Here is a 507,104-nt window from a genome sequence, read left to right on the forward strand (position 1 = left end):
TTTTTTAAAATGTTTAAACATTTTTAAACATGAATATTTTCAATTTCTGACCCAATTTTCACAGTACACACCTTTATCAAATCAAACAAGAACAGAACCATCTGAACACACACACACACACACACGAAAACAAAGAAAACCATCCAAACAGAAAACAAAGTCATACCATCAAAAGCAACCTACACATCGTGTACTCTGCCTGTTACCCTCTCTGTTCTACCATCTCATATCCCTACAATATGTTGTATTTAAAAATATGTCTACATTTATCAAACTTTTTGGCTGAAAACAACACTATGAGAGAGGTGACAGTGAACCACAAGAGTAAATTTGGGGAACAGAAAAGAGAAGAATTGCGCATTTGGATGGTAAAAGTTATTGTTATTATGAGTGAACCCTGCATTTAAGCTAAAAGTTCATTTTGGATTTTTTTAAACACAGCTACGAAAACAACTGTTTGGTTTGAATTAATAACAGCTGCACAGTATGCAAAAAAAAGTGTAAAAGTGTGATTATTTTGACAAATGTTGAAAATTGCAATAAGGTTTGTAATTTTAGTAGGAATGGTAAGTTTTGCATTTCATTTCCAGTGAAAAAAAATTTAAATGATGATGTGATTTTTGCTTGGGTAACAAATAAGCATGTTACCTTACGTCTGAAATATTATTTTTACGTCTCAGCATCTCTGTAGCAAAAAGAAGTCTAATTTTTAATGGTATGTTGTAACACATTTTACCTTTATCAAAAAATTGCTGTAAAACTCTAAAAACTGTAAATTGGATGTTGCATTTGGCCATATTGAGATTTCAGTATTCCCATTTAAGTGTGCAGCCTTGGAGTTAATCATTACATCACAAAGTTCATGTAAACTGTGATTCACTACCACAGCTGGACACATCCTTGCTGTCCTATAGAAAGTTTGCCTGCGACAGGAAGTAGGCGCTCATAGGAAGAACGCCCTGTAAGCTTAAATCAACAGGATACGGATGATTTACAGGCTAACATCCACTGCACTCAGGGGCAGTTACCAAATAGGCCTGAAATACGGTCCTCAAACCTCTTTGTATCATTCTCTTCAAAGGCATCACTTCAGCTGATCTAAAGCCACACAAGTAAATACTGTAATCTAGTCATCAGACGGAGGGAACTTGCACCCCCAACGGACCCTCTTTCCAGGAAGTAGCCATGTAAATACTCCGTAAATGCTCTGCTGACATGTAACTTGAAACATGCTGAAGGCCACTGGATGCAGCCTGGAGGGCAAAAGGATCAGATGTGCAAGGCTGATGGCAGATGCACTGATTTCGATATTCCCCAAAAAACACAGTAACGATGGAATAACATCTCTGCCATGCTGTGCATTTCCCCGAACAGGCTCAAGAGAATTCTTCAGAGCATAGTGTTTCTGTGTGTCTCACTTCAAACAATATCATACACAGGATTTCTTCTTGGATTGCAAATTATCCAAGGTCTCAAATTACAGATGCAAATACCCTGGTGTGTTACTTTAATCTATTTCCTAGCAGTTACAGCAACCCAGAGGGAAATCATGATTCAGAGAGCTAACCCCTGCTGTGCTGCTCTATCTTGAACAGGTAACAGGAAATTGGCCATTCAGCACATCATCTACAGTAGCTGCTCCAGTCAGCCAACGGACTGATGGATGGCAAGTCGCACTCGAGCTGCGACACCATTGATTTTCTCCGCGTACAACCCAAGACTGCTGATTCAAGATAATGTTACATTTTTAAAAGGCTTTGCTGTGATACTGTGGTGATAAATTCAGCTCGCGAAACTGATAAATGAGTTCAGGAAACATTGACAGGTGGGATTTATTTCCAGGGCACTGACTCAAACGTCTGGATGATGCACATTATTTATAGTTTATCGTTGAATGCGTTCTTTCATTTCTGATGTGGTATCAGGCTTTTAGAGACAAATAGATTATTGAGAAGGCTGCAAACCATCATAAGACTGGTCTTCCTTTTGAGGAAATGGAAGCTGTCTTCTGTTGTCATAAATAAATCTAGAAGTGTCAAATAGTGTACATCCAAGTGAACCACAGCGTCATTTAATGACATTTCACAATATTTACCGCTTCACAGTTCATCACGATGATGTAAACTGAGGCCCTTTGTGATTCTGTTGTTAGCTTCAATTGATCCGAAACATCAATGCCCTTCTTAGCTTTGCTTGTAAATCAGACGAAAGCAACAGTAAATGCCACTGCCTGTGCTCAGCTCAAGTGATATTCAGTGACCTTCTATCTTTTAACTACCCACATTACAGTCGACCAAGCTCACATCAAGACAGCTTACGATCTTTTTCTCTCTGTTTTAGCCTTCAATCCACACTGAGCCGCAGATTTTCGCACACAAACACAAGCTTTACACAACCCTTTTTTTGGAAAGCTTGGACAAATCCAATAACTCCAGCGTAAGTGCATATAGGGAACATGACTTTCTGTCTGCTTAGACGCAGTCTGAGGCTGTCTTACAGTATACTGTGAGAAGTTAAAGTATTGCATTCTTTTGGGAAGTTTCCAAAAAAGACTATTAAGTTCCCAGTGCTGGTGTCAGAAAGGGTTTCACATGTTCATTTTAACCATACTAATGCCTTTAGGAAGACAATACTTAATTAAATGAACTAAACTGATCACACAGTATGGATGTTGTCATTTAACCCGATGCACCAGATGGTTTACACAACAATCTAATAAGCAGCCATTAAGAAAAAGACAAGGCACTTTCAAACAATACTCGGCTGTTGATTGGATAAAACACCTGAATATCACAGGCTAACTTCCACCAATCAGATCAACCAAAGCAAGTCGGGAGAGGAGCCAAAACTTCTTCTCCACTGAGAAAAACCTTCAGACGGATTATTGCAATATCAAAAGATTATGTTAGGACTGATCTTCTTCAATAAAGAAATAATCTCCAGTTCTGATATAACTGATGTTATTACAGGATCTATGCTAACCTCTGTAGGAGACAAATTGTTGTTTTGAACCAATAGTCGATTCTCTTTACTGACACAACCACCTAAATCACGCTCATGATCCTGCAATTCTCATGTGGTCTCATGATATTGTGACAATCCAGCTGCTGTGTCGGGTAAGCTGTCATTAACCAGCATTTATGCTGTCAAACTGCTTCATGATCATAAAACAGGAATTTGATGGACATCTTAGTGGAGCCTGGTTAACTGGTAGCACTTACATATTTGGAAAGCCTTTTATTATCAATCTCTCAAAGCCTTTTTTGGCATTTGGCCTGTATTTGGCTGTGACTGTAGACATACAAACAGAAAAAGTGAGGAGAGAGAGACCATAGACTGTAAATAAAGATGGCAAACACGTCTCCACTTTCTCATACTGTGCCAAAATAAGGCCAAAATATCCCAGATAGGCCATCTTGCAATGTTGATGTCATTCATAGCCAGTCTGGAAGAGCAAATCTCTACAGTATTAACTTCTCGCCCATACAGCCATCCAACCAATCGTGAGCAGGACCACTGATGACAAGCACACCAATTGGTAGCGATATCAGCATCTGCTTTCTCATATTGAGTTTCTATTTTTGGAGCTGGACCATTCATTAGGAGCGCTGTTGTACATACTGTTTGGTTATTCAGGGCACCATACTCTCAGAGCACAGAGTGTACACTGGGTACAAACGGAGCAGCAGAATGCCAGGTGCAGTGAGTGAAAATATACCTTTAATTAATTTCTATAGAAATAGAAAGCTCTCTTTCTCAGAATAACAGCGCTCTCATTTTAGTCATGTCTATCCCTTCCCAACGTATTTAAATAAAACCAGCTGCAATAACACTCTCCTCTGAAGTAGCTGCTCCCAAAATCCATCGATCTAATCTGATCAGATCGCCTCTGACTGATATGACAACAATCTGATCAGCTAATTAAATGTCCAATCCAAACTCAAACTCAAAAAAATAAAAACTCATTAAGAGTTCTGCCTGTGCTGAGTTCATGGACCCCCCCAAAAAACTCTGAATTCATAGAGAGGTCACAGAACATTCAGCTACTGCCACATATAGCTTCTAATTCTGTGTGAAACATCTTCTCTATGATAAAATCAAATAATATCAGTCTTTCCTGGATGTTCAGTTTTAAACAAAAACACATGTTCATGAGAACTATTATACCATGAAACAGTTAAAGTTATGGGGAAAGCAGGAGGGGACAATCAGCTAAGACTCAGCAGAGCAGCCAGACTGTCTGTTCCACTCTTTAACAGATGTTGGCTGGTTGACTGTTTTGTTTGCTCAGTAAGAGCGGAGGAAGAAGAAGAGCTTTCCCTGCTGTTAAGTGTGGAAGGAGCTCCTCAGCTGGTTTAGTGCTGGCTCTAGTCTGGCCAGTATCAGTCTTGGCCATCAATAAAGGGATGAAAGGTTGGGGGCTTGTCAGAGTCCAGCTACCTGTCACGGGGATTACTGGTGTGGATCATTGGAAAGAGCTGCAAACAAAAGCCCCAAATGCACAACTCTGAGGAGAGGAGATAAGAAGGTGTAGGGCGAGGGGGAGTGTCACTGATCATTGTGCCAAGCTAGCAGCTGTGTGATGGATTTCGCACACATCTACTCATCTACATCTGCATCCCTTTGTGTCGAACAAAGAGCAAAAGAGCCCCTTCTGAGTGCACGCAGCGGAGGATCACACCATTCTGCCAGTCGTGTCATTTGCCCTCGCTGCATGTCGTGCATGGACGAACAAACACACCCCCGTGGTCCGTTGGTGTGCTCAACACAGGCATGCAATTATTATGTTTGTCAGAGACTGTGGTCTGAGGCATGAATATTTTCAGGAACACAAAACCAAAAAAAAAAAAAAAAACAATTTGCCATCAGGAAAGCTGAATTCAAAGTGAATCCGTGGATCTATCTGACAAATCCAGCAACGTGTCAGCGCTGCATTGTCTGTGCCGGTATCAGACAAGTGCAGCATCTTGGCATACACGGCAGACAAAATCTGAACAGGATATTGCATCCCTCGTGACATAAGCCGTGAGCAGCCCCCGTCATTTTTAGAATCAGTGACATTACACAAGCAACTAACAACAGAGATGCCATGTCAGCCTCTCCAAAGGGTCAAAAATGTGCGGATTAGACTGTCATTAATACTGAATCTGGATTATAGCAATCCTGAGGCCGCTCTACGGCGACAGATTACTTCTATCCCAGCCGCAGCAATGGAAGACAATGGCACTTTTTGTTCCCCCAGAACTGACAGTACCGCACAGTAACAAAGGAGGACTCATTTCTAATAGGGTCAGGAGTGATTAGACAAGCGGCAGGCCTGGCAGCCCAGAGAGAGGCCCAAGATCCCCCAGAATCCCTCAGAATCAGACTGGATTTGTCAGATTACGGCTCCAACACCAACTCCAATTAGCCTATTAGTGTAGTTAGATCTTGTAAAATGGGTTAAAATGACAATATAGTCTGTAGGCAACGACTTGCAACAAGATATATTACTGTAAGATCGGATCAAAGAGAAAAAACAGACTCATTATTATGGGAGTAAATCTTTGCAGGATACATCAGAGTTACGAGGAGCACTTTAACAGTGATAAACAAATGGCACCCAACAGTCTAGACATTTTTACATATCTTGTGATGGCAGCCTACCCATTATGGCTGTTGTGAGCGCTGTTGTGCTTTGATGCATAATTTATTGGCCCCCCCACAAACAAGCCAAAGATTTTACACCCAGTCTTAGACCGCACAGGCTTTAGAAAAGAACACAAGTGTTGTATTGGTATCAGTAGCTGCAGTCACAAGGACAATATTTCTTCAGTCAGGTTTAAATCATTCGGATTAGAGATGAGACTTGCCCGTCTACATGGACACTAAATAAAGTGGTCAGATAAAATATGAGTTCACGTGACCCTAGGATTTCATCAAAATTTAACTTTTAAGACTTGCACAGTGGTTCTGCCCACTGTTAAGCATCTAACCGGCCAGAAATATAACAGAAACTTTTTTTTGTTTTTTTCTGTTAATACAACTTCATAGTAAGTAATGCAAGTATGACCCAGCTTATTTTCTGAAACCACAAATTACATTTGTTTCCTTAACAGCTCACATACAGACTATCAATAGATGCCACAATTTGCCAGTGTTCCCTAAATGTCTCTGGTAACAATAAACAATCAGACCAAAAAGTCCTTACGATATGACCGCATCGGACCAGTCTCTTCCAACTGAAGTGATCAGATGAGGCAATTTTATCCTGACAGGGCTATTATTCTCATTATTAGTGAATATATTAGGGTCCATGTAAATGCAAATAACATCATTTATAACAAAACTGAAATGCTTCAATCCAATTTGATGTTTAATTTAATTGATGTTTAATTTAATTGGATACAACTTCAAGCCAAAGCTAGAAACTCACTAAGAGTTATTTAGGTCTCCTGCTGTCTCAGCTATTTTTTAAGAAAATCTAATTCAGTGATTAGTAAACATTTGCGGTATTATGTTATTCTGACGCAAACAGTACTAAATGTTCCTTTGTTATGGCTTTAAAGAGAAATCTGAGCAGCAGGGAATAATATTATTTCAGGCATTAACATTCATTTTGAGAGATTAAGGAAACAGATATTCTGATAACTTGGGTTTCCTGAGCATTCTTTCATTCACAATAAAATTAGGTATCGTTATTTCAAAGGAAGAAACAGAGAAATACACAAAGTAGAGACAGAGGGTCAGTGGACGTTAGCGTAAACAAGAACTGAAGGCAGTAAAATCTGGAGAGTGAGGAGGGTGGAGAAGAGAAAGAGAGAGAGAGAAAGAAAGAGAAAGAGAGAGGGAATACAGATCAGCCAGCGTGACCTGTCCTTGCCCCACAAAAACAAATGACATCAGAGTAGCTGCCAATCAGCTGACGTGGCTCAGAGAGAGGCTGCTGGAAATTCACTTCAGCTTTTATTTCTGACAATCTGCCATAACCCTATCAAAAGCGAAAAAAACTGCTCACTGAAATGGCACCCCGCATTCGTAAAAACTCACATAATGTTTTAATGCAGATTATAAATTCTTCAATGTAACTTCAGTGACGGTTGATGCAGCTGGTTTCAGAAAATAAACAAGCACAGCCTGTTATTCCTCAAGTAAAAATCTCCCTTCATTAAAGTGACTCTGCAAGACACCTGAGTCTAATTCAATCCCAGCCATATTAAAGAGAATCAATTTAGGGGAAAAATTTAAAAGCAATTACAGTGGTTGATATGGCTGGCTTTAATGAACTTAATTAGACGCATCTTTAGTGACGAGGAATAAACCATTACAAATGGCAGAGCTGCAAGCGATGCATCTCATCACGCCCTCATTGAGTGGAATCGCTGTTTGTCATTAGAGCGAACAACATTAAGAATCTATGGACTTCGTAAATTAAGTGTGTGGAATAAAACAAGATTTTGGACCACCGTCAGATCATATTTTGGAAAAAATACAGTATGAACTTAGATTGGGTGATAGCAAGGTATTATGGTATACCTTGGTATTGAGAAATCCTGAAGTTAGGTTCCACCATCATACCATCATAAATACAGGCATTCCTCTAAGTATAAAACTCATTGTATGTAGTGCACAGCAAACACCACAAGAGCTCAGTATCCAGTCTTTACTGGTGGAACAGGCAGCTGGGTTGGAGGGATGGGCTAAGTTACAGGACTGTAAACAGCTGGCGGCCAGCAATGGCAGAGTGACCGTGGGGAATAACGACTTGTTTTTTATATCTAACTTGGTCAGTGCCGCAAACTTATACCCTCATATGCTGTATATGGCGCTGAAATTTCAGGAATTTCTGAAGGCATGAAATACAACATAACACCAGAACCTAATATGTACATTAGTCAATGGAACGTTGTAAGTGTAAAAGATAATTTTACAAGTCAAGAAAGTCATAGTTTGTTATTAAAACAGTTTAAGTCTGTGAAAAATGTTATAAGAAAGACTGCACAAGTTGCGTAAGTGAGGTCAGAGCATTCTCTCTCATTAGAGCTACGATGTCTGTGTATTTTGTACTCACACATGCGACAGGTCCGACTTGTTCTCTTGCTTTCCAGATGATAAGATAAAGAGGAGTCGCCAGATAAAACCACGGATGTATAAAGAGAACTGGATACAGCGTTTGAGGTGTGGGCCCGGTTCAATCCTATGAAAGTTGCTCTGTGGTGCATGAAGCCCAAAATGCTTGATATCTGCAATATGAAATTACCCAAATCTCCCGCAACATAAGGCCCATGGAGGAAGTGTCCTAGAGACTTATGGCAGCTGAGCCGCTGACTTTCAGTTAAGAGCTCTGCTAAATGGGGATTAAAATTATTTAATCATGCTGCTCTTCTAGACTCACAAAAAAAATATCAGACCAAATAGATCAAATCCAGATAGTAAAACCAGTCATTTTGCGGTGGTTTGGTGCTCACAATTACAAAAAAGTCCTTTTGGGCTCAGAAATTTGTTGATTAACAAAATTAGGTTTTAAATTGACAAAAAACAAATGTGTGGTTGATGGCACAATTCAAAGGGGATCAAAATGTATATGTCTTGCCGCTGAATAGCATACATATTTTTTTCTAAAATAAGGTCCCATGGGGTCCCAAGTGGAGGGACTTAGCCTCTCGACTGAATAGGTGATAAACTAAACCCCTTCCTCATTGTACGTACTCAATATATTAAAAGTGGCCTTAGCTTTTAAAAGCACACAATGAAACTATAAGGAATGAGTAAACCTGTGTATTTCTTATGATCATATTGAGCTAAGGTTTATGTAGTACCGAGCCCAATGTTACAGGGCCAAGGGCTCAGCATATCATTAACTGACAACAATGTTTTGGATTATGTATATTGGTGGTCACCAAGTTGTAGTAATTTACACTACAGCTTCCCCTGCAATTTAATTACTACCCGAGATATTCGCACCACATCAGCTAGTCCACAGGGCTTTTCCTCTTAAAACATCAAAACTGAAACCAACTGTTTGAAATACTAGAAATGAAGCATAAATCTAACCTCTGTCTTGCTTGTCCAAGTATGCAAGATAATTTGATTTGAAACTTTCTTGCTTGGGATATGGCCTCAGTCTTCTCTCATGATATCATCTATGCAGCCATTAAATGCAAAATTAATAACATTAAAAAGCATTTGTAAAGGATTAAAACATTATAAAGCTGTTTGGGGACAGCATTTTTGTTGTACTAATGTTATCTTAATTAGCCAGATAGCTAGTAAGGAGTAAGGACTCATTTCGACCCACAGAGACGATGGTCTTGGACTAGAAACGAGTGTATTGTTTTCTTTTTGAAAACAAGAGAGGCACTTCTCAGGGCATCATACACTGGAGAGTGTTGATAGAAAATCATTTCAAATCTGGTGAGCGTACAAAGGTCAAAAGCAGTGTGCTCCTGTTAATCAACCCACCTACTGTTGCAGAACAACAGTTTAAACTCTGTATTTAATTATCTATTTCTATGACACAAAGTAGACAGATATTGATTTTAATGATGAAACATATACAAAGACCTTAAGTGACACTGTGTCATTCCTAAGGCTCTGAAAAAGGCTGTTAAAAATGCCTTTCTCTGATTTCACTGCACTATAAATTAAATATATTCTCCGACGTATGCATCTGAATTCAGTCTGAAACAACACAGCATTGGACACAAGCTTTTCCAATGCAAAGCACGTCTTTTTTGGCTCATTTCTAACAGAAACGACTCAAATCAGCAGGTTTGGGGACAGATCTGGACAGTAAGCGAGTAACATTCTCCAATGACAACCAGTCTGTTTGAGATAGATAAGGTTGTTATTAGATTAACAGCTATAGAGATCTGTGCCAGTCAAAATAATCTGAACAAAGTTTTGTGATCGGAGCCCACACGATGAAATGCTGAGCTACATATTAACCAGAAACAAACACAAATGTGAAACATTATAATGCACTGGATCACATCGGCGGATTCCAGGTCTGTCTGCGAGGCAGCAAAATAAAAAGAGCTGAAATAACAAACCAAAATGGTGTGAATTCATCATGTGATGACAACTATGAAGCTGTTGTTCTGTCACTAGCTTAGCTGTGGTTTTTGGTTTAGGGCAAGTTTAAACCTGTGTTGAGTTGGTCAAAGTCACTTGATCAGTTAAACCGCATTTCTGTGTCCTCACAAGCTGTGGTTTAAAGTGCACCAGTGTTTTAGTCTGAACCTGCTTGCTGTGTCCTGCACAAATCACCTTAACTCCTATAGTGGTCACTGCTTCTGATATTTAGCTTAAACATAGACACAGTTTAAAGTCATAACATTGAGTAAAGGTCAGATCATTTTAAAATTTCAAATCTTTTACCGTCGTATTTTTGCAGGCATCACTATAATCAAATGTCAACAACCAGTGTGCCTGCAAGGAGGTCACGTGGTCTTTTTTGCAGGAATGTTAAAGTCACAGAAAAAAAATCACCTAGACACACATGTACTGTCAGACTAATGCCCACCACAGTTGCATGTCTAATACCATATATCTGACGCTGAGACTGCAGTAGACGTTGCAAGATAAAACACATTCTGTTGCAGGGATGTCACAAGAACTGATATTTCAGTACCGAGTCAATGCCAAAAGTGCGACAGTAGTTGTTTTTCTTCAGTGCCATAGGTACCAGGATTGTAATTCCTCCGGACCTGAAAGAGAAGCTTATAGGCCTACAAGTGAGATGAAAGTCTACCAGCAACAAAACACAGAAGATGGCGATGTTGCAGCTGTAGGTCCCTCTATGAACACAGCGCAGGCAAAACTCATCATGAATTATTTACATTCCTCAGCAGCAGTTTGAGTTGCTGCGTGGATAACTGATCAGCTGATCTGGCTAGAGCTGATCAGATCAATCGATGAGAGGAGATGATGAGTGCAGAGTGAGTGAAAGCAAACTTTTAAACCCAGCACAATGAACAGTTAAGTTTCACTTTCACTGCAATGGATATTCTGCTGCTCCATTTGTGACAACATTATGCTCTGTGGCTCGGGAATGTGGTGCAGTGAATAACCCCACAGTACATATATACCAATAGTGCTACTAATGTATGGTCAAGCTCCAAAAAAAGAAAATCTATTTGTGCGACAGATGTTTGATTGTGGCAGCCCGCCACAAATAAATAAATGTGGGAGTGAAGCTGAACTTGCGCTGGAGACGGAGAGACCTTGGTAAACACCTCCAACTTCGCAAAGTACCTTTAAGACAGACATCCAGATATATTCAAAGAATCAAAGGTTTCAAATATTTTTATTGAGGGAGTGTATGTTTATAATATATATATATATATATATATATATATATATATATATATATATATATATATATATATATATATATATATATATATATATATATATATATTATATATATATTGTTTTATTTATTTATTTTTTTTCAATCAAGTTGGGTGTTTAGAATCATGGAATTTCTATGTATTGACAAACATCGAAATACATTTGTCAATAAAATAATTTCTCACTTAAGGCATAGCAATTGTCGAAGAGAATTCATTATCACCTTTGCATTGAATCTTCGGGAAACTGTAAAAGGGTGACAATTTCAGTTGTCAAACACACAACATAACTTGCAGTAACTCATACTGACTGATTGTACAACAATGTGGAAATGTGAATAACCATTGCAGATAACACCAGTAACAGCGCAGCAACACAGATAAAATAATGATAACTCTTTTGCCCTGGTTCATGTTAGGACGCTTTCAGACACGTTCTACTCTTACTTTGCCTATAAAAAATAAGTTAGTTAAAAATTGTCCCAGAATGCATTTTACTTAACAAAAGACATCATTTCAGCCGCATCATAATATACGCTATGATTTATCAGCTCAAGGGTAAAAGTTACAAATAAAAAGAAAGGAACAGAGCATATGTGGGCTTTCCCCTCCTCTAAACCTCTCTGTCAAAAAATTAAACCTAAACAAATTAGCTCAGAACCCTAATTCTGGCACACCCTTGTCATCTTTGGCAACCACCATGCTTTAAGAGAGGAGATCTCAGAAGCAGCCTGTGCCACCATCATCCTCAGCAGGATCTGAAGGAGACCTAATTGAACACATGCAAATGAAAGATGTGTTAGCGATTCCTCTTCATCATGGGGGGATGTATTTTGGCACCAGCAACCACAAGCTCCCTGTGTTTCATCTCTCCCAGCTGGGCTTGTGGTTGTAGTCTGAAGTGAGACCCACCCCCCATTTTCTCTTCATTTCCCCTCAGCAGCTTACACCCAACCCCCCCTTACGTATCTCCACAATAACCAATTACAGGCGCAGGAATGCAGGGGAAATGTGTGGCCTGGAGCATGTAGGTTTTATATTAGACTCCACACTGATATGATAGTAACAACATGGGTGGGGAAGCTATAAAAACACCCCTCTGGCTCACCTTCACATATTTTTGGAGCTCTTGGAAAATGACAGGCATAGTGGCGGCTGGTAGTACCAAGCTACCGCCGGCAGACTAATGAAAACAATCATGCAGAGCCGCGGGAGTTCGGGCTGTTTTCAGGACAAAAGTGCACAGCGCTGAAGGACCAACTGCTCACTGGTGCAGCCACACAGAAGAAGCAGCGTGCAGCTCGAGCTGAGCATAATAAGAAATTGAATGGACTCAAACTAGTCTGCACTAATGAGTTTTTACAAAGAGACTGAAGGCATCTTTCTGGGTAACTAAGCGGCTAACTAGTTCCCTGCTGGGGCACAGCTGCTGGATGTGACAGTAAAGTAATGAACTGATAGCAGAGCCTTTTACTTGTTTCCTGTTGTAGTTCAGCCAAGTCAGACAACGATGGCTCAGAGCTGTGTCCACGTGTCGGATTTGGTTTAAATTGGGGCACTCAACATTTGTCTCAAATCAAACACAACAAATAAACACTGCAATACAAAACAGATCCCTGTTTTGAGACACATTCCCAGCATGCAGTGGTTCTAATAAAGCCGCCAGTACTGTCTGCATCCACATCTTACGCCAGCTCATCCCAGGCAGTCATAAAAGACTGCAAATGAGGGAGTGCCTTCAAGAGAGCAAGGCGTTTTCCCTCTCTGGGGAGGACAGATCTGATGATCAAATCCTTTCCTGTCTCCTTGTTGAGCCCCGCTCTGCAGCAAACAGAGGGTCTCCCACGTGTCACACTCCGCTGCCCACAAGTTTTGATAAAAGGCCTAAATATGAACAGCCCAGAGAGACTGTAGTTGCAAAACATAAACAAATAAATGTGGAACTAATTACAGACAAATTCCATGTGTACAATCCCAAACACACATTTCTAATTCTAATCTAACAAAAATTTCTAATCTAACTGTGCTGCAATGCCAATCAACTGACTGACCTGGTAATGGTGAATAAATCATAACAAATATGGATACACAGTGTATATGGGGCCAATGAATTATCAGACGATAATGGGAAATTCCTACAATTATGCATTATTCCAATAATACAAAATGTGACATTATGATTTATTGTATCGGTCATGAGAATCAGGTAATCATCAGTTATTGGTATCAGCTGAAAAACACCCCAAAGCACCCCTAATAAAAAATACTCTCAATGCGATTTGTAAACCACAAATACAGCGGAGCAGAAAGTGGTGTGATTTATAAATAAAAACAACACAGAGACACAAATGAGGCCATCCTGTGTGGTTGTTTTCTAAAGCGGCCGTGTAATTTCTAGCAGGATAGCAAATTAGTCTCTGTGCAAAGACACAGCACATGGAGGAAGCCCACGGGGGGACGCAGACTCCCAGTTTTAAAAATACATATCCTATAATGTTTATTTGTCTTCTGTTTAGGCTCCAGATGCTGAGAAAGTGAAAGCAAAGGGAGGGGTGCAATTCGTAGTTCACCAGCAGTGAAATAGATGTTTGTGTGGAGAGCCACCCACTGACGAGGCTGGGCCTACAAAGAGCAACACTGTGTGATATTCAGCCCTGGGACACATCATTATTATGATTAACGTGATCTCTAACCTCATTTGCCTCCATGTCTTCTCTACGAGCAGCAGAGAAAACACTCAGGGTTTGACGATGGCTGCCTGTGATCTCTGCTCCTTCTTATCCAGTGCACAACTGTCTTACTGTATGTGGTGCCATGAGAGATGGAAGGAGGCCCAGTGGACGAGTGGGCGGAAATAGGAGGAACTGTGCTGTTAGCACACATTGCTCAATTATCATCACCAGCACTATATCTGCAAGACTGGTGGTGCATTAATAAAAGAGCAAAATCTGCAGTGTAAACTGTAACAACTTCCTTTATATCTTAGTTTATGGATTTGGAATTGAAGTGGGATGCCTTAAAGAGGAACATCACCAAAATTAAAAATGCCAGTATATTATTTCCATGACCTTGGCAAGCTCAAACAGTATTGATAAAAATGAACTACTCTTTCCTGAAGCCAGAAATCAGTGCAGGCTTTCCAAACCATCCTCTCACACTAATTGATTTTTTAGTTTTTTGGAGCTGGACCATTCATTAGGAACACTGATGAAATATATATACCACTTGGTTACGCATTGCACCACACTCTCGGAGCGCAGAGTATAGTCGGGGCACAGACGGAGCAGCGAAACGTCAGGCTCATTCAAGGTGAAATTTAATCCTCAATTGCACTGGGTCTAAAATTTTGCTTTAACTTGCTTCTGCAGGAGCTGCTCCTCTTATCCATCGATCTAATCAGCTCTAAATGGATCAACAGATAAATTACCCGCACTGCGACGCAGAAATAGCTGCTGAGGAAAACATCTAAACTCATGAAGAGCTCTGCCTGCCCTGTGGTCACAGACCCGCAAAAAAAAAAAAAAAACAAATTTAGAGAGTGGATATTTAATGATACAGATGAACACACCTGCATTTAAAGGGAAAATGCCCATAATGTCAATTAAGATTGGTTCAAAAAGCTGAGTAATTTTTTAAAGAAAAAATGCCAATTCACTAATTCCAGCTTCTCAAATGTGCATAATGTATGGTTTCTTTACTCTTCTATGACAGTTAACTGAATATCTTTGGTTTGTGGACAAAAAAAGGATATTTGAGGACAACATCTTGGGATTTGGGAAACTTAACGTAATGTTTTTGACTATTTTCTGACATTTTATTTACTGAACAACTAGTTGACTAATTGAGAAAATAATCAACCCATTAATTGAAAATGCAAATAATTGCTGGTTGCAGCCCTATCCTGGAGACAACTCCTTGCACTTTGGAAAGCATATTTGGTTCATTTCTGACTTTTTACAGATAAAGAAACTAATTGACTGATTGAGAAAAAAAATCCCCAAAACATTATTAGTTGCAGTCCTTGTTTAAACTGATTTCACCCAAAACTTTATGCACCCACACAGCAATAAGTTGTTGTGGTAAGGGGACTGCAGCAAAAGCCACGAGTGCACAAAAACATTCAAGTAAAAGAAAATAAGGAGAAAAATTAAATGAAAATGTAAATGAGCTGCTGACTAATGGCCCTTAAAGAAACACCAGACTGCTAAAACTACAAGCAATTTCACAATTTTACTAAAACTTTACTAACACTCAATTAACACGTTTTAAGAGGGGAGGGAGAAAACGGCTGAAAATGAGCCCTACATACAGAACATGGCGCTGTCATCTAATTACCAGCTCTTACTTCTGTAAAAACACCAAATGGCTCTTCATGGTTGAATCTCTGCTTGCATCCAGGCAGACTCTAATTACGATAAACAAATATCCCATCGTAGTAAGTGAATGGTGTGGATCTGGCATTGTCTCTGGCTGAGCACAAGAAAGGCTTTTGCAGTGTTTGGAAAAGTGTGATTGTCAACAGTGTGCTTTCCCAGTGGGAAAACATATTGTATGACCAAATGCTGCAAGGATTAGCAACATACAGCATCGCTTACTTCTGGTAATTGGCTTGAAAACTGTACATGTGAAAAAAAAAAGCATGTATGTCGAGTCACGACCAGTGTTTTTCATACACAACACCCTGCTGTGCAGTGAAAACATTTCACAGCACCTATAGATTACAACTCCAGAGCAGAAGGTCAGCGTGACAAAGTGTGTGGTGTGGCGTGTATTTTCTTACATGGATGAATCAATGCAATCTTCCCAAGAGGACAAAGCCTGTTATATTATCTCCTCCAAATTATTATTGATGACTATATTCAGATGTTATGTGGTGACAGTATAAACAGGGCAGAAGTGGCCATTTAACTTGTCTGAAGAGCATAATTGCGTTAATAAAATGCTGGGCACTTTTCAGTTATGAGATATGAGGATTTTATTTGGGAGCTGATATCTGGAACAACATCTTTGATCAGTATTATAAAAATGGAGCGGCCTATTTATCAAGACATGACAGACATCCAGTCATGACAGCAGCCATGAAAATCTGCCCTCCACAAAATGAGTGGATAAACGGCAGCCAATTACAGACATGTTCATAAGTAAACATGTTGGGTACTGAGAGTACACATCAAAGTTCAACTGACCAACCAACAGAACAACATCGTGAGACATACATGGCTAATACGAATAAATATTGCAGCCCAGTCACCACAAGACAATGATGGCATTGTACATTTCTGCAAACTATGGCTACATAATATTTGTACCGCAAGTATATAGGCTGACAACAGGAAGTGGAGGGGATGGTGAAGGAATGACATCTAAGTGAGACACCTGTCAAGCTGCAGACCACTGTTTGACACCAACAAACCACCAACCAACCAACCAACAAAAACGGTAGTTTTTAGTGAGTCATCTCTGTGTTATCAGTGACATTTCTCTTGGTTGTTTTTTAGTAACCCTTTGCTGTGTATCTACGAAAGATAGTGCCACAAAAAGCAGTTGTGCTGTGTTTCCAGCTGGTACTGTGCCATGAAATTGGTTGGTTTTTTGTTTTTTTTTTTTACAGAGAATTTGCTGCATTTCCTGCCAGGACAGTCATGAAAAGCAGTTGTTAATAACACAGACATTGCTGCCACTGAAAGCTGTTGTTTTTTGAGATTGGGCTGCATATTGATGCTTTTATTATTATTGTAAGATGTCATAAATGAGATTTTTCTGTCATTCTTCCTTGTTTAGGCGTTTGTGTTTTGTCTACACTTTCTCTTTTGACCCCACATGAGATAGTTACGCCATACTATCACATAACTGTAGCTGAAAATACATCATTACACACAGACAGAAATTCAATAAGATGAAGCATGTTCAAGGTCCGTCCCCTCATCTCATTTCGAACGTACTGCATGATCCAGGCTGCCTTTAACCTTGGTCATTTATATCATGCAGGACAGCTCTGATTATCGTCCCATACATTAGCCCTTTCTGGTGCTTGCCTGAGCCTTACATGCCTATCAGCATGCATGGCATGTAAGCTAACCCCTGACTGTGGGCTCACTGCTGCATTTAACTGCGCTCATTTAGACACAGTCATCACAGTCCCCCCAAAAAAAGCCTTAACACAACAAAGCTTCCCAAAGAGTCAGAAGTTAAAAGGTGCTTTTAAAGAAACAGATTTGAACCGGCTCGCCACGTCACGTTCTTTTCAGCTCAACACAAAAAGTGACGATGCAAACATTGAATTAATGCTTGTCGCCGTCACTGCAGGCCTTTGTGATGTGATCAGCGCACTTTTAATTATTACAAGCCTGAGGAATACTGATGTTAAGGGAACCACAGAGGAGATAAGGAGTCTCCACATTAATAAAATGGGAGCGTGGTGTGCTCAAATAGTTTCTCTGTATTTATCTGACACAGTGATCAAACAAAATAAGCAGCCCTTCTATATTGTACTTGTGTAAAAATGTTTATTGGAAATACTCCAGGGCTTTCAAACTGCATCATGTCACTGAGAACACAATGAAAATATTGAAGGGCTGACATGATGATCACACACAACTCCCTGTGTTGCAGCCCTGAAAGAATGAATTGGAAATGTGCTGCTTTAGTAGGCATCCATTATTCATTAGGAACTGTACTCCTCCATGTCAACAACCTCTGTAGTGACATAGCCAAACCATTATTTCCTCTTTCACTTGCTCTTTACCTCACTCTTTTCTGTCTCATTCAGTCACACCCAGCTTTCATCTCATATATTATCAGCTGCCAGTTAACAGCCTGCAAACTCTAAAACATCCAACAAAACACTTTATAATACAGCTATGAAGTCACGCTACTTAAAGGATCACGCAGCTGGACGTTGTGTCATTTCTTAAGGCACAAGGGAAAAATCATTGCACATGCTGGTATACTGCACAAAACGATCTGACCTTACATGCAGAGACTGATATCATGAGTCACAAGCCTGGGTGGGACCTTGATGCATCTCCAGCCAGGCTTTATGGTGCTGCACAAATGAAGGGAGATAATCACTCTTTCTATATGCATCCTCGAGTGAGATGCAGCCCACTGCTTTTGGAATCGTTTTGTTTTTTAAAAAAGCCACTTTACATGTTTGCATCCAAGCAAGAACAATGATGTTTAATATGGTCTGAGGGGGAATGTTTCAGAGGAAAATTAAACAACAAATAAGTCAAAGGGACACTTGCATACACATTTTTCCTTTTATCTGTAGTGCTATTTTTCAATCTATGTTGGAGATATCAGCCGTAGAGATGTCTGCCTTCTCTATAATGTAATGCAACTAGATGGCACTCGGCTTGTGGTGCTCAAAGCACCAAAAACATTCATTTTAAAAACTCAGCAGCTGTTATTCCTTCCAAAAATCATGACCCGGTTACTCAAGATAATCCACAGATCTTGTTGTGAGCAGTTTAATGTAAGAACTGTTTTCTTTCTATCAAACCACACCAACTGTATCACCATGCGAAAGGAAGCGTACATCTACTGCCAGATCACCTAGTACCCCTTAAATAGCTAGTGCTGCAGCTCAGCCGAGGGGGACGACATTAATGTTTTCATCTCGTGCTGTCGTGAGCACGAGCCTCTCATCCATGAATAGAGTTGGTGGGGCTGTCGCAATAATGGCAATATTGCATACTGCTCTACTGACAAGACAACTGCAGGAGATGGCAAGCAACCACCACAAATACATGTTCATGTGATTTCTTTTTGCATGGGAACGCAAAGTATTTACACTCTGCTACGAGTGCTAGCAGTGTGATGAGGTACTGAGCATCCATTCTGCACTGAGAAATATGTAATTTGGGGTAAAACGCTGCAGCTGCTGTCACCTTTTACCCAGCCAACCAATGACAGTGGAGTAGGGGCGGAACAAATAATACTGAGACCAACAGTCTGTCCAATCTGTCCTCTCTCCCTGCATGCTTCAGCTTTCTCATCATCCGGTGCAATTAAATACTCTACTTTGTTCCGACATTTTTACCTCTGTGAATACTTTGTATCATAGCATCCAGATGCAACCAAAGCAACTCTGAAAAACACTGCGTCTCTTATTGCGCCTTATTGTCCTCTGTATTTAACAATGAACAAGTGTTTAATTTATTTTACAACTGTAGCAACTTTAGAACAATATACCTGATGAAAACCTAACAATAAAGCTTATTTATAAAGCAATAAAATCAGAATAAATCATGTAAATTGCAAAAACTACAAAAAATGTCAGTTATACCACCTATCACGCTGCTGAGTGAGAGTGAGAGAGGGGAAATCTTTTCAACGCCACAGGCCTAACAGTTAACGTGAGTAGTTCAGTAAAAAGAAAGTAGTTCCGACATAAAACTGCTCACAACAAGGACTGTGGATTATCTCAAGTAACCGGGTCATTTCTGAAAAGAGATATTGTGGTTGAGTTTTTTTTTTTTTGAAGGTACTTTTTGGCGCTTTGAGCACCACAAGCCGAGTGCCATCTAGTTGCATTATATTGAAGAGAAGGCAGACATCTCCTCACCGATATCTCCAACACTCTGTTCCTCACACTGCTACTCATAAGACTAATAAATTGCACTACAGGTAAGATGAAAATATGTTTTTTTTTTTTTTTATCTTGAGGTGAACTGTCCCTTTAAGAAACAACAGTTATTCCATGCGTGAACCCGTGTTCTAGTAATAGTAAGCTTCAGTTTCACACTATTTGCGTCATCTTTTAACCCTAGAGACGTTATCGTAAACATCAGGCTATCTAGGAACGAACGTGTGGGTGTGACTTCTTATGTGCATATAAGATGACTGCATTTCAGCTTCAACATCAAACAAACAGCCTTCAAGGGAAAAAAATATCCACAATAGCTGAATATTTTTCTTCCTGCCTGTCAAAGCAATGTTAAGCATGTTCTCAGCCTGTGGGTTCTCCTTTGTTTTCCATCTAATATTTGTTTTTCCTATTCATTAATTCTGATAAAATAAAGTGGACTGAAACATGTTTAAAGCCAGAGCTGGAGATGTTTGCTTTCACTCAAGTTAAATCAGGCCACGTAGCGCAGGGAGTTAATCTCCGCTGGGCTGCTCCACCCTGCCTTCCCTGAGCAGGTCAACAAATTAGGTTGCCATATTTCGGCTCAAAAAAAGGAGGAGAGCTCAGTTGAATACGAGTTATGTTAAAATCACATCTGTCAACACGCTGCCCACCCCCCACCCCACCCCCCCACCAGCAGCAGCTGATGTTAAATACGGGACTGTGAGATTATGACAAACAACTTCTGGCCGTCTGCTGCCCTTTTTAACAAAAAAAAAAACCACAGACAAAAACATACAGATCTTGAAGGTTTTCAACAATGTGTTTCTCTGCCTTTGGAGACTCATAAAACAGGTGCAAGGTCACCAGCTCAATCTCCAAAACATGTCTTTTAAGAGCTTGATGGTGTACTTTGTAATGCGCTCATGGAGCGACTGACAGAAATACAATAGAGAAACTATGTGTTGCCTGGGGGGAAGAAAACACCCATATTACTATTGGGCAGCTGTTCTGGAGTGACATCATGCAGTACTTCCCTGAGCTCTTATTCAAACCAGAAGGGCTTGAATTAGTGGTTCCTAACCTTGGATTTTGGGATCTCCTGAGGAGTCCCAAGATAACACTGAGGGGTCACAAGTTGATTACAGGAACAAAGACATGTTTCTGTTGCATAAAATTAAGTTTGAATGTCCTGTCTCTGCATCTGTCTTCAAAAATGCAAAATAAAAAACTAGACACTTTCATCTCTTCAGGCCTCTAGAAAAACAGGTGGAGACAGAAATCTGGTTGAACTCTTCATAATCCAGGGTCACACTAAGGTCATAACTTGGTCACAAGCATTTCCTTCCCTTGTCATTCACTGGATTTAAATTTACCACCGCAGCTGACAAACAACAGAGCACAACAGACATTTCCATCTCCAAGAATTGCAACCCAGCGTCTCATTTTGTCCCAGCAACAGTTCAAACCACCAAATATTCAATTCACTACAATGTAAGACCAAGACAAGGAGTAAATCCCCAATATTTTCATCTGGAGTCATCACATATTTGGCCTTTTTGCTAAAAATATGATTTAAATCAATCAGGTGTTTCACTTCAGATGTTTTCTAGCAGTGCTGCCGGAAGATATTTAATGCATCCATCAACACTAAAAGGCATTTTGACTCATAATGTATTTGGATATTGTTGAAAGTGTAAAATTATGTTAAAAAAATACCTCCCATACCCCATATGCTGGTACGATTGCTCCTGCATGTAAGGGGCAATGTAACATTAAACAGAGTTTAAATCAATATTGTGAGTCTAACATTGCTGAAACCATTAAAAAAGTTTTTTAAAAAATGCAAAAAAAACAAAAACAAAACAAAAAACAGATATAAGTTACCTACAGAATACAAAATGATCCAAGTAGGAGGTAACAGCTTTTTGAGTAATGACATCACAACCAAATATTGTCACAACTGCCCCTGATCTCCCCTAATCAACCCTGCGTCTCTAATCACAGAGACAAAAACGACTCAAATCCTGGAGAAATGCAGCAGAGAAAGAGCTGGTACGCATAGAGATGCCATGTTGGGCACGTGGGCGCAATACAGGACAAAACTAAGCTAAATGTAAACCCTGTCAGCTCCTCTAATCTGTCAAACTATTATGAATGAATATCAGCAGATAACGATTGAGGCCGATGAACCGGAGCACTGTTATCTGGGGGTATTTGATCTATAATCCTCTGGTTGACTTAAGTAGAGATGGTGAGTTAAGTGCACATGGGGAGATCTTTATATAGCAGCCCAGTATACATTTAATCAAGTGATCCACTAACTGCTGCAGCTTTGGTTGACTCCTTCGTCGATACATAAATGTTTTGTTTGAGTCGTGGCACTATTTTGAAATGACAGATACATCTGGTTTTAACTTCTCAAAGACTCTCTCTTTGTCTCTCATGTGCTCGGCCTTACTGTTTTCTCAGAGGAGCAACTTACAATGCCTCCTTTGAGCAGATGGTGGGTGAGTTCTGACGCATCTGCAAAGGGAGAAACCTTGATCTCTGTCCAGCTGTTTCCGCGCTGCAGTGGCCCAGCTGAGTTTTAAACACCGCCGATAGTCAACAAACACAAATCTGCACAGCTTGAGTTTGTACATACAGTGTTTCGCTGGCCTTACACAGCAGCAGCAACAGTGTGGCTGACCATGGGTGTGACACAGATCAGATGGTGAGGGGGAATGTGTGTGTGGCTGCTGGTAACAGCCACACTGTCCTCGGGGTTGGCAAGTGTTTAATAGTCCCTCCTCTAATGGTGACACACCTTCTCTGCGTGACTGAGGTCCTACCTCTCTGTGACGCTGCGGGGCTTTCCGGATCCTATCCTCCAAACAGGAAGCAATACTCGGCTCACATGCTCCGTTTCTGCTTTCCCCTGCTTTTGCTCTCACTGTTGCTTTTCTGGCTGCTTTTTTCATAGTTCAAAGTTTCTGTTTCAGTACAAAGTCACATGTAATAAAAGCTCTCCCATTAATCATTACATCTTTTTTTATCAAATTGCCTGGATAGATGAAGGTTAAATGAACAGTTCTGAATTTTTTGGAAGTGGGGCTGTACTGGGAACTTATCCATAGACAGTGAGGTCAGTTTGGAGAAGCAGACTGGAGTCTGACATGAAAGCTAAGCAATGTAGTGCTGTGGATGGGGGTCAGCAACAATAGGTATTTTAGCCACCTAAAAAGATCAATATCAGTCTAAAGTCCTACTCGCACAGGACTAGTATTACCTGGTAACCTCGTGTAATTTTGAAATTACCCCCCCACATCTGTGTTTCATGCAGCACATTCGCACAGGTGAAGAGATGTCTGTATTTTACTTGAATTTACTGACATAATTTCTCGGCACAGAGAGAAAAAAAACAAAACTGAAAAAATTCAGAGATGCACAATTTCACACAGGACTAATATTATCCCATGACCTCTGTGTTTGCAATTATGGACCCGGCCAGTTCGCATAGGATTAAAATCACAGATGTTTTGATATTTTCTTTTTTTATTCCCACCTTGCTCATTGCCTTTTTCCCATATTTTTGAAAGAAATCAAGTCAATTTGCCCAGGTTTCAAATGTTTTTTCGCTTTGAAAAGAAAGCTACAACAGCTTCATTTCACCTTAGGAAATCACTGTCTGACAATAAGGTGAAGCAGTGTAAATGTTTGTACCATAGCTTACACTTAAACTGAAATTTTTTAGTTGGGAATTTTTTAGGTGGCTGAAATACACTATGCTGCTGCCCTCTCCAAAGAGGAAGTCAGCTTAGCTTCCATGTCAGCCTGCTTCTTCAAACTGGGAGCGTGCTGCCCGATATTTACTGTATGTAACATACTGTCTATGGATACGACCCCATACAACCACACTCCAAAAAATCTGCACTGTCCCTTTAAAGATTGATCTCCTAACTCTGAATGATTTAGAGTATGTTTTATCATTACTAAATCATTTGAGCATGATGCCAAAAATCCAAAGAATGACTGCAGGGTTTGCATTCTGTAACACTTGCCGCAAGCACAAACAAGCCTGCAGTTGCAACATACTGCAGCTTAATGTGCTTTAACAAGCTTCCACTAAGGCAAGCAGAAAAATAACAGGTTGGATACAAATGTTGTTTGTATCAAAAGGAACTTCTTACTGTGACATATCCATGCCTAATTCAGGAACCCATCTTCAAGGCTGGCTAAAAACGTTTCAGCCGGCAAATATCTGACAACGTCTGGGTCAGACCGAGCTCATCCCTAATTGTCGTGACTTGATACCAATTAGTCCCTTCTCCGCCTATTTGAGGGAAAAAAAGCATACCTTGAAGCAGAGCATAGTATGTGGCTGCAGCCGCAGAAAGCGCACAGCACAGCGTGCCGTCTCTCAGCTCAAAGTTGGAATCTGAGCATTTCCAAGACTTAGTGAGAGGTGGCGGAGAGATAGAGGGTGGGCGAGCTGCGGGGATTTACTCCCGGCTGGCAATTTGAGGTTTATACCCAGCAAGCTGTTAGAAACTCCAGGTATGCGCAACTCGCTCCTTCTCCATCTCGCTGTGGATTTCATTAATCACCACATCTGTTCGCTTCACACAGCACGCCCACGCTCAAATAACATGCACCTCACAACCATTTCAATATGCCTTTTTACAGTTCTAACTATAGCTGAAAAACTAGAAAAGAGCATCTTGGCAGGGTGTTAAACACCAATTAAATGCAGGCTGAAAATAGCAACTGCAAAAATAAAACCTGTTGCGTTTTGGCACCTTTTTATTTAGAGACTTTGACACTCCACAAACAACCTGCCTTCTCCCAGTGAAATACGTATTTTCACATTATATACAGCTGATATTCTCTCTCCAGAGACATCACTAAGAAAATAGAAATTAACTGAAGTCAGATATGAACTCTAACAAGATGAAAGCCGAATCAATCTGCCGACAGCACTCAACAGTTAAATGTAATTTCTCCCTGCATCCGTACACAGTCTCATTTGTCTTGGCGAGCACTATTTGTTTGTTTCAATGCATCCTCATTAGCTTCTGCCACACTAATTGCCATTCTTCCCAAGGTCTATACTGTATAATTGAAATGGAATTCACACTGAAATATCACAGACTGTTAATGTGCGAGACAAAAGAGTAAAAGCAGTAAATCAAGATGATGTGGCTGCTACATGAATATAAAAATACAATACTAGCTCAGAGCAGACAGGTGTGTTATGATAAGTGCTTTTTTCACTGGTTTAGAAATAAAAAAAAGGTGCACAGAAGCAAAAGGATGCATGCACAATCAAAACTTGGAGCAGGTGCTGAACTAAACATAAGTAAATAGTAAGAAGGCAAAAAAAAATAAAAAATGGCACATTTAACTAAAAAGGTGCAGACACAATTTAAATGGGAGTTCTTGGTCCAAAAATGCCTTTAGACACAAAAACATGGGAAAATAGGGACCACATAAAACAAAAATTCAAACATTTTCCTTTAAGAGGTTGTCCTCTGCTGGCATGAGTATAAACTGAAGAGATCTCAGGTATATCTGCGAATTTTACCTTTGCAAAAGTAAGAAGCAGAATGCATCACTGTTTAGCAAAAACTGGGAGTCACAGCAACCTGTTACACATTTCAGTGATCATGGTATCATATATACAGCCGTGGGCTGATTGTAAAGCTGTTTTTTGCTTGTTAGAATCTTGTCAGCAGTCCTGAAGATAAGATGAGCAATTTCTTATCGTCAGAAGAGTCAGAAATTTAACTTTGTCATTCAAATCTGTCCTCTTCTCTCATCTGTTGATCCCAGAGGCTGCCTTACCCATTCTGTAGTACCTGTCCCCGCCTGACAGACCAGTGTTTCTCAACTGGTGGGTCACGGTCCAAAAGTGGGCTGCAGGTTCATTCTGAATGGACCGCAAGTGACTTGTAACCATGTCATGTTTGTAAAACAGCAACTTTATTTTGAAATACAATTTCTGGCTCTGAGCTTTTATTTTTAAGTGCTGTTTCTTTATTCTTGCGATATGTTTTATTTCCCTGTTCTCAAAGCCAACATGTTTACATTTTGTGAAATAAAACTGAAAATGTGGTATTTTACCTAATGTGTGGATCTTTAACTGAAGACTAAGGAGACATCTGGACCCCGTAACTGGACAAGTTGGGAACCCCTGAGACAGACTACAAGATTTGTCAAAAGTAATTAAGCAGTGTCTCTCTGACATTAATGAACTCAGCTCATTGTCCAACATTTTGCCATGTACTGGTCAAAAATACAGTAACTGCACAGGATTAAACCATCTGAATCTGTCCACACAGGTCTAAAAAAAACAGGAAGAAATGACAAACGCATGCAGAATTATTTTCACTATGAGACTATGAGTGTATTTCGTGTTTCATAAAGATGTCTAAATTAAAGTCTGCGAGGGAATAAAGGCTGTCAAATCCTGTTCTCTTGTTAATGGTGAGTGGAGCGCAATCTTGATGGTGTCTTGGTTCATTAAACTTTTCATTTCCATGGTTTGATTAGACAAATGTCAGACTCAGTTCATGCCTCATTCTCTTTACTCAGAACCCCGTTTAAGGCAATCTGCAGAAAGGATGCTGATGAGTTACTGACCCTTACCTCTGACCTACGACCTCCCTGGTAAAGACCTTCTCCTTGGAGATTAATAAAGTCCAATGATCACCGAATTACAAACCACCACACATTTAAAATCTAAGCACACAACGCAATGGTTAGCAAGCAAAACAAGAGTCAAAATCTCAAAATATAACTCAAAAACCTTGAAGGGTCTTCCATCAGTAACAAGTCTGAGCACATCGATGATATCTGAAGTACCAATAAAGCCTCTGTTCACCGACATGTTGAAACTGGCTCAACTGCTGCGCACATACACAAACATCCAGCCACAGAAAATGAAGAAACGATTGATACTCTTATTGTGATTGATCCCAAAGACAAACACAACATTCAAACGAGGGAAAAATCAAATCAGGAGGGGAGGACGCAAACTCCAACCGCTTGCTCCATTAACCCACATTGACACGCCGGGTTACCTTAAGTCGCTGCAGGTTGTCAAACACAGAGCTCGCAGATTTTTAAGCGGCAAACATCGCCGGTTCAACGAGGGATGCATCCACCGTTAAAGCTGAACAAGCACCTGAAATGGACGAAAAATTCAACCGCGTGCAGCTGTGCGTAACGGACAGGTAACACGGCGTCTCGTGAAAATCAAACGACTGAAAATATGACACGGTTCGCGCGCCAAACAAGACGCAAAACACGCCAGTGACATGAAATAATCTTATCACTCACCTCAGTAGCACCGACATTAAGTCCTGAGCGCAGATTGTGTTGGGAAAAGGCGAGGCGATGCTTCAGTGTTGCCGCCTGTCACCGGGAAGGAGGAGTTTGTGTTTACTCCAACATAACACACAACTGGCTGTCAGCGAGCACAGGGAGCCCATCCTGGTTTGGCGAAGAAAGGGAGCCACAGTCTGGCCACATATTTTATTACAACATGTGTGATTGTCCCAGAGTGTCCTTAGAAATGATTGTCTTTATTATTTTTTTCATTTCAATCCTGTTGGAACAAAACGTCGGATTATTATTGGTCAGAACTTAGTTCTACCGAGAAATTGTTAATTGTGATTTGCAGTGGTGGGAAAAAGTATTCCCTCCTTTAATTAAGTAAAAGTACAAATGAGAAAATACTCTGGTAACAGTCCTGCATTAAAAATGTTACTTAAGTAAGAAGGTTTTATGTGGGAAATGTTCTTAAAGTATCAAAAGTACCCAGTGAAGAAAATCTTAGAAAACTCCTAAAAAAAGGTAGAAAATTAAATATATTGAGAAAAAAACAGACACCCAAAAATTCTAAATTATTTTAAAAAAAACACACACAAACCATGTATAAATTAACTTTTTAGTCTTTTTACTTTAATGTAATGTATGAAACAACTACATATAAACACGTTGCTGAATTTTTATTACACCTAGAGTTAAGTGGATTGATAAAAATATTTTAGCTAATGCGTAAAGAGAGTTTCTTAATCACTTTTTATCTACTATTATCAAAGAATCAGGAAGTCCTAAAGCTTTTTAGCCCTACTGTTGCTGGAAAAAGAGCATGCTCTTCCTGTCTTCATTTTGTGCCATAAATCTGTGCCACCAACCAGGTGGCATAGAGTGTACAATGACAGCTATAGAGGACTGGAGAGCATGTTTTCTCCATATTTTTCCTCTTCATACATGTTATTATGTATATAAATGTCTCATATCCTCATGTCTGTGCCAACCCTCCACCATGGCCTTAGTGTGTAATTGATGACACATACATGTGATCAGATTATCATTCCTCTTCCAGTAACTTTGTTTTTAGTGAGACGGGTCAATAATTAATCTGCATTATGTTTTATGACCCTACATTTTCAAGAACAGGACTTTGGACCCAAGACAACCTAGTTCCCTCAAAGTGCGTCAAACAGTGTGTGTAGACAAAATCGGGACCTAGAAATGCAAAAAGTGTCTTTTTAAAAGCGTCTTTAATACGTCCTGAAGTTGTTTTGTTCAGTTTTAATCGTGTATTCATTGTTACTCTCAGGAAATGTTTCAGAACCCTCACTGTGAATTCAGACAACATGTATGATTTGCAATTGTAGTCTGATACCAGACTACAAATGACTGACAAATTTATCATGTCAAAAGCATTTGGGAAACTAGCGTCCTTACCATAACAACCAGCTCTTTGGTTTTCCTTTCAAACCAAAGGTCACTCGCTGCCATAATCAAGAGATTTTATGGCCAGCAGTCCACATTTCACTCCACCCAGGAAGGTAACACATACAGAGAATCTGTAGAGGATCAGAGGGTCCTAATCTGCTTCTGAGGCTTCATCAGAGCTTTAGAGAAAAGACGCTGGGATTCAGATTTAACAAACTGGAATACAGCGATAATGCCTTCCAATACGAAGATAGTGTATTACATATCCAGTGCACTGGTTACTGCTGTATCTGTTGGCGTGATGGGGTTTGGCATGTCAGGAAACTGGGCTACGACGACCATGGAGTGCACGAGAATTGGAAGTGACTTCACTAATGGAAGTGCTGAGATCACTTGGCAGCTTTTGGATGGGTATTTGTACAGAGTCTTTTGCCCCTCATTTGGGGGTGAGGGGTCTTTTGAAGGTAACTTTTCATTCTCTCAAAGCGCCAGTTCACAGAAATTAGCTTAAGATATTTTTTCTCTTACATACCTCTAGAATATATCGAAGCTGACAGTTTTGGTTATATTTTTCCAGGATTTTCAGTGTTTGAGATTCATGCCTACAAAAAACAGAAAAAAAGCACTGAAAATTTAAACTGAAACAGTTCAACAGCAGCATGTCTTTCCAGATGCCATGCCCCTGTTAGAGTTACTCTAGATAGTCAGAAGAACACACCATCAAATGTTTGGTTTGTGTATTAAGTATTTCCACAGAAAAACCTTCCAAAGAGGCCTCAGAGACAGATATTTGTTTGAATACTTGTAAACGAGGAATTATGATGTTTTAAAAAGGTCCAGTGTGAAGGATTTAGGAAGATATATTGGCAGAAATTGAATTTTATATTAATATTGATGTTTTCATTCGTGTTTAATCACCTGAAAATTACAGTTGTTGTGTTTTGGTTACCTTAGAATGACATTATTGTATAAACCTACAGAGCGGGTCCTCATCCATGGAGTTCACCATGTTGTTTCTACAGTAGCCCAGAACAGATAAACCAAAAACCCTGGCTCTAGATAGGACCACTTATGTTTTTGCGTTTTCAAGTCAGTCACTGTAGTTCTCCTACATGTATGGCACACTGGAGAAGTTTCAAGTGGTTGTAAAGTTGAAACCTCACTGCTGGATGTCACCAAATTCTACACACTACACTTTTAACTTTTGTAAAATAACTGTGGATATATATATATATAAATAGAGTGGACAGAAATATTGTACATTATCACCAATATTGGTGATTTACTAGTTACATGTAACTGAATCACAAAATAAATGTCTTTGTACAGCCACTGAGAAAAAAAATGATTAAATTACAGTTATTAGTCAAAGTGTTGTTTACAAAGGGGTTAAAAAGTTTTCATTTCGCAAAAAAAAAGTTTACATGTAGAATATACCATTATATATACCATACCAATATACCATTCTGCTGCCATAAATTGTGCAGGAATGCCATCTTTTGGCATGACCTATTTCCAGACATTTTTCTGCATTATTACCAAGTTTAAAACATTTGTTACAAAGTTAAAAAATGAATCAAATGTAATAAGTTACATTGATTTAAAATTAAAGTAGTTACCTTACTCATTACATATGTAACTCGGTAACTTGTAAATTGTAACCATTTACCTTTCAAAAGTAACCTTTCCATCGCTCGAGTTGACATTATTGTAATAACTGTTCTTCTCACAAAGCTAAGACGTGCTCAAATGGTTTCACTAGCCTGTAATAAAGTAAAATGTATGTAGACTATGCTTAAGTATATAACCATAATATTCATGTACTCTGTGTGTGTGTGTGTGTGTGTGTGTGTGTGTGTTTGCAGTAATTCCTGCAATGCTAGAAGCAGGAGTTACCTTTGTGGCTCTGCACGGTACAGTCTTGTGCCTCCTGGCCTTGTGTCTGCTGTTTTCTGCCTGCAGCATCCTTATCTCTCTCTACAACAGTGTGAGCAACCCTTATGCAACATACATGGGGCCTGTTGGCGTCTACGTCTGCAGCTCGCTCAGCGGTAGGTGACACAAATGCTGGAGCACCAAGCATCTTGGAGTAAATTGTCAAAAACAAATCAACATATTTTTGCATTGCACTGATGAAGATGTTTCAGTGGTGGTTGGTATGTAATTTTTCTCTCTTTCTCCTGCAGCATGTTTGGCCGTTGTGGTGCTCATCATATATGCAGTGAACGTTGCTGCAACCAACATGGCAGAAGAGTTGGTAAAGGGCATGTACGACGATGCAGACCTGAGGAATACGTCTTCAGAGATGAAGCTGGGATACTTCCTGATAATCCCTTACATAGTGCTCTCTCTCACTGCCATTGTTGTGATCTACATGTACGACCACGCAGCCTACACACACAGGAGAGAACAGCAGCGGCCTACAGAGGACGCACCCAAGGAGATAATGATGTATTAGTGGCCTGCAGTGGAGTCAGTGACATTCATAAATTGCTCATAAAGACTTTCTGCAGTAACTTACTGTAATGGAGAATTACAGACCAAAATCAGCAGCTATACATGAACCTGATGACTTTTTTTGTGTTTTGAATCTGAAAAATAATTTGCAGGGGGATAAAATAATTGAAAATAAACAAATAAGAAGTTTTTCTTTTTTTTTTTCAAAGGATGGAATTACAGCCATCTTTTATATGTATTTTTGTTATTTAATGTTCCAGATTCAGAGAAAGAATGGAAGACAGGTTATTGAGAAATGTGCACGAAAACATCAGTTGATAAAGGTTAAATTTAAATAAAGGGTAAGGGGGATGAAATGAATTGGGAAGAGAGAATAGGAATTAAAGATCTCTGCTGCCCCCTATCTCTAAAATGACGTAAATGCAAAAGATGCCTCAATATCAAGTCAACACCTCTCCCCGAGACAGCAGTAAATGAGCAAATACATTGCCCTTTGGTTAGTGTTTTTAAGCATGGTGATTTCTGTCAAATGGTCTGACTAAAGAGCGGCATTATGCAAAGCAAAATAGCTGCAATATTAAAATCTTCAGGAAAAAGCATTGACCCTGGACTCGCGTAGGCCCACTTGTCACAGCTATTCCCATAACTAGAAAACTTCAAACTTGGCACAGGCCAGTGGTTCAGGCCTTACAAACCAAGTATGTTTTCATGACACCACCTGACATGTTCCTAATGGGTCAACTTGGATATTCAAACCAATTTATCCATTACTTTTAACTAATTACTTATTATTTGTTCATTATTTTGCTTTTTATTTAGTTCATTATTTTACTGTTTATTTCAACTTTCTATCCATTACTGTCAGCTAACAATTTCAGCTGATTATCCTTTACTCAGCCTTTGTTTCAGTGATTTCCCTTTTCAATTACTGTTTGAATTACTTTTAGCTATCATAATTTTTGTTTTTTTTCCTATGAGCTGAGTCTGCTCTTTTCATAAAGGTCTTGTGCATACCCTGGCCACTGCAAAAGTACCCTCTAGGGTAGGCCAGTACACACTGAATACATTCATAAATTCGTGATAGAAGTGGTGTTTAATTTGAGCCCTTTTAAGTCCAGTGATGCATTTCATCTTAACTGTAACGGCTTCCATGTTGGATCAACTTGGAAAAGCCTTGATGAGAGATAAAAAGTATTACAGATCTGTTTGATTCATTTCAAAGGATTAAAAAAAACCCAGATAAACAAGGAATGCTGACATACAGTATATAGTGATAGAAACAAAGCTTGCTGATTGTATAGAAACAGAGATCTTTCTGAGTGTCAGCATCTATTGTCTCTTGGATCTTCAGACATTCTCACAGCTGTGATTCACATGACTGTGTTGACATGAGAGCAGGGGCGAGGTGTCCTCTTACCGTTTCCCGTGTCCCATCACTCAGGGCCTAAAGTCTGTTTGGACATGCCCTTTCCAGCTCCTCTCAGCCCCGCAACGCCTTCTACCTGCCTTCAAAAGAACCACTCTTCCTTCAAGTCTCACACTTCAAGGGACCTGTGGAAGGATGCAGCAATCTGCTTTGTGGTCGTCAGTGTGAATACGTATTAAATTTCTCAGGATGCATGCTTTCTACAATGAATCAAAAGCATTTAAGGCAGAGTAAACCACCATGCCTTCTGAGGTGCAAAAGTTTCATGGATGAGACTTCAGTGTAGTCCAACACATTTCTGTTTTCCAGTCTATTAAGCCTTTAACACTTAGATCCACATGAGTTTTCTTGTGGTTCGGTCAGACACCTTTCACAAGCATTTAATCCTCTGAAACCTCGTTTTTGTTTGTTTTCAGCTAAATTCTTGTAACTTTTTTTTTTTTAAGTAATTTTTGCTTTTTGTGCTTGTATTCAGGTAACTGTCTTGTAACTCTTTACTAATTTCTTTTTTTAACTGTTGCTAATTTTCAGGTGAATTATTGCATATAGTTTTGCTTACTATACTGTTTTGCTTTTGCTTTCAGATAATTTCCCTGTAACTTTTTACTTATTTTGGGCCAAATCATGTCCAGTTGCTCATTGCCATCTTCCCATGTTTTTAAAAGAAAAATCAAAGAAGTTAACAGGTTTCAAAGGATTGAAGACACTGAATTACATTGATCTATGTTTGAATTTTAACAATAACTTTCTGACCCGTCACTGAACTACTGTCAAAATATTCATGATGGAGGATGATGCAGTTTGATGTAACCCTTCAGCTGTGACCAGGACTCAGTGTGAAGCCGGGGCAGGTTGTGTTCACCAGAGGAGGCCACGTCAAACCCTGTTTCAGCACAAAATCGCCTGCTGTGAAATTGATAAGCTCCTCACAACACAGCACAGATCTGTCAGCCATTAGAGACCCTCTCATGCTATTTTTCACCCTTTGAAATTCACCATTGACCCAGTCTGACCTCTGACAGACTGCAGCCAGACACTAAAATAAAAAGACATGCAAGAAAAAAACACTAAAACTTCACTTAACTTAACAATTTCTAAAATATTCCTTCCAGCAAACTGGCAAATGAATGCAGTATGTATCTTTAATCATTCCTTTTTAGCCCTCATAAGAAATAAAAGGCTCCTCATAGACATGAATAAAGACATTTTGAATTCATGCAGGATCCCTTGATTCTGAACATCAACCTGTTTAACAGCTGCTTGAGGAAATATTTAACTGTATCTATTGCCCATCTTCTCCTGTGTGCATTAAGGTATGGAATAGCTGAATTGCTATTGAGAGATCCCTCTCGCCGTTTGCTGTGCAAACATTGATTGAATAAAATCAGAGATGGGCAGTAATCTCTTCCTCTCTGCTTACTCAGTGTCTCTTTGCTCACCAGAATAGATACACCCGGGATTATGCAGAAGCCCTGAGCCCTGACCACTCACTCTGTGTGATAGGATTAAAGCGGAAACTTTTGTACCTGTGAAACCTTATCCTCCGAGGTCCCGCATTACAGAGACCTGTGAAACAGACACCTCCAGCTGCAGGGCAGGGGGGGCACACATTCAGCCACATAGAGTCCACTCTGATGGTGCATTGGGGGAAGGGTCTTCTTCAACCTTTGGGAGTTAATTTCACAATGACAACAATGCGAAAACTGAGAGGTATGGGTAGTTGCATATATGTAGGGGGTGACAACACTTGTTTTCACACATTGAAAAACACATTAAAAAGTATTTTACCAATACATTCAGTCTAATGGAAGAAAAGGTAGTAATACACAGTTGCCAAGACTATAAACACATCTGGGACATTCCTCTGGGAAAATACGTAGCATATCAACCTGAAAAATCCAATCATGCCCCAAAGTCTTTGTATTTGATGTCCTTATCACTACTATAAGTGACCTATTCCCTCCACAGTGGCAATAGGTGTGTCCCTCAAGATGTGTGTCCCTGTTTCCTATGAGGTTATGAACATTTATGGCACTGCTGCTTGACGTCACAGCTTAGCAACAGCTGGGATCCAGTACATAACACATTTTACACAATGCACAACCACACATACTCCTGTCTATGTAAATGGTTGTGTATATTTTGCATTATATTTTTCTTCTCCACACTGTCAATTATTTGTTGTATTTTTTAATGGGTCTTCACACCCTTCATACTTAAAGATACAGTTTGGCAACTTAAAAAAATAACTTGAAACTGTCATTACATCCATACAGTAATGCAGCAGAGGGTCTGTGGAAAAAAAAATCATGTATGTTACTAAACCGTCCTCCCCATTACATTGTTGTGGCAATGTAATCACTGCCTGGATTATGTTCACAGACAACGTTTTTGTGAGGTAATTAAATACTACATTCATGTACTGCCTTGGGTTTGCAAGGGAGGGTGTTGGACGTACAGTGCAGGACACCAAAAACCTTGGGATCGTGTCCACATTTCTGTCTTAGGGTTTGGCAACAAAACCAAATAGGTTAATGATAGGACAAGATTGTAATTTCAGTTGCAATTTAATAGAAAATGTAAAAAAAGTATCCTGGTCTTTGGCAATATTGTGATTTCAGTTTAGTGCTAAAAAAGGGTATTTAAAAAATAGTGCTGTAGCCACCATGAGTAGAAACTGTGCTGTGAGATTACTGATTTAGGTGAAAATAACTGAAATACGTTGTTGTGAACATTTTGCAGACATGTTCAGTATCAGTTACGTATCAATCAATACAATTTTGCAACTGATTCAATAATTAGCAGAATTTAGAAAATGTAATTTGCTCTTTTTAATGTTTCCCTCAAAACATATTTGCTTTTCAATTAGTCGTCTATAAATGCAATTTCTAAGACACAGGGCTGTCAGATGGCATTTGCCAGAATCTAACCAACCAATTGGAGCCAAGAGATATATAACACAGCTGTCAATCATTTCAATCACTGCTTGTGAACCGCAGTTAAAATAAGCAGCGCTGATCTGATACAACTAAATGTTCTATTGCTGCGCTGCCTATTTCTTGCCTCAAATGTTTTCAGAAACACATTTAGTGTATTGTTTAACTGTAAAGTGAGAATATGTATTTCGGCTGGGTGGTGCCTCGTTTTAGCTCAAGTTGTTTGCACCTTGTCTCAGACTTTCTCATTTTACAGCTAGTCAGTACAATAAAATATGTTTCTGAAAATATTTTAGGTGAAAACAGGCATTGCAGTAACAGAATTTTGATTCATATTTGATCAGCACTACCTAGTTTGACCACGGTTTGATTGACAGCTGCAGTAGAGACTCCTCAGCTCTGATTGGTTGTTCTCATTCACTCATTTTCATTCGTTGTTTTCATTCTGTAGATTCTTGCAAATGCCAATAGAAGCACTAAGAGGTAGAGGAACATGATTTTTTCACAAATGATTTGTCTCATGATCTACTGTTCAGATATAGTGACAGTTTGAGCAAATATGGCAAAACGTTATTTTATAAAAATTACCAATTGCAGCTTTAATGACTCAAATTCACACAACTTCTGTTTTTGAAAGGAAATAGATTTTAAAAATAAAGATAAAATATGCTAAATTAAATTATATGTGTCTTAAAATGTTACATCAAGTATCTACGTTTTACATCTATTTGCTCAGTAAATTGAGAAGGCAACCCTTCTCTTTACTGCACACTGTAGGCATGACTGTGTATATGAAGAAAAGGGAGGATTTACAGTGAACAGATATAAGAGAATAACACCCAGTGATAAGCCGTACCTTGCTGTACTCGTGAGGTGTTCTCACACTCAACCTGACCGAGTGATATCGGAAGGCAGGCAGGCTCCTTACTTATCTCCGTCATTAATCTTAATTTGTCAGTGAAGGCTGAGGTGAAGGCGGAGGGAAAGAGGAGGAGGAGGGTTAGAAGGTAATTGCACCCCTGCTGGTCCATTATGGTGTCATTCCACTGTTAGCAGAAGATAAGATCTTCTCCAAATCACCTGAAGCCAATTCTCCACTTTACCTGGCTGGGACAGAGAGACAGAAAGAAAGACAGAGAGGGTATCAGCCTGGTCCCACAGCCCAAGAATGGAGACAAACTGAATTAATCAATCTGTGCAGAATCTCTCTGACCAATCCATACATGTGGTTAAAACAACAACAACAACAAAAAAAAAAACTACGTCTCATACAGCCAGAGTGATGGATGGAGGGAGGGCCGAGCACTTTCTCTGCCCCATGCCGCTTGACACCATTGTTGATTAATGCACCTCTGACTGGCAGGACTGATAGATATCAGTGGGTGCAACACCTACGGACACAAAGTTAACCTACTGACACAACATACTGTTTAACTGGATTGATGCCATTTGACCCAGACACAGAAACATTTACATTTGTAAAAAAAAAAAAAATAGAGAATATATATTTTTTGTGCTGTATGTTAAAAGAATCATAGAATAAAATTAATAAAGAGATCAAATAAGATGTCAGACAGTGTAACAAAAAGATTTGCACACATTCTGGTGTTATGCTGACATGATACTGGGTCTGACTTTGTTTCTCACATTAGCTACATATTTGCATATCTTGAACGCAGAGCTGTTTGTGACCCATTTCTGTCTAGATGCCTATAAAAACTCGTCCTTTCTAAATGTCAAATTGGGGCATGAAGACATTTCCTGTCCTCCAGCACACGTAAACAAACTACCACAACGCAGCGTAATTTCCTGCAGATAAATCTCTCTTACCCTTTCTTTATTTTAAAACAGTTTTTAACTTTGCAGATACTCATGCATCATGCTGTAATCGATAAAAGCGTTTCAACACTGTACAATACAGCAGAGAATGAGGATAAAAATTTAAAGTATATACTTTTTCTTTTCACTTTACAACAGCTGGTGGTGCAGGAGACACCTTTTAGATTTATAGAGACTCCTCAGCTTGGGCAGTTTCTAGCAGTTGCACTGCAGGAGGCTGTCTGCCCGATAGAGATGGAAATCAAAAATCATTTTTCTGATTTGAATCATTTTGTTCAGGTAATTTCAAGATTTACTGTCACTTTTTTTCTAAGTGGCTGTGTCCAAAAATCCTAGACATGTTCTAAAATCCTAGAAATGTCCTATAATCCCAGAAATGTCCCAAAATCCTAGAAATATCCTAAAATTCTAGAAACATGTAGCCTATGGGGCTGCTGCGTCTGGCTCTGGCCCCATGTCATTATGCAAAAATTGCCCAGAAGCAAAGCCACTCGAGCATCCCTGAAGTATACGAGCACTGCACAGAAGATTCATATCTTTTTCACATTGAACTTTACAGTCACAGTTTAGCCCGAATCCTCTGCAACACACATTACATCAGTATATATTTCTCTCAGGAATGAGAATTATCCCAGCAGAGTTAGTTACTCTGACTTTTCAGCAGGTGGCAGCATTTCACAACTGAATCAACTGATTAAAATAATCTCTGAATTTTGCAGCACAGGAGAAGTTATATTTATTGTGACGCAATAACTGGGAATTAATCTGAAATAATCTGAAAATCAGGGCTGCTGTTTCTTTACATATGTCTTATCTATGTCATTAAAACTTGTAATACTGCATAAAGTAAACAAAAAAATCACACTACCAGCCTCAGTAAAATCTGCTTGCTTAACTGTCTTATTTTACATGTGAGTTTATATCTCTGTGCAGTTTCCAGGTTCATCTGTGAGATGAAAGGCTTCTGTGTGAAGGAGGCGCTCAGACTGCCACTGGAGCGGGACACAAATCCATAGATCACACACACTCGACTGTAACCAAGACACTCAGTCACAGACCGCAAGCTGTTCTCCGATCCATATGGCCATAAAACTACAGAGATTCCAGCAGTCTGCACCCACGGACAGCACATATAAATTCTAGTCTGCCTTGCACAGTATTTCCTTACCCTTGTTTGTCCTCGTCTGGGCAAGGAATTCAGGTGTATTTTTTTTGAAAAAGTGTGTATTAAGTGCCTTCTTCTATCTATATGCTACATTAAAGGTGCACACTGAGTGAATTTCTGTGATGAAACATCAGGTCTCGTAAAAGCTCTCAGCGCTGCATGTCATCAGCTCTTGTCAAGCATCTGACGGTGCTGAGTGTCTTTTACAGAAGCCAGATGGGGAGAGGTGCTAGGATAAAGTGCATCAAGTGCCCCCCTATTGAGCTTTATGAACGGATTAAAGGATTTGCAAAGCTCTGTCATAAGGCCGTCAATCATTGTCACACCCGCCTGAAATTTACTGCGCTGACCGCAGAAAAAACCTTGGGGCTGCTGTTGTCATGAAGAGTATAACTTCATCTGTCAACTCATTCACTTTGGCATCAACACCTTCAGCATTGGGAATTAAAGAAAGAGAGAGAGATTGTAAGCATGATACAAGACACTACAAATTACCACAGCATCTAAATACCTGAAGTTTACCTTCAGGAATGTTGTTGCAACTCAATACTTGTATACCTCGTCACGTTTTCCACCTCTCCTCTGAGCTTTGGCATTTCAGCAAGTCTGCAAAGTCTTAAAAGCTGCAATCACCTGTCTGTCTTTCTAATAAAACAGAGGTTCTTTGAACGGAGCTGAATTTGATATCGGCTTTGTAAAGCCTGCATAAGAAACAATGCGGCCTCTCTACAGGAGGCAATGTTCAGTGTCAGTCACCATCGACGTGGAGACACACTGTCTGACGGCTGGAGGGATCACAAGTGCCTCAGGCCTGTTTGCATGTGTATGAAACAATTTGTCAGCCTCGATAACCAGCTGACCCCTCGCTCACCACAAACCTGGCCTCCTTCCATTAAAGGCTAAATGTAGTTTATTACAACTTGGGCCTTTTTTAAAATCATTTTTGCCACCATTTCTCTTGTCTATGGCATCTTTATACTCACTACAGTAATTGCTTAAATTAGGGAACATTGTCAAATAAAGTCTAATGGGGCATAAATACAATCATGAGTCGATCAGACAGTTTAGCCAGATTACAGCAATAAATTGTAAAAGAAATATAATAATAAAATATAATCCAAATATATTGGTATATGTCTATATCTCTGATGACGAGTTACAAGAAATTGCAGCACAGAGATGACAAACTAGGTTTGAGATCATTTAGCAACCTAATTGCGAGACAAAAAAATGTTCATATTGTACGTTTTTGGATCCACAAAGACTGGTAAAAATGCAGCAAAGGGTTACAACAGGCAGCGTTGTTGATTTTGAACAATGGTTTGCACCTCCAGTATTTTCATTATTTTGCATATGACAAATCACAATTGAGGAAAACAAAAACAAAACAAAAACAAGAAACAACAAAAGTACACCCAAAAATTGCAGCTGGGCTATACTATATTGTACTATACTATAATGCATGAATAGATAGACATGAATTTATAGATAAAAACTTTGCATGAAACAACTTAAAAACTAAAAAGAAAAAAATAATCGATTTTCTATTGTGCTGTTTCCTACAAAACCTCCATAAATGATTAGATCACCACCAAAAGTGGAAATGGTGGAGATAACACTCCCAGACCCGTCCTCACCCTCTATGTCAACTCATCACCTCCTGGTTGGGTGTCAGTGAAGGGAGGAAGAGGAGAGAGGGGGGAGAAGGGGAGCAGCTAGCAGGAGATGGATGTGGGGGGTGAAGGGATCACCTTGCCAAATCCGCTGTGAAGGCCTCAGCTCGGTGCACTTAGCGTAGCGGCTGGAGCCAACACGTAGCTGGGTTTAGGTCCGCCTGAGGCGACACTCAGGCCCCGGCCTCTCCGCCATTGTCATCTGTCCGTCTCTCAGCCTCTCCATCCAGCAATCTGCCTGGAGGAAACTCACTTCCTCCCTCCACATTCTTCCTCCCTCCATTACCCCCAGGAGGAGCAGAGGAAGTTGTGTCGAAAGGGACTCCCAGGCAGGGTCAGGGGAGTATCAATGTCGGAGCCGAAATGTGGCCACTAATGGAATCATCCATAAGGCACTATAAGACTTAAAGCCTCCACAGATAACTTTCTTTAACGTCCTGCTCATCTGTTTAGTGGAGCACATTTTGAGTCACTTTATCTTCATGAAAATGCGTTGAACTTAACTCAACCCGACTGAGCTATCTCTATCATTCGGTTTAGATTTGTTATGCTAAAAAATTCCACTAGATGTCACCGTGTCTTTAAATAGTCATGTCATTTTTTAACATGTTATAGTTTCAGAGGTCTCACTGAACAGATTTGTGTAAGTTAATACAAAATTATTTTTTAAAAACATGCTCTACCAAATGGTTGAATTGACCTTTTATGGTAAAGATAGTGAAGCTAAGCTAATGAAATTAAAATGGACTATTTGCTAGGTTGTTAATACATTTCTGATCATTCCTTGCTGTTAAATTAAACATTTAATTTTATCCGTTTTATATATATATGTGTGTGTATATATATGTGTGTGTGTATACAATGGTAAAGGTATTGATGCTAAGATAAGAAATTCACAATTTGTATTAAATAAAACAGGATGAATATTCACTGTTGTGGATACCATATATTCAATGTTATCATATTATATAGTTGATGATTTGATGAAAAAAATTATATCAGAATGACTTTTTTCACCATTTCTGAGATGTTTCCAAAGTACTGTAATGGTAAATATCTAGAATACATGCATGGAAATGATATGAATACTGGTAATACTACTAATTCTATGGTCATAAAATTATTATGTTAGTATACTAACATAATACAAGCGATATAACAGTACATGGTTAGTAATTTTGTTTTTTTTAATATTTTATAATATACCATATATTTAAAAAAACATTAACTATGGGATCTGTTAAAAAAAATAAGTGTATTAAAAAGATACAGGATATTAAAAAGAATGCAAAGAAAAAGAAATCTATTAGCTTTTTGTGAGGACTTTAAAATGTTAAAGAAGTGAATCACCTTCATTTGTATTAAAGTTGGACAGAGGATGTGTAAGGTTTGAGCTGGTGGATCTATGACAGTGATAAGTGATAAGATGCTCACACACCTCACCGAGTGGAATGGCAAATATGTCATCATCCTGAGACAGGGTCTGGCCGGGCCGTTTCAGTGAGTGCACCCATGTCAGGGTGATGTATGGACGCAGTAACACAAGCTCTGAGAAGGCATGGGGGGGGAACGCTGCGCTGCCAAACAGCCTCTCAGATCCTGAGCAGAAGAATAGGGGCCGCACGTAAACATTTGAGATGTGTCAATCATTTCTCCTCAGGTGATTTATAACCACACTGGACACTCCGGCAGCCATGTGTGCAAATCAAAGCTGCACCAGAGGTCAAAATTTTATTTTATACAGAAGTTCACAGTGAAGAAGACAGACATCAGATCAAACCAAAGGTCAGACACTCTGCTTTAACACTATGGATTACACCTTCAGAGGTTTGTCGGACAAAACCGTGCCCTTTGGCTGGTTATACTTTTTGTGAAGCTCACAGAAAGCCCGTCCCGAGTCTCTTAATGGAAATGGTTTGGGAACTCATTTGTTGAAGAGCGGCGGGAGAAAACACTAAGTCTTGCAGGAATTTCTTCCCCTGGGGATCCCTAAGTGATGTCCATCTCCCCTCAGTCATTCAGAGAGCTGAAACTGGAGAACATGACTGACACTTTGAGTTGTCTCACTCAGGATCCTTTAAAAGCAATCTGTTGATCTGCATCCAGGAGTGTGTTTCAAGGGTTGGTCAAAATTTCCCTTACACGCTGAGGTATTTAGCAATGCAGGTAGTTTCATTGCGGGTTTTATTTGAGATATCTCTCTTTACCAATATATTTGTTCCCAAAGCATTGGAAAATTACATTTGATCATTTTCAACAGAAATGTCTAGTTGCAGAAAAAAGTATGAAAAAACATTGCTTTGGTAGACAGTGGTTTCAATGAAAAACTGTCTGTGGATAAATTTAGAGTAACTGCATAAGAGAAAAAGAGAAGAGTCAATATGTTACTTTACTTTTTTTTCAAAATTTGAGCACGTCAATAGTAATTCCATTCACGTCCATTGAATTGGGGTGGCAGGAATCTCAGATACATCTCAAAATATTGGCCAATAAAACCAAAACATGGCTACTTACCAAAAGAGTTCAGTAAGAAAATCTTTCTTTTGTAATTTAGTAAATGGTCCAGTTGTGACTTAAATGTTGTAAATAAATAGTAGAGAAGTTTATTTTTAAGGGACATATGTTGGTTGACTAATTTTCTTTTGCAATACACATCCACCAATAAATAAATGCCACAGTATAATGCATACTGAGCTGGCTACAGTCCATACAGTACAACTATATTATTACTATGGTGCACCAAAGGCCTCAAGATCCCACCGATAAGTCTTGAAAACTGATTCTTTTTTATGATGCTAAATTGAAAAAAAAAACAATCACAATAATTGTTAATGTATTTTTTTTTTTTAAATTTAGTATGCCTCTCACATTAATGTCACACAGATCTGCACAGTGAATCATACAACTCTCAGCAGAGGCTCCCTTGTCAACTAGCTCGCTGTCATTGTGCCCTGGACAATAACAAGGAAGTGCAAATTTATTCATTTATTTATTTATTTTTTAAAAAAAGGCTATTTAACCAAGATTTTGTGGCTTGGCTGAAGCCGGTACAAGGCAATGCATACAGGGCTTGGCGTATTTTATGCAATACATTTCTCAAACTATGCAAGATAGGAATTAAGGCAGTAAAATTACACAAAATTGCCAAGAAAACTCACCAACAAAAATCACTTATTTCCCAGTTCTTTTCTACCCTTGTCACAGGCCAAAACAAGTTGTTGTTGTTTTTTTTTAATGGCACTTAAAAATCTCTAACACCCTTGAATCTCATTTCCCTGAAGCTGTCCCTTTTGAGGATTTTGTTTCACCCCTGTAGACAACCATCTGAAACAACTATTCATTATTTGTAAAGTGAGAAAGTGAGAAAAAGAGAAACTAATCTTATGATGAAAAGAGTCAGATTAAAATATATTACTCTATCTTGTTTGTCTTTAGTGTATTTTGTGCTGAAGTACTCAGTGGCACAACCTGCCCAGCAGAGGCCCTCATCCCCTCTCCTCCCTCCAGCCAGAAACCAAAAACCTCTGTCACCATACCAAAGCAATATCAAGACAGAGGATCCTGAGACACAATAAAATCGGAGATGTATGGGAACCATCTAGGTAGAAATGTCTGCAGTGATTTATCCCAGCACGCCTTTCCCACTTTAGACTCAGACATGCGAAGATTTAAATGTGAGATACAGGTGAGGGGATTTAAAATGACCCTGGCAAGAAAGTATGAAATATGGGAACATAAATGTACATTCTGTCAAATGGGTAAAATATCATAGGGGTAACACAAACTCCTCCATACAGTGAACCCCTGCCAGCTCCTGGAACAGTGCCCAAACCTCGATTGTGGGACTGATGGCTGCCTGTATTCGGGCAAAGTTGCTAATCTTACCCAACAAATAAATGTGCGGTTCATTGCCTGGATAACCTGAGCAGAAGAACTATTCAGTAGGTGATTCCAAACATTATTCCTTGTGCTTTTCAAACGCTTTCTAATCCTTTAAGTGTGACACAAACACTTAACAAAGGAATGCTTCTTCGCTGTGCTTAAGCGCAACCCGCTGAGAGGAGAGTTCTACTTGCCATAAGATGTCAAAATAATCAGCTCAGAGTGTTCAGGAGTTGGCACGGCCTCAAAGGGCCAGCCATCATGTATGACAAAGCCAGAGTCTGCAACCAGGACACGGAGGAAAACAACACTGTGTCTATGAGTGCAGTGGACCAACAGAGACAAAACAAACACCCAGTGACATATAGTCAGTGGTGGAGGAAGTATTCAGTTCATTTACTTAAGTAAAAGTACTCTGAAAATACCCTGATAGAAGTAAAAGTCTTGAATTAAAAATGTTACTTAAGAAAAAGTCAGCATAATCAGAAAAATGTACATGGAGTATGAAAGGTAGCCAATTCAGAAACTATATATTTTCTAAAAAAATAAATAAATCTGAAATGTTTATCAAAAGTTTCCAATTAAGAAATAATAATAATAAATAATTTAAGAAATGAATACTCAAAACTATTTTCAGAAAATAAAGAAAAAATACTGAAATGTTAAAAAATAAAACAAAAAATAAAACTAACAAAAAACTAAAAAGTATTTTTAAAAAAAGAACAAAATGACTCAAATGTTTATCAAAATAGTTGCCAATTAATCATTGTCAGTCTTCAAATTAATTAATCAACCACTAATTTCAGCTGCACTTGTATAAACTTTTGGGTAGATTAATTTATGACAAAAAAATGTAGCAAAGTAAAAAGTACAACATTTCCCTCTGAAATGTAGTGGGGTAAAAATATGACATGAAAACGAAAGATTCAAGCAAAAGTGCAAGTACCTGAAATTTGTACTTACGTTAGTACTTGATTAAATGTAATTAGTTACATTACAATACTGTAAACAGTAGCTTTAAATGGAAAAGTTGGGGGACTCAAAGAAGTTGATGGCAATCTTCAGCACATAAAATAAACCAAAGCACTAAAGCCTGTTTTGTTGTTGGTTGTCATTTTTTTGCTTTTAAATGTCGTTATTCTACGACAAGATGACATTGGTGAGACACGTTTGGAAGTTATCAGATTTTGGCTACTTAACGTCACAACTTGAAACAACAAAAAGATCAGCGTTATGTGTCATCAGTATTCAGAATAGTAGTAAGTTATCCTGACGTTAAATTTTGGTCACCTGACATCAAAACCTATTATAAGCCAAATATCAATGTCCAACATCATTGGTGGGCAGTTATAATAAGACAATAAGGATAAAGTAAGACAAACAAAACAGAATACATTTTTTTAAAAGAGAGAAAAAAATAAGTGTCACAGTTTCCCTGTTTGGTATCTATGAGTTTTATGCCAAAACTCAATAATCAAAGGTGTGAGCTGAGGATGTTATGAGAACAGTGCCTCTGCTCCTGCCAGAGTGTGACCAGTATTGTCACTGATTGTACAAAATATAAGGGATCTCACTGTGTTGATGTTGTACACAGACATAAGGAAAAAAGTTCTGTGAATCAGCAGCAAGACTTCCTTAATATTTTGCACTTTTATACCAGTGCAGCAACTGTAACCGTCTGCCACGAAGGTGATTACTATTCACAACTCTTGATCGATCCCACATGTGGATCTCCAGCGCTGTTGACTGTAAATAAACAGTCCAACCTGACCTACAGGAGCTCTACCCTCCGACAGTCACTGAGGAAAAGTGAGACGAGCAATTTGACAGACAGCAAAGTTTTCATTTTACACTTCGAGTTATATCTGAGGAAGTTTTTAGGTAAATGTGAAGACAAAGCTTGTTGAGCTGGAGCCAACACTTCAATTTATCTGCAGAATCCTCTCTGCCACTTACATCAGGCATTTGTTTCCTCATACATATCAGCTTGTTATGCAGCCTTTAGAGTCAGTGAGTGGATTGGGCTTTGTTGGAAAATGTTGGGTTACATGATATGGACTTTGGCAGAGTGATCTAATGAAGGATGCATTGTCTGCAAGTGCAGCTTTTTTTCTCTTACAAAGCTGCTGACAGCTTCTCTGGCTCTGGCATGAGCTTGGCTTTTAATCAGAAACAACACCTGATCAGTCTGTTCACACCAGAGCCAGAACAGTTTGTGCTGTGATATGACAGCAAGACAGTATTTATAAAAGACACGTCCAAAGTCTGGCCCGGGGGCCAATTGTGGCCCTCGATCCAATTTTAAATGACTCTTAGCTTGACTCTCAAAATATACTATATGTAGCTCACCACACAATATTGGTTAATCAAGCATTATCACTTTGCATTTTTTCCCCTAACCTCACAGTTGCAGGACTATCATACATTTGTAGACATGCAACAAGTAGGAACTACGCATGTGGAATTAATTGGTTTCATAAATAGATGATAAACAAGCAAATAAAATTACCTAACAGCAGATATTTGCTGCTAGGCAGCAGACACGGTCACAGCAAAAGAGCGTAAAGTCCACAGCAATGACCGCCGCTTCCAGGAGCGGTGGACAGTTATATACTTTTCACTGACCGATGAAACAGTTGCCTTTGTCTCATTTTTAAAAAAAAAATATGCCACTTGATGTGAGAAGCAGCTAGCTCCAAGGTATTTTTCATATGGTCTAATATCCCAATGCCGAAATAATCATTAGTGAATGTGATCGCAATCACACATAAACTAAACAAATTATGCGACTATTCATTCTTTTGGTTCTAGTCTGCATGTTGTTTGTCCAAGGGGCTTTGCCGTACCCAAGCAGAATTTACTTTTCCTATATAGTGCAAGGAGGGTCAAAAGAGTTACAGCCGTGATGATATACACTACAACAGCACTCCCTCTCATGTGATATTACTTTTTCCAGGTAATTTCCTCGCTTTTTTTAAAATTTTGTCTTATTTTTCTCTAATTTTAAGCTACGTTTTTGTACTTTTTTACTAATTTCTTGATAATGTTTGGGGCATTTCTTTTTTCGTTGCTCACGGCCTTCTTCTTTATGAAATAAACCAATCCAGTCTGTCAAGGTTTCAAAGGGTTAATGTTCATAATAATTGGCGCAAGGTTTCATACGTTTGAGCAGCATTTAAAATATAATTTGGTTATCAAAAAATGTGATTAATGATTTTGTACTGCTGATTAAATTGTGCTTATTTTGACTGTTTTCTGAGTGTTTTCTTACTTTTATGTTAAGTTGCTCTGCATGTTTAGTTTTTGTACTTTATTTATGTAATAGTAGAAGTTATGAGTTAAGTAGTTCTGCAGTACATAAGAACCCCCTGCAGATCTCCTCCCCACTTTGTTTCTTGTCTGCTGATATTTAATTTACGATAGTAAATTTGATTTTCACAGCTAAAAATCAAAATGTAGGACACGCATGTGAAGCTTTCATGCATCTGCAGATCACATCTGATTACTGCATGCATTTACGTCCATGAGTAGCATGATTCATCTGAGGATCGTTTTAAATGGCCACTTGTCTCTGAGGTCTGTCGGTGCACTTTAGCAGGTGGCTCTTTTCATTAAACTTAAACGCCTGATGATTGTGCTCTTCATTACAGGGCTGTCCAGTAATATGGGCCTGAGATGATTGCCCCTGCGGTGGTTAAATATAGTGACTGGACGAGGCCTCTACCGCTGCGTAATGAGAAAAGTCAATAGGGCCGGGGCTATTACGCTGTCAGCGCTCGTACCATTACACACCATTAAAAACAGCACAACTCTCTGATTCATCCTCATTATATTTATTGGATAGATGGCCTGATCTAATTGTAGAAGTGGCCCAACCCCTTCATGGTTCAACATGTGTCATCATTTTGCAGCCACTCTACTTTATTAAAGAAAAAATACTGTATCCACTTAATGAGGGATTGATAAATTCATTTGAAACAAAGCCACGTGTGATTTATGAGGTTATTCTCAGAGTAAAAGTATCAATAGGATAATGCAATCTGCAGTATTTCTCCTCCATTGAGTGAGAGAAGAGCACTAAACTGTAAACTCAGCCATTAGTGTGTGACCCACACAAGCCCCCGTTGTTGACATGTACGCAGAGGGCAGTGTGCCTGGCTTATTTAACAGAATGGAAATTAACCACTTGTCACTCCCCCTTCATCAAATTCTTTCTACAGCGCTCTGGGTCCACATTTGGCACCGTTAACTGCTTCTTATCACAGGTACGAGACAAAAAGGGGGGGGGGGGGGTTTGTAAGGGCTAAACATGCATGCCCAGACACCACAAGTCCTGAGACAGACCCAAACAAAGAGTCTTCTGTCTGCTCATTTGTGAAGGTCATTAATGTCTAATCGTATTCAAATGGCTCGTGAGGAGGTGTCTGAGCAGCCAGTATGCAGATGGGGGTCAGTTGGGCTTGCCCTCCAGGACTTGTCCTAAAGCGGCTCTCCCCCTACTGGTTTGAGTCTCCCCGTGGGCCTGTGGACATGTCACGGCCCATCACCCTGCAGACAGACAGGTCTCTGACTGGGGTCGTCCGCTAGACTGGCAGACTAGCTACTGTTCACCCCCCCTTTTCCATTGTGATTTAACTGCTGGTCACAAGCGCCATTAGCATAATGATAAGAGATAGTGACACCTCCCTTTGAATTCTATCAGGTAGCCTGAAAGCTGAGTGTAATGAAAGGGATAATTACACAATTTATATAGGGAGGGGCACTGACAGCTGCACAAAGCTATCTGGCCGAGGCCTGACCCACCTAATTAAGACGGTGTCCCATCAATCTTGATGTCCCTGTCACTTAGTTAAAGTAAATAGAAAAGTGTGTCTTCCGACTGTTCTTTTGGTGTCCCATTTAGGCTCATAAAGTGGTCGAGAGGTTTTACAGAACATTTTTTTCTCACTATGACACAGAAACTATAAGAAAACTTGATTATGTCTCCACAGACCTTTTACAGAAACTATTGACTAGCTTCTTGTTGTAGTGACAAGGGTTTAAAATGTTGCTCCTTGCTGAGAACAGTAGGGGGGAAGAAAAACAAGGCTCTCTCAGTCACAGCTTAGTTTGCACCAGAAGACAACTGAGAGGGACACTGCGAGATATTATCATAACTCTGTATTGGTTTTCATATACTTTAAGACCAAGTTTTTATTACAGAAAAAAGCATTATCTCCCCATGCAAGAGCTAAGACAAGCAATATTATAATTATAATGTAACAGCCTTTGGCAGATGATGTAAAAGTTGCTATAACCAAAGTTCATTCTGGGTTTAAAGGCCATTTTTGAGGTATTCTGCATTTTCTTTATTTTCATATTGGCGCAGTAAATAACATCAGGATGCTCAAAGGACCAGTGATTTTGAGAAATATTTTGGCATATACTGAATGTAATATAATAAGTAAGTTTTCTTTAGTGTATAATCACCTGAAAATAAGATTTGTTGTGTTTTCATACCTTAGAATGAGCCGTTTATTTCCAGGGAGTCCGCCATGTTGCACCACAACGTTTCTATAGTAGCCCAGAGCAGACAAACCCGTCAGCCGCCATCCATGATGAGAGCGTCTGAAAAATACATTTTTTCATTGTGAAACTGCTTCATTCACTGTTTTGTACTGACCTCTGTGGATAATTAAGCTCCGCTAAAAAACTCTTGAATGTCTGTAAGTTATCAGAGAAAAAAGAAGAGCACAGATTAGCATGTGCTGGGCAGCCCGCATCTGACACATCAAAACACATCACAGAAACACTGATTAAAGACATGAAACTACTTTATATAGTGTTTCTACCAGTTGAAATCACCGGGTCCATTTGCTTTGGAGAGGAGCAGACCTCAGAAACCTCCTGAACAGTGACCATTGAAGGAACTCTAACTGGGAGACGTTTCAGCTTGTTGCAATCTGCAATTCCCACCACTAGATGTCACTAAATCTTACAGACTGTTCCCTCAAATAATTAAATGAAAAACGGGGTAGGGTTACATAATTTGACGCCTTCCTACTCTTTTTTTGAACATGTGGTGGTTTCTTCATCAGTGTTGATTTTGCCAATGATTTTTGATTCATGACTAAATTGTAACGGAAACCAGTGGTGTAACTACCTTGCCCTGCTCAGATAAATATTGCTAAATTTAACAGAGCAGATTGCTTATAGTTAACATCCACTCCTTTTAGAGGATTATTTGGGATTTCTTACAACTCACAAAACAGAATCTAACTCATTTGGTGAACTTGTGAATTTTTTTAATATTAATTTTAGCTCCATGGAAAACAATGTCCGCCTTAACAACATAGTTTTTACATTTTTATTGATAAAAATTAAACCAAATAACGGTTCTTGGCATCCTTACTGAGTTTTTCTTTGTGTTGTATACTCTGTTTGTATCTGCTTCACCACGTTGATGATTCAGTGGGATGGATAACATTTGTGCTGTTTACTGTACTGCTGACTATAGTTATACCTTAAAATTGGTAGGTAAATAATACACATGTGACAAAGACTGATACTATGACATTCGGATCTTTTGTAGTTCAGAATCATGCAAAATGTTTCCAATCAGGTTTCAGGTTAAGGAAAACAGATGCTCTCCTGCTTCTTTAATGTGCCAGTCTATTCTGCTTCTCCTTTAAATGTAAGTCAACACAGAGGCATGAGAGTGACCCAGTGATTCACACAGTAATCAGCACCATCTCTGTTTCACGGCTAAATACAGTCCTTCCCTCGCGCTGTTTTAATTATGCCTTTGTGCGCCTCAGATTATCCGAGGCTTGTAAAAACCTATTTTCCCTCATGGTGAATCAAAAAAGGGCCTCTTTGTCAAGTGGGGGCATGTCAACACACTTGTGCGGATGATGTCGGCCTCTCAGTGGTGCTGTCAGCATCAGTGTGGAGTGGATACACATGCACATATGAAAACATGCATGGCCGCACATGTGCATGTGCATCCTGGATGATGTCACAGCACTGGAATGCCATCACATGACAAAAGGGAAGAGACTGCGTTAAATGAGTTAGAGCGACACAACACTTGCTTGTTTTTATCACGAAACGCAGCACGAGTGACAATGGCAGACTGAGCGCAGCTCGCAGTGTTAACAGAAGAGCTTTCGCAGCAGCAGTGAGGAAGCCTGTTTCCCCAGACAGGGTGCACGTCTTGTGTTTATAGTTGACACACAAGCTGTTTGGGGTTGATAGACTCCAATACCAGAGTCAACACATAGCACTTGCTGTGCGCTGATGTTTGTTTGAACACTTGTCTGGCAAATAAGCATCTCCTCTCCCTGTTTCCTAGGCTGCTGCCGCACAAGCCGGGCTGATTTTTCATGTGCATGGTGTCTCTGTATTCCTAAAATAGTCCCCGCTGTTCCACAAGGAAATTAATATGCTGAGTCCAACTCAGTTTATTTGAGGTATTACAAAAGGTGGAACAATGATCTGTATTTTTACACAGTGTAGATGTTCCAGTGTGTTGAAGCATTAATGCCGTCCTCCTCAGCTGAGCTGGAAAGATACATCACTGTTGAGTTTATCCATTTTTTTATTTTTTTTGACACTTTGAGCACCACAAGCCGAGTGCCATCAAGGTCCATTATATTGAAGAGAAGGCAGAAATCTCAACAGCTGATGTCTCTGCAACTCACACCAAAACAAACTAGGCCGATAAATAAATAGCACTACAGATTGATTTTGGGGTGAACTGTCCCTTTAACATGTTGGAATTTCTACACAGTATAAAAATACAGATAATTTTTCTGCCTTTTGTAACACTAAAACTGTGCTAAATTCAGTGTATTCATCTTCTTATTGGGTGAACTGTTTCTTTAATTATTCCAGGCAATAAAAGAATGAACAAAAGAGTTAATAAAATTAATAGCTGATTGTGGCATAATTACATGCTTAAGGGGGTGATCACCTTATCATGGTATTACATCTTCTTGATTAAAGCAGTTTAAAAGTGCTGCCTTTCTTTCCCTCCTCTTTAAGATGATAGCAGCTGCCTCAGAAGTGAGCGCGGGGCCTTGAAGCGCAAACTGGGATTAGAGGCAAACACAAAAGGAGCATTTGGAGGGGGCATGCCTGTCCCCTTTAGCAAGCCTATCATTTAGAGCCTTCAGCTATAGATCATCTGCGGCTTACATGGAGAAAACTTGGTTAAATGTTGATCAGGGCCATTATCTGACTCTCTGCGAGGGGTGCGTTTGATGGTTTAGGCCAGGGAGGGCTTCAGAGGTCTCAGTCTGTCTCCCTTCTCCTGTCTCTCTATTGGTATGCATCCCTCATAATAGAGGCAGGAGGTAGGGGGTCTCATTAGGGGCCGGGGAGTGTTGTTTTGGGGGGGAGCAGTCATGAATTCCTTGGGGCAGATGCACCAGCATCATACAGTATTGAAGCTGAATAATGCATCATGGGAACAGGTGAAACACATGAGGTCAATTCTTCTTCTCTGTAAAAACCTGACTGGTTGATCTTACATTTTTCAAGGCAGTTACATTCCTACATTTTTTAAAAGTAAAATCAAATTGTTTGATTTTACAGTGCACTAATAAAAAATATCCTGGTTGTTCTACTTTAAAAAACTAAGACAAATTTCTGCATAAGATTATTATTTAGATCAAGCAAGACTGGTCTTTGTATGAGCTACCTAATTTTGTGTATGTTAAAAAAATACATTTTGCAAGCAAAGTCAGCTTAATTTTTCAAGTAAAATCAACTTATTTTTGCATGTAAGGTTAATTTAATTTTACAAGTAAATTTAAGTTGACTTTAGTTATTTTACTGGCAAAATTAAGCTGACTTTACTTGGATTTTTTTTTCTTACATACAAAAATTAACTAGATGAGACAAAGAACAGTCTTGCTTGATCTACATAATAAACTTAAGAAAAAAGTTGTCTTTTTTTTTGAAAGTAGATCAATGTGTTTGCTTCTGCAGCAAAACAAAGCACCATTTCCGAATGACGTGCATCGAGTACAAGAGTGCTCCAGGTGGGCTGCGTCTTTTGACAACAGGAACTTCACCCGATGTAACGCTCACACTGAGAGATAACTTCCACTGACTGACACAGAAGCAGCTATTTTGAGGATCCCCTGAGTACAAAATGATCTCCTCACTTCCGTCTTGCCACCAAAAGTCCAGGCTTCGAGGGGTAAAAAGGATTCCCCCTGGGTATCTACTTCCTCTGTCATCTGTCACCACTTCCTGTCTGTGAGGAGCAGGTAATGACAGCATGCAGGTGTTGCTAGCCGGGTGGTATCACTGCGAGTGTCAGCGGCACAAAACATGCTATTTTCCCTCCAGAAACAGTTTGCTTCAGGTGCTTTAATTTTTTAAAAAAATGTCTCGACTTATTCACACAATGCAGCATGGGGAGTTTTAGTGTGTGCAGACAGGTCAAATGCACCATTATCATGCACAAGACTTAAAGTGGTCCCTGAACCGAGCTAAAATGATTACATATTGCCCGTTACTCAGATATTTGTTCTGCCGCGCTGCACATAGAAATTGATGTTCCATGAACCCTGGATATTGTTCTCATAAGGTCACGGTCTGGAATTTCATGTAGGTGATGAATGGCTGATGATTTATTAAGGAGCTTAAGAGCAAGGCGCTCACTCTATTGAGATTATAAGAGAATATAGTTAGAAAAATATAAATGTGATAAGTATTTTCCTTTTTTATCACAGAGTTTTGTCTTCAAGTGAGTCAGAATGACCCATAACTTGTTTGAAACACCAGCCCGGCTGATGTGAACCGGCTTCCCAGCAGTGTGTAAAACCACTGCCATGGTTTGTTATGACAAAGGTCACGGATAACGGATGATCTGCCTACAGTTCCCTAATGTGAGAACAAAGACTTTGTCAAAATATATTCCAGCAATAGAGTGAGCGGGGGGGATAAGTTACATTGTTTTGGGGATAGGTTTTCCAGACGGAGCGATGTGAAGACAGGCCCTGGCTGTGGATTTACTGGGACTCGTTCTAGTCCGTTAATCCTTGTATCTCTTTGACTCTTTCAGCAGGTTCCTCCGCTGGCAAGCCTCACGGGCTCTGAAGTGGCTGCCCTTCCTGTGCTCACCAATAATTCTAGGTCTTGGTATCCCAATAAGCTTGTTTCCACTGCAGGACTGGAGGGAAGCTTATGCGGTTGACACGATAAAAGAAAATTATATGCATGCCAAAAACAACAAATTGCATGGTGGGAAACCTGCTGGATTAATGTTTTTGGATGGTTTTGCATTTGGTTTTGGTAATTTTAATGCGGAGTAACAATGCCCAAATCTGCATCTTTTTCTTTTTTCTTTTTCTTTTTAATAATCTCTTCACATTTTGTGATTTAAGAAACAAAGTAAGAATAGAAAACCAGACAAACAGACCCTTTCCCTCCTCCTGCCACCCCTCACCCCTTATTACAGACTTAATGCCAACCGTGTCAGCAAGGTCAAATAAACAAAATCAAATAAGACATTAAAAAAAATTAAAAAATCAGCATGACAATACTATGAAAGTTACAGTAGTCTGCATCAGCGTGGGTCAATATGTTGCAGAGTGAGAGAGTCTACATAGCGTATATAGAGTTTTCATATCTTAAACGGATCATATCTGCCTCTCAGAATCTATATTATTCTCTCCAAAAGTATACACTTCAAAACTGCATCTTTATCTGAATTTAAAAAAAACAGAACAAAGCTCAGTGTAGAGTATGATAAGTGATGTTGAGAGAGGCGTTTCCATATTTTCACATGCTCTCAACAACCGAGCAGTTTGCGCTAAAATGGCTCTTGTTCTATATAAAATAATCCATATGGCCTCTCGTCCGGAGCGGGGATCCCATGCCGTTACCGGCTCATACGTTAGGCTTTTTATGGGCCTCGGATGGGGAATGATGAAACCGAATCAGGTCATGCCAATTGATAGACATTCTCCTCAGCTATCACTTGCACACACAATCCTTTTAAAGTGCAGCGAAGCGCAGTAGCCCCCCCTCCTTGCAGCCGTATTGTGGCTTCCCCAGAAGCTGTCATCATATTGTTCTCGAAAATATTTAACTTCCTCAAGAGATTGAGCTGTAATATAAGAAATTATCCCTATAATGCCCACTGACTGCTACAAACAGATGTGAAATTTCAGGGTAGGCCCAGACTGTAATCAGCCCCCCTATGGCCAAGAGATCATGTTCTGCACTGGGGTCAGACGCACAGTCTCGCTTTTCATATCACCGCTCAGATTTGTCTGTAAGGCAGTGTTATATGGAGTGTGGAGAATTATTAGGCTCTGGACACATCTTTTTATTTGAAATCCTGAATGCTTTACAAACCCACAAAGCTCATCTTTAAGTTACTCTACATTAGTGATACTCAACTTATGGCCTGTGGGCCAAATCTGGCCCCAAATAGGGTGCCGAGTGGCCCCGCCAACCATTTTGCAATACACAATAAAAATAAAGTGATTCAAACTGGGAATTGTTATTGTATTTTAAATATGCATAAGGTGCCAGAGTGCATGAAACGATAAAAGTGTCAGTAGAGGATCCACTGCACCCCCGACAGAGGTCATAGCTACACACCAAAAGTCCTTAAATCCTAGAAATGCCCTGAAATCCTAGAAATTTCATAAATTCCCAGAAACATCCCAAAATGCTAGAAATGTTCTCAAATACAAGAAACATCCTAGAATCCTAGAAATGTCCCAAAATTGTAAAAATGTTCTAAAATCCTAGAAATGTCCAAAAATCCTGGAAATGTCTTAAATCCTAGAAATGTCCTAAAAAATAGACCTAAAAAATATCCTGAAATCTTTGAAACATCCTTAAATCCTTAAAATGTCCTAAAATCCTAAAAACATTCTAAAATCACTGACACATTCAATAATCCTATAAATATCCTAAAATACCAGAAACATGCATGTGGCTGCTGCGACTGGCTGGTTGAGTATCACAGCTCTACACCATTACAAATAAGCCTGCTGCACACAACATGGCAAAAAGCTTGAATGGTACACGTTTAGAAGCAGGTTTTGGAGCGAGGAACTGTTGAAAGTTTGGTCCTAGCTGCTTGTCTATCAGTTGAGGCGATCTCGCTCAACAACTAATGGGAGTTCAGTTCCTCACTTTGCTGAGTGCAACTTTATCCTGCAGTGATTCATCACTCCAGCTCATGTCACTCACTCGCTAACATGGACAAGCCTCCAGGTCTCAAGCTGCAGACAACTCTTTTTTATGGCTTTCACACTGCTGTATCTAAACTGTGACATCCTAAATCGAACATATGCCTTAATTTTAACACAGCAAAAACACTATGTGTGGTTTATTTATTCTTTCTACGGCAGATTTGTTCTCTCTTTAACTGCAGGCGAGGAAAAAGCCACCCCTGCTCTGCATAGTTGGCATCGAATGACTTGCTGGTGTATCTAGTCCCGTGAAGAGAGAGAGGACTGAAATAATCCAGTTCTCAAACACTGATGAGCCAAATTTACCTTTAGAGGGATGACCCTTTGAGGCCGAAACCCATCATTATGGGTTTAGCCCACTAGGCATGTGTGGGGACCGGGGCCACGCTTATGCTGAGGTATTCTGCTGGGCCTTCAGCCCTGGAGCCAGGGGCCCTCGAGCAGGTAGAGCAGAGACATGGTGGCCTGACTGATATTCATGTGGGCTGGATAAATGTGCCCTTCAGGCACGGGGCACTGGAGCATTACATTTCCGAGAACTGAGAGGACCGAATCGAACTTGGAGAGCTAGGAGGCATACTCTGTTGTTTGCTTTGCATGCAAGCTTCGAGTTTTACTTTGATATCAGTGATAGAGAAAGTATTCAGGTCATTTACTGAAGTAAAAATAGCAATACCGCCGTGTAGAAATACTGTGTCACAAGCACAAGCATTCAACATTTTACCTAAGGAAAAGCACGTAAGAATAAGCAGCAAAATAAGGTAAAATTACTCATCACGCAGAATGGCCTTTTACAGAATGATAGGCTATATATCGTTAGATTAAAATTACAGATGCATTAATACAATATGTACACGTCAGTATTGTTGAAGAAATGTAGTCTTCATTTAAACACTTAATCAATGCATGGTTATTTAATATTTAATAATATGTCATTATTTATCAGTTGAATATATTCAGGAGTTGAGACAGATCCAAACCTAGGGGGTCAAGACGGTATTAATTTGTCCATTTAAAGCAGCTATATGCAGTATTTTTAAGACATTTGAGATCATAGAATAACTAAAAATCTGTACATCATTTGAGAAAAAACCCAACAGCTGCCAAGAAAAAAAATCATTATGTGGAGTCTACATCCAATTTATGTATCTAATGTCTATCTAGGTCTTCAGAATTGAAACAGTAAGACAACAAATGTTGAAGATTACTTATTTTGATTTCTGCTCCTTAAAAAATGGCAAAAAAGTCTGCTATTACTTTTTTAAACTTGTATAACATAGGAAGGGTAGGAATTAGGTGTAAACAGCATTACTAATATTAAAACGTATTTTATTATACCATGCTGCAGTAGAGTTCACAGACTGAAAGTTCAGCTGATCTGCTACATTTAAATTCATCCCAAATAATTAAAGATGCTCTAATTTCGATATAGGGTGCGATATAGCACCAGAACAGGTTCCCCGATGATGACGAGCCAATTAACCATTTGTTACAACTACAAAATATTTCACACTTTTTTTTATTGAGAGTGTTTTTTTACAAACCTAAAAGATTCTGGGCTCGGGCCCCAGAAGTCCCCCTCCTGCTCCAGCTCTGATAATATTTTGTATTCTCTGCAGAGTAACTAAAGATGCCAAATAAATGTAGTGGAGCCGAAAGTTGAACATTTGCCACCAAAATGTAGTAAAAAGTAGCATTAAATGGAAATAATATAGTCGTATAGTATAGAAATATTATTGTGAAGCACAAGAACAGTTACATCACACAACTACCTTTTTTATGAAATATTTAGTTATTGTATTTTGAAAAACTACACATTGAGTGACAAACTAGTTGAGGGATCAGGAAATAACAGTAATAAGAAGTAAAAGGCCTCTGAATGTGAAGGCTTTACACTCCACTCGCTGGACATGATGAGGACTTCAACAGAAAACTTGTTACTGTGAGAACCTGCTGCTGTATGACAAAAATCCTCTTTGTCTGAGCCGTGGCCCTGCTCCACAGATAATAGAGCAAAATGTGGCCTGAGGGAGATAATTTGTTCCCAGATCTTCAGATCGCAATATTTTCATTTGAGCCCAGGAGGGGATCCCTTGAATTGCCAGCTTCCATTGTGTTCCAACAAGGGGCACGAAAGTCTTGTCAATTAATTTTTCTTTTATTCCAGACCACAGAGCGCCTGAGTGAATTCAATTATCAACCAATTAAGAGGTGTTTCCTTTTATTTACAGGCTTTGATTCCGTGCGTATCCATATTGTCTGAAAATAAGACAGGAGCGGGGGTGTTGAATCACTTGAACATTTCCTCTGCATGGGCTGCCTAATATTTTCTCCCAAATTGCAGGCTTTCTGTTGTGTCCCCCGGGTCACAGGCGCAACAAAAGAACATTACATGCCGTTGAACTCTCTCGTCAATTGTTCAGCGGATGCTCTTCCAACAGTGGTTCCCCCAATACAAAAAAACAAAAACAAAAAAAACACACAAATCCCATTAACCAGATTCACACACACAGAGCAGCCAGCGTTTTGCGTGACAAGACTTTGGGAATAGATGGAGACAGGTGGAATATCCAGCAAACAGGTTAACATCAAACAGGCTGCAGTCTGAGTCAAATCCAGCCCCAGACAAAAAGCTGAACTTCTGAACCTTGTGGAAGTAAGTTAAAGGTCTGATTGCTTGATGAAACTGGGCTATTAGAAGTGACAAGCGGAAAATGTCTCTGTCTTACACACTTTACTGCTTACAGCCACTTGACTTCAGATTTCCTGACAGGCTCTGAAGCACTTATACTGGTTTATTTACCTTTTTTTTGTGGGAGTGTGGGACATTAAGAATCTCATCAATATTTGTAAAATGTACTTGTTGTGGCCTAAATAAGGCTCTGTGGGAGACAAGAAGCACAGCAGGGTCTCCAAAATTTGATGAACAGACAAATTACTTGGAAATTTACAAAAAAAAAACGGGCTTAGGTGACTATGCTGTGCTTTATCTTAATACAAAATTATACAAATGGTGACCCCTCAGAGGGGTAAATTACAAGGAAAAAATTCAGTTATGACAACACAACAGAATCACTACTATCAGCTGACTCTACACGCACTCAATAAAAGTGATTTTCATGTAGGAAATAAATGACCTAGGAGATAAATAATGTACTGAGAGTGACCTTACCACAGAGGATATGACAAGAAAATCATTCAGTGGCGATAACATAACAGGATAACAGCTTCCAACTGACCCCACACGCCCTCAATAGGAGTAAAAGTGATTTTCAAGTAGGAGATAAATAACGAAGGAGATAAACAAAGTACTAATAGTGACCTCTCTGAAGGGTTAGTTACACAGAAATCAATAAATGATAACAAAACAGAATCTTTCTAATGACTGCACGCACCCTCAATAGGAAGAAAAGTGACTTTCAAATAGGAGACAAATAACACAGGAGATAAGTTAAGAACCAATAGAGACCTTTCCAAAATCATTCAGCAATGATAACACAACAAAACCACAGCTTTCAACTGACCCAACATGCCCTCAACAGGAATAAAAGTGATTTTCATGTAGGAGATAATGTAAGAGATAAATAAAGTACTAATGGTGACCTCTCCGAGGGGTGAGTTACACAGAAATCATTCAGTTATGAAAACACAACGGAATCACAGCTTTCGACTGACCCCACTCGCGGGAGATAAATAAGGTACGAGATAAATAAAGTCAATCCTATAAATAATAATATGAAGTAGATATTAGTAGGTGTTACAGTCTTGGCCGAGACAATTATCTCCTTTTTTAAAAAATCCAACACATGTGAAGATAGGTAGGAAAATTACCACAAACCATAAAATGACGCATAAACCTTGAGTTAAAATAAATGACTTTTATTCAAACATCAACGTGAGTTTAAATAAAAAACACAAAACACAATTCAGTCTAAAATACACGTCTTCTTATGAAAAATAATTTCTGTACATGTGTCTTCTTTAATAAGACAGGGAGCTGGCCCAATCGAGCAGCTACAAAAGAAAAAAACATAAGTAAAAGCATCCATCAGTTCATATTTTTGCGTGGGCTGGTTTGTGAACGGAATAATTTTCTACAAATAAACATGTTTGTTGCACTTGAATCATTGAGAAGTGGCCGTTTATAACTATAAATATTCCTTTTTAATACACTGGAATATATTTTCCCAGTTTGGAGGGGTTGTTGTGTGAAAAAAATACCAGTTTATCTCCAGTGCTACTTTTACAATGAGGCCTACTAACCAGAAAATGAGTAATAAGTAATAACAGAAATGTGAAGACTAACTAATGATAATTACAGTCTACACCTCTGTTCCTTCCCGGCTGTATATGAGGTTATTAACACTGAAGTGGTTGGAGAGGCTCTGTACTGATGTGTAATAGTTCATTCTGTTGTTTTCAGAGTTCAGAGGAGAGATTAAAGTAGGCGAGTAGGAGCCCAGTCCGGACATGCCCTCCCTGCTCTGAGATAGTCCCCCGAGATGCCCGGAGCCGTAGTCCCGCTCCACGCCGCCCCGGGAGCCCTCGTTGCTGCCCGCCAACAGCGAGTTCACGCTGGAGACAAAATTACTGTAACACGGGCTGTGCTCCGCGGAGGGAGACGGGGACGACTTGGGCTCGGTGGAGGCCGGAGATCCGTGCAGGCTGGGCGGGGAGGAGCTCAGGAGGCTGGCGGTGTCGGAGAGCTTGTGCGGGCCGTCTTCTGACTTGACGGGGAGCGCGGTGCTGTCAGACCCGCTGATGTCAGACCTCCTTTTTCTCTTTCGCCTGAAGTTGCCATTGTCGAACATCTTCTCACAGTTTGGGTCCAGAGTCCAGTAGTTCCCTTTACCTGGATTACAAAGAAAATGAGGGTTAAATATAGATGGAAAACTTTTTTCGGCACATAATGGAATTAACAATCGATGTTTTTATCTTTACGAATATAGTCAAACTGGAATTATTTCATTTGTTTAAGGTGCTATTAATCAGTTTTAAGAGTTTATCGTGTACAAAAACATCATCAATACAGCACATGTGATTCAAGCCAAGATTTACGCAAATATATATGTATATATATTTTGACTCACCGGGGTCATCCTCGTCCCGTGCCACTTTCTTGAAGCAGTCGTTCAGTGACAAGTTGTGTCGGATTGAATTTTGCCATCCAGCTTTGCTCTTCTTGTAGAAAGGAAAGTTGTCCGCCACGTACTGATAAATCTGACTCAGAGTCAACTTTTTGTCTTGTGCGTTTTGTATGGCCATGGCAATCAGCGCTGAGTAGGAGTAAGGTGGTCTGACCATCTTGAAGAGCTCCTGCTGGCTGGATATGGACAGCCAGCCCAGATCTGCTCCACCAAACCCGGTAGGAGGCGGTAAGAACTGCCTCTGGTTCGACCCGTATCCAGACTGAATGTAGGACGAGCTGTTGTTTCCAGGAAGATACGGAGAGGAGTTGATGCTGGGTCCGTTCAGCCAGAGGTACGGGTTCGTGGACGGGGAGGTGTACTCTCCGAGGCCGTAGCTGGAGGGGTGCGTCGGCGGCCTCTGGGGGTGATGGTGGTGGAGGTTCTGTTGGTACACACCGTAGTTATCGCAGTACACGGCCATGTCCAGGAGCTCCTGCGCGCTGTGGTGCTGAATGGGGCTGGTCTGCTGGTTGGATGGTTGGTGTCCAAAAGCGTTCATAATCCGCCCTAACCAGATTCCCCAAAACCTAATTTCGTCTCTGCGTCTCTCCCTCAGGACTGATTTCATCCTCAGAGGGAGGAGTATTTATGCGCAGCGCTCGGAGACTCTACAGGTAGCCCATTGAAAACTTTTGGGTTGGTCACACCCCTCTTTTCTGTCCTGCTACAGCACAGTGGTATTGACCCAAATCTCCATGTCAATGAGCACCGATACTGACTTCAACTGCAACGATGAGCTTTACTTTATTTTAAAGGTATATCCCCATTAAGGCATGACTATTATCCGTGCGTAATTACGCACTGAAGCTTGAGTTGGATAGAGGATTTTGTTATACACAAAGACAACAAAGACCAATTGAAAGTCACGCTATGGCTCTAGAGGGTCACAAGAGTATATATTTGTTCTAAACACTTAAGACTTCTTATAAAAAATTAAGTTTGTTTGGTTTTTTTAATGATCTTTGTTGAATAACTAGATATAATTTTAGCAGTGACTGGAGAGCTCCCACAGATGGATATGATTTCCTTTTACAAACTTCAAGTCCTTGAAGATAAAAGTCTAAAGTCCAGTTTTTTAGAGATGAACTATAAATAAGGGTTGCAAAAAATAGAATCAACTATGATTCACACATTGTTGCGCACTGATTGTCAGCAGGTTAGAACCTGTTGATTTTTCTGCAGGAAAGTGTCAAACCCAAACAGCACAGACCCGTGTATGTTTATAAAAAGCCACCCTCTCTTCAGAGAAATTCGTTTGCAATAAACACTTCACAAGTGCCGAACGTTTAGTGTCAACAAGTGTCTCGTGGACAAAAAAACCCACACCCAGCAGGCTCGTGAAGAAATCAGGCGATATGTGCCTCGTTGAATAAAATGAGAAATTGCTGTAAAAATACAGACAAATTCTAACAGTAATGTTTGCTTCCCCCCAAATACAGTAAAAACATACATCCTGTTGCCATTTAAAGTCAAAATTACACAACATAACATGCTACTGTAGAATACTGTAATAAATTGAACACTAATATGCTGTTGAGGGAATTTACACTGATGACACTGTAAAATAACAGTAGCAGCTGTTAGTAATTTACCGCAATTTTACGGGAAAATCTGTTACATAGAAATTAATAGCGTTCAACAATTTCTCAAACTTTGACATTTAAATTCGACAAACAAAAGTGCTTTTATCTGCCCAGATAATTAAAACTGGAAGTAGAAAGAAAAAATATGGTAGAATAACAGCAACACGATTTAGAATTATTATAAATATAGACAAACATGATAACATGCGGGTTCATCTTTAGAGTTAAAGAGAAATAAATACCAGGCAAAAATGTCTAGATTACAGTGACGATAATGAGCTTCTAATGGGAGCTCCAATAAAAACGTCCTCCTAAAGACTTAAAGTATTCTGATTTTATTCATTTAGGGTAACAAAAGAGCTGCTGCTGGTTTCTAGAGCCGACCTCTGGCAGGCAGATGGTCCGAGTTTCGAGTAACAGAAAGGCGATAATAGCACCGATACTCCAGTCGTTTTAAAAAGTTTGACTTAACAGTTTGTCTCCCACGATATCATGTTATTATAATAGCACGTCTGAAACTTATTATAAAGTGGCTATGAACTACTGCTCATATTTTGAAATATGCTGCTTTAATAAGGGCACATTTGAGTTTCCCCCCTCATGATAGGCCTATAGTGCCATTAATACGACTTCGTTATGGTGTTTAGGATTTACACAACTCAAGTTTATCTTCACACGCGAGCCCAAGGACAACATTTTAAATTGTAAATGACTAGTCGCCCCCATGTTCAAGTCTGTGGCCATCCCTGTGTAGAGTGGGCTCTGCAGGTTGCTGCAGGAGTCCGGCACTAATCGGCCGAAAATTCCTCCTCTCCATGACCTTGATGTAATTGTTTGGCTCCAAGGTGTTGTCCCGACCACAGGGCTGTACAGCGGTGGCAAGCAGTAGACTCCACGGGGGGGAAGTGGCATTTAACCCCCAGATGAAAACAACACAACCTGTTAGGTGTCTAACACCCAGTACAGCTAATTACTGCTGACTGCTGACTGGTTATGTGGATGTGAAATGATAATCCTGCAGCCTGACACCTAAATATTCACAATCTAAAGGAGGTTTTGTAGTGCTGAGGTATCAAAGGCTCTTATGACTTTTACATCTAACTTATTATATAAAGTGAAGACAGGTAATGTGGGACATCAGGTAAAATGAGACAAATGAGGTTTGAGTCACCAAACATGTTCTTGAGTTGTTGCTATGAATGTGATTTACATGAACAGTTATTTTTATTGATCTGAGATAACTGGGTTGGGCAGAGCAAAGGGAAGAACTTGCAAAGTAAGCCATGGGACATGTTGATTTTTCTCATTTTGGCTAAAACAATAAGAGTATAGCACCAAAAAATTATATAGGGTGTTGCTTTTTATTTACTGTTTGGCTTATAAGCAAAACATTTTCACAATACACTTTACTTTTTTTAGAAAAGGGTTTTGAGTGATCAGACAAAAAATTAACCTAAAATAAGACTTTTTTAGTGAAACCATTATGTTTTTATACCAGGTGCCATAAAATTAGGACTTGTGCTATCGTGTGTCACTCTGTCACATTTCAGACATTTTAGACATTTTTACACTTGAAAAAAATATTAAATATTAATGCTGTGAGTCCATGTCAGTCAGAATACTCCAGAATTAGCCATAATTGTCACACACATGCATGTCCATTGTAGACAATGTGGCACCAATAAGTCAGGCAACAAATGAAAGAGGAAAACACGGCAGAAAAATGGAACAATCTTTTCTGATAAATTGCCACAGGTTAAATTATGATTTGCTGAACTAATGACTGAAATGATAAATGGATTTAACCATCTAAAAAAACACCAAACATGATTGTCCCATTTTACATCAAAAGGCTGTCCCATTTCACCTGAACATGACATCAGAGTGATGTTGGGGTCCTTGAAGTGTTTGGAGGTCCAGAGTTTCTAAATTATTCTACTTAACATGTTTTCTTCATAGAAATAGCAAAGAACCATAACAAGTTATAAAAGTAATATTTAAGGTAGTCTGACGTTTTAGGTGGTTTCTTGATAATCTACCAAAAAGTGTCCCAATTTATCTGACTTCACCCCATTTATGTGGGCAAATACTTTTTTAAGCACTATAATGACTTTTTAATTATTTTACTATATTTATCATCCTATCAGCGTTTACTATTTTACATCGGGGCTGATTTAGCATCCATCAGTCACAATTTTCCCCAATTTCCCTCTCAGATTAAGTTCAGAGACGTCAAATGTGGCTGGACATGGCAACCTCAAGCCCCCGTGTCATTGCAAAGTAATAATTCAAACATGCTGACTGTGTGGGAAGGGGAGGGGGTGTCTATTGTTGCTCTGCCATGTCTGTCTTCATCCCCTGTTTCCTCAAGCTTTTGGAGGTCATGGGAGCTTTTCTTTGGGAGATCAAGTCAATCACGGCAGGGTCAGAGAGTCACGGCTGAACCACCGCAGGCCCCATCAGACCGAGAGCAGAGAAAACCATACACGGCTGCTGCAGGTGATGGGAGAATCACACACACTGCTGCTGCTCCAGTCAGTGTGTGTGTGTGAGCACAGTTTACTGCTGGGATTACAGCTAAACACTCGCTGGAATCGACACACCCTCAGGGTTAAAAAAGCTCGTTTTCTGTATGCAGACTTGGCTTTAAGCATGTGGCCGTATGAGTTTGACATCTAACTGTTATTGCTTTGGAGTAATTACCAAATTATTAGATGCACTTAAGGCCAATCAAATCATGAGAGGCTCTGATAAAGTCATTAATTCTGACTGTGTAAACAAAATGATCCCTTTCTGTAGCCAGCGGCTTGCCCCTCTCAGAGTCTCCCCCCAGTGGAGGAACAAAGCAAAGCAGAGACAACAATTTGTGGGCTAATTAATGTACAGCCTGGGCGCAGAGAGACACGTGAAAATAAAAGCTGGATGCTTTGCGGGAAGTTAGTTCCTCGGCAGCTCAGACTGTGCAGCAGATTAAAGACGCTTGAAGTGTTATGATGTGAAACTTGGCAGGCAGAGAAGCTGTCTGGCCTCGGAGCATCCTTCATCTCTGCACTCGATGGTCTTTACTCTTCAAGATGGCAAAGACACATCTACTGTTTTTCACATTTATAATAGTGTCTCCAGCTGAGCTTTGCGCTTTTCCTTAAGACATTTAAAGAGTTTAAAGGGGGGTATTTAAAAGAACGATCACCTTGATTTCTGAATGAAACGTTAAAATTTCACATTTTCATTTATGACAACTTATATAGTTGGTAAAAAATATAATTTACAGCTTTTTAAACCTCAATTTAGCTGTTGCATAGGGTAACAATATTTTAGTAATAGTAATAATAATTGCACAAATTTAATTTTCATTTTCAGACATATTTCATGATATAGAAAACTTGGAATAGCAATTTGTTTCTGATATTTCTACAAAAAAAACTCAAATTAAACATTCTGAAAATTAAATTTACTCATTTCCTCTGAGTGAAAAATCCAAAAATCTGTAAATATGGAAATATTTTCCATTTCAAAAGTTTGACTTGTAGACACAAGAAGCCTTTTACTTCACTGAAAGGTCAACTAAGAGCAAGGGCGAGCTTTTGTTTCAACATCAGGGACGACTCATATACAAAAGTTTACGTCTGTGATTTGGTGATATCACAATGTAACAAACAGAATACAATGTGCACAGAGAGAGCCAATTGACCAATCAGAGCAGACTGAGATTCTCAGGAGGCGGGACATAAGCTCAGACAGACTCTTTCATACAGAGGTGATGCAGAAAATGAGCATTTTGAACATTAAAGCATGTAAACCTATTCTAGTAGACCCCCAAAAGACAAATAGAACTGTTTCTGCTGAACAGCCAAAAAAAAAAATCGATATACAAGTTTGCTTCGATAACATTATGCACTTGACTTTAGCCATTTGTTTGCTTTCATCATTTCCGTTTGTCGTCTCTTCTACGGAGCTGAATTGCAAATCAGAGCAATTTAATGTGGTAAAAATGGTGAATGGACTGGGCTTGTATAGCGATTTTCAAGTGTTTTTGACCAGTCAAAGCGCTTTCACACTACATGTCACATTCTCCCATTCACACACACATTCACACACTGGTGGCCAAGGTTACCGTACATGGTGCCACCTGTTACTCAGTGATCACTCACACGATTCACACTCTGAAGTCGCAGCATCGGGAGCATTCTGCAGTTCAGTATGTTGCCCAAGGATACTTCACCCCTCATTTCAACATGCTACATCAGATGGAAAGAAAAAAACAGGCTAGTGCCAACAGCAGGGTGACAAACTAGGACGACAGACGATCACCAACGGCTCTACACTGACAGACTGACCACTGACCATCGTCTTGGCGTATCAGGGCCCAAAGTTGCACGCTCCATTGCGATGGGCTTTCAAACTACTTGTGATGTCACAAAATCAGCTCGAACATACACGACTCAAACTTTAAGATGAGCATCGCGATATTTTTCTCCATCAGCGGAAAAAGGTACACACATCATTCTGCACAGTGAAGTCCAAACATCCAAGTGAAGTAACAAGCAAACCATATTTTTGGAGGGGGACTTTAAGTTTGCTTTGAAGGCATTTGGGTCAAAAGCTTCAACTCAAACTTCAACTATCATTAGTACATAAATATCTCAAGGTATTTGTCTACCTGCCAGGCCCGAGGGAGGTGAATATGTTTCTTAGTAATTAGACGTTCCTCCCTGTCTAGTCCCCTCTGACCAATTACTGTTTGGCCCTGACAGTCCGTCTCCAGGAGTTAGGGAGGCAGCCCTGTAGACAGCATGCTGACCGAGGGAGAAATACAACCAGCCCCGGCCTTCTGCCTCGCTGCTGCTGCTGCTTGAATTAGCTTAATGCTCTCCTGCACTGGGCAGATTTACACCTCCGCTCCTGATTACGTCCTCCGAGAGATCAGATGTTACTGTTCTGTAAGTGCCAAAAATCACACTTTGCTGGGCTCAGCTGCAGAGAGGTTAAATATACTCTGCCCGCTGTTTCCTGCCGTGGTCTTTAAAATACAGAAACTTGGCATCGGGAGAGTCATGAAATGGGAATAGTATAAGTAGAGATATTTCAACTCTAAAAATTCCACCAGCCATTAAATAACTGCTGCTTCGATTCAGCGGTGCAAAGACTCTGTGGACATCATTTGATGTAGCAGGGTGCTGGTGGCATCAAGACTATTAATTTGACCTTAAAATTATATATACACAAGCCAAAGGTTTGTGTCACTTTGGTGATTACTCATGCAGGCTGCGTGATGTGGCAGGACGCACTGACAGTGATATCCAGATGAGGGCAGCATTGCTTTAGACATTGAGAATTACTCAACAAACCATAATCTTTACAACACCTATCATCTATCAACCACGCTGTGCAGCTTTCCAGGAGGCAACATACATCAAAAACCCAGAATCTGATCAGTGTATTGATTTTAATCACGTAGAATTTAAGAAATACCGAGGCTTTGGAATTTAAAGTGAAAGTGATAAATATGTTTCACTGTCTGCAAGTTGGTGCACAAGAGTTTTTACAACCTTTATGGTTCTCTGTTTGCATGCTGCTTTAGAAATATTAACAGTTTTCTCTGGTGGAATGTAACTAAGTACATTTACTCAAGTACTGTATGAATTTGAGGTACTGGCACTTTGAGTATTTTCTTTTCTTGCCACTTTATACTTTTACTCCACTCTATGTTTTAGAGAGAAATATTGTCCTTTTTACTTAATACATTCATCTGAAAGCTTTAGTTTATTTTAAAATTAAGATTTTTTGCATAAAAACATGAGAGTTCATAAAGCAGGACCAAACAATATACAAGTACAACTGAAACATTTAGTTGATTAATCAGTTAGTTGATTGACAGAAAATTAATTGCAAATGATTTTGATGAAAATATAAGTCTGTTTTTTTAAATATAATTTTGGGTTATGTGGCATATTTTGTTTTCATTTAAAACAAATCTTTTGGGTGTTTTTTTCTGTTTGTGTTCTTAATCTTTTTGTTTGTTTTGGGTGGTGATTTTTTTCTAATGATTTTGATCTAATGATCTAATGAGTTTTAAGTTTTAAAGTTAAGTTGGTGCTGTTGATTATATATACTTTTTATAAATAATTTTGAGTTTAGGGGTGTTTTTTTTTAAATAATGTTGAGTTTTAGGGGGGCTTTTAATACTGCAAGTACATGTTGCTGATAATCACTTTTACTGAAGTAACATTTTCAATGCTTGATTTTCACTTGTAACAGAGTATTTTCACAGTGTGGTTTCTAAATAAGTCTTCCTCTACCTACAATATTACTATGCATATATTCTGCTCTGAAGAGGTCGACAAGTTCGCAGTGTGTTATAATGTCAGATGTAAGCACAAGTGTGTATAATTATTCACATTTTGCCATTTAGAGTCAGAACTATAATGAAAAAAGTCCCTTGCTCTCTGTAAAGTTATGAGTTTAAAACATTTCCATCTATACTTGCAAAAAAACTTTTGAAGCAGCCCAAAAATTTAGACATGAGATCAAAAAGACCAAATTACAAAGATTTAATTAACCGACTCAAATCAATATTCCGCTATTGGGACAGCTTGCCTGTAGCACTTCTTGGTTATTTCCGTGTGAAGCTAGCTGGGAACTCTGCTTCCTCATCAAACCAGCTCTCCACCCCCGATCTGTAGGTATGTCTCCTAGCAACACGTCGCACCAACTGCCTGGGAAAACCCAGTGCTTCATAATAGCCTCAGCTAATATAGATCACCACCACTTGGCTCTCTCTCCCTCAAACCAAGATAATAAGCCTGTGTGTACCGAATGTACATTTTGTATTTAGTGCTGAATGCAGCACAAAATAACAAGCCCGGGTTTAAAATGCCAGCAGTTCCTCCTGTGCTTTATAGTCTGGTGTCGACTGGTCTCTGTGCTTGTAAGAGCTGCTTGTGACAGCCGCTCTTGATAAGAGAGTGATGGAGTGTCTGTCTGGAGTGTGTAAAGTTGGAGGCAGTACAGAAAAACAGCATTAAAGTGTTCAATCAAAGGCTTGGCTCACTTTCGACACGTTGGAAATGTGCTCAAAGGACAGTTTGCTACCAGCAGAATCTCACACTTTAATGGTATGAAGACATTTAAAACTTTAGTAAAAGTAACTTAAAATCTGTTTCTATCAGAAATGACTGTTGTCCATTTAAAGTATGGCTGCAACCAATGATTATTTTGAATTAAAAAAAAAAAACAATGACATTTTAGGCTGGACCACCAACTATCCAAACCCCCTGGAGCCCAATTAATTAGCCAATTATTTCATCTCTAGAGCACCGTGTCCACCAAAAATCGGTACATCTACACGTGTTAGAAAAAGTCCAATTGTGTCAGTTCAACTACAATTGGACTTGTGTTAACACGTCTGTCCGGCTGAAATCATACCAAATCGAGTTTCTTGAAGTCGGACTAATACATCTAGATAATGTGGTTGGGAGTCGATTTATTCTTTCATGTATACACTTTAGTCGGATATGAACTTGCCGAGACGTTCTGCGCATGCTCCTAGTCGTCGCACCGGACTTTGACCCGGATGTCAAACAGCATAAATTTGTAGAAGAAAGCCAGGAAAAACAAAAAAGACAAAGAACAGAAGTATCAACATGTAAAGGAAAGTGTAGACTACATACAAAATGAACGGTACCGAAAATATCCGTGTTTTCACCATTTGACATGCAGCCCATTTGCCACTCTGACAGCAACCAGCAGGAAGGGGGCATATCGCCACCTACTGTGGCAGAGTCGACGTACTTCTGCCAATAAATCGATTCTCTCTTGGTATTTGTAAATTGGGAAAAGGACAGTAGTCGAATGCCCCTGATTTATAATCTCCATATTATGTTAAAATAATAAAATAACTAAAACTAATACAGAAACTCATAAAAAAATAAATTGAAACTTAATATAAAAAAATAAGAATAAAAACTGAAAAAAGCAAACCCACTCTGGAAACAAACAAACTGAACTAAATAAAAATAAAAACAATAAACAAATAAAAGCTATTGAAAAACATACAAAATTATAATAACTATGATTTCAGAACCTGGACTCATAAACTGTTTAGCATTTTGACTTGAAAAAATCAATTATGAAAATAGTTACAGATGATTTTTTTTTTTAGAAAACTTATCAGCTAATTGCTGGAGCTCTGCTTTAGAGACAAGCCACCTAAACTGCATCATCATATTGATGACTTCGTCTTGTTTCGCAGAAATAATTCCACAGTATTGTGTCCTCGCTGATTCATCTGTTACTATGATTTTTGTAAAGAAATCGAATGGATAATCTTCAGTAAACACTGACTCAATGTTTAGTCCATGTTTCTGGAGAGCGATGCAGATGCTCACACAATAGAGTATAATAACAGCAGCCTTGCTGTGATGTTTGCGTCGTCATTGAACACAATCCTTTCACTCAGTTTACTGAACCTCTGTGACAACTCAGGGGAGACAGAAAGGGTTCTTATGGCTCTCTGTGACAGCTACACACAACACTACACTGTCATGTTGACATCTATTGACTGCTGCAGGAGCTGCATGTTTGTTTACAGGCGGCTTTAACAGGCAGCTGTACATTTAGTCTCTGGATCCAGGTTGACATTTACAGTGGCAACTACTGTGACATTTTCTCATTTATTAGACAGTTAAACTACAAATAGCATCAGTAAACAGAGGGAGAACCGAAGCGGGATGGCATACTGTAATAATAAGATAAGATAGAACTTTTTTTTGTCCTCAGTGAGATGTGCAGAAGTTGCAGTGGAATATAAAAGTACAAAAAACATCAAAAAACAAATATCCAAAATTCCTAATCTACACAATTCAAAATATATATATAAAAAAAAGATAAACAATCACACGTTGCTCACATCACAAGTTGAGGACAATGTGCTTTTATCTAGATTGAAACAGGGGGCATCATATTTACTCAATGTTTATCTTAAACCACCAGAAACTTTTACATTTGCATGAAAAACTGCAGTTTTGTCATACTGGAGTTACTGGTATAGATTAGAGCAGGGGTCTAAACTTTTTTGCACGGGGGCTGGAATACATAATGAGAAAATTTCTGGAGGCCAGCTGCTTCTGGCATTATGGGAGTTATTTAAAGAAAAAAAAAATGAGACAACTGTCGACTTGCTTTAGGGCTCAGTATTAACAAGAATCTGGCGATGAAATAATCTTACACATGATGAACAGGTTACGCTCCAATATACTGTGATATTTTGCCATACTGTAAGCAGGGTGACATATTGGGCGATTTTTTAAGTCTAATTTTAAGGAAAACTGTCATAAAGACCATCCCACCTTATGCATACAATTTGAGTAGAAAAAGTTTCCTTTTTTTACATACTTGTGCTGGTACTTATTTCTGCTCTTTATACATTTCTTTGCTTGGCATCAGAGTGACTGTAATGAACCACAGTCCCCCGCCCCCCCCAAGGATCAATAAAGTATTTCTGATTCTGATTATTAACTAGAAGAGTGACTGTGCACTAACAGACTTGTGTCTCTTACAAGCTAAGAGAGCAATAGCTATAGGATGGAAAGATGTGAACAAACCAAGTATAAAGCAAAATATGAAGGATTTGTTACTTTGGAAAAACTGACTTTTATTACAAAAGGAAAGCTGGCAGTTTTTGACAATATCTGGGGGAGATTAATGGACTTTTTTGAAACAAAATTCTGAAAAAGATCAATAAAACCAAAGACAGTACTGGGGTCTGGGCAACTAGAAATCAGAATATAACCTGTTGGAGCTCATGTTGTAATTATTTGCTGTTTTTGTTTTGTTTAATTTTTGGCTTGCCTATTGATTTTCTGATATACCATATTTGCTGCCAAGACTATTTAATTTATATATAACATCTGTTAAAACTGAAAAAAGTGTGACGTACCTTCACATTCCTTGTTAAGGTCCCCTGATGACAAATCATGACCTTTGTGATCCCCTGACCTTTCCTCCAGCGCCACCTGCAGATGGACATTTGTGGTTATGATCGAAACGTCTCAAAAACTCTTTAATGGATGAAATCTGATGCAGACATTAGTTTAGTTCATGAGTGAATACTTGCAGTATTTGCTTCAGCCTCAGCCGAAATTTGCTAGCATGCTAACACACTAAACTAAGATGGTAAACATGAAATATTATTGATATCAGCATGTTAGCACGCTGACACTTTTTGCTAAAAGCCTAAAAAAATACTAATACTTTGTTACATCACTTCAATATTTTTGGGAGTATCTGTCCTTAATTTGAGTTTTTCTGTCATATTTTATGTTTACTCCACTACATTTCCTAAATAAAATGCATACTTTTACTTCAATACATTTCCCCTCAACTATTTTGTTACTTAAGAAGAACTTAGGAAGAAAAGAAGGGACGACTAAAGAACAAATGGGAGGGTTAGGAAAAACTGGATTTTCTTCTTTAAATCCTTCAAGTTGTAAAAAAGAAAAAAGGCCTTATTTTTTTTGTGTAATATGCACTCCATTTTTAAGGTAGTGCGAGCATTTATTTTATTTCACTACTTAAGTACATTTAATATCATACAATAACTTTTGATACTTAGGTAAAGCAAATATACTACAGATACTTTAAGACTTTCACTCAGGTTATGTTTTAATTGGCGACTTCTTGTGAGAAATCTGTACTTATACTCAAGTATGGCATTCGGGTACTTCATCCACCACTGCCTTTAGGTCTCTTAATATGAACTGACATTGTGGGCAATTGATATGGGCTAGCAATTGCAAAAGAATGACGAGATATAGATGTTTCAAATGCAGTTTGAATGGTAAAAATCTGTTCAGTCACTGCAGGAATACCAATATCTAAAGTCAAGAAAACTGCTCCAAATTCTGCAGGTTGTAGGCGGATGATATTCACATATTGACCCTGGGAAACATGCACTGATCATTTGAACAAGGGAAAAACATTTCTCTGAACATAAAAGCCTTTGAAAGTTCTTCTTAATGAGTCATGTTAAGAGGATATTGAGCTGGGGAACAATGGATGCGCTCCCCCTCAGTGCAGCCTCACAGATGCTCGCACGACTCGTTAACAGAAAATGTTCGCTGCAGAAGCTCATGTCTCAAGGTGCTGCACTGGCCTCAGATAATTCATCGATAATAAATTAAAATACATTGTTACAAACAGAGGCACAGAATCCAAACTTTACATAATTATTTCTCTCTCCTCGTGTAGTAATATGAATAAAGTTAAAGAACAATGGAAACATGATCTGGATAAACACCTACCACTTGAACAAAGAGACACGATCATACGACATACTTTTCAAAAATGCATTAGATATAAACTTATACAGATTAAAATAGTTAGAAAGATAGTAACTTTATCAGTCCCATTGTGAAATTCAGGTTTCCAGCAGCTCAGTATCTTATTGTACAGACATAAAAACAGGAGAGTAAAAAAATCACCCACAACAAACAATAAAAAGAGGTATAAAATATAAAAAGGATATAAAAGAATATCTATAAAAATCCCAATAATAAAAGAGCCAAAGAATGAGTATCAAAGAGTGGAATAAAAACCATGTGATGTCTGTGATAAAATAAATAAATGATAATAAATACTTTACTGTATAAAAGGCACAGTGCGTGCAACCTGAATTAAGATGTTAGAGTGCAAACAGAGCCCCTGTGCTAGTTAAACAAATAAATGCGTGCACTGAACATATATAACAAGCTGAATAAAATGAATCATAATATTTCTGATCTATTCTGGCATGAGTGTGGAAACAGACGATCCTTAATACATATGTTATGGCACTGCCCAGAAATAAGAACATTTTGGGATGTTTTAGATGTTTAGATGATGTAGATGTACTACAGACGCTTGTCAAGGTTTATATAAACAGGAGGCATATAATTTACTATAAGATATGGTTTTTTTTTTAAAGATAAGCCAGTAAAATTTAATTTGAATCCAAACACTCTCATAACCATGTCACAAGTGTATCATAATACTGTTTTTTTACTCTGGCAAACTGTCTCTGAGTTGTGTATTTGTACTGTGTTGTGTTTTGTGTGTAGCTTTTTTGTGTTTTTTTTGTAGTACAAAATGTAAATTAAAAAATAAGCATAATGAAAAATGTTCACTGCCAAGGGTTTTTGAAGAAGAATTTACACTGAACATATAACCTAGCCTATGTTTGTCTTTTTTTATTTATACATTTCTGATGGCAATTTATTAAGCGACAGACAATAAGCTCAAATAAAAAGGAATCTGTACAGCAGCTAACATGAAAAGCTATGTTTTCTCTGCGACATCAACAGTGTAACAGCAAACCAGTATTCATGTCCATCACTTGTAGTGGAGAAAAAAAAAAAAAGCCACGGGAATCCCACAGACGGCTGTGATTGGATATATGCAAGGCTGGTGATTTATGGTAATATTGTCCTCTTTCATTATGCGAAGGGAGACATTTACAGAGAAGCATGCACATTTGCAGCCTCCCAGCAAATGAAAGTGTGTCAAGAGGGAAAGAAAATATACACATTATTCCAGGCTGAAATGACAAATGAGATGGGGATAGAGTGCGCTGTAAATATATTTCTCCTGGAGAGAAGGAGCTCCAGTAGCTCACAGCTTCCCCCTCCACAAAGCCTCTGGAAATCCTCTCAATTAAGCGATGCATTTCCCTATGCTTTGAGGAGAGAGAGGGCGAAGCATAATGCCTGAGCACAAATCACTGAGAGCCTATTGAAATAGCTGCCAGTTAACTATGTAATATTACCACTGCTGAAATGCTTCACCCTTTATCCCTTTTCAATTGCAGGGCTAGATACTGAGGGTGCACTGGGTATTCTTGATAAGTGAATTATGCCATTGATGGAACTTTTTATTCCCACCTCGCTGTTTGGAGATAATGTGCTTATCATTGCAATGCAATAAGCAGATTTCAGTGACTATAAAAAAAATATATTGGACCCCTCCCCTTGGACTTCAAGTTTTATTGTTTTACAATTTTAAATCGCTGCAGATGAAATAAAGTTTTGGCACTCATCTTCCTAAAACTTTTTAATACCCGAGTGAAAACAAACCTGTAAAATGGATTTAAATTAAGTAAATAAGTGATTGATTGCATAAAGATTCACCCGCCTCAGATCAATATTTAGTAGAGCTACCTTTTGGCAGCATCTTTTAGTCTATGCAGATAGATCTGTAGCAGCCGGGCACTGCGATTTTCTCCCTTTATTCTTTGCAACACTCCTCAAACTCTCAGTTCAGTTTACTATAGAGTTTTTTTTTGTTGCTGCAAATATATTGGACTGAGGTCTGGGCTCTGACTTGGCAACTTCAGGACATTAGTATTGTTGTTCTGAAGCCATTCCTGTGTGGCTGTATCTTTATGTTTGGGGTCATTATTTTGCAGGAAAATAAATCTTCCAAATCGCACTTCTCCTGCAGGTTTTCCTCCAGGATTTCTGTGCATTTTGCTGCATTCAAGTTCCCCGTTCCTTCACAAACATCCTCACAGCATGACACCACATGGCATCACCTTGTGCCGTGTCTTTTTTCCCTTCCTTGTCACTGTTCCAGTTTTTTGATGAATCACCAGAGTGAAAGTTTTTGCATACACAGTGTCTTTTACCTCAGTCATAGAAGCCTGTAGCTCCCTCAGAGTCCACCGGCCTGCTCAAGTCAAGATTTACAGCAGTGATTTTTTTTTTTTGATTGACCTCGCTGTGCTTTGCTGCGTTTCAGTTCTCTTGCTGTAGATTAGTTTTCTTTGTATTCATCATTTCGTTTTTGCCAGGATATTGACTGAACAGCCTTCAGATTCAGGTCTTTTTGCTACTGAACTAGAGAAACTTGTTGATTACACACAAGTGTTCTCAATCCAACTAATTACAGGACTTCTAGAAACAACTGGCTGCAGCAGTGATGAGTGTGTTACAGTGCAGGCAGTGAAAACCCAGACAACAGGCCTTTTTCTCACAGAGGATATTTGACATGTCACAGCAGAAAAAGCACAGGTATAAATGATTATACACATAATGGCTGAATTCAGTTTACCTGCATCAGTTTCAGGGTCTTGGGCTGTGGTTTAAAAGAAAAAACATTCTTTTCCTAAGACACTGATGGAAAATAATTAAAAAAAAAAAATTATAATTCTATAATACCAAGACAAAGTCACTCTGCAATATTTTCTGAGGTAGTAGTTATTGTTCTGTGAATGTCTCATACTGTTGCGCCCCTAATTGAGACGCATACTCAGAATGTGCTGTATGCATTCGCTGAGTTCTTCTAAAACCTCAGTAATACCGTTATAACCCAATTGTTAAACTGAAAATAATAAACTTGGAAAAACGCTTAATTTGGAATATCCAAAATTAACTGATAAACTTCAGAAAAGTGTCATATTTGGAATAATAGCCGAATATTGTGTATGTAAACATAGTCAGTGACTTAATTCATTGTTGTTGTTTTTTTTTTTACATCTTTTGTCTTTTTCATTTAGTGCCAATACAATTCCCGCTTACATTCAGCATGATTCAATAGTGTAAATGAAGACAAAGTCCAGAAAAGTCAGAAAAGGGAGAGATGAATACTTTTCATGAGCAATGCATGCAGAAAAACTTTGCTTTGAATCAATGTATATTTATTTATTTTCACAGTGTGGATGTCCACACTCTAGCTCTCTATGCTTTGGTTTGCAGCATTGATCTGCGATTAGGAGTGCTTGTTAAGTTAGAGGCCATTAACGTTCAGTCATTTTTCTCATGTGGCACCTCCTACATTCCTTTGGGTTTTTACCTACAATCAATGGAAACCATAAATTCCAACAGTTTGATGCTCAAGTAGTGGGTCGAACGCGCATTAGCACCGAGAAAAAAGACTTTAATGAACACCATCGTGTTTTTTGTTATTGTAAGAAGAGTACTGCACTGAAGCAAAGAGTAATGGTCCTTAGAGAGTCAGGGAGTCGAGCCCTGGGTGAGAGTGGAGGAAAGAGGGAAACCATGAGAGAAAATAACATTGGTATGATAGTAAAACTCGCATTTTTATCGAATATTACTTACTCCATTTCTTTCTGTGTTTGGAGAGCAATTTATCATCTAGACAGATAGTTCATGGTAAAATGAAGGCCCTATGGAGCAAATTTTGTACCTTGTATTCAGTAGTGGTAACATGTACACAACAATGATTGGCCCTTGCCAGGATTAATGGGATTTTACTTTATACACATGAGGACGGAGGGAGCTCGAGTGATTGGTACAGGGAGCATGACAGGAAATAAAAATAGATTCCAGATGAGCATTACTACCTTTCTGATTCATCCCAACCCCTCAGAAGACTGGCTCTGTGGGGATTTATACACAAAAATCGAATCATTTATTTGGTTTATTGATGAATTAACAGCATTTAATTCTGCATTCTGAATAGCTGGTGAATGCCAAACATACTAATGAGACATTTTATTGTCTGACAAAATACCACCCATGAGCTACAGCATTACAAGTGGTCTCTTATGACTGTTTCCCACATAAAACTCCAAGGGAAAAGATGTCATTCAGTGTTCCTAATTGGGACGAGAGAGCTTCATAAGCCACAACTTTCTTGAGATGTTAAAAAAAAAACAACAAAAAAAATAAAACACCTTCAAACAACAGATGCTACAGTTTGAGCATTTCTCCTCAGGCGGACACCCACTCACAGAGTGTCAGCAGAATAAGAGAGCAGAGGAATATGAGCCACCCGGGGCAAACACTTCAAAAAGGTCCCACAAGCTGGTTTTATGGTACACACAGCGGGGCCTGTAAATACATTTACAAAATGTGCAAATGAGGATTTGGAAATTGAAGGTTCAACAGCAGTATTTTACAGCAGCTTTGAGCCACTGGAGCACAGATAACAGCTGGAAACTGGTTAAAAAAATTAAATATGTGTATTTAGTTTTCTTAACGGAATACTTTATCCCCCAAATGACCATTTGCATATAAATTATTTACCTTGTGTTACACCAAATTCCTGAAGACAACCGTTTCTCTTGGATGCCTCCACGTTGAATGAAGAATCCAAAAACAGAGAATATTCTTGATCAATTTAAGTCACACAACTCGTGCAGTGTAATCCAAGCTTTATTTACCGAGTCGTATGCTCAGTAGTTCCCAAACAGGCAGCCCTGTTTGCTGGGGAGCCGAACTTTAAGTGAATTTTATGTTTTTAATCTCTTCGAAGCCAGACTCCACTGAGAAAAAAACATTCATTTTAACTCACTGAACATGGGAGCTGCTGGTCTACTGCTGCCTCCATCTGTCCGTTGTCTGTATCATTGTGTGACTTCGATAAATCTGATTTAACTCTTAATAACATCAAAGTCACACAAAAACATGAACTAACTGATCAAGGTTGCAGATGATCAGCAGAAGACTAGATTATTCTGCACAAGTTGTGTGAGAGTTTGCAAACAAATGTTTTGATATAGTTTTGCTGTTGCTAAACACAGAACCCCTTTTACTTCAATTCATCAAGAATTTTCTCAGTTTTTAAGTTCTTTGTTCACTGTGCATGAAAAAAAAGGTTCAGCTTAACACGGGGTGAGTAACGTCATTTTGTGGGTTAAGTATTCCTTAAATAAGGGAAGAAAAGCAACCAATAAAGCTGCATGGTTAAAATCACAGATTTTTCTTTTAATCATTAAAACTTGTTACTGCTTTACCACATGAGATGTAGACGTGTATGTTCTGTGTTTAGACGTCTCCTGTTGTATCTGATTGCAGACGTAGCTGCTGTATAAAGTAATAGCTGTAAGGAAGTGTCTATCTATGTATGTCTGTCTGTCTGTCTATCTATCTAATAATCAGTAGATACATTATCTATCTATCTAACTAATAAGTAATAGCTACAGTATCTATCTATACATCTAATTATTAATAGTAACAGTTACTAGTTACTTCTCTCAAAAGTAATTCAATTCCTTTCCTCTTACTGCATTTAAAATTAATAAGTTAGTCATCAAAAGTCCAGCGAAAACACTGCTTTTCTCTGCTATGATCAAGACATATGTAACAAGCACATTTAAATTTCAAAAGTTACTTAATTCGAAAAAGTAAGTAGTTACATGTCAGCCCCTTGCAAATTAATATATTAATAGATAGACATCTATCTATCTATCTATCTATCTATCTATCTATCTATCGACCTACCTACAGAAAGGCATTTCTGTAGGTAGACTTTCTTTCCAAAAAGCCTCAAACTGATTGCCGTCACTTAACTTTAGTATAAGTTATTCTACCGACACCCAAAGTGAAGCACATATTACTAAACTAATTAAAGTTTAATTCAATTTAAAGCTGCTGCACAACAGATAATTATACACTGACTTAATGGTTCAAACTCCTATCATTAATTTGGAGTCAAAATACATTAAAGCCATCAAGCATGGTAAGCCGAGAACAAACTTGTCAGCCCGCGTGTTTTGCATGGGAGTCCCACGACACCCAATCTGTAATTTTCAAACGCAAAAATTAAACAAAACCATAAAGAATGATCCACATGACGTGTTATTGCGCTGCAGCAGTGTGAAGAAACCACAACTTTTAATGGAGAGATTTAAGTGCGACCTTCAGCAGTTTGTATAAAAGCTGCACGAAGCGGAACAAAGTTGGCACCTGCAGTTTGTCGGCTGCTATAATATATATTTCAAATATGGGCCACATTCCAGATCCGCACTTTCGGCTTTGAAAGAGAGAAATGATCGCTTGCTGAGCGGACACATTATGTAAATGAGATTGCATTAGCCTATATAGAAGTCATTCCGTGGCGTAACACACCGCGTATAAAACGCCTGTGTGTTGATAATGATGCTTGCTGTTGTGATGGCTGTCAATCAAGCAGATGGAAAGCTTCGTTACCGAGTGTGTGAAGGGAGGAAACGTGTACAGATTGCCGGTTTGTTTTGGATTTCAGAAATATGGAAACACCTCACATCTATTTTAAGCCTCTCTCGCTGTAGACGAAAATAATGAGGCAGACATTTTCTTTTTTAAAAATACATACATTTGAAAGTTTATTCAGAAGTCATGTCAGTAGTGAATTGGGAACAGTCAATATTATTGGAAACCAAGGTTACAGCAATCTAGGACAGGGTCTGAACAAGATATGACAATGCGGTAGGAGTTAGTTGTATGTGCACTCCAAAAATTTTTACCAATAAAATCCGTGATAGGTTCTCACAACTCTGTAAAGTCCCTGTCAATTCAAAACCTACAAGCCCTTTTTTTGTTTCATATAAATGCCACTTAATCTAATGATACGTTAATACAAAAAGAGTCAAATCACATACAAAAAAAAAACCCTGAAATAAAATAAAATCATATATACAAACCTCTGTACATAGTGGGAATATGAATAAAAAGAGATTATTCTTTAATGTGCTCTCGTATATTTGAGAGTGGGTCAGTATTGGAAAGCCGTTGGTCCTGATAAAGTCTTGAAGTGGCGTCGGGCGTCTTTAAATTCAGTGACTACTCATCTGTGCAACATGCTCCCTGTTGCTGACTGCATCATCGTCAAACTGTAGGCAAAACAAGATAAGAAATAGATTTAAAAATAAAAAAAGATGCTAAGAAGGGGCGCGCTGCAGTGAGGTATTCATCTTGTCAAGCTGGGACAGGGAGCGAGGAATGTGTGGGTAAAAACAGCCGCTTTTTTTGGTGGGAGCGGTTACTGTTGATGTTGTTTTTGTTGTGTTGTCAGTGTGTAGTTTGGTCCTACTGTGAGCGTCTTTGTTCACTGTACAATTCCTGAATCGATGGAGGCCTGTTTCCTGGTGGTCTTGGGGGGAGGTGGAGGAGGGGTCTTGCTGGGCAGAGGAGGTGGAATGTGCTGCGAACAAACAAAACAGTCACCTTGAAATTTTCTCAGATATCGCGGCTTTCCACCAAAATCCAACACTCAAAATACAAAATCTGCTATCGCTCCCTCTCTGACTGACAGGTGTTTTAACGTCAGGATCAGTTTACACAACATTTATGTCTCCTAAGACCGTCACTATGTCAGATCAGCTGATTGTGGCGCCTTAAATTGTCAGACGACACTCAAACATATCTTGCAGTTCGTGTAACAGGAAGGGCAAGAGACAGACTTTCTAAAACAGGGGTGCCAAACATATAGCTCGTGGGTCAGAACTGGCCCTCCAGAGTTTTAAATCTGGCCTGCTGGAAAACTTAAAAAGCCCAGTTCATATCAAAATTAATCAAATTAAAACTTCCAACCAATTTAATCTGACGTTCTACATGAAAATGAGAGCGTGGATTAATGAACAGTGTAGTTAATCACACATTCACTCTTTTCGGCGCTCGCCTGCTCAGACTCCCCAGCTGGAGTACCCAGAGTGACACTCCAAGAGCGCGGCTGTTGTAACGAACCAAAAAGTACATTAAAACTAAGGGTCGACAGACTATCGGCCTGCCCAATTATCAGGGCTGATATTTAGCATTTTGCTGATTATCTGTATCTGCGTTTTATTTTAATGATTACTGTTAAAATCAATTCATTAAAAAGTGCAAAGAAAGTAGCAGCATAGGAGGAACTTTCATTTTGTAAAACCTCAGAGAGCTATTTTTATTTATTTTGTTTTAATTTAAATTTTCACTTGATTTTATAAAAACGTTGGTGGGAACTTGCTGAATTTGGTGTTTAAAGTCTCAGTTTTGATGAAACATTTGCCAAAGGCATTTAAACAAAGTTTTGTGATGAAGTTTGTTACATTCCACATTCGAAATATTGTATTTTTCATGTTTTGCTAACAAACGGATGTTTTCAGAATGCACCTTTTTTCACTACAAGAAAAAATTGGAGGTTATTATGCAATGCGGTTTGGCTTTACTGGTCTTGCCAATTTGAGATCAAATTGGGCAGTATGTGGCTGTGAAATAAAATGTGTTTGACACCACTGCTCCTCAGCAAAATATGCTGCCTTCCATTACGACACACAGATTGTTGTATGGAAGCTATTTCCCTTCCAGACACGTTTGGGCTGATATCATGTAGTCTGATCCTGACGCAACATTAGACGCCTTAATCTAAGCTGTTTTCTCATGTTAATCATGTTTTTAATTTAGAACATTTAAAAAAACAACACAAAAACAGGTGGATGTTAGTTGAGAAACATAAAATTGTTATTTATCAATTAGTCAAACTAGTGAGTCAAACTAAATGAATAAAATCCATATTTATGTTGTCAAAAAGTTACATTTAAGGCTATTCTGTCCACAAAATGCCCTTCCTAAGACACCTCAGTGCACTTCAGACAACAGTGAAGAAGTAGTAGTCAATGACCTCACCTCTGCCTCCATCACGGGCGGTAAATGAAGAGCGGCTGTCACTCAGCCTCTGAACATCTGCTCTCACTACACTACTGTCCGCCTGCTGCCACACTGTCTGCAGAGACTCCGTCTTACTACCTGTCCACGGGCCGTGACAGTGGATAAATAAGATTAGTTAACGGAGTGGCGAGGCGAGAGGATGGCTAGCGTCGACACCGGTGAGTGTGGAGAGACGAGCCACTGATTAACAGCGGGAGGGCTCCTGATGGATGTGAGAGGTAAAGTAATCATCCAATCAATCACGTCTGAGCACCGGGCCGGCTGGGGGGGGGGCAAGTATAAATAACAGTGGGGTGGACAGGCGTGCGTAGGCCCTTGCTGCTAACTGACTGATGCCTACACTCTTCTGTGACACACATTACAAAAAATGAAGCACAAATGTTAGTGTGAAACATGCACGGACACACGCAGACATGAACGCACATAAGCACAGGACGTACAGGGGTAGGGGATAGTGGAGGAGGTTGACCTGAATGTCAAGTGTGTGTAGCGGCCTCTTGTTTCATTAGAAGTGCCACGCATCATTAAGGAGCTCCTCTCAGCCCTAATTAAAACACCTACCCTTTGATGTGGCGGGGGTGGAGGAGGCGTCGAGGGACTCGTCAAGTCTTGATTATCTAGCAGGTTGCCGTAATCAGCGTTGCTGCCTTTCACTGGCAGCGGAGGAGGAGTTTCACCTTTGTCAGAACAGCCCATCCCGTTCAGCTCCAGACCTGATGGGCAAGAGGGCGCTCATCAGCTCACATTCATCATCAAACATGATCATAAGCAGTACGCCTGGGATCCGAAATAGATCACATGCCCCATTTCTGGTGATGATCATTTAGACTAATTGTGTGTTTTAAAGAAACCAGAAAAAATCAGAGAAAATGATAATTACAAAAGCAAAATTCCTGCACAAGAGGAACTTCAATGATTTTAGACATTAAGATCAGTTCAGTGGTCATGTCAGGTTTTACTCAACTACATAATATGTTCAGAGACTTGAGACTGTTTTAGTCAAAACATTATTTCCAAGGTCAAGTCTGAACTTCAGTGCTGACCACAGCAGGGTTATTTTGGCTTTGAGACTTTCTTGGTTAAGCTTTTTGAAACCTGAGCGATATTACTTTTCTAGTGCTGCTTTTAGATGCCTTTCAAAAGTATTTCAACCTTTGAACCTTTAACAAATTGGTTTGATTTCAGTTAAAAAAAAACATGGTTAAAAAAAAGCCAATGAGCAACTTGGTAAAAAATGTTCCATCAAATGCAAGACATTAGTAGATTTAAAAATTAAAAATTAATTTAAAAATATTTAAAAGGAAATATGTATAGTGACATTTTTTAAAAATGTATTATTATTTAAAATATTTTACAGAATTATTAGAATTTTTAAAGCACCTTTTCCAAGTCTTATTTGCCTTGTTTGCGTGTTTTTAACTTTATTTTTTAATTTTGTTCTTTGTTTTATTTTAACTAATTTTCAGGTAAGATTTTTTTAATAATCTGCTAAATGTTTTGGGTCACTTCTTCTCTTGCTCATTGCCTTCTTCCCATGTTTTGGAAAGAAATCAAGCCAATTTGCTAAGGTTTCAGGGGGTTCACACTTTATTTTAACCCCCAAATTAAGCATTTATGAGCACAATATAAACATTGTTTATAATATTAAAGAGGGGTAAAAGTTAGCTTTTGTATAAAAATGCTATTAGTGGCTATGCTAGTAGAGTTGCAATTTGGGAGGTGTTACTGTGTTTAGAGTCGTGTGTGAATTGTATGTGACGTCACTGAGGAGCCATTTTAAAGGTATAACTACAGTGAGCAGTACAGAAAACACAAGTAAATAATTTACCCAAATCAGTTAAATCATCAAAGCGGAGAAGCAGAAGCAAACTGTAAGAATACCACTCAGAGACAAACTGAGCCAGAAAGCCAGAGAGCATATTTTGGCTGCATTATTGTTTAAACAACATTGATCCATATGTAAAAGTCGGAGTGCTGACCCCGCAATGCTGCCTCCAACCTCCTACTTGTATTTTACCGACTATCTTCTTCACGGTACAGTAAGTGTGCATACCTGTGAACAGTTCAGAAACTATTTCAATCTCTTGAAGTCCAAAGGCATTTCACCGTTGGCCGGCTGCAGAGTTTGTTTACATTATAACCTCGGCTGAGAACGTTTTACTGACTGACCAGATCTCTTTCATATCATATCAATTTTATGGCTAAAGGTTTTGATATTACTACTACTTTATATTACTGAAGTCTTCTGCTAAATTCTGCGTCATGTTTCATTCTTGTAAGAGCCACTTGAGCACATGTTTTATACTTGGTAATTATGTTTGTTTTGGTATATAGCATATAATATGGGTTCTGATTTTATTTAAGTTTACATAACAGTTTCTGTGTGTTTTGAGTGTATAGTGGTAGTCATGTTTATATTTGCATTACTTGTTACAGTGTTTCTGCCAGAATGCAGGTTACGCTATGTACTAAAGCTATGGCGCCGTAGGGCAGTTTAGTGTCTGTGTAGCTGTGTGATGCTGTATTTTTGTGCATTTTTGTGCATTCCGAAATAAACCTTCTTAAAGATTTTCCTGCCTCACGTGAGTATTTGGATTTTACACAATGGAGCTGGAGCACGAGTCAAAACCGAGACTCCTTGCAAACTAAGCGGCCTAAGAACTATGGTATGTTGGAACGGCTACTATAACTCTGTTGAGCTCCCATTTCAACAGTGATGAAAAAGGTGTTAAGACAAAAAAAACAAAAACAAAGTATCAAATTATGTTAAATGTTCACAAAAGCCATTATTGTCTGAGTCTTAAGACATCATAAAGCATCTTCTAGCAGGAGTAGATGTTTACAGTAAGCAATCGCCTCCATCAGATTTAACAACATGTTAATGGAGAAAGGCAGGCTAACTGCTAATATAATTTGTTAAAAAGGAAAACAACCAATGCTTTAACACTGATTTAAAAAAACACCACATATTTAAAAGGGAGTAGGAAGAGGCAAAATCATCTAATCCTGTCCCCCTTTTTTCGTGTAATTACTTAAGATTCCTTTAGTTAATTACTGCTATGTGATTTAACATGAAAGCGAACGCAAAGAAATGCAAAATACCTTTAAAATGGCGATTAGACCCACAATACACTTTGGTTATGGCAACATTTTGTCATCTTTCAAAGACCAATCAACTAAAAGTCATGAAATCTCAACCTCTGCTACACTTCCATTGACCATTTCTTTTTGTTTAATATGCCTCTCTTGCATGTTCCCCCTCGTTTACAGGAGTCCAGTACTAAACTGATGGAGTGCTTCTTTTCAGTTGCAACAAACTACAGATTTTTATACAAGAATGGGATGAAACTGATCCAGTCAAGTAACAAATTACATCTGAGCATCTCTCATCAGGTGAAAATGTTTCATTTAAGCCTCTAAGAGAGGAGGCAATGCATATGAATTTAAAGCAGTGTGTCTCAATGCAAATGATTTCAATTCTGAAGCAGCAGTGAACACCCTTGATAATTGCGTTAACACACTGAGCCCATTATGAGAGATTCTGGTGTTAGCAGCCAGCCCTGTGACAGAGAGACAAATTTAGAGGTAAATGTGTGGTGCTGACAGTTCGGATTTGCATGGCCATTTACAGAAGCGTTGATAACATCACTCACTGGGCTAGATCAAACTGAGCATCATTGTGTATACCACAGCATGGGGTAAGAGTGATGCAAGAAGTCAGAGGGAGGCAAAGAGGGCCTGCAGGGATTGTAGCTACAGTCCAAAGATGATACAACCTCTTTATCTTGTGTGTGTCTGAATGGGAGTGAGAGTAAAGTAAGATTGCTCATACTGGACACAGTGTGAAGGCTGAAGGAGAGTTTGTTCCTGGGTGTGATGGGCGGGGGGCCCGGCGAGGAGGAGGAGTTGGAGGAAGAAGAAGGGGGTCCAGGGGACACGGAGAGGCGGCGGTCACCCCCAATCTGGCTGAGAACTTGGCTTCTTGGTCTCTGAGGCCGCAGTGGGCTGATCTGAGTGATCATGCACAAACAAAGAAGAATCAGACACTATCAGAGATGGAGTCGTTACTGAGTGCTCAAAGTAAAACCTTAATTACACAACAAGTCAATAAAACAGAAGTGAGAACAGAATTTATTATCTGGCAAAGAAGTTGAGTCTATGGTGAGATATAACAGGAGATCAATAAAAGATCATTTAAAGGAGAAAACTTGTTTCACATCTCCTCAGGGACTGCTGTGTGTGGATCCACACGCACATGAGTCGACTATTTGTATTCCTAAAGGAGAAACCATTTGGATAAATGTGCTCACTGGGTTGCAATATCTTATTTGTGGTTACAAATCACTGTTTGCATGCAAGACCGTGTTCTCCCAGTTTTATTATGGCAGGAATTTGAATATGAAAAGATATGTCCTCAGGGCTATTCCACACTGTAGGCTACATTAACAAACATCTTTGTAATTGGCTAAACTCAAACAGTCCGCCATGAGGGAGACACTGAAAATAACAACACACTTCATTCAGGGATGTAATGCTTTTTTTACAGAGCACTAAAACACAACTGACGTTTGTATTGAGGGTGAAAAAGCAATTTTCCTGATTTATGCGTTCCAGATTAAACTGCAACTGCCTATTTACTACCAGAGACCTCTAGGTGCTCTACCCTTGACCCCCGAGGCAACAGGCTCCTATCACAAGCCAGACGGCTCCACCACTGCTGGGGGCCTCTTTTGGATTCCCATTCCCACCCTTATCTTAATGCCATTAGCCAGTGAGCATTCCCACTGGGCATGCAGAACACAGCGATACTTCTCTGCTGTAATTGACACGGCGGTGGTGAAGACGGACACGAAAACAGCGGAGAGGGGGGAGATGAAGATATGCAGAGTGCAAAGAGAACAGGGGGAGCAGCTGGGAGGCATAAATGTGAGACATGTGATGTAGAGAGGAGAAGGTAGGAGAAAATAAAGAGCAAGTGAAAAGGGTAAAGACCCTGCTACAGATACAATGTTAACTGCACCCCATTATACTACAGAGGTCTTCCACTGCTCTGTGGCACATTACAGGGATAGTTCGGATTTTTTGAAGTGTGGCTGTTTGAAGTACTTATCCATAATCAGTATATTACATACAGTAGATGACAGTTGCACGCTCCCAGTTTGGAGGCAATGTCGACACAGACGCTAAATCACGTACTGATGTGGACGATGGCAGAAGATCAACATTTTAGCCACATTATTATCAATTTAAGTGTACGCCATATTGAGAGTATTTTCACCGTTTGACTTTGTCGTCAGAAAGCCTTTTCCGACTTGGAATTCAAGGCGTTTCATCCAATTATGCTCTCTTCAAAGCCGCCAGATTTCTTTGATAAAAAACTTTATTTTTTTCTTTGCAGAACACAGGAGTCGCTGCCTCGATCAGTCAGTTTGTTTGTGTTATTGCGTAACTTTGGTGTTTTAAAGGGTTAGTTTGGATTCATCAAAGTCACACAATAACACATAAAAAATTAACCGATCCAGGCAGTGGTAAACAAGCAACTCCTGTGTTCTGCAAGGTAAAAATCATGTTTTTGTCAATAGAGTCTGGTGGCTTTGAAGAGAGCGATAAAATAAAAAATAAAAGATTTAGCTCCCTGCTGGAGTGGGCTGTCTGATGGAAAAGCAAAACGGTGAATATTCTCAATATCGCGTAGACTTTAGCACTTTTGCTCCTGCAGTTGTCCACAGCAGTACACTGCTTTTCTTCCATGGTGGTACTCCTGTCTGCCTTTCCATACTGATGACCGCGTGATGACCACTTCAACTGTACATAATACACTGACTATGGATAAGTACTTCAAACAAGCAAACATCAAAATATCCAACCTATGACACTGTATGATATCCTGTGTGCAAGTGGAAAATTTGCTGTTGCACTTTAAGAAGGAGTCGGAGGGTCACTAAAAATCAATATGACTGATCTTCCAAGGACCATGAACATAGACAGCAATTTTTTATGATGATTTACAAGTTAATTATCTTTTGCACAAACTTCTCACAAGAGTGAAAGCTCCTGGAGAGTCCAATATGAAAATGATTCAGCCTTTGGAAGCATAATTGTGCTCGAGTATCATGGTAACAAGCCCATTAGATTTAGTTAATTGTTGTGTTCAAGAATGATGGTGGCACTCAAAAAGAGGTCAGGAGTCACCTTTTGTAATGCTTAGGAACTATGAACATACAGAAATCAACAAGAAACAGTGGAAAAAGGCTTCTCAAACGAAGAAGAAAGAGCATCACGATGCTGGCAGTCTTAACGTTTTTGTGTTCTTCCTGCCAATACGTGACTGTAGTTGTTTGCATATTAAATATTCTAACTTTTATGCATTGAACATCGCCCCTGCTTTCTTCTTTGTGAACCATGAACACCCACGGCAAATTGCCATTGCACTTGCGTAGGATAGATTACAAAAGAGAAAAGAAGAGAGGAGCAGGAGAATACAGAATGGTTCAGGGAAACAATGGAAAATAAGTCAAAGTAAAAACAACAAAAGGAAAGGAAGAGCAAGAAAGAAAATTTTCTTATACAGGTCACTTTTTCAGTACCGTCTCTGACAGTATGACAGCTTCTGCGGGCTGTAGTGGGATCTCCGTAGTCTTCATCTCTTTGTCAAACATCTCCTGGTGCTTACTGTTCCTCTTCTCCTTCTTTTTCTCCTTGCGCTCCCTCTCAGGCTCATCACGGTCCAGCTTGTCCTGAGACTTGGTGTGCAGCTTCTTTGGCAGGAGAGGCTCCAGGGCAAAACTAAAATAAAGATAATGCAATGATGGTCCAGTCAAACAGTCAAGCAGTAATAACTTGTTAAAAGCATAAATGCTAGTTTCATTCACATTTTCTAGACAAAGTTTTTAAGGATTGAGGTTGGACAGGTACACAGTCTTCATGAACTCTGAGTTAATTAAATAAAAATCTCATAAGAACATCCTCAGAAATCCTCTTAGGTTTGAAATGAAAATGGAATCTCTGTACAAATGTTAAATATGAAGCCTGAGTCTGACTTATCGAGATAATGGTGAGGGGGATTAGAACAAGACAGTAATCCAAAAACAAATTTTAAACTGCTCTTATAGGATGACCAAAACCCAAAGAGGTATTTCGTGCCCTGAAGAACTCTAAACTAGGTGTTACCCATCTGAGCCGGGCCTGGAAGGGGAGTTGTCTGAGGAGATGGAGGTGACCGAAGCCACCGACAGCGGCCTCTGGGAGGAGGGCATGGTGAAGGAGCGCACCATGGAGTGAGGACGAGGCCCCCGCCGTTCGTCCACTGCCGGCTGAAACCACAGAGGAAGAGAAAAACAGAAGAAATTAATCTTAAAAGTCACAAACTCTGCTCTGTGCATTTTTTTTAAATTTTGTTTTTACTGGCAGCCAGGAGATTTACAAAAAACACAGTTACAAAAACTTAATAAATGAATAAATAAGCCAAGAAACTAGTTAGCAGGCAAACAAATAAAAGCACACAGGGATAGATAAATAAAGAAATAAATAGTTGTAATAATAATAAGGAAAAAATGGGGAGATAAAACATCTTGGTTCAAGGCCATTTCTGTTAGATTCCTAATCAAAACAGCCATCTCTATTATGTGAAGGATTACTTTAAATCTAAGTCCCACTTTGATCAATTAGGTCCCAAGTAAAGACAAAATAAATTTATTTATAATATAATATAATACAGGAAAAGTCAGAAAAATACACTTTCACTTGTGACTTATTTTGTTTACAAACACAGAAAGATATATTAAAACTTCCTAATTAAAATTATTGAGTGCCTTTCCTGTTCTGTGCATTTTTATTTTTGTTTATGGTATATCTGGAGGAACAGAGAATCTGTAAGGGGGAAGATCATTCTTAGTATTATCTTAATCCTATGTACCACACAGAGCTCCAAACGCAGCAACATGATCGAACATAAAGTTAGGGGAAACAAACCCCGGTGGTACCATTTATTTCTGTAAAAGAACCTGCAGGAAGAAAATCCTGGTAAGAGTAGCTCTAACAATAAACCCTTCTGCATTTAAAGAGTCTTTCCGTGCGAAGAAAAGGGGCCATCACATATCTGATAGGATAACCTTATTATCACACCCTGGAAAGCGATGGCTTTTCTCTCGTTTGAAAGGTCACCACCCTCTTCCTTTAAATTGAGCGAGGGCGCTGTTACCTCAGGCAAGATTGAGGGAAAGCTTGGCCAAGCAACAATTAAATCTGTAAAGGAGGGAGAGATGGGGGGCAGTCCCCAGCAGCATCCAACTGCAAACAAGCTGACTGTAGCTGAAAGTAAAGGGCAAGTATGACATACATGTTCTAAGTGCATTTAGAGGACATACTGCAAAGGAACTCAGAGTCAGAAATTAGGAGCTAAATAATGTATGTGCTAATTATGATTGTGGTCTTGATATCACATTTTAAAATTGGCATTTAATGCTGTTAATTGTTATTCTAATTATGTTCAATATTTTTCCTGAATGGACAGTTCAGCGATGTTCATCTGTTTTTCCTCTTACCTGTAGTGCTATTTATCAGTCTAGATTGTTTCGGTGTGAGTTACCGAGTGTCGGAGATATCAGACGTAGAGATGTCTCTTATGTCCGACTCTTGAAAATACTGAACTTGATTGCACTCAGCTTGTGGGGCTCAAAGTGCAAAAATAAATAAATAAATACATTTGAAAAACTCAACAGCAATGTCTCTGAAATATAAAAATAAATATGTAGAACAAATGGTAAAACCAAACAAAGGAACAGGATGGTGGGAATCCTATATCATGGATTTCTGGGAGGTATAACAATAATGTATTGGTATGAAATCTTTGGCCAAACACACCGGGCTGCAGATTCCATCAGTGCCTGCTAAAAATGACCACACTGAGCTACAAAGCACTTTTCATGTACCAGAAAGGTCACAGACAAGCAAAAGCTCTTACCAGGGTCTTTACCCCGTACTGTTTCTCCACCTTCTCTCGCAGCTGCTTGAAGCAGGCCTCCAGGCGGTCGTGGAAAGGCCTCAGCGCCTCTGTGACCTTCTCTCCATGGATGCGGACACCTTCGGCGAGGTGCGGGATCTGGCGGGGCAAAACAGGCAGTGTGAGAAAACTCCATCCAACATACCCTGGAGAGATGAGAGGTTAGCGGCATGCCGGTTCTCCATTCATCAGAGGAATGCGCTCCTGTCTCGCCACATACATCCAATTTAACTTACATGACCTGTGGGCCATTGCTGTGCACACTCAGCACAAGCAGTGAATGTACATCAGTGCATAAATAGGAAACATAACTGCAACCGTATCCAGGTGGACTATAGAAAAAAGCGTTGCCATGACACTCCCTCCCACTGCCACCCACCTACAACATCAACACATTATGACACTCATATTAAACAAGAGCAGAATACATGAAAAGGCATGTACAGCATGTGATGGATGTTTTTCCCTCAACCTGTGACGTAAATAAAGACGCAATGCACCCTTTTTCCAGCACACTTCTGTGTCGCACACTGTAGGCAGGTGGTGAATAGCAAAACAAAAAACAGCAGCATCTCAGGTAGGAGGAGAGAGAGACGAGGAGACGGAGAGAGCCAGGGAGAGTCTGAAACTGCTGAAAACTAGTAATTAGGAAACCCCAGCGCCACAGTCAGTGTCAGCAAGCTCTGCTGACTAAATCTGGCAAGAGGAGGAAGCGTCATCCCTTGGGAAGCGAGTGTTTGAGTGATTTTTTTGTCTTCTCCTCTGGTTGAAGTCACAGGTCAATTTTTTTTCAGAACCTGGTGTTGTAGTGCTACATGTCATCTTTGGTAAAGTAGTGGAGGATTGCACAATAACTAGTCAGAAACCAGCAAAGCTGTTACACTCAGCTGTGGTAATAACAGACCTTTTCTTTCCCATGGCAACTGTAAAAATATTCCCCATCTGTCTCACTGCTATAAGTGAGAAATACTGTTTAAGGTGAAAGGAAAGCAGCTTATGCTTTTATGCTTATGAATAAGTAAAAACAACAACAAACAAAAAACAAACCACATTAGAGGGAATTTAATTCAAACGTTTATATTAATCGGCCTCAGAGTGGTGCATTTGAACACTTCAAAAACAACACTAAACTGCAGAGTGCATCTTCTGCCTCATCTTAAGTACAGTAGCTTTTACTCCTAACAAATTCACCTAAGCCTTGAGAAAATGGAACAAAGCATCTGCCATAGGTGGGCCAGTAAAGAGAGGAAGTGTGTGTCTGCTAACCTCAGATTCTCTAGAGACAGCTCGCCTTTCTTCCTCGCCTCCGAGGACAAACTGCCCCTCCGCAGCAGGCTACAGCGCGAACCGACTTCACTCAGCTGGCACACAACACCAGCTCCGTTTTGTGATGCAACCTTTTGTAACAATCTCAAACGGTGCATGTTTTATTTACACACGTTTCAACACATGGTGGGCTTATTAACGGAGAAAAAATGAATACTGAGATGCAGAAAAAGCTGATTGAAAAACCAGTTCTCAGTCATGTAACAAACCGCACAGACACATGAAACAGCACTCTATGACAGGAAGCACATAGTGAGCGTCTGCTGAGCATGTATCATGGTGTGGAAAATCCAGGATATTTCACTCACTGACTGTTAGTTACTGTGCTCCACAAAACCACAGCTCTGGCACAGAAAGATAAATGAGAAAAGGCTACAGACACCCTATGAGGATTTCCCCTGATATTGAGCACCTTCATCATCACCGCTGGGACCTCTTGGAGGAGAGAGGAGAGCAGAGGAGGCTGAGAGAGGAGAGGAGAGAGGCAGAGTGGAAAAGGGCTAGGAGTGAGAGAAAGAGGGGAGGGAGAGGAGAAGAGGCTGAAGGGCGAAGTGTTGTGAGACGAAAAGAAGGCGGAAATGGGGAGAAGCAGCGGCGAGAGTGAAAGCTAAGGCAAGATTCACGTCTCTCAGGATACCCACATCTTTTTATAGACCTTAGGATGATTGAGTGTGACTGAGTGGTGGCATGGCAACAGAAATCTGCTTGGTGGCTGCACACAGATGAGCCCATTGTGGAAAAGACTCAGGCTCAAGATTGCTAACACACACACACACACACACACACACACACACACACACACACACACTGTACATGTTGAGTAGTTTAATTACATAAACCAACTTTTTAAAACAGCTTTTATTCTGCTCCAGCAGTCTAACTATGAGAGACTATGAAAGTTTGTGATATCAGTGTGAGATATTACCTCATATGAGGCTGATGTTAAAACCAGATAATTAGGCACTGGAGACCTGAAGCTAGGGAAGGGTATTGTTAAAATTTTAATGGTACGACTATTGTTACAGATATTGCCTATCAAACTTGTACTTTAAATGTATTTCTTATTGTTCTTTTAGGGCTGTCAAACAATTGATTTTTTCAATCGAGATTTATGGCAGAATTTGAATAGTTAATCGCCATTAATCGCTTTTTGAATCATATGTTTTCAGTTCCATTTATTTTGCATATCAAAACAGTTACGAGGTCCATATTGACAAGGTAAAACAATACTTACCCGATTGTGTTGATTGAGAATCAAATGACAACATAAAGTGGGCATTTCTGTAAAGGGGAGACTAATGCGTACCCACAGAACCAATTTTTGTTCAGATATCTGGAAGTCAGAGGTCAAGAGACCCTGTGAATTGACCATGCTGGTCTTCCATCTCCAAAATTCATCCTAACTTTGGAGCATTCTCTAGCATGACCTGGTTGGTAACACAGGATGTCTCGGGTTATCTAGTTTCATATGATACCAGTATCATCACTCTCAGCCCAGCGCAGCCTCTTAAAGGTCGACTGGAATATCGACTAGCGATCAGCGCGATTTAAATAACATTTAAATAAAATAAATGTTACGTATGGCCCTTAATCACATCGCGATTACTGTGTTAATGCTGACAGCCCTACATTTGTTGTTATTTTTTGTTATTAATAAGGACACTGTAGAGCGACGCTACTCAAAGAGAAGCTGTAAAAGGAGCTTTTCAGCTGGTTTCAAGCCGAAACACGAATCATAACCTGCTCCCGACCAGGTGAAGTTTGCTTTAAAAGTTACAAAGGCAGTCTAGCCAGGTTAAAAGACAGTCACCTTTGCAGGACAGAAAACCCTGGCTTTAGACTCAACAAACCTTCATGTTACAGCCCCTTGATGAACAGTAAATTATCCAGGGCTACGTTTCTATAAGTCTTTGTGCCCCTAGTGGTCAGAAATCATTGATTGCAGCTTTAAATTTGGTGTACATAACTGGGACATCATAAGCTGGTTAAAGTTTATTGTATATAGGGAGACAGCATTACCAACAAAGCACAAAGCAGCAGATAAAAAATTTGGCCTTAGGGTTTCTCTGCAATACAATCACTACTTCACCATCAAAGTCTATCTTTTCTTTACTTCCATAACACATAAATGCAGATTTCACATCTCCTTGTATATATGCTCAATCTCCCATTATCTTTCCTTGCAAACCACAACTTTGAACTAAACATTCACCTTTCAAGCTGCACTTTGTGGGCATGCTGTGATTGCAAATAAAGCCCCAATCCATTTATAAACAGGTGAATGCCAGTGTTACCATCTCAAATGAAGTATGAAAGAAATGGCAGAGCTGCTTAATATCAGCAGTGTCTCTCCGATCCCTGTGTTCTTAGCTGAACCTTGTCACTCTAACCCTCTCTAATGCACAGTGAGAAGACTTCTGAGCCACACCCTGAGGTGCTGGAGCAGCCACATTTCCTTTGAGAAGCTGGTTATTAAGGCTATGATGACATATTAAGACCTTTCATGAAGGTCACAAAGGTCTTTGAGAAGTACACAGCCAGTGGTGAGTCAGACAGACTAATAAGCAGGCAGACTCTGCTATATGAGATGAGGGGACCAAAAGCACAAGCAAAAACCTTAATCAAAAGAAAAACTATAGAAAAAAGAATTTTCACTGAAATACCTATTTTCCTTCAGAAAGTGCACATATATGTGATTTTTTTTGGTGAAATGTGAGAAACCCTGCTAAAAATAGATGATAAACTCCTTTTCCATTGCCAGTAAACGAGCATGCCTTTTTCTTGCCACATTAAATGTCAAAAGCACGCTGGAAAACAAGGTTAGGGTTTTACATATGCTGAGTTTTTCGCACCCTAAAATCCATTAATGTCAATTAATTTACCCATAAGGTGCCCTCAAAAGCAAGGGTGGTGCCTGTTTTTCAGCACGGCTGCATCTTGAGATAAAGTTCAACTTTTGAAATCCACCACCATGTCATGTGACGTGGAAAAAACAAACTTTTCCTTGGTTTTTCCTTTCCTTTCTTACAAACCAGTCTATGGTAAATATGGACAAGTTGATCATTTTGGTGCAGGGCTATGCAGAGCTTTACCATCTGTCCCATGGTGAATATTTTAATTTTCACTTTAAAACACAACACCTTGAAGAAGATCAGCGACAAACTCAGGATCTTTGATAAATAAGCAATAATATTGTGTTGGTTAAGTTCACTTAGAAAATGTCAGATACAACCAGCCTTCATGCCCTTGAAAGATAAAAACAAGAACAGCACCCAGCGCTTTACCAAGCAGTAAAGACACAAAACATGTCCTGGCTGTAACTACACAGTATGGAGACCAGTGAAAATGTTACTGAAGATACATCTTCTTTTATATGTATTCAGTCTATCTTTCAAACGTGGTGCCTACAAGGGCTGCAATGATTAGTCGAGTAATCGATTAGTCATTAAAAAGAAAATATATATATTGCTAATTACTGGATTTTGATAATCAGCTTATTGTTTGTCATTTTTCAAGCAAAAAAGTCAAACAGTTGCTGGTTGCTTTAGCTTCTTTCATTTGATATTTTGCTGCTTTTCTTTGTCAATTTTAATAGTAAATGAAGAGTCGGTTTTGGACAGTTGGTTGGACAAAAGAACGTCACTTTGGGCTCTGGGAAATTATGAAGAGCTTTTTTCATATTTTTTTGTAATTTTTTAATCAAAAAATTAGTAAAATATCTGCATATTAATCCATAATGAAAATAATTTGTTGCAGCCCTAGTGCCGACTAATGTCAAATTATGTTCAAGCGCTGCTTGGATGCTGCTGGCTAAGATGTCGCAGAAGTTACTGACGGTCGCACTGGAAAAGGGAGAAAAGCTAGCGTGTCCATTCGAGTGCCACACTTCATCAGTGCCGAGCGGAGCTGGAGCTGATACCTGTGACTACTGCAGAGTTATTTGTCCTGGGAATTGATGCAAATTGTAACTTTTCCCACTAAAAACAAAAGTCAGATGTTGGTTGGTTTTTGTCCAGTTTGGAAAGGGTATAAAGATTCTGTTCATGTTGATAGTTCCCTGGTGGAAATTGCCTCCTTAGGTCTGTGATTCAATTTATTGATCACTGAGTTACCCTTAAAAACTTTAAAATAGGATGGATCATGGTGCAGTGAGAAGTTAAAGCTGCTAATTTAGGCATCTGTCTGGAGCGTTTGCTAATTATAACCAGAAACATCAGAGAAAACACCTACTTTATGTTTGCCAGGGAGCTTTTTACAAATCCTAATTTCCTGATTTCCAGTTGCTCATTTCCTCTCTAATTACTAGATGAGGACAATGGGTATTTCAGAATAACAGTGCACGCTGGCTCATTTCGAAACGTTTAGTTTGTTCATTGGAGCAGGCTCGCATTCATTTGTCTCATTTAGACACATTCAAGATGCGAGATAAACAAGCATGCTGGCTCTGGCACGGAGACAGCTGATACCATTTCAAATCAACAACTCTGCCTTAGTCATCTCTTTAAAAAGGGTTCTGTGTGTGTATGTTTGGCGTGGGCTCTGCAAACATATTTCTGCTTTCTCTATGACATGTCTCTGTGATGATCACACCAAACGACTTCAATAGTGTCTTTTTGTGCTTGTGAAAGATACATACCACCGTGATTTCAAACACTTGGTTAGCTTGATGTGAGGGACATTTTTTAAACCAGCTGCCAAGATTGAGCAACGCGTTTATCTCATACTGGTATGACTGGGGTGCACAACAGAGCTCCTGCTAATTAGTACTGTGGAACGTGGGTGGAGGATCATTTCAAAATTGCGGCTTGATTTCTAACACTATTTTGAGTCGAGCTGAAATCTCAAATTGATGCTGAAATGGTTATGGCGCTTTCACATTTTAGTATCGCATTGTAACCAACGCAAAACAAAAGTAGTCTTACAGGCATTATTGTTCAGCGCCTTTGCTTCCAGATGGATATAAAAATATCTGATAGGTCTTGAAGGTAAAATCTGGTTGCATACTCCAACCTTGACAGATGTAATGCACTTGTGATATTCACTTTTTTCTAGGAGTAATGAAGTAGTTTATTTTTAGGCTACCCTCGCCTGCTCTGTCAACCTCTACTTCAGTCAAAGATATCCTACATTTTCTTATGTTTACACAATCTGAATGTCTTCAAAAACGAGTATGAACACACTAGATTAACAGCTTTAGTGGATAATAGTAATTCTAAAAACAGTGTAAGGAGAAATAAATATGTGGGCAGCATCACAAATTACATTGGATAAGAAGCCAATATATTCCTGTGTGAATCATTGCGCCTTATAAAGACAAAAAGGTTTCACAAATACAGAGGAAGTTTTCAGATTCGGAGGAGTTCTGCCAGAGATGCAAAGCACAAAGTTGACCTATTTTACAACAACGGAGAGGGGAACAACTACTGCAAATTCAATTAACTTCCCTTTTCTTGCAGCTAGCGATAGGAAGCAGACAGAGAAACTTCTTGTGTCTGTGCTCGATTCCTGGGTTAACCATAAGGCAGAAAACAATGACTTACTGATTATTAAAATGACCCTTATTTCAGAGCTGAAGAGTTAAGACAGAGTCGTAAAAGAAGCAAAACAAAACTTACAGTGCAGCTTTCTAAGGGCGTTTTTTTTGTTATTCCACTCGAAAGCCACGACAAGCCAGAAGTTTATTAATCAAAGATGAGCCACAAATGAGCTTCAGAGATTCATAGTAAGCTGTAAAACAGCACGTTTTGCGACGTATTCGAGCAATATGTGTGTATGAGCATTTCTCGTCTGCTGTGTGTGCACTTCCCCCGGGCTCAGCGAGGGTGCAGAGCTCGCAAAAACCGCCGGTGCTGATCTCTCGCTGTCTCTCCACGCAGTGGAGCGTCCTCCTTAACTTCAGAATGTTTGCTTCAGCACTCTCCCTCGCTATTATCTCCACTGAACTCTTTAACACACTTTTCCCCCCGCTCACTTCACTTACTGTCATTGGATACTCTTGGCAGTGCACTCACAAGTTCTTCAAACGATATTATATTTTCAGCTGTAACCTTTCACATTGAGTTTTCATTTTGCAGCTGCAGTACTTTAGTGAGGGGACAACATTTCAGATATAAATGCCATAATACACAAAACCAAACAGGTATCCTTCAGCTTAGAAACTCTCCACTGTGTATGTGAAGGACTTTCAGATGTCAAAACGCAATGCCTGGTGTCTACACTTGTGCATGCATGGTCCCCAATTTTATAGAGATTTCATTAATAAACTTCTTAATAACTTAAACCATACATGTAAGGCCATTATGCTTTCAGCATCTGGAAGGCTAAGTGAATGGCCCAAAGCAAATCCATGCAAATTAAGAAAGCTCACTCAACCTGAAAGGCCAAGTGGCATGAATTCACATTTTCATGCATCTCATGCTCCTCCAAACCATCTAATCACACTCAGTGTTTTGGCTGCCTGTGGGCTATGCCTTCCTCTGCTCTTTTCATGTGCCATGGAAAAAGAAATACCATGTAATATGATGAAAAATGTCATCTTTTAAGGTAATGAGTGTGTAATTTGGGATGAGATGGCCATGACACTTTTCTTGAACCCTAACCTGTTTGTTGAGATAGACGGGTGCTTTAGTATGGGCCTATTTAATCAGCAACCTCCCTGTAGCCCTGCTAGGAATGGGTGCCACAACCTAGTATAAAGACACCCCAGGGCTAAATTATTAAATATTTTAATTCAGTTATCATTATTATTATTATTTTTATTATCAATACTATTATTATCATTATTATTCTTATTGTTATGATTAAGCTGTTATGATTATTATTAAGCTCTGACAATCGTTTTTTAATTGGTATTTTTTCAAGTTTTATTTATTATCATGCCTCTCACCTCCTCTCTATATGTGGGGGCTGACTTCTCTTTCTCTCACGCACGCCACGCACGCACGCACGCACGCACGCACGCAGGCACGCACGCGCATACACACACACAGAGTACATGTTTGATGGTTTAATAGGGAGGGAGATAGTAGTACAGAGAAAGAGAGAGAGACATTGTGTTACTGGTTACTGTTGTTGTCACTTGTTATGGTTCTGTGCATTTTCTTTTTTTTTAAATTTTGTTTCTGCACTTTGTGATGTGCCTGGGGTCAAATATGTGACCAAAAATATGTTATTTTTTATTTAAGTTTTTATCACATTTTTATCAAAGTGAAACAATGATCATTTGTAATTTTAAAATTTGCATTACCAAAAACTAAAAAAAAAAAAAAAAAAAGGTTTTGAATAGGCTGCTCACTGCTGAAAATGTCTGGCCCATCAAAATTTACAACCTAATTGAATTTGTAATTAAATCGCCCTGCTTTACAAACTACACTGCGATTATACGCACTCCACATAGCTGCAGATGTATGAAGTTCAGTCTCACCTGCCAGGCGATAAAGTCCTTCAGTTTCTCTATCTTCTCAAGGTCCTCTGGGTGTTCCTGCATGTACTTATCATTGAAGAAGGCCTGGAGAGGAAGGAGAGGAAATACTGGAGTGAGTCTGTTTATATGAAGGGAGGAAAAGGAGGAGTAAGTACAGGGGAAGACGGCTCGAACAATGTGAAATGTGGAGAAGTTTGTAATATAAATAAAATGAGAAACGGGTGTGAAAAAAAAACCCTGAGAGTCGGGGGATAAAGCACTGGGAGGGGCTGTTAAGATGAGAAAATTTTTAGTCGAGACATCCGTCTCTCCTCCAACACCTGCACTATTTCACTGAGACGAAGGAGTGACCTGAGGGCAAAGAATTCACGTCGTTCCTCCTCTGACTCATACTGCACCGTTTCACGAGACCAATATGAATCTATTCCAGGTTGTGATATATGCTGGGGATACAACAGACTATCACCTTTTTTTTTTTTTTTTACCATCAAATACAATGTAAAAGGAGATACTCTTTCCATGAGCTGCTATTGTGTTACTGTGAATAGAGTGTGCAGCTCAAAACCAAAGAGTAAACTAGAGATGTGCTGAGAAACACAATACAGGGAAGACTTGAGTTTTAAAAGTAAAAAAAGCGAGGGTCACATCAAACAAAAATGGATTTATAGTGATCTATGATGAGAGGCAAATAATATGTGAGTGAGTGAGTGGTCACGAGTGTGTTGATAAAAATATTGAGGCTGATGGAATGAGAGCTTCTAGGACCTAAAATATGCACGAGATCATGATTTCATTTCACAGCATGAAATCCAACCAGGGGAAGAATCGGTTCATTTGAATTAGCTTTGACCTAAGTTTAATATATAAGGAATTTAAAGACATTTTTAGGAAATCAAAACTTGTCAGAATATTTTGTGTTTGACATTATGGGAAAACTGCTAACTCACTTTGATTCTGAGAGTAAGATGAGGATACTGATGCTGCTCTCATAGATATGAAGCTGAAACAGCAGGTGGTTTTCTTAAGTCTAATTTACACCTCTGTAGCTGCTCCTCTGCCTTCCGTGTGTGTGCCAGTATTGCAGCAGATTGCACTTTGCATGTGATTTCACACATGCATGTTGGGACTTCCTATTGAAGTTTGCACAACTTAGCGCCGCTGTAGCTGAATAATTCCATTTCCCTTATGTCTGATCAAAGGGAGAAGCCAGGACAGCATTAAATAACACGCTGGCTTCTTCTCCCCCCCAACGTCCCCGCTGTTTCCATTTTTACCAGTTTGTCTCTCAGAGGCTTCCATTTTCAGGTACACTCTCCAGCTCTTCAGTGATCTCCTTCCAGGAATTTTGACTGATTTATTTTCTATAATCTCTACAAGAGTGATCATACAGGTGACGATTGCCAAATTTGCGGCTTTCTCGCTAGATTAACGACTTCTCAGACCCTCTTAAGCACTTCATTTCTAAAAAGCAACATATTTAGCAACGTATTCAGACCACCAGGGAAAAAAAACATTATGTTAATTAATTCAAATGCATGTTACTCAGAGTAATCACAGACGACGGCTTTTCAAACATCAGCATGGGATCTTTCCGTTTCTCTCCTCTTGCGCTATGCAGTAGGTGTGGGACAGTTAGAAGACGCCAGTTGGCGTGGGAGTTTAGCTGTAGTGAGTTTCTATGGTTACACTGTCGCTCTCCCTATCTTAACTGAAAATGCAGAAAAGTGGTCTCCTGTAGTATAGGCTCCATAGCTATCATGCCATTAAAATGTTTCATTAAGTATTTTTCTTTTGATCTAATTCAGCAAAGTTTTAATGCTTCCGTTACCTTTATAGCAAAGTATTGGGCAATGACATCACTAATATGCAAATTAGTGTATGATGTCATCTGGTGACTTTTAGCAACTTCTGGAGCTTGTGCTAGCTACTTTCATTGATGAAGAGTTGGCAACACTGGGGATAATATCTTCTATCTTCGGCTAGCCTTTCTTCAAACTGCTAAAGATTTTTTTTTGTTGTAGTAATATTTGTGAGATACATGTGCGGACAGCCCAGTTCACGGCTCTTCTGCAGCCCCTGGCATGTATTCACACTTTTTAGGAGGTGTGTGCCATGTCTCTACAGCCCTAAAACCATCTCTGTGGAAGCTCTCTGCAAGCTTTTCTGCAGAAGTATAAATGAAGCATTATGGAAACGGGGGGGAAACAGCTTGGCTGGCTCTGTCCAAAGGTAACAACATCGGTACCTCTGAAGCTCACTATTTAGCATGTTCTGCGTAAAAACTGAAGTGTAAAAAACAAGTTGAGAAAAGTTGTGTTACAGGGTTGATGTTTTGAACTAATTCTTGGTTGGTGCAGTGACTTCCTGAAGTTTCCTGGAAACCTCACTGTGACGAAAAGGAAGTTAACTCTTTGAAACCTGGGTAAATCGGCTTGATTTCTTTAAATAATAAGAAGGCAATGAGCATGTTCAGAAGAAATGACCCAAAAATCAGCAAAAATTAGCAAACAAAAAAAGCCAAAAAACAAACAAATACAAAACAAGACAAAAAACAATTGTCCAAGCAAACTTAAAATGGCAAAGAATGAAATAGAAATAACCTAAAAAAACTGTATTAATTCTGTCAAGTAATTTTAAATATAAAATCATCATGCATTTAATCATATTAATCTTATCCCTAACTTAAACAAAAAAGCGTATTTCCAAAATTGTCAAATTACTCCTCCTGTAAAAGTAGAGCGAAGCTAAAAACATGATGCGGTCATAAAGGCGGGCAGGGTAATGTCAGGGATAGAATAGATTCTGAGATTTTTTTCATGTTTTCTACCTTCTCATAGTTGGCAAAACCTCCCATGACAGCTGGGTCCACAATCCCGTTGAGCAGCATGGAGAGGGGGTTGATGGGAAGGTTGGGATCGTTGAGATGCCTCTGCACCATGCTGCTGATCTTCTCATTGGTCAGCTGCATCGTTTCCAAGGCGTTCTCCAGCGGACTGATCTCCTCCTGTGCAGCACAGTTAAATGAAGGTGTCATCAAATATTCTCAGCACTTCTTCACCTCTTTCAGTGAACATACACACATAGATCACCACTGTCTCTTTCCTCCCAACAGTCGAGCGGAAACATTTTGCGTTCACTGACTAGGGATAGGTTATTAGACGATGGGCTTGGAAAGCGTTAACTACGCACATAAATCTTGGAGGATAGTGAAGTAATGAATCATTTTCCTATGCGCCCATACATGAACCTGCAACTGTCAAACGAAGATGAATGGCACGTTGGTGTCTGGGAATTTAAGTTCCCATGTCAACAAAATATAATTCTGTGAAAAAATAATAAAATGCTAGAAAATACCGACATTAATTCCACAACCGCAAGAAAGAAAATTCCAACTTAATCCGCGTAACTCCACGTGGAGGCAATCTCATTACTCTGGACGGGAAAAAAATCACCTCCTTGCTAGTAAGAATTTCGAAGAAACATGAGTGGATTGTTGAGTAAATGTCAGACTGAGACCCTGGCCAAAAAAATAAAGATGTTGTGCCAGGGAGACAAATCTGCAATCTGTGCTGGTATGTCTCAGTCCAGCTTGATAAAAAGCATTGTCAGATGGAGGGTTTTAGCTTGGTGAATCTCAGCCCAGTCATTAAGCTTTAAATAGAGAGTCTAACCTAGGGGACCTGGCCTCTCCCTGGCTCATCTGGAGGGCAAGCTGCTCCTGACAGTATGTTCCAACCCAGCCTGAAGGAAGAGGCCTCTGCTTTGAATTAGTGTGGTGATGGAGAGTAGCACTTCGCTACATGGACTTGGGAGTTTGGGGTGGGATCAAATCTTTGGGATGAAATGATTGTGCTTAGGATGTAGCAACAAGAAGGGCTATTTTGTTGAGCTAAATGTCCAAGCTGCCTGCTGTGAGGCTGCCATGTTGTGCTGCAGCTATGAAAAAGAGATCAGGGCCTGTATTTCATTGCAGGATTCTGGGGTTTGTGCATAATTTCATTGATTTCTGCAAATTTAGTGCTTGTAATGAGGGAAATTCCTAGACACATTTAAAGGAGCAGCGTGTATGATTTAGTGGGATCGAGTGATGACAATTGGCAAATGCAACCAGCTGAAATTTCTCCCATGTGCAGTGTTTGAACTCCCAGTTCGAGTTCCTTCGGTGTTCAACGTTTAACAGGTTTTAACGGGGAGCTGAGTTATCAAACGGATGATTTAAGTATGATTTGACTGTAAATTGCAGTTGTATGGACACAACAGTAGACCGACATTTAAAGGGTGAAATAATGCCCCCAATTCGGTTGGACTGGGTGGCTGGAAATTACAAATAGCTCCTTTAAAGAGGGGGAACTTGCCCACATTTTGCACACTGAATTTTAGACACTGGAGATTCCTTTTCTAAATGGAACTGTTACGGTTAAATAAAGGTTAAATAAATGGCTGCTGAGAGAGCAGACTGTAGGTAACACCTTGGCTGAAGACAGACTCCCAGAAGTGCCTCTTCCTTAAGCTGTCACCAACACAGACATGAAAGTGACTAATCAAGGCGACAAATAAAGAGTAATTGATTGCGCAATACTTTGCCGGGCTAATTACGCTAAGTAGTGCATTTGTTTTGGGACAAACTAATGACACATTAAAAGGATGAGATGGGATGTTTTGGCTCTAAGTGATACTGTAACCTGCTCTTGTGCTCCAACTTATTTTACTGCACTCATTTCTCTAACACTGCCTCCTCCACCAGACAACATGCCGGCCCAAAATGGGGACACCAGACCAGCAATTTTAATTAGTCAAAACAACAGAGCTAAAATAATGAAATTTTAATGTAGTTTCAGTGGGATGGAGGGAAAATGTGCCCATTCAAAGTGCGACAGCAAACACTTAAAGTCATTTGCTGCAGCTGTTAAACCGTTCTCTCATCAACGGGTTTCCAATACAGCGTCCAGGTATTTATATATACAGCAAAATAAACAGTGAGTGACTGAGCTCTGAACTCTCCTCTGGTTGTATTTGTGCTGTGTAGCTATTTCCACTGGAAACAGTCTTGGAGGAGTGCTCAGTGAATCAATGTGGGCCCTCTGGCAGAGAGCGAACGTGCCCCGTCGTTAGTCCGGGGAGTGGCATGCCTGCGTCCACACAGCTGTCTATACAGTTTAAGTGGACAAATCATATCGATTGCCTCTGAGCAAGGCTGCAGATCCTCATCTGATTAGCGGGCCTGCCTGGCACACAGGCCCTTCATACTCACTGTGGAGACTGACTTGACTTCAAACCAGCGTAGGATGCCGGGAAGCTTGTATGCTGTCGTGTAGGTGGTCCTCTCAATCCACATGTTCTGTTGACAAAAAATGACACAAAATAAGAACACAGCGCAGAAAAAATAACAAGGCACTTTAAGCATCAATTTGCTGCTTTTTTTGTGCCAAACCACATTGAAACAAGCTCTTAGACTGTTGTAGTGAGATTGAGAGGAAGATGATGTAATGGTTGTTCAATCAAAGCCCATTGTAGGGGGGAAGCTGGTGGGATGGAGGTGTGTGCACTATCTCTCTGTCTGGACGGCGGCTCATTAAGGCCCGCTCACTGACAGCCCCAATAAGATGGAATCTCCTCTAATACATCACGGAGCTCAAATAATGACTCTAAATCTTCAGAAGAAAAACATACACCACAGGAAGCAATGATTTCACTTGCAGAGGGTTTCAACATCCCGTGGTCAAAAAACACAGTTTTCCTCTCACACAGTCTGTGCTGGAACACCTGTATTCGCCTTCTGTCACAAACACTCTGTTTTAGTGACCGTCTCTTCAAACCTGAAAGCAGATGACCATATAAAGAAAGGGAATTTGGGAATTTGTTACAATAATATATGAATTAAAAAAAAAGGTGAGGAAGGGCTAGGGATATAAGAGTTTTACTTCTACCTACTCCTTTTCAGACACTGTACTTTGTTTGTTTACAATATGTTTTAATTTTTTGTTCGGCATAAGGTCATTCATTGATTCAATGGTGCCTGAGGTTTTTGCTCACAGGGATTACTTTAACATACGTTTACCTCACTACTTGAAACAGGTACCCATCACCTCACTGTCAGGACAGAGAGAGTCCAATCACTCACTCTAAAATGAGTTAAATACATCATCCCGCTCAGCTGAATTGATGCCACCGTTAACACAGAGAAAAGTATGAATGGGTTTAATTTGTCTCCCCTGTCATTTGCTGCCTGGATGTAATTAAATGTGCACAAAATATAATGCTTAAGACGTACTAAAAATCAGAACTCGACAGTAATAGTTGCACTAGGCAACCAGATTTGCATCACTGTCAACAATTTTATGTAGTCTGGATCTTCTTGTTGGCAACCGTTTTTCATGTGTTTAATGAGAGTTCTGATTTCCTATTGATGTATTCTGCTACATAAATCTAAACAATAATACAGCAGAATTCTGTAACGAATTTCAAAACAGCCGAAGCGATACCAAGACAAAGAGAACCTGATCAGAACTGACAAAAAGAAAAAGTTCTTTTCAGCTGTACTCTGTCTGCTGCATCTCAGTATCAGAGAAGACTGACAAACTGTTTGATCAGGCCTGGAGATCATTTTTCTGCTTATTGTAACTTAGCCAGCTAAGTACATGATCTTGCAGATGTGCAATGTTTTGCCCTGTTAGCGGAGCTGAGTCACTTGTTCCAAGAGAAATCTGTTGTGAATATAACTGTGTGTGTGTGTCTGGGGTTTATTTGTGAGTGTGTGGCTGAGAGACAAACAAGAAATCTTTGAGAGAAAAACAAAGCTTGTTATGTAATATCTGTTTACCTATTCTAGGTATGATTTGTCAAAACTAAAACATGGGATATAAATACACGGGATCGTTATCCCTCCAACCTTTAATTATTTAAATGCTATAACTATTTTGTTTATTTTGCAAACAGAAGTACCTAAATGTTCTTTCAGGAGATCGCCAGAAAAATGGGAAATTGTTTATTTTCATTACTTAATCCACTATTGAAGTGAGCCTGATCCAGTTTCGGTTATCTTGAAAAGTCTAAATCTGGATCGGGTTTATTTAATCTAATGTTGCTTTGAAAAAAACAAGGCATCAAAGTAAAATGGATTAGCTGATTCTGGATAACAAAACATGGGATTTCCAAATCTGGATCATTCTGATTCAGATGAAATTATTTCATCATTTCCTCATAAATTCAAACTGGATTAATTAAAAAAACATGAAAATTATGCATATGATGATGCAAATGTTAACAAATAATTCAGAAAATACTTCAGAAAATGTTAAATGGACAAGCTAAGTCATGGTGAAAAAAAAAAAGGAAGACAGCAATTACCGCAAACTCATTGTCGGGGTCCTTCTCTCCTTTCCTCACTGGCCTGGAATACTGGAATTTATGGACTTCATTTACTGTGTAGAAGCTGGGGAGAGAGGAAATCAGCGGCTGAGTAAATTAAAACTGTTATGGGCAATCTACAGCTTGATTCAAAGGTTGATTGCTTTGCTTCAGGTCAAACACAGGACAGGCCCCCCTCCAGGCTAGGCTCTGTCAGGAACTGTGGCATTTACATGTAGCATGTTGGTTTTGACCAGCTGACTAAAAAGGCTTAATCTACATGCTAAATAAATTCATTTTTGGGTCGCACACGTCACTGGAAACTGCTGAGGCTAGTCAGACATGTAGAGAAGCTGCAGCATACGTGACGAGCGGGGATGAACTCTGCCAAATCAGGTTAATAGACTTTTCACACTAGGAAAATGACGGTGTTGCATGGTGGCTGAGGGAGCAGCTGTCTGGACACATACATGGTTTCCCACAGAGACGGCTCTTTTTCCACCTTTCTATCCGTCTCTCTCGCCTACAGAAATTCACACTCTCCGAGGGAAATGAGTGCAGAAAAATTCTCCTCATAAAGCATATTGCATTCCTAAAACAACGCCATATGTTTTCGAGGAGCACGCTTTGCCTTTATTAGCAAACAATTATGAATAAAATATGAAAGGAATCAGTGCTGTTCCAAAGCTGCTGCCCTTTTATGTTTGTTGTAGCAGCAATAAGCGTGTGCAGATGGGATGCTACAACTCTGGAACTTTTCTACTAAGGCCTGTTTATGTTCTGCTAATGAACAGACCACACAGAGCTTTCCAACTACACAGAGAAACCGGGCTAAGGTCTTAGGAGTCTGATACACTGAGCTGACAGTCAGCTGTTGGTTAATGTTGGGCAGCAGGTAAGTGTCTGTCGCACTAGTTTTTGTGGTGTGTTCCTCATTGTTGGCAGTAGTGGACCCTTGTCAGCTATTTAAAGCCGATTCAGGATGTTCAATCAGAGTTAGAGACAGCGGAGCCCGTGGGTGATTGAAATCACTTTGATTGACAGTTCAGCTCAGTGACGAGCAAAGCGAGCAAACAGCCAAAGTCAAGTTTCGTCCTTAACCCTGTAACACCTGGATTGACATCAGTTTTCTTGTGTTGCACTTAAACGCCTTTTATAAGCATTTAAATCCGTGAAATTGTAGAAAATTTGCTGTATTTAAAAATGCGATGAAAAAATTGGGGAAAAAATGCAATAAGTATCTTGGCAAGAAATGTTCCATGAATTGTCAAGAGAAGAATCTACTGTATGTAATAAACTGTCAATGGATAAGTACCTCACACAAAACTACTTCAAAACATATGAACTATCCCTTTAATGCGCAAACTGGATAATCAGCATCTTCCAGTTTCCCTCTTTTGAATGTTGAATAAAGGCTAGCATTGCCTGCTGATATGGAGAGTAATTTTCTCTCATGTAGGTGCAAAACATACATGCTAGTTGGCTGTTGCGTGTGGTCTTTAAGGTGTATTAAGCCCAACTTTTTTGGCAGCGACATAGGCAACGTCAGGTGACGCAACAATCGGCCTTCATGGCCACTTGGAAATTTACTGGTACTTGAGACATTTATATTCTACTGACAATCAGCTGTTCCCATCTGTGCTTGGTCACAAAGGGCAGCACACTATTTAATGAACATGATGAGGACCATTCCCAAAGCAGCCGAGAAAGCACGGTGTTAACTTAAAATAAAAAAAAAGATCCTCAGCTCCTGATCTAATAAACAGATTAATAAAGCAGCTTTAAATCAGCAGCGCTATCCCAATTAAGCCTTTTACATGTCATTAGCTGGCGGGCTGGTGACGATGCAGTCGCACCGTGTGGACAAAGCAAGGTCAAAAGGGGGGGGTGTGTGCTCTGCCTGCTGCTGTGACCCTTTGGCTGAGACAGCTTAGCCTCATTGCTATGCGCTGCTGTTCTTTTGCACTGAATGAGAGAATAAATGAGAGAAAACACAGAGATAGGGATGGAGAGAGACAACCGGGGAAAAGCACGGTGAGAGCTGGAGTAAAAAAAAAAAAAAACTGAGTTGGCGGAGAAAAAGAGACGGACAGGCAGACGGTGTGGAACAGTCCTCTATCACTCACTAAACATGGCTGTCTAATCTAGACTATTAACAGACTTACATATTCCAATCAGACACAGTTAGCAAACAAGCCAACAGGCTGCTGCAGGGGGATGTGACCAATGGTGCAGACTTGTGATAAGATCAGTGCGCAGGTATATTTGCCTAAAGGTTTTCCAAGTAAATGTCTTCTTTTAATTATGTCCATTGATGCGTTGGGTGGCATATCAAAGTGAATTTGCACAGCTGACTGATGCGGTGCATGGCTGGCGTACAGATTGGGCAAACAAGTAGGAGTGCAGGGGGCCCGCTGTTTGCTGTGGCCCCAATGCGCAACACAAAGGTATTAATGATGTCAGAGAAACAATGTTGTACTTGGCACAGTGACTAATGGCAGATGGCTGGTGCGAGTTAATAACCACGAGAACGACAAGAAGGTCAACTGCTGTTTGTTCTACGCAGGCACGCATTTACATCCAGATTTAATCGTCCTCACCACAGCGGTCCACACTAAAAAAATGCTAATGCACTTTTGCATGTCACACAAGGTTTCTAAATTGCTTTTGAGTGACTGGGGAAAGTAAATTGGGCTTGCTGTATTGAAATGCATGCTGTGTGACTTTGAGTAACACATTCTGTAATTGTAAAGAAATGAATGTGTGCGGAGCGGGGATTTCCTGCTTACCTCACTATTTGTTCAGAGACAGGCTTGTTTTGGAACTTGGCAGGCAGGTCGAGGATGGGTTTAACTGTGAAACACTGGATGTCTTCAGCACAAACATCAAGGAAATAAATGAAACTGTTGAACTCAAATGAATGACATACAGTTAACAAGGTGCTGGTGATAACTCAATATTATTGTTAACTGACATTCAATAAAATCACCTTTTAAAATACGATTTGGTCTTTTTGTTTCACTGAATTTTATTGCCCAAATCAATCATTTTTTAGCAAATTCAAAAAGCAGCAAAATGCAGAAAGCAAAATGTAGTGCACTGACTTACACTGAGTAAAAAAATTCTATTTTCAAAAACTTTAAAGGCCTTGATTTTTTCCTCAAATTCACAAATGTTAACCAGCTTTAATCCAGCTGCCAGGACACTGGTAAATAAAATGTAGTTACATTCCACAAGATCATTTGGAAGTGTGTATTTATGATCATTTATTCATAGGATTGGTTTTATTTTAGGGTTTGATTATTTAGTTTATTGCTTTTATTGGTATTTATTTCAAATTTTACATTTTGGTTACTATTGTGGCACTTTTTGTGTTTAATCTTTTTGTCATGTTTTATCCAGCATGTTGTCTGTGGTGTGTGAAACTGTGTCAATGGTTGCCCTGTACTTTTTACTGCAGACAAAATAAACCTTCAGGTACAAATAAACCCAAGGATTTTTAACCACGCCTGCTTAAAAGCAAAAATTTAAAAAAACATATCCCCCACTGTTAAAAATGAATCAAAGACTTGTGCTGAGGATACACTGTCCGGAAGAACACTTTGTGTCCTCGCTGGGTGGTGTGGTGGTCTTCATCTTCTCTGCGTTGGGAAACTGCGTAAGAAGACGCGCTTCGAAATCCTCTCTGCGCTCGTACTCCTTTCCACGGTAGATGAACATCTTGTTCTGGAGGACAAAAAAAAAAACAGTGAGACCTTGGGGCATTTCCATGAAGGCACCCAATCATGCAAGCAGGTTTCACACATTACACGGACAAAAGGTACATTGTCCCTATTATTATGAAAATGGCAGTATTGACAGCATACAGGGTCATTTCATAGATCATTTCACAAAAGATTAAACCTTGTAGCTAACAATCACTCAATGATGTCAGTAAGGACAGACATAGGACAATGACAAAATAGTAATATCCAAAGGAAGTTACATGGATGAGAGCAGCTTTGATTTGTAAATCTACTTGGCCTGGTACTGTGGCTGGGTTAAAATACATTATCATAATCTCCATATTAAATACTTGGAAATGAGGGTGATAGAAAGTTCTTGGCACCGATTCAGTGATTAGTCAATCCCAGCTGAGTTCAGAGTGGGCTTGCTTGGGGAGGACTTCAGTTTTAGCAAACTGACAGACTGCACATGGCCACTACCATTTTACTGGGGGCTCTTTCACAGCCTGCTAACTGCAGCTACTGATGAAGCCGCCACTGTAATGGTTCAGACATCCTGCCAGTTTTAAATCAGTGTGGTGAGATCTTGGCGGCTGAGGATGGGCCCTCTTCACATCTTAGCAGCTTCATCTCTTACCCAGGGAGAAGAGCTGAGCCATTTTTGATTTAACATTTCCGTCTTTCTTTCATAAACCATCGCTGTACAATAGCTCGCACACAGCAGGCCCCGTGCTCATGCACAGCACACATCTCAATTCCCCAATTAATTAAAGGAATTGCAGCCATGAAATATGCCTGGGGCCATTTTCAAATTTGCTTTGACAGATAAGTTGACAAAAGCACGTTGATTTCCAGAGTCGTTCCATCAAGCCGCGGGAGATTCTGCTAAATCTGCCTAACAACGCACTGCTGCAACTTTCAGATGGTGAACAACTTCGAGATTTACTTTCAATACTTCTCCTAAATCATTCAGATCTGATGAGGACATCTAATCTTTTTCCATCATATGCTTATTCATAAGAGGACAGCACATTTGCATTATGTTGTTAAGCATTCAGGTTGTGTGTACAGTAATCTCCATGTCACGATTCTCATTTTCATTACCCTCAAACCTACACGGGCTAGTTCTGGCAGAGAAAATCACTGTCATTGAGATAATAATTCATGCTCAAATGGTCTTTTCTTTCTCGGCTGGTGGGTAAAAAGGCAATTTTGTACAGGCAAGTGACAAAGCAGCTCCAGTTCACATAGCCACAATGTTATCAAGTTCAAATGAAACACACACGGTCAGGATTAGAGCTCCTCTGATGTGCTTGGAGCAAGAGTAGAAGATTTGCAACATATGGGGAAACAATGTATGTATGTGCGAAAACGGGGAAAGACAATCACTACGTTTACATGCACAATATAGTCCAGTTTTTGCCCTTACTCCAAACAAGACAATATTCTTACTAAGCTGTTTACACAGCTATTGAATGAATGGGGGGGCTGCCTTACAATATTTTTGTATATCCAAAAATTAGGGATAACCCCTGAAAAGTCTGAGATTTGAATCGGTCGGAGACTCCTGAGTTTCCTTCAAGTCGAGCAGTTGTTTTTTGTCTCAGCGTAGTTAGCTTGTTTGCTTTATGAAGTGACTGTCACTGTGGGACTGAAAGTCCCTCTGAACCCTGTTCGAACTCTCAAATTCTATATGGAAAAAAGGGAAACGCATAGTCACATATTTGTATTGAACAACCAAATCTTATTCAACTAATTCCAACAACTTGTTTATATCCAAATCTATCATATTGTTTAAAAGTAGGTGTGTTTCTCTTTCTGCCCAGAAATGCAGGCTTTTGTTTTAGACATACATCTCTACCCCAGAGCGTTGCAAACTGCTGACAAGTTGGTCTGTGTACAAAGAATGTGGTGCAAAGCACAGAACCGACTGTTAACAGGCAAGAGGCCATGTGTTGCAAACTGCGGTAAAAATACCAATTGAAACGCATGTTCTGAATGCACAATACTTGTCCAAAGAATGCTCCAAAAACCCAAATTATACTGGCATATTCTACATGTCTTATTTGGAAATTGCTTCGTTCAGAATAAGACTTTATTCAGAATATCTGAATGGAATATGCTTTTTCAAGTATCTAAATCAGAATACTGTCGTACTCTGAATAATAGTTGAATATTAGTGTGCATGTAAAGGTAACCAATGTCTCATCTCTTGGCAGTGATAGTTTCCCAGAAAAAAAACTATAAAATGTATGGAAAATTCCTTTCAGTCTACTGCAGAATCACATAATGTTTAACAGACACTAAGTCTGATAAAAAAGGTCATCTTGTTTTATTCCAAAACAAAAATAAGTTATATGGGAAGAGTGCTCACAGAGTGCTCCTGAAAATGTATGAGCCAGGAACATTCCTTCATCTCCCTGAGTGTGCTCAGGGGTCTGTCTGAGGAACATTTTGAATGATAGAACATGACAGCTCATATCCGAATGTGGTGTGTTAGGATACATATTTCAAACCGGCTTTCACACACCCTCAGCTGCTCTTTAAGCGGAGCGCTCGCAGGAAACTCAATACGGGGATTAAGTAAAGTTTAGGATTGATAGGAAGAGAGGTGGAGAATTACGCAGACTGGAAGTAAAGTGAGAGAAACAAACGTGTCTTTGAAATACCGAGAACACCTTCAATGTTTCTGAAAACTGAAAGTAACTCAGGATTCTTTATACAGCAAACATATACAATAGGAGCTTTCAGTTATGCTTCAAAGCTGTTTCACAAGATATGGTGACTTATAAGGTTAAAATGAAGACTTAAGAAAATATTCTGTGCACATCTTTGCGATGTTTGTTTGGTAGATAACAGAAAACTTGAACTAATGTCTCTAAAAGTACCCACCAATGTAAACAAACGGAGCTACATAAAAAAAAAGTTAATGGCCAAGCTACACACCTAAACTAATAACTTCACAATTAGCAAGTACACAAGTGTCTAACCATATCAACAACTAATAAATCATAAGCAGCTGAATCAAGCACTCTTGCATAAAATCAATTCTTTAAGGGGGTGGATACAAAATGCCTTTATCAGAGTATTGATTTTCTCACATAATTGACTTTTCCCTGAGGACACAGCGAGGCTGCAACACAAACAGTGATACAGGGTGTGAAACAAAAAGCCTCCGAACTATATTTATCTTGATAGGTAACCCACACTTGAACACTTCCCCCTGTACTCACACAGAAATCTTTCAACATAATTATGAAATATATCAAGGAGGCATACAGGCTCAGAAACCTTATAGCGAGACAGTGTAAGAGCCATAATGCAAGGGAGGATAAAAAGCTGTAGATGTGTTTAGCTGTATTCATTTAATAATACGGGAAAGCTGGTAAATAATTAGGGGGAAAATACTGCAGTTTTAAAATTGACTGTTCTGAGTATTCAAGACCTGTTTGTTCACTACATTGTATCAACTGTAGTTATGGATGTGGGCGATAAGTCAACTAGTAGATCGATCAATCAGTCAATCCTTTCTTTCACACTCTGTCCAGTCCATGTAAAAGAGACAAACATCACACACACTAGAGACAAACAGAATAAAATCTTGGTATGAAATAAATCAGTCATTTATACATTAACACCATACAAAGAGACTGCTACCCTATATGACCCCAAAGCTGGGATCAGTAACGTGTACCTGCTATCGGCATGAGCTCTTATTATTTCATTCTCAGAGTCATTAAGCCAGCAGATAAATACATACATGAGAGTCCTTAAAAAGCTTGGAAGGCACTAACTCCTGCAGCCACAAACATTTCACTTGCACTATACCATAAAGGTCTCCTGAGTAATATTCTCATGGCATTATTAAAAGCTACCTGCAACCTCTGCAAACTTGCCTTTTTGCACTTCAACCACAAGTGAGCAGTACAAAGTGGTGTACATGCTCTGAGCAGAGACATCTTCACTTTATCAGTACACATACTCAGTTTACGTGAGAGAAAGTTCGCTTGAGCATACGTCATACGGCATTAGCTAATATCTTCATCGTCTGTCATTTGTGCTGCTATAAAAATTAGATGATTAGATGTTGCTGCCATCGCCAGTTGGAACAAGAACAACCGGTTGATTAAACCTATCAGGGTTCCCATACATTGTCCTAGACAAAATTTCAAAACTTTAATAATAACAAATATTTTTTGCTAGCCTCACTTGCCTGAAATTTGTCAAACATATCAGATTCAATCTCTATTCAAACATAATTTCAGCTAGCTGCCATACTTTAAGGAAGAGACTGAACACGGGGAGAAAACGGAGGAATGTGCATCAGAATCCACACATATTGAGCTACGTCACGTCCTCAGCTACGGAAAATGAGCAGTTTCTTAAACAACAACATTATATGACTTTTCCAAAACGTTCAAATGCATTTTACTAATTCCATGACTTCTTCGTGGCTGGAAAAAATGATTGTGTAATTCCATGACTTTTCCAGGTTTTCTATAACCATGAGAACCCTTTTTTTCTCACTTTTAGTTCCATTTAAACTTCAAGGATATTTGTAACCTCCCAAACTGTAGCATAAAGAAAATCAGTGAAAAAAAACAACTGTAAACTGGTAAACTAAGGACAGACTCCTTTTGGTAAGATAAGCAAACTTGCCGTGGTTATTACAGGTAAACTTCCGCCAACATAAAAAAAGGAAAAAAGAGAAGTCAGAGCTGTTCTTTAAAGGCTGTCTAAACAGCCAGTTAGATTACAACACTGCAGCTTGCCCTGACAGTAATGGAGTTTCTGCTCTGCCTGATGAAAGGGGTTAGGAGGGGCATATGGAGATCTGAGAGCAGCAAAAGATCCCTGTATAATGGCTGTTATTCACAAAACACTGAAAAGGCTAAAATGAAGTTTGTTCTTGAAACTGCAATCTGACAATATCTTATACGGTGAAGACTTAAAGTGTGTAAAAATGCATTCAGTAGCATGTCAAATGACAGCCTAAAAAAAGCTCTAACAGTGAACATATCAAATGCACAGAAATCGTCAGCACTGAAATTTTCCCTCTTATGAACAAGACGTGTGGGAATAAAGCGCTCTGTCCTAACATTAAACCGACTGTGACACAGCATCACACAGAGAAATTCCTACAATTTAATTTTCTGTTTAAATAAAAACTGATAGGTGGACAGAGCAGGACAGCCATGACCGACTGAGAGAAAAAGAGGTCTGATAAGTCCACAGTAGGGCCGGTGAGAAGATATCCTGTTAAACGCATGCTAAATTTGTGATTAGCTGTGATCAGATTGGCACGAGGCCAGCCCGGACATCCAGAGGGGAAGTTCACATCAGTTCAGGTTTAGCAGCCAAGTGTACTTGGTAGTGGCTCTAAAATAGACTCCCTCAGTTTAAGTGTTCATTTTCATAATGATTTAAGGCCACTTAATGGTGGTCATTTCAGGATGTCCCACCACTAAAATCCAACTATCTAAAGGTCTAAGTGTTTTGGGATTATAGCCCACGCTTCAACAGCCACCAAAAGCAATTTACGAGGCGACCATTTCGCTTCCTTTCACTTTGTATTGAGTACATGTTTTTTTTTGTTTTTTTTGTGCAGGTTGTGATGGGACACCTTGTGATGCAGGCCACGCTCACGGCGTGGAGAAAAGGGTGTTCAGATGAAGTTCAGGTGATGGAATTAGAGGCAGTGTTTGAAGCGTGATTGGCCTTTTGATGGGACAAATAAGATTGGGTCGTTTCTTCTGGTCATTCGTCTGAGCTCTTTGAAGCTGCTGGTGCAGTGCCCCCCAAAACACGGCTGTTTGGAGGATCTATTGCAGTGCTGCTTGCATCCCGAAAACTGCACATACAAACAACTTCACACTCGACACTGCGCTTCTTTGGGTCCTAAGCAAAAGTCCCAAATAACTAGATTTGTTATGATGTTTAGACATAAAAAATATTGATTAATGTTGCTATTCCAAATCTTTGTACCCCGAAATAACACACAGGGTTGTTACAACTTAAGGCATGTTACATTTAATTTTCCCTTCCCATGTCTTCCACAGTACCGTAACAGCTAGCTGAGAGTTGTTGGTTCTGTTATCCTGATCTGCGTGATGTTAATGTGAGAGGCATTTTGTCAATTATTTTGAGAGATGTTAGCAATTATCCCCCAAATCACTTAATCTGCCCCTGAAAAACACACTCAAGTCATGGCTACTCATGGTCAGAAACATCAGAGAGACACAGTAAGCTGATATATTAATTTCCAAATAGGCATATTAGTTACTTGCTTTGACTTAGCAACCACAGTTATAACATAGAGTACAGATTGAATTAGTTGAAGTATTTTGTGTTAAAGTGTGCAAAAATGAATGACGTAGGTGAAGGCGTTCTCTGCTCAGACCGCAGTCCCACGGTTATAATGTAGAGCATGGATTTATTTGTGGATGTAACATTGTTTTGCCGGCAGTAACATTATTAGTGTTTTAAGTTAGTGTGTGAAAAAAACACAGCTTGGCTGTGGTTACTCTGGGTCATAAAAACTGGTAAAATACACATTAGCAAGGAATGCTCAACACTCAAGAGAGCCCTGCCTCACGTCCAAATTGCACCAACTTAAACATTGCACATTCTTAGGTCTCCAGCAATATATCTGCTAAGCGCAAAGTAGATCGGATGAACGGTTCTCGAGATATGCAAAGGACACTCATGCATACATATACCAGCTCCTTACTTTATAATTGTCCTGCAATGGTGGATTTTGGGGGAATTTTTAGGATTGACCATCTGACCAGCAGACAGAGAGACTAACACAGTATATGCTAATACAGTCAGATATTAGCTATATAGAAAGGAGAGAGGCTAAAAGAGCTGGGAGGAATAGACTATGAATGAAAGAGCATGAGTCTGTGAGGGAGAGATTTTTATTCACAGCTCTGTTTTTTTTTTTTTTTTTACAGGAGTCCCACTTTTCCCTCACTGTAGGGCATCCGTCCAGCACATTATTCTGGAAATTCTCTATAGCCCACACATGGGACAGCTACTTATGATTCACAGTTTGTTTTCAGTGAGTGAGTAAGTGAACTGTAAGTGAAAACCAGACCAGGTGGGATGTTGATCAAGTGCCGCCGAAACATCCGAAACTCGTGGGAGCTAGACGTGTGAAGCACATATCTATTGACGGCTCAGACATAAGCAGGCTTTCGTAAACCTATTGATCATCTGTTTTGACAAGTGGCTCACCCACGCTCTGCTATCAGCCATGTGTGGGCTGCTGAGAGTTGCGAGGGATTGATGTTGATGTGAGTACTCACACGTAGGAAGGAGGGGAAGCCCATGCCGTAATAGCCTACGGCGAAGTAATCTGGTTTGGGCCGGATGACCTTCACTATGTTCTCATAGAACTGGGCTTGCTTCCGCTGTTGGGGGATACAATGGAGAGCTTCAGAGTCACAGAAAACGCATTCTTTTAAATTATCCTTTTAGGTGATTTCATTAGGACATTTTACAAATGTGCCTTTTTGTTTATAGGAATATTTCACCTCCAAAATAACCGTTTATAAATCAGTCAGCCTGTGTTAGGCTGAATTCTGGAAGAATTCCACTGGTGAATGCAGAATCCAAAAATTGATAACATTTCTGATGAAGTGAAAACATAGGGGCCCAGGTTTAACAGCAGCAAAACTATATGAAAACATCTGTTTACAAACTCTCACACAACTCATGCAGTGTAATTCATTTAGTCTTATTTATTCAGTTATAAGCTCAGTACTTCCCAAACAGATATCCCTTTCTGATGAGAACTGAACCAAAAATGAAACATATTTATGCTCTCTTGATAGCCAAACTTTATTGACAAAAACAGTAATTTAACCTCGCTGAACATGGGAGCTGCTGGAGTCTGCTTCAACCCACAGTTTGTTTTTCGTTAATGTGCTACTTTGCTGAATATAAACTGACCTCGACAAAAACTACTGTTTTTGTAAATGGAGACTGGCTTCAAAGAGAGCATAAATTAGTTTTACCTTCAGTGCATTTATCCATCGGAAAGGGCTGTCTGTTTGGGAAGTGGTGAACATTAAATGAGACTTGGAATATACTGCACTATCCGTGTGAAAGTTTGTGAACAGATGTTTTGATACAGTTTTGCTGGTGACCACTATGACTTAAATCCATCAAGAATTTTACCAGTTTTTGGATCCCTCCCACCCATGGAGGCATGCAAGAAAACAAAGTTTTCTTTCCAAATTCAACCTCACACAGAGTGAATAAGTGACGATCAAGTGATCATTTCGGGGGTAAAGTATTCCTTTAATTCTGAACTTGAGTCATGTTTTGTGTCATTTACTTCATGTTGCTGCCACAATCCTCTTGAAAAGAGTGATTTAATTCTCAATGAGGCTTTCCTGGTTAAATATATCAAATAAATCACATCACAGTCTTATTTCTACCTCTTAAAATCGCAGGTCAATGTGCTCTGAATGTCTCATTTCAGAGCAGTTATAGTCCTTACACTAAAACGACTCCATTTATGACATTTAAGTTCAACAAATAAAAAAACATTACTCACCAAGGATGCACTGAGCTGCTCAAAGTCAAACATTTCATTCTCGTACTGTTCAGCGAGTTCCTTTCCCAAAATGATTGCCTCCTCCCACATCTGTTGGACACACACACAGAGGCAGTTAGTAAATGAATTATCAAGATTCAAACTGAGATAAAGCACTCCATTTTCAGACAGCTGAATGAAGCAAATGATCTCTCCCAGGCAATGGTATTCAATACAAGTCCTTTTAGAATAAAATAAATGTGAATTGTTTTTATTATGTCAATATTCGTCACTTTTTTATTCGATCTGAACACTAAAACTCAGATGCCATACTCTTTGGGAGAAACAAATTTATTATAGTGTTGCATTTCCCCTCAAGACTTTTCCAATGCAGTGGAGTGGTGTCACGGATAGATGGGAGGCACTCAAACATGTTGAAAGGCTTCTGAGTGGCTTCCTGACAGACTCAATTGGGCTGAACTGATCTGGGCCAGGCTAGAGGTGGACCGAGTCCAGGCTGCTACTCAGATCAGCCTGCCATCAGTGAGAGTGGTGATGGCAACACCATCTGGGACTGCTTTCTGGACGACTCCGATGACACTCTTAGAAACTGTCCTCAGTTAAAGCGCCCCCTCCTCTCTGGAGTGTTGATGTATTCTTACAGCCACTGTAATACTTCCTGAACACTCTGCCGTGTTTGTATGTTTAGCCAACGCTTTTTCAATTTGTTGTCTCTCCGGCCATATCCTGCTGAGTGACAGTTGGCCGGAGAACCAAGTGTGGCGGCTGCATCCCAACACTGATGACACATACACAGCCTTGGGACACCATCTCTGACAAGCTCTGGCTGCAGTCCTGCAGACCCATTCCAGGTTTAGCTTACAGCCTGAAAAACAGTTTTCTCCCCTGGAACAAAATATGAAGAGTGGTGAAGAATAGCACACGTATTTTCACAATCTGAGGTACGTATGAACGGCCTTTTCTGCACTTCACAATGAGGTGGTATCAAGCCCAGATGGTATTCAAGTACCTCGCTGAAGTGGTATGCAGGAAAAGGAGAAAGTGAAAGCGAACCGGAATAGGGTTTTATGAAAGGTAGGGGACAACATAAAAGAGCTACATTAATGCTTGTGTGGTCTGATATGCGCATTCGTCCATAAGAGCATCAGCTAAAAGAAGAGGATTATTTACAATCCCTGTTCTGTAGGAAAGGAATATGAAACTTCCATTCAGCAGCTCTTCTTCAAAACCTGTCTTCTCATGCCAGAAGAGGTATTTAACAGAGATGACAGCGTCTAAAAATAGCATCCTCACAGTCCAGGATTTATCGTGATTATGACCACTCTTCTGTGTGTGTGCCACAAAGTGTGTGTGTTTCTTACCTTGCCCTTGTCGAAGTAATTGATAATCTGCTGGTAGAGTTGGTCCTTAAGCTGTCCTTGAGTGGTGGCCTGGTAGCCGTCTCTCTGGGTCAGGTGGGCGGCGCAAGGCTCGTCTGACCACTGCAGAGGACGAGTTAGCATCGGGGTCAACGAGGTGCAATACAATACAGAGCAAGAGGGGAACAGGTGACAAGAAATCAATCACTGAGTTATGGCCAATGCAAATGGGTGAGATTGATGTGTAATTCTTTTTAAAGCTGCCCTGCACTCTGGCAGGGCGAGATGGAAATTTGAGACATGGGCAGTGAAACATGTGTCGATACATAGTGAATGGCTCAGCCGGAGCATCAGTGCAATACGTAGCTTTCTGTTGCTAAGACTCAGGGATGGGTAGGAACACGTACGAAAGAAGTACCTTTGTTTAAACTGTACTTCTACTCTTCATTCGAGTATATTTTTGAGCCAGTAATGCAATTTTTTCAGTAATTAATTTATCATCTCTTCCTTAGTTACAAGTCTATTTAAACTGGGGGATTGAGAGTTGGGGGGGGGGAGGGACAACCGAAGCACCCCACTGAAGAGGCCAGGCGGCAGATGCCTGGAAAAAAAAAATTACACCCTTGACCATGATGTGATCATGATGGAGCAAAACCCAAAATTGAAGCTGCTTCCAGCAGCAATCCCTGATCATAAGTGGCCACACTTTTTATACCAAAATCTACAAAAAAACCCAAAACAGTTACATGATAGGATGCCTGCTGTGCCTCCTAAAAAATAATGAGATCTCTGCCTTTAAAAACTCCTCTCTTAACCTCCGCAAGCACATTTGAGTAAGTTGCACATACTATAGGTGAAAATGTAGTTAGCTATGTAGCATGAACTATATTCATTTTTTATGTGTAACATTAATCTTTCATATTATGATGAGGAAGAGAGGAGTAGAGAGGAGGAAATGGACAGAGAGAGGAAGATTGTTCAAATCTCTATCATATAAAGGGTTTCCGCAATATTTCATGGACAAAATTTCAAAATCAAACTATAATTTCTGATTCTACAGTTTCTGGCTGTGATAAAGGGTGTCATTTTTTGGTAATTTTTAAAGAAAGCCTTCCAAACCTGTTTTCTTAAATAAATAACTTCAGAAATAACTGACATAATTTTTCAGTTTTCAATCTCAAAAGTAAATATCAAATACATTACAAAAAATGCAGATTTTTAAATTACCTTGAAACCCATGGTTTTCTTCAAAAATAAATTTTGAAAAAGAAAAAGCTGAGTTTTGACCCCCTATTGTGTTTTTTTTTTTTTTTTGCATTTTGACAGATACTGTGATTGCCATATGAGTTACAATTTTAGAGTAAATGGACATTATTGCATTTAATCTTCACTAAAAAAGTATAAAATGATGATAATGATGTGATTTTTGCTGGAGTTGGTACCAAACAAGCATGTCCCCTTTTGTCTGGAATATAATTTGTAGGCTGTGCTGCCTACAAGCACCACAATGCTTTCTTTATGTTATGACACATTTTACTTTTGTCAAAAATTGCAGCGCCTACTAACTGGATATTACACTTGGCCATAATGCAGTTTTCATAATATTTTCATAAACTGTGCTCTAGCCCACAATCTTTAAAAATATTTGACAGGAAACTAACTTGTACCTGGTAACTTGTAACAGATACCTGGTAATTTTCACTTTACTTTAGTCATTTATATGGGAGTAATTGTACTTTAATTTTAATGTAGATTTTCTGTACTCTAACTACCACTTCTAACACTTGCAGTTGTAGTATTTAGCTCAAGAATCCCCATAACCCAATATAGTACAATCCACTGGATGGCTTCCAGTCTGGTGACGTGGTACCAGAGGAGCGGAGAGAAGCATCACTTAAGCTTGTGTTCATAATGAACATCAGATAGAATAGAGCCACGCAGCAGCAGCGTAATCGTATTCATTACAAATTCTGCTTGATTTAGTAAAGAATGGCAGATGAGGAAGGAGTGATGCAAAAACAGAAACAACCCGACTGCGGGGGTTTTCTCCTTTTGTGCTGACCATGTACACCATCATGCCTTTTCTTCACCCAGCATGGAGAATAATGAGCTTTCTGACAAGCTAGAGCAGCTTGGCTAACAGGGAGATGGACAATCTGATTGGCCTGTGTGTGTCGAGGAAGCATAATCCCATGCGTACTGCCAGGACCGATTCATTACCGGCCAGTTTTTAATTGGGATTCTGTGGTGTGTTGAGTAACCTGAGGAGTTAAGATCTCTGTGAAAATGGGACCAAGTTTTGTGTGAGGGCCACATTTGAATAGCAAAGCCAAGAAATTTGCATACCTTGTGCTGGAGAAGGGTGGAAAAAGTAATTGCCCTACACATTGTTGCTGTGGCATGAGGAGGGATGCTGGGAGGCTTTGGACCACGTTATTGATTCCTTTACAGCTGAACTGCAGCATTTACGGGGTAAAAAAGATCTCCGTATATTTACGGATGGCTGGATTGACGGAACCAAAGTGCTGATACATCTCTGACAATACACAAAGCGCCACTAAATTCGTCAGCCATTATTATACTGCTGCAGGTACACTACTGGAGGACTAATTATTACTACAGGAGCCAGTTTTACTCTAAAACTGCTGGTGGATGCAGAATTATGCATCATCATTCATCCTCATTCAAGCTGGTTTACACGTGCCTGTGTGTGAATACAAAAGGAGGACAGTGACTTTAAAGATTACACAGGGCCGCTTATTGGAGAAGAAAGGATTTATCAAGACTCCGGTGGAACAAAATTAACCAATTTCCTCAATATAATAGTGAATCCCCTCTCTGACGGTATGATCAGGAACGCCGCAGCTGCCGAGAGATGAGCAGAATTAAAATAATAATAACAAAAACAACTCCTGCAAATGCTACTGTGACTGCTCGGCGAGGAAAATGTGATTCAGTCACAGCCTGCTCTCCCCTGTCGGGACCTGAACAAAGGCGGATGCAGCCAGCTATTTATGCAAATATAGATGAGATGTTGGGTGCAACCGTTTTGGATAAAAGGCAGAGAGGAACAACTCCAAATTCAGGGTATACCAAAACCCCGACTGGGAATAGACATTGCAGCTCTTTGTGTGAGGTGCTCTCTGTGTGTGCGGATGTGATATATTTTTGGCAAAGATAAAAACTCTCAAGACTTAGAGAAGGCCTGAGTTAACAAAAAGGTGTGATCTTAAAAGAAATGCTTCATGATATCCCATAAATATTTATGCATCTAATTTAAGATATCATTGCACTGAAAGTGTGGTACCTGCCCCGTTTCCACCGCAAACTAAGCGCCTACACTGTGATTTATAGCAGAGGATTCTTCGTTTCCAGCTGACAAAGAGGACAGTAAAAGTACCCCTTTATCTTGAAGCACCTCAGGTGGCTGCTGCTGCTGTATCCTCTGCTTTAAACTATGTCTGAGCTTTTTTTCAGGGAAGATCAGATACTGGCCGTGATTTGCATCGACTACGCAAGGTGAAAAAAAGATGCAGCTCAGCAAGTCTGCCCTCTTTGCAGCCATCTCATGCCATGGTGGGATTAAAGGGATGTGGCCTTATCTCTCTAGATCCTGTACACATACAAATTCACAGATACACACTTGTTTAATGCCTGAGGTTAAATGCCATCTGCCTGACAACAGCTTAATGGTGTATTTGGGTTTCCGTTTGAAGTATTTACTAGTGTGTGCTTTGACATTTATTTGTTGTCGATATTGTGTGTGCGTACCTTGAGCAGTTTGGCGTGTAGCAGCAGAGTGTAGGCAGCCTCGGTGTAGTTGTCGCACTCTTTGTGGAGGTCGCACAGCTTGTACAGGTACCTGGCAGGAAAAAAGCAATGATTTATGGGTCATGTCTGGGTGGGCCTCTCACACTTTAACAACAGTCAGAAAGTTAAGTCCGCTAGACCGATGCTACTTGACAGCCTGTTTTACCTTAAATAAAACTTGACAGACAGATAGAGAGCTCTGACTGGAGAGATTGCGGGAATGGAAATGTATTTTAACAAGATCTAATATTTCATTCTGGATCTCTAAGGAATTCGCTGGAAAGAAAAGGGCCAAAATGTACAGCAATCAGTCTTTGGCAGTTTAAGATTTAACTTAACTGGATGTCACAGCACCAACAATCCCAAGGTGCCTAATGTAAAGTACCTCATGCCTCATTTGTACTGCGTTGTACAGCTCGACTTGACTTAACTCAGTGTAGGCATTCGACTGTCAGAGTGACTTAGCTTGAAACTGCCATGACATCATCTTCAACACAGCGACTGCTGAATCTTTTAATCGGCAACGACACACTGGATCGTCAGCACTTTTTTCAATTGTATGGTGTAGCTGTGCTACTTGCCGTTAGTTGCTGTAAACTGTAGCTTGGCTAGTTACAAATGGTGGGTTTGTTTAGGATGTCCCCTGTTGCAAAAGTGACAGTTGTAATGATGACTCTCTCTGACCAATCAGAGGTTTGCAGCTTTTTAACCTTGTAGTTTCAGCTCAGCTCACTTGGAACCTTAATTAAGGTGGCACCAAAAAGAGTACAGAACATGATGTTGTATTATGGAAGCACGCTGCCTTTTAATACAACAGGTTTTCATTCATTCTAATTCAGTTCTTTAAATCTACTTCTTTCCTACTTGCAGTATGCTAACATTGCCAAAGCAAGTGTGAAGTAAAAAAAAAAAATGCACGTACATTAAGTTAAGATTAGCTGCCCACAAAATGAGAGAAAATGTACCACAAAGCCCTTTGCACACTGTTTCAACAAAAAATGTTGCTCAACCTGAACACCGTAGCGAAATGGTGCACACTGTTTTTAGATTGAACCTTAAGTAACAGGTATCTGTCACTTTAAAAATGGAAAACAAAAACAGAGCAGTCTGAGCTGAGTAGAGCCATACTTTATCATGCAGTGGAAACGGTGCATTAATTTGTGTGTAAAATGCCTCTAAAGTAGTGAATGTCCACAAATTTGAACACACTTAACAGGCAGGATATGACTCACCTGATGTACATCTCCTCTCTGTCAATCTCCTTGTAAAAGTTCTACAGGAAGGAAAGAGATCATTAAAATGGGTTTTGTGGTGTTTACAAAGGTTCAGTGTATCATGCTTACATCGCACAACTTTAGAAATCACTGAACTGTAGATTATTTTTTAATCTTTTTAAAAGAACAACATTTTGGCGGTGTGACAACTTAATTTTCTAAAATATGGATGAAAACCAACGTCCTGGCTTGTAGCAGGCAGACGTGAAGTTAAGAAAGTTGGCTGACATCAGAATACAGTGGTGTGCAATGTTCCCCTGGCTAAAACTTTAAACTTTGATTTTACACAGTCTACCAAAACATGACCCAGATAAATGCTGACTATAAGCCACAGTCACGTGAGACAAAAGTGACATTTCAGTGCTCCAAGATGAAATGTCACTTCACAAAGGAGAGGTGTCTCATGTGAGCTGCTCTGTGATAACATCTGAATGCGCGCTTACATGTGGTTGTTCCTTGTGTGTGGGTAGTCTCATGCCATTATGGTCACTTTATTGACAATAATAGCCTGTAAACAACGCTTAAGTGTTAATCACATAGATTTTGTTGATCACTCGTTAAAGTAATTCACCATCACCTAATTAAATGGTTGCAGGAAAAATATTCTAATGTATTAATTTAGATAAACCTTTTGAATTGTAAACATTGTTTTGATGAGTTGTGTTGACATAATAATGTTGATAATTACATCAGGTTAATATTGTGCGCAATTTATACTCAAATTTCTGCATTCACTGATTTAAAACTAATTTAAGTTTTAAAAACCTAATGAAACTGACTTTATAATTTGGGGTTAACTTTTCTCTACCTTCAGCTCACTCGTCAAATTCAGACAGTTAGGGACCTGTAGGCCAAACAACCATGAAACAAATACCATTTTCTCACTTAAAACCTTGTGTTTAGTCTTTCAGTTATTAAGTAAGTGTATCATATGGTATATAAATGTATCATTTTTTCATTTTACTTTATTTATTTGTTTTTAGAGTGTAACTATTGATAGTGGGATTATTTATTTCCCCTTGTTGTCTATACGTGTCACAATAAGTATTCAGCAACTGAAAAAAAAGTTAAATCTTACGAGCACGTTGACGGTGCAGCTCATGCGGTTTTCTTTGTTCTCGTCGTGCATGATGGTCCTGTAGTCCAGCAACCTCTCCAGCAGCCGAACCACCAGAGTGACAAAGTTCTCACCTGTCTTGGCCAAGTACTTGTGCTTCCTGCAGTGCTCCAGTAAACTGGTGTGTTTGTTTGGAGCGGAGGGAGCGCAGTGATGTTTTGTAAAGGGAGAGAAGCCAGGGGCAGTGAGGAAAACAAAAATGAAACATATATAAGAAGTTTTCCGTCAGTTTAAAATGTCAGACTTTCCCACTAAGGATTTGAGAGAAACAACCTTTTCTTTGCCCATTAAATCAGAGTTAACACCCAACTGCGCTGAAAGCGAATAGTGGCAAGCTGTGATAGTCGTGTGATCATCAGCACACTGTGATTATTTTGAGGAGTGCCATGTTGCAATTAGCATTACCTAACTTGTGAGAGGCTCAGGCGTAATCCTGCCCATTAATCAGCACTTACATTTTCTGAAAGAGAACTTTGTACTGCTCGTCTCCACGGCCCCCCTCCACCTCGTGATCCAGCTTGGTGATGATCTCGTTCTCAAACTGCAATTAGACAGAGCAGGCGTAAATAATCAGTGTGGCTAATTTTTCAATTAATTAACGCCATCTCCCTGTCTCACTCTCTCTCCTTGCATCAGGGCCTGGCTGAGGCGATCTGTGCTTTGACTTAATGTGTCCGCATCTTGCAGTCTGGCCGGCTGTGAGCTGGTGTTCATTATTCTCTTATCTCATTATTGTGTGTAGAAATTTGGTAAGAACACAGAATTACGCTGCATCATGAGACACATCCACTTTACTTTTACTCTGTTGTTGCTGTAGATTCTGACAGTGATGCATGGACTTAATTTATCTGATATTTGTATGTAGCCGCTGCATGAAAAAAAAGGTTTTATTGTGCAGAGACAACCCAATTTTCCCTGACTTCTTTATATGCCCTTGTGTTGGCCAGACACAAACACAGAGCAGGTGAGGAGAGTGCAGCCAAGTAAAAAAAAAAAAGATATAAATGCTGCTCTCTGCACAACCAACACACCCAGAGAAGGAGAGAGACCCAGTAAAGGGAATATGACTGACTTACAGTATAAAAAAGCTGTGAGGGCGATTTGAAATTGAGCACGTCACTAAAGGAGAGAAACCACAGGTGAAAACATAGGGGTTTTTTTCCATGAATTTTTCTTACATTTTGGACAATTTCGCTTCCATGATTATTTTTATGGAAAGAAAATCATACAAAACACACATTTAGCTTTAAAAGTTCAGACTTCTGCTGTGGAAATACATGCAAAAAATCATCTTAAAGCATCATTTGCATATTTAAACAAACAAACAAAAACAATAATTAATATAAGTAATAAACCAGAAAAGTTTCATGGTGATATCTATTAGGTAAAATTGTTACCCCATATATCTGTAAGGTCTTATTTATGGTCAAAATGTATAGAATTTCAAAATAAATATCTCTCGTTCCGTTATTTCCATCCTGCGCGCCCAAAAAGATCATCTTCAGTAGCACTTACATATACAAGACTGTTTATACTCTTAAGAGGGGTTTGTTTCTATATCATGAATAGACTGATTTAGAACATATTTTGCATGAAAACATGATGAGAACAGATATTTTTATGGCTGTTGTCAGTATCTTCTGATCTTATGATCTTCTTATCCAATTTTCATAGTTCTTTTTTGGAAATGTATGCAAATTGGCAAAGATTTGATTAGATCATGCATTATTTGCATAAATCATTTTTTTTCTGTTACAGAAAACTTCTGCTAAAAAAAATGATTGTCTTAATGTAAGTAATCAGCTGGGGTAGTTTTATGGTGTAGAGTAATTGAAAGACAAAAAGAAGAAAGACATATGAGGGATTAAGCATGTAGAAGATGAGAATAAAACAAAGCAAAAGTGGCAATTAAATAAAGGCGACGATGAATAAGTAAGATATCAAGTGTCATTTAAAAATGTTCACACAGCTTGAATTTCTTATTGCCTTGGATAGAGAACTCCATAATTTCAATGCATAGTTAAAAATAGGCTGAGCTGCCCATATTCTCATTTGTGTGATAGTTTGTATTTAGAAAACAGTCCATGAAGGATGATAAACGGATAAAGAATTGGTAATGCAGGCAGGTCTCAACAATTAGGGGCATCATAATCAAGTAAAACAACTTTATAATTAATCCTAAAAGACACTGGGGGTGAGTGCAGGTTAGATATGCTTTATCTTTCTCGTTCTGGTTCAAAGCCTGGCAGCAGAAATCTGAATTAATGAGAATATTTGTATCACAAAAAATAAATGTCTTGATGTGAGAAAATCAACTTGGGAAGTTTCATGGTGTTATCTATCCGTTAAAAGTTTTACCCTATTTACCTGTAGTGTCTCTCCTAAAGAGAAAGAACAAGTAAAGTGGCATTCACCTCCAATGAGCCAGATCCTGAGTGACACAGTGACTCGATTAGCAGCACTTTACTTGAGAAAACGATGTTGGTTAAACTACGAGTGACTTCACAGGACTACAAGAGCCAACAGAGACATGAAGCCATTGTGCTGCTTTACAATTTGATCCAAGCACAATAAGCATCACATACTTTGCGCGCCCACATAAACATCACAAAGCTGAAAACTGCCTGAGACATCTCATGGCTGAACAGCTGTAGCCAAACGGATTTCCTCATGCAGAAAGGCTTAATTTTGCACTGTAACGGGGCATAACATTAAGTTCCACTTACCGTGGCCGTTGATAATCAGAGCACAACAAAATGAGATTTGCAGAATTACAAATAAGCTTGTGGCTATGAAACTTTGTCTGTTTTACCGTTTGGCACACCAACACCCGCTGCGTCTCACAGAGTCATTTTGTTACAGCCCTTTTGCTGTGTCATATTTCAGAGCACGCACCCGCTGGAAGCTGCATGTGAAGTGGAACTCGCACTGCATCATGTCGAAGAAGATGGCGATGGTGGCCTTTCGCAACTCAATCTCAGGGACTAGTGTCATCTCCAGGATAGGACCCACCATCTCTGGAATGAATTTTATCTTGTGGGGCCCTTAGAGAAGGAAAAAAGGACATTTACATATAAATGCACAGTACACACAGCTCATTTGTAGACTTCAGTGTGCTTCAAGCACAACATGATGATCCTAACGGGGCATGAATAATCCTTAATGATCTGCAGATTTAAAATTAGCTGCTCCAAACAAATAAAAAATCTGTCTCCCTGTGTTTATCAAGTCTCTCATCAAGAATTTTCCATGACAATCAAGCGGTAAATAACTTCGAACCAAACACCTCAGGTAAAAAATAGCAAGAAGCTCATTAGAAAACAGTGAATGAGTCAATCTAATCTGGTGGAAAGCTCTAATTAAGGGATCAGATGGTGGAGGTTACAATGAGAAGACTTTAAGGGAGGCACAGGTGCCCAAATATAACACCTCAATCCCCAAAACACAATCTCGTTCCGTTGAGAATTGACTCTCTCATCACACGACATAAAGCTAATTAACACATGGTTGTCTATATTTAGCGGCTGTTCTTTGCTGATTTGATTTGTAATAACTGAGAGCGAGAGCACTTAGTTTGCAGATGATCATAAACATGAATTAACACGTCAAGTGCTGCCGTTCTACTTCAGTGCATTAATTAAGAAAAATATAAAAACTTTCTTTGGATACTAGCGAAACTGAACAGTATAGACACAAAAGTTGTTTACCCAGATTGTACCACATGTCCCTGATTTCAAAGCCGATTTGTCTTCTCATGTCCTGGTACCTGAAATACAAACAGGATCAAATGTTACAAAAAATACACGCTGACTAATATAAATCCCTAATGCAACATAACACACAGTTTGTGTGAGCGGCTGTGTCATGTTTTTTAGCTGTGCCGCACCTGCTGGAACTAAAGTCAATGTTAATGTTACAAAGATTTCAGTCAAAGTCAGAGAAGGAATTAGAGAAGTAGCCCAAAAATCAAGGGAAAGTCAATTCAACACAACACTTATGTGGGCGCTAAAAACCAGGCTGCTTATTTTAAGCTTCCATTGGACATCTGACACACAGTGGATGCAGATGCAACAATGACCAAGTGACAATTGCTATTGATTTTTTTTAACTAAATCAAACATATCTTTGTTCGTTCTTGACAACACACATTAAAATAAATATTTAATAGCCCCTCTGAGAAATGCTTTGCTCTGATGGAGGTCCAAATGTGCAATGACCAAGTTAAACACAACGGACCCTATTTTAAACAGTCTATAGTGCATTTAAGGCATGTTCAACTCCACTTTGCCGCTTTAACAGCTCATAATCAGGGCACAAAGTAAACAGATTCAAAGTGCCTTGACAATGGCAGGCTTGTTTTGTCTTTTCATGATGTTCTTATGAATACAAACACACAATGATGAGTTAATTCTCCTAATTCAAGCTTGCAAAATACACACATGCTGGCAGTTGGCAGGCTGTCAGCTGTGGTCTGACTTCTGCTCTGTGTATATGCATTTGACAGGGGACAGAAGACATGAGGAAAAGTGTTTGATTAGACAGTCTCTGTTAGTACTAGTTCCTTGAGGTCCACTCAGGGTGTCAAGAGTCCTTATATAAAACAAAGATTTGCAAAAGAAGCTGGGAGGATCACTTCCGTCCTGACTTTGGGTCTCGTTTTTTCCGAATGAGGGCTTGTAAGCTGATCAGCTCTGCCATGTCTAGGTCGCGAACCAATCTGCACGGCAGCTTGGAGCCCCGTCTTCCCGCCTGCCACACAGGCCCAGGTCACAGAGAGGACAAATTGTGAAGCGGAAAAGACAGAGAGAGAAAGACAGACGATGTATGATGGAGAGACTAACAGCAGTGGAGACAGTGGGCAGAGAGGCAGGAAGTGAGACCATGTCTGTGTAAGTGATCACATGAAACCAAACTAATGGATTTAGTTCTTTGAAAACTGATTGGACAATAGATAATAAAGAGAGTAAGTTCAAGCTTGAAATTGTTTTAAGATCAAGAATATAAGGGACACAATGGAGATACAGTCCCGAGAGAGCCATTTCTGATCGTTTTTACCGTATTTCCACTGGCCTGGCATTGCATGCTCTAGCTGCAGCATTGCATGCTGAGAGGTAATCAGATGTATTTTCACTGCTGGCTCACCACGAGGAATAACTGCACTGAACCACAATATTGTGGTTCTGTTTTGTGGCGTGCCAAACCGCCACAGTCTCTGCCCTCAACCAAGCCATGTGGCTGGCTGGTGGAGTCGATGGATAACTCTATCCTTAATGCCAAGTCATGTCACCCACTGTTCTATAACACATTTATGCACTAACTGAGATTAAAATGCATCATAAAATAAAGAACAGATCACCTCATAATGCTGGGTAGAAAAATGGTTGTATTTATTTGGTTGAAACTACCACAACCCTTGTACAAAATCTGGTTTTATATTAGAGTTGAATGACCTATGTGTGCAGGTTAGGTAGCCATGGTTGCCTCCTGGATGGTGCAGTTAGTGGTGATAATGCAAAACAGCTTTGATATTAGATCAATTTGCAGCGAACAGTCTAGCAGCGATCCAACAGCACCATAAATTACATTAATTCATTAAAGAAAGTCAATTTAATAGAGAAAGACTAACTTTTTCTAATCAGTGATAAAAAAAATCACTGTTCAAATTGAGGATTTAGTTTTTCTTTTTAATTTTTTTAAGGTTACGAATAAGGGTGGGCTGAAAAAATTCAACTTTTGAAGTTCTGAATGGTAAAAAATGACATTTGGTACAGCCCCACTGGTTTAAGCCACTCTAACAACATCCAGTTAATGAAGGTGTGCATCAAAGTGTAAATGCAAATCTCCAATCGCAATGCAACTAAAACACCATAAAAGTCAATTATCTGACACCACTTTACATTTAAAGCTAGTTGTGGTATTAACTTTCTCCTCCCCCCAGTCTCATGTCCTCTCCAGCTGGTGGCGCTGCAGGTGACTGCATTGTTTGCTTATGCCAAGAAGAGTCCCATCTGACATCAGACTATCACACTGAGTGACTGATGGAGGCCTGGTGGCACTGTCTCCTCTCCCGAGCACACTGATGGTATGACACCTTTGCATGACATTGCAGAGAAGTAAAAAGATAAGAGTTTGAAGTCTAAGTGTGACACCTCTCCTGACCTCTAATTAATAAACATTCAGCACCCCTTTCACACATTGTGACATTTCAGAGCACCCTGAGGCCCTGACAGAATTCTGAAAACCCAACTGATTGTTTTTCCAATATTGTACAAAGACACACTAATGTATTTTGACAGAGAGGAGAAGAGCATTGAAAGAATCCTTAACGAAGACGCTGCGTCACCTCTTTGTAGTCTGGCCAGGTCAAAACAATTTACCACAGTTAGCTGTCAAAGGGAGGGAGTATTACCCAGGGATTGAGCTTTAAGCAGAGTATTGGCAAGATGATAAAGTATAAAAAGATGCCTGCCTCTATAAATTACTGTAAAGCTGCATGCATTATGTATTACATCTTTGAGTGATTTTGCCTCTCATCTACACTTTACATCTCGGTGTGGCTTATTATTTATTCCTGCGCACATCTGTTGCTATATGATTGTTCTCGTAGCATGCATGTGTGCCAGTGGAAGCATGCAGGTTTGTCTGTACATCTGGGAGTGCAGATGACTGCTCGGGAGGCAGCGTGTCCTCATCTGAGCTGAGGCAGATGCAGGGTGCTGTTCTGTCACACTCCTGTAGGCAGCGAGACAGGCAGCTATGACTGTCGGCTGTCAGGACCTACAACACATACCTGTCAGCTATGGGGCGTAAAGCTCTCAGAGAGGTTGACTAAGAATAACAGAGGGAGAATAGAGGGACAGCGGGGAGTGGAGAGTGGATCTGGGGCTATCGGCAGCCATTGCTGTATAATGCCAGAGGGTCAAGGGGGGCAAAGAGCAAGACTGGGAGGAGACAGGAGGAAATGAATGTGGAGACATGAGTTGGTGGAGACAGAGGAGATAGAGGACAGGGGGCAGATGGAACAAGAGAGAACAAAACACACAAGTGACTGACAAGCAGTGGCCTGTAAGAGCAGATGAGATGTGATCAAAGCCTGAAGCAAAGCTAGTGTGAGATATTCACACAACCTGACAATATGACACTCTCTCTTCTCATCACTCATTTGTGCATATCACGACAATGACATTGCTGCATGCTCATTTATGCAGCTCTGTATGTGCCTACACTTCCACGACCTCTGGCCAAAGCCCTTCTACATGAATGGATAAAGGAAAATTCTGTGTTTTTGTAGCAGTGTGTGGGATTTAGTGCCATCTAGTGGTAGGGACTGCAGATTGCAACCAACTGAAACTTCTCTTAATGTGCCATGGGCAAACTACCGGTTAAGCTTTTTTAGGTTTTTCCTGGGAGCCAAATTATGTGCAGATGTTTCTTCCTCTCCAAAACACACAAACTATGTGATTAAAACCAGTAAAAACACTGTATAAAGTAGTTTCAAGTTACAAATCAGTGTTTCTCTGATGCTGTTTGGCTCTTCGGAGACGGGACGCTTGCCTAGTTTTGGCTATTGTGTGCTTAACATTTTTCTCTTATAACTCAACATCCAGATGATTAGAGGGTTTTTACAGGGAGCCAAATCATCTACAGAGGGCTCTTCCTCGTTAAAACAAACAGAGCTGCTAATTTAAACACCTAAAAACACTGACAAAGGCAGTTTCAGTTTAAAAAACACTGTTTCTCCAGTGCTTTTTGGTGCATCACAGAGGGGCCGCTAGCCCAGAACCTGCTGATGTGTACACACCTTTTTTCACTGATAACTCAAGACCCAACTGTTCAGGAGGTTTTTCACAGAAGCTGTGTCATCTGCTGAGGTCTTTCCCTCTCCAAAACAAATGGGAAAACTGGTAAAAACACTGAATTAAGCAGTTTCATGTTTACAAACTGTGTTTTTTCAGCCATGTCCAGCTTATCACGGAAAGGCTGCTAACTACAGTGGTTGATGCAAAAACCTGAACAGCCTTTTCAAGAGCCAGTGTTTGGTTTGTCCATTCTGGGCTACAGTAGAAACAACATAGCAAACCCGATAAGAAAAGATAAAGTAGATATGAAGGGTCATTCTAAGGTAACGAAAATATAACGATCCCTTTTTTAAAATGATTATACACCCAAGATAACACACTTATTATATTATATTCCATTTCTGCCAATATATCCACCAAAAGCCAACTCACTAGACCTTTAAAACTCTGGTCTTATTTTTGAAATGTATCAAATTTATAACATTGTATCCATCAAAGTTGCTGAAGATTGGAAACACATCAACACGGCTACACATCTATTTGGGCTGTAAAGACATGTTAGTCTGTTGTCAGCATCCTGATCTAAATGTGAAAAGGAAATGAGAATCACACCGGCACTGGTAATGGTCCAGATCTTCATGAGCAGCACTGGGAGACGTGTGATGCAGGGAGAAAAGCCGATGCTAAAGAGCCACACTCGACACAACTCTGATTTCTCCCCTCTGTTCTCTGCTCCCAAGCGAGGCACAATAATTGGTATTGCAGGCAGGACTGACAGTTCATGCGCCAGCACACAGGGAAACGGGATGCAGAGACGGAGAGGTAAAAGAGAGAAGGTGAGTTGTAGGTGGAGGGAGAAAGATGCAGAGGAAGTGTGGGCGGGTAGAGTCAGAAAAAAAGTGGGTGAAAAAGAAATTGGCAAACCCTGTATAATATCCTCTTCCATTGCTCTGGAAGCTACCTGGTTGTATTTGAATGACATATTTTGGAATGTCAAATAAACAGTCTGGAAATAGCATGGCAGAGATCAGTCCTTTTTCTGTGCCAGGAATGGCAGTTCTTGTGTATGTGAATCTGTTTCTTTCGGGGAAGGCTGACAAGTGGAGAAAAGGCAGGGTGGGGGTGGCTGGGAACGTCTTGTTTGCTGTGTTTAGCTGTTTGTGTGGGAGCTTATCAGGTCCGATAATAAAGCACTGACCAACGAGGAGTCTCGCTGTCAGGCACGGGCCAACGTGATGAATGCTTTAGTGACAAAAGCTCCTCCAAATGAAGATGAGAGCCAATATGCTACATGTCTGCCCAGAAAGCATTTACACGTTTGGCTGCATTACTGGAGTCTATGAGAAATACTAATGTTGATGAATGGCTTTTTGTAGACACAGGCAGCGGATGAACAGGAAACAAAAGCTCTCGCTGAACCTGTAACTGAGAGGAGGGATACACTGTTAATTTGGTACCTTAATTTTTTAAAAATCACTGTAATTAAAAATTAAATTATGTTTACTCTCTATCTAATGTTAAGTGAACTTGAAATATAGTTGTATTTAATTAATTTTGTGAAGTTGTTGCAAACTAGTCAGTCATGTTTTTATATTTTTAAACATGATGACAAAACAGACCTTCAAGATCTCTTAACAAGTTCAGTCAGATTAGCTTGATTTAATGAAATTGCTGACACTTAGGAGGAACAAACTACTTTCAATTGTAATTTCTAAGTTAACTTCACAAAATTATGCAAATACAACAAAATTCTAAGTAAACTTTACATTTATATATTTGCTAAACATAACCCAAGATTAAAAGTTTAATGTACTTACCCTTTTCAAGGCAATCAGTGTGCTAGATTTCTTTTTAAAAAAAGTTTAACTTAACAGATTTTACAGTTTAGTTATTAGAGCAGATTTTGGGAAGCAATAATATCTAAACTTTGTGGATTAAAAACTTGGTGCTGCGTGCTTCAGAATTTTCCCCCTGTAGCTGTTAAGAGAGAAGAAACCAAAGACCTGTATCCAACAATTCAAGAGGGGATTCCCAACTTTGCCTGATACCTGGAATTTGATGTGCTCTCCATAACCATTAACCTCAAGGCTGTTCTACTATGTTCAGAAGGGCGAATAACTAGTGCTCCACTGGAGCCATAGTGTGCAGGGTATCCCTGCGAGCCTCTGTGTGATGAATTATATAACCCCTGCTCATGCTGCGGAGGGAGCTTGGGCCGTGTTGGTGTGCAATGAGCAGGCCATGTGGATTTAGAGAGAGCGCTCGCACTCACTTGTGGAAGATCTTGGCTCTTTTGTCGCTTGAGAAGTTCTCCAACTGCAAGGACTCCTGGGTGAGGAAGGCTACAGCCAGGTGAAAGTAGTTGTTCCACAGCTGATGCACATAAAAACAGAGCGACAGACAAAGAGTGTGGTGTTACAATAATGAAAGAACATTGACCTCACAGTCAAAAAGCAGTTATCATTCAGTACCAAACCACACTATGTGGGCTGGAAAGCTTTATAGTTTCATTTAATCAAAAGGTTTAGATGTGATGGGTGAAGCTGTGTGTTAGAAAGCTGTCCTAGTGGTTGGACAGATGATGATTTAGACCAATGGCTCCCAACTGGTCCTGTCACAGGGTCAAGATTTCTCTTAAGTCATAAGTTCAAGGATAACATATTTAGTTTTATTTCACAAAAAAGAAAAACAACATGTTAGCTAAGAACACAAAGAAATACAACATAATGCAAAATAAACAGAAATGGCACTTCAAAATAAAAGCTCTATGCTGGAATTTCACCGTAAATTAAATGTGTTTTTCACAAACCTGTAATCTTAAAAAGTCAATTGCAGTCCATTCAAAGTGAAAATGCAGCCCACTTTTGGACCCCGACCCACCAGATGAGGACCAGTGATTTATGCCACTGGCCTCCAGACCGCACTCGCAATCAGACAATGACAACAGCTAACAGAAGTGCTACAGAAGCCACTAGTGAGGCGCAGGTTGACACACAACCAGCAGATAGGGCAAGCTAATTAGAAAATGTCGCTGGTTTCAGGTGGGTGGGTCATCAAGTGACAAAGCAGCGTTCTGAGTAAGTCATTAAAAACGTATAGAAACCATGTATAATAGTCCACCTTTCACCTTCTCTACCTCCCTTGTTCTCTTTGTCTCTCTCACACAGCAACCGGCTTTATCATCAGTGCTGCATTACTCAAGGTTTCCACGTTTTTGACCAGGATAATATGTTGAAGTGACATTAAAATCTCTCTGGTTATAATGTCCAGTAAAAATAATTCCCACAGAAAATATGCAGGCCTAACACTGTGCCCTAAAAGCAAGCGAGGGGCTCTCTGTCCACACTGAACCCGTTAAATATGCACTTATGTTTCCTCAAGTAAACGAACCACTCTACCAATCAGCTGTGCACTCGAGTTCACACTCAAGACATAACCACTTAAAACATGGATGAGTACTTGCCGTCTTTCACATTTGTGCTTTTTAAACAGAAAACACATTTTATATTGTGACATTTACTGGAAATGACATACAATAATTCCAGCAGCTAGTCTGTCCTTAGCAATGGTCATTACCAGAAACTTGCAGCTCTGGTTTGTGTGCTTGAGGTTCGGGTTCAGGTTCAGGTGATTTATTTACATAAATGTTTACATCCTGATCAGATGCCTGAAGCACCTCAACTGGCCCCCTTTGACGTGAAGGAGCAGCAGATCTATTATGAGCTCCCTCCGGATGTCTGAGCTCCTCACTCTATCTCTAAAGCTGACCCCGGTACCCTTTGGTGGAATCTCATTAAGGCCAATTGTATCCGTGTTCTCATTCTTTCAGTCACTACCCAAAGCTCATGACCATAGATGAGGGCTGGAAGCAATTCTGAGTGCTTCCTGTTAGAGGTGTTGCAGGCACTTCAAACAGGTAGGAAGCACAGAGGCAGACCCAGAACACACAGGAGAGATCATACATTTCATCTGGCCTGGTAACACATTAAAATTCCCCAGGAGGAGCTGGAAAGTGTTGCTAAGGAGAGGGACATCTGTAGTACTTTGCTCAGCCTGCGACCCAGCCCAGAATAAGTGGATGAAAATGGAAGGATGTTCACGGATCGGGCAGGGCAGATTACCTCTAATAAAAGGCCAGGTTGGTCAGGTTTTAAAAAAACAAGCATCAAAAAAGGATGGCAGGGCATGAGCATCTGTAGATGGATACAATTAGGAAGCATCGAGATGCATTGATTATCATGTTATAATCACATTGTAGAGCTTTGATTAAGAATCAGATCTTGAGGTGCCTCCAGATTCCCACTCCTACCATTAATGTATACAAAATACGTCTCCTCATGATGAGTTTCCAATGCAAAAAGAGCACACACTTTCTCATGAGAATACCCATAACCTAAACTACATGACAGTTTAAGCTACAGCAGTAAAAATGTCTGTGTAATTCTATCCAGTTAAATTATCTTTATACAATTGAGCTTTAGTTTTAAGTAAAGAAATTCCAACACTGAATTCATTCAACATAAAGAGAACTGCAAGAGCTATAAGTCACACTGAAACCCTGTTAAAAATATCACTCCATGAAGGCTTTAAAAGCTCAGCATTTTAGCTGTTGACAACATTAACTTTCTTCCATATGTCAGACATTTAAAAAAGCAAGCAGAAAAAAAGCTGTTCTATTCTCGGGGGAGCAGGTTAAAATATTCTGAAATGCACATCAAATTGCTGGCCATTACACAGTAATTGATGTTCCTGCTCCACAATTTTTATGTCTACTGCCTTCAGTGATCTTTTTCTATCTCTTTCTCTATTCAGAAACTCCAACAATGCTACATCCAGAACATTAAAAACAGTCTCAGTGTGAGACTGCAGTGAAGTGATGATCCAAAGCTGCTGTTAATAGGACTAAAAAAACCTCCGCCTTTGGGAGGGTGGGGGCGCTGCTATCAAGGTTGTTAAAAGAAAAAAAAGAGCTCTTACCTGTAGCTCAAAGTTGGTTTGATCCAGAAATTTCTTGTTCAACACTGCTGCATACTGATTAATGGCCCGCAGGAACACTCTGGAAAGATAAGAGGATAGAGTTTAGATCTAGTCTTCACACTGATTTTTTTTCTACCTTAAAATAAAGGTCTTCACATTCTATAGTTTCTAATTACATGGACTTAAAGGTCGCTTTCAGACAAACTCTGTGCAGCCCCTATTGAAACCACAGTGCTCAGTGATCAAGTAGCTCCTCGATAGTCATATTCACACCCACGGCAAACCAATGTGCACCGACGCTTGAACTCACAACAAATTGTCACATAACAACATACAGCATAAAGGCTCAATAATGTGCCATGTTTGAATAAATCAGTTACAGAAAATGCTACAAGGAATATACAATGTAATGTTGTTACAACACCAGAATTTTAAACTTCAATATAAAAAATAATTATAATTTCAAAAAATTACTTGGTACCTCTTTTAATACCATGGCAAATAGATAACAAAGACAAAATAGAATACTTATTTTCTTTTTTTTTAAATTAACAACACAAAAACAAAAAAACAAAACAATGTGTCCATTTTGACTTTATATATGAGGAACACTGGGCTCCAAACAAAAATACACACAATCATAGAAACGTTTTTCCTTGGCATGGCTGGGGGTAGGGGTGGGAAAGGTGGGGAAAGATGATTGATTTTCTTTGAGAACCACGGTGTTTGTTGTCAAAAGTTCTATCTTTTATTAAATAAATGGCATTACTAACTGCACAAGACCTAAATATTGGCACTGGATTTACATCCTATACTTTAGAATCGCCCAAAATGAACTCATTAATCGGTAGACTGAACAGTAGTTTTAAAGCTGCAGCCAGACAAGAAGAGAGTGTTTGCCCTTGTGAAAAATATGCACTCAGAGAACAGAGGTGAAACACAGGTTCAATCTCGCTCTTTGGCAGACTGAGGTACAGAAGGGGCTCGAGGCACTCCCGAAAAAAAGATGCAATGAGTAGATCTTAATGAGAACACTGTCTGATGGGTTAATCCACTCTGATGTTGCAGAATTAAATGTTAATAACTTAAGTGGCATGAAGCTTTTAGAGGGGAATTATGATTGCTACTTACAGAGTCAGAGGCCCATTCGCTATTTAACTTCATTCCCTTACGGAACCAGCCATACAACAATGTGTGTACTAATCTCTAAGAATTACCCACGGAGAAAAATAGAAAAAAATAACCTTATCATGAGAATAGGGGAAAAAAATGTCCAGCACAGCATTTTCAATAACCTGGGTTACTTTATTTAAGGAACACTCCAGGTTTTTATGGTTTATTAATTTCAGTTGCTACTTCAGTTGGTGTGAGCACTTTCCTCGCAAATCAGTAAACAAACTACAACAAATGATTGCCTTAGGCAGCACACAAAGGTACGTTAAAATGTGTGATAAAAAAATTGGCAAGGTGAAACAAGGACAATTGTTATGCCACTAAAGTGGATTGCATCAGGGGTTTCATGAGCGAGCATTAAAGCAGCATGAAGATGTAACACTCGTGTAACTGGCACTGGCAGGTGAGCAGACATCTGCTGCACAGCCAGCGCCAAGAGATCCTTCCCCCTGTTCGCTGTGACCAAAGGTAAGCCCTTACTCAAACTGGGCCTCACTGTGGGAATTCCTCACATATCACCTCTCTTACTTTATGTTTCAGCTGCGTCGCAGTAAGTCACCCAGCTCACGGAAAGGTTTGAATTTCATTGGCATAGAGACTAGGCTGGGGTTTCCCTCACCACCTTGTCTAACTGACCTTGAACAGGAATAACCATCACTGTTGAGACGGCAATGCTGCGGGATCGAGGGTATTTTAAAGCTATACAATATTAATGTCCCACATTTATCTCCATTGCTGACTAAATGCTATCCGGGGCCGATGTGTGATACATATTAAGAGTCACCTTAATCATTAGCTGGAAAGGTTAACTGTCATTGAACACCTTTGGACAAGCCATTAGAAGAGCATTTCTTTGGCTTTCTGGCCTCAGAGTGGGGGACCCCCCCCCCCCCTCCCGTCTCCTAAGCACTCAGACAGCCTATTACCACCATCCTGTCTGCACGAGCACAGGCTCCCCCTCCACACACCTCACTCAATTTTCTGCAGCTGTGAACATGTCAATATAGTTGATACGCTTAACACTGGACTAATGCTAGAATGTGTTCCTATTTTTTGTTTTTGCACCTGTGGGCTGAGAGACATTACTGCTCAAGATGTGGGGCTCATTATGATCAGTTTTTAAAGGTTCTGTATGTACAATTCAGAACATTAATGTTTAAGCAACCACTATTTGCTATGTAAAGTTTAGGGCTGCCCCCTGATAGTCAAAGATTTGAATCATCAGTTATGGCCCCTCAGTCATGCTATTGTTTGATAGAGCCTGCAGCGGATGCGATGCAGCAGCTCAGAGGAAGAGACGTTCTGCACTGTAAGGTTCCAAGAGAACATAAAGCCCTAGTAAAGCTATAGTGGAGAAAATGTGTCCCAAGCAGAGAAGGAAGTTATCGCTACCTGTGTGTGCTTCTGTGTTTGTTTTGGCGGTAGATGGTCCTGTGTGTGTATCCCACTGGCTAGGTAATCGCCGTGGCTCTGCACTGCGTTCATTTGGCTGTTGCCACAAACAACTCAGTCCCAGCCCATTGTGGCAAAACAGTGGTTCCCTCTCAGGTAAACACTGTTAGCTCTGTCAGTACTTTTCCCATTGTTAGCATTGTTCACGCTGTTAGCACTGTTAGCTGCTAGCCACCAACTCAACCTCCTTCATGTTGATAGCCGTGTGCAGACAACCTCTAAGTCATGGACATGCTCTGAATGTCACATACAGCTTCTTCCATTAAAAAAATAAAAGATACTTTAACAACAACTACTGAAAAGGGGAAACTCAGTACAGGAGTTACTGAGGTTAGTTACATTGGTCAGTCTCAAAAAGTGCATAAATACTTAGTGGAAATTCTCTATTACTTAATGTTTTATTTGCTTAAATTGTATGGTTTTATTATGCTACACCCTGAGGATGTTATGAATTTTTTAATGGTATTTTTTGTATTAATAATTGGCATTAACGGTATTGTGTTTGTTTTGAAGCCCACTGCTTTTGGTTAACAGCAACTGTCTGTTTTTACCGTATCTCAGACAGTCTCTGCTGTGGGACCACCAATCTAAATTGCTTTTAGCTACTGTATATCTGAAGAGAAAACAAGTATTGTGCTCTGGCTCTGTGAGATAAACAATAAAATGAAATAGAGAATACAATACACTTGATTTTAAAAAAATCAACAAACAAAAATCCATGTGAAAATAAGTTTGCAAGTCTGCCTACAGCAGGATGCATAACTTTAAGGAGCATCAGGACAGAAAAGTAACCCAATCTCATTAAAAAAAAGTAATTTTCATAGAAAAATCAATGAAAAAAAAGGATGGGCCCTATGTGTATGGCCAAAGGGACAACTACTGACCTATAAAACCTTAATCTGCATTATACAAAATCTAAGCAGTACTCAGAAATGGTAATGAATCATCGGTAATCAAAGGCTTAGGCTGTGGTCTTCATTCAGCTTCAGCTAAAAAGTAAAGTAAAAGTATTCCACTGATGGAGAGATGGCCTTTTCATAAAAGTAGAGAAAACAGAGAGAAAGGGCTACAGGGTTTGCTCTTGCTCACGAGGTAGAAAACCGAAATTTATCAGAACGCACCGCACCGCACCAAATGAAAATAATGCTACCACTGGTGATTCATGCAATGCAAGCTTGCCCATAGGAAACAATATGGCAGCTGGCTGATAACAAACAATCTCAAATTACAGTAAAACAGTTTTACTGTTCAATCTCTTTTATTAGGCACCCACTTCCTTTCCACAAATTCTCCTATTACAGCCAAACAGTGCACTAAAATATGTTTGAGGACATTTTTGTGCAGAAATAGGCAAAACAGTGACAGAATCTTGGCTCATATTGATCAGCACAACTTAGTTTAACCATCTGATTTCTTTTTTTATTTTTTGGCACCCATAATATGGTCACAAATTCTCGTATTCCTGTCAAACAGTGGACATTTTTGGTGAGAAACAGGCAATTAAATAACAGAATCTTGGTATAGATTTGATGAGCACAACCTTGTTCCAAAGTTAAGTCAAAGGCTGAGCAAGAGAGAGAGGCTGCTTTATCTCATACAATTTCTATTTTCTTTGTGTCTGTGGTGGCAGGAATATGAAAATGTAGAAGTACAATCTGTAATTCGAGTCTCAGCCCTCCAGCCAGTGCAGAACATGTTGCCCGGTGGATTTGAGCTGAGATGAGCAGGGAGATTTGGGCTGGTAGGACAGAAGAAAGTTTAACATTGCTTATTTACTACACACACTGTTATGACACTAAGCTGGTTAAAAAACTGACTGCGTATCCCTTTAATTTGTCGACATTGAAAGAGGCTAATTTAGAAGTGAAGGGTGAGATGGGTCCAACTGAACTCATTTGTACTCACCAATCGCACTCCAATTCTACAGACATTATCAAGGTAGCACACATTTCCCACTGCTGGGTCACACAGTGAGGAAAAGAGCGAGATCAATACCCTTCACAGCTTCTGGCTAAATATGACTCAACAGGCAAAATGCAGCTGTAATCAACCATTTCTGCCAGATCTCTCTTTCTAGTAGCAGCACTCTTTCACGGTTCCACTACAATTGGTTGATGATGCTGGTGGATGAAATCTCCTATGCTCTCTACATGACTGATCTGCAGTAACTGAGATGTTTTATCATATACATGTTACACGAGTTCCTCTCTCTCATACTGCAGTTCACATGACAATGTAAACTCTATTACCTAAAAGCCTATTTGAAGCCAGCAGTCTGCCTGAGCTCAGACATATAATGGGCTTTAACGAACAGACAGGACAGTTCCTCTGTGAGCACATCCTGCCATTAATTAAAGTGAAAAACTTAATGAGGCGGATGAAAATAGAAAATACTCTCCCTCACAGTGGGCTCTGACTAAGACTAAGACACTCCAAAAAGGCCATTTCAAACAAGATTAAAGGCACTCACAGATAATTTCTTGAACTTTGGAATATATCTTTTTAATGTGGCGCTAAAAAGTATGAAATTTAAAAATTGTGCTCCTTAAATAAATGTGATATACTAACAAAAGCTCTACTTTGTCTGTATTTGAGTTAGTCCAAGAGGAATAACTCATAAAAAAGATGTAATTACTGTAGAGTCTTTAATTAATTGCCATATTGATTTCAGGGAATCTTCTTTGCACAGACGCAGCGATATGAGTGTGAATCAGGGCTGTTTGCATAACTGCGTGTAAAACAGTCTGTGGTGCCGCTGCTCTTTAGAGCTTGCATTATTAACAAAGCCAAATGCCAGGGGGAAGATGCTTGGCTACTTTGCAACATCTGTGATGGCTGGTCATTATGCTGCAGAGGGAAAATAAGATGCAGATGCAGAGGGAGAGACAAAGACAAACCAGTTCTTTATAACTCCATTGCAACTACAAGCTAAATGCTAATGACTGGGAAATTTAAGCTGCTGCTATAAATGTAATCAAAGACTTATCCAGCGGATTTAGTGTTTGCTTTATGCCTTCAGCTAAGACATCAAGCATTTCCGCGGACACCCTGGAAATGTGTAATTCCTGAAAACAGCCTGCCCTCTTAATGCTTTCTATTTTTTTCTTTTTTTCATCTAAAGTTCAGCAGGGAAATCAAGGTAGCTCTAATCATCTTCAGAAATCACAGGGTTCCCCATTTTCTGCTTAAGGAGACAAAAACATAACTTGGAGATCCTTTAACTTTTTAATTAGGCAGTGCAGGCGCAGCATAGAGGCTCCTACACATCACAGTCATTCTGATACTGTATACATACGGCATCATTATGATAAATATGCTCCATCAAACTGTCAGTGTCAGAAAAATCGCCCCATTACTGCTGATTGATGGGTGTGCTGTACATTTAAATTTCAGCACAGACAACAGAGGTTTTTCATACTCTTGTTGCTTGTTAATTTTTTTTTAATCAGCTAACTTCTCACAGCCGTGGTGCACAGACTTGAGCTCTGACGGATGATGTGCACCGCAGACACCTAGCATATATGCTAATGAAAAGTTATCAGCAGATCATACTTGCTAATTGAGTTCAGAGAGCATCCCAGATAATGATCACAATCTATTTGCATACTATTGCTGTAATAGCTGGCGTATCTGTCTGTGCTCAAAGATAAGCCAAGGTCAAAAAAACCTTCATTATCAGACCCATTTATTAAATTAGATTACCTTTATTTCAGACCCCTGATTTAATATTAGATTGATTTACCCGTCAACATATTTTCAACCCAATTCAATCAAACTCTTGATAAAGTTTATCACGGCTTTTTAGATAAACTGGGCTCAGTATAAACTTATACTGAGCCGTACACCCGAGGGGAAGATGCAGGAAGCTCTAATGACACAAAAAATAGCGCTCACTTCCTCACTCCACTTTAACACTAAAACCACTTTGAGCAATAAAGAGCTCTTAAATCTAGCTGGGATCATGGTGCAAAATACAATATTTGCACCAGATACAAAATCAGATACAAAATGTCAAGAAGAAATCCTTTTGAGGGTATCTTTGGTATTTTTCAATGTATTTACGTTTTCCAGTATTTTTGAGTCTAAGTGACTACAATGCTCAGTGAGACCGCAGCAGCCGGAAGCGGTTAAAAAGATAGTGATGTAACCACTCAGGGCATTTGTGCATAGTCTATTTTCATCCACTAAAAGTTATTTTTTTGCCACTGACAGGCTCAAACTATTATTGTATGTTTTCAACAACATTATGGAAAGTATCCCCTTCAGAGATAGCTTTTCTTTGTTAAAGAGTAAGACGCTTATTGTTTATCTAGAAACAGCCCTAAAATTGCTATCGCCAAACCCACCAGACTCCATGTAAATTAACAATAATTTTAGTGTGTGTAGAGTCAGTATATTTTCAAATCTAACTGGGTGAGTTAAGGAGTTGTTTCAACCGCACCAGAGGAGCTGATTACTGAGCTGAAACAGTAGAGAGATGAACCAAAGCTAATTTTGTGAGTTTTATTTTGTTACTGTCAACTTTGAATGAAATTTGTGTTTTTTGTATAGGGGTGTAAAAATACTTAGATCTGGATCGATATGTCAATTCATTCATCAATAATCTAATCTTACCGATGCAAAGTGAAAACATCGATACATATCTCACCTTTAAGATTTGCCTTTATTTTGAAATTCCCACTGCATGTCTTTGTCAACATTTCTGTACGAGCACATGTCCTTCCTCAACATTCAACAGTGCAAATGGCCTTCGGCCAGGCAGATAACGGTAAGCAGCCAAGAAAAAGACAGTGAGGATATTTACTGATATCATCTTACATCAATCACAGTCCCCTGACGTAAATCAAATTGAAATCATATTGTGGCAGACTGTGATATCAGCAAATATTGTGTCATTGTCCAAATAATCAATTTAATATTGAATTACAATAAAACTTATGAGTTACAGCCCAATTATAGACAACCTTTCTGTAAGTTGTCAGACACTTGAAACAATGAGCTCAGTCAGTGGCAAAAACAAGCACTTTTAGTGGACGAAAGAGCAAACATGCCCCAAGTGGTTACACTGCAGCCCGTTTTGCTGCTGCTGGCTGCAGCACTCTTGCTCAACACTGAACTCAATTCAAAAATTGTTGTTCTCATCACAACAACTTGAAGTAACAGAGTCTAGGCTGAAAAAATAACAGCATTATTTGCAAGCAAGATGATATGCAAATATTTTAATATCAGGTTCATATGGTCAGTGATTAACTTGATATCTCTTGGAAGTTAGTGAGAGAACCAGAGGGCACTCAAAAGTATTTTGCTGCGTTGTTGCGTAGCACTCTAAAATAATGATAAAGGCCAAGTAAAAGATTACTTTAGATATGTGTGTTTGTCAGTTGGGACACACACAAAGTGTATGTGCCTCTGCATAAAATGACAGCAAAAAAAAAGACATGAATTCTGACTGACCCCACACGCCAGTGAGGGCCCCATCTGTCATGCGAATGCTATGAAAAAAGCCGCAATCCCTTTGACTTGGCAGCACCAGGCAGTGCGGTGCCAGCGTCAGAGCTGAAGAGTGCTAGTTTCCACCAGCCTATAAACACAGGGATCAGAGATGTAACAATGACAGCAAAAGGCTGCTTTTCATCCAGGCCAAAAGTTTGTGAAGAGGTGAACGGATTACTAATGAGGCAACACGGGCTGATTCACACAGGAACTCCAAATACTAGCGAGCAGGAAAACACCCACTTTCTGCACTGGAGTCAGAGTGTTGGCGAAGTTCATGTTGAGCAATGGGTGAGATAATGAAGCATTTTCAAAGTTACCAGATGAATCATGAAGCAATTAAAAGTGATTTTAACAGTCTAAACCTTTAACATTTTGTCTTTTGTCACCATTTCTTTGGAATACGAATGACCTGCCTGCAGAAATGAGAGTGTGAAGAATAAAAGCATTTGGATGTATTTACACATTTAGTGGAAAATGTTCACTCTCTAACAATGTTTTGATAAAGATATAACCATATTTCATGCAGTGAAACTGTTTACCTGGATTCATTTTCTAAACAGCAGTTACACCCAGCAAATTAGAAATGATTATTTTCATGCCGTGGGTGCAGTTTTTTGTTATGCATCAATGCTAATATGAATGCCAAATTAAATACATAACAGATATGCATTCATGAAATGGGGCCGTTTGGTTTGATACACTGTTGATCTACAGACAGAAGCAACTAGGTTATCAAAGTGAAAGGAGCTCAGCAAGTGTTTCAGCAAACATGTCAGTTCTGTTCAGAGAGGAAAGACAGAAATGAGCTACAGCATATTCACTGGGTCTCCAATGAAGCATCTGCCTCAGTGTAGTAACTCAGCCTTATTCTATATACAAAAGACCAAAAAATGTTATTTCACTTGTATGTCAGCGAAAATGAAATTAAAGTCGGGGTCATCTTAAAATCAGAGGTGGAAAACTCAAGTGCAGCACAAATTTGAAGTATTTCAGTACAGTCATCTCTCATTTATCATCATTAGCTACTTTAAGGATTAAGAATTTAATCTATTTTACAGACTAACAATTTACTGTGCATACATTTTTTTTTTTACAAAGAGAAGATTCTCTTTTTTAAAGAAAAGATGCAATTGTTATTTATTTATTTCAATAAATCACTGCTATGTTACATTAATTTAGTTTACACTCAACACACTTCCATGATCCTTTTCAAAACTTTCAATGATTTTTACTAGTTCTGTGACTTTTTCAGGCCTGGAAAATGTGATTGTGAAACTCCATGACTTTCCCAGGGTTTCCATGACCGTGGGAGCCCTGTGTAAATTTAGTACTTTGATTTCAGTACAATTCACTTTTGTATGAAAGCCAAAAAGTACAGTGGCAGTTACTGATCTGAATACTTCCATTCAGGGCTCCATTGTTGTAGGTCCAGTTGACGGATAGTTTTCCTACATAGTGAGTCACTTGGCTGCTACTTGATAATGACTTTGATAAAACCATGTTGAAGAAATCACATTGGATGTTATCGCACTTCAGGGGGCACTATTTAAAGGCAAGCTGACAGGATACGATCACAGCCACTTGCGCTGCACTTCATGGGCAACACAATATTATTTGCCTGTGCTCAGGCTCATCGTCAGGCAGATGCACTCATAGTGACAGGCATGAACACATATTCCAAGTAGTATGCTCTTTATAGTCTGTGAACGGGGTGTCTTTGGCATTCACATCAAAGCTCTTCGAGTATGTATGGGGAAGGAAGATTAACGTAAGGCTTCTAACCTACACTGGCATGTTGGCAAACAAATACTCATACATAAAGCAGCAGCTGGTGACGAAGTGCAATATGCAGCACTACAGCATGTTTCATGACTCTCCCATGGTTCCTCTGTAAAGCTGTTTCTTAATCTTATTGTTGCAGAATTACTACTCAAATCACTCACAAGAGAGAGAGGGTGGACAACTGTCACCGCATTAACAAAGCAACATAGTAGGAAAGCCATGTAAAGGTCAAGCTGCTCTTTTCAGCTCACAAAAAGCTGAGGCTTGAGAAGCACTGGCAGTGTGCAATGAAGTGAGTGTGTACAGATCATTTTGGAGGCTTTTTGTCAAACATGTTTGTGCAACATTTAATGCAAATTCATAATAAAATGTCAGAAATATACACTCTGTTGACAGTTTATGTTTATACCGAGTTCAAATGCGGTCTAATATACCGGTCTTGCAAATCCTACCTTGGTTGGATGCACCTATAAACTGACAGTGTACATGACACTACTAACTAAAAAATGCTTAATGCTTAATTTTTAGGTTGACAATGATGCCTCGTTGAAATTACCTAATGGAGCTTGACAGGATTTTAAAGCCCCACGACAGTGCATTTTAGCATTTTTATGATATTTAGTATTTTTAGTCATTTTCTGACTATGCTGATTAGCTTCACTATTTGCCAAATATTTTTAGACAAATAACTTAATTTCCTGCTCAAAGCTTGATAGACAAGGTTGGTGGTTAAACAGGATGATGATGTATGATGATAGCAGAGGCTGCAGGTCATAGGTAATCCTCCAGTGTGGTGCAGCTGCACTGTCATGGTTCTTTACATTTGAGCAGTAAACAGATAAACATTGTTGCAAATTAGCAAATTAACCTATCTCACATTTTGGCTACATTTAAGATGAAACAAAAGTGGATGGAGCAAATGAGCTGCTGAATTTATCTTTTTCCTGGCTACACCTGCAGTGTACATACGACATAAGGTTGTGCCAGTTATATACAATGAGATTTTAGTTTTGGGATTGTGTCTTCAGTTTTTGAACCAGGCACAGTGCTGTGAAACTTGAACTCGCTTGAGGCTAATGTAAAGTGTCAAGTTCCTAATCAATCACCAGCAAGTACCTGCAAAACAAATGCAGACGGGGTTATCAAGACCCCGAAGTGAAAGCCCTGTTTGATATAAAGCAGCCAATATACAGTTGAAATAACTTACTTAACAAAGATAAGTATAACTTGACAAGAAATACTGATTTAAAATTAAGATATTTCTTTAACTTGTTGGAGTTACGCAAACTGGCAAACAATAAGTCGCCCACATAAACAGTCAGTTATATAGTAGGTGCAGGAAATATCCATTCTTTTGCCACAGGACACTTTTTAAAGTGGAAATGGACACATTATTTTTGCGCTAACTTATCATTCTTAAGTAAATGTTGATTGCACAATCTAATGGCTGTAGAATAATGACAGCATTGGTGTTTAGACTGGTTTGCTATAAGCCTCGCTTTCACTTTGTAACTCTGTCTGCCACTGGGTGCGATCTCCTGGGAACACAAAGGCTCAACTTATGGCAAAGAGGAAGTGCGACAACCAGTGCACAATCAAGACGGAAAGAGAATATCACTTTTGTTTTCCTCGGAAGCTATCGGAAGCTATCACCAGTCACCAATGTAAGTTCTTTGCATGTACTATTCCCAGAAGCAGAAATGGCGGTCAGTGGAACAACCAAAGTAACAGTGGAAAACAATCTGAGGAAAACGGAAAGCGATGTGGTTGTCTTTGCGACAGTTGTGCCAACAATAATACCACTTGGAAACACTAGGAGGGAAAAGTTGTCTGTTTCCACTTTAGGAGGAGAGTATGTCAAGTCAGATACCCATAAGCCCACAGGCAGTGTGTTTTTTATCTTGGTGGGTGGTGGGTTGTACGGGGGCAAACAGGATCACAACATCATTGGCAGTCTTTTCACTCTCTGTGAGTCCTCCTTCTTTACTGCCTTCCAGAGCTGCCCTCCAGGTCCTGGATTAGTCATGGAGAGAACTCCAAACAGCAGCCATCCAGCTTCAGAAACCCTCTCCTAATGAGTCTGTGAGGGACTGATGGCATGGGTTATCGAGTTAAAGAGCTGCTTCTTCAGCTCGCCTGGGCTTTCATCTTTTCATCTGCCACGCTGGGCTCTCTGAGAACTCCCCATTCATCTCCCAATCTACCATTCTTACACATAATTAACAGCTCTGCAAGAAACTTTTGGCGTCCTTTGGGAAAATGAGCTGATTCTGAGAAGGTCATCTGATGTTAACTCAAATCTAATACATTAAGAGTTGATCACATGTCCCAATAAGCCTGTAAGGCACGAAAAAGACATCTTTTTCATGTTGATCAAAGACAAAAATAATACAAATCGCTGTTTGGTTTATCTCTGTGTTTTGTTTGGATAACACAAAACAGTATAACTATTATCTATACTGTTCTATATCAATAACTATATCTATTCTGCAATAATTATAAAACATTTGCTTGATATATTGACTGTCCTTTTGTTACTTCAGTAATATGAACATTTTAAGTGTCAAGTTTTTATACCGGGGGAATTGAAGATTCAACACATTATCAATTAGTTAAATAACTAATTACGGTTCATCATCAACATCACTTTTACTCAGTCTGTTAATTAAGTCTTTTGGTGCCTGCAACATTAACAGCTGTTCAAATGCTTTGCCTTATGAGTGGAAGAAAAAAGAGAACATTGCCAATGAACATTGTTCGGATTGATGATGATGACAGCGCTTAGTATGCAGTGATTCAGCACATCTTGGGGTACGAGGTTGAAGAGCGCAGAGCTCTTGAAAAGTTTACTAGGCAACTCTGTAAGGGAGCACATTAAGCTGACTTTACAAAGCAGCCAGCAGCTGTTGAGTGGCAAAAAATGTGATGCAAGGTTTTTCATCCCTGGGAGAAAAAAACACGACATTAACTATAGTGCTTAAGCAAATGCCAGCTTGTGCTAATTCAGTAAGTGCTCTTTAACAAAAATAAAGGTTTATCTACAAGGCACTTGTGCCTCTAAAAATGGCAAGAATAAATTCATATTGAGCGTCATATCTGCTTTCCTGAAGCTTTTGCAATATTGCCATGTTTAAGGAGGAGCTTTAATTGTCTGATACAGTAATTTCTACATGGAGGATTCAAGTCAAAACCTCTTATTAAATTTCACTATGAATCAGCAACAAAGAAGTCTAAATTTTTTAGATTCCAAAAAAATAATCTCTCTTGCTTAATACCAGACAAAGCAAGAACAACAAGTGAGACCTTGAGGTCAGGATCCTTAAAAGCCTGACACTCATCAGCTTCACACGTCTGTATGGAGAGAATATTGAGCAATTTTGTGTGCTTTGACCTCAGTGACCAAACTTGTTCTCTGTCACTTCAGAGAACAAGTGAGGGTCCATCTCTGCTGCCATTTAGCTGTCACTGTTAAGCTATGGACAGTTGGCTTTGTGGGAAATGGAAGTCAATGGCTAACCAGCCTGATGCTGCTGTCCCCGGGGCAATTAGAGCCCATAAATCAGTTTACAACCTGGCGGAAGTACGAGGCGATGGGTGGAGAAGAAGGAGTGGGAGGAAACGACTTCTGCTACTGCTGATGCCCATCTCATTAGTGGTGCGATCATAATGTGTGGACATGAAAGAACGGTCTGCTGGTGCTGTGGGTGGCTATCTGTGTGCTGAATGTGGCATGTTTAGATTGCCCAGAAACAGGACACTGTGAGGAAGGACTAAGGGATATTCAAATATGCTTTGTGAGGATTTCAAATGTATTTTATAAAGTTCTAAAATATATGTAACTGTGTTTTGTTTTATGTTTTAAAGCACTTGAAAAAAACAGACACAACCAGTTATATTAAAAGTCAAGTAATCAAGATTTACAATGGATCAGAATACTATGTTTACCCTGAGCCATGACACTTTTCAGCATGTTTTAGCTAATTGTTCTGGATTTATGGCAAAACCATTGCATGGCTCAGTCCCACTGCTCTCATTAATTCTTTTTACCGCAGCAGCAGGAATCTGTTTCCAGCCAACAAGCTCTGATAAACCCACTCTACAACTACCTGCACAGCACTAATGGACACTATGGACATCACCAGTGTCCCAATAGATGAAAGTGACATTTACATGTGTTTAAGTTGCTGTATGCTGCAGCTAACAAGCTTATTAGTTAGTTATCTAGCTTGATAACTGACATCAGGGCAGTGCACTTTTCACTGATGACTGTTGGTTTGGTGTTCATTCAAAAAGCTGAGGCGAAGGACAAGACATGTGCTCATGTTTGTGGGTTAGATATAAAGAAGACCTTAGCAGGAAGGCTAATGTGGGTTGTTTTTCAAAGTTAGTGGCTCTCATGTTGTGTATCATGTCGCTGATATTCAAAAATTGCCAAGATTTTACCTTCATGCCTGCTGCTGACGAGACCTAAGATCTCACTGAGACCCAGTCTTAAAGAAAAGTTATGCTTTGATGATACAACGGGTGTAACCATAAGGCCGAAATAAGAACGCCAAGATACGAATGACTAAGCTGAAGACCTGTCTGTTGGTGCAACCCCAAATATTTTTCTCAGGAACTGTTGGGACCAAAACAAAAAAAGAGTAAATATTTTACTTTTTTTGAGTTCTAACTTTGCTCCATGTCTATTGAAAATGTAAAGAAGAAACATCCAATAACGACCATATCAGCCAGACCAGTTTTACAAGTTTATAATGACCAAAACCAGACACAAACACAGCATTAAAAATATGAGGGGAGGTCCTCATACTACAGCCGCTGAGACATTCAAGCTCAATCAGTTTTTGCTGCTCTGGCATCAAAGAGCATGATGCACACCCACAGATTTTACGCCCTTAATGCAAAACATTTATAGCCATCTCATGGGATGAATGAACGTGTCACCTTGGGTTCTCAGTGTGTGGAGCAGGAAACAACCCCATCAAACACACACTCTGACAGATGACAAAAAATAGAAGAGTTTGGCTAATTGGTCGCAAAGTCAAAACCTGCTGCATTCAAATGGGCTCAAGTATTAAGACTGTGTGATGAGTCAGAGTTTGACAGGCTTATTTTTCATTGAGTTTTACAATGATTTAACTCCAGCAAGTGGCTGAAAGCAATGACTGGAATGCAGATTTAATCGACTGACTGTCATAAACAAGTGCAAGCAGACAAAAGTCAAAAGGCTCGATCAGGAAAGATCTTTCTGGGCATTAGAAATGACACATTTGCCTCTTGACTACGAGTCAAAAATAAAACATTTCATTCACCACAAGCATGATCTTAGGATGAACTGCTGGGCGCTCAGAGATGCTCATCACATCCCCGAAGCTGCTTTAAAAAATACAGCATCACAGTGGCTGTGGAGTGTTTGAACAAGCTAGTTAGTCCAGTGCATGAATGTCAGACCATGTGTTGTTGATGTGTGTGTTTGTGTGTGTGTGTGTGTGTGTGTGTGTGCATGCGTGTTTGCGTGTGCGTGTTTGTGGCTTCTAAGGGTCAGGACAGCATGTTTTTACTCCCCATGCTGCAACTCAGACGACAGCAGAACAGATGTGATTTGCACACCTGCAGGGCGCAGGGGAGTGTCATCACCAGTGTCTTTGCATTGTGACCCAGGTGGTTGATGGTGTTTTTAGGGGCGACGGTGTTAAATCCAAAAGGAATCTGGCTTGTAGCAATCAAATGGACTGATGAAAGCAATAGAATCAAAATTGAGTAGCAATGAAAATCTCTAGTCAAATATCCTCGCTGGTGATGATGTTGGAATGGTTTTGGAAGGAGTGGGCAGGAAGTCAAACAGCTCACAGTCTACCAGCGGCTCCCTCTGTGAGCTCTACACCTGCCGTAAATGGCCACTTTGAGGCAGCCCTCCAAAATATACACCTACAGGTACTGTGATGAAATGTGAAAAGCCTTGTTATTTCAAATTAGGTGTTCAATCTCAACTCCCCCGATTTTACACATCAAAGTCCGTTTATAGATTTTTAGGAGAACTTCTGCAAATGTGGAAAAGTTGTATAAAGCCTTTTATGGCTCCAGAGGGAGCTGTATGAAAACCTATGCTGCCTAAAGTGATGTCACTTGAGTCAGCGTCTGATCGAGCTAGGGCTGGGTAATACAGCTTCAAAAGAAATACTATGATATTTTTTAGACTGTTGTGATACACAATGCACAATTAATTTACGGACATTTTTGGTTTCTCTTCTTCTTCTTTTAGGCAACTACTAAATGCAGCTTTTGAAAACTCCCAGCAGTGGCTCACACACATAACACATTGACAAAAGCTTACACCTGTCCCGTCCTGCTAACTATCCCTTCTTCACAGACATTGCTTTGGCATTGTTACTGCCTGCGCTGCTGGCTTCAAGGATAGGCAGCTCTGCCCCTTCATTCGTACCTTCTCTACAGAAAAGCAAGTGGTAATAAGGGTGCAACATTCCCGCCTTGAACAGGCAGTGTAAAAGGGGCTTAACCTTCTCTGCTCCATTATAAATGGAGACAGCGTCAGTTGGTCGGAGTGTGTTTATGCGCATTGCTGAAGCTTGTATGCAGGTGACGCTGATGTGAAAGTATATCGGGGCAAATTGAATTCAATATTAATTTAATACTACTCCTTATAGTAAAAATGTAATACATTAATATGAAAATGAGCAAAACATCTGGTTGACATTCGAAAAGGCATCAGTTACTAGTGATCACTCTGACTATTTTTGATCCCCAATATCATCGTCCATCTGCTAAACGCTTCAACACACCCAAATTGTTCACAGGGTGGTGGTTCAGTTGCATTCTGGATATTGTGAGTGCCATATTTGAACAAGGCAGTGGTAAATCACTGAACTCATTTAACAAATATGTACATTTCACACTGACCATGAACCTTTGACCTTGGTTCAAAACACACCAGCAGCTTCAATAATGCACGGATGGTTCCTTTCTTTTTTTAATCGAAAAACTTACATGAGGCTATCAACCGAAAGCTGTTGCTGTGCCATTGCATAATAGAGCACTACAACTCATTCTGCTACATGTCTCTTTTGAAAAGATACAAATGGAAGTAAGAAAAAAAACCCACAAAAGCACCTTTAAATACCTTTTTTGGATATAACTTCATCTGACAAGTGCATAAAAGCACAGCTCTTGACTAAACTCCTAAACTGCAAAGCACATTTCATCTCTTTTTATATTTCCAGCAAAAATGGAATCAGGCAAGGTTCACATTAATAAAACAGAAGGCCATGGCAGCACAACAAGCAACAAAGTAAAGAGATGCTGAGACTAAGTTTGGAGATTAGCAGGCAGTATACACCCGAGCATCTATAATTCATGTGATTGTTTGCGGCTGCGCTGACTGCTCATCTGATTGCTCCACTGCTGAGGCCTTGTGCTGATATTTGCATGGAGAGAAAAACATTAGAAAATATCCTTACCCACTCCTGACTGCTGTTCCTTAGCAACAACAGTGTAGGGAGTTTAGAGGAGCATGCTTTATGTGCGTGTTTATGTGCGTGCGTGAGTGTGTCCAGTACTTACTTATTTTGCATCATGTTCATTATGACCCAGTCTGAGGGGTAGACGTTTTTCCCAATGAGATCTTTAAACATGATAAATGTTTCCATTAGGAAATCCTGCAAGAAAGAGAAAGTTTTCAAAATGAAAACTGTTATTCTTCCCACCTCTGAGATAAGAGCAATCTGAAATGAACTGTTGGGAGTTTGTGGCTTTCAGGCAGAAACAGCTTTAAGATTAGTTTTTAAGGTCAAGGTGACACTCATATTTTCCTTTTGCAAGTGGCTCTTGAGACCAATAATGCAGCGTGTTTTTAATCCTCACATGTTGTAGAACAATGAGAATACAGCTGTCTCACTTCTAGCAGGAAAACCATTCTTAAGATATTTAGTTAACCGACTGAATACATAATTATAAGCTATTAAAGCAAAACATGACAACTTGATAACTAGGTTCAGTTGTACTACTAATAGAAGCTCAGCTTAACATGACTTACAATTCTCCCTCCTTAAAGTCATCAACTTTTTTCTTTTCATCACACCTACAATAGCTTTCTCTTAATATGAGTTTCAGCTAAATACCAAAACCATAAATATGCATGTAAATCTATTTCTGGCACTGGTTTCACTCCTGGATGAATCCCTGTGCTTTGCGGTGGCGTGTTTAGAGAACAACTGCAAAACAACAAAGTCCTCTGGGCTGCAGCCAGCTCTGAAATGTGGATATGGCCCACGCCAGCTTCAGGAACAATATATCTGTGGGAAGATCCTGCTTCATCACAGTGATTGTTTATCCTGCTGTGGGAACTAGACAGGCAGCCTCAAACAAGCCCCTGTGTAACAATCATGAAGGTCACTAGAGTTCTATTCATGTTGATTTCTTTTTACAGTCAGCTGGAAAAATATCACTAATGCCTTGATAAAAAGTGTAGATTAATAAATACTGATGTTCAGACTGATCACAGTGCTAGCATATACAAGCCCATTAAAACAATAAACACAAATAAGTGGGATTCTTACTAAGCCTAAAAATTCTCACAGGGGCATCCATTCAGTTAACCAGAATCTGAAAATACACCCTCCACCTGTAGCCCCACCCAGACCACCAGAGGCATATTCACGTGCTTCCCATACATTGGTTTATTTTATTCCTGGTAGAGTTGCCTACAGCTCCTTCGCTCAGCCTACAACTTCCCATTTATCAATTTATCAGACCACACCAGACAAGAATTGGCTCACAAGGTAGCCCAAGGCCTCTCCAGCTTTGGAGACAAACCTTCAGTTGATGGCTATTAGGAGTGTAACGGTACACAAAAATCAAGGTTTGATAGGTACCTCGGTTTTGAGGTCATGCTCAGCTAAGGAGGAAAATGCAAAAAAACTGCTCGTTGTTAATCAAGAACATTATTTTATCTAGATATACATGACAGTTACACAGTGGTCAGCTGTCAGTGACTCAGCGAGTGTTTTAAAACTAAATTAAACATACAAAATAAAATATATAAAAATACAGTAGAATACTACTGAAATACTCAGAACCACTGAGCTCTCCAATAAATAAAATACTTCTTGGGAGCAGTGTTTGAACAACTCGTTTTTTTCCTTTCAGTGGTGACAGTCACACTCAGGTGGTGCCTTTTCAAATGCGCGTGCAAGTTTGTCATGTTGCCAGATGAACAGCTAAATGCCACTGAACAATGTCGACACACTGTTTTGTCTTGTCCACTTGCCTTTCTCCCTTTTCAGATTTTTAAGTTCCAGAATGAAAACAATTCTGTGCATTAGCCATTCTAATATTATAAATGATTTATTATGAATATTTACGGACCGCGGCCCACCTCTGGACCGAAAAGAAAGTACTCCGTGACGGTTCGTTATAAATACGTGTATCATTACACCCCTAATGGCAATAGCTGCCTGAATTTGGCTTGTGCAAATCCCCCAGCGCTGGTGTCAGAGCAGGCTGGTTGCCAGCAGCTGCACCGGGTCGTACCCATGTAATGGCAGCAACAGAAAGTTTGCTGATCCAGTGAGGAGTTGGGGCTGTCCGGTTCCATGGAACTAAAGTTTGTGCTGTCTGGATTTGGGTGGCTGCAGCTGCAAACTGGAGGTCCTTTTTGGAACCAGCTCTCCTCCAAATGAGGTGAGCTATAACGGCCAGTGTTATTACTGACACCAGCTACTGTTAGCTAAATAAACATGAACTTGAAGCAACAGATGTGAGCCTTTGGCACAGCTTAGCAGAATGTTTTTAGAAATTTAATTTTTAGAAACATTTTGCCTCCATTTCTCAACACTTTACCAATATCAAGACATGTTTCATGTCATGTTTATTTGACTGTGTCAGATTCTCTTTCAGCCTCTCTTTTTGATAAGTCTGTCTTCTCTTTTTGGGTTGCTTTCCAGTGCTGTTGTTATCAATATTGGAATAGCATTTTTTTCAGCAGGATTTTCTGCCAATGAATATGGCTTTCACTGAAGGGATGTGCACCCACATCTGCTATTATAAAACCATAAATAGGAAAGCCCTTTCACTGAAATGACCCGTTATTGGCCTAAATCTCTGCATGGGCTAGATTATCAAAAAACCTGAAAACAGAGCCAAGAGGAGGCGAAGAAGTCGAGTTCTTCTCAGTTCACATAAATTAAAATATGCTTAAAATTTATTATGGTATTTTTGCCCAGTGTCACAAAAAAACTGCCTACCTGAGCTTTAATACAAAATAAAAGTAGTATGTGCAGGAACCGTAGCTGTAATCTCTTGCTACTTGGATTATAAAGCTTCACCTGTTATATAAACCAGATTCTTGACCTTGCTATGAAGCTCAAAAGTTGTTTGCTGGGATAAAAGCAAACAGTGGGATTTCCCCACTTGTCAAAGTACAGTAACATAACGCTAATCTGGTAGCACATACTTGAGAAATACCGCTTTAAGGGAGGAATTATTCAAAGCTGAAATCCATAACATCAATGAGATTTATCCCTCCTCCACAACTTGTTGGCTGCAATGAGTGATCTGCTTCCCTTAGGAGTTACTATCATCAAGAGCATGCTGTGCATGAAGCAGCCTGAAAGCGAGCACTAACAGAAATTCAATTTCATACTTTATTGTGGAGGAAAAACATTTTCCTAACAGATCTAATCTAACGTTTGATGTCTAGGAAAGACAGAGCAAAAATGATACTGAGCTAATGGCCTGTAAGTTATTACATGACAATGTAGTCCCAAGTGTCTCATCTAGTCGACATGGACACACTGGTAAAGGGTACTCACCACCACATCGCTCCTTATCTTGCCAAAGGTGCTGATCAGATGAGCATAATGATAGTCGTCCATCTGTCTCAGTGTGGCAGTCATGCTGGCCACGAAGCTTCCCTGGAGAAGAGAAAGAAGCATGTTCACTTCACAATCAAGTTCAAATTGAAGGCTGAGGATAGATTGACTCTGCGCCTGTGATTTTGATAGATACTGACTAGCTAAGTTGATTGGATCTGAATGCTGAAGCCGGGCTGGCCTCCCAGGTTTGAAAAGGTAGGCGCTTTCGCTCAGTGCCTGATCTCATTAACCTGTTGGCCTCCACTCCCCACCTCTTTGTCTCCACTGATTATAATGCCTGTGAGGTCCCTAAAGCGCTGTCTTTACTTTACAGTGTGATATCCTGGCGCTGGTTAGCACGCCGTGCATGTGCTGTGGAGAGCAGATAAGGGAAGGCAAATGGCTGGTAGGCTGGGTGGAGAGAGGTCGCCGCTGTCAGTGAGGGTGTTTGGACAAAGGCCGAGACATGCAGAACAGAACTGGGAGAGAAAACTGGGGGTGTATCGATAGATTTCAGAGGGGCCCTGCTTGAGTGCTTAACTGGACTGGATCGAGTACATACTGTTTAAAGGGACAGTTCACCGCCCAAATCAAAACATACATATTTTCCTCTTACCTGTTGTGCTATTTATTAATCTAGATTGTTTTGGTGCTAAGTTGCAGAGTGTTGGAGATATTGGCCCAAATGTCTGCCTTCTCTTTAACATAATGGAACTAGATGGCACTCGGCTTGTGGTGCTCAGAGAGCCAAAAAATTCATCTGAAAAACTGAACAGCAGTGTCTCTTTCAAGAAATCATGACTCAAAGTAATCCACAGACCTTCGTGTGAGCGATTTCATATGGGAACTATTTCTCTCTCTCTACCAAACTATACCCACCAAACGAATCATGCATCTAGTTCCATAATATGAGAAGGCAGACATTTCTATACCACTCTACAATTCACATCAAAACAATCTACACCAATACATGGCACTAGCAGTAAAGAGGAAAAATATTTGTTTTTGATTTTGGAGTGAACTGTCCCTTTAAGCCTGACAGCTAGGTTGTGTGAGAAATTCACAGGAATAAATGATTCAAGAACAGACTTAATACAGAGAATCATGATTATCAGCTACCAAGAGACTCATACTAGAGCAAAAGAAAGACGCAGATGGAAGAGAGATGGTGCTGTAAGTGTATGCCCTGGACTAACAAATATGTATTGCTAATTAAAAATAAATCTAAACAATAAGTTATAAGATTTGCATAAATACTTTGAAGAAAAAAATACATATTATTACTGAAATATGCGCACATAGTTTTACCTCAACTAGCTGATCAAAGAAAATGTAGCAAAGATAAGAGAAAGTAATTAAAACTGCTTTGTCAGAGGATGCATGAGAGCACATCCAGATTAAAAAGTCTAACGTCTGATAAGCATTGAGATGCCTTACAGGTGACTGTCTGTATTATACACATACATATTTAACTAGAGATAACAAAAACAAAGTCTTATTGGAAACTGATATTTCAGAGTGAAGACACAAATAAGACTAAGTAAAGTTTTTTAATTTGATATCTCTTTAAAGACAAATTTTAAAATTGATTTATTTCAAACTTTGACTGTCTTTAAAAATGACAGATGCACAAGGCAGCCTTGATACACACTTTAAAGAAGTGGAAAGTTTACTTGTTTTCCTGCCATCTGAAAAACAGAATGACTTTGAGCAAAGTGGACGTTTATTTTGAGCAGCAGTGAGAATTGGTTAAAATAATGCCAGCACCTTTTCCACAAGTATCATTCCGTGGCTAATGACCTGAACAAACCCCTGGTTGGGTGTTTAATCTAGACAGGGACTATCTCAGTGAAGTGAGGACTCTGTTAATGCAGCCCTCATGCGACAGATATAACTCAGCTGCTTCATGGTAGTTAATCATCACAAGGCATTCTGTTTCACTGGAGAACCTCTCCTTGAGCTGTAATTAGGCCTGACCCGCCAAAACACAGCGGAGCAGAAACAATGCTGAACACGCGCACACACACACACACACACACACACACACACGCACACGCACACGCACACGCACACGCACACGCACACGCACACACTCTTCCCTCACCTGACCCCCTCTTCAGTTCTGTTCTTGTTGTTCTGCTGATGTCGTAGTGGTCACTGTTAGCTTGGTTTTACAGTATGTAACACTAAAATATCTTAAGACAAAGCTTAATGTCCTGTTAAAGCAAAAAAGTGATTTCGTTTTTTTAAAATTGTTAGAAAATGTTCGAAAAGACTTGCTGAAAATCGATGACGGACTGCAGCCATGCTTAACATAATCTCGCGACAGACTCTTGTTCAGCTACTAGCAGCAGCTAACATCAGCACAAAGCGCACACCGACAGCAGTGAGCAGCAACTGCCAACAGACGAGGTAGCTACATTTGGGCTAAAACGACTGGAAGGTAGTAAATGAGGGCTATTCTACTTTTGTTTATAGGATTGTGGCATTAAGCAGACTTGTTTATTCATGTATATTTTAGACTGAAAAAGCAAAGAGGACTGAATTCACAGCTCACACACAGGGTGAACGTGATGATAACAATACATAATACAATGCTACGAACTCTAGCGGTTCTAGTAACCGTGACGTACTTTCAGCTCCTTCGAAGACAAGCCCCAGCATCTCAGAGGAGAGAATAATACTCATTTTTCACAATTTGAAACCTACTTTTATGTACTTGCCAATGTTATTAATATTTCAAATTTGGCTGGGTGATTAAGAACGTCATTTTGTTGGTGTGACACACTCACTGCAAATATTTATTTTTGAGACTTAAATTGTTACTGTTAATTTCTATGGGAATGGATGTTACTATATTCAAAATCTAAGAGGATATCAAGTCTCATATTGCGATATTGATATAATATCAATATATTGCCCATAACTATGTAAAAAAATCACCTTATAATCACTAATGCAAACATCTATTATTTATCTTCCCTTCACTTTTTCTTTGTTATGCTGCGTGGAGCTGATGACTGCTTCACTTCCCTCTCAGTAATGCTTCACAGAAACCAGCCTGACTCATGTTATATTAATATGGAAATGTTTTTCTAAAGCACACAGGGCAAGACTCTTTCATCTGTGAGGGCATGTAAGCCTCAGTTCTTCAGCATTAAAAGATGGAGAACAAATTTAGACAGAGCCTGATTAGAAAGCACCAAAGAGACAAGTGTGTATTGAGTGTGTAAAGAGGCGGGTTCTGTCACACTTCTGTAACGTCTTATTCTCTGATCTGCAGAACAAAAAACCTCTGGTACTGATAAAGGTAGGTTAGTGGTCAAACTGGGGAAGATTTGACGTATAGCTCCCTGGCAGAAGAACCATTATTCAAAGGCTCGTTTGAGGATGTCAAAACCATCTTTCTTCATTCAAACTCTTAATTTCCCAGATCCAGGAGTCTAACTGGTGTGAGGGGATGGGCACTGGCTGCTGCAATCCCCTTCACTTTGGGCAGTCATTTTATTAATAAAAGGAGCAAGGGCTTCAAAGCAGGCAGCAGTCTTTAGAAGTCATTGGCGTCTGCTGCAGCACCTCCTTCCCCACGCAGACTAGATCAGCTGGAGGGTATCCCACGCTCGTTCATTCTTTCTCTCTTCAGCTGTGAATGAATCCCCAAGAGAAGGAGCCTTCAGAGCAAACTCTACAAGCTGTAAGCCTCAGTGCGGGACTTGCCATAAGGCTCCAATTCTGCTTACAGTAGCATAAGCCCCTTCAGCTTATTCCCAGCGTTCAATCAAGACTGCCAACAACACAAGCGTACGTACGCCAGTGTTACTATTGATTTTTTGCTGTGATGTGCTGCTCATGAATGAATCTTACAAACAAATGTAATTGCTGCTAGAGGCTGCGGGGTCAGTTGGTAAATCCTGATGGCATATTAAATACAGGTGAAGGGTCTAGCTGCCATATTCCCGGCTTGACCAGGTTTCAGAGTGGAGGATACAGACAGAAAATCTCTCCCCGAAAAGGGATTCAGATGTTTCACTGTGCAACGATTAAGATCTAAATGCGGAACAGGAACACATGCCACACCAGCTGTTAAGGGCTAATGTGAGAAATAGAGATGTGGGGGCATGACGGAAAATGGAAAGGTTCAGGTGTGCTGCTCTGGGGTCTGCGGCTCTAAGATGATAAGTGCAAAGTAGCACGGCGTGATAGCCTTCGCTGTCATGCAGCTGACTCCACAGGTCCATCACAGTGACCAGCGGTGTCTGGAGTGAACCAGAAGAATTCAAAGGCCAGCCTGTCCTCTCATGGCTCATCTCTCCACTTTTATCGCTGGGATAAACCCCTGTGGTGTAACCATGACAACACATTTTTTTTATTTTATGTTTTTTCAAGCAGAGAGAAAGGATGGTAGGAAATCAAATAAAGCAGGCGAAGAAAAGAAGGGTTCAGCGAAGGAAAAAAAAAAAGAAGTCTCTTCCTCACTAGTCATAAACGGGCCTATCAATTCTTATTTTGGTGTGGGCGGCGGAGGTATGTGACACGCTCAAAAGCTGCAGAGAAGAATGGTAGTACAGAGAGAGGATCAGAAAGTACTCCTTTTGCTGCCTACCTGACAACAACAAAAAAACAAAACAAAGACAAAAGATAAAGAAAGAAAAAGGTTAAGGAATACTAACATGACTCCTTTTATTGCTTTGAATATACAAGGTTACTTAAAGTTTGATTGTGTGAAAGAATTTCTTCATCTGTGATGGAAAATGTGCCAGTAGACAGAACGTGACACCTGATACCCATCAAAGAGAAATAAACAAGACTTAAAATGTCAAACCATGTTAACAGCTGTGTGAGGCTCTAATGTTCATCATACACTTGAAATTACAACTACCAAGTCTTTCCCCTGATGCCCTGTGGCCCACAAAGTTTTTTCCCCATTGACTTACATTGTTAAAGAGATGTCTGTAAAATGGATAAATATTTAATGTCACAACCCCTCACAAAATGACTTGTTTAACCCTTTGATATCTGAGAAAATTGGTTCGATTTCATTCAAAGACACAAGAAGGCGGCGATGAGCAGAGAAAGAAGAAATGGCCAAAAAATTAGCGAGATATTAGTAAAAAGTAAAAAGAAGAAAAAGAAAGGTTTTTTTAAAGCATATAAGATAAGCAAAAATTGTGCTTAAAATTGTTAAATTATTCTGCAACATAATTTTAAATATGTGATTATGTTAATTATAAATACAGTTTTCCCTAGATTTTTTTTCTGTTCTTGGTTGTTCAATATTATTAATCAACAATTCGTTTTTATTCCATATGAAGTTTTAAAATCTGAAGGGGTCCAGCAGGATGTTCAGTGTGACAGCGACATTCACGTAAACATGCTAACGGCGCAAATGGCGCATTGGATGTGCACAACAACATTTTTACAACAGACACAAGATATTGAGCAAAAGCCAGAGACTGGGTCATATTAAGCTGCTGTGAGCTGTAAATTCACCACTTCTAAGCAGAAGACAGAAGATAATGTTATCTCGGTGCCCATGGTGCAGAGTCTCTTCCTCCACTGTGCCACTGCATCATATACGCAGCTGCAAAAAATAACAAAAACTGCTCAACTTGAAGCAATCTCAGTCGACTTAGGGGTCTCCAACTGATGATTCAAATCTCAGACTTTAAAGAGGCGGCCTCAAAATCGTCTCATATAGCTGTCCACCTCTGCTTTAGGTCATTAGCTTGTTGAGGGGTGTCGCCTCCCGGGAACTTTGCCCTGTTGGAGTTGTGCAACTCTGTCCTGGGCTGCAGGAGCCTCTGCTGCCTCATCATCTCCCCCTATAGCACCAGTACTTTATATTTAGTATATATTTTTGTCTGTTTAACTGACAGTATTAAGCAGTCAAAATTCTTATTGTCAGGTTAGAATTAAACGATTCTTTCATTGTCAACATCCCTTTTATACACTTCCTTTTGCTAAAAATCTCATAATCTAATGCTCCTTTGTGTCTGACAGAGAGAGAAACAAATAAATTTCAGTTGTAAAACATTAAACTTGTTAGCAATCCTGCAAAATGATGCTAAATAAGTGTCTGATATTGCAACTTTCTAAGCCCAATAGAGTGCCCTATTAAGTGTTTGTCATGAAGAGATCCAGGGGGACATGAACAAAGTGGCAAATCTTATAGATTGGCCATTGAGCTTCTATTGGAGATGATGAAGCGCCTGAAGGACAGGACAAAAAAATGCTCGAGATGTTTACGGAAGTCAATCATCTAATGGCCCACCACTTGAGCTGTCATCAATCTCAGGCATTTATCTACCCAGACAATTTCTCAGGCTAAACAACAATAAACAGAAACTTTACTATTGATATCTATCACGGTGTCCAGAAGCTGCAGATTTCCGAATACCCTCCCTCCATATCCATCTTAAGCTCGAGGGCAAATGAGGCAGAATCTTAGCGGAAATGAAAAAGCGGTGATTAGAGGGCAGGGCCAGATCCATCATACGCTGCTCTGTAGCTCGCATCTCTCTGATAATTCATCTCACTTTAGCGCCTGACAGCAGAGAAGCAAAAATTGATGTTTGCTCTAGTAGTGAAGGGTTGCCCCATAAACAGAGCATTGTTTTAAGCCTCTAATTAAGCCAGTGGGGAAATGGCACGTCGGTCTCTAGAGAGATGTAGACTGAGAGTCTCCGCCCGTCTCTGGAGGAGAGAAAACTGACACAGGCGGATGGAGAAAGATGTTGAGGAGGAGGGGGATGACCAAAAGGGACAAAAATGACTCCCTCTCTCTCTCTCTATTAGCTCCAGGCCTGATGAAATATGAAATATGCTGTCTCATTACAGCGGAAATTACACAAGCACAAAGAAAGCCTCACATGCTCACAATGCCATTCAATCAGAGAGGGAAGAAGACACTATGCAAAAACAAGCGATCCACACTGCTAAGTCATGGAGGCTTTGAGTGCGTGAAGCATTTACACTGGGATGATGGGTTTTGCTGGCAGAGGCAACCAAGATCACACAATGACATCTTAAAAAGATCTCAATTTGCATTCTCTTCAATTTTCCTTAGAGAAAGCACTGCATTTCAAAAATTTCAACAAAGGTGTTTTTCTAAAGAGAATTCAAATGAAAATGTAAAACAGCATTAACAGTTTGAAAAAAAAAAACCTAGTAGGGAGCGACAAAAAAATATATAAAAATGCATGAACTATCTGTGGATTAACATTTAAAGTGTAAGAGAATACACAAACACAAACTGTCAATTTATGTATATATTTTTAAAATTAGAATTCACTCAAATCAAAACATATTTTTAAATTTATTAATATATATCATGACATGGCAAATGCATAGCTTATTGATTGAGATTAAACAATGTAATTGTTTAGCTTGCTCTGTAGATGTTTCTATGAGTGATGAGTGATTTCTATGATGATCTATAGAGTAAATGTGACAAATAAAACTACATATTTTCAGAATAATTAAGCTGGAATTGATTTATTCACTCAATTTATGCTACATAGTTTGAGTGAATGGTTCAACTAATGTATTGAGAATATGTAGGTATGTTCATATATTGTCATTAAACTTTGTGGATAACTTGCTAAAAATTGCTACAATAAATGATAACAGTCAAAGTCTAAACTTACCTAATAAGTTAAAATGTTACAGATATCAGCAGACAGACGATATGGGATGGGAGATAAATATTGATTCAGCACAGTACTCATTCAATGCCGCAGTATTTTGCATGGCAATATTGTATCACCAGGTTTAAATTTTGTTTTTTATTATATAAACTATTAATATTTAAAATATAAATTTAACTTTCAACTTCTTTTTCAGTCCATTTGATACATTTTGCTTCACTAAAACTTATTAAAGTGAGATGAGCAGAGTGAAAATTTTATTTGATAAAACAGATGTTGATAATGTTTTCCTTGAGGGTTATAATTAAAGTTGTGAAAAGGTAATAAATTGCAATTTTTTAATGGAATACTCGGAATATCACAAAATGTTTAAGCAACAACAGCAACAATACTGTATTGTGACTTAAGTACCGTGATAAAATTGTATCCTGGGGTCTCTGGTGATTGTGAGCCCTGCGGACTATCAGAATATAACATAACAGTACGCACAATTATACACAATATTAAATCCGATATTAATGTCAGTCAAAGCACTGATCGGCTTCTACGAGTTCCATAAGACAGGACTCGAGACAGGACAGACAGGACACTGCAGTTGTTCTAAAATCCCATTATTAAGAGGAGTAAATACATCAGCCCACCTCTTTTTTCCCTGCACACACACACACACACACACACACGAACAGCGCCGTCAAAGAACAGAGAGGCTGGAAAGGCGTCAGCACTTGAGCACTTTTCACACGGGCCTGTCAAAGGGAGACAGCGCTGACACATGCGAGGCACTTGGCCACTGCTGCAGGATTCAACAGCGAGCCCACTTGGCTCCAACATCGGGCCAACAAGGTGTCAGGCAGGCAGGTCAGCCAATGGGAACGAGTGGAGGACCTGTTCGAGGCCAGCTGAAACCATTCACACTTCATTTTCTTCTTCAGCAGAATTTGCCGTTATGCATTGTGACGTCCAGATAAACACTTCAGAATACATCGGGATAAATAATAAGCACAGAAAAACCTGGGCAGCCAGCCATGAAAGTGACCTGTTATGCCATTCATTCAGACAGCACCCAACTTAGACAAGCTTGAGAAAGCACTTTCACACTCTAATACATCAAAGCATTATACTTCCATGAACAGACGCCTTCATTTACACAGGAAACTCCATTCAGCCAAGGCCACTTTCTCAAAAAAAGAAATCTCTGCGTATCCAATGTCAATCATACATCAGTTGCTGGAAAGGAAATAGATGTCTCCAACTATTGCCCGCCTGGTGTGGCAATGTGTGGGGATGGACTGGAGCATGAGGGGGACCGGGTCAATAATGTGTCATCAAGTCTTGAGGCTATAACACAATGTCCAGACAGCTAATACAGATCAAAACCGTATATATAAAGATGGACAACACTTCTCCATTTCCTCCCACTGAACAAAAACAATGCAAAAATATGTCTGATGGAGTTGTGTGCTTCAGAAAAAAACTGTAGTATAACAGTACTTTATTTAACATTTTTATAACAGTCCTTCATATAACTTTATAAAAGTACCTTATTTCACTTAATAATACCAGGGCTTTATCTATCTTTATTATAGTTTATTTAATTTTATTGTCAAAGTAGTTTGATTTAATTTGAATGCTAATTTACTTAACTTGTATGATAGGAGGATTTAATTTAAATTTATTTATTGTAACAGTACTTTAACTTCAATATAACAGCACTTCATTTAACTTTATTATAACAGTACATTATTTAGCTTTTATCAAAACAGTCCTTTATTTAACATTGTTGAAACTAGTTTATTTCATTTTAACATTGCAGTACTTTATTCAGCAATATTGTAACAGTAGATTAACTTTATTATACCAATACTTTATTTAACTTTTATCATAACAATAACAATTTGTACGTCGCTTTGGATAAAAGCGTCTGCTAAATGAAATTGTAGAATTGTAGATAACAGTGCTTCATTTACCTTTATTATAAGGGGTACCTTATTCAATTTTATTATAACAGTACATCATTTAACTAAACAGTAGTTTATTTGAAACTATTCCAACAGTAGTTTATTTAATTTTAACATAATGGTACTTTGTTTAACATTATTCCAACAGTACATTATTTAACTGATAGCATGGTCACAGTGCAATATTTAACTCTATTAAACAGCAGTAGTTACTCCATTTAACTTTACTGCAACTACAGTTTGTTTAGTAGTTCTGTATTTTATCTCATTTTAAAAAAAAATTAGATATTTCTTGAGTCTCGGAACAGAGCCTAAAAATATTATTTATAGACCATATTGCCTAGCCCTAAATCAAATAACTAATTAAAACTGAAAAAGAAAAAAAGAAAAAGAAACACTTGAACTTAAATCAATGTGATGAGAACTACCTAAAATAACAGAAACCATCTTTGGGAAAAATGAATTTCAATTTGGGGGAGCTGTCATTTCATTATATTCAGTCTATGGTCACATTCAGCTTAAAATTTTGTGATTGGAGACAGGCCACAGAGTTAGCTGATGATACCACTGCTCAAAACAAAGTGCAGGCACCTTCTATCATCTTTCATCCTATCTATCAAATTTTCACATTATATCCCTCCTCATATAACTTGCATGACAAGCAAACTTGTGCTGAACTTCACTTTTAACCCGCTTTATACTCTGGATGCTTTTTTTTGGACCGACTTAAGAGCCATCTTTCCATATACGTTTGATAAAAGACCAAAAGACTGCAGCAGATGGGGACAGGCTCTCGCCGACGTATCTGCAAGGCACATTTTCAGCTTTGCTTCTCACTCAGAGACTTGCTGGGGCAGTGCAGCAGACACATCATATCAGCCTGTCAGCTGAAATACACACACACACACGCACACAACATCTTCCCTTTCTCTTTCATGATTGCTGAGAGATCTAAGCTACAATAAACTGACAGCTCTCTTCACCATCTAGTAATTCGGTTCCATACAGCTATGACACTCAACACTCTAATGCACTCTGTGTGGATGAATGCACTCAGGAGCTGAGGGGAAAGATTGGAGTGGCTACTAAAACGAAAGGTACATACGTATGTAATCTGGGAATCAGTAGTTTAGGTGCTTAGGTATATTAGATTATTTATTATGTTAATGTAGGGTTCTTTTTTTTACAAATGACCAATAACACCAATTAGCAGTTTGACATGAGTGTGACAGCAGACCTGCCAAAAAGCAGCATTAAAGGTGACAGTGAGAAGAACACTAGTTCATAACAACACTGTGCTAAAACCACAGAAGGTACGTGACCATTGAAATATAATTCAAGAGGATGTAAAACGATTATGTGATCAATCAAGCACCAGTAATGCAATAATGACGCAAAACATTATTGGATTTCATCACAACTTCCCATGTAAGATGACAGTTGTTTTATGATGAATTAGAGCCCGATTGAGACTTTCAACTAATTTCATCAACCAATATTGGCCTCTCACAGATATATATCGGTATTGGTATATGTTGTTTCACATGCACTGATATGCAAAGTTTTTTTTTTCACATGACATAATCCAAAAAAAGATGCCAGAAGTAATTTGTAATTATAATCTATATAATTCATAACAATTAAATTCTCAAATAAGTTCACTGTGACAGTGTACTGAGGTCATTTGTGATAATAAAGTTTCTAGTTAAACTGTAATATATTCTGCCTCCATATATTTGTCTCAAGTGTATGGAAGGAGGGTAATTGCTTTATGTAGATAAAAATATAATATAAATAGAGACAGATAACAGAAATCCCCATTTCAAATAATGTCATTCCATTCATGCATTAAAGACCTCAAAAATAATATCTTTGATCAAAATCACTTTTTAAGTATTTTTGCAACTCTAGTCAATGCATTTTTAACGATAGCAGTTGTAGAGTATTGTGTTTCTAAGAGTAATACTAATTACTAAGAACCAATTTTTTTTAACGTCACATTTCGTAATTAATCCAAAAAGTTAAAAAAAAAAAAAAGTTTTTAGAGGTGAATATGGTGAAAGAGTGCATAAAAAAAGCATCAGAATGGAGCTTCTACATAATGATGGATAGAATATCAGCGGATATTTCAATATTGGGATTTTTTACTTCCAAATATTGGTATCGGCATGCATCTTAAAAATCCATTATCGGTCGGGCTCTTTAATGAAATAACTTGTCACGTCTGATCAAAAGGTTATCAGGAAACACAACACTCTTGAAAAGTGAAGCCAGCCGGGGGTGACTCTAGCAGTTAAAAAAGAAGATTAGATCAGATTAAATGGAGGTCAATGACAAAATGCTACTACTACTACTGCTACTACTACTACTACTGCTACTACTACTACTACTGCTACTACTACTACTACTACTACAACATATGTTCACAACAACAGATGGCGCTAAATATCGGTAAAATGACTGTTCCCATCCTGACTAAAGCGAACCATCGTCCCTCACAGCTAGCCTATTTTCCCAATGCAATGCCCATTACCAGAGCCGTAACTGAGCTGAAGGCCTTGGAAATCGCCAAAAGAGCTGATATTACCTGTCACCGACTTCAAAGCTAGCCTCTAGCTGGTGTGGATGATGCAGCGTAATGGCCCTTTCAGAAACAACGTGTAAATGCCACCAGTGCGCTCTGAAGGCCATTGATTCCAATGGCTTGGGCCACGCTGGCTTTTTGGTGCATCAAGCAAAGGGTGCGCACAACTCAGCTCTAAATGTGTGTTGTCTGAAAGGGCCTTAATGGACTACCGCTGTGACGCAAGACAAGTCTTGTCCAGCTCCTGCCTTCAGACTTCAGAGAGAAGCTACTGTTTTATCAGCACTATGTGATCAACTTGATGAAAAACAACTTCCCCTGGATTGTGGGCAATTCTGATCGAATGCCTTTAACATTTGACATGCCAATATTTGTCACATTATGAAATAATAAATACAAGTAAATGCATTTTGTTTTATTTAAATGCAACAATTTCATCTAAAAGATATTGAAAATATGACTGCAGTTACATGGACATGCAAAAAAACATTTATGGGATTTATCGTGATTATGATCGTTTTGGAGATATGGTTTTTACATGAGCACAGAGAAATCAGGTTGTTCACATTCAGTGTATATATCTCAGTTTTTTCTGAGCACTCCAGCTAGCATATTCAGGTTTCTCATTAAATGGAATATGCTGTTTACATGCTCAAACACATAAATGAAATACTCAAAAAACCATAAACAGGTTTTTTATGTCATGTAAATGCACTGCATGACTTAATTTAAAAGATGTAAAAGACAAAAGCCTACCATGTTTTATTCCATTTTCTAATTATCATTATTTAATATGATTTTCTTTATAAAAACAAGATAAGAGTTTAAAAAAAGTCTGTTTCCACAAACGAGGCAGCCGTCTTACAGTCAAGGTCATCTTATTCTTAGGAAATATTTTTGCAAGATTTCTTTGCTATTCTGCTTGTGTTTGATGGTGACAGTAGAGACACTTTGTGAAATTCAGCAGCAGCAAAAATGGAGGTCTGGGTTTGCATCGTCCTTTAACCACAGCAGAGATTTTAGCATACATCCAGGGGGACAAGGACATCAAATAGGAGTCCCCTGAGGGCCTGGCTTTGAGGTAATGAAATCAATAGACGAGAGTCACTCCAGTGCCTTGTCCACTGCCACCGGTTTATCCATCTGAAAAGCTGTTTGCTTACACAAGCACATCTCTGAGCAGATTCCAATAAAAGAAAACAGCAAAGCCCATTCCAACCCAGCATACAGTAGACATCACCTCCCAGAGGAGTTCTATCCATTAAACAAATGCCATTAACCCTGGGTTCATATCTACACCCTTTGCCAAGCACCGAGCTGTTCCAAGGTCAAATCTTTACAAACATTATTCAGCTTTCACCTGTGTCAAACCTGCAGCCTGCCGTTGCCTAGCAGAGCAATAACAAGGCTGTGAAGCAGATGTGTTACTGTCACTCCGAAACAAGAAGCCGGTCTCATAAAACTGTGTTTGTGAGTGTGAGTGCGGTGTTCAGCACCTCGAAGGCGCAGTCAGTCAGTCAGAAAGCAGGGGTATTTTATGTCACGTTGTAGAGAGGCGAGATGAGACGACGAGCAAAGACCAACAAAACTTTGGGTTATTCACATGTCATAAAGAGCTTGGCTGCAGGAGCTGTGACGCAGTGAGACGGTGATAAACAAGGGAAGGAGGTCTAATGGATTTATGTGTGAAGTGAACCTGAGACTCAGCTGTAATTCAGTCACATCTCCCCTTTTCTCCCCTTTCATTCACCAAGATGTTTTATCACTTTCTCCCACAGCTGGATCAGCCGTCCTGCTGGCTGCAACTGAGTCTGTATATTTAGCAGTCAGTGCTGTCAATCATATGTTTGTTTTGTTTTTCAGCATTAGCTTGAGGACACTGACACTTATTGTATTTTAAGAGAAACAATTCGCATTATTATTTCCTTTTTTAGGTTGCTTATCAGTTTCTTTTGCTTCTACTCTTTTGTATGGAATATAAAAGTCATAAAGGCATAGCTCAACTCTTGTGATTTTAAGAGTTGACCCTTTTTAACCATGGAGCGACATCACTTTCCTTGCTTTCAGATGTCTTTCACAAATATTTAACCCTTTAAACCATGGGCAAATTGACACAAGTTCTTTCAAAAACATGGGAAAAAGGCAATAAGTAGCTTTGATTTTTTTTCCACAAATGAGTAGATTTTGAAAATTATTTTAGAAAAAGCTAGAGAAAAATACTTTTAAAATGACCATAATTACAGATATAAAATTATATCCCAAATTATTATAAATTTTTAAATATGTTTTCTTTTACATTTCTTACTTAATTTTCATGTAATTTAATAAATAATAATAAGTAATAAATACTTTTAACTAATTTCTTGCAAATTTCTGGGTCATTTCTCTTTTTGTTGCTCATTGCCTTTTTTGAAAAATTAAAATCAAGCCAATTTGCTCAAGTTTCAAAGAGTTAAGAATTACCTTATTCATATCTATTATTTTTAAGATATACTACTAAGACTAGAACATGTTTGGGAACAACATCCTTAATTTTCCACAATTTATTATCTGTATAGTATTATATAGCTTTGTTCCATCTGGTGATATATGCTTTCCTAACATAGCTAAAATAATAGAACCTTTCAGATGTCAATTTAATACACATCTCAATGTAATTAAGCCTGATGGAAATGGTATTTGTCATTTAAAATACTGATCTATAGGTTTGAACATTGTTTTTCAACAGACCAATTATCTAAGGCACCTTTTTAAAATTTTGTCCAGCGAGTATTGAGATAGAAGTAAAAGTCCAAAACATGATCATCAACTGGACTGAATATGGTACAGTATTTGGAGCAGATTTTGCTCTCAATGTCTAGCTTCCATCTTATCTAGACAGCTGCTATCATACATAAGCATTACAACTTTTTCATACCGACATGCTTGCTGTAAACTTCATAATTACCATTCAACCATTTTAGGTCTCAAATATGACAGATAGCCTGTGTTCTAAATTTGTTTCACACCAGCTACAAATTGCTGAATTAAAAAATAACTGTGACAGCAAAAAAAAGGCCTCATAAAAGCAAACCAGATTTTAGAATAATCAGAAAATATTTCAGAGATGAAAAATTATCTAATAATAAGGAATGAGCCAACAGAGAAAAAAAAGGAATAACATTTTCAGATCAGTATGGGAATATAACTAATGAGAAACAACATAATAAAAAGTGGCATAAACAAGATGTAATAATGAGAAGTGGCTTATGAAAAAGAAGTAAGTTAGAAATTTTATTACAAGAAAGCTTGATTTTATTAATCAACAGATGACTGCACTGTGGTTCCATCTTAGTTGGTATCTGAAAGCTAATGGCCTTGAATAGATTAAAGCTGATTGCCACATGAGGTTAAAATGTTGTTGTTTTTTTTAAATGATCCTGACATAATTGGAATCTTTACAAGAGCTAAAAGAGAAATGGACAAGGTTTTTGCTTTTTCTTATTTTTATGAAGTAAAGTTGATTGCACAATACTGGCTATAGAACAATGACATCATCAGTCTCCACATTAGTTATGTATTAATAATAAGAAAAATACTTCAAATTGGGGCTGATGTTTTGTCAATAAAAAAATGTCAGAAATCAGCATACTGGCCAATTTTAAAACCAATTTCTGACGATACAGATAATGTGCTGATACTACTGTGCATCACTTTTTCCACTTTTGATGAAGGAATTTAATTTTTAACATAAATGCCAGTTAACAAACCTCTACTCTGAGTAGGCTTGCCACTTTAACTACTTTTGGTGGACAATATAATGTCCCATAAATGATTGCGATAAACAGTATTAGTGTCATTTTAAGACTATTTTATGCCACTGATGTAATTACAATAAAATAGCATAACAACGCAAGCACACCCTTTCAGAGAGCAATGAAGTGCTCTTGAATGAATCTAAAATGGAAATGACAAAAAATTAAAATATCCTGAATAAATAAAATATAAGTAATATTTAATAGCAAATGGCTTTGCACTCATATAAAATTTTACAAGCATTAAAACCACTCAACATGCTATTACTACATGTCACATTCAACCATTCACACACACACACACACACACACACACACACACACACACACACACACACACACACACACACACACACACACACACACACACACACACACACACACACATTCATACACTGATGGCCGAGAGCATTCAAGGTGCCATCTGCTACTCAGTTACACACATACACACACACAGGAAATAAACCGATGGCACAATGTGAGGTTCAGTATCTTGCCCAAGCCGACTTGCGGACTGGAGGAGCCGGGTATCAAGCCACTGATCTTTGGAAATGTGGACGACCTGATCTACCACCTGAGTGCGTGCATGGAGGACCTTGGCCCCGCCCACGGTGAAACTCCGACACAGAAGGTAGAGAGCCGAAATAACAGCAAAACATGACTCAGCGGTATCGCTGTTCTAGAAAAATGTTCATAGACATGTCACCGGTCCTCAGAAGATATATTTAACAGCTGGACGCTAGACTTACAGGAGTTTATTCAGAGGAGGAATGAATGGTCTGAGGCATGTCTAAAGGCTCAAACACAAACAATTGACACAAGGTTAAAGCTGCATCAATAAAATTGGATTTTAAGAACACATATGACACCATAAAAACTGTAGAACTGTAACCCCAATATTTTTGAAGGGAGGTTCTTGACGTGGTTATCCATGTGATTTTATTACCAAGAGGGGTAACCATGGGCTAATGGGCTTGTGTATCTTAAAAGCTAAGAGAGCAATAGCTATAGGATTGAAAGATGTAAACAAACAGACTACAAAACAATATATTAAGGATTCATCAACATATGTTGGGATGGAAAAACTGATATATTACAGAAGGAAAGCTGGCAGTTTTTTTAAATATCTGGGGGAGCTTCAAGGACTTTTTGAAACAAGTCAACAAGATGTTGATAAGGAGCTGGAAATATACATATAAAGTATTGTAGCCAATGTTATCATATAGATTTCTTTACATTGTAATTTCAGTGATATTTGTGTTCACCTCTATTTTAATTATGTTTTGTTTTTTTATATATTTTTTTCTTTTGGTTTGTTTTTGGCCTGCCTTTTCATTTTCTGGAATACGATTTTTGCTGTCAAGGCTATTTTATTTTTATTAAATATCTGATATATTGAAAAAAACCCTATAAAAATACTGTTTAAAAAAACAGGACTCAGCATAGTTTCTATTCAGTTCATAGTGCTTAGGTGCTGCCCAGATCTTATAATGGTTGGAATAACCCTGCTGTTTCTGTTTCTGCTATCATTATCTGAACAAACACTCATATACACTCAAGCCAATATCAAACATTATATGGACACGGCCGATAATATTTTCTGACCTGAATAAGTCGGCAATGCACTTATTGTGACAGGCCTAGGTTTTGAATGGTGAATGAGTTTTCTAATCTTTACCATATGCATTAAGCTTTGTGTTGTTTGTAGGTTGGCTCACTGGTAAATAAAAGGTATGAGAAAAAAAGCTCATATACTAAGACACAAACTTAAATGCAAAAACACACACAGTAGGAGCAGCTGCCGTCTGCAGAGCTGCAGCTCATTACCATGGTACCTGAGGCTTAAAGCAGAACGAGGGGTTTCCCTGTGAGAGAGTGAGGGTGAGCTGTGGCTGCGAAAACATCCAACCAGGCATATAATACAGCTCCACTTTAACGTGATCAAGGTCTCACCAAGAGTGCTATCCCCATCCCTCCTTATTTTGTTCATTGAGTGCTACAATGGTTCATCGCAAATCCAATTAAGTCTAAGAGGAAAATGCACATTCCCAGATGGAAAAAAGGTCTTCTGCACAAACGGTGTTAACTGCTAACTAGCTCATGACAGATGGATAAAAAGCCGAGATGAGATCAGGCAAACAAACTCGGAAGAGGCGGACCAAGCAGATGGAATCTTCTTCCCACACAAAGAAAAGAGCTGAGAGGAAACTGAGACGACAGAAGGTGAATGGACTTGTGGTGAAACTCTCAAGGTTGACAATACATGACGGGCGTCACTCTATGGAGACACACGGATGAATTAAAGACACAGCGGTGCACAAAGATTGACAAACGATGGCATGACGATCTGCAGAGCTGTGAGGGAATAGTGCACACACAGATCCATTCGAAGTTGGAATTGAATTCTTTTACTCCTGACAAAGACAGCAAAGCAAGTTTTGATGAGCATATGGTCTCCAAGGAAGTGAGGTCGCTGATAAAACTGCTTTAACTGATGATGAGATAAAGGGATGATGCATGAACCTGCCAGATGTAGCCAAAACTGGAGCTGCACTTTCTCCACTGCAACCTTCCCTCTCTCCCTCTGCTCTCTCTCTCCCATGCTCCCTCCCCCTCTTGTTTAATCTCTCTACCTCTCTCTCTCTGTCTGTCTCTCTCTCTCTCTATACACACACTCAGATGCACACGCAGAAAAGAGGAGAAAGCCAGAGAGGAGAACTGCGGCGGCACGATGGGGATATTTTGCCTGCGTGGGCTCTGTCGCTGAGGCGTCCGGAGTTCAGCCACTGTGTGTGAGTGAGTGTGTGTGTGTGTGCCTGTGTGAGTGTGTGTGTATGCATGTGTGAGTGAGTGTGAGCCCCTGCCGACACCGTGCGGAGAAAGGAGAAGGGGAACAGAGGAGAGCGGGTGGAAAGGAGGAAAAGGAGAAGGGGGAGTGTTGACTCTGACTGGGGCTTAGAGGAACCTCGCGCCACTGGATCAGAGGACGCAGATGTGCAACAACTACTCCAACTACTGCCGCCGCTGCTGCTGCTCCGCCTGCGTGCCGCTGCCTGCCTGTCCTCTCAACTTCTGCCATGGCATAGCCTCCTCTTACAGCTCGCCTCTAATCCGTTAAGGAAACGGGCATGCACGGGCACAACCGGGGATCTAGGCTAACGCATCCTTTACGTCAGTAATTCACAGTCTGAGGTGAGTCGCTCTTCTCTGCTCTTGTCTTCTCCTCTATTTCACCTCTCAGGCTGCAACTGCAAAGTCTGTTCAAATAACCTCTGGAGGTGGGGAATCCAGGGGATCTGCTCGCTATGTGAGACTGAGCCCGGGATAATCCACAGGGAATGTTTTCACTGGAGATTTTCCCTTTTAGTCGGCTGATCAAATATCAAATACGTGTGTCAGATGAAAGGAGGTAAATCTCAGACTGATTTGAGTTCGGCTGAGTTGCTTCTGCTGCTGGAGATTTCAGGCAGCGGCTGTGGAATGTGGTGAGTTTAAGAGACGTTTCAGTCAGTTAAGAAAACTTTAAACGTGACGAATGTTTATATCTCAGGTGGGGAGGGGGCTCGCTGCCACCGCTGGCTGACGTTCATCAGATGTGGCGGGTCAGTTTTTCGGTTTCTGAGACCACTGTGATCCAGATTTAACCTGACTGGCTTCGCATACAAAGCTGAAACAGTTCGTGCGTACAAGGGCTTGCATGATGCTGCATTTCCTCTCAGTTTTTGCAGCTGAGTGAGCGTTACATAAAACGCACTGGTATCCAAAGCAAAAAGAAAAAATTGTTGCATGAAGCTGCTGTCCCACGTACGGAGGCAGCAGAGGAATAGGTAATGAGTGCTGAGCATCAGACAGTTGGCTGCAGCTGATGAAGGTCCTTAACTAAAGACTAATCTAGATTAATGGACTGGGTGAAGTCACCATCTCCTTACAGATTATTGGAGCGTGTGTGTGTGTGTGTGTGTGTGTGTGTGTGTGTGTGTGTGTGAGGGGGAGAGAGAGAGGGTTGCCAAGAACCCTCACATCTCCACTGTCCTTCAGTTGCCACACAAAACGCATGTCACTCCCACTCATCTCCACAAACCTCCTGCCATCGCTCTCCATCTCCCCTTCAACCCTATCTCACATCAACGCTCTGATACAATCTCCCCTCTGCTCTATTTCACTTTGCGCAGACACTGAGAAGAGGACTGAGGAAAGCAGATAAAGATAGAGGAAGAGATATATAGAGCAAGGGGAGAAGACATCATCTGCGAGAAATAATAGAGAGGCAGGAGAGGATATTGAATTTTCTTTTTTTTTTACAATGGTAGGGCGTTAAGTGCTGACACTTGAGAGTGACATGAAAAGTACATACCTGCTGTCACAGCCTCATCTATGTAACGCAAATATCACTACCAAAAATGACAGGATAGGGATAAAAGTAGGATGTCTCTGCTGAAAAAAAAAGAAAAGAAATGACATGTTCCCCTTCATCCGTCAGTCCCTGTCTGCGTTTAACCTTCGTGCCGCCTCTATGAGAGCTGGGCATGGCCGACCAGGAATGATGGGTGTGATGGCCCGACGCTTCAAAGCCAATCTTTATTTTTAGGAATCAGTCACATCAGTCTGCTGCTCACTCTGTAATACTCTAGAGAGACTGTTCTGCCACGTGTGCACGCGCAAGTGTGTGCTCGCCACCTCTGTGCATAGTCACTCCAAATTCAGAGGTACATGAAAAATAAAAAACAATGCTTTTACACACGGAGATGTCGTGCATCAACAGCGAGAACTGCCAGGGTGGAATGTAATAGTCTGCACGAATCGCATTTTTCGAAACTTGCACGGCACGTGTCTCCCAAAACCAAGCTAACATGGCCGAGGGTGTAAGGGTGGGAACGAGCATGAGGAAGAGTGCAGGGTTTCCAAACGAGTGGTGAAGTGAGCATTTACCTCCCATGGCCCTGCTCGCTGGGAGGGGTATTCATTCATCCAGAAAACAAACCGCTCTCCTATAAAAGAATGACTGCTTTTGGAACAAGCCAGATGTTACCTTTCATGTGCTAATAGGATTATTCATTAAGAGTGTGATTTTTTTCCCTGGGAGCGCCACAACATCGCCAAGCAGTTGAGGTGAATCGCATGCGTCTGTTCTGGAAGAGGGGAAGGTGCGTGTGTGTGAGTCACTTCGTACTTCTGTTGCATGCAGAAGAAGTCTCTTCACACACAATCCCACCTGGTTGTAGTTGTCAGTGTGCGCCGGTGTATGTGTGTGTAAAGCATGTGTTCCCCACTGATTTGCCGTAGGGGCCCAGTCAGCTGGGGCTCCAACAGGCCCTGAGGCAGAGGAACAGAGGATGGCAGTTTTCTGTGTTAAAAGGAAAAAGTAGAGTCTAGGGTACCAAAATATCTATTGTTTCATTACTTTTAGTGCTGCCTGCAACTAATAATTCTTTTGATATAAAAATGATCTGTTTACAGTTCCTTCAATAAACATTTTTATCTATAGTGAAAAAGGCCCAAGGAGACAACTTAAAATTACTTGTTTTGTTCCAAACAACAGTCTAAACCGCACAGATATTAAATTTAATAAAAGAGAAAGAAAAGCAGGAAATCATCATATCTGAGAAGCTTAAACAAGCAAATGATTTGCATTTTTACTTGATAACTGTCAATTTACGATCACAAAAGTTGCTAAATACGTTTCTATGGATTGACTTATCTTTCAGCACTAATTACTGTGGCTTGAGGTTCTTGTCACTGTAATGACACTGTGACTATCCTTTGATACAAATTATTGAACCCAGCAGATGGAGGTCAGAAGTCAGGGTCAGATGTCAAGCACGCAGGTAGGTTTGATACGATTTCAAACCATTAAAGGTGAACGAAACCCTGTGCAGTTTCATTGTGACAAAAGAAAAGTTATGTTCACATTCCAGGGTTTCTACAGATTAAAGGAAGTAATATTAAAGACTTTTAAAGATGTTAAATGCCACAATTTTTGTCATTTTACAATGCGACATCAGGAATTAATGGTTTTTAAAAAATCCCATATCCCATGTCTAAGCTTTTCTTTTAGGCTTTTGAAAGATTGATTTAAGACATTTCGATACAAATTAAGACCTTGTTTTTAGATTAATAAACTCAATGTCTCTTGAGACTTTTTCAAGGATCTGCGGGAGCCCTGCATTCAGTGTTTTTCAATAAGTAGCATTCTCTCTATTCTTGAGGTTTAACAACCATGCAGAGTGCATTTCCTTTCGCATAAATCGTTTGCCAAGCCGTTTCTTTTATGTTTTTAACATTCAGCATTTTAAACATCCACATTGACCAACTTGTAGTCTTCTTGTTCCCTGACTTTTCTGGGCTATTGCATCACACTGCTGCTTAGCGTGACAGCATTCGTAGGATTGTGTATTGCATCAGTCACCTAGGTGTGTGTGCATGTGCATCCTCATGTATTATCAAAAACAGGGACCTACTCATAGAAAATGCTCCAAACCCTTTCAAGAGGTCTAAAACTCCACAGGTAATTTTTGACTCTGTGCTCAATATTTTATTTTAAAAAATATATCAGAATGCAAACTTGAAATGAAACATTTGAAGGATCTTAACAGCATATTAATTACTGTATGTGTCCTGCAAAAAGTCACTTTGAAAGGTTTTCAAACAGGCACTCGATCTATCTAAAAGCCTGATGTGTATTTTTGATTCTATGCACATCTAAGACTAATAGGACTTTGACAACTTAGAAAGGTTGGAAATGTGAAAATCTTCAAATTACAGCATTTGTTGATGCGAAGTAGCCTCATTTAGCATCTCCCTCTCTCCCTCCACTCTACAGCTTTCATGGGCTTCAGTTGAGCTGACAAAATGATATATCTTATCGTCAAGACAGGATGGCTTTCGCTGTCTCTCTCCCTCTCGGTCTCAGGGTCTCTATTCTTGTTCATGGATCCTTCTCCATGGCTTCATCCTGCCTCCTCTCGTCATTATCGCTGTCTATTTTACTCATGTTCAATTCTGCTCGAGTCAAGCGGAGCGAAAACTCTACATCTACATCTGTGCACCTGTTTATTCTAGTCTTTTCCTCTTCTTTCTCATGCTTGTGTGTGGTGGTGGTGTGTGTGCGTCTTTTTTTCTTTGCTAGGGATGACTAGGAGGAATCTGAGAGCAGCAGGGGAGTTCTCTAGTTACCCATCAGCTTTGAAACCTCAGTTTGTCTAGAAGGCAAAGAGAGAGGGAGAGAAGGAAAGATGCGGGTACAGAAAGCAACAAAGAGGGAGAGAATGAGAACAAAAAAATGAGTAACAGAAAAGAGAGATATAATGTTCTGGAGGAACGCGAAGAGGAGAGGAAAGGAGAGTGATCTGATGCATTCTGATTAGAGCAGGCAGCCTCTGCAGCAGCACATCCTTTCTTGAGGTCTGATCTCCATCTAGCCTGCATGTTCACTGACGTATGGATTACAGACTTCCTGTGAATTCATCAAGCTCTGGAGAACCCACCTGGGTGCATGCGAAGCACACAAAGCCAACTAACTTCAGTGAGTTAAGGAAATTACAAAGAAAAGTACAATTCATTTGGGACAAAGTGAGTAAAAAAATAATAAGGCTACAATGTCCGCAGGCTATAGTCCAAGGATAAGAAGTCCTCCATGAGCGCAGCAGCAGGCTAACATATACCGAGTTCTTTCATGGTGGTAGTTTCTAGCATCATACACAGTAGGGAAGGATACTAATGACGTGTGCAGCACACACTCTGAGGCTTGGGAGGCTCAACTAGAGGCTGTTTAACACACACACACACACGTTTTATTATGTGTGAGCTCCAAGCGAACATCTGAGAGCAAAATCATTTAAATGTTGTATGAATATACACTAACAATATGCACACATGGCTTTTCCATAAATGCTGTGCATATGGCTGAAATTTAAAATATAAGCATATCCTGAGTGCTGTGGATTAACAGCAAATCTGGATTCATCCTGTCACAGTATATGACGTCTGACATTAAAATGAACCCTTAATATAGATATCCATAACTACTACGATATCACATCAAAGAGTAAGTCCTGCTTTTTTCAACTTGAGCCCATATTTCCCCTGTTCTGTGTCTTAGTGACGAATGGGAACAACATTTTTTTGAATCTGGTCCAGTATTGAGCAAGAGTGCTGTGGCTGCAAAAGTGGCTACAATGTAACCACTTCAGGAAATTACACACCGTTCATTTACGTCCACCAAAATGCTGGTTTTTGCCACTGATAAACTCAGATTGTTATTGTAAGCCTCTAACAATAAAGGATCCCTACAGAGACAGACCTTATGTTAAAGAATATGATTTTTTTAGTTTTTTCTTTCTGAAAACTGTGAATGTATTGTATTTTATGATGATAACATTGTCATTTTTTAAATGGAATCTGGTGGTTTTGTTGATAAGAATATAAGGGCCATATCTGGTTAAACAAAAGCAACTTCTGCTTTGACAAAAGGTCTATCTCTGTATGAATTCATTCAATAATGTTGACAGACAATAAGAATATCATATATATATATATATACATATATCAATATATCTGAGCCTGTCCGTGGTAAAAACATTCGATTATAGTCTATATTGCGGGCTACGTGCTAAAGTGCTCTGTTCAATTCTAGATGATTTCCAAATTTTATGGGAAATAAAGTCCAGGTTGGAAAATACCAAAGTTACCCATTGAAACCACAACTTAAAAGGAAGGTTCTATAAACCAAATAAATTATATTTGAATTTCATTTGAACTATTCTGACAGTGTGCAGGTTTCGAGAATTTCAAGAAATTGCTGTAGAATCTTATATTATAGCACGTGATATGTGACAGGGTAAAAACAGTCCCTCCTCTGTTTGTAATTATGACATTTCATTCTACAGGCACAAAAAAAAAATGTTCCAGGTCTTATTTAGTCATTACTGCAACACTACATGACAATTCTGAGCAAAATCTTTAAAATGGTGCTAGGCAACGGTGCAGCGGTCCATGATGACTGAGCAACAATTACTAGAGAGACAATCCCTTAAAATCCTGTGATTTCCAGTACCGTTCTATCTTACGGCATTAAGCTACCATTAACTGACAAAGGATTTGCTGCGTTTGGTGTCGGCCTAATGCACTGTGCTGCAGTTATCCCTCAACACTGACCTGTACAGTCAATCACTCGGCTATATATACCCTCACATCACACCCTGAGAGCATGGCTGCACCCAAGCTTGCTCACATGCTGCAGCACAAGAGACAGACAGAAAATAAAATAAACCCACACTGTCAAATGACCTTACCAACGCAGACTAAAGTAAACGACGAGCCTCAATTTCTTTTTACTGCATAATCAGTGTGCTTTTAAGAGACAGATCAAAGACTTTTCAAAACACTACTAAGCCCCGTGTAATTATGAGCGGAAGCTGACAGAAGAGAGAAAAGAGGAAAACAAAACATGAGTAGATAAAGCTGGATTACAGTAGAGTTTGGTGCTTCCATGACTGTGATGATACTGCTCCACTCATTTGTTCAAGCAGCATATGAGCCACGCTGAGCTGGAGTAATGTAGAACTGCAGCAATAGAAGAGCAGGATTTTTCTCGTTAATCATGTAGCACAAGGGCAAACTTCAAGCTCACTCTGTCTGTGTCATGTATTTCCCTCTGACTTTTATTCACAGAACCACTGCCTGGTCGTATGCCTACACTAACCAGTCAAGTTGCAGTTATAGACTCGTATGTGGCCATAAAAGTAGACGATGCTTCAGAGGAGCTACAAATTCTAAAACAAGATGCTTCACACAGCAGAGAATATCTATACAGTTGTCAAAGTTTCAAGATTAGTGTCACTGTCTTAGTATCTGACCAAATGTCTTCCCTTCCGTTCCTGGGTTATGATAAAACATAATGACCAGGAGAGTGTTTCTGCCAAAAATTGAGATCACACAGTGAAGTTGAGTTTTGAACTTTTAGACATAAAATGTCAGACATTTTTGTGAAATTTTGTCATAATTGGCGTGTGAATTTTTGCGTAAAGGCCGAAATTGTGATTTGTGAGGTCACAGTAACCTTTGGTCTTTGGCCACCAAAATCTAATTAGTTCCCCCAGGAGTCCAAAGGGACATTCGTGCCCAATTTGAAAAAATTACTTAAAGATATTACTGAGATATCGCGTTTATGAGAATGGGATGGCCCTGAGATCACAGTAACCTTTGACCTTGGGCCACCAACATGTAATCAGTTTATTCCCATGTTCAAGTGGAACATTTATGCCAAATTTGAGGAAACTCCTTCAAGGTGTTCCTGAGATATCGCGTTTATGAGAATGGGATGGATGTAAGGTCACCAGAATCTAATAAATTCATCATTGAGTCAATCTGGATGTTTGTGTCAAATTGGAGGGAAATCCCCTCAAGGCGTTCATGAGATATTGCAGTCACGAAAATGGAAAGGACAGACAGATGGGCAATCTGAAAGCACAATGCCTCCAGCCACGTCTGTCTTCTGTGAGGAGGCATAAAAACACAGTTGAGCCCTCAATGGGAAGTTAGAGAAGGCAAGGACTGACATTGTTCAACATCTCACTCTAAAATTTGGCCATTTATATGTTACTATTACTTTCCTCTGGGGCACAAAGATTGTTTCAATTCAGCGATGAGCATGATTGAGGCTGAGCACTAGCGTTGGGAGATAAAGCTCGGCTTACAGTCTCAAAGGATGCTGGATGGGTCTGAGGTCAGGACTCCGTGCAAGCAAGGTCACACGAAAATCAGAAAAACATCACTTTGTTTATGGGGGCACTGTTATGTTGAAAAAGGAAAGAGCCTTCCCCAAACTGTCCTCTAACTAATTTGTCTTTAGCTGCCTATCAAACAGATAAAACACATGCTGCACATGCATCAGGAAAGATGTATTAATTTATTATATTATTTAAAATAAAACAATAATGGAAAAGCTCAAAGAAACACCCGGTTAAATACTTAAACGAGGGAGGCTGTTTAGGCTGCTGTCAGTAATTGACATGTATAGCCATATTTTCAGCGTTTAATCAACGCACTGGTTTTGTGGTGCATGCTATATTAATGAATTTTCCCTTCGGTGGAGCAGAAGCGATAAAACAAAATTAGTCAGGCTCAAAGTAAACGGTAAACATTCAATCCCCAGGTTGAATCAGGACACAGACATCTCCACCTTTCAAGATTTTACCCTCGGCAACCAAAAGTTCAATTAGGCGACTGCCATTCACGAAACTGCCGACTCATATGCAGTTTAAAATAATGCTAGTAATGGGGACCCATTTTTAAATTCAAGGTGTATTGCATTGAATGAGCACGTGCTTTGAGCATAAGAACCATTTCCATCAAAGAATAATAAATTGCATTACTGCAGTAATCTGGATTGTCCTTGCAGCACTGCAAAGGTTTAAACAATGGCTGAACTAGAAGAGAAGATTTCCCGAGAACTAACTGTGCTAAACAGGCTCGCATCATGGACAAAATGCACTTGTGTGCCTAGAAGTAACACAAATAATGACCCTTAGTCCCTGTATGACAACCATGTGAGCTGTGCTGCTAAAACAAGGTCAGATGTGAATGTGTCTGATGTGTTTTGCCATGCGCACATGACCCTGTGAGGTCTGTTTTTGGTCTGTCCTACTAGGGAGAAAATAGTGGGTCAGTTCACATAACTTACTTGCCCCTGAATTGAAAAAAAAGGATCAGGGCCACCCTGTAAAGGGGCAGTTGTCACAGCCTTGCGTGATGAGTCATGCTGTTTATGCAAGGAGCCAGGGGGTGGTGTTCCAGCCCGAGGTGAGATACGAGTGCTGCTACAGTCGCCCGGGCCCAAACCCAATGGGTAACAAATCAGATATGTGGAGCCAGGGACACATCATTCAGCCTGCAGTACTGACATGTCAAAAAGGATCAAATTTAAATGAGGATATGATACAATACCGTGAAACTGTATGCATTGTGGAGGCTGTGTGTAGGGAGTACAGAAAACACTGTTGCTGTTTGTCCTGACCAACCAAATTCATGTCTCTAGATTTGATGGTTCAGAGCAGGGTGGCATCTTGAATTGTAATCAGATATAATTTTGCACATATTGAATATAATGTTTGATTTGGGTCTGGCTTAGAAGTATTCGCTGACCTCATTTGGAGAGGGCGTGCAGGGTAACAGTTTAATCTCTTATTCAAAATGTCATCCTTTGCACAAACATGGAGAGGACACTGACAGTGATGGACCAGGAAAGCACAGTCATGCTGGTGAATAGATAATAGTCTGGGAATAAACGTCACATGGTCAAACAGTTAGAGGAAGGGGAAAAAAAAAATCTTTGAAATGATGTTAATGCTGCACAGCAGCGGGAATAATTGGAAAATTTATGTATTGGATTGTGCTATATGGAGCCTTGGCTCTTCCCCTTTACATTGTGATACGTCACTCTGCTTTCACAGCTCAATCAACACAATGGCAATGGAGGTCAGGAGTCGGTGAGTGATTTTATGCATACAATACAAGGTGGAGAGGTTTATCAAAACACCGTGTTTCCACTTACTATGTGCTTTTTTCATATTCCCCTGACCTTTCTCTGCTCTTAACTGCACTGACTGGGACTGATACTTTCTTGAGGATATGTTGTCACGGTATGTCTTTAGGGGTGAGACAAAACAAAAAGTGTATGACTGATTCCTGTTATGTATTGCAGAAGTGCCTCTCATAGCCTTGTTACTGCTGGCAGAATATCTTTCCTAATGTCTTCTGTGTTGGGCGTGTAGTCAGCCTCGACAAATATTGCACTGTACTCCCTGGTCATTTGGACACATCCGTAATTACCTGTCTGTTGAGAATCAAACAAACATCTGCCTGCACAGCAGAAAGCTGCCATCTCTAACCTGTCTATATGGGCATGCTGTGCAGTTCTCACAAAAGTCTTTCCAGTGACATTACTGGGAAATGTTTGGATAGTTACAGGGGTGGACTGTCAATCTGTAACATTGCTGGGCCCATCTGTCTGTAATGGCTTTTTAAGATTCGACTGCGGGTTTCTTTTGACAGAACTTTTACAAAAAGAGTCCCAGTGCTTATGAGATATTTGGTATCTGGCACACGAGACAGGCCACTGAAAGTTATGATGTGCCTTAGCATGTTGGAAAGGGAGCTAAATAACACTCCAAAATGGGGCTAAATATTGTAGAGGGAAAACCTATTATGGCCATTTTACTGGGGTCTCTTGACCTTTCAGGTTAAGATGAAATGAGTTATTTCATTTTATAACAGTTAAGTTACTTTACAATATTGTATTTGAATATCTCTGCATACCAGGGTGCCTGAACAGTTTTGGAATTGCATAAATTGGGTATTAATGGAAATGGATGTAAGTCCCCGTAGTAATTTCTTTGTAGTGAAACCATATTTTTGAAATGGACATCACTGTATAAAATAACCTGTTTTGACTTCTTGGCCAATCACAGCCTCGAAACAACTTACAGTCATAAACTAGAGGCCTCAGGCATTGAGAGGATATGCTACTTTCCTGGGTATATTGACAATAAAGGGGTTTCTCCGCAGTTTCCTGAACAGAAGTGCTCGCCATCCAATTGCAGAAAAATGCAATTCTTATCGAAATATCAAAACAACAGTTTTTGCTACCAAATCACAGCATGAATTTTTCTGTCGTGTACCTCAAGACCTGAATGTGGCATTTTGAATTTTTTTTTTCCACGACTTGTATCAGTCTTTGAGTGGTAAAAAAATGCTTAAGTTACTCAATAAACCTGTGTAACAAACATTTTCAACCCAAAAGATGATGCAATAACTTATGAGGATGGGAATGGTCATCACATATGTCCATCATAATGCTGTAAAGTGCTATACACTCTAAACTTTCAAAGTTTAAATAGGTGCCTAGCCAAAACACAATGACTATTATATAGATTTATGACGATGAGAAAAACTTGACACACAGTGGTGAGGTGTCCCTAAAATGGATCTTCAGGTTTCCAGCTTTTAGGTGATACCACTTCATGTGACATATACTGTTGACCTGCTGCCCCCCCCCAAAAGAAGTTCCTCTGTCCATGCCAAAAAAAAAAGAAAAAAAAGGTCTATGGTGGATCTAAAAGGGTTTTACAAACACTGTAAGCAAGAACATCATAATTTTGAGCATGCTAGTTGGCAATATGATGGCTTTTATTCATATATTGCTGTGAAAATGTTGCTAAATCCCTGAACATTATTGAAAGATTATGCCAATGTTCAAAATTACCATATTTACAGATGATACTGCATGTCTACAAGGGGCTATCAATGTCTATCTAAAAGACTGTTATGTTAGATCTTAGCTGTGATAGATAAAGATTGGTGCCTGTCTCTCTCTAAGCAGAAACGGAGACTATAATTTAATAATGCAGAGCCAAAGCGATAATGTGATGGAGGAGACAGTGAAACAAAATGTCCATTCTATAGCTCCCAGGTAAGTAAACAGACAGGCTTGAAATAGGAAGTGGTTCCCTGTTGACAGAGAGCAGTCATGGCGGATAAGCTGAGACGGATAATTGTCCTATCTGATTCAGCATCTGTATGAGCATGTGGAGTGTTTGCTTATTGTAAATCAGCACGCAAAAGGAGAATTATATTCCTGTCAGAGCATCAGAGGCAAACTGCAGAGTTGAGATGCTGCAACCATTACCTGAGGGAGGGGAAGTAAAGATAATTCATATCTTAGGTTCATATCTCGGCTTGGGATGTTTCTCCTCAGGAGGTTGCTGTACAGTTCTCTGTCAAAAAGTTTGCAGCTATCATCCCCATTTTGTCAGTGTATTCTCCTGTTTCTGTTCATTAAAAATTTTCGAAATGAAGAGATGGCATGCTCACATATGCCAGAGTAGTGAAAATGTGCCTCCAAATAGGCCCAAAATTCTATTTTTGCTCTATTATTAACTGTATGAGAGAAAGGTCAGACAGTGAAGAATCCTGCTGAACCTAATGAACCATAGAAATAAACTGCAGACCTCAGGCACATTCTTCAAAGGAGTCAACAGTATATTGCTTCTGTTAACTAAGTGTGTTGGGGGGTGTGTATGATTGTAAGCGCAGTGTCTGATAGCTCCCATACAAACAGAGACGCTCATCAACTACGAGCAGGAGGAACTGATAGTCAAAGCAGCTTTAACTGGCAACGATAAATGGATGGAAATGATGCTGAAATTGGAGTTACTGGTTTTTCACAGAGAAGAAGATTAAATGCACCACGGATATCTGCTAAGATTATTTTTAGGGCACGCTTAAACCATAACGCTTGCAGTTTTTCAGTAAATAAACACAGAAGGATTGGCAAGCACAAAAGACCCTCGCCAACTGGCAATAAAAAGGAAATGAAAGGGTTTTCTTTCTAGGGTAAATATAAAGTGTATGCATATGGAATCTTTAGACATGGCATCGCCATGCCTTCAGTGTCAACTGTTGAAACTCCAATGTCAAACTCAATGATTCCTGTTATACTATATTCAAATATATGAAAGGTCTGCTCCTTTAAAATTCATATTTGCTATGCTTTTTGGCATGCATAATGACAAGTGTGTGATAAAGGCACATTTTAATAATATTCATTAAATAACTGCACAGGTTCCTCCCTTCTCCTTGAGCTTAGACAGCGGGTGTGTTCTGTCGAGTGGGATGTAGTAGTGAGGCCAGGGTCTTTGTCGAAGCCGTCCATTACTGATGATTAACACAGCGTCTTTTTCCATGTCCCTCAGGAAACATGGTGAGCAAGGAGGGTGGCAAATGCATGCTCACCAACTCAGAGTCTGACTCGGAGGCAGCGCCTTTGCCCTCCACCTCGCTGGCACTGGAGGTGAAGTATTCCCTGGAAGCCAGTCGACAGGTGAGGAAGCGAAACAAGGCCCTGCAAGTGCGTTTCAAGGATATCTGTGAGGCACAGAATGAGCAAAGGGAGGCGGAGTTGCAGGCAGCAGGGAAAGGCGGCAAGCCGATCTCATACAAAGTGGCGTACCGCAAGTACATGACTGTCCCTGCCCGCAGATCTATCCCGAACGTCACAAGGAGCACGGGTGTGCAGACATCCCCTGACCTGAAGAAACGCTATCAGACCTTTCCCTTTGAGCGCAAGAAAGGTCACACTTTTAAACACGTGGCGGCTGTGGAAACTTATAAAGGTCAGAATAACGGTTTTGTCATGGAGGTGAAACAGTCCAAGGCTGCTGAGCAGGGTTTAGATGAAGAGGAGGAGGAGGGAGCCTGCGGGGGGAGTGGAGTCCGGAGGACCAGGGCTCTGCTCCATACTAATGAGTGCATTGCCACAGTGGAGCAGCACACTGCACCTGATGGCCTGTGCTCTGACGCTCTGCTGCTCAGTTGCTCTGCAGACACAGACTGCCTTGCAGACACACAGAGAGGAAGCGGAGCCGGAGCACAGGCAGAGTACCAGCTCTGCAGTGTCCCATCCAAAGCCAGGACAGGATTACAACACAGGGAGGCCGACACAGACCGCTTGGCCAAGAGGCAGCTGCTCAATCTGGAGGAGGGCTCGTCCCGAACCCTGCCGGACAGGGCCTCCAAGGTTACAGGCCCCATCGCCTGGAACTCCCTTACGCAGGTGGAGTGCCTGGACAGTCCATCTGTGCGGAGCAAGCGGAAGAAAGCCCTGCAGCTCAACGGGCTGCAGAGTGAAACGCTACCACGTTCCAGCGGAGGCTGTACAACACAGGCACAGTGCCACACCGGACAGTTATCTGCCCGGCCTCTACGGGGCATGGAGGAGCCTCTGACACCCTGCAGAGGTGGTGAGGCTGGTGGGGCACCGCCCGACCAAACACAGGAGGCCTGCAAGCAAATAGTGCCTATGAATCAGGACGGGGATGTTAAAGCACAGCTCCAGGCCATGGAAAATCTCATCAGCTCCAGTCAAGAGACCATCAAGGTGCTGCTGGGTGTCATCCAGGAGCTGGAGAAGGGGGAGGCCCACAGAGAAGGGTAAGACATCTCACAATAGCCTGTGCTTTACACTAGAGATGCACCAATTAGATTTTTTCTCTGTCGATGACGATTCCAATACTTCACCTCAAAGTACCTGCCAATACTGAATGAGTACCTATCCAATACCTGTAGCCCTCTTTTTTCCCTAATATGCACAGATCACTAAATTGAACTGGCTTAAATCATATTTATGTACGGTACAGAAGCCAGAGATTGCTGTAACACTTAAAACTGAGTTGGCGGACAAACGTGACTGTACTGACCGCTTGAACACTGACCTTTCTTATAACATTGACTAAGAAAGTGTGGATCTGTCACTTAATGGCTGATCTCCGTAATAGGGTCAGTATTGGGGCCGATACTGATCGAGTGAACTGGACTGGTGCCTCCCTACTTTACACTGGTGACAAGCATTCATTGGCAAAAAAATAAATAAAAATGTGAGGATACTGAGAAATCCCATTTGAGAGAAGGGCCTGGCCTTGTGTTCACAGGGTTAAGCCAAGTCAAACATCAGAGACACAGAGCACATTCATCATTCAGCATGAGCGGGAAAAGTACCCTCTTGATGTGTCACATTATTTCTAGATCTTAGGGACAAGCTTGTATCTGTGACAGCTGTTCAGTCGGACCCTGACTGGAGAACAGAGTGTTGAAGAAGAGATCACAGCTGCATGTAGCTGGGATGATGTGGCTTTTACCTGGATGTGCCCTGCAGTGCTATTACAGCAGTGTCTCTTTGATGATTTCCCTCCAGATATGACGGACCTGCTGAAAACTCATTTACAGACATTTCATCTCCCTCAATATGACCCAAGTGGTTTGATGACCCCTTGTATGAAACACTGACACTATGAATGTGGCCTTTCAACCATGTTAAACCCAAGGCCAGGAAATAGCTGATATGTTGTCACTATTTTTAAAATTGAGCTGATTCAGCCACTAAATACATAACGATGTGTGTGAGATCAGAATAAGTGATGACGCAGCCTGCATCTGCCAGTAGTTTCCTCAAGAATTAATAAGAATACTTTGAGGGACAGGTCACCCCAAAATCAAAGATTTATATTTTTTCTCTTACCTGTAGTGCTTTTCATCAATCCAGATTGTTTTGGTGTGAGTTGCAGAGTGTGGAGATATCAGCTGTAGGGACTCTGTCTTCCATCAACATAATGGAAAGAGCTAGCACTCAGCTTGTGTTGCTCGGGGCCAAAAAAAAAAAAAAAAAAAATACATTTGAAGAGCTTAGCAGCAATGTCTCTTCCCAGAAATCATGACCCAGCTACTCAAAATAATCCACAGACCTTTTTGTGAGCAGTTACATGTAGAAACTACTTTCTACTGAATTACATTCGCCAATGTGCAAAAGATGAAGAGTGCATGAAATTCTAGCTAACCTATCCCCACTGGGCTAGCTAACATTACAGCTCAGCGGAGGAGGACACCATTAATGTTTACAGCTCAGGATGTCATGACCACCAGCCTTTGTCGATGAGTAGATGCACGCTTCCTTCTGCATGGTGACACAGTTAGCAGGTGTAGCTTGGTAGAGAGAAAAAAGTTCCAACACCTCTAACACAGAGGTCTGTGGATTATCTTGGTCACTCCTGTTGAGTTCTTTGAATTTTTTCTTTCTTTAATTTTTTGGGTGCTTTGAGCACCACAAACCAAGTGCCATCTCGTTCTGTTATATTGGAGACAAGGCAGACGTCTCTACAGCCGATATCTCCAACACTTGGCAACACACATCAAAACTATCTAGATCAATAGCATCACAGGTAGGAGGGGAAAGTGATTTGGGGATGAACTTTTTTTATGAATTTATTTATATATTTTCAATATATCAAATTTTAAACATGGGAATTTAATTAAAAGAGGATATCATATCAGAGTGACACTTGCTTGAACAAAAAGTAGAAATTTAACAATTGGCCTCATCGAGCCGCTCGCCATGTTTATCTAGTAAGTCCAAGGCCTTTGAAAAAGCCATGGCCTGTGAAAAAGCCATTTACTGTCCAATGGATACTGAGTATATACAAAAGGGCTGCAGATAGCATCTAGCCCGCTGAAATAGAGGATTGTCTATCCAAAGGGATGAGGCAAACAAAATGGCCAATTTGCTGAAGTGAATTGCTGGGGCTCGGCACTCAGATCCCTATCTGTTTTGACCGGCACTGTGGAGAGGTACGGAGTGAGAAAATCCATATAATCAACATCATACCAACCTGGAGTCCAGACCCTTTGGGAATTAACCACACAGACACACCTGTCAGGCTTACAGCATACGACCACAAATGCTTCAAAGTGTTTGAAAGCAACTCTCAATATCAACTTGAGTGTAAAACTATTCAACGGAGCTCAAGCAAGAGGCAGATCCTTCAACGGTGTGAGTTTACACCATCTGAAAAAGCAATTATCCTCTTTCAATCTCACACAAGGCAGCCTTAATCTCCTTATCAGCACACTCATAAAAGTGTGCTGTGTGAGTGAAAAAGTGAGCGGACATGTGGTGCAGCATGGGGAGCCATCTTCTCTGTGTTGCCGAGCACATCTGGCTTATCAGATGTGTCTAAAGTGGCAGGAGGGAGAGGAGAGGAAAAGAGAGGAGAGACTTCATTTGTAAATAAAAATTGGTGACTGCTGTTTAATTGTGCCATCTGGTCACATACATAAAGAAACAATCACAGTCTTTCCATACGTTAATTACAAAGCCTGCAGTTAAAGTCATTGAGCAGTGTAAGCCTCTTGTAATCCATCTGAGCCAAACCAAAACCTCCACTTTTCTATACAAGCACGCCTTCCTGTACATATTTACATTTTTTTAAGTGAACCAAGCAAGTATTCTAATGCTGCTTTAGTCACACTACATTAGCTTCATGCTCCCCTTACATAAATGTCACTGACACAACAAATAGCAGTGCCCACCGGCTATAGATACTGCGAGTGCAATTATGTGTGATATATAACTGCTTATGTTGTATGACATTCATTTTTCAAGGGAGGAAGTGCAACACTGTGTGCATTCATCATGACGCATGTGTTCGTGGCATGCCGCTCAAAAACAATGTGCCACAATACGCTGAGAGTAATGAAAAACACAATTCTGCCCTATACAAACACACACATGCAAAAAAGAAAAAAGCCATAGAAAAAAAGGCTTTGGTAGTCTTAATAAAACAGAGTCGACTATTCCATTGATATCTGTTCTACATTCAACTAGCCATAGTAATGATCTTTAAATTTTTCCTTTTATTTCTCCCCTTTTCTGTGTTGCTTCAGGAGAAAGAAAACAAGTCAGTGGAATGGGAAAAAAAGGGAGAAAGAGAACGACAGTTGCAACCTCAATCTAAGGATTCATTGTGAAGACACCAGTCAGAGGCGCAAATCAATGCAGTAGGAAATTCACTTCATCATCGCAACTGAAAAAAAAATCAACAATAGTTGCAGATTTCATCGCAAATGCAGCCAGAATCAAAAAGTGAACTAATTTAAAGTGATGAATCAGAATTTAGGCTCTGTGATTTAATTAATCCATCAATTTATATTGTCACATGTGACCATATAAGGTACAGTTCCAGTCTAAAGGCCTGGTGTATCCCGTACCCTCCTCTCCACCTCAACAGGGAGAAAATGCTACCCTGCAGCCCTATTTAAATTTTACTTTGAACATAGACAAAACACTGACTGTGAAACATGTCAAGGAATCAATGCATGTCCAGAAAAAACAACCAAACAACAAACTCTGCCCAGTATAATTCAGCTGCATTTAAGGCCTTTGTGTGTTGGCATCCTTACTCAGTGAGCATGTCCTCATATAGGTATCCAGATGGTTAATCAATTTAGTCTTTAATTAATATAATGTTTATTGAAAAGGGACACAGCATATTAATGAACATCAGTATAAAATACAATTGTAAATTGCCACAGTTTGCAGGACCACTTATGTACATCCGTAGTCCCTTGGCAGGTAGCAGACAACAGACAATATAAGTACATGGTGCAAAGTGCCTTATGTATGTGCAAGGTGTGTGAAAGAGTTCTCACTCCACAGAAAAAATCTGGAGAGCAAAACGTCACTAGAAGCACACTGTACAGCACACTGACTAACAAAAAAAGTAATAATAATAAAGACAAACGGCTTACATTAGGCAATCTTTGTCATCTGAGTGGTCTACCACTGATGATTTCAATGTACTACTTTCAAGGGGCAGCCCTATTTATGTTAATACATATATTGGAAGTGACCTAAACGTAAGTCACCTAACACCCTCAATGCAGAAAATGAACAGGACTTCCAAACCTCAAACACCCAAAACAACATCTCCCACTTTGCTACTCAACGAGAATGTAAACAGTAAGGGGGAAAACAGGTAGAAAGCAAGCATCTGAAAGAAAGTGAGTGAGGGTGACAAGGAGGGGCGAGGCTACATCTCCATTTGTTATTGTGTTATCAGAACTTTAGAAATTGCTTGAGCAGCTCCTACAAAGCTGCTGGGAAAAAAAGTTTTAAGTTTGGAGCACACTGACTCACCTTATGTCCCCACACGCCATGCATGCATCACACACTTACACAATGCCCTCGGGTGCAGCTCTGCCCTGGGCATACAGCACAGTGTGAAAGGTGTGATGCAGCTCCAGAGTACATCATTGGCTGCATCCAACAGCACAAAGCTCGGGAATAAATTTGCTGCATCATCAGCCAGTGTTGGCAGGCTAGACCCAATTAATCACTCTCATGGGGGGACTTGTTGCTAGCCTGTCTATTAACGCTGTGTATGTGTGCATGTTTTTGTGCCTTCAGCCTCCCACCCACTCAGTGACCTTTGGGGGATCTTACCTAGTAGCACAAAGGGGGTAGGATGGATAAATATACTGTTAATGGCACTTTTGGCTCCGTTCTCCCCAGGGAGGCTTGCTGAAATGAGCTCTGCTCTCTTATTTTCTCTTATCAACTCAGCATGAGAGAGGGGGCAGGGAGGGACAAAAGATGGAGGGAGAAAAAGATCTAGACAGCGTGAGGGCAAGAGATAGAGAGAGTAAGGGTGAGTTGTTTAAAGGACGTGACCCAGTTGCCCGCGAACCCCATCAGCTGCTTATTGATCGGCTCACCTGGGAGGACGGCTTTGAACATCCCCGCTGCACTGCACTATTAACCCCTCTCTAATGGCAAGACCCTTAATTACAATTAATCCAAGCTGCAAACTTCCCCATATCACTGCACTCATCCTCCTCTCACACTCTCCCCATTACCTCATCCTTAAGTAACAATATTGATATCAACACCGCTCATATACCTGTCAGAGAATGAAGCACGGAGAGGAGTAGATACAGAGAAATTTATGATAGCAGCTTAATTTTTATTGGTGCTGCACCTTATGGACAGCGTGACTAGAGTGACAAGAGAGGGAGAATTGAAAAATGTCTCTGCTACTGCAAAGATTAGAGACAAGAACTAAATGTTAAAGTTAGCACATTGACGTCAATGAGGAGAAGAATCCGATGGATTTTGCAGCAATGTTCATTTCAGAAACACTAACTAATGACAGCGAAGGGTTGGTTGACAAAATTACACACACACACACACACACACACACACACACACAAGAATCACAGTGGATTAATATTTACCTTAACAAAGTTAATAAAGAGCTCTCTGTGACCAAAATGCATAACACCAATGGAAAAACCATCTCTTCCTGGACGAAACATTTTAGTCATGTTAAATTATTGTGAATTACCTGTAAGTAAAGATATTTAAACTACACTGACCAAAGACTGAATAATAGTTTTTAAGTGTCTTTGAGTGTTTTGAGTGACTGTTTTAAAGAGGCAATTTTGTGAAACCACTGATATAAATTTGAGGGCGTTTTTCTCAAAATCTATGATCAGAGCATTAAACACTCTAAAAAAATTCTGAAAGACTTAAAAAGTCTTACTTTGAATGTTTTTTTCCTCTTGTGTTTATACATATCCATGGAAGGGAGGTGGGTATCGTATTGGTTGCTATTAATGAAAATAAAAAAATAAAAAATAATCACGCACACACACACACAAATTCTTACATCTTGTGGCCACTAAGATTTTTGCCTATACCCAAGGTAAATGGAATTTCGTTTGGGGTGTTAATTTTTGTGAAGGTTTATATATCATGTTGTATTTTGATATGTTGTGATTCGGCATGGCTGTTACCTTAGCCAGGTCTCTCATAGAAATGAGTTGGGGCTTCTTGTTTGTTTATTTTTTTTTGTCTAAATATAAATAGGGATAAAATAAACAAATAAAAAACCACTGAAAACCTAAATTAAACAGCAACATCCCCCCTCATAACAGTATCCCCATTACCTCATAGTGAATGGTTTTTCCATTGTTGAACTGAGATCCAGAGAAACGAGGACATAGTTTCTGAAAAGATATGTTGCTCTAAGTTTTCCATTGCTGTGAGCACCTAAAATTAAATTCTACTGACACCCACTGAAATGGGGAAAGGAAATAAATGTCTAAAATAGATATCCCCAAAATGGGGCAAATACAACCGAAACAATTTGACCTTTTGACACAGATTTTTTTTTACCTTTCAACCACTGTGAAGACTGCTAAAAAACTGCTTTAGTAGAGGAACACTTGTTTTCAGAAGCTTCTTTGTGTGACTCTATATAACCACTTCATTGTGAAGGAGAGTGGTTGATGAAGCATGATACCTGGGTAAATATCAGCTCCAAAAAGGCCAGTTTTACTTACAAGACTGCTTCTGTTGGTGCAGCTGTGTAACCCCACCAAAAATGAGCAGAAGATCTCCTACTTGTCATTGGTGAAGTGAGTTCACAGTACTTCCATTTTAACATGTCATTAATTATAGGAGGAAACTATTACTGTCAATCAATATGCACATTTCCACATGCCAATCCAATAAAAAAGCCATTGAGCCCATGAAGCATGTAACCAAGTAGATCCCTCCAGGGCCATAACATGGTCTTTAGCTGCCCCAAGGGAAATAGGAATCTAAAATGGAGACTTGGTTCAATGACAATATTTTATTTCAGAGGCAACTGATAATAGAACGATATATAAGGAGACACAGGATGTATTATAATAGGATATTGATGAGTTTGAATGAGAGTTCGGTGAATCAATATCAACAAAATTAAGACGAGCCGACAGTATAAAGCCGAATGGCTGCTGTCCTAAGCAAAACTGTCAAATTTTATCTGCTTAGAGGTCCCATCTCATTTCCATTTCTGTATTTTTCAGATAATAACTGGTTATAAAAATGTTCTTACTGAGGATAACTATAACTGTGTGTTTTACAACACTACCTAGTACAGAATGGATTAATCAATAATGGGATTTCTCCAGTGGGAGTAAAAAGCCTTGATATTAAGAAAAGTAGATACAGATGTCATATAGGACTCTGGGAGACTGCGTTAGGCATTTTTCTCACATTTACATCCAAGGTTAGAGTTAATGCTTGTTGTTGCCTCCTTCAACCAGTAAAGCTGAAGGTACAGTTTACAATAATGTCTGTAAAAACATGAGGGCTCAGCAGATTTTTAGGATTAGTGTCACCAATTAAGAATCTGACCAAACTTCTCCTCTTCTGTTCCTTGGTAATGGCACTCAATAATGGCCATAAACAGAACCTTATGCATTACTTTATGATGTCACAGTGAAGATGACAATAAGAAACTGACTTTTTAGATGAAATAAAATATCATCACTTCATCATTTATCCTTCAGACGTTTGTGTGAAATGTTGTGTTATGGACAAAAACATGTTTTGTGAGGTCACAGTGACCTTGACCTTTGACCACCAAATTCTCAGTTCATTATTAAGTTAAGGTGGAGGTTACTGCCAAATTTAAGGAAATTCTCTCAAGGCCTTCCTGAGATATCGCCTTTGAAAGAATTAGATGGATGCAAGGTCCCAGTGACCTTTGACCAGTTTATTGTTGAGTCCAAGTGGACGTTTGTGCCAAATTTCAAGAAATTCCCACAAAGTGTTCTTGAGAGACTGCATTCATGAGAATAAGATAGATGCAAAGTCACAGTGACCTTGATCCCTGAACACCTAATTCTAATCAGTTCATCCTTGACTCAAAATGGATGTTTGTGCCAAATTTGAAGACATTCGCTCAAGGTGTTTTTGAGATATCTGGTTTATGAGAATGAGACAGATACATGGTCACAGTGACAGTGACCTTTGACCGCCAAATTTTAATCAGTTCATTACTTAGTCCAAGTGGACGTTTCTGCCAATTTTAAAAAAGTTCCCTCAGCGTATTCTTGCAATATTGGTTTAACAAGAACGAGACAAAAGAGTTCACGGTGACCTTGACTTTTGACGTATGCCCATCAAAATCTAATCAGTTCATCAATAAGTCTAAGTGGATGCTTGTGCCAAATTTGAAGAAATTCCCTAAAAGCTTTCTTGAGATATCACATTGACGAGAATGGGACACACGCATGGACAACCTCTTGAACATAATACTCTGGCCATGGCTATCACTATAAAATAAAACATTGAAAATAATCAAAAGATTAATGGATAATGAAATAGTTATTAGTTGCAGTCACACCTATTTTTATTATTTTATCACAGTATTTGTAATTTAATTGTAAACTTAGACGGTAACTCCTTGATGAAAATTACTTTCAATGCAGCCCAGAAACTCGTCTACTATTGGTGTTCTACTTTGCCTTATCTGACCTCAAATCAGTCAGTCACAGCTAATGGCCGACACTGTGCTCTTCCTGCCACGGCAGCCGGGCACAGGCCACTCAGGAGGGCAGCGTGACTCCTCATCACCCTCATTTACTTGGGTACCGCTAACAAGGGATGACAAACAAGATGAGAAAGGAAGGTGGGGGGGAGCAGCTTAACAAGACCTGTAATTACTCATTCACAACTCTTATCTTTCCCGCAGACTCTCCTATCGAACCGGACAGGACACGGCCAACTGCGACACATGCCGGAACAGTGCATGCATTATTTACAGGTTAGTAGCCATTCCTCTTCAAAGACATGATGATCCAAATGTGCCCTGTCCTTTCTCCTTGAGGGGAAAGTGAACAGGTGGAAAAGGAACAGTGAAGAGAAGGAGATGCAAGACTAATGTGGATGCTATTAATGAGCACACAGGGAGGTGTGACATTTACACACTGCTCTCATTCTCTCTCAATCTATACATCTTTGTTTGATTCTCTCCTTGTCCGTTGACACCCTTTGATTCACTGAAGGGGTTGTAACAGGTGAATGGTTGGCTGGACTTAGAGAAAGGTTGAAAAGCAGAGAGGATACACACTATAGAATGAGTGAGCACAAGGCCATGAAAGGTGCAATTAATTATCATCCAAGCATCATGAAATATTATCACTGTGTGCTGTTGCCAAGCCAACTGAGCCTCTGCATACTTTCAAATTCCCTTTCATTGATTTGACAACCAGTAAGGACGTGAGTCCAAAGTCATTAGTCTGCCATGTTACAGTTCTCTCTTTATGAAGGTGTGTGTGTGTGTGTTTGTAAATATATGTAAATTTCTGCCAAAGTTTCTTTAGTGTTATGTGAAATAATGCTGAGACAAGAAGTCGTTTTACCAATTAGTCGGTCAGCAGGAACTTAATTGGCATACTTTTTTGATAATTAATTGTTTCTGAAGTTTATCCAGAAAATGGGACAACTGTGTCTGGTTCGAGCTACTCAGATGTGGAGATTTGCAGTAAAGTTTGCAGTTTTTGAATGGTTGTCCTGTAGGGCTTTCAAACCTTGGGGTATTCCTTAAGATGGGGTATCATTTGAAAATAATCACACCAGTACCAATACCAATAACCTTAACCCTTTAAGTAAGGTTAGTAAGTAAACTGTCTTGATTTCTTAAAAGAACACGGGATGATGGTGATGAGCAATTAAAAAATAAATGACCAAAATTAGAAGGAAATTAATAAAAAGTTACAAGAACATTAACTGAAAATGAGCAAAAAAGAAAGAAAAAAGTAAAGTAAAACAAACTACAAAGAGGAGTGCTAAAAAATTACAACTCTGTTACATAATTTAAAATATCTAATTACAATAATTAAAATTATATCTTTCTGTAAATTTCCCCCTAGCCTTTAAAAAAAAATCAAAGTCTACTAACGTTTTTGGATTTCTAGAACATTTCTTTCAAAGTTGTTCATAGCCTTTCCCCAATGTTTTCTGAAAAAATAAATCAAACCTATTTGCTCAGGTTTCAGAGTTTAAATTTTTACAAATTTAAATTCTGACCTGATGATGGCACTGAATGAAAGTCAGGGATCACCACAGTCATTTGACTTTTTTCTTTGGGGATCTTGAATGTTTCGAGCAAATTTCAGCAACCCATTAAATACTTATCAAGATATTAAACCTCAGGATAGTGCTAGAAGAAATGTCAGGGCATCACCAAAGTTATTAGGATGCGTCCTTTGGGCATCATAAATGTCTGTACAGAATTTCATGGCAATCCCACTGGTAGTTGTTGAGATATTTCAGTCTGGACTTAAAGTGGTGAACCATCCCTGGAGCCACATGTGAAATCCATATATTAATCATAACAAAAATAACCACTTACAGCCCTACTGTGGAACTGTGTGGGATCAGTCCGTGGCCCTGACCTCCTGACAGAGCCTCGCAGGTCCTAACACCTCTGTCAGGCTTGAGCCTTCCTCTTTGATACACAGCGAGACTGACAGCCTGCAGCCCCATGAGGGCTCTTCGCTCACAGTTAAAATTACATGACACAACCTGGCGTGCATGTTTGTATGTGTGTCTGGGTGTTTTTTTGTTTGGTGCTCAGAAAAAGTATAACAGTAAAAGAACAGGAGGCGGGAAATATGAGAAAGAAAAGAGATTTAAAGAGTAGGAGGGTGAGAGGCGATCAATAAAACTGTTTTTAGTGGACACTGCTGTTCCACTCAGCCGGTGTTTGCCTCTGAAGAACCATTTAAATCATTTTCTATCTACTGCTCTCAATAACTGATAAGCCTCTGGCCAAACTTCAATCGGCTCCTGAAAATGAAGGAGCAGGGCGCAGCTCTGTTCCCTCTGATGTTTGAACTGAGGAAGGTGCATCGTGTCGTAAAGCAAAGTGTGTTTAAATCCTGCAGGACCGCCCGCAATGGCTGCAGGGTGGACAACAAGAACGGTTGCTTTTTACAACAATTCAATGACAGCGAGATGCGGTGAGGTGAGCTGAATTATGGTACATGATGTGAAGGACACTGGAAGAGCACAACATTGGTTTGTGTACAGGGTTAAAGGATTGGATGATAGGACAAGCTGCTGAGATGGGAGTTCGCCTGGTGTTATAAATTAGCCAGCACCATGTTTAATGTGATTTGGCCCCTAGGGGAAGAGAAGGCCCTGTTCTCTCTGGGCAACTTATCCTCCAACTCAGCTCTGCCTGCATGAGTAAAGACTGGCCATACTTGCCCTGCTGTACCAGCCTCTGCAGACACTAGAGACGTTTGCTTACAATCCCCCCCAAATGCTTGAGCACACACTGTAGTGTGACAACACGTCAATATTCAAAAGAAATATCAGTAATTCCATTCTACGCTTCTTTTTGTCAAGATATTCTTGGCAGCTCAGAGTGTACCTATACTCAACATTAGTGTGTTGGGAAAGGTGTTTCGTATATATATCGCCATGACCTGAATTCCCAATGAGGATTTAAAATATGCAAAATGCAGGCTGCTACGATAAAAGCTATGGTAAAATGTGCTCATTTGAATATGGGCCAATTATACGTACGTATCACTGAGAGGTCCTACCATCCATCTTATCAAGATTTTTCTTACCTGCACTTTAAAATCCCATGAGACACACTATAAGAATATTATATAAAGGGGTCACAGACAAAGGTCAGATTTGTCCCTTGTCTTGGTCATACTTAGCCATACAATGTGTGTGTTTATATGTACATAAATATCCTGTTTATGATCCCAGGGTTCCCTACACATTCACCACGATCTGAACATCTGCTACCACTAATGTATATTTTTTGAGCTTGACCAATCATTAGGAGTGCAACTGGACCTGCTCCAGTCATTTGTTTGTATTTTGTCTTGCCTATAGATCTATTTAATTCATCGGCTCAGTCTTTTTGTTATTGTGTATTGTGTGTGGTCTTAACTGGTGCATGTGACAAATTAACTAAACAGAGTTTGTCTTTCTTTAATGAAAGAGGCTGTGAATCTTCATCCACTGTTTCGCTGTCCTATGTGAGGATAGGGACAGTTCCCCTATGTTGGGGACAGTGATATAAGAGTATCGCTACATTAGCTCCTTTCAGGACATACTCAGTACGCTGTGTGTTTGTGTGTGTGTGTGTGTGTGTGTGTGTGGTTTAGAGAGAGAGTAAGGGGCGGTGGGCGGCTTTAAAAGCAGACAGCTGCTGGCTATCAGAGCAGAGATGAAATCAGCAGTGAAGTTGTCAAGTGTTAGTAATCTCTGTCTTTGCCGTTTTTTTTTTTTTTTTTTTGTAAGCATCACAGGTTCATATTGGCCGCAGTAATCAGTGTCTAGTATACCAGTATAGTATTTTTTCATAGATACAGGTAATATGGATGACTAAATTTTTCTGTGCTCATGTAAAGACCATATCCCAAATACAATCATAACCTCGATAAACTTCATACCTGGGTTATTCATGCCCATGTAAATGCACTCAATAACACTTCAAACAGGTGCCATAGTAACATCAAATCTCCACATTCAGCTCCCTGAATCTGCCACAATCAATTGAAACGCTTCATCTGTGCAGGAAGTGCAGAAAAACAGAAACTCTATACGAAACAGAAGATTTGTTTTTGACAAAGCTGCCTGGCAAGGTTTCAACTTGATAAAGGGCAGAAATTTCTAAGTGAGATGTTTGAAATCTGTTAAATTGACCCAGGTTCTCCTTTAAGAGTATTGCTTGGCATGGTAAATTGTGTTGATTGGACACAGAATCAAATATAGCAGTTGTATTCACACAGGCAGGAGGATTAAATGGCAATCTAATTACTTAGATCTCCATGAAAACAACCTCTCCGGAGGTGGAGGAACACAGGATGGGAAGCAGAGCTGTGAAGGAACGCACTGTATGTGGGAAGAATAGCTGTCTATAATATCTATTAGTGTTTTTATTTTTATTTTTTTTTGTCAGTGTGTTCATGCCTTTGTGCCATGGTCAAAGTCCTAACACTTGTGTTTATGATATAGCAGGTCTCATGACTGGAGTGGACATATGGGTCCATAAATCATTTTTAATGCAGCCCAGTGAGGAGCCAGCCATGCACTCTTCAGTATAATCAATTTGCCCAAGAGTGTATGGCATCATCTCAGAGCCCGTCTTTAGCATAACAACAGAACCTGATCAATACGCTGCTGTGGCCCATGGGCATGGACTTTAAACAGAATACACAAGCTCCTGTTGTCTCTTGTCCTTGTCTGGTCCCACTTTCCTCAGTCTGAACCATCATGAACTCTTTCTTTTATCCTCCCTCAGTAACTTTCTCTCTATCGCACTGTTTCTGTGGAACACGTTATCTCTTCCTACCAGTGTGCGTTCAAATGAACTTGGGGATCCGACGCTTAATACAACGCTCATGACATTGAAACAGAATAGGAGAAAAGGGGATGAAAAGATTATTGCAACTCATTCCATCTTACCAGGTGATGTAATATTACTGAGAAAGGTGGAGAGGGATGAAACTAAGAAGTCAGAGAGTAAGCATGAGAGACAAATACAGGCTGGATGGGAAGAGAGTGAGACAGACGGGATGGTGCAAAAAAGCCAGGGGTTTGAAATGAATTCCGCTTATTTCAAAACCATGGGCCTTAAGTCGGGATGTGTCTTGACGCAGTAACCCTGTAATCTCATTTTCTTCACATTGCATTTAGATGGGCTAATGTGCTGATCAAACAGGGAGATAGATTTAAGTGCTTGTGATTAAGGGAGGCGATTGGGGAGGTCCCCACCACTGGGTATCATTGCTTACAATGGACTGTAGTTATACCCCATCAGTCCAATTTTGTCATTAGCTTGCATATCTGGCGATTAATCCAGCAACAGCTGATCATTAAACTCACTATCTGATGGTAAAACATTCTTTAAATAACACTGCAGTGCAAATAATAGAAGAGAAAAGAAGCCGACGAAGGAATGGGTATTTAAAAGGAGGGGGGATCTCCAATCTATTGTGCAAGGCTATGAAAATCAATTAAGCGTTGCTAAAGGCTGAAGAGCTGATTACATTATAACATATGGAAATTACTGAGCAGCGAGGCTGTCCTGCCGCACGACTCTGCTGGGGGAAGATATCTCTTTTTGTGCAAGCATAATGATGTTTTCCAACATGGTGGCAAGCCGGTAACCATAGTTACAAAAGTGATCCTCGGCAGGACAGACAGTGTGAAGGGACAGTGAGGACAACCAGAGAAGATAAGGCAACAGAAAGGGAAGCAGGGTGGGAATGTGAAACAGGGAGACAGAGAAAGGATGAAGGTGACGACAATAGATAAAGACTCACAGATGTTTAAAGTGGGGTAAAGGCCAGGAGAGAGGTGTGTATGACGATGAATGAGGCTTTTTTTGGAGAGCGGGGACATGACAGGAAAAGAGCGCGAGTGAGTAAGACAGAGACAAAGCAGGAATCAGAACAAGTGGGGGAGAGAGGTTAAAGACTGACAAGGTCCAAAGTGCCGTCTTCAATTTGTTCCGATCCAACAACCCACTCAGGGGAGCGGCAGCTAGGGGACGGGAAAATGCCAACAAAATCCGCTTTCAGCTAAAAATCTGAATGTGGAGCGACGCAGCAGGGACGGTGACAGTTTCATAAGGAGATGCTGATAACTGGGCCGGGTAGAGACTAATACATTTTTCATTAAAAGGCCTTTGGAGTATGTTTCAAAGATGAGATGATTATCTTTTCACTCAGCTTTTTTTTTTCTTCAAATGAAGTTATGCAGATTTTTTTTTCTTTTCAGTGACATTTAAGGTTTTTTTTTTTTTTCCTATGCTGTTCCCAAGCCACAGGCCACTTTACCTTTTCTTTGTATGCTTCTCCTGGCAGATTGAAAGCTGTGCTTTTGATAAGAGTAGCAAATTTAATTAAAGAGCTGCACAAAAATAACAAAAGTTAAGATAAAATAAACAGCTACAGGGATCACAGTTGTGCTCTGAGCGCCAGGAATCTACAGGTTGTTTAAATATGTACACTGTGGATCTTTGAGAGGGTGTTTAAGGATTTAGGCTGACTACAATACAGTGATGAGCTTTGTATAGCCTGAAAAATACTATGATAGAGCACCAATACACGTAGCATGCAGACTTGAAAGGACACACACGATTGTATATGAATAATGATTCCTAATCTGGCGTCACAAACATGGTATCAAGTAGGATGAATGGTGTAAAAATGTGCCAGATGAGGCATGTAAAAATGTTTAATAAAGGCTAGAAATGGAGATGTACAAACAGCGTTTCTGCATTTGAGCTCAGCTGTCAGTGTGAACTTTAATCTTTTGAAATCAAGTCATGACATTTGTGTTTGACTGAGCAGAGTAGCGTGGGATCTGACAAGAAACATGGCAGAGTGGGAGGGACTGACACGCAACAAAAGTTGAAGGAGCACATATTCGAACTTGCAATGCTCACAGTGTTGTTTGAGCCATCAATTTGAGACAGCTCTCACAGGTTAAACCCCGGCCAATGCCATTTACTCAAGATCTAGAGCTTAGACACATCACTGCTACAGAAGATGTGTTGGTTTGTCTTAACTATGACAGCAATGTTTCTTTAAGTTTTAACAACTGCTACTTGATATGTGAAACTAGATTTATCACCTTGTAGTTGTATACCTCTGCTAATCAGTCAAGTTGCAGTTTACATTCATGTTTGTCTTGACTCACATATAGCCATGACAGCAGATACTGCTTCAAATATGGATGTTGTTGCAAAAGAGCTACAAATTCTAAAACATGGATGCTTCACACACATCTTCAGCTTGCCAGCAGCTAAAAAGATCTACACAATCAGCAGTGTAGATTCAAGTTTCAATATAAGTGTCACTGATTCAGTATCGGATCAAACCTCTCTAGTTATGCTCCTAAATTATGGCGTTGAATAATGGCCAGATAGGTGTTTTTGCAGAACAATATGTTGTCAGAGTGAAGCTGACCTTGACCTATTGGATTTATGATGTCATCACTTCACCATTTTATCCTATAAGAGGTTTTTGTGAATAAAATTAATAAATAAATAATCATAATCAGCACATGAATTTTTGAGCAATGGCCAAAAAGGCTTTTTGTGTGGTCACAGAGACCTTTGACCACTAAAATCTAAGCTGTTTAAACTTGAGTCTAAGTGGACATTTGTGCCAAGTTTGGAGAAATTCCTTTTAGCAGGAATATCTTTACTGAGATATTGTGCTCATGAGAGTGAGACAGACAACCAGAAAACTATGCACGGTAGTCGCCAGCATGGAGATGTAAAAACTTGCATAAAGCCATTTTTTGGTAATTTTTGCAGCACCTTGATTTTTCAAACTTGATGTTACAATTTCAAGCATCTCTGAATATAAAAGTTAATTACAAATAAGAAAGACACCAATTCTAAAATAAATCTAAGAGGCACACAAACACAAGGCTAATAATAAGCAGAAAACATTTAAAGCATAAACTAAAAGCACATCTACTGATTATACCTATACAAACAATATTTGTTTTATTATCAGGTTATCGCTGTTACAGTGTACTGTATGTGTTTCTGAGACACATATCCCACAAAACAGATGCAGCATTGAGCTACAGCACTTCCCCTAAGATGCCTAAAAAATGTCAGAGATCCATCTCTCTGTGCCTTTATACAGTCTTAATTGGAGGTTTTTAAAGAGAAGAAAAAGAAGCAATGAAATACTCAGCATACTGCTTCACCTAGACTATGACACCACCACACACTCATTAGACTCTGACAAACACACAGTCATTGATCACAGAATCCTTTGATGCTGCGTTACTACAGTTATTTGAGCTGCAAGAGCCTGTTAATTTGGTTGTCCATGAATTACATTTAATATTTGAGCTTGAGCTCGACTTCAGAAGACATGATCATACAGTATTATACATCATGACGCAGAGGGCTGTGCTCACACACTGTAGTTTAACTCCCTTGGGCCTGACCAAAGGAAAAAAAAAACTGGTATAAAAGTGCTTTAATATATTAGACAAAAATATCAACAGTAAGAGGGTGTCAATAAAATGAGTCATAAGAAAGTGAAAAGATAATAAAATCCAAAACAGATTGGATAGAACAGTCCAGATAAATTATAAAAGATTGAGTAAAAGCATGTTTATAGCAAAAGGTTTTTTGGAATTAAGCAATACTGTCTAAAGGCTGACGCTGACTGCCAGAGCTCAATCACCCTCCACAAAAAGGTTGGGGTTTTTTTTGGAAAATGAGGTAAGCTTATTGGCAGACTTGGAGACCAGTGCAGGGTAAAACCAAAACAAAACAAAAAATGAGTAATTCAGTCTCTTTTCTTGGCACCTGCTAAAGGCCTGGCGGCTGAATTTCAGACCACTTGTATGGCAGAAAGATTTTGAATACTTTGAGTAAAAAGAGCTGCAGCAGTGAAACAATATCCAGGCATGAATTGGTAAAGACACCTCATGAAAAATGTATTTTCCTGAGCGTTAAAATTCTCAGATTCTCAGCCAAACAAAACAAAGACATTGTGTGCACAGGGCTACATATCTGAATCGCAAGGGAGGTTATGGTTGCCTTTTAGTTGTAGTTTATTTCAGATTCACACATATTTACAATTCTTGGTTCACAAACAAAACAAGATCTGTAAACGGTTGTAGAATTTTGATTTCAAAGGTAGGGAGGGACACAGCTAGTAGAGGCACAAATCTGATTAAATTTATCAATATAGGTGAAATGTACAGAATAAAACCTCTATGGAGACAGTTGGATTTAGTTGCTTGGATTTAGTTCAGATTTGCAAGAATATCTGCCCTGATGAAAGCCCTCCACTTCAAAGCAGTATGAACATCATCATTTATCAATTTTTTCAAAGTAGCAATAGTCAATCCTACAATACTGTCACATCAAAGACGCAATTGGGTACCAAAAAAAAAGTTATGTTCTATTCTGTCTCTCATTTCCAGCACCAATTAAGTGCTTTTAAGATTTAAAAATATCCATATATTTATCATGTATTGCGATATAGCACAAAAATATTGCAATATAATATCCATCCCATATCGCCCAGCCCTACATGGTAGCATTCTTATCAGCCTTACATAAATAAAACCATACAAGGAATTTACCCATTTATTTAAGTTGCACAAAACAGGTTGGAAGTGAACTTAACTTACTGATACAAACATGCAACCGCTTCCAAATGCAGACAAACGTGCATGCAGACACAAACTCTAACAGACTTTACACAAAGAGAAGCGGATTTATACTAGTGTAATTAACAGCCGGTGATTTATTGCTAATAGCTGCAGTGTTCTTGGCCCCATGTAAAGGCCTGAGTCAAACAAATGCAAAGTGCTGAGTGTCTGCTTCAGCACCCAACATTCGCTGGAGTCACTGGCAGACACCCACATTAACGTCTGCTGAGTTCTTAACAATACCAAAAGCATCAACGTATATAATAAAAAGTGAGGTATGTTGTGTTGAAGTCCTATTCAATGTAGATTTTAAAAATAGCCACTCTGTAAAAATCTCTCAAAAAAGATGTCTTATGTAGCCACAGGCAATAATCACAGATGCCTTGTGTACTCAATCAGAGCAGGCAGCCAAGCGGCTCACCTTGACATTGCATAATCTCTCACAATGGTTAACTGCAGCGTCTAGCCAGGCAAATTGCAGTATTCATGAAGTGGATCCCGCTGCCATTATGTAAGTCAGAGTACCCACCAGCCCGACTCAGGCTAGTGGCTGGAGGAGGCTTTAGCAGATTAAAGTCCCTCTACACTTACCACAGCTGAGGCTGTAATCTGAGTTTCACTTAACAGAACCTGGTAGTCAGATGTGCGCGGGCGTGGGATTACAATGATGGCTGGTCCAGATAAATCCCCTAGCACCCTGGGGGAACGTGGAGTACACTGAGAAGGAAAAGACTCCGTGTTTTTGTGCAAAAATCCCACAAATGAATTTGTTCTGCATCTCCATTACCTATTGCTGATGCTGTAATATTGTGCAGCGGATCAAAGCAACATGATATAAACTAAAGTCCTAAAAAGCTTGCATCAATACCCAGGCTCTGATCTCAGTTTTAGCAAAGCAAATGATCTTCGGTTCAACCATCTCCAGTGACCCAGCACTCCTCAGTGGGAAAAATACTAATGGGCTTCCCTCTCACTTTATGAATCACGATAAGAATGCAAATAACAAAAACTACAACAGCCGCAGCAGCAGCAGCCAAAGTGGGCAGCCACATGCAATCAAAGACGATCTAAATTGGGAGGTTTTACTGGGAAATGAGGATGGAGGGAGCGAGAAATGTAGGTCGCTGTACCAGACTGAGCAATGCTGTGACAGATGCCTGAGCAGGGGTCAATGAGAACGGGCCCAAACGTAGATGCTTAATACGGTTAGAGGGAGAGTGTGGCAGTCAAAACATGTCAAGATTAAAAGAAGCGTGAAGGGGAAAGAAACCTGAGTGGTTTCAGTGGTGATGAAGGAAGAATACGCATGGTTAAAGCTATCAAATAAAAGCCCGTTTACAAATAATGGCCAGCCTGCTCAAAGAAATAAAGGCTGGTTGAATATAAAATCCAGATTTTCTTCTGCGGTGAGTATAAGGAAAATACAGTTATTACCCATTGGTGATTCATTCTGATCAATTCTGCAAGTGTTTCACAATAAAAGTCTTCCTTGAAATGGCAAGGATTATAATAGCATGGGGGGCTTTGATATGACTGATGTGAAGACAGTGTTTGGGTCGCATTAACAGCAGCAAATTAAAAAAGCAAGCCATAAAAACAGAACGAGAAAACAGGGAATACATGCAAGCAGCTTGTGTTTGAGCTGATTTTGTGTCTGTTCCTTTGCAAATATGGTAGAAACTAACAAACACGTACATGGTAGAACTTGAAGAGGATTAATAAGTTATTATCAAAAGCATATAAATATGATAGAATAAACTATTTCAGGCCAAAATTTAATTTTCCTTTTCTCTTTTCATCTTGTTTTGTTTGTTTTAGGTGTTTAGGTTTGTTTTAAGTCACAATACCGCCTCTCTCTTTTTCTGAATCTTTTTCTTTCTCATTATCTCATTTTATGGTTCATCAATGACTGTGTAACAGCATAAGTGTGGATCTGTATAAAGTGTAAAGCAAAGTATTATGCAGGTTTACATACATCTTGTATACCTCATTTTGTTATGCTGAAACATATATTTGTTTCTCAATATAAAAGTCTTCCTTGAAATGGCAGGGATTATCACAGCATGGTGGTCTTTGATATGAGTCATGTGAAGACAGTGTTTGGGTTGCATTAAAAACTGAGTTACAAAGGCAGCAGTAAAAACAAAGTGAATAAACAGGGAGGCTTTCTACTAAAAAAAATAAATACATTTTAAAAAAATATGACAGATGATGTTTAGCGTGTGCTGTAATAGCACCTGGATGAGGTGGTGTTAATCCCTGCATGCAGTGAGTGTCTGAGCTGACTTTGTGTCTCTGTTTCTTTGCTGCAGTGTGGAGCTGGACTTCAAGCAGCAGGAGGACAAGCTGCAGCCGCTGATGAAAAGGCTTTGCCCTACGGAGGAAGGCCACTTCCCCTCCCTGCCTTACCCCCAGGAGGCCTTCACCTCCACCCCAAAACGCAAGTCCAAAGCTGACTCCAAGAAGCACGCTCGCTGGAAACTTTGGTTCCTGTGAAAACACAGGACCGTCTCCTCCCCTCCCCTGCTACAGATGCACAGGATTTATGTGTCTGCCTGGTCGTCCATTTCAGTTTGGTTTATCCGTCATCTTCTGTTTTATCACATCTTGGCTTTTTTTTGTAGACCAGTATCGACGGAGAGCTCCAACACTGGATACTGAGCCCGTTCTCGGAGCTGACAGGATGCATAACGGGACACAAGTGTGGATTCCATGGAAAATTCAAAAATGTCATGCTTACCAAAAATGGATTCAGAGTTATTTTGAACTAATTTCTTCAAACAGGGTGTGAAATTACACCAGAGCAACATATTTGGAGATCAGCAAGGTGAGAAGACAAAATTTGATTTCCCTCTCCCTATTTGCATATATTTTTCTAGCTGACGTCTGCGGGGTCCTACTCTGTGATAATGGTTCAGTGACAGTCGCATTTCTATTCACCAGTTGGGACTTTTCTTCCCAGCCTCCAGGAGAGGTTGGCAACTCAACCATGATGCTCTGAGGTCTACATCAACAGCATATCACCGTATTGCAAAGCACAATTAACACTGTTCAGGATACATTTTTCTCCAGAGTAATTAAAAAGAACTATTTTGAGTATCAACTCACACATGTAGATCATCTACTAACCAGAACAGATCGAAGACTTTCATAATATCTAAAGAAGAGACCTAAAGGACAAAGAAGTCAGAGATGTTTATTGGAATTCTGTGATCAACTTTCTATCCATCTCTAAAATGTCTCCTTGAATCAACTGACTTTGAAGTAAAGAATGAATAAATAACACTTATTTTCTTAATAACATTTGCAAAGTTAGACGTCAATGTACTTTTTTCTATATAAATATATATCTATATACATTCACTTTAAGGTTAAGGGGGATATATTTATTTGAGCTGGAGTGAAGGGGGCTGTGCATTTCAAAAACTACACTGCAGTGGAGGTCAAGTTATGATTCTTACTTCCTTTTCATACATTGAACTTAGTTCTTACTAACCTCACAGTGCATATGGTCATTGTAAACCAATACCCTAAATTACGTCTGTACATTCAGACTTCATCAGTAACACAATAGAGTATTCTGGCTCATAAAAAAAAAAGGTTTAAAGGATTACTTCACCCCCCCCCCCCAAATGATCATTTATATATCAATAGCTCACCCCTTGTTATGTTATGTTTGTTTTTCTCTCATGCCTCCATGTTGGACACACAATCCAAAAACAGAGAAGAATTCTTGATGAATACAAAAAGAAGGGGTCGGTGTTTAACTAAGGCAAAATAGGATTTATGGGTACATATAGCCCGATTTTAGATGATATTTCAAAACAATCATTAAATTCATTAAAAATCGTTACCCCATGTTTAAATTCTGAATAGTTATGTTTTTGTCATTTACACAGATTTTGTTTACTCTTTTATCTAGGCTAAGACTAGATGTCAACAAATTTTTACTTTTCAACCTTTAATAACTGAAATCAAAATATCTAAATACAGATAAGCATATAACAGACATTTATTAAATGTCCTTTCAGAGTTAAATTTCTCAGAAGGACATCAAATCATCTGTTTAAAAACTCTCACAAAACCCAATGGGGAACTGAACTGAAAGTGAAACTTGTCTATGCTCCCTTTAAAGCCAGACTCCATTGACAAAATCAGTAATTACATTACTTAACACAGAAGTTACTGGTCTACCACTGCCACCTTTTGTAGTTTTTTGTTATTGTGTGACTTTGGTGAATCAAACTAAACTTTCAAAATACAAAAGTGACACAAACTAACTAATCGGGGCTGTGGTAGACCAGCAGCTCCAGTGTACCGTGAGGTAAAATTACTGTTTTTGTCATGGGATTTTGGCTTTGAAGAGAGCACAGATAAGTTTCATTTTAAGCTCAGTATAAAATAGCAAGGTTTGCGAGAGGATGGCGAAGATAAATTTTTTTGGGAAGTGCTGTGCATACAGTTGGATAAATGAGACTTGGATCATACTGCACCAGTTATGTGAGAGTTTGCAAACTCATGTTTTGATATAGTTTGCTGATGTGGAACCAAATGACTTTGTTTCATCAAGAATTTTCTATGCTTTCCGTTTCTTCGTTCACTGAGGCTTGTGAGAAAACCATTTTTTTTCCTGAATTCAATGTAACATGGTGTGAGTAACTGACTTACAAATAGTGATATGGGCGGTGAAGCATTTCTTTAAAGATCTTTTATTGTTTCAGTCACCAAACCAAGTATGATAAACAATGTTGGTTCTTAGCACATGTGAGGGGTAACAGAAGATAGCTGTGATTGTATTGCTGCAGTATCCTGCATCAGCTACTCCATTAGCTACTGAAACAAAGCCAGAAAGACTGAATGTGCCACTTCTGATCACAACCAGGGCTTCTACAGTGCAGGGTGGCAGGCGTGTAGCCTTGCATGCATTTTAAAACCCTTCAATTTTGCAGGATATTTTCTAGCTTTTAAAGAAACAATTTTTAAAAAGAATGACTTTTTTTGTTTGTTTGTTTTTCTCACAATTTTTTTTTGTAATTACCAGCCTTTGCTCATCGCTTCCCATCTATTCGACTGTAAAGTAAAAACTCATGTAATAACTCTATACAGGGTTCAAAGACTATGTACAGCCAAAATAATATTTGCATTTACTATATATAAATATATGTTGTATAGCATCAAATAGGGCTAATACCATTTTAAAGAGTGGGAAAGCAGCCAATAACTAAAAGAAAACAGTACGCCTGCAGGAGCATGAAACCGAAGTCACTCTCAAAGCCAAAAACACTGCCCCAAAAGACAGGAAATGCACCAAAGTGGTTTCAAGGGGATAAAAAAAGGGTCTTTATCTGTCACAACAATACCTTGCAAACTACTAGACGTCACTGGTTTTACCCTCACACGCTCAAACATGCTGCTTTCTGTTGGCTACATGTGGTTCACACCTCCACTCTTGTACATGCCGAGTAGGTTTCTTTCAGTAGTTATGCTGTAGCATCAAGAGAGAACTAGATGTTTATCTGTACCTTAAAGAAGTGCAATTGATTTAATATGTGCAATACTGTGTATTTTATACTGTTTTTTTTTAAAAAAGGAAAAAATAAAGATATTTAATATGCAAAATATGAAAAATAAAAACAGACATCTACAGAGCTCTCAAAGTCTGGAGAAGACTGAGTATCATTTGCGTAGCATAGTAGGTTGTTACTTTCATCAGGGCAAAAAAAGGGTCAGCTCACCAAAATTACAATAAAAAAAAAAAAAAAACAAAAACTGAAAAATCGATATGCTGCTTTTGAGGGTGCTTTCACACATACCCTGTTTGGTTAAAACAAATTCAGGTCCACTAGCCTAGTTAGTACGGTTCATTCAGGCTGATATTTGCTTGCAAACAGATTCTGGTGTGGTTTGTTTGTGGTGTGAAAGCAAACAAACCAAGCACAGGTTTTAATGATAGACAAAATGTCATTTTAGCATCATTTTAAAAATCTAAACTACAAATAAATCAAACTGCTGATCACGAAATCTGTCTGCTATCTTATAATTGAACCGTTTAAAGTCCATCTATAGCCTTTGATGTATCTAAGTTAATGCATACATGTAACCATGGTAGCACATATGCACCTCAGCGAGGGCAGTTTCCCTGATTAAAAAGCTATCAAAACTGTCAGTATTGTAAACAACTCAGTGTACATTGTCAGTTCATTAAGTCCATTATGAAGTGTGTGACAGCAGTCCCTCAGTAATAAGCTCTAAATCTTTTGGTTCTGTTTCTATGTTAGTCATAATTCATAATGTGCAATCCAACTGCAGTCTAATAATAGCCCATTAATGACAATTATAATCACTTATTTCTGCATGAGCTCTTTGTCACACCAAACAAATATGCACATCCGGTGCATCAAAGTGCTGCTTAAATTACTGTCAGTCACCACAATTTGATTTCTCCATGTCTATAATGCAGAACTCCAATCGCCAAAAATGTCAAAACAACAAGTTACGGGTCAGTCGCTATAACCTCATGTTTACTCCTTTGGTTTGGTTTGTAAAACCGCGTTAACAGCAACTGGACAAGAACTAAAAAGCAACAATGGATTATTTTTCCCCCTGGTCCTGACCAAATAAACCAAACTATAAGTGTGAAAGCACCCTGAAACTCATAAATGTTTGTTTGTTTGTTTTTCTCAATGCTGTGCGCACTGAAAGTTAAATATCACTCACCTCAACTGTAGAAATCTCAGAGATAAATATCTCAAAACTTGGGCAAACAAAACAATTTACATAGATGAACACTGCTATGAGAAAATTAGGACATACGATATTTTGTAATTTGGGTGAGGCAACCCTGTTATTCAGGATTTCACTTAGGCTTAGTTTGAAAATTATGTATGCAAAACAATCAACTCTAATCTTATGTGATCAAAAGCAGGAGATAAGGTGAAAAATCCACCTTAAATCAGGCTTGCATCTCTTTGATGTAGAGGGGTGGCACAACACGAGAGCAGAATACAACAGAGGGATAAGCAGCAAAGGGCTTCTGGTGCAAGCAGTCAACCTGCCTTATCCAAAGCTTACACCCACAGCACAGTTCTTGCCCTCACCAGCCTTACTTTAACGCCAACTGCCTGATGTTGGCGCAGAGCAGCAATGAGGTAAAACCACGAGGTAATCCGGGGACAAAACTCTGAGTAAATGCCCCACAGTCACCCTCACATGCATGCAAAAAGCTGCAGGAACCAATGTTGCTCGAGGGCAACGCTGCCCTATCTCCTCTCACCCGTGGCAAGGCCGTCTCCACAGGGCTTCCCTCGGGTGGATGTTTACAGCACAGCACTGAGGGTACAAACGAGACACCCGGTGCAGCTTAGCATCTCGCATTCTTAGTCTCTTTAACCGCAGTCCACTGCGGTTTGAAGGTGTTAAGCACCATCACGTGAGTCTCTGTGGTTTTTACACTCCACTGTCAGTAAGCACACATCTGACATGAGTTGTCGCAGGGTCAATAAACCCAAGAGAACGCTCAGTCAAAGTTTCAGCGCAGGAGAGGAGAGGCGAGGTGCAGCGAGTGAGTGATAAGTGCACGTTTGAGGCATTATGATGCAGTGCCATATCTCACTATGCTTCTTTTCTGTAAGAGCTCTGCAGCAGTCTGGCCGGCAAGAAAGAGAGACGGAGAGAGATTCTGGGAGAAATACTTAGAAAGAAACAGATATAAAGGCAGAGATATAGAGAGTGAGTGATACAAAGAGCCAAGGATACAGGAGAGGATTCTGATCTGAATAGACGTCATTGAGGGGGCTTTGTTGCAATATATTCGGTCAGAGAGTGCATTCAGCACAGAACAAGCCCCAGCCCTTATAACTGGTCAGCTACATACTGTCAATCAATAGCACAAGTCCTTCCCCTGCAGCTTTGCACTCCATTCTTTCTGTACACTGCAGGAGAAACAGCAGAGTAACCGTGGAGTGCTGCAGCTAACCATCACCACAACCTGTTGTCAAAACTACAGCTATGAAAAGTTTAATAGGTCATTTAGATTACATTAAGGTAAAGCTAACTGTCTAGAAATGTTTCCCATATATCGTCAGGTCTGTTAGGAATACTATGATATTCAATTTGACATTTAATATGCAACGGTCAGGGTGGCTAACATGACAGAGAAAAACAAGGTTTGTTTCATTGGTTTGGTTGGAATTTTAAAAGCAAAAGAGTGTAACACATTGATTTTTCCTGCTGCAGCTTTTTACCCGTGTGCATCTGCAGGGCTCATCCAGCTGCTTAAAACCAGATGAAAATGGAATTCAAGGGCATACAGGTAGAACTTGGTAATTTCAGCAGGGACAGCCAAAAATGATTCTGCTACCACCCTAATGTAAATGTATTCACAAGGACTCATCTCAACCTGTGTGAGGTTGGACATGAATATAAAGATACAGCCTGCTGGGATGTCCGACAACGCAAATGTGTGGTGATGCTGTGTGAGTCGCTAACAGGCGTAGCACTGCGGTGACAACACACAACGAAAAAAAAAAAACGACGCCCCTGAGCCGTCGCTGTGATCATTCTCATCAACATTCTGTGTCCGCCACCTCCAGAAGAGAGGAGAGGAGAGAGAGAGAGAAAGAGAGAGTGGCGGGAGACAGAGTAGAACGTTAATGCATAAATCTAAATGTAAGAGGCTGCCACTCAGAAGAACAAGGTCGGTGGTTGGCTGCGGTGTTGTGTGAGCAGCGGCGTGCAATCTGCTTGCAGAGTAGGCAGTAGTGCCCAGCGGCTGCAACAACAGTCCTCTGATTAGAAAGCTACGACGCTTCCAGCCCTTGTTAGAAATTCACACCAACCATATTGATTATTACGTGGTGATTTGGGGAGACGCTTCAAATGCAGCCTTTGTCCTCTATTATATAATGTATAGTGTATAAGTAAAAGAGAAAAAAAGAGGCTTAGCTGTGACCTCAAACTCCCACTGGGTTAAAGGACGCCCTGCACACTCATATTATACAGGTACTTAGAAATGTCAAGTGCAGCGGCCAGCTAGTGGCTGACAAAAGGTAGGGGTCAGTAGGGACAATAAAAGCAAGCTGGACATAGGGGAGAGAAGTAAGGTAGAGGAGCAGCTGCAGCACATGTATACAGAGTAGATAATTACAATAAGGGCAGCAGGAGGTCATTAGTAAAGCAGTTTCATTAACCAGGCTGCTCTGCTTTTGCACCATTCAGCAGCCACAGCTGGAAGCAGGGAACGCCATTTCACCAGCACCATAGGTGGGGTCGCTGAAAAGGTTGTTAGTAACAGTCTTGGGCCGTACCCTTTTTTTTTTACCTTCATACCTTTCTGGAATTTCACCTGGGTAAATGGTACATGATAGTATCGGTGTGCGGCGCCAACCTGGCGAGTTCGCTATGTTCTGCAGGCAGCCTTCTCCATTTTCAGTCAACTCAATACACAACACACTCACGACATGCCAAAAAAAGGTAATATTCTTGCACCTATTTTCCTTATTTAACACAGAAATACGACCATACAGCTTTTGAATTCACATTTCTCTCCTTTACCATATCTAAGACTTTTACTTGATCTTTCCTGTTTCTGCTTCAAAATAAAAGCCCTATGACAATGTTGCTGTTGGCAGAATCCCTTCAGTTGTTGAAACAAGGCATTTTACTGAAAAACATTTGCAGGGCCATTTTGTTGACAATGCAGTAGTTTGTCAGCTTTTTCAGTGAGTTGAGTATGTGCTTTCAATTGTGAAAATACAGTAATTATAAAAGCAGCACTGCAGCAGCACCGCAACAACAAACGCTGCCAATGTGAACACACACTGCTCACACACAGTGTGGCCCAGGCATAACTTCCAAAGCACATGATGTGCACTGCATGCAAAACATCCTCATTACAGCCTCTTCAGTATGAAGTTAATAGAAAGATGAGGGTCCATGTTTTTGATGGTATTTAAAATCACACAGTCAGGATTTCTAAATACCCTGGTATATAGTAAATCTGTGATACCACCCATGTCTATAATACAAATGAAAGGAGTGGCCGCCTGGCTGCTTGATGAGTGTTGAAAGCCTTTTAGATAAAGAGCTAAGTTTTATATCTGATGATCAAAAGAACCTCACTGCAGTGAAAAATAACAGGAGGAAAAAAAACTGTAGGAGAGGAAGGTGAGCTGCAGAGGCTGCTGGTCCGAGTTCTGACAAAATATCTACCAGCGTACAATCCCTCTTCCAAATCCGACTTTTCAAACTCTGAGCGTGAGCCAGGCGGGACTGTGCAGAGTGTGTATGCTGTGGCATAACAATGAATAGTTTGGAGAGCTGGAGCAGGAGAGTTAGTGGGAGTCCTAGACCCCCTCCGGGCAGCTGGCTGGGAGAGAATGGGCAGCGGGGAGGCTTCAGCTCAACTCACAGCTTCATTAGCTTTACATTATGCAGTGCGAGGCACGCTGGTGATTTGTTACACAACAGAGGGCTCCCCATTTACGCGATTAGCTTGGTGCATTGCTGAAACATCTTTAAACAGAGGGAGAGATGGAATGAAGAAACCGCTAGAGAATCCCTGCTCTGAGAAGAATAAAGAAGTGAGGACACAGGGGACAAAGGATGAGGACGTATTATAGCACGGTGACATAACACACACGCTCACAAACACACACCGGATGATTAGTGTGATAACTCTGGCTGGCTTTTTTAAATCACTCTCTGCTGGTGTGGCTCGGTGGCTGGTAATAAAAGCAGATAAGCTTTCATTTAAACAGGTGATGCTGTTTCCTGCTGCTCGCCACACACACGATAAATAACCCGAGACAGCAGGAAAAAGGATGCAGCGCCAACCAGCAACAGCATCAATATAATGAGTCAGAATCATACGACTCCCCATTTTCCTATACAGACTTCAAGTCCAGAGAAAATGCCTCTCTCATCACTCTGCTGTATTTAAGTGAGCTGTAAAAGTATCTTTAAGTGCCCTCAGAGGAATGCCCTCAATCATAAAGCCTTGCATAAAAATTATATATGTTTATTACCCAAGTCTGACTTTCAAAGTCACATCACCAGCTACGTGCAGCTTGAACAAATACAAGCACCAACAGGATGCGATAGGATGAGTCAGAGAATACAGAAGTTGATATTCATGACTCAAAGAACACCAGAGTTGACATTCATTGGACTCTTCGGACTCATAAAAATGGATGATGGCATTGCCACAGAAATAAAGCAGACAGCAAAATATTTATACTATGACTGATAAGTGAGTTAATTGCTACTGAGCTCTAGCTGAGAGAGTGACTGGCAGAGGGATGCTAACGGCAGTGGAAGGGTACACGGTTAGTGTGATTAAATTACAGCAGCGAGCATCAGAAATGTTCTAATAAGTGAGTGATGATACAAACAAACAGGCAAAGAAACACACACACACACACACACACACACAAAAAAAAAAAAAAACACACCCACAAACACACACACACACACACACACACACACAGATCGGCACACAAACAACCGGCTGGAGAAAGATATGAGCAGATCAAAGGCGCTCTCAGATTGAGGTTGTGTGAAAGAATTCTGCCAAGGTAGACTTTACCTTTAATGATAGCTTTGGAATGGGATTGGAGTTGCAGTGGGCCTGTGGGAGTTAAGCTGGTTGCGGTACAGAGGCCTCGAAATTGGAGTGTGCATGCGCATGTGTGTGCACACCAGTTTGTATATGTGTGATGAACAGAAAAAAAGGCAGCTAGTCATAGGTACACAGAGAGCATTTGCAGAAAATTAGACAAACTTACAATGTGAGGGGAGTCGCGGCCCATGGAGATGACTGTCCTGTTAACTGTCCTCAGCAGCTTCTCCATGACGATCTGCACATGCCACTGTGTGGGACCCTGCAGAAAATACAGTTCAGTCAGACAACTCAGATTTAAGATGTTTACGTCAGCACCATAACATAATTAGAGTTTGGCGTCTACATTACATCCTCATCACTTCAAATGTTAAAACTGCTCTTCAAAAACGAACGTCTTAAGATGCTTTGAGGACCTGTGGAACCTGACAAATGTGACCGATACAGCCAAGATAATTTATACACTGCAAATCCAAGCTTTTGGTAGGGAAAACACCCATGGGGCAGTTGCACCGTTGTCATAAGTGGGCAGATTTTCCACGGACTTGCTTATTAGTGAGTCTGAGTGAGCACAGGGCTGTTTCTCACTGTCTCTACCTGTCTGTTGGGGGAATCTTCTAAGCAGACCGAGCTCTGCAGCGTCAACCTGAACTTTTAATAATTTACACAGCTCTTTCTGCAGTTGAAGAACTCGTGCACGTCGTTCTGTGCATGCGCTCACACACAAACATTCACACGATCGCGGTGGAGCGCTGGGGAGAATAAACTATTTGAGGAGGGAGTTACAGAAATTGCCTTCCAACGCAGCAAGTGTGATGCACATCTTTCGTGAAAACCCACATCATTCCCACACTTTTCTTAGAAAAAAAATCCAGCCTTTATAAACTTCCTACACAAACCAACCACATGAAATCCTGATTCTTGCAGTCTTACTATTTAATGGGGGAATATAAAATTAGATCCTTATTTCTAATAAGGTACAAGTTGTTTGATAACTTAGAAACTCAAGTTTCCTGGTCTTTGTGTGCTTGGAAGTCTATGAAGGTTTGCAGTGAAGGGAAGGTATGAAAGAGAGGGCAAGGCAGGGAGAGGAAGCAGCACAATGAGAGACAGGAGTGTGAAAGGCAGAGAAAGTGGGAGGTAATCCCTCACAGGGTGGAGTGTAGGAGGCCGGGCTGTGGTGATCAATGGCAAGGAGTCTGAGAGGGCCTGAGGGAGGACATCATGAGTCCAAGCATAGAAGAGGATGAAACACACCCGGGAAGCAGCTGAGTGTTTGGGCGCATGTGTGTGATCATTTATTATGGAAAAATATTAGATGTTGAAATATGCTGCTTTTCTCCGTTTTATGCCTTTGTAAATTGAATGTTTTTGGAGGCTGTTGCTCAGACAAAACAAGTAATTTGAAAAAGTGACCTTGGGCTCTGAGAACTCTAATCAGAATTATTTAACTACTTTCTGCAACTTTATAAACTAAAGAGCTAATTCAGGGTGTCTCCGTGTTTCAGACACTTAATTATTAGACTTTTCAGACCTTTTGAAAATTATTTTTAACCAAATTTAAGATATATTTTTGGACCAATTGTCTTTCCCTCATTCAAGATTTGTGGGTAAGTATGAATGTATATATATATCAGTGGTCCTGTTCAGAGGTAGGTTTTACACTGAAATATGCTTGCTAGAGTGAGTTGAGTTAATCTACATTTTGCAATCAGGGCTGTTTAAATATAAAGTAAACAGACAGCATTAGATCCAGTGATATGTTTGAAGACTTTCAACATAATAAACATGAACTTTCACACAAAAGAGCTTGACTCATTTTGACAAAAAAGGAACTGAAAGATGGATAAATTAAATTAGATAAAGTGTTTTGGCAATGAAGGCCTTACAAATTCAGATGTAACACTATTTAATGATTTTTAAGGTCTGTGTATAAATCACAGAGCCTTCACCTTCTGCTAAACAGCATCGCCCTGAATAAAAGTACGTAGTTAAAACACCAAAGAGCTCAAAGAACAACAGCCAAGGATCAGGGAGAGGAAAACACTGAATTTGTCGAAAAAGAAGCCTATTAAACAAAAAATGTATGTTAATATAACCCAATACAGAGAGAGAGGATTGCATAGAAAGCTCCTAAAAATATTAGGAAAACTCATCTCTGATGTAATATTCAGAGAAAATAATCTGCTCAAGATCCATCCAAATCACTCATTTTACACAAACATCCTGCACTATTAGGGTTAAATGTACATTTTATCAGTTGTTGTCCATAAATTATGTCACTTATTCGATGGTCAGCTGTTTATTCAATGGAAAAAAGGGGGTCCCTTAAAGGAAACGGTTGGGAACTATGATGTAGACGGCGTTGCTATAAGGTATTCTAGCTCTGCTTTACCATGGAGCACATCACCATATTCTTGGAGCACATTCATTTGTGTTGAAGATGGCCTCTAGCCACACTGAGCAATGAATTACTGAGCACAGCCAACTCTACAGGTTAGTAAATTAACGGTGCTGTAAAATGTGCTCCTTTCAGGGCAAGCAGGGCAATAAAATAAATTAAGAACAGCACACTGATTAGTAGCTATTCAGTAAAATAATCACAGTGGAAGCGTGCTCTTTCTTTATGGAGGGACTCCCGGATCCCCTTGTTATGCTGCTATTTATCCCAGAGGGAAACAAAAGTACAGAAAGCTGAAGAGTCGTGTTTCTCACCACATCCTTCCTGTAGAGCACCTCCAGTATGTCACTTAGCAGCTGGCAGCAAGCCTTCGGCTCCTCACGCTTCTCCAGGTGGAACTTCAGCTGGTCTGTCATCAGCGGCAGGAGGATCTCACGGCAGTCTGCAGGGACACGGGCAAATACACACATTCAGAACCGCTCAAAACACACGGAGCAGATGATGGATCGCACACACGGCATATGTCGTCGACACACTGTCGATGAAGACGCACGCAGCCTGCTGATGGCTTCCTTACAGCTCGTAGGATTAAATTAAAGCAATATACAGAATGCATTTATTAACTGAACAGAATGTGGCAAAATCTCCCCAAATGATTTAGAATAGTTACAATGGAACAGCATGAATTTTGGAACAAAAGCCAGTTAGAGCAATTAACATTTTCAGAGCACAGCCAATGATAAACAATTACCAGACCACCTAGTGACTCCGCATGTAAGTTGATCATATCTTAACATTCGGTTGAAAAAAAATCTAGCTAAATTGATTCCTGTCCAATATTGCCCATTGTTGTGGTGCTCTTAAAATGTATAATTATTGTTTTTCATGAATCAATGCCCCTACAGCCCCAATCGGTAACAGCAGTAGTTGTACTGCTGTTAATGTCAAACCTTGTCATTTTGAAAAAGAAAAGTATGAACATGTTGAATAAAACTTTAATTTTCTATAGATGATAGAAAATTACATACTTTATGTCCCCTTTAAACTATGGCCAACATAATGATCACTATTATTTTGACAAATATTGGGACCACGATTACAATCACATTCATTGATTGGTTTTAGAGATAAAATCATTTCACAAGCACTGCTCTCGCTGTCACACTGTGTTACATTCCTGAATAGGCCAGGACCAACTGTTCAGTGGCCAATAATAGGATATTCATCACTATATAGGATTCAGAAAATTAAATTATTAGGGCTGCCCCCTGAAAGTTGAAGATTTGAATCATCAGTCCGAGACCTGCAGTCAACTGAGATAAATCATCCATATTTTCTCTCTACATCTTAGCCTTTCTTATCCTCAGGTGTAAATAAACTACAAATTATAAACCTCTTTTTAAAAATACAAAAATGTTATCTTATCGTTATCAGCCACGAGAAGCTGTATTGCATCCCTAGAAGTTGTACTGCTTTGCGGGCGGGCATGTTTCATGCACTCTTGCGCTTTTGTTTTTGCTTAACATCACTTGCCCTAAATCCGAACTCAAACAAGAGATGATGACCCATTTCAGGGGGCAGGCTCTTTACTCTCTGCTCCAGATATGTGATTTTCTTTTGTCCGTCTGCTCTTTTGTATGTAACTCTTCTACTCTGGACTGCAGACGCAACATTCAGAGAGGTTTTTTCCACAGCAGGTGCACGACCAGCAACACAAGAGCCCCCCAAAACTGAAACCAAGACTTGATACCTGACAGTGTTTGATTTGATGTGCAGTTTTCTATGACTGGAGAACACATTTTAAATGTTAATATATCAAAGTTGGTCATTTTCATTCGATTGTGGGAAGCTAAAATCGGGAATGAAATTAATATTTGATTAATTGTGCAACCTAACTTCTTAAGTAGCAAGTCAGAGCAGCACAAGACAACAACTTTCTTCCTAACTACGTTACAGTGAAAGTTACAATTAATGCAACCACACAGAAAGAGTTCAACTGCTGTAGACGGTAACATCAAAAAGTGAATTTCCATATGCAGAGGGTAGAGAACTTGGCTGGCAATCGGACATGGAGGACAGCAGAGATAAGCCAGAGAGTATTCTCATGGAAGGTAAACCTAAGGCAGTCGGCTTCAAAATTATCATATTTTATATTAAACTTTCTGATTCCAATCTTGGGGTATTTGTGAATGCGTGTGGGGGTCGTATTTAAAGCCTGGGGACAAATACTGGAGTTAGGTTGGTCCAATAAAATGATGGAGGGGTATTGGTGAGGGGGTTAAGTGAATATCTTTTGGATTTGTGAGGGGAATATAAATTGATAACCCCTATGCAAGAAAGGAAAAGAAAAGACGTTAAAAATAAAAAACACCTTTCAAAGGCCCAATGCAGTGAGCTGACAGAGACAAGTATTGATATTAATGTCGTATTAAAAGAAAAGAACGAGAACAAAAGCGCAGTGAGTGAAATCATCACTGATACAGTGGCAGCCTGCAGGGACAACTACTCTTCAAATAACAATCTTTGTAATGAAAGGGTGGAGAAGCTGACGCACCAAAGGGCCACCCAGCAATAGATTTCAATTCACAATCAATACAATCTCTCTGCTTCACGGAGAACGTTACAGCTTTAATAAGCCAATCAGCTGGGACAAAATAAAACTTCATTACTCATGAAAACACACCACGCACACCACGCACGCGTACACACAGAGAAAGCTTTGCCAACTGTCAATACTGCTCAGGGCCAATTGATAAACAGCAGGATGTAACCCATAATGAATAGCATGAACCACAATGACCTCTTCATAAACAATTCCCAGAGGAATTAAACATGACTCATTTCAGTGTTTCCTAAAGGAGCTACATGTTTTTTGACTGAGGTGAATGTCTTCATGTCTTCAGAAGCCGTTTGCATTTCACTGTCAGTATTACTGGAATTAACAATACGCCATAAACCCACATGGAGACCATGATGAGGCTCTGTAATAAAAGGGTAATGAATGCATTGTGTAGTAATTAGCAATTTAACAAATAAAGACTCCTGGAGAATTTAAAATTTAATTTTTAATGACTCAGACATTGATTAGTGCATCAATTACACAATGGTTCTCTCCTAGCAATCTAGGAAATCTCACAAAGCTGCTGGACTTCTTTTGAATGGCTTTTAATAACAGTAATTCAAAAATAATTACCAGGAAGTACTTGAATAGAGTATATGAACTAAATATGGGGTTCGAATCATAAATCATTTCTCCAATCATATTAAAAATGGAGTTATACACAAAGTTGCTTCAAAACTGTTCATGTAAAAATAAGAAAATCAAAAAGCATCAAGATGAAGCCGGCGACATTTGCAAGGAATTAAAAAACAACACTAAAACCATATATTTATGTTGTTAGTTTAGGTCAATGCTCAAGCTTGGCATAGGTCAATGATGTGTTCAAGCTGAGTAAAAATTTAATATTGGGCGAGGATAAATTAAAATGTTATCATGATGATCGTGCTGTCAGTATGATCTTGTAAAATTTAGTTTAGATGTTAGCGAGAAAATTTAACAAAAACAATTGTCTCAAGGAGAAATTGACGAAAGCTCACAGAATCAGCAAAGTTAGAAAGATTTCTCTGAGTTTATCCAGTAGTTGTCAAGATTTTTTACTTTGCTCCAAAGTATTGGACCTGTCGACTCTGCCACCCCTAGAGCCCAGTTAACAATAACCCAGCCCTCCTCAGAGGCTCTACCCAAACATGCATCGACAGAGTTTAGAGCGTGGACAAATGCTCTGTCTAAACATCTGAAAAAGCTCCACAAATCATTAGTGAACAGCCTCAGATGTCTGAAGGCAGTGTTGTGAACAGTCTGCCACATTACAGCCATTACTCACATATAACGTCCATTGGAAATCTTAAAAAAGGAATATTATGGATGTAAAGAGTTTGCCCTGTCGCGTGTTGGCTCGCCCTGACACAAAGTGACAACCATGTCTGCCGTTTTTATTTTTGGTGTGTGGTACAGCACCAAGCTATCTGCCTGATAACCGCTAAAAGCCAAGCTGTGTGCTTTGTAATCTTCAAGGATTTGAACACAAAAGCAAATCTCGTATCTGAGGGCGTCTAACATTGTGTGGAGTGTTTAATACCTTGTTTTCACAGGGCCCTCATTCCCTTTGTGCCTCCTCCTCTAAAAATACACACAGGTAATAACACACACTGCACATAAATGGACATAGACACGTGAGCTTACATATACACGCACACTCACTGTGCATGTATATGTACAACACACACTAGTAGCAGGGCGGGGAGTGGGACAAGCAGAGTGGAACTATCAAGCTAGTCCATGTGCGCTCTCCTCAAACTTCCAGCGCAAACAGATTTTAGACGCTACAGTGATTTTCCCCTTTAACACAGACCAGGAGAGCAGCTGACATATTTGTTCTCTTCCAATGAGCCCATTTGCAAGTGATTTATGCGCCCATCCCCGCTCTCTCCTTTTATATCATAAACAGTTAAGGTGACACAAAGTTATGGCTCAGAAATGAATAAAAAGACACAAAAAACTTCCCTCTTTTCTGACTTCATTAAGTTTCCATCTGCAGCAGGGAATTGCAGATGCATACCAATCACATCCAGCGCAGCATTTCAATTTCAAACATATAGATGAAACCCAGGGATAAAGGGATGTCATCTTATTGTCTAAAGTCGACATTTTGAGCAGAAATAAGCCCATCGGGGACCGGAAAATACTAATTTAAGACGTGCTTTTACACAAAAACAACTAATATGTTAATCATTGTGCAGCCTTCAGGAAAGAAAACACTACGAACAGTGAACACATTCAGTGTTTAATATGGAGCGTGTGGTGCTAAGAAACTCCCAGTAAAGGTATGAGCACCCAGGTTGGTGCCTTTCATTTGGCTCCACACATTCCAGTACATTTCACTCTGGGATTGGCTGCCAAGGGAACCTTTCAGGGACCACCTGGGGATCAGGATGCATCTAACGATGAGTCCCAAGAGCATGTGCACTCACTACAGCTGATTAGACTACCTTAAAAAGCTGCCTGGCTGAGTCATTTCCTCATCGCAGTGATCATTATCTGTAGTAAAACATCTCCAAAGTAGAGCTCAGCTTGATTGCGATGTCGAAAGGATGATTTCACTTGGCAGTTAGGCCTTCTCCATCACTGGTTTGCACAGTTTAAAAACACGCATGCACCTAATCGGCTACTGGAAGCACCAGTGTGTGGAGCTGTTGTGAGAACTGAGCAGCAGGTAGCCTATATCTACATCACAACAACGAGTCCTCCAGCTGATCAGCAGGCCATTCGCAAGCATCAGGGAGGCTTGCCTGTGCACAATTACACCAACAGATCAATAGTAATGACCAGAGCACCACACACTGAGCATTCCCCTTCGATAGTTTCTCACGAAACTCACCAAACTACCAATTAGGCAACTCTATGTGGCTAAAATATAACAGGACTGGATCATTAGAGAAGTATTTCACTGCTGGAAAGATGTTTTTTGGGTGCCTGTGCAGTAGAAAGACGCAAATACTTTTAAAATCAGTGCAAGATGAAATGAGAAAACTGAGAATATGGGATGTGGCATTCACTATTGCTTAAGAAAGGGGTTCCTACACATTTTCATGGACAAGATTTCCAGGTTTTCCGTGACTATGGGAACCCTGTTAAGAGGTAGAAAACCTACAACTAAAAGCACTGTGCCACACTGGACCAATAAATGTTCCTGCTGATGATGTGAGTTCCCCTTTGGAAGACAAAAAAGCAGCCGGCTGGTAACAAACCATCTCATATTACAGTTAAATAATGCACGAAAATATGTTTCTGAAAGCACTGTAGGCGAGAAATAGGCAACACAGTTACAGAATCTTTGATCAGCACTACTTAGTTTTACCGTTTGATCCGTTTTTATTCTTCCACCATTTCCACAATACAAGAAACAGTCTGGCGCCCACTTCATGGTCACAAACTCTCGTATTACAGCCAAACAGTGTCCTAAAATGTGTTTCTGACTGAAGACATTTTAGGCAACAAAAAGGTAATACAGTAATGGAATTTTGGTTTACATTCAGCACTACTTGTTTTAACTGTTTGGTGAGATTTTGGTCTGAGTTTGAGAGAGAAAAGGAGGATGGCTAACTGTTGATCTGCTTCTACACTTGTTGTGTCCATGGTGACTGTGGGCATCCAAAATAAGGAAGTACAATACATAGAGCAACAGCACAAGAGCCAGCAATCATCTGGCTGAGTTTTGCAAGCAAATGAATGGGAAGATCGAGGCGCTGGTGAAATGGAGGGAAGTATACCATAGTTCATTTACACAGGCTACTCACATTGTTATGATAAAAAGCTGCTTGAAAAACAGCAAAGTGTCCCTTTAAGTTTAAGGCTGAGACGTATACACTATGTTCAATATCAGGCTGGATTTTTCATTAATACAAATGTGCCTTCACACCTTGTCCAAACTTAAATTTCATAATGTCTTTTCTTTACATTTAAGCTGAACTGAACATGCTACTGATGACAGAGGCGGAGAGCAGCCGTGCAAGTGGATAATCGTTGTCCACTTGTTTTACGTTAGCCTAGCGCTCTGAGGCATGTCCTGCCAGCCGCATTAAATCACTGTTGCTATTTCATTGGGTTAGGGAACTCTGCATTTAATTTACCACCACAGGACAGTATGTGTGTGTGTGTTAGTGCATTTGTCTCTAAATTAGGACCTAACCTAACATGGCCCCAGAGGGCTGCTGCCTCTAGCAAAAATGTTTGGCCCCTCAACCGTCATTGGGACAAGGCCCTATTTGTAGGATGCCGCAGGCTAGCCTGGCTGCGGGGAGTAGAGGCTGGACTAGTCATCAACATCCCTGCAGTTCATATTTGTATGTTGGCTACTACAACAATGCCCAAAATACACAATAGTGTAGTGCTCATGTGTACTGCGAAAGTGTGAATTTGTATGATATTAAGCAGAGTTTCCCCCAAAAGCTTTCAGTATAGTACCTTTAGAACCAAAAGTAATACTTGCAAACAGGTACCTAGATCTGTTTAGCGTTTCCACCACAGACAGTACTCTTGCATGTGGTCAGGGTTGTTGTCACTGGCTGCTCCGTCCAGCAGCACTCACTGTGTTTCCTTGTTGAGCCATGATAAAGTCTGCACCCCATTTATTGTCCACAGAACAGGGCTGCACTGTGACATTTTCAGAATAAAAAAGAGCAGGCTGGAGTAAAAGTATCTCTCTCTCTCTATGGGATATGTATAAATAGCTGGTTTGTGTATTGACTCCTTGTCAAGCAAGACCAAGTCCCTGGTAGGTGCGCCAGGCTCTGATGCAAATTTTATATAGTGGCCAAAAGTGGAATTACACTGTCAGGGCCGGTCATGTGATGCCCACGGGCCCAGAATGACTTTTCCCCATTGACTTACATCTTGAAAGAGACATCTGTAAATCAGTAAATAATGTTTTGTGAGCATCAAAACCCACAAAACGACTCATTTTACTATCTAGATTAAGCCATCCAGTTTGATAACTTGTGGTAAATCTAAAAGAGTCGCAAGATTATTTTTTCCAGGAAAAAAAGCTCTTTTTGCTTCATGTGCCAATGAGCAGCTCTCATAGGAATGAACGAGGCCCCACCTCTATGGTTAAATCCAGACTTTCTTTAATACATCCATGGGCAAGAGCAGGGGTTTAGTGCTGGTGAAACATACCTGGACGACGACGCTCTGCCAAGTTTTTTTTCTCCAAGTGAGGATTAGAATATAGTTCACACAATCTGATTGTTATTAATATACTTTTTTTTTTAAAGCTTAAAGATCCACTCATTACTTGAAATGTATGTCACCCAAGAAAATCAATAAAAACAGATGAAGTGGTTTAAGTTGTCCTATCGAAATTTAAGGTGTGTTGATGAATTAACATTGTCAACTCAGGTATTCAGTAACATAAAAAGTGAAAGTTCCACTTTAAAAAATGCCAGCAGTCAGCGCAGTAAGTTTAAGTATTTTCTTGTCAGTCTCTGGCTGCTGCTGCTAAAGGCTGCAAAACATCCTCTCATTTTAGTTATAGTTTACTAATGTATGAAAAATTTGTCATGGTATGAGCAGTGGTTAAACCAGCCAGAGCTCAGCCCTGAGCACAGAGTGTTGATTCTCTACTGACCAATGAAAGGGCTGCATTGTTTATAGCTCCACCTTTCAGTACCTGATCTGTGTGCTAGGTACCCCAAACGGAGGGGTGACAAAAATGTGGATGGTTCCAAAGGTGCTAAAGGTAGGAGGGCAAAGAAAGTGAAAGGACGCCTGATAAATACAAAAAAAGGATTAAACAGTAAAATACAGAGGGAATGACTGGCTAAGACTTGAAGACAGGGCAGATGGGAATACTGATATTCTAATACAGACAAGCTCTGGTGATTTTAGCAGTGGGATTGCTTAACTATCTTAAATAACAATAGGGATTTCCACTACGCCTCGCCAATGACCTTTAGTGTGGGCTAAAAACAGAGCTGGCAAGAGGAGGCAGGTGGTGTGTGTGATTGCTTATATTACTGCACCATGAGTGAAGGTGCATGCACTGAATAACTGTGAGTACAGTTTGTGTGTGTGTGTGTGTGTGTGTGTGTGTGTGTGTGTGTGTGTGTGTGTGTGTGTGTGTGTGTGTGTGTGTGTGTGTGTGTGTGTGTGTGTGTGTGTGAGTGAGAGTGTGTTCTTACCGTGATGAGCAAAGAGATCACTGTGGACAATGTCAATCAGACAGTCTAGCTTCTGTTTCACCAGGCGACCCAGAGGAACCTTCAGGATGAACTCGGTGAACAGCTTGCTACGGAGACAGAAGGAGGACAATAAAGACAAAAGGTCAGACTGATCAGGCATCTTGGGCTGCTTGACTGCTTCCCATCACGAGCAATCATCCAAAACGCAATTAAAGGCCCCAAACACCCACACAGGTACTTTTCAGATATTCTGGCAAGGGCTGGAGGAAATGACAATATGAGACAACAGAGATTTGTCAATGGACCCAGAGGAACTAGCGTGGGATAAACTACGAGAAAAGCTTGCCACCAGAGATATCTATCAGTGTATTAGAGGATAGAGGTCAATGTGGCAAATCAATAACAAGGACCGTGATTGTTTCACAGAAGTTTTACGTGATGATTTTTCTTAATTTCTCAGGTATTTCCTCACATATTTATTCATCTGTTTGTTTGTTTTTTTATTATAAAAGATCTTGACTAAATGACTAATTGACTGAATTGACTAAATCCAGAGAATGTGCTATATCACAAAATATATTGCTATTGCTATAGTAATGAAATATTAGATATAACTTGAGCTAAAAGGTCTATTATTGACTTTGCAAATACTAATTTGACAATAAAATCTCAACACAAAGTCTCTTACTAGACGTTTTTCATGGAGCTTTCAGCCACATCTCATGTCCTTCATCAGCACATGTACTGAAATCAGATCACACACTCTGCACTACCCACCCAATATCGTATGATAGTTCAACAGTACTGTGTGTGTTTCTGGCAACCTGAGCTGTAATTATCACGTCACTTTCTGAGAGCCTCCTTGATAGTTGGAAGCATGTCACTATAGTAACCTGTGCCAACCTCAGCATGACTAACACATGCAATACCTGATGATGAGCATAATTTCTTCCATATATTGCGTCTAGCAAAGGAAAATCTGTAACTTGTCATTTATTGAAGCTTTACTGAGATTACGCAGCTGTCCGTCATGTGTGTTGAAAACATTCTTACTGCATTGCATTGCAGTAGTGCTGCGTTAATTCTGCTACCGACAATTATGGTGAAAAATTGTTTGTCAACTACCTTATTTTAAATGATGAAGATGAGATGTTGACAAGCTAAAAATAATGCTTGACAAAATGTATGTTCAATTTTTGTTTACAGGACAAAAATGTTAGTGTTGGGCTATCATTTAAATGAGGAGAACTTAATGATTATTATTTTTTATGAAAGGTATTAGAAAAAAAATTTAAACTATAAACGATAATGGTCGTGCTTGCATCTTCTAATGCCTTACAGGCAGGATGAGACTGAGCTCCATGAACCTGGCTAGCTCAAAAAAATGGTCAGTGCCAGGATGTTTCACTGACCTGCGTGAAGATCATCCAGTGTGTGACCACTTAGATGGTTAACAGACAGGAGTTTTACAACACTTTTCTAACCTTAAAGACCACTTGTGTTGTACTTTACAACACAAGCACACAAGAAATGTAGGATTCGGATTCTCGCCCAAGGAACATTTCAACATGCAGACTGCAGGGACTGAATCACCAACCTTCCTTACGATTGGTAGATGACCATGACAACAACTGAGCAGACTCCCTGTGCTGATGAAGGCCACAAGATGAGGCTGAAAGCTGTACAAAACATCTTAAGAGTGGATCTTGAGCCAGGAAGTTTTCGTGAAATTATATGTACCTGAATGAAAGATTTCATTCATACGGTCCACACCTCATGTTGGCTAATTTGACCTTTTTTTTATGCAAGACACTTGCTAAGATCTCAAGACTTTATATACTCGAAAAATGAAAGTCTAAATTTCCCAAAAGGTTTAACAAAACTAACAGCGGAGTCAAAGAAATGTCGATCAAGCACCGTCTGGACACCCACACAGTCCTGAGAAGAGTCTAATCAGCCCAGATAAGTGAAAACACCTGTGTGGGTGTTTGTGGCCTTCACCTTCAATGGCTTCGCTAGACTTTAAATGTTGCTTCTCTCTTCACAAAGCTGAAGGATTTCTAGTTCTATACTGCCTTATATTCTAGTGCATACTATTCAAATACATATTTTTATTATGCTTTTTTTAACACAACTAACATGTAGACCAAGATCAAACTGTATATATGTAACAATTCAGAACCTGAAAGATAAATCTGCATTCATGCACACACATAAAGCCGACAGTTTTCTCCTCAATGAAGAGGCCAGATGCTTGTTGTGCTGGCAAGCTGAGGCTCAAGGAGGAGAAAAAAGGTTCTGGCAGGGGATGAAACACTCCCCACCCCCAAGGCTTCAATTTAGTCGCCTCCAGCTCAGACGCTCAGCCAGGTTTGCCCCAACAACAGGAACAGCTGATGCCACCTTTGCTCAGGCATAAAAAAAAGCCAGGCCTGTGATTTATAGGTAAGTGAATGGTTCATAAGAACCACAGCTTTCACAATTAGAGCTAAAATCAAAGGCTTTTCTCATGTTGATTCCTCTAAAATTACAGTAAAGATGGCACTATTTATCATTTACTCTATTGGAACTGTCAAACAGGACAGGTGTGACCCAATAATTCAATCAAAATTTCCTGATAGCCATCCAAAAGGTCTCTCCAACACCACAGACATGCCAAATTTGTGTTTTGCTGCCCTTCACAATATAGCTGGACAGCATATTGATGCTTTGACTGCACACTACAGGAAGGCAGTGCGGGGGAAGTCATCAGTTATCTTAAAAATCCCAATTGTTGAGTGTGCCTTATAATTAAAGCACAATTATGAATAAAAACTTTGATTCAAGTGAAATGAATCAGAATCTGCATCACATACTGAGAAGGACATCCTGAAATAAATCGAGAACGAAGAAAAAAAATATCACTCTAAGAAGCTGTGAGAGCTTAAAGGAGAGACTGTGCCTGGTAGACAGGATGAATGGACTGAAAGACTGTCTTCCACCTGTGACAAAAGACCTCCCTTCACTGTGGCTGCGATAGTAGTAGAGCGGAGCCGAGGCCAGAGGCAAGGATCGGCGGTCCTGTGTGGCCCAGAATCTGCTATGGGAATGGCTGCTGCCCAGTTGCTGTACATGGGCAAATGGAAGGGGCTTCTTGCTGAGTGCTTGCAAATGAACAGGCAAAGCACATTTCAAGGTTTGGAAAAATACATTGCTGCACTACATGTGCTGTCATAAAAATAGATCCCAGTGTCAAGAGTGTTTCATAAGATTAAAATATTTGTTGAAATAATGTGAGGTTTCGACTCAGACATGTGATTAAGCGGAGGTGGACAGATCTTGTCAGAATCTCATCTCACGTTCTTTGATTATTCTGGGAACTAGATGATGCTGTAAACACTTGTCTCAATCATCAAATATGTGGCCTTTGTTGTGTGAAAATTAACTTGTGATTTCATTTCAAAAAAGTGTATTCCTTTCTCCCTATGTTCTCGGCTGTAGAGTACAGAAGCGTTTTAGTGCCACGCCAGAAAGAAAAAGAACAGTTTCTTGTTTTTATGTTCTACCAAAATATTATATTTTTCTACTAAAAAACAGAAAGAACATAAAAATGTCTTGTAAGAACAAGTACATTTTTTAATTAGAACAAAAAAAGTTTGATTTTAGAGCAAAAGAAGTTTTTTGTTAGAACATGAAAATACCTAGTCAGAACAAGTAAATATCTTGTTAGAACATGGAAATAACTTGTCAGGACAAGAAACTTTTCATGTTATAACAAGATACTTTTTTTTTCCTGGCATGGCAGCAATATGCTTCCACAGTAGAGAACCTTACACTTGGGCTGAATATTGTTTTAAAAATATAATACCGGTACTCTTGAAGTTATACCGATACCAATAGCGTACTTCATTCGATACTCATAATGGAAGGGCGAGAAGTATAGCCATAATTTTGAACATTTTTGGTGGAATCTCTGCATGCCGAATTGCCAACTCAAATACACCAAGCTCAGCTTCACCACACACACACTGTACTGGATGTAGCTGCTGCAGCGGGAGCGTGAGCTCCATGCTGAGGGCAGTTCTGAGAGTCGGCTCAGCTGCACACGCACAGCCACAGGGCTAAGTGATGGCAACACATGGCTAACATTAACTCACGAATGTTAAAAGGTTGAACAACAGCTCGGTGTCAGCCGTTAGCCTCTGTTGCAGTATCTGAGGGCAGATGTTGAACTGACCAGGAGGAGAGCGATTTTGAAATGGCAGCAACACAAAGTCGGCTGATCCAGGGATGAGTTGGCATGATTTGGGATCAGACCCCACTGCGTGCAAGTAGTATCAAATGTAGGTATCACTTGACTTTCGATACTACTTGGTACTTAGTACTGACACCCAGCCCAAATACACACCCTTTTTTAACCCAGCATGTAAAGCCTCTGATTAATGATTCAATTATTTTGAAAGGGACCCAAGAAAAAGCAGCGAGTGTGCCTCTTTTGGCTCCACCACTTTCTACAAAAATACTTTTAATACAACCTCTATTCTGAATTTCATAGGAAAGGAGTAATGTTGTTTTTACCGACAAACATTACACTCAGACACTCATGTCTGAAGCAACCTGCTGATTTTCCCCATGTGTTCGTCCTATTGATGCAACTGTCTGTGTACAGATGCAAATTTCATTATGAGACAATCATGACAAAATCAGTGTGACTCATGTATGAATATATTAGTCTGAACTAAATATTTACAGATGATAAAATGTCTGAACGAAATATGTGTTTTTTAAAGACTCATTTGCAGCTGAAAAGTATTTCACTGAATACATTAATGAAGCTTTCTTCATATATTTATAAATATAAAGCTCCATAAATGAGGCCATTCTCTTTTTTTCTGCTGTGTCCTTATAGCATAACAAATTAAAAATATTCAAATGGGGCAGAAAATCATGGGAACACCCATGAGGCCTTTGTCACAAATGAAAGGTCCTCTCAGTTTCAGAATGCTGCCCAAAAAATACATGGAAATTAAGTTTTGGTCACTTGAATTTTACAGTCCAATCACTTCTATAATCTAAGAAAGACTCTTTCAGGTGATAAGGATGGATTCGTTTTTGTTTCCGTTTTGTTCAATATATAATTTTGTACCGCCGTAACATCAGCGTGTGATACTCCAAAAGTCATTTATTATTAAGACAAGCATTAAGCTGTGGCAGATGACATTCACGGTAGACAACATTAACTGAAATGGACACTTGAGGGGAGCAGTCGATGGGTTTCCAAGGCAACCTGAGCATGTTTAACCGCTGCCCATCACAGTACAGCTACTGAATGTTGAGTTGTTGAATAAAAACAGCCTGGAGAGCCAGACACAAAGTCTTTGAAGCAGAACAATATCCCATCAGCTTGTTAGGGATTCATCTAAACATGAAATTTTAATTTAAGTGGACGCTTCGAAAAAACAAAAGCAATTAAGATCTCTCCTTTCATTCTCCGGCAAAATGACATTTAAGTGCAATTTAGACATTTTCCAAACATTTGCTTTAATGTGCTGCCCTGATGCTCTTCAACAACACCCCCTTGATTTGAGGAACTCACAGAAAGATGCAAATTAAAGTCAAGTCTTACCAAAAAAAGAAAGAAAGAAAAAATAGCACAACTAATCCACAAAGAGCTCAGGTCATCTCTGCCACTGGATACTTTACCCTCACATTATAATTGTGTATTGCAGGTGCCAGTGGGTATGTTTACATGCAAACTGACTTTCCACTATTACACCAAATATGACAATATTCTGAGTTTTGTGAGGGTCATGTAAACAGCATTTTCAGTCTGAATCTACCAAATAAGGCCCTTTTCCAACATGTGAGTTATGTTGGTATTATTCAGAGTTTTTTCAAGACATGAATACAGTTCATCAATATATGCATGGAAATGAATGTACACCAAGTTTTTAGTCATACATTAGTTCTGCAAATGACGGCCAATGTCTTTTTTCTGAATCAGGGCAAAAGGTGAAATACTGTGTGCATGTTAGTTTAGTATTTGTAACAGAGCATGAGAAAAGACAGTTGAAATTACCTTAGTTCCTTTGGATCAAAGACCAGCTTGACATCATTGACAATGGTGGGAATGTACTTCAGTGCAGCACCCTTAAGAAGAAAAATAAAAGAAACCATTACTGGGTCATTTTCAGCTCCACAGTAATTAATTCAGTCACTGATCGACATAAGTACGATAAACCATCCCATATTATAAGTAAGGTGAGAACAGTGTCATTGTATTTTGTGCAGTTAATTGTAAATCTGTCCAATTCTGTGTCCTCCTTTTCTGTTTCACTAATGAAAATAGTGTACCTCTTAATAATTAAGTACAAACTGTAGTACACATTTTGCCTCCTGAGGGTGATAAATTAGAAGAATTAAACAGTTAATGACCATGAATATTTTTTTATAGATGAGCAATATGTTTTTGCTGGACCATTTTGACATAATGTTTGAACTGAATGATACTGTGAGTGGCTATACTTTAATCAACTCCTTCCAACAGTATCCTCATTTATTTCATTCAGTCTAGCTGAGGGTAAGGGGGTGTAGTTAAGACTCGTAATAAATAAACTGGGACCAAAGGAAGATCTCTCTGTAATGAAACCTTGATAGACACAGCCTGATACAATCTACATTTACCCATCGATACTATAATAAAGACATCAGTTGTGTGCACCCAGTGGCTGATTACAGAGCCATCCATTAATAATGGGAATGATTAAGCAAGCTGAAACTTCCCTCTCTAAATGCCTGCTGCTAAATGCCGGCCAAGGTGGGTTGGGGTGTTTATACGGCATCTGTGCAAATTAGCAGCAGTGCCAGTCTGTCTCACAGAGGTTGATTAGCCATACAGCACACTGAACATTACCCGCTGCAATCCACTGTTTGTTATTGTGCATGGTTTATTTCGGAAAATATGTGAAAGGTAATTAGCAATGTTCAAAGGAGGAGAAAATACTTTGTTACAGACTTCAGTAAATGTAATGATGTGAACAAAAACTTAGAAATTCTGTCTGAAGACGATGTTTCTGAACATCTCTGCAGACACGAGCAGAGACTGAACACAGTGCCGGGTCTGAAGCTTTATTTTTCAAACATGAATGTAGTTATGACTTCCAAAAAAAATCCTGCCTCTAAATCAGGGTTCCTACAGTTTATGACAAGGCGGATTAGTTAGATTATTTGTGTCAAATGTTGAAAAAAAAACAACCCTTTTTAGAACACATGAAAGACATGAAGTATCTATTTAGTTTACCAAAGGAGGTAGGGAATATCTGGCATTTCTGGATGGTTTTCTGGGCTATTTTGTGTGTCTCAATCTGCATGTGAGATTCCACTACTTTGATTCCCATCATAATGAATGAAGGAAGAGGCATTTATTAAATTATTTGACAAAAAAATATATGTTACCAATTATTTTGAGATTTACAAAGCAAAAAATGATTAATAAAATCCTACTTTCCACATCTGAGCATTCTTTAGACTTTTTAAAGAAATAACTCAAGTCAATTTAATACCAATAAAGACCTTACTTTTAGATTAATGAATTCAATCCCTTTTAAGACTTTAAAGGATCTGCGGGAACCCTGTCAATAGAAGTTTTTTAGTACTTATGCATAACTCAATACCCTCACATCTCTCTGCAGACAGAAAGGGGTAGGGAGACTGAAAGTTGGATTTCAAAAGTTGCTGTTCGACTTTGATTCAATTAGAAATCCCGGCTCTGCTCAACTGCATCTGTTTACTCCTTGAAGAAGCAATTTTAACAGAACCTCTTTTTTTACTTTGTTCTAAGCAACAACTTAATTCCCACCTGTTGTGCAGGGATGTGATGTGTGGAGTGTCAAAACAAGTCTCAGAGGAGCTCTGCCTCCTGCTCCTGTCCCAGAAGCATGCATTCATTTGTGTTTGTGTTTGTGTGTGTGTGTGTGTGTGTGTGTGTGTGTGTGTTTATCAAAGTTTTCCACCCCATGTGTTTGTGTGTGTCGGTCTGTCCAGATGTTCATCAGGATTCAGACTTGAGGTATGATGGGACTGCTCATTAGCTTCCACCTGTCACAGTGCTTTCACAAGGGCGGACTTGGGAAGGAACCAGGATTCCTCGCTTTCGTGCCCGTTCCTCAAGATCAGTTTTTAATTTACTGACAGTAAAGCTAATATCTCACCCAATTACACAGCAACTGACTCCTAATTGACTCCTGAGCTTCTCCTATGGTTGAGCGTGCACATGGATCTACTGTAGGTGTGCCAAGGTGCATGCTCACTGTGATTATGTTATCTCTAAAAGCATAGGTGTGTGCACATCAACGTGTGTGCGCACGTGTGGTTTCGAGTGCTTCTGCAAAATAAATATATGCTTGCTTCGTATCTGGAGTCACTGAGTTTTGGGTCAAGGACAATGAAATGCAAACACAATGGAAAAGAGCTTAAAGGCGCAAGGAGCAAGGCATTGAAATAAATACCTTGAGGAGCAGCTAAAGGCCAGAGGAGCCCCAGGCCACAGGACAGTCAAGGTCAGAGAGAAACAGAGAGAGAGGAAAAGCACAAACACACATATACAGATATACACACACACACACACACACACACACATATAAGTACAGACAGACAAAAGAAAACAACACAGAACAAATATACATCATGTGTGGATGCAAGAAAAATCTGGAAGGTTAGGGCTGCACAGAAAAGCCTTGAATGATTCAATGTTTGATTTTTGTTGCTGCAGATGCTTTTTGGTCAATAACTACAAAAATTTTGAGGTTCCAGACTAGCCCTAATCTTCAAGGAATATTTCAATAGTTTGGTAAATACACTTACTCACTTTCTTGGTGAGATTTCGATGAGAAGATCGATACAGCGCTCATAAATGTGCGGTAAATACTGTATGAATCTACAGCCAGTAGACAGTAGTAGTTCTTAACCTTAGAATTAGGTCCATATGGTGTTTTATATATGTTACAAGTTAAGTAATGAGCGAATAAGCAGTATAACGTTCTGAAACAAGTGGCATCCGAGCCATTGCTCAGGTCTAGACTGTGCAATCCACTTACTCATCCTAGTTTGAGATGAAAAACTCCCTTGACATCATGAAATGAAAAAACAATTTCTTGGTTGAAAAAAGAAAAACTAACCAATTACAGCCACAAGCAGGACTAACACTGTAGTCAAGCAGTGCAACGGAATCAATGAGGAGTGTTAACAACAATGGCGAGTGTTACAGACAAGACTAGTCTCAAGGCTGTTCAGAATCGGCATGTCTTCTCAATATCACCTAACATCGTAGTTTGTTCTACTTTGCTTAGCTCAACTCTTAAAACCCCAGCAAAACCAGTATCTTGGCATTGCTACACATGAAATTATATTGATGTCTAATGATTGGTTAGGGAAAACTGAATGTCCTCGATAAAAATCAGTTGTGTGTGGATGCCCAATAGACACAGGCCGCATTTACACTGCCTGTTCAAGGCGGGAATATCACACCATTATGCCTCCTCGCCATTCTGTAAATGACGTACAGTCACGGAAAGGGGGGACAGACTGGTTTTGCCTCTAGGCCAGGATAGGAAGTAGTAACAGCACCGTAATGACCTTTGTGTAAAACAGAAGGCCAGAAAGACGTGATCCTGGGCATCACAGGTGTAACGTTTTGACGACATGTTTATTTGTGCAACCCACCGTGGGAGATTTAAAAGCAGCTGTTAACATAACGACTAATTCCAAGAAGAAAAATTTTGGGGTTTGTTGCAGCCCTATAGTGCGGTTTCTGTGTAAAAGCAGCTACGTATTGGTATTTTGCAGGCTAACTTTCAATTTCAATCCAACCTGCAAAAAATGGTGATGGGGAATAAGGTTTAGCTAACATTATCAACACATTATTTGTGGTTTAACAATCTAGTAAAGTAGAAATTTGTGTGTGCGATGAGCAGGTGCGCTGAATGGATGGAGCTATTTTGCATATTCATAGATCCATACATCCTACATGAGTAAAAGTTACATCTGAACCATTTTGGACATGAAGTGATTTTTTTCAAGGTAAAAAAAAAAATACATTTGCAATTTAAAGAACAGAGATGAGCTTTTTTGGGTTTAATAGATACCCAGAGAGTACCTATAGGAGATGCTCTATAATATACATAGTTTTTTGTTTTTTTTTATGTGCAGCCCTAACAAGGTCACATAAAGAGCAAATGACAGTAAAGATCAGGAAAATCTGCACAGAGAGATGTGACAAAGGAGGAGAAAACAGATAAAGACTGTCAGTAAGAAGAGGCATCACATTAACAACACACAGAGCCCAAACATTAATTTCTCATAAGCTGCTGTATTAGTTACATCTAACAAGACAGATGCATCTCCAATTACAGAGCATGTCATCCAAGAGAAGTCACAGCAGATTTATTTACTACTCACACAACAGCAGTTATTTACTATTCACGCAGCGGCAGCATTTTTCTTGGCACTGAGTTAGTTTGAGCGATAGTGTGCAGTTGGACTTGTGTGATAGTCGGCCTACCTTCACCATGCCAGTGTTCTCTGAATTACTGTTCATCATGTCATTAAAGGATGTGAAAAGGTTCCTCAAGGACTCCATGAAGTCGGCCTCTCCTTTGTTCTCATAGAGCCTGGGAGGAGATGAAGTAGAGAATTACATTGGCAGATGATCACAAGGCTGTTGTTTGTTTCATCCCTGTGTAAACAGCCCCACCCGCACTGGAAATAACAAGAGTTTGATGCTTCCCTGTTAAATCATTAAAAGCAGCCAGCAGAATGGCCCGTGTGTGTTATCAATGCAAATATTACTGGATCAGAGCCACAGACATCACTCTTGCTGCCAGCCAGATTAGCATTTAAAACAACATGACAAGACCCTGAAGCACCTGCCTGCTGTCATGTGGAAACAAAATTTCAGAAAAATTAATGATCTATGCTAATGGCTCTCCTCGAATACTATGCGAGGAACAGAAAGCAAATGTCATGTAAGGGTTTAGTGGCGTTACTTTCTAATCATTTCTAATAATGTCTGGGATGTAGTATTACTGATGTCTCATCTGTTACTTTGGTTGTGTGGAGCAAATGCTGCCCAGCGCCTGCAGCGAGTAAAAGCCAGTGATCACAGAACAATTGCAGAAAAGACTTCCCCCAATTTCTAAGTGCATGGGGAACACAAAGCAGGGTTTCCTCCATAATCCCCCAAAAATGCAAATGCATTTTATCCCACTTGCAGAGCCCATAAATCTCCACAAACTGGGTATTAGCTGAGCCACGTTGCGCTCCCTGCAAGGTAATTAAGTGTGTCAAGCACTCAGATTTAATGAATTAAAAATTAGGATTTGTGAGAGAAATTGAAAATGTTTGAAAACACACACTGGAGCAGAAGGAGCCAGGTCAAAGAGGGGTGAAGTGTTTAGATTGCTCCACCGCATCAGATTTCACTGGCTTTCTTCCAGAGAGGAGGGTTTTGTGGTGCTACAATCTCTCATGGGGCTGCGGGTATTACATGGTCCAGGATAGTCACTGTTGAGGGCTTACAGAAATCATAGGATTAGAGGCATCCGTCTCAGAGCTCCCACAACAACAATTACTTAAAGCTGCTTCTCACCTGCAGCACCAGGGCGCAGAGTGAGCTCCTGACAGCAACACCAGTCTCAAGTCACAGGGGGGAAGTGTGTGATTAGGGCATCTCCTCTGCCGTTTCACAAAAAATGTTCCACTGGCTCGCAATGAAAAGCCGAACAGGTGCTGATGTAGCCTTGGCACCTTCTAGTCAGAGCTGCAGGAAGGGTTTCAACAAACGCAGCTTCACAGCTTTGAAGAATTTCTAACTCTGAGTCTAACCTGGCAACAACAGCACTGATACTGGCAACCAACCAAAGCGAGTGATTCATTGACAACACACAGACAGGAGGTCCACTTTAAGGTTTAGCTGTCGTTCATCCTGCGACAGAAACAACTTGACACACACTGTGAACATGGACAGCTCTACATGAGAGTGACACTGCTGTAGTGTGATATGTGAGGTAAAGGACGAAGCGTCCTCTAGACATTGGATGGAAAACCAATCAAACTCTGCACAGTCAATTAGACCGGGATCATACATCAGCCCTTCAGCCGCCAACAGCTTCATTCTGCGGCTCTACAACATTATCATCCATCTAACATCTCCACAGCCAATTATAAACACATCCGTATAAATTACCTCACCATAAAGACTATTCACTTTTACCAGTTTCAACTTCATTCCACAGCAGTGGCGTACTGCGGAGAACACTGCACATAATATTGATTTTCTATTATGAAAGCTAATGAAACAAAGTCTGATCTAAGAAACAACTAGAGCAAGAAAGAAATGCAAACTACTAGTAAGAAATCAACAAGTGATGCATGAAAATATTTATAGAAACAACCAAAAAATATTGTGTGAAATGGTGGGGATCATACGTTGGTTGCGTGTATGTGTGTGCATGAGAGAGTGTGTGTATCTGCCTGTCCACAGATAATCTCACAAACTACTGGATCAATCAGCCTGATATTTTTTGTGCACAATTATGACAACTATGCTCAAGAATCTCTTGTGGTTGTAATGATTAATAAATTGTTGAACAACTGTTTTAATTACTACTTTATGTGAAAATGGTCATGATACAAGATAAATAAATCCCCACTTTCGTTATCTTTCTGTACACTACAAACTCAATACTGTAAAAAAGCCAATTTATGAATGTCATAGATCAAAGATGTGTGGCTGTGTTTTAGTTATTAAAAATACATTAATCCTGATAATTAAATTGTATCTTCTGGAACACTCCGCGGTGCGTCTGCTGGTATAACAAGATTTGTCTGGAGTTGCTGGGTCAGCTCTGACCACCAGAATGCAGCCACCAGATGGAGATCTGAACTCGACTGAACGCAATTTTCTTGTTTCCTTTTTTTAATAACAATGTGCACACAGTGCTGGTACAGAAAAAGCCACTGAATACACGCCTCCACTCACATGGTCGGTCTGCTGTTTCATCTTTGCAGCCTCGGTTTGAAAATGTGATCTCATATCTGTTATTTAATAGCTTCGGTACTTTCAGTACTATGAAACGATTAATTAAAGATGCTCGTATCATTTTAAATAGGGTATCAAGAAAGTATAGGTACTTTTGATGGCCTTAGTGTGCATAATGAAAGTAGGACTGCATGCATGTGTGCAAATATAGACGTGTTGTATATGAAATATTTCTGTATGACAATAAATGTATCCAAATTATTATTAATGTACTGGCCTTTGTCACACAATATGTACGTGTTGCATGTGCATCAGGACGTACTGGTTAAAGAGGACTCTAGAGCGGACGATGAATTTGAAGATGTACTCCAGAGCCTTCATGGCCTTCAGCAGCTGCTCCATCAGCTTCTCAGCGTTGTCCACATAGTTCTTCAGAACTTTGGTCAGCTTCCTACAAACACAATCATCAGAGTCTGTTAAATCTACTAATCACAATATGGGACATAATTTATTCCTGTAAATGTCCTTGGTCTGTTTGTACGGAGGGTAATTAACTCACGTGTACGCCAGTGTGGCGCTGAAATGCTTTCGAATGTAGGTCTCCAGAACAGGGTTGAAGTGCTGGAACTTTCTGTCAGCTATAAGCCCAATTATGAACACCTGTCAGAGAGCAAAGACATATTCATTAAGATGTGAACCACATGGCTCATAATGGAGAGCAGCAAAAACTGCCTGTCTTACTCAATATGCTGAAATAGATTGGGAAATTAAACAAGATTGCATTTGAGCAGAAAACCATTTTCTATCAAATCGCTAGCCTGCAGATAATCTCAGACCCTGACAACACAATTTCTACCTCCTTCCTCTGAACAAGAAAACTGTTCTTTTGAGATGTACCCCACAATGTTAGGCGATGACATGGTAGATAGGATTCTGCCAGACACTTTGTCGGCACTTTGGATACAAATACTTGGTTTAATACATAACAAAGGCCAATTTCTTTTTGCCTTCTCCGTGCTCCATCTTGCAGGAAAATGAGACCTTTAATGTTCAACAAACAGTTGAATGAAATGCTACCCGGGCGCTACAAATTCATGCAGATTAATGCAGCAGTGATACCACATAAGATGCGGTGTGTCTGCACTACCTCGTGTAAATTATGAGTCCAGCTCTTATTTACAAACAATAGCGAACAATTTATGTGCTGCATTACACACATTTTATATTGTTTGGGCTCGGTAATCTAGCACATGGGGTGTAAAATGAGACAATGACTGATGTGCTCATGTGTGACACAGAGTATCCCAAACAAATTTTAAGGTTGAAGCCCCAAAATTTAAATTTCACATAGATGTATACAATGTAGTAGGCAGATATAACATATACAGAGTAAAACAAGCCTCTTGGAACTATACCCTAAGTCAATTTGCATTTCCCTCGCTAGCGAAGGCATGATCCGCCCTGTTCTCCTTCTGATTGGCTTGTACGCATTGCCTTTGTTGGTTGGATTGGGTAGGTTTAAGCAAGAGGAGTGAAATTGGTTAGGGTCAAATGATGCATTTTTCTGTCACTTTACCTTTTCATACTTGCTTACTGCTGTTTACATTCTGTATATAATTATTATTTTCATTACATTTACTTTATTCCTGTTTACATGCAGTTTATCAATTTCTAATACTGCCTACATCAATTTATATTAATTTATTTATGTTTTAGACCCGTATTTGCACCATTTTAGTTCTACGATTCAGATGTTTTTTCCTTGCATGATTTTATTTTTCAGAGATATTTAATGAGCACTATTGGTGAGTGCCTGAGGCTTAAGACTTTCATTGCCAACAACTGCCTCTCTGTAATTGTTGATTTATTTTAAATTTTGATGGTGAAAGAGAGACAGGACAGGCAGAGGAGAGAGAGAGGGGCTGGCAGCAAAGGACTCAAGCCGTGTCTGCTCCAGTAAGAATTCAGATGTAATGGTACATGGTTTACCTAGTGAGTTACCAGGGGACCCCAACTGTTGAGAATTTAAAAGAATAAAATATTTGAACAATGTTTAAGTTTTAAAATTAGTGTTTAAGTGAGTTAGCATCCACACTAACTTAAAGGTCCAGTGTGAGGAATCTAGTGGTGAGGTTGCAGAACTGAAACTTCTCCCGTGTGACAAGCGTGTAAGAGAACTATGGTGGCCAAAACAAATCCACAAAAGGCCCCATCTACAGCCAGTGTTTGATTTTTCTACCCTGTTAAAAGGGTTTTTGGGGAAGTTTTTCCTTAGTGACTGTGAGGGTTCAGGGACAGAGGGATGTTGGATGGTGTAAAGCCATCTGGGGAAAATTGTGATTTTTGATAATGGACTTTATAAATAAAATGGACGTGACTTGACTATTCTGGGCTCCACATGTAGATATAAACAGTTCATTATAAGGTGATGAAAACAAAATGATTATTAGTTATGGGTAATTATGAACTCATGACAACACAGTTATGAATATTATATACCATTTCTACCAATATACATCTCCCTAAATCCCACACACTGGACCTTTAAGATGGAGAAATCGCAACTATTTTATAACCAGAAATGCATTCTAACATATTATTAAACGTACATGTCAACCACAATGTTAAGTTTTTTCTTTTTAAATCCAGTGTACTGAAGTACAGGGCTAGAACAACAAAAACATGTGACTATCCCAATCCTTGTGGACTGCACAGCAATGTTGCTAAGAGAAATGCAGGTAGGCGTCCCAGTTGAGGCATTTTTCTCTGAGGCGTACCCCTGGCACAAACTCAGCATTCTTGGGGGAAGTTAAAGTATGTACATTGCATACTTCTAAACACATCCTGTCACAAAACTAGTTTGTGCCTTTCTTCTCTTGCACATTAGAAACTTGTGCAGTCAATAACGACTCTTTACGATATAAATAAATAAAACGCACAGTGCATATGAAAAGATTAGAAGATTATTTTTAAGATGCTTTGATGGTTTACAGTTTTATCCCGAAACAAAACAAATGGATTTGTTACCCACTTAGTTTGGAGCTACAGCTTAAAACAGAATACAGGTTGTTGCAGACAAATGGGTTTCTCTTGAGAAATCAAAAGGGCTGACACAGAGCAAAGATGCCACTCAAAAGAAGTGTTTAGCATATGAAAGATCTGACAACATATTATATTTGCATCTGAGCTGTGAATGCATCTAAGTGTTTATCCCCACTGGCATGAAAACCTCTGCTGGTATGAATTCTTCTACTGTTGCTGTTTGCTTCTTTGCTTACCAAGGCATCGAACACCAGAGTATCAAAAGTGTCACTGTCAGAGTTCTCCATCATGATGTTGAAGAGTGCATCCAGTGTGTCTTGCAGAAACTGCAATAACAGATGCACAGCATGTTATGGCAGGCAAACAATGAAACATAGCACTAAAAAAATGGATATGGAATGTCTCAGTCTCAAAGCAAAATGGCTTTTACTGCTCTTTAAATCAAACTGAGTCAAATTGATAGTCATTTCCTTCTTTTAGGAAAGACATTTCACATCCAGCTGGTGACATTAAAGTGAAAAATGACCTTAGGCCAAGTGAATTTATCTGTCATATCAAGAGGAACAAGACATAAAAATCCTGATAACAGAGTGAGATGTAATAAGACCCACTGAAATACATGATATCATTCAAATCAAGGATCTTTGACAGAGAGTGGAACCAGAAAATCTGTAGCACTAAGCTTTAACCTTGGCATTGAGGCTATCTGGTGAACAAATACATCCCCATGGGATCTGGATAAAACAGTTCAACTCATTATCTTAATACTGATATTAATTTTTTTTCAAAGTATTGTGTATTTTAAGACATGGCAAAAGTATGTTGTAGTTGATGTTCAGTGCAATAAATTCTGTTATAAAGACAAAAAATTTAAAACAAAACATTTTAAAGGAGCAGTATACAACTTTCAGGGCAGATCTATGAGTCAAAGTCTATCCTGAGATTTTCTGTACGTGGATTCTCAACATAGAGGTGGCTGAGCTGGCGGCTAATGGTGCTAACAGCGGTAACTGTGCTGAGAGAGCTGACGGTGTTAACAATGGGGGGGGAAACAAAGGGTGGGTGTTGTCAGTAACTGACAATAACCACTTTACGAACACAGTGCAGAGCCCAGGCGTCTGCAACCAGCTGTACTATCAAAAAAATCTGTCAGGAGCCACACAACATATTTGAGCCTTATAATGAAGGTAACACATCCTGATATGTCTAAATTAGTCTATCAACATTAGATCACTAAAAGTGAGCGTTTAAATGAGCATTTGAATGCACTAATGCAGTTGAAATGTCTGTCAGTACAATAAATGGAGAAGCTCGGATTACAATACACACAGAGAGAGTGCCTTTATTCTGCGCCCAGGACACGATTACTCTCCTCTTTACATAGCAAATAGCTGTGAACGATTTTTTAAACCTAATTAATAATTTTGTGAATATTAAATCAGTGTTTGTTAGATATCACTGATTTGGAAAATGTTGTTCATTTTTTTCCAACATGGTACTATATGACCCTCAGGCGAGGAATTCACTGAAAGATGATTAACAATAATATTGAATTCTTATCAAGTTCTAATCCCAAGTAATATGAATGCAAACATGTTGAATATGAGCCCAAGTAACATGTATGGTGTAACCTAATGAACTCCTGCTCTGACAGTGCTACTACATGTGTCACCCATTACACAACCTTTACAGCTGTTAACATGAGACAATACAGTTGCAAAGAGACAGCAATAATTTCACTGTCAGCAGAACCTTCAGAAACACTAACTATATACACCCTCCTTCTCTGGGGAAACATGCTCCATTTACTCAGCCAATTCTGAGGCGATGTGAAAACAGATGTAAACGTGTCGGAAACAGAGCCATCACTCTATACTGTGCTTGCTCTGTCATCTCAGGATGGATGAGATTCATCACGCTCTCAACGAGAAGCAAACATGGTGTGCACTATGCAGAGTTTAAAGCACGATTCGATCTCACAAAGCAAGGCCAGACTGCATGACAGAGACGAGGGGGGAGTGACCTGTTCACGCAGAAACAGGATCACATTTGGGAGATTAAATAAAGGGGGTATTATGATAAAAACACAGCTCTAAAACCTCCCAGGATTTATCTATGATCTAATCTTTATGCATAGTATCTAATGTACAGCAGACACCTATAAGAATGTACTGTATACCCCTGTTGACAAATTGTCTTTTAAATGCCAAGCTAAAAGTGTTATCTAATTGCACACCAGCAGCCTCAAGCGCTTTGGGGAGATTGAGTGCTAATGTGGTGGTAATAATAATAATCACACCCCTGTGGTTTAATGAACTGGTCCAGCTGTGGTTGACACATCTATCTGGTCTGATCAAAACTGTCTGGGTGAAGGACTTGTCAGATACGCTGCAATGTGCCGGACCCCCCAACTAGTCCGTGCTAAACTTTATCAAGAGAGTGATTTATTCATCTGCCCCACGCTGAGCTCTTAAGGGGCCTGCCTATTCTTCTGACAGCAGGTCATCGCCTGCCCTTCAGTACACCGTGTGGTTCTGTGTGCTCCATCCTCACTAGAAAAAAATAAAACAACTCAAAAAATTATCACCCTGTTCCCTCTGACAGGCAGTGAAATTATTTGTGAAACTGCTTCAGAGAAGCTGTAACTTTAAGGAGCACTAAGGTTTGTGACTGCATTGTTTATGTCACCAGCTGCTGAGACTTTTTATGTTTTGTGTTGTTAATCTGTATCCAGACAAACGGATGAGGTACATTTTCAAGGATAAAACTTAAAGTGAGTTGAGAACTCTACAATAAAAGGGCCTACATTGGTATTTTTGCTTACTGTGATATAATTTCTTTAGTATCTTTGAATGCTTCACATCCCTGAAATACTGAACCAAAAATTTCTAAATGTGGAAAAACATGAACAACACTTTTTAAACACGCCATAAGTTATATGAACTATGTACCTTATTTAGTTTTTTGAGATATGCTTATTTTTATGAGCAGAGTACAAAGAGGTTTGGATAGTTTCATTATTCATTTCTCTGGCGCCACCACACATACTTTAATGTAATGCAACGCAACGTAACGTCACCACAGCCATGATGCCACAGAAGCCTTAGCTTTCTGCTGCAAAAAGAATTATAGTTTTTGTTTTAGATTTATATATATTGGAACCTAAAAACAACGAACGTGGTCGTCCAAAAAGGGTCAATATCATTGGTTTTTGCTCCAGCTTTGTATGCAGACGACTATTGTGACTCATCATTAAAGCAAAGACAACAGATATGGGTAGTCAGCAGATTGCAGGATGACTTTCGTCTCTGACCTTGACAACCTCGCCACCTTCCACCTTCATCAGCTGACGAAGGTTCTGCTGCAGCAGGCTGGTGTTGGACCGCCACTTCAGCAGGCCGAGTAGGTCCACTGAAAAACACAAACAAACAAGTCATTACCAAAAAGCACAGCGTGAAGTTCGCCTTGCCATTGGTAATACAGCGTGAAGAGAGATGGAGAGGCAGACAGAAATGACAATTAAGGTTGAACATTTGAATTTAATGAGTGTTGTGAGGCCATTTGTTTAAGATGTTTCCCCCCTACACACACGTCGGTTTATAAATTTCCTAAACACAGCGTTAGTCATTCTATTAGATCTCTCACTTTAATCACGGAAAATGAATTTAGGCACAAGAGGATGAGTCATGATGTGATTAATCACGCTCAGGGGAGCGCTTGTTCAGACCACCTTTGGCAGATTATCAAATTGGGAGCTTTAAAAATGCACTCATGTCAATTTGTTATGGCATTGTGTATGCCAGCCCTGTGAACAACAGTCAGACCTTTTCTAAAGTTAAAAGACATTTGAATGATAATTGATAACCAACTAATCCTTCAAACTATAGTCCAGTCCGATTGAAAAGTATGAAGAGAAACTTGTTATAAGCCAAGCATGCATGGAAAAGGCAGCTGAATTCAGGGATCCATGGTTTTCAGATGAGCCCTGCCTGACTTCTTCCTGGGACCTTCACCTCGAGCTGCTCCCTCTTTCTGCTCGCCATGCCTGATTGGCTACAGGAGAGCCAATCAAGCATGGTGAGACAGTGATATATACCTATCATCTGCAGAGCTGACAACCTATTTGGGTTTAGTCACAAGACCCCGTCTAAACTACCAGGATCTCCCTCCACAAGGAGATATAGATTTGAAAATTGACAGTGTAGCAGCTCAGAGAGACAAATGTAATGAAATGAGAATAAATCAGGCAGCTTGGTCCCATCAGGGAGCTGCTGTTAGAGGCCACACCATCTGTAGCACATGGGACAGCGTGTGTGGGATCTAGTTTGCAAGGGAGTTACAAGAAGACAAATTATATCTGCTTAAGAATGGATGTCTTTGTCAAATATAAAAGCTGGCAGATGGAAAGTGCTGGAATAATTAATTCTGGGAGAATAGGTTACATTGTCACTGTAGTGCTAAAATGCAAAAGACTTTCACATTACCATTTGAATGTTTGTTTACAGTTCATCTTGCCTGACGAGAATTTTCTGTTCATTTTTTCAAGTTAAAACAACGACTAAGTAGTAGTCTTAATAGCTTGTTCTTTTTTGCTTTAATGGTAACAGCCTTGTTTTTGATTATAAAGTTGAAAAGTGCAGTTTTTTTAAACACAGTGATGTAAAAAAAGCTTAACACACAGTATAAACCTCACTTCTCTACTCAAACTATTTTAATGCAATATTTCCCCCCGACAGCTAAGGTAGGTAGAAACAAGATGTTCAAGGGGACCTATTATGCCTACATTATGCCGATAGATAGATCGATAGATCGATAGATAGATAGATAGATAGATTTTAAAGACTTAATTGGTGATTTTTCCCTGTAGAAATGTACCGCTGGGACTTCAGGAGGGCAGCTTAAAGCGCTAAAACGGAGACAGAGGGTGAATTATGAGCACAGACAGTGCAAGGAAAATAAAGTGGGTGTTTTTCTTTTCAACATTAAAGCATGTAAACATGCTCTAGTAAAGACAAGCATGAACCTGAAAATGTGCGTAATAGGTCCCCTTTAACACACTGCTCACCAGGTAAGGCCCCCTCCCAGCTCTGCTGTCATTAGATCTCTGCTTCTCCTCCAGCCTCCGTTCAGTGAAGCACTCTGCAAATACCCAGGGAAGAGCCAGCAGCCACTTCACACAAGCTCCCAGAGCTGGGAGACCGCATGCATAAATCTAGCTTAATTAAAAAGAGTGTTTCATCTCAGATGTGGGGATCAGGGATGAGGTGTCATGTGTATGAAGCAAGCAGTCTGTTGCAAGGAGCATTCAAGGGCCGTTTTTTTTTTTTTTTTTTTTTTTTTTTTTTTTTTTTTTTTTTTACTGCCATCCCTGAGTAAGTCTCCAGGAGAAAGTCTGGTGAGGAACCAGTTACCCTGAGGTGAATATAAATTGAGCAATGATGGACAATGTAGACACACTTAGCACTGCAACTAATGATTATTTTCATCATTGGTTAATATGTTGTTGTTATTTTCATAATTTTGCAATTAATCAATTGTTAACTTGTTTTGTAAATAACAAAAAAACATCTCAAAATCCACAGAGCCCAAGGTGACATCTTCAAATCGCTTATTTTGGTTGGGATGGCAGAGATTCAGGTGGTAGAGCGGGTTGTCAAACTAATGGTTGGGTGCTTTGGGAAAGATGCTGAATTACAACGATCACAATGGTCAGGCAGCACTTTAGATAAAAGTGCCACAAAAATTCAGTCCATTTACCATTGTCCAATCAACACTCCAAAACCTGGATCGTGACAATGATACACCCCAGAGAAAAGACGCACATCTTCACATTTGAAAAATGAAACAAAGGTGTGAATGAGGAACACTTGCTTGATGAATGATTTTAAGGATTCATGATTGTCAGATGTAGCCGAGAATTGTTGACTATCAACTAACTGTAAATTACAAACACTGTTAGGGGGTGATGAGGTGTCTAAAATTTAAAAAGAGGGAAATTAGAAGAAAAAAAAAACAACAAATTCAACATGATGATGGAGGGATGGGTGAGTGACTGAGTGTCCGAGCTTATGAGTGATCAAGCTGTTTAAGTGGAAGTTTTAAAGAGCCTCTAGGTTTTAATAAAGCAGGCAGACTCCGGCACAGTCGAAGAGATTGGCTCTCTGCATTGCTTTATTAAAAGAACTCAAACCTTTTCCTAGAGCTTTGGCGTGGGATGACATCCCGTGGGAGACACACGCATGCAGACACACACACATGCATGCACACACATACACACACACACACACAAACCTCTCTGTTTAATCAAACTCAGTGTGCGGTGACGAGGCGGCCTGATCCCCAAGCACCTATTGGTGCCTTGCAAATTACCACCACAAAGTGCCAGGTAAATATCAGCAGTGGAGCTGCTCTACCGGACTGAATCTTCTCACCTGGACACACACTGCTGCTCATGTCTCTCACAAAGGTAAAAACAGAAAGTGCAGAAAGGAAAACAAGATGGACAAATGAGGAGAAAGGATGGTGCTGACTGATTTTTTCTTGTATGTAATACTGTACATCTACAGTTTAGACAAGAGTTTGAGCTACTGATATTACTTCCTTTTCTGGTGTAATCAGTGTGGGCAGGTTGTGCTTCTGTAACTGAGGCTGCTGACATCACCACCCACTGAGCAGAGTAGGAGGGCACACACGACTGTATTTAAATGACAACTTAGACCGCAGACTAAACTTAATAACCCTCAAAGGGAACATTACTGTAACAACACACAACGCCCCCCTCTTTCACACAATATAAGCATGAGCACTTTGCAACAAAATTCTCCTCTTGTCCCAGACAAGAGGACCAGGGGAGATCCAACCAAAGCCTGTTCTGGGTCTGCAGTGACCTCATTACTTGGCTTTATGAACGTTTATTGTGCATATTATTGGGGCCTAATTTAAGAGAGCAACAACAACAACAACAACAAAAATACTTTTCTTCCATGCAGGTCTCTGTTAGACAGCAAAGATTTATCACAAGGCCACACGAGGCCTCTGCATTAGTAAGTGGCTGGCAGAGACATGATTTCTACTGATGATTGACGCAGACAGCTGCTCCTCTTCATCAAAGCCAGTCAGGTGAGAATCCTGTGTTTCCAAAATGTCAGCAAATCAAGATTAACATACAAAAGGTCCTGAGATGGTTCCTTAAGTGCAAGAGGCATAAACCCTTTGTAACCCTGACAGTCTTGCAATGTGAGCAGAGACACTAAAGTCACATGTCTTGGAGTTTATAACCTCAAATGCTGCGTGAACAATGCAACGCCTCTGTTTACTGATGTAAAAACTTGTACAGTTAATTTCTGAGAACTAGGAATACGACAACATTGCTAAAACAACAAGAGGTGAGTGAGACACACAAGCTGTCAGTCGGCATATTTTTTTACAAACTTCCAGACTGGTCAAACATGGAAGCCTGTTGTAAACATCCGTCATAGTTTACAAACTCCTGGTTCAACTCTGACCTACTGTACTTGCCACAGTTGTGCATGCATAGTTGCCCTGTATGAAGTTAGGGATTATCATGAGCTCGCTTTCAGCTTTACCACCAGATACGGTGGTTTGGATAATCTGCTTGAATTGTTGGCTTGTTTACAACCTTTTAGAGCGTCATTTTCCGTGCCCCAGAGTGATTGGGCTGTTCCCAGATCAAAGCAGTCATTTTGGTGAGCAATGTCATCATAACTTATTGATAAAACTGTAATAACGCACAATTATTCTTTTAAAATACTTAATACTTGAAGAAAGCTCTTGCATGTCCTCATGGTGAACTAAGAAGCAGGTAGGGAAGGACTGTCTTTTTGGGAAGCACTGGGCATACAACTATGAGACTTAAACCAAACTGCACAAGATGGATGAGAGTTTGAAAGCTGTTGTTTTATTGTAGTTTTGCTGTTGTCATATATGGACCCCTTTCACTTCAACTGATCAAGAATTTTCTCATGAGAAATGTTTCTCCACTACTTCAGTATAACACACTGTTAGTAATTCATACACAAATGCTCATTTGGATGGTGAAGTATCATTTTATTAAAAAAAATATTTTGGAAAAGACCTAGGTGTATTTACTAGACCACAAGTTGCTGATCTTCTCTGGCCTTATCTTAAATTGAAATATAAAGCCACATATTCCTGAGGAGGATCTAAATACTGAAAAGGATTATAACATATTCCGCACCTGTAGAAGTCAAAAACAGGTTTTTGGTGCAACTTTTTACAGAGATATAAAAGGATTATTCGGTGAACACTCTAATACCACAAAAGACTGCAAAGTGCTAAACCACACACAGCATCAATTTGTTTCAACAGCTGAGTCCAAATATTTCCTTTCATGCTGCCCTTGCTTGACTATTTAAAATTATCTTTGCATTACCATGAATAAAAACATAAGGGCACGATGTACGCCTTACTTAATCAGGGTGTTGCTCTGGGCATGTAAAACAATTAATTTCAATTCGAGTCAAAGTTAGCCTGCGGTGAATCTGTCCTTTTCCTCATTCTCACTCTCTTTCAGGCGTGGCCAAAAAACACAGAGAGGAATGAGGAAGCTTTTATTTTGGCTCTAATTAAAATGGTGACTCAGTCCTGAATACCAAAAAAAAAAAAAAAAAAATGCAACAAGGAAGCACAATGCATCAAGCGCAGAGGAAAGCAGAGCAGACGTTTAGGATGGTTGTGTTTGGAGTAACTGTGAAATCAGAGCTAGGAGCACTCGACCGCTCAGAAACACGCACACACACACGCACGCACACACACACACACACACACACACACACAGCAGACCAGCTTTTCACACAATCCACACTCAGACTACCACTATGTCATGAACACAGTCTGGAAAAACCAAAACATTTAGGAGGGTTTACAGTCATGTCTGTTGGTATTTATAGACATGTATGAAGGCTGGGGGAACACAAAAGGCCAAAATCCTTAATCCGTGCGCCACAGGGCAGAGATGGGGATTTCCTTTGCTTAATAAGAGCAGATCTTCTCAGCACCATGGGAAATACTCTGCCAGACTGACAGCGGTAAACAGAGCAGAGCTGTCGTCCGCTCAGCAGAGAAGGACTGAAATTTACTGACAGACATTGACTGATAGAGAGAGTTGAGGAGGAGAAAGTAGGTTAGAAGGAGAAAATGATGGAGGGAAATCCTTGAGCGAGGGCAAACGTCCAACATGTGGACACGTGTAGAAAGCAGGTGGAAGGAGTGAAGGACGGCAGACGTCCCGGAGTCCTACTTTAAGTGATATATAGTTACTGTGCATGGATAATCTGTCCTTCAGAGTCAGAGGCTGTGACCCAAAGCTGGTTTCAAAATCAAGGGTCTACTCGGCTAAACTACATTGAGAAATATTTTCTTTTTTTCTTTCAGCAAGAGTGCTTTTTAGAAAAAAATGTGAGCCTGCTGGAATTGTGTTTCTTTGGGCTTCATACATTCACAGGTGCCGTTAGGACATATTCGCTGAAGGGAAGGGTGGTATGCTGGTCTTTTTACTGTCGCCTAGATCATGTTCTACCACAATGTGGATTATGCAATCCCATCACTGTCGTTGTAAAAGTATTCTACCAGATTAGAAAGAGGACGCATCCGTAGAATCATCTTTTCTTTATTTGTATTAGTATTCCTTAATAGTGATACAATACAGTTACTGCAAAAACAAAAACAAAAAATGATATGATATGAATTTTGGGTCATATGGCCCACCCCTAATTTCTCTGTTACAGATTGGGATATGTGTCCACTAGGAAGCAGTGTTATATTTAGCAAACCATAATGTAAGTAAAAACATAAATCCAGATTTAAAAAGTCCCTTTGTAGAGAAAAAAATGAAAGACAACTAAATGCAGAAATGAATAAATGCTGTTACCGTTCTGTGTGAGCTTGGTGGAGCAGACCAGGGTGGAGATCTGGAAGGAGTCCTTGCTGATGGTACAGTTGCCCAGGTTCTGGGTGTTTTTCCCAGTGGTGGGGTAGCTCTTTTCCTCCAGCTCCAGCTTTGTGGCAGGAAGGTTCAGGTAAAGAGAAGAGTCCTCCAGCTTCTTAGCCTCTGCCTGGTTTTCCAGGAAACGGAAATTTATCAGCATATTTACAGCTGAGGTAGTTCAGTGATCGATTTCATTTTTTTGAATAACAGAAATGTTGTAATGAAGTGTTTAACTTTTCTGCCTGTTGCTGTATGTCAGAGTAAATCTTTGACGGCAGTCTTGACGGAGAATGGTAATGCAAAACATGAGAGAAAGAAAAATTTAACTAGGGAAATTTTCCCACATTAACTTTTTAATTAACATAAATGGGCACAGTAACGCAAAGGTATCATTATACAAGAGATTTTAATTGGAAAGTAATTTCATTTCACTGAGGGGGTGATGTGTGCCAACTATACAATTCTCCATAGAAGGCAGTGAAGCTATTACTACGGCTGCCACTAATAAGCCAATATTTCACCTTGGTCTCATCCCCGCTGTGGTAACATGGGGCGGCCTGGCGGGTAGGCAGCCAGTTATAAACACACCACAACACCACACACTGACTTCTGGCTGTGTTATGGCCTATTTCACGTTTACCTTGTACACGATGAGATCATGCTCTCCGTCCCTCAGAGTCGTCCCATCATACCTCATCAACTTCACAAAAGACAAGGCAAATATCTTCTCTGACTTGTCTCTGGCTGCGGGTGGATGAAAAGAAACACATGAGGACAGAGGAGATGTTGATCATTGTTGTTTACATCTGAAACTGACTGTGTATAAATTTGCAAACAAATTCACCAATATATACAGTGTGTGTTTATCAAAAGTATGCATCTTCACTTAATCAAAGACAACATAAGAGCTGTTAGAGACTCAACTGCAGTAAACCAGGCGGAAAGGTTGGCATTACAACAAGTAATTAACAAGCTAACGGACAAATAAAACAGATAATCCCAAATGTAAATGTCGACACTACAGGCCCTGAGTCAGCTCCTCGGTTGGCAAAAGAATCTAGTGTTCCCCTCTGATGTCTTCGTTAATGCTGTGACTGTTTCTTTGCATGAGCCGGTTACTTATTTTCTACTTTATTAAGAGCAGTTATGCATGGCTGTGAATGAACTGTGCAAGGCAAAGAGCAAGTGGGGGGTGCAGTGATTAAAAAAAGTTCAATAATAATCTAATATATAAAATGAAGGAATAATTCTCTTTATTATGACTGATATTCAGGCAACATGGTTTGAATTTAGATTTAGATATCACATGTGTCCACTTCCTGTTTGCATATGAATATACCATCTCAGCTGCAGCTGTGAACAGTTTGTGTACTCCCGCTATGCAGGAGAAAAGATGCTCATTGCTTGTGTGTATGTGCACACACACATGTATGACTGTTTTTGGAGTTCTTGAGGGGGAGCGCTGCATAAACAAGCGAGAGAGTTATGACTTTGTCCTGTAACCAAGCACATTGGATAGGACCAAATATATCATCATTGTGGATCAACAAGCTCAAATTTACGTGCAGGGGAGACATGATTCATGGAAGTATCTCGTGCATTCTATCTGCATAAATCCCCTCATTGGTTTGCTGCCTGCAGCCTCGCCGGTGAATAATTGCTGGGCAGGCTTGAGAGGAACCAGTGGAGGGAAAACATTGTACGCATGCCACCCAGTTGAGAAAAATGTTTAAGTGACTTCCTAAGGAAAGGAGAAACTCTGCATTTGGGGAAAAAAAGGTCACTTTCAGGACAGAGCTACTTTTTTCAGCCAATCAAAGTTTGTGTGGAAGTTCTGTAGACTTCCACCTCTAAGGTGGGCTGTCACTTCAGATTTATGTTGAGTGTACTGTGCCACATTTTAAAGCCTACCCTTTACCCCACTCACCAGGTAGTGGCATAATGACAGATGAAACAGAAGTGAAAAGATGGCGGGGATCTCTTACAGCCGCGGCGGCATCCGTGATAGCAGCCATCAGTCTGATGAGGCCTGACAATGTTAGAGTGCTAGTCTGATGCACTGTGTTAAGAGCTGACCTGATTCTGAACCAGGGGGCTGAGATACTGAGCGAATGAGCTCCAGTAGTGGCCTTGATGAGCAGCTCTGTCACTCTGTGTTTCCACTAAAAGTTCAGTACTAGCTAGGAGCAGTGGAGGAAGCAGGAAGGACACAAGCAGATGACGGCAGAGGCGGACAACTGAAAGGACTTTATGACAGACCATCTCTGTTCTGCTTTTCTTCAAGAACTTTTCACATGTAGAGAGGTTCATATTATCCTATTACCGAGAAAAGAGCTTGGCCAGTAGAATATATTTTAAAGGAGCAGTATGTATGATTTCGGGGGATTAACTGTCATGTAGCAGTGAGGACTGCAGCTTGCATCCAGCTATGTGTTGCAACACTGTTGTTCGGAAGCTTAAAGTCTACAGCAAAAACACCGACACTTCCGGCCCAAGATGAGCCAAGTCCTTCAAAATAAAAGTACCATGGGTCCCGCTTTGGTTTATCTAATTATAACGATACTAAAATTTATTGTTAAAGTAATATCTTTAACTGCCTTTGTAAAAAAGCCCTTTGTAATGCTGTTTGGGGGAAAAAGTTCTATTAATAAAGATTGTTGGAATTATTATTATTATTTATTTATTAATATTGTAAAAAATCAAGCCATAGAGGGGAGAAGTTGATATGATTGGTCATATCATATCATATCATATCATATCATATCATATGATATGATATGATATGATATGATATGATATGATATGATATGATATGATATGATATGATATGATATGATATGATATGATATGATATGATATGATATGATATGATATGATATGATATGATATATGATTAATATCACAAAGTCACTGATTACAGAGTCGGTAAAGAGCGCATTCACAGGCACACTAGTATCCTCAGTATGGTTAGGCACTGGAGTGTCCCTGCAATGTGTTTGCACATGTGACAGGCGGATAAATTGCATCAACGACCAAAAGCGAAATCCAGCAAAGTGGAAAATGCAACAGATTCCACAGTGTTTGCGGGAAGCCAAAAATCCAAAAAGGTAACTCAGTCAGTGCAGAAATGACAGAATATGGCTTTATGCCTGAACAGATGCAGACAATCACAAACTTGGATACAGTTAGATTCATGTGCATAGGGATATGAATGACCAGGTGTCTCTATGATGGCATATATGTGTAAACATACTCACTAACAGATAAATACACCACACACTAACCCATATAATCCAGCAAATACACTTTTTGTAAAATATGTTTATATTGTTAATTGCCAGTGACAAGTTAAAGTTTGGGAGCATCAGCATGTCCCTCCCGTCCCAGAGTCACTTGAGGTGAGCCAGTTTCTAAAGCAACCGTCACAGCAAGATAACAGCAAGCCACAGAGTTTCAAAGGCATGCCTCCTAACAGCATTAGTCCCTGCAGAAGCACGGTCCCAAGCATGACAAGAAGGCTCTCCAAGTGGATTATAAGCCAGCACTGAGCTCTGAGACCTTGCCATTTCCACCAAACCACCTGCATGCAGGTGAGAAGCAAACAGAGCTGAAGGATTTTGGAACTAGAGGCTTACAGCAGCTGCAGATTACTTTACGAGGGAAACAGTACACTTCCCCGTGCTGATATCCTCTCAATTCTTGTCTTTGTGCCATATGAATTGATTGTCCAATACATATACACCTGTCATGGCTCCCACTACTCCACCAAAATCATTTTCCCTGAGCCGCTCCGGCTGCTGCAGGGATGGCCTCGCCATGTGGTGGGCAGATGGGATGGCAAGGCTGCCAGTACCAGACTTCCCTGCCCTCTACACCCCCAAAATTAGAAAGGATGTTAAAAAACAGAAGGACATACAACACTAGCTACATTTGGCTACACGCTGGTCCCAATGAACAAACGAGTCCCTTCAGGCATTTTTCACATCCCAGCTGTATTGTCTGACACTTCATGATGCTGCTTTGTGCAGGGGCAGCCTAATACCTCTGATTAATGTGACAAAGGGTGAGCTTGAAAGTATTTATCACAGTGCAACACATCTGCTTGGATTGGATATCTTCCATTATTTTTTTGCTTTGGATAGATAAGCGGCCAATTGTGCAGCTGGTCATCGGCAAAACTGATTATTCACACGCTGACATTGGTACTCACAGTCCTGTGATGAGCGGTGGCGGAAGGTGAACCGCAAATGGCTCCGGTTCACGTCTTCAATAGGGATAGCAACCTGAGACCGAGAGGGGGAGTATGTGAGACATGTATGGCCATGAACACACACTCACAAAGCAGATTCTTAGACAACACCATGGGCAAAATAAGCCCCAAATTGTAGATTTTTATACTGTATAGACCGAAATACTGCTACGTCACCCTTACAACAAGTTACTTCCGGAGAAAGAAAATGGCAACTGTTTTGAATTGCAACTGTAAAATTTTAAGATACATAGTTAAACATGTTGGTCAAATCTCTCTGATGTGTCTGCTGTGCTTATTTTATGTTCTGTGCTGCTTTGCTAACATCTATAAACCCAATCTACAGACACGAAAGATTTACAATGTATTAATGTTGATGGTGCTGCAGCAAAGTGTAGTTTAGCCACCCAAAAAATTCAAAATTAGTTTCAAGTGTTCAAAATAGCTGATACAGGCAGTGGTAGACCAGCAACTCTGCTGTTCTGTATAGTAAAATCATTGTTTTTGTCAATGGAGTCTGTTGGCTTTGAGATAATGGCGTCACTTCCCCCTCAGAAAGGGCTGTCTGACGGCAAGGTGAAGTGGTGAAAATATCCTAAATATGATCTTTATCAGGTGATTAGCAGTGACCTGTAGGCTAACAGTACAAGCCCGTGCTACTCCTCTGCCAGTCTGTACTGATATTAGAGGAGCGGTAACAAGTGCAAAAACTGAAGTAAATCTCTGGTGCCATTTGCAAACCAAGGGGGAAATGCAACCTGGAAATATTACAAAAAACTGGGACTGTCATGCAATAATCAGCCATAACAATGTAATGATAGCTAGCTAGCTAGTTAGCTGCTGAGATACTAGCATACAACCAGCGTATTTCATTATGCTTGAGATATAGCAAGGGCTGAAACTACATTGTATTACATAATACAATGGTTATCATACTTAAAATACATTTGAGGGTTTCATTTGTTGCTTATACAGCCATCTTACAGATGATGGTCTCACTTGGTTTTGACATCCTAACCCTGGCCATGAAGCTGCACAATAAAAGAGTAAGTGGTATGTGTTAGGGGAAAGAGGTGAAATGGGACTAAGCCTTTATGAAGTTTGTCCATTTTTATATGTGAGCAAAAACATGCAAAACCCCTGGCAAAGTTCTTAAAGGGACATGGATCATTTCTGCTGCCACCACCTTAACCATATGATTTACTGTATGGTTAAATAATCATCACTGTATATCTATGCTTCAGAGCTTCATAGAAGAATATAAGAAAAAGAAACCATGAGTAAGGACAGAGCCGCACCTTTATTGTTTCAAACCAGCGTGGCTGCTTCACTTGGTAGTAAATGACAGACTTGTACTCATTGATCCCGTCATCTCCAGCTCCAGGGAAGATCACATTCTAAAAAAACAGAACAGAGGAAGACAACACACAGATCAAACAATGTGACTGGTTATCTGGGTATACGGGATGGAGCTGTAAGTCACATTCAAAGCTGGCAAAAATCGAGATAGTTAAGCTATTATTGCTCTGTCAAAACATTAGCACATGCTCCCAGCATATGGAAAATTGACTACCACTTATTTCATAAAATGTAGTCCCTGGGGCAGAAAGCAGAATGGCCTTTTAAAGTCTGGATGCACTTTATGCATGTGAACGTGCCTGTTGGCTGCCACTCTCGTGACAGCATTGTGGAAATAAGAAATAAATTAGAAATTAATTATTTAAGGAGGAGGGACTGTGGCTCCCATGCATCGAGAAGTGGAGGGGAGCCAGGCACAGGGAAGCGGACCAGCTGGTGCTGATGGATCCAACCATATAAATTGGTCTTCTTGGTGGGTCCCCTGAGTTTCAACAACAGGTCAGGGTGTGTATGTAAAATACTACGCGCCCCCTGGGGGATTTGGCACGAGGGCTGGAGTGACAGCTGATGGCACGCATGCCTTGTTTTCTATCAATCTGCGCTCAGCCAGCCTTCCTCTCTCCTCCCACTACTCCAGCTGACTCCCTGGCCTGGTGCTGCTAAAATGCTCCGACACTAATGGCTTCTGACAACCAGCAATTATGAGGAATAACAGGCCCTGTCTCCCCCAGCCATGCTGAGCAGATCTGGGGGGCAGGTGCTAGCTGTAACAACTCTTCCCCTTTTCACTGAAAGGCCAGGATTTATGACAGCTTCAGATTTTTGGAGAGACGAGGAGGGAGTGTGGCCGAGGTCTAGCCATAGGTGAGGGGGGCTTTGTGGGAATGTGCTAATATGTCAAGGTGATGAGAAGTCACTGTCCAGCCTCTGACTACACAACATCACAAATCCTTTTTGAGATAGGAGAAGGATGGCAAAACCCAGAGACAGGGGAGAAAGAACAGAGAAGAATGGAGGAGATAAGAAGGCTAAGACAGACACATCCAGAGAGAAAGCCACAAAAAGTAAAAATTGGCAAAGTAAACCTCTTATGAAACTTTAAACTCCATTTTGCTATTTTCAAGTGCCTTGTGTATAGGGATTTCTTTATTTCATTAATTAAGTGGCTGGATGAGAGCACATTTTTTGTCCTTTTGAGTATTGCGATGGTTGTGACCCCATCTAAGGTTAGGGCGAATTAAAGAGAAAGATCATGCTGAACCAACATCAGACATTAAAGTGACAGCATCTCTCTCATCTCAGAAACAGAATTTCCTTCCTGCCAATTAAAATCCAGGAAGGAAGAGGGAGAATTTAACCAATTAGCACTGATCCCTTGAGAACCTAACAGATGAGACTGAGCACTTCTGTGAAAAGCTGCAGGACAAGATGTTGAAGGGAGCCCGAGCACTGTCAGGACAACACGACCATGACATCCATAGATGTGATCAACGTCACTTGATCACTGTCAACGGCTGTCACTGACTCTAATCATTACAGCCCAAAGGCTTCGACAGCTTTGCTGTCATTTTGCCTCGCTCTTTTGTATAAAACCTATGAACACAGAATCGGGGGCAGAGTTGTTCCGCGTTTTAGCCAGCAGCGGAGGTAGTTACAGAACTGAATTGAAGTGTTTGGTTTTTTTTTTGGATTATTTTTTCGGGCTTTTATTGCCTTTAATCGATAGGACAGTGTGAGCGTGAAAGGGGTAGAGAGAGAGGGAGAGACATGCAGGAAAGGGCCAAGGCCGGACTCGAACCTGCGGCCGCTGCAGCAAGGACACAGCCTCTGCACATAGGGCACCGCTCTATCCACTGAGCCACCAGGCGCCCCAATTGAAGTCTTTTTGAGAAAGTGTGAGCTCAGCAGGATAATATGAGTGTGACATTTTTTAGGTTGTTTTATCTTTGCGACCCAACACTAAAACACAGGTATGAAGTCTGGGAGCTCCTCACCCTCCAAGCAGAGGAGGAGATTAACCACCACTTAAAAGGCTGAGTAATGTTATGCCATTGTTTTTGTATAAAAAGTGCCTTGAATCTTACATGTCACACAAGATGCAGACACTGTTGTGGTATGTAGATATAACAAATCCACAAAAAACAGTCCGGCTTGCTTCAGATGGTAGGCTGTACTTGGTTTGGCTCTGCTGTTTTAAACATAGCCACGATCACAAACTTTCTTACTTTACAGCTAAAGAGTACACTAAAATATTTTTTGAAAACATGTAAGGCAAAAACAGGCAATGCAGTCACAAAATAGTGAATTATATTTGATCAGCGCTGCCTAGTTTAACAGTTTGATCTGAGTTTCTTGTTGTGACAAACCTCATTTGCATGAAGCTAAAGTAGAGCCATGATTTAGCATCTTAAAAAAACAGGGCTGCTGACTGAGTATATCTGGGGCTTTGAATCTGCCGAATTGTACCAATCGATCTGTGTTTAAAATCAAAATTGCTGTACACTAAGTCATAGCTACTGCAGGAGAACTTAAACAGCCTTCTTTACAAATTAAATTAATGACTGATTGTATTTTGACTGTTTGAGTTTTTTATATGTGTATACTCACCAGTATTTAGTTTGGTATCAGAACCATAATTTAGGCACAACACTGGCACAAGACCAAGACAGTGAAACAAACTTGTTTACTGCACTGAAGATGCAACAGGCTATATGTATACAACACTGTTATATAATAAACACAGTGTAGCTGCTGGGAGATTTTCAAAATAGACTAGCAGACATGCTATGCTTATTCTGAGTCTACAATATATATAAAATTGCAAATAAATTGTAAGACAATCAAGAACATATACAAAAAACAAGTGTGCAGCTCAAACAGTCAGAGTCCTTAACATCTGTTTTTCACCTCATCTAAACAAAAAAAAAAAAAAACGAGCCAGCAATGAGACCACAAAGCACTGTCTAGTCTAACTATTGTCAGATACTGTACCATCTGACAGAAGCCAGGATCATCACTGCTTTCCTTCTGTGACTTCAGGACTGCTTTTACAGTATAATCACCACTGATCCTTACACTTCCACTGCCTGCTGTGCCAAATCACAGAGGAAGCCTTTCCATCTAAGACAAATGTGTATAATTGAGGCAGCTATGGGTAATAGCGCTCTCCTCTAATTGGCCGTTTGCAGGGGGTCTCCCCACGACCACCGATGTGTCATTCCAAATCACTCCTTCATCATCAGTCCTTGTAACTTTCACTCTCACTCGAAGAGCAGAGTGTGAACATAACAGCATTAATACCTGTTGAATGAAACAGAATTTAATACAACAGCCTTGCAAAAAATGATTAGATATACCTGAACTTGCATGTTAATGCAAACTAATACAATCAGTGGCCCAAAAATCACAAGAGATTTTATATTATAGTCTAAACAAAAACTGACACAAGAGCACACACTCCCACAGACACACACCTCCTGCCCCACTTCTTCCTACATACTTCTCGTGTCCAACCACTCTAAACGTCTCATATCCCCCATTTACTGATGGCCTCTGCAGAACAAGAGGTAAAGGGTGACAATAATTAAACATCAGAGAAAAGGGGTCACAGGCTCGAGACTCGAGATGAAACAAAAGCTTTATTTGGACATAAGATGCTGATGGGTTAGTACGTGATTAAAAAGTAGACAGCACTAGGGAGCATAAGTCCATGAAACGTGCTCCAACTTGCAATTTAGCAGCCACAGTGATGATTTATGTCCATTGTTTGAGTCCACCTTGTTTGATTTTCTAGAGAATGTCAATGCAATTACTGGTGCTAGGCTGCAAACCTGGATGTCAGACTTTCCCATCAAAGCCTACCACAGGTATGACTAAAATTAAAAGAATTAATTGCTGACCTTCACCAAAATATAATTAAACGACGTCTGGGCCGAGGGCTGCAGATTTCATCTAAATAAATATGCAACAATTTGAGACAGCTTGCTAATACACAAACAGAGAGGGAAGAAAATTGTCCTTCTAACTTCATTTGCAAAAGTAATACCAGAAGGGAAATGCTGCTTTTACATCTCTCATTACTTAAAAGTTTAAAACTATGCTTCCTGTCCGCATGCTTGCATCTGTACTCTTACAATGATAAAGGTTAATTCCCTCAGTGGTGAGCCAAATTTTAGGCTAGTCAGTCAACCACAAAGCACCAATACTGCATTCTGTCATTTTTTGACGGGTGACAAAGGTGCACAGTCTGGCCTGTGTATCACATTGCTTTATAGGAGTCCTGGTCAGTTAAGCAGCGTGCTGAGCTGTGTGAGATTAAAGAAAGCCCGGTAAATCACAGACTGTCTGAGAGACCGATCGGCTGTAGCACTTGTGTCCTGAATGCTGAGAATGAGCTGAACCCAAGAGAAATACCAAATAAGTAAGTTAACATTCCTCAGTCGTACCTCCAGTTTCTTGCCGTCCTCGTCATAAACAGACATGGTCACTTCGACGTTTTTGGGTGTGGTCTTGCTCCCCTTGTCAAAATCCCCCAGGACCAGAGTTACGTAGATGTCATTTCGCACATCACCTTTAGCAAACAGAAAAAAGCAGGTCAGGTGGAAGGAAATAATTACAAAATTACCATTTGTATATCAATTACTCACTGTGCTGCCTTGAATTCGTGAAGAAAACTATTTTTCTTGATGTCTCCATGATGAGCGAAGAATCCAAAACAGGCAAACATTCTTCATGAATTGAAATCATTTGGTCCACATTTAATAACGGCAAAACTAAACTAAAACATCAGTTCCTAAACACTCACACAAGTCATGTAGGATAGTCCAAGTCCCACACATTTTACCAATGAATTTTCAAAACTTTCTGATAATATTTTTGCACATATTGATGGTAAGTAGTTTATATTGGGTACATTCAGGACTTTATAGTGGCCATAAGGCACATTAATGAGAATCTTACTCCAATAAGCTAATGCAGGCATTGTAGCAAAAATGTAGTGTAATGTAATGCAGAGTCTTTAACTAATGTTTTGATATAGTTTTGCGTTTGTTAAACATGGTTCCAAATTTTCATAAAGAATATTCGCCTTTTTGGATTCTTCGTTTACCATGGAGCCATGCAAGAAAAACAAAATTTTCTTCACAGAGTCAACATAACATTATGTGAGTAACTGATATACAAATGGGCATTAAATGGGTGAAGTAATCTCTCAATAGTCTTTGTGGAGCTCCAGGTTCATACTTTGCGATATATATGAATATTACTGCACAACTCATTCAATCTTAGTTGGCGTAATTGGATATTTGGCACCCTTTACTTCATGGGTGACTTCAGTCCATTAAATGACTAATGTCTTCATCAAACCTTAATAAAGTGTGGTATGTTCTCTTCTCCCTCACATCCATTGAAAGCATAGCTCTTAATTCTCAATCTCTTTTTGAAATTATGATGTGTTCAGCCTAGAAAAAGACGACTTGCAGAAAGAGTCAGCCAAGGTAAAGCTTTGAAAAAAAAAAAAAAAACTCAACCTGGCATGATGATCTCAGGAAAGCCCATCTTGCGAGCCACAGCTGTTGATCGGTCCACCAGGTGAGGGAAGTCTTTCCTTATCTGATGGATGTCTCCAGGAAGCAGCTTCAGAGTCACCCACAGGCCTGGTGATGAATTCAAGGCAAGGAGGGGAGGGACAGAGATAACGTCAGGAGAAGACAGCGTGAGAGCAAACTGCCCCAGGAAAATACTAAAAAGAGATTTCTTCTTGTGCTTTGCGGTGTCAGTTGTCAGAGTGACATCTACCAGCTTGAGGGCAAGAAACTAAATAGATGCTGCCCTTAGGGATGTGATTAGGAAAACATAATAACAGAGAAAACTGTGTGTGTGTGTGTTTTCCTTGTGCTCGGTTAAAAGTGCAGTATAGTGTGTAGGTTGTGCATTACTACAAATATATGGTGACATTAGAGAGCTTTGTTATTGTAACAACACATACATATCACAGAACATATTTAAATGTGTTGAGCCCAGAAAATTGATGCCAGTTTGACATCTAAAGTAATTGTAATATGAACAATGTATTTCCTTTGTGGAGTACTTTTGTCGTTTTTATCGTTCTTAACATAATGTATTGTTACTGTAACTGCGAAACAAGTCACACAGACATGGGCTCAAATAAAAGGTCTACTTCTTAGCAACAATGCTTGGAGAAAACAAATAGGTAAATGTTTCACAGAACACAACAAACAGACATTTTTCAGCAGCCTAAATGTGAAAATTTTAAATAAAAAAATATAAAAATTTTCCTTTCCAGTGCAAAATTCATGATAATGTCCCCAATGCCCTGGACTTTTTCTTTAGGCACTTTTTATTCTAATATGAGAATAAGTGACATTTATTGTAGAATATTTAAATCATGCAGTAATTCCCAGACTTACATAATTGGTCTTGGAAAGACCTGAGAGTGCAAAGCTTGAGAAGAAACTTTGAATAATTCTGAAACAAAGGGCCTTAAGGGGTCTTTCATGGGTCATATTTTCTCACAATTTTAACACCAGAAGCTGCTCTGCATCAGCTGCTGCCTCTTTTCTGCAGACACTGCATGGTGTGCCAGCTTCAGCTCTGCAACCACACTCTTAATATTTGCTCAGGAAAAACAAAGCAGCACAGACACATACCGCTGAACAAGACTGAAATTGACAAATAGGGGGGGGTCCAATTAAAGCAGTGATCCTGTAGTGCGCACCTTCACAGGCCACCAAAGTGAGCGCTGCCTGTGAACCCTGAGGCTTAATTCACTTTCACTTTACAGGCCCCATATTGTTATGAGTGACACATCTCTCACTCGCCAAGCTGGAAGCCTTTTGATATGCGAGCGTGACCGAAACAGCTGCTCTCAGTGCTCTGCTGTTCTTCCCAGTGTGGGCCGGAGCAGGCCTGACATTTATCCAAGTACATCTTCATAGGGCATGACAATACCACGGAGGCTGTCATGTTGTCCCCCCTCTCCGCACAAATCCCTTCGATGGCTAATGTTATTCGTCTAGCCACAGACATGTCAAATCACTGATAACATCCAGTCTTTGCCGAAGACTCACCAGCTTAATTAACAGCAGGATTACTTACATCCTGTAGTCATGGTGATGAGGGCAACTATTTATAGTATGAGCTGTGATTTATAGTGCGAGCACTTGACAAAGAATTCTGTTCTTATTAGCAAGATGAACAGTTTCAACTCTCTGCCTGTAAATTGGGGGTAATGGTACTTTATATGAAGCAATCTAAAACACAGTATAAAAGAAAATTACATTAGTACAGCAGAGTGCTGTTAAGAGAAAATTTGTCACGTTTAATATTACCCTCTCATCTTAATTACAATCCTTCCCTGAAAGTTTTTTTACATAGATAACAGCACTTCAAAACAGATGCAATTCTATAAAGAATCAATGCCAATGTTGAGAATAACCAAAGAAAAGTTGGAGGAAAATACACAATCACAACTACAAACTTTTTTATTATTATTCTATTATTTTTTGGCCGATATTACATTCCTCCGTGTCCAGTCGAAAGCAATATGTGCCAATAACAGATTTCTAGAACTGAAAACAAAAAGATTGCATCAGCGTTATGAGCGTGTGGCTTCCCCCTCCTTACTTTGATGTCAACCAACTCTGATGTCTACAAAAATCCAAAATCAAGCCAAGTTTCTTATAACTAAGGACCACTGGGTATTTAGTGACCTAGTTTACAAAGCCTTGTTTCCACCAAGAAGTCCAGTTCAGTTCAGTTCAGTTCATAACATCTTAGAACAGTTATTTTTGCATTTTTATTGACAAAAGTTGTGGATGGTAGCAAAAGAACTGCTCCATCAGGGCTGGGTATTGTTTGAAAAATTCAGATACCAGTTCCTTTAATGTCATGCCGATACCTATTGAATACTTTATTTCAATACCCATAATGTGAATGGACTATCATGTTTACCATAAAACTTCAATTAATAGCCTGGGCCTTAATTTGCTTTAATCAGTTAAGAGGTAAAGATGGAAAGGGAAGGATTGCGACACCTGGTATAACGACACAATACCTCTTTATGCTCTTAAAACAGATTAGCTGACCACAAACAGAGTGCAACATTGAGATTTTGTTGAGGTTGTGACGTACGGTGACGAATGACATTAAAGCAGTTGCTGCAGTTGCTGCTGCTGCTGGATGTTGGCTTCATACAGAGGAAAGTTATGAGTCAGCCCAGCCGCACACATTCAGTGACAGGGCTCTTAACACCGCACTGTTTAAAAAAAATTAAATCAACAAGTTTAATGACGGAGCAGAGACTGCTGCTGTAGCTATGTGGCTTGTGCTTAACGGGCAGACGCTGAAGTGACCGTTAACCAGGAAGATAGCAGGTCTGGACACAGCTGTGACAGAAAGTCTGCTGATCCGGCGGGGAGATGGGACCACTAGACCCCCCGAGCAAAAAAAGATCAAACTGAGGTATATTTTAACTGTATGTGTTTCAATACTTCTTGGTACCAGGGTATGTCGGTCGATACCTTAAAAGGTAGCCCTACGCTCCATTATGTCCTGTTTTTTTTGTCACACATCTGTGTAAGTACCTAGCACACTGATCTGATACTAAACTGTAGAGCTAGAAACACCAAAGTTCATTGTCAGGTCAAGAGAGCATTGTCACTCTTTCTCTACAATGACTCAATGCACAAACCCTTTATGTTTTAAAACCCCACTGGTTGCGACAGAGACTGTAAACATTCTTTTTTGTTCTGGAAATGTTGGGGTGCAATCCTGTTGCATGGATGATCAACAAGAGGCATCATCCGTGAAGAGGAATTACAATGAGAGCTAGATAAAGAATAGAGTAGCAAAAACCTCACCTACATTTAAGGGTGCTGTTTTGGTGGAAAGCTAAACAGATTTAGGGTTAACGTACAAGTCCATATAGGTTACACTCCGAGAGGTTTGCTGGAAACACAGTTTACGATGTTCATAAGCCTTTTATCAGCTGGCTAAAATCATCTTATAACATGAAGAAGGCACATTTTATTTATAAAAGTCTGACAGTAGTGTTGAGTTTCCTTCCTGAAGCTGGTTCTTGTGTCTGAACTTTGCACTGTACCTTGGCCCTTGTGATTGACCTCTTTGGCGGTGATAACTTTGTTGATGACTGTCTGGAGGAAGTCGTTCTCCCCTGCCACCCTGGGTGAAAAACGGGAGATGTTCAGCTGCTTGTGGCGAATGGCGTCATCCAACGCTAGCCTGCAGTATGCACACGACAGGCAAACACCACAGAGAAGAAGAGATGGCAGAGAAAGAGGAGGAGGAGGAGTGAGGCAGAGGAGCCACAAAGTGATGGTTGTGAGGAGGGGAGTGGGATGAAATAGACGGGAGAGACAGAAAGAGACACACCGAAGAGTGACGCGAGTACCGTGACAGACACAAAGCCGCTTGTTAGCAGTTAACAGTGAGGCAGGATGGGTGATGAAAGAAACACACAGAGAAATCATCGTTTAGGAAATTATGCTCAGTCTGCATTTATAGCGTCTCTGGAGCGGTGGGAGGCTTGACCTGTATACGACCTTTAAATGACTTCAAAGAGAACTACTTAATACCCCGAGCTGTAAACTCCAGACTGTTCCCAATCTGAAGCAAACTCTCTGCTTTAGTGAGTGCAAACTAAAATATTACATCATGTTTTGCTCTCCACAGGGCTTCAGGTGTAGACAGTACCATACTGATTGAGACGAGTGACGTACAGCGCATAAGAAAGTAACAGATGTGCTCTGGGAAGCACCACATGTGTGGCAGCTGTGAGAGAAATGTCTGAGGTGGGCAGGGGGAGACATCTGCAGTAATAGGGGACTCTAAACAAGCAGAAGAAGTAGAGCATGGAGGAGAAGACAGTGGTGATGTCAGCATGGAGGAAGCAGTAAAGGATCTCTGTCACTCAGGCTGTCTTCAGCACCTACAGCCTTGAATCCAAAACTAATCCAAGCAAGAATGTAGAATAAGGGACAACACAAGTTACATTCACGGGACAAAACATTGTACGACAACAGGGACAAGGCAAGTTCTCCCACAAATTTGCAATAATAACATTTTTGAAAGTATTTGGATCAGATTTTTGTTTTTTAAGTTGGACGCAGTGGGACGCTGAAACGGTTTTCAGGACATGACGGCAAGAAGAATCTGATTTCATGATCATTATCAATTGTGCTGATTATTTTTACTAAAAGAGACAGTTCACACCCAAATCAAAAATACCTAATTTCCTTCTTACCCGTAACACGATTTATCAGCCTAGAATGATTTAGTGAGAGTTGCAGAGTGGTAGATATATCAGCTGTATTGATGTCTGCCTTCTCTCCAACATAATGTAACCAGCTGGCACTCCAAAATGCCCAAAGCAGAAAAATACATTTAAAAAACTCAACAGCAATAGACTGCCTGCTTTCCTCTGCGCTGTGATACGGCTGGCAGGTGTAGTTCAGTGGCAAGAAAATAGTTCCTACATGAAACTGCTCACAACAAGTTCTGTGGACTAGCTTGAGTAACCGGACTCATTATTTTTGCAAAAAGACATTGCTGTTGAGTTTTCCAAATGTTGTTTCTTGATGTTTTGAGTATCATAAGCCGAGTGCAATCTAGTTCAATTGTTTTGGAGAGAAGCTAGACGTCTCTATGGCCAATATCCAACAACTGGCTACTCATACCAAAACAATCTAGACTGATAAGTAGTACAGTTAAGAGGAAAAACATGTATTTTTGTTTTAAGGCGAACTGTCACTTTCAGATTAATTGATTAAAAAATGTCAGAAAAGAAGGAAAAATGTCCGTTACACCTCCCCTTAGTCCAAGGTGGCATCTTCAAAATGCTGGTTTAGTCCCACTGACAGCAATGATATAAAACGGACATTAGCAGCAGGTCCTCAAATTTAAGAAGCTACAATCACTGAATGTTTGTCATAAAATGGCTTAAATAATTAGTCAGGTGTTGTTAATTTTTTTTTTTTTTTTTTGGTCAGGCAAGTAATTGATCATTTCGGCACAATGTGAACTTCTGCAACGAAAGCATTATCTAAATGCCGGTTGGTTTGATTCCAGATTACATGCCAGAGATGAGCTCAACTCAGACTTAATGAAGGAGTGTCTGGAACAAACAAGAACAACAAACTTTTCAGCAAGATTTCAATCTATCTGGTCCATTTCTGAAAGCTATTTCCATTTCTGTTTGGATGCCAGGAGTCTATCTCAATTATATCACTACGTCAAACCCCCGCTAAATGACTTCCTGCCTCTGATGGCCTTGAAAACATGCGCAGTCCTGTGTGGTGGAACAGCTATTTCAAAACTTCATCAGTTCAAATTTCACTGGCAAATATTCACAATTGGGACATAAATAACGCCTTGTAGAACCTGTTCTTCTCTTCACACAGGAGGGCACTAATTTCCATGATTTATGCTCACAGATAAAACTGTTAAGTGAGGTGATCTGCCAGCTAAACTGCCTGAATCTGAAGCCTTTCCAATTATGCAGGAAATCACGTTAAGGAAAAGGTTACTCTGGCTCTGTACGCAGTCCTATGAGAATGGCAGCAGTTAATGAGATTGCCTTAATTGAGTCAGCAGGGAATAGTGGAGCGCTACTGTCTTAAAACCCCCGCTAATCAGGTGTCAAAAATTCAAGACTTTTTAAAAATGAAATAAAATACAACCGCTGTGTCTCTGACATGCTGTACATACTCAAAATAATGGAAATAAGTGTAAGAGCAGAAATATATCAGCTTTGCTATTTTATGCAACATTATACAAAGTTTAAAGGAACTCTGTGCCCACTTATGTGTGAATGTGATTGATTTTGTGCAGCTGAACAATCCACTTACGGCTGAAATGGGATAAAGTGCTGCTTGTCCTCATCGTCCATTTTGCCTGTTATGATGTCGGTGACATCCATTACTGTGAAAAAACAAGAAGAGAGGGTTAAAACATTCTCAAGGCCTTCAGAGGAGAGCAGGGCTTTGAAAGAGCTACAGAGAATGGCATGGCGAGGCTACATCGGCAGGTTATAGCAGGCAATGACAGCTTTTCTTCAATGAGCACTAATTAAGGCAGATGCTAGACTGCAGTGGAAAAAAACATGATGGTGGTGCCTACGTAAGGTGAAATCAAGTTAATCCTGATTTCTATGAACTGCACAGAGATCACAAAAAGCTGAAAAAACAGTGATCTGACTTTAAATACAAATTTCATGTAAAAAAAAAAAAAAAAAAAAAATGGGTAATCAAATATCAGCTGTAAGAGTAATTTAAGACACCCAGAGAGTCTTGTTTTTGCTGACCTCCACTGATTTGATTTTTTAACTTGCTGCAATGACATACATTTGTGCTCTGGGACCCTGTGATGTCATTGTTGGATGTGGTTATAACTTCGCCCACACCTGACCACAGCAGGGTGTGGTTAGGTGAACCGGGCTTCAAACTTTGAACCAGAGAGGGTAGCAAAATGCTGCTTTTCAGTCTGGTGTTCAGTTAAACATAGGTTGAACATAGGTTACAACATAGTATATGCTACACATATTCATATACAGAAATGTTTGTAAATTTGTAAATAGTGTATTATTAATGTATTATATAGTGTTACTTCCTTTGTTGTTTTCAATCTTATTTCCTAGCCTGTATACTAGGCATTACACTGCACAACTTTTATAGGGTAGGCTGCCAAAAATAAAATGCACTTTGATTACCTTTAAAGCATATAAATCTAAATATTTCTGTATCATGACGTGGTTGAACATTTTTTCTTGCCTCAAAAAATGAATAATGAATGAATAAAATAGTAGTTTCACACATACACAATTAGTTTGATTCGTTTTTTTTAAGCTGACAACTGGAAAAACCACAACGTCAGGTCCGTATTCATATGAATTTGGGGTAATTGGCGGCAATAACAGCAGTGAAGTCTGGTGAAGTCTCTGAAACACTGTGGAAAGTCTGCTTGAGGTCCCTAGTGGACTGGTTGAGTTGAGCATTTGAACAGCCCTCAGCGGTCACAGACGTCCCTGGAATGCATCCGCAAAGTCCGTAATTTTGCAAGTGTGGTGAGGTCAGGATATTTGGATTCAGCCTCTTTAAATGTCTTTACATTTTTACAACACTTACAGCAGTGAACAAAACTGGATCTTAGTTAACAGCCTCAGTGACTAACACAATACAAAATGGGGTGACATAACACCGCTAGAATAATGACTCCAGTGTTAACAAACAATGCATAAATACTTTTGCTATTTGCCAAGCGTGCAAATTCACGGGTTGAATATGACCAAAGGTGAACTTTGACCAGCAGAGACCGACACCAAAACAGAAAACACATTCTTGAACTGGTTCCAGTTGAAGTGAAAGAGAGATCCCAGCACATATTTGTACTGACAGCACCTTTACTCTATTACCTACAAGCCAGAGGTCAATCATATAAAGGTCGTTATTACTGTGTCTCTAAAAGAGCAAATCTCAAAAATCACACTGTGTACTGCTGCAATGATGATGACATTTAAAGATAAGCCGTCATAAATCAGGCTGTCATTTACCACCCCTTTAAGTGGCAATGAGAGAAAGACACTGAAAAAGGGGTATAATTTTCTCTGTTGTAGAACTGTGGGCAAAACTGTCTACATCTAAAAAAACATCTAATTAGTTTACGATATGCCTGGCACCTTGCCAGCAGGAGATAAATCAAACTTTAATTCTTCTTTCCACTTTTGCTGGATAGCTATGAATTTTAGCCAAATACATTGACTCATCTGGGCAAAGACTTTTGCACAACACTTACTTTGAAGTGTAAGGCAAAACAGGGGAACTGTTCTCTCTGATCTGATCTCACGCTCATGGGGATATTGCAGCGGAGCCAGGGCTATGAAGTTCTGAAATAATCAGTGTTTTTAAAAGGTGACCTCCGACTACAGTAACACAACTCATGCCTTGCAGCGCTTTTTTTCCACTGAGTCTCTGTGTAGTTTGCTTCACCTGCCACTCCGAAGGGTCTTCTGAGTCCTGACGTCAGCTTTTTGGTGTTGTTGTCTCGTAGCTCCATGCGCCCCACTCTCACAATCTGACACACAAAGCTGATCTTCTCTCTCTTCAGATCTTCACTGCCTAAGTCCTGAGGAGAGAAAAAAAAGAAAAGCAGTGAAAAAACTGTTGATGTTATTGCCTAAGCGTCTGTAACAATGACTTATACTTTAGGCAGACAAATCCAAAACTATTACAATCAGATTACATGCATACCCCTGAAAAATGAATTGAGATGTAAAGCATTTTTTCAGGTCACAGCAATGCTAGGGTACACAACAACTGATCGATTAGAGGCACCCTCTTAGGTGAAGATGAGTTTGTGTTGAGGGCAAACGTTTCACCACAAATTGCTTCAGCTACATCTGTGATTGTGTCCACAGATTCATTTCCTGTGGGCAATCCCTTCCAAAACTAGCAAAGTGCTCCCAGTGGGTGCACGCTGACCCCTCTGCCCTTGGGCTTCCATTAGATAGAGGTGACTGCCTTGGTAAATACATACAGCGAGCCCAGCTCTTTCTGAGAGAGCTTAACAAATACAGGCTCTGCAAACAGGCTCCCACATGCCTCATAACATGGCTGAATAAACAGTGGACTACCACAGGCGAGCATGCGCACACACACAAACACAAGGACACTCATACAGGCAAACACACTCACCGTGAAGACCGCCCGTAGATTATGAAGCTGGTCTATGTCTTTGACCAGACCTGAACTTGACCATTTCACCAGGTAGTTTTCACTGTGGGGAAAAGACGACACATAACTCGTCGATATTAAGTATGTCGCGGTCCATTAATCTGTGATGTCATCAATGCAAAGATCACATAATCTTTTTTTCTATTATTTCTTATTTCATTATTATTAGTTCTTATGTTTGCCTTTATTTAGCAGACAGCTGAGATAGACATGAAAGGTGTAAGAAAGACACACAGCAAAGGCCTGCGGTTTGGAAACAAAACCTGGGCTGCAGCGGAGGCCTCAGTCTAAATGGGGCAAACACACTACCAGGTGAGCTAGAGGTCACCCCACATATCATCACCTTTAAGATACGTTATTATTTTGAGAGTCTCACAGCATATCTGCGTCACCGTCACATAGCGCCAGGCAGACAATGGCAAGCAGCCAAGGAAAAGACAACAGTGATATAAATCAGCAGTGTTGAAGCATTTTAGATCTCGGAGAAAAGACAGGTGGACAGACAAGAGTATGTGCTGTATGCAAACAATGCCATTATGTAATGAAATACTGAATTTGTTAAATATTCTTGCTTTGAAGTCGTGTTTTATGTGTGTTGTTGGAGTCAATTTAGAGTAAACTTTATCGTACTCAACTGGTTATAATTTTTTACAATTATTTATGTGACGTTCTTTTCTTTTACGGCCAAAAACAACAAAGTAAGGGGTGGCGGCCTCTTCTGTAAAGTGTTAAATAGGGATATGAAATCATCTCAAATCGATAGCAGGCCCTCGAATAGAATAGAAATTATATTGTGGCAGACTTTGTGATATTGGCAAATATCATATTGTTGTCCAAATAATTGATATAATATCATATCATGGTGAAACTAGTGATTTACACCCCCAGTCATCATCTGTCACTGCAATTTCTCAGATTCGTGCAGAGACATCTATGACACAGCAAATTAAGACAATCAGTTGGCTTGCATTAACTCGAATTTCCTTCAAAGCTGCGGAAGCCTCAGTGTTAATCCAGACACCGATCCGCTTGGGAAACAAAATACATGACTGATGTTGGATGCGAGAGAAAACATTCCACAGCCGAGCTGCTCTACTTGTGATAATTTGCTGTCACAATCATAAAACAATGGCAAATCCCTGGGAAGCAGGCTGCACTCGTTCTGGTCACGTTCCTGCATGGTGTGTGTGTGTGTGTGTGTGTGTGTGTGTGTGTGTGTGTGTGTGTGTTTCCAAGTGTCTGTCAGTGTTTGTACTTGCTGATGCTTGATTGTTCTGGAAAGTATGCGTAAATCTCAAACATCAAAAGCCATCTAGACATATTATCTGGTCCATAATGGGCATTAGTTTCAGTGCCGTGCTTACAAAGAGCAAATCTAAACTCATCACCACTCAATTTAGAAACACTGACTGTATTTGACCGTGAGTTGTGATGATTGCTATGAAAAGAAATTCCACTGTCTGAGCTACAGTCAAATACAGGACATGGATGCACAGTTCAGACTGCAGCTCCAGGCACATCATCTATACAATTTCCCACTAACAACAGACACAGACTTGGATTTCAATTACCAGTGCAACAATACATATAAATCGTAAAACTAAAATGCTGCAAAAAGCCAAAAAAAAAAGAAAAAAGAGAGAGAGAGAGCGAGAGATAAGTGAATATGCACTCATGGTTTTACCTGATGAACTTAGACTCCACTGGGTCGTAGAGTGACATGAGCACCTCTGCGTCCTCTCCGATCTTACAAACCACATTTTTTAGAGTCACAAAGAGGGCAAATGCTGGTGTGGAGGCAAACTTTGCTTGCCTGGTCAGATCAATATTCTGCTTCTGAGACTGTCGGAGGAAAAGAGAGATATTGCATTCAATACTGGGCATTCTTCCACAGCTTTCTGTCACATGCAGTCAGACCTCAGGCCTGCGTGGTTTAAACAATAAGCCCAGGAGAAGATCTAAGGATTACTAGGACAACATCAGCGTGTGGATTACTGAATGTCAGCCGCTGCCTCTGTGTCTTTCTGAAAATTTCACAAGTTCAGGAGCAAGATTTAACAATGTCTATAAATGCTTAAGAATTTATTATAATATATTCTGTCCCCACTGGAATAAAGAGCCTTAACAATCGCTTGATCTCCAGAACTGCATCTATCTGCAGTAAAAGCAAGACTGATTGCATGATTCCTTGGACGCCCTTCAAAAATATGCCGGGGCCATATCATTAATATTTATCAAGTTGACCTGGACACTTTCTTATTGCCTATGCATATGCAATCAAGACCTCTGGATGAGAAGGTCACGTAAGATGAGACCACATAACTGCAGGGCACTTAGCGTCTGACAGTCCTACATACTGCCAACTGACATTCAGGTGAGGGATGCCACTGATGCGCCAAGTAAAATAGACAAAGAATCTGGCTGAGCTCCTGACTTTCTGTAGAAGCAGTCAAGCGTCTTTGTGTACCAGCAGTGGCCTCATTATCCACACCTCTATACTGAAGTTGTGCAAATGCCAACAATTCCATTTTAGATGTGACTACAGGGGTTCTGTTTATTTTCTGTGCATTTTTCGAACCCTCAAACACAATTTGTCCATTAGTTTGATTTTTTAATAGCCTGTGCGGTTATTATTTGACAGTGGTCATTCAAACAACAAGTCATCTTTCCTTAAATTATGATTTTTATTTTATTATTATTATTATTATTATTATTATTATTATTATTATTATGCAAATGGATATCTTGATTCATGGTTTTGAAGCAGTGGGATTATTGTCACATGTAAAGCCAGACCTATTTCCACAGTGTTGCGTCTGGAGGCACACGTTATAGTTCTGCTATGTTGGTATTTCTTAAAGCAATCACAATCATCTTGGGGGGAGCAACATCCAGGACACAGCAACATCACCACGGTAAAATAGTGTCAGGGGAACTTGCTTTGGAGAATTTGCAAGATGGGAACAGTCATTAAAATGGCAAATTTTCCGCAAAAACAATAACAAACAGATGTCAACTGTGTGATTTAACTTTTCTTGCACATAAGCTCTGGAGAAGCTCACTGGACCCACGATAGACATTAGATTTGCTAACTGGATGTTGCTCTTGCAGAACATTATTATGACAACACAACAAATGCTCTTGTTAGTGGAATGGATCAGTACATTGGTATAGTCAAGGTCTTTGATGCATGCTGCTGCCAGGGTAAAAACACGCTGCAATTCAACTCCAATAGGCTGTGTCAGAAAACAGATCTACATCAGGCTTGAGAGTCCTATGAGACGGAGTCTGGGCTTTTCCAAGGTGCGTTCACAAGTTGTTTTATACATTATAGATTTTTACAACAATACTCTGAAAGAACAAAGCAGGCATGTGTATTTAACAACCCAAATCTTAATCAAAATGTCCCATTTTTAGTGTGTAGGTTGTTAGCTTACACTAAGAGGTTGTTTTTGTTGTCTCCCATAACAAAGTGGATTTGGAAAAATGGTAAAATGCACATAGCGGAGCAGGGGAATGGGAGAGAATGCCAGCTTAAATAGCCAGAGAGTGGTAGACTTACAGCTACGTCAACATTGCGTAAGTCAGACTACATATGAACAACTAAATCTAATTGAAAATACAATGCACAGAAAATGTCACGTTAGTTTTGCAGGTATTTAGTCATTAATTAAAGTACTGACCAAATTGAAATTTTGATGTCATGATGGTTTTCAATAAAAATAAATTCACAACAACAAAATTAGAGAAATTTGTCCTCTATGGGCCTTTAATATCTCCACCAGATTTCACAGAAATCCATCCAGGAGCTGGAATATTTCTATTTGAACCGACCAACCTACACTGACATCACCAGAGCCACACTGCTAGTGTGGCTAAAAGTTTGTTTTATTCTTGTGCCTAAGGCCCTGTATACCCTGTGCGATTTTGGGCTTTCCCAAACGAAAGACAACCAATGTGAAAGAAACATGGTGATATCTTTGGTTGTGGCTCTAAAATGGTGGTCCTACGTCGCACAGGGAGAGAGGTTCAAGGATGGTCATTGTCACGGTCTTATGATCAAATTCTGACAGTGTCAGAAATTTGGGATGACCATCTCACTGTGACTGTTGTTATGACCTACGTCTACAAACCAACCAATAGAAATGCAGCATGAAATTACGCACCAATCAGCATGACACTGCTTAATGCTAATGGATATTTTGAGCTCTCGTTGCAAAATTTGCATGCTTGCAAGTTGGCCTCTTTTCCCCAGCCACGACTGCGTCCACTTTCTCCTCCGTCTCCTCTTCTTAACCATTTTTGAAACACATAAATGCCACAATACCGAGGGCATGATTCATGTTTGTTTACATTTTGCTCTTATCACAACAGCGGTGTAAATAGATGATGCACACCGACAATGTTTTGTTCTTGCGTATCGACGATGGACATACATCGTATCCCGCGATTCAGTAGGCGTTAAACTAAAATCTCACAGTCTGTAGGAGACTTAAGGATGGAGCAGACACTCCTCACCAGAGGGGAGCAGTCTCAAATGAAGACAAATGAGGGGTCATGTCGAACAATTATCTTGTATGATGAGCAGTGTTAACCCTTCTACCCTGCCCTGGTTTTGTTTTCCTAACGCAGAAACTGTAACTGCACCTGTTTGACTCTGACTGAGACTTAATGAGCCAGAAAGAACAAGATCGAGGGTGCGACTACTTTCACATCACACTGTGTACTTTGTTCACTCACAATGTACACTAATATGCTTCTACATTTCTTTAATATTCTCTCTGGATAAAGATCACAGTTTAGCTTCAGGAGGAAAAGGTGGTGACCAAGAGGCAGGACTTAATTCTTTCTGTCTTTACCTTCTCCTCCTGAATCCGGTCCTCGATTTGCTTGGAGGCCGCCTCATGTGCTCTGAACAGGCTGATGGTGCTGGTGAGCTCTGGGTCCAGGATGTTTCCATCTTTGTCTCTGACCACCAAATCAAGATCTAAATACCTTGAATGAAAATGGGAAAGAGTCAATGAGTGCAGGATAATGAGAAAAAAAAACAATAGCATGCCACAAGAGACAAGGTAAGTATTGTGAATATGTCACATTTATGAGGGTGGAAACCAGTACACATTAAGTGCATGCTGCCACTGTTTTGCCTCATTTTCTCCTCATATTAGACTCCATTCAGCTCCACTTTTTTTTTTCAAAGCTCACCTACTTTGTTCAGCTCTTTCTTCTACAGAGGGAGTCCAGACCACAGCATGCTGCCGAACATGCAGTCAATGTATTTCATCAACTCATCACTCCCTGCTTCTGCAGAGCCAAAAGCCATTTCTTTACCTGGCCAAAGGTTTTAAAGTTTCATCACAGGAGGAGAATAGAGCTTCACAATTTTCATTTTCAACCGATTTTCTAGGCCCACTGCAGACACAGCAGGAGCTGTCATTTCATGATGGAATACAGTACAGTTAGCTGAAGCTAAATCCCTCTAGTTTGTCCTCAAGCTAAGTGATGACCTGTCATTTTCTATTGACTGACACTGCTGACCTATTCCAACAAGAGTCATTTCACCGGATAGATATGAGGATAAAGGGATATGAGCTCTGGGGAGGCAAGGAGGAGGCTGAAAGCCTCTGAAGACTGGATCCTCACTTGTTGCCGTAGTCTATCTTGGAGGTGACTTTCTGTTTGAGCTCAGTGAGCTCGTCCTGTGGGAGGGTGCCGGACAGGATCTGGGAACGCCATTCGATGAGGTCATAGATCATATCACGGACAGAGTTGAACATCTCGCGTTTGTCCCCCTGACAGCAGAGACAGACAGATGAACGTGTGAACGGTAGGACATTTAAAGAATACGAATGCTCCAGTGTCTGAGCTGTTGACTTGTAAGAGGACTTGTTAATGCTGGCAGGTCAGACATCTCAACAGGAGCTGGTACAGGACAGTGAAGGTGAACAAAGCTCTTAATAATTGAGAGCAGGTTGATTTACCTTAGGCCAAATTCAACAAAATATATTGTGAAATGAAAAAATTCATCCAGAAAGAGGTGGGCCAATACTGAATTTTCAAGGCCAAAACTATAAACTATAAAATATGTTTCACTGGCTAATATCTTTATCTGTTGTTTTTCTGTCAAGATAACAAACACTTAAACAGAGATAACAAAATCTTGCAATTGAAAATGTAACTATAAATAAAAACATAAATACGACAAAATATATTAAAATTAAATTAAGAAAAACAAGGGACAAATACACAAACTTTACAAATTCAGCCTACAAAATATTGATTGGCAGATGGCAGGTCAATACTGATACATCTGTAATAAGCTCATACACCACATAAGGTCAACCACCTAATAAGCCCTGATATTTCTTTGCCATTTGACATCCACACATTGTCTTACCTCCCAAAATACCACAGGTTTCACATGAATATGTGCTTCCAATTGAGATTGGACAGGCTTGCTTACCACATATAAGTCCCTCCATATTGTGGCCCACTCCCGCAGTGTGGTGGTAACCTCCTGAACCAGAGGCAGCTCAGTGGGAATGACTGTCTCCTTTTGCCTGCAGCGACAGGGAACAAATTTTATACAGTGAATCTGTGCCCTTTCCTCCCCAATCGAGACACAGTATTAAACATGTTGCCCGTTATCCAAGTATATTTGTTTATTTTTTATCTTTTATTTACAATTTTATGGAAAAACAAGTATCTGTTTCTCTAGGTTCTCAGCTGAATTCAATGACTTTGAAGTTTGGAGTTTTTTCCTTTTTTGTGCTGTGCAAGTGAAATCAAAGAAGACAGATCAAAACAAAACAGTGCCACAAGTTGTGCAACAACAAACCCACATGTCACATCATATCAAGAGCAGACCTCTTCACTGACACAACCTCAGAGGGCGCCGACATACAACTTACATTTTGTCTCGCCAACAAGCTTCTCAGTAGGTCAGAAAGTAAGCTGAGAGAACAAACTTCTCATCTGTTTCCTATTTGTTTTTAATGTTGCTGTCTTCAGCTCAATGCATGACTATATTATAATATAATTCATCCTTATCCTAATACACAACAGTGATTAAATAATCTTATATACAAATGCAACAAAAGTAGAGGGAATCTTCCTGTTCGTGAAAAAAGTGGAAGTGGAGAAGTACTAACCCACAGCCCTCGACTGTGGCCTCTTTCAGGTGTATATAGCAAGCAGGAAATATGCCCTAGAAGAGGAAGAAATCACAATGCAAATAACATTATCATATAACAGGGCCAGTAGTTAAACAACTGAGGCTGTAAAGAGTAACCTTTCAGTAATGGATGTGAGTGTGTGAAACCTTTGTTTAGTGGCCACTCACCTTCTTGGATTTTCTCCTTAGCCGATGCCCTCTGTACCAGTCTGACGAAGAACAAAATTGTGTTACATTTAAGGTGCTTTTCCCATACACAGTAAAAGAAGACTTAAAAACTCTGCATTAAAGTCAGCATTTGAAGGGGAGACACTACAGGTAGAAACAGATTTTTTCATGCACTGGTCAATTGTGAGATTTGAGGTGTTTTTGCTTCTAGAACATAAGAAAATGTCCAAAATACACATATAGATGTTTACGTTCAGATTTATGTTCTGGAAATGTATGCAAAAAGCACATACTTAATTAGGTAATGCCTCATTTGAATAATTGAATAAAAAGTTTATATTGCAGGGCTTAATTATCAATACTGAAAAATGATTTACTCAGTCATGCAAACATTCATCTACCAAATGATTTCCTGCAGCAACAGATGACAATCATGATCATACGTTGAGGGGAGGGACTGCCCACTTCTCTAAAGGGCAGAGCATGATTTGCAACAGAAGTACATCGCTAATTGTTGTGCAGAAAAACATCATCGGACCTTTGTTTGTCTTTCTGGATACCGGTCTGTTGTGAAATGGGACACTTTTCTGATTATTGAGGCTTTGGCATAATAAGCCATCCAAACAATGGCATGATGCTGAGAGGACAGCAAGTATGAAACAGACCTCGAGCCAGCAGCTCTTCCTCAAACTTCTAACCTTTGGCAAAAGTCCTAGCTATAGCTCTATTAGCAGCTACTAGAGATAGCTCTGTGGCGAGAGAGTGAGTGCAGGAGGAGTCAGGAGTTGTGAGGCCAGAATGTGGAGGGTTTCACAGAAAAATAGTTTCTCTAAAACTTTAGGGTGTCAAGGACTACATTACTCTGTCTGCGCCTCACGACAGCGCTGTTACAGCATGGGGGCAAACTCTGCCTGTCAGAAAGTGTCCAGCAATCCAGCTCTGTTATCTGAGGACTAGGGCCGCTTACTGCAGCGTTGTGTTTCAGTTTCAGTGAACTGCTCTGACTCTTAATGGTAAATGATCTGCACCTGCACAGTGCAGTATGGTATGGAAAAACCATGGATGTATGAAAAACACATATGAATTCCAATATGACCATTACTACAGTGGCTGAGTGATCACATTTAGAACCACATAGAAAGTGGCTCAGATCTGATAGAAAAAAAAAAAAAAAAAAAAAAGAAATCAGATTTCTGTGTCCTCTGAATAAAATAAAATCTGTATCACATCAGAGAGAGAAAAAAAAAATCAGATTTGGGTCATATCTGCTTTTAATGTGAATGTAGCATAATTCTCTTAATGTGAGTAATCAACTGAGGAAGTTTCACAGTGAGATCTTTTAGCTAAAAGTTTTACCAAATTTACCAGTAGTGTCTCCCCTTAACATGTTATGTATCAATTCACAATAGAGAAAGACAATAAAAGTTGAAAATAACACTGTGAATACAGCATGCCTCGCACAATGTAACAGTAGCAGACAAAAAGAGAAAGAGAGAGAGAGAGGGGTTGCTGCTGCCTTCACTTACAGGAACACACCATCATAGTCATCATTTCTATATATATTTTATGTTATTGAACACATGTAGAAACATTTGACAAAACAAAAGAGGTACTCGGGATGACAGGAAAATAATGCCCAACAGTGGCGTGTCAGCTCTGATCATGCATGTCATCAGTAAGCCCGTTCTCACCTTCATGTGTCTCAAGTATGTGCACTGTGTCTCCAATCTGCAGCGACAGCTCCTCCTCTCCCCGGGCATCGTAGTTATAGATTGCTGGAGAGAGATGAGAGAGGACAATATAAGGAGGAGGAGATGTTACAGGAGGAGGAAAAAGGCAATAAAGCGTTTGGCTCCCTTGTGGCGCTAATTGTGTGCCATTGCAATGTGTAATAGAAGCATCACACATCGACAGGATGTCCACCCACACAGTCTGACACAGTGATGGTTGGGCCTGGCACCATCGATGCTGTAATATCAACACACTTTTACCGCCCACTGCAAAGAAACCAATAATGAGGGAGAACGCCAAAACAACAATAACACCAGTGGAGAACAGATTTGCTCAGAATTACAAGATGGAGAAAAAGAGATATTAAAATGTTGGTGTTCCTGATTTTCTGAGACGTTTTTAGACAAAACAAACCGGTGACATGAAGATGTTTAGTTCTCTCACCAACACTACAACAGCATATTTCTGTTTGCAGTGTTTGTCTTCTAAATGAATGGGAATCAATAGAGCACATTACAGGTGGCTTCCAAAATTGGCTGGCAAATCACCAACACATTCTGGGGAGTTAAATGATGTTGCCAAAAGGAAAAAGAAAAAGGAAAAGTGTGCTGGCACCTGCAAAATTCACTGTAATGAATACATTTTAGCAACAACAAACCAACTCTTTTTGGGACAGGTCTATATATATATATATAGTCCATAATAAGAAAAAAAATCACTCATTCCATGGCCTAACCTTAATCAGTTTTATTGGGAAACAGAGGCTTGTCTCTTTGAAACCTACTTCCATCACTACAATTAACATCTTTATTATCGTTATTCAAAAAAACCTCTGAAGAGGATTTTAATTTGTAAAGATTACTAATACTTGAGGGATCTGTAATTATATTACTATGACATCTTTTCTAAAACTTTTTTTCTTCTTTAAATAAATCTGTTGTTATTTCATAGGGGGTGTATTAAAAAAATGAGAGAGAGAGAGAGATGCACATTCCAGTGTCCTATTAAGTGGGTGGTAGATCGAAGAAATTTCTGGCAGAGTAGAAAAAAAAACTGATCTTCCCCTTAGAAAGATTTTAATACTGTTTATTGTTTTGAGCCTATGACACTCTCTCAGACTTCAACAGTAACTTAGACCTAGACGTGTGGGTTAGGGTACGAGGTTAGGGTCAGAAGTCTGGGAAAACCTGCTGACTTGAAATGTTACACACACTAAAATCCTTTTAACAAGGGCTACTTGGAGTGCACATTTATTGGTTTCTACTCTGTGTGGTATCATCATAAGCCATTTTTGGATTCTAAACTCTCCTACACAATGTAAAAGCTTCTTTAAAATACTTGCTGTCTTTTTTATATACATGCACATGTGCAAATAAACTAAACTTTAGGGCTGTACCCAACTCAGAATTATACCAGTCGAGTTGGACTTGGCTGTTCATTACGAATATTTAACCATTCATTTTGTTTTCCGTACAAAGTTTTAAAGTCTGGATGGGCTCCATGAGACATTCAGTCTGACAATAGTATTCACAGAAATAAGCTAACAGCACTAACAACCGGTCGTAAATGTGCAACAACCTTTTTTACTGACACATTAGATTTTAATCAAATGCCAGAGTGTTGTAGTAGTCTAGCATTAAATTGCTCTGAGCATTAAATTTACCTCTTTTTTCAAATTAAAATCACCACACACTCCTCTCCTCCTCTGTGCCACTTCCTGCATGTATGCACCTCCATGTATCAAAGAGTAGCGTGAAAGTCAAGAGCACTCACTCCGCAGCAATATCTGGGGACCAAAAGGTCCCTAGAAGTGCACTGCTCAGCAAAAAAAACTACTGCTCTACTTGAAGCAATCTCAGTCCACTGAGGGTCTCCGACTGATGATTTAAAGCTCTGACTTTCAAGGGGCTGCTCTACTTAACTTTCCACCAAATTCAAGCATAATCTGTTAACGCATATTTGCAATATCCTGCTAACAAAAAAAACTTCATTAAGACCACTGTGGACTCCATTTTCTTGCAGATCTACCAATACACTTCAGGCTATTCTCCATCTACTGTCAGAGCTCCATCAGCATGTCAAGGTCATGACATAACAACAATAAAATCTTGACTGGTGGCACTTGTTCTCTCATTCAGTGAGAGGTGAACAACATGTTGCTGTCAAACCAGCCATGAACGACACCTGTCTTTCCTACAAGGGCCGACACACACGTGCACACACACAAGCACAAGCAAAATCTACGCACAACCTATACACTGACAGCATGAGGGGTGGCTGTGCTGATGGAGGTATTCGTTTTGCGAGGACACCTGCAGGGAGGAATGACACAAGTAAGTGTGTGTGTGTGTGTGTGTGTGCATGTCGTGCTGGGCAAATGCATGCAGGGCCACTTCCACAGAGGTTTCAAGAGGTGAATGACGACTTAATTAAAAAGGACCCTCCCTGCAGGCACTAGAGCCTTCCCAGCTTGCTAATGGTACAAGTGAATCGACCGTTTTCTCCTACAATCACAGGAGCTTATTATATTTCATTACCATATCAGGTGGCACTCTCTTTTTTGTTAATAGTAAGCTCTTAAGTTGTTATGGTGGAAAATTATCGAGAACAAAGGGTTTCTGTTTTTGTCGCTTTTGCTACTGGGGTGAAATCGTTTAATGTATTCTACTCCCACACGGGAGTCTTTTCTGTAACAGATCATCTGAAAGTATGTGAAGTCAACAGTTCTACTTTGTGTTGTTTTAAAAAACAGCAAATCCTGGGTATTTGCTTCTATGATCCAAACTTCAAAGACCAAATAATTAATAAATTCAGTGAAAAAATAACCACCAAACTATTTGGATTTCTGATCCTATACAGGGTAAAAAAAAAAAATAACATAAGTCCCCCGCCCAGACACGTTTTAAAGCTAAAGTTGGTAACTTTTATAAAAAAAATAATTTTCCGCCATATTTGCTGAAACTCTCACTATATCCATACAGCAGTACATGAGAAACATATCTTTTATTCCTCTGCCTCTTATTGCTTCTAACAACCCCATCACACCTAAATGAAAACAACCAAGCAGAGCTGAGGAGTCTCTAACAAAGCTGCCAATAACTGCATGTGAACTGCAGTCTTACTGTCAAACTAGGCAGCGATCAAATATGAATCAAGATTATGTTATTGCAATCCCAACTTTTCACCTCAAATGTTTCCAGACACATATTCTATTGCACTATTTAGCTGAAAAAATAAGAAAATTGGAACATTGTGGCCAGGCCAAAACTTTCTCACTTCACAGCTAAGCAGTACACTAAAATGTGTTTCTGAAAATATTTGAGGTGAAAAATAGGCAATGCAGTAACCGAATCTTGATTCACATTTGAGCAGCGCTGCCTAGTGTGACTAGTTAATCAGCAGAGATTGACATGATTGACAACTGGATTAGAGACTCCTTGGCCCTATTTGGTTATTGGTTATTCCAGGTGAGACGCGGTAGATTCTAGCCAATGCCAAGAGACGCAATAGGAAGAGGAGGAAAGAGATGAAAGACTATCTCATTTAATACTTAGTGGATGTCGTGAAAGTTTCAGCAAATATGACAAAAATGTTTATGTATTTTTTTAAAGTTACCAACTGTAGCTTAAAAAATACTTATTCTGGATCTGGCCTCCTTGGTCCCTGCCCACCAACGTTGCCTGCAGTCATTTTTGTTTTCTCCAGCTTCGGCACAGCACTAAAATGAAGTGTGGAGATAGGTGTGGCTACGAAAGACTAAGTAGGTTGACCACTGAAAGAGCAGTGTGCATCAAGATTAACCCAGGCTTAAATGAGGAGTCTGTTGTGCACCAAAGTTGGCAACTAACAGATGTGTCAGAATGGTGTAGTTAGCATCTGCTATTCCTTTATGTTGTTTTTTAGTTTAACATGTAGGCTAAAGGTGACTGACACTGCATTAGTTACTGTGGAGCTTTACTTTATTTCCCTTTATTTTATAGGTTGTTTTTTTTTTTCATAAGGGTGTCTTATAGAAATAATTTATGCATAAATCAGGGAAAAACTTTCTAGGGTATATATTTTTTGTATGTGTTTTGTGTATCGTGTACTGTTTTAATGTATTTGAAGATACAGTACATATAGGGATAAATATTTGAGGGGAGTTTATTATAAGTTTTTTTTTCACCTGTACACCACATGATTAACGTGATCCAGCTTTGGTATTTAAAGATGGCGCCTTTTCATATTAAACTAAGTCTTACACCACTGGTGGATGTGTAAATAAATTGCACATTAAGCAGCTTCAGAGTGCAGACTTTTTCATGTTGTTGACTGCTTCTCTGCAGCACCGCATTTTTGACATGCGTGACTACTATGCTTCTCATGTTTACTAAACACTACAGAAAATACTGCCTAAAAAATGTCTGTGCAGTAGTATAATACCTCCGACTGTCTGTAGCTGAAGTTCAGCATGTATAGCATACGTTAGGCAGCCAACAACTTCACTGTGGAGGGCTGGAAATGCCGTGTGTAGCCTGTTTCATTCAGCCCTGTGTTGTTTTGTTATCAAAGTGTATGTGCATATACACGTGCATGACCACAATGCATTTCGCCATCCCAGAACAATCCAACGAGCCCAGCGAATCCACCAGAACATGAGCCACGCGCTGACAATGGAACAAAGACCCCAGGAAATGAATTCAGTGGTAGCACACTGGGATACAAAAAGGTACCTACAGGGGGAGAAAGCAACAAAACAATCAAAAGGGAGGTGGGATTAATCTGCGAGCAGCCATCAGAGAGCAGCCTAGTCACTGTGCAGCAGGGTGTGCTCAATTAAACTATCATTAAAAGTGGCCAGAAAAGCCTGCAAAGCCATCAACTGCTGTATCTGTGTATTTGTTTGGAACTGGGTCACAGGTCCAGCTGATGCAGCATGTTATCTAAATGGCAGGTGCTGGGAGGGAGCGGCCCAAACAAACAGCGCTCTGATAGACACATAAAGCATCATATTTCATCTAAAAATGAAAAACTGCCCCTGTGATCACTGCAAATGAGATTAGGTCTTACATCAAACAAATGGGAGCTCAGAGAACTGGGGAGATTCTCACTGGGCAGGAGGTGCAATCACAAAATGAGCGCAAATGACACCCTGGGAAGATGCTGAGTAAATGACAACCATCAAACACAAGCCTGACATGTGAGGCAATGATGGTGCAATTTAACACGGGAACCAAAGTGATTCTTGTCGCGTGGGGGTTGACTGACAGCTCTGATTACTCATAAACCTGTATTTGCATACCCAAGAGTAAACTGATGTCAATTTGGAAGCAGTGAGGAAGAGAAAATCCATCAGGAGGAAAAAGACGAAGAGGATGAGGAAGTGGACCATATTGTCCCTGGAGAATGGAATGCAAATGATTTTTTTTTTTTTTTTGGAAACGTGATAAACAGTGGCATCATTTGCCGGGGGCTCATTACCATACATAACCTCTTGCATAAGGCTGTGCAAACTCAGAGAACATTATCATCAGAGGAAACAAGTCAGGAATCAGATTACTGACCTATCCACTTAGCCAGCTCACGTCTACGCCCTCTCCACAATTATAAGCAGACTCATATAAACACTGCTCTGATTGTAATTCTACACTTTGGGCTCACTAATAACCTGCACTAATCCATGCAGAGTATAACATATCATTACACTCAGATAAGAATACAGTATTCTGATGAAGGAGGGGTGGGAAAAAAAGCAAGAAAGAGAAGTGCACAGAAAATGCTCACTGGAAAGAGACTGAGCCTCTTGATGTTTTGTATGAAGTCCCCGCGGGCTGCGAGCCCACAGAGAGAGCCAGCCAGGAAATCCCAGACGAGAGGATTCTCTGGGAGGAAAAGGCAGAGAGGAGCATGAGGCAATGCTCAGTCTGGTAGGGCTGGCCTTTTGAAGAGCCTCAAAAGCAGAAAATCCTGCAGTGTCAAGCAGCAGGTAGGTGACATCAAGGGCCCTGACCAGCCACGACATAACTGTCTGGCCAGAGTGAACATCCTGAGAGAATTTTTTTGCAAACTGGAAAGAATTTTGAATTAAAGGAGTATTTCACCAATATAAAGAGTCATCACATAAAAGTTGTCCGTTTCTACAATAGAAAGATAAACAGAGAAAAACGAGGGTGCTTTTGCCCAAGACCAGAATGCATCACACCTTACCAGACACTCTCACTAATGGGTGATGCAATGTGGACTGGTCCAAGTGAACAGTAAGCTACAACATGTTTCTTTAAGCATTTGAGGTGAGAAATATGCAACTTGGTTGCATATTTGCATGTAGATTCTATATTTCATCAGCTCTGCTTAGTTTTACCATTTGATCTCCATTTTCCAGCCTCTATTTTCACTAAGCAGAAAAGCAGGGTGGCGCTGTGGAGGCCACTCCCTGTTCACAATCTCCTACTATTACAGCTAAACAGGGCGTTTAAAAATTTTTTGGAAACATTTTAGGAGAGAAATAAGCAGTGCAGAAACAAACTTGATTTATGATCGATCAGCGCTACCTCCTTTTACCGTTTGATCAGATTTCAGTCTGAGAGAAACAGAGAGACCGATTACTCTCTTGATCAACTGCAGCATCAGTGGCGTGCACAGACTTTTTGAAGGGCAGGGGCGAAAAGGAAAAAAAGGGCACATATAGCGTGTCCTCGCCACTGAAGAGGGCACTTTAGACATGTTTTGGCTCCCAAGAGGGCACTTTAGCGCGCGTTGCGCGTAATGTGAAGCACTTGGTGCATGTAATTTCTTTGTTGTAAACCATGTTTGGCTGCATTTCTTGTATGAAATGTGCTATACAAATTAAATTTATTGTTTTTATTATTAATATTAATATCAATATTAATATATTTACTGTGAGTTTCCCAAAGCACTGTTTAGGCTAACTGTTTCATCCCTTATCAATACTGATTTATTTTAAGCTAACATTTAGTTACATTTAGTCCTTGTAGCTTTGTTTTAGCTAAGAAATAAGAAATACTGAATTTATCACTCTTTTTTTCACTTATGTAAAGTGTAAACAACCTCAAATGGTGTACAACTACCTAACTTAAAGTTATAACATGAATAAATAAAAATTAATATTAAACTGTCTTTGATGCTAACGTTCTATGCTAGGCTAGCTAACGTTGGTTAGCATCTTACCTTGCAACAAAAGAAGTTGGTTTTCGGTTTTCTTAAATCTTTAATGGATTCAGCTGTCAGTGAGGTTTTCTACAACAATTATTCCATATCAAACATCTCTCTGTTTGTGTTTTTGGCTTCAGAAAAAAAAATCCAACCTCTTCAGTATTTTCCCTTGTTCTGGTCTTCCGCGCCAAGTTACGGTTGCTAACATAGAAGTGGATAGTGGCTGTTCTTGGTAGAGCCTTTGCTAAAGGTCAACTGGCACAAAAATGATCAGAAACGACTTTGACATTGCTTAAAAAACACCAAACATTACCTACTTGTAGCTTCTCGACAGAACTTTATCACAGTAGAAAGTTTGACTTGGAGGAAAAGCACAGGTGTTACTAATAACACTAACGATGGCTGTGTTCTATTAAGAGAGTCCCAGTTACTGTGACAATGACTCAGCATGCACAAATACCAGGACCCTGACATCAAAACAGCTAAATTTAATTCAGCTATAATTAATTTAACAATTTCCACCTGTGACAAGTTGAAATGTCTTCTGTGGAAAAGGCCTTGAGTAAAAATGTTCTGCTTTTTTGTCTCATATGATGATGAATTGAAGATTTTTTAAAGAAAAGCTATTTAATTAGATCACCCTTGCCTTAAGACATGTTAAAAGGGACTTTTCACTATTTTGTGACATTATAATGACATAAATTAATGAATTGAGGCAATATAACTTATCTGTAATGACAGATCATTAGTTGCAGCTTTACTTGGCTCCTAAAAGTAGCATTTTAACCTTGCTATAGTACCTGGAAAAATATCAATATAAGCATATAAGCAATAATTAGATAAATATAACAAGACTATAACATAACAATGATGACTTTTTTGGGGTTAGTAGCAGAATGGCTGGTAAATATGGTACCAGTTATCAATAATGCAGAAAATGAGTAATGATACCTTTTCAAATATACAGAATTTTTTAATGTACATTATCCCCCTAATTATACTGTTAGCAAAATTTAAAAACTGTTCCTGATCCTGTGGTCTTTCAGTTCTTGAGTCTATGGTGTGTTAATGGACAAAAAACTGACATATGACACTGACCTCAAAACTGAGAATAATGAAGTGTAGATTATTTGGTAAGCAATTAAATAAGTTCTTGTATCATACCAGTTGTGCCCATTTGTTTTGCCTCATTTTGAGCAAGGGCAAACAAAGACTGCGGACAAAACAGCCCAAGCACGTATGAGACAAAGTGAAGGAATCGTGGAGAAAATAGTAATACACAGTAATAAAGAGCAAGGGAATATGAATTTAATACAGTGCTTAAGCTGAATGAGGAGGAGTTCAATAAGCACACAGCGGTCTGAGAACGCCCTTTTCCAGGCAGCAGGACTGAATAGAGGATGATTATTACACTCCAGCTGCACTACGGGTCTCCGAGGCAAGACAGAGGAGTCAGCAGAGAGAGGTTACACACACACACACACACACACACACACACACACACACACACACACACAGTATTCTCTAAAGGACGTATCTGACTGTAAACAACTGACTGACTGACTTAAAATATGTAAAATTATATACCTCTTACTACTTAGAACATAAGACTGCATGACTATATTACACATCTGACCATTTAAAGCTAATGTATATATGTTAATGGATTCATTAGGGAGCTTATTCATTTTAAAGCTTCACCCTACACAGTGCATTAAACTTCCTGGGAAGAGAAGATGGCAACATCCAGACGACCCATCATGCAAGTCTCATTTTTGAAAATGTTCCCTAATTTAACAACACAGAAAGGTGTCTTTTGAGACTGGTTCTGTAATGCTGATGATGCTACATTTTTACCCACCAAAGTCACAAGTATCTGCATGATTTCAAGGGCAAGATTTTGAATATGATGAATTCCTGTGAGGGGCCGGATTTGGCTCCAGCAGGGGCAAAACGTTTTTTAAATAAGCCTTCAGAGGACACGACTGGTGTAGTAAGACAAGCATACCCTTGTCTGACATCAACCTGCTGAAGTCATTTGTATGGGACAAATGTGAGCTGAGTGAGGTGCCGTTGCAGGTGTTTACTGTGTTTTCCTGATGAGCCCTGCTGGTGGTGAGACAGAGCTGGCTGCGGTGAGCTCAGCTGTGGAGCTGACAGGTATTCTTCAGGGATCTGCCAAATGCTGTTAAGGTAACGTGAGGAACATCGGCCTGGGGGGCGAAAGGACCGGGTGTTTCTACTGAATCTATGCACTGCCTGTGCCCTCTAACTTACTCCTCTGTTGGACTCTCTCACCACATAGACTACTTGCCAGCAAAGTCAAACCGCAAATGTTGAGTACGCCCAAATTAATGTTATAGATGTATAGTATGGGTCCCAAACATTAAGAAAATATGTTGGGCAATGTCCATAATTGCATATATTTGCAGAAACACATATATTGACAGCACTTAAGCAACTGCTTGGCCAATTTGGACACTATCTGGGTGGTTTTTGGAGATTACTGAGAATGCTGAATCCATTTCTGATATTTTCAAAATTCAAAATGGATTTTTTAAACCAGAAGTCTGCATATTTTAACTGCAGTTGGGCTGGTTTTGATTAATTTTTATTCAGTTTAGACATTTTAGAGAACACTAAATTGACTCGATTAGACAGGTATGTTGGTCCATCTATTTTATGTTTTTGAAATAATTGAAATAACTTCACATCAGTTAGAAATTGTACAATCTTTATAAACACATGAATAGAACAATTCTAATTTTTAGACCGTTACTATCTAACTGACATATTAGTGTAAATTGTGCAAATTGCCCAACATATGCAAGTTCCATCATCTTCTTAATGTTGGGAAGCCATACTATACATTTATAACATAAAACATTGGGGTACTCAACATTTCCGAGTCCAAAATAGGGCTCTAAAGGCTGGCAATAGACTAACATACAATGATACACACTTAAGAAAGTCAATGGGAGAGCGGGGTGAGGAGAGCAAATTTGTGTGTAAAGCATTCACAGAAGGAAATTCACGTGTATTCTGGCATTCATCAATGTTAGTAGCTCCAATGTGTTCATAGGTACTAACAAAATCTATACCTGCCGCTGACCACTCACAGTGCTTGCGTAAATAAGGAATGCTGATAAATATTGCTTGTCAATATAAGAAATTACAGTTTTAATTCATATTTTGCACTGTTATATTCATAATACACAGATGCCTTTGAAACACTTAAATTAAACATTAGAGTAGAAATATAATGCATTTAGCCAAATTAGTTGCAATATGTGCAAATCTGCTTGTAGATTTACTAACTTTCATGAATGAGACCTACTGTGTGTATCCTTGAGGTCAAACAAACGTGATGAATACATTTCCTCCAACGCCTTTTCAAATCCTGCATGCTTACAGCCAAATTTACTAGCTTGCCATCTTCTTCTTCCCTGCCTTTGCATTTTTTTGCAAATTACCACCACCTTAAATTCATTGAAATAATGTTAAATCATTGGTAGGAATGTGAATCACGTCTCCCGAAAGGTTAAATATTCCACAGGGTACCTTAAATATTTAAAAGCTGAAGGAGTTGAGCACTTCCAATCAAATTCACAATATATTCAGATTTTTACATTTTTCCAGATACAGTACTAGGTGTGATATTCAGCTAAATAAAGAGTGTTTCACATATTAATCTTTAAAAAGAAGGAGAGGGAGGCGCTCTGATGATCCGGAGGTTAACGTGGTTACAATAAACCTCAAGGTCCTCAGTTCAAGTCTAGCCTGGGAGCTCATTCTCTGTCTCTCTCTCCTCTCAGACACCGTCATCTCTCTACTTTCAACCAAATGAAAAAGGCCACTAGAAGCCCCAAAATACTTAATACTTCATAAATTTCTATTCTTCAGGCTATGCTTTGGCCTGTAAAAAGTCAGAATATATGGTGGAAAAATTCACATCTGTTTCCAAGAGCCCTAACCAAATGTCTTGCTTACTCTGACTAGCTTTACTACACCCAAATAAATCCATTTTAAATTCTATAAAACAGAAAATCAAGAACCAGAGAATGTGGCAAATGACCTTTCTGTTTTTCTGACAGGGACAATCAGTCTGACATATTTCAATTTTTCTGTTCATACTGTCCAGTGAAAATAATTCCTGCCATGTCCTAATTGAATGCAACACAAGCAAGCGCCAATAACCAAATCCATTTGATTGCCTTGCTTTTTTGTTGGAGAGTCCTCAAAGCCTACAAGCAAAGCAGTGTTGCCATTGTGAGCTGAACTTTTGATGGATGCCCTGTTTGTATTTGTTTGTGAACGTTTCTCTTAAATGACTGGCACTAATAACAACCTAGTTGCTGTTGGCTGAATTGTGTATCCTTTCCAGTAAATATCATAATATAAAACATGCTTTTTCTGTTTAAAAAATCCAAACTTAGGAAAACAGCAAGGACTCGCCCATCTTATAAAACACTGCATCTCAAGTCTGATCTGGAGCGCACAGCTGATAGGTACAAGCACGGCTCAGTGTTAATGTTTTTGTTTGTCTGTTTGTTTTCACTTGGCTGATTGATCAAGTGGCAGAAAAACCTACTTGCCCAAAGTCAATTTACACTTGTCTCTAATAAAATTGTTTGCTGTTAACTGTTTTTTGGGAAATGATATGCTGTAGTAATCAGTTTTGCAAATACATGATTTTCCTTAGCATTCATGTTTCATACAAGCACTGGCGAGGCTCCAAGGAGAGGTTGTCAGCAGCCCTCTTAGCTGCCATGCAAGAGAGATGCTGTCAGCGCTTGTAAGGGTATGTTTCTGGGAAACTTGACATGCGTTAAAAAAAACTACCCCGTCTGATACGTCTTGCTCTCAAACTAGTAGCAAACTGCACAATACATAGTTAGAGTCTCACCCACATTCTCTCATAGCACCAACCTGAACTTCTGTTTCCATGATAATTGAAATGCTCGCTTGCACTGAATCTCATTAACTTAGTCTTAACCAGAGTGTCTAATTGGTGCTGCATTGTGCAACTCTTGGAGATTAATTTCTCCCATTTGTCTGCGCATTGAAATCTTCCTGGACACATGGACTGGCACCAACAGAAACAGGGCTCAACTGACATAATTCTGAGTTGGGTACAGCCCTAAAAGAAACTCTTAGTTGATATTCAAACATGTGGACAAGTCATTGTTTCGGCAATAACCTAAACTTATTCTTACATGCATGATACTTTTACAATTAGGCTTTTTATGTTTCTGTGTGTGGTAAGTCTGTCAGAGCCACAGATTCATTGTCTCAAGTAGAATGTGAACGAAGCCCATTAGCAGGGGATAATTGTATGAATGATCTCCAACAGTTCAAACACTCAGGTGTCCCCTGCAGCACAATTGTTGACAAGATAAAAGGTGAACACAAAAGGATCAGCTAAAGACTAATAAAGCTAAGAGCACTCAGGTAAAATTGCAGGCTGTGATTTAGAAGTCTTCAGATTGTTTGAAGGAGTCTGGAGATATTTCAAAGACTGGGAATTTACAATTATTCTCATTGCTTAAATTGTTTTCTATTATTAAGGAGATCATTTCAAACACTTAAAAGGAATGAAAGCCTATAAGTAAGTTATTTAAAATAGGGGTGTAAAGATCAATCGATCTGGATCGTTATACCTATTTAATCAACAACAATGTAATGTGATCGATGCAAAGTAATAAAACATCGATTTCAACAATGCAAAGTATTAAAAACATCGATTCATAACATCATCTTTAGGATGTGCCTTTATTTTGAAATTCTGGAACAGGAGGATGGCAAGTAGCCAAGAGAAAGACGATGAGGATAACGCTATTTACTTGGGAATAAGTCAGCAGTGTGAAAAAATTTGGGATTTCTGAGAAAATAAAGGTCAGAGCACATAACAGCACATACATATGAAGGACATACCTGCCTGGACGGGCATCTGCTAACCTGTTGTAGCAACATTAGCTGCTCTGTTTCAACAATATTAGACTAAAAAGACATTCATGCAGGTTGAAATTGAACCATGCTGTTCTGTCAGGAGATACAGTGACGATAATAAGTATAAATATAATAAGTATAAATACTACAGGTAAATTGGTAGCTAAACTTTGCTTGGCTAATGTATACAATGTAAAAGTGCTTCAGCTAATACTGTGTGACAGGCAAAAAAGAAATAGTTTTTTCTATGAAACTTGACTGTTATAATTGGGCCAAAGTCTTTACTTTTCTTATATGTTCTTGATAATCCATGTTTGGTGGTTGTTGGAAGAGGGTTGCCCTTAAGTTTTAGAAAAAAAATCATAATTTGGGATAAAGTAAACACTTTTCTGACTGAATGTCTTGAAGGTTAACTTATGTGTGTTAGTGGAGCTAATTTAAAGTTAAATTTTACTGCACTGTAACTGAACAGTTACAGATATTCACATTATGTATGTATTGTATGTATTGTACAGAAAGGGGAAAAGACAGCTTGTTCTGTAACAGAATGTATTGAATGGGCAGATGATATTGTTTTATATCTATCGCAGCCCCCTGAATCGAACTGAATCGAAATCGTACTGTGGCAGACTTTATGACATCTGCAATTATCGTACTGTTGTCCAAATAATTAATATAATATTGTATCATGATGAAACATGTGATTAACAACCCAAAACTAAGACACACAGTGATGTTGTCCGCTGGGGGTTTGGCTGCTTGCAATACATTTGGTGTCAGCTATGCATCATGTTCGTAGCAGGGGAAAACATGATAATTAATTTCAAGTCCCTCTCTAATAGGGTTTAATAAGAGGTTTAGGCGTTCAGACGGAAGCCCGATGGTTGTAATTTAGAGGCAAATGCAGACAGCGAACCCGGGGATTGTGAAATACCAACAAAATCACCACGTTTCTTCTTAAACCAATTATATACAACAGCCTTTTAGCTTTATCTGCAGTTGGAAAGTAGAGATAATGCTATTGTAATTAACCTGAAATTAATACGACAGCAGCTGAGCTTGGAGAGAGGAAAGCCCCAGGTCTCTCTCTTGCACTCTTGCTCACTGGTAGGACCAGATTCCTCCTCCCTCTGACTGGAAACAAGCAGGAAATGCCACTCGAGATTAATACTGTATCACAATAGATGGGACCTTTCCAGTAGGCCAGAAGGAAATACTGATGCTTTTCATGGCTACAGGAAGATTAACAATACCTCTCTTTAAAAAAAAGATAAGGTAAACAGAACAGTGTAAAAATATAATAGTGTACAACAGAGGATGTGTGTGGGTTCAGGGCATGAAGAGAGAAGAAAGGTGAAGGGAGGAGCAGGTGGAGGAAAACTACAACGTGCCAGATCTGGATGCCAACAGCAGTAATACCTTTTGGCAGAACTTCCTGCCATGCACCCAGCTCCAGCACAGGCCTCAGGGTGCAATCTAACGCAGGCCGATTCTGCCTCCGCTTCCAATGCCTCTGCAGAGCCTTTAATTGAAAATCATCTTCCCAATACAACTGGGAGGGAGAGCAGAACGTGGCTCATTACGGAGCACCGGGCGAAGCTTTTCTTTCACACAGAGTTTCTCACACAGCGGTCTCTGGTGTTATTTGTGGCTCTGCAAAGCAAACCTGTCTGCACTTTGCACAAACATCTCAAGAGCTTCAGAATAAGAAAACACTCTGTATGACACATTGATTCAACGTGCAAATAATTTATCCTGAAAATAATATCCAAGACATTTTTCCACCACAGTAAATGCATCTTTTGTTTAACAATGCGAACGGATCGCAGGGTCGTATTTATTCCATCTATACCCCGTTACACAGCATGGAGAAGTAAATTGGCAGAATCCACACAGATTAGCCTTTTGCACAGCAAGAAGTAGCTAATTATTTCCTGCCCTGTGTTACATCTCTTGTGATACGCATGCTAATGAGTGCATAATTACCTTCAAATATTTGAAGAAACTCGGCAATTGACTCAGCAAGTTTGCTTTGAAACCTCTACAGTGGCACTCTGCCAAAAATGTGGCTTCACTGACAAACATATGATGCAGCACTTGACCTTCGTCAGATGGTATTTGCCACAACTAGCAGTGCGAGTCGAGCAAAAACAGCCATATGCAACAGGAAATGCCTAGGATCTGTTCTCCGTAATGTTATTTATAATCACAAGGCTGAGCCTGTGTTCTACTGAAGCAGAAGTCACACTGACAGCAATGAGAGAGCAGCGTGGCGTCAATGCTTTGAAATGTCCTACAGAAAAGAAGAAGGTCGGGAAGATCAGTAATAATGTTGGAAAAGGTTGCCTGCAGTCACCCACTGCTTCTAACTGCCAACATCAAACTGTCAAACAGCCTTAAAAGCCATGCAGGCGTTCTTGCACAGCAAGAAACATTCAGAAGACAACTGGTGAATGAGCGCATACAGACGACACTGCAGCACCAACACAGGATCCAATTTAGCTGCAGAAGGCAATTCTTAATTTTCGTCAACTCTACCCGCTTACTTCAGATCACCTTTTAAATGTTCTGTTTAATTTCTGGAATAGATGACGGCAATTATCTCCCAGTATAATCCACTGACCCTTTCTGCCTCCCAACTAGTTTAGTCACCCAGAGAACACAAAGATCTAACAATTAATTTTGCCTCAGCTGTTGAAAATATCTACCACCCAGCTGTCCCTGTTGCAATAAAGTATTTTTTATAATAATAATAATCATAATAATAATAAAAATAACGTTATCTATATTGCACCTTTAAAAACAGAGTTTACAAAATGCTTTGACAAACAAGGCAAAGCAGAAGCAAGAAGGGTTTCTTACAGATACAATTTAACTATCAGAGCCAAACGATAATGCCAAACTACAAAGTCAGATAAAATTGAAGGTATAATTAAACATGTGATGAGGCAAAAACATATTAGAGAGAAGGCATATGATAATGAGAAGAGTCATGAGAGTCAAGTCAATGAGATAGAAACAATCAAAAAACAAAAATAAACATAACAACACATACCAATAAGAGTAAATATAATTCAAATGATATAAGCAGTAAACATGGAAATAATAGTAATGATAATAGAATCATTCACATTCAAGACAGAATAAAATAATAAATCGAAGATAAATTCAAAGACAATTTCAAATAGACGTATTAAAGTTGACTGACTTACAAAAGCAATTCTATAAAATAGGTTTTAAGAAGTGATTTAAAAAGAAGTCATTGATTCTGTAAGCCTCATCTCCTCAGGCAGATCACTCAAAAGCCGAGGGCCCTTATGGCAAAAACATGGTCACCTTTAGATTTTAGTCTTAACTTTGAAACAGTCAGATGGGCACTACTTAAAAGATCTAAGTCTGCAAACAGGCTTGTATGGGGTCAGCATTTCTGATATGTAGCTTAGAGCCAGACAAGCTTTAAAGGTGATCAATAAGATCTTGCAATCAATTCTGAAACCAACAGGAAGGTTTTATAAAAGCAAGTGTGGTGTACCTGCCATGACAACATCATCACCATGCCTTTAGAAATAAACCTATGAGCAGTGGACCATGGGTTTTCTGCAGCACCAAAGCCGGGAAGTCTGAACCTCTTCCGAATTAATGACTCTTCTTTATATTTGCTGAATTGCTCAAAACAGCTGATGGACCTTGATTCCATCTCTTTCCAAAGCAACAGTTCAGTTAAGATGCCATTATTATGCATCTGCATAAAAGCTTCAAAGAGAAAATTAAAAAAAAAAAAGTGTTTGAGGAGTAATCATTTCCTTCTTTCCTGGATTAAATTTAACAAACACCTTTACAGCCCCATCAATTGTTTCATTTAATAACTTAATTGGAGTAGCACAGGCCAGACGCAAGCTCTCGGAAACAATTTGCAGCCTGCAGCAAAACCAAACAGCACGCATCTAATGATGTATTTATAGGCTAGGTTCCTCAGTTGCCGTGTTTGCTGAGCCTTTTTTTATTTGTTTACTTTCAGTATCTCATAGGTTACGAGGCTGCTCAGAGCTAACGCTTGTGGTTTCACAAATGACTGTTGAGCGTTTCAATTGTGGGGGAGATATGTTTAACTATTGCTCCTGAAATGTGCAAAAGCATGATTGTGCTGTTCTGATCATGCAAAAGATACCTTCAATTATCATAAGTTTGGGCATAAGTCATGGTCCATACACAGTGTAAAATACAGATTACACCTACAATATAGCAATACAAAGACAGTTTTAACAGAATTAAGTGACTGACGATTATTTGGGGACTTTAAATGTGATGCATTTCACCATCAGGATTTCTTAAAATTTTCAGACTGGCCAAGACACACTTCCATCACACAGAGCATACTGGTATTCGCACCAAGCCCCACATTCAGCATCATTTGAAAACACTTCAACTTCAAGTATACTACAACCCCTAATTGACACTATCAACAAACACATGAAGCTCAAAGTCTGCAAAATGGCTTTGCATTGCACATATTATTATTGTAACAAACACTCAGTGGTCTCTATCAGCTGGACTGTATACTTGACTGTACAAAAATGCTTGTAAGTGAACAAGTTGACAGATGCATTAAACCTATTAGAGGTCGTTCAGTTTTTTTAGTTGGGTTTTTTAATTGGTTCTTCATGCATTTACATGAAGTTTGTTGCTAAAGTGAAACAGCAGTTCCAGCACTGTAAAAGCTAAATTCCTGAATCTGTGACTGGGTGAATGCTGTCACTTCCTGTTTCAAATTCTTAGTTCTCTCATGTTTTGACCTTTAACCTGAGAACTTCTTTAATCTTTATTAATTCATTTGAGTATTAATCACTTTTGACTAGCATATTCAATTCAGCAGTTAGGCTATCTAGTTTTAATGAAATCAAAGATTGCTCATCTTTGACAATAAATTGTTTTCCACTGTGTGTGGGGTCAGGAATGATTGTCTTTTCAATATTCCATTATTGGTGTTTAATCAGCCTTTAAAAACTGGTTGGTCGGTCAACCTCTACAAACTCTTGAATTTTTATGCTCAGTAGAGCTGAAACAATTGACAGAAAAATAGTATTCAACTTTGAACAAACACTAAATCAGCTCATTTTAGTCATGGCCTTATGAAATTCCACCATTTTTTTGATGTTTTATGAATCAAAAGTTATTGAGAAGGTAATGAGTAGACTAATTAAAAAAAACAATAATAGCTAGATACGCTTATCAGTTTTGTTCTAGTTGTATCAACACACACACAAGCAAATACAGATGAGGGGGTTCAGTGTTAAAAGTTAGGAAGAAAATGTGATGACCAGATAAGAATTCATTGCATGTCTCCACAATCTCTGTCTTCTTTTTTAAAACAAAAGGGACACTGAGGTGTCAGCTACGGCAGAGAGACGACTTCATCTAAATCCCTAAAGGTTGATCACAGAGTAGAGCTGCCACTCACTGAAATCTAAAACTGCCTCAGGGGCCCACCAACATCTGAGCTGCATCGCTCTGACTTTATCAAGTATTTAGCCAGACACACACAAACACACACTCACACAAACACACACATAAACACACAAAAGGCCATTTCATCAAATGCCAGGCGTACTGAAAGGCTGTCTCTTGCTGCACGTGGCAATCCCGAGCCTGTGCGCAACCACAATCAATGACTGACACCTCCATTACAAGTCCCCAAACAACCCCAGGGACATTTGAAAGGTGACAAATGCAACATTAATATGGGCTGCAGCTGATATTAATGTTGACATTTTTATAACCTGAATGGCCTCATAGTTGTTAAACCCAATGATTTCTGCCATGCATAAATCTCAGCATGTGGGATTACAAGACTCAAAACCAATACAGTATAATGACTGGAAAAAACATAACTCTAGGGAAGTTTACTTCGGCAAAATAAGTATATTCAGTGGAGAATGTCTTTCAGCTTATGGGACTTTAATAACAGCTTGCACATTGATGCCGTCAGCGCTCATCTTTAAGCTATGCATACACCCCGAGTCATACCTGCCAACAGCTCACAGCTAGACTCTGTCTTCTGAGGTACTTGGGAAGTGATTCTACCCAGGGAGCTGGTCCTTTTAGCCCATGTTGACCCACAGAAACAGACAGGTCGTCCGGTGTCAGCTCACCCACTGGCAGCTTGGCACAGCCTCAGCTCAGCTGCAAGCTCATCATCACTCTGGTAGAATAAAGCCTCAACCAGAGTGGTCAGCTAGATGTTGTTAAGAATACTAAATACAGACTGAGTTTAGAGCCTTATATTCATTGCCAATTCTTTTCACTGTTTTTTATTCCAAGACATTTAAATTGGTTTCCACAAAGCAAATGCGCTGCTTGTTCTTTCTTAATACAGTCTACTCTGAAGAAAACACTAATCTAAGGAAATACATGCTTCTTGATGTTTATGGCTGAATATGTTAAAAGTACAACTCACGTTTCAAAATACACTGAATAAAAGTATAACGCAACACTCAACGTTTAGTCGCATGTTTATTTGAATCTGTCAGGGAGCACTTCTCCTTTTCCAAGATAATTGGGCCACCTGACAGGTGTGGCGTATCAAGATGCTAAATTGAACAGCACCATTATTTCACAGGTGTGTCTGGGATGGTCACAATAGAGGCCTAATCTAAAATGTGCATTTTGATCTCACAACACAATGCCACAGGTGTAGCAACTTTTGGGTGAGCCTGCTATTGGCATGCGGACCGCAAGAGTGTTCATTTCACGTCATTTTCAAAAATTTGGCAGTACATCCAACCGTCCTCACAACCACAGACCACGTGTAACCATGCCAGCCCAGCACCTCTGAAACCATCTGAGACCAGCAACTATAAAAGCTAATGCAACAGTTTGTTTACACAACCATAGAATTTCTGCACAAACTGGTCTCAGGCGATCTTATGAGTAAGAAAGGTGAATGTGGATTTCCTCGGCTGGCTACTGCCAAACTCTCAGAAACTATACTGAAGACAGCTTAATCCTCTTTCCCACCAAAATTAGCTTATACACACAGGTTTTTCAAGAACAAGTAAACCTGCTAAAAATAGGCTATAGACTGCATTCTCACTGACAGTGGCAGACCTGAGTACATAGCTCTGCAGCCAGGCAGCAGACAAGTCTGTCTGTGTGCCTCTGTGTGTGTGTGTGTGTGTGTGTGTGTGTGTGTTCGTGCAACGTCATGGACAGACCAGCGAACAGGTAAAAAGTGGACAGAAGCAGAGACAGAGGTCTGTGAAAGCTTAACAGTGGTTCCTTCTCGCTATCTCTTACTTATTCAGTCTCTCTTTCAAACTCAATGCAGACTAATTTGGATCAATGTTTGAGCACTGCTCAGGTGGAGATGGACAGTAATTAGTGATGGGGTGTCACTGCATCTCACCGGTTAAGGAGCTGAAATTAGTGCAATCATTTGGGTGGTGTTGTTTTTCCATCAATGCCAATCACAGCCGGAGACAATAAATACCCGGGTCTACTGCAGAGTCATTTGATCCAGGTGTGGATTGCATTAAAAACCTGGATGTTAGCTGTTTTTTTGTGCATTTGGAACTAAGCTTTATGGTAGAGAAATGAACACTCAGTGCACCGGCAACAGTTGCCACATCTGTTACATTGCATTGTGTCATAAACTGCACATTTTAGAGTAACCTTTAATTGTGACCATCCCAAGACACACCTGTGTAATAATGATGCCATTTAATCAGCATGTTTATACACAGCACCTGTCAGGTGGATGTATTATGTTGGAGAAGTTCTCAGTGATACAGATTTAAACAAACTTATCAACAAAATTTATCAAGAAATTAGTCTTTTGTGTACACAGACAAATTAGGCAAGAAAACATTTATAGTAATCCACAGGTAGGATACAGCAAAAACAATTACTTTAAGCATGGTCATTGGTCAGGCCATCATAGTTTAAGTCATTACAAGACGAGATCCTTTAGGATTAGGGTGGCTTCTGTGCCATTTGTTAAACTCTCCTCACACATGGTGGCAACCCTGACTGACTGATCACTACTCATTCCTTTATATTAAATTCTAATAACAGTGCTCAAATAACTGTGGCTAAAAATGACATTGTTCCTATGCCAACCTAATAAAGTCATTTTTTAAAACTTTGTCTTAGAGGAAAAGTGCTTTGTCTTAATAATCCACAGCGAATTGCATTTGGTTCAATTCTGGTGATCATTTTAGATGAAAGTCTAAAGATGTTAAACTAAGCTGAAGTCAATGAGTATGAGTCAACGACTTCATACAACCATGTTAAGTGCCTGCCTGATACAATATGGTAGTTGAAAGGCTCTTATGTATTAATTTCAACCAGCTGAATTTGAATTATGTAATAACACACGTCTACATCAGTGACCTTTGTTTCACATTGACGTGTTACACATCATTAGCCATCTGTCAAGCTGGCAAAAGCAGCACAGCAGGACTCCTTTCCCACAATGCACAAGCTGCTTGGCATGTCCGCAATCAATACTCAGGGCACTGGAGACCGCCTGCCTGTGTAGCAGAGCAACAGGAACGACCCACATCAATCACTCAACCATACGGCGTCATCATACATGATCAACCCACGTGTGTGTGTGTGTGTGTGTGTGTGTGTGTGTGTGTGTCCTTTCGTCTTCATGTCTCTGTGCCTTTGACAAACTGCTAAGGAACATCACGGTCCATTGTGATTGTAATGGAGGTCCAAGCACACTCTCGCCTACATGAGTCACCTTTCACTACAAAGATGCTCTGTGAAGTCGCATTATGTCACTGTCTGCCACCATCACCAACAAAAACCAACTACATATAAGTTACTGAGCAACCATGAGTCTTTTAATAGTTCAGCATCAGGAAGTGAAATCAGTTTTCTTGACAGTCAGAGACTGCACTAATTTACAGACAGTAAGAAAAGGTTTGCTCTTAAAGGGACAGATCACGACAAAATAAAATTTTAAAAAAAGTTCTCTTACCTTATGTGCTATTTATCTATCTAGATTGCTATGGTGTAAGTTACAGAGTGTAGGAGATATCGGTCATAACAATATCTGCTCTCTTTTAAATAGACTAAACTGGATGGCACTCCGCTTGTGGTGCTCAAAGTAACCGGGACATGATTCCTTGAAGGAGACTGTTGAGTTGAGGACAATTAGTTTTTTCTCATGCATATAATTTTTAAAGTTTATGGCTCAGTGGGATGTTCAGTGTGTAAACCAATTAATGGAACTAACGTCACATTGCAAATGTGCAACATTTTTGGCCGACACTAGATAACAACAAAAACCAAAGACTGTTGTATTAACTTTCTGTGAACTTTAAATTCACCACTTCTCAGAATAGAGAAGAAAATGTTATCTCAGAGCCTTATGGTGCCGTCTCTCTCTCCCTCCGTGCCGCTGCCTGTATGTCCGCAGCTGCTTAAAACAGAGTATCCTGACAATCAAGAGCACTCACTCCACAGCAAAATCAGGAGACCATAACAAAAAAAACGACTGTTTGACTTGACGCAATTTCAGTCCACTGGGGGGTCTGACTGCTGATTCATATCTAGATTCATATATCATATCTTCAACTGTCAAGGGGAAGCCCTAAAAATATGTACATTTGATTTGAAGGTGAACTTCAAATCATTCCTTCATTTCTACAGGTGTAACCGACATATTTCTGTATCCTATAATACAGAGAAACATCTTGCTAAATCAACATTAAGGCTTCATACCAATGATGACATATATCAGCAACAACTAGACAAGTAAAAACAAAAACAGCTGACATTAAGAATGAGCACCAAAAGTCCTTACAAAGAGTACAAATGATGACTTCACAGGATGTTGACTCATTTGTGATTCATGGCATTAAAATTTAATAGCTCTCCAGATTTATTCAACTGTCACTGAAGCAGCTCCACATTTTGTTGTCAAACCGTTAAACATTCTTGCTTTGTAAAAACTATGGTCACAGCAAAGAGACGGATCAAATTTTCACCTGTGTAAGTCCGAGGTTAACTTGTTCACAACCGCTTTCCCCCCTTCTCGCCTCAACCTTTTGGATGACAGTGACACTTGAAACAAGATGTAGAAGTGTTCCAGCTTTGTCTCAGTGGTGAGCCAAAAAGGAATAGTGTGGAACCACTTAGCTATGCACTGATTAAATAGGCCAGCTGTCATTTGTCTTAGCCACCATCTCACAGCAAGCCATTGGGAGCTGTACTATTAGAATTGCCTCACCAAGCAGCGTGGCCCATAGTTAATATATAATTCCCTTTCAGAATGAATAATAGCAAAGTCATACTGACCTCCAAAGAGAGAAGGATGACGGCCAAAGTTTTGACTAAGACTAAGAGACAGTGTCTAATGAATACAAAGGCAATGCGAGTTTCAAAATAATTTTTGTGTTGTTTGTCCATATTACCACTTTATATTCCTAAGATGACCATGAGCCTAAAAGTTGACCACCCTTTTGGCATGCAGTTTAATATCAATGCATGATTAGTCAGCAATAAACTTTTTGGTCTAAGATTAGGGTTTTGAACACATTTATTCATTTGTGGTGGCTCACCATGATTAAAACATCTGATGCCACACACTGATTTTGGATTTTTGGAGCTGCACCGTTTATTAGGAGAGTTACTCGAATAAATATATATAAAATGAAGCAGCAGAACGCCAGGCGCAGTGGAAGTGAAACTAAATCGGTACATGTACTCTAAAGGTCTGCAGCAGTTGCTCCTCTCATCCATAGATATGATCAGCTCTAACTGGATCGACAGATCAATCATCCCCCCCGGGACTCAAACTCCAAAAACTGCTGCTGAGGAAAAAAAAAAAAACTCAATAGGAAGTCAATACAGAAGTTCTTCTGTATATTTATGTAAAGGCAACAACAGAGAGTTTGATGATTTTTCTAATTTTAACTTTGAATTTATGGTTTTGTAGGCTATTTGAAGCCTGGTAGTTAATTAATACATTTGAAATTGCACTTCTCATTGTTGCTAGCCAATTTACATTCCTATTCTTACAACAGATGTTTGATGAGTACACAAGTATTCTAAATGTATTTATTGTGAGTACTTGAATATTAATTACTTTAAATGCCCATCCCCACTTACAACATACCATTACTACAGAGATGCTCCGGCCTACATATCATATTCCAGACATAAGGGAACACACTTGTTTGGTACAAACTGCAGCAAAAATCGCATAATCATTTTTATATTTTTTTCAGTTGAATTAAATGCAAAAATTATTAAAACTGGGACTCAAATCACAATTAAAGTATCTGCTGAAATAATTGCAATATGATTTTCTTCATATCTTGCAGCCCTATAAGGTATGAATCATCAGGTTTAGCACACAGGTAGCTCAAATTGTGATGTAATTGGCACCAAACATGTGACAGTGAATATAAATTAGTCACAAAGTTGTACTTATGTTTATACAAAGCATGATAACAGAGAGGGTTTTTTGTTTACAGATCAGCAGGACAGCTCAATAAATGCAGCACAGTGACATTAAAAGGGGATAAAAACAACTAGAGCAGGATGAGTTCCCAGGTGGAGGCTGCATGCAGCATCCTGCACGCCGACAAAAACAAATAATCCAACGGCATGATGCACAAACTCATAAAAGTGGAAATAACTATGTTAGCTTAGCTTTCAGGCTCCAGGTGATCGCTCAAGAGAGTCTCAGTCAGCAGCACTTAATAAAAACACTTTCTAACCACACACATAATGGTTATCACACCAAAGGAAGGACGATGACACAAAAAAAGCTAAGATTTCACACTCTGTGCAGCCTTTCACTTGCTATTGCAAAAGACGAGCAATTTCTGTTTGTGCTGTTTTATTTATGAGCAAAGGTGGCTGATCATTAACACGACCTGGTTGTAACACAGACCAAACAAACAAAAATGAAACCCCTGGCTTCCCTCCTGACAAGAAAAAAAATACCCCCCTCCTCTGCTCGTCTCCACAGCATCTCCTTCCTTCTCCTGGCTCCTTCCTATTAATCAGCTGCTTTGTTTCACTCCGGTAAAAGCTCTCTGTCTCTGATTTTGTCAGTTCAGCTTTTTTTCCCCAGACAAAGTTTAAGTGTAGGCAGAGAGAAATCAGGTGCCTTCTTCTAAAAACTCAGCTGTGTAGTTAATATTGTTGAACGCTTTGTTATGTCAGAATTAATAGCTGCAATATCTGGCAGAGAGAACTGCTCTGACAAGAGCCACACTTTTTCCTCTTTTCATATTTATTGTGCCGTACGTGAGACGAGGCGTTTTCTGAATGAAATGTAATGAAAATAACTCCGAGCACATGAAACCAAGAAGCAAACTGATAAAAGGGAATGACACAAATTTCACTCCAACACCAAATAGCTTCAGCTTACACCAAATAAGAAAATACAAGGTAGGGAGTTTCATGGGCAGAATTTATGAAGTAACGGAGACTGCTTTTTAATTGCAACCATATTTGTTAGCTTACTGCACTTTGTGGGTGGGAGATAGTTTTCTTGGGTGCAGGGCGGGGGCTTTCACAAATTACTCACGGCCTCAGCAGAGAGACGAAAGCGACTGCGTCTCTATTTTCTGCTCCCAATGTGTCACTCACCACTAACCTGTTCCAAATGAGAGCTGTCTAGAGTTGTCAGTCCTGTTGGCCTTCAGTCTGCCTGCCACACACCAGTTTAAAAATATGAATCACAGCCACACCAGAGCGTGTGACGTTTAGAGCTCAGTGTGTACGTGTGTGTGTCCAAGTGTCGTCTTAGATAAGCTCCCACTCTGTGATCTGACCTACAGGAAGTAGCTTTTTCCTTACTGTCCAAACTAACTGTAACCGGAAAAAGACTAAAAATATTTTGTACAATCATGGCAATTTTTTTAACATTCTGAGCTGGTATTATGTTAGATTACTTAAAGCTAAATTACAAAGTGAAAGGCACTGAGAGGTGGAAAACATTTCTCATGACAGCTCACAAGGGTAATTTGTGCCAAAGTCTTAACAGCGACATGTAGATACAGTAAATAGTCCTGTTGCTTAGTGTTCCCTGGTTTGCTTTCTAGAACCACAACCCTCTGAAGTCTCTCTTAAGGAACAGCAACATCCTGATGAAACAGAATTAATGAGACAACACTTGAAATTAGCATCAAAAAGTATTTCTGGTTAATTCATCACTGAGCCGGGAGACAGCTAAAAAACATTTCCCCGAGGCCCTGTTAAATCACTTTTGAGATGCCACAAGAATAACTAGGCTTCAAAACTCCTGATCCCTTTGATTTATGCCGGGCTGCTTGGCATTTGACAAGAAAAGAGCAGTGTAATGAAATTAGTTCAAGGTCAAGAGAGATATGATTGTAACATTTCTTTGACGAATGGATCGCCATTCTCCTCTTTTAAGATATGAATAGGGGTCAAAGAATGAAGTTAGGCCTCAAGTCCAAAACCTCAACTTCCATTTCAAGTTGGCCAATAATACTTTCTGTGTGTGACTGCCTCATGAATGCTGATGATTTCTGTCGATTCAACAGATCAGCTGAGTTAAATGAGCTGATAGGCAGCATTCTGAAAATGCCAGTAGAGCTGAAGACAATGTTGGATTAGGAGGTGGAGCTAAAGCCTCAGGGTAACAATTATCCTGAGAAACAATGTAAAAAGCAATAAAGTCAGTTGCCTTTGGTGGGGTGAGGAGGATTCTTGAGCATTAAGAACATGAGTCCCCAAAATCAAGTCAAGGTGCCCACATAGCAAACCTTGTTCTATGGGTAGTAAGCGGATTTCCATTAACCCTCAAATTGTTCTGCCATCCTATTTTGTTGAACTTGTAGCATTTCTCACATTGCTAGAAAGGTGTGTTTTTCTGATGCAGTGGAAGAGCCCTTCCCCCCTTTTCTCATACTTCCTGGAAAAAGGAAGCTCTGTCATTTATGAAATTAGAGAAAAAATTAAACACTGTCTTCATGGCATAAACTTAAAATTCTCTAAAATATGGCTGTCCCTTAAGCTGGATGTTGTTATATATTAATGAATTTTCATTACCGTTGCATTTATGTGCAAGTTAGAGTTTATTACTGAGATGGGGCTCATTTTGGCTACTTTATATACACATGGATAGTGTATAACAATACACCAAATTTTACAAAATGGTCATGTTTAGAAAGAAAAGTCTCTCCTGGCAAAGTAAGATGTATTGTGAGGAAGCACACTGCATACAAAAAATGGCAAAAATAGTCCCCTTAGTCTGACATTATGAGCTACTATCTTGTAGTTACAAAAAAGATCTCATAATTAGGAGATCGAGCTCTAATAAATAGGATCTAGTAATTGGCTAACTTTGGCTACGAGATAGTGGCCACTAATGGCAATATCACATTTAATCTGCCTATATTTCCTTTTCTTTATGAGACAGCGGGAAATTTAAATGCTACTTAACGTGGACGCCATACATATTAGTATGTCAACACTGCACAGGCATCTCAGTCATTGGGATTGTTCATGTGGAAAGCCCAGTCTGACCTGCTGGAAGTTGCATTCTTCATGCTGAAGTAGTTGAACCGCTACGAAATGCTTTCATTATAAGATCTTTTCTTATAATTAATAGATTATATTTCTTTTAATTATGAGAATAAGTGACATTTTTCTTCTTTGAATGTAATTGGTTTCTGAACTACTTTAACTCTAACTGTAGAAGAAGTTAAAAGTTAAGTTAAAAGTGTATTAGCTTGTGAGGGCCCTGACACTCCACGGCAACGGTCTGCAGTTGGTCAATGTTGGGCTGTAAGTGAGTGATTTTAGCATGTGGCTGCAGTCTTTGAGGCGCGTTCAGGTGCAACCCTACACAGGCCTTGTGAGGCGACACAACAGCAGACCTTTGTTGCCACTAATTATTTGATATCGGTTTGGTGTGTCTAAGAAATGTATGGCCTTAGAAATGTAATCAAGTACAAGTATTAAGAAGCACAAAAAGGAAATACTCATGTAAAGTACAAGAAAACTCTGCAGGACCTTTCTTATACGTACATAAATGTACATTCCACTATTGCTGCTGTATATTTACATATTTGTTTAAGGGCACTTTTCACTTTTCCGGTTGTTATACATCACAACAGTTGAGGCATGGCAGTGTTAACAAAATCAAAAATGATATTTCTAGGGCTGATGCAAATGCTTTGAAGCTATGATTGTTGCCATGGTTATCAATGTCCAAATCAGTACTCTACTGCTCCATTTTTCTTTTGCCATTACCCTAAAAATCCCAAATTGCCAAGATATTAGGAAACAGAAATTCACTTATTTATTCTGCATCAACATCAATTATTATTTATTCTCAGATAAACTCATTTAAACTTATTGATAAAGCTAATTTTGTGACTCAGACAGTTTAACTACTGTGAAAGGTTTACAGATCCACTAGTAAGATGTCGAAACATCAGGCGTCTGGAATAGTTTCAAAATTTACAATGATGACACCCAAAAAGTCAAGTGCCAGATACACCAAAGCAAAGTGACATATGTGATCCTCCCCCAAAGAAGTTTTGATTAATGGTATTCAGGACAGCCCTACATATTCCTGAAATAATACTTTGATATTTGGTCAGACAGGTAGAGCCATGAAATGTTTGTTTTACCCAGGGAGAAGAGCTCAACAATTAAGCCCAACAGCCATAAAATAATACAACTTGTAACACCAGAAAATACACATTTACATCATAAGTAGTTCTTTTTGATTTTTCAACCATTTTAATGATTAATAGAACTTCTTCATTGTGAGGATTTTCTGTTTTGTATCAGTGTTAAACAAAACTGTGCTTTTATCAGTACTTTCTGAAAGACTAAATAATGAATAATTAATTGAAAAATAACTGATTGGTTCAATGGTAATAAAAATAATCCATAGTTGCAACCCTAATCATGATGTTACCATAAAATCAAAGCTGTTTGTCTTAAGTCAAAAAAATTATAATAAACAAATACACTACCCAGTGCTGACTACACCCTTCTTTTGGGTTCACTGAAGAGCTCATCTGATGTTGCTGAAGCTAATGAGCTGGTGCGGTCTTTTGCTGCCACACAGAAGAGCATAAAAAAAAACAGAAAAGAAAAAGACGAGAAAACTAAAACCATAAATATTTCATTGAGTTATGTTTTTTTTTTCTCAGTTATTACTTTGACACAAATCTAACATGGTTTAATTCCCAATATTGGATATTGTGCATGAGCTAGCTGTTGTGCAAGGCCATGCTTCCACAATCATATTGTAATGTAAATCTGCTGGTATGATAACAAAGCCCTTTATTATCACGGCTATGCTCCATGTAAGAAGACAGTAGCGTGTATTATTAATACTGCTGTGAAAAGACTAAAGGAGAGGATCTTTCTGCATCCACTAATAAAGCCATGGAGCCATTATGAAAGTAGTAAATGGTATGACAAAAGTTTTGCTGAAACAGAAATAGGTCCACAGTGAGTACTGCCTGCATAAGAGGTCTCACAGAGTGCTCATTAGTGCTACTTGGTCAACACATGAAGTATTAAAAGTGCAATAGCTGTGCACCCTATCAATCCTCTGCAGCAGTGATGGGGCCGCTGCCTCTCTTTCGACTAATGACTCATCCGCTCTGGCGTTCAGTCGACCCCGTGAGAATTTTGAGAAGATTTTTGAAGGCCTTCCACTTTGAAGATCTCATGGATATTTGAGAATATACCCTGGCAATCATTAGCATCAGAATAGCATAATTTTCATACGAACTACAGCCAACCATAACGTGACCACAGGCTCATATAGCTGACTGGCCTGGAAACAACAGAGCTCATTTGTAAGCTTAAGTCTGAGACGCCAATCAGAGCTTTGGTGTAACCTGCTGAACTCATCCATCAATCAGCAGTGCTCATACAGGTGCAAGTCCCTCAGTAATGGACACAGCTAAAAGGGGATTGAGTATGCATGCAGCGGGGTACATCGCACACATTAAAAATAACAATCCATTGTCGTGAAACCTGATTCTTCTGGAAAAAAATAATGTGACTTGTGCTGACTGAACAGGATCAGGATGTTCCAGGGGATCCCCAGAAAAATCAGGATTAGTTCCATTACACTATTATTTTAGGCACTCAAGCACAGCACAGCGAGCCTGTTTATCCATGACTATGTTACTCTCATATTTCAAACAGTCCATCAAAGTTAAAGAGACAGTTCACCCCAAATCTAAAATACATAATTTTCTCTTAACCGTTGTGCTATTTATCAATCTAGATTATTTTGGTGTGAGTTGCAGAGTGTTGGAGTTATCTGCCGTGGAGATGTCTGCCTTCTCTCCATTATAATTGAACTAGATGTCACTCAGCTTGTGCTGCTCAAAGTGTCAAAAAATATACATTTGAAAAATTCATCAGCAATGTCTCTTTCCAGAAATCATGACCCAAACACTCATTATAGTCCACAGACCTTCTCTCCTCATAAATACATCTGCCAACTTTATCAACTTGCAGAGGAAAGCATGCATGTATAACCACGTTCTAGGGAAGGCTGCGATCACGTGGCCTATGCGTTGAAGGGAGTAATGAAAATAGTTGTGTAAAGAGCACAGGTTTTATTTTAGCAGGCAGGTTGATTTAGTGGATGGGTCAAACAACACAGGACTTTCCCCCAGGAGACGGGTGACATCGCTGTTGAGTTTTTCAAATGTATTTTTTTTGGTCACTTTGAGCACCACAAACCGAGTGCCATCTAGTTCCATTAAATTGGAGACAAGGTTGGAGACAAGGCAGACATCTCTACGATCGATATCTCCAACTCTGTAAGTCATAGCAAAACAATATAGATTGATAAATAAAACTAAAGGTAAGAAAAAAACTTTTTTTTTTTAGACTTTGGGGTAAAGTGCCCCTTTAAATAGCTCTTAACCAATATAAAATGCTTTAAACATTTCTGGCTATCATGTCTTTATCAGTTTGGTTTACAAGGTTGTTTCTAGTTTCTTTAGCTATATACAATCCATCAGTTCTCACAAGAGAAATAACAACACTCTTACTGTAATCACAAACATGTGTATCATCTGTTATGGAAATGTATTCAAAAATTACATCTAACGCCAAGAGTGCCAACAGATTTTATGGTCCCTGGGGCCAAAATTTAAATAAATGAAACCTTGTGGGTTGATGCAAAAAATTTATATCAAGTTCCTTGAAAGATAAGGTTTCTCGGTGCCTGCAGTCATGATGCAAAAGCATGTGCTATAACTGTATTGTACAAGCTGACAGTGAGATGAGTGATTAAAACATAAATAGCCTAAACATAAATATTCATGTTTGCAATGGCATACAGAGCACATTGTTGGCCTGTCAGTGTTTTTGTTATTGAATCTTTTAAGTAAAGATACTCCTGATCAAATATTGCTCAAATACAAGTGAAAGTTGCTTTCATCTTTCATGATTTCAAACAATTATGCTGCTACAGCAAGCTTAACACCGACTGATAGGGACGGGGATGGTTGCAACACCTTTAAAAAAAAAAAAAAAAAAGAAACTAAACCCAATGACAACTAAACAAATTTTCTCAATCTTACTACTTTTCTCAGCATGCCAGGAGAGTTGGTGAAAAAAAAAATAGCAGTGTGCTTGAAGCAGGGAAAGTATGGTCTGTCCCCAAAATATCATGTGCTCTACCATGTGACATTGAGAAAATAAAAATAAAATAATAATAAAGTAATGTATCTATCTCTCCCCTTTCACTCTTAAAAAAGCTGTCCTGTCTATTAAAAGGAAAAAAACACAAATATTATTTTTTCAAAATAAAATCAATGCAAAACAACAACAACAACAATAATAATAATAATAATAATAATAATAAACATACAAATGAATAAAATATAAAATAAAATAATAATAATAAGGAATTACGTGATATAAGTTTTTTTAGTTGCTATTTGTAGTCAAGAAATAAGGGTACTTTGGGCCAAAGTTCGAGAGCTCTAACACAAAAATTCTGTTATAGGCGCTGAGACAAAAAGTGTTACAATCACCCCCAGTCTCCCCTACTGTCCACCAAGCTACAGTTGCTATAAGTGATGATATACTGTATGTTGAGTGTTGAATAATCGCCTACAGGAGAAAGTGGCAGCTGAACGGGACAGTGTTCTCAGGCCAGGGCGCCTAGTTTCAAAGTATTTTGAGGAAGTGGCAAAACCAACCACAAAACACAGACTTTCCCAGTGTGTAAAACGTGACGGCATACAAACACAACTCACAAAATACACAGTTACAAGTTGAAAGTAGCCTGTAACTAGTTAGTTTGCAGCGGAGGCCCCATAACACAGGAAACAGCGCTACAACTAGGCGCGCCTCTAACAATTCCCAATCCACACACAGTCCTCTTCCTCACAATAGACACACATTCCTTGTTTTGCGTTTCATGCAAAACTAGCTGGCAAATCCCCGACACGTGAGATTTGCATTCACACAGTTAAGGCAGATTTGACGCTTGAAAACAAACCCCACACGAGAAACGAAACAGCCGGTCGTTTTCTAACCACAATCCTTCCTAAAAACTTGTGCAAATCTGAGAGCAGAGAGCTAGGACGAGCTAGCGATGGAGCATGCAAGTTTTCTTACGTACCAACACCATACTTTTCCTTTTTAGTGGGCACCCAGCGAGACATTCTCAGTGTCGAGGCTTCCCCGAGTTGTCGTGTATCCGGTTAGATAAAGGTCCAGATGTGACCTCTGGTTGGTAATGTGGACTTTTTTCAGTTTTCTCTGAGCTTTGGGAAGCCACTCCGAGCAGCCATTTTCCACCAGTGACAGGACGCTCCGCAAGGGGGAGGAAGGGAACACAACTTTTTCAGCCTGTAGGCGTTCAGACAGTGGGAGTCCTGCTGAACTCACACTGCTGTTTATACTGAGCCGGAAACTGCTACAGGACCGATGCAAAGTGTTATATGCATGATGTCTTGACTCTACATGCATCTGCTGGAGCATATCTTTATAAATATGAAATTAAAGGGTGAAAAATAAAACGTAAAATTAAATCACTGGAAATCACATCCACGGATACCAGCGTTTCCAATCTGAGGGACTGGGCCCCTGAAGGGGTCACAAGATAAAATGTAAGGGTCGAATTTTTTTTTCACACCCTCTGATATTTGATTTTTTTTTTTTCATGCTTATTTGAAAATTAAATTCTGGGAATAACTTATTCACATAAACTGGGAGAAAGGTGGTTCCCAACATGGGGGTCAAATCCCCTCATGGAGTCACAAGATAAATCTGGAGGTTGTCAAACAGGATTTTTGTTTGTTTCTTTTTTCTAATCTTTGATTTTTTTCATGTAAATTATTGGAAAACTGTACCCGATTACAACTTATTGAGAAAAAAAAGCAGGTGGAAAGTTTGGTCGACCCTTCCAAAACCAGTGTTTCCCAACATGGGGGTCAGGTCCCCTTATGGGGTCACAAGATAAATTTGAGGGTGCTAAACTTTTTTTTTCTCTTTTTTTCCTCTAATCTTTGAGTTTATTTTCATGCAGAATGTTGGAAAATGTAACTTACAACAACTCAAAATATTAAAGAAATAAAAAAAAAAGTTTGGCTGACCAGGCCAAAACCTAGAACAGTGGTTCTCAGCATGAGGGTCCGGTCCCCCCATAGGGTCAAAAGATAAATCTGAGGGTCGCCCAGCGCTTTTTGTTTTCTCCAGATTCTCCCACAGCACAAAAACAAACAGATTAGGTTCACTGAGGACTCTAAAATTGCCCGTAGGTTGTCTGTCTCTTTGTGTCAGCCCTGTGATAGTCTGGCAACTTGTCCATGTGATGAGAGGTTACAAGATGACATGACTTTAATTTCAGGGGTCAAAAGAGAAAAAAGGGCAGGATCCGTTGCTACACAAAGACAAATGTTTTATAGAGAACAGTTCATGCTTGACTAATTCACCTGGTTTTATTCTGTTGTACTATAAAATATTTGCAAAAAAACACACAACACAAACAAAACATAGATATTCAAAATGAAGAATTCAGTTGAGTATGGGATTAATATCTATGATTTTAGAGACAAGAATGAGCTTCACTAATACTGCTAATAGCAATGGTAAATGTATACAGCCAAAGGCATATCTTTGGTTTGAAAAGTGGGGAGGGAGGAAATAAAATGAGTCTAAAAAGACATAAAATAAAAAAATAAAAGGATGCAATTTTCTTTGCCGAATGAAAAATGCGATATGCATCCAGTTTTCTTAGATTTCTACATACATTGCGTAACTACGGTAACCAAAACTAAATTCAGGAAATAATGAAAGTGGTCATTATGCTAAATTCTGCTAGAATAGCACTAAATAGCTAATATTCTGTGGCATTTTTTTGGAGTGCCTCAGAGCAAAGTCAGCAGCTCAATTCACATTTTCAACCAGAATCTGACATTTGGTCAAACAGTAGCTTATTAAGCATGATTTATATTGTTAAAAAACAGAAATTCAAAATGTACCCCTGTATAGAGATATTGAAACAGCATATGGACAACTAAAAATAAGTAAAATGTAAGATGGTATTGATGTAGTGCATTATGTACAATTTGTTGTAGTCTGTCTGTCTTTTTCTTTACAGCTATAATGGAGCTATTGTCAAAATTAGACATGTTCTATGTGTCAGTGTGACTCAGTGGTAAAACACACAGAGATTGTTCCTCTGATTGGCTCAACCACAGAATTAGTATTCATATGGTCTCTGTCCATTTCCTTTCCTCTTTCTGCTTAATAGTGAAGCTATAGGAGCCCAAGTGAGCCTGTTAGTCTGAGCTGTGATGTGTTGAACTGATAAGAGTTTTTCCTCAGAACTGCAGGTGCTAAATAAAAGACATCGAAGGGGTGCACCTGGTGCACACATTTGAATCCACTCATCTTTATTTATCTTATTTGCACAATGTTGCATCCTATGATTGCATCCTGTCTCCTTTCAAACGTGTGACCCCGTGCCCTTCTTTATTCCCTTGTCATGCTGGAGTATTGCCAGCAGAGGGCAGTGCTGCTTTCAAACTTATTCTTTGAACCTTGTTTAAGTCTTTCCTTCTTGCTCATTTGATTGGTTTTAATGTTATCTTCCTGACAGAGCAGACAAAAAGATGCAAATCGCTTTACACTATTGCATATTCCTTCTGTGTGTTGCTTCTCAGCTTGATAAGGTGTCTTAAAACAGGTCACAGCCATTGATATTTAAGCTATCTCTGTCTTATCTCTGTCTTTGAACGGCTTGTGGAAAACGTTATACCACCGAGTGAGACTGAAGTTGCTTTGAAAGACATCTGGGGACTGTTAATCCGCTGAGAAACACTGAAATTCATTAAACATCCAAGCAACTGCCAATTCTATTTCACACAAACTTGTATCTTTGAAGATCTGTGTTAAACTGCCTCTAAATAAAATCTAAAGCAGAATCTTGTCTATGGCTAGAGGCAAGTTTCCTCTGTCTTGTAAATACCCTTCACTCATGCATTGTGGGACATCATGTGGGTCGTGGTTGCTTATCAGAGAGGACACTGGCCCATTTTTTAAGACAGTCTTGCAAACGTCACATGGCTCGGGTTAGAGGCTTGAGGATAGCAGCGCCTCATCATCAGCCACCAACCACGAGATCACAGGGACGAGCAGAAACGGGGAATTCAACAAAGAGGATTTCTGGAGCACTAAGTGACTCATGGAATAACACGGATAATCTGCTCATTAGTGATCCTTTATCATTTGTAAGGACGTCTGAATGTCAGGAAGTTTGATTCGCTCTTTTAAAACATTGTGGCTTGCATAAACCCAAAATGAGACAGTTTGATAATTAAAGTTTTGAATGTTAATGATGTTCTTTGTTTAAATAGAGATCTTGTTACGTCAAGTGTTGCATCAACAAGTGTTTGTTTTCGCTTTCAGCCCGCCCACCCCTCTGTCTCTTCCCGTCTCCCTCTCTGAATTAGATGTTCAGCCCTTATGCTCAGTGACTCTTTTGTTCGTCAGAGCATCCCTCACATTGCTACATGCCTTACTGGAGACAGTACCCACTAGCACCTAGTTTATATCAAGACAGAGAGTGTTTACTTCCTAAACACCAAGGACAGAAGAATTGGAAGCAAGTGAAAAAGGATGGTTTGGTAAGTAATAGTATCAGCAGCACTGTGGAGGAATGTAATGAAAGCTTGAAACTGTAGTATGGCTTATGATCTAGAATAATTTTCAGTCTTAACAGTATTCTGATACCTTCTCATAACAGATCTGTTACGATGACCTCCAGCATTCTTGTAGCTACTAATTCCTTGCAGAGCATTTCTGGCATGCCTCGTGGTAAGAGGTCCAGCTGAGCCAGGGGAGTCTAATACCTCCACTGTAAAGGGCTTTTATTGTGGGCTGCAACTCGAGAGCTGTGAGTGGTTACCTGAGCTCCAGAGGGATGACTCTCCGCAGGCCAGCTGCCCACCTACGAAGAGCTCCGAGCTGGCGGAGATCAGGAGATGAGTCCTACTGGGAGAGCTTGATACCAGAGGGGGAAATTTTGCCCCGTGTTTCTCGTCCTCATCATGCACCTCGGCCCCAGAGTGCAATTGAAGGGCGCCAGCTGGACGGCTGGCTGGAGCACCTGCAGAGGATAGAGAGCGAACTTCTCAGAGCCCCAGTTCATGATCAGGTTCCAGCTTTCAGTGATCGGACAACATCCATGCCTGCTCTCGACAAAGAGCCGACAGGACGTGCCTGGAGAGAGCCGGGGATTCGTTCCTTCAGCAGGGGTTCATCTTCATGTGGGAGTCCCAGCCTGTGTGACAGTTCACTGGGAAGCCAGGAGTCGCTCCAAACTGGGTTTCTTCCCCACCCAGAGCGAAGAGGAGGCTGGGAGAGAGCTCATATGATGCAGACCCCAAAGAAGGAGCAGGCTCAACTTAGTAATCTTGCTCCAGTCAAAATTGGATGGCTGCCGATCCAAAGAAGAGTGATGATGGTGGGCGATGCTTGCAACCAAAACCAGTTTTTGGACCACTCTGCTGGCCAGGTAAAACATAAAACACTTTTACAAAAGCCTCAAGCATATACTCCAAAAAATCTTTAAAGTTACTGAAAATCTTCTATCTACATTTAAATAAATAAGATTCGAATAATTAAGAGAAATACAGACATTTGCAACCTTTTACCTTCTGAAATTAAGATACCCTGTTCATTTTGGCAGGCCTCACCACCAGAGCTGTATATGGTGAGAATCTTGTGATATGATACATGTCACCTCAGAGGGGTTATGATTCATTAAACTGCAATACAGTAAGCAAGGTGCACCCTTTATGACTCTTTGTTTAATATGCACATGGTCATAAACAGTATTTTCAAAAAAAAATGGACGTAGTCACTGTGGTGCCTTGAATTTGGCATTTTGGACCACGCCATCTTGGATTTTTTTTTTTGCCAAAAGTGACCCTATTTGGCCCAAAGAGGCAGCCCCGGGGGAAGTTGCTAGCTGGGTTACCCCAGTGCATTGACAGCTATGGTTAACTGCGACAATGCTATTGCTAATGTGTGCTAGCGAAAGACTTAAAACAATTAAAACAAAGTGTACTTACCGCAAAAATGAAGCATCTTACTCTTCAGAGCAAGCATCACAGACGGACCTCGGACCCGTGGCTAAGTTATAATAAAATGTAAGAATGGGAACAATTACGTTCACGGAGCGGTATTTTCTTTTTCGACGGGCGCCACTACTCCAGTTATTACGGTAAGCGTTTACCGCCTCAAACTAGACAATAATATCGATTGTTGACGTTTTGCTGCGCAGAACCGCGGAAGAGAAATGTGGAAAGTGAGATGATATGGCGACTTCACTGTAATACCTCCATGGGATACGGCCTGCTCCAAAGCAAGGAAAGTAGAAAATAATTGTTTAAAAAGAGAGAGAGGCTGCTCCACCCTGTAAGCCTTAATTTCATTTTGCTCGGAAAGTAAAGGCAGTAGAAAATAATGTGAAAAAAAGAGAGAAAAGAGGCTGTTTGCACTTTTAAAGGGATTATGGTCTGTCTTCTTTGTAATGGAGGCCTGAAGTTCATTGTGTTGGGACTAACTTTATGTAGAGGCAGCTATTTGTTTTCCATGCAAGTGCCTTAATGTGTCTGTATGTTAAAATTGATGAAAATTGACAATAATTATCGTTGAAATGATATGGAATTTTATGTTGTTGGTTTTATTTGATAGACAGTATGAGGTTTAGGAGCTTTGTTGGGAGGTTTTAGTAGTAGTTTTAGTACCTGGACCTCTTTGAATTTTAGTTGAATACCCCTGCTGTAGAGGGTCTTTTAGCACAACCAAATGCTGAAAAAAAGACAACAAAAATATCACAGTTAGCTTTAGTAATCTGAAAACACACTGAAATAGCGACAGTTAAGGCTATGCCTATACTTTGTGAACTGAAATTGAAAATTGAGTCTAGGATATCACCACAGTTATGTTACTTTAACAACGTTGTGGCAGTGGTAGTAACTTGTGAATGGACATTCAACTATAAAGGTGGCCCTTAATTATGCATAACTTTAACCCTCAATAACATTTAAAAAGATGAGTCTTACACAAAAATTCATCCCCTAAACAATTGTCATGAAATGGGAAAGTAGCTAAAAGCATTTTATTTTATTTTATTTTTTAATTTATTAATTTTTTTTTTTTTAAATTGTACAAGGCAGTAAACATGTCTGTTTGGTATTTTTTCTGTTGCAAAGTTTGCATTTTTACATTGGTGTCTATGGAGACTAACTTTTGTAGCCAGCCCCAAGTGGCAGTTTGAGGAACTGCAGTTTTTGGCACTCCTCTGTTGGCTTCATTTTCATTCAAATGGCTGTAGATAGATTACAACACTGCCATCTAGTGTGTAAGGGTTAAACAACAAAAAAAAATCCATACAGTTTCGCAAAACATAATATTGAAATCTACAAGTGTATCAATATTTCCTTACACCCTTACTCACTACTCTTATAGGAGATTTATTTTGGAGCACCGAGAATTCTTCTCAGAGACTCCTCCTGGCACAACATATGTGTCTGTGCTTTAGGGTATCAACCTGTTAAAGCAGGCCTTTGCAGAGCCTCTGGACTGATTTACCCTGGATTTGGCTCTGACATCCTCTCAGGCTGTGTGACTGTGATTCTGACTTGTTAGTGAGACAGTGTAAGCTCTGCAAGTCTGAAGGTAAAGTGCTGTGTAATGGAGGTGATGGCGCGTGTAGTGCCAGGCAAGGCAGACTAAAACACACAGAGTGCCACAGAGAGCCATTTGTAGTCAAGTCTCTGTTACCCGGGGAGAAGGCAGAGCTCCGGCATCCTTTGAAAACAGCTTACTCTGCAGGAACTCCACGCATTCTCGAAAGGTTTACGACTCATTTGGAGCTGTGGTGGCAGAGATTGAGCTTTGTGCCCTGAGAGGATGCAAGTCAATGTACAGAGAAACTTCAGTGGGAGTATTACCCAGTGAACTGATAATGTGACTTCAAAATCAATAAGTTGCTGCGCTGTACCAGAGGTTCGACTGAATTGATGCACACAGTACATCCCTTCCCTTGTGACTCCTCAATGAAAAGAGAACATTATGTGAAGTTGGTGTGGAGTTTTGTTTTTGTATTTTCCACAGTAACTTAAATTAAAAATCTGTTGATTTGAGCTGATATTTATGAGCGCAAGTTCTGAAAGATTACACTTAAAGGAATAGTTTTTTGGTGGAATACACCTCACTTTCTTTGCAGAGCTTTACATGAGAGGATTGATGCCATTTACAAGAGTAAGAGTGTTATTGATCTTCTCATCTAACGCTAAGCAAGAACGTGTTTCTAACAAATTATCAAACTTTTCTTGTAAATGTGTGAGATGCCATGTTTTCTAACAAAGAAAGTCTATTTTTTTAGGTACTTTTTGTATGAAAACACATTTTCTAATGAGCCTTTCTTACAGGTGAAATTGAAACAAGCGATCACTCCAACATTTCAGAAAAATCGAGGAACAGCCAACAGGCACCAGGGTATGTAATGCCATGCAATTTGCCGTATCAGTGTACAATCACTTGTATAACTGCCAACACATGCACAATTATGCAAGAGTGATCATTATGTAAGAGTTGTACCTTAAAGCAAGTACACCAAACCAAAATTAAAAACATGAAGCACAACAGAGAATTCTCAGAAATACACAAAGCTTCCGTTTCAATTGATGCTTAGTGCCTGATCAGCACAGGGACAAATATGACCGTGGGGTAACTGCAGGGGCCGGGTTAGCCAGAGGCAGAACAAAAGCTTATTTCAGGGCTGACTTGCCACACAGTTTACCTGCCTCTAATCAGCTCCTTGCAGCAGTGTTGCCCCTGTCCTCTTTCAAACACTCCGCACTGACAGAGTGTATGAACACTTTAAACAACCCCCGCAAAACAAAGTCAATTTCAAGTACAAGTGGTCCCGACTGTTGTGCCTCAGTATTCTGGCAGGATTGCAGGTAAAGGAAATAGACGTTGGTTGGCTTGAAAAGCGGAGGAGAGGGAGGAGGAGGGAGAGGGAGAATGATAAGGAGAGATGCAGACTGATTGGAGAAAGAGCTCTGTTAATCTTTGGACATGGCAGCCCCACACTCGCTGAGTTTGATCTGAGGTTTGATCTTTCAACCCTGTCCTTGTTTATACATAGATTATCCTTGCAAGGTTCGGGGCAGTTTGCAGAAATCAAAGTAATCCATCCATGGCAGCAAGGAACTTTGATAGAAAGGACTGATGTTTTAAAGGTAAAGTTAACGCCAAAATCATAAATAAACATTCTTCCTCCTACCTGTAGTGCTGTTTATCAATCTAGATTGTTTTGGTGTTAGTTGCAGTGTGTTGGAGATGCCTGCCTTCTCTCCAATATAATAGAATTAGATAGCATTTGGCTTGTGGTGCTCAAAGTGGCATAATAATAATAATACATTTAAAAAAACTTAACAATAATGTTTCTTTCCAGAGATTATGTCCTGGTTACTCAAGCAGGCTGTTCTCATGCACTGTTTGTACTTATACTTACAAAAAGTAATGCACCGCAATATATATATAGCACTCAATCATGAACAATTTGTGTAGAATCCATGTACTTGGGAAGGCTGCCTTCTCATGACCAATGTGTTGATGGAAATAAAGAGAAAGTTGTATAAAGAGCAAAAATCTGTCTAGTGAGGCAGTTTGCATAGTGGATGGTTCACAAAACACAGGACTTTCTCCCAGGAGAGCGGTGATTGTGTCCTGTGTGAAGTTATTGTAGGGTATGTTGTCACCGTGTTTCTTTTCCTAAACCTAACCTATGTAACTTTTCTTGCCTTAACCTACCTTGTGTAATTTTACGTCAAGTACATAACATGAAAGCGCCATTCATTGGGCACTAATTCATAAGATAACCTACAAACTGATGTATGTGGATATGTTGATTCAAGATAATCCACAGACTTTGTTGTGAGCAGTTTAATGCAGCAACTATTTTCTTCTATTGTCTTACCACAGAACTACATCCATCAACTGTATTACAGTACAGACAGCTCATGTAGTACCACTGAGCTAGCTAGGACACCCGTAATGTTTACATCTCTTGCTGTCACGAGCGCAAGCCTCTCGTCCGTGAGTAGATTCGCACTTCCTTCTGCATGGTGACACAGATGGTAATTTGATAGAAAAAAAAGTTCTAATACATAAAAACTGACCACAACAATGTCTGTGGGTTATCTTGAGTCATGATTTCTGGAAAAGGACATCGATGTTGAGTTTTTAATATGTATTTTTTGGCGCTTTGAATACCACAAGCCGAGTGCCATCTTGTTCCATTATGTTAGAGAGAAGGCAGACATCTCTATGGACAATATCTCCAACACTTGGAAACTCACAACAAAACAATCTAGATTGATAAACAGTGCTGCAGGTTAGAGGAAACACATGTATTTTTTGTTTTAGGATGAACTGTTCCTTTAAATACCATGAATCGTATTAACATCACTGCTATGTAAAAGATAAATGCACAGGCTGTGTCAATACAATGAAAAGTATACTCATGTCTTATTAGATGTTGATAAAGCTCCATATAATACAGGTTAAATGTTCATATTTTCAGTGAATTCACAGGGAATAAATCTATGCAGGTGCATGTACACAACAAATTGGCCGAGGCTGATATCCCAGTCATAAGCGGAAGACAGATGATCAACAAGAAACAAGAACCTCTGTGCAGGACTGAATCCAAATATGTCTTGTTTCGATGCTTGCTGCCTTTACTCAGCTGTCAGTACATTTAAATCCGCAATTCCACACCCGACACCAAATGAAACTATCAGAAATTCTAACCGCAATTATTCCAACAAGAGCTGACTCGGTTACACTCCAGCTAGCAAATGATCCCACCTCTTTCTCATTCTCTTTCTCCCACTTTCTGGATGTTGCTGACAACCCTTGCCGAAGTAGTTTTAATCAGGCTTGGGGTCTTATTGCAGACACTTAGTGCCCTCTCCCTCCACAAAAATCACATTTAACAAACTTAAAACGGCCTGATGTTAATGAGAAAATGATAATAAAACTGGATCTTGTGCTCCAAGGGCCTTCTTGTTTAGACAGGCAGACCAATTTTCACTCTGCTCACACGTACAATTTAGATAAAACTCACGAGGATGGGGAATAAATTGGGAGGGTGGGGACTTTAGAGGGTATTTGCCATATGGCCTTGCTTCTTTATTTTCCTCTTGGATATGAAGCTGCTGTTGATTTAGAAAAAAAGGTTATTTGAGCTCAGCTGTGAAGGTAATGAGAGAGGCTCTTTTCAAGGGGGCACAAGTCGGTGTGGGGCCTTTTATGCAGTAATGGCAGAAACCCCAGACCACCTCTAAAGACGATCCTTTATTCTCCGGATGTAATCACATTTGCAAAGCGGTGCAATTGTCACATTCTCTCTTGTTTTTTTCCCCTTAAAATGGAAAACACCGCACATTACCCACACTGCATTCAAGGGGTTATCCCAAAGTGAGAGCCAGTCGCCATGGTAACAGCAGCAGGTGGAAATGCAGCCAGGCAGGGAGTGAGGGCGGCAATAGAGTATCAGTCAGGGCTAAGAGGCAGACCAGTCAAGTCACTGTGTCTCCTGAGGAAGCAGAGAAGTGGCTCCGGGGTGGTGCTGGATTCACTTTACTGTGCCAACGTCAATTATTGACAGTGTCAACATTGCCACACAGTCAGAGGAGTGTGTGTGTGTGTGTGTGTGTGTGTAAAAGAGAAAGCGAGAAAGAGGGGGGGGCATGTCTTGTGAGGAATGTGACAGGGGATCATTTGTTTTGCCTTTATACATAGATGGAGAGGTGGAGAGAAGTCACACCAGTCCGAGTGTTTTGGGTGTGAAGACGTGGCAGACATCTGATCAAGGCTCTCCTAATTTTAAACAGGTAACTGATAACCCAACTGCTGTGATTGTTTTTCACATTTTTTTACAGCTCAGGAGATGGTGGATGTTAGTGGATCTGTGTGTGATAGGGAGTGCATAATAAGTCTGTCAGCATACTGAGAGGACATTAAAGTTCCAGTGGATTCAGGGGGATATACTGGCAAAAACGAAACATAATCTGATATGTATGTTTTCTTTAGCGTGTAATCACCTGAGAATAATAAATTGTTGTGCTTTCAGTACCTTCGAATGAGCCGTTTACATCTATATAGGATGATATTGCACCACCATGTTTCTACAGTAGCCCAGAACAGACAAACCAAACACTTGCTTCCTACATATTCTGAACCCATATCTTTTCGACAAGAGTCTCATTTACATGAAGAAATAACAATAAATAATCACTTGTGTTCACAAGCCATCACTTTTAAAATTGAGGGAAATGACACATATTTATGATAGAGCATCCCATAGGATCAGTGATTAATTACAGCTTTTCAGATTGTTGAATTTAGGATTAAAAAACAAAAAACACCATCTGCAGAGCTTGGAAGAGAGGCTAAAAAAATCAGAGAAAAAATATATCAGGTCAAAGCTTCAGTAGGTCATCAGAATGCAGAGCAGTCACTGAAATAAAAAAGAGAAATGACTTAGATCAACACAAAGGCAACTGGCTGATGGCACACTTCTTTGCTTTATGGATCATTATCAGCACAGATGTCAGTGTCTGTATGCTGCCTGTCTGCTGCTGCTGCTGCAATTACCCAGGACTTTGCAAAATTAGATATTTGTACAGATGGCAAACAATGTCTAATTGTCACCTTATACTGGATGTAAGTGCGCTAAATTGTCTGCAGCTTTATTTAGTACTGACTAACTGTCATAATTTTAAGTTATCTAATGAGTGGATTTGTGTACGTTTGACTTTGATCATATGAGAATTACATCAGGGGTATACAGTAGGTGTCTTTTTACTTCAAAGTTTGTTCTCTTTGGTTAATATATTTTATTATGTATTTTTATGCAAAAGCACAGCTGGTTAAATTTTCTCAAACATAAATTTGTAAATTACATTCTTAGTTTAGAAATGAGCTTCATGCAATGTTAACAAATTAGGAATCAGGGCAGTATGTCACATCATAAGCCTGCTGGTGATTAGACATATCGCCACGCTCCATAAAGCACCATTAAAATATTCTGCAGCGGCACCCACAGAATTTTTTTATAGTGGTGGGCAGCTGGGGCTACTGAAAATCTTATGGTGGCATCAAGCAGCAACCAGCAAAAATCAAGCAAATGTCTAAAGTGCCAAAAACTGCAGTTCCTCAAATGACCACTTGAGGCTGGCTCATGTTAAAGGCACGTTAAAATGCCAAACTTTACAGCAGAAATAAAGATGTTTACAGCCAAGTGCAAAAAAATGGATGTATTTTTATATCAGTCATCCGTAGCCATAATTAAGGACATTCAGAGGTGTATATACTTGTGGACGGCGTCTGAAAGCAACAAAAGAAAAGCGATGTAATTCCAGGTTTCAAAGGGTTACAAAAATGCATGCTGATATACTATGGTTTCTTTTTTAATAGGTAATGTTTCTAATCATCTAATGTAACATTTTGAGTTCCACAATAACCCTGTTTTAATGTTTTATGTATATATTTTAGTGTAATTCATTGTTTTTCAAATAGGCTAGTTGTCATTCGTTCTTTATACATACAATAATATCTTTAATTTGAACGAGTACATTGATTGTAAAGAACAAAACATTTACTAGAAACAAGCCTACTCAAGTTTAAGTGATTAGCGATTGTATCAGGGAACTTGTGGACTCCTGGCCACCCCTTAGTGGCGCCACTGATTCTAGCCCAAGAACCAGAATCTTTGCTTTTTGCTTCTCGGTTTCTATTGAGGATAGAGTCTCATTGTGATTCTGTGAGGGATAAGTCACGCTGTGTGTTGGCTCTGCCTGCTGCTGCTTCCATTGCTACTGGGGCATTCACTGTGTCAAGCATAGGGAGAGTCATCTGACTAAAGAACAAACAGCAAAGCCCTTAAGAAAGACGAGACAGCTGACCCGCTGTTGAAACGTTATATTAGAGAGATGTCATATTGTCAATATGTCACGCCGTATTCAATGAGGTTATGCTGCATTTTCTGTAGTTGCTGCTTGAACACAGGAGCTCAAATTGGCAAGTACAAAACATACAGCATATGTTTTATTGTGTTCATTAATGACAAAAGATTTAGCAGGAGACATTAGCAACAACAGAAGGGTGGGCTGGGTTTCCATGCATAATTAAGGATATTTATCACATAGAATCTCTTTTATCCACATGCTGTAGGTGCCAGAAAAACGCAGCTTTCCTGCTAACGAAGGGGACAGACCTGTAGGCTGGCAAGCTCTGAGGCGAGGCTGGAATACCAACAGGGTGTCGGCTTTCCCTGGAGGCAGCCGGTCCAATGAGCTCCCCACAGGGACCAGCTCAGACCCCAACAGGAAGTCGTCTCTGATGAAAGCAACCAACACAGACCCCCTCAAGCATACTCCTCTGCAGCGAACAACTTTTGCTGATCCCTGCAAACCAAACACTCTGCTTCAAGGGACAAATAACACAGATACGTACAAGTCACCTTTGCGGAGAACTGGCGGTGTTCAGCCAATGAGAGCAACAGCCCCGCTGTGTGAAACAAACAGCATCTCACAGCCTTCACATATACAGACAAACTCTGCTGTAACTACACTCATCCCTCACAACAAAGCCGGCTTCTCCTCCATCACCATTTCATCAAGGAAAGTAAGCAGATCGGCCAGTTTGCCCGGATCCGGCAGCCACTCTTCCCGCTCCAGTGAATCCCCTTCTCCGCCATTAGCACACCAATCCATGGATGCAAACTCCCAGCAGGTCACAGTGCAGAGGAAGGCCACTATAGTCAAAGTGACAGAGCAAAGGACGATGTCTAGCCCTGTCCAAAGCACAGAAACAGCAGGGACCCCACCAGCTAGCCATGGTTTGGATACAGTGGTGCACAGACGAAAGGCTACCATCATCAAAGTGACAGAGCACAGAGAGAGCTACAGTCCAGCCAAGGCAGGATCTGGGACGAGGCACCCAGATTACAGACACAGCTACTCAGAGGGACTGTACAAGGAAAACAGCATGTGGAGTCAGGGAAATCACCACAACGCAGCACCTTCATATCACAGTCTGGATTCCACAAACTCCGCACCAAACACTTCAGATGTCGCAAAAAACAGTGGAACACTACACAGATCCACGCTGAGTCTTTTTGTGAGCAACCCCCCTGCTATAGCAGCACCCGCTCCCTCAGGGGTTTCTCCAAAGGCTGTTGGACCGAGATCGGACAGGCCACACAGACCACTGAGCTGCTATGGCAATATGTTTGGACACACTGAGCCCAGCAAGGAGAATTTGACACAACCAGCTGCCAGGAAATGGAGCTTTGGGCTTCCACAAGAGACCAAAATCAACCCTGTGAACTTCGACAGTAGTTTCATCAGCACTCAAACAGCAGTGAAAGAAGCAGGTCAGCTAGTGGCAGACACCCTTAAGCCAAACGGAGCCCAGAAAGAGAGATCGCCGCCAGAGAATGCGGTGAGGAGCGTGTCCCCCTGTCTAACGCTCATCAAGGCCCCGGGTAGGTTTCTCTGTCCCACTCTGACAGTCTTCTTGTCAGCACACAGGCTCCCTTTGTCTCTGATCTACATTTTCAAAGGATGGCGATGTCTAAATATACACCTCCTCTGTGCCATTCGCGTGTTCTAGCTTCAAGTTATTACACTCTGTAGCATTCTGGGGCCGAACTCTCAGGTTTGATATTGTCTTTCACCTTTGATGTCTTATTGATAGGCCTTATTAGATTGCGTTGAGATTATTCCTTTATCTGCTGCCTTGAGCGCCATTGACAGTCATGCCAGATATCTGTGGCGATGTCAAACTGCTTCGCCTAGACACAGAGGCCCACTGGCACCTACAGACGCTTTCTCATTTTCACCTTCTTTCATTTTCCCACGCATCCCTTTGCATGTATAATCTATTCTGGTCCCTGTTTTCACTGACAGCACAGGGGAGGAAGAGAAATCACAAGCTGCTAAACATGGTGAAAATAAAGTATCAGGATGTGTTCGAATCAATTTTAGCATCCAGATCCTGCAGTGTAGCTATCAGATTTGGGTGTTTTCTTTGTAGTAATCATGTTGTGTGGACAAAAATCTCTTTACATAGTCATATTGGGGGACTCATCAGCCATTTGGGGGCCAAAATCCAGTCTCAAAAAGCTACTTTTTTACTTCAGGTTTGAGGCTTTTGTTCTGGTTAAGGTTTAACTAAGGAAAGCAATGTTAAAGGAATAATATATGTCCCTTACCTAAGCCAAAATTAAAAACACAACTCCCTCCGCAGTGCTTACTTTTTAAAAAAAAAAAAATGCCTGACCTGTTTTGCAGTATACCTCCCCCCCTCACAAGTAACAAACAGTCCCTGTCCATAAACACCTGGGGAGGACAATGCAGCGAGTACAAGCACATGCAGATCATCTAATCCAGTAAAAGTCTACTAAGGTGTTTACACGATGGAATTACTCAGCTTTCAGTCGACATATCTGGATGTGTTAGTCCAATTTCAAGAAATTCGATTTAGTGCGATTTCAGTTAGACTAACATGTTTACATGAATTTTAAAAGTTACGTTTTAGTCAGACTGACACAATAATTGAATTATTTCTAACATCATGTAAATGTACCGTGTGTTATGGTGAATTTGTAAAGAATCAAACAACAGAAAATTTCTGAAGAATCGAGCAAAAGGAGGGCCACATTTAACAAAAGCAAAACTCTATCACAGCGTCAGTTTATAAACTTCTACGCAACCTGTGCAGTATAATCTCGCTGAAACATCACTATTTTAAACAAATGTTCATGCAACTAGCATGCCTGGGTAGTTAAACTCTGCTCATGCGTTCCATCAAATGCATGAGCGTAGAAATGCTACTCGTCTGTGTGTGAGACGGAGACGGTGTTTATGCGGATGACACACCAAACCAACATCAAATAACTAAGAGGCAAGCAGTGCATTGCAGACACACTTGTGTCAGCTTGTTCGTTCTGTGCCAGCGTAAGAGGAAATAACTCTCCATGCCAGCAAATGGCGTTAGTCTGTAATCTCCATTCAAAAAGGAAACTGGAAGACTGTCATGATGCAAGTTAGCCAGTTAGCCCATTAACAACACAATCCGGTGTTGAAAGAACAAAACATTTTTACCGTGTGCCAGTAAATAACAACACAAATCATCAGGAAATGCTTCTTCTAAAGAGTTCAATGGCTAATCTTATTTAAGTTAAAGGGCCTTTACTCCAAATCAGTAAGAATTTTCTCTATTTTTGGATTCTTCATTCACTGACTCCACAGTGATGAAGAATCCAAAGGTAATAAGTTGGTTTTAATATTGAAAAAACACTCCTCCCAGCACCTCCACAGTTCAGTTTTATGTCATGATAATGTAGTTTGCACAAAAATCCAAATGAATGTGACTATTTGTGGTTTCACACAGGGTTATGTGCTGGACTATTTCTTGGCCGGGTACAATCAAACATGTTAACTGATGAGCCTGGATTTGGACAGAGCCAATTTAGCTGTTTGCCTCTGCTTCCTCTCTGTATGTTTTGCTGAGCTAATCTTCTTTTGGCTTTGGCTTCATATTTAATGTAGAAATATAAGAGCGGGATCAATCTTCTTATCTTGGCAAACTTAGTGAATATTTCCCAAAATGTCAACGCTTATTGCTTTCAAGTTAAGGTAAACCTCTATGGAATGGCTGCAGAGATGTTTTAAAATGTTTGGCTGCAAGTGCAAGTCTTAGTAAATTGCACATTAAGATGCAAGTTCTCTCTATGCTTTAGTTAAATAATGAAATATAAGATGTTGGGCCATGCAAGGCCTGACTGGTGCTTTCTCATTTTATTTTTATTGCTCCAGAATATCTTTGCTTTAACTTTTAAGACAGTTCTTTAGGCAGTCAAGTCACAAGTCTTTTTCTGTGACTTCACTCTCACTGAAGTCAACTTTTTAAATCCACAGTTCTTCAGTTGGTACAATATCCTCACAATTGAAATGTATTTTGATGATGCAAAACTATGGCCAAAATGGTCAGCTCAAGCTATTGTTTGGGAACTCTGAATATTCAGGTGAATTAGTTACACTAGGAAGGAGTTTTCTGCTGAGCGTGTGTGTTTTTCCAGTCACGATGTCTTTTCTCTGTATGAAATTATTAATTATTCCTTAATCACATTCATTAAGAGTGTCATCAATTAATTACAGAGGCCTGAGGCAACATAATTTAAATTCAACGTTTGATACAGTCAACCTCCAGATGAGGCAGGACATTATGAAATGGTGTTAATATCTTCCTGTGGTGCACAGCAGCCAAAATGGCAGCTCAACAACAGCCGGTGTCACTGTTTTACTTACTCTTCACTTACATCAAAGTCCTCTCGCCTTTCAGATCCCCACTCAAATCAGTCTCAAGAGGAAGTGCTTGCCCTCAATGCGGCTGCCATCATAGCAAATATCAAACTCCAAAGACAACTCAGTAAGAAGAAAACAAATGGCAATTCTAAGGAGGACTCCACAACATCACCTCGGGAAAATACAGGTATTATTACTCTCTCTCTCTTCCCCTTACATGTATTCGTAATTTTTCACCCTAATAAAGCACTGATCTTTGTTGCTGTTAACTGAAAATTTGTGTTACAGAGCTACATATATAATTGCATCAATACAAATCCAGTGAAATTCCTTGGTGCTTACATACTGTGCAGATTTGACTCATACCAGGAACTAATATGTCATGGCAGGCCCAGAGGGCTGTGGCGCATTGCGCCAGGCATTTGAAGTCATGGCAGGTGTAAATGAGACGCAAACAATTTGATTTTCTCTGCCTTGGTAGTGACAGATGGAGGGAAATGTATGAAGCCACAACCTGATCAAAGAACAATGCAGCGCCGCAACCAGCCTCATGCTGCATTTGCTGCACTCAGTCCTGACCCTGAAAGGTCACCTCAAGCTATTTCTCTTCAGGTGAGTTCAGAGGTTTTTTTCATAGCCAATAAAACAAAAGGTTTGGAATTTACTGTAATTCTCCAAATAAGAGTCTTTGGCATTCAGATATGAAAGAAGATTTGTGTGAGATCCTGCAGATCCTGTGTCTGTTTGTACGATATGTTTGTGTGCTGCAGCCAGTATAACCAGATACATTACATTTGCATGTAGCCCAATGGTCAAAACTTTACATTTTAACAGTGCTTTTGTTAACATGTGGTTAGAGTGGAGCACAAAAAACATGATTATAGTCAGGGGAAAAAATCATGATTTGGTTAAAAGTACCCAAAATATTGATGTCTCTGTAAAAATCAGTTTTTATACCACTATCCCCTCTGCAAAAACAGCGATGGATCGCTGCAAACAATCCCATTTAGTGCCTTAAAAGACCATGGAAATACAAGAACAGGTCACTAAAACACAATAATAGGTCTATACAAAAGACCCATGTTTGGTGCTTAAAAATCTGCTGGTCACTACAAAATACCTTTCCTACATTTAATGACCAAAAAGCTGCTGTAAAACAGTGAAAGGTTGCTACAAAACACCAATGTTCGGAGCCTAAAAAGTTGCTGGAAAAAACAATGACAGGTTGCTACAAAACACCCATGTTAGGTGTCTTAAAATCCACTGGAAATACAGCGACAGGTGGCAACAAAACACCCATATTTAGTGCTTAAAAAGCTGCTGGAAAAACAGCGACAGGTCACTAATAAACACCCACACTGAGTGGCTAAAAAGCTGCTGAAAAACACTGACAGGTTGCAACAAATCACCAACATTTGGTGCAACAGCAATAACTCACTAAACAACCAGCTGTGGTGTTTGTCTTGAACAGTGTTCTGCAGCTCGGAAAGCGTCCTGCCTCGGTGTCATACCATCCACCAAAGGTCAACTCATACATAACAGAAATGTGCCATATGAACAGTCTCTTTCAGCAACTGGACTGTAACCAAAGACTCCTTTTTCTTGAATTGCACTGGAGAAAGCAGTTATTTTTAGAAGAAGAATTTTTTTTTGTTTTCAAAATGTTGTTAATTATCTAACCCTTCAGTTTTATCTTAATCGTCTGGGGACATATCGACCCTCAGGCTGCCAACCACTGAAGTACACTACAATGTCAGCGAAAGGGAATGACACTTTTTTACTGGCTTAAGAGTTGTCCACGGGGTGCCCCAAAGCTATATTCTAGAGCACAGGGAGTTGTAACTGGGTAGTTGCACTTAAGTGTTTTGTCACAAAGAGCAATATGTTTCTGGTTTTGGCAGGACGCACTGCAGAGGTCCAGACCTGACTTCATCACTCGTTCCCAGGACAGACTGCGAGAGCTGGAGCGAAGGGCGCAAGAGAGGAGGGAGCTGGCGTGTTCTGTAGACCCACGGTCGGATGCTGCTCTCAGGCAGAGGAGAGCCCACAAAGCCCGATGTGCCTCTCTGAACGGTACTGTGCCAGCAGCCACCCTCACCTCTCTCATCCACTGTGCTGCCCATTGTCCTAATGCAGCTGCAGTGGCCGTTTGCCACGTCATAATCACACACATACAGACACTGGACAAAGAGCAAGCGGAGGTCATTTTCAGCCAATATGGGTTGTTTTTCAAGACCAGTATTTTGGGATTTAAGCTGATAGGTACCATTTTGCTTAATTTGCACAATATTCACACTTATGTTTTGCTTGCTAAAATCCTCTAATGAAATGAGTTAGCAGCAAGCTCAGTGATCTACCAAAACTGCTCAGTGAAAGGAGTCTATACTTTAAACCCTTTGAAACTTGAACAAATTGGCTTTATTTCGTTCAAATAATCCTAGAAATTACCCAGAAAATTATCATGATTACCAAGTAATTAGTAGAAAGTTACAAAAATACCTGAAAATTACCAGAAAAAAAGAAAGAAAGAAAAGGAAAAAAAGGAATTGACCTTAAAAAAGTGCTTAAAAATATTAATTATTCTGTAACATAATTTTAAATATGTAATTATGATCAAAATAAATATAGTTTTCTGGACATTTTACCTAGCTTTTTATTTTTTTAAATTCTAAATCTACTAAATTATGCAATTTGCAGGACCTTGCTTTCCAGGTTGACATTTATGTCATGTTTTCAAGAAAAAAATCAAACCAATTGGTTCGGGTTCAAAGGTTTAAAAGGTTTCTGAACGCAGTACGAGAAAAGTGATGTTGATCCAGGTTTCAAAGGTTAAAGTACATAAATTGATTTACAGCTAAATGACTCAACAAACTGAATAAAATGCACAAAGACAAGAATATATAATATTTGGGATTGATCACATAACATGCCAAGTATCTAAAATGTAATTAAAGGATGCTTCCAGCCTGACATATCATCAAAACTAATTTGAGGCTGAATGTAAGGGGAAAAACTTGAAGGGGAGAAAAAAAGAGAGGACTGGCACGCAAGGCAAAGCTGTGACTAAAAACAATAAAATGTACTTGAAACAAATGGCTTTATTGCAAATATATATATATGTATATATATTGTTTATGCAATTACTCCTGTGTTGAATAACAAGGTTTCAGAATAATTGCTGGCATTGGATTTCAGCAAAATCTATTTCTGTGACCTTCAAATGTCATTAAGCTCTCGACACAGCGTTCAGTCTGATAAGATTTATATCAGGCTTCTCAATAAACAGTAAAGAATTTAAAGATTTGTGTCAGTGATTTTGTAGCTCTCTCTGCCCTCTACTGGCTGTGATGAAAAAATACACCAGTGAGTCAACAACAGCAGTGAAAGTGACTTTTTTTTTGCACGTGTATATGGGAACTCACAGTTCTGGCACGACAGTGAAGTCATATTTTGTAAAATGTCTTAAGAATCTATTAGAGAAGGTTGAATTCATGTCCTTATTTAAAATAATTTTGTCTGATCTTTCGGGAGATTGCAATATGATCATTCTTTTATGTAAGAGAGGTGGTTTTCATTCTCCTCAAACATGAGAAAAAGCTAGAATGATTTACCGCCATGCTTTTGAGCCTTCAACTCAATCAGCATTGTGTGTGTGTGTGTGTGTGTGTGTGTGTGTGTGTGTGTGTGTGTACATGCTCTTGTTTCCAGATAACCTTTTCAAACCCAGAGATAGAGCCATTACAGGGAAAGAGATGCTGCCGAAATCTAAGCGGTGAGTTCCGTCTCAATCTCTACCTCGTCTCGCTGTCAGATGCCTCGTCTTTGTAGGCAGACGCAGCCTTATCTCGCAGTGCTTTCACGTGTGAAGGTAGAGCCTGTATCAGTGACATCTCCATGCAAAATATGCTACTTTTATTCATCTGCCAAGACTTTTGCACTAATGAAATGTTTTCTCTCTTCCTATTTTTTTTTTTTTTGTGGTAGATATTCCTTTTGATTAGGAAGAAATTTTAGACTAAGGTGGATTTATATAGAATAAAGCGGTGCATGAATAGTGTATGACTGTACCCTATCAATTAAAAAAACAACTAAATTTAAATAAAAAAAAGTGGATTATTTTAAGAATTGTACATGACTAAATTTGTTATTTATTTTTGGATAATATACTTTTTTTGCTGTATGTAAAAATATCAACCCTATACTGTCATTTTTTAAAATTATGAGAGTCACAAAATTATCATTTTGTTACAGTACGCTTGCAGAGGTGAAGAGGAAAAAAGAGGAGGAGAAGAAGAGGGAGGTGTGTTTGAGCAACAGACAGCGAGTTGAACTTTTCAAAAAGGTAATCTCAACATCTTTTTGTCAGAACACAGATGAATAAAACCCATTAAACCTCACTAACCTGCGGTGAAACATCATTCAAACCCCACTGCATGCCAAACCCCCAAATTGGCTAAATTTGGGGGTTTGTATATATATATATATATATATATATATATATATGTGTGTGTGTATGTATATGTATATGTATATGTATATATACATATGTGTGTGTGTGTGTGTGTGTGTGTGTGTGTGTGTGTGTGTGTGTGTGTATATACATATATACACACATGTATATATATATATATATATATATATATATAAAATATATATATATATATATATATATATATTATATATAATATATATAATATTCCTTTTAGTGGAATATACAGTATATGTATATATGTATATGACAGAGGTAGGACCAAGTCACTGTTTTTTAAGTCTCAATTCAATACTTATAAGTCCCAAGTCAAGTCCCGAGTCCTAAACTTTAAATTTCAACTCTTAAACAAGTAATTATTCAAGCATCAAGAGGAATAACACAGTTTACAGAAATAATGAATGTTTTCAGAATGTGGGCCTAAATGCAGAATGGCAGGCAGGTTGTAAATTTAAACAAAGGTGAGCTTTAATGCTGATGAAATCTTCAAAGAGATGCAGGTAGTAAAACTCAAAGTACAAAAGAAATACGAATCCAAACTAAGATAAAGCCAACAAGGAACACAGAAGATACACGACTCAACTCAAAACAAACTCCATACTATAACTGAATATTAACAAAAACACAGGATTGTGACAACAACTTTGTTGGAAGTCTTTGCGTCTCCACCTTGCATGCTTTGTATACTGCAGTTTCTAGTTTTTGTAGACAAATGAAATTGTCTTTGGTATAGTTTTTACCAACTGGTGCTCAGTGACTTAACTTTAGTTCTTCGTGGTTCTCCTGCAGCTTGATTGGATGTCATCACATTTGTTCAAACAAAGTGGATCTGGAGAACTAACGTCAGTTGATTCAGGAAATTAATGTAAATTAATGATTTGTGACATTTCTTGAATAACCGAATAAATACATTTTTAATCTTTTGGCTCGGGGGAAGGTGTCAAGTATTTTTAGGTCAAAAGGCACAAGTCCAACTGTCTTTTGTGTCGATTTAGATTCAAAGTCGAGTTACAAGTCTTTTTTGGTTTTGTCAAGTCTAAGGTCAATAAATTTGTGCCTCGAGTCTGACTTGAGTCCAAGTCATGTGACTCGATTCGACACCTGTAGTAACAGAGAATGTGGAATAAGATGATTTTCCTGCCTTAGTATGTAAGGGAGAAAAAAACTGTATATTAAGAGGTTGAAGAAAATACACTTAAATTAGTGTAAACAGACAGATTCATATGTTCTAGTGGTCATCTCTTAATATTTAAGCACCTCGCCTGCCTATTTTGATCTCCCTGAAGTTCTTCTAAATAAATATGTATGCAGAAGTGATGTACTGAATCACCCGGAAAATATGAAAGCAAACCACCTAAAAACAGCTCGCCACAGTGTTAACAAGTACTTTAGACACTGAACAGAACATTAATTGTGTATATGACCCACAGGCAATTGAGCAAGTAATAGCACACCTTCACATTTTTCAGTAATGGCCAACAATGTATTCCTCTCACAGCAGTGCAGCCCTTGAAAAAAAATGAATGGCTTTAGATCGCCTACTGAGTCCATCATGGTTAACTGAAAAGTCTTTGAGTGTAACACATGAGGTTGAAGGACAGTCATATAAAAACATGAAAAATACAGACACAAGGGGGCGGCTGGGATGCACAGCGTATGTATGGATATTATTCTGTTGAGGCGGACAGGTTGGCCTTGTGGGCTGAATAACAAATTGCAATAAATAATATAAACAGGGCCCGATGTTTACTCTCTCACGCACAGTGATTGATTTGGGTCTTTATCCGCTGTCATAGCGCTCTGATGAAGCAATTTTGTGGTCAATTTTGAAATAGGAATTCACATTTTTATTGAGTCTCTGGTCACTGTTTCTCAATTTTAATCAAATCTGCCCAAATCTGATAATAATAATCATAATTGTAGGGTTGTGGGAATTTTTTAGTATGTGCAGTTTTTATTGTCTCCTTATTTTTATCTTCTTGAACTTTTATTGATTTTTCTCAACAAATAATTAAAAAAGGAAACAGCATATTTAATATACCAAGGAGCACAGATACCTATAAAAGGTTATATTAATAACAACAACAACAATAATAATAATAATAATAATAATAATAATGATAATAATGATGACGATGATGATAATAAATTAACAAATAATAATCTTTTGGTTATTTTTTTCTCCTGCTATTGTTAATTCTGCGTATTTCTAAAAAGAGTCACATTACACTGAGTATTGAAGCTAATGAAGGATTTTTTGAGTTTCCTTGCTTTTAATACAGTCAGCTTCTTATACCACTAGAGGTCGCTGCTGCCAAACTTTTGCTTTTTTTCTTGCATATCTCCCAAGAGTTATTCACAGCAGCTTATCTTTAAAAACTGTGCTTCTTTCTGCATGTGAAGTGGATGTTTTTTTGTGTAATAATATATCAATAACTATCACCCAGAATAGATTTTGATTTGCTGGAGGAATTGTAGACTCATTTTCACCCTGCACTCTCCACCCTTTCCCTCATTATGAGGAGAAACTGTCAACAGTCTCATTGTGCCGAGTGCATGAGGCCCGTGTTCCCCCCGAGAAACAAAAGGCCCTTCAGTGACAGAGAGAGCTACAGTGCAGTGCCACCATTCAGCCGAGCTGCAGGCGGTGTGGGTGCCCTCACACAGCTGCTCCACCCACACTGCTGCTGTGGCAGATAACATGAGGAAGAGGGGCCGATGCCAGAGATCAAGCAGGGCACTGAAAGAGGGGGTGAGAACCTGAATATGTGGGTGAAGGGACGGCATGAGACAAGGCTTCACTCCTGTATCTGTGCAGGAAAGTTTCATCCCGGAGGAGAACGCTTCTGTGATTGCCTCAAGTGCAAAAAAAAAAAAAGCCACACGTTTTTGTGCAGACTAGACTGGTGATCTATAGCCACCGAGTGTTTTAGTAATCTGAGTATGCTGTTTTCTTTTTGCAGAAACTGTTGGATCAGCTTCTTCAAAGGAGCAACAGCTGAATAACAGATGAAGAAGATGACATGACAAAGCCTGGAGCATTGCCTAACAGACTTATGAAGTGAACTTTGACCTTCGACAGTGCTGAATATGAGAGAAACTATCAGTGTAGGTCATGATAGTCATGATAGTCAAGTCCAGCTGTCCTTTAGCCCCTATTTGTTTCTCTCATGCATTACAACCATTACTTATTATTCAAGTTACGGAGCTTAACATCTGTTTTTCTGAAGGATAAATCCATGGCAACTTTCAAAAGTCCAGACGGTCATTTAACATTGCTTAGTTTACCGCTGTTTTGAAGGTTTTTCCAGAACCATCAAAGACTCTTCTGCCCATCTGGATAAAAGATATATACAGTATATCCTGATGCACAACAATAACTGAGGACAATCTGGCATTGGGATCACACCAGCTGCAATACAGCAGCCAGGGGCGTAAAGTTTGGGGGCAATGGCCCTCTTTACTTCTTACCCCCCTTCTTCCGGCACCCTTGCCAGTGTATTGATGTTTGTATAATATGTGACTCCTGTTTTTTGTAGATTTGAGGTAATGGATAAGAGGTAGATTAGAGGTAGTGGATAAATGCCACAGGCAGTTTTGAAATGTTGCCTTTTTACGCAGAGATTGTGAAAAAGGTTCGCTAGGAAGTCCCCTATTTATGTCGCCTTTTGTGTGTACACAGAGCCAAAAAACAGCACCATCATTCCTCTCCAGTGTGTGATTAAAGATAGCATGACAGCATCAAGTAAAAGAAGTGTGACGTTTAACACAACAGCGTCAGCATCAAGTGTGACAGTTATATGGCAGCTGACCTCGTCTTTTACTCGAAGGGTAAGCAGCTCCCAAATCTCATTGTTTTCCCAATTAAAATACATTCAGGGCTGCTTTTCTGACTCTTTGAGTCAGCTTCTAACTGCAGTTGGCTGCTTTTTAACCCCTTTAAAACCTGAGCAAATTGGTTTGATATGAAGTGTTTTCTTTTTTTAAAGAAAAGTTACAAGAAAATTACTTGAAAATTATGTTTACTTTTTAAATTGTCACAATAACTGTGAACTGTTATTGTCATAATTGTCACATTGTTCTTCCTTTTTTGATAATAGAGAACAAAAGGTTAATTTAGCACAGATAGCTAAGAGATCGCATTGTGCTGTTAATTAAACAGTTTAGCACTTAAAAAGCACAGCAACGTACTTGTAACTCTTCTCTTTAACAATTCCATAAGTCACAGTGCATATCATTATCACTCAGTGGCATTAATACACAATATTTTTACACAGCTTTGCAACTCACCTCCGGCCCGTCTTTCATGAACTGGCAACATTTCAAAACCACAAAAGGGCATTATTTATCTTTTACTTCCAAGGGAGGGCACCCTTTAGCCAACAGATTTACACAAAAAACAAATTATGGCAATTGGAATCACATACTAACAAACACTGTTAAACTCAAATCACAACAATATTTGAGCTTCATTTTGATCTCAGTGCATACCTGTCAGGTTTCGTGTCTGCATCTTGCAAGACTGTGACTCTATACTGGTGGCAAAATTTGTCCACAGACCGACATATAGAGACACAGACACAGAGAGACCCACAAAAAACAATACGAGCTGTTGCACAGTTGTCACAGCTGGTAAAGACTTCTAACTTGTTTCATTTGTTGTATCTCTATAGTATTTCCTTATCCAAATGAAATAACTTGTGATGGAACTTTTTAATTTTTAATGTGTTGCACTAATACAGTATGAAGATATGTCTACTTTTTGATAAAGAAACAGCGGTTCAGGCCAGGTTAACAGCAGTTGGGTTTTTTTGTGCCGAGGACAAAATATATTTCATTCACTTGTAAAGAGGAGTCCTTAAATTCTGGAAATATCTTCAAATAGCGCTAAGTGTTATTAAAGGACCTTCTGGGGTTTTTGAAAGATTGCCATAGATTTGTCTTTTTAGAGTAAAAACAGATGCTAATCAGTTCTCTTTGCTGCCCTTTTGGTATTCAATTACAAAAGAAGATGGCCAAAATGAATGTAAGAAATGATATCTCAAATATGACTGAGCATCATAAACACACTGGCTTTTGATGTAAGATACAAACCGGTAATGTATGCTGTTTATCGGTGTAATCTTGTTTTCACTTGATTGCAGATTGCCTTTCTTTCCAGAATACTTCATATAATGGGATGCAGAGTGAGCTCTCAAAGCGCTGATGTCCTCACACAGCCACTTTCACATGATCTCATGTGATGTGAAACAGTGATATAAGACAGAATCATTCATTATGCTTCACAGAGACCTTTCCAGGACGATCTTCAACCGTTATCCTCATTATACAACCAATAAGCAGAACGAAGCCTGAAGTGGGCTCTGCCATCGCTCAGTGCCAGCTATTAACTGTAAGATGGAGGAATGTGACCTCCTCTCACTGGAAATGCCCTGTTAATGGACAGTGCCGATTTGAATGGAGCTTTTGTCCCCGTCTTTGTCTCATGATGGACTGGGGCCCGCCATTTCAGATTTAGATTTGTGTGATCCAAAGTGAGTGTGCTCAGAGTGCTAAGCATAAATCAAAAGTGAGATGTGGTGGTGTGAGATATTTATTTTTTGAAATAACAGACAGCAGAGTAGACGCTCTTCATTATTCTTAATTATTATTTTACTCATTAGCCTTTAAGTCGGAGTTCTTTCACAGTCCAGCTGTTTCATCCATCTAAATTTACACTGATGTCTGGGAGAAGACAGATGATTGCTACTGACTGTTTTTGTAAACCTTATTTTATGTTAGTGCACATGCATGTGTGGGTATATTTTGATGATGGGAGATCATTAATAACATGGTTCATAATTGAGATCATTAATACTCACTTTATTCTTTCTGAAGGGAGTAATTTTAGACTAGAAAATAGAATTAGACAGCTATGGATCATGGCTGCTGCTTGAAAAAAGTTGTTTTTTTTCCTGTGAGTTGTCTCTATTCAACTTTTCAAAGATTTCACCATGTAACGTAATTCTTCAGGTCACCTTCAGGTGTTTTGTATTTGAATAAATTACATGTATTTTATATTTGAGTTGTGTTTAGACATGTTGAATTCTCTTCCAAATATGACCGTAAAATGTTTGTCTGAACAACAATAAAAACAGGCAAAATAGTTACAAAGAGACACAAAACAACAACAAGGAGATGCAAAATGACCGCTTACAACAAAAAATTGCCTCACAGAGACAAAAAAAACCACAAGGAGACAGGAAAGGTGAACAAAGAGACACAAAACCACAAATAGATAATGAATACAAAGGTGCATAACAACTATGGTAGTGTGGCCCTTTGCATACCTGTGCCCAGGGGCCCATTGTCTCATAATCTGCCCATGCTCTAAGCAGTGGAGAAAAGAAGTTGTGCTTTTTTTCCAAAATCCAGATTAGATGGGATAATTTCCATGAAACTGGGATTTATTATCATGTATTATCTGTCCTAGCACACACACACACAGACAGACAGAAAGTCCTATTTTACTGCCTGCTCCTCTCTGCACCTTATCTTCCTTCAAGCATGCTGGTTCTTAAAAAAAAGAGCAAAAGATCAGCTCTTTGTAGCACCCTTCAGCCAAATGTTGAGTTCCAGTGAAATCCGCATGCAGAGAAAAACCCCTCTGTAGTCTTTTACTTCCATTCATATTTGATCCTGAAAGAAGTTTTGAGAAATTGAGGTTCTTTGAGCATCATGACACTCGGCTGCACCCTATAGTTCCTATTTCAAACAGCGTAAGGCAACAATTAGATATGCTGCTGTGACTTCACCTTGAGTCTTCATGCAAGGATCACCTCGAATGCTGTATATCAATTTTCTCCTGTCGGAGGAGAAAAAGTGTTCAGGGACCCAGCCTGCATGTGGACACCTGCCTGCATCCCCTCCTGAAGTGGATGTCCATGTGGTGAAGTACCGAGAGCACTCACTGGAGAGCATTGTTGAGAGGAGCCATAGTGTTTGAGTGGGCCGTGTCCATATGGACGTCCATATACAGAAATCCTTTAGTGTATCTCAGTGCTTTGATGATAAGTGGAGTTGGCTTTGAGTCTTGTGAACATATTTGATGCTGATATATTAACCTTTTAAAACCTGAATCGTCATCAGATCTTTTGTGATGAGTCTTTTAACAAGCTTTTAGACCTTTAAAACCTGAGAAGATTGGGTGGATTTCTTTCAAAAACAGCTTATCAGCAACTTCGTATAAAATACTGCAAATTGCAAAAACTTATTAAAAGGTAACAAGACAATTGCCTAAAAATCAAAAATCTACCCATCCATCTATCTATCATTATCAAAAAAGAAAACTAGAGGAAAATGTTCTATCCAAAATTATGTAATTATATATTTAAAATTAGGTTACAGGGGAAAAAAAGATATTTATTGTTATTATTATTTCTTTCTTTCTTTCTTTCCTTTTTTTTAAAAACTTTTTACTAATATATTGCTAATATTTGGGTCATTTCTTGTTGCCCATTGCCTTCTTTTCACGTTTTTTTGAAAGAAATCAAGCCAATTTGCTCGGGTTTCAAAGTATTTAAGGATAACTACAGTATGTTTCAAAATTCAGACATGTCATTCCAATTGTCTTAGTCCGAAATACAAAAATATCAGTAAATATGAACAACTCTTTCCCAAATACAATAACTAAACAGTTAAAACTCTGATTTGTGATGTTATCAGATATAAAATCTGAAAATACTCCATAGACAATAAATTAGGAAAATGTTTCAGATGGCAGTGAGAACAGCTAGGGGAAAGTTCACACATAGGTATTGACTGAACCTTCCTTGGAAACCTTCCATGGAAATAACACATTGGTAATCTAAATTTAGGCAGTGCCTCCATTCAAAATGTTAATGTGTTGAAAGTCAAGACACTTTTTGGTGTCTGTTCTGCACGCAGAGATCATATTGTCCAATTTTTGGTGATGTACCAAGAAGTGCTGCCTGCATAGAGTCAATCTTCAACCCGATTTGCAAGTCTCCATTGTTTTCCACACAATGCTGCTTTCAGCTCACTCTGACTGAATAACAACATGTATGCATAATAACATCTGTGAGTAGGGGCTGTGTGGGTTATATTATTCAAATTTAAACTCTGTGTGGGCTGCTACATTAAGTGTGCGTCTGTCGAGTCCGTTTGGTCAAGTTAAGTAACGGATTCCAATAGGGAGGCCGGAAATCAAGTGGTGTGCCTTCAAAATAAAATGCTATGGTCATGCTACATGTCCTGCACCTTTAAGGGCATTTGAGGAGAAAAGGCATCCATTAAACCACGGTAATTTGACAAAATGATTTTGGGATGTCCACCAACAAATTTTGACAGTGCAGGATTCAAAATGTCTTTTTTGTCTGACCATCAGTCCAAAACATAGCCTCCTGTGTTCAAATATTTAAATTGTACTGACACAAAACGTAGAAAAGCAGCAAATCCTTACTCTTAAGAATATGAAAACAGCGAGTATTTGAATTTTTTTTTTTAATCAAACAGCCAAAACGAGGTCCATGTAGCATAGTTTTCTTTTTTCTTTCTTTCTTTCTTTTTTTCTTATGAGCTTTCAAATGCATCTCACAGGAAAAGCATCCGAAAGATAGGACTTGATTCAATATTATTTTGTCCAACAAAAATTTCCAAAGTCAAGAATGAGCTTTTATGAGTAATGTCTGATAAATTAAATGCTGTCATGATTGGCCAAAGCTGAGGACCAAGGGCATACGTTTTGTCTCAAAATGGGGATACACGTGACATTTGGGGTTTGGGGTCCTCCCCAGGGTGCAATGCACAAGGGGATGTGTCCCCTATGTCCCCCAAAATTCTGCATCGTTGGAGAGGACAAACAAAACAACATTACAACTAGCATTTAAGTTATTTCATTTATTTTTATTCATTAATTTATTTTTTTTTTATTATTTAATTAGTTATTTAGCGCAAGACCATATCACGTGGTATGGAGAACAAACATATACAAAAATAAGAGACACAGCGTGACTAAAGTACAACAAATGCTACTTAAACAAAGTAATGACACTATATAATTCATATATTTTTGATATAATAATTCATCAACTATTATTTTACTCTGATTATACAACCATTATTGGAAAAGAAAAGTATAATTTACAATTGAGGTATTTATTTTGAAAGCTGTGACCGGAAGCTTTACTTCAGTAGTTCCTGTTAGTTTGATAAAGGCTCGCTCACTAAAAATGGGCGCTGTAGGTGGCTTTAGGACCTCGCGGAGCGTCTCATTGAAGCACATGGTCCCCACTCATAAGACAACACTTCTCGGCAGTAATTGTCCTGGAATTGATGTCATTCCAGCGGGCGACAGAGACAGCAGCGCCTCGTGAAATTTGTCAATGTTTCCAGCGCTCGCGCTACATTTCCCTCACTTTTGCGCGCGAGTCAGCGTTTGACTCGGACGTGTATGTGTGTGTGTGTTGTGAATGGGGAAAGTGCAGCCGTGGAGTTGAATCAGCTGTCCTCGGGATTTCCTAAGGCAAGCCGCTCACATACTTGATCATATTTCAGGAAGTGGTTTTATTTTTGGGGGGTTGCTCGCGCGCATCAGCTGTTGTTGGATTGTATGATGCTGCAGTGAGACAGTTGGACAGTCCCGTCCACGCTTCAGCCGGGCATCATGAACCTCGGGAACCTGAAGTTTGTGATTTTGACAGCACTTCAGGCTTTATGTGTCTCGGTGTGTGACGGTGTGCTCCCCAGATCTGCAGAAGGTAAGATGACAAATGCATTTTGCTTTTTTTTTTATTATATCAAAGACCTATGTGCAAACGTGATGAATAAATTGTGTTTTTAATTGACAGTATTTTCACCTAAAAACATAGAGAAAAAGCTTTTATGTGCATCTTGAAATTAACCTGTCTGCATCTGTCATTATGCATTTTGCCTGCTATGTCTATTCTATTCTATTCTATTCATGTCTCCCCTTTGGCTGTTTTGGGTACATCATGTTTTATGAAAGCCTGTGAAAGTACACCAGACTAACAGATCTGTAACACATGTTTGGGCAGAATGAGGCAAACAAGCTCTCTAAATTCATGCCTTTCTCTCATTCTCTCCGATAGATCAGTGTGAGTGTGTGTGAAAAAGCAGAACATAAAACTGAAGCTTGCAGTCCATCCACCTCAGAGGAGAGGAGTCGCTGTATAATTGATGATGCTGAAACTCTCTTTGGTAATCAGTGGTAGCACTTGAGGCATTTCGCTGGTGCTTCAAGCATCCCTCAGTTTTTCAAGGCACTTCAAACATACTTCAATTTTTCAATTATGGATGAATTCCAGGGTTATTTTAGTGGCAAGCGTAAAAATAAAAGTCACATTGTTGGTTTGAACTTAACAAGTCAAGTAGCTTTTTAGAAACCTGCACTGTCAAATCTGATTAGTTGATCTTTGAAACCGACTCCCTTGTATAAGGAAGTTAATTAAACTGTAATCTTAATTTATGTTTACTTCATATCTATGTGTTAAGTTTACTTGGTGTTTAGCTGAATTTACTGAATTTTGTGAAGTTGTTGCAGCATAAAAATGATGAAATCAAGTTAGTCTGACTTAACTTGATCATGACAAAGAGGATTTTGCCAATGATAATTTAGGAGATCAGCAAGTTCTTTTCTTAACAATTTAAGAAGACACAAATGTGATTGACTAGTTTGCAACCAGCAGAATAGAGGTATATTTCATGTTGCTTGTTGCTTAAATTTAGAAAGATTGATTTAACTTAACTTGTCATTTTTTAAGTTGCAACAACTTCACAGAATTAAGTAAATATAACTATGTTTTAAGTAAACCTAACAATTAGATATTAAGTCAACATAAATTAAGACTAATAATTCAATTTACTTACATTTTTCAAGGAACTAGAAGAGTTTTTTTCAAAGTAAAATCAACTTGTCAGATTTTACAGTGTATAAATTGTGACAGGGTTCTCACCTTCATTGGAAACCTTGAAAAGTCATGGAATTTCACAATCACATTTTCCAGGCCTGGAGAAGTCATGGAATTATTGGAAAGCATTGGAAGTGATGGAATTCTGTTATATTTAATGAAATGGATACAGTAATCTTCAGTGGATAACCTTCCATGTAATGCAGAATAAAAGTACATTTATTTTCTCACGCTGTGGACTAGGGTTGCAGCGGTATGAGATTTTCATTGTACCATAACGGTCTAAATATCACACAGTATACGGCATTACATCAATACTATTATTATTATTATTATCAGTTACGATGAGCCTTAAAGGAATGAAAACAGAAAGTTTTTTTTTTGGATTGCACAAACACTTTACTCCAATTAAAACTGGAAACAGTTTATTTAATGGAAGTATGTGCAAAAGGTAATTTAGGGGGAAAGAAGACGCGCAATAGAGATTCTCTGTCCGACTGCATTTTTTTTTCAATACCGTAGATAAATAAACTTACACAATATGATGACCGTCAACTTTCATACCACGGTATACTGTTGATGTGACGTTGCTCTGATAAGTGTCGGAAATGTGTCACTTTTTCATTTACCATGAGAACGTTTCTTCATCGTCTCTCCACGGTCTCTCCTTCATGTTCGCCAGCTGTCTAAAATTCTGTTTAAATAGAGTTTAAGTTGGATTTGCTTAAAAAACACCAGACAAGTAGGTAGTCATTTTGTGCATGAAAATGTGTGGGAAACCTGGAAATGTCATGGAATTTTACAATCAAATTTTCCAGGCCTGGAGAAATCATGGAATTAGTTGAAATCAGTGAAAGTTTTGTAAAGTCTTGGAATTTTCTTTTGTTGTGTTTTAATGAAATAGTTACAGTAAACTTTAGTGGATAACCTTCCATGTGATGCAGCATACCAGTGAATTTTGAGCAGAGTTTGAATCCGATATGCTTGAAAAACACTAGGCAAGTAGGTATTGCATTGTATGTATTATTTTTTAAATTATGGGTCCTTTAAAATCAGAACCCTGCTGTGCTGTTTGTTATGTTGGTGACATCCCAGCAACACATTAAAAAATAGCTGCTCCAGAGCTCTGGGGAAATATCCAAATGTAATGTCAGGGTGTGTTTGTGTGTTTTTCTCGCACACTGATCGCAACCCTTTGGCGTTGCGGCTCATGACATCTCAGTCACCAGTGTTCCATGCCCCAGGTGCGATTCAACAAGGACGCCACACACAGTACTACAGTATTTGGTGGAAGAGATGCACTCGTCGCCTACAGAAAACTTTTACATCTGAACACGCTGCCAGTCGTGACACTCACTGCAGAATCCTGGGAATTAATTACCAGCAAGGGCAAATGTGTAAAGCTCAAACTGGGATCAAAGCGTGAGGAAGTTGTTCATTTATTCATCAACAGTTCGTCATCATCCGAAGTTGGCCTTGATGGGTTCGCTCTCGTGGGTTTAAACTCGTTAAAAACCATCATCGCCAGTTCATCTGTGTGGGTGCTGCTGGGAACGTAGGATCTTTATTGGCAGGATACTTGACTGCTCCGGGGTGCTTCGGGCAGATTGGGATAAATTTAAGGAGCGAGCGGTGTGAGCACGTAAGTGCTCAGTAGATTCGGTTACATTTAAAGGAACAGTGTGTTAAGATTTTGGGGGATTTAGTGGCATCCAGTGGAAAATATTGCAGATTGCAACCAGCTGAAACTTCTCTCGGTTAGAATTCCTTCAGTGTTTATTGTTCTAGAGGTTTTCATTGAGGCGATTTATCAGCGGAGGTGTCTTCTTCTCCGAAACAAACAGACCAGGTGATTAAATTAGAAAAAAACACTCAATAAAGCAGTTTCATAGGGATGCACAATATTGGATTTTTGCTAATATTAGATGTTCTGATATTTTCGGACTCATTTTGGCCAATTGCCGATGACGATATATGCACATGTTTTTCCACCTAATTGCAGGGAACATCAAGTCTCTCCTGTAGTGGAATTTACATATTACCCCCACTCTTGGCCCACTGATGGCAAATGCAGACATAAAATACAATGTTTATAAAAATGTACACATTTATTGGGCAAAACCAAAAGCTACTTTAACATAGATTACATGTAGAATGCCATATTTATTCTTAAGTCATACATTTTAAACAATACTTTGAAATTCCTCCCACTTTAACTGGCTTGTTAAGTCTGTTAAATAGCCCAAACCAGGCCAAATTTGACCTATTTAAACTACTTAAAGTCGCAAAACTAAAGCATCATCTTGTCAGTCATATTGGCAGAAAAGTTCATTTTGGGCCGATGCTGAAATTTCATTTTACAGCCGTTATCTGCTGATACAGATGACGTGCCGACATTATCGTGCATCCTTTTCATGTTCAAATTCAGTGTTTCTCCGATGCTGTTCGGCACATCACAGACAGGCTGCTTGCCCAGCACCTGCTAATATGTGCTCACCTCTTTTCTCTGAAAACTAATGATCCAGACGTTGAGGAGGTTTTTACTGGGAGCCGAGTTATCCACAGAGTTCTCTACCTCTCCAGAACAAAACTATTCATTAATCATTGATTTAAACCAGTAAAAACACTGAATGAATCAGTTTGACATGAAAACGTGAATGGCCTGGCTAGAGCCAGTGTTTTTTGTCCCATTTGGGCTACTTCAGAAACATGGTGGTGCAACATGGCGGACTCTGTAGATGCTGACACACTCCCTTTGTAAAACGGCTCATTCTAAGGTAACACAAACACAATGTTTTATATTTTCAGGTGATTTATACACCACAAAAACATACTTATAATATTTCATTTTTTACCCACATATCCCCATAAATCATACACACTGGACCTGTAAAAGACAAAAAGGCCAATTGAGGTCGTTAAATCAGCTCAAATGTGAGGTTCAGCTGGTTTTCTCTGTCTTACATTCAAACTGAACACTTTGGACTGTTGGTCAGATAATAAGCAGTTTAAAGATGTGACCTTGGGCGTTCACTTGTGAGTGGAATTTCTCACACTTTTGGACCATTTATAGACAAAATGATTGTTCAATTAATGGAAATAATGAGTTGCAGCTTGCTTCATGTTAAAGGATAATGAGTGTGAATCATTAATGCTCCCTTTTATGAGTCTCTACTCTGTCTCCAGACTGTGCAGACTTTTGTCTTCGCTGTCAGGAATCCAAGACTGCTAAGAAAAGATGCAGCAGTTCAGCTCCGTGCAGCGTCATGTTTGCATACATATTTCATGACACCGCCCCTTGAGCTTTCTTGTCGGTTTTCCTCTCCCTGTCTGTCTCATGCATGCTGCTGTCCTAGCCGGGGATCATTTGTGAATGATTTCCTCCGATGGTTGACACACTTAGTGTCAGCCAGTATTTACTAGCCAGCTGTACTGCTTCAACCAACATGACTCCGTCTGCCTCCAGCTCCGCATGCAGCTTGCGTGCTGCACGCTCAGACAAATGAAAGTTGAGCTGAGAATATATTTTTGGACTGTAGTAAAACATTCCTTCAGCAAACAGTGTCCTCCCCGAGAGAGACATTATCGCCATGATGTGACCCATCACAAGTCAGAGGCATTTAGTGTCTTTTCAGTATGAATGGAGTCAGATCTTCCAGATGAGTTGTTCAGGATAGTTAAGACCCAGGACGCCGGTAAGAAGAGTCGATGTGTGCTTGTGCATTAAGACAGATCGATCAACCAGTTGCTGTTCCACAGTGGGGATATTTATTTATACAGGAGGGGGGAAATTGCTGGACTGTGCTCATGCGGCCTAACCCTACATGTGTTGCATTCATTTCTTCGAAGCTGCTTTGGACTCGTTTGACCCTCCCATCAAAAACTTAACACAAGAGCTGAAACACGATGCTGGCTCTGGACTTTCTCACTGGACTTTCACACCCAGTCAGGTCAGAGTTGAGCTCAGCGCAGCTCTCCCTGAGCGTCTTCTCTCGTCTGGACGGAGAGCCCAGTTGGCTCAGATATCTCCTGTCAGTGTCAAGTCTATCTGGCTTTGTTCAAGTTCCACCCCATCAGTGTTTCACGAGAAAAAAAAAACAAAAAACATGGACATTTTATAAGCCTGTTCTGGTCAGTTTTTGTGTTCTGTTTTGCAGCACTTTTAGCATAATGAGTAACATATGCCATTTATAATGTCAGACAGCTCTTTCTCTGGCTGCATGAACAACTAATAACAACTGGATTCCATTTAGATTAGCAGTTCCAGGGTTTTGCTTTTCTGTGTGCTGGGTCACTGAAATGGCTTACTGGGACACTTAGAGGTCCAGTGTGTGGGATATTGGCAGAAATGGAATATAATATTCATAACTATGTTTTCATTAGTGCATGATCACGTAAAAGTAAGAATTGTTGTGTTTTCGTTTCCTTTCGCAGGAACCGTTTCTAACTCACTCGGCACCCATTCATTCCTTTCAAATGGGAAAGTCCGACTGTGAATGGAACCATCAGCCTAACGTTATGTTTGCTGATAGCATACTAACTGCTCAGAGCTGGAAACAGCTAATGCTCCATCCTTTAACATTACTGTAAACAGGATTGGTGAGTGGTGAGGCCGAACAATGAAATAAATGTGCTCTTACTGCTTTCTAATCATTATAATGAGCTAAAAGAGTTTGGAAAGTGCTCTGTGGAGCTAAAGGGAACTGCACGATAATCCTGTGTGGCTTGTGACACCTTTTAGGCTGCATTACATGTAGTCATTTTTTGTGGAATAATATTCATTTACGAAGCCTTAATATTCCTGAATTACCAAGTGTTTGCTTTTGTTTTACTTTATCGGGATGTCTCAGGTGAATAAGATCAAGTCAACTTTACAGTGATAATGGCCCTCAGAATTTTAAGTCTTTTTTTAGTATTTAGCCATTATCACCTCCTCAATTTAGATTGATTTTGATAAATATCCTGTCTAAGTGGTAGTACCAGGCATCACCTTGAGTCACACATTTTTAATTACCAGGAAACTGAGATTGCAAAATATCATTTTCTAACTTTTTATAATCCTGCCACAGCAAAGATTTGGAATCAAGAACACTGCATGTAAGTCTAAGGGAAACATTTATAGCTTGACTCCATGAAAACTTCAAGTCGTTGTCTTCCACTGAGATTTAAAACACAGAAATTTATTTTTTAGCTTCAGATCATTGATCTTCCAGCCTGGCATATAGCATCAGCCCACAGTTCATCTCCCATATTCTTCGATGAGAAAGGACAAGCAGGAACAAGACAGGTCACCTCCGGCTTCTATACCTGAGTACGATTCTGACAAATTGGCCTGAACAAAGTTCTGCTGCAGCTAGTTTCTTTGTCTTGTGTCTATCTGAGTTAGGTCCCACAGGCGGACTTGTGATGTATTTTTAAGTGAAGCAGAGCAAGCAGCACATCAAATAGGTATAGATAGATAAAAGTTTCAAGGAGAAACCCAACCAGTTAAGATTGTTAAATGTTAGGTTTGGTTGTTTTTGGGTTTTCTTATACCTAGTGAAAATAGCAGTTCTTGGTTTATAGCATAGACTATACACAAATATGGACAACATGACAGTTCTTCCAAAATGTAACTTTTCAATCTGGATCGCCCCCTGGTGTCTGACTGCAGTATAGGTCATAAAGCCTGCCCCTCCTTGTTAGTGAATGGGCCACAGGCCAAACTAAAAACTCAAAGTACATGCCAAATCAATTTTTCCCAAATATGGCTCCTCACACTGAAGGTAGTTCTCTTCACCCAGATTTTTGTTCAAGTGTTTGTTTTTATGATAAGTTTGGTTTTGGAGTTATTAAATGATACAAAAAGAGGATTTTCGCCTTGATTGACAGCTGTGACAGCCAATCCCTGCTCTCGCATTCAGTGAAGCTGCTCGCGATTGGTCGGACGGGTGTGCTCCGACTCCAGCTCTCCATGACATCACCAGTGGCAGTGCCTGTATCTCTGATATTTTAGCCTCAGTATCTTTATGTACAGTCTATGCAAAATACAGTCTATGGTTTATAGTATAAGTCGTCGAGAAGTATCTGAAAGCCACACTTGAGTAAAAGTCTAAATATCTAACCAGAAAATGACTTTGGTAGAAGTTAAAGTCGCCTATTAAATATTATTAGAGTGAAAGTGTTAAAGTGCCTGATATTAACTGAAATTAAGCAATTTAATGGTATTAAATACTATAGTATGAGGGTAAAGTAAATGCATTCATCTGTTTGTCCCTTCCTTCCTGCCCTGTTGCTGTTAGGTAACAAAAGCTCTTAGATGAAATGTAGTGTAAAAGTAAAAGTGAAAGTTGACAGAAATATAAAAACTAAATAGATACTCCCAAAAAAAAAGCACTGTAACAAAGTATTATTATTTCGTACCATTACCTATTACCTATTACCTAGTATAACACCCGAAGCTCAAGCTGATGTCTTCAAATTGCTTTTGTTTGATCGGCAGTCCAAAAACCAAAGACATTCAATCCATAATGATAAAATATCGCTCTCTTAAATGAGTGGAATAGAAATATCGATGCACTGACGTTGTTTTTGTCGTTGCAATCCTATGTGACTTTTAAAGACACTTTCTCCTCTGATTTAATGACATGGTTGCCACCACATACTGTAAGACTTGAGGATCTTTCTTTGATGATATGAGAGCTGCCCCCCCTCCCCTCTCATTTTCTGTCTTTCTGATGGGGCTTGAGGTTTTTTGTTTTGTAGTTTCTTTGCACTTTGAATGCACGCCAGACATGTGCTTCCCATGACAGAGAGGTTTTCCAGGGCGCTGTAAAAGAAATCCATCATAGGGACCATATTAACAAGCTTTCACACAGCTCTGCTCCTGAAGCTGTCTGACTCTGACCTTTGTTGCTAAGGCACACGGGCTTCATGCCAGGCAGCGTGCACAGCCCTCGCAGCAGGGGGAGCGTAACAGTGTCACCCGCCGGGGGCATAACGGCACCGGTTTCTCGGACAACATTAACCTCCTGCTGAGCCAAGGGGAATTTTTGCTGCAGGACCATCTATTTCCCATAGAGTAATTATGTGCTGACATCATGTGAGTGTGACAGTAAATGAGTTCAATATACAAGGTGGGGGAAGAGAGAGACAGGAGAACACACAAAAGAGCTATTTACCAGTAGAGGGAGCCCAGTGTTAAACGGCATGATTATAACCCTAAATATGTTCTAAAAAAAGTCATCCGCCTATAAATTCAACCATTAACAACTCTCTTAGCTGTGACTTTTGACACACTGCTACCTTATTAGATTTGATTTAGGTAGACCCTCAAATTCCCATTACCATGATGTCACCTACAGGTTTCTATATTTGCTAGTTCGACCCTCAGGGTGTTGACATAATGTCCCCCAAATGGGTCAGATGTTTTCTGTGGAGTCAAGCCAAGATTACCAGGCACTTTTCACCTTTGCTCTGTAATCCCCATGAACCCTGCACTGTGAAACAAATGACAGGGAGCAAAGTGAAGATTAGTCCTCCAGGTGATCAACAGAACATTAAGGAGAAATGTCTGTGTTTTTCAACCTGGATCCTGTTTTTCCATGTTTTGTTCGTAAGTGACCAATGGAGACAACATTTTTTTTAAATTGGTCTAGTATTGAGTGCGAGGGCTGCAGGCGAAAGTGGCAAAACAGGCTACAATGTAACAATTCTGAACCATCAATATCGGACCACTGAAAGTGCTCGTATTTGTAGCCGACAGTTTCACATTGTTTTCTACGGGTAACATTAGCTGTTTTCAGCTCTGACAACAACATTATGTGATGTCTACCACAGGATTGAGCTCATTACCGTCATAACTGCAATTTTTTTTTTCAGGTGCAAGTTACAGATATGGGATATGAGTTGCGTTGATACGCGTTGTTTTTTCACCATGGTGAGGGAAAATCCGTACCATCACAGCTCTACTTTACAGAGATCGGTCATTTTGTTTAAAGAGTGATATCAACCAACCCCGAATTGCTATTGCCATAAACAGTAATTTTAATGTGTATGCAGCCAACATATTTTCACATCAAACTGGGTGAATTAAGGGTTTATTTCAACCAAACCAGAATTGATAATTATTGGAACAGTGAAAGGATGAACTAAGATGGTTTATATGAGTTTTATTTTATTACTGTTGACTAGGCTAGGGTGCTATGTAATATATCATACCTTCATACCTTCCTGAAATCTCCAGGGGTATATGGTATATGACAGTATAAGTGTACAGCGCCATTTCGGGGGCTGTTATTTGTTAAACAAAAGCTCTTTAATAAAAAGGTCTCTCTCTGCATGGTTTTTCTGCAAGGTTGTCTGACACTAACATTAATAATCAGAGCCTGTCATTTATTTAAACATGCACTTTTATCGGACGCGAATTGATTGTCATAGAAAAACTTTTCAATTTAAAAATATTTGAAAGGCACAATAATAATTGCTTGAATGTGGCATGCGAGGGAGCTCCAGAGGCCTCTAAAAATACTTAAACCCCAGCCATGGATGAATCATGCAGTCATACAATTACTGTTATAGTACATGACATTCAAATAATTAAATATTGAATGATTTTCACATGAGCCACAGAAATGATGGTGCACATCTGTACATTAACATTACATAGCAGCCTGTTTTGTCACTGTCCACTGCAGCTTGCTCAGTACTGGACCAATTTTAAAAACTGTTGTTCCCATTAGTCACTTACACACAAAAACATGTGAAAATAGGATTCGAGTTGAAAAATACCAAAGTTACCCATATCAGTCCTGCTTCCAAAATATGAGAACTTGCTGCTTTTTTCTGCTTTATATCATTAAAGGCACAAGTAATCATTACTTTCATCAGAAATTAATTGGTGTTTTAAAATCTGTTTTTAAGTCCATAAATGATAAAAAAAAAAAAAAGGGGTAAATGTTCATCACAAGTTTTCAGAGCCCCAGGTGAAATTGCTTGTGTTGTGTAATCATCTGCCTCAAGGATGTTCTTTTTATAAGTATATAAAAAGGCAACAGATGCTCCAATTTAAGACACTTGAAACCACAGAAATGTAAGTAATTATTTATTTTTTTTTTTTGGAAAAATGTCTTATCTTGTTCATGATTAATTCTCTTTAAATCAACTAATCAGTAACTTTTGGATTCACTAATTCTTTCTGAGTCAATAAATTTAAATTGAATAGGTTTGGGTTTGGGACTGTTGGTTGATCAAAACCTTAGACTATGAAATAGTGGACGTAGCCACTGTGACATAACTATTGGTTTGTGGACTCGAGTTCAGCATATTAGTCACCACCATCCAGCTTCGAGTTCGGGATAATAATTGTCACCATCTTGAATTTTTTTGGAGCCAGAAGTGACCATATGGACAAAGGGAAAATAGTTATAGAGAAAAAAAAACGTTTTTGTACCAAACTGTAAACATTGACTTGCTTGTGGAGCCAGCCTCAAGTGGCCATTAGAGGAACTGCAGTTTTTTTTTTTTTGCATTTCAACAATTGGCTTCATTTTTCAGCCCCAGATCTCATTGCCTGATTAAAACAAGCAATATGAAGACATCTTGGTGTCTTGGGACTTGAGAGGTGCATTTCATTATTTGTTGACGTTTTCTAGAATAAAAGATTCATCGTTTAATCAAGAAGAGGGTTGATGGAAGAGTCAGTAATGACAATCGTGATTTGTCACAGGCCATATGATGAAAGGAAGAAAGAGATAAGGAAAGGCAGCAGAGTTCATTGCTTTAGTCTCCGAGGTCATTTATGAAAGAGCGTCTGCCTCTTCCCAATGTATCATTCATCATTCTGTTCCCAATCACCATTCTGTTTGAATTAGCATAATTTGCCCACTCTGATTGATGATAAATCGAGTTTGTGGTATGCCTGTCAATCACTCATTATTAGATGCACAATAGCCACAAACATTAACGAAGTTCCCCCCTATGGACTGATGTCAGAACTAACTTTTGGCTGGATTATGTCCTCAATTCAGTCAGTGCTCTGATTAAAGACACCCACCAAATATGGGTAAAAATGGCCGTGGATACACTCTGCTGATGGAGAAAAAGTGATCATTTTATTAGATTTGCTTTATCAAAAACACATTTCCACATGGACCCCAGGATTTTTATTTCTTTTATAGCTTTTTTTTTTTTTAAATCTGTGTTGTGTCATAGCTCTGCTTGAAACAGGCCACTTTAAACTCATCACTTGGCCCTAATTATTTCCACATGCCCTTATTTCAAGCCCATTTCCTTCTAGAGGTTTGAGTAGTGACTAAACAGTGTCCACCCGTGTCAAACAATGCTGGAATCATCTCAAGTGTGTCTCGTCCGCACTTATGTTTGTATCATTCAGGGGATTTTCATATGTCAAAGAGTGTCATTCAAGCTGCCAAAGGCGTTGTTTTTCATTTTCAATGTGACATATTTTCAAGATTGGAGAGAATTGCTGTCAAAGTGACTTTGGAGTGTGTCCTTGTGTGTTTTTTCCTGTGCCAGCCATCAGGCAAGGGTGACTGTGATTAGGAGTGCTCTTTTATTGATGTGTGCAGTGCACGTGTGTGTAGTCTGTATCGCATCTCTATGAGGACCTGTGTACATGCGGGGGGCATGGCCTCATCAAGTGTGCAGATGAAAAGAACAGCATGCCATTTTCTTTGGAAAAGCAAAGATTATTATGAATATATTATTCCATGGTTGCCTATCAAGGACTGAGTTGCAGCTGGTTGCGAGAAAGCAGGCTCTGGGGTTTAATAAAGCCGAACAGTTGTTGATTTGTTTTGGTGGTATAGAGCGAGAGGGGGGGAAGAGAAGGTCTGGAGATGTGAGAGGGCAGTAAGAAAGGATGTCTTGACATCTGCAGAGACATGAGGAAGGTCATGTGTTCCCTTGGACCAGCTGCTGGTAGGCTGTGGAGAATGCATTAATTTAAGAATGCTGATAAAACAAGGACATTGTAAACTGTGAAAAAACAGCAGGAACCATAAACTACCCCAGCAAACTTAACCCCAGCAGATTTGGTTTGGCCAGCTAAATGGCTAAATATTGAGGTTAAAATGGGCCAGAATTTGGTTGATAAATGAAAGAAGCCAAGACGATGCTTTGGTAACAACTGCCATATCATAGCTAGATGTCTGCAAAATCCTCAATTTTTCTTGTGAAAGACTAGATAAGTTTGCCTCTTTGTGTCTCTAAAACCTCATTTTGACTTCACAAAAAAGCCTGCTAACACCTGGCTTTTGAATGCGATGGGGATGTGTACAATGACATTCATTAGGGTCAACTGACTCTGCAGTAGACACAGGTATTTATCGCCTCCACCTCTGATCAGCATTGATGGAAACACAACACCCAGGTGACATCCTAATTTTAGCCCCTTAACCGGCGATGTACAATAAGTGCCGCCAATAATTAATCCACCCAAGCAGCGCTAAAACATTGATCAAAATTAGGCTGCAACAAGTTTGAAAGAGAGACTGAAAAAGTAAGTACTTCACAAAGAGAGGTACCCACTGGAAAGTTTTCAGACCCCTGTCCATACTGCTGTCTACTGTTTACCTGTTCTCCGGCCTGTCCATGATGTCGAACGAAGACAACAAAATAACCCCCACACACATACTTTCTTGCTGTAGAGCTGTGTACACAGCTCTACTCTAATGGCAAAGGGAAAGCAGTCTATAGCCTATTTTTAGCAGGTTTATCCATGTTTGAAAAACCATCTTTCAAAACCCCTTTTGGTAGAAAAGGGGTATTTAAATTTGTCTTTGACTGATCTGCTCACAGCAGCCATGTTGGTAATGATGGAGGGCAATGATGATGGGCAACAAGAAGGCTTTGTTTTAAGGGTCCACAAACTAAAAACCAACCACTTGCTGACCTAGGTTTGTCTTGTGACCCTCTAAGCAAAGCAGTGACTACCCTCATCACAAGTTCGATATGTCTGTAAGCTATGAGGAGCTCAAACAAAGATGTTCCTTTTTCAGATTGTGTCATCATAATTTTTAAACCTGAAGAGTGCAAAATTTCACAACAAAAGAGGAGAGATTTGTAAAACTCAGATGAGTTTGTGTACTAGAAATGTTATTTCTTCTTCTTTCCTGTTAATCAAATTGAGTGCTCTGAAAGACACCCACAAATAAAATTCATTATTATTATTATTATTATTATTATTATTATTATTATCATTATTATTATTGTAACAAAGCAGATCTACGTCGACCCAATCCTCTGGTTGGGAACCTCTGACCTAAAACACCTTGCAATCAAATTCATCCCAGTTGGCCACCTTTTGACCTGCAAATCGCTAAAAGAAATACTCTACCCTCAAAATGATAATTTGAATATCAGTTATTCACCCCGTGTTATATTGAATTCATGAAGAAAATGTTGTTTTTCTCACATGCCTCCATGGTGAACGCATTGCATTTTTTGATGAAAAACCTTAAAATGCTTCCACGTACAGTCTCACACACGGATGGGTATCGCACCTGGGCAACTTGTTTGAACTTCGCTCAGTGGGTTACACGAATAGAGTTCAAAGACATGCACTTGCCCAGATGTGGTACTTCCTTGAAAGAGTATTTTCAACAGTAAAGTGTATGTGTGTGTGTATTTGTGTGGAAAACTTCTTCTCTGGTGAGCGAAGAATATAAAAACAGAGAAAATTTATGGTGAACTGAAGTCATAGGGATGTAAAACTATGATTTTTGTTTGTGGAGCCTGGCTTTGAAGAAAACATGGATATGGTCACTTTCAGATTACGATTCAGTTGGAAAGAGCTGTGTGGGGAAGTCCTGAGCATATGACTGGATAAATTGAGTTTGGATTATACTGCACGAGTTGTTTGAGAATTGGTAAATGGATGTTTTGATATAGTTTTGTTGTTGTTAAACGTGGTCACATATGACTTTAATTCATCAAGAATTTTCTTTGTTTTTGGATTCTTCGTTCACCATGGAGGCATGCAAGAAAAACAAAGTTTTCTTCCTGAATTGAACTAAACAAGGGGTGAGTAATGGATGTATAAATTATCATTTTGTGGGTGAAGTATCCCTTTAATCCATGCTTTTATTTAATTTGCTACAAGTACAACACTAAAACAACCAAACAATGACTGTATATACTGAGTACATAATAGACTTATTCTTTCCCAACAACACTGTAAAGGAAGCCAAATTAATTACTTTATCCAGTCAGAGGTCTGTATTTCACTCACCCACACTAGAACAAACACACACACAGTCACACAATCCTCCCACCTAGCATTGACTTTATTGAGGCAATATAAACGGCACAAACTCTCCTTGTGTACACTGGAGCATAAAGGGAGCTGATCATGGCCAGAACTCTGCTTTATTAAGACCTCTGTTTACACTCTCCTTTATTGAACATATAAATAAGACTTTAGGTTCTGGTGCCACTTTTACCACTCCCTTAATGCTTCTGGTGGCTCTTATAACATTCGAGCTAACAAAAGCCACTTACACACCCAGCACACCACAGTCTCGCTACGCTCCAACTTTACCAAATGTCTCTCCCAAGCACTGAGGGGGGAAAAAACTGAGCCTGCAGACTGTTTCCACTAATATAATGCCATTTATAAGCAGGAATTAAATCTCATAGCACACCACATTAACAGAATGGTCTTTCACTCGTGGACTTTGAAGTCACTAAATGTCGTCTTCAAAGTTGATGTGGAGCATGCCACAGAAAAGGCCGTTCCATCTGTGTGTGTTTCCTCATATACTGGCTAACCACAATGTGGACTTGACCTTTCGCTGTCAAAACTTCTCTCTGCTTTCCCCTCATCTGTTGTGTTTATCCATCCGTACTTTTCACAGAGGTTGTCATGCGGTTCCCTTACTCAGCATGCCCACGTCCCCCAGACGGTGTGGTTTTCTAGGACTAATGAGGGTAGGATGCTTCTCCTGCTGTTGTGTGTGTGATGCCGTCCCCTCCTCGCCGGAGCCTGCTTCTCATCATCAGGCTGGAGCTGGATGAGGACTGCTGAGCTGGTCACCTCTGGCTCTCCGCTATCAGCTGGAGCGGCTCTGTGATGAACTCCAGAGTGGTGGTTTCCTCGGAGGAGAACCAGAACAAAGCTCAGCTGGGGGTGGGGGGCTGCGCCTGACCTGGGTTATTAATGCCGGATAATAAGCAGACTCAGCAATTTAGCTGGGTGAGTCATGCGTGGAGACAGAAGTGATGTGAACCTCGAAAGAAGAGTCTTGAATCTGCTGGAAGTAATCATCTGCGTCCCCTTGAGCGTGTTTATCTGTGTTTGAAATGTGATTCAAAATTAAGAAAAAGTTGAAAACATACCGTAAATTATGCCCAGACCACAAGCATCATTTCTCACAAGTCCTCTGACATCACCCTTCATACTAAATCTGTTACCCTGCTGTTTGGAAACGCTCGATGAAGCATCAGTGGAAGGAAAAAAAACAAGCAAACATTTGATTTAGCATGTTTGCAATGAAACAAATGGTGCTAACAACCCCTGCTGTTTTAGTAAGAGACCCGAGCTTCGAAATAGCTTCCCCGCTGCAGGGAGCTGATTACTGCAGGAACCCTGTTAGCAGCGTCCTCCAGTGGCTCTAGCTATTGCATTCAGACTCTGTGTGTAGTCATGATGTATGTTTAGAGCGATTGCAGCTTCTTTCTCACTTCTAAGTGGTTGGTTTATTCAGGATAGTTGCTGTTTTTCTGTCACTTCATGTCCTGGCGGCACGTTTGGGGACGCCACTATTGGATTTGGGGACGAATATATTCTTAAACGACTGGCAAGGCAGCAGAGCTCCGAGAATTGTAGCCTCTCGGAGGCTCCGTTAACACCCTGTCAGAACACAGAGAGAGGAGATAAAAGCATGCTGGGAACAATGCCCCAAAGCTATGTCTAATCCCTGCACTGCATCCTGGACACTAGCCCTGTGTTAGGAGTTATCACAGCAGCAGCAGCAGCAGTAACCACAGCTCCACACTCAAAACTCTGCGTTTGCTGAACTGTGGAGATTTATGCAGCTTGAGTGGCAGAGGGGGTGGTTACGGTTTCACCACAGGCTTCGGTTCTCATTGCTTGATGTCTGAGAGTGCTGATTAGCGCTGTTGTAGTCATGTCTTAATGGCAGAGGAGATGGGATTCATTCTACTGACAGCCTATAGAAAGGAAGGGAACATATGTTCAGGAAGGGCGAGGACGTATTGGAAAGTGCATTTTGTCAGCATAGATAATTGTCAGTTATGAAAAACAAAACAATCATTACTGTGTGCTGCTGACACACAAAAGCCAACAAATACAAGTACTGTGATTTTGTATAAGTGACACTTAATATTACAAGGCAGCTGTACTGTCAGGTTGTGTTCTGATGTTGTTAATGAACACCAGGCTCAGGCCTCTAATAGCAGGGAGGAATTCATTATCAGAGTTGTTTGTTTAAAATCAGATTAGAAAATGTTCCCATTGTTTGTGTTCACAAAGATGGACACGGTCTGGTTTCACAGATGCAGGAGAATTTGGATTAAAGGAGGAACACTTTGAAGTTTTCTGTGTATTCTCACATGGTATTTGTATTTTCTCTTGCAGGGAATCTTTTGAGCACGACTGTTCAACACAGACCGACAGCGAAGCAAAAACACTATGGGACGACAGTACCTCTTCAGCTTGTTGGACAAGACTGGAAACCAATCAGCCAACTCAAATATCAGGTGAAGATAAAGTAGTTGATGAAATCAAACACTTTTTTAAAACACTTTTGCTCTGTTTTTTCATCTAGACTTCCAGTTGTCTATCCTGTACTGGTCCAGGTATTTTGACATAAGTGATGTCAAGAAATTTGGTATTTGTATTATTGATCCCCTGTAGATTAATTGTAAAGATTCTGGTTACCTCCTCATCTTTGGTCTAGTGCCATCAGGTCATGATTTACTCACAGCACCATAAGGTCAAAATTCCCATGTATATACTAATGAGATTTTGGTGTTCCCAAAGGTCCAGTCACTGTGACCTGGTGTGTCTCATACTCATCAATGCAATATCTCAAGAACACCATTCAGTAATTTCTCCAGATTTGGTGCAAAAATCCATTTGGACCAAAGGATGAACTGATTTGATTTTGGTGGTCAAGTGTCAAGGTCACTGTGATCTTGCTTCTGTCTTATCCTCATGAACAAGATATCTCGAGAAGGACTTGAGGGAAATTCTTCAAATTTGGCACAAATGTCCATTTGGACTCAATCATTAATTGGTTAGATTTTGGTGGTCAGAGGTCAAGGTCACTGTGACCTTGTGCATGTCTCATTCTCATGAAAGCTATATCTCAAAAAGGCCTTGAAGGAATTTCTTCAAATTTGGCACAAACGTCAATTTGGATTCGATGAACGATGAATTGATGGTGGTCAATGATAAATATACCACCACACACTTCTAGTGGGTCATTAGTGATAATGGTGAGGGATTACCTTTGTATGGATGTATACTTTTTTATTGTTTGTTTTGTTTTTAGGTAAATTCCTGCATAGTATACCTTTAAATTTAATGCAAATTTAAGTTAAAATTTTGGATCAGCACATTTTAGATTATCCTTAAACTGTATGGAGCACCTGTAATGAATCCTGCTCTCATGTCAGGACCAAGAGTCAGCTAAGTTTAAGGTTTAAGGGCAGCCAGATACAGTCAGACAGAGATAGTAGTCTTTGCCTCACTGTGTTTAAATGAGTGCTTTAATTTAAGCACAGGCGGCTGCACAATATCTGCATTTTAGAAAGGAAGAAATGATTGAAATCTGGGCTTCTTGGCTCTGTTTGGTGTTATAATCCCAGACTTTATAAAAAAAAAAAAAAAACATTGCTGCCAGGCAGACTTAAAAACACAGCTTGAGTTTCCAGGTTGTGTTATTGAGTCAATTCATCAGTGAATTAATTTGTTTTGGCTTAACCAAACAGACATGGTGCCACAAGGTTTCTTTGGGACGTTATTACCCGAAAAACAAAACAAAACTTTACATCAGCGAATTAAAGAACACCCATAATGAAGGTGAAATCAAGCGCTGATTTGAATATATTAGTTCCTTAATAACAATCTAAACAGGCAGTGTCCTATCAATGTTTTCCCTGAAGTTAGAAATCACAGCTGTCATTAACATTATTTTTGGTGAGCGAGGTCAAAGCATGCATATAGGAAGCTTCTGAACAGAAAATAGCTGGAAGTTAAGTCCCGCATGGCTTGCGCAATGACGATACTGCCTAAAACCTTAAGTGTTCTGCTTCCATATCCTCTTATGATCCACTAGACATTCTTCTCCACGGGGGGTGATGGATGACTTAACCCAGAGCGGCGCTCTTTGCCACAGTTGACCCAGATTGAACTATGTGTGTTAGATGTGTTTGTGTGTGTGGTTGCCGAGCGATGGAGAATGCGAGACAGAGGGATTTTTATTCGTGTGTGTTTCTGTGCCTGAGTGAAAGCGCAGCAAAGGAGAGGAGAGAGGTTGTGCACTGACATGTGGAGGATGAGTGTGTGTGCACAGCACAACCGACAGAAGTGATGTACGACTCGGTGCCACTTCATCTGACTCTGACAGAGACACACGGTCTCTCTCTGTGTTGTTACTCAGGGGTGCGAAGACTCGTGGCTTTCTGCGGGATTAATGTCAAATGCAATAGAAACATAAAGCTAATCCTCTCAGCTCTTGTTCTAAGATACAAAGTCACTTCTTAAGGATTGCTCTCAATTGAAAACAGCCTTCTTGCAAGTTTTCTCACAGCGCTGGGTGGCTCAGTCAAAGTTTCATCAGGATTGTAATTAAACTCTCTTAGAACTAGTTTTTATTTTATTGCCACCCATAGCTCCCATTCATTCGCATAAAGTATAAACATGTAAGATTTAGGGTTGTTTAGTGACATCTAGCAGTGAGGACTGCAGATTGACACCAGCCAGAAACTTAGATTTCCTTCAGTCATTGTATAGGAGGTTTTAGTGGGAGCCAAATTATCCACAGAAGTTTCTTCCACCCCAAAACACATGAACTTGGTGATTTACACCTGTAAAAGTCTAAATAAAGCAGTTTCACATGACAAATCATTATTTCCTCTTCGCTGTTTGACACATTGCAAACCTGCTGCTTACCCAGCACCTGGTAGCCGTGAGCAGAATTGTCCGCAAAGGTCACCTCCTCCCCCAAAAAAAACAGACCCTGTGATTTAAACCGGTAAATACTTGAAATAAAGCTGATTCACGTTAAGAAGTAGTGTTTCTATGATGCTGTTTGGCATGTCGGATACGTGGTGTTAACCCAGCACCTGCTAATGTGTTCCTCCCTTTTTTTCTCTGATAACTTAAGACCCACAGGTTCAGCTGATTTTGACCAGGAGCTGAATTACCTTCTGAGGTAATATTGTCGTGGGACATTAAAGCAACAAAAGGTGTCATCTTCTCCAAGGGGGGGGGGCTTTTTACTACAGTCGACGCAAAAACGTGAATGTCTCTATCTAGAGCCAGTGTTTGGTGTTTGTTCTGGGTTACTGTAAAAACATGACAATACAACATGGCAGACTTTGTGGATGGGATTCTGCTGCCTATGTAAATATAAACAGCTCAGTCTTGGGACGCAAAAGCAATATTTTTTAGGGGATTTTACACTAAAGAAAACACTTACTGTATTATATTCCATTTCTGCTAATACATCCCCCTACATTTTTTTAATGACCGCTGAAAACTTGTTTATTTAGTCGGTCTTTTAATTGATGAAATTATAAATATAAATATAAATGGATAAACTTTATTGTTATTATTATTTATTAAATCCTACGCACTGGTCCTAAACCATGCCAGCTACCAGAGAACCGAAGCCATCTCTCTTCAATCAAAATGCTATCTACCCGACTCCATAACCAATCTTTCTCATCCCCTCTCCTGTCTGCTTTCTCTTCAGAGTCACCCTGCATCACTGAAGCTCCTGATTGAAGCGGAAGGTGAGCAGCTGCTCTTGGCTCTGGAGAAAAACGAGTAAGTGTTCCCCCCCATTCATACTTGGCCTGAGCTAGGAACTGAGTGCTTTCCGCAGTACAAATGGGTGACATATGCACTGCCCAGGGGCTACAACTGGGGCTGTAGCCAAGTTGTGTGTCACACATAACAGCCAGGGAAAGGGGGAAATCTTTCTCTCTTGCACCGCTAGTGCAGTACTCTCCTTGCTTTGGTCCTTTTGGTGTACCGAAACAAAGACTTGAAAGACAGGAATTCCTGAATACATCAGGCAGACACTGATGTAAAGCGACATCTTCCTCATTCCTCTCCCTCTATCTTTTTATTTGATCTATTGGCATAACACAGGGGAGAAGGCGGCTTTGTTTGAACACAGCACACACTCCTCGCTCTGTATATTAAGATACTGTCAACACAGTGTCAGTCATGGGACCGGTGCAGAGGGGGAACATCATTTGAAAGAGATCAGGTTATCCGAATAGGTACAGTTTGACAGAGTCTGGATCTGTTTTTGGAGGAATATTTGTCATCTTTGCATTTTTACACGAGAGCTGACTGAACGTGGCCTCAGTTCTCAGACAACCTCCGTGTTGCTGAGAAGAATGGGACGTGATTGATGGAGCAATATGTTTTCCATCCAGCTCTGCTGCCACACATGAGCAACCAGGAACAAGCAGAGCTGTCTGTGTGATAGAGAGAAAAAGGAGGGGGAGGCAAAGAGAGAGAGAGAGAGAGAGAGCGGATGGGTTTTTATGTCAGAGTCAGCCATGAATCTCACTTGTTTTCCCAGACTTAATATATGTAAATTCCACCTGCAGACTGTGGGACAAAGCTTTCAACACCAGCGACCGCAATTTTATGGCTTACCTACTTTGAAAATATTTTGATGGGAAATCACACTCAGTCCTTCTGTCGAATAACATTCCAGCTTTGCACAGGTGGGGATTTTGCAAAGCTGACTTGCAGATTGTCAAATTTTCACCAGCTCCATTTATAGCAGGGAATTACGTTCTCTTACAGTAAAAACATTTCATTTCAAAATGGGAACCAAACTTTTCCCCCGTGATCAGCTACAGTGGAAAAACACCTTGCATTCCCATGCAAAGCCCTCATCCAGCATGACTGTCATCATTGTCCAATAGCACTGAATGTAAATCCCACAGTTGGGTGCAAAAATCAAGCCAAGACGAACGAATAGATGATGGAGAGGTGCAATCTCGATTTTTCTAATGAGCTTGAGCATGATGGCAAGACTCTACTCAAACAAACCTCCATGCATTCCAAATACCGATCTGTCAGAATTCACTCTCAACACTTACATCAGGTCTGGATAACAAGGTTTAATTACCGGCAAGGGCTGCGGATTCTCACACACTTCTGTGATAAGTCAAAATACCACTTCAAAAAATCAAAATAGAAGCTACTTTACGCCATGCGTGTTTGACAAGACGGATTGCAAATAGGACATGGATTTGAAGAGGATGTGTGCTTTATTGTGTGAGTTTGCTCTGCGGATCAGTGCACCAGAGCCAGAACCGAACCTGCTGTGCTGACATTAAGTGAGGCTTTTTTGTCTGAGGTTGCTGGCAGATTGGCTGCATGCCGCTGATGAAATCCAGTTGTTCAAACACAGCCGGCATTAGTAGACAGGGAGGAAAAAAACATGGTCCAGAATGAAATGATCTGGTTTAAACTCCCGGATTTATTTTTGTTTGCCCAGGTCTTTGTTAATAAATAGCGCTGGCAACTAAACACGAGCGAGCTGTGCTGAACAGCTGAACGGCATCATTTTCAGTTGTATCGAGAGGTGAACATGCTCAGCGTGTGTCTGAACTCAGATCACCCCTGCAGTGTAATTGAGAGGAGTAGAGGTCGCCTGGAGAGGCTGGGATGCATGAAAAGTTTATCGCAAGCTGCTTGAAATGATTACATTTATTTGTTTCTATTTTAAAGCCTATTTATTGCAAAACTTAAGTCATCTGTATTTACCTCAGTGTATTAAATAGCTGAAACTAAATCTGACTTATTGTTAAGATTATAACTTTGACATTTGAAGGTCTTATGTTTAAACTTCAGCTTGATCCCCGCTGTAACAATTTTGGCCCAATAAACTTCTTCTTAGAGAGCCCAGTCAACAGCTTTAGGGAATTAAGTTCATCCTCAGTGAACTACACACTGAAGGAAACGTTTTATGCTACAATCTGTGACTTTTTATACCCATTTGATGTGAAACTTTTGATGTGAAACTTAAATTCTAAGCGGCAAATGTCAGTGTTATTCATATTCTTATAAAGAATTCAGATATTCTCATCTTTCAAACCCATTTGACACCAATGGCATGCTGAGCTGTCACATACCGTCAGTCCATTTATGACAAATCGGTGACTTTAAGAGAGACAGATACTTTCAAAAGAACTCATGAGCTTTTGACTTCATGGGGCAATATTTAAACGATCTATAGTGCATGGTTTTAAGTGCATGCTCCAAGTTCATTTATGGTGTGTCAAACTCTACTTTTGCTTGCATAATCTTGGCAAAAAGTAAAGTGTAAGCGGCAAAGAAGTTGCATTTAGACCCTTAGTTATCGTAGCTGTATGTAACATGAATTCAACTAATCTGTGTCGTCTCCCAGCTCCTTCAATTGGTGCACTGCTATGTACATGATGGTTTCAGCAAATTGGAGAAGCAAGTGTTTTTCTGCCGAGAGGAATACATTAAGAGAGCAATATTGTCGTGGGACATTAAAGCAACAAAACTAAATACTTAACATATAAACTTGTAAGAGAAAACATAACTAAATGTGTAGCTTCTCAAATAATTAGTAAAGTTATGCTGCTCCTGGTGCATAGCTTCTCTGTAGCGGGGAGTTTAACAATAGCTCTGCTCTGCTCTCTGCTACGTTCACATTTTTTAAGAATGACATTAATATTTTCCTCATTAAGGAATAATCACAAACATTTTTCAAATAAATTAACACAAAGGTGATTGAGTCTACGGCCCACTGATGATGAACTTCATGTCGGTAACATTTTTTCGAAAAAATGCTGTGTTAAGTTACTGCTCATGCAAAGCAAATATGACCTACCGCTGCAGCTTCACATTAAAATCATTTCACTTGTAAAACACAAGTTGGCTTTTATTATGAAGTAGTCACAGGAAATGCAATGTGTTTATCGGTGAGATGAGCAACGCCACCTCGACCACCGTCAGCTTTTCTTAACAGTGGATCAGTGTAATATTGCAGGGAGTACTGGACCAGTCAGCAGCGACAGTGAGCTGTTATATGAAGAGATGCACACCTCCAACTTAGTGAGGTAACCAATTCTTTTCACTGTGCCCTGCTGTCTACAGAATCATGCCATGTGCAGCATAAAATCAGATCATGGTTGCTCACAGAATAATGGAAAAATCCCAAATATCACCTGACTTCTTTATTATAACAACAGTAGTTTATTTTGCCTCCAGAACTCTGTGACCTTTTATGTTAAACCACATTCGCTGCTACCACCAGTAACTACAGGTGTCGCCAAATCAACCAAGACTGGAATCATTGGGATTGCCACTTTAATAATGTATTATTTCTCTTACCCTCAACCCGTCCCAGTGTGTGTAACAAGAGTATACGTGTTGTGAACCCACCTATGTTGACATCTCACTGTCTGACTTTAGTCCATGTTTTTTTTTTTCGGTCAATGGCACAATTGCTTTCTGCTCCCTCAAAATAGCAATACATAAACAATGTGCTTGACCACAGACCCACTGGCGCAAGTACATATGTGATTTAAACAACATGGGTGCTGGCCGTGAAACTGTCATCTGCGTCAGTCTAACACTAGCAATGACAGCTGCACTGTACACTCTGCAATGGGGTGTAAGATAAGGCCCACACTGTATCAAATCTCCTCATGATATTTGTGAGAATTTGTAATAATTCTCTGTGGCATCCTCTCAGTGGTGTGTTCAGTTAAAAAAAAAAACATTTGAGGGTAACATTGTAACTGTTACTTTGTCTTTGGTATTATTAAAGTATTTCCAATCACAAATGCATGCTGTTTCAGAAGTCTGCTTGTACTAAAAGCGCTGCTCCTTACTTTGATGGTGAGCTGTGTAGTGTCAGTGGCACAGATGACATTTAGAAAGCCTGTAACATGAAGAAAACTGCTCTCGATAGTACAAAGCTAGTGTGTTTGTGAGCCAATATGGAGCAGTGTTTGGTGTGTCTGCTCTTTGGCATTAAGCACCGCGGAAGCAGGAGACATAGGCGTCAGATATTCCTACATTTCCGGACACCCTTTGAAAGCAGCCTGTTGTGGAGATGGAAAGGGCGCACATTGCCTGGAGCAACGTGTCAACCATGCGAACTTGCGCTCCAAATGATGGTTCAAGAGACGGCTGCCTGAGAGATCAAGGCCCTCTTCTTGTGGAAATGCTGCCTTTTTGTACATCCACGTTTTACTGTATCTTCACAGTTCTGCTTTTAATTCTGTTCTGCATCCAGTTGCTTTAGATTAGAGTGTGAACATCAAATTAACAATTTTTAGTGTGACTCAGCAATTAATGATGCTTGCCCTCATTTGTAAAAAGATGACATTTTTATGCGCATAAAGAAAGGCATCTACAGATAGCCTCATTTAAACTCAAACGCGAAGGACATATTCGTTTGCATCCTAATCAATTGAAGCCTCGTGGGAAATAGTCAACAAATTACCCACAAGAAAAGAGCATGGGCTATAGACAGTGTTGGTTTTAGCTCCCAGTGTTTTTGTAAGCAATGTATTTTTGATCATTAGCTACTGTAGTCCTCTGTGGAAAAGCATTCATGCAGGAAAACCAACAGTGAATAAAGCCCTGAAGTGGATGTTAATATTAAAACACTTCTTTAATTAGTAGTTTGATTCCAAAGTTCAATGCCAAACATATAAATCAGAAAATTCAGTGTCAGGAGATGTCAAGGATTAGAGATCTGATCAGAATGAAGTCAGTTTTCTGACCAAAGTATGAAAGGCTTTTGTATCCTGCAGGCGCAGAAAGTTCAGGTTTTTACCCTGGACATTAATTAGCTGAGGTGGTAATGATGATGCTATCAGCAGGAAGGTACTGATGATAAAATGCAAGTCCAGAAAATTAAACTTTAAATTAACCTCAGAGCAGTTTTAGCCCAGCAGTATTGCTCATGCGTCCCTAGAAAAGAAATACTCAACTTGCTTTGCTTGGGGACAACTTTTGCAAAATGACAGGTGGCCAGGGGCCAGTTGCAGCAGCCCCATACGTGTTATAAGGATTACAGGACGTTTCTAGGATTTAGGGATGTTTGTAGGATTTTAGCATGTGTCTAGGGTTTCAGAAAATTTCATTTTAGGATGTATCTTGGATTTTAGGATATTTTAGATATTAGGACATTTAAAGGATTTGAGGATGTTTCAAGGACTTTAGGGTATTTCTAGGATTTTAGGACGTTTCCAGGATTTCAGGACATTCTAAGGATTTTTGTACATTTCTCAGATTTCAGGACATTTCTAGGATTTTTAGGACGATTTTAGGATTTCAGGAAATTTCTAGGAATTTATGATGTTTCCAGGATTTTAGGACGTTTCTCAGATTTAAGGACATTAGGGGATCTTTTTTGATAAAACAGTCTCTATTCTGATGCTGTTTTATGCACGTTTTCACCTTATGTATACTAAAAGTACAAAAACAATTCCCAGTGTGAATCACTTTATTTTTATTGTGAATTTAAAAACGGTTGGCAGGCCACCTGGCACCCTATTGGGGGGCCATAAATTGAGTATAACTCCCCTAGAGAATAATCCCTGTTGGCATCTCATCTTTCAGTCGACGACTAAACAGAAGCTTCACATAGGATTTGCTTTGTAAAATAGCACCTTTGTTCTGAAGGTTTAGACTCTGAACCCATAAGAGAAACCCTGACTTTTTTGCACATCTGAACTGTGGTTGGGACAGTTGTTGAGCTTTGACCACTGGGTGTGGAAGTATTTATCATCACGCTGTTCTGGCAGCTCTTGCCGCTTTGTGGCTTTGAACGAGAGGCCTCCAGGCATATCAATACGAGTCCCAAGCTGAGCAGGCAGCGTGCTCTCCATCCGTGTTTCCCTTTCTAATGGACTGCAGGATCACTGAGAGGAGGCCTGGGGCTCGTCAGCTGGGTGGAGGATGTTCTCGGTTGCGTGCACTTGAGGTTTCTCCCTGCTCATCATGTTTTTTAGCCTTAAGCATAAGGAGCCTAGAGGCTTGGCTATCCGTCTTTTGGACTCTGTTGTGCTGCGAGACAAACACGCACACTCTAATCAGGCCTTTTCCCTGGACAGAGGGCAGGCAGAGGATATGTTTTACTTAGTCAAAGGCCTGGCTGCAAACTTCTTCTATCTCTGTAGTGTTCGGAAGAACAATAAAATTCAGCCTGGACTGGATCCAGACACAATTTGTCCCGGTTTGCATATTTGGTCTTTGGGATGTTATTTCACTCCATATCTCAGGCTGGACTGCTGCTGGTCTGTGACCCGTTGCTTCTCTCAATGAAGTCGTCTTCATGTCTCACTGAAAACACAGGCAGGAAACAGCCTCTCCTGGGGAGCTGGACAAACAGAAGGCTAAATGCGCAGCACAAATAACCAACCCTTTCTGGAAAATGGACATCTCCTGTAAGCTCTTTTGTTGAGTTGCAGTGTCCTCGGCTGCTGAGCCACACACAGATTGTTTAAGAAACGTCAAAACTCAATGTGTGTCCCATGTGTGTCAAATCCTTCCTCTTGTCATTAAGCCAGGAGTGAGTCAAGGAGTGTATCAAATCCTTCAACAAGTCTGAGCTTCAGCTCACTCAAGCTGAACAGTTTAAAATGTGTTTATTACAGATTTGAAAGTCTATAATAACTGCTTCATGCTCGTAATGTTCGGGGGACAATGTCTCTGAGCACGGCTTGCAGACATTCAACAGTGTTTAAAGGTTCTGCATGCAACAATCAGAGCATGAATAAAGCGGCAAACAGCTATTTCCTATGCAGAGATATTGTGGAGTGAAGGTGATCTGTGCAATGAATTGTCACGCTTCCTCTGTGTGTCTTGTTATCGGAGCTTCTCTGTTCAGACGGTCTAGTCATGTGTGCACGTTTGTGTGTGTTTCTCACGGTGACAGGGTAGTCGTGAAAGTTCAATGGGTATCTTACGCTGCATTTTTACCGAAACAACCCAGTCACAAAAAGTATCGAAATGTCAAAGTATACCTAAATTAAATTTTTTCTGTGCGAATTAGTAAACCACCTTTGTTGTTGAGCTGCTCTCCATGGGTTTACTGTCCATTTAACGTCTGCCCAGTTAGCACAAGCTAACACACCAGCATCAGCTCATATCCAACACAGTTTCTTTTGAAAACATGGTAAAAACATAATGAGAAACTTAGTAATACATGTCATGCGAATTGGGAGTGACCTAAAAATTAGCCATACGGAAGGGGCTATTATTTAATCTTATCCAAAAAACTTGGGGAAAATGTCTAGACTGTGTCCAACTATGTTTATAATTCTTATAATTATAGGCTTATATTAAAATTGTGACCCAGAAAAGTTTTTCACTTTTTAGTTAGACCCTGGCTTGTTCCTGCCTCTAGACTGATTTGGAGAGTTTTGAATAGGTTTTAGTTTTGTTTGTTGTTTTTTTTAAATAGAAAACAAAAAACGTTCACATTTTAGTTTTAAACTTTCAGGACTTCTTATAATCTGTGAATGTGATTTTGCAACATAATGGAAACCCAATTAGTGCAATTGTTTTTGTGCCATACAAGTCTCCAAATATCTGCCGATTAAGTGGATAAGAATAAAAGCTTCCTTTTGTTGAAATCCCATTTAATACTTCCCATAGTACCGTAGTTCCATGCTTTTTCTGCATCCTGACATTCCCTCGTTGTAGAGCTGGAGTAAGAACATGTGCATAAAGAGGAGTATATTACGAGAAAGACGGGAGAAGAGGGACAATTTTAAAGAAAGGGCAAGTCCAAGTCTCTATCCACGAAGGCATTAAAGCTGGAGATGTGCACTTCCTGTTATGCTCCTGTAATCACTGTGGACATGACATTATAATAGAGCCTTGCTCCTGATTATCTTATCTGAAGCTCACATCTGTATCCCCTGTCAGTGAGTTATCAGCCTGTCCTCTGATCTATTAGCCCAGCATTTCCAGAAAAAGGGATATGCATGGGCAGTTAGACAGTGGGCGAATGAGTCATTGGCAGGTGTGCACTGTACAATTCAGTGAAATTAATTGTGTGGAGGGCAGAAAAAGTTCAGCCTACTGACTAACCAATGGCATATATGAACACACACAAAATCTAGAAATACTGCATGCTCATACCAATGCTCATTTATTCTCTCTCTTCTGCGGACAAATCAGCAAAGTTCAAGCACACACACACACACACACAGCATTTTCTAAACCTTACTTCCAGGAAAAGGATGCACTGAGGTTAACTCTAGCCTTTGTACCTTTCTTGTTACCCTCGCGGCTGCAAGGCCATGATATACTGTGATTCATTAGTTTCAAAGACAAGCCTTGGAAATGGGCTCGTCTCTGTCCAGAGCCCACGCCTTTCAACTACTTCTTTCAAAAGGGAATTTTTTGGAGGAAGCTTCCCTCTTTTGAATCGCCTTCTCAGAAGCTCCAATTATTTTCAAGCTTAGAGCAGTAATTAATAAGGTGGACTCGCCACTCCATGTTCCTAATTAATTAGGAGGCGCCCAGTTAACACTTGGAAGCTCTAAGAACAGCTTGTCCCTTCTTTCAGGATGAAGAAGAATGAGATGCACATTCACAGTGTCCTTTTAATGTTCCTGTATGTATGTGTCTTATAAAGGAATTTTTATTGTTAGAAACTCCTCGACCCAACCTTCAAGCTTACTTCAAAGCCTGAAAACAACTCAACCTGCTCACCTGGTGTCACTTTTTTTTAGTCTAGCTTTCCAGTCCTTCCCCTGTTCTTTTGATATAAATGAACTAGTATTTTATGGGCATTTTTTCCCAAGATGTTGTCATGTGCTTGACATAAGAAAACTGAAAACTATCTCACCTAAATTTGATATTTTGTTCCCCTATAGACATGCTTGTGTCCGAAATTAACTTTTTGACGCAGTGGCCAAGGTGGCTGCTGCACCAGCAGAGTATATTTTTTAATGCCGAAAATGAATGAATAAATTGCCTTTTTTTGTTTCACATATAGGCCTACATTTGTAACGGATAAAGTGGAGCTGGTTGCTGTTGACAATGTGTTTGCCATTTTTGCTCAAACTACGGGGCCTCCGTGTTAATATTTTATAACCTTTATAAGTATGTGCACAACCCATGCTTGCATTGGATCGGCAGATAGTTGACGAGGTAGATGTACTACTAGAGAGACTGGTAGGTTACCAAGAAGAAAGTGGGTATACTCTCCTACATATTCCAATGGCGTTTTGGCTCATAGGTGGGTACGCTGTAAAATGCAAATATTTTAAATTTAACCTCTGGACGTAAGGCCTACCCCCTCACTAAAAAGTCCATTCTCAGTGTTTGTTCACAGCAGGCTTCATGTTTCAGGATTTTTCTCCCAAACTAGTCTTATCACAAAATCATACCTACCCTAAACACAGATTTAACATGAGCACAGACAAACTTTTCCTCCTCAGCAGATAATGTGAAAACCTTGTAGTGTAAAATCCTGCACATACATCATTCTGCACAGTGAAGGTCAAACAAGTAAAGTCATATTCACTTGAGTGGAGGGGGACTTTTAAGTATAAAACTGAAGAAAATGAAGATTGAGTATCAGACTCAGTAGCTTGTTAAAAAAGACATTGTGTGCAGTGATAGGGGTCTTCCCCTCTCCACCCTGAGCCTTTTACCAGACGGACCACAGGGGTCTCAGGACTCCAGCTGGTAGATCTATTCGTCAGCTTCCCTCCGTTCTCCACAAAGAACACGGCCAAATGAAACCTGCTGTAAGCAGCAGTTTCTCTCTGGGGGACGAGCCATCGCTCATTACTTACCTTCACCGAAGAGCTTACGGAGAGTCCTGCAGATACAAAATGCCCTGTTTTTATGATAGAGTGTGTTGTTGAGGCTGCATTTAGCAGTCTAATATATATATGCATTTAAAACAATACAATTTGAAAAAGGGATGTTGACTGTTATCCGTTAATTGGTTGACCACCGATAATATTTTTGTTGTTATTAGGTTATTTTGCTATTTGCTACACTGTGCATCTGGGTCTGGTGAGAGCTAGTTAGTGGTGCTGCTTATTTGGTAATTATCACCAATATAGACTGTATAATAAAGATGGACGACACGCCACCACTTTCCCCCACTATGCTTAAGTGAAGCAAAAATATCTGTGATACGGCCGCTGCCATCTTGCACTGGTAACGTCATTCGGTGCCAGATTCTGCTCAGCAGCAATCTCAATGGTGGGGAAGTTCCTGCCAAAACAACCGTCTGACCAGTTGCAAGCAGAGCCATTGGAGGCGAATGCATGGATTGGCATATACAGCTGTCAATCATGGCAAAAAAAATCACCTTTTTGTAGAATTAAATGACTCATTAAGACCAAACTTATAAAAACAATCACTTGAACAAACATCAGAGTTATGGAATACACGCTGGCAAACAGAGACAACCAGACAGCCCTCACCCCTGTTGTTTTTCATCTTTCATATGAGTCATCTGTTAAGAGCCCTTCCTTGCATTATTATGAACCCGGTGTACAATGTTAGAGACAAAGTAGCAATTCAAAGTCAGAACAATAAAAGCCAGTGTGTCATTTTAAACAGGCACCTATGCATCTTGTAAAGCAAGTTTGCATTAAAAAATATGAACAGAGGGGATTTTGAAGGTAGACCAGGCCATATTTTTAATTTTCAGACCTTCATGTAACGTCTTTGTAACATTTAATGGAGCATAATCCAAGGCTTTATCCGCAAGAATATTTATTGCACTTTTTAACATGTTCCAGACAGCTGATAAAGTATAAGCACGTATTAATTCCTTTATTTCCAGCTCTCCATCCATCTTGTGAATGTGTTAAGAAAAAATCCTTGGAATAAGAGCGTGACCTCATGTTTTATACATGTCTGCTCTTGACTCCACTAAATCAGACAGAAGAGGTACTAAATGTCTCTTTCTGAACACTATTATGAATGTTGCTTTTGAACTATGAATACAGAATACTGGAATAATTTCACACCACAACTATATTGAAAGTGTCATCTTTAGATCTCTTATGATACTGTTGCCTTTCACATTAGCACGGTAGCTTTTTTGCATATGACATCATAAATTCATACGCTGTCCAGATAGAGGACAACTGGAGGCAAAGACTACACACACTGCACAAATGCTTATGATTTCCACTGTTTATGTATGTTTTAATAAATCAGACAACTGAGGGCACCTGAAGTCCCAAATATAGTAGGACATAAAGGTGATAACTAAAAAAAAGTTGTAGTCATGGACCTAATCGCATACAACAAAGTTGTAGTCCTTGAGACTCTTGAACGCTTTCATCTGGTAGACTATGTAGTCGACCCAAGAAAATCTTGGGTGACTGAAATTCTACTTACTTTTAAACCATTCGTTTGGTCAATGAAAATGGGTCCACCAAAGCCCTTTTTTCTTCTGTCACAGGACTCGACATTAACACTTTAACTGTTTAAACTGTGTTCAGACAAGTCGAACGCCCCAAGTAAAGAGTAAAAGTGATCATGAATGTAATATTATTCCGAAAACTGCACACTGTAACACTTTTCCACCTGAGCTGAGTGTGAGAGTCTGTCTCAACACTGTTGAACAGGAGAAAAATATGACAAACTGGACACTATATGACGATGTCATTTACAATGAGAAAACGCTGCGATCATCACTGTCATGAGTCGTCCAATCACAGTGAAGAAGGGGCAGGACAAATACCACAAAGACCTACTACCACAGGGGACAAATGCAAGTGCTGAACAACAACTTTTTTAGCTGGGAAAACAAACGTGGACACATGGCCTTATTAAAGTAACACCAGTGATTGTCCAACCATTGAGAATTTGGTTGGACAAGAGCATATTGACCAAGCGATCAACCAGCCAACCAGAAGGTGACAGCCCCGGTGTTAAATTTAACATCAGTAATGTTTTTCTTCATTTTGAATGAATCACATCCAATATCAGTTTCAATTTTATGATAATACCTGCTGCCTGCAGATTCATCCAACCCTTTTATGCAGTCACATTCCTCTATTTCCAATTCATGCAGTTTTCAGATTTATCACTTTCTGCCCCCCATCTGAATCTAATTTCATAATAGTCAAGTGATTGTAAAAAAAAAAAAAAAAAAAAAAAAAAGCTATAAAACCACCCATTCTCTTCTTGGGCTTGTTGCAGGAACATTAACTTGTGTAAATACTGGATATTCCTGTACATACTTACATTAGAAGTTTTGTCTTTATGATCATAACATTTTTATCTAACAAATAAATAAACAAACATAACATTTTACAAGCATGCCTCTTTATGTTCACTGCTTTGTTTTTGAAATTAAAAAGATAAATCACAAAGTACTGTAATTTTAATGTGGATTTTTCACTGTTAATATATGACAGCAGTAACTGAACTTGGAGAAGCGAAATTGTAACCATGTTGTCTTCCCAAAATGTCTGCAATAATGTCATAGTTGTTGTAGTTTGTAGACTTGGGGGAAATAAGCAAGCAAAATAAAATGACTATCTCCAGGGGCTCGTGTGCTACTGAAATGCAGCTGTGAAAGTAGAGCAAAAACACACACTTTCTCTTTATATATTTGACTTGTATGCCCATAAGGATTGTTTTTACACTCAAGAAACAGTAGCAGGACTGTAAGACGGACTTATTCGAAAATGAATTGACAGACAATTGCCAGGAAACGTGGCTTTATTAGAAGTTGAGTACAAAAGTTAGTTTTAAGCATTCGTCAGCCAAGGCCGTCTATCTTCTTCTTCCTTTCCATCAGACTGTTTGACTCTCTGTCTTGGATTCTGGCTCACAATCTCTCCCTTTCACCTATTTAAGCAAACGGTCTCCATAAATTGTCGTGAAATCTAATTTTCTCAAGGCTTTGGGGTGCCAAAGGGAATAAACAAAAGCAGCCAAAGTTTTCGACCTCTGCGGCTGCTGACCATAAAGATAATCAGTCCAGGCTCACAGTCCTGGCTCCCATCCTCCCTCTGACAGACAGACAAATAGACGTGCCGGAGTTACAGTGTGAGTTAAGCTGGGAGGGAATGCTCGCTCTACATGTCCTCCATCCTGTTCTGTCCGTTCTCACAGTCCACTGACCTTCCTATGACCAGCACTCCCCGTGTGTGGGGGTCACTGACTGAGCGAAGAAGCCACGCGTGGTCATCAGTCAGACGGTCAGATTTGGGCTGAAGGAAGCCTGTCTCTTTTAGCTGATCTAGGAGTTTTTTCTCCCTTATGTTGCCCGACACATGCTCACGCAGAGCAGCGTCCTTGTGAAAATGAATATGCTGGATGGAAAGCAAAAACAGCATCCGCTCCAGTTGACGACCACAGCAGAAATCTCCAGCAGCATTTCCCCTTCTTGCTCCATAAGGTAGCATTTCTGCTGATGAACCTTTTCATCGCCGTGCTGGCGATTGCCGTGGCTGAAGACAATATGTCTTGGGGTTTTCCATCTCATTCTTGTGAACGCAATATCTCAAGAAAGCTTTAATGGAAATTTCTTCAGATTTGGCACAAATGTCCTCTTGGACTCATGGATGAACTGATACGATTTTGGTGGTGAAAGGTCCCTGGGACTTCATGTATCTCATTCTTGTGAATGTGATATCTCAAGAGCAACTTTAGGAAATTTCCTCAGATTTGGCACAAACATCCACTTGGACTTGAGGATGAACTGGTTAGATTTTTAAGGTCAAGGTCACTGTGACCTCATCTGTCTTATTGTCTTGAGCACATCATCTCAAGAATGTCTTGAGGGAATTTCCTCAAATTTGGCATAAATGTCCACCTGGACTCAAGGATGAACTGATGTAATTTGTTGGTCAAAGATCAAGGTCACAGGGACTTCATCTGTCTCATTCTCGTGAACTAATTTTTTGGGAACACCTTGAAGGAAATTCTTCAAATTTGTCACAAAAGTCCGATAAGTATTAAGGATAAAATGATTAGCTTTTGGTGGTCAAAGGTTGAGATCTTACAAGGCATGTTTTTGGTCATAACTCAAGAATTCATATCCTAATTATGACATACTTTCACATAAATGTCTGAAATAAAACAATGACTTCACGCTGAGATCATAATGTTCTACGAAAACACTTTTATGGCCATTATTCAGTTATATAACTCAGGAACTGAAGGAGAGACAGATACCGAAGTAATAATGATAAGGGTGGGTGCCATCTTGAAACTATGGTGGTTGTGTAGATCTTCTGTGCTGCCCATGGATGTATTAAGAAAGTCTGGATACAGCCATGGAGGTTGGGCCTCATTCATTTCTATGACAGCACAAGCTAAGAAAAATAAAAGGTTTTTTTTCCGGGTACAAAATACCCAGATGTACTGGCTCATAAGGCATACGCACTGTCAAGTCTTTCTGGGCCAGTGGGAATCACGTGACGGACCCGGACGGTCCACTTTTGGCCACTATGTAAAGTTTGCATCAGATCCTAGTGCACTTCCTGGGGGCTTGTTGCTGCCAGCTTTTAGAATAAAGTTTCTTTGTAGCAACATGTATATTTGAAGCATTATCAGCTCTCATGGCTATATAATATTTTGGACAGACATGGATGTTAACTGTAACTGCAACTTGACTGGTTCGCGGAGGCATATGACCACAAGGCACTAATTCTAGTTTCCTTGTGTGTTTCTGCTTTTGACTCATTTGATCCTCAAATCTGCAACTTACTCAGTGGGAAACCTGTGTAGGAGTTAAAGTTCAGATGCCTCTTTCATCACTAAATTTAGCTTAGTGATAAAAGGAAATGGTGCGGAGAAAGTCAGGGACCTGGAGCATGGAGTTCTTCCTCTGTATCCATGTCATGCAGAAAGCAGATGCTTTTTGTTTCCCATCCCACTCGTCATTAAGGTTATGCGTCTGAGGCCCCACAGTGCTGAGAGATGGACACACAGGGAGTAGACAGGGCAGGGGGAGGATGTGTGATGACTGCATTGGAGGTTTCTGGTGTTTTTGCTTTGTCAGATGAGGTGTGAAGGCAGTCCTCCACCTCCTCTGTCTACCTGTCTGGATGTCTCTCCCTCCTTTCGTATTTTCTTACCGTCAGCAACTTCTAGTAACTCCCCGTTGGGATATGGGACACGGAAGGGTCTTCTATGGTCGGCCCCTCGTATTTCTCCTCACTCACTCTCACCTAATCCCTCCAGCACTGGGGACAGGAGCGAGCTGCCAACAACAATAGGAGCTGCCAGGTTTTGATAAAGAGGCTGTGGAGTGCTTCGGGGTGCAGGGACTCGGTGGAATCGAGGCCCGAGTCCATGACACAGATGCCTTAAAATCATCAACGAAGTTTCCATTTGACGGGGTCACGGGCAGGTTGTAAATTCACAGAGGGTTAAGCAGGAAACTGCATTTGTTGACACACGAGTTGAGGGGAAAGCTTTAAGTTGTCCTTCTTGAAAAACAACAAGGCATATATTCAGTTGATGGGAGCAGATGCAGTTGTCTGATGCAGGAACATAGCTCCATTGAGAACACTGAGGGCATGTTTTCTATATTTTTCAGCACATTTTGCGGGGTTAGCAAGGTGAGGGGAGTTAAAGGAATGGTTCCATTTTTCAGCCGCATTTCACCGAGAAGCTTCTGGTAATATTTGACTACTTTTACAGGAAAGTGCATTCAGCCCATTGTTGTCTGCCTTTCCAATGAGGTCTAAATTTGGCAAATGAGTCATCAGTGACGTATATAAAAAGCAACATTGACCACGGCTGGTGGTCACAGGATAAACACACTTTGCACCCTGCACCTCAGTGTGCCCACATTTCACCCAAAAAAAATGATGAAGAACAAATCAATCTGTATCTGATGTTGAATGTGTGATGAATTTGCTGGTCTTTAGCACACTGACGTTCATTTAAGTTAACCTGAGTGTGTGTGCACCCACTTGATTGCACCTGTGACAATTACAGTGCTCCTCTGATCGCCTGGCACCTGACATCAGCCCTGGTATATCTGACTCTATGTTGAAATGTGTAGGCATTCATTAAAGACTTTTTAACTTTTGTAAAACAGTGTGCTTTGGATTTTTTTGGTTTTGACTTATTGACATGAGAAATAACAAGTCAAACTTCCTCCTCCTTTTTTGAACAAATAGAAACTATTGGTTGCGTCTCACTGCAAGAAGTTTTTTCAAAGATTTTTTTTGTGGCTATTTTACCTTTATTTGACAGGACAGCATTAGAGTAAATGGGGAAAGAGAAAAGGGTTGACATGCAGCTAAGGGCTGGGGTTGGAATCCAACCTGTGGCTGCTGCGGCAAGAATAGCCTTTGTTCATGGGGTGCCCGCTCTACCAGGCGAACTACCAGGCACCCCTCACTGCAACAACTTTAACGGCTGCACATTCGATGTAATGAATAAAATGCAGAGGAGTACAATGAAACTAAGAGCGCCTGTCTCCACAGTAAATCATCTGTTGAGTGTTTGATGGTTATTTATTTTTGCTTTAGACAATAAACCAATCAGAAAATTTTATTTCTCTCGCTTAGTGGCTTTCTCATTCAGAGCACCGCAGCACTCTCTCTCTCTCTTTGTGTGTCTCAGCTGGCTCGTGCAATCTCTCTCTCCTCTATTCTCCGTCTTTTTTTAAATGAGTTGAAAGCTGACAGCAAAGCCTGACTTTACTTTTAATGATATCAAGCAAAGACAAACGTTCTCACCTCGTCCTGAGATGGTCCTTAATTGATACTGTAGTACTTCCTTGTTTAATAAATGAAGCTGTACATGATTTGAAGCAGCCGTGCTGTGCGTGTTTTACCAATCAGCGACAGTCATCCCTGCAAACCCCATCCCGAAAGTTTCCGTATTTTTGGAAAATACTACTCTAGTACTAGCTGATCTAGGAGTATCACTACTTCTAGATGTTTAGCTCACTGAGTGGCAGCATACTCTTGGCATTTATTGGTTGTGTTTATTCAGTTGCAATTGATTCTTGCAAGTGCTTTTATTAATACAAAGAAGAGCCAGAAGAAGCTGATTTCTGCCATATATCATATGTCTCATGTACTATAGACACAATATGCCAACAGTTTCAGCAAAAATGACAATAAATATATGTATTTTTAAAAGGTATTTTAGTCTCAATATATTCAAACTGGCCGATAAATTCATAATTAAATAAATAATTGAGTATATTCAGTATCTTCCCACAAGAGAGGTGTGCAGCTTTGAAACAGCATTCAGATCCTCATGTTGAGATATAAAATTAATAGGAAATACAACTTAATAGTTAACTGAATGCTTAAAATATAACAAATGCAAATAATTAAAAATGTTTTCAGGCTCTTTGTTTTTTGGTATCCGTTTATAATGTTCCAAAGGGGTTTAGGGGGTTGTGCATGACGCATGGCATCAAATTTTATTGACTCTGGCTCTGGTCTGCCAATTGATTTTGTTCAAAATGCAGATGAAAATTAATAAATGGATGTGAATGCAAAGCAGCCACGTTCACCTTTTCTTTCTGCTCGAAGGGTCATCGTTGTCACAAAAATGAACGAGTCCCAGCTGTGTGCTCCGTCTGCACGCTCTGATGTACGATATGATGTTTACAAACAGTCTCTTAGAAAAAGCCAATAATGTTCCACTTCTTGGGCGCATCAGCTGAACAACACAAGCTTATATTCCTTCCAGGGATCAATGGACCGCGGATGATCGATGAGTTGGTTGTGCATTATTGGGAAATCAATCACCAACTTGAGAAACCTCTGTGAAATGATGTCGGGAGCTGATTTAAAGAAGCATGACATAACAGAATCTTTTGTCAGCAGAAAATGGTTTTAATGAAAGCTGGTAGAGATTTACGAATGCTCATGGGGGTGGGAAATGTATTTTATTGCTTAATAAATTGGACATTTAATTCCATGCCTTAGCTCGGACCACACCTGTTGCAAATGCATGAAGATTCTGACCTTGCACGTTACACCAAAGTTCATTTCTCTCTAAATAATTTAGTTGTTTTGGTTCTGTCTCCTCCATCTCTAATCTCGTAGCCTTCTTCTGCTGTCAATCATCTCCTACAAGAACGCAGGGTCAAGGTACACAACCAAACCCACCTTATACATAAAAAGTAGACTTTTACTAGAAAGAGGGAGGACAACCTCCTCACTAACATAATCAGAGGGGTGAAAGACATGAAAGGAGGGAGAGTAAATTTGTATTCAGCCCTTAATTGTTTGATTTCCCAGAGGGCATGCATGAAGGGGGAGAAGGGCAAGAAAAAAGGGGGGAGGGCGCACAAGTACAGACAGATTTAATTAATTGAATTGCTGTTTTTTTGCATGTGCATTTACCTTGTGAAAAGAATGATAGCCCTGATTGTCTGAAGTTCCCCAGTCGCTCATTAGTTCAAGCACGAGGTTGCAATGAATATAGATGCATGAGCTTTGGGCCTTGGGCCAGTTCTTTGCAAACCATTTGAATTAATGGGAAAGCTCAAAGATGTTGTATTAGCATGAACCGTCCTGAAAATGACTTTGCATTCACCCCTCCTCGATACGTCCTCCCGTTCTCAGCCTTATAATAATGTAAAAAAAAAAAGAAATAAAAAATGATGTGAAAGATGTGATGCAACTAATTCCTTTGAGGCGGCACATAAAGCTACTGTTGGTATCTAGCAACAGAGAGGAATATGACTTTAATGTAGTCATTTTTAATCTGCAGGCTTTCAGTATTACCTGATTTTGCTAGAAGCTAATCTCTATAAACAGAAATCTGCATATTTATGAAGAATCTGCAGGCTGCGGTATAAGATTTTGGTATAGGAAGCATTCTGGTTTCTGTTTGTAGTCTTTTGTAGTCTGAGTAGTCAGGCTGCTCCCTGAAAATCAAGGTTTTAAATTATCAGTTGGAGACGTCCCAAGTCGAGCAGTCTTTTTTTTCCATTCTGTGTGCAGCTCACTTCTGGGGGATGTTTCGGCCCCCAGATTTTGCTGCAGAGTGAGCGTCCCTCACTTTGTTTGACATCGATTGTCAGCAAAAATAACTTTTGTTGCACATTTCCAGTCTGTCTTCAACATAGTTAGTTCACATTAACACAGAGGGCTTGTTTCTTTACTACATTACGTGAATGTCACTGAAAACGTCCCGCTTAACCCTGGTCAAACACTAAAACTCCATATGGAAAAAAGGAACAAATAGTTGAATGTTAGTACTGAACAGCCAAATCCAATTTGATTCGCATATTTCTTAGCAGTAACTACCAATCATGTTTAAGTGGCAGGTAAACAGTCAGTGTAGGGCAAAAGAGGTGGAATGCTTTGACTGACAAGCAATCTCAGAACCCATTTTAACTTTTATTTATTTTTTTAAAGCTCATCTAAATTCATATACAGATATCTAAATTACCAGTGCATGGAGAGGAAGTCTAAGCCTGGATATATGCCAGGACCCTTTCAGCCTTACTTTCAGTTTTTCTTAGTGGCAACTCGTGGTATTGCAGGGGAAAAACATCTCCCAGCGCTTTCCCCATAAACCAGTATCATAAAACAGATGTCTGTGAAACTGTTGACAGGACACCCCAAACTGCAAACAAGACCAATTTCGACTTGAGCCAAGACAAGCTTTGATGTCATCACAGTGTGAAGTCTATGAGCTGATTGGGAACTTGCGGGCATGGCCTGCGGGAGATGCACTACTGCACATCATAAGTGGATGGCACACCCTGGAAGTAAATCTAGGAGCTAAATCCTTTTAGGGAAAATGCCACGGGCAAACAATCCTCATTGGACTGAATAGGCACCATCTTTGGGTCCAGTATCCAGGTTTAATTATACATTCATGAGACCACTGGCTAGACCAAAATCCTGGAAATATTGGACGTTACTCCAAGAGGCTTAATGAGGCAGACCAATAGCTGATGGGCTTTGAGACTGGCCATATGCTCAAAGATCCTAGTTCCCACAATATTGTAAGAAAAACAAGAACATTTAAATTTAACATCTCTTTCCCAAAATTGTGTCCTTGTTACCTCATTGTCAATAGATTTTATAGGGAATATTTCTTTATATGGACTATTTCTTTGGTAGAAAGAAATATTTCTTTGGGTCCAGTATCCAGATCTAATGATACATTCATGATACCTGTTGGCTACACCAAAGCTGATGGGCTTTTAGATTGGCTACAACCAGCAGAGGTTTGTGGTGCCATATTGTAAAAAAAAAACAAAACACAAGAACATTTAAATTTATCATCTCATTCCAAAAAAATGTTTCCTCAATACCTTACAGTCAATACATTTTATAGAGACTATTTCTTTGTTAGAAAGTTGTTCTGCTAGAAATTGTTAACTGTAATTTGGATGAACTGACCCTTTTAAAATTTGGTCTCCAAGTTTGCAAAATACTTCAGGAAAGCATTACAGTTCCTCAATGCCTTCCTGATTTTCCAATGCAGGATGTACTGAGGGTTGAATAAGTAGTTTAGGAAACAGCCTGGGAGTGTTGTGGTTTGCTGATAGTGTTGAAAGAAAAGAATGTGTTGCATGATCTATAAGCCATGAGTGCGATGTGTGTGGAGCACAAACACAGCCCTCGTCGTGGAAACAGCACATGCAGCGATGCCTGCATTTGTACAAGCACACACACATGCTCCCACACAGACACGCATAAATCAAGCCAAGCTACCAGCTACATTTTCAGTGATTCCCGCACACAAGCAGTGACACACTCTCTGTATTCATCGCTCCCACACCCCCGTGCACTGACACACAAGCGGAGCTCGTCCTGGGGGAGATGAAGAGGCAGAGCTGAGGCACGCTTTCTGCCACAGAGGAGCAGGAGCCCCCGGGGCAGATAGGAGTAGAAAGCAGGATGAAGGATCTCCCCTCCAGTGATCCACAGCAACAAAGGTGATTTTAAAGACTGCTGCTTTAGCACCCGGTACAATTAGTTTCAGATAACAATGTCACTGGCCTGTACCACGAAACGAAAAGAGAAAAAAAAACAACCCACCTGCGAAAAACTGCCAAGATTTCTCTGTTTTTATTTGTTTTCCTACAATTTAGATTTAATTGCCATCACTTGTCTAATTGCAAGCATAAGAAATATTCATATTCCACTTGACCTGAAGTGGATCACACTGTGCCAATGAACTGCCTTTGATAAGTCCCATATGATTACTTTTCTCTCTCGAGTTTGGGGATTGTGATATCATGAGCAATAAAGTGATAATAATGTCGTTTTAGAAGAAATGAAAGAGGCTTGCACTGCGGTGAATCAGAAGTGGGCAGGACATGATTTGCAGGACACAATTTGTTCCATTTGGCGTGTGTGCTTTTGGGTGACAAACACTGTGCTATAAGCAAAACACATGAGAGCCAGATGTGACTTGATGTTGCATGTCGACAAATGACAACAGGCGAAGGAACGAAAGAGGGAACGGACACTTTTATTTGAAAACATCTGACTCAAAGTTGCACTTTTCCTGTAGCTACCCTGTTTGTAGTTATGCTTTTGTCACTTGCAACACGCCCATATGTGGAGAGAATTCGTTTAAGCAGACAGCCAGTGAGAAGTTAAACAAATGTGGCTTTTTATTATTTTATTAAGTTTCATTGTGCTTGTCAGACTGGAATCACTGACCTATGTGTCACTCCATGCTGAACTGTGGTGCAGCAAGAGACAAGTGTTCCCATAATATGGTGATGCAGCAGCATGTGTACTTAATGTGACACTGGATGCAACTATGTCGAGAGAGAAAACAACCACTTATATCTAAATAACACGTTTTGTCCGCGCCTTGCAAAAATTACCCTTATGACCCAAGCAATGCATGTATCCTGGTCTGCCCCCACTGTCGTTGAAGTTTCATTAAGTTAGAGCAACTGAAACTGCTTTTTAAAGGGGACATATTGTGCCTTTTCTTATTTTCTGCCATATATGATGTTATAGTGTTAGATCATTGTATTCAATTTACCCACAATTTCAAAAAATGACGGAAATGAAGATAAAAGTAATCCCGGTGGGCTGAATATTTTTTCTACTTTCACAACAAGATGACGTCAGCTTTTGACTGATTTCTTTGTATGCTCATGTACTCCAGGCACACTGCTGCAAGAGGTTAGATTAACTGCTACAGCTACATGCTAACGTCATGGGAAAAATGTAATCTTGGTTGCTGATGTTGCCCAATTTCAGATCATATTCCTGCTGGAACATGTCTGGTTGTTAGGGATGGGAACTCATAAGATTTTATTGATACCAAAGATACTATTAAGCTTATCCGTCCAGTTATTTATGGATTCCCTTATTGATCCCTGGTCGATTGGATGTGTGTGCTTTTGTGAACTTTTTGTACAACCTTTAGAAGAAAAAGAAAAACAGGCTTTCACAGATTTTCAGCATTAATATAAAATAGGATATTTACCCTCGTTAATGGCCACTGCTTGGATGGGAAACAGTGGTGTTTGTGCGAATAGTGTCAAAGAAATGGCATAATTGGAGTTTAAGCCCTTGTTGCATAGAAACATGTTTCAGCATATTGCTGGTATCCCCAACCTTACTTGTTAATATCATTTTAAAGATATAATAAGCAGCACTGTTGTCATCTTTCTTCATGAACCATTTTCTTCCTCTTCACCATGAATACTTCTTGTTGCAACTTTCCAGCAGCATTGACACATGACTTTGACTTCACTTTTCTTGCAATGTGCAGCTGTCAGAAAAACATGCCAGCACTGCTAAAAGGAACTGAAAAGCTTGGATGCATACCGTACCAATGGATTGGACAATTTGGAACCCGTTCTCATCTGGAACCAGTTCATGATTCCCATCCCTACCAGTTGTGAAGATTTTGGTTTAGGAACTTTTAATGGGGATTTTTTGTGGTAGAAAGTGCCGCTACACTCTGTTACAGTCATTCCCTGGCCACAACGACAGTGCAGAGACGCCAAGAGTGCACATAGAGAAGAACTGGAAACGCTGACAAATCAGAGCAGACAGGACTTTTCGGGAGGGGGACTTTAAAGGACATGGGGGCTAAAACGAAGCATCTCAGACAGAATACAGATGTTTCAGTACAGACAGTATGAGGAAACTAAAGTGTTTAAACATTAAAGCATGCAGACATGTTACAAAAATGCTTGAAAATAAGCATAATACTAGGTCACATTTATGACTGTGGTAATCACTGCTCACACTGCCTTTTTTGATGAACATACTCAGCTTTTTTAGTTGTACTAGAGATCATCTAAATGTAGCCATCCAAGTTTGGAGTTATTTTTAAAAAAAACACAACAGCACTCCTTTTGGTAAGTGGACCGCCTCAAATGTACTTTTTGTCCTTCAAGAAACTGAAACACATTATCTATTTTTTTTTTATAGTAACTAACAGACATGTGTATCGTCTGCATCATTAACTTCACACTTTATCAAATATTAGTGTTGCATTTCTGTCCTAATTCCAATTATCTTATCCATTGTTGGAGTAGCATTCATCATCCAGTCTCTGTAATTGGGATCCTGTGGAGTCATCCATCACGCAGACATTGCACAGAGATGACACTTTATTGATTTCACGGGGCATGCCTGGGCTTAACCACATCAATCTCTAGGTGACAGTCACTGCAATAACTGCGTGCCAATGCTGCTAATGGCTATTCTGTTTGACCATCTCGCTGACCGATTAACCACCCCGGATACCACACAGGTGTTAGGAATCATAATGAGGCTTTTATGATAAGTTGAAACCGCAATAAAGCCCAACCTGCTTTCTCTAATGACTAATATGAAAAGGGTTTTTTTTTTTTTTTTTTTTGGTTTTTTTATACCGCTGTGCCAGCAACAGCCAAAACTGGGGACATTATGCTTTTGGGATGTCCATCTGTCCGTCAAATTCTCATGAATGAGATATTTCAATATCTCAAGAATGCCTTGAGGCATTTAGTTTCTTTAAATTTGGCACAAACGTCCACTTGGAGTCAGTGATGTAGTGATTACAGTTTGTTGGTCAGAGGTCACGGTCTGTGGCCTTGACTGTCTCATTCTTGTGAACGTCATATTTTAAGATCACCTTGTGGGGTTCTTTCAAAATTTGGCACAAACGTTCCATTGGACTCAACAATGAGCTGTTTAGACTTTCGGGAGGTTAAAGTTCACTGTGACCTTGCGTCTGTCTCAATTTAGTTTTGTATTTCCAACACAACTGGCCTTCTTGACACAAGCCAAAGACCAACTTTTGTGTGTTTTTGCTTTATCTTGCTGGACTGAGTGTTTCGGTCTTAGAGCCAGGGGCGCCACTGAGCTGCACCTTAGCTCGCTACTGAACATGGCAGCTTATATGAATAAAGTCAAAACCATCTGCCCCGACTTTTTCCCCCCTTCCTCCCTCTTCCTTGAGCAGGAATCATTGGCTGGCATGCTCTAACAGCTCTGTTCATGACATGCTTTGTGAAGACTGGGAGTTGCATTGAGCTCAGGGTAAGCAGGGGGAATTCTGCTTCTCTGCTCTACTTGGCACTGGCCTGCAACACTGCCTGATGTCAGACAGATCACAGCCAGGAAGACTGGCCCTCTTCCCTTGCGCCTGGAAAAAGAATGTTACTAACACTGAGACAAGGTTTTCTGGCTTGGGGGCGTTTGCACTATTGTAGGGTTTCACGCACATGATCCCACTTTTTCCACGCAGAGCCGGGCTCTTGCCGCCCGCCACATGAAAGCGAAGGGACATTATTACTACCACATTGCCTCACGGGTCTGTCCATTGAAATGTAGTGTACTAATTGGAGCTCCTAGATTAGGTTTTACGAGAACCGTATTTCTTTGATGATGATTTCATCTGCTCTAAATGTTTATATTTACATCTGTTCTAAATAACTTTTCCGTTACAGGGCAGGGCGTACAAGTGCAAGAGAGCTACTTGCTCTCCAAAGGCCTAATGCCTAGCTCCTCATTTATCATAGTTAACTGTAGGATTTGTCCAGGAGTCCCTGATTAGGTTTTCTGAGTTTAATGAGACATATCGGCGCCTTTGACTGGGAAATTGCTGCACATTGATTCAGCTTGTATTCAAACAATGGTAATGAAGGCCGTGGTGTCAGTGCACTGGTCATAGCAAGTCAATTAGGGATGTTCACTATATGTACTCCAAAAAAGGAAGTTAATGTACTGAAGCATTTCCATTTTTGCCACAGAATGTGTAAGTACTAACGTTTTCTTCACCTGATTATACACATGGCTTGCTTGGATACCTTATCAAGAGAAAAGGGAGGGTCCTGCAGAGCTTGAAGTTGAAAAACCATTTGTGACTACTGACTGAAAAATGTACTGTTTCATATTCTGCCAAATAGAACTCTTTCTCTTTATTTCCTCGGCCCAGTTGTCACAAAAAAAACGTTTGCATTGAACATTTCTGCAAACCGAAAAAAAAACTTTACATCTGTACGTTTCTAACGTATCATCAGCGTTTGTGACGCAGTATATGAGCTGACTTTTGTCACTGGGAGGTAGAGAGGATGGTGGGTGGAGTGCCACCTATGTGAGATGTCTACCAAGCTGCGGACCAATGGCCAAGACCAACAAACAACAAAACCAGTTATTCTTGGAGAGTCATTACTGTGTTTCCAACCACTTTTTAGTCACCAAACGTGTGTTTTTTGGCAACCAGTGGCACTGTTTTCACTGGGGATAATGCCTCAAAAAGCTTGTTGCTTTTACAGGAACCTCGCTGCAATTTCAGCTGGGATAGTGCAGCAAAAAGTGGCTGTTTTTGAACATGACATCACTGCAGTGCCACAACACGCTGTTCTTTTTTTTTAGGGACATTGCTAGGTTCCTGCTGGGAAAATTATTTATTAATTTATTTATTTATTTTTACAGAAACATCAATGTATTTCATGTAGTGACTGTGCCATAAAACAGTATTTGTTATTTACCAAGACTTCGCTGAGTTTCCTGCTGGGATAGTGCCACAACAATATTTTTTTCAAGCCAAAATCAAGTGTTATTTATGTCTAAACCTAACCACACACAAACCACAGTGTTTCAAATGCAAAGAAATGTAAAGTTCTAACATAACCACAACATAATAATCTACAAATGTAATGTGGCTGTGATTTGCAGAAATGTGCAATTTATTCTGGCAATTGGGTTTGATGCCTACAGCATGGACAAGCTATTTTGCAGAGAACACTGTCACTCTCACAATAAAGTTATTTTTTCTCCTGTCACATGCCCTGTTTTGTTATTCCGCCAAGCTTTTTTCAAAACTGTCCCAGACACTTTAAACTCTCCTCTCTCCCACTGTGAATGTCTTTTTACAGCCTGTGAATAACTTTGGCTCAGCATCTGTCTTTATCCTTTTATGTGGGTTTTTTTTCTTTCACTTTTTGGTTTTTGACATAATGACATCAGGAGTTTTTAGTCACGACAAAGATGGCAAGATGTACATTTGTATGTCATAATAAATAGAAAACCTTTGTGACATTAGCACATGAAAGCTGTTTATATGCTGGAAAGGACCTTTCCTTCTGGGTCATATGCAGCACACACCTACAAATGAGACCACCGTTTACTGTTGATTGATTAAGCACTAAACTCCAATTCATCAAGCCTGTTAGAATTAATACATCTCACACACTGCAACGTTTGCTTTACTCACATTAAATCAGAACAAACACTCACAATGAAGACCACATGTAAAAGGGTGATGGAATTTATTGATAAATTACAGAAGAGATTCATTTTCCAAGGTCGGTGTGGCCGTATTTTCTCAATTATAACTTTAACAACATGGCTTGTGTTTAAATAGTAAGCCTTGACATTTATGTCTGTATGTCAAAGTATTCCATTTAGATAAGACATTGGGTAAATCCCGGTGTTATTTCCCTATACAAAGACAGACAGAAGAGGCTGACAATGTTGAGCGGAGATACAACAGAAAAAATATTCTAATTTAATGCAGGAAGAACAGAAGTGGCATTTAGTAGCTGGCATTCAGGATTAGCTTGAAGTGACTTCATTGTCTTTCTGTCTGCGTTGTCAAATCTACTGACAGACTAATCTGACTCTATCCCCCAACCTAATATATTTTCTTTCAAAAAGTTATTTTGTCTTTTGCAGCCTGGAGACAGCATGACAAGACGTAAACACAACCGTAATAATAGGTATTGCACCTGTCTAACAAATGCAGAGAAGTTAACAAATATTTCTCTGTCAGGGTTTTAAGTCGAGGTCATGCAGCAGTTGCACAAATCTCTGTGATATTTACCTCTTGTTGTGTCACACTTTCTGTCTTTGTGGTTGTTTGGGTGTCAGGCTGACTACACTCGGGACAGGTTTCTGTGGCATTAGCAGCCGGATCGTGGCATCTTCCTGTTGTCTCATGGTGTCTCTTCCAGATGCAGACTCCCTGTCAGTCAGACGGAGCCCTGCTGGTGGCCTGTCCCATGGGTAATGCATTTTAAATGGGGGCGCAACCCCCGTTCCCTCCCTTCCGCCCATGCCTCATTAACTTCCCACTGATTGATAAACAGTGAGCTGCTGCTGCCAGGCGGGGCAGGCGGCTTGTGGAATTAGACACATGATGTGGTTGTCTGGTGGCTGGATTGTGATGAACCTACAGGTGTTGGCAGCTGGGTGATGTGCATTGGTTTTCTATATACGTGTAGCTGTGTTTTTGCACATTGTTGACTGATGTTGTCTGCTGTACAGTTTTTTTTTTTGCATGTTGAATGAATGAATATATTGATTTGGTGGTTCATCATGTTAAGGATAGGTACAATTTTTGAAGTAGGCTTGGGTGTTGTCACAGTATTACGGTATACCAGGGTATTTACAAATCCACAAGGTATGTTTCTCTAAACCGTCAAAAATACCGGTGCTCCCCATATAATAAACTTATTGTATGTAGTGCACAGCACGCACTACCATCAACCTCTGGTGTCTACTACATGCAGCTGAGCTGACAGACACCGCAACATGTAGCTGTGGAGGGATAAGATACAAGACTGTAAACAGCCGGTGGCCAGCCAATATCAACGACGGAGAGAGACATCTAACTTGGTGCATTATGGATTTTTTTTTCGACCAGATTGGAGCTGGTGATTTTGGGAACAGTGGGCTTATTATCTAGATTGTTATCAAAAATAACCAAGGAGGTTTGGGTGAGTTTTATTTTGGTTCTGTCGAGTTTGAATGAAGTGTGTTGTGCGTTGAGTTAGTGAGGCAGTTAAGCCTTGTCAGTCTTCAGTGACTGAAGGAAAGTTGTATTTCCGATTCAGATTGAGATTCACTTTATTGTTCATATTGAAAATATAAAAAGAGCTAAATTCTTGATTCTTGCCCCCTTGACCAGCACAATACAATACTATTGTGGAAACAATATAAAGTCCACAGTATGAAGTGCATCACCAAAGTGTGTTACAGTGCATCATAATTATATGATATAGCAATATTAGGATAAATTATGTTCTATAAAATATTAAAATGAGCAGTTATCATAAATATACTAAAACCTACACGAAAAGACTGTATTAAAGGGAAAATAGGTATGGGTTTCTATTGTGTATTTATTAGACTAAGAGCTGAAAGCAAGTAGCGCACTTGCTGGGGAGCGATGATAATGTGTGAAATTTCAAGATGGTATGAAGGTATACAATACATACCACCTGAGCCTATTTTCAAGTGTGTCTTAAAACAATAGCCAGGTGCCCCTTTGAACGCTGGAACAACTTTTGATTGCTGCAATCATCCCTTCTGTTCATACTGACCATTTAAAGATTCCTTCCTATTATGCTTGTAATCGATGGCGGGGAGGCTTTCCTCATTATGCACTAGGGTTATCTGCCGTTGCCAGGAAACAATCTAATCTTGGCACCCTTTAAGCGGTATGTTATGAAGCTACTAACCATGTGAGTTAGCAGCCATGGAATGCTAATTACGAGCCAAATCAGTCGCATTTCCAGTGGATTACTAAAACAGGCCTATAAATCACCAATCTAACAGTGGTAGAACAAAAGACTTTTTGCATATTCTTAAAAATATCCTGTTTATTTACTGGTTAATGGGCGCTGGTTTATGGAAAGCAAAATTAACCCAAACTGACATACATTTAACCAAGCCCAACTTATTCAGGTGGACTAAGGAATGGTTTCTTGGTCTGATGTTGCAGACCCACAAAGGTGTGTTTCTTGGTTCTGTGTTGCAGACACATGGGTGTGTGCAGTATGTTCTTTAATACCCTCCCAGAGTGTTACAGGCTAGCAGTGAGGCAGACACATGCACACACACTCACCACACAGGATTGTCTGTTGTGGGCAGATGTTGAGGTTGAGAGCGCAGACCTAATTAAGACTGAAGAAACACATCATTTTATTTGGCTCTCTCTACTTTTTGGCCTCGCTTTGATCCGATGATTATTACCAGGTCTTTGGCTCTGCAGAGGAGTAGAGGGCGGGGAGGCATTGTGTCTCATGCTGACAGCTCCCAAACAAAATAACCCCCCTCCCCGGGTTGTTACAGCTGACACTCCCAGCTGGGTTGTCAGCGGTGAGGTCAGTAAGAGAATCCAGCTGCCTGCTGAGGTTTGTTCCTCTGCTGTGGATTAGCACCAGCCAACCATCTGCTGGTGTCCTGTAGTGTAATACTGTACATGCACTCGCTGTATGGACAATACACGGACGCTCATCCACACTCGTAAAAATCGTGAAAACAAACACACATGCGCATGCTTTAATAATCAACCCAGGAGGAGTCCACATGGCTCTTTCGGATCTGTGCTCATTTGTTGATCTATTTCTGCTGTTTATCCTCTCCTCCCTGCTGAGTGTCCTTCCCTCCGCCAGACAGAGGAGCAGTGCTCAGTAACCTCCTTAGGTGACAAGAAGGGCAGCCATCATTGTCATATGGCTGTGACGGTAAAGATTTTTTTTGTCATTGCAGTGACAGGTCAGCGCAGTTCGACGGTTATGTGGCATACTCAACCAAAAATCTATCTTTTGAGTGTCACATAATAAATCATCCCCCTATAGGCTTAAAAAGTCTACAGGAGACTGTGAGGTTAATAGTTTGCAGCGTTTTTGAGGACAGCAGCTGCATACACTTACATATAAACCCGCTGAATCTATTCCATCGATGACCCAGAGCCACAGCACAACTGAATGCATTAAAATCTTGCAGCATTGTTCACTTGCATAATTTGTGCTTAGTATGAACACATAAAAAAGTACAACAATTGCAAGTGCGTTTCCTTTGTGGACAAAATATTAATGGTTTATTCTTTGACTTTTGTAACACAAATACATTTTCAAGGTCCAACTTACTTGTTTTTTTTCCGGTCATGTGATATCATCTAAACCATCTTTGTGCCAACTTAGCAACTCCCTCAGCTGAAGAAGGCCATGTGATGTGGTTTAATGTATTCAGAAAGTAATCAGCAATATAGACCTTGATGATGGTATTAATGACATATTTGAGTTTACTGTAGCTGTTTTTTCTTTCCCCATTCCTCCTCAACATTTTTAAATCTTTGCTGGGAAAAAATGCTTAAAGTTCCACATCTTTGTTGACAGAAGACATACCTTTAAACACCCAGGAGTTAGCACTCGCTAACATCTTGTTGTTTAAGGGTGGTTTCACATTAGGGACCCGGGCCGGGATCTGAGAAGGCTTGACCCCAAAGTCCAGCTAGTTTGATTAGTCGAAACACAAGTGTACAGGCCAGAGTTTGCTTGAAAAGGTGGTCTCGGCCACAATTCATGTGTACTCGAGCACGTTCCACAGGAGGTGTCAAAACAACCGTGCCCCTATATGTGTGTGCAGCAGTCACTGAAATTATAACATAACTTGTGTCAGTGGTTAGGTAACTTGTCCACGCTTTTTTAAATGCACTGTGGAAATCAAAAGAGAAGATTCTAGTCAGCAACTGGTCTGTTTCTCACCTTACGGACAACCACAAGCGAGTTGAGTTGTTAAGGCATTTCTCAACACTGTCTTCTGAAACCTTTGTATCTGTGCATTTTCCGCAAGGAACATAATCAAATGTGCCCAGCTGATGATGCGAGTGGTTGCTTCTTCTTTTTTGTGAGCACTGGTAGATTGCAAACCAACTACATGCATACTGCCACTCACTGTATCGGGCTGTGTACATGCGCAAGTGTACTCCAGCACAAAATGACATACTAATATGAAAGCTGAGTGGTAGAGGAGTGGGTAGAGGGGAGCTGGGGCACGGTTTGAAACAATCACACCTAAAGTGAAAACACCCACAGGGAGCTGTTGCCTCACAGTAAAAGCTTTGCAGTGGTTTGCTAGTGGAGAGTTTTAATTGTGAATCAGTGATAACAAAAGTGAGTTTGGTCCCATTGGTGATAAACGAGGAAGCAGAAGATGCCACATTATCCAGGTATTGTGGTAATCTTCACAGCTCTAAATGGTAGTGACCCCTGAATTTATGCTTCTCTTTCATCAATTCTTACAGAAGAAGGGAAAGAGGAGCGAATAATACCTCTGTCTGCCTGCAGCAGAGATTCACTGTTGATTTATTTGTACTTTCTAGATATAAAGTGTAAATGGATCACTTGGTAACCTCAGAGAGTCACTTTATAGTGTTATTGATCCCCATCTGTAACTAAAAATGATTTCTTCACTGTTTTCCCGTCAACATAAGCTCCCCATTCCCGTTCTTATCAGATCAGACTATTACGTCCATCTGCTCGTTACTCGCTATTGTCTGCAATGTGTAAACTAATTACTGTTCTACCGTATCACATGGAATGAGTTATGGATTGGTATTGAATGCTTCTTCAAGGTGCATGCATGTGGTGTGAAAGCAACTTAATAGAAAACATTTTCTTTCTTTCTTGGTGCCTACAGCTGCTCAATTCAATTTATACTAAAGCAGGGTTACATTTTAAATCACATCAGACTGTTTATCTTCCATGCAAGTCTGACTTGAGACATTGCGATTGATTTTTTTTAGAATGAAGAAGCCCCTTAGGGTCAATCCTGAGTGTTTGTTGTCTTTGTTTATCCTTTCCAGGGGGCTGTTTGCAAGTAACTATACAGAAACCCATTACCTGGAAGATGGCATTGCAGTCACAGGCCCTCACAACTTCACGGTATGTTAACACCTCTTTATTTTCTTTTTTTAAATTATTATTAAGGCTTACACGATTCTTCATCTTCTGTGCAGCCCTTCTTCCTCTTGGTTCTGCTTCACTGTGCTCTTCTTAGAGTCAGCGAGGAAGCAAAGACAAACTGATGTCACAGGTAGACCCACTTTAAAACTGCCTGGAAGTGGGTAGTCTCATGCATAAAGAAGCCTGCATAGGTGAGCGAGCCCATTTTCGTTCCCTGCCAGCAGATTCATATTTGATGAAATAAAAGGTGCACAGAGGTCAGACTCAGTTTTAGGGAACAGCTCAAGTCTTTTATAATGGATAAACTTCAAACCACTCCCAAAAATGATTTGTAACGCAGGGCTGCAAGAACATACATCTAAGTGCACTTCAGAAGTTACACTGACTGCGAAACATTCAGCACCTGTCATTGCATTCATGAGCCTCGTACTTGTTAAACTAAGATTGCGCCTCCGTCTAAAATACATCTGTGAAGTCTCTCAAATGACGTGTGATTTTGCAGTAATTCTGACTGAGGGTTCACATCAAGAAGCACATATTTTCACCACAGCTCCAACAGCGTGCAGTGCCAGCACTTTTTACTTTATAATTACAACAGCCCAGACACAAGAAGAATGTATGTGTTTTTATGTTAAAATAGTATTATGATATTTCAGGGTATTTTTGCAAAAGATATTGTCGATGGTATGACAAAAAGAGAGAATATTTGATTAATTTTATTTAATTTAAAAAACATACAACTGTAACAAAATAAGTGCAACAGTTTTATTTGTCAACATAAATGTAACAGTAACATAACTTAAAATAAAATAAATAAAAATTCTCTCATTTCTCTCTCACAGTGAGATTCAGATTATGTGTAAAATGTAAAGATTACAACAAATATGATCAACCACAAATTACACATCTAAATGCGCAGAAAGAAGAGAGAGAAAAAGAGGAAATACCCCCCGCTGTGCTGCTGTCAGAAGAGCCTCTGACTAAGTTTACTCTGAGCGATAAAGCGCTAAAAGATGTCGGGATGCTCATGCCAAATGATGCCGCTCATTCTGCTCCACCGAAGTTAGCTGGGACTTAACACCTCCACTGTGGAGGCAGTAGCTGTTTCACTTTCATTATGTCCATTATGTCAACAAGTCAAAATATTTCCATTATCACGATATGAATAAAAAATGATATTGGTATTATCATGAATGATATGATATGGCACACCTCTATTGTATGTTTCTGCAGCATTGGTTATGTTACATTTGTACGTTTCATCAATGTCAACATTTCTAAAGTGATGTAGTGTATGAGCTGACTTTGTCACTGATGATCATGGATGGTGTAGCACCGAGGCAAGACGCTTGCCCAGCTTCAGACCACATTTTGACCACATTTTTAAGCAAGTCATTGCTGTGTTTACATCCAGAATATTGCTTCATAAGTTATTGTTTTTTACCCAGAAATCACTGCATTTCCTGCTGGATCAGTGCTTGAAAAAGTGGTTGTTTTTTACAGTCATCGCTGCATCTTCTACCACACATTTTTAGTGGGATGAAAAGTAGTTTATTTTTGCTGAGACATTGCTGCATTACCTGCTGGGATGAAAAACAGATGTATAGAGACGTGAGTGTGTTTCCAGCTGCTTTTCAGCCACCAAAAGTGGGTATTTTCGTTAAAGCAATTGGCAATTGGTTTTTGTGCCTAAAGACATTAACCACAGCATCCTTGAAACGTAAAGTTTCAACATATCGGCAACTCAGTAACATAGAAATGTAACATATTACCAATATTTACTTTCAGTGGGTTGAATTTTAATCACATCTTCTTTATCGTAGTTTATGAGTTAATTACCTCACAAAAGGTTGTGTTTTTGGTGTTCTTTAAATGTTTTATGATTTGCTTTCAGTGCTGTGTTAAATATCATCTTCGTTGAGCTCAGTTGTTTGTTTTTTTTTTTAGTTGTTTTTTTATTTTTTTTTCCTGAGCAAAATATGTTCCGCTTTCAAATACAATGGCTCTTTGAAAACATGTTCCACGGATCCATAAATATCCCTATATTGAAGGATTTTTATTTGAGGTTCAGAAACAGAAAGGCTGTTAGGAAACTGCATGTACATTGCACTGTAATGAATGAGTGTGATATGGCTGCACCATGTGGAACATTTTTCATGCCTCAGAGCTTCCACCTGCTCGCCTGATTTCAGTGATTTGATCATCTGCAGTTTGGAAAGCAATTAAACGTCTAATTTTTGTTCAGATACCCAGAAAGCATAATAATAGACATGCTGTGAGGTCTGTGTACAAAATGGCTGGCCTACTTATGCTGAAATCCACCAAAGAGGAGATTAATATAATTCAATAATGGTCAGCCCACACAGTAAAATGAACAATATTTTCCACTTGAGCCTGCTGTGAGACCAGAGCTGGACTGTCGTTGGCTGGGCTCGGCCAGCTCATCAGAATTGCTGCCATTCCAAAGCATAAAGACAATGAAAGGGTTTTAGCAGGTCAGCACAGGGTGACCACAACTCAGATAGCTAGCACATGAATGGATGGTTATGTGGATGAATTAATGATTTTTTTGGGCTGCTGCAACTGGTTGTTTTCCTAATCAAGATACATTTATTTAATTATTAAGTTTGTAGAATATTTGAGGATAATGAAAAGTGGCATCACAATTTCCCAGAGCCCAGGATGATGTTTTCATTAGGCCTGCCTCGATATGGACTAACGTAGGGCTGTACCCGATTCAGAATTAGGCCAGTCGAATCAGATTTGGCAGTTCAATATGATTATTCAATATCAATATTTGACAGTTTGGCCTGCAGAAAAATGTCGTCACTGCAGCGCTCTGTTCCAATTCTGTTGTCTGAATATTCTTAAAATTGAACTATTAATTGCTCTCTGAAAGGGTGTACTGCATTATTATGCTATTACATTATCATTATGTCAGTGGCGCAAAATGAAATCAAAGTGGCAACCATGTCGTTAATCGTAATTACTTCTTGGATGATATATCATCCAACAAAAGTAGTTATTATAACAAGCCTAGCCCCTTACATTGCTTTTTTTAATTATTTTTTTTACAATTAACAGCCCAAAATATGTAAGTGAAAAAACAAGGAAAAGCAGCGAATCCTAACATTTGAGAAACTCGAACCAGCAAATGTATGGTATTTCTGCTTCATGTTTGCATTAAATGACTTCCTAATGATTTCCTGTTAAGCACCTGGTTTATTAATCAACTAATTAATTCTGCACTTGATGGATGGCTGGATTAAAAATTGAATGGATGGACCAGAGTATCACTGCCAACAACCTGTTTCTACCTGCTAAGAATGAGTTTGAAGTAATCTTTCGACCTCCGTCCCTCCTCTCATTCCTCTCTCATGACCACAGCTAACTCTTCATGGGAGGGTCTTTTTTACTGGAAAGGGCCAGATCTTTTGAGACTGATCCGTAGTTAATTTATTTGTCCTGCCGGCAGGGAGGAGACTGATATAGTGATCTGGGCAAGGGATCTAGAGGGTTCAGTTGTGTGTCAAAGGCAAGGTACTGCCGGGAGTGACTTCAGCGTGAGTCAGCCCTCCCTCAGTTCCCTCTTGTCTGTTTTACATCCTCTCTGTTTTCTCATACAATACAATAAATGAGTGCCATGTGCTGAAACAAAAGCCATCCGGGAATATGACTCTCTAACATGGGTATTGAAGAGTTAACTTAGAATAATAAATGCATATGATAAACAATGTAATGTTCACACCTCGGGGTTGCCTCCCGCAATAATCTTGGTATTAGATATTAATCTTTCTTATTGTAGATATGAAGATGTAAGCACTTTTCCTTTCTCATTTCTCTCTGCAGAAACCTTAGAAACAAAAAGTCTATTCATATCCTTTATATCGATGCATCACAGTCATGATCTCATCAAAGAAACATGAGGTGGTAGCATTAACTCCGTGCACTAAATCCAGCCCTGCTCCTCCTTGCTACACTAAAATTTCATATTTCATGTAATGGGCTGTCCTTTCATTGCACCTTTTTACCTTGCTATAATGGATAGTTCTCTTTCAGTACACCTCCAGGTACAGATATGGAAAGTAGCCAAACAGATGAAGGCTTTCAAGGCTATGGGTCCGCTTCTTGAATGTCATCAGAATAAGATATTGTTTTTTGCGACGGCATAGGTTTAGGTTCCGAAAGTCAAATCCATTTTTCAACCCTGTCTCTAAAGAATTACGTTTATATGCTATGTTAGTGTTTTGCCAAATGCAATTTGGATGAAATGTTAGTCCTGTATGGATTATGTTTATTGGAAGCATTTTTTTGTAGTCCAATTTTCTTTCATTAGTAGTATTTAAACGTTTTCTGAGACAGGGTTGCAATTTTGGATGCAGTTCCAAGTTGGTAAACTATCTTAACAAATCTCTTGCCCAATCTCGTATCTACTCTTTTGTTAACAAACAACAAAAACCTAAATAATTAATTGTTAATTTCACTAAATAAAGATATGATATGTCAAAATTTGCATTCTAGTTCTTTAAATTTTAACTATTGTTCTTTGTTTGTTTCTTTTTTTGGCCTCGCTATTATCAATGTTTAAAGTTGTTATGGCAAATATATTAGCAGACAGTTGCCTTATTTCACATCCAATGGACGTGAAGCAAAAATTATCATTCCTTTGGAGTCATGTTTTTGGCAGTCCAACAAATGTTAGTCACTTCAGCCTCTCCACAGGCGGAGGTCGGTGCTCACAGAATGGACGAATTACAGCAACCAGTTTAATGGACCACTTCAAAAGGACTGCACCCGAAGAAAATGCTGCAGTACATGATTCACTTAAATATTTGATAAGTGTTAACTTCATGAAGTCGCAGTGTGCATTGTAACATTAGTCGTTTGCACCATATTAAATATTTAAATGAATCGTGTGCTCCAGTATTTTCTTTAGGTGCAGTCCTTGTTTGAACTGTAAAATGTAAATCCAGCCATCACTCCTCTTTTAGCTTTGTTTTGGTCTTTTGTGTTGGCTCCTCTATGCTGACTAGGGTTGGATACCCAACTCAAGAGTGAATCAGGATTTAGACAAGGGGCCGAAGTCCTGCGAAGCAAAAATTAAACTTTTGTTATTACAGAGAAATTAAGGTATGTAAAAGATACCGTTGGGTACCTGTACCAAATTCCAGGTACCAGAAGTGATACGGGTATCGGTTAAGATGCAGATGGTACCCAACCTTGATGCTCACCAACGAGTCACTAACTTTTTGGCAGACAGAACCAAGAAATTAAAGTTGCGAGACATAAAACCAAAACAAATTCAACCTCAACAAGGCTAAAACACACAGTTGGGTGATCATTTTCTCAGGGTTCATTACTTTAAGCTACCCTTTTCACATTTCATAAAGTAAAGGGATTTGACGGAATATCTTACTAAAGGGATCCTTATAGGTAAAGTAATAAAAGTAATAAAAAACATATTTTTCCTCTTAACTGTGGTGCTATTTGTTGTTTTGGTGTGAGTTACAGAGTTTTGGAGATACTGAGATGTCTGCCTGCCCTCTCTCAAATATAATGGAACTAAATGACTCTGGGCTTGTGGTGTACCAAAAAAAATGACAAAAAAACATTTGAAAAATTCAACAGCAATGATTCTTTCCAGAAGCAGATGCACACTTCCTCCTGTGTGATGTTAAGGTTGGTGGATAGTACAAACATATCTTTGATTGGAGGAACTGTCCCTTTAAGGGTTCGGTGAGTGGGATCAATACTATATCCAGATTTGAGAAAAGGATAACCCAATCGATGCTGTTTTAACTGGCTTGTGACTCTGCAGGAAAAAAAAAACTTTAATTGATTAATATAGTTTTATTGCAGAATTACTGTGACGAAGTGCTGTGATGCAAGATGAAGTAAAGATCCCCTTTAATGCCAGAAACTCATTCAGGCTCCCAACATGCATAATCAGCAGCCTCTCAAGGGTAGCCACCTCGAAGGAGGCTGGACGTTGAGTTTTACTGTCTGCACTCTATATTTAGAGGCATTCAAGGAGGGGTGGAAAACTCACATTTCCTTGTTTTCCAGAGCAGGGTGGCAGAAGGAGCCGTTGGTCAGACCTCACCTGAGCAAGGCCGTCAAACTGTAGCAGAGGGGCTGTTTTCACTCTAAACCAGACGCTTCCTCCCCGCCCTCACGCTGCCAGGCCTGGTTCAATAAACATGGGCTTAATACACTTTCGTTACTCCCTGCTGCAGCTTGACAGGTGGTCCGTGAAAGCGGGTACCTGGGAACAGGGCAGCATGCAAAGATTGTTCTGGGAAATGGGAAACTCCGCACAGATTTCAGCCATCATCAGCCTGTGGTGATGAGTGTGAATGGCTGCTGCTAACTCTGCAAAAGGCTATTCCCCAAGAGTTAATTTGCTCATATTTCACAGTGATCTGCTGGGACGGCTGTTGTTGATCTGTGCGTAAAACCTAAAGACATGTTTGGAGTCACACCGGTCCCATTCCTCCTGTGTTGAATTTTAAATACTTATGTCTTTTTGTCTGTGTTCCCTCAGGCAAACTGCTACTATCACGGTGAGGTGGAGGGTCATGTCAACTCAGACGTCAGCCTCAGTACCTGTGCTGGTATTAAGTAAGTGTGTTAGAGATGTTTTCATGTTACAAAGCAAATACTTGTCATATCTGCACTGTGTGTAGTGCGTAGTGTTTTTCTTGTACAAGAAGCATTTTTTAAGCCGGCTAAACTGAGACCAAGTCCAGACCAACAAGCCAATTTATAGAGACAGACAAGAACAGGACTTTGAGGAGTTGAGACAAGTGAAGACCAAGACCAGTGCGAGTCCCACACTGCATGACACATTTACTATAAAACATGGAACATGCAAACCATGCACTCCTTAAATTGCTCTAAAAGATCTACATTCCTATAAAAACAGCCAAAGAAAACAAATTAAGATTACTCTTTATTCACCTCTTTTATTGCCATATATGCAGTATGTGTGTATATATAAGCATACCATGAGAAATATCTTAAAATAATCAAAAGATATTGCTGAGGTGAATTTTATGTGTGGGAATTTTGCTTTGTTTTCTATGAGCAAACAAATACAAGTGAACAGCAGGAAGCTGAAATCAACTTAACCATCTTAATATAACACTCATTTTTTGCACAGGCCATTTAGTGATGTCCCTGCAACTGAGGTCTTAAAATCAAATGCAGAGTCCTCTTTATCTGAGAACAAGACAAGACTAAGTGAAAATGCAGTCAAGTCCACAACACTGACAAAAAAGTGATTATAAGTGACATCTCTGGTGCTCACTTTTGACTTTACCTCCAAATAAAACAATGTAGGTAATGTGACTAAACTTAGTCCCTCCAGGATGTTGCGATGGCAACAGTTAATGCGAATGAAGCCAATCCCTGTGAATTTTGTCCAGTCCCTACAACTTCACTGCAAATTTGACTATTTAGAATGGATCTCATTTTATTTTAAAGCTCGTGATGCATATTGATCCACTTAGCCCCTCTCTCTCTGTATCATGAGACTACTGCTGCGGGATCGCAGCTCTGTGTCTGGGACAGAGTTACACACACACAGTTACAGGGCTAACTGTAAGCATCACACAGCTAATGTTACCCACCGGTTATTAAGAGCTATAATGACAGAGTCAAGCTGTTTGGGTGTAGATGTGAGATTAATGGCTTGATGTTGGGTGATAACCGTTGCTTCAAGGCTTCTGCACAAGCAGGAAAATATGATGAGCAGAGATGAGATCGCGATGTGCTTTTGTAAGCTTGTGCAAATTGGGCAGAGAGCAGGAGGAGACGGAACGGCAGCAAAAGCTGATTATCCTCGATAATCTGTGACAACATCAAAACTATTTTTGCAGTTTTATCTTGCCCTGCAATTTTATTGCAAAAACACCCCTATAAACATTTCAACAATTTTTTTTTTTTTTAGAAAAGCTGCTTTAAAATCAGGCATTTCAGGACAAAATTGCAAAATCCTGGAGGGACTGTAAACTGTTGGCTTGTTTACAACTTGATTAATTATTTTGGTGTGCACAATGTCATCAAAACCATAAAAGTGGTTATTAAAATTAGAATGATCAGACCCAGGTTGTAATAAAAACGAATTATCCTTTAAGTCTGACTTGAGGCCAAGTCGTAAGTCTCGAGTGTACAACTGTGAGGAATGGCTTGTCAACAGACCTCAGTAAGTAATGAATTTTGCTACATTAATATGTTGAGATGACACCCTGCATGTACTGTTGAAAAGCAGTAAACCTGACATATTGTATGGCCTCAGAAAGGGTGAAGAATTCCAGTGTTGGAAACGCTGTTTGCAGATGTCAGACGGGAGTGATGATTGCAGAAATATCACTGGACACCATCAGGAATGTTTTTACAAACCAGCCAAATGTCTTCACCCTTTGGCGAGTGATTAACCTGATTGTTAAGCCCTTGCCGTTGCCCTTGGTTTTAATATTAATTTATTTATTTCAGTTTTTCTGTCTCTGCACAATGACAGATGTACAGAACTTTTTTCGACAGAGAGCTTCACATTGCCTGGCTCATCTAAGACAAATTGTTCGTGGTTTGGGTTGGCAGTATTCAGGCTTTGTGCTCAGGGAGGGGGGGTTAGTGTGAGTTCATGTGTTTGTGAATATTGTGCAAGGTTTGTGAGAATCTCACATTTTATCCAGTCTCACTGCATGAGGATGTCACTTTAAATTACAGAGACCACTGTTTAAACATGAGAAAAGTTAAGAAAAAGAGAAAAGTGGAAAAACTTAACAGATACAACTCCTCAGTGCACTCATCACGACGATGTATCATCTTTCGTGTAACACTAGAAAGTCACACAAAAGTCAGAATCCCTTTTATTTCAGCCAAATCAATATTAACATTCTAGTTTCTTTATGCATATCTAATGTGTTTCACTGCAGTTCCAGTATTTGACTTCTGGAAAAATGAATAGAATATAACGTGGTACCTCATCTAACCTCTGAGAGATTTCCTCTCTCTGCAGGGGCTTCATAACTCTTGAAGGCAAATCCTACATACTGGAACCATCTGCTGATCACACCGATGGGACTCACTGGATCTACACAGCCGAACACCTCAGTTTTGCTCCTGGCACCTGTGGCCATGATTTCAACATATCCTATTCCACTGATCATGCAGACAGCAGTCCGTTCAGGGCTTTCAGCACAAGGGTAAGGATCATTAACTTGTCTGCATTTTACCTCCAGCTATAAGTAAACTGTGTACTGACGATGTCATGTGAAAGAGCGCATCTATCCTCAAGATTTCTTCCTTCTTTTCTGTTATTGTTTTGAAAAATATGCTTTGTATGCTCAGCTTGTAGGTGCTTGCACTTTCTGTTTTGGGGTGCCATCATGCAGGACTTTTAAAATACAATAGGCGAAAATAACATTTATACTTCAAATCTGCATGAGACCACCATAAAGCCTGTTTCTAGACATTTTCAGCTTTATTGCCTGTTTTAAACATTTATTTAAAAAAATAATAAAAAGGTTGTCAAATGTAGTTAGTTACATGATTTCGATAAAGTAATTAAAATAGTGTCATAACTTATTACATATTTAAAGGGTAATTAGAGATCTGTAACCTATTTCAAAACTAACCTTCCAAACAATGGATTTGATTTCATGGGAACTTTAAAGCGTCTCTGTTTGCTCTTTAAAAGTGTGCGGAAGAATGTTTTTATTTCCAATTATTTTCCAATTACCAAGTTTTTAGACTCAAGCCTTAAGTTTCCCCAGATTCCCTGCATTTAAAACACATTGAGCCTTTTGATTCTGCTTTTCTTTGTGTTTTCATCATGAATGTTTGAGTTGGTGTTTTAATCGCACTGTGATATTAAAAGGAAAAAAAAGAAGTCAGAAAATCTGGGGTCAGCCAGCTAAGGTGAAAAATGATGTTTCTTGTTGTAGCCTGTATTTGGATTCTGACCGCAGATAGAGTATAAAAGATTGCTCACCTAACCCTCTTTAAAAAGGTCATTTGTGATGCAGATATCGGTAAGTGGCCTGTTATATATTTCAGAGGCTACTACTTGTTGAATTATTCACTCATTCCTTCCATCTGATCTGACGGTGTCCATTAGTGATGTGGAGTGTATGGAGAGCCGGGGTTGATAAACGCCTGTGGAAAGTACATTGGCTGTTCATTTGCTCTGAAAGCGAGATCAGAGTGCAGGCTTGTACATCATGCCTTCAGCAAGCGTCCATCCAGAATTAAACAGCTTACTTTTTAGAAACCTCCACCCTATCCCTCACCCTACACTCAGCATCCTTACTACCCCACTGAGCGCCGGGGTAAATCACAGGGCCATGGTCACAGGGAGTCTCTCTCCTCAGAGGGAACACAGCTTTAAAGATGATGAGCTCTGATAAGTGGAAAACACAGACTCCAGTGATCTCTATCTGACCGGTGAAGGATGGCAGGAGTGGACGAACACGGCTGATTTATCAGGTCAATACAAAGAGACACAGAGATAGGCGCTGTAAAAGATGAAATAGATGTTCAAGGATCCACAAAGACAAGGCGCAGAGATGTGATGCAGCATAAATGTCGGTGACTTTCCATTTTCTTAAAGCTGATTGTTGTTATCGGAAGTTTTTAAATGGCTTGTCTGTTCTTTTCTGGGTTTCTCAAACGGAAACATCAACACATTCTCATCCCAAGTCATCACATATTGCAGCTTCACTTTTGTGTCTAAATATTATGTTTTAGATATCCCTGTCCATCTGATCTTGATTTCATTTCATTTATTAAAAACAGTAACAGAAATCAGGTCAAAAAGAATACAGAAAAAACAAGGGCGTCGGAAATGTTAGAAACCCAAATTGGCTTATAGAAATACCTCAACAAAGGTTAATACAAGTAATACAATAAATTACAATACTTTGATGTGAGCAATATACAATGGGGTCAACAAAAAACAATAAAAAGATCAAGACTAATTATAAGTGTGTGTGTGTGTGTGTGTGTGTGTGTGTGGGTGTGGGTGGGTGTATGCAAACATTCGAGTGTGCATGTGTGCATCTTTACGTTCCAGGATGACACTAGAATGTCAATAAATAAATGAGAATATTTTAGGAGTTTGGAATGAGATTGCTTTAAAAAAGTAACCTCAAATTGCACAGTAAAAAGTGCAGTATGAAGTATTTTTCGGGGGGGCTGGTGAAGACGTAATAGAAAAGGAAACCACTCTATGGAGTCTAGGCGCTGGTGACGGTGGTGATCATAGACTGTAAAAATGACACCCGTTGGCTTGTGGACCCCTGTTTTGAAGCCTCAATTTAAGCATTTTGACCATCACAATTGTGGTTTTCCTGGAGTCTGAAGTGACCTTTTTTGGGTGAGAGGCTGGTGCTGTGGAGGAGCGAGGACCGGATCTGACTGAGAAGCCGGGGACTTAATTATGTGTGATGTTAAGCCTTAATAAAATGTTAGCTGCTGAGCTGTGTAAAAAATCACCTCCTGTGCAGTTGCATGAATCCTGAAGGTAGCTACAGAGACCAAAATTTTTTTGCTGTAAGCATGTTTTTTTTCTGCTGTAACGTTGGGTATTTTAACATTGGGGTCTATAGGGATTGACTCACTTTTGGAGCCAGTCTCAAGTGGCTATTTTAGGAACTACACCTCTTTGTTGGCTTCATTTTGCAGCACCTGGGGTTGCTGCTTGGTGATGATGAGATGAATAAGGTGATGTGGATGTGATGAGGATTGGACTTTTGATGAGTTCGACCGGGGCACTGGGTGATGACTGAAGGTGACGATTCCACCTAAAATGACAGCTGATGGCAGCAGACAGGAGATTCAAAGTTAAACAGTAGACAGTAGCAGCATGATTGCTTGATTAATGATTAATTGGAAAAGCTGACGTCCGTGATTGGCTGATTGGGAGATCGTGGCAAAGTTTGATGGGTTTAACTGGAGGAGCAAATGGTCATAATCAGCTGATTGGAAGAAGCAGAGGGAGTGAGTTAGAATATTGAATGAATGGAGGATAAAGAAAGTGGTCCTGACTGAACTCAGACTGACCTTCATGGCATTGTTTAGCTTCTGTGTCAGTTTGGGGGTTCAAGGAATATAGCTTCATCAGAAGATCAGCAACACACAGTTCTTTGCGAAGGCTTGGCTCACTAACGACGTACAAGGGTGGGCTAGGGCAGGGGGGTCCAAACTTTTCTAAAAGGGGGCCGGATTACACAATGTGAAAAATTTCAGAGGAGGGCAGTTGCTTCCCACAATATATAGTTAACATAAAAAAAAATCACATACAGATTAGACAAATTCAGCTGTTTTATCTTCCACTGAAAAAGTATTAAACTTTCCATCACTCCTGAAAGTGGTAGCCTTTGCTGTTGAAGCTGTTACGCCTCTTTCTTTCTATGTTTGCTTGCTTTTTTTTTTTTCCTTCCAATTTTAAATTTAGTTTTTGGTTTCCGTCAGACACCAGAGACAGCAGTGTTAATATAAGATAAGATAAAACTTTATTGATACCACACCGGGGAAATTCACTTGTCACAGCAGCTCAAGCAGTACAGATAGGAAGGAGAAAGTGACAGTAGGAACTTACAAAATTAAGCTAACAAATAGAAAATGTGTATATACCTTTGTTTTTTATATGTTTACATAGATCACTCACTTGCTCCTACGAAGGACAAAAGAAGACGGTATAAAAATAACTGAAAAAGTTGAAACTTATACATAATCCAAACAATAGACAATACATATTGAAGACGATTATATATGTAGGTGTCATGTACTAATATAGTAAAAGAACATGTAAGTAAATGAGAAAAAGTAAGTAAATTTAATAATAATAATAATAATAATAATAATAATAATAATCGTCATGATCATGATCATTATCATCGTATGAGAATTAGCAAGTCTGGAAGGAACCTATGTTCTACTTTCTCCCACATCCCACTCAGCCAGTCGAACAACGTTTTATCGTCTCTTAATGAAAACACATTAGTTCTGTATGTCTACAACTGTATGATCGTCCTGCTATGAGCCAAAAAACGGAGAAGATTCAGCAAGCTTACTTGATTAACCCATAATGAGTTTCGGGTCACTTAGAGTATATTTTGAAAGACAAGCAACAGGTCATTTAAAATGTGTCCAAGGGCCATGATTGGCCCCTGGGCTGGACTTTGGACATGCCTGGGCAAGGGGATTTAAATATTGCAATGTCATCATGCAGAAACCTATGACAGGACATGTGGGAAAACATTTTTAAAATGGCTTGGAAACTAACTTTTTGACACTAAAACAAACTAACTTCAACCAAAAATTAAATTTAAAATAAAAAAATAAAAAATACAATTTTTATACATAAGGAAGACTTCTGGGAAGCTACAGAATGACATAAAAACTTCCAAAAACAAAAACTCTTTAATCATTTCACTATGGTTATATTGACACTGAGTGTGTTTTCAGGAAGCACGCCAAACATATGGCTGCTGGCTAAAACATTATTCCCTTTTATACATAGTTAGTTTTTATTTGTTCATGCAGCAATGGGTTTTTCTAATATTTTCACTGTTGTTTTTGATTCCTGTTGATGATTATAATGCAGGCGTCAATGGCAAACAACGTCCTTATTGTTAAGAAGGCTGCAAAGATTCAGCAAAGAAATCCTGACAACAGCACAAGCAGCTGTCAGAAACGCAGGAGGGAACAAGATAACAAAACCAGGCTCATATTGATAATTTATACTGGTGTGAAAAATATGGTTTAAGCATACTTTAATATGTTTTATCTGATCACAATGTCTCGTTTCATTTCACATATTACCTCCCTACCCCTCCTAGCACAGCAAGAGGTGCCAGAGTTAGAGGGGAAAACAGATGTGGTTTATAGGGAGGTGGTCAAACACGGGAATCCTTCAGGTGATTAACAACATGAAAAATAGAAATATAGTGAAGGATATTTACAATAATTGCAACCGGAGGAGCAAGAGGTCTTGTTAGGGGGTACACAAAAGAGTGAGAACATAAAGTCTGGTTGTCGGTGGCATACAAGCGAGCTCACCTCAGCCTGTTACACGAGTGCAGCGAGGTGTGCTGCTGCTGCTTTGATAAGCTACAATGTGCCCTGCTTGAGGGTCTGAAGATAAAGAGGCGTGTTGGCAGAGTGCCCCTGGATGATGAGAGTCAGATGGAGAAGGGGACAGAGATATGATGGCGAGCTGACAGGAGCTGAACGTCAACAACACCAGTTCCTGCAAATAGCTAACGCTGTCCAAACCCGAACACAACATGTAATGGCATTTTGAAAATGCCGTCCCTGTCACGGCTAAAAACAGAATAATGGGACCGAAGGGATCATTTCTGAAGTGTGCTGTAAAAACCTTTGGATTAAATGAAGTATTGGATGCCAGCCTAAAGTGTGGATGGTGAAGAGAATCTAATCACTGAGCTCAATTATACAGTTTTCATCTTCGTCCACACCTGAGCCAGCTCCATTTGCCTAATGAAGACCGTGCTTGAAAGCTCTCAGGCTGGTAAGCTGGCCTTTGTTCTTAAATTCTCTTCATCATATAAATTTGTAAAAGAATACTGGCCTCTTTATTCACCTTCATTCTCTGATGTTGAAGCAGCATTGGTGTGTAAAAGGGAGCTGAGGGAAGAAGAGGGAGAATATTTAGCTCATTTTTTGCCATTTGTGTGAAGATAAAGCTTTTAAATGTTTAGGAGGTTGTAGAAAAATATTTGAAGTATTCCATTGAAATGTGAGCAAATGGGTTTGATTTCTCTTATGGAGAGAATGCAAACTTAACAAGACATTGCCCAAAAATTTGCAAAAGAAAAAAAATGGCCTGAAATAAATATTTGCAATTATTCTGTATAATTTGTGGAACCATAATTTTAAATTAAAAAATATTGTAATTATGAATACAGTTTTTTTGTGGACATTTTCTATATTTTAGGGGTAATTTTCTAATAATCCTTCCCCATTTTTTAAAACTCAATTTTAAGTTTTTCTTGTCACCTTTTATTAATTTCTTGCCATTGTTGGTACATTTCTTGCCAAGTCGGTCATTGCTTTTCCCCACCATTTTTTCAAAGTAAATTAAACCAATTTGCTCAGATTTCAAAGGGCTAAACAGCTTGTGAAACACATCCAAAGGCAGCACAAGAAAACTTACGTCAATCAAGGTTTCACAGGGTTAAAAGTGGATTTTGAAACCAATGCTTTCCATTTTCATGTGGGTGTCTATAACTGGAACTCATTGGATTGTAGTCAAGAACAGGGATGTGCTTCACTGAGTTGACTGACGATCGTGTTCCTGTGTGCGTCTCCTCTCCGGTGACCTCCCAGAGACTCGGTAATCACCACGGGGTGCATTCAGAGCACACTTGCCCATCCTGGCTTATCTATGGAGGAGGCAGATAAGAGCAGAGAGGATCCAGGCGGCCAGGCCAGCACGGATAAAGAGGCTCAGGTTGAAAGTGGGCCATAGTGTGGAGGCAGAACACTTCTCCAGCAGCGTACTATAGGATCTGTGTGTGCAGAAAGACTGAGCTTTTGTGTGTGTGTGTGTGTGTGACCCTCGCTCGTGCGGTGAAAGTGAACTGCTGCCCACACACAGTATGAGAGCAGCCTCTGCTCCATGGCCAGAGGTTGTATTTGTCTTGGTTTGGAAGAGCCCCAAAACAATGTCATCTCTATACTCTCTCTTTTACTATTTTCCCTATTAATTTTTTCAATTGTTTCAAACTTCTGTTTTAAATTTTGTACTTATGGTAAACGTTTGTTGTTAATTTATTTTTAGCCATGCTTGAAATGTAGCCCTAGGAATTGTCTGTTTTCAGACATCTGTGCTCCCCTAAATAGTAAAAATTTTCTAGCAGGTTCAATTTTAAGGCAATCTAAAATTTTTCACCCGGTTTTGCACTTGACTCAGCTGCTGTTCCCGTCTGGAACATAATGAGACTTTGCTCCATTTTTTTTCCATTGCTGTCCACGTAAAAGCAGAAAAACGATGGCCTGACATTCCATGTTCATGCATTTCTCTCGAAACGTCGAGTTCAGAATCCAAATAATGGCAAAACATTTCTAAAACTTAGCAAGAAAATATTAAGTCAGAAGAAAATTGCCTAAAATTAGCACAAAAAGGGGGAAAAAGACCTTAAAAAGTGCTAAAATAAATAGAAATAATGATAATAATAAATACAAGTGCAAAAATATAATTATAAATATAGTTTTATTGATATTTTTCCCTAGTTTTTTTATCTTTTAAATTATTCTCTCTTGTGTACGCTATTTATTGGCTCATTTTCAGATCATTTTCCTGTCATATTTTACTTTAGTTTGCCAAACCAATTTGCTTACGTTGCAGTGGCATAAATTCTTGTGAAAAGCATCTGAATACAAATGATGTCGATTCAGGTTACAAAGAGTTAACTGACAGAGGGATGAATGAGTGATTGTACTGCTTGTGTTTACACAAAGGGGCCCTGTACCTCCTCCCAGAGTCCATTAGTACATATGCAATCACCAGCCTCAGCTGCACTTTGTGTTTAGCTCCAATTAGTAAATGTTAGCATGCTAACATGCTAAACCAAAGATGGTAAACATGAAAAACAGATCTGTTGACATCAGCATGTTAGCACTGGCATGTTTGCATAAAGAGATAAATATAAAAACAAACAGGATTCAGAAACTTTTCATTCTGAGTGTGAACCTGACACATACTCTCACTCTCACATTCTCCGTTGTGGAAGTGTGCTGGTGGAGTCGCTGCAAAGTTTTTTACATAAATCAATACCGAGCATGTCTCATGCTCTTTGAATTTTGGAAAGAAAAGTCGGGGTAGTAGTGTTTTACACAGTGGACCGCCAGCAGTGCAGGCAGCATTGTCCAGAAACAGTGATTTATTAGTTAATAACCTGGTTCCTGTAAGAGTGTTATCGGTATACGTGTGACCTTAGCGGCTGTTATTCGGTCACACGTGAAGTGCAGCTGATTGCTTTGTGCTGATTCTGCCGCCTTTTACAGTGTAGTTCAGGTGAGAAACCATATTGAGTGGCCACCTGCTAAATTTAGGCTGTCCTTTTCCAGACAGCTGCGGTTAAGTGTGTCCTCCTTAATGTCCTTTTTTCTTCTCTCTCTCTTCTCTCTTATATCTCTTCATCTCTATCACTTTGTCATTACCTCCCTTTGTTCCCTCTCCGTTTCCTCACCTCGTCACCACCTCCTTCCACTCACCCCTCGCAGCATAAACGCCACGTCCAGTCTACGACCAAATATGTGGAGCTGATCATTGTGGCTGACAACAGAGAGGTAAGCAGGGGTCACGCCGGTTTGACCTGTTCACCTTTTACTACTGAATCCCACGGGAGAGGGGCTCAGAGATCACACGCTGAGCTGCCCCTCCGTCCCCTTGAGACGTAGATAAAGTGGCTCCAACTCTCCATTGTTGCGATTTACTCGTCTGTTTCACTGTCCAGCTCTCTGCAGTACCACTTGACTCACAAATTAGACTTCTCCATTGTGTGCGCTCGGATTTATCTCAAATCTCAGACTTAAGATCTTATAGACACCAAAGAAGAAGAAAGCGTTTATTGCTGACAGGAGTCATATAGGTCAATGTCACATGCTATAGAGTGAATAAATGCTGGATATATAAGACGAGGTGGTTGAGGTTATCTCTTTCGCCGAAGCTCCACTGAGGAGCTCTTTGATGATAGCAACTGCAGCAGAAGCGCCGCTGGAATTAACACGACACCCTGCGAAAACATTTCAAGAGCTGACGCGGTGTTGATACATCCCCAAATAATGTCTTTGATGATGATAAACATTCAAGAGGGCGGATCACCTCTTTTTCTCCTTGCTTTATTCCGCCTGCTTGTGTTGCTCAGTTTCAGAAGCAAGGCAAGGACATGGAGAAGGTCAAGCAGCGGCTGGCTGAGATCGCCAATTACGTGGACAAGGTAACAATCAAATCAGCGGAGGGGACGTGGTTCAGGCGGTGTGATTTATTAGAGGTCACATCGAGCCTGCTGAGAATTAGTCGACCTGCGAGCAGAGGCTGATTGGATTATGAACGGATGATCAATTCCATAACTCGGCCGAGGAGTGTTGTGAAGAGGCCGCTTTAATAAAACGTGCTGTGGGTGGCAGTTTAATAAAACAGAAGCAAAACATGATTTATTCATGTGGAAAGTCATACACTGATTCATGTTAAAGGATTTGTTTAGAGACCCTTGTCATTTTTAAGCGACTATTGTATAGCATTTGAGTTTTTATAGGTAATGTTCAGTGAGCAGAAATGTAAAGAAGGATGGGTCATAAGTCATTAACCTGGGGTTCCCGCAGATCCTTAAAAAGTCCTAAAAAGCATTGAATTTATATATATAAGAATAAGTTCTTAATTGGTGTTAAAAGTCTTAAAATCAATCTTTCAAACTTTTTTTCAACTTTGCATTGTAAAATTTCAAAATAAATGGTAACTTTAAAAAAAAAAAAAAATACAAAATGCCTCTCTCACTAATGTCACCAAAAAGTCGTGTTTTTTGTGACAAAATTATAGAATCAGTATAACCCAAGATGAATCTGCATGTTTACAAAAACAAAGATTAAAATGAATGTGAAACGGTGTGTAATAGGAGTTCTTTTATGGAATAATTTTGAAGAATCTATCTATCTATCTTGTCATTTTCATTGTAGAAATTTCAAGACAACAGAATAAAACTATTAATGTAAAATGGGTAGGTGCAGTTAGCTAAGGCCTCAGACCTTTTAAGCATTTTCAACCAGAAAAACGTGCTTGTCACTGTTTCAAAAATAATTTCTTGTTATTTTTCTCTTCTTTTATGTAGTTGTATGAGTGGGAAAATGACTGAAACAAACTAAACTAAACAATAAATATTTGGGCAATATTCTTCCTGACCCTCAGTAATTGATGTCAGTTTGTGTTTATTTGTTTTCAAAAGTCTTTAAAAGCCTTAAATCTCGCTTGTCTTAAGCTGTAGGATCCCTGCCTTAACCTGATACCTCATCTCTCTCTCCTCTCAACCTTTAGTTCTACAGGGCTCTGAATATCCGTGTGGCCCTGGTGGGCCTGGAGGTGTGGAGCGATGTGGACAAGTGTCCCATCACCCAGGATCCCTTCACCACTTTGCATGAGTTCCTAGACTGGAGGAAAGTCAAGCTGCTTCCTCAGAAGCCTCATGATAATGCACAGCTTATCAGGTACATCTGCTATTGTAGCATACATATGAAAAAGTTATCTTCCAAAATGCACGTCACTGTTTGAAAGGTATGATTTTATTTCAAAGTTACTGAGAGCATCAAATAAGAGAATGGCAGTTTCAGAGTGACGAAATATGATGTTTTGGAGTATGAGTTGTTGGTTTTTTTTTTGTTGTTTTTTTTTACCCGCCCTCAAAGGTGCCCTGCAGAGTGGATTTTTCATAACAAACAGACAGTTTTGTTTCACCAAAACAAATGTGACTTCTTACCTCATAGAGCATTTGCAAACCCTTTCTGAATCCATGCAAGGAAGGTGCATGCTGTGAAAGCCTCATGAGATCCTGACGAAATGCAGCAAAAAAAATACACCTTTCTCTCGAAAAATAGTGACAACATGTAAAAAGATTATTATCCAGTGCAGATACCTGTGAATATAGACAGACAAAAATCAGATAATTGTATTGACTTTAACAGAAAGGCCAAACTTATTCATGTGCAAATGTTAGTGGAACAGCATCTGAGGAGGATGGGGCAGGAGTTTTTTAGAGTTATTTGTTGGTTGGTCAGTCAGTCTTTCTGTCGGTCAGTAATCACTACAAACAGGTATGTGCCCATGAATGCAGAATCTATACGCAATGGGACAATATTTTGGTATTTGTAGCATTCTGGTAGACAGGGTTTCAGTGGACTCTTTTCTGACAATAATTTAGGTTTTTATTAGCTTCTTTAAAAATATATCTGCATTCAAATGTCTGTTAATAGAAATTGCCCAGGGGCTAAATTGTCTCGATAATGATAGAGGATGGGTTCTGAGACTGTGAAAACAGTGACAGGCTTACGGAAAGAGAAAATCTCTGACGGGATATCCGTCATGCTGACATCCGCTGGCTGTATTGCAAGAATTCTTTTTTTCTAGGCAAATCCATGACCCACCTTGCTCTTCCACTGATTGATTTAGCCTGATATTCGTACCCTCACAGTCTTTCTTCTAATGTCTTTGCCAGAAGAAAAAATCGGCATACCAGGACCCCCAAAAACTGCCTACAGAATCGTCACCCCAAATTATCATCAGACACTTCTGAGATTAATTGGTCACTCACTCTGCCTTTGTGCTACCACTTTGCTCATATGTGTTAAAACATTTAGCTCAAAGCACCCCATAAGGTGATTTGATGCGCAGACTAAGTCATTAAAAAAACAAATGTTTCCAGTGCATGTCAGAAAGTCCTAAATAATGAAATGCTAACATTAAACTCGCAGCCACCACATATTTGCATTACAACCCTTTGCGGACATAAAAACATTGCTCAGCTCCACTGACCTTAATTCCTCCCCCTCAGTGGGGTTTATTTCCAGGGCACCACCATTGGCATGGCACCCATCATGAGTATGTGCACAGCAGAGCAGTCTGGAGGAATCGTCATGGTATGTAAATGTACTGCAGAATGTACACATGCTCCTCAATCCGCCCTAAAGCAAAAAGAGTACAAAGAAATATTTGATGTGTCTGTGACTTCCAGAAAAGAGACCATGTACTTATTTTATCATTTCCCTCTGCCTCCACCTCCCTCACGTCTGACATAATACTCTCATACTTCTCCTCTACGTCTCTTGTGTAAGGGTTGAACTAAGGATTCCAGCATTGATATTAACTTCTATTAACTTCAGGACGCACACATCACTGAATCTTTTTCCAGGAAGGCCAAAGTTGGTATGCATGGTACCCTCCACTTAGTGCTGATAAATCAGAGCGTGTATCGATTACACGAGTGGAAACCTGTGCTTCTTAATGAAGTGCAACAAATGAGCAAATTCAAGGGTACTGCAAACCCCCGCCTGAATGGGGCACGTCGTAAATGATCACCCATTACAGAACTGCAACCGTACACTATGTGCACAAGTCATGTTGTATTAACACAAGTCATGCTATTATTTTATACTCCGTGTCCCTGAGTGGCTGTTTGTCTTGCGGTCTGGTTGGCTGGCGGTGAGGTTTACAGCGAGTCCCCAGATGGTTCTTCGCTCTTGTCCTCCCAGATGGTAAAGTGGGGTCATTATGATAGAAGTGCGCACATACATCAGGTCAGAGACATAAAGGATTAGTCTCCGACCGCAGACTCTTCTGCTGGGCAAATCACGACCCTACTGTCTCAGTTGTCTCCCTTCGTTTACAAAGCGCTTTGAACTCATTAGCCAACAAACCCAATGGATGTCATTGTTATTTTTCTAGGCTGTTAAATCTCAAACCATCTGGAATATCCATTAACCAGCCCTGAACGTTACATTAATTTCATTGGTGTGGCGAAACAGAGCACAGACAGCAGCGTGTAGTGCCCGTTTGAGTACTTCACCAGTCAGTAAAGGTGTCTTCCAGGAAACAAAATCTTTTGCATGAATCCAGGCAGTGCAGTTGGATCGCGGCGAGTGCTGACAGCTGATGACCGTTCCTTTCAAAAGCCCCCTGCAGAGCAGTTCATCAGTCTGAGCTCAACTTGCACGGCGTTACTGAATAATGCACAGTGACGGGAGACTCCAGAGGCAAGGTGCTCTGACGCACAGCTCTGCATCCATGAAGAGCTGATAGCTGCCGCCGCTACATTATTTATCCGCCCTCTTCATGTGTTCATGTTTTACACACCTTGCAGGAAATCTTGGGCGCCTCAGCCAGCAAAGCTTTCACTCTGTGTCACTGTAGCTTCATCTTCACAGTGGATCCTCCAGCGCTGTCTGCTTTTTACATTTTTTTTCTCAGCGCTGGTTGTGTGATTTTCAAGCTGTCCTTTGGGAGTTTTTTTTTTTTTTTTTTCACCCTGTTTGCTAGTTTTGCTCAGAGGAGGGTCCGCGTCTTTATTTGTGAGGATGAAGCGGCACATCTGTGCTCTGTCAAAGTTTGCCGAGCAAGCTGAAGGTGACAGCCTGCAGTCTGCGGTTTCATTTCTCATTTCAGTGCCACAACGTCGAGCAGAGGAAATGCTCTGATAAGCACAGATCCAACAGCCTTGTTTGTTTAATCTTGGCAACGTGCAATTACACTCACTTGTTTTGAGTAATGTTTCTCCAGTGGGTCCTGTGGGGAAGTACAATTTGGCTAGCATTAGGTTTTTTTATTATTTGTTATTTTCCTCAGAGTATGTAATCAGAAACGGCTGTTTTTAATTAGCTATTGTTTGCTACAAGAGAGCTGTAAACTGGACACTTTGTTATGAGACGTGGCTTGTAGCATCATGTCTAGCCTTGAAATACAGGTAAAGAGGTTTTTCATTCATTATTGGTGAAAGACAATGGCTCAGTTTCTGCATGATTGATCTATTTTTTGCAGGACCATTCGGACAACCCCCTGGGAGCTGCAGTCACTCTGGCCCACGAGCTCGGACACAACTTTGGAATGAACCATGACACCCCAGAGAGGGGGTGCGGCTGCAGGGTGACCGTGGATCGTGGAGGCTGCATCATGACTCCCTCCACAGGGTGAGTCCCAGAGTCTGTCTCGACAATTATTAGTTAATAGATCTTTAGCTGACTATAGCTGACTCCTGACTGAATATCCAAGAGTTTTATTTCAGCTATTTGGCCTTCATCAGCCTCAAGACATATGCAATCATTCACTGGTTCAGTGCGCTCCAGTGAGGCTGCATTTGGTTCGGCTTTATAAATGACGTCTAACTCTAAAATCATCTGAAATGCATCATAATGATGTCAAGCCATCATTAAGTTTACATTAATTCAGCCACTTATTAAATGCAGTGTCGCTCAAGAGAGCGCAGATTGTGATCATATGTAAACATTATTCCACATGCTCACCATTTGTGATGTATTGTCTATTGAGCGGTAAGCAAATAACGCAATTGAACTGCTGGGATGTGAAGTTTATGGCCGATTCAACATCTGTGCTAATGCCCTGAGGCAATATGACTCATTCTGAATGGGAAGTCAGTGGTTCAGTGGCAGTGCATGGCCAAAATAGTACAGTCTGACTTATCCTGACACAATGTAGATTATCTCCAATCGACGAAAGAAAATAGTTTGTGAATGAGATATTGCATTTAAAGGAGCAGTGTGTAGAATTTAGTGGTATCTAGCGATGAAGAATACAGACTGCAACCATTAAAACTTCTCCAATGTGCCAAGCATGAACTCCCAGTTAGGATTCCTTCAGTGTTCATTGTTCAGGAGGTTTTAACCGGGAGCCGAATTATCTGCAGATCTCTTCCTTTCCAAAACAAACATCCGGTGATTAAAACCAGTTAAAACACTGAGCAAAGCAGTTTCATGTTACATGCCAGTGTTTCTCCTGTGTGTTTGGCTTGTCACAGCCCAGCACCTGCTTTTGTGTCCTCACCTTTTTTCTCTGATAATTTAAGATCCAGATGTTCAGGAGATTTTTACGGGGAGATAAATTATCCGCAGAGATCTCCTTTTCTCCAAAACAAACGAACAAGGTGATTAAAACCAGTGAAAACACTGAATAAGGCAGTTTCACGTAAAAAAAAACTCTTCTTTTTTCTTCCTTTTTTTTACGCTTTGTTGGCTCGTCGCTAAAAGGGCTGAAACTATGGTGGCCAACATGAAAACGCAACTGGCCCTGTCTAGAGTCAGTGTTTGGTTTGTCCCTTATGAGCTACTGTAGAAAAATAGCAATCACCATGGGTGTGGACCCGCTCCTTATGTAGATATAAGCGGTTCACTCTGAGGTAACAAAAACACGGTGGCTCTTATTTTCAAGTGATTACACACTTAGGAAAACATCCTTATTGTCTGCCAATGTATCCACCTAAATCCTCCACATTGGACCTTCAATGTGTTCTGCAAACATAAAGTCTCCACAACTGCGTTGCATCTAACAACATATAAAGACAGAGGTGAAGTTCTTATATAGTTGCTCATTATGGAGTGTTATGTCTAATATCTTGTAGTAGATGCTGCAGAGGGAGAGAGATGTTCTGGGTTGAAGCAGTGGGTATCAGTTCCAGCTCAAGGCCTAGCGGTCTGTGGGAGCCTCCGTTGGTGTTTATCCTGGAAACACCGCTTTGTATTTGGTTTGGAGCGGACCCATGAAAAACAGGGTAACACTATTCTTGATTACAGCCCCATAAAACAACACAGCAGCAAGATGTAGGATTTATATTTAACCCTGATTGAGGGTATCCCTGGTCAAGGACTTTATCCAAAAATTGGCAACACGATGAACTAAAAAAAAAAGAGCAAGAAATACTTGTTTCTTTCTCCTACTTGTCTCCCCCCTGGCTGTCTCCTTTTCCTTCTTATTCACAGCAGAGTGATTCTATTCTTTGACATACATACAACTTTAATGCTTGAAAATCTCTCTGCAGCTCCAAATAAATAGTTAAATACCTCTGAAAAGTGTCTGTTATACAGTTTTTATGTAGGGAAAACGTATCACCTCTCCCTTAAAATAACTCTATCTGAAGTCATATGTAGCAGTGACGAACCTCTAAATGTGGAAGAATATTGTTTTTACCAAACATAGACTAGTAAGAAATACAAAGAAAGACCTGAATATTTAGTTTTTTTTGTTCTGCTCTCCACAGAGACTGCTTTTTTTTTATTCATCTGACAAAAGAAAGAACTGATCTTGCCCTTGGTTTGGAAATAATCCCCTCTACACCTCCTTATTGCTCCATATTTCTGCTCTGCTATTTAATCCAGGATTAAGGAAGCAATACATTTAAATAAGGATGTTTAGGAACTCTGTATTGGCTCATTCTGCTTCCTTAGTTAATCCGAGGTCAGCACCATACACTCTGCCAAAGGCGGTACATCTCCCATGAGTCCAGCTCAAGCCCCTCGTAGATCCATGCTTTAAAATGCCATGTGGCCACACACGGGCTCTGCTGCAGTCACCTGAATGTTGTTCATCACCCAGCAGCTACAGCTATTTGTTTATAGTACTGACTGCCATGTTTTTCTAGGCAAGCAACCAGCTCTTTTCAAAGCACAATGTGATTATACAGAATGCCTCTTCACAAGGCCGAGACTTGGATGAGTTGGTACAAAAGCCCTGCTGATTACCAGCCACTGCATTCAATAATTGAAAGTACTGGCAAAACTCGCCTACACTCACTCAGTGAGGAGTACCTGGAGTTTTGTCGTCTCTGTTTTGATTGATCTTTCATTTTAATCAAGTAGAGTACAGAGATTTCTTCATTGTCACTGACATGTAAAGACGGATACCCATCAAGCTTTGCTGGCCTTGCTATTGAAGATAATTAGAGCCAGGTCATCATGATTATACTGGTCTGCAGATGGGGGGTTAGAGGTAGGTGGAGGGGGGCGGTAAAACTACAAGCTGTCCGAGTGCCAGCTGGACATCTGCACAGAGCACTGCTTGTTTCCTGCTCACATTGGTCACGGCCAATTGTCACGTCTCCCTCTCCATCCATCCCACTATCCCCTCTATTAGCTCTAAATTAGAACAGGCTGGTGTCTCCATCCTTTGAGATTATAACACACAGGAACACACTCATCAACTAAGCTGCTGCCAGGTACTCGATGGACAGAGGAACATTCATAAATGTGCGCAATGATACTAAGAGATCTGTCTCTCTAAAGGCCCAGACACCTCAAACTGACATCAAATAACTAGTGGCAATGAAGTCCGACTGTTGTGTTGCCTGTGTTTCGGCTTAAAGGTTGCACTTGCTGCACACACACCACAAAGACTACAGCCAACTGCCAACTTGCATTTACATTCTGCACCATTATTTGAGGAAATAGCTCTTCATACCAGCAGGCAACAGTAGTCTGTATTTAACCAATCAAACAAGGAAACCTTAACACAGACAGGTCGTTTTTAAGACACTAGTTAGCTGGTTAGCACATTACTTACAAAACCTGATGTTGAAGAACAGATATTTGCTGTGCACTATAACAAACAGTAATACATTTTTTAAATGTTTCTGTTGCAGAACTTAATGGTTAATAATTACCTCATGTTACGAGTTTATTTCGAAGTCATGCCCTCTTCACTTAAGCTGTTATTTTACTGTCCTCACTTCTGTTGAACTGCAAATCAGAGGAATTTCACTCACTGAACAGCTCTACCAGCTCAGAGCCTGACTCAGCATAATTAATTTGCCAAAAAAACAGGAGACAAGGGCCAGCTAATGCCAAATAACGCCTACTAATGCCAACGGTGCAAGATACACCGCACAAACTAGGGTAACAGGCACTCACAGATGGCCCGACATTGAACACTGGCCGAGCGTCAATTTGGTGTGTCAGGGCCCTTAAAAACTTAAACAGGAACTCCACAGGGTTCTGTATCTGATCCTCTTCTCTTGGTTAGTCATCTTGCCTAGAGTTCTTTCACCTAGAAAGTGTGCCTGTTTACCACCATTGCCAGTAAACAAGATCAGTGCCTGTTTTTGAGGTATAGGGGGACTGATGACTTTTGGTGGAGACATATGAGCATGACAAGGGAGCCCAGCTTAAAGAAGTTAAAGAAGTTAACAAACATTGATAAATGCACATGAATTTTCTCCCACTCAGGTTACAAATGGCATTCTTTTTGAATAATTCAGCTAAAACATGTGCACCAAGGACTTCGGGAAAAAAACGATTGTGTTATGAAGTTCGTTTCCTGATGTATGCAGATGATGCTGTATTTTATGTATCTGGCAGAACTACAATTTGCACAAAAAGTTGTTAAGATGTTACACCATTTGCACAACATGGTATGATTGTTTACTTTGTTATCAAAATATGCTTAATCCTAATTTTATAAATGCCATATGTGATATCATATGCATATGTTACTATGAAAATAAACACGCAGTCAGACTCCATCTGAGTCAGCCACACAAACTAAGATGTTGATTGACAAGAAGCATTATGAAGACAGACTTAATTCACTCATGGGTCAAGACCTTAGTAAGCTGATGACTGCAGGGCATCATCAACGTCAGAAAGACATTGATATTTTTCCCTTGTCATAAAATAGTCAGGAATCACAGAAAGTGAGTCAGAGTCAAAGGCATGCCATGGAAATGTGACCCGTGCCCTGCTGAGGAACAGGAACTCTCTAGTATGCCTTGTTTAATTGGGTCCATAGGGAAATCAATGTGAAAATGCTTTTCAGTATCTACAACGTAGGCCAGACTGCCAGGCACCAAAGGCCGCAACAGATCATATCACCTAATGTCATCGCCCAGAGCTCAGGCTCTACATGCTCAAAGGAAGCCGTAAAATTAATATTAAATGTGTAGTGAAGCTGTGGTTTTGAATTACTAAAGCAAGTATGACATATTTGTCATAGTTACAGTCGTCACAGTCAGGTTTGAATTAACTTTTATTCACATTCGTGCCAGAAGATCAAGGTCTTCCAAAATGCAATAAAACTGTGATAGCAGAATGAAGATAGGGCCACAGTCAGTGTTTGCACATTTTATATTTTCTCTGAAAATGTTCTCAAGGATGGTGGAAAATGTTTTGGCAGATGCGTCACTGGAACAGCCGGCAGATCTGATTCATAGCCTGATCGGTGTTTTATGGCTGAAAAGATGTGACATAAACTGGCTGTGCAGGATGTGCTGGATGGGTTTCCCGGCGTACTGTGTGATCTGAGACACAAGGACAGACAGGCTGGGAGGAGAGAGTCCTGCCCAGCTAAATTTGGGTTAAAGGGCTCTGTGTATTGATGTGCTGCTTTGCCTTGAAGGGACAGTTAACCCCAAAATCAAAAATACAAATTTTCCATCTAACTTGTAATGCCATTTATCAGTTTAAATTGTCTTGGTGTGAGTTGCAGAGTGTTTGAGATATCAGCTATAGAGATGTCTGCCTTCTCTTTCATATAATGGAAATAGATGGCACTCGGCATATGGTGCTCAAGGTGCCAAAAAAATACATTTGAGGCAACAGCAATGCATTTTTGCAGAAACCATGACCCAGTTACTCTAGATAATCCACAGATCTTGTTGTGAGCAGTTTCATGTAGGAACTATTTTCTTTACTACACCCATAAACTGTATCACTGTGCACTTCCAGTGCTTATGACAACTAAACATTGAAAGCAGTGAGCTAACAGTAGATGCACACTACCTTTCTCACACTGATGGGATTTGTGTGTGTAGTTCAGTAAAAAGAAAGAAGTTTCAACATGAAACTGCTCACAACAAGGTCTGTGGATTATCTTGAGCAACCAGGCCATGATTTCTGGAAAGAGACATTGCTGATGAGTTTCTCAAACATGTTTATTGGCGCTTTGAGCACCAGAAGCTGAGAGCCATCTAGTTCCTTTATATTGGAGAGAAGGCAGACATCTCTGCAGCCCGTATCTCCAACAGACTAGACTGATGAATATCACTACAGGTAAGAATACAAATGTGTATTTGTGATTTTGGGGTGACCTGGCCTTTAATAGTATTCCAGTGGCTGTTGAAATAGGTGAAATTAAATAAAAACATGACATTCATGTGTTGATCATGCAACAATTTAAAGGTTTACTGCGGAGGATTTAGTGGCATCTCACGAAACTTCTCCCATGAACCGAGTTTGTAGGAGATCTTTAGTGGCTGACTCGAAAATGCAAATGGCTGTATGTAGAACAAGACTTGTCCATGTTGGACTTCTGTAGAAGTCCATGGCAGACTCTGTAGTGAAGGACCTGGTCCATAGGTAGATATTAACTGCCTATTCTAAAGTAATAAAAACACAATTCTCATTTTCAAGTGATAAGAAAGTAATGAAAAGATTGTTATGAATCTTATATTCTCTTTCTGCCAACACATATCCCTAAATCCTACCCACTAAACCGTTAACAAGAAATGTAAGTTTTTTCATCACTGAAGGCAAACTGTATTGACTCCAGTATACTGCTCTCAAGAAATTTAATTTAGTAAAGCAACCTTTTGATCTCGCTTTTTGCTTCATTTCTGCTTTCAGTTTTTTCGACCCTTGTAAAAGCTTTTTGGATATGCATGATCAACACTGAACTCTTTGTTAATTAACCACATAATTGTACTAGGAACAGAAACAGCAGGTCAATGAGATAAAAGGAACAGAGCCAAAAGAAATGCATGCAGTTGTGGTTTTGCATAGTCAGAGATTCCATTTAATCCATTATTTATGTCTTCGCTGATGACTTCTCTAACTCAACACAAAAATTTGGGTTACCTGTCACAGTTAATCTACTCTGTTGTTGAAGCAGCAGGGCTGTGAGATGTTTGAAAGCCTTCAGCACTGCATTATCACAGTGTGGGGCCGATCATAGGGGCCTGTAATAGATCTGGGAATGATTCCTTATCACCAGACCTCCCATTGGTCCATTAAAGTCTTGTCTGGCTGTTGCTGCAGCTTAGTTGCAGTGATTGCTTTGTACACTCTATCAACCATCAGCTGCAGTACCTCTGAAGCTTCGGAGCCGAGTGTCAAACACTGACTGTAGGTTAGAAACGAACAAAGAACACAGAGAAGAATTGATCCTATAATGGAAGTGGGAGCAGGACCAGATGGAAACAATGCAGCAGTATGAGACGAAACAAAGAGCCGTCATAGCAACCAGGCAGAGGTGAACATGGCTCTTCCTTTATGAAGCCGGATGAGAACAAGTCACAGAGTCATGCTGAGTCTTTTTCTGTTTTGAGGAGGTGGACCAGACTCCCATGGGATGAGTATTTGTCTGGAGTGTCTTTCGTTCACCACGAGCCCCAGATGTGCCCACCCTGACTGGCCCTGACACTGTTTTACTTGCCTTTGGGCCTGCAGCTGCTAAATGCCGTCCTCTGTAATTCATTGGTACCGCTGCCTTTGCATAGCTATTATCCTTCCTCCCACCCCCCACACAGTTGCAGGGTAGACCAATTATTTCTGTATTGCGTCTCATAAAGAACAGCTGGATCCTGGGCCGCTCATGTATCTCAGGGATGTGTGTGTTTGTCATGGATTGCACGGGGCCGTAGCGGTAACTAAAGAACAAGGCTGAGTTCATGGAAATTGAATGAATGCAGCAAAGTATGGGGTGCAATTTGAGCAAGCAATTTTGGCACAGGGTTTGGGGGCAAAGAGGAAATCAACAACAGCAGTTGCTAAGGAAGTGGTCTGCCTGTAGAGCGGCAGCCTTGACAGCTGTTCATCATAGTAAGATCCCCTGAGGCTCTCGGCAAGAAGGAAGGGGAAAAGAGGGCGTAATAATGGCTGTTATTACAACTCTCCGTATAGCGCTTTCCTTTTGCACTTTCATGTCATAAAAAATCGACTCTGATCTTTTGCTTTAATCGAAAGTGTGCAGAGATCTGCTTCGAGGTACACCACTTTCACCTAACACAACCTTTGGATAGTATTGACGTTAGAGAGCAGCGGGTTGTGTGTTTGGGGAGGGGGGTCAGCAGCAGGAGCTGATGTAAGCCGCCTCCACACATGATGGGAATCAAAGGCAAGCCGAGAATGAGGTCATGTCAAAACATTCACAGTATGTCATGACATATTTAGAGCCGTATTAGATGTGAAACTCAATCAGAAAGAAAACACCGTTTGAAAGACTTGTCGACATTGAGCTACACAGGAATGACTCCTTCTCTGAGATGAAAAACTCCAAAAAGAAAGTGGTTATTTTACAGCTCCTGCATCAATACTGCCGATAGGTCTGACTTCAAGGCTCAGCCCTAAAGCTGAAAACAAATTGACAACTCCACCACATTTAAACTCATGTATCTTTCATAGAAGCACCTCAATGAACTGCATTTCAGGCTGCCAAGGACCATTACATGATGGTCAAGGCCCAGACACACCAAAACAACATCAAAGAACTTTTGGAAACGAAGGCCGACTGTTGCATAACTTCACATCACCTTTGTCTCTGCCAAAAAGTTGCACTAGAACACACCCCAAAGACCACAGCCAGCAGCCAACTAGCATATTTGTTCTGCACATAGACTGTATTAATAATGGACGTAGATACTGTGACATCCCCCATTGGTTTGTGGACTGCTGTTTTAAAGCCTTGAGTCCGACATTTTGGTCGTCATAATATTCGTTTTCTTGGAGCCAGAAATAACCATATTTGGACGAGAGGGTGGAGCTGTGGAAGAGTTAAGGGTGGATCTGACTCACATACTGCAGCAACTGATGCAGACAGCCAGTCAATCTAGTGGTCCATCCTCAAATATGCGTAACCTTGGTTCTTAATGCAATGCAAACCAGTAAGTTAAAAGAAAAATTCACCTCTAGTTGTCATGAAGGTGGACATTAGCTTTAAAGATGAAAGTCATTTTTTGTACCAAGCTGTAAACATGTTAATTTCTGCTGTAAAGTCTAGCATTTTAACACTGGGGTCTATGGGGAATGACGCTGTTTTTAAGCCAGCCTCAAGTGGCCAGTTGATGGATTGCAGTTTTTGACACTTCAGCTTTGGCTTTACTTTTCAACCTCGGCAGATGACAACTTGACTCAATTGTTTGTTTGCTTTTCTCGCTTCTCTTTCTCTTCTTGTTGGAAGTGTAAAACTAAACAGTCTTACATAAAGAATTGGTCAAAAAGCTGTGGACAAGGGCTGACTGGTGCCATCAGTGCAGGACACTCTACAAAAACTAGGGGGCCAGATACAACCAACAGTCTACAAGCCGGCCATAGACCTTTGATTGCCGTATGCATGAGCTCCTCCTGAAATATGCTTACTGTAATATTTGCAGGTGTTACCAGCTATGCTACAACCATGATGAGATGTTTGCTGTCCTTTCAACACTGTCATTTTCTAAACCTCAAACACTTCACAGGCTTACAAGCCAATTTCCCTTGCTGTCATTTTGAAAATGCATTATGCACTGAATATATGGTATGTGTTTGATTTACTCTGTAGGCAGTTTGCTTATCTGGACTTTCCTTGCTGCTCTGAATTGTAAACGGCTCTGAAACGGACACAATTTATATTGAAAATCATTAAAATTATTGCCTACAAAGGTTTACAAGCAAACATGGGGTTTTTACTGCGTCTTCGTGTCCTGACTCCCAACTGTTGAGCATGTTGTGCTTGTTAAAGACACATTTGGGCATCTAAGAAGAGATGGATCTCCCACATAATGTCTCATACATGCAGCTGTCTTTGCACAGTTGAATGTGTGAATATAACATACATATTCACCCACTCTGCTCTTGTTGGGCTGAGTTTTATGGTGTAGGTGGAGTTATAAAAAACCTCATATGGTGCTTTTTTGTCATGACGCGCAGAGAACAAGATACAGTCTGCACATATTCATGCACACACACAGTGTTATCTGAGGCACTATATTATCAGAGAAATAAAGCCACGTGAGGTCTGTAACAAAGCTTTTGGCAGACAGAGCCCTGGGCTGTGTGCTTTCCCCACAGAGCAGACCACCCTCTCTGTCCGCTCCAAAAACAATATTAAAAACACACCATCCCCCGTTTCTCCCAAATTTATAGGTGTTGCAAGTCTTGCGAGGGAAGCACTTTTTGGTTATAGTTTTTACGATTCCCTCTCTCGTAAAATATGCCTTATCAGATCTCCCTCCCTCTCTGCGGAGGCAGGCGTCACCGGGGCCCTGCGCTGCTCGCATGCTAATGGAGCCCTGGAAAGGTTGCTGAGCTCTAGTGGTTAATTGATTTTGTGATTCGCAGCAATTAGAGCTGATTACATCACAGTGAAGAGGACCCTTGTGGGGGGATCTCAATTGTCTTCTCCCTTTCTCTGCATTTGTGTCACTGACAGAACACATCTTCTTACAGGTATCCGTTCCCCACAGTGTTCAGCAGCTGCAGCAAGAAGGACCTGACGGCAAGTTTCGAGAAGGGCGTCGGGATGTGTTTGTTCAACATGCCTGAGGTCAAGGTGCTCTACGGTGGGCAGAAATGTGGCAACGGCTACGTGGAGGAAGGAGAGGAATGTGACTGTGGAGAACTTGAGGTGAGAGTGCTTTAGGTCACTGTAAACAAGTGGTTTCCAACTGGTCCGGCCATTGAGTCCAGATTTGTCCTTAGTCGTTATTTCAGGGTCCGCACATAAGAAAAAATGACAATATTCACTTTTATTTGATAAAATGTAAATAACGTGAGCTTAAAACACAATGAACAATAAAATTGCAATCGGAACAATATTTTTGTTTTTGGCAATTTTTTCCCTTAAAAATTTTTGGTAAATTCAAAAAAAGTTTTGGCAACTTTTTCCCCCTAAGATATTGTTTTTCTTTTTCATTAAATTTTTTTGTTGTTTAAAAAAAAGGGGGGCTTTTTTCACTAAAAACTGCCAAATTGAAGATGGCCAAAATGACACCAGTTATTGCTGCCAGAAACTGTAAAAACAGAAATAATCGTTGGATTTACAAATTTCCGATGGACACTGCAACAAAAAAACTGCTTTTTATTGCTTCAAGACCAGTGCAAAGGCTCAAAATGTTAACAGACCAAATAATACCCAGAACACAGCAGTTAAATAGTTACTTTTCTCAAAAAACTGCAGGAATTTGCACTTCAAAATTAAAGCTATGTGCTGGAATCCATGCGAGTTACTTGCATTTCATTCAGAATGAACCTGCGACCCACTTTTGGACCACAACCCAACAGTTGGGAACCACTGGTGCAAACAAAGTATTTATCTCCTGCAATTCGTCAGCTGTCTTGCTTTCTGCCCCGTCTGTCACAAATCAAATCTCTGTCTTAATTGCTGCCCACGGACCATTGTTAATTATGCTTATTTTAAAAATAACCAGAAGCTCTCGTGTTGGTTTCTGTAGCTTTCCTGACAGAAGCACAGCACAACCCAACATCTCCCAAAGCAAAAACAAATTGTTCACCCCGGTCTCAAAGCAAACGGCTCCAAGCTCCCGTAATACAAACAGTCTTCAGAAAATGAGCTTAGAGATATGAGTGTGAATTTATTCATTCTGTGCACTGAAGAGGTGTTTGGGAGGAGGGTTGTCTGATACAATTCTCAGAGAGGAAACACCACTGACAGCTTCACCCTGTCAGCCGGTGAATTATTTAAATGAATCTGCATTGGCGTGCACATACGTGATGGCGGCGCGCTGCTGCGACGATAAAATAGTTAATCATGATGCAGCTGACAGTCAGCAGAGGCAGGCTGACAAAAGCAGAATTATGAAATATGAAAAACATCTATCATGATTTGGAGGAACTATTTGAATTATATATTTGTGAGAATGCCGTGATGTCTCTCACGGTTTGTTTACACCTTCATGCCCAGTGAGGCTTTTTGCGAGCTGTTCAGGCTTCAGCCAGGGTCAGGCTCAAAGTGGCCTTGTCCTTCAAAACAAAGAACTGACATAAGCCCCGCAGGCCTGCGCCAGCAGCGATAATAAAGCTCTCCACAGAGTTGAGCGGCGTCATGCCAACCCCAGGCCAGATCAGAGTGCTCAGGCTGCACCTCTCTCTGCCATTAAAAAGCCTCATTAAAAAGCCTGGGTCCTATTCCTCACAATCACAGGCTACTTCTTTTCAGCACGACTCCTCCGCCTCCTTTGGCCCTGGAGACCATGGGAAAGGCCCTTAATGGTTTTCAGGCTGAAAGAAGTTCTGGAAGGCCCATCATGTCAGCTGAGTCCCCTGCCAGCTCCGTCCATCTACTTCCTCCTGACTCGGCTGTGTTGCGTGTTCAGGGAGAGGGCTGACCCTCCAGGGTCCGTTCAGCGCGCCCCTGTGTGAGATCATACGTGATCAAGCAGACACGCAGACACATCTTATGCGCTGATCCGCGTCTGAAAAGCGAGCTTCAATGTGTATCAAAAGGCAGAGAGTTGCTGATTGGTGCGGGGCTCGGCTCATGATAAAGGCTAACATGAAACAGATGGGCCTACACGGTGAGATGGGAAATGTTACAGAGATGGTTCAGATACTGTGTGTGTGTGTCTCTCTGGTTGGACTTGAGCCGACTGCTGCACCGGTATTAAGAAAAGGGACACTTGATTCTAGCAAATTTCTGAAATAATTTGAGCCTTACGCTATGCGAGAGCAGCATGTGTGGGTTTAATTCCCGACTGCGAGAGTCACTGCACGGCTTATTCCTACCTGCACAGAGGCTGTGTGATTAGTCAGGGGAGAGGAGGGAAAATATTTTTGTGCATTAAAACCCACTGGAGAAGATCAGCATCCCAAGGTAAAAAAGCAGAAGTGTTTCCTATAGTCTAGTTCAAAATATATGATAATAGAGATTTTATCAATACAAATAACGTCGGTGCCTTTTCTCATTAGATTGTTATCCAAAAGAACACAAAATAAGGACGAAAGAGCAAATCCTTTTAGATCGTTGTCTGTTGCAGACAAACCAGATGATAGCGCTATCATGGAAAATGTAAAAAGACAAAAAAATAACCTATTCTTAGAAAAAAACATCTTTTTTTTTTTTTTAAGTATAGGGTACTTTTATTAATTATCTAGACCATACAGACTTGGAAAGTGTATACAGGGTGAGCTAAGTAAATTTAAAGATGATTGATATGCTCCTCTGCTGGAGGCAGGATGGAACTTGCATGCCAATGACTATATGGCGAGCTGAAATTTGACATTTTTGATTACAAGCTCCAGGAGGAGTATTTAAATTTTTTAAATATATGTTTTATATGTATTTATTATTATTATTATTATTATTATTATTATTATTATTATTATTATTATTATTATTATTATTATTAGTATTATTATTATTAGTATTATTATTATTATTGTTATTATTATTATTATTATTATTATTATTATTATTATTATTATTAATCATTCATTTATGTTTATTTTATTTTTTATGATTTTTAATTCATGTTTACAAAGCAATATTTTTTCATTTTATTTAGTTAATTACATTTTTTTATTTCTCTCGTTTATGTTTGCATATCAATATAGTTTTATATCATTAATGTTTCTTAAAATTTTAATAAAGAAAAAAACTGTCTACTTTCCAAAACCATCATTTTGAATTTCTGAGGTTACATTAGTTATATCAAGACTTTTTTACTCATTTCAAGGTCATTTAATATCTGACATAATGGCTTGATATTTATGTTCAAAAGAATATTTTTTTTTTTTAATATCAGCCAAATTGTCCAGATGGTGCAACATTTTGCTTGTTTGTGTTTTTTTGCACTCTGTCCTTCTTCTCTTCTCTCTTCCCCTCCTCACTTTTTACTTCCCTCACCATCCAGCTGATGGTTTCAGGGGTCTTTGTGAACATGTACGACCTGTCCGATGGAAACGTTGTTTTTAGACAACTAGAAATTGCTGTTTCTTTTCCTCTGCCAGGTTTCTACGGTAAACAGTCCTACGAGGGCTGCATCCCCTCTGATAACAAAGTCTGAGCGTTTGCTCTGGGGTGAAATATGATCTCTTTGTGCTCAATTCATTCTTCTTTACTTTTGTTCCCCCTCACTTACTTCCCGTCTGCCTTCTTTTTCCATTATTTTCTGTTTGAAGGAATGTGTGAATCCCTGCTGCAATGCTACCACCTGCACTCTGAAGGGGGATGCTGTTTGTGCACACGGACAGTGCTGCCAGGACTGTCAGGTACGATGTAAACCAGGAGTCGGCTGATGCTGGTTTTTCAGGGTCGATACAGATACAAAATATTAGTAATTAATGAGACCAATAACCGATATTTGGAATCGATATACACGATATGCCCTCAGCAAAAATGAAAATCTATCTGTCAGCATTTAGCATTTGGAATATAAAAAACTCCAACACAAAACTTTGTTTAAATGCCTTTAGCAAATTTTTTCATCAAAACTGAAAATTTCAACATTATATACAGCAAGTTCCCAGCACCTTTTTTTAATAAAGTTCATTGAAAATTTGAATAAAATGAATAAATAAAAATAACATCCTGAGATTTTACAAAGTTAAAGTTACTCCCATGCTGACACTTTCTTTGCACTTTTTCAACATTTTATCCGCGATCATTAAAATGAAAGGCAGATACAGATAATTGCCAGAATGACAAATATCGGCCCCAAATAATCGGCCAGGCCGATAATCTGTTGACCCCTAATGTAAACTGATGACCCAGCCATGACACAGTTTTTTCGTCTTAACGTAAAGCTCACCTCATTTTATCGAAGCTACACTGTGAGTTTTTTGTCCTAATGATTGCTGCTTGATGTCAACATTTGAGTGCAGCTGAAGCCAGCAGGAACCCCATGTCGTGAATCCAGTAACTCCTGCGATCTGCCTGAGTTCTGCACCGGCACCAGCCCTCACTGCCCCTCCAACGTCTACCTGCATGACGGCCACGCCTGCCACAACGTGGACGGCTACTGTTACAACGGCATCTGCCAGACTCACGAGCAGCAGTGCATCACACTGTGGGGCCAAGGTGGGTGGAGGGCCCCTTTGCTGGCTCGCACTGAATGGTCCAGTGATGGTCGCCAGCTTTTTCATGTGTTACATTGTGTTTTGTAGGGGCAAAGCCAGCTCCGGGCATCTGTTTCCAAAGGGTCAACTCAGCAGGAGATCCTTATGGCAACTGTGGCAAGGACTCTAAAGGGTCTTTTGCTAAATGTGAAGCACGGTAAGACCCGGTGTTCTTATTATATGTCAGTTTCGGGATGCTCTAAAGAGCATATAATGTAGTTACTCTGCCATAAAAGTAAACAGTCTTACATGACAAGACTGTTTATATGCTAGAGACTGGAATGGATGTCATTGACTAGTGCTGAAACAGTCGGTTGATTCATGAATTAGTTGTTTAAAGACCAAAAATTGGTCCCAGCCTCTGAAATGTGAGAATTTGCTGCATGTCCCATTTTCTTTTTATCATTATAAATTGCGTATCTTTGGATATTTGACATAATCAGATAGAACAAGCAATTTAAAAATGTTCCACCGGGTTTTTGCAGCTCGGGATGTACTTTCCTCCTAATTTTCCTGACATTTCCAAGATTAAAGCGTTCATCAAAATCTAACTGACACGAGAAACAATGGAATTACTCATTAGCTGCAGTCCTAATTGAAGGTTATACGGTGGTGAAATGCAGACAAAATCTCTCAGGTTGAGGTCTGAAAGCAGCACAAACAAGCTGCCTCTTCTGCACGTCCTCTAATTGGATGGCAAGAGCGAGAGGAACACATAGAAATGGAAAAATAATTGCATATACACATTTGGGAAAACAGTGACATGTTATTCAATTATCACATTGTTATTCTCCCTGTTGTTTGGCCTGTTTACAGAGATGCTAAATGTGGCAAAATCCAGTGTCAAGGAGGAGCTAACCGCCCAGTAATTGGCACCAACGCTGTTTCCATAGAAACAAACATCCCCATGCAGGATGGAGGGAGGATACTGTGCAGAGGCACGCATGTCTACTTGGGTGACGACATGCCCGACCCTGGCCTGGTCCTGACTGGGACCAAGTGTGGAGATGGACTGGTGAGAGCTGCGGCACTTAAATACAGACAGTAATCAACCCAGAGCACAACTGACTCATCACTCTCAACAGAGTACATTTACTCAAGTACCTCAATACAGTATTAAAGGAATACTGCAAGCAAGGCAAGGCAGCTTTATTTATGTAGCACATTTCATACAACAGGGCAATTCAAAGAGCTTTACAGAGCATTAGAATATAAAAACATAATGAAGGATACAGATTTACAATAGAAGAGTAGAGACAAAATATGAAAGGTAAAATTACTAAATTATTAAAAAAATAAAAATCACCTTTAATGATAGCAAAGGTGCTAATCAGAGGTGCAAAGATAAAAGATAATTTAAAATGATTTAAAATCAAATCAAGTTTGACCAAAAAGATCATTTGTATATCAGTTACTCACCCTATGAATTTGTGAAGAAAACTTTGTTCTTCACACAGTGAACCAAAAATTAAAAAGAAAATAGATTAAAAAAAAACAGTACCAGTAATCCTCTGTTAGACTACACATGGGGTTTCGTACACTTCACACCGAAAGAATTTGTTTCGGAGCACTCGGGGATAGTGAGTTTCATTGGGAGAACAGGCACATTTGTAACAAGCCACTACGCTTGTAAAGCTTTTTTTACTCGATCTGCAATATGGCTGCAAAAACATAAATGCACACATATCATGCAACCAATTATACTGATACATCAATATGTGACTTGTCAGCAATATCAGAGATAATAAGAAAAAATTTGGACTTTGAGCTTCATGTAAGCAAGAAATAATCCTGACTGATTGTGAACAGGTGTCTTTCTGAAAATAGTTCCAGATACAGAGGTTGTGCTTGCATATTTGCATATCATAAGCCGTGTTTCTACAAGTATGTAACCATATGGACATGTACCTAAACCAATCAGTGTTTCCTACCACAGACAGTGCTCTTACATGTAGACGGTGTTGCTACAGGACAGTAAAAGCCGCATCACTGTATCGACGCCGATTATCCACAGAACAGGGTTGCATGCTGACATTTTCAGAACAGAAAAGAACAGGGTGCAGTGCTTTCTGCTGTTTCTCCACAGTTTAGTATCAGAGGACGGTGCTAGGAACCTCAACAGAGCAAAAAACAGTAAGAACCAGAATCATTGTATCAGTACCAAAGAAAAGGCAAAAATAGCCATTCTACTGTGAACTGAACCGAACCAGACTTCTTGCTGGAAATGAGGCTAGACTGTTGGCCATGTTACAGGTTTGTGCTTTCCAAGTGTCCTTTTTCTTTAGTCGATGTTATCATTCCTCCTCGTTATACTCGCAATCAAATCTATTCCTTTAAAAGCTTCTTTTTAGTCCAAAATTCCCTCTTTGTGTATCTCCAGACAGTAATTTCTTATTGAGCTCCAGAGTAGAGATAATGCCACAAAGAGGGACAGAATGCATACACCAAAAACTGTTTCAGTGTATGTGTGTGTGTGTGTGTGTGTGTGTGTGTGTGTGTGTGTGTGCGTGCGTGTGCGTGTGCGTGTGTGTGAGTGAGTGAGAATTGTTTTAAGACAGACTTGAAAAAGTGGCATACATTGTAACTTGAAATATTTGAAGACCTCAAACCACTGCTTAATAACCATGGTAGATATCCATAAGACTGTGTAAAAACAATATAAACGATTTGCCCAAATGCTGGGAAATAAGAGTGGAAAAAGTGATGCGAAGTGACAGGCCATGACTAAGACTTTCTAAGAGCTTCTTCAGGGTGTGTCGTCTCGTCATTTCAGACTCGCACAGGCTCAGACACTTAATTGACTTACCATTATTCAGTCTATTTGGCAGCTTCAGTGGTCATCAATTCAGACATTGGTCACTTCAATGATACAGTTACTCCATTTAGTGTGATTTACTTCTCCAAGAGCCTCCACCCTTAGAGCATCTGTCAGGGGTTCTGGCATTGCTCTCTGTACCCAGTGCTGCCGAGTTCATCCTCACATTCAGCCTGGATATATTTAGGCGTGGTGCCTTTAAGGAATCCACAGTCCACATCATGCAACTTTAAACAGCTGCTTTAATACATTCGTGAAAAATCCCAGTGTTTACTTAAATATATTTCATGCTATGCTGTTTTACAGCTGAAGCGGTGGCAAATTAAAAGCAATAGAAAGCTGGATGTGTTTTTTTTTCCCCTTGAAAGATTAAAGGCTTGAGAATAATACTGAATCTGCTCTTTGAGCTCACATTGTCAATTTTTAATGTCTTTGTCTGCTTCAGATGTGTCTGAATCGTCAGTGCCAGAACGTCAGTGTCTTTGGTGTGCATGAGTGCTCAGCCAAGTGCAGCGGTCGAGGGGTGAGTACGCCGCCTTTCATCCTGTTCCGGTGATACAAAGACCCGATGTGATGGCTGTCTATCTCAAACCAGCCCCCCACCCAGATTAGCTGTGTTCTTAAAATCCCATTCCTCCGTCACACAGGAGCTCATTTTGGCTGTGGTATGTTCAAAATGCCCTGTATACGGTGCGTAGGGAGTCATTACATGCCTTGCAATCAATCATTCTGGATGCTGAAAGGTTCAATCAATTAGATATAATGGCTTCATTTATGCTCAGCTTTGAGTGCCATTCATCATAGTCTCAGGCAGTCGTCCTTGTCCCAAAAACTGTGTTGAAATCTTAAGGCCAGGCTTTATTTGGTCAAACGCTAGGAGCAATGACACGCAGTTTGACTTTGAGCTGTGTAGCTTGGATATTGGATTTTTCTAAAATGCCACCCATCAAACGTCTACGGGTGGTCCTGCTTGAGATGAAATATGTGGCTTTGCGGTATTACCCTTAAATTCACTGGTAGGTCCCCGAAGGCTTTGACTCCGACTGGTAAAGCTTCATCAAAGGAAAACAGTTTTCATGATCTCTTAAAATGCAGCATCTCCAGATATTACACGGTCATATTTGTTTGTCTAGTTCCAATTAAGACGTGTATATAAAGCCTTAAGGACTGTTTTACTCGCAGAAATAAAAGGATGTTGCTCCTGGAGGAGACAGAGCGACCTCTGTGTGCACAGATTAGATCAAGATGTTTCCTTGGAAAGAGGCCCTCACCTGCTCCATATTACCCTGCCGGGGAATCCTCTTAGATTGTACCATTGCTCCACTCTGCAGGACAGACAGACGAGGAAGAGATAAAAACCATGTGCTAAAAGTCTGTTCTGGTTTTTATACCAGACACGTTTGCCATGTGGAGCAGTGCTGGCTGGCGATCGACTCTGTCCATGCAGCACATAGAGCATCTGCATCAAGAGAGTCTGTTGACTGTGGCGTCTGCTGAAACAAGTCAGACAGAAAATTAATTAACAATAGTTTTGATAACTGATTAATCATTTAATCATTTTTGAAGTAAAAAACTTCACTGTGATTTATATCTTTGTAAACTGACATTTTTTTCCCACTCTGTAGCCCTGCATATTAAAGGTAAACTTCAGTATTTTTCAACCTGGACCCTATTTTCCCATGTTTTTGTGTAAAAGTGACTCACTTACTTATGCTGTCTCATCAGTTAAAGGCAAAAATGCCCGAAAAATATCTTTAAATGTCTTTTAAATCTTTTAAAGATTTAAGTACAAATTTGAATTTTATTTTTTTAAAGTAGTTTCAAATAAATAAATAAAATAATAAAATAATTTGAAAATAAATCCACCTTTTACCTTGTTTATTGAGCCAAAGAGAGAATTTCTTATCTCATATTATTATATCAGTGCTCATGTCAATTTACATGGAATAATTTCAAATAATAATTTCACAAATGATGGAAATAGCAATTAAAACAACATGAAACACATACACAATAGGCAAGCAGTAATTGATGTTTACTTTATATCTAATTGTTATGTTTACTTAAAATGAAGTTATATTTACTTAATTTTTTAACGTTGTGGTTACAAAATTAAAATGACAAGATTAATTAAATCAATCTTTCTAAGCTTTAGCGGCTTCAGTAAACCAGATTTACTGTGCTATTTATTTATACTCTGCTGGTTGCAAACTAGTCAGTTATATTTGTATTTTCTTAAACATGTTAACAAAACAAAACTCGCCGATCTCTAACTTGGTTTACCATTGCTGACAAAAAAGTAGTTCCACTTGTTATTTTTAAGTTGCAACAACTTCACAGATTTAAGTAAATACAGCTACATTCTGAGTAAAACTAATCCGATTTAATAGTTACTTTTCAAGGCAATTGTTTTTCCAAGATTATTTGAAGTAAGATCAACTTGTCAGATTTTAAAAAGTTCTTGCCTTTGTTATTCAATTAAAAAAAAGAAAGAAAAACATGAGAAAATAGGGTCCAGGCTAAAAAATGCTGAAGCTACCTTTTAAAGGAGCGTAGTGTTTGGCAAATAATCCAACATACCGTGAAAAAGACAAGCTGTTGACTGCATTTTTGGGCTCATCTAACACTTTATTGTCCTTTTAATATACTTCAGGTGTGCAACAACAACAAGAACTGTCACTGCGAGGCTCACTGGGCGCCTCCCTTCTGTGACAAGGCAGGTTTTGGAGGCAGTGTTGACAGTGGCCCCATCAGATTAACAAGTAAGTTGCAACTCAAGTACATCAAACGGCTGATTTATTGTTGCCGGGGTCATGTTATGTTTTTAGTTTTGGGCATGGAATGTATGTGTGTTTCAACAGCAATATATCAATGACAACAAGTCCTAAAACTTTTTCTCTGCAGGAAACCATCATTTTGTGGCAGGAAATACTGGAGTTTAAAAGCTTAAAAAAAAACCTTTGGATGCATAAAATTTGCTGAGAATTTCAGACTTCAAACATTAAAAATTGATCAAGTCTGCAGGAATGTTGACAAATACAGTCTGGCTGTCGTCTTCAGCACTAGAGGACTTTTGTCTCTGAGACGAGCGATTATTTCCATGTGTGTTTCTGAGCAGACAGTGGGAGTCTGACGGTGGGCATCTTGGTGGCGCTCCTCACTGTCCTGGGAGCCGGTCTGATCATCTGCATCAAGAGGAAAACTCTACTGAGCCTGCTCTTCACCAGTAAAAAGAACCCGGTCGAGAAGCTCAGGTGCTTTTGCAGAGCATGATAATTCAGTTTTTTGTGATTTGGGACATGTGCTTTACTTATCAGAGAAGTTGCTGGGGTGTAATTTTGTTCTTTATTTGTTGTTCATTCCACCATTAATAACCATATGTTCACACCAAATGTAGGAATGGAGCCAAAGCAACAAGCAGACAGCGCAGTGGCTTGAGTTATCAGAGTTACAAGAGAAGATAACCTTTATTGAGCCACACACAGTGGTAAATTCACCTGTTATAGTGATTCAGTGCAGCCTTAAACATAGAATAAAATTTATTTAAAAAATGAGACTTGAATTTAATAACTATCAGCATATGTACAATAATGCATAATATTCTGTATTGCACAGTATTAATTCATAATGCAAGATATGTCAAAGACTGCAGGAAATGTTTAAGTCAAATGATCATTTCTGTTTTCACTATGCCAGCTGGTGCCAATTTGGCTTTTTAAAATGTATTTATTCAGGAAAACATGTCTTTCAAACCCACTTTGGGTTCTGAAGGTATTTAAATAAATACAAAATATGACCATTTCAAGCTTAATTTTCCTCCCCTAAGCCAAATAATAAAACATAACTCCCTCCATAGTTCTTAAATCTTTTTTTAAATTCTGCACCACTCCCTCCTCTCATAAATGACAAGCAGTCCCTTATCATTAACATTTTTAATGTGTTTTTAAATGGTAAAAATCGGTGTCAGACCCTGCTGAGTAGGAACATTTTTACAATTGGTCACACTGTGTAGCCAATTGCTGTGCGTAATTTGTTTTGATTTAATCATTTAAAATATATTACCATTGTAACTGATGTATGATTAACATAATACAGTGTATAATTAAAGATATATCATTTCCCTTTTTAAAATTCCAGATCAGTAAGCGCTGCAATCAGCGGGCCCTCCACCGCGAGCCAGCCTCCCTCTCTGAGCGCGACATCTCCGTCACGACCCGCCCCGCCTCTGCCTCAAAGTACCGCCATCTTCAAGGTCACTAAATCACAAACACACACACACACACACACATATCTTTTTGCAGTATCTGAGTCCAACAATCAGAGGATCACCAGCAGATGATCCGCACTGTATTCTTCCAGGAATGCCGCAGCTGTTTCGTTAGCTCAAATAATTCTCTCAAGGATTGATGTGTTGTTTTCACACAAATGGCAGCTCATTCAAATCCAATTAAATCATCCCTCTCCGTGTGGACATGTGGAGGAGATAGTTATAATGGAGTCTGCGGTGCGCACTGTGTTCACGGCGCGTTTCTTGTCATTAACAGCTGCCTGTTAAAGGCAGAAATTGATTTATCTGCGCCTTTCTCACATGAAGAATGTTGATGCGGCGGCTTGAGATACAAAGTCATCCTGTTGCTGATGATTGCAAGACGGAGCAGGAATTTCTGCTGTAGCGACTCGTGGGTCTACATGGCCACTTATGCCTTAACTACTCCATTACTGCCCCGACATGCTTTGTAATGGGAAGAGACCCTGTGATCGATCGAGTCAGGGGGTGCGGGGATAAGAGGAGCCGTGTCACGCAGTGACATTTGTGCTTGCGGGGTGGCGCACGAGCACGAGCGAGGCAAGCTGTAGTGCATTTCCAGGGAGATTGGTGTTTTCAGTTAGCAGCATGTGGTTTTCATTTGGGGTCAACGGGTAAGAGGAGAAAGGATGTAAGGCTGTTTGATGTAAGCACAGTGCAGGTGAGGTCATTTTCCAGTTGTTGGGAGCTGCGTTTAAACCGCCACATGTGTATTTGTGTGTGTTACATGTTTCCAGCTCTAAATACTCTGCAGACTCATATTTTGGCTCTATTCTATGTCTGATCCGTCTCAATGGGAGTGTGTGTGGGCTCTTTAGCGAATAAGGAGAATATGGCACAGTCTTCCCCTTTTGAGGGGTTACCTGGAGAGGAGTTAGGGGATAGTGAGCAGGCAAGAGGGAGCGTTTGATTTATTCATCTTTGACAGCATCAGGAAGAGGAGGACGTTAACATGGCTGTTTCTGATAGGAAGCAGACGGTTTCTCTTCTGTCTTCTTCTTAGACAAAGTGTATTTTGACTCTCTTGGATCTGATATTCATCTTTCCGCAGCCTCCTCATCGAGGGCCAGAGGCGGTGCTCCCACCGGCCCCCTACCCCTCCCACAGCCTGCGCAGACTGCCCCAGTGCCCTCCGGTTCACCTCAGCCACCCTGTCCCTCTGTCTCTCACCCTGTCCCTCTCCCCCGGCCCCGGGCTGCCGAGACCCCCGTTGCCTCCACCTCACATCCACGTCGCACCAAGGGGGGCGTCATTTCGCACCACGTCACGCCATAACTCCTGCAGGATGGTCATGGTGAGTGACTTCCCTCTTTTATTTGATGATGTTACTCAGCTCGGTCTTGGGAGCTTTTACTCCCCACTACAGCCCATAATACCAAACCAGGGAAATGATGTCGTTCACTGCACCTTCACACGGGTGTCACAACGTTGACTGTTTTCATGGCTCTTTTGCGCCCCATAAAAGTATATGAATGTTGACAGTTACGCACAGTCCCGTAAAATAACGAGGTTAGCCGGCGAGCTCGCGTCACCCAAGCGAAACTTCAATTCTACAGTACAAACCAGCACATAAATAATCAAAACGGAGCCAGACTTGCAGAGGGAGGGGAGACAGGGAAGATGAAACAGCAAGTGGAGTGAGCAGCTATGTCCAAATATCACAGGGTGGTAAATTTGCTGCCACTGGTATTCCATGGAGTTTAGTTCTGGCATCGCAGGCTGTCAAAGTTGAGCGGAAGAGAAAGCCAGAAGTTCCCGGTGTTAAATCCCTCTCTCTCAGTGATTCTCAAAGACTCTTATTTGCTTTAATCCGGTTTGACTTGTACCCTGTGGGCAAGTGAGGCAAAGAGAAAGAGAGAGAGGGTCCAAGAGACAGAAAGACAAAAGGAGGCTTGAGGGAGCCAGTGGCTTCATCAAAGATAATCAATACATGTTTTAAGTCCTTAAAAATTTTACTTATTTTTTAAATTCAGTTCCAGCAACTTATTCAATCATACTCACAATTTTTGTCTTTTTTCTTTTCAATTTTTTACTCATTTTTTAATTCAGTTTCTGCAACTTATTTAATCATATTCACAATTTTAAAGTGTTTTTTATATTTTTACTCATTTTTAATTCAGTATCAGCAACTTATTCAACCATATTCACAATTTTACCTTTTTAATATATTTTTTTTACCTATATTGTTTCTAGATGGTTTAGGGAAAATAGAATAAAATATAAGAAATTAAATAATACATAAAAAAAAACACTTCAGCTTGAAAGATTGAGCGTAATGGTCAGAGTGGAACAGAGGTACAAATTAGAAAAAAAAGGATGAATACTAATACAAAGTGTTTTGGAATTAGTGTGTGTGTATGCATACAGAGAGAGGATGATTTTACATGTATGATTCTTAATGCGGCAAAGGAATTAGATTACTGTATTAAGTATGTAAATCCATGGCAGGGCTCCACCTTTAAATGAATATATTTAAAGGTTCAGTGTGTAGGATTTAAGGGATATATTGTCAGAAATGGAATAGAATATAATGTGTGTATGTGTTTTTTCTATAATCTCCTGAGAATAAGAATTGTTGCATTATCGTTACCTTAGAATGAGCAGCAGGTCCTCATCCACAGTTTTTCATGTGACACTGCCATGTTTCTGCAATAACCCAGAATATATAAACTAAACACAGGCGGACATTAGCAGCCCTGCCGTGATGCAGTGTCACAAAAACTATAATTTCATAACGTGTTACTGCTTTATTCAGTGTTTTTACTGGTTTGAATCACCTTGTCTGTTTGTTTTGGAGATGAAGACACCTCTTTGGATAATTCAGCTACCCATAAAAACCTAAATAGAAGAATTCTAACCAGGAGAAGTTTCAGCTGGTTGCAATCTGCAGTCCTCACCACTAGATGCCCATAAATCTCACACACTGAACCTTTAAGTCATTTTTAAAGCAACTGCAAGTCTTCACTAGTTACAGCCTCTCAAATGTTTGGATTTGCTGCTTTTTTCTGTTTTACCTCATTGTAAGCTGTTTTTTTTGTTTGGGAGTGTTTCTTGGATAAAACAAGTAAACTGAAGATGTCATCTGGGGAAAGTGCGACGGTGATTTTTGACATTTTCAGACATTTTTTTGGTAATCAACAAAAGAACTCAGAGATGAATCCCTCATAAAAATAATAATTTGTTGCAGCCCTTAAAGGAAGTACAAATTAGAAGAAATTAGATAAGAAAAATGAGATGCGGGCAGACAAATCAGCAATGAGTTTCAGCATGTAACAAGTCCTGAGTTAACTGTAGAAAGCCTTTAAGGGCAGCTCTGAAAATGACGCCACGGGGGAGCTGAGGTCAAAGCGGTGCAACGCCAGTGTCAGGCTAATTAGAGGTGTGTTAAACAGATAATGACATTCTGGTCTTGTCCAGATTAATGGAGGGGTCACAGAGGAGGTCTGGCTTTAAAACGCAAACTCTGTTCTGGAGCTAATAAATGTTACGACAGCATATGATGGAATATATCAGCATTAAATAAAGAGCCTCCCATAATTACCCCTTCAATTTTCACTGATAGGTTTGTTTTCGTAATGTTTCTTACTTAACTGTTTATTTATTGGGGTCAGTGCACATTAGTAGTCTTGGTAACACATTAACAGAGTACAGCATGAATAATAATTGTTCTCTAAAAAAGTTCACTATGTACTTTGCTTAAAAATATCCACCTCCCAGAGCCATTTTCAAGACAGAACTCCTTTTAGTTTTACAGAGGCTCTTGGCTGTCACGCACCTGTATAACAGGTGAAGTGCAGCAGCTCTTGGCTCTGTTTTGACTTCAGGAAGTAGATTTTCCCTCTCAGCTGCTGCTATTTAATGTCAAAGTGTGAAACTGAAAGTGATGCCTTTTGGCAGCAGGCTCCACCGACAGTATCTTTAGCAGCTGTTTGGCAGCTTTGAGATGTTGATAAAGCCTTTCCCTCCTCCCACAGTGAGCACTCTCTGCTGGGGGCATGGACGCGTTGTCCAATGGGAGAGCTTCACCTGATGTTAGTTTTTAGACACACTTGGTTGAAGTTATTCTCAGTAACGTTTGTGCTCGTCAAAAGCTACAATAACTTTTAGTCGTCGGTGGTGAAGCTGTCACTATTGTCTAAAAAGAAAAGGAGGTGCTGAGACAGACGGTCTATGGTAAAAATGATGTCCCTCCTACTACCTCTAATGATATTTGCAATAACTCACTGCATGTCAACGAAAACAACCAATACGAGCCGGGAGTCTCTATTTCAGTCATTGCTCCATAACTGCGATCAAACTGTCAAATTACGCAGTGCTGATAGAAAATGAATCAAGATTCTGTCACTGCATTGCCTATTTCTCACCTCAGATGTTCTCAGAGACATGTTTTAGTGTACTGTTTAGCTGTAAAATGAGAAAGATTGTGACCCAGCCGCCATAGTTGACAGATGCACCAAGCACCGCCCGACCAGCTGGAGCAGCGTTCTCATTTTACAGCTAAACAGTACACTTCATAAAGAGAACCAGAGTGTTGGGGTGTGTCCTCGTGATGCTTTAGTCAGTTTACAAACAAGGGTGTTAAAACCGTTAAAATAATTTAAAGAAATAAATGGATAAATACAAAAATACATGAAAATAAATTCTCTTTAAATAAATGAAGAGCGTACAGGTGTAATATACTCCTTCCAACTTTCCCATCTTTTTTTTAGAACTTGTCCTGTTGGAGTCTAGTAGCAAAAGTAATGCTTTCCATCTTAAAGATTTCATTTATGATCAATGCTTTGATCCACTGTAGGTGTTGCTGGTTTTAATCACTTTCTTGTTATGACTTTCCTGCTGGCAGCTCTTAGGATCCTGGATAGACATCTCTCATCAGAGGTCACATTGTCCATATGCAGAGCGCAGCATACAGTTTTTAATGAAAACATCTAATAATTTAACTTTGACAAAGGGACGATGCTTTGAATCGGCAGACCTGATTCGACCGGTGAGTGAGGTCTGAGCTCTCCTTTGTCATGTTTGAGGAGACTTCTCTACAACAAAGTAGAAGAGGAGGAGGTGAATGGAGACCAGATGGAGGCTAGGTAACAGGACTTTATCATGATCTCAGTCTTCTACAGAAGATTAAAACCACATGACTGTCCCACTCCTGGTAAGATGCACGGGCAGGGCTGCCCTGATGCCTGAAGGATGAGGACACGGCAAACAGGCCTGAGCTGTTAGTGCCACCTGCTGGAGACTCTCTGGTATTATCTTAATGTGTCCAATCTCTGACAGGAGTTGGAGAAGCCCAGTCCTCCTCAGAAACCCCTTCCTGCCGATCCAAGGAGCTCCCGTCTGGTTCGAACTCCCTCTGTAGTCCAAGGGCCATCTGTCGCACCTGGTTTACCCAGACCTGTTCGCCCTGTCCCACGCCCCAACAGGTGAGTTCAAACCTCCACCAGATTTCTTTTTTAACAACACTCTGTTGAGAGACTGTTTTAACATATTTGCATCACGTTTTTTCCTCCTCTAGACCCAGTCCCAAGCACCCTCCAACACTACCAAAGCCTTGCATAATCGCCAACGTCAAATACAGCAGCTGAGACTTTGGCCGGAAGGGACAATGTTGTGTTAAGACACTAAAGAATTTTGCACTATGAAAACTCTGAAAACCTTAAACATGAAGGTGGCGGCCTCTCTGAGTTTTGAATCAGGAGACGCGCCGTGTCCCTTTGGTGCTCTGTCCCTGAATGGTGCTACGAGTCTGAGCTCAGGTACATGTAAAGTATTTATATTCTGTATTTATTGCCACGCAGTGCACTGTGCCAGACACTTTTACTACACGGTAGCAATTTTTTGGATTTGTCGTTGGAATCAGTTTCACCATTTTATTTCTTATCGACTGATTCTTTATCAAGGAAGAGTGACGGGAGATTTAGAAAAAAAAAAAAGCAATCTGTGAAATTCTGATTGTGGAAATGTTTTTGTGAAATGTGTTTTAATGAAGGGAACCCTTTATATTACAGGTTTGTTCTGTATGCCAAAGGAAGAGTTGAAAAAGAGTTTTGTGCAATGACAGATGACTTCAGACAATACTTGGGCCCAATCCCAATATTTCCCTTGCGTGAACCACTTACCCTCGAAGGTGGAGCCAGGAAATGAGTTCAAATGAGACGTGTAAACTAAACTAAGTGCTTGTTTTAAGTGTCACAGTGGTCAAATTATCGTACGTTATGGCAAATTTGGAATTATTGCTCGTACAGAGGGCAAAATTATTTAACAAATATGATAATTATCATACATCTGGCAACACTGACGACTACCAATGTTGTATCAGAGTCTTCAACAGCTATTTTTATTGGGGAAAATTTCAAAGACTACTCTTTGTAACTCTGTCCAGAGGTGCAAAGTGACACTCAAAAACAAGGGGTAAAACTAAGAGAGGGGATTGGGCCCTGTCATTAATTTTGAACCCAGTGGGGGGTTTCTTGCGGGGTAACGCTCTCCGTAGCCGCTTTGAGCCAATCTGATGAGGCTTGAAACAACTGCAGAAAAAGAAAAAGTGGTGTTACTGCAAGAGTTCTGCAATTGGGGAAGTTTTTTTTTTTTGTTTCACAGACAGCTGAAATTCAGGTCTGTTTCCTCTGCATTTATATTTCGGAAAGGTACCAAGTCGATTTGTGAAATGTCACTGATTTGCCATTTCTTTTTCATTAACAAGACCCAAGAGGCTCACTTGAGGGATCTGGGTACTGAGGTATGAACTGAACACGGATCTAAAATGAGCCGAGATCAAGGAAGCGTCCAATCCTCGGAGAGAGTAAACGTCTCTGAAATATTGCTCTGCTAAAGGTCGTGTGTGTTTTTCAGTATTTCCCCATGTGCCTGCCTACACTGAGGACTCTGTGTGATCTCTGTGATTAAATCACAAAATCACTGAGGACTTTCTTTAAGCTGCAGCCACGCAGGCGCTCGCAAGTAAACCGCCAGTGTCTGGCCACAGTGTTCATGTGTGGATTTTAAATCATGTTTTTCTGCGATGGGAAAAGGACAGACTCACGTGACAAGGACACATTTCTAGATCTCTTTCTGTCACTGAAGTGAAGTTTCATTCAAAACTATGTGGCAGATATTCATTTTCTAGTTTTTGTACCTTTTTAATTTGGCTATGGAGATTAGTTTTTTTTTTTTACGTAAATCAACATGCCAGATACAAAATCCTACATGAATCATTTGTAATAGTTAAACAGTGTCTTCTTTTTGTTTTACTGGAATGCAATGCAGCATATATTCATTCACACTGAGTAACATTTCATTTACAGCTCTCGTTCACAAATATGGCTTAAAACTGACTTTTGTTACTTTTGATACTGTTATCTTTTTAATAATGCACTAGTTTTACATTCAGTGCTTTGTTTACTTTGCTTTTTCAGCGCTACATATGTGTCCATGTACTAATAGACAGTGTTTGAGTCCTGTTACCTGTGCGTATGTCCAGATGTTCTTCGTATGTTGTGTTACAGGTGAACACATTTCAATGGAGAATGCTTTTTTTATATAATGATTGTTTGATACATCATCATATGTAAAGAAAACACGTGTCAGTGTCCAGTCATGGTATTTTTAACACTCATGCAGTATTAGTAAAACAGTTTTTCAAACACTTAAGAACATTCTTGTTATTGATATATGTGACAACGGGATATATATAACACTATATCTCAAGAGCGCCTTGACGGAAATTTCAAATTCGGCACAAACGTCCACTTGGACTCAATAATGACGTGATAACATTTTGGTGGTTAAAGGTCACTGTTACCTTGCATCAGGCTCATTCTCGTGAACCAGATATCTCAGTTATGGCTTGGGGGAATTTCCTTAAATTTGGCACAAACATCTACTTAGGCTTTGCAAAAAATGATATGAATTTGGTGGTCAGAGGTCAAGGTTACTGTGGTTTTGCATCTGTCCTATTATCTGAAGATGGCCTTGAGGGAGTTTCCTCGAATGTGGCACAAACATCCACTCAGAGTGAACTGCTCAGAATTTTTTCTGTAAAGGTCAAGGTCACTGTGACCTCATAAAACAAGTTTTTAGTCATAACTCATTCATTTATACTAATTATCACTAAATTTCACACAAATTTCTAAAAGAACAAAATGATAAAGTGATGACATTTTATATTTAAATGTCAAAGGTAACCTTCACTGCGACATCATACTATTATGCAAATACACTTTTATGACCATTATTCAACACCATAACTCAAGAGATATTTGGTCAGATACTGTTTACCTCCTGCAGTGTGATGCGGCGGGTGTAGTTTGATGGAAAAAGAAAGAGCTTTTCAAATGTATTTATTAAGTGCTTTGAAAGTAACTTCACTCCAACAGTATTACTTTGTAAGAATACAGATTTCATACTGATAAAACCACCATTTCTTTTATACACAAAAGAAGCCTTTGCATCAAGAGCCTTTGGTAAAATTTCTTTTTTGCTTAATCCAAATTGCCACCAGATTGAACACCCTAATAAGTGTTATTTCACATTTTACAGCAGTATTTTTCAAATTTTCAAATTGCTTTTAACAATGTAACACTGGCATTTGAGGCTCATTTCAGCAGTCTGAGTCTTTGTTTAAAAGCAATTTGCTGAGGTCGAAGTAAGAGATACAAATACTGCTTCAATCAATACGGGTGCAGGATTGTGTGTTTACCGTTGCCTATCAGGATTCACTGGTGCCAAACCGATAGAGTTAAGTGTGTGTGTGTGTGTGTGTGTGTGTGTGTGTGTGTGTGTGTGAGTGATTAAAACCATGTTCAAAACAACAGCACAGAAAAAAAGTCTAATTGCTAATGAGAAATCGAAGCAACGTTCACAAGGACACACAGTCACTGATGAGAAGCTCCTGAAAACAACCTCAGCCCAAATCATCTAATTACAAAGACCTAGCTGCTGACAGATTTTATTCTGCAGCAAAAATGAGGGGGGGGGCTGGGATGTAAAGACCAAAAGCAATTAAAAACAATTTAAACATGATATAGTGGGCCTAGATTGACTTGTTTTATGCTTGATTTATTTAACCACATTATTTATATCTGTTTGTTCTTGGTTACTATCAGACATGTAGGCTACATTTTACAGACAACAGAATAGAGACATTTGGGCCTTTTTAAGATCAACTGCATTAACAAGCTTCATTGATGTCTAGCAGTTAAGATCAATTCATAAAAGTCAACATGCATAGAACTGACAAAACAGCTCCTCCCTGTGGAGAGGCTGCAGCCTGCTAAAGATGAGCAGGTGAACTGAAGTTCAAGTATGATAATAATGATGATGGTAATACTACTACTACTACTACTAATAATAATAATAATAATAATAAACTTTATTTCTACGTGCTTCTCTAAATTAGAGTTATAGAGTGCTTCACAATACAAAACCATAAAATCTGAGAAAACCTGGTAAAACATCATCATTTATACACACACACACACACACACACACACACATAGTAACGAGTGCACTAGCCTACATTGAGTTAGGGGAATATGCTTTTCTTCTGCAGAGATTATTCTGCATAATAATTAAGGAGTTTCTGAAAAACACCCACGTTATTCTGCTAAAAACGACATTAGAAAGGGAAGATAGATGGTATTTTAGCGGATATTTTGGATTGGATATTAGAGGGCATTATCATCACAGCCCTCGCTACTTTACACGTGATTACTTTGGATTATCAGGCGATTATGACAGTGGACGCTGATCAGTAGTGAATGTGAAGCTCTGTGCAAATCAAAACACGTGTGAAGCCACGCTGGGGAGCAATTACGCGCCGGTGCGCACACTGCGCGTCCGCCAGCCCCAAACAGCAGAACAACTCCGAACTTTTACCAGCTTCATGAGTTTAGTTTAGCAAGTGAGAGGCCGAAAGTGGTGATTTTGGCCTCTTATCACGTGCTCCGTCCAAGTTTGTGGATATAGGATATGTTGTAAGCTGTTTTTTAATATTTCCGATTTAAAAAAAATAAAAAACGAAATGGACTTATAGGAAAACCTTTGTGCGTTCGTCCGGTTTTAAAATATATATGTGTCATGTCGGATGAAGCGGAGCCAGACATTTACACTGAAAGTGAGGAGTGTCCTGCGGAGGATTCATTCGGATTTGGAGATGATCTTGAGTTAAATCAGTTTGATGGATTGCCATTTTCCTCGCGTTACTACAAATTACTGAAAGAGAGGAAGACTCTGCCGGTGTGGAAGGTCAGGTGTGAGTTTGAAGATGCTCTGGTAAACAACCAACTGGTTATTGTGTCCGGGATAGCAAAGACTGGGAGGAGTACACAGGTAAGACCACAGTATATGGTCATTAATATGCATGTTTTGTTAAGAAAGTGTATTTTTAAGAGTTTTTCTTTAAAAGAAAAGTTACATTGAACTTCATTTTGAATGGAAATAACTGCTTAGATTGCCCTTATTGACATATTCATATCTGAGAAGAATATTGCATTTCGCTTTACTTCCGTATTTTTCTCTTTTCAGAGACATTTTCCTTCAGTCTGAAGCCAAATACCAAACCAAAACTAATTTGTATGACTTGCATTAGTTTTATTGCCATGTGCTCGGGCCAGCCCATTTAGTCAACAACAGATCTGAGAGCTCTGCTTCCCTTAATTTGATTTAAATGTGGAGTTGTTTTTCTGCACAGCTTTGCCATGATTCAGGGGCGTACGTTGGTTTTAAACACACAGTGGGGCCCATATGGGGGTCTGGGGATCCTCCACCAGTCTGAGCCTTTTCTGCATATATTTGTTGTTAGAAATGTCTTTATTTTTGTCAAAATTTATTTTAGATTTATTTTGAAAATGCAAAAATATAAGTCAGCAAACAAAACAAGAATACCCAGCAGACATATTCAACAAACTGTTGAACTATTTAATATCCAAAAAGGAGGAGCAGGACATGAACTCTTATCGAACCCTACTCCTATCTAAAAAAAACTTAATGTTAAACATTAATTTTAATAATAACAAATAATATAATAAATAAATAAGAAAAATAAGTAAAATAATAAAAATGACAAAAAATAAAAAATTTAAGACAAACAACAACAAACAACCGCATTGAAAATATCCTCAGTTACTTTAAGGTTTTTCAGAAATTTCTGCCTTGGATTTTTTTTCCCACGTATGGAGGGAGCAGCATTATGTGAGCGTGTGTGAACAGGCCGGCCAGCTCAGCAGATGCTGTTGTGTCACCGTCAGACTGTCCAAGCACCAGTCTGACAGTCATGCCTCACAAAGGCTCCAGCAGGGGTGTTAGGGGACCTCCTGCTGCTAAACCCTGATCCGCTGGAGCCGCCTCATGCTGCCAAAGCAATTTTGCATTATTAGCGATAATACCATAGGATATATCCTGTCACTGTTTGTTTTGCTTTGCGCTTAAACAAAAGCTGTTGGGTACAATCCTGCAGGGGTGGTAGCCACTAAATCTGAGTTTGTGTAAATAGTAAAGGGTGCTCAAGACATTTAATGGAGAGTGAAAGTTGAACAATATTTAATGATTTTTCTCTTTCAGATCCCTCAGTGGTGTGCAGAGTTCTGTCTGTCTGCCCAGTATCAGCACGGCATGGTTGTATGCACACAGACCAACAGACAGCAGGCTGTCGATCTGGCCTTACGCGTGGCCGATGAAATGGACGTCAACATCGGCCATGAAGTGGGCTACACCATCCCTCTGGAGACCTGCTGCTCCTCCGACACTGTTCTGAGGTCTGTTGACAGCAGCAGCAAGCTTCAATGACAGTTTAATATCATCTATCTCTGTCACTTAGGGATGTCCCGATCAACACATTTTTTAAGTGATCGGGATTGGTAATTTCAAGCATCCACCCCGCCTGATCCTTTGTTTATGTCCACTGCCAAACAGGTGTTGTAAATGGAAAGCACAAGTTGCAGAAGATATTAAGCTTTTATTGAAATGCTGCTTCTCCAATAAGTAGAAACTGATTCTTTTTTCATGTTTAGTTTAAGCTGCTACACCACTTTTAAGTGTAATTGAAATTTCTGTTGTTCATTTTTCGTGAATGAGTGTAAGGCCGCCTTCTTCCAGCCTTATCTTTAAAGGTTGTGGGTAAGAAAAGCACGGGGACGTCTCAGTTATCGTCATTTTTTAATGTCTGCTGCAACAGAAGGACCACAACTCAACTCAGCTAAACACAAGATGCATCTCTTATATCACTCTGCGATTTTACAATCTTTGCATGTAAAGGGAAGGTGCACCACATAAAGTAGTTCCTTATTTTAACTTATAGCAGGAGCAACTTAAAACAATGTAATGTATGAATTTAGCATTGATGAAATTAACATATTTATATAATAAATCAGAGAACCGAATAAAGTTATCTACCAACTAAAATAAAACTTTTAAAAAATAAATCTCATCTTCAACTAGTTTTACTATAATGCTGTAATGAGCAGAATTGTGACAGATTTTTATTTGTTTTGACTGGGAATGTTAAAGTTCAGCTATAACACTACTGTGAAGTTAAACTGTGATTATATCACTCATTTATAGTGTTCTGTACTTTAACTGCGATGCTGCACTAAGCTGATTTGAGAGCAATTTCTGAAGACACATTTTAGATTTTGTACTTTATTTTGTTGAAAAAACAAATGCTGCAAGCGGAACTGCGATAAGAGACATTTAAAATATTTTTAGTTTGCTTACTTTATTTTGTAAAAATAAAATAAAGACATTTTCTTGTATTACATTGCAGAGCTATTAAACTTTCAAGCTACACAGTGGATCAATTTCAATAACTTAAAAGTACTTCAAGTGTGCATTGTGCTGTAGTAAGTTTGGTAAAGACAAGTATTGGATCGGGACTTGGTATCAGCAGATACGCAATATCAAACGACTCGGACTGGGATTTGGGGAAAAGAACTTGATCAGGACATCCCTCGTCTTAATCTGTTCTTTGTTGGTGTTCCTCCATCATGTTGTGGATGAAATGTAGAAATATAGTTATCATATTGAAGCTGCCACTTATGTTTGCAGCTCAGCACTGTTGACACCTCCGTTTGCTTTCATCGCTCAGGTACTGCACAGACGACATGCTGCTGAGAGAGATGATGTCAGACCCTTTCCTGGAGCACTTTGGGGTCATTATCATCGACCAGGCCCACGAGAGGACAGTTAGCACCGACATATTACTGGGTCTCCTCAAGGACATCCTGCTGCAGAGGCCTGAGCTCAGAGTGGTCGTCCTCGCCACCCCACCCGTGACCGCCAAGCTGCTGAGCCACTACGACGGCGTCCCACTCATCAGTCTGGAGGCCTCGTCTCCTGCTGAGGCGGTCCACAGCAGCAGCGGCAACAAAGACTACTTCTTCTCGGCGCTGAGGCTGGTGCTGGAGATCCATCGAACCAAAGAGGAGGGAGATGCTATTGTGTTTTTTGCCTCGGCTGAGGTAGGTCATCTTTTTTTTTTTAAATGAGAGGTTTAATTGGACCAAAGTGCTTTAAAAGATTTATTTTGCTAATATCTTCTGCAGGAGGTTCATTGTGCCCACAGCATCCTCCAGAGAGAAGGCACCAGGCTGGGAGCAGAGCTGGGCCAGATGGTGCCTGTGGTCCTGTGTCCACGCCGGGGAGGCCTCCTGCCCGCCCTCAGTGAGCTACCCGAGAGGTGCAGGAGGGTTTTCCTCTCTACCAAACAGGGGGAGGATATGTGGTGGGCCACAGAGTCTGTCAACTTTGTCATTGATACAGGAGTCCAGAAAAAGATGGTATTTATTTATTTTCAACACAAAATATCTATCTTGAAGGAATACTTCACATTCCAAATTACCATCTGTTTATCAAAACCTTGCCCTGTGATAGGTTGAATTCATGAAGAAAACTTTTTCTCGCATGCCTCTGGTGAACATATAATCCAAAAATGGACAAAATTCTTGATGAATTTTAAGTATAAAGGACCCACTTTTAACGACAGCAAAACTACTCTAAAACAACTCATGCAGTGTAACCAGAGGCTCATTTCGTATACTCAGTAGTTCACAGCCCTTCTAACAGGGAACTGAACAAACAGTGAAACTTATCTATGCTCTCTTCAAAGCCAGACGCCATTAATAAAAACAGTCACTTTGCTTTGCTGAACACTGGAGCTGATCACTGCTTTGATTTGTAGTTAGTTTGTGTTATTGTGTGATTTTGGTGAATCCAAACTAACCCTTTACAACACCAAAGTCATAAAATAACCCAAAAGAACTGGTTGAAGCAGTGGTAGACCAGCAGCTCCCATGTTAGGCCAGGTAAGTTTTGGTCAGTGGTTTTGAAGAGAGCATGCACTTTTAGATCTGTTCCCCATCGAAAAGGGCTGTCTGTTTGGAAAGTGCTAAGAATATGACTGGACGAAAGAGACTTGATGTTTTGATGTAATTTTTGCTGTTTTGGGATTCTGCATTTATGGTGGAGGCATGCAAGAAAAACAGTTTTCTTCACAAATTCAGTGTAACACAGGGTAGGGGTAAATGATACACAAATGGACATTTTGGGGCTGAAGAATTCCTATAAATAAGTAATAGGATGATATTAATTAGCATTTGATTTGTACTTTGCAGGTGTACAATCCAAGAATAAGAGCTAACTCAGAGATACTTCAACCCATCAGCCAATGTCAGGCTGACATACGCAAGCAGCTGTCTGGGCCAACAGGTATGTCTGAGTCAAATTCATCAGAGCAGGTGCCACATTAGTCAGGCATTCCCTAAATTCCCTCTATTAGGGCCAGATTTGTTCAGAAATAACTTCTCTTGTCATTATTCTGTATGTAACACGTTCAAAAGTGGCCATTTTGTCAACAGTTCAGTCTATTCCCCAAAAAGGCAGGGACTAGATAAATTCCAGTGTCACAATATCGTTCTACATCCTGTTGTTGAGTTAATCGAAATTCTGCGTCATGTAAAAGCATAATTTAAGTGGCTTTTTTTCTTTATTTATTTCCAGGTAAATGCTTCTGCCTATATCAAGAAGACAGCCAGCTTCCTGCAGAGAACTCCCCACAAATCCTGGAGTCCGACATTACCCCGACAGTCCTGTTCCTAAAAAGAATGGACATAGCCGGCCTCGGACAGTGTGATTTCATCGACAGACCAGGTGACTCAGCCTGCTAGTGGAAATTGCACGAGCATCATTGAACAAGCATTTTTATCTCATTGGTTCCCACAGACACCATCTCTCTCACCCTAAAGCACAGCCGGAGAGGTGTTCGCGGGAGGGTTATTTTGGCCGGAGGAAGCACAAATGAATTTGCTCAGTGTAGCTGTTTGGGCTCAGTCAGCCATGATTTAGCTGAGCTGACAGGACCCCGCGACTAACTATTGTCTGAGCTCTAACCACCCCTAACATGAACAGAACAGGCTAAAAGAGGCCAGCTCGTTAACGATTACACAACATGTCTCGTTAGGGCAGCACCAGACGAGTACAATAGAGGGGAAGTACAGGCCAAATATACTGTAATATCTCCATATTCTTGCAGAATATCGCATGGAGCTTACTTGCCTTGTTATGCAAACATCACAATGTTTTCTTGTAGCTTTCTCTCTAAGCTTTATTTAGGAAGATTATAGCCACAAGTGCTGTGATTTTATTTCATTAGAGGAACTTTAAAATTATTGTGTTTGTAGAAAAATGAGGCAATTCTGGTGAAAACTGGTGTTTTTGTTTAGTGTCCACCACCATGTCCTTTTTGGACACTACCACTGGGGGCATTGGGAGCCTTCCAGTGGGAAATTTTAAATTCCATATATAATGGCTTTAAAGGAATACTTCATTCCTAAATGATCATTTCTTTATCAGTTGCTCGCCCTGTGTTACATTGAATTTATGAGTAAAACTTTGTTTTTCTCGTATGCCACCACAATGACCGAAGAATCCAAAACGGAGAAATATATTGATGAATTGAAGTAAAAGGGTCCATGTTTAAGAAGCGCAAAACTCCACAAAACATCTGTTTACAAACTCTCACAAAACTCATGTAGTATAATGCAAGACTCCTTTACTTGGTCGTGTGCTTAGTGCATCAAAAATACTTTTTGCTACGATTGAAATTTTAAAGCCAGACTCCATTGACAAAAATTAAAACACAAACTAACTAACTGATCGGAGCAGTGGTAGAGCAGCTCCTGCACTCAACAAGGTTAAATTAATATTCTTGTCAATGGAGTCTGGCTTTGAGGAGAACAAACGTAAGTTTTTACTTTTAGCTGAGTTTTCGTCACAAAGCACAGTCTGTTTGGGAAGTACTGAGCATATGCCTGGATAAGTGAGACTAATACTGATTATACTGCACAAGTTGTGAGTTTATAAACATATTTGGATGTAGTGTTTTGCTGTTGCTAAAGACGGACTCCTTTTACTTTAATTCATCAAGAATTTTCTTCTTTTTTTGGATTCTTTGTGCACCAGAGGTATGTGTCGGTTTTCTTCAAAAATTTAGGGTAAAACTGTAAAATATGTAAAAATATGTAAAAATGTAGCATAGACTGTAGTACCATACACTGAGCAAGAGCCAAAAAATCTATTAGTTGCTGCAGAGAGGAGACACTTAACTATTTGTACTGATTTTCTCATTTTCATTCATGGTATTCAAACTCAAATCAGTTCGTATCAAACTCATGCTGTGTCATTCCTTGCTGCAGATCCCGAGGGTCTCATGCAGGCATTGGAGGAGCTGGATTACCTCGCAGCTTTAGATGACGATGGAAACTTGTCTGAGATTGGCATCATAATGTCTGAAATCCCTCTGGACCCTCAGATGGCCAAAGCGCTGCTGGCATCCTGCGAGTTTGACTGTGTGAGCGAGATGTTGACCATCGCAGCAATGCTTTCAGGTATGAATGTGCCATGTCTTCCAACTTTAGTCTCTTTTGAGAGTAAGATTTGCTCCTTCAACTGGTTTGCAGATTCACCATATGGATATATTGTTGTAGTGGTTCGTTTGCAGATGTACAAGGCTGCAGTTGCTCTCAGACACTGAAGCAGATGGTGTTTGGTAAGAGGGGCTTGTCTCAGTGATGTTGACCTCGTTGTTTCCTTGTCTTTTAGCATCAAGCTGCTTCCTGGAGCCACCTGCTGGCATGAGCCACGAGGCAATCCAGAGTCGCAGGAAGTTCCAGCATCCTGAAGGCGATCACTTCACCCTCATAAACATCTACAACGCCTTCAAACAAAGCCAGAGGGAACAATGTAAGTCGCTGCAAGTAAATACAACCAATCTACTCACAGTTATGTAATATATCTTTTAAGTTACGGCCATATAGTGTGCCGCACTGACCCTGATACTTCAAGTATCGTCATGTCAAGTTAAGCTTATTTACTGTATAGAAGAAAATCCATGCAATTAGGCATTTTGAAAGTGCTTTACATTTCTTTTTACGAGGAATTTGAAACAGGATTACAAAAAAAAAATTTGAGAGATATTTTTTTAAAAACCATCCAAATCTGTGACCTGCAACCCAGTGCCAGGCACCCATTGAACATTTGTTTGAGTTTTGTCAGTTGTTGAGTGGTTAGGGTTTAGGGGCTGAGTCATGATTCTGGCGGGTCAGAATTTTGAAATAACAACAATGTTAATTTTAGGGTAACTTTGCTTGAAAAGATGGGTTGAATTAATAATTTACATACTAGTAGATTTTTTTTTTCAGCCAGTCACAATAGTCTTTAGTTGGGTTTTGAAAATTAAGATACAAAAAAATATGATTTAATGTTGTTGAGACACTTGTGGACTTCATTCAACATAACATTAACATTACTTCACATTTGTTTAGCTGATGCTTTTATCCTGAGCAACTTCCAATAAGTTCATTCAACTATGTGGGCGCAAGCCCAAAAGGTGCATGCATGAAATACACTTAATAAAACATTTTATTTTATGTGCCAACATGCATCTAAATATAAAGTTTTTAATCTCAGAATTTTAAAGAAGCTCAAAACTTTCGCCCTATTTTTGACCACAATTCACTGTATTGGATGCATTTTCATCAGACTTCACAGCTGAAAAATGGTGCCAGGACTATTTTCTGGATCATTGCGCCCTAAAGAGAGCTGAGGCCGTTAGATCCGAATTGACCGACACTCTGAACAGGATCGAGCTTCCCATCTCTGAACCCTCCTTTGGAACCAAGACCAACACCCACAACATCAAAAGAGCCCTGCTGGCCGGCTTCTTCATGCAGGTAAATGGAAACTAAAGTGTCAGCATTAATGAATTCACCTCCAGCAATTCAGCTGTATTAAAGTTTGCAGTGTCTTTGCTTTTTGCAGATTGCTCGCGATGTAGATGGATCAGGAAACTACTTTATTCTGACACACAAGCACATGGCCCAGGTGCACCCGCTCTCCAGCTACGGCGCTCAGTCACACAAGCTGGGGCTGCCGGAGTGGGTCGTTTTCCACGAGTACACCCTGTCGGAGAATAACTGCATGAGAATAGTGTCTGAAATTTCTCCTCAAGTGTAAGTCCATCCCTTTTTCAGCTCACTATCAAATATGTCGTGTGCAAGCGGATTAGGATTATGTTTTTATGCACCATATTGGTTAGACAAACATGTTTTGATTGTTATTACAGTAAAGATTAGCCATTTGGTCATATATTAATCTTCTTAAAATCTTCACTGTAGCTGTCTTTGTTGTTTAAAAGTCCAGTGTGTAAGATTTAGGGGGATTTAGTGTCATCTGGTGGTGAGGATTGCAAATTGCAGCAAGCTTAAACTGCTCCTGGTCAGAATTTCTTCAGTTTTTAATGTTTAGGATGTTTTTACGAGAAGCTAAATGATCTGCAGAGCTCTCCTCCTCCCCAAATCAAACAGACACTGTGATTTAAACCGGTAAAACACTGAATAAAGCAGTTTCACGTAACAAATCAGCATTTCTCTGATGCTGTTTAGCATGCTGAAAAGGGTCCAGCACCTATTAACCCTTTAAGACCTGGATCAACATCAGTTTTCTTGTGCTGCATTCAGAACCTTTGAAAACTGAGCGAATTGGATTGATTTCATATAAAAGCATGGGGAAAATGGCAATGACCAACTTGGTAAGAAGAAATGCATATATACTTTTTAGTTTAAAGTCTTTTTCTTGTTTGATTTTTGGGGTTTCCAGGTTATTTTCTTGTGAGGTTATTCCTTTATTTTTTGGGCAAATTTTTGGACCTTGCCTTATTAAGTTTATTGTCAGTGATTTGTCAGTGCTAACCATAGTGAACGGCACGAAAACTTAAGTGGCCCTATCTAGAGACTTTGGTATGTCCTTTCGGGCGACTGTAAAAAGCTGTCGATCTCCACAGACGAGGACCGGCACCCTATGTACATACAAACAGCTCATTCTGAGGTGTCAAATCATGATGATTCTTTTATTTAGTTGGTAACACACTAAAGAACACAGAAATTTTACATTACATTCCTGCCAATAGATGTCAACCCCTAAACCCTACACACTGGACCTTTGATATAAAAAAACAATTCTCCCTGAAATATCTTTTTTTTTCTCAAATAATTTCTGTTTTTTCATTTTAGGTACATTCAAATGGCACCATTGTACTTCTTCTACAACCTGCCCCCCAGTGAAAGCAAAGACATACTGCAAGACATGTTGGACCCAGATAGACACAGAAAACATGAAGATGAGAAACAGAAAACCATCACAGTCACCAGTGATGCAGACAGCGGCTGTGCGGTTGTGCCACAGACTTATGACAGATGCGTGATTCAGTGATCTGGAATCATACACGTGAAAATGTGGGCTGTAATCGAATCACCAAATGTTAAATGTTTTGTAGTCAACGCAAACCAGCGACTGTAATATTATCAACTCATGTCATGACAGTATGTCACAAAATGTAGTAATTCATGAAAATCTATATTAGTTGTTGTCTAATACAAGTTATAGCCTCCTCGTGCCTGTGCATCTCTTTTTCTGAATTCTAGTGTCTTGTTTCTTACCTTTATCCCCGTTCTGCTTTCCCCTTCAACACTGCCTGTCTGGAGATGCGAGTATCTTGACTGCTGTTTAGATTTTAATGAGCAGCAGAGGGGTTGCAGATGGATGTTGTCTGCTGCTGTACTTTAAAGGGAGCAAAAAACATCCCATCACACCTCCTGCGCACAAAACCATTCAGATTCAGATTCAAAGAGATGGTCCAACACTTTGATGCATGTACGAGTTGCTGGAGAAGTGCTTCTTTTCCGTTCTTTCTTATGAAAATCTGTTGTTTTCTAAGGCGTCGGTATACTACTCTCTTCAGGATAATGAGACATATAGAGATCTAATCTTGAGACTGAAACATTATGTATGAGTTCACATGCTGCCAGATTAAGAAATGATTGTCAAGGCCTCATATATATAACTTTTATTTATAATCAGTGGCTGGAGATCTACAGAACTGTTTAAAAAGAAAATCCTCATTATAATGGTGCATGTATAAAACATGTATACTGCATGTTCAATTTCATGTTAACAATCCAGATCAAATTTGTAAAAATCAGGTTTCTAGGAAGTTGTCAAAGGAAAGCTCTGCATCTGCTACAGCTTTACAGTTCAGTAATTTAACAGAATTACAAATGATGCATCCCTCCCTCCTCCATCTGCAGACTCTCAGCTCTCATATTTCCATAACCACACAAGATTTATCATATTTAATTGTCTTGATTCATAATCTTGTTATAAAAAGTCTTTAAAAAAAACAGAACTAAACGCTGTATTTCTATTCATTTCCACATGATAAAACTGTTATATATTTCTATATATGTAAGCAGGGTATCTTAAAGTCAACCAAGAATTTATAAAAACTGACAGTAGCGCACCGTTCCAAAACATTTTCTTCTACAGTTTCTTATACTGAATCATTTCCATGAACCCCAATGTCTTCAGTGTGCACAGGTGTCTGAGTTTATTGTGATATTCACACAGTTAGGTATTCTTTGAGTTTGTCCATAATAGCGGGCATTCTGTCTGCCGGTATCAGCATCACTGTCCTGAAAGGTTTCATGGGAACATCGTCAAACGACCACCTGCCGCTCAAACAGGAGTCTGCCTCCTCTTGGACCGAGTAGTGGAACTTCATTATGGCTTGCTGGAAACAGAATACAGACGATGCTTAAATCAGCAAGAATATCTCGACAATGTTTCACACCACCTTTGTTTCTTATCTGAAGGGAATACATTAAAAACTATAACTAGAAGGTAAACAATACAGTCTGAGCCCAGGGGTCCTATACCTTAAGGAAGTTAGATTTAAGACTTTTTAATACTTTTGATACCTCTTTAAATAATGTTTAAGACTTATTTGACAATTACTCAAACTTAATAAAAAAAAAACAAAAACATGAACCAATAAATTATTTAGAGTCAGGGACAATTTTGACCCAAATGTGTGTATGCGTTTTTCCTACATTGCATGTGTCACTCCGCTGGCTTGGAAACAAAATAATGGGTTTTGTTGGTTCAACGATCCTGATCTGAGTGACGTTGATGCGAGAGGCATTTCATCAGTTATATAAATAAGTCCGGCTTCCAGGCATCTTGGCATTTTTAAGACTTTTGATAGATGTATTTAAGACATTTTAATACCAATCAAGGCCTTTTTTAAACTACTGAATTCATTTAAGACTTTTTAACGATGTGTGGGAACGCTTACTGAGGTTATTTTATTTTAGTTTCAGACAGTGATATAATATTAATGTTATGCTAATACTGTATGTATAGTGCTCCCTGAACATTATGAAACAATTTGTTTGCTTCTTAGACTATTTGCATTCACGTCACTTTACCTCATAGAAGAATTCCTCCTCTGCGTTGACGAACATGTATTCGTCTTTTGGAGCTCCTCCTCTGGCTGGAATACTCTTGCTTGCCTCTTTGCAGGTCTTGCTGATCATAAGACAATAGTGACACCTCCCACTTGGCTTATTTGTCCTCTGAGCTTCGACTATTTCATCCCTGGAGGACAGAAAGAAATTCAGTTTATTTTCCTGTACACAAAACTTTTAAAAGGCTGATTTACATTTGACCCTGAACAACGATGCTTTTTATTTTTCTATTCAAACCAACAGAGATTGTACAGAAACTCAGCTAATCCAAATTTAAACGCATTCATAAAACGTAGTTAACCTATTTAATTTGTCCTTTTGCAAACCGCTATCAGGTCAAGTATTCATGTTAGACAGAAGAACTCACTGGAGCTGTTTGTGCAGCGGGAGGGCGATCTGTGGCGGCACGTTGATGAAGCGCTCGCTCAGCAGCAGCCCCACAGGCTTGCTGGTGTCATTGAGGATCTGCTCGAGCTGCTCTGTCATGCTGTGGGTCGAGTTCTTCTCACACTGATCCACAAGCAGCTCCTTCACCTCCTCCACACATTGCACACCCTGCCAACCGGAAAATGACTCCACATGTTAATTCCCCAGAGACCACAGTAGCCAATTAAGTCTGTAAGTTTGTTGTGCACTGGTGGTGTTACCTTTCTCTCTGTGAGGTTGAGCATAGTGATGAAGCCAAACACTTCATCTGGGTCATCGTCATCGCTGTCTTCAGGCACCTCAGCTTGCTTTAGCAGAGTGAAGGTGAATACATGTTAGAGCTGAAAAGTCACCTGTGCAATCTGAGATGTGGTTGAACTAAAGAGTAACTCACCTTAATGACACTTCCAACATGATTCTGTTGAATTATGAGATCTGTCATCTCTGATGTGTTTACATGAGCCTTCAGGAAGAGCTGTACCCAAACATAACAGAAGTGACACCAGTGAGGCAATGCTTAAGCCCAGCATGTAAAATATGGACATGAAAATTAGATGCAAAATATAAATAGTGCCTCAAACCTGTTGTAAGAGTTTCTTCACACCGTTGAAGTCGTTGCCTGAAATAGTGTGGGCTTCAAAGTCAACCATGACCTCCTAACAAACAAAAAGAAAGCAGAGAGCAGTTCACAACAAGCCTGTGAAGAAAGTATTTAATAATTTACTGCAGCTCAAGAAAACTTATGTCGATCTAGGTTTTAAAGGGTGATCTTAGGACCTCATAAAATATATATTACAACTACAGTATATTTTTTAACGTGCAATAATTGTAAATACTTTCTACAGTTAGTCATACACACGTAAGACCATAAGCACTTAAATACACTGTTGACATCAGTTCCTCATAATACTCGGCTAATATTTCCATTACTGACAGTAACACTAAGAAATGCTAAATAAACTTCCTATACCATTAGCCGACAGCTGCTAGGTTACTAGCTTGCTAGCAAGGCCATGCATTTATTTGCATTCAATGAAATGTTAGTTTATTTACCTCGTTGATCTCCTCCTCCGATGCCTCGCTGTCCTCCTCCCCGGAATCATCCTCCTCCTCCGGATTCTCATCGGAGCTGTTGTCGCTTTCCTCGGGATTTTCACCCAAACCCACTGCTCTCCTCTTAGCAGAAGAAGCCATGCTTTCAAACAGGCAACACGCGTGTCATCTGAGTGGGCGGGGCAAATGTTAAAGTTCAGCTACAGAGAGGTAGGAAACTGGAAGTCTGAAGCCGCCATCTTGGCTCCAAATGTACACGACTTGCCATTTGCCGCAGCAACCGTCGGAGCCGCAATGTTGGCTTGTCGCCCGTTACGAAAATGGAATAAACTATTTTAGAAAAAGGGGTAAAGTAATTTAAAGTGTTTCCAAACGACCGTTAGTTCGTTACGAAGAGGCGTTTACGATAAAAGAGTGAATTATCATTACGAGATTTGTCGGAATAAATAGAAATTTGTCTAAATTAACTTGATTTTCGGGAGGCTGGTCAACTCATTCAATGTAACGCTCCCCTTCATGACCGAGGTTGAAAGTCGTTATGCTCTCAGCGGTAGTGACAACTTAAGGTACATGAATTTCTTGTAATATTTTGTCTTTTTCAAAATAACCGTCGTAATTCATAGCATTTTATCACAAAAGCAAGATAAATTAGCAGCTTATTATCACTAGGCATTACGGACAGGTTCCATTAAATGGGCGGTTTACGTTACTAGCTAGCTAAACTGTCATCTAGTATCTCCTGCTAATGTAAACAATACCACGGAAAGACTTTAACCACATTTTAGCTAATGCTATATACAAACTGCATGCATTCATAAAGCCCAACAACCGTGACTCAACATTATTTTTATCAGCAGTTTGCATATGGCAGTTGTAGGGTGTAGCTTAACTTGTTTGACTTCACACCCTCTGTCTTCAGTGTTTTTGCAGTTTTGAGTGTCTGTCTTTTGCTGCACTTTTAACAACAGCCTTTTTACTTAACCCAAGTTTGTTCTACTGTATTCTTTTCCCATTTATTTTATTTATCCAACATTGTAAGGTCTTTGTCGAGATGCATGTCCTGCTACTCAAAGAGCCAAGAGATGGAGAGTCTGGACCTGATCCTTATATCAAGGTAAATGCTCTTGTTTGTAAAGGTTTTGTGTTTATAAATGTATTCTCAGCAGTTGTCCACTTTTAGTGCTTTGTATTTCGCTGCAATTTTTGACAGGGATTTCTCCTTTTGATTTAACAGGAGCTGGCTTCACATGGACATAAAGCAACCCTTATTCCTGTGCTGTCTTTTAAGTTTGTCACATTAAACACCTTGTCAGATAAGGTAAATTTAATTACTACAGTATTAAATGAGTGTATGTATTATTCATCTACATATTTATTACTATTTGTGTCATGCATGTGTTGTTTCGTGTTACAGCTTTTCCAACCAGAAAAACATGGGGGTCTGATATTTACCAGTCCAAGAGCAGTGGAGGCTGTAAAGATGTGCTTAGAAGCACAAGAAAGAAGGGAAGGTGAGTGGATATACAGGAATTGCATTTCAAAATAAGTATACTTGTTGCACTCTGTGCCTCACTGATAAATCCCTTAAATGCATGAGTTTGGTTAAATGTCTATCAATTATATGTACCGCAGAGTTAAAACTAATGATATATTTCATTGCTGATTGATCTGTTGATCATTTTCTCAATTCATATTGTTTTGTCCACTACTTAAATATATTTAGTTTACTGTTATAGTGGACTAAAGAAACCATAACATATTCACATTTAAGAAGCTAGAATCAGACTGTTTTCACTTTTTTTCTCTCAAAAATTAATCTAAATGATTAATCGATTAACCCTATAAATTCTGGAGCGATATCTCTTTTCTTGTGCTGCTTTTGGACGCTTTTCGCAAGTACTTAAACCACTGAGCCTTGAGCAAATTGGAACGATTTCTTTCAAAAACGTGTAAAAAGGCAATAACTAACTTGGTAAGAAATGTTCCACTTATTGGACGAAATTATTAGATTCAGTTTTTGTTTTGAAAGAGCGAGGGAAAAGGAAAACGTGAGGGGAAAACTACATTTATAATAATCATAATTACATATTTAAAACATGTTACAAGATTATTATTAAGATCTTTTATTTCTTATTACTTTCTTGCTATGTTTTTGAAAAAAATCAAGCCAATTTGATCATGTTTTAAAGGGTTGACCAATTAGTTATCTCTGAATTTATTTATCAACTGATCAGATAATCATTGCAGCTCCAGTGTACTGTGTTTCTGGACTACCAACTGCGATTGGAAACAATTTTCCTGATTAAATGCTGACTTTTTTCTTAATTATTATCTCAGAATGGAACAGCTCTGTGAAAGACAAATGGAACAGCAAGTCAATCTATGTGGTTGGGAAGGCAACTGCTGCATTAGGTGAGTTACTGTCATATAAAAACCCATTTCTCTTAAAAAAGATTTTCTAAATAAAATTTTAAAAAGTGCATTGGTCTTTTTATTAATCCTTGCTATGTTAATACTAATTCTGAGTGTGGCAGGCACCTGGTGCTTACATAAGTGTGTGAAGTGATGTTACTACCCTCAGTCATTTGGAAAGAGGTTGTGCACAAGTGACAGTTTGCTGTGACTTTCACTGAATGTATTTAGAAAACAAGCAGGTGCAGCACCTTCCTGTTGTGTGCTTTACCGGCTTTCTCTAGCGACAGTGGATCACTTTAATGTCGGTTTTTTATGAGTTGTATATTTAGCAATAATAATTATTTGGAATTCGTGTTTTACTTTTTATTTTTGTGGTTTTTCCTTCACAGTACAAAGTCTGGGTCTGAACCCTTTGGGCGAGGACACAGGGACAGCAGACGTCCTATCACGTCTTATCATTGAACGTATGATATGACTTTAAACTCCAACCTTCTTTACAGTTCTGTTTAATAGATAATTTACAGTTCTGATAGCTAATATGACCTTATCTTTCTCATCATAGGAGAGGACACAAATATCCCACCACTTTTTTTCCCCTGTGGCTCAATCAAAAGAGAAGTCTTGCCCACGGCTTTAAGGGAAAATGGTAAGCATTCTCCCCAACTATGCCTCAAGATTAAGACTCAAGGTGATAAAAGTCCCACTGGGGCTACACTAATTATAAAATAATAATTGCGCTACCTTTATCACTGCGGGGATCTGTTTCTTTGTTTCCAGGAGTGCCCCTAGAGACGCTGACTGTCTATCAAACAGCTGAACATCCAGATCTGGAAAAAAATCTAAAGAACTATTTCACAGAGCTGGTAAAACTCTACTCCTTCTGCATTTTAGGTAATTCTTTTCTAAATGTAGCAAGTGTTCATTTTGTTTGTGTTAACAGGGCACGCCAGCCAGTGTTGCTTTCTTCAGTCCATCAGGAGTGAAGTTTTGCCTGGAGGTGGTGCGGCGGCTTTCAGGTGAACAGCTGGCTCAAATAAAGGTATGGCTCCACATAGGCACTAAAATAATGCACAAATCTTCAATACCCAAAGGATCAGTGTGTAAGATTTAGGGTGAAGAAGTGGCTTCTAGTGGTGAGATTTGCAAATTGCAACCAGCAGAAACTTTTCCCAGTTAGAATTACTTCAGAGTTCATTGTTCAGGAGGTTTTTTACTGGGAACAACAGATCACAAAATGCGCAACATTTTTTGCTAACACTAGATATCAAACCAAAATTCAAAGACTGTGTCATATTAAGTTGCTGTGAGTTCTAAATTCACCACTTCTCGGCAGAAGAGAGAAGATACTGTTATCTTGATGCCTCTGCATCGCGTCCGCTACAGCCTCTACCAAGAGTAGCATAACAGTCAAGAGCACTCACTCTGCAGCAAAGTCAGGGGACCAACACATCCCGAGGAAACACAATGCACAGCACGCTGACTTGCAGGAAAAAAAACAAATGCTCATCTTGAAGCTGTCTCAGTCGACTGAGGAGTCTCGACTGATGATTCGAATCTCTGACTTTCAGGGGGCAGCCCAGATTATATACAGTTTCGTCCAATATATCTGCCTTAATCCTATATGCTGAATCTTTAACAAATCTTGAGTGCCTCTGACAGTCACTTCTTTTGTTTCCAGTTTGCAGCCATAGGACCGACTACACAAGATGCCATGATAGCAGAAGGCCTGTGTGTCAGCTGCACTGCAGAAAAGCCAACAGCTGAACACCTGGCAGCAGCAATAGCCAAAGCTCTACAGTAACCAACCTGCAGGCTGAAGCTCTTAAATCCATCTCCTTCTTCTTCTCTTGTTGTATGTTCTGTATTATTTATATGTATTGTCATTTATCAGTTTTTCTTGTGCCACTTTTGTACATACATCAGCTATTTGCACTGGGGAAAAGGTAGCTTTTTTTGGCTTAAAAGTTTAAAAAAACGAAGTGAATATAATTGCAATGCTATTTATGTTAAGCCGTGTGCTACAGAAAGTCAATATAGAGTTTGTTTTTGAAAATAAACTTCAGTAAGTGGGACATTGTGGATGCTTTGATTAGTGGTTGATCATTGTAAAACACTCAAGTGTGTGTGTCCTGTTCAGAATAGGTGGTGTAACTGTCCTAATTGTTATTTTCAACATGAAAGTAGAGGTTTTTTGCTTGTTTCCACAGGTCAACAACAGTCTATTTAAAACCAATGGAGCATGTATAACACATCAATACAATTCAGTCAGATTGAAGAGTTGGGGACAGTAAAGACGGGTTTACTTTTCACACAAAGCCGAGGAAAGTGGGATACCTCCAGAGAGTCGCACCTTTAGATAGGCGTGGAGAAGCTCAGGATCTGCCTTTAAAGCTCCCCGGCTTCTTACTTACTTGTATGCAGTTACAGGACTAAACCAACGCCACGATGCTGACTTCCATCCAGCTGATGATTTTGCTTTTTTGGACGAGCATTAGCTCAGCTATTGCGGAGAAACTTTTCCATAATCGGGACCATTCTGATGTGCAGATGCTTAATTCTCACCAAGCTAAGGTTATAACAGACAAGCACACCGCAGAGGTAAAAGCATGACCATTTTTAAAATCTCTGTCTGTTTTTCAAACTATCTTTAATATCTATGATGTCTTTATAGTTATTTCTCTCTAGATATGGATTCATTAAGCCAGTGAACTGGGAGGAGATCCAGTTTGAAGATTCAGACGCTTCTTTTAATGATGACTTCCTGGGTGACCTAAAAGACACAATCCAGGAAGGTTCGTCAGTGCATCGCTCAAGGGACGCCAATTTGGATGATGATCGAGATGACCGCAACAGTCTAACCGAGAGCCAAGCATTTATTTCAGCACTTAAAGAGTTTCAAAGGGTATCAGGCCTGCCTGCCACAGGCGTGTTTGACGAGGCCACCAAGGAGGCAATGAACAAACCGAGGTGTGGAGTCCCTGACAACGAAATTGACCTGGACACCCCTGAGAACAGCACTGCCTCAGATACTGAAAACAGTACAAATGACACTTTCAGTCAGCCTGATAGTATCACAGCAAGTAATACAACCAATGACACCTCTTTTGGTACTCTTCACTCCTTTGACGATGACATATTCAGTGTTAATGACACAGAAACTATTCTCACAGGTAATGACACCAGCAGAAATTCCACAGACTTGTATGATCCTATTTTCAATATCACTTCTCCAAGCAGCTCACATGATATCAACACAGATGGTCAAATGGTAAATATCAGTGTGAACACCCATCAGAGCGAAGCAGTACGACGCAGGAAACGCCACCTCGCCACTATTGTGTCCAAAAGCAGGCGCAAGAGAGATCTGAGTGAAACAGGCTACATGGCCTTTTCTAAGAGGGTTTTGAAATGGAGGCTGATAGGAGAAGGTTACAGCAGCCAGCTGTCCATTGAAGACCAGAGATACATCTTCAGAATGGCCTTCAGGATGTGGAGCGAGGTGTCTCCGCTGGACTTTGTGGAGGATACACGTTCCCCGCTGGAGGAGATTGATATCAGGCTGGGTTTTGGCACAGGTAGGTCTGAACCAATACATAACGCACTTATTATAACAATTTTTTCTTGAGCAAATGTGTAATATTGTATATTGCATATTATGTGAGTGTCAAAATGACATCACTTTCTGTGAAGTTTAAAGTAGCTAAATTACAGTATAGAGGCAGGTCAGATATTTACAGAAAATACACAAACATTTTATAATTCAAAGATTTAATGTAAGGAATCAAATATTTCAGCTGTAATGGCGTTATCGGCGTAATCATTCATGTTCCATAAAAATATGTTGGTTTTGTACAAAAAAAGCTTTATTTTTTCACTATACCTGCCCATTTTGTGAAGTAATAATTTCACTGTGTGTTGACCCAAAATAATGACTTAATATCTAAATAATGAGAACATTTGTCAAAAATAATGAATCTGTTTCTCAAAATAATGACTTGGTATTTTGAAATAATGAGAAACAGTCATAAAATAATGAGTTAGTATCTGAAAAATAATAAGAAACTCTCAGAATAAAAAGTAAACAGTTTTTCACTATCGCTGAGATATTTTAAGACAATATTTTGAGGAAGTTTCTCATTATTTTCAGAAACTATATCATTATTTTTAGTTAAGTAAAGTCTTTATTATTTTTTATTTATTTTATTCTTTATTATTTTTAGTTTGAGATACTAACTAATTACTTCAAGAAAGCTCCTCATTACAATGGCTTAATAGGATTTTTTTCATCACACTTGTCGAAATGGGCTTCCACAGTAATCAGTGCAATCATATCATTTTTAAAATCATGTGAAAATATATTTTCCACACAGGAAGGCATCTGGGTTGCAATCAGAGGTTTGATGGCACTGGTCAAGAGTTCGCCCACGCCTGGTTCCTGGGTGACATACACTTCGATGACGATGAACATTTCACTGCTCCCAATGCTGGCAGTGGGATCAGTCTCCTCAAAGTAAGCAAAATAAATCACATCTATGATGGAAAAGAATAATTAGAGAATTCATTCTAACAATTTTATCTGTCTGTTAGGTTGCAGTTCATGAGATCGGCCATGTTTTGGGTCTTCCTCACATCTACAGATCAGGCTCTATAATGCAGCCCAGCTATCTGCCTCAGGACTCCGGCTTTGAGATGGACTGGATGGACAGGAAAGCCATACAACACCTCTACGGTACGTGCTTACAGCACCATCTAGTGGATACATACACACAGACCCAGAGAGACATAGAGCCTTATGCAGCAACATTCTCTTAAATTTCTCCTATATTTTATCTCAATTTTCTGGTAAGACAAAATATAAGCGAATTCAACTGCAGGTGCACCAAATGCTATTAACCATCCAAAGTAGCTCTTACACAGTGTGCTCAATGATGAATCCCACTTGATTATAAGTCACCTATTAGCACAGGTAATGCTCCCTAAATACCATATGAGGGCAGGTTTTGTGCCTTGTGCAAAAACTGTATATAACTGGAACCTTGAAATGTTTTTTGCATGAACTTATACAATGACTTACATAATGAGATAAAAACAGTTGTCAAGTAATTTTCTAATTAATGGCCAAATTGTTTTAGCTGCACTTGTATACTTTCATATGATTTGTGTGCAAACATCTTAATTTGTAAAGTAGTTCTCTAATAGTAGTTAAGTAAAAAGGATAATATTTCCCTCTGAAGTGCAGTGCGGTGGAAGTGGAAAGTGGCATTACTTTAAAATACTCAAGCACTGTAAAAGTTCCTCAGATTTGTACTTCAGTACAGTACTTGTGTAAATTTACGTTCTCGCTCTGGTCAGCAGAGGGATGTACAGTAACTGGGATCAGTGCTCCAAGTATAGTATATTAATAATGCAGTCATTATAATTACTCTAAAACAATATCGAAATTTGATTGAATGATATTTATGTAGTTTGTAAATGTTACTCAAAAGTGAAACTTATTTTTTCTTGCACTGGGCAACAACCTGTGGTCTGTGAAAACAAGATGTTTTTCTCTTATCCTGGTAAGAGTGCTCTTAACCAGTCATGAAATGCTCAAAAATAAGAAAACACTGGTGAATCACAAAAATTAACGGGTACTAACAACACAAGAACATATTGTGGATACAAGAAAAAAATAAAAGAAAATTTGCTTGTATATCGTTTCTTACATGAGGCCCATTGATTCATGTTCACTGAAACACTTACAGCAGTAGACTTTCACAAAACCTATTTGTTTTCTTTAAATAACGTGCTTGTGTTTGAACCCAGGGGGCTGTAAGGGTCGATTCAACACAGCATTTGATTGGATCAGAAAGGAGAAGACGCCCTACGGGGAGGTTGTCATTCGCTTTAACACCTATTTCATGAGGGACGGCTGGTACTGGCTGTATGAGAACAGAAATAACCGAACACGTTATGGAGACCCAGTTGCACTGCAGGTTGGCTGGCGGGGAATTCCCATGGATGGAGTGGATGCATATGTGCATGTGTGGTCCAGAAAAAGAGATGCCATTTACTTCTTTAAAGGTAGGCCTAAAAAAGTATGAGTCTATTACATAAATACTGTATGTACATAGAATATCTCTGAAGACTTATTTGGATATATATGTTGTTTTTATGTGCAGGTGCTCATTTCTGGAGGTATGACAATGAGAATGATCAGGCGTATAGACAGGACCCTGAAGGTCACCGCTATCCGAAGTTGATCTCTGAAGGTTTCCCAGGGGTGGTCAGTCCCATTGACACAGCCTTTTATGACAGGAGGGACTCTCGCATCTACTTCTTCAGAAACACTCTTGTGAGAACTGCATCCTCCTCTTCTCTTTGACACATGACACACACATATTAGCTATTATTAGAATCAACAATAGATTAACCTTTTGAAATATGAGCAATTTGGCTTAATTGGCTCAAAAATGTGGTAAGAAGGCAATGAGCAAAGAAATGACCCCAAATTAGCACAAAATTAGCTACAACAAAAAAAAAAGTACAAAATACAAAATACAGTTTTTTAAAAACAATATATAAAAAAATATTTACAAGCTGTCAAACCAAAGAACTGAGCTTTTAAGAGGAGAAAAGTGGATAGTGAGGGGTCAGCAGAGAGAACGGGGGAACACTGTGGGATCCTGACACTTAGCAGCAAGTATGTTTTTAATCTGACCAGACAAACCGTAGCGGTTAAGGCTAACTATTACTTTTCCTCTCTGGTAGACCATAACATGCTGAAATAATCCTTTGTCAAGCTGATATGTAATGTTTTTAGCTAGCTTTAGGCATTTTATCGTGCCGACAGTCCATCCCCCCGGGTGGCCGTGGCTTCCAGGGTATGGCGTGTTGCGTTCTTTCACTGTAGGAGCGCCTTCTCCCTGAAATGACCTGTGATTGGCCAAAAGCCTGAAAACAGAGCCAAAAAGAGGTGCAGAAGTCTCTCTCAGACTGTCTTAATTAGAAAACATTTAAAGGTTATAGGTATATTTATGACGCCAAAATAAAACTACCTACCCCAGCTTTAAATTACAAACTCACTGACACACTCAAGGCCTTCATTACAGCATAAGACTACTTGTTCATTTCTGTGCATATTATTAAGCTGCCATGAATCGGATACTCTGTGACCAAGAAGTAACAGGGTACAATCATAATACAGAAAGACTATTATATATATAAATACATAAGTCCTGGTGAGACTAAAGCCCAGGCTAATTCATTGTTTCTCAGCATTATGAGGGAACATATTCATGCAAACAAACCTGCTACACTTCCTCTGTGATTTGCTTGTTTACTTGCTGTAATTGAATTGATTTCTATATAAGAGGGGAAACAATTATCTGTTCAAACAGGTGTATGCATTCAACGTGGAAGCCAACAGCTTGGCAAGAGGCTTCCCCAAAAACATCAGAGATGTTTTCCCTCCAGTGGTGAGCAGGGACCATCCAGATGGCAACATTGACGCTGCCTACTTCTCCTACACCCACAATGCCATCTTTCTACTCAAGGGCACACGCTTCTGGCAGGTGGTGGGCAGCCGCGATCGCTGGCGCCGGCCCTTTCTGCCACGAAATGGCCTGCTGCCACACAAGGAGGTGGATCAGCACTGGTTCGACATCTGCAATGTTCATCCCACTGCACTCAAACTAACCCGCTGAGTTTGCTGAAGCAGAGATTCATTAAACACTACTGATGTGTACTGATAGGGTCCACTGATTCACCTGTTGTATATTTATATATTGTCATATTTGTGTAGCATACATTGTCTACTTTATGTTAATGTTTTAATTATTTAAAATCTTAAAGACAAAAACAACTCTGTATTTCTGTTGGATTACTTTTAGTGAAGTGTGTTATTTATATATAAGCTGACTGTCTGTCTCTCACTTCGAGGTGTCAAGTGCATACAGCCATGGAAACAATCCTGGAGGACCTCTTATGATAAAGGTATTAGGAGCTTAAGTGAGAATTTACTTACATTTATAATGTTCTCTTGTTCTTTATACAGACACCTTTTCTTATACTGTTGAGAAATTGCTTTCAAATGGCACACTTACAAAGAAAAGGGAATGTTAATGCAAATACATAACATAATGTCAAACCTTACAATAAACCCAATCGCCACATTGTTGTTTTGTATATTTTGTCAACGTTTTTCCATACAGCTTTAAAATTCACCCAAAACTCCTATCTAAGGCTTACCCAAAGTAAACTAACAAATGTTCTTGGTCCCATTTTGTACATGCATGGTCAAGTTTTTTCCCCAAAAGTCAGAATGAGCCGCTTTCATTGGGTTATATCGGTTTAAACACACTGAAACAAAATCTTTTTTTATGTTGGTTTCATGTTTTTCATGTTCTGCACCATCTTTAGAGAAGATGTTACAGATGACTACAACTGGGAGGTTTTAGCTTGAAAAAAACCCCAATGGGGCCATAGTTTAATGTCTGTATAGTCCAAATTAAAAGTAGATAACAATATTCACACAAAATAAACCTTTTTCTCCCCACATCTTTTCTTGGTTTCTACCCCCGGTGCTTAAAAAAAGAGAGTAAAACAATGCCCTGAATGTGTGAATATGAGGGAAAAACAAATCCATACATACATAAATGTCAATTTAGGAGCTCACTGTATATAAAGGCCCTTCTACAAAACCTCAGTTTATGAGAAAGACTGTTTCCCCCCTTAAAACAACCTAGGAGCCATTTGTTAATCATTCCTATACATGCCTAACAGTCTGTGGTGCAAAAATTTCCATCAGAGCTTCAGAGTGTCCTTTACTTCAAGACCCATAAGCATCAGCTGAGATCGACTAGTCGCTGTCACTTTTACTACCTTGAAACTACAAGAACTTTCCCTCTTCAGCTAAGACCATGGCATTGGAGTAAATATTTCACTGGATTTAGATCACCCTGACATTTTGTATGAGCAGTGTCTCTGTTGGAAAAAATGCAGCAAAAATGGATGTTTGGGTCAAAATAACACTTCATAGGTTTGTTTGTAGTTTGTTTGCTTTGGTGATGGGTATCTTGAAATGGTCAAACTTTAATGTCACCTTGAGAAACTAGCTTTTGAACGATATGCTGGATAACTTAATGCAATGACAATGAATACTGCAGATGTTTTAGGGGCCCTATTATGAAAAATACACTTTATTAGTGCGTGTGTATGAATTTTAGTGATCCTGGTAACACACAAACTGTGACATAAGACTACCCAACCATTCAGCTCTGTAGAGCTGTACCAAAGCAGGCAGTTTTAGAAACTGCTCCCGATGCGACGTCACATCAGGATCCAGGTCACCGCCATAAGAGATCCGCCTCCAGAGTTTCCAGAGACCTGTACCCAGAACAACAATTTTTTCCCCATGTATCTCAGTTGACTAGGTAGATGCAATGTCCAACGTAGGAGGTAGGCACACTAAATGCTCTGTTTTTAACTGTAAAGATGAGCACAGGTCTCTACATGGACTCCCAGTTGATGAGGACAAAAGAGCAGAGGCTTTGAATTTTATTTTTGATAGTATTTTTAACCTGACTGATTCACTAACCTGGGACAATACCAGTCAGAAACTGGCGTGGGAGTATTTTTAAGAAAGTAATTAATACTCTTCTGTGTTTTTCTCTTGCTATTTACCAGCTAATGCTAATTGCTAATAAGCCTAACACTAATTCCTAATTTACCAGTAGCTAATGTTAGCTGCTAATTTACCAGTAGCTAACGCTAACTGCTAATTTACCAGTAGGTAATGCTAACTGCTAATTTACCAGTAGCTAATCCTATCTGCTAATTTACCAGTAGCTAACGCTAACTGCTAATTTACCAGTAGCTAATCCTAACTGCTAATTTACCAGTAGCTAACGCTAACTGCTAATTTACCAGTAGCTAATGCCAACTGCTAATTTACCAGTAGCTAATACTAACTGCTAAATCCAACTAAGCTGCATTGTTTGGCCACTGTGTGTATTGAATATGATTTTGTGATACACACAGATACATGCCATTACACAACGTTAAATGTACAGTATGTTTCTGAGATAATGTTTGAATATAATCTTGTAATACATGCGTCTCAGAGGTGTCTCAGCCACAGCACATCTAAAGACACAGTGGCTTGCTGATTCTTTCCTTGTGCCGCAGAAATAAACACCGAAAATGGTGTTTTGATTATTACATTGAATCTGTACTACCTTTTATTACAGTTTCAATGTCTTCATCTGTAACAGAGATGAGGATATACAAATACATCTATTGCACCTCAAACTTCCCTGCTTACATTTCAAAATAAAAGTCTTGTGACAATGTCTCTGTTGACAGAATCCCATCAGTTGTTGACACAAGATATTTTTTATTGCAGGACTGTGTCACTGACATTGCAGGAGCTTGCATGACGTCATGAATGAGTGGAAAATGTGCTTATAAATGTGGAAATACAGTACTCATAGCAGCAGGCAGCCCCGCAGAAGCGTCACAGCAATAACGCTGCTGGTGTGAACAAGCGAGCGAGCAAGACGCTGCAGTTCAGCTAGGTTGCCGTCATGTGCTACTCATACATGCAGTGTGTTCCAAGCCTTACATCTTGTGAAATGTGTCAAGTTTGTCATTATTTACATCTTTGATTTTCTATGTTCAAGGCTCTACCTGGCTGCCATGTGCTGACTGACCACAAGCCAGAACATCTGGTGGAGACCCACTCTACAAAGTACACTTTCCAAAGGCCATGAAGGGAGAATGCAGAGCAAAACTAGTAAAGACTGAGCCGACACTCTGTAAGTGTTACAGTTTTTTATTTTTCACCCAAAAAATTATCTAGTTCATGTAAAAAGTTTGTACATGTTGTATTTGAGCAATATCACACAAGAGGGAGTGCTGTTGTATATCATCACAGCTGTGATTCAGTGATAGCAGCCAAATATATGATCACAGTCAATTGGTCCTATGTCCACAGTGTACAAAACTGTGCTTTTTAGGGATCTGTTGCTGTGTTTTCCTGGCTTTTCAGCCCTTAATCATGGTTGTCTTTAAGGGACCCATCACTGTTTGTAATGTGGCTATTCAGCCCCCTTTCATGGTTTTTTTTATGGACCTGTTGCTATGTTTTCCTGGCTTTACGCCTCCAAACATGGGTGTTTTTTGGTGACCCTTTAGCTTTTTTCAAACCTGGATAGTGCCTCAAATTGCAGATGTTCTTTACAGAGACATCTCTGTTTCCAGCATGGATTTTTGCCCCTAAAACCATATATTTTAGCCATAACATTTTGTGCATACATTTAACCACCCGTTAACCACAGTGTTGTAGAAATGTAAAGTTTCATAAAAATGCTATATAGTGATGTGCTAATGTAATGTTTGCATGGCTTGCATAACTGTACAATTCCAAGTTTCATCTCACAATTGGGTTGTCACAATATACATATTTAGGACAATAGAGTGACATCTCATGTAAGATACACTGAACCTATATCTTTTGATTTTTTTTAAAAAAAAAAAGAAATGGTATATAATGATTTAGATGTATGTCATCATCATAGTATTCTTCCAGATTCCTCAGTGTTTATTTGTGCAGTGTGTTGAAGGGAGGGATTCAAAATTATGGCCAGATCCACTCATCCTGTGATGATGATGGAAGTGTAGAGGCATTTGGTCTCGTGGCCTCTTATTAGCTTGTCTGTCTGACTGCACATCTGCACTGAATGTATGAAATCATACTAAATTGCCTGCAGAAACTGCAGCCTGCAGGCAGGAAAGAATATCACGTCTACTCGGTTTTAGCCGAGTATCACAAATCACAAATTTGCCTCAAGGGGCTGGAAACTATGATTTTCTGCTTTGCAAAAATCCCTTCAATAGTCTGTCATGATTCATGCCGTGCAGTGCAACAAGCTTTCTGGGCTGACATGGAACAAAACAACGCATGCTTTATCAGTGAAAACCTGGAGTTGGTGGAAAACATCAATCCAGTGATCTTTCTTTGAATTCCTCCCGGTTATGAAAGGTATGGTTAAAGATTTACACATTATCAATCAGGACACAGCCTACCGAAATAGAAGCAAGAAATGATTGAAAAAGGGGACTCGCCTTATTACTTAATGCTGTTCCATTTTATAGTAATCTTTGAGCACAGCGCAAAGAGACAGACATCGATTCTGTAATCAATATGTTACTTGAACACTCTTATTAATTCTGCTCATTTTAGGAGATTAGGCTCCTGGTGGGCCCCAGATAACTAGCGTTGTGCTCCAGGCGCTCCATAGGCTATATTAATAAATTGAAGTAGAAATCAATTACAAGCAAAGAAAAGAAATGTCATGGTAAGTGAGGCTACAGAGACAGATGTCATGAGATGATGAGTACGCTCAGGCAATGAGCTTCTCTGTTTGTGAAGGCGGTAACAGCACTTGTTCATATTTTTCTGCTGATGTGTGCTTGTCTTCAGATAATATTCCTTGTAATTTTCATAGGACTTTTAGAACTAAATAGCAACAGTCATCATTTCTGGTTTCTTGGTTCCACTCCACCTAAAAATGTAAAGATTTCTTTTTATTAATTACAATATTTACCGTCATACTTTCCCTCCAGGAGGACTAATAAACATGCTGTAATTCAGCATGAAGTCACATTTGTTTTAATCTAATACGCCATATGTTTGTTGCTGCAGTACATTGCTGCGTGGTTGACATCTCAGCAGGAATTATTGATAGACTAATATTGAATCCAGTGCACAAGATGATGCAGTGCAGCAGAGGCCTGTGATCTGTTTGTTTATCCCATTATGAAGCACCATACATCTCCTGCACCCTGGAGTTAACCATACAGAGAAATCCTAAATACAAACTGTTATTCACACATGCGAGTCCCCGGCTGCCACACTGCACAGCTCAATGATCTGTGCTTTTTGCACTAACAGTGCTGCTATTGAAGCTCCCTTCCCTACACCCCGGGCCTCTTTGGATGCGACTGGGATAAATGAGATCAGTCATGCTGATGGAGCCCAAGCCGCAGCAGCCTCGGAGAGATACAAAAACCTGTGTCATGGCACAGGAATCCACATGGGAGGCACTTCAGAAACAGGAGAATGGGACCAAACTCCTGCAGCACATTCGTTTAACAAAATCTCCCAAACTCTGCCAAGACGTGAAAATAACTTGCAGAGCTGTTGCCTCATTCTGTCGCAGAGCAGTGTGAAAACAGAGGAGTAAACATTGCATATACGTATGTGCCATGGGATTAGTTTAAAGGGACAGTTCACCCCCGAAAATCACATATGTACATACATATTTTCTCTCTTACTTGTAGCACTATTTATTAATCTAAATTGTTTTTTTTTCTGAGTTGCTAAGTGTTGGAGATATCGGCCACAGAGATGTTTGCCCTCTCTCCAACATAATGGAACTAGATAGCACTCGGCTTGTAGTGCTCAAAGCACCAAAAAATTAAACATACATTTAAAAATCAAAACAGCCGTGTCACTTTACAGAAATCATGAGCCATATATGCAAGATAATCAACTGGGATTATTGTGTAATGTATCGTCATTCAGTAGTTTGTAGGTTTTACAAAATGCACATATAATGGTTTGTATAATATCTAAAGAATTACCACCTGATAGATGATGTCACATCCTTTACATAAAGTAATGTAGGTTAGGTTTAGGTAAAGAATCATGGTTACAATAGTAAGTTCACATGTTTTCAAACAAAAATACCAGTCTTGTAGGGGAAAGCTGTGTTGTTTGACCCATTCACCAACCCTGCAACTTTGGTGTTTACACTGCTTCCTTTTTTACTTCGCGTTGGTCAAATGATCACAGCTTCCTGATGAGGTGGGTTATATATGAATTACTGTCTCATGATTACATGAGATATATATAGATTTTGGTGCATTACTTTTTGTAGGTGTACGTATAAACAGTGCATGAGAACATCCTTTGAGCACTGCCATCTATTTCCATTATATTGGAGAGAAGGCAGACATATGCGACTGATATCTCCAACACTCGCCAACTCACGCCAAAACAATCAGGATTGATAAATAACACTACAGGAAAGAAAAAAAATATGAATTTTTGATTTTAGGGTGAACTATCCCTTTAACAGACTGTGACATGTAGATATAGCATAATGTGTTGCATTTAAATCTTTTCTTAGGATTCTGGTTGTTTTGCTCCCGCCTCTCAAGGATATCCTTAGTGTCTTGTCACCTCTCCAGGGTTGCCTTCAAGGATGATGGGAAGGATGACTTTCAGTATGCTCATAGAAAGAGAACATTTCCACAGTTTCCCCTGTGATAGAAATCATGGCATTTTCTTCTGTGAGTCACGTCTTGTGGGAAGGATGTTGAATAGTTTCAATTTACTGTACGCTTGAGTTGAGAAATTGTTCATTGTACATGTCATAATATTCACACAGCAGCGCTGTGAAAATCTTTCATGCCCTGTCTGCCCTTGTAGAAACAGAGCGAGTGAAGTACTAACCTCATCAGGAAAAGGAATAAACAATTCCATTACTTTAGGAGTATTGATCAGTGGGATGGAGAGGACTCATGAGGATGGAACGGCTTCCTACATCCCATTCCCCTACCCCACTCTGGCGTACCTTTATATTTCCTCATCCTTCACTCATTATGACCCACCAGCTGAAATTTAAATCTATATATCTTTCTGATGTCTTGTCGTTAAAGGGGTCTAAAGCAATTTAAGTTGTGGTATACAGCAACAGTTGGATAAATCTTGATTCGCATTTTGACCTTGAGTGGAATTGTTAGAAGTTCATACCTACAGAAGCAATAACAACCTGAGCAACCAGCATTACAACTTTATAAAAAAAGTTCAAGAAAATTACTTTAAAATTAGATGAAAAAGTTAATTAAAAAAAAAGAAAAAATGCTTTAAATTATAATCATTTCACAATTTTAAATGTGTAACTACGTTAAATTTTAAATGTGTAATTATATTAATTAAAAATAAATATACCTTTCCTTAGCCTTTTTCTCTTTTTCCTAGACATTTATCCCTAGCTTTTTAAAATATAATTTTCTAAATTCATACATTTCTCACAGTTTATGAAACATTTCTTCTCAAGTTGCTCATTGCCTTTTTTCCTGTTTTTTTTTGAATAAACAGCACCAATATGCTCAGGATTCAAAGCTATAAATGCTGATAAAAGGCATTTGAAAGCAGCATAAGTAAAGTGATTTCACTGTAGGTTTCAGAGGGTTAATAATCTGAAAATTTTTGACATTTCTTAACCATCAAGAAAAATGAAAAAAAAGTATTATATTAAAACATTCTCAAATACAACAGAAAAGACAATATCCTGAAGATTGGAAACAATATTACCTTCTCATACCTCCATATATAGCCTTCATGTACTTCCATACCCATTTATACAAACATCATCACTTTATCTGCATCAAGCTACATTGCACATTTTACAGGCCATACATTAGCATCTGTGAAGTGGGCTCTAACTGCCGTATTAAAATGTAAATGTAGGAATAAATATTATTCTGCCCTCAAGCAGGTAAACTAATATTTCATGCCGCAGAAAAGGGGACCAGTAGAGGGCAACCTCAGCACATAGCAATGGTTCAACTGGTCCGCAGGCCTGCTGTATTAACCCATAATCATCAGTCTGTATTTTCTGTGGCACATTGGTACTCATTTTTCAAAGTATTGATTTTTTTCCGCATGTTTATAGACATGTTTTGCATTTTTTATTTACCCAGCAAATGTTTTTGACATTTTGATTAAGCTATTGTTCTGAGCTGCAACATGAAAAACACACTGTTTAACACAATGTGTACTGTTTTTTTTTTCATTTGAATGAAAAATAAGGGATTTTAGATCAGAGTATATTGGGTGGTTAATGTGTATTTTTTGGGGTGTACCTTTGTGGTTTTATGTTGAGTTACATTGTTGCATTTCAGTGTGTTTGTGAATATGTCAGGTGTATTTTGAGAGCAGAATAAGAAAGGGGAGTATTGTTTCTGCATTCTGTACATGTCGCCTGTTGTCAAAGGCCTACTGTGGAAATTCTGACGTGTGTGTGTTTTTTATCCTGAAATGACAGGTTATGGAAATACATTTACCTGGGTATACACGCTCTATGTGCTGTTTCACTATGTTTAAAAGGGAATTTGTAACTGCTGCCAAAGACACAGCCGCCATACTGAGGTAGAGCGCGGATCAGCATTTATTCTGCAGTAATAAGCGAGGAATTCAGACTTTCTTGAAAAGCGGATTTTGAGTTGAAAGTTGTTTTGCGCATTAACTCTGAGTGGCATCGTTAACAAGGCTCTGGCTTGTTTACAGTGGTTCAAAAATCAAGCAGTCTCTCACCTCACTCAGTGAGAGACATGCAGGAAAATACACACGGGAATACACACACGCTCACAAACATACGCCCACGATTGCACAAATGCATGTGCGCTCGTACAAGAATCACACACACAGATGTTCCCCCACATGTGTCTCCCTCCTTCCCTCCCTCCCTCCCTTCCTCTCTGCTTCTCTTCTTGCCCTCAGATAAAGAAGTTTGGATTAAAAGAGAAAAACACTGACTGATGCCTTCACGACTGCCTCTCAATTTCACATTCAAATCAATATTTCAAAAGCTTTTATCATCAAATAGTTTCAAGCAAAGTGCTCCTCACTAAGGATCTTTAATGTTGAGGAGAGGTAAATAGGATTTGGAATTCACAAACCCCGAGCTTTCATGCCGTCATTATAACCGTGAAGAAGGAGAAACTCTCTTTGTGTGACAGGAAAAATGTGTAAGTCTGCGGTAAAAAGCAGTTTTTTTTTTGTCAATGGAACAAGTGTCTTTGACTTTACATCCCTCCTTGGTTCCACATGTAAGCAGGAGTCAGAATGCCAAATGGAAATAGTACAGTAATTACATGTCTTCTCTTGAGAATAGACCATGTATCAAACAGACTAATTTGAATGAGGAATCCAAATCATGCAAGTGTAATTAAGTATTGTGCAGCCTCATGCATTATGCAGCATTTATGTATTGACTAAATAGCTGATAAAGAAATAGTGTGGGTGTGAAAGGGGAAATGTTAGTCATACCGCAAACAATCGGCCCACTAATTTGCCCCCATATGTGGCGGAGGGATCTCTCCTACCCGCCGCAAGCTGAACCTTGACCTTTGGCTGAGGAGGAGTTTTAGAGACAAAACAAGGGGCTTTCTGGTGATGTCAGTATGAGTGGCAGCTGCAGGTCACGGGGGGGAGGGGGGAGGCTGCCCCACGCTTGGCCACACAGACTGCCCGGTTGCTGTCTCTGTTTCAAGCCTGGGAAAGTGACAGGAAACGCTGTGGCAGGCTTTGTCAAAAATGAAAAGTTTCACACCCAATTTGTTTCCAACTTTATGCACACAAATATGGCACGGTGCTGTTACCACCTGTCTTGCCTTCATCTGATGAGCCTTTTTATTCCCTTCTGAGCCACAGAGGCACACCTGCTTATGAGACCACTTGTACATTCAGGAGCACCAAACAAGGAATTCGTCAAGTGGTTCTTTTTCCTCTCTCTTTGCTTCTGTTTCTCCTCTCACCCTCCACCCCCATCATCGGCTGTCCTTCCTCTCCCCTCCACCTCCTCCTCCTCCATCTCCTCCATCTCTCTCCTACGGCTGTCTCCAGATCCCACCATGATTTTCTCCTCACCTCAGCACTCATCCCTCTCTCCCCTCCACCCTCTCTCTTGCCTTTTCTACCAGAGGAACAGATGGGGTTTAACTCGGGGAGGGGGGGGTTTGATGGTAGGGTATGAACAGTTCTTACTTAACTGGGGGGAAGGGTGTCACACTTTGTGTTACATACATCAATCTGTGTGTGTGTCCAGGTTTCACTTTCAGCCTGAATTTGTCTGGGAGACATTTTTTATATATATTTTTATATATTATAAATATATTATAGGTCTTCTGGACTGTAGGATATGGAGACAGTAAAGGGACATGGGGAGAAAAATAGATGGTGAAAAAGAATTAGATGGTAAAAAAAAATTATTAGATGGTCAAAAAAATAAATTTGATGGTACAAAAGATAGACGGGGGAAAAATAAATTAGATGTTGGAAAAAAAGTTGATAATGGAAAAAAAATTAGATGGTAAAAAAATTTCACGGGAGATACTTTCTCAGGAGAACAATAAACTTTATTGAGAGATATTTTGTTTTTTTCACAATCTTTTTTTTTCCCCCCACCACCAACCTTTTTTCCACTATCAGATTTTTTTTTCACCATCTATTTTTTTCTTTGTTAGTTTAGGGGCTACGTAGTAGGAACATTTGTTAAAAAATAAAATAATCCAAGAATGATTTGACACATGGACCTAAACTGCATGTTATGCAAACTTCAAGTATAATTCTGATTTGTTACAGCTCAGGCTTTGTTTTTGTAGTATTGTAATATCAACATTGTACTCGCCGAGGGGACATTGCTAATAAGAAAGCAAGAAATAGAGCACTCAGGGCAAGCTAATATGGAAGAGAAAATTAAGACAAACAATAAAATTATTACCAAAAACGTCAGTTGTAATTATCCCAACAGATTACAGACTTCCTGGTTTAACTTTAAAGCACCATACATAAACAGTTTTTATGTATGATGTTTTCGGTGCACTCATTTTTTGTTTTACCTATTTGTAATCACTTAAGTGACAAAGCCTCCTGGTGGCCATAGTTTTAATTATAAAAAAAAACCCTAAAAACCAAAACCAAAACCAAACAAACAATAAAACAATAAGGGAGACTGCTGTTTGTTTCCAGTTTCCTGCAGATGATCAATTTGGTTTCCTGGTGTGTGTCTTTGTCCCTCCTCTTCAGCCACATTTCTGTTCCCCGAAACGAAACCTTTGTCATTCTCCCTCCATCCAGTAGATGCCCCCAGACTTTCCCTCCTTTCCTCTTCACCTTATTACCCCACCTACCCACTCACCTGTTTCCTTTTTCCCCATCAGCCCCTGCAGATTCTATCCAGCCATTGTCTTAACACTCCTCACCAGTTTGTTTAAATCGTTGTTGTTTTCCAGTCATGTGCTAAAGTTTTCAAGCCCTCTGTTATCTTATTAACACAAACTTTAACCTGGACTTATATCTGACAGATTCATGGACTTATTTCCTGCCTTTCTGGATTTGTTTGGACTGCTTTCCCAGTTTCAACCCTTGCCTGCTCATGACTCTGTAAGTACTTGAATCCTTTTATTTGATCAGTTATTCTGTGTCTTCCTAGTAGTGTTCCTTATGTATTCAGTTCTGAACATTCAAATTTTGGTGGAAGTCGGGTGTAAATGTAGACTCTGCAGGCAGTGCAGTTGCACTGGGGCGGCAGAGAGAGTGGGCTCCTAACAAAATAACAAAATTACATGTTTATTCAACATAAGATATAAAAACTACAACAATATATATATATATATTCTTATTTTCTTTGGTATTTTTGTCCTATGGATCATGTTGTTCAATGTCAAGTTACTATTTTATTGTGTCAAGACGATACAATATTCGCTGACTAGTGTCTGTGTGTGCTCATATCTCGTATATAGTGTGCACCTGGGCTCATTGTAACTAGCTTATGTCAATGGTTAAAGTAGGTGTTTGCGTCATAATGCTATTTACCCAAGCCCTTCTAAAAACATTTTCCCACGACTTGCCGTAGGTTTCTGCATGATAATGTTGCTTCATATCTGCTCCTCTTAATGTGCTTTTTTTTGTGACTGAGCCAAACCTTTTTTTGAGAATTGTGTGTTATCAGTCTTCCAAATGATATTCCTCTAACCCTCTAACTGGCTCTGAAGCTAAGCAATGTACTGCTGTGTACATTTGGATTCAAAAGGCATACACAAACAAGCTTACCATTCAAGGCAGTGGTAGACCAACAGCACTTGTGTTCTGCAAGGTAAAATTACTGTTTTTGTTAAAGGAGTCTGCATTATAACTGCGTTAGTTCCCTGTCTGACTGCAAAGTAAAGTGGTGAAAAAACTCAAAATATAGCATACACTGAAACTGATATTGATTTAGGTGGTCCTTTTTTAAGAGTCCAAAACATATTTTTTTTTCTAATGCTTTTGTGACAAAAACCTTTTTACCATAGTGTTTTCACATCACAAGTATGATTTATTTCCTTATGATTGTAACAGTACTGGAAGCCACCAACAAATGATGTTGTCCTGTCGGTAGGTGTCGCTAATGTTTGTCGTTCTGCGGAGAATACCTGTTGCGCTAAACTGTTAACTTATTGGCGTTTTTCTTGCCGCATCAGACATCTTTCTAGTGATGCCGTCATGTTCCCATGTTAAAAAACTACCACAAGAACATGAATATGCCTGAAATCATGTGGAAAGTGCTGGTGTGTTGTCCTCACTTGGTCTTGTGAAGGCTTCAGCTCTGTCTGAACTTTGTGTAGGAGCTCTCCGCATGCTTGCCACCCTTAACAAGGCCCCCAGCCCACACAGAGAATAGACTACCCTTTCACACTGACACTGGACTCAGAGTGAATGACTGCCGCTCTCTCCCCTGAGAATCTATTCTGGGGAAGCCTTACAAGTCTTCGACACATCTGCTGCCTGCAAAAAAATATCATGTAACATCCATCATACGATGCATGACGAAACATGTTGCAATGTGAAGTACTCATGTCTTTTATATGTCAGGAAGTGTGTAGTCAAATCTAAAAGTCTCCTTCCTGTAAGTGTGTATGTTTTTCTTAAATATACACTACCCCATGTTCATGAAAGATGCATTTCCAGACATCAACACAACCAGCAGGGTAGTTGTTTTGCAGCACCGCAGCTGAAACCTGTTTGAAAATAGACCTCGGAGTTGTTCGTCTCCAAACAGCTGCCATTATTCATGAATGTCAGCTACGGGATGTATTTCATATGTCAGTGTCAGAGAGATTATATTATGTTACCACCTCTGGCTGGTGCTGGTAATGTTTTTTTTTTTTTTAATGTGCCAAACAGTACATCAGTAAAATAAATATTGCACGCTTTTCACCTTGAAGGATGTGGTATGCATTCTAACCTATGCTCCAAGTGAAAGAATTATGTCTTTAGAGGGGAAGCTCTCTCCTCCTTAATGTTCATGCATTACATTTTGGAATACTCAATAGGCAGGAATTTTGCTGCGAGCTGGAGTTTGAGCTTTGGCTCTCTCCCATGTAGGTCACACCTTATTATGGCAAATTTAAAAGTTCTTGCCATGACTCTGTTTAGAAAATGAGAAGGAGGTCCCCAGTGTGCATGTGTGTCACGGATTTAAACGGTACCGTTTCACCTCCTTTCTGGAGTGTTTTGTTTGATCTAAATGAGAATTCGGAGAAAGTGGAACAGCTCGTGAAGGAGCAGTGAGAAATCGAGACTGACGTTGCCACCTCATAGCCCTGAAATTGTGCGGAGTAGTTGTGCCAGTCTCTTTGTTTGGAGATTAATGTTGCGTCAGTCACATTCTTTGTACGAGGGACACTAGCCAAACTGCATGGTGAAATCTTGCTACTCCAAAAACACCCATTCTGATGCAGAGGAAAATAGGAGAGCAGCATTTGGAAAGAATCATAAATTTATCTGACATGCATGGGCTCCCGCTGTTATGAGCTATTGATATTCTGCCAGTCAAAGCTTGCCATTTGTGGCATCATCAACCTCTGTTTTAACTTTCTATGTGTGTCTTTGTATGTAGGTGGAACATTACTGGGTTGTGTTGTGCGGCCGTACACACACAGCTCTGAATTAGGAGGCCCCTCTTTCTCTCTCTCTTTTTTTTTTTCTTTTCTGCAGGCTTTGCTCAGGGGCATGACACATTTCTGAGGGGCTTTGGATCCCCTAGCCTGATAATTCCTTCAATTATTCAATGGTTGGCTGGCAGATGAAGTGAGGCCATGAATAAAGCAAATCTGTGGGCATACGAGCTCTGACAATACAAACACACTATTAGCACTCATTTCCTCTGCTCGTCCTTGAAGATACACCGTCCTGAAAGTGCAGCGCTGCTGGAGCCGGGGTTGGTGATTACACACTGAGCACAGAGTCTCGCTACCTGCACTTTCGAGCTCAAACAACAAAGTTAGGAGGGGCAGTCAGGATGCCACGCTGAATCTCAGCCAACTCTTGTAGGAGTGAACTTCTTGCTGCTTGTCAGGTCGGCTCTGGAGGACTTTTCTTTCAGAGTCTTTGCAAGAACTAAGTACATTTACTCAAGTACTGCACTTAAGTACAAATTACAGGTATTTGTACTTGAGTATGTTCTTTTCATGCCACTTTATTCTTTTACTCAAATACATTTCAGAGGGAATATTGTGCTTTTTACTTCACTACATTTACCTGACAGCTTTAATTACTTGACATATTAAGATTTCTGCAAAATACACATAAGAAATTTATGAAATAAATATTTTCCACAAGTACAGTTGAAATGATTAGTTGATTAATCAATTCGTCAACTGACAGAAAATGAATTGCTAATGATTTTGCTAAACATGTCTTTTCTAGATAGATAAAAAAAAAATACAATAATTTTGAGTGTATTTTTGAGGGATTTTTGGTCTGTCAACTGATAGATTTTTTAATCGTGATTAATTGCAGAATTTCTACACTTAATCGTGAGTAATTGCATTTTTTAATCATGTTTTCAGTTCAATTGTTTTGCATTACAAAGCAGTTTTGAAGTCCATTACTAACAACATGAAGCAATTCTTACCAGATTGTCATGATTGGGAATCAAATGATAAAGTGGACATGTCTATGAAGGAGAGAAACATGGGTACCCATAATTCCTATTTCCATTCAGATAGCTAGAGGTCAGAGGTCAAGGGACCCCTGTGAAATGACCATGCTGTTTTTCCATCGCCATAATGTAGCCTAACTTTGGAGTGTTATTTTGCCCCCTTATTATGATGCTAGTGTGACATTCTTCAGGTCTTCTAGTTTCATATGATACCAGTATCATATCTCTATCTTTAAAAGCCCGGTAAAGCCTCTTAAAGACAGGAATGAAAAAAATGAATGAACTACGGACCTTAATCACATCCCAATTAATGTGTTAACACTGATAGCCCTGTTCTGCATTGTGTACTTTTACTTTTAATATTACATAGTACATTTTTTATACTTTGTTCCACTTAAGTAATATTTTCAGCGCAGGACTTTTACAGAGTATTTTCACCACATGGTATTAGTACTTTTACATAGGTAAAAAAACAGCATACTTCTTCCACCACTGAAAATCAGGCCAGTGCTTTTTCCACGCTCGCTTGTAGTGACTGGAAACATACATCAGGTTATACCTCCTTTCTCGCAGAGAGGCAGCTCCTAATAAAAGCCCGATCTCTGCAAACACCCCATCCTCCTCTAACGTAGTGCAGTCAAGTGTAGGACAAAAGCAAAAGAAGGGGGGAGCTGTGCACCACCTTAATGAAGTTGTAGGTCTTGTTCCTCGCTGCGCTCTGTTGGAGAAACAAAGCTAATCATATTGAGAGCAGCCCCAGACTGCTACAACAGAGAGACCAGGTGCTTGTTCTTTTTTTCCCTTCTTCTTTTCCTTTTTTTTCCGCCAAGCACCTGCCTTTAACCATCTGCACCTGCTGTCTGTAATAAGACAAGGGTGCAGCACTCACAGCGCTCCCTGGATGTATGATGGGATGGTGCGGCTGATTGTGATGATGCCTCAAAGAGATACAGTGCGCACACATCTCTTATCTCCTCCATAAATCCTCCAAGAGAGCGAGAGAAAAAAAAAGTCTGACTCAACAGTGACCCTCTTTGTTGCCCTGACAGAAAACTCAACAGAGGCACATTCTGCATCTTACATAAGATTAAAGCACCACTGTGTGCAGACAAAACTGTCAGACAGCTTTAGATTGGTGTTGCATGTATTTATGAAACCCTGGCCCTTTTTTTTGTCTGCCTCTGCGACGTCCCATTGTTGCATGATTTTAATCTCCTCAGCAACAGACTCCTGATGAATTTGGTTCACAGGAAGGTCAAGGACGAGCCAAACGCCCCACCCTCTTCCTGAAACAAAGCTTGTGAGGAGGGAAAAAAACTGTCAATAACTCAGAGCTGACACACCCACTCCTGAGAGGAGAAAGTCAACTCTGATATTTTGCTTTCAGCCCACTTGGCAGAGGAAAATGTTGGCATTGTACATTTGGGCAATACTTTACATTTGTGCATTTCATATGAATCTAACCCTCCTAACCCCAAACAGGATCTTTCACTAACCATAACCAAGTGTTTTTATGCCTAAACCTAGCAACACATTTTTAAGATAACTCCTCAAAAAAAGGACAACATTCAACATATCCGTGGTTTTCAGAAATGTACAATGCCATGCAATCTTTTTGGCAATTCGATTGCTGCTTTACCTTGTTGATTTTGTGGATCTCTGGTGGTTCACGAAAAGATCATGGCATTATATAACAAAATTGTTTGGGTCATGAATACAAAAAAGGGATTGTCTACTAAATTAAGTGTTTTTTCTGAAATGATTTTGTTTGGGAATGCAATCAAACTTCTGCTGGCTGAATTTTGGTTTTGGCCTTCAAAATCCAAATACTTCACCCATGAATAAAAATCCAAATATACCAAGACTGAATAATACAGCATCTTCTTTTGAATGCAGGATACAATTGAAGATGAAACTATGCGCCACCCTGCACTTCAGTCTCTCACTCTGCTGCCGTCTCTTTGATGTGGGAGGTAGAAAAAACTGTGCACCTGTGGGGAGCATAAGAGGGTGATGGTGGTAGAGAAGGGGGTGGGGTGGGCTGCAGGGTTGTGAGCGACCGCCAACTTACTTGAGTGTCTATCCGCCTTGGCCTGCTGCTGCTGCTGCTGCCAGCGTTACTGTGCCAGACTCTGCTCTTCCAGATAAACAAATGCTAGACAAATTTCTCTTTGTTAAACCTGTGTCGACTGCTGCATAATAATGAAGGCTGGTGCTGCCAGAGCATGTGTCCAGCCAGTAATGATCCTCCTGTCTGAGAGGACAATAAGGGAAAGAATGTATTCATACAGACAGACCCCTCTGCTGCTCTGTACATTCTTCCTTCCTGGACTGTCTTGGCTTTGGCGTTAATGCGCCTTTGTAAACACAGTAGTCCAGTCACTCCGCACAATTATCCTTGAATGTATTCATAGCAGATCTGGGCTGCAGCCCAGGGTGTCATTCTTACCATTCTTTTTTTTATTTGGCCATGACTTATCATTCAACTCACTCCGATATCACAACATCGAGCCTTTCTGCCTGTTTGCTTGTACTCAAAGAGAGATTGTTAAGATTAAATTGCAGCGAGGTTGGGGATGTCAATGGTTCACTGAGAGTATTTTTGACCAGATATGCATGTCTGTGGGGTACTTTTGCCACCCTTCAGTTTACTGTACTCTACAACACCTAGATCTAAGGTGTGATAAATGGCAAGCTGTGTTAACATACAGAAACATGCTGTGTTCAAATGGGGTTGTGTTTACAGTGATCACCAGAAGAGTCTATTTGAATGCCACCCTCATGTGGTATGTAAGATCTTGTAAGTGGAAAATTTGTGGAAGCTCAGACTTTACAAGTTTTGACCACTGACTGTATTTAAAATGGACAATATGACAGCTCCCTCAAAGTGTCACGTTTTAATCTGGATCGCCCCCTGGTGTCTGACTGCAGTACAGGTCATAAAGCCCGCCCCTCCCTTTCCTGCCACGATTGACAGCTGTGACAGCCAATCCATGTGCTCACATTCAATATCCCTGCTCACAATTGGTCAGATGGGATACTTTAGCTTCACTTAAGCATAGCTGGGGTAAGTGGGGAGGCGTCGTTCATCTTTGTATACAGTCTGTGGTGTTAACCCAGCTAGCCTCCTTACTGTCGGCAAACCCAACAGAAACTAAAATAAAAGGCAAGACATTTGCAACACTACCACTAAAATTTCACCACCTCTAAATGGATAGCATTTTGAAATGCAGTGTGCCAGACGTTAGTTTTGTTTGGTTTTTTTTAATCCTAAAAATTAACTGCTTAGTTACCCTTTAATGGGTGTTGGGCTGTCAGCAGCAAAATTAATCAAAAGTGACATCCCTAAGCAGGGTAACAGTAAATCTCAATGCTGCCAGACAAAATACCAAATTTTGCTGATCTTATGACATGGGCTCTCTGCGTGTTTGACTCCAACAGAGCCACCTTTAAACAATAATATAACATTAAGATATGCTTCTTTTAAATCCTCATCTTAAAAACATCTCTGCTATTCTCTGTGGACTCTACCTAATTATGCATGGAAAATGTCCGAGGGCTGTGGGAGGAGGAGGTGAGCTCTGTGTGGCTTGAGTGCACCGCTGAAGGCAGCCAAACTCTACTTTGATACCTGGCAGCTGGATCTCCCCATTCCAGATTAAAATTGCTTTCAGATTATCATGCATCATTACGAGTGGCAAATTGGCCAGATCACAAGGTTACTGTGATAATGAGGATAGGACGACAAGGTAAACTGGTGCAGTGAGACGTGGATTTAAATGTGACACATATTTACCTTATAGGGCTGGAAAACGGGCGGCCAGATCTCATTTTATGGAGGGTGACCCCTCGTAGAGGTCACATCCAATTAAGCAGAAAAGAGGAATGTGGGATTCTCTTACATGTGTAAAATGCAAACAGGCGATCCCCAGCCTGGTATAAAAATGCAAACACTGTCCGTCGGGATTTAATCATTTGAAATTCTCTTTTCTCCCTCCCTGCATTCACATATGTACATATAATCTTTGTCAAATATGCATGTAATGGGAAAGTGAAGAGAGCTAACACATGGTGCCCAGAGAAAAAGCATGTCTTTAGCGGTTGCATAGCAGCCTTGCATTCGATGGATGTTCAAAGCTGTATTCATGGAGAAAGAAATGTGATCCGGACTGTTTGACTTTTGTTCACTGACTGTACCTTTAATCATCTCAGCTTATATGAAATGAATGTTTCTGCAATGAATTTTATACAAACCTAGAGGCTAAACGCTACCTTTAGATTATATAGTGGTGGAGGAAGTAGTCAGACCCATTACTTAAAGTTGCATCAGTCAATGTTTTTATAATAATATGTAAAATGATGATGTGTAATGTAAAAGGGCAGTGCATTTCCTCTCAGCTCTATGGAGTGTTTCAGGGTCCTTTTAGCTCATTGTTTTGGTTTTGTAGTCACGACTTTACTGCTTTTGATAACCTTATTTTTCTGCAGGACAGTCAGCTGTTTTCAGAAGACAAGCTCTTGCAACTAACTAGTGGGGATAGTGGAACATAAGCAGCTAATGAGCCACATATTGCCTTCAGTAGTTGGTGGAGATCAAACCAGAGCTAGAATGAGAGAGTATATCATTCGTCAGGTGGCTATAAGCATGACTTACAATTAATGATAATGTTTGTCTGAATCTGCTGGATATTTAAATAGGCTGTTTGCTAACAAATTTGCCAATGTCAAATTAAAAGGTATTCAGTGTTATGTAATGTGCCAGTGAAATATGTCCTAATGTCATTGTGCCCAGAAAAATTAGCCAATGCAGGTTTTAATATCAAACGGAAAAGTACTTATAAAGCAGAATGGGTGTCATATTGTGTTAATTATTCTATTCTATTGGATTGTTACACATTAAAGGAATAGTTCAGATTTTTTTGACATGGGGTTGCATATCTGAAGTCAGTGTATTACCTACAGTAGATGGCAGTCAGCAACATGCCCCCACTTTGGAGAAGCAGCAAGAGTAACAGCACGGACGCTGAGCAATGTACTGCTGTGGATGGGGGCAGCAGCAAAACGCATTTTAGCCACCTAAATTAGAAAAATCTATCAGTTAAAGTTTTTTCCTTGCTGTCAGACAGCCCTCTCCAAAGGTCAGTTACTTTGTTTTTACTTTGTGCTATTGCGTGACTTTGCAGTTTAAGAGGTTATTTCAGAATCACAAAAGTCACACAAAATCGCAGACTAACTGATCAAGGCAGAAGCAGACGAGCAACTCCTGCGTTCTGCGAGGTAAAATTACCCTTTTTGTTCAAGGAGTCTGGTGGCTGTGAAGACAGCAATAAAATGGCTCCAGTTCCCGGTCAGAAAGGCTTTTCTGACAAGGTAAAATGCTAAAATTCTAAATATAGACTCTTTATACTTTACATTACACTTAAATTTATTTGTTTAGGTGGGACTTTCTTTAGGTGGCTAAAATATGTCCCTTTACTCTGTCCTCATCCATTGCTTAGCTTCCGTTCTGCTACTCCTGACTGCCTCTACAATTGGTTGGTTGCCAGCTGATGAAGGTAATACAATGACTATATTATTATAATACATATTATATACATCATATATTATACAATTTTATTCTACAATTATTATATATGGATAGGTAGCCTACTTACCAAAAAATACAAACTACCCCTCTAACTTTTTGCAACATTTAAATACTA

General features: G+C 39.8%; 10 protein-coding genes across 13 annotated transcripts; 7 read left to right on the forward strand and 3 right to left on the reverse strand.

Moving 5' to 3' along the window:
* The first annotated feature begins 28,867 nt into the window (after window positions 1-28,867).
* Window positions 28,868-31,093, forward strand: LOC121958491 (clarin-3). Its single transcript, XM_042507437.1, has 3 exons — window positions 28,868-29,099; window positions 30,501-30,686; window positions 30,822-31,093. Exons 1-3 carry the CDS (start codon window positions 28,868-28,870, stop codon window positions 31,091-31,093), a joined length of 690 nt encoding a protein of 229 aa, XP_042363371.1.
* Window positions 31,094-60,292: 29,199 nt separating this feature from the next.
* foxi1 (forkhead box i1) lies at window positions 60,293-61,928 on the reverse strand. The gene is made up of 2 exons (XM_042508570.1): window positions 61,310-61,928; window positions 60,293-61,071 (listed from the first exon to the last, which is right to left on the reverse strand). The coding sequence occupies exons 1-2, from the start codon at window positions 61,905-61,907 to the stop codon at window positions 60,542-60,544; spliced, it is 1,128 nt and encodes a 375-aa protein (XP_042364504.1). The 5' UTR covers window positions 61,908-61,928; the 3' UTR covers window positions 60,293-60,541.
* Window positions 61,929-81,037: 19,109 nt separating this feature from the next.
* Window positions 81,038-324,420, reverse strand: dock1 (dedicator of cytokinesis 1). Of its 3 annotated transcripts, XM_042508036.1 has the most exons (54): window positions 324,202-324,420; window positions 291,443-291,526; window positions 289,752-289,792; window positions 289,561-289,616; window positions 288,873-288,969; window positions 288,053-288,201; window positions 287,269-287,404; window positions 284,094-284,251; window positions 282,371-282,452; window positions 281,666-281,801; window positions 279,530-279,602; window positions 276,766-276,845; window positions 273,173-273,298; window positions 272,090-272,214; window positions 267,584-267,682; window positions 266,247-266,319; window positions 262,677-262,780; window positions 261,980-262,163; window positions 255,383-255,480; window positions 252,306-252,395; window positions 249,587-249,687; window positions 249,350-249,478; window positions 246,550-246,658; window positions 244,499-244,510; window positions 242,071-242,141; window positions 236,013-236,119; window positions 227,588-227,715; window positions 225,039-225,134; window positions 161,843-161,944; window positions 158,595-158,689; window positions 141,114-141,192; window positions 138,409-138,509; window positions 132,045-132,103; window positions 131,233-131,381; window positions 128,793-128,878; window positions 128,299-128,455; window positions 127,179-127,219; window positions 125,908-125,998; window positions 122,140-122,259; window positions 120,779-120,868; window positions 119,523-119,627; window positions 112,072-112,213; window positions 111,277-111,358; window positions 108,488-108,572; window positions 106,392-106,478; window positions 103,968-104,144; window positions 101,141-101,224; window positions 92,353-92,490; window positions 90,561-90,703; window positions 89,978-90,176; window positions 87,223-87,400; window positions 83,952-84,103; window positions 81,778-81,888; window positions 81,038-81,577 (listed from the first exon to the last, which is right to left on the reverse strand). In XM_042508036.1, the coding sequence occupies exons 1-53, from the start codon at window positions 324,242-324,244 to the stop codon at window positions 81,793-81,795; spliced, it is 5,625 nt and encodes a 1,874-aa protein (XP_042363970.1). In that variant the 5' UTR covers window positions 324,245-324,420; the 3' UTR covers window positions 81,038-81,577; window positions 81,778-81,792. The 3 variants fall into 3 exon arrangements, with proteins under 3 accessions (XP_042363970.1, XP_042363969.1, XP_042363971.1); XM_042508035.1 differs by having other exon boundaries at window positions 81,038-81,888; window positions 324,202-324,419; XM_042508037.1 differs by lacking the exon at window positions 244,499-244,510 and having other exon boundaries at window positions 81,038-81,888; window positions 324,202-324,419.
* LOC121958876 (inhibitory synaptic factor 2A) lies at window positions 193,621-215,862 on the forward strand. Its single transcript, XM_042508039.1, has 3 exons — window positions 193,621-194,852; window positions 203,777-203,848; window positions 215,568-215,862. Exons 1-3 carry the CDS (start codon window positions 193,621-193,623, stop codon window positions 215,749-215,751), a joined length of 1,488 nt encoding a protein of 495 aa, XP_042363973.1. The 3' UTR covers window positions 215,752-215,862.
* A 3,588-nt stretch (window positions 324,421-328,008) lies between the features above and the next one.
* On the forward strand, window positions 328,009-345,261 carry c19h10orf90 (chromosome 19 C10orf90 homolog). Its single transcript, XM_042508222.1, has 8 exons — window positions 328,009-328,602; window positions 331,529-331,595; window positions 334,914-335,005; window positions 337,347-338,661; window positions 341,523-341,672; window positions 341,967-342,097; window positions 343,387-343,558; window positions 345,194-345,261. The coding sequence occupies exons 1-8, from the start codon at window positions 328,009-328,011 to the stop codon at window positions 345,259-345,261; spliced, it is 2,589 nt and encodes an 862-aa protein (XP_042364156.1).
* A 10,091-nt stretch (window positions 345,262-355,352) lies between these two features.
* LOC121959295 (disintegrin and metalloproteinase domain-containing protein 12) lies at window positions 355,353-459,850 on the forward strand. The gene is made up of 23 exons (XM_042508543.1): window positions 355,353-355,732; window positions 372,501-372,622; window positions 375,847-375,920; window positions 408,123-408,201; window positions 414,767-414,843; window positions 417,245-417,431; window positions 425,479-425,544; window positions 426,123-426,194; window positions 427,286-427,455; window positions 428,796-428,880; window positions 430,775-430,923; window positions 441,157-441,334; window positions 444,847-444,936; window positions 445,549-445,744; window positions 445,831-445,939; window positions 446,599-446,797; window positions 449,043-449,120; window positions 451,251-451,359; window positions 451,716-451,851; window positions 452,735-452,849; window positions 453,955-454,197; window positions 458,181-458,326; window positions 458,419-459,850. Exons 1-23 carry the CDS (start codon window positions 355,639-355,641, stop codon window positions 458,486-458,488), a joined length of 2,844 nt encoding a protein of 947 aa, XP_042364477.1. The 5' UTR covers window positions 355,353-355,638; the 3' UTR covers window positions 458,489-459,850.
* A 2,903-nt stretch (window positions 459,851-462,753) lies between these two features.
* dhx32a (DEAH (Asp-Glu-Ala-His) box polypeptide 32a) lies at window positions 462,754-472,845 on the forward strand. The gene is made up of 11 exons (XM_042508205.1): window positions 462,754-463,232; window positions 464,463-464,656; window positions 465,985-466,357; window positions 466,442-466,675; window positions 467,510-467,603; window positions 467,895-468,044; window positions 469,589-469,780; window positions 469,995-470,135; window positions 470,934-471,124; window positions 471,213-471,403; window positions 472,463-472,845. Exons 1-11 carry the CDS (start codon window positions 462,981-462,983, stop codon window positions 472,659-472,661), a joined length of 2,211 nt encoding a protein of 736 aa, XP_042364139.1. The 5' UTR covers window positions 462,754-462,980; the 3' UTR covers window positions 472,662-472,845.
* Window positions 472,846-473,281: 436 nt separating this feature from the next.
* Window positions 473,282-476,392, reverse strand: LOC121959025 (BRCA2 and CDKN1A interacting protein). Its single transcript, XM_042508206.1, has 7 exons — window positions 476,234-476,392; window positions 475,762-475,836; window positions 475,575-475,655; window positions 475,402-475,488; window positions 475,122-475,309; window positions 474,716-474,884; window positions 473,282-474,018 (listed from the first exon to the last, which is right to left on the reverse strand). Exons 1-7 carry the CDS (start codon window positions 476,372-476,374, stop codon window positions 473,848-473,850), a joined length of 912 nt encoding a protein of 303 aa, XP_042364140.1. The 5' UTR covers window positions 476,375-476,392; the 3' UTR covers window positions 473,282-473,847.
* A 298-nt stretch (window positions 476,393-476,690) lies between these two features.
* On the forward strand, window positions 476,691-480,720 carry uros (uroporphyrinogen III synthase). Its single transcript, XM_042508118.1, has 10 exons — window positions 476,691-476,799; window positions 477,273-477,347; window positions 477,468-477,551; window positions 477,648-477,744; window positions 478,571-478,645; window positions 479,038-479,112; window positions 479,211-479,294; window positions 479,426-479,511; window positions 479,589-479,687; window positions 480,327-480,720. Exons 2-10 carry the CDS (start codon window positions 477,285-477,287, stop codon window positions 480,447-480,449), a joined length of 786 nt encoding a protein of 261 aa, XP_042364052.1. The 5' UTR covers window positions 476,691-476,799; window positions 477,273-477,284; the 3' UTR covers window positions 480,450-480,720.
* A 146-nt stretch (window positions 480,721-480,866) lies between these two features.
* mmp21 (matrix metallopeptidase 21) lies at window positions 480,867-486,340 on the forward strand. Of its 2 annotated transcripts, XM_042508435.1 has the most exons (8): window positions 480,867-481,246; window positions 481,320-481,728; window positions 481,819-482,223; window positions 483,019-483,158; window positions 483,236-483,377; window positions 484,454-484,711; window positions 484,810-484,982; window positions 486,028-486,340. In XM_042508435.1, the coding sequence occupies exons 1-8, from the start codon at window positions 481,094-481,096 to the stop codon at window positions 486,331-486,333; spliced, it is 1,986 nt and encodes a 661-aa protein (XP_042364369.1). In that variant the 5' UTR covers window positions 480,867-481,093; the 3' UTR covers window positions 486,334-486,340. The 2 variants fall into 2 exon arrangements, with proteins under 2 accessions (XP_042364369.1, XP_042364368.1); XM_042508434.1 differs by having other exon boundaries at window positions 481,320-482,223.
* Window positions 486,341-507,104: the final 20,764 nt, after the last annotated feature.

This window comes from Plectropomus leopardus, chromosome 19, assembly GCF_008729295.1.
Source record: "Plectropomus leopardus isolate mb chromosome 19, YSFRI_Pleo_2.0, whole genome shotgun sequence".
Classification (NCBI taxonomy): domain Eukaryota; kingdom Metazoa; phylum Chordata; class Actinopteri; order Perciformes; family Serranidae; genus Plectropomus; species Plectropomus leopardus.

Excerpts from the sequence above, each read along its gene's own strand:
- LOC121959295 (XM_042508543.1), top strand. The coding sequence starts at position 355,639 with ATGAACCTCGGGAACCTGAAGTTTGTGATTTTGACAGCACTTCAGGCT. Across the intron at positions 425,545-426,122 it reads TTGTGGCTGACAACAGAGAG|TTTCAGAAGCAAGGCAAGGA; the intron begins GTAAGCAGGGGT and ends TGTGTTGCTCAG. Across the intron at positions 451,360-451,715 it reads TGGCCCCATCAGATTAACAA|ACAGTGGGAGTCTGACGGTG; the intron begins GTAAGTTGCAAC and ends GTTTCTGAGCAG.
- uros (XM_042508118.1), top strand. The coding sequence starts at position 477,285 with ATGCATGTCCTGCTACTCAAAGAGCCAAGAGATGGAGAGTCTGGACCT. Across the intron at positions 477,348-477,467 it reads GACCTGATCCTTATATCAAG|GAGCTGGCTTCACATGGACA; the intron begins GTAAATGCTCTT and ends TTGATTTAACAG. Across the intron at positions 479,688-480,326 it reads AACAGCTGGCTCAAATAAAG|TTTGCAGCCATAGGACCGAC; the intron begins GTATGGCTCCAC and ends TTTTGTTTCCAG.
- dhx32a (XM_042508205.1), top strand. The coding sequence starts at position 462,981 with ATGTCGGATGAAGCGGAGCCAGACATTTACACTGAAAGTGAGGAGTGT. Across the intron at positions 464,657-465,984 it reads TCCTCCGACACTGTTCTGAG|GTACTGCACAGACGACATGC; the intron begins GTCTGTTGACAG and ends TTCATCGCTCAG. Across the intron at positions 469,781-469,994 it reads CATCGCAGCAATGCTTTCAG|CATCAAGCTGCTTCCTGGAG; the intron begins GTATGAATGTGC and ends CTTGTCTTTTAG.
- LOC121958491 (XM_042507437.1), top strand. The coding sequence starts at position 28,868 with ATGCCTTCCAATACGAAGATAGTGTATTACATATCCAGTGCACTGGTT. Across the intron at positions 29,100-30,500 it reads GGGTGAGGGGTCTTTTGAAG|TAATTCCTGCAATGCTAGAA; the intron begins GTAACTTTTCAT and ends GTGTGTTTGCAG. Across the intron at positions 30,687-30,821 it reads CGTCTGCAGCTCGCTCAGCG|CATGTTTGGCCGTTGTGGTG; the intron begins GTAGGTGACACA and ends TTTCTCCTGCAG.
- LOC121959025 (XM_042508206.1), bottom strand. The coding sequence starts at position 476,374 with ATGGCTTCTTCTGCTAAGAGGAGAGCAGTGGGTTTGGGTGAAAATCCC. Across the intron at positions 475,656-475,761 it reads TGAAGAAACTCTTACAACAG|CTCTTCCTGAAGGCTCATGT; the intron begins GTTTGAGGCACT and ends GTTTGGGTACAG. Across the intron at positions 475,489-475,574 it reads ATGTTGGAAGTGTCATTAAG|CAAGCTGAGGTGCCTGAAGA; the intron begins GTGAGTTACTCT and ends ACTCTGCTAAAG.
- LOC121958876 (XM_042508039.1), top strand. The coding sequence starts at position 193,621 with ATGGTGAGCAAGGAGGGTGGCAAATGCATGCTCACCAACTCAGAGTCT. Across the intron at positions 194,853-203,776 it reads GGGGAGGCCCACAGAGAAGG|ACTCTCCTATCGAACCGGAC; the intron begins GTAAGACATCTC and ends TCTTTCCCGCAG. Across the intron at positions 203,849-215,567 it reads AGTGCATGCATTATTTACAG|TGTGGAGCTGGACTTCAAGC; the intron begins GTTAGTAGCCAT and ends TCTTTGCTGCAG.
- foxi1 (XM_042508570.1), bottom strand. The coding sequence starts at position 61,907 with ATGAACGCTTTTGGACACCAACCATCCAACCAGCAGACCAGCCCCATT. Across the intron at positions 61,072-61,309 it reads ACGGGACGAGGATGACCCCG|GTAAAGGGAACTACTGGACT; the intron begins GTGAGTCAAAAT and ends TTTGTAATCCAG.
- dock1 (XM_042508036.1), bottom strand. The coding sequence starts at position 324,244 with ATGTCTCGCTGGGTGCCCACTAAAAAGGAAAAGTATGGTGTTG. Across the intron at positions 267,683-272,089 it reads AGGACGGCAAGAAACTGGAG|AATGTGATCTTCCCTGGAGC; the intron begins GTACGACTGAGG and ends CTGTTTTTTTAG. Across the intron at positions 236,120-242,070 it reads TTTGATCCAAAGGAACTAAG|CAAGCTGTTCACCGAGTTCA; the intron begins GTAATTTCAACT and ends CTGTCTCCGTAG.
- mmp21 (XM_042508434.1), top strand. The coding sequence starts at position 481,094 with ATGCTGACTTCCATCCAGCTGATGATTTTGCTTTTTTGGACGAGCATT. Across the intron at positions 483,159-483,235 it reads GTGGGATCAGTCTCCTCAAA|GTTGCAGTTCATGAGATCGG; the intron begins GTAAGCAAAATA and ends TCTGTCTGTTAG. Across the intron at positions 484,712-484,809 it reads TGCCATTTACTTCTTTAAAG|GTGCTCATTTCTGGAGGTAT; the intron begins GTAGGCCTAAAA and ends TTTTATGTGCAG.
- c19h10orf90 (XM_042508222.1), top strand. The coding sequence starts at position 328,009 with ATGACTCTCCGCAGGCCAGCTGCCCACCTACGAAGAGCTCCGAGCTGG. Across the intron at positions 341,673-341,966 it reads ATCACCTCGGGAAAATACAG|TGACAGATGGAGGGAAATGT; the intron begins GTATTATTACTC and ends CTGCCTTGGTAG. Across the intron at positions 343,559-345,193 it reads CCGATGTGCCTCTCTGAACG|ATAACCTTTTCAAACCCAGA; the intron begins GTACTGTGCCAG and ends TCTTGTTTCCAG.